This window comes from Zalophus californianus, chromosome 11 (assembly GCF_009762305.2).
Source record: "Zalophus californianus isolate mZalCal1 chromosome 11, mZalCal1.pri.v2, whole genome shotgun sequence".
Taxonomy (NCBI): Eukaryota; Metazoa; Chordata; class Mammalia; order Carnivora; family Otariidae; genus Zalophus; species Zalophus californianus.
Genome location: NC_045605.1, coordinates 105,199,209 through 105,747,499, shown reverse-complemented (window position 1 = coordinate 105,747,499; position 548,291 = coordinate 105,199,209). Strand labels below are relative to the sequence as shown.

The window sequence follows — 548,291 nt, the reverse complement described above, 5'->3', positions numbered from 1 at the left end:
GGAAGAGTAGTGGTCAGGTATTTTGTAGAATGTCCTGAGTTTCAGATCGTCTCATGTTCTGTTTTGTTTTTTTTCAGGACTCCACTGGAGTTACGAGTTTGGAGGAAGAATACCACAGAAGTGAGTGCCCTTCTCCTCCTGTCAGATCAGGGGGTGCACCGTAGCCAAGTGACACCACTCGTGATAGAAGTCCAGATCATTGGTTGAGGTGGTATTGGCCAGGTTCCTCCAGTCAGACCTCTATTTTCTCTTTCTGTTCTCTGTTCATAGGAAGCCATTCCCCTAAGTCCAGTCACTCAAGGGAGAGGGAATTAAACTTTACCTTTTAAAGAGGAGAGTGCCTAGATAATGACTCAGAATTCCTTCATAAGAAAGATTTGTCTATTTTCCCTTATTTATTTATACAATCATTTATTTGTCAATGTGGGCACATGTATATTTAATTTATATTCTTGTCTATAGTATGGTACTCCATTATTTATTATGCTGCTCGAATTGTTCCAATTTTGGCCATTGGGAGATTTTCCAGGTGACTCCTACCACCCTCTGATGTACCCCTACTGTGGTGGTGGGTGGGTTGTTTTCATTTGTTAGCACTTCCTTACTTCTGACACTACAAGATGCTCCAGGTCTAGCTTGCATTATCCCTGCCCCAGGGAATCAGCCATTTCTCCAAGAAATCCTCACTCCTTTTATCAGGAGAATGGCACTTAGAAACCAAGATCTGTGTGAATGACGTTAAAACATATGACAGATGCTCTACCTCATAATAAGGGAAATGCAAATTAAAGCTGAAATGCAAATTAAAGCTGAAATGCAAATTAAAGTTAAAATGAGGGGCACCTGGGTGGCTCAGTTGTTAAGCATCTGCCTTCAGCTCAAGTCATGATCCCAGGGTCCTGGGATTGAGCCCCACATCGGGCTCCCTGCTCCGTGGGGAGTCTGCTTCTCCCTCTCCCACTCCCCCTCTTTGTGTTCCCTCTCTTGCTGTGTCTCTCTCTGTCAAATAGATAAATAAAATCTTAAAAAAATAAAGCTAAAATGATACCATTATTCATTAGTAGAGCAACAGAGGACCAAAATTTGATAAGACACTCTGTTGGCAAAGCTGAGGGGTAAATAGAACTTCATATTATGCCTGGAAATGTAAAATGGCAGCATTGGAAGGCATGGAAGGCATCTGTACAAAGCTTTCAGCAAGAGCTATCAAAATTCAAATGCACATACACTTGACGTAGCAATTCCACATCTATGAAATGACATATTTTTAAAAAAGGTTTTTATGACAATTGTTTATAAGTTTGAAAAACCATAGTCAACAGAAATGTTCATCAATAGAGACCTTGGTATTTATATTTGATACATGCATTTGATGGAACACTATGCAGCTATAAAAAAATGAAGCAGCTTTTTGCACACTGATGTAAAAGAATAGGATTTGTCTAAGAAGGGGGAAGGGATATATGCATATTTACATATGCATATAATATATGTTTATATGCTCATCTATATATGTTTTGCCTTATGCACATAAACTATAGGTGCGAGGACACTAAGTTAATGACCAGTATTCGTTCCCTATGAATGGATTCCTGGTGGATGCGGTAGAAGGATTAGTTTTCTGTGTAGACCTTTTAGGCATTTTGGATTTTGACGCTTTTAAATGTATTCCCCAACCAAAAAAAAAAAAATTGTTTTAACTCTATGCCTCCTCTAAATCATTCTTAAGTCAACTGAGAAATGATCTTGGAAATTTAAAAATAAATAGAATTGAATGGTGGTGAAAATACCATCAAAATATGTAGGATACAGATAAAGCAGTACTTACAGGGAAATTCATAGCCATGTACAGATAGATATATTAGCAAAGAACTAAGGCAGAAAATCGATGGGCATTTCAAATGAGGTGACCGAAGAGAAAGGTGTCTTGGATGTTTGCTAAATCTGTATACGAACCACTGTTTTAAAAAATATACAAACAAACAAATCAACTTTTGATTCTATCCCCAAGTAGTTTGAAGAGCTTAAGGAATACAACTAGTATAAACCACTCATTTCCTGGTTGGAGAATTAAGGCCCAGAGAAGTTTGGAGACTATCAGTTCTGATGGCCTTGCCTTCTCCTGACCCCTGTCTTGGGCCTCTGAAGGCTCCCTCCTCCCTCCCCGATCATCCTTCCTCTCCCCTGGAGTAGCCTGTGCTCAGCTGTGCCAATCAGGAAGTAACATCAGAATGATGCTCCATGGAAGGGACTGGGATAATCAATATTTAGGAATACAGTTAACCCGGTGACGTCATTGCCAGCCTCGAGGAAATTTTGTATTCCAAGCACAGTGAACTCAAGGAAGTTAGGATGGAGATGTTTCTGGCAAATGGTGAGGCTGCCCCAGAAGTCTTTTTCCTCAAGGAACAGGGAGTAGGAGCAGGTAGGAGAGAATGATCCATCAACAAGAGGGGGCACCACAGGAGCCCAAGATCACAGCCAGGGGTCTATCCCTCAGCCTGGTCCTCTGGCCAGCCTGGGCACATCTGGTTCCTAGAGAGGAAGCTGGAAAGAACTGTTCTTGAAATCTGGTCACAGAGGGCTCAATCCCTAATCCCTTCGGCAGACCAGGGAGGGGCTGCCTTTTTCTCTACCTGCCACCTAGAGCACTGGGAGGGCAGAAGCCAGGAGGCTGGGCCAAGGGAAGAGACAGCCTGGCCCAGCAGAAGCAGGCACCTGTGTGCGAAGCCTCAGTGGTGTTGGTGCCTGGCAGATGTCAGCTGGTAGCTAGCTGCCTGGGTATGAGCACAGGTGGGAAGCCCAGGAATATTTTGGAGGAGGATTAACAGAGCTTTGCAAGGGAGCTGAGACCCCAAATAAGGATGGGGTAAGAGCTTGCCACAGGTTGTTTGTTTGTTTGTTTGTTTTAAGATTTATTTATTTATTTCAGAGAAAGAGGGAGAGTTAGTGTGAAGGGGGTGGGGTTGGGCTGGGGTGGGGGGGGCGAAGGGAGAGAATCTCCGAGCAGACCCTCCACCCCCTCCTCTGAGTGCAGAGCCGGACTCAGGACTCTATCCCACCACCCATGGGATCCCCACCTGAGCAGAAGCCCAAGAGTCAGACACACAACTGACTGCACCCCCCCAGGTTTTACCAGACCTGTGACCCCTGCCACCCCTAGGCACCCGTGTGTGCTCACAGCTGGGGAGGCCTTGGGTAGCGCCAGCAGCAAATGCTCAAAGCTTAAAAAGCACAGAGAACAGCTTTTGAGCCAGTCTCAACCCACGTAAACAGCAATTCCAGTCTCGCGAAAACACAGGGCAATTGAGACATGCTCGAAGAATAGAGAATAAAACACTTTGCGATTTACAGGACAGACAAGATCGCACATAAAAGGTTACTTTAATCGTGAATTTAAAATTTACACTGGTTCTAAAAAGTACACATTTGCAAATATCTTCACTTTAGAATATTACAGAAACAATTTGCCGAGGACTTAAAGATCCTGATTTTGAATTACAGAAGGTAAAGTGGAAGGAGCTGCTATTTGAAAATTGGAATAAATGTCAGCCAAATGGTGCAAACAGCAGAACCATGATTTTATGGGCAAAACAGATTTCTTAAAGCAATATCGAAAGGCCTGAGTTGAGTAGTTACTTTGAATATCCTAATTTCAAAGAAATTTGCCTCCTCTTTGTAGAAACACTCTGCACTGTCAGAGCAAATGAGCACAGAGACCCTTCACAACAAGCACGTTATTAAGCAAATATTTTCTTTGGTTCGGTGCCTACAAATCTGCCAAGCCAACTGCCAGCAAATTGCCAGGCTAATTCTGGCCCAGGGATCAGCCGGGCACCACAACTCTGGGGCAGAGAGGGGCTGGGGCAGGGCTCAGCCGCGTCTCACTCCCAGGGGTAGGTAAGGGGTCCGCATGCACATCCGTGGAAGGCCAGGGGGACCCCCAGACCTGAGCAGGTACAATCTGCTGCTCAGCCAGGCTCCCTCCGCTGCCTCTATGCACAACTCAGGCTCCTTACAACAAAAACAAGGGGCTCCCCTCCAGAAACATCCAGAGACACTGACTCCATGGTGGAAAGAAATTCCAGGAAACCACTGTCCCCTTCAAGCCAAAGCCACATTCAGAAGATGACGTTCACTCCTGAGAGAAGGGCCGTGACCAAGCGGTGTCTGGAGTAGAGGTGAATTTGAGGGTTTCAAGTCAGCCCCTACAGAAATCCTTTCCATGCTGCTCTGTGTGCGAATTGGCATCTCTGTTTGGAGAATAGTTTGGGCACCCCTGATATATGATGTACATACGCTCAGGTCCCCACCTGAGTTTGTCCCCTAGAGATGGCCACACATACGTGCACACACACCACACAAATGTTCACGTTTTAGTGAAAAAACCGGAAGCATCCAGAAGGCCCAGCACTAGGAGAATGGATGCATAAATTATGGTATATTCGAACAATGGAATAGTAACCAGTCAGATAAAATGAGTGAACTAAAGTTGTATGCCTCAACACATAATGCTGAGTGAGAAAAGCCTATGATGTTGTTTCTCTAAATTTAAAAATATGCAAGATAATACCATGTACTAGTTACGAGGACATCCATATGGAATAAAAGTTACACCCTTGCCTGAGATGGAGAACACGAATGGGGCAGAGAGAATCCCCCCGGGAAAATGGGGGATGCACATAAGGGCACATGGAGGCTTCAGGAGAAGTCAGGGCAGGAGGCCACACGTGAACATTCATTATATTACTCTTGTTACTTCTTTTTACATGCTTGAAATATCTCATGAATAAAAAAACAGCAACAACCGGGGTGCCCGGGTGGCTCAGTCGTTTAAACATCTGCCTTCGGCTCAGGTCATGATCTCGGGGTCCTGGGATCGAGCCCTGCATCAGGCTCTCTGCTTGGTGGCGAGTCTGCTTCTCCCTCTCCCTCTGTGATCTCTCTCTCACTTTCATTCTCTCAAATAAATAAAAATCTTAAAAAACAAAACCAACAACAGCCAAAAGATGGAAACCATCCAAGTGTCCCCAAATGGTCCATTGACAGATGAATGGATAAATACCACACGGTTCTATTAAAATGTACCCGGGATTTGTTTTAATCGTGTATGGTAAGACAGGCGGATTCGAAACCGATTGTCACGAAGGAGGAAGTTTACACTCACAGATCCCTGGAAACAGGAGGCAGGACCATGTGGGAAAGTGCAGGGTCAGTCAGGAGGTAGAGGCTGGGGCGCCTTTACTGGGATTTTTGTGGCAAGGAATGGAACAAGAGGGTAAGTCCCCAGGTAAGGTTAGGATTGGATGGTTTGAGTAATTCTGGTGGGCTCTAGACCATAGTGCTGGCCCCTAGTGGTCCAGAACCTGGCCCTGGGGTGGTTTAGGGGAGGGGGGATATGGGCGTGGTGTTTGAGCTTGATAAAGGAGATGGTTGGAGCGTGGGCTCTAGGTCGGTGGTTTGTGTATCAAAAGTGCACTTACGGGAGAGTCGTTTAGTCTCTCTATGAATTAGCTACCCCTGGCGGAGGCAGTCTCTCCAGAATGAAGGCCCCAAATGCCAGAGTTTCAAATATACAGAAAATAAGAAAGTATAGTCAATACAGTGGATGATACATACGATGGAACATGACTCAGCCCTAAAAAGGAAGGAAATTCTGACATGTTACAATATGGAAAAAACTTGAAGGCATCATACCAAGTGAAATAAGTCTGTCACAAAAGGACAAAGACTGTATGATTCCACTCACACAAGACCCTTACAATCGTTAAGTTCACAGAGACAGAAAGTAGAATTGTGGTTGCCAGGGGCTGGTGGAGGAGAGGGTGGGGAGTTAGTGTTTCATGAGACAGTTTCTGCTGGAGATGATGGGGATGTTCTAGAGACGGATGGTGGTGATGGTTGCTCAAAAAATGAGAATGTATTTAATGCCACTGAATGGTTAAAGTGGTAACTTTAATGTTATGTATATTTTACCGTGCTAAAAAGAATCACTAAATGTTAAAAGACTTCTTTCACACACATAAATGTATGTGATTCTTTTGGGTTATTCTCAGCTAACTTTCTTACATGTAACTGGGAGATTTTCTGAGATTATTCAATTTTTCAACACCTGCTAGACAAAACACACTGATAAAACAAAACAGAATAAAACACCATAGTGATCTGTGGGACTTATTCCTGAGATCAGGGTGATCCATCTGATCCAGGATCTTGGGAACAGAGGCTGAGGTTTTTACACGTTTTTCTTACCTGAGGGACTTCCGGACACCAGGCAATGATGGGCTGTCTCTTTTCAGGGTCTGGGGAACACCCACACACACACACACACAGAAGCACCCAGCATCAGCTTGAGTCTTTTCCACCCACACTGATGAGCAGACGTCAGGGCTGGGCTCTGTTCCAGGACGCAAGCCTGGCTGCTGACCTCAGAGAACAAAGGATGCAAAGGTAGATTTGCTAAGTATTCCAGAAGGGCTGAATGTGTTAAGGGCTCTATGGGCAGTTCTACAGAGCAGGAAGAGAAGAAATATAGTCCTTCCAGGCAGGAGAGCTGGGGAGACCTACAGGGGGAGGCATGTAGAAGGACTCCTGAGATATGAATGCTGCCAGCAGTTAGCAATGGGGTCAGGGAGGCCGCTAACTGGGTCACATAGCATCCGGCGGAAAGGGAGGGTGAACTGTTAAATCTGCAGAGGGCAGAGAATATCTCCGCCAGGGATACAGCTGGACAAATAGGTGGGTTCCGGGCAGTGGATCCAATCCCTAGCTAAGGCACCTGGGCTTTGCTAGGGGAGCCATGGGGAGCCAATGATCAAGCTTCGGTGGCAGGAAAGGAAGAATCAGAGCAGTGCCTTTGGGAGCTCATTCCTCTGCCAGGAACAGAGGAAAGGGGCTGAGGGCCCAGTGGTGGACAAAACCCACAAAATCACACAAATAGATGTAACCTGACAACTCCGGTCACTGTTCCCAAGGAGAAGTACTAGTTCACAGGCAGGGTATACAGGGGGCTTCCGTGTGGCCATGAAGCTCAGAGACACCTCCCCGAGGAAGCCATGGAGAGTCAAGGACTTCGACGTAAATAGAAATCAACAAAGTGAGGAGGAGAAGCAAGAGATTCCCAGCAGAAGCAGCATATGCCAAGGCCCTGGGGCAGGACAGAACATGGGGCGTCCAGGGGACAGGGTGGAAAGGGAAGTGGGGTCCTTAAATAAAAGATGCACCATCATTTATCTGACCAGTCACCTCTACATGGTCCCGTGGCTTCAGACACCAACCATGCTCCCAGCCGATGGGATGACTCCTAGCTCACACCAACAGTCTACCTGACATCACCACCGCTAACGGGCCTCTCTCACCTAGCAAGTCCCCTCCCTGATCCTCCTCCAGTCTCTCTCCATCTCGACAATGACGGCATCAGCCACCTGGCTGCAAGCACCCTGGGAGCTTTCCTTGGTTCCTGCTTTTCCTCTCCCATCAGGAACACTGTTGGTCCTCACCCATATGCCCCCGGATCCTCTTTACTCGTTGTGTGCCTCTCTCTGGACTCTGTGCTCTCCCTTCCCAGGCTGGCACCTGCCACTTTTTCCAGCCCCTGGAGCCACTTTAACCAAATACCCCCAAGGCTGTACCTTTACTTGGCCTCATCTCCCTGATCCTGCTTCCCTACTCTCTCCTTCCTGCTTCCCACTTCCTGCTTCTCGTGGGGGCACTTACTTAACGAACTAATTGCATTTTGGTCTCCATCTTACGATCGGCGTCTGTGAGAACCCACCTAAACCTTTCTCCCCATCTCCATGGCCACCCCCTCATGCAGAGAACCATCAGCTCTCAAGTGGAGAAGTGTAACAGCCTCCTAGTTGGCTGCTCTCTTGCCTGCCTTTCCCCTTCCATATTCTCCACCCAGACCGTGCCCCTGCCTGAGGAAAACCATCCTCCCCTCCTGGGTCAGCCAGGAGCATCTGCTTGGGCTCCTCTGGTACCCACCTCTGCCAGGGCGGGGCCTGTCCTGTCGTGGTCACTGCCCAGCACCTGGCAAGGATGCATTCACCAGGCACTGACATTTACTAGCTGTGTGATCTTAGACAAGTTTCTTAGCCTCTCTGTGCCTATGGTTGGAAGAACGTAAAGTACTTAGAACAGGGCCTACTCAATAAATATTGGCTACTCCTCATTCATTTAATTCATCAGACAAAACTGTATTGAGTGTCTACTATGTGAGGCTCCTTTTTAGATGCTTGAGAGGCCCCCATGAAGAAAACGGTAAAGACCCCTCCCACATGGGGCTGACAGTCTAGCTGGGGAGGCGGGCAATAAGCAATGAGTTTAATAAATAAAGAAGTTACTTAGAATGCTAGAAGGCAGGGAACACCACAGAAGAAAGATAAAGCAGAGCAGAGCAAGGGGACTAGGGATGGGCAGCAACACAATTTAATTAGGGTGTTCAAGGTTGACACCATCAAAAATGTGGCGTATGAGCAAAGACTTAGAAATGAGGGAATAAGCCATGCAGATGTTTGGGAAAAGGCATTCCAGGCAGAGGGCAGAGCCAGTGCAAAGGCCCTGAGGTAGGAGTTGTGGTGGCTGAAGAGCAAGGAGACAGGTAGGAGGTGGTCAAGTCATGGGGAGTGGTAAGAGATACACTCCAGTTCAAGAAACGTAATAAAATGGAGGGGCGCCTGGGTGGCTCAGTTGGTTAAGTGTCTGACTCTTGGTTTCAGCTCATGTCATGATCTCAGAGTCATGAGATCGAGTCTGCATCAGACTCAATGCTCAGCGTGGAGTCTGCTTGAAGATTCTCTCTCTCTCCCTCTGCCTCCCCCTGCCATGCTTTCTCTCTCTCTCTCTCAAATAAATAAATCTTTTTGATAAAGCCCTAACTATAAAAAAAAAGAAACATGTGGAAGCAAATACATAATCAACTTTTTCTCTTTTTTTTTAGAGTTTCAAAATTTCCTTAATGGGCATCTCTAACCTGTTTTTAAAATCACACATTTCAAAACTTGTTAAAGCTTGGAAAAGGAAATCCTTTTACAGTAAAGAAAGCTCTAGGGTTGTGAGGAAGGAAGGAACAAACCTCACACCATCCTCAGACATCTTCATGCTCTCAAGAATCTACCACTGTGGCGCCTGGGCGGCTCAGTCATTAAGTGTCTCCCTTTGGTTTGGGTCATGGTCCCGGGGTCCTGGGATCGAGCTCCACGTCGGGCTCCCTGCTCTGCGGGAAGCCTGCTTCTCCCTCTCCCACTCCCCCTGCTTATGTTCCCTCTCTCGCTGTGTCTCTCTCTGTCAAATAAATAAATAAAATCTTAAAAAAAAAAAGAAGAATCTACCATTGGGAGCTTGGGCCATTATGACAGTGTGGTGTGGCCTCCTTACTGGCTGGGCTCCTCTTCTTCCTCCTCCATGCACAAGCAGCCCCAGCCACCCCCGGGGCCATTTTGGAGCCTCACAATCTACAGGATCAGTCATTACGGACCTGGTTGGGGCCAGTGAACCCAACTCCACCAATCCGAGGGCTGGCCCCCAGGTGCCATTCTGAGCAGGTGAGTCATCCCTTAACTAAATGCAAGGCAGGGGTTGGGGGGTCACAGTTTGCAGGGGTCAAGTGTTCATTTGAATGAGATCATCGCATCTAGGTCTAACTTAAAAGGTGGGAAGTTCTTTAAATTTTTCTTACCTTCTTTGGTTTGTCTTCACGATGGTATGTCGCCAACGGGAAGACCCTGAGGGGGATTCCTTCCAAAAATGCTGTGTTTCACTGGAATTTCAAAATACCTTTGATAATTAACAAACCCACATTTCCTTTGCTCTGTGTTCTGCGCCTCTCTGGCCTAGATTGCCCTATTCCCATTCTGGTCCCAACCCTTTCCTCTTTGTGAAAAGGCTTTTAGTACCTTTGGCTCCAAGTAAATATTCCATCACTGTTAGCATTGGCAGGAGCCCAGCCGCCTCAGGGCTGAGTGTGATATGGCACCCCCCAAGCCCCTAGTCCCTCCCTGCCCCTGAGAAGTGACCGTGAGGAGGGACCAGGACCTCCCCATGTGCCAGGATCCCCAACTTTCCTTCTTGACTTCAATGGCCACTGAATTCTTCTGTTGTATTCTCTCACCACCCAGCATCTGCTCCTCCCCTACCTGTCAGTACGCACATGCATGTTTCCCTGTCTGTGGTCTGTCTCCGCCACCCCGCACACAGCCAGCCTGTCCTCTCTGGGAGGGCAGGGCCCTGCCGTCCCCCACCTGGCACACTGTGGACCATGGCGGGCACCTTGAGGGATATGTTTTATGAGGAAATGATCAAAAGGCATCTTCTCTCACAGGGGAACGGTGAGGAAGCGACTCTTCTCTCTGCTCATCAGCTCCTTCCCAGGCTTTCTTGGCTTCTTCTCTAGTGAGCTGGGGACAACTCAAGACCGAGACAGGGCCTAGATCCCCCATTCCGAGAGCTGCCAAAGCTGTCCCCCGCGTCCTGAAGAAAAACCCAATGAAGGCTGTTCTTTCCCAGGCTGTGCCCCACTTTGCTTCACTGCACAGACCACCGCTTTAGAGGAGCCCCATAGAGGTGGCAAGGCCAACTTGTGTGCTCTTGGGGCCAGCCCAGCCCCTGTGCTAAGCCAGAGTTTCCATCCCCCGGGCTGGGGGCAGAACCGGAACTGTGGGTGTGTGGAGCCCTGTGGAAGTCTTTGTGTGTGTCATGGGTGGGATGGGGTGACAAATGTCCTGCCGTGGGCAACATGGCCCCGCACAACTGAGAACCAACCAACATCCCACAAGACTTTCACAGATCCACTGGACTGGATTTAAAATACTTTTAAATCTTCATAAAATCACTGTAGTTTTAAAATGTGAAAGAATCATAATAATTCTGAAATTGATTTTTACTATAAGACCCTGTTTATAATCATTCAGCACCTAAAGCCTGACAACATTTTGCATGGGCTTTTATTTATTTATTTGTTAGAGAGAGAGAGATAGAGCACAAGCAGGGAGGGTGGGAGGGGCAGAAGAAGCAGGCTCCCCACTGAGCAAGGAGCATGATGTGGGACTCGATCCCAGGACCCTGAGATCATGACCCGAGCTTACCGACTGAGCCACCCAGGCGCCCCTGGATTTTTTATTCTTTTCTAAACACGAGTTTTCTCAGGACTGTGACTATCATGTGAAATGAGAGAAAATTGCACTTCATTGTGTTCTGATGTTCACTGAGAATTAATCACCATTTTGGAAGGTCATGCAGAGCGGCGATAACAGGACTTTTGGTATTTGAGTTAGACACAGCACCCCTGCGAGCGTGAGCAGCCTCTCAGGCCTCTGGGGGCATGTGGCAGCAAGAAGGCGGATCGGTTACCTGGAAGAGATGGACAAAGCAAGGAAAATATGGAGGATAATGGAAACCTCGTTTCTGCCTGTCAGAGAAGGGAGTTACAAATCTGGAAAGGGAGAAAACTGGCATGCACCCCCTGCGGGTTTGATTATACTTAGAGAGATGGATGGATGGTTTTCAATATTCATGGACACATACAGAAATGAACACAAGACTAGAAGTGTGTATGCATACCCACAGTCCGAGCTTCCCCCTCCCCGCCACCTGGCCCCGGGAAGGCCTGGGAGCAATAGCAGTGAGCATGCCTCGCACCGGGATCTTGGTTTCTCCCCTAAAAGGAACCAGGACTTTTTGGGGAAATGGCCAATTCCAGGTTTGAGGTAGGAAAAGTACATGATGAGCCTGTAATATCCTTCGTGCCAGAAGGTAAGGATGCACTCAGAAATTGATGGGACAAATCTAAAGGACAGAGGAGCCAGCTCTATGGGGCTCCCACTGGCTCTGAGACAATCTGAACACCAAAATAAGTAACAATAATAACAGGTTACAACCTAGTGAAGAAAACAGAGAAACATATACGTATAAATGAGTGAATACACAAATGAGGGGAAGAAGAAACTTTTTTTTAAAATTTATCTATTAATTTATTTATTTTAGAGGGGGAGGGGCAGAAGGTGAGGAAGAGAATCTCAAGCAGACTCCCTGCTCAGCATGGAGCATGACATGGGGCTCGATCCCACGACCCTGAGATCATGACCTGAACTGAAATCAAGAGTTGGACACCTAACCGAGTGAGCCACCCAGGCTCCCCGGGAAAAAAGCATTTCTTACACAAAATTCCAACTAATACGTGTAGAAGGAGATGGAATTAGGAAAACTATCATTTGACAACCACAGTGGTTATTAGCTACGTAGCCGAGAAACGTCACTAGATACTAAAACAGGTCAATCAAAGCTGGTAGAAGCAGCATATTTACATAGTGTCAAAGTACTTCCCCACAGAACACCTTATCAGTTACAAAGGGAAGAAGAATAACTTTGCAGTGGCAGTTACCACCTCAATGAAGTAGTCAAAGTCACGACATCACATCCCCATGTGGACAGCATGGGACAAATCCAAATCCTGTACTCACTGACAGGGTGCAATGAGACAGACATGACACATGGCACATTTTGTGGGATTCCTGCCAAAAGTGCATAACCTGAAGTGAATCAAAAGGAAACTTCGGACAAACCCTAGCAAGGGACATTCTACAAAACAGCTGACCTGTGCTCTTCCAAAATGTCAAGGTCATGAATGTCAAGGAGAGACAGAGAAACGGTCAGAGCTTGAAGGAGACTAGAGACCTGACAGCCAAATACAGCTTGTGACCCTGGACTGGATCTTATGCCTGTTGATTAGGTGGTGATAATGCATGAGTTTTAATGCCCCAATTTTGATGTGCTGTGGTTATGCAGAAGAACATCCTTCTGTGCAGGAAACACACACTGAAGTACTTGAGATAATGGGGCGTCAGATTGGCAATGTATTCTCAAATGGTTCAGAGGAGAAAAAGAAAACACAAACTATTTGCGTTCCTACAGTTTTCTGTAAGTATGAAATCATTTCAAAATTAAAATTATCAGGGTGCTCTTTTTCTCCCCGGCTGCTTGAAGCCTCGCCGCCATCATGAACGACACAGTAACTATCCGGACCAGGAAGTTCATGACTAACCGACTACTTCAGCGGAAACAGATGGTCATTGATGTTCTTCACCCTGGAAAGGCAACGGTACCTAAGACAGAAATTCGGGAAAAACTAGCCAAAATGTACAAGACCACACCAGATGTCATATTTGTGTTTGGATTCAGAACCCATTTTGGTGGTGGCAAGACAACCGGCTTTGGCATGATTTATGATTCTTTGGATTATGCAAAGAAAAATGAACCCAAACACAGACTTGCAAGACATGGCCTGTATGAGAAGAAAAAGACGTCAAGAAAACAGCGAAAGGAACGTAAGAACAGAATGAAGAAAGTCAGGGGGACTGCAAAAGCCAACGTTGGTGCTGGCAAAAAGTGAGCTGGAGATTGGACAACAGAAGGAGTAAAGATGCTGCAGTGGCTTTATCTGTGGTGGTTGTGCAGATTTTTCATGAGAGGATCAATAAACTAAGAATGTTAATAAAAAAAAAATAAATAAAAATAAAATTAACAGGGTGCCTGGTTGGCTCAGTCGGTAGAGCATGTGACTCTTGATCTCAGGGTCATGAGTTCAAGCCCCATGTTGGGCGTGGAGCCCACTTAAAAAAAATTAAAATTATCTTCAGCATTATAAAATAAGAGGAAATGAGAGGTGCCTGGCCAGCTCAGTTGGTAGAGCATGTGACTCTTAATCTCGGGGTTGTAAGTTCAAGCCCCACAGTGGATGTAGAGATTACTTAAAAATAAAACCTTTGGAGCGCCTGGGTGGCTCAGTTGGTTGAGCATCTGACTCTTGATCTCAGCTCAGGTCTTGATCTCAGGGTCATGAGTTCAAGCCCCGAGCTGGGCTCCTCACTGGGCATGAAGTCTACTTAAAATAAAATAGGGGCACCTGGGTGGCTCAGTCGGTTAAGCATCTGCCTTCGGCTCAGGTCATGATCTTTGGTCCTGGGATCAAGCCCCACGTCGGGCTCCCTGCTCAGTGGGATGTCTGCTTCTCCCTCTGCCTCTCCACCCGCCCCCATGTGCACACATTCTCTCTCTCTCAAATAAATAAATAAAATCTTTAAAAAATAAAATCTTTTAAAAAAGAAGTAATGATGAGCAAAGAAATTGGGAAATATGTGGGCAAATCCAAATACTATGAAACAATAACAATAATGTCTAATTTTAGCAATTAAAAAAATAAGTTAAAAGCCCAGACGACAACAGCATATAAGTCGGATGAATTATGATAAGAATGAAAGCATTCCAAGGCTCTTGATTATTAAGAAGAATGGGAATATTTATTAAATTTAGACTTTGTTAATATCAGGATACATGTGAAAAAATGTAGAGTTACCACAAAAGAATAAACAAGCAATTAGGAAAAAAAAGAGCAAAAATTAATCCAAAAGAAAGCAAGCAAAGGAAGGATGGGAAGAGTAAAATCATAGAAAACCCAAACAAGATGTACACAATCAATCCAGACAGAAACAGAATGCAGACACATGTGGTCATGTGAATAAGAGAGAAGGTGAACTTCGAGATTAAAGGCTCTGTTGATGGGGGCCCCTGGGGGGGCTCAGTCAGTTAAGCGTCTGACTCTTGATTTCTGCTCAGGTCATGCTCTCAGGGTTCTGAGATCGAGCCCCACATCGCGCTGGGCATGAAGCCTGCTTAAGATTCTCTCTCTCCTTCTCCCTCTGCCCCTCCTCCCAGTCTAAAAAAATAATAATAAATAAATAAAATAAATAAAAATGGCTCTGGCTGCTGGGTGAAGATAGGACTGTAGGGGGTGAGGGATGGACAGGGGTACACGAGGTTGCTCAGTGGCCCTGATCACGTGGCTGGTGGCAGAGAGGCTGTGCCAGTGGACAGCTGATGGACGGACGGTGCAGCCATTCTAAAGGGAGGTTCCCGGAGGATCGGATTCAGGAGGGCCCAGGTGGGACCCGGGGTCTGTAACTGTCAGCAAAATCTAGCAAAAAACAGAAGATTCGCTCGAACAAGGCCTGTGGGTGCACCCACGCATCCCCCAGGGTGAGGGTGGCTAACCTGAGGGAACCCCCGCTGAATTTGTCCAGTGCCTCCACTGAGGTTGTATCAGGAAAGAGTTCGGGCCATTCCTTCTCCCTTGACATCCTGTGGTTCTTGCCGAGATTGTGTTTCAGAGAAGTCTCCTAAAAGGCTGAAGGCGAGCTAATGGCCCCAAACTAGCAGAGCCCCTCGGCCCTGGCCCCCTGCTCTGGCTGGTAGCCACGAGTGTCCACAGCAACCGTGGCTGACCACAGGGGAGGATGCCGGACCTCCCTGCAACCAAGGCCACATTGGAGTAAAACCAAGGGGATGCGGGGCCAGCTTGTGTGGGGCGCCCCCAAGTGGTCAATCATGTCAGAGGCGCCTGGGGGTCCCAGAAGGTATCCCAGAGACCAAGACTGAGGGACTCTAGCAAAGTGGCCAAAGCGGGACTTTTCCTGAGCATGCGACCTGGGGAAATGAGTTTGCCAGGCTGTGGGCCACTCCTCCACCCACTGTGGCATCCCCGTGAGCCACGCTAGGCATTTGTTCATTCATCCTTGCTTGCCCTGAGCTCCTCTACTCGCTGGGCCCACAGGACCCAGGGATGAGCAAGGCTCGCCAAGCCCCTTCCCTCGATAAACGTGTGTGACACGCAAGCGAGTGTGTCAACTTCACTGGGGTGAAACTACTGGATGCGTGATTTAAGAAGTATTTTTTATAGCAATACCAAAGCAGAGAGTTTATGGAGTAGTATGAACAATGTCCAAGAATTTTTAAGGTAAAACAGGACACTTTCAAGAAATTTTACACATGGGTGAGTCATTTCCAGTCCCTTCTCTCTATTCCTGGGGACACATGTTACTCTTTTATGTGGCGGATGCTTCAGTGGAAACATTTGGTCAGTGTGGCAAGGGTTATGGAATCAGAAAAATCTGGGTTCAAGTCTCAGCTCATCCTATCATCAGAGACAGGACAGTTATGACGAGTTGCTTTATCTCTCTGAGCCGATTTCCATATCTATAAAATGGAGACTATTTCCCACAAGACAAACAAAACTTGGACATATTCCTAAACCTCTTAGGAATTTCAGATTACAGTCAATTCTCATTATTTGAGCTAATATGTTCTATAAAGTCACCTTGAACACACACCATTACTCTTAGGGGAAGTATAGGGTCGGGGTCCTGCAAGCCTCCAGTCACAACATTTTGTCAACACATCAATGCATAACCTTGTTTAATGTGTGTTTCTGTTCAAAAACACCTGATTTCATGTATAGTGTTGCTTTGTTAATATTGCTCTCACAGCCAACAGCTCATGCCCGAAGCTTATTGAATGCAGATATTTTCTCCATAGGCACAGCATTCTCGTGCACAGGAATGCTAGAGCACTTCAGGCCCACCTATGGAGACCATTTAACAGTAAAAAAAAAAAAAAAAAAAAAAAGGAAAAGGAAAAGCACAAACATGCAAAAAAAAAAAATGTGGCACCAAATAGACTTTGAAGAGGACCCTTGTTTACAGTACAAGAGTGGAAAGACAGCAGAAGCTTCTTTGCAGCTATTGACTATGGGGTGGGGGCTGCCCAGGCAGGGAGCTGCTCACAGGGCTCGCTCAGGAGCAGGCCTGCCCCAGGCTCATCCCAGCCTTCTCAAAGCCAGGCTGGAACACTAAGAACTTGATTTTCCTTTTCTCTGAAAGGATATTTCTACATGTGGAAGATCTTCAATCCCTAGTCTTTACTCTTTGATTTTCTCTCTAATGAGAAAAGCAATAAAGCGAACCAAAGTTCACCTCCAGGGCCTGTGTTATCCACGTTCAAGAGAGAGACCGGTAGTGGGGGGCGGGGGGGGACGGAAGGGGGCTGGGTGTCTCTGTCGGTTAAGCTTCTCCCTTCCGCTCAGGTCATGGTCCCAGGTCCTGGGATCAAGCCCCACATCGCGCTCCCTGCTCATCAGGGAGTCTGCTTCTCCCTCTCCTGTTCCCCCTGCTTGTGCTCTCTGTTTCTCTCTCCGACAAATAAATAAATAAAATCTTTTTTAAAAAGAGAGAGAGAGAGAGACAAGGGACACTGGGTCCCCGATCTCTCCCATCCCAGGCCCTCGTCCCCTTTCTCACGTGCTCAAGGATGACTCTCCAGCAACCCTTCTCTTCCTCTCTTTAATTACCATTGTTTCCCTCTCCCGTCAAGACCAGCAGTGATATTCTTGTGACTACACCCAGAGGTCAGCCCTGGATCCCAATCACCTGACTTTTCTGCAGCACCTGGCACGGCGAGCATTCCCTCCTGTTCTCTCGGCTGGGCTCCCCCGATTGCACTGACGGGGGCTCCCACAGTCTCCCTGCTTGGCCCTCCCTGGCTGCTGGGGGCGCAGCACCAAGGCTCTGCTCTTTCCACACCTACCTGGTGTGCGTGCGGGGTCTTGGCCAGTCTCGCGGGTGCGCCAGATTCACAATCCTGCCTTTCGCTCCCTTACGTCCAGGTTTAAACATCTCCCCTTGAATGTCTGGAAGGCAACTCAACTCGACACACCCAAAAACGAATCCTATCTGCTCCCCCGGGTCCTCCCCGACGTGAATGGTGACTGCAACTGGCCAGCAGCTCAGATCAGAATCCCTTGGACTCATCCTTGGTTATTCCCTTTCTCTCACATTCCATGTCCAACCCACTAGCAGATCCTGTCAGCTCCACCTTCAGATAAATCCGCACTCCACCCTCATGTCCCGCTCTCCCTCTCCAGCTACCTCCCTGGACCAGGCCCCCAGCGCCCAGGGCCATCCCTCCGCCCCCCGTCTCCACCCAACAGCCCAGTGGCCCCTTTAAAATAGTTTTTCTCCACAAATTCCTGAGGCTGAACTTGGAAATTAGTAGGAACCACTGTGGCTGTCGCAGGGATCGCCTCCATCGCCCATCGCGGCAGGGCCGGAGCCGCACCCAGGGCCCGGGATGGCAGCGCAGAGAGACCCCGCCTACTTCCGGCGGCACTTCCGGTGTTCTGCCGGACGTTTGTGCCGGTGCAGATCCTGCTGGCCAATTCCTTGTGCCTGGAATCCGACTCTGTTTTACATTTAAAACCGAAGTTTCTTTTGCTCATGCTTCAGAGACGCTGGCCCTCCCAGGGCTGCAGCTAGCACACAGTGTGAGGGGAGACTGAGTTCTGCTGCCTTCTCCAAGAACCGCTCACCATGGCGGAGCCCCGGACACCGGGGGCCACATCGCGGGTGACGGCGGCCTCTGTAGTGCCCCCTCAGACACGGGCCACAGGCCTGGCGACAGATGGGAACAAGCGTTATCAGATTCCCAGGCAAATGAAACACAAGGACTTCACTGAATTTCATTACACAAGTTCGTTCTGTTTTTTTACTCATAGCGCAGTGACAACAAATCTATGCCATGGGAAGTAACAGAATGAGATTATTTATCTGCTTTGGTTTGTCTGGTGGATCCCCATTGCCCGATGACTGTCTCCCCCAGCCCTCCCCAGCCCCCAGAAGCTCTGAGGGCACCCCTTCTCTCTCCAACCACCCACTCCCTGGGGTCACCAGCGGAGGTGTGGTCCCGAGTCTCCATGGTTTTTGTTGTTGTTGTTGTTGTTGAAGATTTTATTTATTTATTTGAGAGAGAGTGAGCAAGAGAGAGAGCATGAGCAGGGGCAGAAGGAAAGGGAGAAACTGAGCAGGGAGCACAATGTGGGTGGGGCTTGATCCCCCAACTCCAGGATCATGACCTGAGCCAAAGGCAGATGCTTCACCAACTGAGCCACCCAGGAGCCCCCCTCCATGGTTTAAGTACAGAGATGTAAGTCTGCCTCACCAGGAGTGATGTTCCCGGGCATGGGGCGGGGGGCGGGTGCAGGTTATGCTTCTGGGCTATTCCTCTATGACCCCATTCCTGTGGTGGGTAGAAGGCCCGGCTCCCTTGCAAGAACGACGGGTTTCCTCATTTTCTCCTCTCTGAGAATCTGTCATTGTCATAGCATCTTATCCCCACATCCATGAGTTGATTTCCTTCCCTCTCACATCCATTCCTTCCCAAACTACTTTTGTTCCGATGTCCACTGCATGCGGCTCTCTCTCCCTCTTCTCCCTACTACGTGCATGTGGATGGCTTCCAACCTCTTGTCTGAAATTCAGATCTATTCATTGTAAGTAAGGGCGAACACTTCTACCCACATGAAATGGCTCAAAGTGGGCCTGCACACTTGACTTCTCAGGTCATTACGGGGAGCAGTTACATTTTGAACAACGATAATTATGGTTTTATTGTAATTTGCTTTTCTTTCTTCTTAATATGTGCTTTAAAAAAAAAAACTATTCATGCAGGTAGAGTATATTATCTCTAAATTTCATTTCCAGATAGCATAGAGGGTGTCACAGAACATCTGTTGGGAAGGGGGCCTCTGGGTCTAAGACTATCAAAGACCTCTGTGATCTGAAGGGTCAGGTGGCCCTCCGCTCAGAGGCCTTCCCGTTACCTCCCCCACACTGCTTCTTAGTTCTTCCTGCTTCTTCTGCTCCGTCCCATGGGCAGGTTGCTGCTCCTCCAATGTGCCAGGCACACTCCTGCCTCAGGGCCTTTGCACTACTGTCCCTTCTCTCTGGAGATTTCCTCCCCCGGATATCCTCATGCTTCACACTCTCACTTCCTCCAGATCTTTGCTCAGATACCTGTGCAGACTTCCCCAACCCCGGGCCAGCCCAGCACTCCCTGCCCCTCAGCCCTCCCTGCTCCTCGTCTGCCAACATGTACGCCCAGCTGCGGAACTATTCATGTAACTGCTGTGCCTTGCTTGTTCTCTGTCCTGCCCCGCGCCCCCCCCACCCCTGGAACATAAGCTCCAAGTCGGCAGGGAGTTCTATGTGCTCTGTTCAGTGCTGAATCCCCAGTGCCTAGATCCATAAATAAATCCCAAATGAATGAACGAATATGTTCTTCACAGAGTTGTTTTGAGGGTTGAATGAAAGAGTCCAGTCTTTCATTCATTGCCCTGGACACAGGGCAATGATGAGATCCTGGCCCCACCCCTCTCCTCGGAGTTCCTGCCGGTAAAAAGCCCTCAGTCGTTCAGAAGGCACTGGGGTACTATTTCCTTAGCCCCAAAATGGGGGATGTGGATCCAAGATGGGGAATTTAGTGCACCAGACAGCAGGGCCTCCAGGAGACAGTGGGGGAATAGGGTGGGGGTGAGGAGAGGGTCAGAAATGCCCAGGTCCCTCAGCTGAGCTCAGTGGTGGGGCTGCCGCCCAGGTTGCTGGGGATCTGGGCCGCAGGCACCACTCTGAGTCCGTCAGGATCCGGAGTAGCCACAAGTGCCGTGTTGGTGTACCACTTAGGCTTGTGGGTACACCAGACACTGGAAAATAAAAGAACTACTTGTCCTTGAAGAGTTCTGTTTGCTTTCTGCAAATATATTTCGATCTTCTAAATAAGTACATAGAAGAAGGAGTCTTCTCTATGGAATCCATTTGGATTCCATAAGGATGACTTGGGAGCAAGGTGCCTCTGGCACAATATTTTAGGAAGTGCTCATTCCTTTGCAAAGCCCACCCTGCATTTGCACCATCCAGAGCGGGGGGCTCCCTTGAGATTTTGAGGCCTTAGGGGCCTCGCATGCTTCACTCTAGTGCTGGCCCTGCTTGGAAGTTTATCTTTGTCTTTGTTGAGTGAAATGGGATGGAATGGCTCTCTGGATGAATCTGGGACTATCCTTATACCTGCAACCTGTCTGGGGGGCTATGTGCATCCAGTGTGCCCAAAGGTGAGCACAGGGCTCAGCCTCTTTTGCTAAGAAGTTAGTTTAACAAAGTTGCAAGAAACAAGGTCAATACACAAAAATCCGCAGCCTATCTCAATTCTAGCAATAATCAATTAGAAAACAAAATTTTTGAAAACGCCATTTACAATGCATGAGACTTATTCACCAACACCAGTGCCTCCCTTCAACATGTCTTAGGACTATTTATCAAAAACATGAGGTACTTGGGGCGCCTGGGTGGCTCAGTCGGTTAAGCGTCTGCCTCTGCTCGTGGATTGCAAGACTCAGTATTGTTAAGATGCCAACTCGACTCAGATTGAGCTTAGGGTTAATGCAATCCCAATCAAAAGCCCAACAGGCTTTCTGTAAAAATTTATAAGATGATTCTAAAATTTACATGGAAATATAAAGGTCCCAGAATAATAAAAACATTTTGAAAAAGAAGAATAAATTGAGAAAATATACAATCTCCAATAATAGGACTTACTGTGAAGTTACAGTAATCAAGACAGGGTGATCTTTTTTTTTTAAAGATTTTATTTATTTATTTATTTATTTATTTTAAAGATTTTATTTATTTATTCATTATTTATTTATTCAGACAGAGAGAGAGAGAGGCAGAGGGAGAAGCAGGCTCCCAAGGAGCAGGGAGCCTGATGCGGGATTCGACCAGGACCCTGGGATCATGACCTGAACCGAAGGCAGATGCCCAACCATCTGAGCCACCCAGGCACCCAAGACAGGGTGATCTTGGTGTAAGGATAGACAAATCTCAGTGGGACAGAATAAGGAATCCAGAAAACAATCCAAGGGGGAAAGGACAATCTACTGAGTAAAGTCCTGGAACAATTGCATATCTATGTGGAAATGACTCTTCCTCACATTGCACGCAAAGCTGAACTTGAAATGAGTCATAGATCTAAACATAAAAGCTAACATGATAAAGCTTCTAGAGGGAAACAGGAAAAAAATCTTCACAACCTTTGGGTAGCAAAGATTTCTTAGGGAGCCCAAAGCATGAGCCAATAAAAAATTGATAAATCAAACTTCAAGGAAATTTTCAATTTCTGCTTTTCAGAGGATTTTGTTAAGAAAATAAAAAGGCAGGGGCGCCTGGGTGGTCAGTTGGTTAAGCGTCTGCCTTCAGCTCAGGTCATGATTTCAGGGTCCTGGGATCAAGCCCTGCATCAGGCTCCCTGCTCAGCAGAGAGTCTGCTTGTCCCTCTCCCTCTCCCTCTGCCCTTCTCCCCTATTCATGCTCGCACTCTCTCTCTCCTCTCTCTCAAATAAATAAATAAAGTCTTTTAAAAAAAGGAAGATAAAAAGGCAAACCATAGGCTGGAAAAAAAATATTTGCAATACGTGTATCTGTCAAAAGACTCGTATCCACAATAGGTCAGGTATTCTTACAACTCAATATGAAGATGAAATGATTTTTCAGAATGTGGCAAAATATTCAAACAGACTTTTCTCAAAAAAGAGATACAAATGGTCAATAAGTGCAAGAACAGAGGCTCAATGTCATTAGTTTTGGGGCAGATTCAAATTAAAACCCCATGAGACACCACGCCACACTGTTAGGATGGTTAAAATGGAAAAGACCGACAATCTCAAGTGCCGACAAGGATGAGATGCAGGTGGGACAGCCGCTGTAGAAGACAGCCTGGCGTTTCCTTCCAAGGTCAAATACACACTTACCAGTAATCTCACCCCTAGGTATTTTTTACCCAAGAGAAATGGAAACATATGTCCACACAAAAGTGTGTACTTAAATGTGTGTAGCAGTCTTATTCTTAATAGTGGAAACATGGATCAATCTCACAGATATGACGCTGAGCAAAAGAAACTAGACACAAATAACTGCATAAAGTGCGATTACATTTATATGAAATTCCAGAAAGAGTAAAAACCAAACTGTAGTGATAGCACGAACGGGGGGCACCTGGGTGGCTCAGTCGTTAAGCGTCTGCCTTTGGCTCAGGTCATGATCCCGGGGTCCTGGGATCAAGAACCCCTCAATGGGCTCCCTGCTCAGCAGGGAGCCTGCTTCTCCCTCTCCCTCTGCCTCTCCGTCCCCACTCATGCTCTCTCTCTCAAATAAATAAATAAAACCTTTTTTTAAAAAAAAAAGATAGATGCCTGTCAACATACAAATTGTGTCTCATAAAGCTTATTTTATAAAATCCTATATTCTTCATATTCCTCTCTAAGAAGCCCAGACACCGTGCTTATCTGATGCTCACATTCAGCAACTCTGAGGTGAGAATTTAGAAAAACTCACTTGACTGGGTTGTAAAATGGGAAGATAAAGTGTGTGGAAAGGCCTTAAAAATGGTAACACAAAGTGCAAATGTTAATTACAATTCCTTTGTTATAAAAAAGGAAAAAATGAAAAAGAGTATAAAGCGGCTGGTCCCTTCCCCAGATCCTTGACCTGGAAAGATGCGTTCAGCCAAGGGCAGCCACCTCCCCTGGAAAAGCCTGGGAGGTCACACCCCCCGCCAGGGCTACCGGCCTCAGTGGCGCTCTGGCTTCTTTGCCCACAACTGTGGGACAGGTCCGTGGTGCCACCCACACTCTGGGCTTCCGGGATCCAGCTGAGGCTGGGAGACCAAGGGCAACCACATGGTCCCCTCCCTGCTCCCTGTGCCCCCCACTCTTGAGAGCCCTCTCTCAATGAACCACCTGCTCAGGAAGCCCCATCTCAGGCTCCACTTCTAGGGAATCTGACCTAAGACACCAGGAAATAACACTTGGAAGGGCAGGGAAAGATCCAAGAGAAAGCAGAAGTCTATGAGAAAACAAGGGATGGGGTCGCTCTTGGTCTCAGGGGCTGGGGCGACTCCTCTGGAGAAGCCCTGAATCCACCCTGTCCTTCCTCGACTCTCAGACCTTCCATGCCCTTGTTCCTGCAGGATAAAGCCCGACGTCCTTGGCTTGGTCTTCAGGGTTCTTGTCACTCCTTCCCCACACAGGCCGCCTGATCCTCATGTGCCTGAATGTCACAGTCACCTCCCCTGCTCAAACCCATGGGACCCTGGAGGATGCTTCAGTCTCTGAGCGTTCCCTGGGCCCTCCCTTATGACCCCATGGGGTCTCACGTTCCTCCTCTCAGCCACACCCCCAGCCAGGCCATGAGCCCCATGAGGGCCGGGTGGCCAAGAAGGGGTTTCAAAACTCATCAATCCCAGAATCCAAAAAGGTCAGGGTAGAGAGGTATTTATAAAAGGATTTCTTTGGAGAGAACTGGAAGTCCCACCTCCCACCAAGTGTAATGAGAGAGGGGAAGGGGGTGGGGTATCAGCCTCCCCCCTCAAGCTTGGAGAGTCTGGGCCTCCCACAGAGCTTGATGGGGGGGCACTGTTGGGGATACACAGTGAAGGCAAGACTGTGGTGCTCCCCTGGCCCACTGACAGACAGGGACCAGCCTGCCTCCCAGAGTTGGTCCAGGCAGAGGGGGACGAGGGCCACGCATGTGGGGGCATGCTGGAGTCCCACCAGTCAGCTGGAACAGCACACGGGCCTCACGGAGGTGGGTTTCAGGGGGGCTACTTAAGTCCTAGGACCTGAGAAGGGAGACACGAGCAGGGCACTAGAGGACACCCCCCCCCACCAGAGCATGGGATCCCTTGCCCTAGAGAGTCTCTCAGTCACCCACATCAGCCCAGGAGGGACAAAGTGGTCAATAAATCCCAGCAGATCCCAGAGCACACACAGAGCTCTTGGGACCAGATAGTCATGCCAGGCCTTTCCTGCCGCCCCCCACCCCGGCTGCTCCCTGGCCCACCCCCAGCTGCAGAGGGGAGAGGACGAAGTCACAGCTCAGACCTCCTCGCTGCCCGACGTCAGCCTGCAGTCATGACATGTCTTGGCTGGGAACAAAAAAGGACCAGTACGTGGGACTGGAAACCTTGAATTTCCGAATTGAGACCTTGTTTAGACTTAAAGTGACCATAGGACATTCCTCCCCTAAGAGTGATTGGAAAAGTCTTGGATCACCCAGATTTTCATCTCCCACTGCACTGGACTGAACAATGCCCGCCCCCCGGAATCCATGTCTACCCAGAACCTCAGAATGTAACTTTATTTGGAAATAGGGTCTTTACAGCTGAAATCGAGTTAAGATGAATTAAAAAGGTTGGGGCCTAAATCCACTGAGTGGTGCCCTTATAAGGAGTGTGGAGGGGAGAGGAATTGGACCACAGACTCACACAGAAGGAAGGCAGGTGAGGACATGGAGACACAAGGCAGAAGGCCACGTGCTGATGGAGGCAGAGACAGGAGAGATGTGTCTATGAGCCAAGTAACGCCAAGATCATGGGCAGCCACTGGAAGCTGGAAGAGGCTGGGGAGACGCCTCCCCGGATTCCTTGGAGGGAGTGCGGTCCTTCCGGCCCCTCACTTTCAGACTTCAGCCTCCAGACCTACAAGAGTATAAATTGCTGTCATGAGCCCCCAGTTTGCGGCACTGTTACAACAACCCTCAGATATTAACACACTCGCCATCTAAAGTTAGTGTCCCACTGGCTCGTTCCACAGCCTAGCCAACAGCAGGTGTCATATGGTGCCCTCCGAGGCCTCACTGGGCCCACTCGACAGAGGGGAGGCCCTGCGTGGGGCTGCCCTGCCCGTGGTTAGGTAGCTGCTGGTGGTACAGTTACCAAATCAGATGTGCCAACCCCATCCCTCCCTGGCGCCTGCATGGAGAATTCGGAGACAATGTTGCCAGCCCCTGTTCCTCTCCTAGGGACTGGCCCCAGATGTCCCATGACCCTCTCCACATTCAGATCCAGTTCATTGATGGGTATAAATCCAAGATGAGAGGCTTAAACAAGAGCCCTTGAATCTAATTAAAATCCCGCCAGCCACAAAGCTGGGGCTACTCCTAGGAAGTGTCCTCTGTGGAGTTCCTAAGACCACATTCCCCTTCTCATCTCCGCAGTATGTCTCTGGCTTTTTTTTTTTTTTTTTTTTTTCCCATTCATTTGGCTAGGCTCCCGTGTGCTTTAAACTCCAGATCTAGTTTGCTTGAGGGAATCAGGCCACGGAGACACTCTTCCAAATACCCACGTGGACCCGGATTTTCCCAAGTGACACTTCATCGGCTCATAGATACCAGTGATTGCCAGATAACGCCCAGAGCAGGAAAGCATCGCCAACAGCCTGGCTCATTAGAGGCCTGGGTGCGGCCTCTTGTCAGCGTTGGGTACCAAGTCTCTCCAAGTCAGAGGTGTGTCTTCCAATCAAATTAGTGCCCAGAGCAGATGGAAATGGATTTGAATTTCACAGCTAAGCAAGAAGGTCATACTTTTTCTATTTCAGAATGTACGGACTCTATTTTCCTTACAGGTATCAAGGACTTGGATTCTGCGTCCTTTTCTTTCTCATTTATTTTATTTTTATTATTAATGTTAATAATGCCTTTCGTACAGCTTACAAAAAGCCTTCCAAGAGAGCAAGGCCATACTCGTTTTATAGACAAGATCCGTGCAGCTACTGCCTGGGAAGTTTCCCAAAACCCCTGGTCTCTCATCTCCAATTCAAAGCTCTTCCCCCTATATTGCCTCCTCCTGAAGCTAATGAATGAAAATTTGTAGTGAAGGAAACTCAAGAGTCCATTTAATGAAATCCCTTTGGGAAACCTGTCAGAATCTATGAACCAGAAGATTCCTTGCACGGAAAGCTAGTAAAAAGATCCAAGGAGGATTCCTCCACCTCCCAAAGGAGTGGCACTCTGGAAGAGACTCCTCTGGTGACATCTGTCCCTTCTTCCAAACCAAATTAACAGAAGTGCAGCCTGTGTTCATGGTTTGCCCACTCCTGGAGGATTCCTGGTGTGGACTGCAGAGGAATGCCGCGTCTACATCCAGTTCCCCACCCCCTGCCAGAGTCTTGACTCCCCAGAGAGGTAGAGAGACTGGAGAAGTCTGAAGATCCCCAGTTCCACTGTTCACTCACTGTCACGGGCTGAATTGTGCCTCCAAAAGTCACACGTTGAAGCCCTAATCCCCATCCCTCAGGACATGACTGTCTGTATTTGGACACCTTTGAGGAAGTGACAAAGTTAAAATGAGACCATCAGAGTGGGCCCCAATCCAGTCTGACCAGTGTCCTTATAAGAAGAGGAAATTCAAGCCCCCAGAGAGACACCAGGGATGCACGCACACCCAAAAAGACCACATGAAGACACAGTGAGAAGGTGGCCATCTGCAGGCCAGGAAGAGCGGCCTCAGGAGATACCAGACCTGCCGACACCTTGATCTTGCACTTCTAGCCTCCAGAACTGTGAGAACTGTGAGAACATAAATGTCTGTTGGTTAAGCTCCCTGGTTTATGGGATTCGGTTATAAGGGCCCTAGCAAACCAACACACTCAGCCACTCATTTGAACATCCATGGCCTCAAGCTTCTGATCTGCCATAGGGATGCCTCCTTGCCCTCTTGACCTCATGGGGTCAATGTTGAGGAGCCACTGGAATCATGGACAAAAAAGTCTTTTGTAAGACACAAAGCACCAAACACCTGGGAGACTGGAGAGTGTGGTGCCTGAGGGCAGCAGGTCCAAGGCTGGAGCTGGGGTACAGCTGGGGTCAGACACTCACAGAACATCTGCCTCTGGCTTGAAATGAGCCTCGAAAGCCAGTGTGGTCTTTTAGGGACTAATTTTTGCAAAAACCCTAAAAATGTCCATTGTCTTGGGCTCAACAATGCCACCTCTAGAAGATAAGCAGAGAAGTGAACTAATATCACAGGAAAAAAATCTTCCTCCGGGGCAGAAGGGTATCCTGGAGGAGAGTGTCTGATTGGCCACTGTGCCTGGAAGGATGGATCTGCTCTCTGCTCTGACTCCTGGGCAATAGCTCATGATTTGGCTCAGTGGTCAGTCAGTTTCAGAGTAAATGTGTGAGATTTCTTTTTTAAGATTTTATTTATTTATTTATTTATTTAGAGTACATGTGAGCAGGGGGAGGGGCAGAGGGAGAGGGAGAGAGAGAGTCTCCAGCAGACTTCCCACCGAGCGCAGAGCCTGACACGGGGCTCGATCCCACCACCTGAGATCATGACCTGAGCCAGAATCAAGAGTTGGACATTTAACCGACTGAGCCACCCAGGCGCCCCGAGATTCTTTTCTTCCATCAACTGCAATAGAATGAATGTCTGTGTCTCCCCCAAATTCATATGTTGAAACCCCAATCCCAGTGTGCTGGTATTTGGAGGTGGGGCCTTTGGGAGGTAATTACCTCACGAGGGGGAACCTTCAGGGGACCTTGTAAGAAAAGGCCAGAGAGAGCCAGCTCTCTCTTTCCTCCATGTGAGGATCCAATGAGGTCAGCAGTCTGCAACCAGGAGAGAGCTCTCACCAGAACCCGACCATATTGGTGCCCTGACCTCAGATTTTCAGCCTCCAGAACAGAGAGAAATAGATTTTTATGATATAAAAGCCACCCTGTCTGTGGTACATTGTCATAGCAGCCTGAACTAAGACATCAACCAGTCGACACCAATGGGTGTCCTACGATTCCATTCAACTCTGACACTATCTACCTGAAGTTAGTGTCCCATTCCAAAGTTAAAGGACTCAAGACTGTCCCCACCTCAGACCCCAGTCACAGGCCTGAGCCTCCCGTACCTCTGACCAATTGGCTATACAGGGAAGATTCCTACAACTCCTTCTGCAGGCTAGAAAAGCTCACAGAACTCATGAAGGCACTTTACTTACTATTAGCGGTTTATTACAAAAGATACAACTCAGGGAGAGCCAAGTGGAAGAGATGCACAGGGTAAGGTAGGGATGGAGGTGTGCAGAGCTGCCACGCCCTCTCCAGCTAAGCCCCCCTCCCAGCACCTTCATGTGTTCACCAACCCAGAGGTTCCTCAAACCCCACCGTTTAGGGATTTTTATGGAGGATTCATCATATACGTGTGATCAATTATTAACTCAATTTCCCACCCACCTCCCCTTCCCAGAGGTTGGGGGAGGGGAATGAAAGTTCCAACCTTCTAATCAAGGTTTGATCATTTTGGTGACCAGCCCCCATTCTGAAGCCATCTAGGGGTCCAGCAAGAGTCACCTTATTAAAACAAAAGATGTTCCTATCACTCTGGAAATCCCAAGGGATTTAGGAGCTCTGTATCAGGAATGGAACTGGGGATAAAGACCAAACATTTATTTTTTATTATGCCACAGTTAGGAGATGAGAAACAACAAGAGTAGAAGACTGGTCTCAAGGACATCTAGGAAAGGGGTATGTGGATGCTCTGAGCCTTGCGAGTGTTCACCAAAGCCAGTCACTGTGGTGCAGGCTCGCAGGAAACAGGGTGCAAAGTGTTCCAAACTGAGTACCTAAATTTACAGCCAAGCAAATTGTTTCTCACATGGGTAAATTTTATAGTACACTCTGGTGGTGCAGAGCAGGGAATTTGTCTGGGTAAATATGATTATTGGTCCTTTAATTTACAATAAAATTTCAATTCACTGGTAACAGGATATATTGTTCAATGAAAATTTTGTTATAATTAGCTATCCATTTAGAAGGGAACCAAGTTGAATATCTACCTCACACCATAGACACAAAAATCCTAATCAAGTCAATATTCACACATATGTATTCACATATACAACAGTGATATGAAACATCAGAGAGTTATTTATAAGTTTGGGCTGTGTAGGACCTCTTTAGGCATAATATGCAAATTCAGAAGCCAAAAAGGGCAAATCTTAGGTATTTAATTACATAAAAAATTTAATTTCAGTATAGCAAAAAACATCATAATTGTAGCTAAAAAAATGACAGACGGGAGAAAATATTTGTAGCATATTTATTCATTCATCATTCAACAAACATTTAGTGAGTACCTACTATGTCCCAGGCACAATGCTAGATGCTCATAAAATTATTTTTAAAATATACAGAAATTTGCATTTTTACTAAAATTTTTAATGTGTGACTAAACAAAATGTTTATATACAAAATATGTAAAGTTATATACCAAAAATAAAACATTGAAAATAAACTACAAATATAAACAACAAATTAAAAATAAATAAAAATAAATCCACAAGGGGCTCCTGGGTGGCTCAGTCAGTGGGGCATCCAACTCTTGATTTTGGCTCAGGTCAAGGTCTCAGGGTTGTGGGATCATGCCCATGTGCTGGGCGTGGACCCTGCTTAGGATTCTCTCTCTCCCTCGCCCGCTGCCCCTCCCCGCCCTGCTCGTACACTCTCTCTCTCTCTTAAAATAAATAAATAAATAAAAATAAGAACAACAAAAATTAAAAGTAAAGGCACACACACACACAAAAGATTTGTTTAATGTATGTTAGGATTAGTTTTGACTGCATATAAAAACTCAAAAAAGCAGTGGCTTAAACACAATAAAAGTACATTTCTCTCTCACACAAAAAGGTGTAGATGAAGGTCAGCCAAAAATGGTACAACATTTCCACTGTCAACAGGGACCCAGGGGCGCCTGGGTGGCTCAGCTGGTTAAGCGACTGCCTTCGGCTCAGGTCGTGATCCTGGAGTCCCCGGGATCGAGTCCCGCATCGGGCTCCCTGCTCAGCAGGGAGTCTGCTTCTCCCTCTGACCCTCTTCCCTCTCGTGCTCTCTATCTCTCATTCTCTCTCAAATAAATAAATAAAATCTTTAAAAAAAAAAAAAAAAAAAACAGGGACCCAGCATTCTTCCTTCTTTCTGTTCCACTATTCCAGTGCTTGGTGCCATCTTCAAGGCAAACTCACGTTCCAAAATGGGCCAGAGTTCCAGCCATCCAATCAGCATTCCAGGCAGCAGAAAGGGGAAAGAGCGACAGAACAAAAGTACATCCTCCCTACTGGATTGACTCCCCTACTGGATTGACAGCCCTTCTGTCCTGCCAACATCTCATGGGCCACCCCCTGCTGCAAGAGAGGCTGTTTAATGTGATTTTAGCCAGGTACATTTTCATCACAAATACATTTTGGCTCTGCTACTAAGAAGGAATGGGAAAATTAGTACTGGATGACAACTAGAAACTTCTGCCACAGTAGACAAATACTAACAACAAAAGCTGGCCCGACAAAATTAAAATAAGAATTTATGGCAGAAAGCATTATTAAGCATACATAAATATACGACATAATGATAAAGTGTACTATCATCCAAATCATGAATTTGCATGCACCTAACAACATAACTCCAATATGCACAAAGCAAAAACTGATTCATTTACAATGAGAAATGGAAGAGCCACAAGCATGAAGGAAGGACTTTGATAGGCAGATAAAAAATGTTGTAATAATTTATAATGTCTGAATAACATAATTCACAGCTTAATCTACTTCATGTATTCAGATGCAACAAATAGACAATATTCATTATTTTCAAGCACACACTGAACATATGTAAAAATTGACCATTCATGAGGTCACAGAGGAAGTCTTAAGAAATACTGAAAACTCTGTATCTTATAGGCCACAATCTCTGAGCACAATGCAGTTAAACTGGAGAACCACACTTTAAAAAAATTTTTTTTAACCCCACTCATTTAGAAATAAGAAATGAACCTTTAGATTATAGAGGATTATAATCTAAATTATAGATTATAACTCTAGATTATAAAGGAACCTACAAATACATGACAAAATATTGAGAATTGGATGTTGACAGAGGTACTGCTTTTCAAAATTTGTGGGATGCAGCTAAAGCGCACGGCTACTTAGTTCTAAATGTATACCCTTAACTGTGATATATTTTTTAAAAACAATGAAGATTGAAAACAGTGACTGAAACAGTCAACTCAGGAAGCTAGAAAAATATTAAAGAGAAAACCAGAGAGTAGAAGGAATGACATAAAAATGGTAAAAGAAAACCTAACAAAGTAGGAACTTTTAAATACTGGAGATAATTAGTGTCACTGGAGACTGTGAATTCCCTGCCTCTGAGGCTTCCTTCCAAGGGGAAGGAGGAACTGGTCAGACCTCTGTGCTCTCCCTCCCCCACCTTACACCTCCTGGGGGACAGGAGCGCCCCGCCCCCGGGTTGGACACAGAAGCTAAGCATGTACGAACCCACTTCTCTTCTCTCTCAATCTCTCTTTCCCCTCTGTCCCCACTTAAGCTAAGAATGTGTTCACTATTGCTCTTGACCACAGACTAAGTTGAGCATAAAAGCCTGTCTCTATGGGACAAAGTGTGGGTTGCCATTTCTTGACCCTGTGAGTAAGTGAGCACATGAGTCTGTCTCACTCTGGGGTTTGGTCCTGGAAGGGCCTTTGCCCTCATGTATAAGTTTCATTCTCCTGTATTAACCTCATCAATAATAAGGATGATAATTTGGTGCTTCCCTTTTGTCTGGTTCTCAAATGATCTGTAAATCCCATAAGACAGATGATATTTATTGGATTTCCTAAAGCTGATTTCTTTAAAAGACCAATAAAATAAACTTTGTGCAAGTCCAATCAACCCAAAGAGTCAAGTCATAAGTATGAGGAACAAAACAGAGATCATAACAATTATTATAATAGTGGTGTTTTAAAATAATATAAAAGACAGACCCCACTTATTTAGGAAGACAGCATAGCTGATATGCCAGTTGGACAAAGATTGCACAAGAAAAGAAATTTGTAAACTGATTTCACTGTTTGACATACATGTAAAAATCCTAAGTAAAATACAAGCAAAAAAAATTCATAATGTGTTTTTTTAAATGTATACATCATGACCAAGTTGGGATTATCCTAGGCATGTAATGGCCAATTTTTGGAAATATTTAGATAGAATTTGCCACATTAACAGAGTAAAGAAGAGATGACATCACCATCTCAGTAGATGCTGAAAAACATGTAATAAAATTCAACACTTATTCATGATGCAAACGAAAAATAGAAATTCCCTTAGTTTGATCAAAGAAATCTACTAAGAACTCATAGCAGATAGCAGATTATTATGCTTTAATGTGAAAACATTAAAAGCATGGTCATTAAAATTGAGGAATAAAATAAGGATACCAGCCAACGCCCTCTATCTGATATTGTGCTGGAGATCCTAGCCAATTCAGTAGGATAAGAAAAAGAAATAAACAGACAATAATAGGAAAAAAAGAGCCAAAACATTGTGGCTCTTTGTTGATAATATGATTGTCTACATTGAAAATCCAAGAGCTTCTGTAAACTTTGAAAAGTAATAGAAGGGTTGCTAGATACAAGAGCAACATAAAAGATCAATAGTAATATTCTATGCCTGGCAATAACCAGAAAACACAATACCAGAAGGTATTGCTTACAAGAGCAGTAAAAACCACTAGGAATTGAGATTAAAAGAGAGAAGGTGATGCATAAGAACTCTATGGAGGAAATTGCAAAATATTACTGCAGAACACAAGATAAAGATATATAGCATGTTCATGAATAGAAAGACTCATAATCATAAACATAACAATTCTCCCCAAATTAATCTATAAAGTTAATACAATTCCAATCAAATTCTGAATGGGCCTTTTCAGGGAACCTGACAATATAATCCTAAGATGCAGTTGGGATAATAAAGGCTCAAGGATAGCCAAAACTATTTTGAATGAGAACAACAAATGGAGGTAAGGGGCAGGATTTGTCCCGACCAGGTAGCAACACTTATAAAACTATGATAATTAAAGCTGCACCTAGGTGGCTCAGTCAGGCGTCAGACTCTTGACTTCTGCTCAGGCCATGAGATCGAGTCCCACTTCAGGCTCTGCACTTGGCGGGGAGTCTGCTTGAGATTCTCTCTCTCCTTCTCCCTCTGCCCCTCCCCCACCATGCACTTGCTCTCTCTTTTTCAAATAATAAATAAATAAATCTTTTTAAAAAAAATCTATGTGATAGTAATACAGCGATAGACAAATACACCCAGAATGTGAACCCAGAAATTTGATATAATAAAGTTAATAAGAAAATGGATGGACTATTTAATAAATTATACCAGGCCAACTGGTTGGCCACGAAACAAACGTATGTCCCAGCCTCACACTGTAGTGGACACGGGGGCCCTGACACATCCCTTGCACACTTCTGATGCAGACCTACAGAGGGGTCCACCTGCAAACACCTCTGAGACCCACGGGCTTCTACTCACCCTGCAGGAACAGCAGGCCGGAAGGGCAGGCTGAGTTAATGTCCCAGGAATGGTGCTCAGGAGGTGATCGGCAGAGCTAAAGGATGAACACCACCCCTTCTTTGCCCCTGAAGCAAGATAATTTTCTCCCCGAGGTCCCCCGTGGGACTGAGTCTCATTTGTCCTCAGTGGTACCTGGTCATCTGCGTGCACTTCCTTGCCCTTCCCCTCCCTTCCCCTCTCCCCTGCTGGCACCCAAATCTTGGTCTCAAGTCAGCTCCTGGAGGAACCAAACCTAATATAACACGATACCAAAAAAAAGAGACAAAATCCATTTGGAGTCTCAAATATGAAAAGATGAAAAGCAAAGTTTTAAAACATTTATAAGAAGAAAATGTAGGAGAACCTGTTTATGATCTCTGCATAGGGGAAGCATTTCTTAAACAAGATGCGAAAAAACACATCCTTAAAAGAAAAGATTAATAAATGGGATGACAGTAGAATGCGGTGTTTCAGTTCAACAAAAGACTCCACAAAGTGAAAAACCAACTATAGATTAGGAAAAGATATTTGAATGGTACTAAAGGATCATGACTGGAAGATGTATGAACATCCTAGAAAGAACAAAAATAAGACAAAATGAGAAAATGAACTAAGGACAGAAATTGGACATCCATAAAATAAAAAATGCAAATGGCCAAGAAACATAAAAAATATGTCTTACCTCAATAATGCTTAAGGAAATGCAAAGTAAAGCAATGAGATCATCATATTTAATCTACCAGATTGGCACCGTTTCAGAAGATGTGAACGGCGTGGGTGAAGGGCATGCTCAGACACCTGCAGCAAACAGGAATCAAAACCTTTTGGGAGAACAATTTGGTGACATCCAAAAATGTGTGAAATGCTTATACCCTACGACCCAGCCATCCCACTTTAGAAATGTATCCTACAGAAATAATAGCAAGAGTGTATAAAAAAAATGTTAAAGGGCATGTTTTTCTGCATTGCTAGTAAATAGAAAAATCACAAAGAAAACCTAAATGTCTCTCCATAAGGAATTTTAAAATAAATGAAACTATACAACTCAGTCATTACAAGTAAGGGGCAAAGTGTGCTGTATCCGTACAATGCAATATTATTCAGCCTTAAAAAACAGAAAAGACATTCTGACACATTGATGAACCTGAAAGATGTTATGCCCAATGAAATAAGCCCGTCGCGATAGGACAAACACTGAGTCCTCAGACAGGAGGTCCATAGAGTCGCCAGGTGCATAGAGACACAAAGTAGGATGGTGGTTGCCGGGGTCTGAGGGGAAGGGGGAATGGGAGTTCGTGTTTCAAGGGGACATAGTCTTAGTACGGGACAGTGAGAATGTTCTGGAGGTGGATGGAGGTGATGGTTGCATAACAGTGTGAATGTACGGGATGCCACTCAAGGGCACTTAAAATAGTTAAGATGGTGTGCATATGTTCTCTACATAACATACATATGTGTTACGTATATTTTACCACCTTTTTCTAAAAAAAAGATTTTATTTATTTGAGAGAGAGAGAGCGTGCACGCATGAGCAGGGGGAGGGGCAGAGGGAGAGGGAGAAGCAGGCTCCCCACTGAGCAGGGAGCCCGATGTGGGGCTCAGTCCCAGGACTCGATCCCAGGACCCTGGGATCATGACCTGAGCCAAAGGCAGTCGCCTCACTGACTGAGCCACCCAGGCGCCCCAAAGCCTAGCATTTAAAAAGAGGTGAATCATTTAGCGTGGGGTCGTGGTCATGAGACAGAAAGTCGGCGCTATGTTCCTGGGGGTGGAGGAGAGAGAGGCCGTCATGGAAACTGCACGAGGATGTCAGGAAGGAAATCAGTACCCCATGTGGCCGGCGTGGCCGGCACTGAGAGCAGGCCGTGGGAGTGCAATCTCTGGACCCCTTCTCCCCGCCCTGAGACAAACACCCCCTGGGGCGCCGTGGCTCTCAGACAGTATCGGCGCCCCACTTCCAGATCCAACCGCCCCCAGCTTCGGTCACTACAATGGCTGGGACGAGGTAATACCCCAATTCTCTGTTCCATCTAAGGCCGAGGCTTGGCCCTGCTGCAGTCGGGAAGCTGGCGGTGGTGGGGGTGTGTCTGTGTGTCTGTCTGTGTGTGTCTGTGTGTCTGTGTGTGTCTGCATGTGGTGGGGGGAGAGGAGCTTCTTATTTTTCACATATTGTTTTTTAAATTAAGGCAAAATTCACAGAACAGGAAATTAACTGTTGTGAAGTGTATGCTTCGGGGCATTCGGTGTGTCACAATGTGCAAACACCCCTCTGGTTCTAAACGCTGTCACCACCCCGGAGGAAACACTGTGCCCATTAAGAGTGAGGCCTGTATTAGAAAACGCATCATTTCTCAGGGAACAAGCTACCGCCGAAGCTCAAAGGGAGTGGAGCCGGGCGGGGGGGGGGGGGGTCGGGGCAGAGCAGCGGGGTGCTGGGTGTGGGCTCGGTGTGGGCCGAGGGGCAGCCGTGCTCTGACCCAGGATTGCTCGCTGCACTGCAGGGTCAGCCCCAGCCCAAGGCCGGCTCCTGTCACCCCTTGTCTAGCAGCGTGGGCTGCAGCCTGCGGCCAAGGAGGGAGGCGGTGTGACCTCCCAGGAAGGCAGCTCCATCAGCGGGGGTCAGTTGTGCAGAAAAGAAGGGACGTGCTGAGCCGCTCTGGCCACAGCCGAGGTCCGGGCCGCGCTGGCTGGAAGGTGACCAGGACGGGCATCACCAGCCTCCACCACAGGCCACCCCTCGAGACACTCAGGCTCCTGCTTCCTGCATCAGGTCGCCTCCCCGGGGCTCTGCCTCTCTTGTGCAGTTGTCACAACTCCTGGGGAAACTCCAAGGGGTGGGTGAGCGGGGAAAACCGAGGCCCCAGCGCTGCACTTGACCCTGAGGTCTTCAATGACACTGCCACCCTCCCCCACTTCTTCCCTGGGGCTGGGGGCCTCGCTTGGGGGGGCGCCCCAGACTCCCAGCCCCTCCGGCCATGGTTGCTGTCTGTGCCACACATATCCCCTTCCTCGTCCCCATGTCCTGTCCCCACGACACAGCAGTGTCCCTGCTCCTTGTAAAGACTGGGCTCTCTCCCCACTGCCCGAGGGGGGGCTCCTTCTGCACCTGCGGCGCTATGGCATGGGGCCCAGACGGACAGGCTACTGCAGTGCTAAGTTTAGTGGGACCCTTACTGTGGCCCTGTGGAAACACACACACACGCATGCATGCACACACACTCACACACACTCACATCTGGAACCAGGACCTCTAGACACACAAAGCCTGAAGGACGTGGGGACCCAAGGCACAAATTCCCTAAGTGGGTCACCGGTGTTGGTGTGAGTAGAGCCACTCCCACGGCCGCCCCGAGCCTTCCAGAATGGACACAGCCTCGCCGGGCGGCGTAGATCGTGGAACCATCTCACCTTGAAAGATCCGTACGGGGCTGTCCCCCTGCTCTCCCCAGGTCCCAATTCTGGACAAGGCGGTCTGAGTAGGAGCAGGGGATCCATGATCCCGGGCCTGCTGCCGTCCCTCCTTTCCCATAAAGTGAATCCATTGGTCATGGGTGGTGTTATGCATGCTCTCAAGCCGGTGACTCAGCCACCCCTTGAGCCCGTGGACCAAGGTGCTGGCCCTGGCCCTGAAAGTAAGGAATGCAAGCCCCCTGCCCCGGAACCAAGTGCATGGACCTCGGTCAATCACTGTCCTTTGCAGGATGAAATCAATTTGCCACCAAGTGGCCGGCTCATCACCTCGAGGGGATGGGTCCATCCTGGGAGCTCAGAGCCCACCTCACTTGCTGGCAGGCCAGATGCTCGGAGGTGGCAGTAAGTGGCAGGGGTACGCTGTCCTGGGCCCAGGTCTGGCCTCCAGCTGTGCCACCATAACTGCTCCTCTTCACGAGCCTGTGGCCCGAGCATTGTGCCAGCCAAGGACAACGGCTGGCCGGGCACCTCCGTCCACTCGCTTGTTTGGTGTCTCAGCCGCACCAGACGCTCTCTGGCGCTAATGTGAGACCGAGAGCTTCCCGCTTTGTGCCCTCCCCCAGGCCCCCTTATTCCCAATCCTCCCACCCTGTTGTTTGCAGACTCCACCAAGCAGTCCTGCCACTGTCCACAAGCCCGTGCGCATCCTGAGTCCACACAGTATTGACGGCTAGCCCCCTGCCCGAAGCCCTGCCCGCTGTCTCGTGGGCCCACCCCGACAGCTCACACCAATGGGTCCAGCTGACCCCTGCACAAGCTGACCTCAGCCTTTTCTCTCCTCGCGGCTGGCCACGGGTGTGAGCTGCCCCCAAGGTGTGAGCTGCCCCCAAGGTGTGAGCTGCCCCCAAGGTGTGAGCTGCAAGGGGCTTCTGTGTAACAGCAGTTGGTGACATGGGAATCGGGGCCACCTGTCCTTTGGGCTTGTGTGAGCCCAGGCCCTGATGGGCTGCTTCCATCTTATAACAGAGGCCTTGGCCCTGTGTTCAGCGAGTGATTCATCAGCTCATGATGAAGCGTTGCGGCCACTTGGTCACCGGATGTCCCCTGCTCAGATGCTCAGTGTCTACCAGGGCCCAGGGGCACGTCAGGAGCCCTTCTCCACTACAGATAGCATGGACTTGTTCCAGCCCCTCCAGATCCTCATGGTGGCTTTCCTGTGGGAGCTCTCCACTTAGCAACCTTCTCTGCTAGCGACACCTTGAGTGCCATCGGGTCTGACGGGTCACATGCCGCAGACCTCACTGCAGCTCCAAATCTGCTGCCTTCCTTGTCACCTCGTCAATGGGCCAAAGCAGTATTCCCTAGCGCTGACGTGCTGCCCCTAAACCCAAAGGCTCACTAGGAGTTGTGCTTCTTTCTGATTGATGAAAGATACTCGGTGCAATGAGCCACCCTTTGCTTTGGAGCAGATGACCTGACATGCCCAGACCTCCTCCAACTCTAGAGCACACATATTCTACCAAAGCTTCCAACACACCTACTACATCTTGCTCATGGGGTCTAATTAACATGCTGTTGCCGACACAGCGGACTGACATGGCCGACCGTAGGCTGTCCAGAAGGGCGGGGTCCCATTGAACTGTACTGTGATGGACAGCAGGAAAATTCCCACAGCTCTGGGGTAAGGCCATGAATGCATATGTTGGCTAGATCAATAGCCACATCCCATATGGACAAGATGATGTTAACCAGCTCTGACAGCAATGTTACATCCTCCACAGAAGCTGCACTGGGGGCCACTACTTGGTTGAGTCTCTGGTTAGCCACTGTCATCTGCCATGATCCTTCTGGTTTCTGCAGGGGCCAGACTGGTGCACTCAACAGGGATGTGATAAAGACCCTTCCTCCCGCCTCTTCTGAGTCTCTAAAGATGGCGCCAACCTCTATTATTCCTCCAGAAACGCAATATTGATTTCGATGTGTTCACTTAGCTGGTATGGGGCCGGGGGAAGAGGACCTAGGAGGGCTGTCTAGGGAGTTCCACTGGCCATTGCTAATACAATAGCTCAAGCTCTGTAGCTAAAGGAACAGACATAAAGGTTCTACTAACTGCTAACTGCTAAGTATTTCATTTCATTTACACGTTCAGGGACTGGGGAAATGACCACCAGGGGGCTCTCTGGATACAACAGGCCCATTGTGGGATGGACTTCAGCCAGGAATCCCTGTATGACCAGGTTCCCCCCGCACCGCCCACCGCACTCTTCTCTACCACTACATCATGGCCCCCAGGTACCGGGGCATCAATGTCAATTTGGACCCTACATCCAACAGCCTTCGAATGATCTGGGTAGCCTGTTGAAGCAGCCCTGAGGACGTGCCACTCAGCTCACCCTTCAAGAGAGAACCTGCCAAGGGGTTGCCTGGCTGGCTCAGTCAGAAAGCGTGCAACTCTTGGGCGCCTGGGTGGCTCAGTTGGTTAAGCGACTGCCTTCGGCTCAGGTCATGATCCTGGAGTCCCGGGATCGAGTCCCACATTGGGCTCCCTGCTCAGCAGGGAGTCTGCTTCTCCCTCTGACCCTCTTCCCTCTCGTGCTCTCTCTCTCTCATTCTCTCTCTCAAATAAATAATTAAAATCTTTAAAAAAAAGAAAGCAAAGCGTGCAACTCTTGATCTTGTGGTTGTGAGTTCGATCCCCACAGTGGTGTAGAGATTACTAAAAAAAATAAATAAATAAATTTTAAAAAGAGAGAGAGAGAGAGAAACTGCCAGAAGGCAGTCAGCTCCCAGCCTCCACAATGGGGCCACCAGGTTGGAGCCAAGGCCATGCACTCCCCCTGGCCACTCCCAGTCAATGACTACACACAGCAGGAACCATAGGGCCTGGCATTCTCTTCATAGTGTGGGACTCTTCTAAAGGGCAACCTTTGGGTTCTGACTCCCTCGGAGCCACACTGCAGGTGGACTTCTCCCCCTGCAATCCTCCTTCCTTCGTCATCTCCTTTTCACAGGTACAGTTGGTTTTTCCAAGCACTCCCGCTCCCTCCCTGGGCCTTTCACCAGGTGATGCCCCTACAAATCTCTTGCCCCTCTCACTTCATCTGTTCACTCCCAGAGGACCAGAACTGACACACACCCTTGCCCAAGGATCGTTACTAGTCTGAATGGCTGGAGCTTTCTGTTATGGGTTGAATTGCATCCCCTCAAAATATGTTGAAGTTCTAGCCCCCCACCCCAGTACCTGTGACTGTGACCTCATCTGCAAAAAGGTCTTGGTAGATGATCAAGATAAATTGAGGTCATTAGGGTGGCCCTAATCCCATTATGACTGTGTCCTGATAAAAAGAAGAAACTTGGACACAGAGACACATACACAGGGAGAAGGCCACGTGAAGCTGCAGGCAGAGATCAGGGTGTGATGCTTCACAAGCCCAGGATTGCCATAGATTGCCGGCCAACCCCCAGAAGCTGGGGGAGAGGCCTGGACCAGATTCTCCCTACGTCATTCGAAGGAAACCAACCCTGCCAACCCCTTGATTTCTGACTTCTGGCCTCCAGAACTACTAGACAATAAAATTTTTGTTGTTTAAGCTGCCCCATTTGTGATATTCTGTTGCAGCAGCCCTAGCAAACTCATATAGTGCCTTTGGGAAAAGACTGGAAAAAATCACCCTCTATGTGCTTGCCATGATATCTCAGGGTCCCTCTTTATGGGACATACCCTTCCTTTAGTTGATGGATTCTGAGCTTAAGAACTTGTTCAAGTTTGGATAAAGGATCATTACCTTCCATTGAAGCAACTGACCTCCACCCCCTTCTAATTCATTCTTGATCACTTTTTCTTTTCTTTTTTTTTAGAGAGCGAGCAAGAAAGAGTGCACACCAGGGTTGGGGGGACGGACAGAGGGAGAGGATCCCAAGCAGGCTTCGTGCCCAGCGTAGAGCCCGATGTGGGGCTTGACTCACGACACTGAGATCATGACCGAGCTTTAACCCACTGAGCCACCCAGGCACCCCAACTTTTTTTTTAAGATTCTGTTTTTTTTAAGTTTTCTCTACATCCAGCATGGGGCTCAAACTTACAACCCTGAGATCAGAGTCACATGCTCTACCCACTGAGCCAGCCAAGCGTCCCATTCTTTATCACTTTTGATTATATACATTAAACAGTAGCCTCACTGGCTGCCCATGCATCTTGCCCCCGGAAATGTCATGTACTCAGTCATCTCCATAGGTCCTTGCAGGTCAAGGTCCCTGGCTGCCATCCCGACCTTGCTGTCCTTTCTGGTAATTGTATCCACTTCTTGTGACAGTTAAGGGCTGGCGTGACGGGATCCTTTCATCCCCATGGCTACTAATTCAGTTCCATAGCAGCATCTCCACTGGCAGCCCCAGGCTACAGAGGACAGCGCCCCCTGGGTTTCTCAATGATGCTGGTGTCTCCTCCCCATCCCTTCCTTACCACCTTCATAAAGAAGTGCGCTTGCCCAAGGAACTTAGTCAGCCACTGGGTTTTCCAGTCTACAATAGAAGACCCAACCTCGCTTGCCCACTTCTCTGAGCCTCTGCACACCTTCCTCCGTGGTCTGCCACAGCTGTTCAGCACCTGCTTCCTTGAATGGGCACCATCACGACTCCCAATGTTCTGAGAACCATCTCTCAAGAGCCTTTCCAGGGGTCATATCTGAGAGAGCCTTTCCATACTGTTGAATTCTTCAATATTCTGCTATATTCAGCTTCCCTTGACCTGGCACCTTCAGAGTCCACTCCGGGGAATGTTCTCCCGGTCTCTGCCCGTCCCTGTAGGCTTATTCCTGTAACATTCCTCTTGTCCCAGGCAAAACACTCCCCTGGTCAGGTCACGCTGAGATGTGATTGCACTTTGGGGTCTGGTGGCCAAGAGAGGAGGTGGAAGCAGATCCTGAAGAGGGTAAGCCTTGTCTGGAAGGGGCACTTATGCGAGGTTTCTGTATGGTCTTTAAACAAGACGGAGACTTCTATCTTCCAACAGGATGAGGGGGTCACTTTAGCAGTCCAGAGAGTACAGGAGGTCCGGGGTTCAAGGCTGTCAAGTACAATCTCCCTGATAGCTCCATCTCAGGACTCAGGTCCCCACCCCACCCCCCTGGGGCCCTGATTTTGGAGGAGAGATGTCCCCAGGCTGGGAATTCAACCTTCTCTGAAGTTCTGTTACAGTTAAGTCCTGAGCCTGTCTCAGCTGTCTGCCTCTGGCTGTAGTAAAGTTGCCTTAAATACTGCAAAGGAATCCTACTGATTTTGCTTTAAATTGTTGATCAATGTCCTGAGCTTGTCATTTTCTTTCCTCAAATCATCAGTTGTACCCAGCCACAGCCTCCCTGTTCCAAAGTCCTTAGAATTATTATTTTCCCCAGTGTTTCTCAAGCCCCAGGGATATTGCACAAGCCACAACATTCCCTGCCACCTGAGTCCTGTCCCAGGTGACCAAGGTAGAAGCTGAGCGTCTGGGACCACCAGGGCTCCACTTCCCCCCAGGGGGGAGGGGAGGGGCCCTCAGCGCAACTGAAAAGGAAGGCATCCAACTGCAAAATCCCATCCTTGGTGTTTGCCTCCTAGGACCACTTTCAACATTACCTGCCTTCAGTTGTCTAGAAGCAGAGCCTGAGACACGGTTTTTCGGTTTTTTGGGAGCAGGGATTTGCCAGGGGGAGCTCCTTGGGACAAAAGTGAGGGAAGCAGGATAGGAAAGATGGGAAGGTGAGTAATGACACTATCTCAGACGAAGCCCAGCCTTGACCTGATGCACAAATTGAACCATGAACTTATCCCAGTCTGAGGTGAGGGAACAGCTTCTTACACCCTGAATCAGTTGGCCATGGGCTATGGGCTGTCCCCTGAACCTTCCAGGCATTGTGGCTCCATCAGCCCAGAACATTTCTCCAGAGAGGGCACACCAGCTGGGAGAGGGATCTGGTGGGGACACCACCAGTGGCTACTGGAACTGCAGCCCTCTCTTCTGCTACCTCAGGCCAAATCACCGGTCAATCACCATTTCATTGTCTCTGGTGAGAGTCAGTCACATGTCCAACGTGTACCCCAAGCTGCAGGAAACACAGACCAAGCTCCAAATTCCCACTTTGATAGGCTGGAGGGGGGTCATCTAGGAGTTCCAAGGTGGAACCTTCTCCATGACCAACTTTGCAAGGAAGAAGGATTTGCATGTCCTTGTTTGCTTAAAGCCTCCATCAAAGACAGCCAGCGAGTCTGAAGTTAACACCCTGCCGTCTTAGTGTGTGAGTTACATCTGATTCCAGCTTTCCACTCCTCTCCCCTGATCCTCTGCCCCAGGGCTTACCCACCCTCACGCCCCAAAATCAGCGGAAACAGAGGCCAGAGTTCCATCCCATCCCCCCAGCACCACCCAAAGCCAAGCCAGGAGGAACACAGCAGGAGAGTGCGCCACCTAGTGGACGCCAAGGGCAGCGGAATCTGCAAGTGGTTGACAGACGGGCGGGACAGCGACTCAGGGTGGGGTGGCGCCAAGGGCCGGGGTGGCAAAGGACACAAAGGGAGGAGACTTGGGAAAGTGGGGGGACCAAAGCTCTTCGGTGGGACTGTCATGAACCCCACCCCAGCCTGCCTCTGCCTACCATAAGGGAGCATGTTGGCCCAACCAGGACACAATGTTGTCTCTGCCCCTCCCCTGACTCTTGGGAGAAATTCCTGAGCATTCCACAAAGAGTCACTTAAAATCTATATGGGTCTGATATTCACTTTATCCCAAGAAAACAGGTAAGAAAAAATTCAGAAAGGGGAGAGCCCTTTCCATAGTAGCCTGAGGGGCACGGACCCACTCCCTCAACATGGTCTCTCAGGCAGCAAAAAGGATGTGAGCTGCCTGGCAACCAGAGGTGGACATGGACGGTCAATACTCCAACCTTCCCCTCTCCAGCCACCCCTCGAGAGGCAGAGAGGAGTCCACCTCCACACGGGTGACGCGCCTCCGCTGTGTGTAGATATACGCCCTTGTCAGTGCATTAAAGGTGCGGAAAAAACTGTCCCCAACTGTTAGTAGAAGTTCTCATGGGGAGGGGAGTGGTGTTGAAGGGGCCGAAGACAGAGTTTTCACTTCTTAATTTACACGCTTCCCCAAAAATGTGGTGGGATCATGGGATTTTACTTCCAGTTTTGACCTCTTTTTGTATTTTTCAAGTTAAATAGCATGCGTATCATAAAGGCGGAAGGTGTGGTGGTTGCCCAGGGCTGGGGGGGGAGGGAGGATGGGAGGTTAGTGTTTAATGGGGACAGAGTTTCTGTTTTACCAGCTGAACAGTCATGGCAATGGACGGTGGGGATGGCTGCCCAGCACCGGGCAGGGAGTTAACACCTCTGGACACCTAAAAGTGGTTAAAAAGGTGAATTTTGTTGTGTGTATTTTACCACCACGAAAGAAAGAAAGAAAGAAAGAAAGAAAGAAAGAAAGAGAGAAAGAGAGAAAGAGAGAAAGAGAGAAAGAGAGAAAGAGAGAAAGAGAGAAAGAGAAGAAAGAAAGAGAGAAAGAGAGAAAGAAAAGAGAGAAAGAAAGAGAGAGAGAAGAGAAGAGAAAGAGAGAGAGAGAAAAGAAAGAAAGAAAGAAGAAAAGAAGAAAGAAAGAAAGAAAGAAAAAGAAAGAAGAAAGAAGAGAGAGAGAAAGAAAGAGAGAGAGAAAGAGAGAAAGAAAGAAAGCCAGAAAGAAAAGAAGAAAAGGAATTGGCAACAAATTCGACCAAGACACACCCCTGCTCTTTGTTCACGTACCGTCTACGACTGTTTCCACCCTACTTTTTACAACAGCAGATTTGAGGAATTATGACAGAAACCATGTGGCCCACAAAGCTTAAAATATTTACTGTCCAGCTTTTGACGGAAAAAACTTTGCCAACGCCCTGCTCTAGATCCAGCTACCAAATTACAAGAAATACGGGGAAGAGAGGAACTTGTCCAGTAACACCAAGGTCATGCGACCAGCAAAGTCCAGACTACAGGAAACTATAGGACAAAGCGCCCCTGTCTTCAAAATGTAATTTACAACAACAAAAATGGAATGCACCTAAAGATTTTAAAGGGCTGGGCAGATCATACAAGTGTGGATGATAAGAAAAGAAAAGCTCAAAATAAAAACTTGGAAGAAAAAAAAAATTTAAAAAAACCTCATTTTCCATGGTAGCAAGTGGAGAGATATATCTAAAACTGAAAACTGAGAATTAAGGTATAAACAGTTTCATTTAGACATGGAAATTTTTAAAAAGAGGAAACATATATTAAAAGCTGAATGTGGTTGCCTCCGGGGTTTCAAGAATCAGGGAAATGGAGTAGAGTACTGATTTCTTTAAACCTAGTGGTAGTATTTGGCTTTTTAAGCTCTGTATATGTTTAAGCATAAAATATTTAAATATAAATGTTTGACTGAAATAACTTAAAATTTTTAAAAATTTAATACATGGGTGAATGTTTTTACAATCTTGGATTATGGAAGGCCTTTATAACATGACCTAAAAATCAGAAACAACTAAGGAAAGGGTCAATCTGTCTGGTGGCCTAAGGATCCAAAACTTTTGGGGCCACTGGCTGGCTCAGTCTGTAGAGCATGTGACTCTCGACGTCAGGGTTGTGAGTTCAAGCCCCATATTGGGCATGGAGCCTACTTAAAAAATAAATAAATAAAAATCCAAAAATTTTTTTTAAAGATTTTATTTATTTATTTGAGAAAGAGAGAGAAAATGAACAAGGGGGAGGGACAGAGGGAGAGAGAGAAGCAGACTCCCCACTGAGCAGGGAGCCCAACACAGGGCTCGATCCTAGGACCCTGAGATCATGACCTGAGTCCAAGGTCACTTAATCGACTGAGCCACCCAGGCGCCCCAATCCAAAACTTCTTTACAAGAAAAGCTATTGTACATATAAGGTTGCAAGACAAATAACAACTGGACAAAGGATATGTAACAGACAATACAGACAAAAGGTTACTATCACAGTTCTGTTCTTGTTCCAAGCAACAGAAACTGACCTTTTAAGTCAGTTTAAGTTTAAGTCAGTTAAGTCATTTAAGATGCCCATGCAGGGTGTCAGGGACTGCCACTGTTTTCTCCCTCTCCAGAATAAAGTCCACGCAGTTCTTGCTACCTCTGATCATTAGCTTCCAGATGCTCTGAGGCAAGAACATCTGAATGGCAGAGCCTCGGTCACAGACCTGCATGCTAGCTGCAAGGGAGGCTGGAAACCAAGCCCCACTTCCATAGCAGAAGTCAGGGGATACGTCCAAGGGAGGAAGGGAATTCAGATGCTGGGTGGGCATAAATAACCACAGACATGCATTACAATCCCTAATACGTTGAAAGCACTTATAATTCATTAATAAAAGACAAAAACCTTGATAGAAAAATAGGCAAAGGACATAAAGGGGCAATTGACAAAACAAATGAAATGAGCCAGCAAGTATATAAAAAGCTGTTTAGCCGCACCAATATGGCAGCCACTGGTGGTGGCCTACTGCAAATCAATTCCCAACTTCTTCCTTGCTGGCAAAACCCTGATGTTGTTTAGAGCTCAAGTCCACCTGCAAACAAGTCAGGGGATGGCATGCAGTCCAGCTCTGGTCAATGAGCTGTGCAAACAGGTCTGCGGGGGGGGGGGGGGGGGGGAGGCTTCCAGGAAAGATTTCTGTATTAGTCATCAGCTGCTAGCTGCGTAACAAACATCCTCCACATCTCTATAGCTAACACCACAAAAGTTTCTCTCTTGCTCATGCAAAGCCTCACATAGGTATTCCTGGTTGGGAGCTCCTCCTGAGCAGTTCTCCAGGCAATGACTCAGAAACCAAAGACCCTTCCAGTGCGTTCTCTGCCTCAAGATATGATCCCCCCACCCCATCCCCTCGGATCACTGCAGTTGGTGCCTTCTGCTCACATTCCACCAGAGAGAACAGATCACATGGTCATATGGACAAACAGCTGCAGGGGAAGCTGGGAACTGTAGCTTAGTTATGTGCCCAGAAGAAAATGAGCCAGATTTAATGAACACCAACCACTATCCTTGCCACAATTCCACCTCTGGTCACCACACATCCATTCGGCTCTTCCTCCTACAGAGAAGACTCCCCTCATTGGGCCCTGATCCTCCTTTCGTAGCAAAACCCCCTTCTCATTGCTCTCAATGGCCTGAGGGTCCTTTTGCATTAACCTCCTTGCCCACATCTGAAGTGGGTATTGTAGGTAAGACCGACTTGGGGTCTGAGGGGCTTTTGCCCCTGGCTCTCTGTTCCCCCCAGAAGACCTACAGAGTACATGGTGCCCTCGGAGGAGTGACCGGTCCCAGTTTGGCCGGGGGGGGGGCCACCAACCCTCACTCTACCCACAAGACTCGCTGCTGGGTCTACACAGCTCGAGGGAGCTGATGCTTTGGGGCAAGCAGAGAAAAATGCCAACCCCAGAGGGACCGAAGCTTTGTCTCCTCTCAGGAGCTGAAGGGACAAGGCCTCAGTGATTTGATGAGCACTGTAGGGGGTGGGGTGGGGTGGGCACACAGTGCACAAGCAAGGCTTTCAAGAATTCCAAACACAGACATATGCAGGACTTCCAGAATTAAAATTTAATAGAGGAAGCGAAAAAAAGAAAGGTCCTTTGAGAACAAAAGCCTCATTCTGGAAGATTGATGGAGGGGCTCGCTCTCCACATAAAACCAAAATACAAAGAAATGAAAGCATGAATAAAAAGATAAGAGGCTGCGAAATCAGATTCAGGACCCCAAATGGTTGGTAATAAGGTTTCTAGAAGGAGGAAAATGAACAAAAGGAGATGTGGTGGTTTAAGAAGTGAGTGGAAGAGAGACAAGAACCTTGAGATTTGGAAAGGGCCCCGGGCAGAAGTGATAAAGAACACCCACCTCTTAGCAGCCCCGTGAGGAGTCTGAGCTCCGCAGATGAGAGACGGGCTCTTTGGAGCTTCCAAAGAGAAAGACCCCTGACAGGCAGAGAGGCCGACTTCTCATTTGCATCCCTGGAAGTGAGAGGGGAAGGAACCCATTTACGAACTGATGAGGGAAGGCAGGCAAGGACAAAAAAGACTCCTTTGGAGTAACAAGGAAAACAGACCAGAGCTCTGACAAGTTGAAAATCAAATCTGACAAAAGTCTTACAAGAGCAGAAGACAGAGTGGGAGACACAGCAGAGAGCCGTAAAGCCTGCTTAGTTACATTTCCAGGGCAGCTAAGGTGCCTGAAAAATACGGTATAATTATTTCAAAGGGATCGCTAAAAACCGGGAAACATCCTCTAAGAGAAAAGTTAATCATAAATAGCCTAAAAATGGAACTAAAATGTCTAAATGACATCAGCAAAACTCAGGACTTGAGTTGGGGGCAGCGGCAAGGCAGTGAGAGAGGGGAAGTGTTCTAGGGTTCTCTTTTTGCCGGGGTGGGGGCAGGGTGGGCAAGAAAAATGTCAGGGGCTTGCGTATTTGTAACACTTAACTTGGATATGGTAAGAGGGAATCAGAGGTTTAAATAAAGTTATTTAGGGCTAGAAATTAGCCACCGGGAGAATCCAGGAGCCAGGTGGAACTTCTAAATTGGGAGCAGACCGGGTGGGGGAGGCCAGCAATAAAATGAAGTTGTTCAAGCCCGTGAAAGTGAAGAAAGGCAAAACAACAACAAAGGGAAATAATTGGAAAAGCTGTAGCATTCTACCCCCTTGCAGAGCACCTTGCTGTTTGCCAGAAGGTGGAAAACAAAACACATTTCCCAGACGCAGCCTGTGACCTTGCATCCACCAATCAGCCACACCTGAGGAACACTCAAGGGTAAAAGGGGGGCGAGCCCAGCTTCTGCTTTCAGGCAAAAGTGGTGGTGAGGGGTGGGGCTGAGTTCCCCAGGGCAGAGGCTCTGCTGGGGTGAATCATGGTCAGGTCACGCCATCTTGGAGCCCACAGTTGTGGCAGCCATATCCTTAGCCCTGTGTCCGGCAGAGACAGTGTGGCCCTGGGCCAGCATCGAGGTGGTGGCAAGCTCAGTCCCCAGCTTCCTGGTCATGCTGGGAATAGCAGCTCCCTTTCAGGCCAGTTCTGTGGAGCCTCTCAGGCAGTCACTCCTGAAAGTTCCTCCAGGTATTCCAACCATTTTGTAAGCACCTGATTCCTTGTATAAATCCCTCTCTGCTTAAACTAGATGATTTCTGTTCCTTGCAACTGAACTGTGACTTATACAAACAGTAAGCATGAAATAAGATGGAAGGACCAAAAAGAAATGGTATCAATTATCACAATAAAAATATGAATGGGCTAAATCCCCCTAATTAACTCTGAAGTTCAAATCAGGGAAGAAAGAAGGAAAGAGGGAGAAGAAGAAAGAGGGAGGTGGAGGGAGGGGGAGGGAAGAAAGAAGAAAGGGAGAGAGAAAATCCCATCAAACACAACCACTTGGGAAAACTATTTGGCCCTCTCTATCTACTAAAGCTAAACATATGGCTGCCTACCCAGTGGTCCAGCAATTCCTCTCCTAGGTCAATACCCAAGAGAAATGAATGCATATTTCCACCGAAAGGCACGGACAAACATGTTCATCACAGGGTCACTCAGTATGGTCCCCAAACTAGCAACAACCCAAATGTCCGTCAACAGCAGAATGGATAAACAATGGCGTATTCATGCAGTGGACAACTCCAGAACAAAGGAACAAAGAACACGCCACTGCTACTACACCCAATAATATGGATGAATCTCACTAACATAATATTTGGGGGAAAAAAGCCAGACAGAAAAGAGCACATGTTGTAGGATTTGATGTCTGTGAGGTTCCGGAACAGACCATAGAACACACACGAGCAATAGAAGTCAGAATAGTGGTTACTAACCTCTGGGAGGGGAACAAGAGAGCCTGGGGGCGGGGAACAGGAAATGTCCTGTCTCCATCTGGGTGCTGGCTGCATGGGTATAGATCCGCCTAAAATGTCAGCAAGTTATCTACTTAAGATTAGTGCATTTTGCTCACTGTATTAGATGTTTATTACACCTCAGTAAATGTTTTAATCCCGTCATACTATTAAAAAGAAGATAAATCTAAAACAGAGTGAGAAGAAATGCTGAAAAGAAACTAACTTGCTTGAGAAAAAAGGAAAATTCTAAAGAAATACATTTCAAGGCCAGCCATAGACCCCCTTCATTGCCTGCTCTTTTAGACAGTGCTTCTGCATTCTGGGGGGAGGGGGGACCTGCCAGTCCTTAAGAAGGGGTGTCACAGCCCCCCAGGCTCCCCTTCCATTCTGGTCTCCTTCCTGTCTCCACCCAAATAAAATCTACTTCCCTCACTCCTGGACACTAAACACTGCATGCACCATGCCATGCTGCCCAGGGGTGTCCTTCCCTCCCCTGCCCATGGCTCGGCACAGAAAAGCTGGATCTAACCTTTTGTTAATACATTTTGCTTGGGCTGCTTGAAGCCCTCACTCAGCGATGGCTCCCAGTGGGGTCCCGGGGCCACTGAGGAACGGTCTTGCCCCAAGGTGTCAGCCATGAAAAGAGCACTGACCCAAAACAGACCATGCCCATACCACATGGTAGACTGAAATGTCAGCCCCAGTTCCACCTCCTGTGTGTCTGCACCCTTGCTGTGGTCTGGCCATGAGAGGGGGACCCTTTCCTGTTCCTTGACTTTGAGACTGTCCTTGTGATTTGCTTTGGCCAGTGCCAGCTGGTCAGGTCCCAAGAGGCTTAATATGTTCTGCTTGCCCTCTTGTGCTTCTATCGTGAGACACATGCCCCAGCTAGTCCACTGGCCCAAGGAGGATGAGAGACATGTGGGGCTGAGCTGCCTGAGCAGCCGGAGCCTGGCTAGATCAGCCAAACCCCAAGCAAACCACAAAGTCACGTGAGAAAATCATTGTCATTCTAAGCCACTGGCTCTGGGGATGATTTGTTACATGACACTATAGTGGCAGTCGCTAACATCCTGTCATTCAAGACCTATGTGACCAGGACCACATGAGGGGCATAACGAGGAGGGCGAGATCAATGGGGAAGAAGGATCAAGAAACTTCCCAGAGAAGGTAGCTCCATATATTGGCAGCCTGTTGGATGTCAGGTACTGTGTATAGTCTTCCATGTATCCTCAGCAATATCCCTGCAAGGGAGATGCTCTTATTTCAGCAATGCCGAGCCTCTTCATTCCCCAATGACAAGAGTCAGCAGGGCTGAGCTGTCCCTTGCCTTCTCCACAGGGCACCCTCCGCACCATCCACCACACCCTGCTCCCACTCGCGGTTGCCTCACGCCTGGCCCAGGCCACTCGTCTACATTACCTGCCTGGCCCTTTCAGGCGCTGGAGCTGGAGATGCCCAGGAGAGAGACAGAAATGTCCTCGAGTCCGAGAGAAGCCTTGTCTCCTGAGGGAGGGATGCCTGTAGATGCTGAGGGAGGACTAAGGAGGAAGCCAGCAAAGACTGGCCACGCCCCTTCCCTGCACAGGGCAGCAGGGGGGCCATGCCTTCTGCAACACAGTAAGACAGGAGCCAAGCTGCGAAGGGTTTTTGGTCTTTTTTTAAAGACCAGAAACAGCTCCTGAGGGCTCCGAACCAGGGGCATGGAGGTTGTGTAGACGAGCTTTCAGCTTTGGCCATGGTGTGACTTGTGTAATGCCCAGAGATACAGGGCAAAACATGGGTTCCACACCCCTCCCAGAACTGTTCCTAAACTGGGTTGTTGCCTCCGTTTTTCTCCAGGCCACTACATTCTGCTTTGCTCCACATTTTTTGGTACAAAAGATACCGAAGTCCATGAATAGGGTTGGGAGATTTCCCAGAAAGAAAGAAAGAAAAAAAAAAAACCTACTTTGGTTTCCATAGCTGTGGAATCATTGTTCCCTAAATACCTGGTCCATCATTTCTTTTCTGGGTGCATCCCAGGAGAATGAGCCAAAATGCTGCTCAGACGCATCCAATCCCACCTCTGCCCCAGATATCTGAGCACCTTGGGAGGCAGGGACATCAGGGGAGGTAAGACAAGACTCTCCCCTCTCTTGACTCTCCACTCCAGCCCGCTCCAAACCCCCCCGGCCCCACCAAGGCCACTCCTGCTCTCTCTTCCGCTCTCTCATTCCCACCCTCCCAACTTTGGATTGAGGAGCCCAGGAACTGACCTGGCAAAAACAAAGCTCCTCTCAAAGGCCAGGGGCAGGGAAGTTGGCCCAGCCTGGACAGAAGTCCCCTCGGGAGGCAGGAGAATGGGGAGCAGCCAGCCAGCACCCACTGACTGAAGAATTTTGCCCTTGACTGAAGAAATGAGCCCTCGTCGTTCCACAGAGGCCTGGGGGCTGAAGGTCCCAACCTGGGAATATCCCACCTCAGCTACCAAGATGTATCATTTAGGGTGCTCTCAAGAAAATGGGGAAAATGCCACCCAAAAGTCTGGAGGTGAGGCATGATCAGACAATGTCATCAAAAACTGCTCTTTCTATGTCTCTCATTAGCTTCATCCTGCCATCAGCCCCTCCTGTGGTCATAAGGCACCCTCCAGCAGCAGCTGGGCTGCCTGGTTCCTTGATCACAATTAGTCTTTTTTTTTTTTTTTTAAGATTTTGTTTATTTATTTGTCAGAGAGCGAGAGAGCACAAGCAGGGGGAGTGGCAGGCAGAGGGAGAAGCAGACTCCCCATTGAATGAGGAGCCCGATGTCAGACTCGATCCCAGAACCCTGGGATCATGACCTGAGCCGAAGGCAGAGGCTCAACCCACTGAGCCACCCAGGCGTCCCCCTTGATCACAATTAGTGGGAGAGGGTCACTGGTGTGCTGGTGAGCTAGCTTGGGGTTGGAGGGACCCTTATTTGTAGGATTTGCCAATTTCTGTGGTGTAAAGACTCTCACGTGGCTGACTTCAAGCTACCAACTTGACAACGTGCATGGTAGATTCTCACAAACCAGTTCTAACCAGCTCCAGCGCCCGGCTGGGGGTAGAGAAACTTCCTTCTCCAGAGAAGGTGAGGTCCCCATGGAATGGAGGATGGGATTACGTGGGTGGGTTTAGACCTATCGGGGCTCACCCCCGGAGCCGGGAGCAAGGTCAACTCCACCCAGACCATTTGTCAGCGGTGTGGCAGGCACGGGGAGCAGGGAGGCGCCCGTTCCGGAAGAGGCAGCCTCGACAGATACCTCCCATCCTGCCAGTGTCCTCTTCCCAACATTCCTGCCGAGCTGGCATCTCGAAGCTTCCAGCGGCGGCCGGGGCGGTGATGGGCAGTGGCTGATTCCTGGTCTGGGGGACCATGAAGTCATGAGACTGGCAGACAGAAGGACCTTTGGGAGAACGAGAGGCAGCAAAAGCCGACATCCCTTACAAGGAGCCAGGAACCACTTCATGGGCCTTCATCATGCCTTTGCGCCAAGAAGCCCTGCTGCCTGCAGGACATGAGCAACTGCCATGGCCTGATGTGAACAGAGCCGGGACCCTTCCAGGCAAAAGGGGAGCCGCCAGGATCCCTCACTCCCAACCTACAAGCTCTGGATCTCGTGGTCCATCTTGAAGCCTACCGAGGGTGGAAGCAGGTGCCAGGCCAGTATCCCTGACCCCCCTCAGTTGTGGTTCATGACCACGTGGTTGGGTGGCTCATTTTTCTGACAAGCTGCACGCAGGGCTTCAGGAAGCCAGACAGACTGCTCGTAAGATGCTGACACAGTCCCTGAAGTCAGAGGTTTCAGCACCTGCTCCAAGCTGAGGCTGAGGATCTGAAAGGCCTCCCTCTGCCACCGGCTTCCTGGCCCGGGGCCACGTGGGTGTTTCGGAGTGATGCTTCCCGAATCATCTGTGCAGAAACCTACCTCTCCTGGCTGCCAGCAAGCTAATTGCTGGGATAACTGGCAATGTGTTGTGAGGTGAAAAAGAGGAAGTTATAAAACTGTATTTATAGTTTGACATTATTCTTGAGGAAAAGGAAAGACGTGTGTGTCTGTGTGCACATGTTAGAGGGTGCCTCTCTGGGCGAATGTAAACAGACCCAGGAAATAAGGATAGAGCAGGGGTCCTCACTTGGGGCAGTTCTGCCCCCCAGGGGCCATTCAGCAATGTCTGGAGACCTAGACCTGGGAGGTTCTATGGGCATCTAGTGGGAAGAGCTCAGAGGTGCTGCTAGACATCCTACAGTGCACAGAGCAGGCCCCGCAACAGAGAATGACCACCCTAAATGTCAACAGTGCGGAGGTCAAAAGACCATGCTCCAGAGCAGCGTCCCAGAGCGGGGTCCCCTGATGAGCAGCACCAGCATCTCCTAGGAGCTCATTAGAAATGGAAATACCTGCCCCCTTCCATCTACTGAATCAAACACTCTGGGGGTGGGCCCAGGAAATTTCAGCTTTTAACAAGCCTCCCAGATGATGCTAATGCATGGTCCAGTTTGAGAATCACCAGCCTAAGGATATACAGGGGGCCCTTGACAACACGGGTCTGAACAGCGCAGGTCCACTGACACTGAAATTTTTCCATTAAGTACAGTGCAGTACTGATGATGTATTTTCTCTTCCTTATGATTTTCTTAATAACATTTTCTTTTCTCTAGCTCACTTTTTTTAATTTATGTATATTTTATTTTATTTTTTTTTTAAGATTTTATTTATTTATTTGACAGAGCGAAACACAGAGAGAGAGGGAACACAAGCAAGGGGAGTGGGAGAGGGAGAAGCAGGGTTCCCGCCGAGCAGGGAGCCCAATGCGGGCCTCGATCCCAGGACGCCGGGATCATGACCTGAGCTGAAGGCAGACACAACCGACTGAGCCACCCAGGCGCCCCTTCTCTAGTTCACTTTATTGTTTTACAATAAAGTACTTATTATACTTTTATACTATACTATTATATTATTATACTATATTATACTAAAAAATACTTATACAAAATATATATCAATTGTCCATGTTATCGGCAAGGCTGCCAGTCAACAGTAGACTACTAATAGTTCAGTTTTGGGGGAGTCAGAAGTTGTGGATTTTCAACTGCGTGGTGGGGGTGGGGGTGACTCCTCCCGGAGTCCAACTTAACTAAATATAAATAAAACCCTGTCAGGATTGACACCAATTTAAGTTTGTGAAATACGATCCTTCCTCATTACCACATGCACCCCATCCTCTGAGGGAGGAATCACTCTGCCCATTTTACAGGCGACAAAGTGAGACTCACAGAGGCAGCTCGCCCAAGGTCCAACACAGAGCAGGCCCTCGCCTGAGCACATAACCCCCAGGCTGTGCTGTCTCCAGCCTCATGAAGGCTGCACCTGGGGTATTTGCGTCACACCTCAGGTCTCTCCACACCACCCTCAGAAGCCCTTCACCCACCCAGGGCCTCCCCTACCAGCGACACCCATGGAGCTCCCAGGCCCCCAACCCCTCCCGAGAAGGGCTCATTTGCAGAGGTGTAAAGACAAGTGAAAACATCTCTAAGCACCCCGTGCCCACACCACCAGGCCACTCTCAGGGCCACGCTTCCCCAGAAGAGGAAAATCAATGAAGGGGCAGATTGCTGGACACCAGAAGACATCTGTCTTCTGTTTGTAATGGGGGACAGGGTTGGGAAGATTGTGGAAGCAGCAAGACTCCCCAAGAAGCCAGCAGAGTCAGTCCAAGGGAAGATGGCCCTCAGCAGGCCCAGGATCCCCATGTCCACGGTGGGTGGCAATGCCCCAGCCCCCAGGAACCTCCCTAGGCCACCCTGGACCCCCTGCCCCCCTAATCAGAGAGCTGGGATGGAATAATCAGCATGGATGATGACGTTTCCTCCCACATCCACCAGAACCCGGACTGCTCAAACAACACCACTTACATGTTTGTGTGTTCCACCATTTTTTTCTTGTGAGGGGGACGTTGTGTTTAGAGGTGTTTCCTCCATGGATCCATTGCCCCTAATGCTGTTGGATACTATCCCAGAACAAATGAAGTCTGTCCTACACCGAGGAAAACGTCAAAGATTCAGGCCTGGCTCCACCGCCAGACGTTACTTATGTGAATGCGTGGTCAGGCCACGTGCACAGCAGACAGGACTCGGCGTCCTCACCCCCACCAGCCCCACGCACGCTGGTGATCGTCGGAGCCGCAGCAAGACCTCGGGCACCACCCTGGGGCAGGCACAACACGGGTGGATCCTTTCTACACATTATGGGCCACCTGAGCAAGTCAAAGATGCACACAGTTAGAGGTGAAGAATGAACCAGGTTATAACATCTCCCAGCAGGAGGGGACCTGGGCAGGGACAGACCGTCTGGGGCCATTTCTACAGGTAGACAGCAGGGGGCGCTTTGGGTGACCTGGGGCCAGAGACCCAACTTTGCGGTTGGTTAAGACAGCACCGACTGGGTGAGTTCTTGTCAGGATCTTTGAGATTCTGTGCCTGCAGCTCTAAGCCCACCCTGTGTCATGTCTGGCAGGTAATAAGTGATCCTTGGAGGGTGGCTCCTGACAACCCAGGGCAGCTCTTGCCCACGGCCACCTCAGATCACTGCATCTGAGCCCAGGACATAAGGTCATTGCTCGTTTTCCTTCTGGAGGATTCAGAGCTCAGGCCTGCCATCCCTCCCCTCCCCCCCCGGGGGGAGGGGAGGGGAGGCAGGCAGAGTCCTCAGTCTCAAATCCTCACAGATGAAGCCCAGGGCAGACGCTGAACAAAGACATCCTGTCCCTTGGAGCTCCATGAAAGGCAGCTTTCTGTGTATCCCTCACCCCAAAACTAGACTCTACTTGTGGTCTAAGGAGATCTCAGGGTAAGAGTAGGTGTTGGGGGGTGGGGAGAAGGCCTCCTGAGAGGAAGCCTGGGCCCAGGAGTGGGAGCAGCTACCTCTGTAAGCTCTCTAAGCCACTTGTCTCCTCCCCCAGGGACCCATTTTGGTGCCTGCTCAAGCTTCTGAGCTGGCTTAGAAGGTGACAGCATCTGGCTTGTAGCAGGACAAAGAAATAATGATCCTCGGAGGATCTGATGATTACCTTGTGGTTTCCTTGGAAACCTAGTCTCCAGCTCACCTTCCTCAGGCTTCTTCTCTCTCCTGCTTTGATCTGGGCCTCACATCCAAGAAGGTCCAGGTCACTGCTGTGGAAGGTGGCCACCATGGACAGGAAAGAACCCCACGACCTCCCTGTCTTTCTTGTAGAGTCCACACATCAGGATCACCAAGGATGCCTAGCTGCTGAGGGAAAGAATTCCTGCAAATAAATGTGGGACGAGGGATAAAATTAGATCAACACCATTCTGTAACTTCTTCTTTTTTTTTTTTCATTCTGTAACTTCTAATCAAATAAGTGGTTCTGGCAACGATCACCATTGGTTGAAACATTTAGAGGGAAAGCCAATAGCTGTTTGGTCAAAAGCAAGCCATGCCAAAGCATCATGGTCAACAACAATTTCATAGTCGCACAGTCAGTGGGCCCATCTGACGGGGACCTCTCAGACAATTGGGGTCGAGAGGAGGCTGGGGCTAGAACCATCCAAGCCTTATCTCCTCCATCATCCCTGTGTCCCATGCCTCAGTAGAGATGTCCAGAAGAGTGGGGACAGCTGGGGCCTCTCTCTGGCCGTGTGGCCTCTCCACAAGGATGGCACAGGCTTCCTCACAGCATGGCAGCTGGCTTCCCCCAGAGTGACTCTTCTGAAAGACAAAGAGGGAAGCTACCAGGTTCCTCTGGCTCAGCCTCTGAAATCACAGAGTCCCTGTCGCCAGTTTTTCTAGGGCAGAAAGTGAGTCCTAGAGCCAGCCAGATTCAAGGGGCCATGGGCGGCATGAGGGTGTAAATACGGGGAAGCATGTTTCATTGGAAGAACATCTGTGGAGACTAGCTACCAAACGAGGAAACTTACCAGGGAGGGGGCAGTCCGTCACCTTCAGAACCCACAAATCATTTTTAGTGCCACTAAAAGATCAGCAAGCTGACTGCGTGCGCCTCCTGATACGATGCGGTGGGAAGCCCAGGGCCATCCACTGAGTGTTCTTGTTTTAAAAAAAAAAATTGAGGCGCCTGGGTGGCTCAGTCGGTTAAGCGATTGCCTTCGGCTCAGGTCATGATCCTGGAGTCCCGCGTTAGAGTCCCGCATCGGGCTCCCTGCTCAGCGAGGAGCCTACTTCTCCCTCTAACCCTCCCCCCCTCATGTACTCTCTCTCTCTCTCATTCTCACTCTCTCAAAATAAAATGAATAAATCTTTAAAAAAAATTGAACCTCACTCTAATTGAGCCTCTGATGCTAACATCCATTTCTGGGAAGCATAGGGGGAAGAGGTAAGCAATACTATGGGGAAGCAAACAGAAGGGTCCAGAATGTGGAACAATCCTCGGGAGAAATGACTCGGCATCTACAATAAGTCAAGAGCATTAAATCAAAAAAGAGAAGGAAGGGGGTCAGCTCTGGTTTGGGAGCGCTTTAGGGGACCAACCTAAAGACAAAACCCCACATATAGACATTTTCTGGATCCAGATTCCAGCAAACCAACCACAGAATAAAAAGACACTTTTGAGGCAAACAGGGACATTTGATTATGGACTGGATATTAGGTGACCCAACGGGTTATTATTTATTTTGTTAGGTGTGATCGTGTCTTTGTGCTTATATAAGAAAATGTGGAGTGTGGAGAGAGAGAGAGAGAGAGAGAGAGAGAGTGTGTGTGTGTGTGTGTGTGTGTGTGTGTGTGTGTGTGTTCAGAGAAATACATAGAAGCGAAGCACATTATGAGTGAGATTTTATTTTATTTTAAATACTTTAACAGAAAGAAAGAAAAAAAAGAGAGAGAGGAATAGATGAAGCAAATGTGTCAAAGCCTTGCTAATTATCAAAACTAGGTGGGTGAAGGGCATCTGGGGCTTTATGATACTATAATTTCCACTGTGTTTATGTTGGAAATAGTTCATAATAAAAAGAAAATCTTTTGAGGGGAGCCACTGAGAAGGAGCTTTTATCCCCACTGCTCCTGGCCGGGCAGCCTCGCGCCAGAACCATCCGTCACAGCAGAGCTCCACTGCCCAGACCTCGTCAAGAACAAATGCAGCCTTTCAAAGTCACCTTTCACATAGCCAGAGGCTGAGTTTCTACACGGCCGCCTCCTGCCCCTCCTTTTGTTAAGTGGGGGCTCTGCTCCGCGAGACAGCAGGCTTTTGCTCCTGAAGAACAGCGGGCCCCCCACCTCAGGATCGCCCGTCCCCAGTATCCTGGCCCCTTTGGTGGGGGGGTGACATCAGCCCAAACAGATCCTGCAGACCACTCACTGCATCAGGGAAGGTTTGAAGCAGACAGAGAAAAGAAGGTCAAATACAAAGCACGTGCAAGCCCACGTGTGCACATCCCCTGCAACATGAAAGGAAGAGTAAGAGAGAGAGACAAAGAGACTCAATGAGGACTCATTGGCCATAGCCAGACCTTCTTCAGCCTGGATGATGTGATGCTTCTTTGGAAAAAGAGAGGCTAAATCAGTAGTGCCCCTTCCTGACCCACTCCCCAAGAGATGTCTCTTCCCTAGTTTTGGGACCTGCCTGTTTTTGAAATTCCCTGCTAATTACAAGGTCGTGGTCCTCAAATCATTATTTGGGAGCCCCAGGGTCTGCATAGATGGCCCCGTGGGGCTTGGATGGCCTGATTCAGCCCTCCTGGGAGGGAAAGGACTGTGACAGAAGATTGCTGGCCTGGGAGTCAGAAGCCCTGGGCTCAAGACAGGCACCACTGGGAGAGTCACCGCTTCTCTGAGCCTCATCGGTGAGCTGGAGTGGGGCCTGATGCTGGACACCAACCTCTGAGATTCTGCAAAGTGCAAAACAGCGAGAAGTAAAAGACTGAGCACTTGCTCACCTGCTCATCAGGTCAGCTGTTTGACATGCGGCAACGGGAGCAACGGCACATGAGGCTGATGTTTCACAGGCAGGCCTGAATCCATCCCACCTTTTCAGGAACAACCCAGGCCAGCCCAGCATCTCCCTGGGGAGATGTCTTCTGAACCCCTGGTCTCACCTGAGCACACAAGACATGGAGCTTTGCAAAGAAGGCACGTGGTTCAAGGTGTGACAGCACCGAGAGGATGAGTGATGTGTGTTGTCCCCAAGGAAAGTCACATGCCCCATCGGGGAAGCCCTCGGCCCCAGGAAAACTCTTTGGAACCATTATGTAATCAAAGAATTCAACCCAGGGGCACCTGGGTGGCTCAGTCGGTTAAGCGTCTGCCTTCAGCTCAGGTCATGATCTCAGCGTCCTGGGATCGAGTCCCGCATCGGGCTCCCTGCTCAGCGGGGAGCCTGCTTCTCCCTTTGCCTGCAGCTCCCCCTGTTGTGCTCTCTGTCTCTCTCTCTCTGACAAATGAATAAATAAAATCTAAAAAAAAAAAAACTCAACCCAAATGAGTATACAGAAGTTCACTCAAGTTTTGTTCTTTCCCATAATTAACGAGGTTGTAGAGTCTACCTTCTAGGTGGATGATGACATGAGAACACACTTGTGGGAGCACACTGACACACACATTCAGGCACACACAGAGGTCAATTGAAAGACATCAGGCCACCCAGAGAATGAGTTTTTTTTATAGGTCCCACCTGCAGACAAAGGCTCTGCTTCACCCTCACTCTCCAAGGACCATCCCATGGAATTGGGCATTCCCCTGTCCTTCTTATCAGGATGGAAGGGAAGGCACATCCACGGGCTGGCCAACTGGCACTAAGCACATTATGTCATACAACCAAGTAGGCAGCATAACTGGGAAAAATTCAAAAGAGTCAGAATATTTTTCCTCTACCCACATTCCTGTTTAAAAAAAATAAATATATATTCTTTCCTAATAGAAGTTCTTTCAATGTGGCAGAATTATAGGCGAATCATTCTTTTTGGGTTTTGCCGGGGTTTTTTGTTTTTTGTTTTTTGGCTTATCTGTATTTTCAACTCTTTTTACATAATCGTGGAGAGCTGTTTCCATAGAAACCTCAGCACTATTGGCATTATTTGGGGCCAGATAATTCTTTGCTGCTGGGTGCCATCCTGTGCAGTAAAGGACACTTAACAGCATCTCTGCTGTCTACCCACTAGCTGCCAGTAATATCCCCCCAGAGGTAACAATCAAAAACGTCTCTAGACATGGCCAACTGTCCCCTGATGGGCAAAATCACCCCCAGTTGAGAACCACAGCTTGAAAGTATACCTGCTAAGACTGAGAATGGGTGGTCAGAGAATGGAAGGAAGACAAGGAAAGAGTAAGGAGGAAAATCATCAGGTATTCATGCTTCCCATGTGCCATCTTATCTAATCCTCACAGGAACTCAGTGGGGAGGCCCTATGATCATCCTCATTCTAGTGAGGCTCAATGGCTTGTCCCAACTCACATGGCTATTAAGATAGTGGGGCATGAAAACCAAAAGGAAAGAGTTTCAAGAAGAAGCCACCAGCAGTCAAAAACTGTAAAACACTCTTAAAAATGAATATAAGCGAGGGCGCCTGGCTGCCTCAGGCAGTGGAGTGTGCAACTCTTGATCTCAGGGTCATGAGTTCAAGCCCCACATTGGGTGTAGAACTTACTTAATAAAAAATAAAATAAATAAAATAGGGAGATTATTTTTTTAATGAATATAAATGGTACACCAACAAATTAGATAACTCAGGTGTCATGGAAAAATTCCTAGAAAGACACAAACTACCAAAACGAACTCTAGAAGTAGAAAATCTAAATACACCTATAACAAGTAAATAGATTGAATTAGCATCAAAAAACTATCCTCAAAGAGAAGTCCAAGCCCAGATGGTGCCATTGGTGGATTCTACCAAACATTTAAAGAATTAACACCAATTCTTCACAAATTCTTCCAGAACATAGAAGAGGGGAGAACACTTACAAATTCATTCTATGAGGCCTGTATTACCCTGATACCAAAACCATACAACAACATCACAAGAAAATGACAGACCAATGTCTCCTATAAATACAAATGCAAAAATCCTTGACAAAATACTAACAAACCGAATCCAGCACATATAAAAAGGATTATGCACTATGACCATGTGAGACTCAGTCCAGGAATGCAAAGTTGTTTTAACATCTGAAAATCAATTAATGCAATGCACCTTATCAGTAGAGTGGAGGGTAAAAATCACATGACCATTTACATAGATGCAGAAAGAGTCATTGACAAAACTCAATACCCCCTCATAATGAAAACATCCAACACACAAGGAATAAAAGGGAGTTCTCTCAACTTAACAAAGGCTATCTATGAAAATCTCACAGCTAACATCATACTCTGTGGAAAAAGAATAAATGCTTCCCCCTCTAAGATCAGGAACCAGGCAAGGATGTCTACTCTCACTGCTTCTGTTGAATGTTGCACTGGAGTTCTAAGTTGGGTGACTAGGCAAGAAAATGAAATAAAAGGCAGAAAAGAAAGAAAGAAAGAAAGAAAGAAAGAAAGAAAGAAAGAAAGAAAGAAAGAAAGAAAGAAAGAAAGAAAGAAAGAAAGAAAGAAAGAAAGAAAGAAAGAAGAAAGAAAGAAAGAAAGAAAAGAAGGAAGGAAGGAAGGGAAGTAAGGAAGTAAGGAAATAAGGAATGGAAGAAAGAAAGAAAGAAAGAAAGAAAGAAAGAAAGAAAGAAAGAAAGAAAGAAAGGAAGGAAGGAAGGAAGGAAGGAAGGAAGGAAGAAAGAAAAAGAAAGAAAGAAAGAAGAAAGAAAAAGAGAAAGAAAGAAAGAAAGAAAGAAAGAAAGAAAGAAAGAAAGAAAGAAAGAAAGAAAGAAAGAAAGAAAGAAAAAAGAAAAGAAAGAAAGAAAGAAAGAAAACCATTTTTGTTTGAGGATGACATGATCTTGTATATGAAGAAACCTATGAAAGTCACTAATAAAAACTATTAGGGGGGCGCCTGGGTGGCTCAATCAGTTAAGCGTCTGCCTTCAGCTCAGGTCATGATCTCAGGATCCTGGAATCAAGCCCTGCATCAGGCTCCCTGCTCAGCAGGCTCCCTGCTTCTCCCTCTCCTTCTGCTCCCCTCCCCCACTCGCACTCGCTCTCTTTCCCTAGTGTTCACTCTCTCTCTCTCTCAAATAAATAAAATCTTTAAAAAAAAAACTATTAGAACTAATAAATGAGTTCAGCAAGGTTGTAGGCTACAGGATCATATGTAAAAATCAATAGTATTTCTATATACTTGCAATGAATAATACAAAAAAAGGAATTTAAGAACAATTCCATTTACAATAGCATCAAAAAGAATAAAATACTTCATCATAAATTTAACAATGGAAGTGCAAAACTTATCCTTGGGAAACTACAAAATATTGTTGAAAGAAATTAAAGAAGACCTAAGTAAATGAAAAGACATCCATGTTTGTGGATCAGAAGACTTAAGGTTATTAAGACAGCTATACTCCCCAAATTGGTCTATAGATTCAATACAGTCTCTATCAAAATCCCAGCTGGCATATTTGCAAAAATTGATGAGATAATTCTAAAATTCCTATGGAAAATCAAAAGACCCAGAATAGCCAAAATAATCTTTAAAGAGAAGAAAAAATCTGGAGGACTTGCACTTCCCAATTTCAAAACTTACTACAAAGCAACAGTAATCAAGACCCTGTGGTGCTGGCATAAGGATAGACATATAGAGTAATAGAATAGAATTGACAGTTGAGAAATAAATTCCCACACTCAAGGCCAAGTGATTTTCAACGAGGGTGCCTATATCATTAGATGGGGGAAAAAATAGCCTTTTCAACAAAGGGTGCTGGGACAACTGGATATCCATGTAAAAGAATTAAGCTGGGCCCCTACCTCACACCATATACAAAATTTTACTCAAAATGGATCAAAGACCTAAACATAAGTGCTAGTTATTAAACTCTTAGAAGAAAACACAGGCATAAATCTTCATGACCTTGGATTAGGCAATGATTTCGTAGCTACGACACAAAAGTACAGGCGATAAAAGAAAAAAATAGATACGTTAGGCATCGTTAAATTCAAAACTTCTGTGCTCCAAAGGACACCATCAAGCAAGTAAAAAGACAATCTACATGCTGGGAGAAAATGTTTGCAGATCATATATCTGATAAAGGGCTGGTAGCCAGAATCTATAAACTCTTAAACTTAATAATAAAAAGACGAATAACCCAATTAAAAAATGGGCAAAGGGTCTCAACATACATTTCTCCAAAGAAGATATACAAATGGCCAACAAATGTATGAAAAGATATTCCACATCATCAGCCATTATGGAAAACGTACAGCTACTTCAAGAGTCTGGCATTTCCTCAAAGGGTTAAACATAGAGTTACCATAAAATCCAGCAATTCCACAACTAGATGTAAACAGAAATGAAAACATATATCTACACTAATTAGTTTGTCTTTCAGATGGCAACACCAGCCTGCAGGGTACCCAGATTCTGAGATACAGCCTCACGCTACCCAAACCCCTCAAAGGCAGAGATCCAGCAGGACTGACTTAGGGCTGCAAATGGGGAGTGATTGCCAATTCCAAGAATGCAGCAGGCCCCTTCTCCTTGGTTTACAGAGGAGAACATCCATTCATGGAGATATAACTCCTTGCTTCTGGAGGCAGTCACCTAGCAGACTCTCCCCAAGACGGATCATGTTTCCTCTGTCCTGCTCAGCCCAGCCAGCTCCCTGTTCAGCGTTTCCCTGTGTCTGCACTTGGCACTTGATATCTGTTTCCTCCTGTGCTCCTACAGTAACCCTGGGAGGTTAGTGCTTTTATAGAGCCACGGATCTTTCTCCAAAAGCCCTGAGGCCAGATGCATTGCAGAAATCAGACTTATTCAAACTTTAGAAAGGTAAATGTGTCCAACAGTGTGTTATGTAACACCTCCAATAGGCCTGGGGCAGTACCCTGTAATCAAATATATTAATATTTCCACAGTGAGGTATATGAATATTCACTCTGAGTGAAATAAATATAAACTATAAATAGCTTCTCATCAGCTCAGGACACATTTTACAGAGTTGAGCTCTAACTAGCTCTGTCTGCTTTAAAGCCTCCTGCCCTCACCCTTCCACTACTATGCTCTTGAAACTTTGACCACATTGGTTTTCCGCTTGCATCTTTTCCATACAGAAGCCTGTTCTCACCATATTCTGTGGCCCCCAACCTCTGTGTCCAGCCCCAGATTGGTGCTCGGAGTCCATCCTAACCTTCTGGCAAACCCCATGCCTCAGAGTTCTTTGTGTATATAAACCCTTTGTAGGCTGAGCCGTGGACCACATGGGCACCAGTTGGATATATTGAAAAAGGAAATACCCTCTTGTCCCCAGCCTCAGGAAAAAGGCTCAGATCCCCTGGTCCATACAAGGTTTCACCTCTTCTGGGAAACGAAAAGCCAGATTTGGCAGAGCAGGCCCTGTTTTGAGTCTGAGACTTGCCATCAGCATCCCTGCTCTAGAACCTGCTATGCCTCCTGGTAGCCTGTCACTTCCAATGACCCTCTTCTTCAGACTGGCCTTAAGAGCACTGGCTGCTGGTCCTAGTATGAGGCTCATCTACCTAGATGCTAGGTGCCCTGCAGAGGACACTTCATTCATTCACTCAATGATTATTGCCAGGGGCCACTTCAGCCGCTAGGGTTTTAACAATGAATAAAACAGAATAGGTCCCTTTCCACTTGGGCTTGTGCTCTAATGGGGATGACAGATAATAAACAAATAGACGTATAATATAACATCAGGTGGCAAAAGGTGCTGTGAAGGAAAAGAAAGCAGAATAAGGATATAAAGAAAGAATGAATATGCTATTTTTATTTTATTTTTTTAAACATTTTATTTATTCAGGGGCGCCTGGGTGGCGCAGTTGGTTAAGCGACTGCCTTCGGCTCAGGTCATGATCCTGGAGTCCCGGGATCGAGTCCCACGTCGGGCTCCCTGCTCAGCAGCGAGTCTGTTTCTCCCTCTGATCCTCCCCCCTCTCCTGCTCTCTCTCTCTCTCATTCTCTCTCTCAAGTAAATAAAAAAAAAAAAAAAGATTTTATTTATTCATTTGAGAGAGAGAGAGAACACACACAGGGGGAGAAGCAGAGGGAGAGGGAGAAGCAGACTCCCCACTGAGCTGGGAGCCCGATGTGGGGCTTGATCCCAGGACCCTGAGATCATGACCTGAGCTGAAAGCAGATATTTAACCCTCTGATCCACTCAGGCAACCCCGGGGGATGTTATTGTAGCTAGAGTAGCACACACAGCCTCTCTAAAGAGACAAGATTTCAGTGGCAATCTGAATTAAGCAAGAGAGCAAGCCATGAGGCTATCTGGAAGAAGAACAGTATAGACAAAGAGAAAAAACAAATTCAAATGCCCTGAGGAGGAAATGGGCTTGCACTGAGGAAGGTGGGAAAATTGGGGCACAAAGGAGTCATGACCCATAGCAACTCTGATACCCAGTCAGGAGCTTCAGCAGTTAGTTGGAGCCTGATGGCCTTGGAGGATGCTGCAGGTCAGGACTTAAAGGAAAATGAGAAGGGTGTGATTGGAAACTGGACGAAAGGAGATTCTTGTTACGTAATGTCCAAAAGTTTAGCAGCGCTGTCACCTGCTTGAATGTGGAAAGTAGAAAATGTACTTACTGCACTAGGTGATTGAGCCCAGGAGATTTCCAGGCAGAGTTTTGAAGGTTTAACCTCATTTCTTCTTGCCTGTTCTCATAAGATGAGATAGGAGAGAAATGAGCCAGAAGGAGTCGCTGTGAAATGTAAAGGAACAAGGACTTTCTGGTTTTGAAAATCCCTGGCTTCTCTCTAGATGGCAAATGATGGCAAAATTAAGAAATTATTTCTGGGAAAAGAGCCAATCCAGAGAAATAGCAGGAAAATGTGAGCTGAAGATGAAGCTGAGGGTGGGACTATAAAATCCGTCACTGAGTATCAGAAAATGTAGGTTGCTTTGGAGGACCATTCATTTAATAAGGCTTCTAAATAAGTTTAAAGGGGTCACTACTCAGCAGTCTCAGCAGGATCCCAAAGTGGAGAAAGGTTTATCCCAAAGAGATTTGTCTGATGGAGCAAATCCCAGTAAGATTCATAGGACATCCAGAAAGGTTTTAGGAGAACTGTATTGGCAGAAACACTGTCCCCTTGAACTGATAGAGACAGAGAGAGCTCAAAATTAAAGGATGTCTTTGGACTTCCAAACGTCTACAGGCAGAAAGAAGGCTGAAAAAATCAATCAACTGCTAGCATAAGCTGCCTTTCATGGAAAAGGAAATATGACTCTGAAGGCAAAACCAAGATCCCATAGGGCAGAGCCAAGAGCCATGGAGAATTATTCCTAGCCATTAAGTTCCAATAAAAGAACCCCCAACATTGAAAGTTCTGATATATTTCACTATTGCTATTGGCCAGTGACTCCCATATGCCTCTTTTTTTTGAATGGGGAGTGTCTATGAGGGTTAAGCCTCTCACACTATTGTATGCTGTGTGGGCAGGCAGGTGGTGGGACAGAAAACCGTCTCTTCAGTTCATGCATCTTCAGACCACGGGGAACTGTACCCAAAGAGAAATACTTGTGAAATCTCACCCAGGAAGCCTCATCTGTTCCTGATTTAGATGATGACATTCTAAATTATGAGACTAAATATGAGACTTTGGGAGACCCTGGGAGGAGGCAAGAATATTCCCATGTAGGGGGGACATGACTGACTGGGGACCAGAGGGCAGATTGTGGTAGATGGCCCCATATGATCTCCTCTCTTGGTATTCACACTTCCTCCCATGTTGCATAGGAAGTCCTGTGTAACCAGTAGGATATTGTAGAAATGATGGTATATGATTTCTGAGGCTAGGTCGTTAAAGGCATGGTGGCTTCTGCCTTGCTCCTTCTTGGATCGCTCACTCTGGAGGAATTTAGCCACCATGTAAGGACATGCAAGCAGCCCTCTGTGTGAGTCTACATGGTGGGGAACCGAGGCGGCCTCCTACCAAAGCCAGTCCCAGCTCCCCATCGACGTTAGTGACCCGTCCTGGGAGCAGAGCATCTAGCCCAGTCAAGCCTATAGAGGACAACAGCCCTCACCAATATCTTGGCTACAACATAATGAGAAACTTCATATCTAAACCATTCAGCGAAGTCACTCCCGAATTCTTGACCCACAGAAACTATATGAGATAATAAATGTTTATTGTTGCATGGAGCCACCAAGTTTGCGAGTAATTTGTTATGCAGTAGTAGATAACTAATACAAATGGGCATCCATGCTTTGCTTAAATCCTTCAAGGATCAGAGAATTCATTTATTCATTCATTCAACAGTTACTGAGCCTCTATATCTCCCCACCCCCACTAGTGACAGACTTGGTCATGTGACTTGCTTTGACCAATGAAGTTTGAATAGAAGTGATTACATGCCATGCTAAGCAGAGGTTTCAGAGCCATTTCATGGTTCTACAGCCACACTTCCCCCCCCACCCCTACCCACCCCCTCAAATACAGCACTTTCCTAGCTGATCCTTCAGCCTAAATCCTGGAATGAAGAGGATGTGGAGCAGGATGCCACAGGCAACATGTACCACTACCGAGAATAAACCTTTGTTATTACAACCACTAGGTTTTGGTGGTTGTTATGCAGCATAACCCAGCAAAAGCTGACTGATACAGTCATACGGTGTCGATGCCTCATGGGATGCTGTATTCTGGGACCTCTTAATCCTGGCTCTCCTCCTCGGAATGCTTCCCGGCTCATCACTACTCCTCCCAGTGCTCAACACAGTGGAGTCTGAGCAGCCCAGAGCATAGTGGTCTTGTCCCTCCCGGAACCAGTGTCACACAATCACTCCACAGCTGCCTGAAATATGGGAAACTTTGCTGTCTGGCAACCTCATGGTCTGGAGCACAGAAACCTCCCACTTAGCTACAGAAGAATGTCTCTGGGGACCAAAAAGACGTCATGAGTCCACATTCTGAGGCTTGAGAACTTGACCTCTAGGACAGCCTTCTAACCTCCTCAGAGCCTAATTAAAAAATCTTAACCTAAGCCTAACAAGTTTGGTGATACGGTTACCAAGCCCACAGCAGATTCAAAGGTGCAAGCTTGAGGTAAATTGACATGCTAGGCAATGAGGCGGAATCCAGGAAAGAAACGATGGAAGGCTGGATGCCTGACCGAACTCACAACCACTCTGCAGGATCGGTATTAAGGTGCCCATTTTATAGAAAAGCAAACTGAGGCTCAGAAAGGTTGGTAAATTGCCAAGTCACAAGCTTGTCAGGATTCAAGCAGGCATACAGTGGATACTCCATGAACAGTAGCTCCTGGTGCTGCTTTTGACCTGAGGAGGAGCAGAGAAGTACCCCCAAGCATTCCCTCACCGCATCCCCTTCAGGGAGGTGCAGTGGGGTTCACATCTCCCCTCAGGAGAAGTGATGCATGGCTCAACACTGCAGGTGACCCCAGCCTCTAGAGGAGGAGGCTGGGATCAAGCAACATGCTCAGTCAGGAGACTCTGGCTAAGACCAGAACCACCCCCAGAGTTTTGGAAGATTGATGAACTCCTTTCTAGGGTTGACTTAAATTTTTTTTAAATTTTATTGTGGTAAAATACACCTAACATAAAATTTACCATTTTAGCTATTTTGAAGTGTACATTTCCACAGCATTAAGTACATTCCCATCCCCACCACCCATCTCCAGAACTTTTTCATCTTCCCAAATGGAAACTTCATACCCATGAGACACTAACCCCCACTCTCCCTTCCCCAGCCCCTGATGACCACCATTCCACTTTCTGCCTTCTTTGACTTCTCTGGGGACTTCCTATAAGTGGAATTATATAGTTTTGTCTTGTCGTGACAGGCTTATTTCACCTAGTAAAGTATCTTCAAGGTTCATCCACATTATAACAGGTGTCAGAATCTCCTTCTGAAGGCTGAAATTAATATTCCTTTGGATATATATGCCACATTTTGTTTATCTGCTGATGGGCACTTGGGTTGTTCTTACATTTTGGCTGTTGTGAATAGCCAAACATGTGTGCATGCATATCTCTTCGAGACACCTGCTTTCAGTTCTTTTGGGTATATAAACAGAAGTAAAATTCCAAGCCCATATGGTAATTCTATGTTTAATTTTTTGAGGAGCTGTAAAACCACTTTCCACAGCGGCTGCGCCATTTTACATTCCCACCAGCAGTGCACAAGGGGTCCAATTTCTCCACGTCCTTGCCAACAGCTATTACTTTTTTTAACAATAGACAACCTAATGGGTATGAAGTCATATCTAGTTGTGGTTTTGATTTGCATTTTCTTAATGATCAGATATTGAGCATCTTCTCATGTGCTGATTAGCTGTTTGTGTATCTTCTTCAGAGAAATGTCTGGTCAAGTCCTTTGCCCATTTTTTAATTGGGTCATTTGTTTTTTTATTGCTGAGTTGTAGGAATTCTTTATATATTGTGGATATTAACCCCTTATCAGATCTATGGTTTGCAAACATTTTCTCCCATCCAGTGAGTTCCCTTTTCGCTCTGTGGATAATGTCCTTTGATGACAAAAGTTTTTTATTTTGATAAAGATCCAATTTATCTATTTTTCCTTTTGTTGTCTGTGCTTTTGGTGTCATATCCAAGAAATCATTGCCAAATCCAATGATGTGTAACTTTTCCCCTACGTTTCATCCTTACAGATTTCGTAGTTACAGCTCCTACATTTAGGTCTTGGATCCATTTTGAGTTAATTTTGTGTACGTTACAGGGTAAGGGTCAAATTTCACCCTTTTGCATGTGGAGGTCCAGTTTTCCCGGCACCGCTTGTTGGACAAATTATTTTTTGCATGGACAAACACAAAAGCTATGTTCCTAGTTCTCACAGAACTGGAAGCCAAAATGAATATACAAATTAAACACAAACAAAACAAATGAGCAGTAAAATTCAAACAGCACTAAATGAACATAAAAGATGATGTTATTTTGTTAAAACTAAATCACCCACTGCTCAGCGGTAGCAAAGCAGTTTCCGTGGGTTGTCTCCCCACGGTTCTCCCCCGGAATCACTGCCTGGATACACCTGCCCCTTATTAATCTCCCTCTGTTCTGTTCCCAACAGCCAAGACATTTAATACTCCACTGTGATCACACACACTCACACACACACTCACACACACACACGGTGCGTGTGAAACCGCATGGCAATGTGCACACGTGGTCATCCATGTGGGGCAGAATGGAGTGTTTAAGTTGTTATTGACATTTAAGAATTCTTGTAAAGAACTTGTGAATCTTGAAAATATGTCTGAGGACTCCAAGGAGTCATGGACACCAAGTCAGAGACCCTTAGTTTTGCAAAGACATGGATGGAGCTAGAGAGTGTTATGCTAAGTGAAATAAGGCGGTCAAAGAAAGACAAATACCATAGGATTTCACTCATATGCAGAATTTAAGAAACAAAACAAGCAAAGGGGGGGAAAGGAGAAGGAGAAAAACAAGTCAAGAAACAGACCCTAAGGGGCGCCTGGGTGGCTCAGTCCTTAAGCATCTGCCTTCGGCTCAGGTCATAACCCCAGGGTCCTGGGACTGAGTCCCACTTCGGGCTCCCTGCTCAGCGGGGAGCCTGCTTCTCCCTCTCCCTCTGCTGCTCCCTCTGCTTGTGCGTGTGCGCTCTCTCTCTGTCAAATAAATAAAATTTAAAAAAAGAAAGAAAGAAAGAAACAGACTCTTAACTACACAGAATAAACTGAGGGTTACCAGAGAGGAGTTTGGGGGGGGCAGGTGAAACAGGAGCTGGGAACTAAGGAGGGCCCTTGTGATGAGGAGCCCCCAGTGATGTATGGACTCGGTGAATCCCTATACTGTACACCTGCAACTAATATAACACTGAATGTTAACTCTATTGGAATTAAAATAAAAACTTTAAAAAGAGAGAGAGGGAGAAATGCTGAGTTTGGTAGATTGTAGCACAAAAGCCTAGACTAGACTAGATGGGTTAACAGGGGCTTTAATAAGGAGTTAAAGGGTTCAGTTTGCAAATGTGAACAATTGACTTCATGGGGGCAGGGCTGCATGTCTGCAGTCGATGCTTGCTTAAGACAAATGTGTCTTTTCCAGCTCTGGATTCCTAGGCTAACCTCAAGCAGGCCTCACCCCACCCCATCCCACCCCTCACCGCCCCCGCCTCCCCAGGGACACCTGCCCCTTCTCCCCAGCCTCTACAACATCACACCCCTCCCTCCTCCTCCTCCCTCTCAGCTGTTGTCCTCGTTCCCTTTTGTTCCAAGAATTTCCCCAACCCCCCCAGCACACCTGCCCTGAGCCTTCTCTCCTGATCCTGGAGGATCTGTCCTGGCTGCTTCCCAAGCCGCCCCTCCAGGCCGCACAGAGCTCTGTCTCTCAGGCTCAAGGGCGCGTGTCCTTCTGGTAAGTCTCCCCTCCTCCTGCAACCCGGGGTTCTTCCTCTGTGCTCAGGCATCCCCATCAGCTCTTCATTCTCCTACCTGGAACTTCAGAAACTCACTCTTGATCTCTCCCCCCCCTTCAAATGCCACCTTATTTCTCTCTTTCCCTTTGGGGCAAAACCCTTCGCAGCCCCTCAGCAGGGTGGCCCCCACCCTCCTTGCTTTCACTCCCATTGGCTCAGAAACCCACTCCAGGCAGGCTTGCAAACGAAACTGCCCTTGTCAAAGGTCGCCTGGATCCAGGACGCGGGTTAGCAAGTACACGGTCAGGTCAGCCCCAAGTGCTTCAACACCAGCCGCTCAGGACGCAAGCCTCTCCCCCTTCCCGGAGCCCTCCCTCCCCTGGGCCTGCCCAGCCTGGTTTTCCTCCTCCCTCACTGGCTGTCCCTCCCCAGTCTCCTTCCTGGTGGCCCCAGCCTCTGCCCCAAGCCGGCCAGCACTCCGTGCACCTGGTGGGTTTAAATGTCACCCATGCTGATGACATCCAAGTGAACACCTCCGCCCAGGCCTCCCTCTGCACCCCTGACTCACAGCCAACTGCCAGTTCCATGTCTGTACCTGGGGGAGGGGGGCCAAAAGTGTGTCAAACAAAGCCGCTCTCCCACCACCTTCCCCCTGTCGTCTAAGGACAGCTCCAGCCTCTGGTTGCTCAGACCAAATGCCCAGAGGCTCACCCAGGGCAAACCAGCATGTGAAAAGATGCTCAAACACCATTACTCGTCAGGGAAATGCACATCAAGAACACGATGAGATACCACTCTACACCCACGAGGGTGGCTCTCGTTTAAAAAACAAAAAAAAAAACAGACAATAACCAGGGTGGCCAAGGTTGTGGAGAAAGAACACCCTTTCCCGCTCTGCTGCTGGGAACGCAGGGTGTGGCCACTGCAGAAAACCATTTTGGCAACTCCTCAAAAAGTTGAACATAGAACTAGCCTAAGACCCAGCAAATCCACTCCTAGGCATATACCCCAAAGAACTGAAAACAGGTGTCCAAAGACCTGTACATATGTGTTCATAGCAGCCCTATTTACAATAGTGGAAATAGCCCAAATGCCCATCACCAAAAGAGGATACACAACACGTGGTCTGTCCAGACAATGGGGCAAATATGAAAAAAACCAACATATTGGTTCCGTTCATATGAAACATCCAGAACGGTCAATCCACAGAGGCAGAGAGGAGATTAGCGGTTGTTGGGGTCTGAGGGGAGGGGGGATGGCAAGTGAGAGCTTACTGCATATGGGGTTTTCCTTTTGGGGTGATGGAAATGTTTCAGAACTAGAGAGATCTGGGTGACAGTTGCTCAATAATGTGAATGTACTAAAGGCCACTGGTTTGTATGCTTTAAAATGGTTAATTTTAGGGGCGCCTGGGTGGCTCAGTCATTAGGCGTCTGCCTTCGGCTCAGGTCATGATCCCAGGGCCCTGGGATCGAGCCCCACATGGGGCTCCCTCCTCCGCGGGAAGCCTGCTTCTCCCTCTCCCACTCCCCCTGCTTGTGTTCCCCTTCTCGCTGTGTCTCTCTCTGTCAAATAAATTAAAAAAAAAATCTTTAAAAAAAATAAAATAGAATGGTTAATTTTATAGTATATGAATTCTACCTCAATGAATAAACCCACCAACCTTCCCTCTTTCCCTCCTCCTGCACCCCATATCCTGTTGATCAGCCAATCCAATCAGCTTTGCCACCAAAATCTGTCATTGACTACCCCCTCACTGCCACCACCCTGGTCCTAGCCACTGTCACCTCCGCCCAGAGCCTCCTAAAGGGTCTCCAGGCTTCTATCCTTGCCTGGCTAAGCCAGAGGGATCCTACTGAAACACAAGTCAGATCACATCTGCCTCTGCTCTAACCCCTCCACGACCTGCATTGCGCTCAGAGTCAAAGCCAAAGTCCTTGCCAGGACCCACGTGGCCAGTGTAGCTTCCTGCCCCCTTCCTGCCTCATCCCTGCTACTCCTCAGCCACACTAGCCTTCGGCGGCCCCTCCAGCAGGCCAGCTGCCTTGGTCCCCAGCTCTCCGCTCTCCCCCAGGAAAACTCCTCCTGCTCTCTGCACAGCTCACCCCTCTCTTCCCTCAGGTCTTCAGGCTTTCCTTGGCAGTCCCTTCCTAAAATCTCAGACCCTCGCCCAGCACCCCCGACTGCCTTCCCCAATGTAGTTTTATTTCTATCACTCACTATGGTTCACCTACTAGATAGTTGATCTCTTCACTTTGTATGCAGTCTGTCCCTCTCACTAAAATTGAAGCTCCACGAGGGTAGGATTTTCCCCTCTTTTGTTCCCTGCTAGACCCTCAACACGAGGGACCGTGCTTGGCACAGAGAACACAATAAATATTTGTCAGATGAATGGATGGATTGGCTTGGAGTGTCAGGTACAGGGTGGTGCTCAGAAGCAAAGATCTCAGACTCAGGGAACATTCCATGCCAGTCACATTTGCTTCCACCGTTTGCCTGGAAGGGAGATGTTCTCACTGCCATCAGAGACAGAGCTTGAGCAAGGAGGTGAGGGCCTCCATCTGCGGGGAGGCCCCACGGAGGGGAGGGACACCTCACTTGCCTCACCCCAGCCCCAGCCCTATGGTCCAAAGTTCCCTTTTGGCCAGACCCCAGCATGCCAGGCCTGTAAGCCAAGCTCAGGTGTCAATCTTGCATCATAACCACAGCACGAGTCCCCAAAGAAGATGTCTTCGGGGAGAGATACATCATGGCAGCCATTTGAGAAGGCTCAGCTGGTCCCCCTCTCCCCCTGAAGCCTGCAGGGAGGTCAGGGCATGAGTGAGTCTGGACAGTCCGAGCCCGTTTGAGGACATGCGCAACGGATCTCTTGTATCAAACCCCATGGTCAGAGGGCGGTGTATCTGGCCCCATCCCACCTCACTCCAGGTGGGATTTGAGTGGCTTAAAAAGGATATATAAAACACAACAAAATGACATTAGTTGGACAAGGGTGGGAAAGGGAGAGATAAATGGAAACTAAGTGGAATGATCAAGAGAAGGGCTGAGGGTATATGAGCAGAGAGGGGGACGTCAAACCAGCTTGGCTGTGGAGAAGGCGTCCCAGAGGATGTGGTCGATGACCTTTTTGGTCTTATCAATGAGCAGATAAAAAGGAACGGAGGGCTGTGTTGGGGGTCTGCAGGGCTCCCCTTGGGTTTGATGATCTGACAGAAGGACTCACAGAATTCAGAAATGCTGCTATACTCACAATCATGGTAAATTCCAGGAAAAATAAAGATACAGTTTAAAAACAGCAAAGGGAAAAGGTGCAGCAGGTGGGGTCGAAGAGAGACCAGGCGTGAGTTTCCAGTTGTCCTCTCACCCTAGAGTCCAGTGGACGGTGTTTGTTCTCTCAGTGATAACACGAACGCCCCCAAGCCTGGGTGTAGGGGATTGTGCTGGGGGTCAGGCTTGAAGGCATGGGGCACTCACATGACTGATCTTAACGGCTCAGTCTCCAGCCTCCCTAGAGGCTCAGCCTCCAGCCTCCCTAGAGGTCAGAGGGACTGAGGCAGAGAGGCCAGAGCCCCGGGTAAACAAAAACAGGCGTTCACCGAAAGTCCCACTGCTAGCATACACCAGACTCCAGGTGCGCCAAGACTCTACCAGGCATGGTATTTCAAGGGCCCAGAGGTTAGCTCCCAGGAGCCAGTCAAGGCCTGTGCAAAATCGGAGCAGGCCAGTTAACCCTCTCCTGCTGAGTTCACCCTGGACTGCACAGGGTCCCTGCGGTGTAGGTGGCTCCCTGAAGTCACATTCCCAGTGTGAGGCTAAATCACGTGTAATTGGTTACCCTTGGAAATCCTTCTGGAAGATTCTATTTTGGAGCCCTCATCCCAGGGAGTCCAGCACAGCCAGCTTCCCTCCAGGGCTGTAGTTGGCTTACACGGAGGCCACACTGTGTGGAAATTCACGTCTGCAGGCCTAGACTGGCCCTCGGCTGGTGTGTCCCCGGCATCTGGGCAGCTGTGTCCCTGGGGGTGGGAGCCTCTCATTCCCACCCAGGGCTCGTGCCCATGGAGAGGATCTGCCTCTGATGGGACCTCAGCAATATGTAAATTCTTCTTTCTCTCTTTTGCCAAGTACATTTAATACAATACGTATTTTATTACGTATTTACGTTTACAAATATGTAAATGCGTATTTGATTCAACTCCCCTCCAAGGGATGAGGTATAGAACAGTAATAACAGTTAACATTTGATGGGCGCTTACTCAGTGCCAGGCACCCTTCTTTGCCTTACACATATTAGCCTGTTGGGTTCTCACACTACACCTCGGAGAACTGGGTAAGATGCTACCTGCATTTACAGATGGGGAAACTGAGTCACGGAGAACTTCAGTCATGCCCAAGGTCACAGCTAGGGGCCGTGGCTTTAACCTGGGCGGTCCGGCTCTGAGGTCTGCCTCCTACCACTGCCCTCTACTGTCTCTCACAAGGCAAACTGATGGAATCCTTCTAAACCCCAAAGCCAAGAAGGCCACGTAAGAGCCGCTCCCGTAGGATTCTGTTGCTGGCTACCAGCTGTGAGGACTCACTCAAGGAGAAAGGGAACGGGCTCAGAAACAGCTCTCACAGCCAGACCAGGGCTGGGACGGAGAGACAGGAAGATAGAGAAATGCACCCCAGCTGAACCAGAGGAGGAAGGGGTATCCTCAGGAGAAAAGTGAAGGCCCCTACAAAAGGGGACAGTGCCCTCCACCATTCCGAGTGCTCTGATGGGCGGGACAAGAAGGCATAGCTTGTAGTGTCACCGGATATGGGAGGGGACTTAGAGATAGAAGCCTGACCAGGGCAAATTCCAAAGGTGACCAGAGTGGCCTGCCCGGGAGAGCCAGGGTGGGGCACCATGCAGAGTTTCTCTCTTCCAGAAACTGCAGTTAGGAAGCCCCCCTGTCAGGAGCTGGAGGACCCACGGATGGTTGACGGGTCTCAGGGGAAGCCAGGAAAATGGGCACAGAAGGATGGGGCTGCACTTCTGAGGGTTGTTCCTGAGTTTCACGGTGATCCTGTCATGGCAGGCGAGGGGACAGGCGTGGCCTGAGCCCCAGGGCAATGTCCTTGGAGGTGGGGTCCAGAGGCAAGCAGGGCCGCAGTGGATGGATTCACCACGGGCTCTGACGGTGGGCCAAGGCCAGTGGGGGCTTGTTGGGACAGCTGACCCTGGTGATTTCAGGTGGCTCACTGTGGGAAATCCACGAGGCACAGTCTACAGTGTCCCGGGTCTGTACCCAGCAGGGTCCCATCAGGAGACAGAACCCACATGTTGCTTTAGCAGAGGAGATTTCATATAAAGAATTATGAATCACAGACCTGTGCCTCTGAAACAAATACTACATTATATGTTAAAAAAAAAAGAAAAGAAAAGAAAAAGAAAAAGATAGTAAGAAGGGAAAAAGGAAGGGGGGACATCGGAGGGGGAGAGGAACCATGAGAGACGATGGACTCTGAAAAACAAACAGGGTTCTAGAGGGGAGGGGTGGGGGGGATGGGTGAGCCTGGTGATTGATGGGTATTCAGGAGGGCACGTACTGCATGGAGCACTGGGTGTTATATGCAAACAATGAATCATGGAACACCACATCAAAAACTAATGATGTATTGTATGGTGATTAACATAACACAATAAAAAAGGGAAAAAAATCTAATGATGTAATGTATGGTGACTAACATAACATGATAAAATAAAATTAAAAAAAAAAAGAACTATGAACTAGGCATCGAAGAACTAGAAAGGCAGAAAGGAGAGCTCTAAGGTGTCAGGGAGTCCGCGGTTCAGGGAGCAGACCCAGCCATTGGCTGAGGGACAATACAGGACTGGAAAGATTAAACCCAGAAGATGGGCGGAGGGTCCAGGGGGCCTGGAAACAGACCTCAGAAGAGCAGCCACTGTGGCTGGTGCTGGTGACTCCAAGGGGGCACAGCAGAGCTGGTTCTGCCTGCTGAACCGGGCCCAGGGGCCGCTGCCAGGACGATGGGGTTTTGTGGGCATGATGCTTACAGGGGCAGGAAGGGGCAAGACACCTTGTGCTCCTCCAGCCTCGAAGTCGCCCCCTCTCACACCCCCTGTTGTCAGACCCCAGCAAGAAGCAGAAATACCCCACCTCCAGCATCACAACGTAGGAGAGTGTGCAAGAATGGATTGGAAGCTCAAAGACAGTAATTGGATAACGGTCCACCCTTTGCCTACTTGGCATCTTTCCACACCCTCTACACAGTTTTGAACTTCTGCACAACCACAGAAAGAACCCCGCTAACATAACAAGATGAAACCGTCCTTCGTACAAAGACTCTCACCTTCTCCCCAAAAGGAGAAGATACAAAGCCCCAATGGTCATGGCATCCATCCTGGGAGACAAGCAGCCCACCCACACCCAGGACATGTGAGTGACTCCCCAAATTCAGTTACCATCCCATCTGAAACTTCCGCTACCTAGGTTGTAAAGTTCACCTCCAGTTTGCATAAAATAATAAAATGATAAGATAGGGAAAGAGGGAGAGAGAAGATGGAAGAAAATGTGCATGCCAGAGCAGGAAGTCCATTTCCCTTGACAACTGGGATCAGTAACTCCAGCAATGAGTAACCCCCTTCTTTGCCTGTGGGAACTAAAATCGCCAAACCAGTGGAGTCCAAAGCTGCTGGGAGGAGAAGCAGAAACTCTGTGAGTGGGGTATTAGGTGGAAGGAAAGAAGCCACTCTTGTTCCAGCTCTTGACTCCTGGACCCGTATGTTCTGGCCATGGTGAAGCAACACCATGAATCAGCCATGGGTTCAAAGCATACACTGTAACCTGTACCATAGACCTCCATCCTTTCAAGGTGCTGCCTCCCAACTAGCATCCTAAGCAAGCCTTCGGTAGACCATTCCACCATTCTGTTGGGTCAGCGGCTTGTGGCTAGTGAGGTATTTAGTGAGACCAGAGAAGGGCAATGAGCAAAGGTCACCTCCATACTTCTTTTGCCGTGAAATGAATTCCTTGATCAGAAGCAATGTGGAACCATGCCGGTGAATAAGGCACCCAGGGTCCACAGATAATGGTGCCTGGTCCCTGGCGGTACTCTGTTGATGGGAGGAAGAGCACTCTGCTTCCTTTGCCCCTAGATAACCTCTATCTAGGCCACAATGGCCGCTTTAAACGTGGACTCATTGAGCAAGCGCTGGGCTGGCTGGGCTGGCTGGGGCAAGAAGCCAGCCGACATTCACAGAGAAATTCCTTTCCTTCACGCCCTTGTCGTTTTGTCCACCTGACTATTAAGAGCCTCCTCCGCCGTGGGGATGCCCTTTGGGGAGCATTCACATCAGAAATGAGCGTCTTCACAGTGTATGTCTGTTCTGAGAATGCCCACCACTGATGTCTCTACTCACACCGCTTTGTCACCTCTGCCTCCCACTTACCAGTCCTGTTCTTTCCAAATCTCTGACCATTCAGCTAAACGAGGGCTCAGCAGACTTTTTCTACCGAGTTTATAAATACGTACGCCTTTGTGAGCCCTGTGTCCCCTGTCACACCTCTCTGTCACATGTCGTTCAACATGAAAGCAGCATAGAGAGTAAGCAAACGGATGGGTATGGCTGTGTTCCGAGAAAACTCGACTTAAAAAATCAGACTGTGGCCAGATTTGACCTGGGGGCTCTCCTTTGCCCACCCCTGAGCAAAACCGTGAGGAACTGCCCATAAATTACTGTTGATCCGGAGCTCTGGTCTTCCCGTCAGTCCAAACAAAGCAGAAAGCCCAATGGTGTGTTCGAACGTTTGCCCACCGAAGGGTTTCCCTTCACCAGTGACCTCTCGGTCACTCCAGCCCACTGGAAAGGGCCGGCAGGCTGCAGCCATCGCTTCCAGTCAAGGCCAAGAAACTGTGCCGAAGCACCTGAGTCAGGCCCACGATGTCTTCTCCCCCATCAGGTGTGCACAGGGCCAGGTGTGCACCAGGGGAGACTGCACCGGGGGTCAGGGTCAAAGCGACCTGAGCCATCTGCTCATGCACCTCCTCGTGCCCCGGCATATTCCCATCGATGACAGATGCTACCACCACTTCCGGGGGGGCTCCGATAACAACCAGTTTCTGATTGGATGCTCTCGAGGACCCTTGAGGTGTTCAGTGAGGCACCCGCCTTCAGGACTGATACCCTCCTTCCCGGGTGCCGTGATGGCTCACCCAGGACTGGCCCTCAGCAGGGAGCTGCCCCGCCCCCCAGGATGTAACCCCGCCCCCGCCAGAGGAAGCCTGCAGCCAATTCGGGAGCTGTCTGGAGCCACCTTTGGATTGGCGGAGCCCTCTGCAGCGGCAGTTCAACATCTCCCTCCACCCAGTATCCATCCCTTTCGCTCCCCTACAGGAGTGATCCCCACGGGCAGCCCCTCAAGAAAACTCCTGCCCACAAATCCCCACCCCAGGGCGCCTGGGTGGCTCAGTTGGTTAAGCGACTGCCTTCTGCTCAGGTCATGATCCCGGAGTTCCGGAATCGAGTCCCACATCGGGCTCCCTGCTCAGCAGCGAGTCTGCTCCTCCCTCTGACTCTACCCCCTCTTGTGCTCTCTCTCTCTCACTCTCTCTCTCAAATAAATAAAAAATAAAATCTTTGGGCGCCTGGGTGGCTCAGGCAGTTAAGCGCCTGCCTTCGGCTCAGGTCATGATCCCAGGGTCCTGGGATCGAGCCCCGCATCGGGCTCCCTGCTCAGCGGAGAGCCTGCTTCTTCCTCTCCCTCTGCCTGCTGTTCTGCCTACTTGTGCGTGCTCTCTCTCTCTGTCAAATAAATAAATAAAATCTTTAAAAAATAAATAAATAAATAAAATTATAAAAAAAAAAATAATAAAATAAAATAAAATAAAATAAAATCTTTAAAAAAATAAAATAAAAACCCCACCCCAGAGTCTGTTTCCGGGCCACCCGGAGCTGAGACAGGAGCTCAAGCTGCAGGGTCATTGGTGCCCAGGCTTCAGTCTCTACCAGGCCCACAGCCAGCCAGGGGCTGCTTCTCAGAGACGCTCCACGCAGCATTCGATCTGCACACACCCCGGAGAATCATTGGTCGGCTGAGTCTTAAGGCCCAAAGGAGGAGCCACTAGCAAGGCAGTCCGGGCTGGTTGGACCTGATCTGGTCCCCACTCAAAACTGGCACCTTCCAGGGGCGCCTGGGGCGGTTCAGTCAGTTGAGCATCCGACTCTTGGTTTTGGCTCCGGTGGTGATCTCATGGGTTGTGGGATCAGGACCCACATCAGGCTCCATGCTCAGCAGGGAGTCTGCTTGAGATTCTCTCCCTCTGCCCCTCCCCCCACTCTCTCTCTCTCCCTCTCTCTCTCATAAATAAATAAATCTTAAAAAAAGAAAAAAAGCTGACACCTTCCTACTACTCAGTAAGTGGACTGGCATAACCGACTCAAATGTAGAGTATGTGGCTCCAGATTTAAGAAAGGAACCCGCCATCCTTGTTGGCGGTAGCTGGTCCGAGGTACAACACCCTGTCTTTCACCTGGTGGAATACCCTGACGTGCTCCAGATCAATGGACCCCCGGAAATTTCACTGAGGCAACAGGACCCTGAATTTTTATGGGGTCAAATCCTTCCTCTCACTTGCATACACCTTACTAATGCACCAAAAAAGTACTCACTTGTAACTCAATCAGCACCCTGCCGTGTAGGCAGTAGGCCGGTAGGATATTCTGAGGTGGCCGGAGGCCGTGGCCACACTGTGGCAGAAAGCAGGAGGGCTGATACATGCGGTCCTGAGGCAAGACTGGGAAGGCGACAGGTAAAAGCAAACTGCTGCTAGTGGTCCTGGGAACTCCGTACCAGTGGAAGCATCGGGCAGTCTCTCTCCCGAAAAGAAATCCTAAGAAGCAGAGTAGGTGGCAACAGCTTTAAAAGGAAAGGTGGGTCTCCCAGGCTGGGGGGGGGGTGGGGGAGGGGTGGGGGGAACAGGGGGGGCTAGCCAGGGCCTGAGTGGCACGGGACCGGGGGTGCACATGAGCCCTGGGATCCAACAGACCTAGCTTTGAGCCCCAGCCCTGCCCCAGGCTGCAAGAGAAGAAGAAGTCTCCCTGTTCCCAGTTTTCTCATCTGTAAATGCGGACTCCGGAGACCCACCACAGGCTCCAAGACAACACCTGTGAGGTGCTTAACGCGTAGTAGGTGCTCCTATTGCTCTTTGCACACAGGTCATCGTGAGTTCCCAGAAGAAAGAGATGTAGGAAAATCTTGCCACAAAGAGTCTGTTTAGCTACTGCCTGGCTGGGAAAAAAACAGACTTTCTAGAGAATATCCACCCCTTTCTCCTCTTGGGCTTCCCCAGTGAACTTCCAAGCCATTGCTGGCCTCCACATTTAACTCCCCACTGGGAGGGACCGCCTCCGGCAAATTGCTGCCATCGATCGATTAGGCAGGCAGATATGGCTTTCCTGCAAATTAATGAATTGGCTCTCCAGCTCATAAATCACCTCCTGTAACAAGCCTGGCCTGTCTCCAAGGGAATGTCTAGCCTCAGAGTGGGCAGCGTCCGGTGCAGTTTCCCAAACCACGTTCCAGGGAATCCTGGTAGTCCGCAGGTATTCAAGGGCATGCAGCGGGAAACCCTGAGTCAAACAGGCGTTGTGCTGCAGGACTTCTCAGAGCCTTTAATATACGAGTGGGCTTTATGACCTTCCAAGAGGCAGGAAAGAAGATAGCCGATCGCAAAATCTTTTTACAAAGCATCTATTATACCTTACAAACACCTTGAGCTCCAAGGAACACAGTTTACAAAATGCTCATTTAAGGCAGTTCCCTACTACTACTCTCCAGTTGAAGACACTGAGTTCCCATCTCCTACTGGGAGCTGTAGGGAGCTAGCCTGTTGCCCCCAACCTGGGCTCTCAGCAGCGGCATGGAATTTCTGAGGCCTCTGAGCAAAACTCCGACCTGCCTTGTGAAGTGGCTGAGCCTCTAGCCTCCTCCCCAAGGGCCCTCTCCTTCACCCCCTTGCTGCAAGGCACAGAGCCCCAGGCTGCATGGCCACCCACCAACTTCCCTTCTCCTCCCAAGGAAGTCCACCCTCCCATCCTTGCCCTGCCCCCTGCAGGTCACAGGAAGGCCCTCCAGCGGCACCCACCGAAGGCTGGAAAATGAAGAACCTCAGTCCCCTCCCACGTCCCAGCACCTTCCTCCAGACCTGCTCCTCCCACCTAAGGAGGGCTGGGCACAACGGAAGTGCAGCCTGGCTCAGGCTGTCAGCTGGAGCTCTCTGTCTGGGCCTCTAACCAGCTGGGGCCTGAATCCCGCCCCGCTGCTGGGCCAGGCTTCCTTGGAAACTGGGCCATCACTGAGCGCCCTCCCTCTGCCAGTGCCACACACCTGCCCACACAGGGCTTGCTGTTAATTGATGTAACACTGTGGGCAACAGACAACAAGGGGTTTTTGTGGAAACAAGGGAGGGTGCACCCCACACGTTCCAGCGACTTTGGCCAAGGTGTGCTAGAAGGTGTTTGGGCTGGGGAGGAACAGAGTGGATACCTACCAAGAAAATCTGGCATTTGGAGGCACGTGGGTGACTCAGCGGTCTGCCTTGGGCTCAGGTCATGATCTCAAGCTCCTGGGATGGAGACCTGCTCAGTGGGAGTCTGCTTCTCCCTTGGCCCCTCCCCCTGCTCATGCTCACTCGCTCTCTTGCTCTCTCTCTCTCAAATAAATCTTAAAAAAAAAAAGGAAAGCAAGAAAATCCAGTGTTTTTAGAAGGTGTAAGTGGGAGGGAAGGATGCTAGGATGTGCATATTAAGTGAAATCACATAGGGAAGGCACTTGGCTCTGGGCCAGGCTCAGAGTTGATAGTTGCATATCGGCTAGCACTTTTTTCCTTTTAAACAAATATTTTGGCTAATAAATGGGTCCATCTTCCCTCAATACTAATAGCTTGGAAGATGGTGTGACAACATTAAAAGAACCTGGATCCTCCACCAGTTACTGTCCACGTCACTGCAAATAAGACCTTCCTTCTGATTCTCCATCTGCAAAATGAAGGTTAAAAATCTCTCTCCAGGGGCGCCTGGGTGGCTCAGTTGGTAAAGCGACTGCCTTCGGCTCAGGTCATGATCCTGGAGTCCCGGGATCGAGTCCCACATCGGGCTTCCTGCTCAGCAGGGAGTCTGCTTCTCCCTCTGACCCTCCCCCCTCTCATGTGCTCTCTCTCTCTCTCATTCTCGCTCTCTCAAATAAATAAATAATCTTTAAAAAAAAAAAAATCTCTCTCCACCTAATCCCGAGCAGCTATGCTTTACAAACTGCAGACACATTGGCCGTTATGCTTCTGATCCTTGCTACATGTTTTTGATCATTATTATGGGCATCAATTGGCAAAAGGATGTTTCTTTTTCTTTTCTTTTCTTTTTTTTTTTTTCCTTTGGCAAAGGGATGTTTCTGAGAACGAAGCCTTTGGGCAGATGGTTGCAGACAGAGCTGTTTAGACAGAGGTAATTTTTATCTAAAAAAAAAAGTTGTATATGCCTTCAAATCCATCTGGCTGAATTGCTGACTCAATAAGCAAATACTGAACAGACAGAAAATTTAGGGTGAGCTCCAGGACAGCAAAGAGGACAGTGAACTTCAAGATTGTTTATGGAGCAGTTGCTGAAACGGGGTCTGTGAAGGGGTAAGTCTCCACCAGGTCAGGAGAAGGCTACAGCGCTGGGAGCCCAGCAGGATTTATGATGTTAATTAAGTTCATCAGATTCCAACTCCCTGGATAACCTGGTCGGCTTCCCGGGGCTACAGATGAGGTCTCTCCACATCCACATCTAAATTGCCAAGCTTCTCAGCACCCAGTGGCACACCCATAGGGCCTCGGCCCGTCTCAGCACCCTCTGGAGTGTTGCACGCATGCTCAGGTACAAGCCCAAACCTGTCTTCCACCCTGGCCTTGTCTTATTTGCATCCCCTGCTTCTGCTGGCCTGCCCTTCAGGAAAGCAGCACCCCACTCCCACCCCCTACCCCACCTCCACCCCCCAGCAATCAGGGCTGCCCCTGATGTTCCCAGATTGCTGGTCCTACAGAGTCAGGATCAGGCTGGGATTGGGGCAGAAATGCAAGGCTCTGTGACCACCCCATGGTTGTGCTGTCCTGTGTCACCCAGGCCCCAAAGGGACACAGCCAGAGGCTCACCACCTCTCATAGAAACAGCTCACAAGTCTCAGCCCCAGTGCCCTCTCCTCTCCACCATCCCTGCCCTCCCTTCCTCTCCCTGGGCACCCTGCACCAAACACTTCCAACCTCGTCCTCCAGTCCTAGGAGATGAAATCACCGGGTGTGTCCATTCCTGCAAAGAGGACCAGGCCAACACAAGGCCCCTGGCCTGCAAACAGCAGGCTCCTCCTCCCCGTCTGGTTACCCAGCAACATCCTGGGACATCCACACCAAACTCCTCTTTACCCATGAACAGAGGTGGGAAGGATGCATCGGTTGTGCTCAAAGCCTTTGGTGTCAGTTAAGAATTGCACCTGACTGGGGTGCCTGGGTGGCTCAGTCCGTTAAGCTACTGCCTTCAGCTCTGGTCATGATCCTGGGGTCTTGGGATCGGGCCCCACGTCCAGCTCCCTGCTCAGTGGAGAGCCTGTTTCTCCCTCTCCATCTGCCTGCCACTCTGCCTACTTGTGCTCTCTGACAAATGAATAAATAAAATCTTTAAAAAAAAAAAAAAAGAATTGCACCTGACTACAAGTAACAGAGAACCAAAATCACGGTGGCTAGAATAAGATGGAGGTTAAATTTTCCTCTCATGTAAAGAGAAGTCTAGCCCGGGGTGAAGACAGCAGCTCCATAGCCATCAGTGACCCAGGCTCCTCTATCCTGCTCTCTGCCATGATTAACATGAGGCTTCCATCCTTGAGGTCACCTCATGATCCCAAACTAGTTACTTCAGCTCCGGATATCACGTCCACATTCCAGGCAGCAGAGAGTAGAAAGGGGCAAGGGTAAAAGGACATCCTCCCTGCTGAGTCAGCCTCCTTTAAAGAGCTTTCCCCAGAAACCCTACCCAGTAACTTTTGCTTCCATCTTATTGATCTCTTTCTGAAAGCCAATGAATGTGGTATTATAAAAACCCCATTGACACTCCCAACATCATAGGCCTTCTCTTGCTGTTGTTAAAGGAGGACAAGGATGTGGCTATAGGGTAAGCAAATACAGCTTTGGACGCACTTTCTTGCAAGCTGAAGAAAATAAGGGAATACAGGGGCGCCTGGGTGGCTCGGTCGTTAAGCATCTGCCTTCGGCTCAGGTCATGGTCCCAGGGTCCTGGGATCAAGTCCCGCATCGGCGTCCCTGCTCCACAGGAAGCCTGCTTCTCCCTCTCCCTCTGATCCTTCTCCCTGCTTGTGCTTTCTCTCTATCTCAAATAAATAAATAAAATCTTAAAAAAGAGAAAGAAAGAAAGAAAGAAAGGGAATACAGCCTTAAACTAATTTCTCACCTGGTTTCTTGGGGGGTGGGGACAGGGGACACAGATAAGAATGACACAGGTGCTTTAACAATGATTGTGGCAGAAAAAAAGAAAAAAAAGGCAGAGTGTCAAGTGTTCTCAGCCCATTCTGCCCCTGAGATGTGATACTGTGTTGTGGTGTTCCCCTTAACAAGACCACTATCATATGCCACTGCTAAGTGGTATTTAAAGTAGCAGCCAATTGACTAATGCTCAGCTGGTGGTCTACTGGGACCTCAGGGTCTTTGTCTCCTGAGCCATGCAGACTTTGTTTCTCCTCATCCATCTTTTGTTCGTGTTGTTTGCTTTCCTCCTTGGAACAGTTTACTCTGTAACCCTGTTTTTAGTCTTTCTGGGTCAGAGTCTTCATGTTGTGGTACTAAGCTGTTGATCAGAATGGAGAGCCGAGCTGAGATGGGGGACACCGCAACGCCACGTGACAGAATTTATTTCCAAAAGGCCACTGGCACGTCTGCCTCCCATAAAGAAAGCCCAGAGCTGGTATTTATGGTGCTTCGAGCTCTGCAAGCTGAGGCAAGCCCCGGACCCTCGGCGTGAAGAAAGCTAACACGTACTGCAGAGGAAAGCAAGTAACCCACAGCTGCTAGGGAGAAATGTCTTAAAGGGGGGCCATAAGGTGGTGGTTAAGAGCCCAGGGTCTAGAGGGGAGAGACCTGGGTTCCTGGGCTGGCATCCCCGGATGCCATCGTGTGACCTTGGACCACTGACGTCTATGAGCCTCACTTTCCTTATCCATAAAATGGAATGATAATGGATAATAAAAATAATGTAGAACCTATTCGTGAAATGAAATCACCCACAGACAGTGCTTGGCCCAGCGCCTGGCTCCTGGCACGGGGTAAGTGCCCAATAACAGTAGCAATTACTAGTTTGATCAAGCGACAACAGTACTGAGCACGGGACCTCGAGCATGAGACTGGATAGATGGGTTCGACATCATTATTATTATTATCATTATTATTCTTGTCACTGTTGAGGGAAATCTCAACATAGGCAACTAAAAACACTTGCTCTGGATCTGGCTCCCTCACATGAGAACCATCTGCTGTGAGCCTCCAAGCCTCAGCCAAGGGAGAAGCAGACAAGGGAGCCCCTGGAAAAGCAGAGTCGGCTTGGCACCCTTGACCGCCTGGGGCGGTGGGAGGGCGGGGAATGTCTCCGCCGATGCTGACCCGTCAGTGCCCACCCAGGTTCCCTGGGCTCAGAGACACCTTCTCCGCGCTCCTGTCTGTGTCCAGCAATTTCCCGGCAGTCCACCTTGTGACAGGTCTGCAGAGACATTTGTCGGCAAGCGGTCCCTGCCAGGCACCTGTCGGCCCCCGCTGGACAGGAAAGGAACGTGCAGAGGATCTGGATATGGGGCAGGGGGCACAGCAAGCCTCCTATACCAAAGAATACCCTCCTTCCAGTAAAGTGGCGATATGGCCTGAATTTCTGGCAGAAGACTCCGATTTTTGAAATCTACCATAAAACTGGATCTGGGTCCCTGTAGAAAATTCCACATTATAGAAAGCGTGGCCCGATGAGGAGGGAAACTCCAGCTGGGAGCATCAGGAGGCCTGGCCTTGCCATTCTGCAGCCCTGTGACTGTGGGCAAGTCCCTTCCCCTCTGTGAGTCTCAGCCTCCCCCCATCAGGAAAGTTTGGGAAGTCGATGGATCCATGGCTCTAAACACTGAGCATGCATCAGGGAAGTTTGCGACAAAGGCAGATTCCGAGCTCCACCCCAGAAATTCGGATTCAGCTAGACACAGAGGGCCCAGGGGGCCACCCACACCTCGCCGCCTAGGAAGAGGCCCCCCTGGGCTGCCACTTGGCCAGGGCTTTTGGCCATCCCACAGTCTCACTTGAAGTATGACTGTCTCCTGGACCTCAGGGAGAGTCAGAGGGACAGGGGGTCCAAGAGGGGAGCAGGAGAGAGGCAGGGGCCCGAGCGGCCCTGGCCTGGTGGCTGCACACCTCCCTCAGGGAAACCCACTCAGCCCAGCTGGGTACCGGCCGCCCACCTTCCCCATCAGCAGCAAGACAGCTGCCAAACGCAAGGCTGCTGGGACGTGCACCTTATGGAGTCAGTCTCCTTGTTTCTCCTGCTGAAAAGTCCTTTTACCTTTGAGGTTTTCAGAAATCTGAAAGGAATTGCTGTCTGGACTCCATGCACCCTATCAGCAGGGAAGCGAGGGTTTTCTTTCCATGAAGACGCGGTGCGAGACCAGTACTCATGGTCATGTGGGAGCCGGCCTGGGTCTGCCCCTTAGATGGCGGTGACCCCCTGCCTCACCCCCAGGGTCCCTTCCACCCCCTGCCACCTCCTCAACTGCCACTCTGCTCCATCACCAGCATTTGGTGACACCTGGCCCATGTTCCAAGTGCTCGGCATGTTTTACTCCATCTATCTCTCACAACAACCCCAGGAGGTAGCAAGTATAATTCTCCCCATTTCACAGACAAGGTTACTGAGGCACAGAGAGGCTCAGTAATTTGCCCGAGGTGACCCAGCTAAGAATTGGTGGAGAGGGCTTTGGACTCGGGCAGGCAGGCTCCCAGAGGCTGAGCTCTGAGCCCCACTTCATCTTCTCGCTCACCGCTGCGGTCCGAGGCGTGCCTGGCCCCATCGGGGCCCAGAGTCCATCCATCCTGGTCCCAACGTGAATCCCACAAATCCCCATGGTTAGTAAGGCGCAGCCCGCAGGGATAAACTGAAAGAATAAAGTATTTGCTGCAAAGCTTTTACCGTGGGCTCTGTGCCTCCCTCAGAGTGTCCAGTAAGAGCGCGCGCACACACACATTCATATACGCATGCCCTCACTCACATATACTCACACTCACACATGCACACGCGCACGCACACTCATATACGCATGCCCTCACTCACATATACTCACTCACACATGCACGCGCGCGCACACTCATACGCATGTTCTCACTCACATATACACACACACATGCACGCACGCGCGCACACTCATACACATGCCCTCACTCACATATACACTCACACTCACACATGCACGCGCACACACTCGTATACGCATGCCCTCACTCACATATACTCACACTCACACAACACGCATACTTTGCTACACAAACACACAGACTCACACACACCTGCACACTCACACATTATGACACACAACGCACTCACATACACACCCAAACATCTGTGCTGACACACTTATACACATTTGCAAGCTTGGTGCATACACATACTCACACTCACACACTCATGTATTCACACACCCTCACACGTGTACCCTCACACGCTCATGTGCTCGCACACGGTCACACACTCGTGTGCTCACACGCATGCTCACACTCCTACACTCGTGTGCTCGCACATTCGTGTGCTCACACGCACGAGGGTGTGTTCCCACCACCGCCCACTCCCAGCTGGTTGGTTTGTTCTCAAGCTTCTGACACCACATCAAGTCAGGAGAGCTGATAGATGACTCCCAGCCCGATGCAGGGAGCTGCAGGGGAGGGGTGTCCATGTGGGCCCCATACCGCAGGAAGGGGACAACATCGTCAGCTGAGGCACAAGCTGGAGGGGGGTCCTGCGGGCTCCCAGGCAAGGAGTTACAGATCACTAGAGGATGGGCAGAACATTCCTGATGTCTTGCCTGGACATGGGTCCCTGTCAATGGCATGCCTGAGCCAATTCTGATTTTCTCTGGGTTCTCTTCATTTCCCTTTTTCAATTTAATCTGCATTTGTGGAGAGTTCATGGTATGCTGGGCACCTTGCCATTGCCCTACTGGACACCCTCCAGCTCTCTCAGGTGGGTACTGCTTTATCCCCATTTCACTGGAGAGGCAAAGCAGACCCAGGCCCCCATGGATTGTCACAATCTCGAGGCCACTTGGTTCCCAGGTGTTCCCACTGGTACTTCACCCGCTCTCACTGCATGCCAACTACCTGGTGGGGGCTCCCTGGGGCTCACCCTTCACCTTCTCCATATAGACACCCCAACCCATCCACGCATAGAAGGGAGAGAGGAAGGGGCTTCCCATCACCCTGCTCATGGGCCACATTCCGCCCCCCCCCCCACCATCACAGCCCAGCCAGACTCCAGGCAGGGGAAAGAGGGGCCCCCGGGCAACCTCCAGGACCTCTGCCAACACAGACATGGACATCCTGGCAAGGACACACCCGGGGCTGGGGAGATGCATCGTTTCATTTTCAAGGAGACAGCGTATCTTGGATCTTGCCCATGCTGCTGCGAGTCATATAAAATGATAGGATCTTTCTAAAGGGCAGTATGATCATATATACCAAAAGCCTTTAAAATGTGCATGCATGAGCACATCCTTTAGCACATTAATTCACCTCTAGGAAATGTATCCTAAGGAAATATTTGGACAGGTGAGCAAAGATGTAGCACAAGAATGACCATTGCAGCACTGTTTAAAATAGCAAGAAACTGAAAACAGCCCAAGTAGCCAAAAATAGAGAAAAATCTAAATAAATCATAATATCCCCCCAAATTTTTTTAAGATTTTATTTTCAAGTAATCTCCAGACCCAAGGTGGAGCTCGAACTCACAACCCGGAGGTGAAGAGTTGCACACTCCACCGACTGAGCCGGCCAAGCACTGCCCCCCGACAAAAATGTTTTTAATATAATTATTGGCATAGATATTCAAATCTATTTAAAACAGGTTACAGTAACTTATTTACATTTTGATGCCAAATCCATTGAAAATCACTATCAATAAGGAAAAATCTAGGGGCACCTTGACCGGCTCAGTCTGTGGAGCGAGCAACTCTTGATCTCGGCGTCATAGGCTCAAGCCCCACTTTGGGTGTGGAGATTACTTAAAAATAAAATCTTTAAAAAATAAAAATATAGGGGCGCCTGGGTGGCTCAGTTGTTAAGCGTCTGCCTTCGGCTCAGGTCATGATCCCAGGGTCCTGGGATCAAGCCCTGCATCGGGCTCCCTGCTCAGTGCAGAGCCTGCTTCTCCCTCTCCCTCCACCTGCTGCTTCCCCTGCTTGTGCTCTCTCTCTCTGTCAAAAATAAATAAAATCTTAAAAAATAAAAATAAATATAAAATATAAAGAAAGAAGATAAAGAAAAATCTGGATGTGAATGCATCAAAATGTTAACAAGATTATCTATGAGTAATGCCACCAATGGTTTTTCATTTTTTCATTTTTTTCCCTTTTGTATTTCCTGATTTTTTTTCTAAAATTAACATTTAATGGGGGCCACCTGGGTGGCTCAGTCAGTTAAGCGTCTGCCTTCGGCTCAGGTCAATGTCCCAGGGTCCTGGGACCGAGCCCCACATCAGGCTCCCTGCTCAGTGGGGAGCCTGCTTCTCCCTCTGTCTCTGCTCCTCACTCCTGCTTGTGCTCTCTCTCTCAAATAAATAAATAAATATTTTTTAAAAATAAATAAATAGGGGCATCTGGGTGGCTCAATGGGTTGGGCATCTGCCTTTGGCTCGGGTCATGATCTCCAGGTCCTGGGATCAGACTTGTGGGGGGGGGGTCCTTGCTCAGCAGGGAGCCTGCTTCTCCCTCTGCCTCTCCCCCACCCTGTGCTCTGTCTCTCCCTCTCTCAAATGAATAAATGAAATTTTTTAAATAAATAAATAAATAAATTTTATTTAAATAAAATTAATATTCAATGAAGGGGAACTTTTCTTGATCACCTATACATTTTTTTAAAATTTTATTTATTTATTGAATTGACAGAGAGAGAGACACACAGCGAGAGAGGGAACACAAGCAGGGGGAGTGGAAGAGGGAGAAGCAGGCTTCCCTCCGAGCAGGGAGCCCGATGCGGGGCTCGATCCCAGGACCCTGGGATCACGACTTGAGCTGAAGGCAGATGCTTAACGACTAAGCCACCCAGGCGCCCCCACCTATACATTATATGTTAGTCTGACTAGACATGAAATATGCCCACACAGAACTACAGAAGAACTGATTAACATCAGTGCCTCTGGTAACGCAGGGCATGTGGAAGGAAATTTTTTTCACTGTGTGCTCTATTGTATCCTTTGAATTTTGAATCATGAGTTTCTATCACTTCACAAATGTAAACTAAATTTAAATTTTGAAACAAAGATTTAAGGAGCCTCATTGCCCTTCACAAACCCCATTTTTGTGCAGCAGTGAATGTGGAAGGAGACTAGTTATACCAGAGTTGCAAACCCAAATACCTAGAAAGACCAAGGAGATAAATGAGGGACAGAGCTGGTGTGAGCGATAGGGAGTGGTGGGGACTGTGGCAAACTAGAAAGCAGAGGCCCTCTCTGTGGTGGCAACAGGATTCTGCACTGGCTGGTCAGGCTGCACAGGAAGACTGCCCCGGGGAGCCCTTCCAGTTTTCAATAAAAGTCAAACTTCCAGACTTTCATATGCATTTTCTCATTTTAGAACACGTGCTACACCCCCCACCAGAAAAACAAGTCTCTACCTGTGCCTACAGGTTGCCAGTTTGCCATTCCTACTCCATTACTGTGGATTTTTTTTTTTTTTAGATTTTATTTATTTATTTGACAGAGAGAGAGACAGCGAGAGAGGGAACACAAGCAGGGGGAGTGGGAGAGGGAGAAGCAGTCTCCCCACTAAGCAGAGAGCCTGACTCAATCCGAGGACCCTGGGATCATGATCTGAACCGAAGGCAGACGCTTAACTGAATGAGCCACCCAGGTGCCCCTCTGTGGAATATTCTTATTGAAAACCCCAGGGAACATTAGGGAGGGGCAACTTGCCCAGAGTCAAACAGTGCTTGCACAGGGCACGGATGAAAAACTGGCACCCTGACTTCACTTGCAACGGTGGTTAGTTAACAGTGACTTGTGGGGAGGTGAATGCATAGGGGGCTGTCAGGCCCTCTCGGGGACATCAGGATATTAACAGAGCCAGGGGCACGAGCCTGCTCTCTGAGGCCCTTTTTTAAAAAAAGATTTATTGTTTTTGAAAGAGAGAGAGAGTGCCAGTGGGAGGGGCAGAGGCAGAGGGAGAGAGAATCTCAAGCAGACTCCATACTGAGCGCGGAGCCCGATGCGGGGCTCGATCTCACGACCCTGAGATCATGACCTGAGCTGAAACCAAGAGTCGGGTGCTTAATGGACTGAACCACCCAGATGCCCCTCTCTGAGGCCATTTTCCGAGTGGGATAGAGGCCCAGTGCAGAAGGATGAGCCCCCTCCACTCTACTGATTCCGCAACCACATAAGGCTGGCCTTGTCAGAGGCCAACATCAAGGTGTAGAAGCAGGCTGCCAGACGGCAGGTTCTGATCGCTTGCCTCTGGCCTCCCCACCTCCCCGCCTGTGGCCAGGCCCTCCCCGCCCATTCTGTTGGTTCACACCTGGCCCAGCCTACAACCCAAGTCACGGCTATCTCCCCTAATGTGTGTCAGGCCACACAGGGCAGAGGCGGGATTCAGCTCAAGGATGGCTCATTGCCCTGAGCCCCAGCCCTTTCCTCCCCCAACAGGCTTCCCCTCCGAGGCCCATCCTCTGAGCCCCAGTTCCTTCACCCACGAAATGAAGCCAAGAAGACCTCTTTCTTAGGGTGAGTTACATAGGATAAAAGGGTGAGGAGACTGAAGATGAGAGACTTTTAGCCATCAAATTAGCAAAGGTTTTTAAATGACAATGTTCAGGGCATAGAATGAAATGGGACATTTTCATATCCTGCTTCTGAGACTATATGCCAGTACAATATTTATGAAAGGTTATTTGAAAGTATATTTCAAAATGTATATCAAAGCATGCCCGGCAAACCTATAGAGACGGGACTCAGATGAGTGGTTGCTTTGGGCTGGAGAGTTGAGGGGCAATGGGGCATGACTGCCAATGGGTAGAGTTTCCCATGGAGGTGAAAAGTGTTCTAAAATTAGACCACAGTCATGGCTGCACAACTCTAAAATACTAAAAATCACTGAATTGTACTTTAAATGGGCTCTTAAATAATACATTATATGAGTCTTATCTCAATAGAGCTACTTTTAAATGCACAGATTTGTGTACAAACCTGTTTGTCTCAGCATCATTTATGATAGAAACAAAGTTTTCAACAACCAAAACATCCAGCATTGGGGTAAAATTAAAGCCTGTCTTGGGGCGCCTGGGTGGCTCAGTCCGTTAAGCAGTTGCCTTCGGCTCAGGTCATGATCCTGGGGCCCTGGGATCGAGCCCCACATCTGGCTCCCTGCTCAGCGGAAAGCCTGCTTCTCCCTCTCCATCTGCCTGCCACTCTGCCTACTTGTGCTCTCTCTCTCTCTCTCTGTCAAGTAAATAAATAAAATCTTAAAAAAAAAAAATTAAAGCCCGTCTTTACAGTGGAACTCCTGGGGTTGAAGGAATTCTGGAATCAGCCCACTGGGGTCAAATGCACTTTTAGCTGAGTGACCTCGAGCAAGGTGCTGAGGCTCACCTTTCTCATCTCTGAAATGAAGATGATGCTTTTCTCATAAACTAGTTGTGAGGAGTCAGGGAGCTAATTCACGTCGAGTACTCAGGCCTGTCCCTGCGCATCAGAAGACCTCAGTAAATCTCAGTAAATCCTTCATGACTGAATGACCACAATGTCACATCTGTTCATTCACCAGTTCATCTTAACAGTCATGTGACCCCCTTTAAAAACGATAAAATGGGGAAGCCTGAGGCTGTTTGGTGAGCTGCTCACGCCACAGTCAGTAACACAGGACTCAGAATTCCAGATGCTTTCCCCTTCTCCTCGTCTCCTGGGGACCTGCTCCTAGGCCCTTCCATCCTCTCTCACACCTTCAGGATGGGACACAGCTGGATGTCCCCCACGGGACCCCACCTGCCCCTGGGGCCTGCCTGCCTTTGCCCGGACTTCAGCATCTCTAGGTTCATGTCTTCCGGGTACCTCCCCCCCACCCCCCCACCCCCGTAAGAGGCAAACCTCAAGATGGGAAGGTCCACCATGAGATACCCCCACGGGGTAATGTGGGAAGAGAAGGCCTGGAGACAGACACCTAGAGTGGTACTATCCAGGCAACCCTGGGGTAGGGTTCTCTGCACTGTACAAATAGCTCTGACCCGGGTGCCCACAAAGATGCTGGGGCCACAGTGGCCCTGTGGCCCCAACTACCTAGCTGGGATCGCAGAGCAGGGGGAGTCTCACGGTCTGCTGGAGCGGGGCCACACTGATGACTCTGAGCAGCACGAATATGGGCGGCTCCCCTCACTCGGTCCCTCACAGACAGGCACCAAGCTGTGCCCAACTGACCTCTCTCTAAGGGCCCAGCCCTCCTCCTCTTCACCAGATGAGCTTCCAGAGAGGAGGCCGTGATCCAGAGCTAAAGCATCCCTGGACACAGTGATTGGGCCACCGTGGACACATGACCTAAGTGCATCCAATCAGAGTACATCTTGGCATTTCCCTCGGGAATGCCTACAACAAAGACTCTTTATCACCCTATTTCAGTCCGTAGCCCCTGGAGCACTCCGCACTCACCCTGGGGTCAAAGGGAAAATCCTCCAGGCTGCAACACCAAGAAAACAGAATAAAAAATTCAGACTGAAAAACTGGGTCCTGATCCTGTGTTTGTGTACAGATCAGGCCTTGCCTGGGTCTCCCCCTGCAAAGTATAGTTATAAGAGCCTAAAAATCCCACTCTGCTGAAGTTTAGGTTCTATTACTTACAACCAAGAGAATTCTAAAGGATACGTGGCAGAGCTGTCCGAATACACAGCCAGGATGATTGTTTGGCCCCCCTGCTGCTCAGGCCAAAAGTCAAGGACAAAGGGTATGGTCTGACCCAGAAGGGTATGCCCTGCTCCTCTCTGAGGCCCCAGGCCCCCTCGGCTGAGAATTTGCCCCAAGCCCTCTGCCCCGCCCCTCCCTCCCCCCCCCCCCCCCCCCCCCCCGCCGTCCTCACACACACAGATGACGCACACAGCACTGGATGGACTTTTATTTTAAAGTCAAAGGCACAGCCTGGCTGGGCTGAGGCAGTGACTGTGGATGCCCAGCCCAGACCCTCAAGGCCCTGCCCCCAGCCAGAGGCAGCTGTGCCAAGGGGGGTTGGGGGGGGGGAGAAGGGGCCTCCCCCTTTAGGGTTCGCCTACTTCCTTCCTTCACCCCAACAGGGGAGAAGCAGGTGACATAAAGTGAGGCAGAAACGCTTCCGGGGCCTCTCCTTGAACCCCCCCCCAACACAGGTCTTTGGTGGACGTAATTGCACAGACAGTCCATAAAGTGACAGCTAGAGGGGCGCCCCCTCCCAAGAGCAGGGCCTCAGGGGAGGGCAGGGGAGAGGTCCCAGTTTCTCCCCGTGGCAACTCAGTGCGGAGAATCGAGAAACGGGGGAGGAGCCCTTCGGGTGGAGCAGCCCCCTGAGGGAGAAGTGCCTTCTGTCAGATGAGGCACAGTCTTGGCAGAGGCCCCTCCCTCCCTGCATCTCTAACTCTATCTGGTAAGACATAAAAAATTCTCTGCTTATAAAAATACTTCTGCTCTGTCTGGGAGTGGGGTGGGGGGGGAAGGGGAGGGAAGGGCAATCCCTGGGGATGGCGCGGGGCCAATACCGAGGCTCCCAGGTCACAGCCCCTATGGGGGAAGGAGGGGTCGCTGTGGCGGGGGCTAGGAGGGCGGCAGGGGGCCGTTGGCTCGTCTGGGGGCTCCCTTGGCGGCGGGGGCCCTGCCCGGGGCGGCGGGCGCGGGGGAGACGCGGCGGGAGGTGGCGGCGCTCCGCAGCTTCTGTTTCCGCCGCTTGGCCAGCGGCGCGTTCTCCACGCTCTTCAGGAAGAAGCCCTCGCGCTTGCCCCGGTTGAAGGCCTGGACGAAAGTAGGAGGTGAGGGCCCCACCACCACCGGCCGGGCCTCGACTTCCAGATCCTAGCTTTAACCCCATCCCGCATCTTCCCTCCCATCCCACTAGGTCAAGGCCAACAGGTCGTTGGCCTCCACACTCTCCAAAGGTCAGGGTGGCCACCGACCAGAGGCCAGGACTCAAGTCACCTCACCTTTATGGGCTCGGAGGGCGTCGCCTCCTGGAGGCCCCGCCTCCCCACCCCGCCTCCCACAGGCCCCGCCCCTCACCATGAAAGTGGCGTTGAGCCCCGAGCGCACAGCTGGCCCCGAGGACTCCAGCACGTCCGGTGTGCGGAGTGGGGGTGAGGAGCGGGCGCTGCCGTCCTGCAGCCATGAGCTGCCCCGCAGCCCCTCGAGCTTCAGACGCTTGGCGGGGTCCACCGTCAGGAGCCCTGGAGCCAGGGCAGGGAAGGGCTGAGGAGGGGCCGTGCGTGGAGGCTGCGCCCCAGAGAGATCCCAACAGCCCCACTCTCCTCCCTGACCAGTCCCCCAGACCAAACACCTAACCCACTGACGACCCCTGCCCCACCTTGACCCCATGGCCGCCCCCCTCTGTGACACCTCCTACCCCCCCCACCCCCCCACTCCGCACCTCGGACCAGCTCCTTGGCTTCCTCAGACACGCCCTGCCAGGCCTCCCCGTCAAGAGAGAAGCGCCCCTCGCGGATCTTGCACATGATCTCTGCCGCCTGGCTCTGCCCACCCTGGCCTGAGGCCCCCTGGAAGGGGACCTGCCCCGACAGCATCATGTACTGGGGAGGCGGGGGGGGGGGGGGGGGGGGGGGGAGGCGGGTAGTGAGACCGGTCCGGGCCGCAGGGCCAAGACAGGCCAGGAGGCTGACTTAGCCCACCCACAGAACCGTTCACCCTCTCCACGAGGCTACCTCCTAAGGCCCAAGCGTGATGATGTTGACCTCCAACCCCTAATACTCGGGGGCCCTGACCCCAGCACCTGGGCAACCCTGCCTCTGTATTAGGACTACCTCTAAACCCAGCCTCAGAGCAAACTCTGCCACCCCCACCAAGATAACCCCTGTCCTCTGCCTCGGGGGCGTCCCTGCTGGCCCGCACCGGGGAACCCTCTGGCCCCAGGCCGGAGGCACCCCGAGCCGTCCCGGGGACCCCGTCTCATACCAGAATGACACCGAGGCTCCAGAGGTCGCAGGACTCGTCGTAGCCCTGCTGCGCCAACAGCTCGGGAGCTGCATACTGCAGCGTGAAGCAGGGCGTCTGCATGGGCCCCGCGGGGCTCTGCGGGCGCAGCCGCGCGAACCCAAAGTCGATGATCTTCACGGGGGCTCCGGGCGTGTCATCGGCGTACAGAATGTTCTGTGAGGACGGCGGGGCGCCGTCAGAGACTAGCCCTCCGCGCCTCAGCCCTCCCCGGCTGCCCAAGCCACACGCCCACCTCTGGCTTGAGGTCCCGATGCACCACGCCCGCCTCCTCGTGCATGAAGCTCACTGCCGACACGAGGCTGCGCAGGATCTGGCTTGCTTCGGACTCGCTGAAGTGCCGCTTCTTGCGGATGTGCTCCAGCAGCTCCCCGCCCTGCAGCAGCTCCAGGACCAGGTACGTGTGCAGCTGCGGGGCGGAGCGGCAGGCCTAGGTCACCACCTGGGTCAAGGTGCGACCTACTTACCGACCCCACTGCAATCCACACCGGGCCCCACCCACTGACCAGGCCCCGCCCCTAGCCCCAGTCCCTGCCTCTATTCGAGCCCGGAACTCAAGACCACCCGAAAACCACCCTTAGGCCCCACGTCCTTCTGGGCCTCTGCCCCTTTGCCACCTTAAATCCCAGTCCCCTCCACGTCTTCCTCAAATTCTGTTCCCTTGGCCATCCTCAGCTCCGCCTTCCGATCCTCCTGCCCTACTCCGCTCAAATCCCACCTCTCTGGCCCGCCACATCCCTCAGCGCCCCCACCCACCCAGTCCTCAGGCCCCTCCTCCTGCCCGCCTCCCCGCCCACCACACCCCCATCCCCCACCCCACCCCAGCCCCACTGCCCTCCAAGAGCAGCCTCCTGAGTCCCTGAGTTGTGCCGCAGCCCAAGAAAGGGTCACCTGGTCGTGATGCACGTCATGCAACTTCACCACGTTTGGGTGCAACTGGCAAAGCCGTAGGGCAGCCACTTCTCGTTGCGTGTTCGCCTCCAGCCTGGGGGCAAGGCAGGCGCGGTCAGCTGGGCCGACCTCCGGCCCCGCCTCCCGGAGCCGGCTTCGCCCGGCCCCGCCCAGCCCAGGCCCACCCACCTGCGGCTGAGGATCTTGACCGCGAACTCCTGGCCACTCTGGCGCTGGCGACAGCGGCGACACACGGAGAAGCTGCCCTGGCCAAGCGCGGGCTCCCGCAGGTCCAGCTCGTACTGCTGGAAGAAAGGCGAGTCCTGGCGGCGAAGGGGGCGCGTCAGAGATCCTACCAGGGAGCCCCTCCAAACCTCACCAGGGTCACACCGTGGGCGCCTGCTGAAGCCAGGTCTGGAATCCGCGAGCCCAGACACCCCAGAATCAACTCCCCACCCGGGCCCCACCCACCTGCATCATGGCGCTCCTGGCCACCGCTGCCCGGCCGGGCCGGTCTCCAGCGCCAGATGCTTCGAGCACGTCGGTCATCATCACCGCGTTGTTATGGTCAAACAGGATGGAGGGCGCCACGAAGGAGTATCCCTGCAGGGTGGAGGGGGGTGGAAGGGGCTTATGGGCATAGGGGCTGCAGGTGCATATGGAGTCCCTGCAGGTGCATATGGAGTGAGTCCCTGGAAGGCCCAGGCCCAGTGAGGGGCAGGGCTCAGAGCAAGACCCTGGACCAGAGTGGGTGGGGGAGGACATTGCTTTGGTACGCTGGTGCACACAGGTGTGTGGACATTTCATTCCACCTTGTTCTATGATCACTTGGGTTCATGTCCCCACCCCAGTCTGTGACTCCACCGTTCTCATCACAGTAACCCCCCCACCCTGAGTGCGAAGGGCATCATTTAGCACAGTGCAGTGACCCAGAAAATGATGGACCCAAGGCATGAAAGGGCCATGGCCTGGCATCACACACACTTAGCTTATGAGAATTCAAATCCACCCACTGAATACAAAAAGTCTTTATGCCTTCATCTCAAACCAAACATTGGCCCCCTCTGCAAGGGGGGGCTACTGAGGAAATACAAAGAGGCAATTCAAGGGATTCTTAAGGGTAAGTTTAGCAACAAATTGTTTTCTCCTAAAAACACATCCCCACTGTGCACAAGAACGCAGACTCCACACTTGTCTGTTAGGTTCACTGATCCATCCCCGGGGCCCAGATCAGTGCCTGGCACATTGTAGGCACTCAATACATATTCTTGAATCATTAAATGAATGACTGAGGGGCGCCTGGGTAGCTCAGTCAGTTGGGAGTACAATTTTTGGTTTCAGCTCAGGTCATGATCTCAGGGTGGTGGGATCCAGCCCTACATTAGGCTCCACGGTCAGCATGGAGTCTGCTTTAGACTCCCTCCCTCTGCCTCTGCCCCTCCCCCGCCCACTCTCTCACTCTCTAAAATAAATTAATAAATAGGTGGAGGGCTGTTCCAACACAGCCGTCACTTGGGAGAGCCTCACAGGGTGGCTGAGCCATCTACACTTGCTATTGGCCTGTTCTTATTTCATATTTATGGACCATGTCCTACAGGCCAGGCCCCACACTGGGCAAAGGGACACAGAAATTAAACATAGTCCCTGTCTTCTGGGTGCTTCCAGACCAGGGGAGGCAGTCCCAGTAAGGCAGTTAGGATACAACCTGACATGGTGCTTAGAAGGAGGTGCCATCTCCAGAGGACCAGTGCACAAGGAGAGGGCAACCCAGGACCAGAGCGGCGGGGAGGAATTCATACAGGAGCAGCATCGCACAAGGAGGTTCACTTGAAAGGTGAGTGCGAGTGCCAGGTGGGCAGCTATGGGGAAGGTCCTCCAGGTGGAGGGAATTGCATGTGCAAAGGCACAGACGTGTGCTCTGGAACCTCTGAGCAGTTCGTAGGTGCCAGAGCACCAAGTGGCACAACAGTGAGCACTGAGGCTAGGGCACTGAGCAAGGACCACATCACGCAGGGCCTTGAATGCCGAGCAAAGGAGTTTGACCTTGCCATCAGGACTAAGCTTCTAAAACTGAGTGGAGGGGGCCTGTGCTTCCACACATGTGATATGGTTTGCCAAGGGACATGCAAAGCCACGATGTAAACATGGCATCTCTTTCTAGTTGTCCACTTAAGCAACTGGATACTTAAAACAGTATCTTTACGTTACAGTAGATATATGGAGTAGAAGGGAAGTTATCATGAAATTTAAAGATAAACCATGTAATTCAAAGATGAGTCCTGCCGTGGTAGTCTGTATGACTGACAACTCCAGGTACCCCACCAGTGGACAGGGTCTGGGGGGGATGCTGAGTCCTGATCAGAACACAGGGCCTATGCAGGGCCATGAGTCAGCCCCGGTCTAGGGTGGCAGCAGCATCATCCTGTCTCCATGGCATCTGCAGTTCGGTGAGCTCTCACTCACCTGGAAGATGCGAGGGTCCCCAGGCGGGGGGCTGCCAGGGGGTGAGTAGACAGGCTCCAGCCGAGTAAATTCTTCTGCAAAGTTGCCCACGTCCAGCTCCGAGCGGATCTGGGGTCGGAATGGGGCTGGAATTTTCCTGGCAGCCAGAGCAGCCCAATCCAGACCCTGGAGAAACAAATGAGAGACTGGGGGTGAAGGGTAGGAAGTGAAAACCCCTGTCCCCTCAGGCCACCTGACTGGGCAGCTCCTCCTCAGTGAGGCAAGAGTCTCTCTGGCATTTGGCTGGAAAGCTGTTCTCCCTGCCTCCCTGGCTTCTGTTTTTCTCCCTTTGATAAGAGAATCCCTATTTCCCTTAGAGAATCAGCTCTCCACCACACTCAGTCAATTCTGGGACTTTTGTTAGCATTGGCATGCAAAACAAATCTCTTTCTCCAACCGGACTTAAACCTGGAAGGACATGGGCCTGGAACTGCTGGGGACCCCCTCGGGGTCTAATGGTGAAGTTCCCGTGGAGAACACCCAAGAGAAAAAGAAAGAAATTCTTAAAAACATAAATCCAACACCTGGATGCAGCCTTGCCTGAGGTCAGACCACTCTTCCTTGGACTTTTCACATACAGGAACTAAAACATGCCTTTTTAAGTTTAAGCTGGGATGGCAGAGCCTGTTTGTTGCCTGCCCAACTTCCATATTCCCTGTCTTCCTTAGTACCATAGCCCCAGTGTTATTATAGGAAGCAATGTACACAACTAAAAGCCAGTATTTAACAAACGTCCTTGCACTTAGGGGTGACCCATAACCTGTAAGTAAAAATTGTGAGAATCCAGAGAAAGAACCTCAAGAGGAGGGTGAACAGTTGGCATGTGTCCATTTTGCCCTTCCCCTCCTTTCTCCTCCTGATTTCTGCCTAGATGACACCCTAAATGGCAAGCGCTCCAGCAGCCATTTTGGACCACGAGGCAACCCTGGGGCTGGAGGCCACATGCTAAGAATGGAGGAGAGTTGAAAAAAAAAAAAAAGAAGAAGAAAGGAGCTTGTATTCATGAAAACAACACAGCAGCCCTGGTCCGCCAACCTTTTATATGAGAACAGAAATAAAAAAATAAACCTCTATCTTGTCTAGACCACTGTTCACTCCGCTCTCTCTTCTTAGCAGCCAATCTCTCTACTCCAAGGATATCACCATTTTGAGTAGGACTTTTTGTCACTTGCAGCCAAGAGGCCTGATTTGGACTCAAAGGCCCCGGGTCTGGTACCAGGACCTCAGCATTGCTATCACCAAAGGGGCTGTCTTGAGAGCAGGGGGATTGCAGGGAACACCCCTTCTGAGCATCAGGCCTCGAAGACCTTAGGGCTTCTCCAGTATGACTGCCGGTCAACCGGCTCCCAGAACCCAGGGCCCCGCATGCACTCAGGGTGGGCTTGCAGAATCTGCCTAAGGAAACGGACACTGCCCAGCCCCTTCCCCCACAAAGGGACAACTTCACCACAAAGACGTAGATTCCTGTCTCAGAAAGCATCTCCAAGGGACTGTGGTGGAAAGATTGGAGATACCACTCATGGCAAGAGTAACGGAGTGCCTGGCCCACAATAAGTGCCCATAAATGGGCATTTCTGTGACGATGTCAGACAAGTGGCTAATCTGATGCCCACAAGTAAACAGAACACAGCAGTGAAGCACACAGGCTTCAAATCATCCAGACCTGGACTTGGATCTGAGCCCCATCACTTCCTGGCTGGGTGACCTTGGGCAAATGACTTAACCTCTCTGAACTTCAGTTTCCCCATCTGGAAAGATGGGGATCATCAGAATGCTTTTGCAGATTACATGAAAGAATGCAAGCAAAGAGCCAACACACAGCAGGCGTTCACTGTTACAGGGTCCCGCTAGGGAACGACACTGGCCATGCACAGTGCCCGAGCCAGCGAGCTCTCACAAGGAAACAGAATTCACCTTGCACCGCACTCTAATATGTGCATGCTCTTAACAAGTGAACAAAACCCAAGCGACCGACCAACTGTCCATCTGAATGACAGGCACACAGAGTGCTGGACCAAAGAACAAAATGCCTGGGTGGGTGCGCAGAGCCCTAAGTGTGACTTTTAGTACTGACGTGAGCCAACAGGAGACCTGCAACCTATCCCCAGCTCTACACCATTTCCTGTGCCATCCAGAGCAGGTCGCCTCCCTTCTCTGAACCTGTCCAGTGAAAGGACGAACGAAGGCATTCTCAAGTCCCTGCCAGCCCTGACAGCCAATGAACCTACAATTCTTTCCCCCAGGAACACTCCTTCCAAGTTGCACCAGAGATGGAGAAAACAAACCCGCTTTATCTGGTGGTTTTTCTAAGTCAGGTGAAATCAGCTAGTCTCAGATCATCCCTCCAGGGTCCCCCAACCCAGAGCAGCGGCCCGGTCTGGGTAGCGTGCAGAGAGCTGTGGGGGCGAGTCAGGAGCCTCACCTGGAAGAAGGGGTGGTTCTTGACTTCCTGCGCACCCTGGGGCCCCGCGCCCAGCCGCTTCTTGGGGTCCTTGCAAAGTAGCCGCCGCAGCAGGTCCTGTGCCACGGGCCCGATCCGGGGGGGGAAGGGAGGGGAGCACTTCAGGATCCGTCTGGGAGGATTGGGGGGGCGTCAGGGGCAGCGAGCCCCCTCCCCAACCCTGCCCAGGCCCCTCCCCACCACCCCCTTCTCGTCCAGCCCCGCTCACCGGGACACCTCTGCCTGCGTGTTCCTCTCGCCCTCCAGTGTGAAGGGCGAGGCCCCGGTCAGCAGCTCAAAGAGCAGGATGCCCAGGCTCCACCAGTCCACCGCCTGCGGGGGCAGAGCCAGGGTGAGGGCCTGTGGCCACCCCCGCCTCACCCCACCGCCACTCCCCATCCACTCCCCGGCAAACCCACCTTGCCATGCCCCGACTTGCTGCGGATAATTTCGGGGGCCATGTACTCGATAGTGCCACAGAAGGAGAAGGTTCGTTCTTTCTGGGAGGGCAAGAAGACCCATTTGGATGCCCAGCAATCCCCAAGGCTCAGAGTGGGACTCGCTGGACTTGTGAGGGTTGGAGCAGAGGGGCAGCGCCTCCTGAAGGCAGGGCCCAGACCTGTTTTCCTCTGCGCGGCCACAAACGCAGAGCCAGGCACAGAGCAGGAGACAGGAAAGCGGAGGCTTGCATGGGGGTGCAGCAGGAGGAAGGGAGAGTGCCCCTCGCTCACCTCCTCCGTCAGGAACTCCTTGCTGAGCCCGAAGTCTGTGAGGACGATGTGGCCCTCGGAGTCAAGCAGCACGTTCTCCAGCTTCAGATCTCGGTAGATGATACCCAGCTGGTGGGAGCAACACCAGTGCTGAGGCTTCCTCCCCGACACCCCTGCCTCCTACGGCTGGTGCCCAGGGACCAAGACCCAGCTCGGGATAAGGGGAGCCCCCTAGAGACGGGGGCTCTGGTGCAGGAGTGGGCCCAGGCACCGGGCCATCAGATGGGAAAAGACATTTCCAGTGTAAAAGCAAGGAAGGACACCACTGGAACAGGCCCCAAGGCCCCAGAGGGAAGGAGAGCCTGTGTGAAGAGCCCCATTGCAAGAAGGCCTTGGGAGCCAAGGCATGAGGTCTCCATTTGAGGAAGTGCTGTGAGCGTGGCCCTGGGAGGCAGCCCCGAGTTCCCTGTTGGAGGAAAGCCCCTTTGAGGAGGTGCCACAGGGGAGCGGGGCGGTGGGGCGGGGGGGGGTGGGTGGATAGACCCCTCCCCAGACAGCACTAAGGCCTTCCTTCCAGATGCATCCAGGCCCGGCCCCCACCAAGACCACCCAAGAGAGAGCGCTTCAAGGCTGCCATGTCTGGAGGCCCCTCAGTGCCCGTGGCAAGAGCCCGGAGGCCGGGTCCTCACCCACCTTGTGCAGGTGCTCCAGGGCCAGCACGATCTCGCCCCCATACACGCGCACCTCGGCCTCTTTGAAGTGCTGGCGCTGGTAGAGGTGGGTGAACATCTCGCCTCCACTCACATAGTCTGGGGGGTGGAATGGAGGTTGGGACGCAATGCCGACCGAGCGGCCCCACCTGCCTCTGTGGCCCCCCAAGGTCGGTAGGTGCCCACCCTTACCCAGGATGAGGTGCAGCTTGGCGTCCGTCTGGAAGGCGTAGTGCAGCGTAACCAGGAAGGGTGCCTGGCGCACCAGCTCCAGCACGGAGCGCTCGGTGCGTGTGTGTTCCTGCGTCTTGGCGCGCTGCACCAGGGCTGCCTTACGCAGCACCTTCATGGCATACAGCTTCCCTGCATCGTGCCCGACTGCTTTCCGCACCAGGAACACCTTCCCGTAGGCTGTGGGAACAGTGAGCGAGCGGAGGGGTAGACCGTGAGCGGAAGGGTGGTGCAGACTAGTGGGGGCGGGGGTGGGGGCGATGCCAACCCAGAGGGTGTGCACATTGGGGGAAGGAGCTGGAGTGAGAGGCAAGGGTGCAAAAGGCTGACAGAGCCTTCTCAGGAAAAGGTGTACACAGCCCCGGAGGGTCCACAAAAGCGGGGAGGAGATGTGCAAACCAGGCTGGAAGACGTGCAACTCCTGGAGGCTTGCCGTGCAGGGTGGGGGCAGAACATGGGCAGAGCTGGGGCAGATCAGACAGATGCCGGGGGATGCAAAGTGGCCGGGGGAGGGATGTGCAAACCCAGGCCGGGGACCTTGCAAAGCTGGGAGTGAGCAAAGCAGGAGACCAGGCTCCCATATCGCACGGGGGAGGAGGTGTGCAAATCCCTCGCGAGGGCTGCAAGCCCTGGAGGGTGTTGGCAAATCCCGGAGGACCTTACAGGGAGGAGCAACAGAATGTGGAGCAGTGCTAGGAGTAGGCATGTCCCTGGGAGTGGGCATGCAAACCCTGGCAGGGCAGGGCGGGGCAGGCAAGGCGGGCCCTGCCGGGAAAGGGTGGGGGGCATTGCCGGAGGCCTGGCCCAGGCCCAGGCGGGTGCGCCGCCGGGAGGCCCAGGGCACCAGGCTCGGGACACCTGCCCCGGGGGTGGGGGTCCTCACCTCCCGTGCCCAGCACCTTGAGCAGCTCGAAGTTCTCGACGCTCACCTTCTCCTCGTGCCCGGTCAGGTTGGCTGTGGGCACAGGAGGCGAATGAGCCCGGCCAGTGCATGCCCCCCTCCCAGCCCAGCCCCGGCAGCCCTCATCCGGCCCCGCGCCCCCTGGCCGCCCCCCGCCCCACCTTCGGTGATCCGCAGCTCCACGGCGCAGCCCTCGTCCTCGTCCTCGTCCCCCATGGCGTGCGGGTCGCCGGGGGCCCGCGCGGCTCTGCTCCCGGGCGGCGCCGGTTACATGGCGGCTCCGGCCGGGGCGGGCGCTTCCTGGTGCCGCCTCCGGGGGCCGAGGCGGGCGCCGGCACCGCCTCCCGCTCCCCGCCCCGCGCGGCCTGAGTCAGGCGGCTGGAACGTGACAGCGCCGGGCGGCGGGTGGGCGCGTGGGGGCGGCCCGGCTCCCTCCGGCGCGCGGGGCCGGCGGCAGGGCTGTGCGCTCCGGGACCCCGTGCGACCCTCCCGGGGACCTGGGAACACCCTTTGGGAGCCGCATCTGGGGTCCGGGGAGAACCTGGAGCCTCTACTGGGTGGGCACTCCCCAGCCAGGTGTCTGCCCGGGTGCCCGCTGAAGCCAGCGAGGATGAGACACGGGAGCCCGCGCCCCAAGGGGCCTGGGGGAGGGGCCACCCAGGCGCTTTGGAGCCGCCCCCTCCAGGGTGCCGGGGCCCGAAGGGCAGCCGCATCTCTGTCCAATTCTTAGCCGCCAGCCAAAGGGAGGGATTTCATAGAGATCTCTATTCACTCACTCAGTTTTGATCACTCCTTGAGCAGGACAAAGAGGGGGAGGAGATATGTAGGTTCCCTTGACAGCCTGAAGCCTCAGGGCTCCCCTTGTCCAGGTGCTGCCCTGGAGGCCTCCGCCCAGCACCTCTCACTCAAGTGTGGACTTGCCTTCTCAGGGGAGGGCCTGGGGGCTCCGGGGCCCTGACGACCCTGTCTCTGGGCGGGGCCTGCCCAGGGAGCACCTGCCGCGGGCGCTGGGAGGGTACTGGAGCCAAGCCCAACTCTGACAGGAGGCGTGGCTGATTTCCTGTCCAAATCTCTTTAGAGTGGACCTGTGGAAGCACGGCAGCCCCCAGCCACCCTTCGCAGCCCACCCAGTGCCACACACCCCTCACATGGTTCTGTCCCGACGTCCCCAAGCCCAGCACAGAGCCCAAAGTAACCTCAAAAAAGTAACCTCAGAGCCACACAGGGGGCCTCCTCTCACGGTCCAGCCCAGGGCCCCTGGCTGGCCTGTGCTCCAGAGCCTCCCTGACGACTGACAGGAGCCACCAACAGAGTAGGGTGGCCATCAGAGCCCCCAGGCTGAGGCCTATGGGAAGGGGCTTTCAGCTCCTCAGCCCTGCTTGAGGCCGGGGGTCCACTCCCACCTCACCACACTCTGAAGGTTGGGCTGAGAGAAGAGCAGAGCCGTCAGTTTATCCCCAAGGGGGGCTGTGGAAACCCCATGAGTCAGGCTGCTGCCGGTCACCCCTCCCAGCTCTGCCCACCCCCAGATTCAGGCTGCCTCACCTCAGCCCTGGCAGCCCCACCCTACCCTGGGCGGCCCTGGGTGCCCTGACTCACGTCCTGCCCCCTAGCCTAATTGCCCCTTTCCTGGGCGTCGTTCTGGAAGCTCTGGTCAGAGACCAGTGTCCTTCCCACCTCTTGTGTCCCTCCATGAAAGCCCGTCAGCCTAGGTGACATCCCACTGGGCTGAGAACCCACTGGGGAGCAGCTCAACCCCAGAGGGGTGGAGAAAGTAAGAGAAGGCGAGAAGTAAAAGGAGGGAGGAGGGAGGGGGCGGAGCCTCTGGGGCTTCACTGGAGCCCAGACCCCACCTTCTAAGCAAAGGCGGAGCCCACACTTGGGCTACCCAGAACCCCACCTCCCCACACCACTGGGATATCCGAGTGAGCCTGACTAGCCCGGACCTCAAAGAAAGCCCTTCACCGCCCCGGGCAGGGTGAGGAAGCCAATGGGCACGGACCCCAGCCCACACAGACTTCGGCTGTGTGCATGGTGGGTGCCCTGGGACTCCTGGATACCACCACTAGACACAGAGCACAAATTCAGGTGGTCGTACCCCAGCTTTATTTTCATGTCCCTCACAAACCAGATACAGCTCAGAGATGGGCCCAGGTCACCCTCCCCAGTGAATGGTCCTTGGCTCCCTGCCCGGACCAGGCAGCGAGCTCTCTTGCCCACTTCTGCCTGTCTCCTTCAGCTGGGGGGTCACCCGGAGCCGGCCTCCGCAGCGAGGGCCGCAAAGCAGAGCCGGTGCCCTGGCGAGGAGCTGCTCCTGGGGACCAGCCGTCCCCTCTGTCCACAGGCTTATCCCAGCTCCATCTCAGGGCCCCAGAGTAGGCCTTGGAGGAGCTGGGGGCCCAGGCCTCCTCATCCAAGGACTGGCTCCAGGCGGCCTGCATCCCCGAATTCTTGGGCTGTCGGAGACCCCCACCGGGACTCTGGTGGTGAAAGGACTGCACTCCCAAGCCCCCCGTCCACATGGTGTCACTGGCTGAGGGAAGGGGTGAGAGGGCGTTTCTCCGGCTCCTGCACCTTGAGGCCTGAAGAGGAAGGCTCAACTCAGGCCGCTCCCTTGGGAGCTCCCAGCATTCGAGGAGGCCCCCAGGGCCCCCCACCTTCTGCCCCTGCCCCCACTGCCTGCCCCTTGCAGCTCCCCTCAGCTCCCCTCTCCTCGCTCCAGCTGCACTGGCCACCTTGCCCGTCCTCGAACTTGCCAGACCTTTGCTTCGGCTGTTCCCTCTGCCTGGAATGCTCGTCCCCAGGGATGTTGACAGGAAACTCTCACCTCCAAGTCTTTGCTCCCACTTCACCTCCTCTCTGAGGACTACCCTAAGCACCGTAGTCAAACTCGCAACCTGCCCCACCTAGCGCTCCTGATCTCCTCCCCACGCGCTCTCTCTTTCCAGAGCATTGCCACCTCCTAACATTCTGGGGCTGAGCCGCCCAGTGCAGAACCGAGCACCTGAGATGCAGCCCATCTGAACTTCCATGTGCTGGAATGTAAAACAGCCGCTGGACTCAAGGACGTAGCAGGAAAAAATAATATAAACTATCTCATTAATAAAAATTAATTAATTAACTAAAATAAACATCTCATTAATGACTTTCCACACTGACTACAGGTTGAAATGGTAACAGTTCCAGTATAATGGGATAAATAAAATGTTATTAAAACTAATTTTACCTGAATAAATAAAATAAAGGGGGGAGGGGCACCTGGGTGGCTCAGTCAGTTAAGCGTCTGCCTTCGGCTCAGGTCATGATCCCAGGGTCCTGGGATCGAGCCCCACATCGGGCTCTCTGTTCAGCGGGGAACCTGCTTCTCCCTCTCCCTCTACCTGCCGCTACCCCTGCTTATACTCTCTCTCTCTAATAAAAAAAAATTTTTTTTAAATCTTTAAAAAAAAAAAAAAAAGCGTCTGCCTTCGGCTCAGGTCATGATCCCAGGGTCCTGGGATTCAGCCCCGCATCGGGCTCTCTGCTCAGCGGGGAGCCTGCTTCTCCCTCTCCTCCCCGCTCATGCTCTCTCTTGCTATCTCTGTCTCTCTCTCTCTCTCCAATAAATAAATAAAATCTTTTTAAAAAAATTAAATTAATTTTACCGGTCTCTTTTTACTTTTCTGATGAGGCTACTAGAAAATTTTAAATTATACATGTAGCTCACATCATATTTCTACTGGCCAGGGCCGTTGTAGATAATTATTATTTTTATGCACGTTGTTTACTATCTCCCTCCTGTACCAGAATGTTCCCAGCTGTATCCCCTGCTGTAGCCCTAGCACATCACCTGGCACTCAGTAAAGGCTCATTGTCAAGTAGATGAATGAATGAGCCAGGGGCTCCAGGCAGGCCAAATACCCCCACTCACCCTCTCCGTTAGCATCTGCTTTGTGTTCCGACAGGGTCTCGATGGAGCCATCCCAACCCACGCCAGGTCCTGGGGGTGCACAAGGCAGCCAATGGGCCATGGGGACCAGAGCAGAGAGGCGGGCAGGGCTTGTGCAGAGACCCAAGGGACAGGAGAAAGCCAAGGCGTTAGTGGGTCCAAGGGAGCTGGGGAGCAAATGGGAGCAGGGACCCTCGTCTCTCACCTTTGCCATGGGAGGTGGGCGCGCCCAGGGGGCCCGGCCTGCGCTGTCGGAATCGCTGCCTGGGGGTGTCCCCGGGGCTGAAGGACTCAGAGCTTCGCCCCACAGGGAATCGTGAGCTGAGTTTCCGCCGCTGCCCCCCTGCCAGGGTCTCATCCCGCAGGCAGAGGGAGCTCTGGGCCCGGCGCATGGGTGCCGGAGAAGGGGACCCTGCAAGAAGCATTGGCAGGGAGGGTGTGGAGCAATGCAGGAAGGGGCTGGGCAGAGTGGAGGGGCCGGTGGGGTGAAGCTAAAAAGGAGCAAGGAGAAGAGGCTGCAGAGGCAGGGGTAAGGTCTGGGGGAAGGAGGGTGGTGACAGGAGGCTGGCCTGTGCTGGCTCTGACACTAACTCACTGTGTGACCTGGGGCAAGGCACGTCCCCTCCCTGGGCCTCGGCTTCCTCATCTGCTGACTGGGATAAGTGACCTCTCACTAAAGTCCCCTGCCACTCTGAGGTCCTAGACACCGCTGTGGATGGGTAAGGCGGGGTGGGTGGCGGCGCCGGCAAGAGGGAGGTGCCGGCTGAAGGGGCTGCGGCAGGGACGCAGGGCGGGGGGGGTGGGGTACACGTGCAAGCCACACTAGACGCAGGGAGAGACGAGAGGTGCTGGCAAGCACCAGGGTGGGGATAGGACACACGGGGTAGGGACCACCCTGGTCACCCGGCCCCCAGACCCACCTGTCCCATCTGCCTCCCTGCCCTCGGAGAGCTCCGTCTCTGGGGGGCCCCCCAGGCTCTCGGTGCTGCCAGCCCCATCGGCCCCCAGGCGTGGCCCCCCATGGAGGCCCCCCTCCCGCCGGGGCCGCATCAGCCTCTTCACCTTGTCTGCCAACCAGCTGCCCTTCCTGGGGGCAAGAGGGCACAAGAGGGGTAAGGCCAGGGAGGAAGGAGGGACAAGAGGGCCACGCTGGGGATGGCAAAGGCCAGGCAAACCCTCCTCAGGGCCTGGAGAGGGCAGGGCAGGGGCAGAGGGTGGGAGGATCCCCGGCTTCAGGGGGCGGAGGGGCCCCTCACTTGGTCCGGGGCAGGGGTCCAGGCTCCAGCACTCGGTACTGGTCCATGATCTTCTCCACCAGCTTCTGCTTCTCACGGCGCAACGCATTGAGCTGGTCCCTGCGAGCATGAGGAGGGAGGAGGCGGGCGTGAGGCCAGGCAGGAGCGAGGCTCAGGACACACTGCCACAAGCCTGCCTGCCGTTAGCACACCGACGTGCTCCCGTGTTGGCAAACTGCTACTGTCCTGAGCCCCGGGCGATCAGCCCCGGCCCTTTCCCAGGACCCCCTGGGCATCTGCCCATGAGCAGCCAAAGGGGTCTCGGGGACCCGCTCCCGCTCCCGGCAGCCGAGCTGGGCCCACCCACGGCATGCTCACAGGTACTCGCGCTGTTCACGGTGCAGGTGGTCCCGGCTCTCCAGGCTGCGCTCCAGGAGCTCCCGGTTCTCCCGGCTCAGCGCCTGCACCTCAGCCAGCAGCTGCCGGTTCTCCTCTTCCTGGGCACTCCGAAGCTCTGTCAATAGCTGGGGGGATGGAACAGGCGGTAGGGCAGGTGGGGGATTTAATGGGGCTCAGGGTGGCTACCTTCCAGCCCCCCCAACTCTCCAGCCCCCAGCCAGCCACCACCCATCCCTCACCACACCTCGCACTGTGTGGTCAGCCGGCAGGCACTCAGGTCCAGCTGCTGGTTGGACTCACGCAGTCGCTGGCTCTGCACCTCCAGCTGGGCCCGCTCCAGCTCCAGCCGCGCCAGCCGGCCCCGCAGCTCCCCACGTTCACCCTGCAGCTCACCGCGCTCCCGAGACACCTCTGCCAACAGCTTCTGAGCCCTGCACAGTCCAGAAGAGATGCTCTCCAAGGGCACTCAACCCCCTCCCAGGCCCCCCAGTAGGGGCCAGAAGGCCACGCTGGGCAAGAGGAGGCAAAGCGGGACCCCACAGGGACGGTGACTAACCCACCACCAACCCACTTCGCAGACGGGAACACTGAGACCCGGCCCCAGAGGGGCGGGTCTGTGCCAGGGCTGGTGGTACCTGTCATGCTCACTCTGCAGCCTCCGCAGCTCCTCCTCCAGGCCACGCTGCCGATGCCCGTCCTGCATCAGGCGTTCTCGCTCCGCCAGCAAGGCCATCTCCTGCGCCTCCACGCTGGCCCTCTGGGCCTGCAGCTGCTCGTGCCTGGGATGCACAGGGACTGAGAAGGCTGCAGAGACCTGGGGCCGGGGCAAGCGGGCGGCTAGACTATATGGACCTAGGAGTCTGCCCTCTCCTAAGCACCGGCCCCCAAATAAAGCGAGGGAGCAGAATGCCAGGCGAGGTGCCCACCACACCCCATGATGAACGAGCCTCAGGGTGAGCTCACCCCGGGGCCCAGCCACACGTGAGACCACTGCAGCAGAGGTGGCTGGGTTGAGTGGTGGTCCTTGGGGAGGGGGCCAGGGGTGGTCAGAGCCACCAAGGCCAGCAGTGCTGGGGAGAGAAGCCGGGAGTCTGGGGGAGGCTCACCGGCCCTGCAGCTCCCGGTGGGCCAGCTCCAGTGCCCGCATGTTAGCCTTGAGGTCACGGTGCCGGACCAGCAGTCCCTCTAGCTCGGCCTCCTGCCGCCGCTGCAGCTGGGCCAGGGCCTCATGATCCCGCAGCAGAGCCTGCTGCTGCGCCCGGGTCTCCTCCTGGGACTGCCGCGCCACCCGCACCTCCTCCTCCAGCACCCCCAGCTTCTTATGCAGCTCCTGGCCCTGCATCTCCAGGACAGACTTCTCAGCCTAGAGAGAGGAGGGGGGTGCAATCCCAGTTCCAAAGGGGGTAAGGGACAGGGGGCAAAAGGCAAGGGGCAGGGCAGAGGATACAGAGAGAACTATAGAGGAGGCCGAGCGCTGGAGCAGGGGTGACAGGGAGCAGAAAGCAGAGGCGGGGGTGAGTGGGCAAGGAGAGGGGAGCGGTATCATGGAGATGGGCGCTGGTGCCAGGCTGTGGAGGGGAGGGCAAGAGGCACTAGGCAGGGGTGGGACAGATGGGGCCGGGGTAGGAGCAGGGAAAGAGGAAAGGACTAAGGGCTGGCTATTGAGAGGGATAGAGCTGGGCCAAAAAACAGCACAGAGGTGAGGGGAAGGGGGAAGGCTCGAGGGGAAGGAGCAAGTGGAAGTGAGCAGGAGCGGGGTTAGAGGGGTGCAGAATGGGGTGGTTCAGAGGTCAGGGACTAGGGAACAGGTAGCGCAGCCGGCTGGGAGCTAGGGCAGAGAAAAGGGCAGGCAGCTGTGGAAAGGGGGCCTGAGATTGGGCAGGGGGCAGGGCACCCAGGCCGCCACCCACCTGCAGGCGGCTGCTGCACTCCTGGGCGCGCTGACTCTGCAGCAGGAGCTCCTGGGCTCGCCCCTGCAGGCTCCCCAGCTGCCCCTCCAGGTGCTGCAACTGCCCCTGCAGAGCCACCTTCTCGGCCACCAGCGTTGCATTCTGCTCGTTGCATTTGGAAGGGAGGGGGGTTAGCAGGGGCCAGGCCACTGGGGCAACCCCCTCCCCGTGCCTGCCACGGTCGACACTCACACTGCGCTCCACCTCGATGAGCCGCCCACTCTGGGCCCCCGGGGTCTTCAGCTCAGCGTGCCCCTCAGACCCCAGCCCCTCAGGGCCCTGGCGCAGCTGCAAGGAGAGGCCCCGGGAGGTCACACAGGGGCGTGGAGGAGACCGGAGGATCGTGCAGGGACCCCTTGGGCAGCACTGCTGCCCCATCCCTCCGTCACGGGGTCCCCCACCCCCACGCTCCTGGCTCCCACAGGTCCATCTGTCACTCTCTGTCTGCCCTGCTCCACATCACTCAGTTCTGCGGCAGGGACTGGCCTCTGCCCGGGCCACTTCTCTCTCCACCCTGCTCTTCCTCCGGGCCCCAGTTTCAACACGACTTTCCCCTAACCAAGCCTACATGTACGCGTTAGGGGCTCTGCTGGGTGCCCGCTGTCCCCTGACACCCCGTGTTATGGTGGCCTTTGTCCTTGCCTGGTCTTGCGCCCCACCACAACCCGGAGCTCAGCCCTGAGCTGGGAGCCTCAGAAACAATGGCCAGCCAAGAACAAGGGCAGTAACTGAGCTCACTGGGGAGTGGTGAGGCCCCAGAGAGACACAGCCAGCACCTCAGAGCAGAGCCGCTGGGGTCTGTCCGTTGGAGGAACGAGGGAAACAAGGCCCCCCAGAAGACTACAAGGCCTGGGCAGAGTCTGCCTGACCCCCAGCATGGGGCGCTCTCCAATCGGCCCCCAAATGGGGCACAAGGCAAGGGACTAGTCCAAAATCAAGGGGCAAGACCAGCGCGGGGCTGGAGGGATGGAGCACAACGCACGCAGCCCCCGCTGTCCGCAGGCAGGACGGAGGGCGGGTGGGACGAGGCTCCCAGCGCCCAGGGCCGCAGGCCTTACCTGGACCAGCTCCTCTTCCAGCTGCAGAGCCCTGGTCTTGAGCTCCCTCAGGGCCTCCTCCTTGCTGGTGGCCGCCGCCTGCAGCTCAGCTTCCAGCCGCTGTTCTAGGCCCTGGTACCTGCCAGGAGAAGCCGTGGCACCGACCCCTCCCCAAGCCCTAGCTGCCCCCTCTCTGCCCCTGGGGTGACACCCCCCACCTCTGGTGCTGGAACTCTTGTTCTCGCAGAAATTCCTGGCGCTCCAGAGCTGCCTGTTTCAGCTCACTCTGCAGGTGCTCCAGCCGCGCCCCCAGCTCCCGGCCCTGCACCACGGCCTTCTCTAGCTCCTGAGGGCAGGCACAGGGGGCTCAGGGCCAGGAGGGAAGACCACCATCCTCACCCGGGGACGGGGGAACAGGGGGGGCCAGATTCCAAGGCCTGAGCATCTGGAGACCTGGCTTTCTGTCCTTCCTCTGTCACCCTGGGCAAATATCTTTTTTGTTTTGTTTTGTTTTTGTTTTTAAGTAAGCTCTCATGACCCTGAGATCAAGAGTCACGTGCTCTACTGATGGAGCTAGCCAGGCGCCCCACCCTGGGCCAAGATCTTTACCCCTTTGGGCTTCCACTCCCCCATGGGGAGCAAAGCCTGGCCGCCTTGCGGAGTGACTACGGAAGACGAAAGACGGGGATCGTAAGCCTGGAGGACTCAGAGACACTCGCCAGGCAAGTGTCTTTACCTCTCTGAGCCCGCGGTTCCTCGTGCGCCCAGTGGCAGCTAGCCGTGTCCTACGTGCTGAGGCCATGCGGGCCACGTGAGGGAAAGAGGGGCTTGGAGGAGGCAGATCTGAAGAGCGCCCTGGGCCACAGGGGGAGGGCGACAGAGCACAGGAACTTGGTGAATGTTGGGCCCAACCACAGTGGGGGCTGGCGGGTGGGGAGAGACGCTGCAGGCCAGGCCAGGCCAGGCATCCTGTGGCGGTTGGGCCACACCATTGTGGAAGGGGGCAGAGTGGGCCGCAGAGGGAGACAGGCCAAACCATTCTGAAGTGCGGGGGCCCTGGCAGGATGAAACCACAAGGAAGGGCCGACTGGGACCAGCTGCCTACCGAAACCTTACTCTGGACACAGAGTCTACAGCCTCTGCTCTGATCTTCCCGGTTTTGCAACCCCACTGAGCCTCCCCCAGAGGGAGGCTCTCACTGAAAAACTACAAGTCCCCCTGCCTCCTATTGGCCCGCCTCCACGAGAGCCCAAGGGCTAAGGGTAGAACAGGGGTACCAATGAAGAGACTTGAAGAGGCCAGACCGCGGAACCGGCCCCCTCCAGGCCCTGGCCCCCTCCAGGCCCTGGCCCCCTCCAGGCCCTGGCCCCCTCCAGGCCCTGGCCCCCTCCAGGCCCTGGCCCCCTCCAGGCCCTGGCCCCCTCCAGGCCCTGGCCGTGGCCCTCAGCGCCCCGCCCCACTGCACTTCCAGCCCACAGGGACGCCACCTACCCTCGGTTCCCCAACCTCCCCGGGGCTAAGCCACCTCCTCCTACACCACACCCAGTCATCACCAGAAACTGCTCTGCCCAGGAAATCTCACAAAATTCCCCTTTGTCCTCAGGCTCTTCCTCAGGCTCAGTCCTCAGAGCACACCCTCCCCTCCCCTGCACCTCCCCCTACCCTCACCTGCCCGGCCCACCTGCCGGCATTGCCACTCCACAGCTGCCCCCAGCTCTCTACATTCATCGCCTTACAGTGTTATGGGATCCTGTAAGGCAGGTCATTTGTATTCCAGTTTTCCAGGAGACAGGTTAAGGAGTTCGCCCCTAACTGCACAGCCAGTAGGCAGGGGATCTGGGCTAGAAGCCAGGTCTGCCTGACAGCATCTCTCAGTCACATCCTACAGAGTGAAGCCCAGAGACCCCCCTCGGCCTTACCTACCCGCCCACACCCCCATTCTCCCACTCCCCAGGCCTGCCCTGCCCTATGCCTAACCTGGGTCAACCCAACACTGTGTTCCCCGCTCCTCTCCGCCCGCACGAGGGGTATCTCAGCAAATTACTCCTCCTCACTGAATCTCAGTGTCCTCATCTGGACAATAGGGATGAGACTGGAAACTGCTCAGCTGGAAGATCCGATTCCTCGTCTGCAGCACACTGTCCCCCAGCAGCATGAGGCCCCCTGGCCTGAACAACCTTCCCATTGCCTCCTAGTCTCCTCAGCTTCCCCCGAGGGGCCATGCAACATGAGTACCTGATGACTCTGCTCCCTTCAACGCTCCACTGGGTTTAAAGGTTATTGCCCTCATGTGAAGGTCACGGAGGTCATTTCCTTCCCAAGAACAACCACAACTCCTTCCTTAGCTTGAAAGGAAGACGAGGCTCTGCCCAGTAGGAACCTGCTAGTGAATTCTCTGCCTAGCCTCCCTCCACTTCCCCCCTCACACCCTCCACACCCAGGAGCAGCGCCTGCGCCTCCTACGGGCTCACTGCAGTTCTCTCTCCTCCTCCAGGAAGCCTTCCCTGACATGACCCAGCCTGAGTCCACTGTGCTTCCTGGACTCCCACAGCTCCCTGCACAGCCCTGTCTCCACCCCAGACCCTGAGAGCCTCCCTCAGTAAGGGCATTAGGCTGCCTGGTACAGAGCCAAGGAGATCCCTGTCAACATGCATGAGCCCACGAATGAAGGGGTTTCCAGGTCTCTCTCCTCCATCCCCTGTCCCAGCCCCAGGCAGCCTCACCTGCCTCCTGCCGGCCGCAGGCTCCCCTGCACACCAAGGGGACCCTCCTCAAACCCAGCCTCGCACAGGTTTGCCCACACGCTTGGGTGGATTTCCCTGCCTGGGGACGGGATACTGCCACCAGCAAGGCTGGCCCAGCACGTCTCTCTGGCCCTGTTCGCGTACCTGCCAGGCCCCTAAGCAGCGTTAATGCCTTCAGGTCTCTGCACATGCCGTTCCCTCTGAATGAAATGGCCTTCCCACCTAGTGGAATCTTTACCGCTCCGAGGAATCTTCTCCAAAGCCTCCTTGCCCCCACCCTGGCACTAGTTCCCTCCCCCATGGCCTCCTGCACCCTTTGCAGCACCTGAGTGGCTCAGTTGGTTGAGTGTCTGACTCTTGATTTCAGCCCAGGTCGTGATCTCGGGGTCCTGGGATCGAGCCCCACGTTGGCGGGGGGGGGGGTTGGAAATCCCTGCTCAGCGGGGAGCCTACTTCTCTCCCTCTCCCTCTGCCCCCCCCCGCTCTCTCTTTCTCTCTAAAATAAATTTTAAAATCTTTAAAATAATAGTAATAATAATCAACATGTCTGGGGGCGCCTGGGTGGCTCAGTCAGTTAACCCATCTGACTCTTGATTTCAGCTCAGGTCATGATCTCAGGGTCGTGAGAGGGAGCCCCGTGTTGGGCTCCACACTGGGCTAGAGTCTGCTTGAGAGGCACTGTCTCCTTCTCCCCTACCCCTCTCCCCCTCTCTAAAAAATAAAAGTAAACATATAAATCTTTTTAAAAAAATAATCAACATGTCTTGAGCCTTTGCCCAGCATAAACGAGGCTCATCACACAGTTATCTCCCTTGGTCTTCCAAAAGACCCAATGAGGCGGCGATGAAGAGCACCTCCAGTTTAGGGAAGAAGCAATGGGGGGAGGTGGGTCAGCTACCACAGTCGGAGATCCAGGATGGGCATCCAGGCAGTCTGGCTCCACAGCCATACTCTTATCCCCTCCTACAGCCCACCCCACCAGAGGTAGAGGACATCGGTCCTGTACCCTGGGCCAAGCACGGTTCAGAAGGCAGGGGTGGACTTCACCTTTCACTCTCCAGCCCCAGCTAGGTGCCGAGCACTCCAGGGCCACGGATGGAATGAATAACCCAAACCCCAGCAACTGACCCAGAACCCCGCTTCCTATCCCAGGCTGTGAGCCCCAACATACCTCCTTGAGGGCCTGCCTCTCCCTCTCAGCCTCCTTGAGGTGTTGGCGGCCCTCGTTCTCCAGCACCTGGAGCCGCTCCTCAGCTGCCTCAGCCCGGGCCCTCAGTCTGGGCGCCTCGCGCTCCCACTGCCTCCGCTCTCGGCCTGTGGCTGCCAGGGCCTCTGTCAATGCCTCCCGTTCCCTCGATGCGGCCTCCAGCTCCCGGCCGGCTGCCTCCACGGCCTCCCGAAGCCGAGCCTGCTCCTGGGCCTGGGCCTCCACCTCCCCGTGGGCCTCAGTCTCTGCCTTCCGTGCCTGAGCCAGCTCCTCAGAGAGGCGGGCAGCTTCCGTGCCTCGGGCCTCCAGCCTCCGGGCCTGGGCCTCTAGCTCCGCTCGAAGGGCCTCGGCCTCTTTCCTGAGCTGCGCCACCTCCTCCCTCAGGGCCTCCTGCTCTGGGACACCACCAGCCAGGATCTCCGCTGGGATCAGCCCTTCCCAGGTCTGGGCCTCCGGCGCCCCTTCTGACTTCTGCTGTGGGTTTTGCTGGCCTGGGTCCCCAACCATCCCCTCCAGCTTCTGTTCATGCTCTCTGGCCCCTCTCTGCCCTTGGGGTAGGTCCAGCCCTTGGCCTGGGGTCTCCTGCTCCTCCAGCTGCCCACGGAGGCTGAGCTCTGAGGGTCCAGGCTTGCTTGCAGGGCCCCTCTGTCTCAGCACCTGGGCTTTGGGCCCTGACTCTTCAGTCTCTCCTCCCAACAGCTCGGCCTGAATTTCCACCCCTGGAACTTGAGGCGAGACCACAGCACTCGGGGTCTGGAGAAGGGCTCCACGCCCAGCCTTCTCCAGGGACTCCTGTGTTGCTACTGCGCGGCCTGATTCCTGGACGGTCAAGTCTGAGGTCTGGGGGGCCGTGGCAGCCACCTGGAGGGGTCTCTCTATCACCTGTGGGTCTGAGTCAGAAGCCTGGGGAGGCACAGCTACTCTCTCAAGGGCCGAGTCTGATACTGGGGGAGCCAGGTCCAAGGCCTGGGTGCCTTCATCCCCCACCTGGCCGGCCAAACCCTGGCGGCCCAGGTCTGAGGCCAGGCAAGTCTGGGGAGTCACATCCAGCTCTGGAACCAAGGAGTCCTCGCTCTGCTCCTCCAGCAGGGGGTGCTGAGGGTACATGAGAGGAAGGGCTAAGCCCCCAGGAGGAGGCAAGGAAGGACCTGCTAGAAGGGTTGGGGGAGGGGACTCACCTGGCCCCCAGGCTGCCCCCGGAGCACCTGCAGCAGGGCCCGAAGCTCCCGATTCTCCCTCTCCAGGGTCTGCAGCCGCCCGGCCTCTGCCTCTCTCACTTCATCATGAAGTGAGGGGGCTGCTCCTGGCACGGGTGCTGGGACATATGAGATGAGGTTAGGACCCCTCCCTACACTTTGCCATGATCCCTGGTTCCTCCCACACACCCATAGACCACCCCCCACCAACACCTTGGGAAGAGAATGAAGTCAGAAGCCATCCCCGCTAGAGTTGCAGGAAAAGAGGCAGCCAGCCCCACATCCGCAGCCCCTCTACCAGGGCCCTACCCTCCCGGGGAGAGCCCAGGGGCAGCTCCAGGCTCCGCTGAAGCTCCAGCTCCAGCTCCACATTCTCCTCTGCCAGGCGCTCCACCTGATGCCGCAGACTGTCCAGCTCCTGGGGGAAGGGCAGGGTCAGACAAGCCTTCCCCACCACGGCCAGGCCAATGTGTGGGCTAGATCACTAGGGGAAACAAGGAGTCAGGGGTCACAGGGTGCTCTAGAGAACTCTGGGGGACCATTGGGGCCACCAGGGGTCACAGATGACAGAGTGACTGGGGGTCACTCGGGCAATCTCACCGCATGGGCCTCGCCCAGACGGGTCCGCAGCAGCAGATTCTCACGCTGAGTCTCATGCAGCCTAGCACAGCGCTCTTGAGCAACCTCCAGCTGCTCCTCCAGTAGCGCCTTGGAGGCTTCCAGAGTCCCGGAGAGAACCCGTTCCTCCTGGTGGGGAGCAGAGACACCCGGGATGTGATGCTGCCCCCAAGCACTCCAGGGCCACAGACTCTGCCTTCCCTCCCTCACCTGACCCTGCACCCCTATGCTCTCCAGGCCCCGCCTCCCCCTCCCACCTGCCCCTCCCTCTCCAGGGTCTATCCAGGTACCACTTCCCCAGCACCTGGCCCCGCCCCCTCCTGTGTAGGCCCCGCCCCTTCTCCCCAAGAACTCCCTCCCAGGGCGGCATCCCTCTAGGCTCCACTGCGAAGGGCTCTCTCCAGACAGTTCCTCCCCTGCACTCGGCCCCACCCTCCTCTCCAGGACCTACCCTAACCTACGGCCCCCACCTCTCCCTTCCATCCGCCCCATTCTCCAGAGGGCCTTTCCCCCAGACACCACCTCACCCATTTCTCCTGGTCACGACTGCTTTATCCGTTTGACCTCGCCCTCTCTTCTCCAGGCCCAAATTCGCCCCCGGTCCTGGCCCACCCCAACCCCAGCAGGCCCCGCCTCCAGGCCCCGCCCCTCGCCCCGCCCTCCCCAGGCCCCGCCTCCCGTCTCACCTCCAGCTGGCTTTTGCAAGCCTGGGCCGCCTGTAGCCGCTCGCGACAGCGGCGCAGCTCCTCCTGCAGGCGGGGCAGGCGACCGGCCCGCTCCCGCAGCGCCTCTACCTCCTCGCGGTACAATTCGGCCCGCTTGGCCTGTCCCGATAGCGCCTGGGCCTGAGCCAGAAGGTGCGGAGGTGGGGTCGGCCAGCCGCGGGCCAGAGGGATTAGGGAGGGGAAGGAGCCCGGGTGGCGGCAGGCGATGGGACACGGGAGGCGTGGGGAGAGGGCTAGGGAATGCGGCAGCAGCGGGGAGCATCTGAGCGCACCTCCTGGCGGAGCCGTCGCATTTCGGCCTCCAAACCCTGCACCTCCGCCTGGGAGTCTAGCAGCAGCTCGACCTTCTCCTCCCTGAAGAAAAGGGACGCTGGAGGGGTGTGGGGACCCAAAACCCACAGGCCTGATCCCACCCGTTTCCATCCACGTCTAATCTGCCCCTCTCCCTCCAGGCCTACTTCCCAGACGGGGGTACTCACAGCTCCTGCCTCAGGCGCCGCAGCTGGGCCTTTGTGTTGGCCAGCTGCAGGGCCAGGTGGTGTGAGGGGCCTTCTGGGGGAGTCCTGGCAGGAGCCTCTGGCAACAAAGGGGCCGGCTGTCTCTCCAGCAGCAGTTCAGCCAGACGCTGTGGGAAGTCGAGGGTCAGAAGCCAGAAGTAACCTATCCCATGCGCCCCAGTCACAACAAGCCACATCTGGCTCATGAAGCTCTGCTGGTCCACGACCCTCATCCCCAACCCCACATCTGGGCCCCAAACTCCATCCCACCCCCAAATCTGGGTCCCCGCAGTCCTCCCATTCCTCCACCTGGATCACAAAGCGCCCTACCTGGGCACCCGTATCACGCTCCCGTGCCAGCCTTAACAAAGTCCCCAGCAGGCTCCGGGATAGCATCTCCAGTTCCGGAGGCTCCAGCTCCCCAGGCTCGGGCCCAGCCAGTGCCAGCACCACACCGGCCCCAGGCTGCGTCACCTGGGCGGGTAGGGAGAGCAGTTCAGCAGAGGAAGGTGAGGGGCAGGGTGCCCCCAGGTGGCAGGGCCAGTCCCAGGCTATCGACCAGCCCAAGTACCTCCTGGATGGCAGCAGCCAGCTCACTCTGGACCTCAAGACTGAGGCCCTGGATGTGTCGGATGAAGAGTTCCCGGTGCTCACACTGCAGGGAGACCGGGCGGAAATGCCAGCACGGGAATCCCCCACGTCTTCGTCTCCCGCAGAGGCTGGACCCTACCCTTCCCTCCCCTGCTCACCTGCACTGACGCCCCCAGCAACAGCCGAAGGATGCCTTCCAACTCCTCCACTGCCTCCTCTGCAGAGCACAAGCCACAAAAAGTTAGGGGTGGGGTGAGGGGATAGAAGCAGGAAGGGGTAGTAAGAGAGAGCACCTGAGAAGGGGTCAAACCCCAACGTCTGGAGGTCTGGGGGTGTCGACAGGATCAGCAGCTGCAGCTCCTCCTGGGGGCAGAGGAGACAGGACCTAGGAGAAGGGCCTTCCCACAGGGGCCTCCCAGGCTCAGCCTCCCCTTCCCAGCCCCTCACCTGGTAGAAGTCCCTCAGCCGGCCCCACAGGTGGTTCAGGTTCCGCACCCGCCAGGATGCAGGAGCATCACAGCCCCCGACCACCCGAGGTCCCCCTCGAGAACTAGGAGCTCTGTGGGCACAGGGAGCTAGGTGGGGGAGGGGGGCCATCAAGGCCCCACCTCCCCCAATCAGGCTCCACCCACGAGCCCTCAAGCTCCTCCCAGTAGTCTGTGTGGGGAGGGGCCACCTCAGACTCCTAGGCAGGCCTGTGCCTTCTTACATGATGCCCAGCACCCGGAGGAGCAGGGCCCCATCGCTGAGATGCAAGAACTTCTTCTCTGGGCAAAGGGGCCCCTCTCCTTCCTCCTCTTCCCCCTCAGGTTCTTCCGCCTCTCCCACCAGGCTGGCCAGTCCCAGCGCCTGTGGGGAGCCGAGACAAGTCAGCTGCCCGGTTAGGAACTCCCTTCCCAGCAGAGTGACTCCCAGCCCCTCGGACCTGCCTCCTGAGCCCACGCAGCCTCCTCCTCACCTCTTCCCCGAATGCCCCTGACCCTTGCCCCACGGCTCCCTCAACTTCTCCAGCCCCACATCTGTGCCCACCCCTGCCCTCAGCACCTCCCCCTCCCCCCCCCCCCCCCCGCCCCGACTCTGCCGGACCCTCCTCCAAACCCAGCACCAGCCCCTCCCTGCTGCTCACTTCCCTTTCCCAGCCGCCTCCCACCTGCCCCCTCACCCAGGTGGCCAGGCTCCCACTCAGGAAGTCTTTGAGTCTGGGCCCCTTGCCCCCATCCATGACAGGGCCAGGGTGTTGGTCCGGCTGTGGCAGCTACACCTGCCCTGAGAGGAAGAGGAAGTTCCCCTGGTCCGGGATCCCGGGGCCCAGCCACAGACACCCTGTGCAGCTTCCTCCTTCCGGGAGCAGGCGGGCCTCTGCACCCCCAGAGTCCTGCCTCAGCCCCCACCTCGCCACCCCACATCCTCCCAGCATCTCCGCAGGGCCACAGAGCTGGCATGGTGGTTAGCAGGGGAAGGTGGGGTCAGGGCCACCCGGGAGGGACACCCGCCGCTCTCCTGGCTCAGGGGACCATGGCGGGTGAGTCTGCCACCCCTCTGGAAACGAAACTAGCGATGGAGACCTCAGCCTCGTATCTTCCAGGGCCTCTGCAAGGACTCTGGGCCTTGTGTGGTGAGTCTGGGCGTCCACACCTGCCTCTTCTGATTTGCCCAGCTTCGCTTTCCCCTCCGTGTTTCTCAAACTCACCCAAGCTCTGCTCCCAACCTGGGAAGCCTGTGTCAGATGCCGCTGCCCGGGCAAATCTCCTCCAAACCCCAGCCAGGAGTGAGCCCCCGTCCTCTGCCCCACCCTCCCCCATCTCTCTGCACACCGGACTGAGACAGGAGGTCTGGGCCGTGGACATGTGACCTCACAGTGCTCAATTTCCCATCCGTACAAGAAGAGGCTTGCTCTCTGGCCTCTGAGGGAAGTGGTGTAGTGCAAAGGCCGGCAGCCTGTCTCCTGCTCACCCCCACCCCCCCGCCGCCCTGCAGCGCAGAGGCGTGCAGCATGTCTCGTAGACTGGCCAGGAGGACCTCCCAGGTCCCCCACTGCGCACTATGGGGCCTCCATTCATTCTTTCATCCACCAGCACCTTGCCAGACACAGCTAGATACTGGGATGTGGTGGAAGTCACCTAGTCCCCGCACCCACAAGCCTCGGTACACTGGGGAGATGGCTGCCCCCCAAAATCACACACACACTCAAAATGTAACACTGTAGCTATACTATGTGCATGGACAGTGAAGGGACTGACTCCCGGAGATGGTCAAGGAAGGCATCATCCTGGCGGGGGGCTACACGAGGAAGCTGAGATGGGGAATGACTGGATGAAGAAGGCAAAGAGGGGAGGAAAGGAGCAGGAACAGAATGTGCCGGGGCTCTGCGGTGGCTGGAAGCCCCGCCCAGCGCAAAGTTCAGAGATTATTCATGTGTCGTGGATTCCAAGACCCTTTCTTGCTCCTACTTAAATCTCCTAACCGGGTTACATGGTACAGTTGCTTTCTGGCTGGCTGCAGTCCTGACAGTTGTCATTGCCTGCTCGTGCCCACACTTCAGAAGCAGCAAACCCCGCAGAAAGGGCATCAGCAGCTTGGAAGGAAGGCCCAGAGGCAAGAGCTGAGTGAGCCCTCCCTTAACCCTGGGGACTTAAAGGGTGCGAGCCCCCAGGGAAGAGAACCAGACTTGTCAGTACACTCCCCAAGCAGAAATCTGTCACGAAGCTGGCTTGCAACAGCTCCTGCAGCTGTTGGTTTCAGGGTTGCCTTTTTTTTTTTTTTAAGATTTTATTTATTTATTTATTTGACAGAGACACAGCGAGGGAATACAAGCAGGGGGAGTGGGAGAGGGAGAAGCAGGCTTCCCGCGGAGCAGGGAGCCGGATGCGGGGCTCGATCCCAGGACCCTGGGATCATGACCTGAGCTGAAGGCAGACGCTTAATGACTGAGCCACCCAAGAGCTCCGGTTTCAGGGTTGTCTTATGGATAGCTGGGGGGCGGGGGGCTGCGCTCCAGCACTCACCATGGCTCACTGGAGGAGGTGGTGGTGAAACCCAGACATCACACCTCCGTCTCCGTCGGACTCTAAATGGGAAGGAGTTTTCCAAACACCGTAAAACAACTTATTTTGCTTCTAGTTTCCTTTTTGTGTGTGCCTCCAAATTATATATGATGAGAATCTCCATCTAAGTCAAAAAGAGCTTCTTCGGGAAGTATAAAATAAAGGTTCTAGTGATGAAAGAGACTTGGTACGTAGTCAACTGGCAGCATTCTTGTCTTCCCTGAGTGGTATCTTTTACAATGGATGACATCTTAGATTTAATGAAATATGGGGAAATAACAACCATGGCAAACAGGCTTACCAGGAGCCAGTCATGGTTACAAGAACTTCACGCTTGGGACGCCTGGGTGGCTCAGTTGGCTGAGCGTCAGACTCTTGGTTTTTGCTCAGGTCGTGATCTCGGGGTCATGAGATTGTGCCCCGCCTCAGGTTCCGTGCTCAGCATGGAGTCGGCTTGAGATTCTCTCTCTCCCTCTCTCTCTCTCTCTCAAATTATTAAATAAAATCTTAAAAAAAGGGGGGGCCCTGGGAGGCTCAGTTAAGCGTCTGCCTTCAGCTCAGGTCATGATCCCAGTGTCCTGGGATCCAGCCCCACATTGGGCTCCCTGCTCCTCAGGGAGTCTGCTTCTCCCTCTGTCTGCCACTCCCCCTGCTTGTTCTTCTCTCTCTCTCTGTTAAATGAATAAATAAAACCTTTTTTTAAAAAAGTACTTTAAGGGGCGCCTGGGTGGCTCAGTCGTTAAGCGTCTGCCTTCGGCTCAGGTCATGATCCCAGGCTCCCGGGATCGAGTCCCGCATCGGGCTCCCTGCTCCGCGGGGAGCCTGCTTCTCCCTCTCCCACTCCCCCTGCTTGTGTTCCTGCTCTTGCTATCTCTCTCTGTCAAATAAATAAAATCTTAAAAAAAAAAAAAAAGTACTTTAGGCTTATTGACTTATTTGTGTTGGACTAATAACATGTGACCTAAAGACTAAGGGTCTCCAATTCACAGAGGGGGAAACTGAGACTCAGAGAGGTTACTAACCTGCCCAAAGTCACACGGCTATTAAGTGGTAGAACCAACCGAAGGAAGGCAGTGGGGCCACTGTGTAAAGAGCGAGGAGCTCCCGGCCACGGCGAGCCAGGTCTCACCAGGCAATGGGAAGGCATGCAGGGCAGGAGAACACAACCATTGCTCATCCCTGCTGAGACGCATCTGGAAATGCAGACAATCCTCTCAGAGGGTTGTTATGAGGATTCCATGAGCTGGGGCCCAGCTGAAGCATTCATTACATGGTCCCCGGTGTGGTTGTTATCTTAGGTATTATTAATATCAAGGGTCCATCCAGATTTGACCCTCCGTGGATCTTAACTTCTATTTGCACCCCCTCCCCCGAGGATTCCAGCCCAGGAAGTCCTCCCAGAGCGCCTGCTTGGGGTTAGCCAAGGGCGGTGACTGGGCCTCATCCCTTGGCTGCCCAGGGCCCCTGCCTTGCTCAACACCTCCCAGGCACACCCTTCCTCAAGCCTCGGAGGCAGGCACTGTGTCAACGATGGCTTTCACATCCGTCCCTCCACACACGCCTGGCTGCCCCTCAACCCTCTCCTCTGACTCGCTCCAGCTGGGTCAGGCCCAGGGAGGCTTCAGGGAGAGGGGGAGGGAGGGACGGGCCTCCTCAGCAGGTGACAAAGAGATCCCAGGATTTCAAGGCTCAGTTAGCCCTTGAGGGATGTTCGTCAGAGTCTAGCAGTGAGTGGTCCCTTGCCTGCGGTTAGATTTTCCCTTGAAAGTTGTTTTCAGACCCATGGTCAAAAATGTCAAGAGCGCAGAAGGGTGGAGCGCCTGGGTGGCTCAGTCCGTGGAGCATCCAACTCTTGACTTCGGCTCAGGTCGCGATTTCAGGGTCCTGGGATCGAGCCCCCCATCAGACCTCCTGCTCGGTGGGGAGCCTGCTTGAGGATTCTTTCTCTTCCTCTCCCTCTGCCCCTCCCCCTGCTCTCTAAATAAATAAATAAAAATCTTAAAAAAAAAAAGAGTGCATAAGGGTATAGAGAAGAAATCAAGTCTCCCTCTCATCACTCCCAACACCTACTTTGTGCTCCCCCTGTCAGCATGTTCTGTGTCCTTTCTGAGATGCAGCTGCCATGTTTGTCTGTAACAGGTGGATACAACCATACACACAGGGCTGTGCACCTCCATCCTTCTCGAAATATCTTACAGTCTGCTTCTTTTCTGTTCAGAACCACTGGCCTCTGCCTTTGTAATGGCTGTGTGGTATTTTACTGTGTTGCTAGTCCATCGTCATTTAAACTGTGTCTCGTTGACAAATACTTTATTTTATTTTATTTTATTTTATTGTTTACGTTTTAAAGAGTTTATTTATTTGACAGAGAGAGACAGTGAGAGAGGGAACACAAGCAGGGGGAGTGGGAGAGGGAGAAGCAGGCTTCCTGCTGAGCAGGGAGCCCGATGCGGGGCTCGATCCCAGGACCCTGGGACCATAGACCTGAGCCAAAGGCAGACGCCCAACCAACTGAGCCACCCAGGCACCCCTGTTGACAAATATTTTAAATGTTTGCAGTGCTATAGTGTCTGCCCTTCTCAGATATCTTTTTCTGGCAGCTTTTTTTTTTTTAAGATTTTATCTATTTATCTATTTTGAGAGAGAGAAAGAGAGAGCGTGCATGCACGAGGTGGGGGCAGAGCGGGAGGAAGAGGGGGAGGGAGAGGAACAAGGAGATTGGGCACTGGGCGCTAAGCACCGAGCCGGACAGGGGCCTGGATCCCACAACCCTGAGATCATGACCTGAGCCTAAATCAAGAGCCTGATGCTTCACCAACTGAGCCCCCAGGTGCCCCTCTGGCAGGTTTTTGTGTGTGTGAATTTTTTTTTATTATGTTATATTAATCACCATACATTACATCATTAGTTTTTGATGTGGTGTTCCATGATTCATTGTTTGCGTATAACACCCAGTGCTCCACGCAGAGCGTGCCCTCCTTAATACCCATCACCAGGCTAACCCATCCCCCCACCCCCCTCCCCTCTAGAACCCTCGGTTTGTTTCTCAGAGTCCATCGTCTCTCATGGTTCGTCTCCCCCTCCGATTTCCCCCCTTCATTCTTCCCTTCCTGCTATCTTCTTCTTCTTTTTTTTTTTTTGTTTTAACATATAATGTATTATCTGTTTCAGAGGTACAGATCTGTGATTCAACAGTCTTGCACACTTCACAGCGCTCACCATAGCACATACCCTCCCCGATGTCTATCACCAGCCGCCCCCTCCCTCCCACCCCCCACCACTCCAGCAACCCTCAGTTTGTTTCCTGAGATTAAGAAGTCCTCATATCAGTGAGGGCATATGATACATGTCTTTAAGGGAGTTCAACTCCCACTACTGACAGCATGGGGATCTAGGAGGCAGGCAAGAAGCAGAGAAAGACAGACAGACAAATGGACAACTTAATCAACGGCAATCTCTTCCCGTGGGGCTCAGCTTCCCCATCTTCACAGGGTAGGAGTGGGTGGAATGCCATCTCCCAGTTCCCTTCTGGTTTTGAATTCTCTAGATAGCCCTGGTCCGAGCCCAGAGGCCAGAGGCAGGAGGGCCCTGGGGTTTGAGGAAGCAGAGCCCAGGGTGGCCAGGGCAAGTGGTGGTCAGGGCCAACCAGAGCCTGGAACCAACCAGAGCTGAGTCAGAGGGCCACTTTCGCCCCTTGCCTGCAGCAGGCCCAGAGCCCCACGGGGCACCTGCCCAGGGCCCAGTCCCGTAACCAGAAAGTTCAGGGCCCCAAGCTCAAGAATTAAAAACAAAACAAAACAAAAAACCAGTCTCCAGGGCCTTCTGGGCACCTGGGCTTCTGGTGTTGGGTCTGAGGGACTCCCTCCTCCCCACCCAAGGGCTAAGAAGGGGTGGTTTTCCTACCCACCATTTGGGGGTAGAAATAATGGAGCCAGAGTGGGCCAGGAGCAGAAACGCCCAGTGGGGTGGCCTGAACCAGCTGCCCGATGGAAGGAGGCAGGGGAAGCCAGAGAGTCAGGGAGGGTGGGACCCAGGGCCACCTGCCCAGGGCCGAGCCAGGTCCCTGGGGACTCAGGGGGCCACCTGCAAGACATGAGCCCCAGCAGCTGAAGAGAGCATGACACCGCACGGCCCCCGCCACCTGACACTTGGCTTGCTCGCCCCAGGGCGCCCCCACACTCCTAGGGGGCACCCGCCCTGCCTCACCCTGAGACTCTTACCAAGGCGGACACCAGCACCAGTCCTCCTCCGGGCGGCCTCCACCCAGAGCCCAAAGAGTCTTTTGGAAATACTGGCTCATGAACCTTTCCTGCTTAAAACCCTCCAGTGCCTTCTCCCTGTGCTTTGAATCAAGTTCTAACCTCTCACCATGACCTTCGAGACCCGAGGCTCTGCTGAGTGGGCCCAGCCGTCCACCCAAGCTCATTCCTGGCTCCTCCCTGCTTCCTCAGACTCCCATCCTGGACCCCTTGAAATCTGCTGTTCCTCCAAACTGAAACCACCCCCCACAAACGCACCCTCCCTCTGCCCTCGGCTGGCTCCTTCTCACTCTGCTGCTCTCGCTGGATGGCCTGTTTCTCAGAAAAGATTTTCCCTTCCTAAAGCAGACCCCAGTCCTTTTCCCTCCTAGCCTTACTCCGCTCTGCTGTGCATCTTCCCACGTTCTCACGGTGCCGAGCCACGGAGACCACGACGATGAAGAAACTGACACACAGAGAGGTTAAGTCACTTGCTTAAGGCCACAGAGCCAGGAAGAGGTAGAGCCAAAATACAGAAGGCGGCCAAAGTCATGTTTTTTGAGCAAATGAATTCCTATGTCAGGGATAAGAAGAATGGGGCTCAGAGGGGCTCAGGGGTCAGTAAAATTAAGGGTAAACCCAAAAGCTGCACCACCTCCCTTGCTCCCCGCTCCCTTGTTGCTGGCTAGTGGGAGAGCGAGGCTGGAGCCCAGCACCTGGCTAGCGAGCACAGGGAGAGCGCTGCCAAGCCCCACGGTTGCCAGTCTCCCTCATAATTAAAGACACATGCATGAAAGACCGTGCCAAGATACCATTAAGTGCCCATTAAGCTAGGAAAAATACATCCAGGAGGTAAAGCCCGGATTGGCACATGGTGAGGAGAGACACAGCCGCACACATCACTGGTGGCTGTCAAAATGGCCTCAGAGTTTCCAGAGACCATTAAAACCGCCAGAGCCCTGTGACCCAACACTCCAGCATTGGGGAACACGCCCCGAGGAAGGAGTCCAGGAGGAAACAAAAATAGAAAGTCTCCCTCCAAAGCCTCCCTTAGCCAAATATCAGAGACACCGATGTTCACCAAGAGAAGCCAACTGAGCTGTGGCTTGTGGACAAAACCCCTAAATATCTGCTTGCCCAGACCTTGCTCCCCTTGCTCACCTTTAGGCTTTGGCGAGGCTGTTCCTGCCACCTAGAACACCCTTCCCACCTCTGTTCACCTGGCCATCGTCTATTCATCTTCCAGCCCACGGCTAGAACTCATTCCCCCTCCCATACCCCGTGGCAGGGTGGGCTAGTGGCCAGAGTCCTTCTGTCATACCCCAGACACCCCAACCTGGGCTGCCCTGTCACAGCTCCCCTGCATGGACTGCAAGTGCTCATCCGGGGGCTGGCACCCCTGTGGGACGGTGGGCATGTCGAGGCAGGGACCAGAGCTGCCAGGGCACTGCCAGCTCGCTCGGACAGGAGCTTGGAGCCTGGAGTCCCACCTGACGGCTGTGTCTGCAGGGCCCATGCCTGGCGTGCTCACCGCCATGTCCCCGGAGCCCAGCCTGAGGCCTGGCTGGAACTCTTGGCAAACAGCCACTGGGTGCAAGACACCTGATGTGACCGCAGGGGCACGTGGAGGCAAGCAAACCCCCTAGAAGTCGGAACACGCCTTTCGTAACTAGGATGGGCACATGTGCATCGCTCAGAAGAGACGAGTGACTTCAACTTGGGAGAAGTCGTGGAAATTCAAGATCTGTCATTGTGGCGGGGATGGTCGTCCAAGCGGTGAAACACCACTCAACTGTGCACGTTTAAAGAGTGAATTTTATGATATGTGAATTATATGTCAAAAACCCCCTCCGTCCTTGATGAAGCTGAGGGTGTGGCCCATGTGGATGGTTCAGGCAAGGGACAGGAACAGGGCAGTGGTCCTCAGCAAACGGGACCAACCTGGGACCTCGAAGGGTAGAGCACTTTGGGCAGGGGTAGGGAAGGGAGGGGCATCCCAGGTGATGAACATTGTCGGGAGATGCTGAAGAGGCTGGAGGACCCACAAGCTGGGGCATTGGGGTGACTGTGGAGACCAGGGTTTGCAGGGAGCAGGAGAGAGGCTGGAGAAGGGTCACTGGGGATATGAGGTGACCACACAGGGACCTGGGACAGCTTAGGATTTGTCCCTGCCAAGGCTGACAGGAGCAGCAGCGGGTGCCACTGGAACTCAAGCAGCCGCATTGGATTGTGAGGTAGAAGACAGATGTTTAAAACGGCAGAGCAGCAAGATAGGAGGAGCATGGGTCCCTTGTAATCATGGAGCTGCTGTACTAGCCCTAGACTGTCAACCTTCCTATTGCATATCTGTGAGCTAAGCCCCTGTCTCGAATCACTGGACTTGTTATCACCCTCAAGCAAATCTAGTTCTAATTCAGACCCGCTTGGTTCAAACTTATGCTGAACCAATGGGAACCAATATCCGGGAAGCTGGAGAAAGGATAGCTTTCTCTCTCTCTCTCCCATCCTTCACTTCTTTACTGTTTCCCAAAACGCATCCCAAGCAGGGCACCTTACCTGTGTTCAGTATAAAAAAAAAAAAAAGACTTCCAGCTCAAGCAGGGAGAATCAGTGCAAATATTCACACCCTGGTGGATTGATATGCATGTTTATTAGTACCACAAATCTGTGCGTTCACACAGATGTTATCCAAACTTCTCCAGGAGTTGTGTAAACACACGTGCGCATACACACACACACACAATCCTCTCTCTCCACTGCTACTCCTCAACATCTGTGTGGCCAAACCCCAAGCATGACCAGTAAGGTGAGTTCCCTCGGGGTCAATATCCTCCTGATCATGGTGCCTGCAGAACTACAGCCCCAGGTCTGGAACAGGAATGCCAGCACCCCTCTGACCCTCTCCTTCTCTCAGAAGCTCGGGTCTGACTCCCTAGGGCCCGGCCAGGACTCTCCCCACGGATGCTTTCCCAGCTCCTTAACCTGTGAGGCTTCAGGTGCCAGACAATGTATGGAGAATCCTGGGGACCTACATACATGGATAATAAGAGAGTCACTAGCCCGTTATATTGACAAGGAAACCGAGGAATCGCTAATGACAGGACTGAGGTCTGACTTCTCTCCCAACTCCTAGCTGCTTTTTTTTTTTTTTTTTAAGATTTTATTTATTTAAGAGAGAGAGCGCTCACAGAGAGGGGCAGCAGGGGAGGGAGAGAACGGGAGAGAACCCCAAGCAGACTCTGTGCTCAGCGGAGCCGGACCGGGGCTCAATCTCACAACCCTGAGATCACAACCTGAGCTAAAATCAAGAGTCAGACGTTCAACCGACGGAGCCATCCAGGCACCGCTCTAGCTCTTTCTCCACCGACACACAGGCTACATGGTGGAGAGCAAGCGTTCTTTTTGTTTGTTTGTTTCTTTTTCTCTTTATAACCATGTCTTGGGTTCTTACTGCATGCTAGGCACTGTGCCCAGTGCTTTCCATACATTCTCATTTGTTCCCAACAACCCTATGAGGTGGGTTAGGATTATTTCTACTTTAAAGATGAGGGAAGTGGGGTCAAGGGAAACTAAATAGCCTGCCCAAGGTCACCAGCTTCTCGGTAGCATGTCAGGATTCACAGCCTAGTGGTCTGAGCCCAAAGTCTGGTGACCCCACTCTGGTATGATGCCTCCCAGGGCGGGGTGGAGACTCACCTGGAATTTCTGGAAGGACTTCAGGGGGTCTCCTCAAAACCCTTAAAAAGGGTGTTCATATGTCCAAACGTGCATTTTCTTTTTCTTTTTTTAAAGATTTTATTTCTTTAAGAGAGAGAAAGAGCACGAGCCAGGCGGCGGGGGGGGGGGGGGGGGGTGGGGGAAGCGGCAGAGGGAGCCCAACGCAGGGCTCAATCCCAGGACCCTGAGATCATGACCTGAGCTCAAGGCTGATGCTTAACCGACTGAGCCGCCCAGGCGCCTGGTGACGTGCATTTTCTAAGGCAGAGGGCATGGCTCTCAGCTCTTGACCCAGAAAAGGCCAGAACTGCTGATGCTGAGTAAAACGCTTGGCCTTCCAGGTCAGAGTTGCTATGCCTTTGGGAGGGTCAGGACAGGTGGGTGAGTTTTAGCTGGAGATGTGTTGGGTGAATGTCTCAGGGTTTGTTTGTTTGTTTGTTTGTTTTTTAAAGATTTTTTATTTATTCATTTGTCAGAGAGAGAGAGAGAGAGAGAGCACAAGCAGAGGGAGAAGCAGGCTCCCCGCTGAGCAAGGAGCCCGATGCGGGACTCGATCCCAGGACCCCAGGATCATGACCTGAGCCGAAGGGCTGAAGGCAGACGCTTAACCGACTGAGCCACCCAGGCGTCCCTCAGGGTTTGTTTTAACATTAACCCTTCGGCTACCAACAGCCCAGGAAGCTCATGCCCGCTGCCCTGCCAGGTACAGCTCCAAGCCTCCAGAACCCACTGATCCAGGCCCCTTTGCCTTGGCCTGCCCTGCCCTGTATCTACAACCCTGAAACACAGTGTGTCCGCCCAGGAGATGAAGCTCTGTCAGATTCTCTTGCAATGTGATCGTTGATCTCAGGCCCTCCGGTATCCAGAGTAGCCCACAGACACCACCCACCCCGGCAAGCTGAGGTATATGGCCACCTCCACTCACACCTGACTCCCATCGTGCTCACGCAAGGGGTCACCCAGGCCCTGGGAGCCCCCTCATGCCAAGAGGCCCAGTCAATGGCAACAGGACCCCGGAGGGGACACTTCCTCTCAGAGGCCTTCCTGGGCCTCAGATTAAGAGGCCACGAGTAAAAGAAGCAGGCTGCTGGTGGCAGCAACAGACACCGGGCTTGGGCTAATGGCAAGGAGGCGCTGGGGGGCACGAGTTCTGCAGGAGAAGAGGAGGAGGGCCCACAGCCTGTGGGGGAGCTGGCGGCCAGCCATTTACCCATGTGACCGGAGACTCGGAGAGCCCAGCCGCTGACTCCGGCACTCTCTCCACCTGAGGCTTTCAGGCTCGCACCCCACGGGATCATCTTACTACCTGAAGAGGCAGCTCTAAGTGTCTGCCCTCCTTAAGACTATGAGCTCCTAAACACAGCAGGGACCTAGTAATCGCTGCCTGATGCCAAGTGCAAGGCTTCCCAGGGTCAAAAGCCAGAGGCCCAAGGGCAGGGCCTGCAGACAGCACTGGCCTGCAGCCCAGACCCTGCTGGCCTCTCTGCCCCCCAGTACACCCAGCACTGGTCAGGCCTCACTGGCATCTTCTCCCCTGGAACAGCTCACCCAGACTCCTCTCCCAGGAAGCTCTCCTGGACTAAACCAGTACTGCCTCCACTGATGGAGCCCTTTCTACCAGTCGGTCGGCCTCAAGGTGCCAGGAGCCCTTCCTGGGATGAGGGTGCTCCTGGGAGGGGTTCGACAGAGTCTAAAAGAATGGTGGGGCTAAAGCTTGGCCCAGGTTGGGGTTACCTAGCATCAAAGCTCTACCCTGAGGTTTATGGTCTACATGAGGTCAGCCAACACCCAGAGAACAAATGCAAAAGGTCATGGCTGCAAGCCAAGCTCACGTCTGCCTAGGGCCTACTCCCTCTGCACAGACTGCTCCTTCCCTTGCTCTTCAGACCACTGGTCCTTTCCCAATCTGTATATTGATGCTTCGTTAACACTTCATTCAAAGGCTCGCCCTAATGAAAAATGAAATCAGGATCCCCCATTAGTAGCCCTTCAGCCCCTGCCCACTACCCTCACAGTTGTGACTGTTCTAAGGCCTGGCCCTCAGCAAATCAGCAACTCAAAATCAAGGAGTAGGGGCCCCTGGATGGCTCAGTCAGTTAAGCGTCTGACTCTTGATTTCAACTCAGGTCATGATCTCAGGTTCATGAGATCAAGCCCTAAGTCCTGGCTCCAAGTTCGACAACAAGTCTGCTTCTCTCCCTCTGCCCGTCCCCAACCCCCCAACCCCCAATGCACGTGCACACTCTCTCCCAAATAGTAAATAAATCTCAAAAAAGAAAGAAAGAAAGAAAAATCAAGGACTAATCGTGAACCAGAAATGTTTATTGCAGAAATTTGGTCACAATTCCCACTTGGTGGCCCCCATTGAGGCTGGACTGGTGAAACAGGAAAGGGTGGAAGGAGTATGGGCCCAGGGCCTCAGAGCTGTGAGAGGATGTTGGGGGCCAGGCTGCAGGTGAGGCCTGTACCATCTGGCTCCACATTCAAGGATTTCACTATGCCCTCCTCTACCACCATGGAGAACCTGCCAGAAAGAGAGAATGGGCCAGGGGCGCCTGGGTGCTGCAGTCGGGTTAAGCGTCTGACTCTTGGTTTCCCCTCAGGTCGTGGTCTCAGGGTGGTGAGATCTAGCCCCATGTCGGGCTCTGCGCTCAGCGTGGAGTCTGCTTAAGACTCTCTCTCCCTTGGGGCGCCTGGGTGGCTCAGTTGGTTAAGCATCTGCCTTGGGCTCAGGTCATGATCCCAGAGTCCTGGGATCAAGTCCCGTATCAGGCTCCCTGCTCAGAGGGGAGCCTGCTTCTCCCTCTGCCTCTGCCCCTCCCCCTGCTTGTGCTCTATCAAATAAATAAATGAAAACTTAAAAAAAAAAAAAAACTCTCCCTCCCTTTCCCTCTGCACGCTTGCTCTCTCTCTAAAATAAATAAGTAAATCTTTAAGAAGAGAGAGAGGGGCGCCTGGGTGGCTCAGTTGTTGGGTGTCTGCCTTCGGCTCAGGTCATGATCCCAGGGTCCTGGGATCGAGCCCCACATCAGGCTCCCTGCTCGGCAGGAAGCCTGCTTCTCCCTCTCCCACTCCCCCTGCTTGTGCTCTCTCTCTCGCTGTGTCTCTCTCTGTCAAATAAATAAATGAAAAATCTTAAAAAAAAAAAAAAAGACTTTAAAAAATAAAAATAAAAATAAAAAGAGAGAGACTGAGCCAATTACAACAGCCTGGGCCTGGAGGCTGGGAATGGAAATTGAAGGGGTGGCAGAGGAACCCCACAGAGGACCCTCCCACTTTTACCTCTTGAGCCGACGATTTCCAAAAAGGGACACCAATGAATCATCTAGTAGCAAATCTGTCTCCTAAAAGGAAAAGCAGAGACAAGGCTTAGAAACTTCCAGAACAGACCAAGCCCTGCCCCCACCAGCTGCTTCCCACATTAGCCATGTCCCTCCATGCATCCAAGGCCTGGCACAGGGACCACCCTATAGGGTAGGGGTTGCAGGGATGCACTCACCTTCCCAAAGGCCCCAGTGGGGTCAGCCAAGAGCCTAACCTAAGGAGAGAGTAAAGGTCAAAGAAAAATCTCCCTGGCCCCTGATCCCCTGCAGGACCCATACCTCACCTTGCCTCCAGAGTTGTGAGCTCGTCCCCACTCTTCAGTCACAAAGACATCATTAACACACAGACAGGCTACCACCTGGACCCCCTTGGCCTTCAGAGCCTCAGCCTGCTGCACAAATCCTGGCAGGTGGGTCTAGGAGGGGACACAAAGAGTCAGCAAAGTGATAACTGCCTCTGCTCTGCGTTGTACGCTTTATCTCCCGGCCCTCCTCACTTCCCTCTTAAATATCTTTGATCAATTAGAAATGTGTCAGCCACAGTTCCTTCTTGCCTTGGAGGCAAGGAAGCTCGGAACCAAACTTGAGCGCTCTGTGGTCACCATGAACCTCCCTTGGACGTGACTATATTTACCCGAGTATCTTCCACGTCGCCCATCACCAGCAAGATCAATAACAGATGTGGGATTTAATTACAATACCCTTTTCTCCTACGTTCCTGGTGCCATGACCTTTTCACAGCCTCCGCTTTTTTCTGAACGCTCTGATAGGCTTTATTTTTTGTGGTTGTTTTTTTTTAAAGAGTTTAATTTCTTTATTTGACAGAGAGAGAGTGAGAGAGCAAAAACAGGGGGAGCAGCAGCAGAGGGAGAGGGAGAAGCGGGCTCCCCACCTAGCAGGGAGCTCGATGCAGGACTGGATCCCAGGACCCCGGGATCATGACCTGAGCTGAAGGCAGACACTTAACCGACTGAGCCACCCAGGCGCCCTGCTCTGATAGGCCTTGTAACTGTCACCACCACTACATACTCTCGCAGCAAGCTGCCCTAGAACTTAGGAACAATACAGACATGGACACGAGATTCCAACCGCTGACTCCCAGAAGGGCAGGTCTCACCTTGGAACAGCCGGGGGTAAAAGCCCCAGGGACTCCAAACAGCACCCCCTTCTTGCCCTTGAACAGCTCTGCCAGGTTCACCTTGTTCCCAGGGTTCCCTTCAAAAACCACCACGGAAGGGATGGCATCTCCCACCTAGAGGGAATGACTTGGTAAGGAGTTACTTGGTTACTTGGTATATGAGCAAAGACAACTAGAGACTGACTGACTGGATAAGGGGATAAGCAGTTGGGGAATGAGGGAGTGGGCAGGAGGAGCCAAGAGAAAGGCGTTAAACCGGGCCAGGCAGCTGCTCCTAGTAGAGCAGAGTTGACAGAGCCCTAACGTCCTAACCTGTCAAAGTTTCCAGAGGTCCCTCCCAGCCGCCCTCCCCTCTTCCCCCACCGCCTGGTTCCTCCACATCCTCCGGGTTTCAAAGTGGACCCTATTCCTTTTACCAGCCTGTTGGTGACAAAAGAAAATGGGAGAGGAGGCCTCTCTGGGTGTCGCAAGAGGTTGAGTAAACAAGGAGTGGTTTCTTACCGGAAAGAAGTGGGATAAATGGGCAGGGAAGGAGAGCAAGGAATGTCTTGGGGGGTGAGGAGGAGACCCCGACAACAGGGAGGGAGAGGACCCTGGCCAGGTCTAAGTGTCCAGCCCTCAGGAAGAGAAAAAAGGAGAGCAGCAGAAGATGGAAAAATTGGGGAGAGGGTAACAAAATAAAAGGCATCTCTCAAAGGGGATGGATTAGTCTACCTGGGAGTGTTGTGAGGGTTTCATGGAGCCAGAGGAGGTACACGAAAGGAGGGCAAATCGGGGATTGGGAGTAAGATTAAGCAGGAGGAGGAGGAGGTCTCAGAAGAGTGTGGAAGGGTAAGGGAGGTGGTTCCCAGGAGCAGGGGATCGGTCCAGATGAGGGGATGAAAGACTCAGCAGAAGAGTGGGAATGAGCAAGGGAGAAGTGGAACGGGGGAGTCACAGTAGGGGCTTTAAGAGAAAACCCTTGTTTCAGACGATGGGGTGAAGAATGACGCCCAGGAATATAACAAAAACGTACAAGAGAGTATGGGGGTAGGGGCACGTATGGAGGTTGAAAAGGGGCCCTGTGGCAAAGGAGATGGTTCCAGAAGGCGGAGGAGACCATGGTATTCAATCGCCTAAAATGGTGGAGACACATCACAGGGTGTCGCATAGTGGAAGTGAAAAGGGGACGAGGGGAAGGCTCGAGAGCCTTGGAGGCTGTCCAGACGGGGTACGAGTCCCCCAAACTGGCGAGAATTAGGGGAGGGGAGCAGCCACGGGGTGTTGCTGAGGGGAGAAGGAGAACTACGGGAGGAGCGTCCGGCGGAGCGCGCAGGGGTCGGAGGGCAGCAAGGAGGGTGATTCTCCCCCAGACATGCGGGACGGAGAGCACTGGGAAGACTGGCGGGAGGGGAGTTCAGGCCGGTCCCGGCCAGCGGTCACCTTGATTGGGGCCATGGCTGAGGCGGCGCTTCTGAAACCGTAGGCCCCGCCAAGCGTCCACTCCCTGCCTGGTTGCCGGCACCCGCCTGCTCTCGACGGCGTCGATGCTGAAGACCCGACGGCAGCTGCCCGGACGAGACCCGAGCCTGCCCGACAACTCAGGACGCGCAGCTGAACAAACGACATGCACAAACTCAGAGCGCACTGCCGCTCCGCCCTCGCGTCGGAGCCGCGGCAGGGGGCGGGGCCTGGCGGGCTGTGCCCCGGAGTGTCCCCTCCGCGAGAGGCGGAGCCCCGGCCGTGCCCGCCCCCGGAGAGGCTCCTCCAGTGCGCAGGCCTAGGAGCGCGTGCAGGGGCGGAGCTTCTGGAGCGCTCAGCTTATTTGCATTTGGGGCTGGACTACCGGCGCAGTTACGAATGGGCGGGGCTTCCGGCAGCCGCGCAATTTATTTGCATACAAGGATGGGGTGTCGCTGTTGTGATGGGCCTAGTTTACGGATTCCTGCAATGTTTCCTTTCCTTAACCGGAAGCGAGGGGCGGGAGACGATGGTGTCAGGCGCTGGTGTAGGAGAAAAACATGTTTATTTGGCATGCAACGAAGGCCGCTGCATTGCGGCTGCTTTACATACGATGTACACTGTGCATAATTCCCAGCGAATGGAAACCACTGGGCCTGCGCCGTAGTCATCTCCCACTGGGACGCTTCCGGTAGGAGCGCGTGATCCGACAAAGCTTTTCAAATACCTCTACTCGGCTAGCACGAGAAGTTCCAGCATGTTCGCCACTTCCGCTCCTCCGAGCCATCCAATGGGACGGAGAATGGAGCGGCCCCGGAAGTGACGCAGCTGAGTTTCTGCCTTCTTCCGGTTCTGGCTTTCTGAGAGCGCGCTGAGGCGACATGAAGCTGCTAACGCACAACCTGCTGAGCTCGCATGTGCGGGGGGTGGGGCCCCGTGGCTTCCCACTGCGCCTCCAGGTATCGGCCCGGGCCAGTCTCGCGCCCGTCTCCTGGGCGGAGTAGGGGAGCCAGGCTCCTGTCCCTAACGAAACTCCTCCGCCCCGCAGGCCACCGAGGTCCGCATCAACCCCGTGGAGTTCAACCCTGACTTCGTGGCGCGTATGATACCCAAGGTGGAGTGGGCGGCGCTTCTGGAGGCGGCGGATACCGTGAGGACCCTCCCCGACGCCCGTGCTCACCCTGGGGTGGGGTGGTCCCACCGCAGGCTTTTGCCCTCAGGCCGGGGAACCTGGCGTCAAAGCAAGGGGCGGGATGCCCAGAGCTGATTTAGGCCTTTGCCCACAGTTGCATCTGGTCGAGGTGCCCAAAGGGCCGATTGAAGGGTATGAGCACGATGAGAAATTCCTGAGGCAGATGCACCACGTGCTGCTGGAGGTGAGAACCGGCCCATCGCTTGCTTTCCTGGCCCGTCACGGCCGGAGGAGGCTGCCAGTGCTCATCTCTGTTCCCTCCCCCTTCCCCACAGGTGGATGTGCTGGAGGGCACCTTGCAGTGCCCAGAGTCTGGACGTCTGTTCCCCATCAGTCGCGGGATCCCCAACATGCTGCTGAGTGATGAGGAAACCGAGACTTAATCGTGCCAGGCGCCTAGTTTTTCCGTCTGTAACCAGGAATGTTTTTGCTGATGTATAGTCTGTTTGCTAGGTCTGTCGTGTATCCCCAAACCTGGACCCAGTGACACACGAAACACAGTGTTCTTGAGCTCGATATATTTCTTTTTCTCATTAAAGTTTCAAAACCAAAAGCGGTTTCTCTTTGCAGCAAATATACATTAAAATAGAGTCTCTGTACAGCCAAAGGCTCTGGGCCCTGGCTTGCCCTATGTCCCTGCACCTCCCTGGCCAAACCCAAAAATAAATATAGTGTTATTGCTCTGCAGGGCATAGAGGCAGTGCTCTCCCTACCCCCCCCCCGAGGAGGCTGGGTGGGAGCTGATGGGGGGCCCTGGCCACCCCAGGGGTCCAGGGGCTGGAGCCTGCTTGGAGTTATTGCTTCAAGGGGGGGGCAGTAATGCCCAATGCAAATGATGAGGAGAGGAGCGAAGGGGGCAGGGGCCTTTGCTCTCCAAATCCCCCTCTGCTCTGGAGAGGGGGTTGGATTAAGCAGCAGCAAAAGCATCACCCGCTGGGAGACTGTGGCCTCCACTCCCTTCCCTCCCTGAGATCAGGCTTCTGCCCCCCCCCATGTCCCCTGCAGCCCCCTATGGCTTCCGCAAGGCCCCCTACACTCTGGGGGCACATTATGGCTTGCAAGGGGCAGCACAGTGCCCAGAGCCTGGGCGCACACATTCCCAGCTTCTAAGACCCCCTGGGAGGGGGGAGGGGAGGGCGTAGGGCCTGCTCCCAGGGGCTGATGGTATTGCCCTGGCCCTGCCAGCAGGCTGTGGCACTGCCCAGACCCCAGCTCTGCCCCCTTGGGGCTGACCCCATACTGGGCGGGTCCTGCCAGCACCCCCACCCATGCCCACCCCTTGCCTCAGTCCATCATGGCCTCGAGCATCTCCAAGAACAGCTTGTGCATGGGCACCTTGCCCTCCAGCTTCACGCCATAGAAATGGGCCAGCACCTTGCCCGCTGTCTGGCGAAGGAGCGGTAGTGTGAGCAGCAGCCTGCCCGCCCGCCGCCGTTCAGCACCCCCTCCGGGGCCCGCCCGGCCTGCTTCATACTCGAGCAGGGCCTCGTGTAGAGCTTCTCGCAGCTGCTCCACAGCCTCGGCATCCTCAATGTGCACAGAGTCTGCAAGGAGAGGAAGGGATGCTGTGGGCGTGGACCGTCTCCAGAAAGGGCAGAGCCCACACCTGCTTGAGCACTGTTGGATGGGGCCCGAGGAGGAGCCTGACATGGATCTGAGGGGCTGCCTGAGGCACCACTCACTGCTCCTGCTCATGAGCCAGGGCCCCCCCCTTTCTCCCTCAACTGTGGCTACCTTTGGTTTCCCCTGCCCCCCCCCTTCCTTCCCGCTAGGTGGTTCACTTTCCATGTAAAGATGGCCCTAGAGCTCGAAATCCTACGTGCGGCTCCTGAGCCTGCCCTTGCCTTCTTTGGGACTTTCAACAAGTCACTTCTCCCCTAAGCCCCAATTGTCCCTGTCTGCCAGATGAGACCGTGCCACGGTCAGGGTTACCAAGGGGAGGGCCTCACGGAGACTCCCATCGGTGCCCGCCCCGGACTCACCTGAATTGGCAAGGGCCAGGGCCTTCAGCAGGACGTACTCCTCACGCTCCAGCCTCAGGGCCTGCAGTCGCCTCACCAGCTGCAGCAGCGCAGCCCCTAGCTCCCCCAAGCCAGCGGCGCGTGCCCCCTCTTCATCCAGGACCAGGTCCTCGGCGAAGGCCAGCTCATCCTGCAGTGGCAGTGAGCGCTGGGCCACACCCAACACCAAGACCTCCATCCATACACTCTGCAGAACTGACATCTGGTCAGACAGTGACAGTGACGAGAAGCCTGGAGGACAGTGGGAAGCAGACCTGGCTGAACAAGTTCACCAGAGCCAGGCCTGGCCCACAGAGGGAAGCCCCGGATCACCTGCGCTCCTTACCTGGGATGCTCTTGGCCCAGCTGATGGTGACCACAATCTCTCGGTCAAAGAGGTCACAGAGGGTAGCCACAGCCGGGAGGTGTCCGTCAGGGCCCGCCGGGTCGGGCATGGCATATAGCTTCTCAGGCTCAACCACCAGCAGGTGGGACACGAGTGCATTTACAGGAGCTGCTGGGACAGTTGGAAGAGGCACTCGAATTCATCACCTTGCAGGCCCCTTTGGGGTCAAGCATCTGCCCCAAATTAGCCACCACCACCCCCCATGGCATTCCTGATAGCCACTGGCCAGCCAGGTTTGGCCACTTCTCTCCAGGAAGGCCTCCCACTCTCTCCCAGGGAAAGCAAGTCCATGGACAGGTTCTGAGTGTGAGAAAAGTCTTTCCCTGGTCCCAGGTGTACTACTCAGGGACTGATAAAGATCATTTTCAAAAATACTCCTTCAGGGAAACATGCTATGAACAGATGAAGGGCAGACCGGGATCCCGATGCCAATGCTATCCATTCTGGGTGACTGACACCTAACAGGCTTCTCGTGTCCCAGCCCCATCCCAGCCTTAGAGCTCCCAGGGCCCACAGCACGCTCACCGGGTTTCCGAGGGCCTCCGGCTACCGCCAGGGGGCCAGCAGGGAAGGAGCCCGGGAAGGGCAGCGGGTCCACCTCTGGCCGCCGCTTGTACTTCTGCCGCCCGCCTCGGACACGGTCCAGACGTACACCTTGAATTTCAGGACAAGGCTGTGTCCGTGGGGCTGGGGGTGGCTTGCTCTGCAGAGCCCTCCCGCCCCGTCTCTTCCCACAGAACGCCCCAAGCCTCGCCCACCCCTGCCCCATGCACCCGGGCCCCTGCCCAGCGCTCACCCTCCTTGAGCATGCCCACCCGCAGGCACTTGGTGAAACGACAGGCCTGGCAGGCCTTGCGTCTCCGCTTGGTGATCTCGCACTCGTTGGAGGCCGGACAGCTGTACTCGATGCTCCCTGCCAGGAAGAGGCAGGGCTCCAGTGGCAGCCTCCTAGGGCCCGGAGGGGGCCCAGAAGATAGGAGAGCCCCGACGCGCCCTGGGCAAGTGCAGGTCTGGGGAGAGGGGCGGTGCCCTGAGTGGGGCAGGGAAGCCCGGGACAGTGAGGGGAATGGCCTCTGGGCTGGGGGCTCCTGACGAGGCCAAGGAAACCTGGGACCCAGGGAGTCAGGCTGATCTCTGCCCCAAGCCTCTTGTCAAGCCACGTCTCTGGGCTCTACTAACCCCATCTGTTCTCATCAAGGGCCACAGTGGCTTCTATATTGCTACATCCAGTGCTCCATTCTTGTCCTCATCTTGCTTGGCCTAAAGGAGCATCTAATGCCATGGATCACGTCCTGCTCCCACAAACACTTGGACACTTGTCTCCTTTGCCTCTAGGACACCACCTCCTTCCAGCTCACTGGCCACTTTGTCATTTCTGTGCATCCTCCACACTCCTTCCACCGAAGGACTGACCCGAGGGCTGCCCTTGGACCTCCCAACTCACTCCCACGGTGAGCTCACCAGTCGTGGGCCTTCACGTTTCTATCAGTAGAGCTTCGTGAACCCTAGACTCGTTTTCCACTGCCTCAGCATCTTGCAGGTCTAGAAGGCGTGGCAAACTTCACTTGTCCTAAATGGAGCCCACAACCTACCACTCCAAACCCTACAACCCCATTTGTCCAGTGGCTCAAGCAGAAATCCAGAAAACATCTTTGATTCTTCTCTTACACCCAAATCCAACCCATCAGCGGGGCCTGGCGAGCTTTACCTCCTCCCATGTCCAGAAGCCAACCCGTTGTGCCCCATGCCTGCTCCCGCCCCTGCCCCGAGTCACCATCACCCCACCTTCTCGCTGGCCTCCTCCTCCGTCCCTTTCTCCTTCAGTTAATGTCAACACAATGGGCCAGGACAACCCACTCAACCCAAGTCAGATCCTGCGCCTCCCCTGCTCCAAAGCCTCCAGTGATGTCCCTTCTCAGAATAAAAGCCCAAGTGCTCCCGAGGCCGGTGAGGCCTCCAGTCCTTGGCTTTTCAACCTTTTTAACCTCATCCCCCTCATACTCTGTTCCTCCCACGGACCCCAGGCTCAGGGCCCACCGCTCCCTGACCTCCTTCTTAGCTCTACTCCCAGTCACCTCGGGAGGCCCTCCCTGGCCCCGCTGTGAGAATGTCGGGGGCCCCTCTGCAGGCTTCTTCTGCCACCTGCCCTGCCTGATAGTTTCTCGTCAGCTCTCAGCACCCTCTGAGTCACCACACACGTTTTATTATCTGTCTTATTATCTGTCTTCCCCCTTTAGCATCTGCTCCGTGAAGGCCAGGACGGCCAAGCGCTAGGAACAGGACCTGGTATGTAATGGCAGCTTCTGACTGGCTGATGGAACGCATGGTGGCCCTCCTAGCCTCACAGGGGTACGGCCAGGGCTGAATGACACAACCAGCCAACATGCCCTTGGCACATTCCTCCTACACCCTATATTCAGGCCTGCACCCGCAGCTCAAGACACCTCCTCCGAGAAGACCTCCAGAGCCTCCAACCTAGCCGGGTTCCTTGGCACACATCCTATTCCTCCCCCTCCAGCACTTAAAATAGCTGTACTACAACAGTTTTGTGCAATTCACTGTTTTCTCTCTTCCCTCTGCTAGAATATAAATGGCTCAGTCCCAGCTATGTCCGCAGGCCTGAACAGTGGTCAGGACAGCAAAGCACAGGTCTGTGAAGAAAAAGGGCTCCGAAGGCTGCCTGGGATCCATCCTGACACTACCTCTTAACAACCGTGTGACCTTGGGCAAGTCCCATACCTAAGCCCCCAACCCCTCAGTTTTCCCATCTCTAAAACTGGGATAAAAACAGGACTTCCTACAAAGACGGCTAGTAAGAATGAAAGGGAATGTCGAGGTAACATGCTCAGCATGGTTCACAGGGCCCAAATGCCTAATAAATGACTACAATCTATGCCTAGGGCTCAGTAAACATTTGTCAACGGAGTCAACAGAGAATGAAGGGGTCCAACGTGGGCAGGAGACGCCTGGGCCTGGGCCTGGGCCTGGGCCTGGGCCCCTTAGTTCACTGGCCTTCAAATCCATTAGAGAGCACAAACGGTTTTAGAGCAGTGGGTGTTGGCCAAATCAAAACCCACTCGCAATGTCACAATCAGTTGGGAGCCATCTGTCCGAAGTTCAGTTATAAGTAATAAGCAGAGGCGGCAGTCAGCTCTGGACCTAAGTCAACCCAAGTTCAAATCCTGCTTCTGCCATTTTCTACCTGTGGGACTTGAACAAAGTTTTAAAAATCTTCCTGGGCCTCAAGTACGGTCACAGCGCTGGCACCTTATGGGCTGTTCAGGGAGTAAGAGATCACGAACATAGAGGGCACCGTGCCTGACACGGGGTAAGCACTCAAGAAATGTTCTCCAAAAGTACAAGTTACTGCCCCAAAGTCAGCAGTGTTTCCTATAAAAATATAAGTCACAGGCACATCCCAAGTAAAGCTTATTACATCACATCTTGCTCATGTTTTGATATGTGTTCCTGAGTGAGAAAAACTCAGTAATAGTCTTTTTAAAGTCAGGTGCTGAAATACGGTGTAGCCCCTCTCAGTTACCCATGAAAACCTGCCTTATGCTGGTGCTGCTTTGGGGAAATCCACCAAAGCGCGGGGAACGGGGGTGTTCTATGCTGCTGAGAGTTCAGCAGCCACCAGAAGCAAGAACAAAGTTTAGAAGCAGAAAGAGGCTGTCTCAGATTTTTCAGAGCCACTGTGGAAGGTGCTAGGCCTCTAGTACCCAGAAACCTAGGCTTCCTGAGCCCTCTCTCACATCCCACATCCAAGCCATCAACACATCCTGGTGGCTTTATTTAACTTTTCAGGGAAACGGCACTTCCAGGAGGGAAGAGGAACCTGGAAAACCCCAAGTGGTACCTCAGCAGTTTGGGAGCCTACTGCCACGTGGCAGTGCACCCACTGGGTAGCACTAGGCCCAGAGGGCAAAGGGCACAGAAGTGCAGTGGGGGCTCACCCTGGATGGTCCTCTTGAAGAAGGCTTTGCAGGCCTCACAGGACGCCACACCATAGTGGTAGCCGGAGGCCACATCCCCACAGACCAGGCAGAGGCGTTTGGGTAGGGAGCTGAGCACCAGCTTCCCACCACCCTGCTCGCCAGGCCCAGCCCCCTCCCCATCCTCCTCTTCCTTGTGGCCTGGGAGGCAGCGGGTGGGAGCTGGGCCAGGGGCCAGGGCCACGGGGGGCTCGGTCTCGGTCTCTGAGGAACCCTTTGGGCTGTCAGGGCTGGCTGGCTCTGCCTTGATGTAGAGAGGCTCAATGCCCACCACCTGGCTGGACATGGCGCTGGTCACCTGCAGGGAGAGACCTGTCCGGTCACAGGGAGACACTGGGATGGGGGACAGAGACACAGTGCCACCCTGGTTGCCCAACCCCGGGCCTAGGGCCAGGCTTCCAGGCTCATCGAGGGGGAGGGAAGGGGGGCAGAGTCCAAGGAATGGCTGCCCATGAAGAGGCCCCCCCCAGCCGTTGCCATGGGAACAGAGTCTCCAAAGCCTCCAGGGCCAGTAACTGACGGCAAGGTCTCCCACTTGGGAACCTGGGGGAAGCCTGGAAACTCCCTACTCCCACCCGGGCCAGGGAGCAGGGTAACCTTAGTCCCCAGGTGACCTTCAACCCCAACTGGAATCCCCAGCCAGTAGCAAGATACCTCTCAATTTTCTCCAAATGTTGAGGACCTCGATGATTTCCCCCTCACCTGGGCATCCTCCATTCAAAAGCACAAACCAGGCAAACAAGGGCAGTGGTGGGTTCACACACTCGCACTCACCTGGGTCCTCAGGTGTCCTCACATGCTCACACATGCTCACTCTCTCCTGGGCACTTCCATGCTCTCACACATGGCTTTCCCCAAGCCCCAGCTCTCACTCATGCTCCCCGTTTGTCTTCACACACTCCACCCGAAGGGCACAAACCATAAACAAAGTCACACTCAAGGCTCACAATCACACACACTCACTCCCAAACACACTCACCATGCCTCCACACTGACACACACAGGCACAGACCCTTGTGGAAACACACTCAGAGCCTTTCACACCTGACACACCGCCCCTCCTGCCCCAGCATGCCAATCCCATGCCCACCGGAGGACACGGCCCCACCTCTTTACACCCCACCCCACCCCCCCCAAACCCCGCCAGCACAATCACTCTTACACTCCAGCTGCCGCAGAATCCTCCACCTCAGGAGCGCCCCGCCCCCCAACCTGCGCACACCTACGGAAAGTTGCCTAAAGTTGCTGCGCCTCCCCTTCCCCTCCGCCCTCGGGGGACCTCTATCAGGTTATCAGGAAGTAAATGGGGAGCGCCAAGGAGGAGGAAGTTCTCCCCTGCCGGTGCGATGACCTTTGACCCAGAGAGGAGGGTGGCTCAAGGCCCCTTCGAGCGCCCCCACGTGGTCTTCACAGCCCCTTCTCCGACAGGGAACCCTCCCTATCTTCCACCCAGGCCCGCCCCTGGGACTTCGACTTGCTCCAGGTGCGGGATTGAACCCTGCCCTGGGACTGGATCCGAGGCCCAAGCCTGACCCTGGCCAGGACGTGAAGCCCGAGCCAGGACCGGCCCCTGTCCCAGGCCGACGCATTAAGACCTCAACACGGGATCCCGCCCGGACCCTAACCCCGTCTGGCCCTGGACCCGGTCCCAATCGTGACCCGGGCTCGTCCTGGAGCCGGACCCCGCCCGGAGCCCGCCCCCCGCCGCCCGCCGCCCGCCTCCCAGCCGCGCTCGCACATGGCCCCCGCGCCCCGCCCGTCCACCCCCCCCCAGCGGCGCTCCCCTCCGCCCCCGGACCTGGGGCTCCGGCAGGGCGGGCGGGCAGGCATGGGGGCCGAGCGGCCCGGAGCGCCGGGGTGAGCCTGGGGCCGCGAACGGCCCCTCCTCCGCCGCCTCCTTGGGCCGCACCGCCCCGCCGCGCCGCGTCCCCTCACTCGGCGGCGCCGCCGGCGGCTTGTAGGACACAAAAGGACATCGCGGCCGCTTCCTACTCTGCTTCCTCCAGCTGACAGCGGGGGTGGGGCCGGCCGTGCGCATGCAAAGCAGGGGGCGGGTCTCGGCGCCCTATGCTAACCAGACAAGAGGGGCGGGCAGCGCCTGCGTGCCCGGACCAGCCGGGGCGGAGCCGGCAAAGCCAGGGGGCGGTCCTTCATGAAGGTCCCGCCCACCGCCGCCGAGCCGGAGCGGCGCACTTGTGAAGACGGCGGCCGAGGGGGCGGGGCCAGAGGAGACGTGGAGAGGCTCCGGGAGGGGGTTGGAACCAGGAGCGCTCTTACGCAACGAAGGAGGCGGGGCGCGCTATGCGCGAGAGAAGTGGGCGAGGTGGCTCGGTGGCCGCAGTTGCGGGGCAGGGAGAAGACTTACATATGTAAATAAGAGGGCGGGACGAGCGGAGAGGTTAGTGTAACTGCATATGCATGATGGGCGGGGCCTAGCATGCCCAAACTAGAAGGGAGGCGCTGCCCCTTTACCTTCTCGCCCTTCCCCCAAGATTACACCATCGGGGCACTTGGACCGCAGATCCAGTATCTCCAGACAGCTGCTGGACCTGGGGTGGGAGACGCAGGCATAAAACATGCAAGAAGTCCTGGATTTCGAGTCCCGGGAAGGCGGAGCCAATAGGGCCTGGACGGAGAACGCTCAAGGTCACTGCGGTGACCGAGAGAAGGTCACGGGGAAAGGCGGGGCCCCGTGCGTCCTCCTCACGCGGGCAGCCACGCACTGACTCACCGACCGTGCACAGAGTCTTTTATTTATCTAGGACTCAAATTCCACGTGGACAGGGTCGGGCTTGGGTCTGGGGACGGGACAGGGGCCGGGAACTGGAGTCGGGCTGTCTGTCACTCGAGCCCGAGCCCGAGGCGGTGCTCTCAGTGCACCAAGAGGTGCAGCCTCTTGCTCTGGCGCCTCTTGAGCCCCTCGATGTATCGCTGCAGCTGCTTGGTCAGGAAGTGGTCCCGGCCAATACCTGACCGGTAGCCTGGAGGGCATAGCTCGGCTCAGGGCAGTGAGCAGGAGCATGGCCTCCCCAGCAGCGGTGCTGCACCTGAGATTTGAGGAAACGCGGGTGATCTGGGGTGGCAGGAGCGCCTGGCACTCGGGTCTGTGTTAGTCTGGGAAACTTTGGATCTCCAAGGTGCTGGCCCTGACAGTTTTTTTTTTTTAAAGGTCAAGTCATACACCTGTACTCCAAACAGATGGGGGATGTGGAGGAGGATGAGAGAGTTAGGTGGAGCATGGGTGAGGGCAAGGTTAGAGTGTTGCAGGCCTGAACCAGGACAGTGGTAGCAGGCATCTCTGTGGACACCTCCTGGACCACCCACTCTAAGCCATTAGCCAGCATCCCTGCCTTATATTACAAGCAGGGCAAATGAGGGGACTTTGACCCAAATAATCCACTGTCCAGAGGTTCCTCACAGCACCGAGGGAGAGGGCCAAGTCCACACAAAGACTGTCATCCCCATTGGGGAGTGGAGAAACCGCTTTAGAAAAGGCACATCAGCTAGAGAGGGGCTGCACTAAGGCTGGAGCCCAGGCCCCTGAGGGTCACCTCATGCTCTCCCCACTGGGTGTCCCTGTGCCCAGCCCCCCAATTTTTTACTTTTGGTAGGGCTCCTGGAATTACTGGTGGGTGGTAAGGGAATCTGACAAGGCAGACACGTCCTGAAACCCCACTCCCAGAGGCCCAAGCGCTGCAAAATCCCTCAGGGTCTCTTGTGGGAGCTGGGGGAGGGGCTCACTCCGGAGGGCTTTGGTGAGGATTTCCAGAGCTTCATTCTCCATGAGTTCCATCAGAGGCAGTGGCAGCTGGAGAAGCAGCAAGAGGCTCAGATGTCCCAGAGACCCCAGCCCTGCCCCGAGCTGAAATGCCCCACCTGCCCCCTCTAGCCCCAAGACCCCCAACCAACCTGCCTGCCCTTCCGCTCTACAAACCACACTCACCCCTTCACCTCTGCAGCCCCCACCTTGCCCATCCCACCCCACTCAAATCCCCAGTCTCTCTGGGTGCTAACCCTGTTCTGCTGCTCCATCCAGTAGGCTCGATGGGGTGTGTGCTTCGAGATACTGAGCGATGACTCTGAGGAAGACATTTCTGGGAGAAGAGAAAAAGAGAGATCAGTCATCTGCAGACCGCTGGGTCTTCCCTGGAGCAGAGGAAACAAAACACACGGGCAGACTTGTGGTGGCAGGGGAGTGGCCTTCAGAGACCAGCTCCAGGTGCCACCTTATTGGGAAACAGTATGGGACAGTCGGTTACTACCCTGGGCTTTATTGTCCCACCCACCAAGGTGCCAGTTCTGACTACGCCATTAGGTGAGGCTTACAAGCAGTGACTGAAAATTTCTGACCCTCAAAGTTCTTCATTTGTCAAATGGGGTAATAAGAATAGAGCCCCTTATGGAGGTTGTGAAGTTTAAGGTGATCATGCAAAGGAAGCCCAGTGCCTGGCACACAGCAAGCACTCAATAGATGGCATTACAATATTGTTATCCGTTTTAATCCCCCGTTGTAGGGGCGGGGGGGGGGGTAGAGGGGAGTCCCAGACGGTGCCCAGCAAGAAGTAGGTACTTAAAATTGTAGCCAACGACTGAGTGAAAGAAAGATAGGCACCTCCTCAACGACAGCAAATCCATACACAAGGAAATAACTCCCTCCTCTCAACCATCCCAGTGATTCCATTAAAAGCACGGGTCCTACGTCGCTGCCTTTGCGCATTTTCCACAGGTGTCTCTCGGACCTGGCGTGCCATGGCCACAGGACCTTGTACGACGCCTGCCCGGTAGGGGGCGCTCCAAGAATGTCTGGTTGATTTAAAGCGTAAAAGATGAACGAGGGCGCCCGTCCGGGGAAAGGGAACCCTTGGAAACGGATCCTACAGCTTCTCCCCGCCCCCACCCTCCCCATTTCACAGCAACAGATATTGAGGTCCTGGCCAGCCCCCTGCCCTGTGGATACCCACAGCCCTGTGAGGCCACACTGACCGGTGTCGGTCACGGAATCGACGTCCTCCCCTAAACGGCTTCCCAGGGAGCTGGCCCGACGCAGCTCCAGCTCCAACAAGGAGGACTCGTTCAGATCCTCCTGTTTGAAACTGCCCTTGTCCTCTCCGTCATCCCATTCTTCCCAACCACCGTCTGAGTCGCGGCCGGCCTTCTGGTTGTACCACCGGCGGGACTTGCGGCCGATGCCACCGCCCTCCATGTCTGAGTTCTCGCCGACGCTGGACCGCGGCACATTCAGCTTCGGCTGCGACAGCGTGGCCCTGGTCCACAGATTCCGGATGTCGTTGTCTGGGCTCGACTTGTCTGAGCCATGGCTGCCCAAAGACGCCTGTGGGCCACATACAGCGAGGGAAGCCAAGGGCCGCGGGGAGTTGGGAAGGAGAGGAAGAGCAGGCTGGAGTCGTCGGCTCGGCTCAGGGCTCGTTGGGAGCTGCCCCGGGGCCAAGGGTGAGGGAGAGAATAGCCAGGGACTCAGGCTGGACCCAGGCTGGGGGCTCCCAGGGGGAGGGGGCCCGGGAAGAGTTCTTACTTTGAAAGGCTTTTCCTCCATGGTTCTGCCCCAACGGACCCAGTCGCCACAGGCCTCGGGGCGAGGAGCAAGGGGTCACGCTCCAGGAGCGGGGAGGGGCAGATCCCGTTCCCGAATGGTGCTGCCGGTCTCGCGCGGGAGAGTTCAATCTACAGCCCCCCACGCTAGATGCCATTCTCTCTCCCCCGTCCCCACCGCCCCATATCTGTGCTGAGGTTGGAGACGCACAGAACACCCTGGCACATTCCCGATTCCGGACCGTACCCGGTAGCCTCCCGGCAGAGACACGGGCCCAAGCGTGGCCCTTTCGGGTGCAGGCGTGGGGAGGAGGGGCTCGGCCCGGGGGTCACAGGAAGCCTGGCTTGCCCCGGGGGTGGCCCGACGCAAGCACTCCCACACCCACTCGCGTCCCCGGAGCGCGCACGCCCGCAGCGGTGCAAACTGTTTCCGTTTATTGATGCAGGCTTTTGAGGCACAGTCGTGAGGTGTGGTGAGGGACGGGCCCAGCTGGGACAGCGAGACAGAAAGCCTTGGGGGAGGGGGTGTCTGCAAATGGATGAAGTGAGGAGAGGGCCAGGAGTGGGGGTGGCAACCCGTAGCCTCCTCCGCAGGCCTCGGTCCGGTCGAGAGAGGCCTCTTTGGTCAAACAAGCAGAGCATGCCGGGGAGAGCGCAAGAACTAAGCCCTTTGAGAGGCCCGGGCCCGGGGTCCCGCCCCTACACCGGCACGCCTTTTTCCCGCGGGCGCCCGGGGCCCCGCGGCCGCGCGGGCTTCCGGGGAGGGTTAGGGGGCCGGCGGCGACCCCGTGGCGCGCGGGGAAGCGCGCAGCCGCGCTCGCTCTGCGTGTCGGAGGACTCGTCGATGAAGGCCAGGTTCTCGCTGGGGTAATCCAGCGCGGAGGCCGTGGGCGGGGTGGACGGGGAGGACGGGGAGGGCGGCTCGGCCTTCACGGGGAGCGGGGACGGGGGCCTGCCGGCGGGCTGCGCGGCACACGGCGGCGGCGGCAGGAGTGGCCGATCCTTCTCCAGCGGCGGTGGTGCCGTGGGCCCGACTCGCTGGGTCACCCGCGCCGTCACGGTGCCGGTCCAGCTGGCGGCCTGCGCCGTGAGGCCGCCCATCTGCGCGAGGAGTAAAGGCAGTCCTCGACCGCGGGTCCTCGACCGCCTCGGCAACCCCGGGAACCTACCCCTTCGCCAATCAGGCACGGCCCCCCTTTTCCTCCTGGTTCTCCGGTCTCAGCCCGCCAGAGCCGGGAAAGGCTCATCACCCAGCTACACACTCTCCTCTCCTCCGTCCGAACCTAAGAGTCCTCTTCTCTAGGAGCTTTTCTAAAAAGCCCCGGTTTTATTTCAGCTATCCTTCCTGTGCCCCCTGGAGACCTTTGCGCCCCTCTCGAGCTCTTCGGCCGGCGCGACCAGTAGGGTAACACAACGCAGGTGGCCCAGTTAAATGTGAATTTCAGATAAACAACAAATAAAATTTTAACATATGCATCTTCCTCCCTGCCAACATTTGGGACATAGTTACACTAAAATATTATTTGCTATTTATCTGAAAGTCACATTTAACTGGGCTTCCTGCTTTTTTTTTTGTTTTGTTTTGGTTTTCTCTAAATCTCGAAGCCCTATCCATGAGAGCAGAGATGGAGTCATCAGCAAACCGGTCTAAGTTTAACCCTTTGTCCCTGGGGCAGGTGCACATTGTGGGGGGCACTCTGTCCCTGCCTTGAGAAGCCCACACCCTGGAAGGGAGGCAGGCTGATCAACTCGCTGCTAGGGTAGAGCGTGTCAAGGGCAGCGCTGACCCAGGGGCGCCTACCTCTGCCCGAGTGCGGCGGGACACTACTCGCAGCCAGTTCCCGATGGTGGTGAGTACTGAGGCGAAGTAGGCCAGGCCGAGCAGGATCCAGAACCACACCAGCGGCTGGTAGGCTGCATTGCCCTGGTTGGGGCTGGCGCCTGGGATACCACCGGGGAGGCCAGAAAGATGTTGATTGTGGAGCAGGTTTCAAGCCTGTGAGCTCCTGGTTCACTGCCCCTCTTCTCAGCTCAGTGAGAGGATCCGCCTCCCCAGGGCAATCAAAGAGTGTGTGCTAGAGTGTGTGTGAATGCATGCAAGACGACTGTGCATGACTTGAAGGTGTGCCAATAAAAATATGCACGTGAGTGTGCTCACGCGCAAAAATGTGAGCATATGGGAGGGGTGCACATATATAAGAATGTGACGTGTGAGGGGTACACTTAATCTATGTGTGAGCATGCATCGGGGTGCAGGCATGCAAGAATGTAAGGGCACATGAGGTGTTGCATCCGTGCAAAAACGTGAAGGTGCATTCGGTGAGGGCATGTAGGATTTGGAGCAAGTGCCTGCGAGCGCACACACACCACAAGGAATTTGGAGGGAGACGCAAGAGTGCAGGGCCCCTGGGCATGAATAAAGTGGATAGGGAAGTGCAGCGAAAGAAAGGTGGCCTCACCGGCCACATAGTCCCCGAAGCCCACCGTGGTGAGCGTCACTACGACGAAGTAGATGGCCTCCAGCTTGCTCCAGCCCTCCACGTAGCAGAACACGAACGTGGGCGTGAGGACAAAGAGCAGGCAGCCGATCAGCAGGAAGAGCACCGCCGATAGTATTCGCACCAGCCCCGGTGGCACATGCCACTTCTGCAGGGAGGGGCAAGGGGCAGGAAGGACCCAAGGCGTCGCCAAAACCTCCAGTCACACCCCCCCACACACACCGCCTCCTCTGGGATCCGGTGCGCGAGGCTCCCACGACCTCCAGGTCCGCGCTCTCGTGAGGGCCGGGGACGTAGGGAAGGGTAACCCGAGCTCAACGCGAGGGCGCGCAGGGCAAGGAGCAGCTCACCAGGAAGATGGCTTCGATGTGACCGATGCCGCGGCGCAGAGAGGAGCCCAGCCGGTCCCCGACCCCTGCCAGCAGGATCCCGAACAGCGGGATCCCCACCAGCGCATAAAAGATGCAGAAGAGGCGCCCGGCATCTGTGCGCAGGGCCGCGTTGCCATAGCCTGGGCAGAGGGGCCGTGCAGGAAGTCTAGGGGCTGCCTGGCCCCCCACTTCCTCCCTCTGCACCTTCCCCCAGGAGAAAGCCCAGCGGCCCCTTGCCCCCCTCCAGGTGCCCAGTCCCCTCCCCCACCGATGGTGGTGATGATGGTGCCTGAGAAAAAGAAGGCGCTGCCCAGGTCCCAGGCTGAGTGGTTGCTGTTACTGGTTGAGTTGATGTCAGGGTCCGCACCCCCTCCCAGGGCATCAGCCACATCCTGCAGGACAAGGCGCAGAAGGAGGAACCTCAGCCCTTGCCTACTGTCCTGGCCAAGCCCCCGGCCCTCCAGGCTCCAGAGTGGTATCCTCCCTCCAGCTCCCAGCGCTCCCCCTCCCTCCGGTCTTCCTGAGGGCTGTCCCTCAGAGTAGACATTGCAAATTGGGTGGCCCAATTTTGTTTGACCTCCACATTGTTTTAGAAACATTTTAGTTGGGACGCCTGGATAGCTCAGTCGGTTAAATGTGGGACCCTTGATTTCGGCTCAGGTCAGGATCTCAGGGTCCTGAGACTGTGCCCCAGGTTGAGCTCACACTCAGCGCTCAGCGGGGGAGTCTGCTTGGGATTCTCTCTCTCCCACTCCCTCTGCCCCTTCCCCCCACCACCCTTCTCTTGGCGAGTGTGTGTTAGAGTGCTCTTTCTTTAAATAAATAAATAAATAAATAAATAAATCTTAAAAAAAAAAAGATTTTAGTTATTTGCCCCTTAATTTCACACAAAAGATTTCAAGTTTACAGAGGTCAGGAGCACAGACCTGGACCAGACTGCCTGGGTTCAAATATCGATGCTGTGTGACCCTGGGGCAAGTTAACTCTCTGTGCCTCAGTTTCTGCCTCTATCAGGTTCGGATGATGATGCTAACGCCTACCTCAGACAGTTGTGCAGAGTTAAAGTAAGCCCTGTGTGTTAAGTTAGTCCAAGGAGTGATCATGCCCAGTGATTCCCAGCTTTCCACAGACCCCCCCCCCCACTCCCATTGGCCCTAGGAAAGCTGAGTTTTGAGTTCCTTGCCTTGGAAAATCTGATGGAAGTTAGGGACCCTTTCTCCAGGAAGGTTCATATACCATCAAATTTTGTACCCAATATTGGAAGGCTGGTAGACACACAAACCCCCGCCCACCCTGTTGAAGTCCAAGCTGAACCCTGTGCTACATAGTAGGTGCTCAATAAATAAGATTAAATTAATGAAATGGCCATGTGTCTGCCCCTCTTGCCACCTTGCAGTCCTTTCAAGACAGAGTTTGTGTTTTGAGAGTGTCTGCCTTAAGTGACAGTGGTCAGAGCATAATGAGGGGGGCAGAGGGGCCCTTCCCCAAGGAGCACAGAGCCAAGGCACAAAGGCAGTGGGGGAGATCAAAAACCACATTCTTTCTCTCTGAATGCAATCCTCATTAGCAAGACCCACTCCAAATTAATCCTCCTAAAGTGACTGCCCCAAATCCGCCATAGCTCCCTGCTGTCACAGCATAGAGTCCAAACTCCCAGCCCAGCATCTCAGCCCCTTTTCAATCTAGTCCCCACCTCCCTTTCCCCAGCCTTCTCTCCTGGGACCCCCATTTGAAATCCAAGTTGCAGTGACCTTACCCCCAGATTTTCTGAGATGATCCCATTTCCTGTAATAGTAATTCTTAAATGAAGCCAAGAAGTGAAATGTATGATTAAAGTGATTTAAATTTTATTTTGCAAGACTTTTCCAATAAATTCACTACCTAGGGGGAAAAAAAATCTCTTGTCATCCTGTGTGTTCTAATTTTTGCTTCGAATGACTAGGCATCTGCTAAATCCGAGTTCTGCAAAACACTCTGAGCTTTCCAACTTCCACGCCTTTGCCCATGCTGTTCCTCGGCCTGCAGGTCTCTTGCAAACCAATCACACATCTCAAAATTCTACATGGCTCACCTGCCTCATTTCAATTTCCTGCTCCTCCCAAAGCCCCTCCTCCCCATCTCCCTCCTTGCCCCCAGCACCTAGCTTGGAGCCCAGCATACAACAGGTGTTTAAGAAGGAAGCAAAGAAAGCTCTCTTTCCACTGAATCCTACAGTGATCTGTCCATGGATCTGTCTCCTCATCCCAAAGTGACAGCCTCTAGGGTAGAGCCTGCCTCTGTTCCACCCCCATAGCAATTTCCCTGCTCACCCTACGGTGTATTAGCACAGCACCTAGCACATAGTAGGTGCATAATTGCTGCAGGACTGCCTAGTTGTGGAAGAGAAAGCAGCTGTCGCCCACACTTCTAATTTCTGCCCTTCCTTTTCTTCTTTTTTTATCCAGGAAAAAAGCATTTACATCGTGAAGATAAAATAGGTCAGACTCCCTCCCTCCTCTGCTCTGCCCTGTGGTTTGGCCAGACACATTCTCCTGCCCAGGCCTCTCTGAGCCTCACTGGGCATTCTGGAAGTGTCAGAGCCAATGTCAAGCCGCCTGTGTCCCGGCCCCACCCCATCCTCATCTCTCCTCCTGGCCCTGCCACCTTGGGAATCAGCTGGAACACTGAGGCCTCCATGCCCATGGCTCCTCCCTCCAAAATAACAGGCAGGGAAGGAGGGGTACTCTTCAATAAAGTAATAAACATCAATTTATTAAAGTTAATCCTTGGGGTTTTTATATGATAGTGACTCAGAAATCACAGAAGCAACAAAGGTGCTTACCTGATAGTACCCCCAGGAGGCTGAAGCCCAGCACTTTCTTTAGTCATTGAACCAAAGTTGAACCCACCCCTTCCTCTGGCCTCTTCATCATAAGCATGTGTCCTGAGGAGAAGGGCTGCTTAGCCTGGTATCCATGGTGGTAGGCTTAGGGGATCCTGGAACCCTCTGAATGTGTCCCTCTGACACCCTCTGAAACCACCAGGATATAAGTGCATTTTTCCAGGGGGTAGGGGAGTGTTCACAGTGTTCTTGGGCATCTCCAAGGCATCTGTGACTCCAAAGAAGTAGAGAAACCAGTGTAGGGTTGCCAGTTTCGGTAAATAAAAATACTGCATGGGACATATTTATTTTTAAAAAGTATTCGTTGTTTAGTGGCTAAAATTCACAATTATCCAGGTGCCCTGGATTTCATCCGGCAACCCGGAACCAGTGCGTTATGCCTGCAAAATGTAACATATTTCATGTGCTCCAGCCATGTATTCATTTCTTCCTTCACTCGTTCTTTCACTCAACCACCATCACACTGAAGGAGACAGCTCAGGAGCTCAGTGCAAGGCCAGGAAAAGCAAAGCAGACAAATGCCCCCAAGGCCGCCATATTGAAAACAGAGACCTGGATCCCAGCCTCTGCCCTGCACCCCTCAACTGCACCCTGCCCTCCGGGTGCCCGTCTGGAGGCGGCAACCCAGCGCAGGGCCCCACTGGCATGCAGCTACTGTTTTTTGGGGGGGGTCATGGGTGACTGTTGAAGGGGCTCCTGCCCACCCACGCACCTTGATGAAGAGCCCCAGGTCCTGGTCGCTCACACATGGATGGGCCCTCAGGAACTTCTCTCGGACCTCCCCCAGCTCCCTCTGGGCCTGCTGCTCGTGGGGCTGCTCCAGGGCCTGGAACACCAGGGCACCGGATACCAGGTAGAGCAGGACCAGCGCCAGCAGGGCCAGTAGGGTGGTGCTGCGCATGGCGCGCCCAGGGGCCCGGCCAATTCCGCTGCCCGCCTGGGGAGGCCGGGCAGGGGGCTCCTGGGGAGCTGCGGTCACTGTGGGCAGAACCAGGGATGCTGGGATCAATAACTTAGCCCGCCACCCCTCCACCCTCCTCCTCCAACCCCCACACACCCAAAGGTCCTTGGAGCCCCCAGCCCTACAGCCCATAGATGTCCTCTCTTCACATCCCTCTGCCAGGACACTTGGTACCAGGGCACACCCAGTCCCCCGACTTCGGTCCTTCCCCTTACCTCCATTGCCCGGCCCTCAGTCCCTGTCCGGGGACTCCAGGACGGGAGAAGAGAAGAGGACACCGGGAAGGGAAAGGAAGGAGAGTGGAAGGGGAAAGAGAGACTGAGCTTGCTGAGGGACCGGCAGGCCGAGCGAGAAAACGCCGGGGGCCTGGAGGGGGCGTGAGGAACCGGCTTCCAAGCAGGAGGCTGAGGGGGCGCTGAGGCGCGCGAAGGGGAAGCCGGAGGAGAGGCCGAACCGCGCAGGGCGGGGACGGGGATGGCGGGTCCCGGCTCCTCCGCTGCGGCTGCGACAGCATCTTCGCGCTTCTCTCCCCCCTCCCGCCTCTCCCCGCTCCGCCGCGACCCGCGAGGGGCCGGGCGGGGAGCGTCCCGGGTCTCCCAGCGCCCCGCCGGGCTTTCGAGGAACCCAGGGGCGGGCCCCGGTCGCCGCGCAGAGGCGAGGCCGGGCTGGGGGGAGGGAGGGTGCCCGGTTCCGGGAAGAAACGGGACGGGAGCGACCAGGGCCGGCCCCGGGGCAGCATCCTCCCAGACAGCCGTCAGCACCCCCCGGGGACAGCGGGCGGCGGCGCCCACGCGCACACACGCGGGCACAAAGACCCGCGCGCCCACGCTCCGCCCTGCGGCTCCCGCCAGCCCCGCTGCCCAGGCTGCACGCACACACTCCACCTGCACACTCCCCAGACTCGCGGGCACACCCGGACCCCCCGGGGCGTGCGCGCCGGGCCGAGGCACCCCAGAGGTCCACGCGCACGTGTGCACACACTCCCGTCCACACACCCAGGCCGCCGGGCCACCGCGCAGCGCCCGCCACCCAGACACACTGCACACCCGCCGTTCGCTCCCACCGCCTCCCGAGAGTCTTCAACGCAGACGCCTGGGAGCGTGCGGGCGGCTGGACGCGCGGCCGCAAGGCTCCCGGAGGCGCCCACGCGCGGGGAGGTGCACGCCCCGCCCGGCCGCTCGCCCCCTGCGCACCCCTCCCTGCCAGGGAGTCCCGCCCGCGCCCCGCACTCCCTCCCGCGTCAGCCCCGCACTCACTGTCGGCCCCGCTGCGGCTGCGGCTGCGGCTGCGGCCCGGGCTCCCGCGCGGCCTCGCGGGTGCCGGCTGGGCCGCGGAGGCGGCGGCGGCGGCGGCGGCGGCAGGGGCGGAGCGGGCGGCCTCCGGGGCTGGGACCCCCCTCCCGCCGCCAGAAGCCCCCCTCCTTCCAAGCTTAACCCCTCCAGCGCCGCGCCTCCCTCCGTGCCGCGCCCTCGCCGCCGGCTCCGTGCCCCGCAGCCCCTTACCTGCGGCCGCCCAGCCCCCCAATTCCGGCCGGTCTCTGCAGGTGAGGGGCAGAAGGAGCCCGAGACGGGTCGCCGTTGGGTCCGGCCCGGAGTCTCAGACTGGAGTCCTGGTACTGCCCCGCCGGCCATCCAGTGTGGCCAGCGGCACGGCCCTGGCCTTGACATCTGCCGGCTCACCTCTCCGGACAGGCGCCACGTTAATCTCCCAGCATCTCCCAGGCCCACTACGGATCGGAAGGGCCCTCAGCTCCCCGCCCCTGGGGACAGCCTGGCCCATGGGCTCAGCACTCCTGAGGGAGGCGGCCCCGCGGGACAAAGGGGTGGGCGATCCACCGAAACAAGCTGAAATTGCTGAGGTAGCGTTGGGACCCAGTTCTGGAAAGTCATGCCGTGGCACCTCCTGCCCCTACTCCCGCCCCATCCCTTGGTCCTTACCCCCGTGGCCATCCCAGCATGGAACGCGAGCCAGCACTCCCCCACAGTCTGAGCAGCCGGGGCTCTAGCAGGTCTTGGAGCTGCTCCCCTCTGTGTTCCCACCCACTTCTTTAAACCCTGATCTCTGCAAAAATCCTCTGGCCTGGGGTCTTCAGCCCTCACAGTGGGTGGCTTTAAGCCTGGGTTCTAAGGCTGACCACCCCCTACCAGTAGAGGGCGCAGATGTGTTCTCAAGCTCTCCAGAGCCTCTCCCAGTCCCTACTTACAGAAAAGGGATGATTAATTATCACCTCGGAGTGCTGTTCTGAGCATTAAGGAGGTCAGTATTTGTAAATGCTCAAAACGGAGGCTGGCACACACAATAAAGTGCCCTACAAACGTTAGCAATTTTCCTTTCAACAAATAGTGACTGTTCAGCTTCAAGCTGATTCTCAGTCTCAGATGCCCTCCCTTGGGAGGCCCCGAAGGCCTGGTGCCCAGGAGCATCCCAAGTGAAGAGTTTCAAGGCAGGATCAGTGGTAGGCTCCAGGAACTCCGAGGAGCTGTGACGTCCGGGTACATGGACAGGAGAGAGACCCTCTGATAAATGACTCCCAGCCACAGGTCAGATGACAGCCCTACCAAGGCTGTGGCAGCAGCAGGCAGCGACTGTAGCTTTAGGGGCAGCCAGAGAAGGGGCCCTCAGGGCCACCAGGCAGACTATGTGGGGGCAGCCCAACTATCTGGCCAAATGCACACCTGGTGGGGAGGTGGGGGCTACTCAGTCACAGGCCAACTCCTCCACGGCCCTGGACGCCAGGTTGGGAAGGATGACAGGGGAACAGGGTTTCCAGAAATCCCAACCCGGCAAGGGGAACAGGCATAAGAAACCCATAATCATGGTGCCACAGGACCCCGGAGGGGGGACATAGCTCCCTGATCTGGAGATAAACAGCTTCATAAAGGAAGCAGGTTTTGAGAGAGTAGACATTTTTCAAGTGAGGAGGTGACTGGGGTGGAAACTGACTTTTCTGGCCTCCTTGCCCCTCAGGCTGCAGGCTCCCTCCCTCTCCTGGCCCATCAGCCTGAGTCAGGTAAGTGACCCCTGCCCAGCCCAGCCACGCCTTTGGAGGACCGGGGTCTCGTCAGCCCCCAGCTGTATAGGCCGTGGTGCAAGGAACACAAAGCCGACAACTGACAGACAGTGAACTGATGAGGGGCACAGAGACTGTTTATTGAGGGGCAGGTGCAGGAGAGGTAGCCGGCTCCGGTGCAGAAGTGGAGGCGGCAGGTCATGCCAAGGTGCTGCGGGCATCTGGCAGCCAGGGCCATGCCCCCCATCCTAGGGGACAGCATAAGCTCACTATGACAGGAGTAGCAAGGAGCCGGCCAGGGGAAGAGGTGGCCACAGCCTCCCATGATCCTGGGCAAGAAGCGGCAAATGTACTTGGCACAGGGGCCTGGGATTGGAGGACTGGGGTCTGGGTGTTCAAGGGGAGAATAAGAGGGGATCACGTCTGTGGAGTGGAGTAGAGACTGTGGTGGTGGCCACCTGGTCCCAGCACCTGGGAGAAGAGCAGAGGAGTGGTCCGTGTCTGGCTGCCCCCGCACCAGCCTGGCTCCCGCCCGATGGCGCCGTACCAGCTGCCAGAGCCTAGGCTGCCCGACATGCTGCAGGCAGAGAAACAAGGATCGGTCCCAAGGCAGGGACCAGGGCCAAATCCACAAGAGTCAGGGTGGGGAGAGAGGCTTAGCACAAGGCCCAGGGCCCCAGCTTTCCAGGCCCCAGGGCCTGAACCCTCGAGACTGTGGCAAACTGCATCTTGGGGTGGAAACCAGAGGGGACCTCACCCTGTACAGACAGGAAACGGGCAGGGCAGGGGTGGGGCCGAGGGGGAAAGTGCCAGGACCAGGGTCTAGATCCCCATGGCTCAATGGAGCGAGCTGGGAGCCCGCAGGACCTGAGGCAGGGCCAGGGCTCCTACCTGGTGCTCTCGCTACGGCCGTGCTCCCAGGAGCAGCCCTCGTCCTCACAGTGCCCGGCCCGGTCAAAGAAGTAGGAACGGGAGCCAAAGACCTGCCCATTGAGGATGCGGCTGGTGCTCTGGGGGAGGAAACCACCATCGTGCTTTCTCCCGCCCCACCATTGGCTTCCCACAGCCCCGCCAGACCCCGGCCCGGGGATTCCCGGCGTCCACCCGTCTCCGCTGGCCCTCACCAGGTCCTGTGGGGGCCGGTGCACCCGGAAAAAGCCCACCAGCAGGGTGGTGGGCAGCAGCTCCCACACAAAGAGGATGAGGCCAAACACCAGGTAGCCTTTGTTCCCCAGGTCATTCACCAGGTCCGCCTGTGGGAAGGCAGGGTTTGTATAATCCACAACTGTGCCGGGGGGGGAAAGGGGGAACCCAGACAGAGTCAAGGCCAACTGGGGGCCAAGAGCCATGGCTACTAAGGAGGCAGCCGAGGTGCTGAATGCCCACCTGGTCAGAGACGTTGTACCAGTCATAATCGAAGGCATCCAGCCGGCTCCGGGGGGCCAAGGCCAGGGCCGCCAGGTTGTAGCAGGCCCGGCTGGCGTAGAGCAGGACCATGGCGCCACCCATCGCAGCTGCCTGGCACACACTGGTCCCCTGGCACAGATGACAATAGAGGACCCTCAGGGAGGAGAAGCTCCAGCTCCCTCTCTACCCGGAAGATCACTGCCCAGAGACCCCAAGGGACACCTGGGGATCAGGGCTTGTGGCCCTACCTTGGCCTCCAGGTAGATGCTGGTGGAGGGCGCCCGCCGGGCGACCAGGCAGAGGCAGGCAGCAAGAGAGAGTGCGCAGATAACAAAGAGGGAGTCGCTCACCAGGACTCGCACCAGCAGGAGGGCCCAGGGCTGTGCCCGGCGCCGGCGCGACAGCACAGCGCACAGCACGTTCACCAGCAGAAAGAGCAGCGAGGCCCCCACGAAGGCCCCTCGGACAGCCAGCCTGCAGCCCACAGCACAGTCAGCCCCAGACAACCATCGCTGGCACTCCCTGACCCCCCAAATGCCCCCAGGAGACCCCAATGTCAATCAGAACCAATCCAGACCAATCCAGTCTGAACCCCGGCTCTCCAGTTTTACAGATGGGGAAACCGAGGCCCACAGAGGTCAGATGGTGACTGACAGCTATAATACAGTGGAAAGAACACAAGACTGAGAGAGACCTGGGGTGTGCCTGGGTGGCTCAGTTGGTTGTCTGCCTTTGGATGGAGTCATGATCCCAGGCTCCCTGCTCAGCAGGGAGTCTGCTTCTCTCTCTTTCTCTGCCCCTCATCCCCACTTGTGCACTCTCTCTCTCTCTCTCAAATAAATAAAATCTGAAAGAAAGAAAGAAAGAAAGAAAGAAAGAAAGAAAGAAAGAAAGAAAGAAAGAAAGAAAGAAAGAAAGAAAGAAAGAAAGAAAGAAAGAAAGAAAGAAAGAAAGAAAGAAAGAAAGAAAGGAGGGAGGGAGGGAGGGAGAGGGGGAGAGGGGGAGGGGGAGAGGGAGAGAGAGAGAGAGAGAGAGAAAGAAAAGAAAGAAAGAAAAGAAAAGAAAAGAAAAGAAAAAAAAGAAAAGAAAGAAAGAAAGAAAGAAAGGCAAACAAACCTGGGTGTAAGCCCTGGCTCTGTCTTCTGCCAGATCTATGACCTTGAACATGTGGCTTTACCTTGCTGGGCCTCAGTTTCTTCATCTCTCAGATGGGGATAGTAACAGCCTCACAGATAAGTTGTAAAAATGTTTCTGAAAGCTCTTAATAAACTGTAAGACGTTATATAAATGACCAGCTTATCACCACCCAAGGTCAGCCAGAAGAGCAGTCTGGGGCTTCCGAGGGCTGGGCTCTCCAGCTCCTCTTCCATCGTGGATGACGCTGGGACCCTCTCCCTTCACACTACCATGTCTGTTTCTAGCAACGCTGCCCTTCACCGGTGCAGTGCCTTTGCTGAGCCGTCTGCACCCCGTGCCTAACTTTTCATGGACCTTTTGCAAACATTTGCTAAGTTGTCCCCGCCTAGGCACTGCACAGGGTTGGCAAGAAATGGATGCCAGGCGGCTCCCTGCCCCTGGCCTGGGGGGTATGCCCATATGTCCCGTGTACTTACAAGCCTCGGCTCATCTCCGGCCGGCGCTTCGCCTTGGCCTTGAACACAACCTGGGAGCAGAGATGCCCATCATTCCTTTGGGCCTCTGGGCTTGCCACCCCATAGCCCACCCCACCCATTACCATGGTTACCTGGGCAAAGTAGAGGTTCATAAGTGTCAGTGTGAAGAACTGCAGGCAGACAGGGCAGCAGTAGAGAAGCCAAAAGGGCAGGGGTCCCAGACGGTTGGCTCGGGGGGTATCTCGGAAGTAGAAGGAGAAGAGGGTGGTGCGCAAGGCAGCCCAGAGCAGACAGAGTGCCAGGAACACTGTCTGATAGCTGAGACGCTTGTGCCCATATAGGAGCACCAGCCAGAGTTGGGCATATACGGAGAAGAAGAGCAGGGCATACAGAGTGGTGTAGGCCGCAGTCAGCCCCAGGGTCACGGCAGGAGGCAGCGCAGGGACCAGCCCAGCAGCAGGCACCAGGCCAGACAGGTTACTCTCCATGTCAGGGAGGCCTGAATCCCAGAGAAAGAGATGGAGGGCTGGCAGGGGGCCAGGGAAATAAATATGGAGGGATGGGAGTTGCAGGGTGCAGCGACAGAGATGGGGAGCTCAGAAGGGAAGAAGCTGCAGCTGGCCAGGCCCTTCCCCCTCAACAGAGGGACCCTGCCCTTGCAGCGGGACACAGGCAGCCTGGGGCCTGGGCCCCTCACTCTGGGAAGTGGAAGGACAGACCCTGTGGAGGGCAGAGGCGGGAAGTGGGCAGGGTCTCCTCCCTGGGCCAGCCCCAGAGCCAGGGCGAGGGGGTGCAGAGAATGAAGGACAGGGGTCCCTGGCCTTGCTTGTTCGAGTCGTCCCGGCTGGAGGGGGAGAGCCGGCAGATACCCTTCCGCTAAAGGCAGCGGCCGCTGCCGGGCACGCTCAACGCCCAGCTCTCCCCCTCCCCAAACTGGGGGTCTCTCTCCCTTCCAATAATCCGGATTGGGGATGGCCTCTGCCTCCTGTCCTCGGAATTCCGGACGCTGTCCCCCCCCCCCACTTCATCCACTCTCCAGCCTCGGAGGGTGCGGGAGGAGGCCGACGCCGGGTCCTCAGGACGCCGCTGGGGGAGCCGGCTCTGGTCGCTGGGACCCGGGGCTCCGGCTCCCCGGCTCCCCGGCTCCCGCTGCTCCGCCCCCTCCTGCGCCTGCGCCTGCGCCTGCGCCTGCGTCTGCGCGGGCGCCGTTCGCTACGCTAAATGCGCAGGGTCTGGCCCCGTCAGCCCCGCAGCCCCGCGCCGCGCCGCCTACGGGTGCCACGGGTTACTAGAGGCAGCGGGAGGCCGAGACGCTGGGGCGGAACCGCAATCCGGCGGGCGCCCGGGTGGGCCGTGCCCGGAGCCACCCGCCCTCGTTTGTTTGGGAGGCAGCCAGTTCCCGTGCTTTTCTTCCCCATTCCCAAATCGAGATCGCGCCGCCCGCCCGGGGGGCGGCAACAACTTCCCCTCACCGGCTCTCCGAAGGAAACTTCCGCCCACAGCTAAGATGGCCCCCGGGCCCCGCCCCCTGGGCTTAACCCTCAGGGCCCAGCAGTCCCGGGGAGGCACGCCCGCCCCTCTCCCTGGCGGGCCGCGGTTCCCGCTCACCTGGCCGGCAGCCTGCTCGGCGCGAAGCCTCAGCGAGTCCTACGGCCACCCTCAACGGGGCCCCCTCTCCTGCGCCGGGGCAGTCATCCTGCCGGGGAGGAGGCTCCCTTGCTTATCTCGAGCGCTCCGGAGCTGGCGCGGAGAGTAGTGCCCCCGAGGCGGGCGGTGCGAGGTTTCCACTGTGGGGAAGAGGGAGTGGGACTTCCCGACCCGGCTACCCAGTCCACACGGAGCAGTGACAACAGCAGCAACACTTGCATCCAGATGAAGCAGTGACAACAGCAACAACACCTGCATCGACGGCTGAGCTTCAACTGAAGCTTTGCAAAGTGCTTTCATCCACAGTAATCACCACTCGGTTTACAAAGTTCACTGGCTTCTAAGGGAGGTGTCATTATCTTCATTTTACAGGAGTGGAGACTAAGGCCCAGAGGGACTGAAGGGCTTGTCAGCAGAAGCTGGTCTCCAGGTTCCAAGTGGGGACCCCAGAGAATCCCTCATCTGCTCCCACACATGGCCCAGGCACAAGGAAGTCGGGAGCTGAGCGGCGGGAGGCGAGGAAGGGACCCAGGACGAGGGCGGCGGGCAGGGAGCGGGTCCGCCGGCGGGGGCGGAGCCTGGGCCGGGAGCGGCCACGCCCCCTGGACAGCCCTAGTGACATTTCAAGAGCTGATTGGGCCGGGTCGGTGACAGTTCCCGTTGCCCGGGCAACTAGGGCCGGGCTCCCTCGGTACTAGAGGGAGGCGGCAGGCCCGCGTCAGGGGCCTCGAGATCGGGCTTGGGGTAAGACTCGTGTCCCATCACCGAGGGCAGGGTGGGCCGGGGCCTAAGTAGGGGCCTGGGACTGCTTCACAGCACCAGGGCTCCAAAACAGATTTAGGTCCTGGGTGGACAGGCTGAAAGACCTGCCCAGCTAGAGTCAGTGGACAAATCCGGGCCTGGGAGGCAGGGTGAACTTGGGGTTCTAAGGTGGGAGAGGGAGCTAGAAGCATCTGCTGCCCCCCCTTCACTGGCCACCATTTGCCCCAGCTGTGCCCTAACTACCTACCATGTTGCCCCCACAGCCCAGAGCATGTTCCAGATCCCAGAGTTTGAGCCCAGTGAGCAGGAAGACTCCAGTCCTGCAGATAGGGGCCTGGGCCCCAGCCCCACAGGGGACCGGCCCCCAGGCCCTGGTAAGCACCGGCAGACGGCCCCAGGCCTCCTAGGGGAAGCTGGTCACCAGCAGGGGCAGCCGGCCAGCAGCAACCACCATGGAGGTAGGTACCCACCCCCCCAACCACCTGCCTATCCACCTTGCCCCTAGCCCTGTAGCTCCCCGCATCCCAGCTGCATCCCCACTCACTGGCTGGCTTCAAGTAAGTGCCTAACCTCTCCGCACCTCAGTTTCCTCTTTTGTAAAACAGAGCAATTAATCACCACCATTGTAGGGCTGTTGGGATGATTAGCAGAAATATATAGGAAGCACTTAATTATAGTGCCAGCGCATAGTAAATGCTCAAAGAATGTAGCTGTTAGCGTAGGACCAGGACAGAAATTACCTAGAGACAGCCCGTGAGCCAGATGGGGGAAGTGACCTGCCTAAGGTCCCACTTAGTTGGCTTTGCCTTTGGTAGGAAGCGGGGCTGGAAGACTCCAAGGTGCCCCACCCCAGGCTTTGCACCTTCCCTGAAATTGGACTTTAGCCCCCAGGTGTGTGCTTTCCTGCCTTGTGTCACACACCCACACTAGGGTCATCCTTGCCAGTTGCCAGGGGCAAGTGACCCCAAGGAGTCTATCCACACTCAGCGAGGGGACCCAGTGCTAAGATGGAAGGATGGGCACTGGAGAACAGCGGCCATTTCTCCCCATTTCTCCCCAGCAGCCTACCTCCCAGTGCCCACCCCAGGTGTCAGCACCTGGAACAACCATAGCGATCTTCTGTAAACAGAACTCCTATCCCTAACGTCACGAAGCCGAAATGACCCCATCGTCACGTTCAGAAACAAGAAGGCTTACGAAGTCCTGCTTCCCAGCCCGCACACACACACTTTGTCAGACTGAACTCCACAGGCTTTAATTCCTCTACAGTCCAGATCTTTGCTCTTGCTGCTCACGGCTTTCCACCCCCCACCTCGCTGTTCCTCTTCATCCTCCGTATCAAGTGCTTAATTTGTGCCACGTGCAGCCCTAGCTGCCAGGGGTGCATCAGTGAACAAAAGAGATAAAAGTCCTTGCCCTTTGCGGTGCCTCCATTCTAGTTGAGTGGAAAGAGACAGGCTGTCAACAAACAAACAAATGGTATGATGCGTAATGGCAGCGCCAGAAACATTCTTTACTTTCTCTTTGGAATCCAGAGTTGGTGGGGGGCTGGGGGAGTGACTCTAACTGAGGTGATCAGGGTCAGCCTTGGTACGAAGCAACATTTGAGCCAAAGTTGGAAGTGGTCAGAGGTGAGCCTTGCCCCTATCTGCAGAAAAACTGATCCTGGCTGGAAAAACAGATCCTGGCCAAGGGAAGGGCAAATGCAAAGGCCCTGAGGGCAGGACACAGTCTGGGCCCCTGCGGGGAGGAGAGGTAGAGATGCAGTGAGGGATTAATGGGGGGGAGGGGCATCTGGGCTGGGCCTGGGAGGCCTGTGTCAGGAGGTTGGCTTTCACTTTGAGTGAAAACACACGGGAGGGCTTTGAGCAGAGGCAGGGCGGTCTGATTTGGGGTCAACAGTACCACCAGGGGCTCTGTGTTGAGACTAGCCTGCAGTGGGCAAAAGCAGCCCGGGGAGGGGCGGGGGGCATGCGGAGGAGGCTGCTGCGAGAGTCCCAGTGAGGGAGGATATGATGGCTTGGGCCCGGTGGTGGCAGAGGAGATGGTACATAGCTGGGCTCTGGGTTTATTTTGAAGGTAGAACTGGCAGCATTTGCCAACAAACTGGGTGTGGGGTGTGGGGGGAAGAGAGGAGTCAGGGGTGACTGCAAGAAATCTGGCCTGGGCACTTTGGAGGACGGAGCTGCTCTTAACTCTGACGGAACTTCGGCCAAATCAGGAGCCTGGTTTGGGCCAGGTGAGGGTAGAGGGGCCTTTTGGGCAGCCGGGTGGACATTTCCAGTAGGGTTAGGTTTAGGCAGGATTTATACACGTGGGAGGTGGGAGTTGTCAATCACTGAGGTCGTGTTCTCTGAGGCCCGGGGAGCCAGTGTAGACAGGCAGGGGCCTGGGCTGAGCCTGGGGCTTTGGCCTTCAGAGGGCAGCAGCAGAGAAGGAGCCCGCAGTGGGGACCTGGAAGGAATTACCAGCAGTATGGGAGGGAAACCAGGAGCAGGCAGGGCCCGCGCAGCAAGGGGATGCTTCTGGCTAGAGGAGGGCTGGGAGTGGAGCCCTGGAGTCGCCAACAGGGGGCCACTGCAGTTTTGGTGCGGAGGTTGAGGCTGAGCTCAGTTCAGTGGGGACGGATAACGGGAAGAGAGGTGGAGACGGAAAGGAGAGCCCACTCTTGGCAGTTGTGCTCCAGGAAGGGGAGCAGAGAAGGCCCAAGGAGGATCCAGGAAGGGTTGTTTGGTTGTTGTTTTTGGTTTTGTTTTTTTTAAAGGGGAAAGAAAATAGCCTGTCTGTAAGCTGATGGGAGTAATCCAGGAGCCAGGGAACTACCAGATGAGGCAGGAGAGAAGGGAGGCTAGCTAGAGAGATGTCCTTGAGTAGGAGAGAGGGGTCTGGAGCCTGGGGAGGCCTGGCTCAGCTAAACGCGGGGCAGTGGACGTGGGTGCGTGGTTGTGGGTAGATACTTCATGGGAAGTAGTAGAAGTTTCTCTTGTGGGTGCTGCCAGTTTCTCCAGAAAAGGGTTGAGGAGAGAGGATTAGGTTTGAAGTGGTCATCCATCCTCAAGCATAGAGCATGCAAGGTGGGCTGGGCAATGTCAAGGGTGCCACTGGGTTTTATGGCCACGAATGTTTTTTTTAATTATAAACTTTTTTTCTAAAGATTTTATTTATTTATTTGAGAGTGAGTTAGAGAGAGAGAGCGCGCCCACGCGCATGAGTGGGCGGGAAGGGCAGAGGGAGAAGGAAAAGGAGACTCCCTGCTGAGCAGGGAGCCCAATGCGGGGCTCAATCCCAGGACCCTGGGATCATGACCAGAGCCGAAGGCAGATGCTTTTTTTTTTTTTTTAAGATTTTATTTATTTATGTGAGAGATAGCACGAGAGGGAAGAGGGTCAGAGGGAGAAGAAGACTCCCTGCTGAGCAGGGAGTCCGATGTGGGACTCGATCCCGGGACTCCAGGATCATGACCTGAGCCGAAGGCAGTCGCTTAACAAACTGAGCCCACCCAGGCGCCCCCGAAGGCAGATGCCTAACCAACTGAGCTGCCCAGGAGCCCGTGGCCACAAGCTGAAACGGAGGCGGCATGGCTGTGCTTTTTCCAGCCACACTGGCTGCTGGGGGCTCGCGGGGGCCAGCGGGGAGTTGGAGTTTAACCAGAGCTGTGCCTGTCTCAGCCCAGCTGGGGAGGGGTGCTTGAGGGTACCTGCGAGGGGAGGGAATGGTTGGTGTGGTGTGTAGGCTTGCCCTGGGAGTTCTGGCGTCACTCGAGTGGGCTTCCAAGGGAGGGAGCCAGCCAGGTAGGAGCTGCGAGGCTTGGGACAGAGTTACGGAAGGTTCTGACCGGGACTGAGAGCTAGACAGTCTGGAGCTGGAGAAGGAAGGGCAGGGAAGGAGAGGCTGGAAAGCGGAAGGGCAACTTGGGTCCTGGGAATGAATAAAGACGGGGCTGGAGGAAGCTCCTGCACCAGGGGGTGTGCGGCCTCGGGGCAGAGGCGCCTTCCCCAGCTCCAGACCCTTCCAGGAGGAGGGCCAGAGGGGTGAAAATAACCATCACGTGTAAGGACTGACGGGAGTTCTTAAACTTTGACTTAAGTTTTTTTTAATTTAAATTTAATTAATTAACATATAATGTATTAGTAGTTTCCGAGGTGGAGGTCAGTGATTCATCAGTTACATGTAACAGCCAGTGCTCATCCCATCACGTGCCCTCCTTAATGCCCATCACCCAGTGACCCCATCCCTCCATTCCCCCCTTGACTTAGTTTTCTCTTTTTTTACGATTTTATTTATTTATTTGACAGACAGCAAGAGAGGGAACACAAGCAGGGGGAGCGGGGGGAGGAAGAAGCAGGCTTCCCGCGGAGCCGGGAGCCCGAAGCGGGACTCGATCCCGGGACTCCAGGGTCACGACCTGAGCTGAAGGCAGACGCCCAACGACTGAGCCACCCAGGCGCCCCAGTTTTCTTTTCTTTCTTTTTTTTTTAAGATTTTATTTATTTATTTGACGGAGCGAGAGAGAGTGGCAGGCAGAGGGAGAGGGAGAAGCAGGCTCCCTGCTGAGCAGAGAGCCCAACATGGGGCTGGATCCCAGGACCCTGGGATCATGACCTGAGCTGAAGGCAGACGCTTAACCGACTGAGCCACCCAGGTGCCCCTTGACTTAGTTTTCAATACCTAAAAAGCAAATGATTTTCTCATAAAAGATCGGCAAGTGCTGGTGGCCCGCCAGAACCACAGAGCCCTGCCCCCTCCAGGTGGGCAGAGCCCTGTCACTCTTCATATTCCCTGCCCCTGGGCCCTGTGGGACTGGACTGTCCGTGTCCCCAGGGCAGAGACTGGGCCACCTTTTGTGCTGTGACGGCCCCAGCGCGTAGCCCAGTGCCCGGGACAGGTAGGTGCGCAGTGAGCCGTGGGGATGTGTGTGGATGGTGGAGAGGGAAGGGGGAACGCCCAATGGGCCGGACTGCAGGGTTCAAGCCCAGCTCCACCCTCTATTAGCAGGTTGAACTTGAGCAGGCTAGTTAACTCTGTCGGTCTCTGTTTGCTTATCTGTAAAATGAGAATAGAACTTGTCCTCCCTTCTTGTAGGGGGGATTTGATCAGTTAATATAGGAAAAGTGCTTAGAAACAGTGCCTGGCCCAGAGGAACATTTGCTGTTCTTACTCTTACTGCCGTTGTTGCTGTTATTGTTACTGTGAGTTGGTCCAGGCTCTGAGCAGAGCTGAGGACTGCTGTTCATTCGGTGGAGGTAGACGTGAATAACCCCCATGCCCTCCTCAAAATGGACAAGTAAAGTTTAAGTTAGAACCAGAATGTAAAGGCCTTGAAAGCCACGCTAAGGAGTTTGGACTTTACCTCCTTGGCAATGGGGGGGCCACTGAAGGTTTTAGGCAGAGGACAGACACAGTTGGGTTTAAAGCAGGGGTTGACAAACCACTAAGTCCCTATTTTTTTTTTTTTTTTTTTTGTCAGCCCATGAGCTAAGAATAGTTTTGACATTTTTTAAATTGTAGTGGAATATACAGCAACACAATTATATATTGTTTATGGCTTCTTTCAAGCAGTGACCACAAAACTGAGTAGCTGTTAACAGACTGCGTGGCCTGCAGTGCCCAAACATTTACTCTCTGGCCCTTTACCAAAAACATTTGCCGGCCTCTGCTTTAGAATGTTTTCTGATTTAGCAGCTCTGAGCAAGATGGCATGTTCTTTGCAGGGCAGTAAGGGATTTCTGTACCCCAAATGGCTTGGCTTTAGGGTAGACAGGGAGTCTGGGCTTCCTGCAGGTGCCAGAAGCTGATGGGCCTCACGCGCCTGCTCAGTTTGGGGTGCCACATTGTCGGGGGGGGCAAGCAGTATGTGAGCACCTGCATGCAGGAGGTCAGGATTCAAACCCAGGGCGCCTGGGTGGCTCAGTTGGTTAGGCGACTGCCTTCGGCTCAGGTCATGATCCTGGAGTCCTGGGATCGAGTCCCGCATCGGGCTCCCTGCTCAGCGGGGAGTCTGCTTCTCCCTCTGACCCTCTTCCCTCTCGTGCTCTCTATCTCTCATTCTCTCTCTCTCAAATAAATAAATAAAATCTTAAAAAAAAAAAAAAAAAGGATTCAAACCCAGAGCTGCCTGATGGCAAAGCTTCACTGCCTCAAGGTGCCTGGATTACCACCGTTTTAAGTGTGTAAGGATGCTCTCAGAAGCGTGAACTTGGATGTGTCCGGCCCTACGCGCTTACCCAGAAGACCCACGGTAAAGAACTTAAAGCTTTGCTGGGCCTTGGGGCACCTCCAGCCAGAGGCCCCTCCCGCTCCCCCACCCCAGCCCCAGGAGGGCTGAGAGGATGGTGGGAGTGGGCAAGCCTGAGCACACACCCAGGCTCACACCCAGGCAGGAGCCACGCCCTCTCCCATTAACTTGCCCAGAGTTGGGAGAGGCCACCTCTGTCCTGCCCAGGGCCCTGTAGGGGCGAGAGCTCGTTTGAAGGTGGGTTAGTTCAGAGTGAGCATGTCCACTTCCGCAGGGAGTTCACAGAAAATTCCTCAGTTTTTTTTCCAGTAAAGAGAAGGACACTTTTAAAAAGCTCAAGTTTACACATATGCTCATCATTCTGATGGTGGCTGGCTTGGCATCGCTAAGTCCATGGCTTTGGTGAAAACAGCTTGCCCCAGAGGATAGGCTCCTGGTAGGGCTGGCAGTCACAGAAGGCCCAGAGGTGCCTTCCCCAAGCGGCACCCCCAAGGTGGCCCGTGGGGCTGATGTTGGGAACCTGGGGCGCGAGCATTAAGCACACAGGCCCTGGAGCCAGGCTGGTTGGGGGTTGGATCCCACCTGCTAGCTGTGTGACACTGGGGAAGTGCCTCACCCTCTCTGTGCCTTAGTTTTTTCTCCTCTGTAAAATAGGGACAGTGAGGAACCTTCCTCATAGGGTACGATGGGGACCTAATGAATCAATTCAGGTGAAGCACTTCCAACCTGACATGGCGAGTGCTCTTCTGCTTGTTCTGATTTTTGGGCGAGGGGGCAGCGTGAGCAAGTCACTCACTTTCCAGCTCTTGGGCCTAGCGTCTGTCAGGTGTGGTGGTTTGTGTGCATTCTTAAAAGCTAGTAACGGAGAATAGCTGACGTTCCGTGAGCCCTTAAGTGGCTAGGAGGGTGTGCCCACTGCAGGACGTCTGGCAAGTTCCTAACCTCTAGGTGCCTGCACTTCTTCATCTGTAATATAGGGGAACTTAGCGGCCACCTCCCTGGGAAGCTGGGAGGCTTCAGGATGTAAAGGGGACGGAACCTAGTGCTTTTCTTGTCTCATCTGTTCCTGGGGTGGTCCTGGGAGATGGGGGCTGCCCCCATTTCTTTTATTTTTTAAGATTTTATTTATTTGAGAGAGAAAGAGCATGAGCAGGGGGAGAGGGAGAAGCAGGCTTGCCTTAGAGCAGGGAGCCCAACGAGGGGCTCGATCCCAGGACCCCGGGATCATGACCCGAGCTGAAGGCAGACACCCAAACAACCAAGCCACCTAGGTACCCCTGCCCCCATTTCATAGAGGAAGATACTGAGGCCCCACCAAGTTAGAAAAGGGCCCAAGGTGGTGCATCTGGATGGCTCAGTTGGTTGGGTGTCCGCCTTTGGCTCAGGTTGTGATCCCAGGGTCTTGGGATTGAGCCCTGCATCTCCTTGGGCTCTGTGCTCAGCGGGGAGTCAGCTTCTCCCTCTCCCTCTGCTCCACCCCTCTGTCCGTGAGCATGCACTCTCTTCCTCTCTCTCTCTCTCTCAAATAAATAAATAGAATCTTAAAAAAGGGGGGGGGGGCACAAGATCACAATGCAGGAATCTGGTTGAGGTGGGCCTCCTGCCTCTGCCCAAGCCCGCACGCTCCACAGAACTGGAAAGTGCTCTGTAGGTGGGCCTGTCCTTATCAAGGGTCTTTCTATTCCTGTCTCTTCCATCCTTATTTCTGATTTAGCTGCCTGTTCCCACTTCCACCTCACTCCTCAGAGGCTTGATGGTGTTCCTGCTTAACCTCAGGCCTGGACTTTGGTGAAGCTCAGAACAGCCAGGAGCTCTGACCACCCTCTTAGCCTAAGCCTTTCTGGATCCAGCACCCTCTTCCCTCCTTAGCTTTCTTAGACACGTCTCTGGAGCTGGGCCCCTTGGAGGCCCTGCAGCCCCTGAAAGTTACCCGCAGGGCTTTGCGTAAGGGCCTGTGGGAGAGGATGAGACACAGTTACACCCTGGCTTCAGAGCCTAAATCTTACTTCCTCCAAAATGCCTTCCCTAACAGATGGGCCTTGCTGGGGCCCCTGAGCACCTTCCCCTGCTCTTTTCATGCTGGCTTTCACGCTACTAGGTAGCTCTGGGTTTTTGCTCCTGGGACTGGTTCTAGGTCTCTTTTGGTCTCGATTTTGGGGTTGGGGTTGGCAGGAGTGGAGGGATGGCACAAGGTACACAGGTCAGACAGACTCAGAACACAGGAGAGGCGACCGTGAATGAGAACCCGTCGTTTACTTCCAGCTTTCAGAGCACTTTCACACTGTTTTATGTGACCTTCCCACGGCCACTGGTTAGTAGGGGATAGGTCTGTCCCCACACAGAGGTGAGCACACTGGCTCAGAGTTGAAGGGTGGTTTGGTAAGGGAAGAGGTGTAGCTCAGTGGTTGATCACTGGACTCTGGAGTCCAAGAAACCTCGAGAGACTTCCAACCTGAGAGCTTCATACTGTGTGACCATCGACAAGTCTCCGCTCTCTAAGACTCTGTCTTCTTGTCTGTAAAATGGAGGCAGTGTTAGGACTCACTTCTTAGGAGGTAAGGAGCATAATGAGGGAATTCCCAGGGCTGGCACATAGTGCTCCATAATCAAAAGTCAACAGACCCTTCCGACTCTTTCTCCAAAGCAGGTGCTTGGGAGGTCCAGACATGCTGCTGACAGGTCCTTGCTCTCCAGGGGCCCAAGGTCTCCCTAGGCCACAACAGTGAAACAAATGGGCCCCAGCAGATCACTTGCAGAGGTGGAGTTCAGCCCTGCCTAGGGCAGGAAACCTCATCCAGGTGACTGATTTCCTCCAAGAGTGCCCTGAGGCCCCATGGTCTTGCGCGGATAACTATACTACTTACGTCCTTGTTTTATGGCAGGCACAGAGGCAGAGGTCATTCAATACACTAAGGGCCTGGCCCATTAATGGGGCTCAATTAAGATTTGTGGGATTAATGAGAAGTTAATCCAAATCTTCACAAAGCCCCATGAGCTTTACATATGAAGGAACTGAACTGGGCTTCCGAGGTACTGTGCACACAGAGACATCAGCGGGCGAGGAGCTGGTGCCAAGGGCTTTGGCAAGGCTGGGGGCGCAGAGGCGTGGAGACTCAGGTCGCCCCCGTCCCCTGTGCAGGCGCTGGGGCTGTGGAGACCCGGAGTCGCCACAGCTCGTACCCCGCGGGGCCCGAGGAGGATGAAGCGATGGAGGAGGAAGAGCTCAGCCCTTTCCGGGGGCGCTCGAGCTCAGCGCCCCCCAACCTCTGTGCTGCACTGCGCTATGGCCGCGAGCTCCGGAGGATGAGCGACGAGTTCCAGGGCTCCTTCAAGGTGAGCACCGGCCCCAAAGCGTGTCGGGATCTGTAGTTCCGGGACCCCTCCTCTCCCTCTGGCCTGACCCTTCCTGCGCCCCAGGGCCTGCCGGTATCTGTAGTCCAGACCGTGCGTCAGAAGGCTAAAGCGCTTGAGTTCCCCAAATTCTCGGGGCGCGAGGCATGCTGGTATTTGTGCTCCCGGTCGGCCCCTTTCCGATATCCGGGTTCTTTGGCCTCAACTTCAGAATTACTTAGTTCTTGAATTGCTGTCCCGGCTTCGCGGCTAGGTCTCGGTCTCTGGGGCTTACAGGGTCTTAGGGGCTTACAGGGTCTTAGGCGTTCTCTCCCCGCGTCCCTGGCACGGTGCGTCTGGGATCTAACCAGTACCACTCCTGAGGGCCCAAGCGGTCCTTCCACCTTCTTCCCCTCGGTAGAGGGCATGCCGGGAGCTACGGTCTTTAGGTCCGCCGGCATCTCACTTAGCGGTGGAATTCCGGAGGTGGAAGGCTCCGACTCGGGCTGCCAGGACAAGCTAACTCATTTAACCCTTTCCTCCTCCCACCCCGAAGGGACTTCCTCGCCCGAGGAGCGCGGGCACAGCGACGCAGATGCGACAAAGCCCCAGCTGGACGCGCGTCATCCTGTCCTGGTGGGATCGGAACTTGGGGAGAGGAGGCTCCGCCCCCTCCCAATGACCAGTCCCACAGCCCGAAACTCTTCCCCCCTTCTCGGCGCCGCCGGCGGCCATCTTGGCTGTGGGCGGAAGTCTTTTCCGCAGGCTTTATGCAAGAAAGAGGATCAGTTCTTTCCTTTTCGAAGGAGGCGATCTGACCCAAAGACCGAATTCGCTTCCGGTGTGTACGAGGAGTACGGAGGGGTTTGGCCCCGTCGGAAGTTTTGAAGTTTATCCGCCCTTAGCCGCCGGAAGTGGCCCCGTGACCCCGCCCCCGGCGCTGGGCTACCCCTAGCGTCTGCGCCAAGTTGCAAGCTGGGAAAGTTTCAACTTCACTAGAGCCCTTTCCTCCGCGGTATCGCTGCGGACCATCGCTGGCAACGAAATATGCTAATAAAGCCCGCGTTTGTGCCGCCGAGTCTCCTCGCTCCGTCGCTTGGGGTTTCGCAGGCTGGGGAAGCGCTAGCTAGCACTGAGTTTCAAAAGATGCCCTCGCTTTACACGGCTCTTTTTGAGTGACTTAACCTGGAACCGAGACCAGGAAGGGGTCCAGGCGGCGACCAGAGCCAGGGCTGCTTGGTCTCCGGAAAGCGGAGCGCAGCCGGGCCTCGGGCACCTCCAGGTCCTTATCTCTAATATGCTAATTGGGAACTGCAGGCCGGCCGGCCGCCGGAATTCCGCACTCTGCAAACCGTGCCGCCGTTCCCCAGGGTCATTTGTTCCTATTTGGGTCAGTCCTTTCAAGCAGCTACTGTGTGGCCGGCCTGGAGCCAGCTCTGTCTAGGGAACGGGTAGGACGTGCGGAGCAGGGGACGGGGCGACGGAAGGCTGGGCCCAGGGCTGTGACTGGACTGGTCACTAGGGAACTGAGAATCTTCACCAGGACCTGGGAGCAGAGCTCGGAGCTCAATTCCAGAAAGATTTATTGGCGCCCCCTATAGACCGGCCAGCGCTTGGTACCGGGTACACAGAGATGAATTACGCCACAGCTCTGCCGTCAGAAGCTTCCTGGCGGCCGGGGGAGAACCAGCCTCTTAGAGTGGAGTTACCGCGAGCTGAGTGCTGTAACAGGGACTCAGAACCGGGGTGAGGGCGGCTCCCTCCGGCAAGGGGAAGTCCGGGAGGGCTTCAGGGAGGAGGTGAGTTAGCGCTGGGCCTTGAAGAGAGAGATGGAGGAGGGAGCGGTCATTCCCCGTAGAGAAAAAAGTGGACCCATGGAAGGATGGGGGGGGGGGGGCAGAAGAGGCCAGGATTCTGAGGGGGTTGGAATGTCATAGGGGGGCGTTTGGAGTTTAGCCGGGCCTTTAGGACCCAGGGACTGACATGGAGTGTTTCTGTGTGTAGAGGCAAGCCAAATCAGGAAGATAGGCCTTGGTGGCTGAGGGGCCTGGCCACAGAATAGAGTACGCCAATTTGGGGACAGGACCAGGCCTGACCACAGACGCGGGGAGGGTTTGGACAATGGTATTAACCCTGAGGGAGCAGGGCAAAGGGGAGAGGCCCCCAGCCCTGGGAAGGGCCAGCTCTGGAAGCCCTTGCTCTGTCGCCTCCCCACCCTATCTGTTTGCCTGAGGCTGCAGCAAAAACAAAGAATGAAAACACTCAATTGGCAGGAGATAAGCCCAGATAAGAGGCTGCCTTCCTCCGGAGGAGGGAGGCAGTCAGCCGGGGAAGCGCCAGGAAGCTGGGAGAGGCCTTGAAGAAGTGCCAGCCTGACCCTGTGGCAGAACCTAGCCGCACCCTCGCTGCGGGGTCTCTGCCACTCCACGCTGTCCCGAGGCCGAAGACAGTCTGTCATAGAGGGTCCAGGCCCGCCCTGCCTCCAGGTCAGGACATCTTGACTTAGCTGTGGCCTGGCACATGTGACTTCTGCTCTGGGCCTCAGTTTCCTCATCTGTAAAACAGGCATAACGTCTCCCTCACAGGGATGAGGGGGATGCTGGGTCTCCTGGTCCCTGTGAGCGTCTGTGACGGTCAGCTTCCCTTCTCCCAGGGGTCACTACCAGGCCCCCCCCCCAATTTGTATCACTGAGAGCCCGGGGCCCCTGATGGTGGACAGGTTCTGAGTGGACCAGGTCCATCCCCGATTAGAGTCAACTGCCTGCGAGGGGCCCAGAGCAGCCTTGGCGGAAGATGCTGGGCGCTTGGGTCATTATCAGGCGACAGGAAGGGGGGGCAGGGAAGGCTTCCTGATGCACAGGCCTGAGCCTCTGTGAAGGGAGGACAAGAAGAGCCCACGAGGGAGAAAAGAAATGGGAGTGGGGGGGGCAGAAGCGATGGGTCAGGGACAGAGGGCATAAAGGCGGGAAAGCCTGGGGGAGGCCACTGGATGTCAGGTCATGGGGAAGATCTGCAAAGACCCAGGCAAGGAGGTCTCAGGGTTGAAACCCAGCAGCCCTCCGCTGAGGGCCTGACCTCAACCCCACAATGCCCACCAGCCCGCTTTATAGATGAGGAAACCAAAGCCCCAGGAGAGCGGCAGAGCCAGGCCCAGGGTCCTCTGCAGAACCGCCCCCCACCCCAAACCACACTGCACACAGGGTCCCTGAAATCCACTTTTATTCATGTAAAAAAAAATTCCCAAAGAATAGAGAAAGCATGTGACCCCCTACTTCCCAGAGCTCAAAGTCTCTGCCAGTGTTCCCCGGGGAAGTGAGGGAGACAGCTCCCACTCCGGGCCGCGGGTATCATGGGAGGGCGAAACCCTTACGGCCCACAGTGACCCAGCACCTTCCTTAGGACTGAAGGCAGGAAGGAGGGGCTGGAGACAAATGGGGCCCCAGGAGGGTGAAAGAAGGGAGTTAGTGTGGGGTGCTTGCCCCAGTTTAAAAAAATAAAATTTCTAAAGATAAAAAGTTAAAAAAAAAAAAAAAAAGCATTAGTGTCTTAGCTTCCTGCCCTCCCAGCACCCATGCGGCGGCCACCTCTTGCTCAGCCAGTTCAGAGCTTGGTGTTCTCCTCTTGGCTCTCCGAGTCAGCGCCAGACAGGTGCCCACCGCTCCCAGGTGCGTGCCCGTTGCTGGCACAGGCCACCAGATGCCCGTCCCCCAGCCCCTCCGGCGTCTCGCCCAGCAGGCTCCGGCGGATCTCCTGGGGCAGCCTCGCCCGCTGCTCCTGACACTCCTGGGCTAGCTGGGCCAGCAGCTGAGGGAGGAGGAGGGAATGACACAGACGAAGCCCGGCCACCTGGCGCTCTGCCCGCCCGCTGCCTGCCTCCCCCCAGGCCTCACCTTGGGCTCCTCTTCTACCAGCTGCTGGAGGGCCTGCTGCTGCCCGGCCACGAGGCGCTCATGCCGCTGCTTCTGGGCCTCCTCCAGCTGCAGGGGGGCGGGGGGAGGGGGAGGGCTGGGGTCGGGCCCGAGGGTCTCTAAGGGAGGGGCGGGGAGGGCCCTCGGGCTCTGGCTGCGCACGGAGGTCAGGCAGGGGCAGGCTCCCAGGACTGGGGGGTGGGGGGGGCAGGGGTCTGAGGTGACCCTTAGAGCAAAGGTTCCGGACCCAGAGACTCCAAAGCCAATGGGACACTGTTGTAGACGGGTAGCTCTGGATACATCAGGGCCAGAGAGGGCCCCGAGGAAAAGGCTCTAGAAGTCCCTCTAGGGCAACATAGCCACACACAGGCCAGGCACTGAGGAGACAAGTTTCTCATGACTGAAGGAAGAGAGGGGTGGGCTGGGGCCAGGGTGGCACCTGAGCCTCACTCACCCGACGGATGGAGTTGACAGACTCGGTGATGTGCCGACGGTTAATCTCTGTCAGTTCCCTGCAGGGAGAGAGGAAGGGGGGGGGGCTCGGTGCCCGGCCCCCAGCAGCCCCCTGCCCCCAGCAGCTGCCAGCCCTCCAGCGGCTCCCGGCCCCAGGGCCCTTACGCCTCCTTCTTATGTTTCTCCCTTGTCTTGGCCTCTGAAATACTGTTGTGGCGCTTCCTGTCCAGAATCTTCTGCAGTTCCTTCTTCTCCCTGGAAGAGCCAAGTGGGGGCGGAGAAAGGGTCAATGGCAGGTCCGGGGGCTCTCCTCTCCTCCGAGCACCAGGGAGTCCCCTGCCCCACCCCCCACAAGATCCTTTGCCTTCACCTCTCGTTCATCTCCTTCAGCCTCTTGAACTGAGTAGTGTGAGCATCCAGGACAATCTCCCTGAGCCGCTGCTGAGCCTGCGGACACAGGTGGCCAACAGGTGACCCAGGCTGATGCCAGCTCTGTCCGGGAGGCAGGCTGTCCCTTGCTGCCACACGCCCACCTCACCTGTCTCAGGTGCTCCAGCCTCCGCTCAGCCTCTGTATCCGCCTGGGCCTCCCTCAGCTCCAGCAGACTCTGCACCTGTCTCTTCTGGAACTCTTGATACCGCTTCACCTCCTCCTCTTCCTCCTTCTCGTTCTCCCCGCCTCTGTAGGAAGAACCCCTCTGGGTGATCCTCAAGTTGTCACCTGGACTTGGGCTGGGAGGGCAGTGGAGGACAGAGCAGATCCCAATAGGCAATGGCAGACACCAGCCCGGGGGCAAGGGGATGGGGGTTAGAGTCTGTGAGGCCAACAACCAGGCCCATTAGCTCTGTGCGAACGAATGCTGGGAGCCTGTCGCGGCAACAGTCTCTGGGAATACAGGCTGCTCGTGGGGGACTTCAACCGAGGCGCGGCTCCCTGGCAGAGGGTGGGGCCCACGTGGAAGGTTCCTCGATCTTCCTTGCACCAAACCTTGACTCCCCGGCGGTCAAGGGGCAGCCCCTGGCCATCCTGCCATGCCCAGCACCCCCCCCCTGGGGCCCCCAGTGAAAACCCCCACAGGCGCACACACCCCCGTAGTCACCCCAGGACACACCGCCCACGGGCGCGCAGGCAGGCGGGACACTCACAGGACGCCCGGCCGCTGGTGGCACCTGCTCTCCGCCCGGGCCTGGGCCAGGCCATCGAGCAGCCGGCGTGTGAGGGCCATGGCCTTCCGCTGGTGCTTCTTGTGCAGCTCCCGCATCTCTCGCTCCTGCCGGCTCCGGAGCTTCACCAGCGCCTTGTGGCCTCGGAGCTCGTCCAGCGGGACCGGGGCCACCTCTGAACAACAGAGCAAAGGTGGGCTGGGTGGGGGCGGGCGCAGGCCAGCCCACAGGAGCACCCCACTCCCCTCCAGGGCAGCCCCGCCCCGCACCTGAGAGGATACTGGCGATGAGGTCGTCCCGCTGCCCTGGAGAGAGGAGGCAGGGCTGTGAGGGGCGGGGAGGGGCACAGCAGAGCTACCCCCACGCCCCCCCCCATCCCCCAACCCGCTCCCCATCCCCCAACCCACCCTGGCCGCCCCTTACCTGGGCTGCTGAGGGAGGGGCTGGTAGGGGACGTGGCAGGGCCTGGGGGCCGGCGCGGGGAGGTGTCCAGTGGGCTGGGTGTGGGGTTTGGGGTCAGCTGGGACCCCAGCTGCTGAGGCTGAGTCTCCTGGCAGGTCTCTGGGCCGGCCTGAGCCTGACGGGGAGAAAGCAGAAGGCTCTTTCCAGAAATGCTATTCTAACCTCCCGGGGCTCCACAGTGCCCCCAGTTGGCCTCCCCTCAGCCCCTCTGGCCTGGGTTCCTCGTCTATCACATGGGGCTGTTGGAACAACTATGAGAGAAATAAGAGATCTCAAATTTCGAAACCCCTTTTCCACGTGGGGTGTGGAAAGGTAACGTGAGATCGTGTCTCTCGGACGCCAGGCCCCATTGCGTGTGCTCGGGAAATTTGCAGATTGTTCAGGAAAGCCTTGGCCCCACCCCAAATGTCCTCCCCTCTCCGAGTCCCCCTCCACCCTTGCCCATAGCTGCTCATCTTCCTCGCTGCTTGGCTCCTGATTAAATCAACGAAGGAAGTGACCACAGAGTGGGCACTAGCCTCTCCCGCTAACAGCTCCAAGCAGCCGCTCTCTCCGCCTGCCACAGGCCCCGTGGGACCGGGTCTGGACGCACGGGGAAGGCTCTGCTCCCGACCCCTCCCCACAGAAGCCACTGCCCGGCTTCTGGCTCCCAGGACACCAGGTTTTAAAAGCTTCTGTGGCTTCCAACTGCTTTGGTGAAGCAGCTGAACCCTGCACTTCAACTTTGACCCTGTTGCCATTGGAGGAATGCCAGCCCAGGTCTGTCCTGAAAGCCTCTCACAGACAAAAGGGGTAGTTCCCACATCCTTAACATGTGGACAGTAACCCTGGGCTGCTGAGCCCACTGAGTCAGAGAGACCAGAGCCCCACATCATGCCAGTGTCGGAGCAGAGCTGAGGGTTGGAGGTCCAGCTGGAGAGCCTCAGTGTTCCCATGTCTACACTGGGGTGGCAGGACCAAACTCAGGTGGTATGGGGGGGATTATATGAGTTGAGTGGGTGAAAAGAGCTCCCACCCGGCCAGGCAGAGATCTGGCACGCGGCACTCACTTGGCTTTATTATCTGGTCTGGATGAGAGAAGCCAGAAAGGGGAACCAGCCCTCCAAGCAGAGAGTGTGGGTAAATGCATCAGGTTGGCATCTGCAGTAAGGCAGTGAACAGCCCAACTCACGGAGCGGGGCCGGAGCACCAGCTGGGACTGGGACGGGACAGTGCAGGCAGAGGAGAGTGGAGAAGGCTGCGGGGTGCTTCACCAGGACCTGGCCCGGAGATCAGCCCTCACCGCACCCCCCCCACCCCCCCAGCAGCCCCCAGGGTCCAGGTCAGCCTGAGCCTGCTCCCCCGACCCGCCCCTGACCTGCCCTGGCTCACCTCGCTCTCCCCAATGAGGGCGGCCAACTGCTTGGCCCTCTGGTCCATCAGGCTAACGTGCTTGATGGGGTTGATCAGGGCCTCGGCATAGTCTGGGTGGGGGCAGAGGACAAGGGTTTCAGAGACACAAGCCCCAAGGCCACACCGTCCCCACTGTTCTGGTTCCGTGGAAGGACCACAGAACCCACCCTCAGGTCTGTTTAGCCCCCTAACAGCTGACCCGGTTGGCGCCCCTGTCCCCTACCCCGCCTGGCCTGCATCCCCCCCACCCCCACGCCCCCCCCAGCTCACCCTGGTGGTCGTCAGGGATGTAGTCGGAGGCTTCGGTGTAGATGAGCAGGGCTGGCAGGCAAAGCGGCTGGTTGGCCTCGTTCCGCAGACAGATGTAGTGGTACCCTGTGAGGATGGGACGGCAAGGTGGCTGGGCCCCACTAGCCCCCCCGCCCCCCACTGCCCCTGTGCTTCCCAGAGCCCAGATGGCCTCACCTGAGCGGATGGCCGAGACGGGCAGAATCCGATGCCCCACAAACTTGCCGCCCTCCTCAAAGGCCGCAATGCGCAGCGAAGCCAGTGTGGGCAGCACCACCTGAGGGCCCAGACCGGTGCTGAGCCTCGCAGCTGACCCACCCATGGCCGCAGTGTCCACTGAGTCACAGCGGACCACCGCCACTGAGGCCAGCGCTCCGAGCAGACCCTCCAACCAGCTGAGCCAATGACCGACCGTCCGTCAGCACTGCCGCTCAGCCAGTGGTGAGGAGAACGGGCAGAGCCCTCCAGGCACCACTCTTGACAGGACAGGTTCAGGCCTTGCCAGCTTAGGAACTGGACTGGGAGCCCTGGGTCTGGGGCGCAGAGGTCCAGTCCATTCGGGAGGCCAGGACGAGCCGGTGTGAGCTTGCGCCTGTGAGCACAGACGGGTCCTTCCTGCCTGGGAGATGGGGTGGGCTGCACCCACTCCTCACAGGGGCTGTGGGCCCTCCTGCTGTCTCACCTTGCTGTTCTCTTCTCGAAGCCTCCAGAGGGCAAGGAGCCCGAGCCCGACCCTGGCACAGGCAGGGCCTACAAGGGGCCTGGAGGTGACAGGCCCAGGCTTGAGGTCCCTCGGCACCCTGCCTCCGACCCCTGACCACTACCCGCGTGCCTGCTTGCTGCAGGGCAGGCACGGGCGCCAGGCTCACCTTGGGGAAGTCAAAGGGCTCCTCGTCCCACACGGGATTGAAGGAGTTCCCTTGGGAGGTCCGAGTGCGGTACTTGCGCCGCGTGTCCACGGGGAGGCCGAACATGTCCACCTCCACGTAGATGCCCACCTTCCTGTCGGAAAGGAACTGCCCCGAGATCACCTGGGGGAGGGGGGTGGCAGAACAGTGAGGCAATTGCCCAGAGTCCCACCCCCAGGACACCCCGCCAGAGCCGTCCCTGCTCCCTGGCTCCACCTTGACCCGCAAGGCATTGGCCACGATGCCGTCCACGATGACCTCAGTGAAGGGATCGAAGGACTTGTCTGGCCGCCGCATGAACTCGGGCTTGAGCAGGTAGCCACTGCGCCCGTTGTACTCGAACACGCCTGCGTTGAGTTGCATCGCCACATCTGGGGGGGTGACAGGGGGAGGCCGAGGACCAGCAAGGCCAATAGGGTGAGGAGGCAGGAAGGACAGTTCAATGTAGAGGGAGGATCAGGGGGCATTAGGGTCAGATCAAATGGGATCAAGGGTCCAGACTCAGGAAAGATCAGACATGGGGAAAGGTCTAGGGTCAGCCAAGGTCAGGAGGTGGGGTTTGCCCAGGCCTTGGTTTTCCTGTCCCGGTTCCACCTCAGCTGCTCTCATCCCGAGAGCTGGTCTGGAGGATCAGCGTCCCCCCACCCCCACCCCATCCCACGTCTGAGACTGCCAGGAGGAACATGTCAACACCTGAGGGGCCTGACGGTGGAATGGGCTACTTTGGGATTAGTCAGAGGTCCCTTCAGACAACACGGGCAGGGTCACCGAGCAGAAGTCAGTGAGGTTGGAGGCCAGGGAGTCGAGGCAGGCTAGTGCTCACCCAGGGTCTGGAAGTTGAGTGCAACAAGCTGGCAGCCGACGTTCCAGAAGAGCTGGGGCATGTAGTTGGACGAGTCCACGCGGGTGCCCTTGGGGTAGATGCGGCTGAGCTGCTGTTTATTGTATCTGAGGTTGGCGGTCAGGGGCCACGCCGTGTACTGGCCCCCGCCTCCTGGCCGGCACGCCAGGCCCATGCTCCGCTCCTGTGAACCCACTTCCCAGCCTTTGCTCTAGCTGCCCCTCTAGCCCCCTGCCTCTCGGCCCTGTCCCTGAGCAGTTTCCGAGGCTAGCCCCAAGCCCAGACCAGGGTGCTCGAGGGTCAGGACCCTGTGTGGGTGGCGGAAGTGGGGTCAGAACGTCTGGGCCGGCCTCTGAGCACCCCCATCCTGGTCGGCCAGCCCTGGCAGTGTGGAAGGATACTCCACAAACTCCATGGGGCTCTTGGTCAGTTGCTCCATGGCCTTGGTTTCCACGAAGGATGACATCTCGAAGCATTTGTTCCTTTCTGGGGGGGGGGGGGGAGTGGGGGCGGGGGTCAGGCCTGGAAAGGCTGGGCTGGCTCCTGTTCCCACCATCTCCTACCCCACTCACTTCGAGCAGCCTCAAATGACTTGAACTTGACGGGCTCGATGTAGTTGACGAGTGTTGACATTTCCTCGGTGGCATTGACCTCACTGCTGGCAGTGCCCTGTGGCCCCCAGACGAAGGGTCAGCAGTGCCATGCCCCCCAGCCATCAGTTGGAAGTTCCCTCACCTGCCCCCTGTCAGGAATGGGGTGCTGACCCTCTGCCCACCTCTGCAATCACACTGCCCAGGGGCTCTCAGCAAGGGCCCCAGCCCCTCCGGCCTGTCAGTCCTGGTTCCATCCCCTCTGGGGCCTTGCCCTGGACCCCACCTTCCTCCTTTGCCTCCTGCCTCCCTGATCCTCGGAAGCTGGAACTCCTCACCCAATCCCAGGGACTCAATGATTCCCAAGCAGATGAGCCATTATTTCTAACCCACCATGCTGCCATCTCCTCTCAGTGGCCCACCAAGAGCCCTGACCTCAACACCTGCAGTGCTGAACTTGGCCACCCCTGCCCACACCCTTCCTCACTCCAGGCCCCTCCCAAACCTGACCTCATGGATCCACCTTTTCCATCACCTCCACTCCTCAGAACCCAACACTCCCTTGTCTTACACTGCCCCTTCCTGTACTCTCCAGTCCTGCCACAGGGTCTTTGCACATGGTGTTCCTCTGGCTCAAGTCCAGTTGCCCAACCTCCCTGCCCAGTCAGTCTCCCCTACTTCCCCCCAATTCTACACCCTAACTCGCCCCACCCCAGCCCAGTCACGGGCATAATTTCATTTGCCTCCATAACTGTTTACCTCAGATCCCTTCTCCCCGCTCTATACACACGCCCCCTGTGGACTCCAGAACAACAGGCTAGCATCTGATCATGGCCAGACCCAGCACACAGTAGGTGCTCAGCAGACGCCTGGGTAATTAAGCCATTTTCCCTCTGCCTCTTCCTGCCTACAGGGCTGACCTCATCTGTGGTCGGCTTTTTAGGATCTGTCTGTTCTTCCTCTTCTTCATCTTCCTCCTCATCCTCACGGTCAGCAGGTCCAAGAGCATAAGGGCCCCGCTGTAGCCCGTCCTCGCCCAGAGACTTCCGAGGCTCCAGGTTGGGCTTCTCCAGGCCCACCTCTTCCCCATTGCTCAGGCCCGGGCAGCTGTCAGAGCTGAGGGACCCTGCAGAGGATGGGGCCACAGGGGGTCAGGACAAAACAGACACTCGGGAGCCAGGAGGGGTTGTAGAGGTGACTCAGTGGGGAAGTCGAGGGGTCACCTCAGGGCAGGGTGGCTCGGGAAGGGGGCAGAGGTCACGAGTTGGATGGTATTAAACCCAGTAGTAGTGCACAGGGGTCTCGGGTCAGGGTCCAAAGTTATACCCATCAGAGAGATAGGTAGGCTGGCTCAGAAGGGTGAGAAGCCAGGATCTGGGGTCCAGCTGCCTTGGCAGTGGGGGTAAAGGATGACACAGAGGGGTTCCAAGTCAGGGGTCCATCAGAGCCACACCCAATGAGGAGGCTTAGTGGGGTGAGCGGTCAGGGGTCGGGGACTTCAATAAGGTGAGAGGTCAAGGGTTAGCTAAAATTATAACCATTTGGGTAGAGAGGCTCAGTGGGGGTCACAGGACAAGGGTCAGAGGTCTGAGGGTCACAGCCACAGCATGAGGATGTAGCTCACTGAGGCCAGAGGTCAGAATTCAGTCATAATCCGGCTGTGAGGTGGGAAGCTGAGGTTGGGGTATCAGGAATTGGATGGAACCCAATCCAGTCGGGGTGTAGTTCAACGAGGTCAGTGCCTGGGGCCGGGGGTCAGAGGTCCCCTCCTCAGCTGAGAGGCTTGGTGAGGAGGGAGGGCAGGTTGGGAACAGAAGGAGGGTCGCCAGGGTGGTGGGGCTCAGTGAGGTGAGAGCTCAGGGTCAGGATCAGGGTCGAAGGCTGGGCCAGGGCCGTACCGAGCTGAGGTGAGGAGGGCTCAGTGGCAGCAGAGCCCTCGCTCAGGGCCGAGTTGCTCTGCTCCAGCGGCCGCTTGCGCACAGAGCTGTTGGGGACACCAGTGCTGGGCTGGTGTCGCTTCTTGTTCTTTACCAGGATGCGGCCCATCAGGTCCTGGGGGCTGGGCAGGGGGACGCCTGCGGCCAGCTGGTGGGCACAGGCAGGTCAGGGCCTGCCGGGGTGCCCTCACACCCCCCCACCCCGCCCTGCCACAGCTCCAAGCCCTCCTACCGGGTACTTGTCCAGCGGGTCGATGAGCAGCGCGTCCCCAAAGATGGACCGGCAGTACTCGGCCATCTTGGCCTGCTGCTTTGCCCTGTGGGGCCAAGGTCAAAGGTCAGAGGTGGGGAGGGGGGCTGTAAGGCTGATGTCCCCAGGGTAGATCAAAGGCCTGCAGGGTCAGAGGTCACAGGAACAGTCGGACAGTGCCATGGTGGGACAGCTGCCTCTGGGCCGATGGGGTGGGGTCCCCCGGGTCAGGGGCCCACTCACGAGTCCACGTGGTTCTCGAAGGAGAGGATGACGGGGTAGGGCGAGGTCTTGAAGGCGGTCTCCGCGATGGCCTCGAGCACATCCCGCAGCGGCACCTCCGTGGTCATGGTGAAACCGTGGGTGATGAAGGGCTCCTCCTCAGGCGGCCGCCCTTTCCACACGTCCAGCTCCACGCAGCGGCAGCCCCACAGCAGCGCCTGCCGGTACATCTCCACCGACGAGGTTCCGGCCAGCTGCCCCGCTGGGTACAGTGACCCTCAGACCTCAGACATCACCAGAGCCGCCCGGCCAGCCTGGCTCCTCGCCCTCCTCCCCAGGCCTGTGCTGAAACCAGCCACGCTGGAGACGCAGAGGCCCCTGTGGCAGCCCAGCCCGGCCCTGGCACGCTGTCTGGCCAGCCCTTGATCACTCCTTAATTCACTGTGGAACCAGCACCATCTCTCCTGCAATCCCCCAGGGCCGGGCCCTGGGCCCGCCACCCAGCCCTTGGCACGCGTCCAAGCTGGGCAGAGTCAGCATCCAGCGGCGCTGGCTGATGACTGGTTCCTCCTCCAGGGCTCACCCTCTCGTGGATAAACACCCGCTGCCCCCCGCCCCCCCAGCTACTGGCCTGAAGGGGGGAGTTGTCCCCAACACCCCCAGGGCCCCTCAACTCCCTCTCCTCCTTCCACCGCCTGCCGCTGCCCCGCACCGGCCTCCATCACCTCCTGCCTGGGGACGGCAGGCCCTTCCCTGCCTCCCATCCAATCTCTGCAGAGCACCTGGCTTGTCATTCTTCCCAAAACATATCAGGTCTCATCACGTCCCCTGATTAACACCCTCCAGAAAGCCTTTCCTGCCCACTTAGGATAAATCCAAATTTCTTCCACGCGCTGGTCTGGCCCTGCCTCCTTTTCTCACCCCCTCTCACCTCTACCTGCCCCAACACCCGCCCTGCCTCTGGCCTCCTTCCCGCTGAGGAGCACCAAGGAGTGTCCTGCTCCCGGCCTTCAGGGCTCCTTCCAGACCATCCAGGAAAGGCGCCCGTGCAGAGAAGCCCCGCTCCTCCCCAGGGTAGGCTGCCTGTTCCTCGCGTGCATCCCTAGCACTGGCCACCCCAAAAGGAGGGAGGCTATGGAAGGGGCAAAGGGCAGAGGGCACGGAGGCCAGCACCCCAGCTGCCCAAGGGGGGCTCGCTCACCTGTGAGATAGGTGTTGTGTGAGGAGTTGATGAAGTAGGCGCTGAGCGGCTGGGTCATGTCTGCGCTCAGATCCAGGGCCTCCAGGGGCAGGATGCCATTCTCCTCACCTCCCAGGTAGCGGCTGAAGCCCTCCATGGACATCTGGTCTGGGGGATGGGTGGGGTCAGCAAGCTCAGCTGGGGCTCCTCCTGCTGCCACCCCCCCGCCCCGCCTCTGACGGGATCCCCACTGGCTCACCTCGCTCCAGGAACTGCTGGTTGGGCTCATACTTCTCAATGAGCAGCCGGGCCTGGGAGGGGCGCAAGGGTGGGTACAGCACTTCGTTGAGCCTCGGGTCCCGTTGCTTCTGGTTGATGAAGTCCATGAGCTGCTCCAGCGTCAGGTATGGCTTGCCCTTGGCGCCTCTAGACCAGGTAGGAAGCTGGGTCAGGCTGGAGCCTCACCAGCCCCTGCTCCACGCCCTCACCCTGAGAGCAGGAGTCAGCAGGTGGGTGCCTGGCTCTAGCACCTGCTGGCTGGGACTTGGGCAAATGGCTGCCCACTCTGGGCCTCAGTTTTCCCATCCACTTTCCTAACCACGAGGTGCTGGCATTGGCATTAGCAAGGGCTTTGGAAGCCACCAAGGGTTTGGCTTGCTAGGCCTGCTTTCGGACCCTGGACCCAAACTCAGCTCCAGTGGTCACTCGGCTCTATGAGCTCAGGCAAGTCCCATAGCACATCCAGCCGCTCGCCCCCCCCACCCTGGCGTAGGCTGATACAAGTAACCCCAGCAAAGGGTCAGTACAGAGCAGTTCACAGCATGGCCCCAGCCCCCCGGGACCCCCGAAAGCTCTGTTTCCCCTCACTGTGCTGGAAGGGAATGCCAGCAGAGGCCACACACAGAGCACTGGGGGCTAGGAGGTGGGCCCAGCCCTGCTCACATCTCCAGCAGGATCTTGTCAATGTCCGGCCGCAGACACAACTTATTCAGGAACCGCTCAAAGATTTCCAAGGAAAACTCGTCAGGCCGGATGGACTCACTCTGGGGGGGGCGGAGGGGAGGGCAGAAGCGTGGCGTGAGAACCCAGGGGCAGTTAGCCCCAAAAGACTAGGCCCCCACCGTGACACCCTCCCTATGTTGCCCCTGCCTCCTCACCCGGTTGAAATTGAGGCCACAGGATTCCAGTGCAGTCTCTACTCGCTTTTTATCTGCTGAAAACATCTTGAGGATACTGAGCAGGTGAGAGGGGTCAGAGTCATGGGGGCGAAGGTCACCCAGGTGGGGGCAGGAGAGAAGGTGCTTAGGGAAAGGGTACTCACTTCTTCACCGGGATCCGTCCATCCTGGTTCACCTGCAGCTTCAGCTTTGTGTATCTGGGGAGGCAGGCCAAAGGGTCACACGCTGGGCATGGCCACCCCAGCCCCCGACAGCCCGCAGGTAGGCCCGGGACTCACGCTTTTCGCAGGAAGGTGTTCCGGGAGGCGTTCTGAGCCAGGATGTTCATGGCCAGCTTGAACAGCTCCTCGGTCCAGACCTGAGGGGTCGGGAGACGGGGTGAGGCTGGGAGGTGGTAAACGGGGAACAGAGGAGTTGGCCCAGCCCCAGACCACACTCAGAATCAGGTATGATCCACAGGAAGTGCTTAAATACTGCTTTGTCAGAGGACGATTAGAAAGAGGAGCAGAGAACAGCCTAGTGCGCGGCAGACGCTAAGTGATGGCTGGCGCGGCAAGTGAGGTGGTGGCTCCCCAGGGCCGACCCTTAGGCCCCAGCCCACCTTGGCTGTGTCATCCTGCACGGCCATGAAGTTCAAGAATGTCGTATTCACCGGGTCTGGCCCAGCCACCACCGTCATTAACTTCTCCTCCAGCCGGGCGTCGGGGCCCCCGAAGCCCAGCACCTCCCGGATCTTGGGGTCCTGAGGGGTTGAAAGCCAGGGGTAAAGAGGCCTGTCCCCGTCCCCCAAGGCCTTACTCCCATTCTTAGTTCGGGACCCTACCACTCACCTTGGGCAGGCGGGCATAACGCCCCGTCCGTGTGTCCCGGATGGAACTGATGTCCAGTGTGTCCACCTCCTGGGGAAACCAGATGCCAGGGTAGGTCGGAGAGGCTATGGGGCAAGAACCAGGGGCCCCCAAGATCTCCACCCAGGCCAGGCAGTGGCCACCCCCTGCTGTAGCCCCAGCCTCAGCCCCCGCCCTTAGCACTTCCTGTCCAGGGAGCCGTGGGAGCCATCAGCCAGCAGCTGGGCCTCAGCCTCGGGGCGGGTGGGAGGGGTTCGAGGGTCTGGGCCAGGGGCCCTGGACCTGAGCAAGCTGTACCACTGCCCGCCCTCACCATGTTGGGTCCGGTCCAGTACAGAAAGAAGCCATTGGAGTCCACACGCAGGGTTACCAGGTTCCGACTGGAGGCCTCCTGGGGACAGAACGGGACGGCAGGGGGTTAGAGAGCGAGGGCCGTGGGCCAGGCTTGGGCTCTGGGCTCCCTCAGGCCATCCACCCCAGTGCTCCTGGTGAGCGAAGATGAAGCCTCATCTAGCCCACAGGTCGTTCGGGGTTCCCCTACGGTCCTCAGGATGAGGCTCACACAATTGCCCCTGGCATGACACTTGGGGTCCCAATGCCCCTCCTGGCTTCGCCTGTATCTGACCCTAAGGCTCAGTCACAGGGACCACTATCTTTCCCCTCCACCGGCTTTTGCATTGTTGTTCCTTTGCTAGGATAGCCTTTCTTTCCTTCCTTCTCGACCCATGAAATCTGACCCACCTCCTTGGGGAGGCCTCCCCAGAGTTGGAGCACCCTGAAACCCCCTTGAGAATATTTACAGCATGAAAGCAGAGGGTTCGGAAGTCTGACTTCTACAGCTCGTGTGTCCCTCAGGGCCCCATGACAACCAGTCAGCCCTGACATCGGCCTCAAAGCCCATGACCCCCCCCCACCCCGCACTGCACCCAATGGGAGCCTCAGCCTTGCGGCTCACCCCACCTAACAGAATAGAGACTGAATCCCACCAGAAGGGGACTCACCCTGCCCTTGGGACTGGACAGTTAATTCTGTCTTCCCTCAAACAGCCCTGCAGCTGGCAGGAGGGCAGGGAAGGGTATGCCAGCCCTATTTTCTGAGGAGGATCTGGTTGCTGGCACACTCCCAGGGCCACCCCTGTGTGACTCAGGACCAGCAGCCGAAGGCCGGGGGGAGGGGGGTGGTCATCAGGGCCAGTGGCCCTCTAGGAGCTCACTCAGTCCTCCTAACAATCTTATGAAGTATGTGCTATTGTTCTTCCCATTTAACAGATGAGGAGCCTGAGGCACAGGGAGGCTGTGTGGCTTGCTTAAGGTCAAGAGGAGGCCCTAGAATTTGCTCGCAAGCAGTACGGCTCCAGAGTCCAGAGGCCCAGGAAGGAAGGAAACAGGACCCCTGCTAGGCTCCCAGCTCCTGGCCTTAGCTGTAACTCCACTGTGGGGACTGGGATTAGTCTCCACTTTCCAGACTCAGTTTCCTTTTCTGGAGAATTGGGGACTGCACCAGCCCCGCCCATCTTTTTTCATAAAGGCCAGGAGGCCTTGGACCTTTGGGGGTGACTGGGCCTCCCCACCTCACTGTGCTGACACCCATCCTCAGCCCCTCCCTGGGATTCCCAACCCTGCCCTGTGGCTCAGGTCCCCCAGTAGTGTGAGGAGAGGGGAGTTCTGTGGGTACGGACCCCAGGGCCTTCCCCTGCCCCTCCCCCAGTGTCTTGCCTTCAAAAACAGCCCAGGCCCCCCCCCCCCTTAGCCCTAAGTCCCAGTCAGCAACCCCCACCCCACCCCCAGGGCCCTCTCCCAGTTCCCACTTCCTTATTTGGGTTTATCACACTGGAAGGAAAAGGAGAAACTTTTCCCTGCACGCAGGACTGGGGGGGAGGGGTCTCCCCGGTCCCTGGAGCTCCCAGGCACCCCTCTAAGGCACACCTGCTACCTCAGGCCACGCCCCCAGCCCCTCCCCCCAGCTCCCACGCCTACCCGCCCCACCCAGCCGGAAAGGAACCCAGAGTCTTCCAGGCCTCCGGCCTGACTGGGAAAAAGCTGCGGGGAGGCTCAGGCAGGCCGGGTGGAGGCCCTGGGGAAGGAGGGGCCCAGGGGGCAGAGGAGGGGGCGGTCTGAAAACGGGGGTGGGGCGCAGGACCGGTCGGCGAGCCGCAGGTGGGGGCCGGGGCATCTGGGAAGCAGCAGGGGCAGGGCAGGTAGAAAGGGGGGGGGCCGAGGATTTATTGGGGTTCAAAGTCCCTGATGCTAAGAAGTGGAGAGCAAAGTTCCTCAGGGCTGGAGGAACTTGGGGGGGCAAAGACTCCACTAGGGGGTGACTTGGTGCTCCCTCCTGAGCAGAGAGCTGGGATGGGCTCCTGAAGCAGGGCAAAGGGGTGCAGCAAGAATAGGGTGAAAAAGTGATGAATGGAGAACAATGTTCAGGCTAGGGCACTAGGAAGAATGGGGGTGCGCTGAGCCCGATTGGGAGCCAGGGTCCTCCAGCCAGATCCAGTGTCAGGCAATGGTCTGAGGACCAGGCCAGGGTTGGGGGAACCAGAATTAGACCGGCAGGCAGGGAGGGGTGGAGAGGGCGAGTGAAAAGACGTGGGGGGGGGGGAACGGGATTCATTGGGGTTCGAAGTCTCCGGGCCAAAGAGTGGAAAGCCAAATTTTACACAGCTGAATGGACTGGGGTTGGGGGTGGGGGACAAAGTCTTCATTACGGGCACGACTGGGGACTCAAGTTTCCGGAGCACAGCCAGAGTGGCTTCGGGGTGGGGGGGCGCCGTGGCCAGGCCAGGCTCGGGTCGGGGTCCCCGGCGTCTGACTGAGCTTGAACGAGGGAGTCCCAGGAACTGGGTGGAACGGAGGGCCCCCCGCGCTTACCTCGTCCCATTTGATGAACTTACTCCCGCGCCTCAGGGTCTCTACCACGGTGGGCGGCTCCAGCTGCAGCGCGTGGACGCCGGGCCTGGCGCCCGCCATGGCCCGGCCAGGGACGAGTCGGGGACCCTCGGAGCCCCGACGAGGACCGACGGCGCCGCTGCTCCCTCCGCGCGCTCCCGCGCGGCCCGCTCCGGCCCCGCGGCGTCAGCGCCCGCCCGCCAGTCTGTCCCGGACAGACCAGAGAATCGGCGGGGCCCGGGCGGGGCGGGGCGGGGGCGGGGCCGCAGCGGCACCGCCCCCTCCCACCCGCGTCGGGCCCGCCCGCCCCGTGTCGGCGGCTCCCCCTGGCGGCCGGGGCGGCGACTGCAGCCCGAGGGGGGATGGGGCAGGGGTATAACCTGGACCCCGGCGCTTCGCTGGGGGTGCTCATCCGGACTTGCCTGGGTTGGAGGACAGAGCTTGGGGCCAGGGTGGTTGTTAGGGTGCAGCCAGAGGGACTGGGTGTAGAGGGCGCTGCTGAAGACTGGGAGGGGGGTCAGCCGGCTTAGGTTTCGGAGGGGCGGGGGCGAGGGCCAGGCTAGGGCCGGGGGAGCGGAGCCTTGCCCCCACCACCCTCCAGCAATACTGAGCTGAGTGCAGGAAAAGCCACTCCCACCTCCCCCCCCCCCCCCGCCCTCACTTTGCCTCACCCCCTCCTGCAGCAGCTCGGTTCCCCCCCCCATCCCTGGGAGCACTTAGACCGCTAATGGGCCTCCTGCCGGCAGGCGCCCCTCCCCCGTCCCTAGACCGGGGAGGCCGGGCGCCTGCTGCCTCCTTTAAGGACCTAAGCATCCTGACCTTCCAGAGTGAGCCCTAGAACAGCCCCCTTCTTGTTCTGTAGACCCCCATGACTGAACCTGGACCCTGTCCCTGTGGGGCTTCCTACTGAACGCTGTGACGGAGACAACTGCTCTGCTCGTTTGCCCAGAGGGTTCAGAAGCCTCGCGGGTGTCCACGGACAAGGGGGGTTGAGGAGGGGCTCTGCGGTGCCTGGCCTACAGCAGGTGCCCTGAAATCGGCGCTCCAGGGATGGGAGGGGGGGAAGGCGCATGGGCACTGGGATAGGTGGGGGCTGCAGCCCCTCCCGCAGGGCTTGGCTGGGGGGGAGGGCTCCTGCCTGGGGGCCCCTGTGGGAGCCCCCCCAATACAGAGGCAGTAGCAGCAGTAGGTTTAAAGTAGAACTCATCCAGAGGGGCCAGCCAAGTCACCTAGAAACCCAGAAAGAGACTAGAGCTGGTTCTGGGGGAGGAGGGGTCAGCCAAGGAGGAGCGGGCCCTGCAGGCCCCTTCGCCTCAGGCTCTCAGACCCCTAAGGGGAGGCCCTGCCTGGCTCTGGCCATCCTCAAAATCCCCACCTTGTGGGACACCAACTCTAACCTAAGGAATCTCCTTGCCTTTGGCAGCGACCCTGTGGGGTGGGATTACTATTTACACTTGAGGCCCAGAGAGGGGAAGGGACTTGCCCAAGGTCACGCAACTTTGTAGGAGGATTTTAACCCTCTGACTTGAAGGCTGGCTCATCCTGCCTCCACTCCTTGCCCTTGAGGAGACAGAGAAAGGGGGGCAGGACGTGTGATTCCCTCATCCTCTCTCAGAAGAAGAGCAGAGCCATACCCTTCAGAGATTCAGAGATCACCAGATCTCACTGGGCAGAGCCATGCAGGGTGGAGAGTGGCGGCCTCTGCTCCCCCAGGCATGGGTTCAAGTCTACAGCAGAACCCAGCCCCTCTGTGCCTCAGTCACCTTGTCCAGAAGCTGGAGATTGCGGGGGCATGAAAGAAACAAATGGGTACAAGATGACCCCTAGCTGCAGGCAGCTGGACATATGACGAGTGGGTAGCAGACGGGGGCATCAGGGAGGAAGAGGAAAGGGCACAGATCCGCTCTGGGGCAGGGAGCCTGCCAGCCAGTGCCGGGGTTAGCAGGCCAGAGCCAGGGTTCTAGGCCTTGGACAGGGATACTTGAGATATGCTGGGCAGCAGCTCCTTGGCAAACAGGATGGGAGCCTGTTTCCTGAGCCTGAGCCTCTCCCCGCCCCCCACCCCCCACCCCATGTCTTCTGAGGCCAGGGTAGCCCCTATTAAAGGGCTCCTTCCTCCTTGGACACTTTCTTCCAGGCTTGGTAATGGTAATAGGGTTTCTCGGCAAGCAGTAATGGTGGAAGGAAGGCAGCCTTTCCGCCTCTACCCTCGATTAAGGGAGCGGTCTTGGCCCACGGGACCCTCCCTCTCCAGGGCCTCTGCTTCAAAGAGGTGCTAAAAGCAGCCTTAGCTGCACTCTGGTGGAGAGGGGGCTGGGACCTCAGGGGGGGTGGGGCTGGGGAGGCCACAGTCTGAGGCCTGCAAGATGAGGCACGGTGGCGGCCGCATACTCCAGTCCCAGGAGGGTTTAGGCAGGAGAGCAAGGGCGGGGATGTAGGCCCTCAGCACCGAGCTCTCGGCCCCCAGCCACCGGAGCTTGGAAGAATCAGCCCCCCGAAAGAGGCTCAGAGCAGGTAAGCGACTTGCCCATGGCCTCCCAACGTGCTGGGCAGAGCGAGGATTTGAACGCAGTTCTTCCACTCCGAGGGTCTGTGCGGGGCAGCCCGGCCTCCCACAAGGCTGCAGGCCAGCATGACCACCTGCACTAACTGTTCTCAGGGTGGGTGGCCATGGCAAGGGACTGAACGAGCAGAAGCAGTGGGGATGGAAAGTGGGAGTGTCAGGAAGAAGATCCCCAGCTCCTCCCCACCCCGCCCGGATTGCCCCCGGGGGTACCCCAAAATTTGGACACGACAGGAGGCCTTCACGCTAGCCCTCAGGGCAGGAGGGATAGGAAAGCCGTCACTAGGGCTCACAGCATCGAGGAGGCAGAGCTGGGGCTGGGACCTAGATCTTTATGGCCTATAGGCTCCACTCCCACAGCAAGTTATGGTATACCTATCTCCCCTTTTAACTATGAGCACCCCTAAGGCCTGAATCAACGCTGTGGTTCAGAGAGCAGACCTGCCCTGGTGGGGTGAGGTGGGGTGAGACGGGGTGTGGTAGGGAATTTGGACTCGGGTAAACTGCTCTTCCCACAGGCCAGGCTGGGAGCCAGGGGCCAGGCCAGGGATGGGGCTCCTGGTGGAAAGAATGGGTGCTGCCTAATCTGCAAGAGCAAGGGTCAGCCCTCCACCAGCTCCCCAGGCTGGCTGACAGGAGGATAAGACCAGGAGAAGGGTGGGGAGGGAGGAGGCATGAGATGCGCCCTGAGAGCCTGCCCCCAACCCAGGCCCCTCAGGGAGAACCCACCTTGCTGGTCCTGCAACACATACCATTCCCAGCCTCTGCATTCATTGTCTCTTTTTCCCAGCTACAGGGTAAGCTCAAAGTGCTGGGTTTGAGTTTGGCTGCAGCACCCGCTGTGTGACCTTGGGCTGGTCTCAGCCTCTCTCTGAACCGTGCCTGCTGCAGTGGGTTTCTCTGACATCCAGAGAGAAGGTGTCTGTGAGAGACTGGGGCAGAACGGCTTGCTGCCCCTCAGATGCTGAGACTCAGCCTGGGACTGCGGAGGGCGAGCCTGCCGTCCGTGGAAGCATCTCTGAGGGGCTAGACGCCCTTGTTGGGTGCTTCCTAGGGGCGGATGGGGGGGTGGTGAGTGGAGACTTTGTGTCAGGAGGCCTGGGTTCACAAGCTGACCTCTGTGGTACTGTCATTGACCCTTCCACGTATTTTCTTACTGAATCTTGGCCATGAGCGTCCGAGGAAATGCTAGGCACAAAAAAAGCCATTCATGCTTTCATTCAGTCACGTGTTCAGCCAACGGTTACAAGTCTGACACCGGTACTGGGAGTTCAGCAAGAATAGGGTCATCTGCTCCATACACGCGGGTCTGAAGCCCAGCCGGTCACTGCACGTTGGGCATCAGCAGTAAACAAGGGCCCCACGGAGCACACAGTCTAGAAGGGAGAGACAGAGATCCCATGAATGAGAGAGACCATTCAGAGATAGGGAAGATCTCACGGGGTGCCGAAATGAGAAACACGGTCTGTCAGAGAGAGGGGGGCCAGCCAGGTAAGGCGCCTGTGAATGCTGAAGGACAGAAGGCGCTGCAGGGCAACGATCTGTGGGAGAGTGAATGAGGTGGCCTCAAGCTGGAGCCGACTGTGTGGAACCGACCCGAGGAACGCTTTTTATGGGTCAGCTGTCATTATCATTTTTATTATCGGGGGTACCGTCTCCCCCATTTCCCAGCTCTTTACTTCTGAGTTCCCTCTTTGTACACAGAGAGGTTGCGGGCAGTGGGGGGGCGGGTGGAGGCGCGGCTGGCCGCGCCCTGTCGAAGCCAGCCGAACGAGGGCGCCCCAAACAAGTTCTGCGCTTCCCCGCCCTGGCTCCGCTGAGGGGGAGGGGCGGCCAGGCCAGGCCAGACTCCGAGAACTACATTTCCCATAATTCCGTCCCCCGCCGCCATTTTGGTTGGGGGCGGTGGCAGCCTAGGGTTTAGCCCTTCGGGCCGTTGAGCCGTTCCGCTCGCTCCTACCCTGGGCCTCCACCGTGGGGGTTGCGTGTCCTCGCCGAGTAGGGCGTCCGGGGACCTGGGCAGCTCCTGTCCCCTTTCTCCACCCCTCCACCCTTGGGAGCCTGGTCCACGTGTCGGTCTACGCGGAGGAGGCTGCTTGCCCTCCTCTGGCCAAGGACCGTTGGACCCAGACCTCAGGGGCTCCCAAGTCTCCTTTCCAGACCCTCGCCCTGCACATACTGCCCACTCCCCTCCATTCCCAGATGACCCCTGTTTTTGCATCAGTGAGGACAGAACACTAGGATCCCGGCAGGAGCCCAAATCCCGGTACTGGGCGCCTAGAACCGGGCGTTTCTGCCAGGGTTGAGGCAGAAAGGTTAAAAGGGGTATCAAACAGCCAGGCCCAAACCCCTGACGACTAGACCCTCCCCTATCCCCTGCCCGGGGGCGGGGTGGGAGTGAGGGGCCTGCGGAGGGACTGGCCCTTTAAGGGGGTGTGGTCGGGGGGCGGGGGAAGCGAGCGAGACAGAGAAAGCGGCTTCGGCGGCGGCGGCGGCGGCGGCGGCGGCGGCTCGGGCGGCGGCCGCGGGGGACAAAGGGCGGGCGGATCGGCGGGGAGGGGGCGGGGCGCGGCCAGGCCAGGCCCGGGGGCTCCGCATGCTGCAGCTGCCCCCGGGCGCCCCCGCCGCCGCCCTCGCCGCGGAGCCGCGCGGAGCCGAGCCCGCGAGCTAACCTGAACCAGCGGCCCGGAGCCAGCCGGCGGGCGTCCCGGAGGCGGCGGCGCAGGGAGGGGCCCGACGCGCGCACGTGGCCCCGGCGGCCGCCATGGCGGACAGCGGCCCCGCGGGGGGCGCGGCGTTGGCGGCCCCGGCCCCCGGGCCCGGCAGTGGTGGCCCAGGGCCCCGCGTCTACTTTCAGAGCCCCCCTGGGGCTGCAGGCGAGGGCCCGGGCGGCGCGGACGACGAGGGCCCAGTGAGGCGCCAAGGGAAGGTCACGGTCAAGTACGACCGCAAGGAGCTACGGAAGCGCCTCAACCTAGAGGAGTGGATCCTGGAGCAGCTCACTCGCCTCTACGACTGCCAGGTGTGTCCCCTACTCTGCGCCGACACCCTAAAGTCGTGCCCTGGTCGGGCTGCTTGGGAACCCCACCTTGCGCCTGCCTGTCACCCGGAGTCAGTGGGCGCTCCGCTTCCGCGCGCTCCCCTCCCTTTCTATACTCCCCGCCCCCAGTGTGTGCTCTTTCTTGTCTGACCTTAAGTCACTCCTGCCTTCTCTCTCGTGACGCCCTCATGTCACTACCCTGGTCAAGCTTCGGGTCTTCTAGAAGCCTCAAGGGATAGCCTGGGCCATGGGAAGGAGGCAGGAGGCTAGCCTGGGCTGGCAGTGGAAGGAGGTCTACCTGGTGCCTCTAACCTAAACTGGTTAAAAGGTGCAAGTCTGGTGGGATTGTAAAGGGTCTGGGCTGTTCTAATGGGCCAGCCTGCAGCTCCATTTTGGTGTAGGGGCAGGCTAGCTGTCCCCTGGGTTCTGGTTCTCCACCCCATGACTCCTTCCTTGCTCAAATGGTGACTCAGGCCCCGGGGGGCAGGGTGGAGGAGTGGGCTTGCCCTGTGCTGCCTACCCTAGACCAGCCCTGGAATGCAGCTGGCTCCAGACTGGATAGACGCTTCCTGGGGGGCGGGGGGGGGAGAGTGGTGGCGGGCACCCCCTCCCTCAGCAAAGCATAGGCTCTTTGTTTCCCCCTTACCAGGCCTGGGTCCTTCCCACTGACCCCTCACCCTTTACTTCCTCCCCACTCCTGGGAAGCTGTGACAGGTGTTTGGGGGAGGGGGAGGGGGAGGGGCTGTGAGGAGTTGAGACAGCTGGCCCCACCTGTGCGCTGACTGGGGGCGGGGCGGGAAGTTGGGGCAACACATCTGTAGGGTTCTCAGCCCAGGGTCCCCCAGCCCTAGCTGTCTGGCCCTGTCTGGCACCCACGGTGCCCAACTGGCAGGGACAGGAAGCTCCCCCCCGCATTGGGCATTTTGCCTTGGCACAGGCCTGATCTGTTTTCTTCCTCGGACAGCTGCCGCTGTCTGCTGGGCGAGGAAGGCTGGCTCGTCCTGCGGTAGGGCAGGGGCCTCAGCCAGAGCCCCTCTCACACCCTCTCTCCCAACTCAGGCCCTTGTCTCTCCCTCCTCCCCCACCCCCACCCCAGGAGGAGGAGATCCCGGAGTTGGAGATTGATGTGGACGAACTCCTGGACATGGAGAGTGATGATACCCGGGCTGCCAGGGTCAAGGTGAGAGAGGGGCTGGGAGACAGCAGGGCCAGGTAGGGGGATCAGGGAGGAGAGGGCTGGAGGCACTGCCCCTTGGGTAAGCAAGGCTCTGGATTTAGGCCTTCTTTGGTTTTAGTCATTCAGCTCTGTGATGGTGAGCCTCGGCTTCCGCCTCCATCAAATGGGGCTAATGGTGCTTGCCTAGCTGTTGAGTGGCTGTGGCATAGCCTGCGCCTTGGGGTGGCCCCAGGCCCTTGGAAGTGGGTACAGGTGAACTCTAGGTCCCTGTTCCATAGAACTCACAGCCATACTTCCCCCCCGCCCCCAGGAGCTGCTGGTTGACTGTTACAAACCCACTGAGGTAAGTAAGTGGTTTCCCCAGAGGCTGGTGTGAGAGGAGCCTGGGTGTCTGTCATCTTGGAGTCTGGTTTCCCTAACATCCTCCCTTCTGTTCAGGCCTTCATCTCTGGCCTGCTGGACAAGATCCGGGGCATGCAGAAGCTGAGCACACCCCAGAAGAAGTAAGGGTCCTGGACCCAGGTGAACGGTGGCTCCCACAGGACAATCGCTGCCCCCCGACCTCGTAGCAACAGCAATACCAGGGGGCCCTGCGGCCAGGCCTGGTGCCATGAGCAGGGCTCCCCGTGCCCCTGGCCCAGGGGCCTCTTCCCTGCCCCCTCAGTTTTCCATTTTTGGGGTTTTTTATTGTTATTAAACTGATGGGACTTTTTGTGTTTTTATATTGACTCTGCGGCGCGGCCCTTTAATAAAGCTAGGATATGCCTTTGGTGCAGCTCACAGGTTCAGTTGGTCTCTTTTAGGGGGGACACACTGCTCTAGAACTGCCGTCAGCTCAGCTTCTTCCCAGGTGAGCGCAGGCCTTCCTGAGGGCCATGTAGCCATGGCGATAGCCCAGTGCTGGCTCCCAGACCAAGAGCTGGGGGGCTGGGGGAAGTGGTGTTGCTGCTGGCAGGCCAGGGGACACCATGCTACCTAGGGCCTGGCCATCATGATCCCCATGTCACTGAGCCCACGCCCAAGGCCCTCTGCAGCCAAGAAAGAAGAGGGGTGGGTGGTGCCAAGGGAGAGCGTATACCGCCTGAAGCTGTGGGTTCTAAGTCTCTTGGGGCCCACAAACACACACAGGCTCACTTCATGGGCTTTAAGGGGTTTTTTTTGTTTGTTTTTTGTTTTTTTTAAACAGTCTGGTCCCTGATGGGGGCCTCTCCGCTGCCCCTCCCCAGTTTCGCTACAGTTCTGAACGTCGCTCAATTTTGAGCAGCTCCACCTCAAACACGAGGGTTGCACCACCTGCAGGGGAAAAGAGGGGACAGAATGAGAACCGGGACCACAGGGAGATGAGATGAGTGCAGGACCTGGGGGGGCGGGCAGGAAGGTATATTACCTGGAATCTTTGGGGGAGCTCCCCGCTCTCCGTACCCTGTCAAAAGATGCACAAAGAAATAGTGAACTATAGCCAGGCAAAGGGAGAGTGTGCTGCAGACATCCAGGCTGCCCATCTCAACAAGAAAGCCGGAAATGAAGAAGGTGTAATGGAATGGAAACGGGAAGGGCCTACAAAAGGTCCGGCAGAGGGCAGAGGGTGGGCACCAGAATCAAGTGTCCCAGGGGTCTTGCCCTGTTCTCACTGCTGGACTTAGCTAGACTTGGAAGAGGCATGTGCTATATAATGAATGGACGGGGTAGAGACCAATGCAGAGGCTGAACCAGCCTTCACCCTTCCCCAGACACACACCCAAACTCCCCTCTCCAGGCTTAGGAAGGGCCTCTTACCCAACTCTGATGGGATCACCAGCTTCCGTTTTTCTCCTTCACACATCCTGCAGGACAACACATGTTCAGCACATGGCAAGCACCCAGGCTCCCTGCCCCCCACCCCATCCCTGGGGCTTGCCTCCCACAATCCACCTCCTCAACCACAGCCATGGCCCCCTGACTCACCCCAGCAGCCCCTGGTCCCAGCCCTTGATGACCTGGCCTGTGCCCAGGGAGAAGACAAAGGGCTGGTTCTGGGGCAGGCTGCTGTCAAATTCCGTCCCATCTTCCAGCTTCCCCTGTGGGACCATGGGAAGGCCAGTGAAGAGGAGGGTCCACTCTGACACACCTCCCCACCCAGCTGCTCTCCCCAAGCTGGCTCCCCATTGGCAGCCATAGCCCTAGAACGGGACAGAGCCTTGGGCAGCTCATAGGACATTGTCACTGCTTGCTGGTGCCAACCTGGGGATCAGGCAGTGAACAGCAGGATAGAACTATGGAAACTAGTATAAAAGGGAGAGGGGACTTGCCCAAGGTCACCCACCTTGTAGGCTGAGGGATCGCACTTCCAAGTCCTCTCAGGTCCCCAGAAGCTCCACCCACCCCAAATGCTCCACTCCCTCACCCACCGTGTAGTGCATGTGCAGGACGTCTCCCTTGCGCGATTTGATGGGGCAGTGGTCTACCCGCTTCTTGACCCCGATCTGCAGCTTCCGTTTGCCCTCGGCCCCCGCAGCAGTGGCCAGGGCGCTCAGGCAGATGGACAGTACTGTCAGGACCCAGCTCAGCCTCATGTCTCTGCGGGGACAGACCCCAACCGACGGGGGGGGGGGGGTGGTAGGGGGGTAGGGTGGGGAAGGCATGGAATAGGGGCAGGTACCAGGAGAATTCCACCCCCACCGTACCTTGCCTGCCCCTAGGGATCCCCTTGTCCCGGGTCACCGCCCCCTCCCCAGGGCTCCGCGGCCACACTTACCAGTCCAGTGAGAAGGGGGCTTGCCCGAGGACCCCAGCAGCGGGGGGAGGGGATCAGGGGAGGCCACAGCAGCCAGGGCCCCGCCCCTTTGCTCACCCCCTGCCCTTCCTTCCCTCCCGGTCCCCAGCTCCAGTCTTCAATTCCCACCCGTCCCTTTACGCAAAGTCCAGACCCTATCTGGTTGCCCAGCAGTTGCCTCGACCGGGCGACCCCATTCACGCCACACCCAGTTGCCCCCCGCCCAGCACACCCACACTTCTGCGGCCGCTGCAGGGGGCCTGCCCCGAGGGACCCATACATCGCCGCTGGGTGGCTCCGGGGAACCCCGATCCTCTGGAGGCACCCCCCAGGCCGGGCCTGTGCCTCCGCCCGGGGCGCCGCCCCAGCTCTGAGCCCTCGGGGGCCTGCGGGGTACCCAGACTGGCCCTGTGTCGGGTGGCCGCCGAGCCCGCTCCACCCATACCACCTCTCCTGGGGGAGTTCTCGGCCTACGGCGTCCCCAGGCCCGGCCCCCGCGGAGACCGCCCCCGCGTGGACGCCCCGGGCCATTACCTGGGCCTACCCCTTCGCTTGACTCCTTGACCCCACCCTTTAGAGGACGTAGTTCCGCCCCCTGCTCTGGAGCCCCGCCCTCGACAGAACCAGACCCCTCTTCCTTAACGGTAGCCACGCCACTCACCGGCTGAAGGCCCGCCCCCAGCGCCTGGGCTCCGTCCCCTGCGGTCTCCAAACCCGAGGCTCCGCCTTCCGCCTGTTCCAGCTCCTCCTCCAAGGACCAGGCTCCGCCCCCTACCTGTCCTGGCTCCGCCCCCAGCCCCGGAGCTCCGCCTTCTACTGGAACCAGCTCAGAGGTTCCACCCGTCTCCGTACCACGTCCCGCCCCGACTCCCAGGGCTCCGCCCCGTGCGGCGTGAGAACCCACCCCCTGCGGCATCCCCAGACAGCTCCGACCCCAACCCCCAATTTCCTCTCAACCTATCCCTCGTTGACACTCGGAGCCCCGGCCCGCTCCTGCCCGGCCTGATCCAGCCTGCCCCCTTGGACCCCGGCTCCCCCCAGCCCGGGCTGTGGCCCCCGCTCACCTCCTCGCCGCGCCCCCGGAGTCAACCTCAGTCGCGCTGCCGCCTCTGCGCAGGCGCGTCATCGTCGCTACCAGGCCGGGCCACGCCGCCCGCCCTCATTGGACTGTGCGAAACCCGCTGCCACACGCCCGCTGGGGCGGCCTTTCCCCCAGCTCCGCCCCCGCGCCACCACGTGACGACGCGCTTCTTCCGGTTGCTGGGTAATCGGTAAGGTTAGGTGAAAGTGACTTCCTAAAGTGCTTTGGGCACTTCCGGTCGAGGTGAAATTAAGGTCAGGCGGACAGGGGTTCCCGGAGGGGGTCTTGAGACGCCATTTTATTTCATCCCCAGGCTCTCCCACAGCGTTCCCGTTTGTCCCTGGGCCTCTTCGGGATCCACAGTCTCGTTAGTTGCAGTGGAGAGAGCCTGGGCTTCAGAGTTGCGTTTGAATTTGGGGTCTGCCGTTCATTGACTGGCAATGTGACCTTGAGCAAGTTCCTGAGCCTGGTAGGCTCTGGAGTCCCTGTACCGCGGGCCTGGCAACACCCACCTGGCAGGGCCACTGTGGGATTGCGGCCATGAGGTGGTCCACCAGGCCCTGGCCCAGAAGTAATGCTCTCCCTTTGCTCCACGCCGGCGTCCAGGCCTGCCTCTACCTGCCGCACACTGACCGCTGAGTCATGACGGCAGTGGTCTGGCTGGGCCGGTTCCCCCAACCAGACTGGTATTTTCAGGTGCCCCAGGACCCAGCAGTGCACAGTCAACGTCTCTCAACTGAAGTAATGAACTTGTAGTTGGGAGGCCACGAAACCTAAATTGAGTGTTACAGCCAACTGGGGGTCACATCTCCGGGTCCATCAGCCTTTCTGAGCCGGTTTCCTCAATTGGAAAAGGAAGATAATCACCAGTGCTGACCTTAGAATTGAGGACTAAGCGAGGGGGTGCATATAAAGCCCTGTGAGTGTCCAGCACTGAGTGGGCTGGGGAGGGGGCAGCTCTAGGGTCCCCAGCCCTCATCTGTCTCACTTCAGTTGAGCTATGGCATTTTCAGTGACAGCATAGCTGAGAAAAATGATTTGAAATCGGTAATCACAGGAATTGTCTCTTCTGGTTTAATCCCACTCCTGCCTTGGGCCCAACAAGCTCACTGCCATGCCCTCCAATCTCCCACCTCAGAGGCCTCCATTAGGGTAGCCACTTTGGGTTAACCTCTGCCCCTGAATGTCCTGTCTCAGCAAGGTAAGCATTGGGTACCCAAGGTTGGCCTTTGGTCTGCCCCTCACTCCCCCCGCCGCCCCCACCAGGACACTGGAGGCTGCAGGCAGAAGGCTGGGTGCGGAGCTTAGGCTGGGTCAGACAAAAGTCAGGAGAGTCCCAAGCAGGGAATGGTGAGGGGAGCCCAAGGTGAAGGGAGGTGAAGGTGGAGAAAACTGTGTGCTTGGGGGTGAGGGGACCTATCTCCCAAACCAAGCCCACCAGCCTTTGGTACTTCCCTTTCAGGGAGGCGGGGATAGGGCAGGGGCGTGCATTTAGAGTTTAGCTAGAGGAAGTAGCTTACACATAGAGTGCTGCCCACCAGAGAAGATGGGTTTTTCTATCAAGTGAAGATATACTGACTTTCCTGGAGCCCAAGGCCGGGGCCATAGCACTCATCCATTCCCTCCGTGTACACATGCGGAAGCTGAGGCTCAGAGAGGGGGCAGTGACAACCAAGATCATTCAGCAGATCTGGGTCCCACTTCAAGCTCACTGGCCACTCCTTCCAGAAAGGAGCCTTTGTGATGAGCAGGGGGGACAGAGCCTGGATGTGACAACAGGACTGTTAAGAATACACAGTTCCGGCTCTGTCCGTGACCTGGTGGGGGACCTTGGGCGTCGTTTCCTCCACAGGCACAATGAGGGAGTAAGACCAGCTCTGGCTTGAGGAGGCAGTGTGACGCAGAATGCCTGAATCCCCCAGCCAGGACAGTGACAAACAGTGACACAGGCAGGGACAGCTCCTTCCATCTCTTTTATCAGGGTCAGGGGTTCACAGTTCTCACACCGAAGCCCAACTCCCAGTATGTGCGGAGGATCGGTGTCTTCTTAGGGAGGCGACAGAGAAGCCAGCTGTGAGACGCTCACTTGTACGTGGTGGGTGAAAACGGAGATGGGACCCCTTCTCTCCCGGGTTAGTCCGCAACCCCTGGGGCTGCCTAACATCTCTTTGTCCAGCTGCCCACCCTGTTGGATGGCAGCCTTGGAGAGACCCGGGACATCTGGGAAGTCCTCTGAGAGGCCCAGGTCCTGGAGCAGCTTCTGCCCACGCGGAGATCTTGGGACTGGGCTCTTCTCAACATGTTGCCCTCTTGTCCCCCTCGGGCGGGGGGGGGGGGGGAGCAGCCTGTGAGGCAAGTGGCCCTGCTGAGTCTGAAAAGCAACGTGTCACCTTCGCAGCTTCCGGCACCTGAGGAAGGGAGGAAGGGGTCTGGTCATGTGGGCACGGCTCAGCCCCTGCTCCTCTAGATTCACCCCTTTGTTACCTTCTGTGAACCCCATTCTCTCCTACCACTCCTGGCGAGCCCCAACTGGCCTGGCCCACATGATGCCACCCCATGGCCTCGCTGTGGAAGGGAGGAGGGGCGAGAAGCACCTTGGACAAGGGTGGACAAAGATTCCATGGTGTCCCTTGGCCTCTCACAGAGCCCCCAAGGTGGGACAAATGTCTCCCACAGGAGCTTTTAGGAAGGCCCAGAGCTTCACAAACTAGAGAGCCGTCTCCCTCATCTTGACTGCAGGCAGATGTTACCTTTCGGGCCTCTGTGACCTCTCAGTCGGGTGCCCCTGACCTCAGCCCTTGACCTCCTCTGCGGGGATCACGTATCCTCAAGCCCGACTCCCACATGAGAATGTGAACCCTGTTTACACTGATCCCGGTGGCTGCCTGGTAAATATTTGTTCGGCACATTCGGCAGCTTCCCCTTCCCTGACAGGCTCACCCCGAACCCGCTCCCGGAGCCCCGAGGCCTTCCCAAACAGATGCCGCCAGCCCGCAGCTCCTCACCGGCAGGTGTCTGGGTTGAGCTCTAGGCCCCGCCCTTGGCAACGGAGGAAGCTGCGGCGTCGGCAGCGACAGCGACAGGTCCTGGGGTCAGGGCGCTGGTGGCGCTGGGTGCAGCGTGGGCAGAGGGGCCTGGGGCTGGAGTGGGATGGGTGATGTCAGCTGGGGAGGGTGCTCCGGGGGCAGGGTCCCAGCCCGGAACGGAGCGGGGCTGGGGGCGGTGGTGGGGAGTGGAAGCCCTAGGAGGAGAAGCAACATGTCTGGGGCGGGAAAGAGAAGTCTTCCCAGGAGCTGGGCTTGGGCCAGAGCGCAGACTCGGGGAGCAGAGGCAAAGGGGACAGGGGGACACAGTGGGAGGAGAAAGCGGGGACGGGGCTGCAGCTTCCTGACACACTCACACCCCCACCCCCTCCACCCCATCCGCACGTTACATCCTGGCTGCTGGGCCTGGGCTCCAACCCCATCTCAGCAAGAGCCCAAGAGACTCACCTGTCCGGCTTCAGAGCACCCTCTCTCCTTTTTGGTCTGAAAAGTAAGAGAGGCAGACAGGCACAAGGAGGAGCAAGACGATCAGAAAAGCCAAGCCTCCTACTGTCTTACCCCAGATCCCAGGCCTACCCCAGTGCGAGTCTTGGCAATCTGGTCCCCACTGCGGTGTGCCGCCAATGCCCGGCGCCGCCCGCCGCCCCCCTGTCCCTGGAGCCTGGTCTCTGTGAGCTCAGAAGCGGGGGTCTGGCTGGCACCTGCATTCACACTGGCTGTGTTCTTCCAGGGACATCTCGCCCAGCTGACTGCTCGGGTAACGGATCATGAGGATCTGTATTCCAGAGTTGGAGGAGAGACAGTGTGAGAGACAATGAGAGAGAGAGAGAAAGGGGGGGGGGCGGGGGGGTGGGTGGTGGAATCTCCATGAGCTGGAGGGAGAACCGCTCGCCCACCAGCCAACGCTCTGGCCACTGCCCCCACACCCCAAGCCCCACCGCCCCCAGAGCCCCAGCGTCCGTGCCAGCTGGGCACACCCCACCTGCCCCGGCACCTGCATTCGGACTTGGTGCTGCCCGGTGGGCACGCACTCCAGGCCGTCGTCAGGACAGCAGCCCCCGCAGCGCTGCACCGTCACGCAGCTGGGCACCAGTTGCTTGGCCACGGTGCCCATGAGCTCCACAGTCAGGGGCACCACCACCTCCCGGGGCTGGCAGGTGGCACGGGTATACACATCTATCCATGACACCACTGGGGGCAGATGCACAAGGGTTAAGTCCCCCCTGGGTTTCCTGCCACTCCTCCCTGGTTCCCCTGTCCCCCGAAGCTGTTCTCCCTAATTCCTGTGTCGCAGCCACCCCCAACTGGCCGTCTCTCTGCCCTCACAACCGGCCTTCCCCTGCCCAGGAACCCAGGAACCCTACTGCCTCGATTTCCTCTTCTGCGAAATGGGCAGAATAAGAGTTCGAGTCTTGGCGAGTGGCTGGGGTTACACAAGATGACGGACAAACCTCGTCAGTGTTGGTTAGCGCAGTTATTGTTACTATTACCTTTCTTCTGGTGGCCGAGGGCATCAGGCTGGGACACAGGGCCCTGTAGGAGAGAAGGGACCTGGACCCAAGGTGCATTCAAGGAAGGGCTCGCCCTGTCGCTGTCCCCGGGGCTCTGCACTGGTCGTCCAAAGGCTTCAACTCCTCTATGACATTTTTCCAGATTGCTCGGCTCCTGGGGTCACTCTAGTTTTACCTGTTCTCTCCTGGCCACCTGAGACCTGCCCCAGCCACGACAGTGGCAGCGTTGGTGGCATCTAGTCTCCAAGCCTGGGGGCCCGGCTGATTCGGACGCCGCAGGTCAGGAGGGGACACGGTGGGCAGCGAACCAAGTCCTGCGGGCACCGAACGGCTCCGCCCCCGGCCGAACCCAGGGGACGGGGTGGGGCAGGGGAGTGGCCCGGGGCTGGGCTGGCGGGCTGGCGGGCTGGCGGGTGGGACTCCTCCCGGGGGATGCCCTGGCAGGATCCCCGCCACGCCCCGGTCCGCAGCCCGACCCCGCGGATCCCCGAGGCAGAGGCCGCTCCGCGACTCCCCACTTCCGCCAACCTTGAGAGAGGGCACGGCGGGCGGGCGGGATGTCGGGGACGCACGTACCTGGGCGGGGGCCAGCTGCAGGAGCGCGGCGAGCAGCAGGCGAAGGAGCAGGGGGCTCATGATGCCCGCGGGGGCCGCGCGCCGGGGGCGCCCGCATCGCTCTAGCCCGGTGGCGCGGGGGGCGGCGGCAGCCAGAGCCCCATGGCGCGGGCCCGGGCGCGGCGGGCGGGGGCCGGGCGCGGGGGGCGGCTCCTCCGCGGCCCCCTCCCGAGCCCTGAGCGCAGGCAGCGCAGCGCAGCGCAGCAGCGGCGGCCGGAGGAGCCGGGCGGGTGGGCGGCCGGTGGCGGCGGGTGGCGGCGGCGGGGACGGCGGGGGCGGCGGGGGGCCGGGCCCGGGCTGGCGGGCGGGCGGCTCATGTGACCCAGACACGCGCTCCCCACCGGGCCGCGGGGCGGGGGAGGGGCGGGGGAAGGGGCGGCGAGGCCGCCGCCGGGGCCCGCCCCCTACACACACAGACACACATACACACACACACACACAACCACACCGCGCGCGCGCGCACACACACCACACCGCACACACACACACACACACCACACCGCGCGCGCACACACACACCACACAGACCACACCACACCAGGCGCACACACACCACACCGCACACACACACACCACACAGACCACACCGCGCGCACACACCACACCACACCGCGCGCACACACACACACCACACACACACCACACCACACCGCGCGCGCACACACACCACACCACACCCACACACCACACATACACACACCGCACACACACACCCCAGACACACACACACCACACCACACACACAACCACACCACACACACCACACCACGCACACACACACCACACCCACACCACACACACGCCACACACGCCACACACACCACACGCCACACACACACACGCCACACACACCACACGCCACACACACACACGCCACACACACCACACGCCACACACACCACACACACACGCCACACACGCACACACACACCACACACACACACGCCACACACACCACACACGCCACACACACCACACACACACCACACACACACACGAAAGGGGACGCACCCCCCAGGGGGCCGGGCTCCCGGGTCGCCGCCGCCAGGACCCGGAGGGCGGGGTGCCGTCTCCCCGTGAGGCCCGGGAGGGGGCCGCTGGCCCTGAAGCAAGGAGCCGGACACAAGCTCTGAAAAGCACTTTATTGCACTAGTTTTGGGGAGTGAGAAGTCCCGCGGGGTAGCCCCCATCCAAGTGAGCCGCTCAGGGGCGGATGCCTGTGTCCGGCGGCGGCACGATCCCCGGGCCTCCCGGGGGTGACTGCAGCTGCTGCCTCTGCAGTTTCTCCTGGAGCCTGGCTCTGTTGGCCCTGCAGGAGAGAGCACCTGGGTGGTCAGAACGGAGGATCCCGGAGGGTGGTGCCAGGACACTGAAGGGAGGGCAGAACGGAGCAGGGACACACCTGGCCCGGGCCCGTGTGTCATTGTAGATGGCTGTGATGATCCGATCCTTTTCATCCATGAAGCTCCGGTGCATCTGCTCCAGCTTCCTGCAACGGGGTTGCAATTAACCCCCATCCCTGCGGTCCCCCACATTCATCCCATGCCATCCATGCCACTCTGGGGTCTCACAGCTTTACATCTGTGAGGACCTCTGCCTAACTGCCTGTCCTACATGGGGAGAGGGGCACAGAAGGGCTGGGGCTTATCCAGGGTCCACTGGTGACCCAGGTCCCTGGCTGTCCTGTTGAAGGTGGTGACAGCAGCTCTGAACATCAGGGTGTTCGTCCTGGCAGGAGACTAGAAAGGGTATACATCTAACTCCATCACTGAGCTAGGCAAACTGCTAGCTGTGGGCACCAGCCCTTAGGTATCTTTGCTGTAGAACCTCAGTATCCACGGCATGCATAAAAGGGTGGCAGGGAGACAGATGATTGCCCAACAAGTGAGGATGGTTGCCGGTGAGGCCCAGTTACAACACATTTCTTTCTTGTGCATGATCTTGGTTGGCTCCAGCACCAAAGATTTACATTCAAATGCCAAAAAACCTGAAAATGACATTAGCCTTTAGTGAGTGCAGAGCTGCCTTGGCCAAGTAAGATGACGCTCAGGAGGCCAGTTTCATGCCATTCTTAGCTTGAGAGACACAAAAGTACAGGCCCCAGAGGTGGTGTGGATGTAAGCCGCCCACACTGGGCTTCCCGCACCCTCCGCCCGTCACCCCAGGGGGGAAGGCAGGGATGCACCTGAAGGCCACGTAGTGCAGGCCCATGCCCGCCAACATGATCAGGAGGCAGTACCCCAGCACCTGCTGGTTGTGTCTGTGTTGCTGCTGCCTCGACTCCGGTCCCTGAGGCCTCACACCATGAAACTGGGCCCAGTATTGTGCACTGGGGGGTTCCCAGGAGCTGCTGGGAGGGAGAAGAAAGGAAGAAGGGGGGATGAGGCTCCCCAGGAGCCTTGGGGGGTGGGGCAAGCCAGGGGCAGGATGGCTATACCTGTATGCTTGATGAGCAGACCGGGGATGGGCTGTGGTTCCCGGAGACTTCGGAGGAGTTGCTGAGCAGAGCCGATCATAGCTGCGGCGGCTGGGCTCTCGGCTGAGCACTCGGTATGCTTCACTCAGCTCCACAAAGCGGCTGTGCAGGGCCGGATTCCCAGGGTCCCGGTCAGGGTGCAGCTGGGGTGGGGCAGGACTCCCTTCAGCTCTTTTTGCATGTCCCTTCACAGAAATCCCAATAACAACCACCCACAAAGGCTCAAGTCATTCCCGGAGGCCCTGCCTGGACAGTACCCTCCCTCTCAGGGCTGCCCACCCCTCTAGAAGGCCAGAGTGTCAGGAAGCACAGACTTCTGCCCCCTCCCCACCTGCTGCCTAGCTCTCACTATATGCCCTGGTCCAGGCTTTCTCAAGAGCAGGCAGGTCAAAAGAACAACGTCCAGCCCATCACACAGAACCCCTGGCTCCTGCCGCCAACCTTTCCTCCCAATTAGCCAGACCTCTGCCCTCGGGGCACCTCCCACTCTCTACATGCTGAGGGAATGTGGCATCATCCAGAGTGACCCACTCAACTCCACTCCTGGAAATCTGAAATGTACCCTATCTGAATCAGACTGACCCCTCCCCCCCCAACCTAGGACGCCTGGTACCTCTTTGGACTTGGAGAAGAAAGCTCGTTTAACTTCTTCAGTGCTGGCACCAGGATGCACCCCTAACAGTTCATAGTAGTTCCTGGGGCCAGACCTGTGGAGATAGGCCAGAAACTGCAGGGGCTATGGAAACACAGAGGATATTCCTCCCCTCCCCTCCCAGCCCCCCTGGACCACACTCCTCAACTCAGAAACCAGGAGGGAAAGCAAAGAAAGAAAAGAAAAGGAGAAAGGAAGGAAGGGAAGGGAAGGGAAGGGAGGGAGGGAGGGAGGGAGGGAGGGAGGGAGGGAGGGAGGAAGGAAGGAAGGAAGGAAGGAAGGAAGGAAAGGAAGGAAAAGAAAGAAAAAAAGAAAAAGAAACCAGGAGGTGAGGAAGCTGAGGCTGGTGCCAAGGGAGATCCATCTCCAAATCATCCCTCCCTTTTTGAGCATTTCAGGTATGGTGCAGATCAGAACATCTCAATGTGTAGCCCTCAGACCCCTTGCGGCAGAAACACCCAGGAAGCTTGTTTAAAAAAAAAAACAAAAAAAAAAACAGATTTCTGAGCCCCAGTTCATTCCTGCAGATCGGAATCTCCAGAACAAGGCCCAGGAATTTGCATTTTTGTAAGCCACCCCCCCAGCCCCACCCCTCCAGTGAGTTGCGCAGTGATGCTTGACGACCACCACAGTCGTGAAAAGAGCAGAGTTTGGCTCGGACTCAGATTCCACTTTTGCCACTTAACTCGCTGTATGATCTTGGGGGTCGTCCCTTAATGTTTGATCTTGTGTCCTCAGTCGTGAAGGGGAGGGTTCCCTGCAACAAGCCTGTAAGGCACTTGACACAGAGTAGACAGATCACAACTGTCGTACCTAGGTCCAGGCCTGGAGCTAGGCAGGCCCTCCTCAACGAAAACCCACTGAATGATGGGGGGCCTGCCCCCGGCCCCCGACTCACCGCTGCCCGGTGGCCGCTGAGAAGAGCCGGATGGGAGCGCTGCGGGGCCACAACCGGCACAGGCACAGGGACAGCATGGCGACAGGCAGGCGGCTGGTGAAAGGAGGCCACAAAGAGTTGTGCATTGGGACGAGGATGGGACCACACTTCAAGCACCCCGGGGCCAAAGGGAAGGGTCTGGCCCTGTTTACTTGCGAAGGGAAACTGAAGCAGCCTTGGGGAAGCCAGGGGCGGTGGGGCCTCCTTTACTCAGGACCAGACCCCAGCGTCCTGGACCTGTCCCTGCCTCTGACGCGGGCGTCCGGAACCCTTCCCCACACTGGTCTCGGTGTCCGGGGACAAGCAGTCCCAGACGCCGGGACGCCGGGACGCCGGGACCCCCTACCCACCCTGGGAGCTTGGTTGGGAGGGGGTGAAGGAGGGGCCAGCCAAGCCCCGCCTCCGCTGCGCTTACGGATTCCGTGGCCGCCAAACTCCTGTGCCTATGCAGGCCCCGCCCCCACGCCCTCATTGGCTTAGACGCCCAGGCCACGCCCACCGAACCGGAAGGTTCGGAAGTGCGTCGAAGGCCACACCCCGCACACCCATTGGCTTCTGGCGCCTCGGGCCCCCCAACGAGGTTGAGGCCCGCGGATCTGCGGAAAGACTCCTGGCGCCCGTCCGCGAAGCGGGAGGGACATTGCCTGCCCTCACTGAGGCTTTTGACCCAGCTTCCGTCGCTCTGTCCCGGGAACACGGCTGTTACTCAGCAGCGAGACATCTTTCATAAAGGAGCTTCCACCCCGGACCCTCACCACATCCTGGCAAGGCGACTGGGTCCTCATCCCAGTTTGCAGAGGGGAAAACTGAGGCTGGGTTTTTGTTGTTGTTGTTTCCCAAGACACTCGTCCTGTCTCTCACCCACCCAGGTCTCTCCCAACGGTCCATCTCTGCCTCACGGAAACAGCAGATGCCAATGGAACCCAAGAATAAAGTCCTTTATTGTCTTCCAAGTTGTGCGAGGGTTGAGGGCCCTAGGGCGACTCAGGTGGGACTTCCCTGGACTTGGTTGTAGAGGAAGATAGCGCCTTTAGCCGAGGGGCAGAGCTCAACCCACATTTCGGTCTCCTGCAACCTCCATACCCTCTGTGGGGAGAAAGTAAGACCGCCAACATTCAGCCCTCAGGTCTCTTGCGGGAGCTGTACCCAGTGTTCCTGAGCCTCAGAACCCTCTGCACTTTACCATCCCTAGGGAGACACGTTAAGGAGGCTGAAGAGGTTCCTGGCCATCTCTTGGACTGAGGGCATCCCCAAAGAGACCTTGTGGCTCTGGAGGAGACCTCTAAGAGATTTAGCAGCCCCATCTGACCCAGCTCCAGGGAGACAGACATGCATCACCCGGCCTAGGCAAAGCCCAACACCAGCTTCTTGTCCAAGCAAGACACACTTTGCCACTTCACACCTGTGTCTCCACAAAAATGATTCTGGTAGACTCGTGGGCCTCGGCTCCCCCACTCAAGTAGTACTTCTTCACCTGCTCGGAAGTCAGGCTGCACCTGCAAAAGGACAGGACAGTAGCTTGGGGAGTGCTCAGTCCCTGGAGGGTCCTTGGGGAACCCCAGCTGCCTCAGCCATTCCCCTAATCCACCCACCTATCCCAGGACGCAGGACCCTGTACCCCAGAGCTCACTCACTGGACGTAGAACTCGGCACTGGCGCGGCCGGCACTGGTCTCATTGCGGGCAATGCCCAATAGCAGTGGCTGGCTCAGGGTGGACAGTGGCACGTTCACCTGGGACAGGAGGTCCACCTGTCAGTGCCCACTGCCCACATCCCTGCCCCTCTCATTGAAGAACATTATCCTTGTACAGCATTTTACGGTTTGTAGTTCAAGTGCCCAGAGTCACAAAATGTCAGATCTTGGGCATGTTCATATTACAGATGGGAAAGCAGAACCCAAGAGACCGAACAATTTGCCCAGGGTCACCCAACAGAAGTCTGTAGTAACTGGGACTCTCATTTACTCCTCTTTTCAACACACGGGGGAGGGGAGGGAAGTAGGCAAGACATTTACCATTGTTTCTTTTTTTTTTTTTTTTTTAGTTTTTAAAAAAAATTTTTAAGGTTTTATTTATTTGAGAGAGAGAGAGCACAAGTGTGGGGGAGGGACAGAGGGAGAAGCAGACTCCCTGATGAGCAGGGAGCCCAACACAGGGCTTGATCCCAGGACCCTAAGATCATGACCTGAGCTGAAGGCAGATGCTTAGCCAACTGAGCCACCCAAGTGCCCCTATTGTTCCTATTTTAAAGAGGAAGAGCTTGAGGCACACAGATACAGGGCAAGAATTCCACTCCACTTGTGCCTGACTGCAAATCCAAGCTCTTCTCCCAATGCCAGATGCCTGCAGACTCTCCTGCCAGCCCACACCTGGGGAATTCTGGCATGTTCTACCCCTCCCTTCTTGCCCACCTGTCTGGGGCACCCTGCACTTACCTCATCACAGATCTCCTGGAGGACACTGGAGAAGAGCTCATGCACCACCAGCTCCCCAGGGAGGTCCTTGTGCAGAGGGCTGTCACCAGGGCACACGGCCTGGGAGAGGTCAGGCTCAGCCCCTGTTCCCCATCTCTTCCCACCCTGCCTCCCCCCCCAATTATTTGCTGGCCCTGAGGGCCTGGTTAGGCATAGAGTAAGAGTCTTGGTGATCCCCTGACCCAGGCTCGCCATTTCTAGATGGACAACCAGAGATCCAGCTAGTCCTCTCTTCCCCACTCCCCCACCCCCCATCATCCCCTAGCTTCCCACAGGCCTGAAACAGCGGATAATGGGGAGGCTGAGGTGCTGCCCTGGGCAGTCTTTCAGAGAAGCACCAGGTCACCACCCATCCCCCCCTTTAAGGGATGAGGAAAACAAAGCTGAGCTGAGTCTTTGTGTCTTTGTACCCAGTCTGGCATCTCACCTGAGGCTCAGGGTGCCCACCAGGCACATCCACCAGCCCAGGTGCCTCGGCCACCTGCCGAGAGCGATGCAGGAAGACAAGGAAGTTATCTGCAGTGGTCAGTGTGGCGCCAACCCCCAGAGGGTCTGCCAGGTAGGCTTGCTTGTCACCCCAGTCAGCGGCCCCCTGCTGTCGCAGCCAGGAAGCCGAGCTGGCCCAGTTAGTGCCCAGGAAGTCTCGGTAGGAAGTCAGGCCCAGGCGCAGGAGCAGTTGTGGTCCCTGTGAGCCAGTGGGTGCCAAGATGGCTGAGTGCAGGCGGAACTTGGGGGCGTCAAAGAGCCAGGGCTGAGCCTGTAGCCGGCTCTCCCAGATGGCAGCGACGGCCTCGTCCCCTCCTGGCAGTGGGCGACGGTCGTGGTCTGGGCTCAGCTCAGCCCGCACCTGCTCCTCCCGAAGCCCCCCTGGGGGGCACTGCAGCAGCAAGGACACTTCAGGGTCCATGATCTGGACAGGGCAGCTCTGGGGGAGGACACAGCCAGGCCTGTCACCTCGAGAGCTCCACAGCGACCCTTGGGCCCAGCAGCTGGCCCCCTCTGCCACAGACCTCCTTAGGGTACCCCCAGCCCTTCTGCACCCCCATGACCACTCCCTGGGCAATAGAGTGTCTTAGCCCAGCAAGAGCCCCGAGAGTCCGGCTGCCAGACATCCCTGGGACTCCCGCGCATCTCTACCACCCAGGGGTCCTGAGTCCAGTCACCCCCTTTATGCCCATTTCTCCCAAACCAGGGTCCTGCCACCCACCCCTGGGGCGCCGGGAGCCCTTGCAGGATCCGGAAGCTCAAGCCTCCAGCTGGCACTCACCCGACTACGCGGCCCGCAGGCTCCGCCCCTTTCCCCGGAGCGGAAGTGCCCGTCCCCTTCTTCCCCGGCTTCTCATTGGCCGGTCCCTGCGCCTCGGCCCGCGGGGTCGCCTGAGAGGCCGCCGAGTCCGGGAGCCCGCCATCGCAGTTTCCCGCCTCCTAACTCTGTCTGTCTTGGCCGGTCCTGACGCTTCCGCCCCATTAACCTGAACGCCCGGGCCGCCTCCTGAGGCCCACTTTGCGGGGCAGCCCTGCGAGCCTGGAGCGCTGGGGCTCGGCGGACAGGGTGTGACCTTGGGCAAATCTTGCTTGCTGGCCTCAGTTTCCCTATCTGTACCAGGGAGTTGGGGGCGGGAAGTGAATTTAATGAGCAGAATATCCACCTCCCAGCTCTCACATCCTGAGGCTTTGTGACAATGCTGGGCAGGACCGGGGCACGAGAGGGTCCTTAACCGTCCCCACATATCACTGTTCCTCGCAGGTCTTAGCCATGAACTCCCCTGGAGGAAGGAGGCAGGAAACCACAGGACCCAGGGGTAGAAGGGCTCACAGACCCCGGGAACAGGTGCGCCCACCCCACCCTCACCCCCACTTTCTTGGTGGGAGGGTAGAGGAGGACGACTTGATGCCCTGGCTCCCTGGAATATGCTGGTGGGGTGGGAGTGGCCCCGGGGCCACCTCTGGGCTCTTACAGGACCGAGATGTGCAGCTGTCCAAGGCTCTGTCCTATGCCCTGCGGCACGGGGCCCTGAAGCTGGGGCTTCCCATGAGGGCTGGTAAGTGAGAATCTTGAAGACCGAGGTGAGTGGTTGGCGGTGAGGGAGCAGTGTGAGCTTGTTGGTGCTGCCCTACCCCATGGCCCCATGGGGCCGGCACAGAGGGCCCATCTCCTCCATGTGCAGGGAGCACTGAGGCCCAGAGCCCAGTATCCTGTCTAGAGCAAACTGGGAGGCCAGGCCTGGCCATACCCCCGGTGCAGTGGCCCAGTAGACACTTACCCATAGTGGGTACTGGGGGCTGTTGAGGTAACTGGTGTTTACAGAGTATCCATTCTGGGCAGGGCACTATGCTAAAAACGGGACACTTTATCTTTGTGACCCTCCCCGAGGCAGATCCTAGTCCCATGTAAGTTGAGGCAACGGAGGCCCAGAAAGGGGAGACTCTTACAGATAAACCCCTGTGACCCCTGCCACGTGCCCAGACTCTGTTCTGGTTGCCTGTGGCTCCCGCTGTTAACTCTGGCCCAGGCCAGAACCAGTTCAGCTCCTGAGCATCCTGCCTGCCCGCAGATGGCTTCGTGCCCCTCGGTGCCCTCCTGCAGCTGCCCCAGTTCCACAGCTTCTCGGCTGAAGACGTGCAGCGCGTGGTGGACACCAACGGGAAGCAGCGGTTTGCCCTGCAGCCAGGGGAGCCGGGCACTGGCCTTCTCATCCGGGCCAATCAGGGTCACTCCCTGCAGGTGGGCGCTAAGGGGACCAGTGGGAAAGCCAGGTGGGACCCCTGCCCACGAGGGGGTCTCACTGCTGTCCATTCCGCCTCCCCCGCCACCATCCCAGGTACCTGAGTTGGAGCTGATGCCCCTGGAGACCCCACAGGCCTTTCCCCTGAGGCTTGTCCATGGCACATTCTGGCAGCACTGGCCATCCATCCTGCTCAAGGGCCTGTCCTGCCGGGGAAGGACCCATATCCACCTGGCCCCGGGACTGCCTGGAGACCCTGGTGTCATCAGCGGTCAGTGGCCCTCCCCAGCTGTCCTTACCAGGTCCCTCTCCAAGGATCATAGCTTCTCTTGTCCAAGGCCACTCCATGCTCTGCATGCTATAGTAACCCCATCTCCGCCCCTGAGCCCAGGACCTCCCACTGAGCCTGCCCAGGTTTGATGACTGTCTCCCAAGTGCCCCAGGCCCCAGCTCCAATTGTCTCCACAGGCATGCGGCCAAATTGCGAAGTGGCTGTGTTCATTGACGGGCCCCGGGCCCTGGCAGGTAAGCCTGGACACAGCGGGGACTGCCCTAGGGCTTCAGAGAGGGCAGGAGTCCCAAATCTGGCTTTGTCTGCAGATGGAATCCCCTTCTTCCGCTCTGCCAATGGAGTGATCCTGACTCCAGGGAATGCTGATGGCTTCCTGCTTCCCAAGTACTTCAAAGAGGCTCTGCAGCTACGCCCTACCCGTGAGAACCACTACCCTCCTCCTCTTCGTGGTGCTTGGAGCCTGTGCCCTCTGCCCTCTCCTCCCTCCCAGCTCCTAGCCCCAGGCTGACTTCTGTCTCCCTTTCCCTAACCTCTTGTCTCTATCTCAGGAAAGTCCCTCTCCTTGGCTGGTAATGAAGAGGAGACGGAGTGTCAGAGTGACCCCAAGCACAGCCCCAGAGGAAGGATGATCCAACAATAAAATATTTATTTAAAAAAAATGTGAAAAGCTAACAAAAAAGAAGCTCCAGTTTGAAACCATGAATTATCATCATCCCGTAGCTACAGCCATTGGTCCTCGTGTGCTCAGGAACTCAAGCTGGGTCAGCGGTGTTGGTCCTGGCCACTCGGACAAGGGGAGGGCAGGCATTGTACGAGCTCATAACCCGCCCTCCCTAGCCTGGGGGATGGCAGAGTCTGGCCCGGTTAGGTCCCTGGTCTGCACAAAGCCAGGGACAGCAGGTGAATGTGCCCAGCTCGGTGCATGTCTGGAGAGGGTGTGGGCTTGGGCGTGGCCACAGCAGGTAGTGAGCAAAGTCGGGGCGCTAAGACGGGCCTCAGAAGGCCTCATGGCCACCTGTGAGCTGCAGGAAGAGATCTTCGTCCAGCTCTTCCCCACGGGCCCGCTCCCGCGTCGACAGGAAAATGTAGCCCCCGATGTACTCGTGCACGATGCGGCAGCTGGCCGACAGGCAGCTGAAAGCCACGTTGATGTGCTCATCAAACTCGATGGCGACCTGCAGAGCGGGCAGTCGGAGGTGCTGGTGGGGGAGGGGGAGGAGAGCAGCCCCCGTCCTGCCCTGGCTGGGCCTGGCCGGGGTCCCCCGGAGCCTGCCCCCGCCCTGGCCCTTGCCCTTGGCCCACCTGCCGGATGTCCCAGTTGACATTCCACTGGCGCATGTTGCTGAAGCGCCAGGTCTTGACCATGTCGCCCACGGCCAAGTCGATGCGGATCAGTCTGTTGTTGGCGATGCCCAGGATCTCATCCTTCCTGCTGCCCTTGAACCTAGTCCCCAGGGCAGGAGAGACTGTGAGCCAGAGCCCTACCCTGCACGGCCCCAGAGCCCACCCGGAGAGCCTGGGGTAGGAGTCCCCGAGCAAGCTGTGCAGGTGTCAGCTAGTGTCTCTGGGCCTCAAGTTCCTCATCTGGAAAATGAGGGTTAACTGCTAAAATCATTATAATAGCACTTGGCAGCCTCAGGCAAAGTGTCCGTGCCTTTCAATGACAACTTTTTTTTTGGTAGCGTCGTCACTGTTGCCTGGCTCTATCTTTGCAGGCTTGGGAACGGGCAGAGGGCAGCCCCTGTCACAGCCGCGAACGGCGGTCTCCAGCGGGACGGGTCCGCTGCCCTCCTGGCCTGATCCCTCGCTCTGGTGTTTGCTGCAGGGGCGCAGGATGGCGGGAAGGGGGGCTTCAGGGTGCCACAGCAGGCAGCCGGTGAGGGCAGAGCGGGCTGGGGCGGGGCGCGTACCTGACCACCACATAGGAGATGCCGAAGTCGGGCAGGGACTGCCAGGCCTGGATGAAGCGCAGCTGGGCTTCGGACAGCGAAAGTTGGGCCACGTTCTGGTGGGCTTCCAGGATCCGTGGGGTGAGCTGCGGGACCACACCCGGTGAGGGGCCCTCAAAGCCCCTGAGTCCCCCTGCCCGTTCCCACCAGGGAGACAGGATGCTGAGCCTGGAGCAGGGGTGGGGCCCAGCGTGGGGCCGTGGCCTGCACCCTCTCACCACTCCGCAGGTAGAAGCTGAGCCAGGCCCTGAAGTGGAAGCCGGCAGTGACCTCTCCCAGAGGGTGGGAACCGGCGTGCTCAGTCTCAAGGACATGGATAGGAGAAGGAGAAGGAATGAGTGAGCACGTGGCTTTCTAAAGGAAGGCTCTGTGGTGATCCAGGGGCCAAGGGTGGCCGGGTAAATGCTGTGGTCCTACCCACCACCCGCACCTGCTTGGCCTTGAACTTTCGCTGGAAGCGGGGGGCAACAAGGCCGTAGGGGTTGAGGCCCTCGGCAGAGGCGTCAGGGCCCTGGGGGTGGTTGCCTGAGCCCCCGCCCCCTGTCCGCTGCAGGCTGAGGAAGGCCAGAATGGCCTGCACTTCGCTGGTATAGCTGCTGTCTGCCATGGTGCGGCCCTTAGATGCCAGTCGGCAGCCGGCCATCCAGTGGGCGTACTGCTTCTCCTGAGGGGTGAGGAACAGGCTCTGGTTCAGCCCCCAGCCCCCCTGTCCCGCTGCCCGCTCCAGCCTTAGCCTGGCCCTGACTTACATCCTGGCACCGCAGGTAGATCTCACTCATGCCCTCAGGGGAGGGTACTAGGAGTTTGATGTAGAACTTCTGGCCTGCGACATTGACATCGGGGACCACCTCGCAGCCTAGAGGGAGATGAAGGGGTGGGTAGGAGGCTGGGAAGGGGAAGCCCTGCCTGAGAGGTCCCTGGGCCAATGCCAGCCCAGCACAATGCCTCGGCACACAGGGTGTCTTCTCCTGCCCCCAGGGGGAAACTGAGGTGAGAGCTTTCCCCTCCCCAGCCCACAGAGGGGCTGGGGAGGCCCCCAGCCTGCTCCTGCCCTTGTCCCTGTCCTGGCCAGGCCACCCTCACTCACCCTTGAGGTTGAGCTGCTGAATGGGGTCCCCCGGGGCCTCATCCTGGCTCTTGTAGTAGGACAGGGTGGTCTCCTTGAACACCACCCAGTGCTGGCGGTACCCCTTTAGGGTTAGCTTCCGGGGCCTGAGGGTGAGGCAGGAGTTTTGTGACAGGCTGCCTCCCTCCCTCCTAGGCTCTCTCTCCACACTGGGCACCTCCAGCGGGGCTGCCAACGCTGGGCCCAAACTCACCGGAAGATCCGGAGATGGTCCTTGAGTTCTGGGATGGTGGTGAGGTTGTCCTGCAGAGAAGAGGAGTCAGAGGGGGACCAGGTCCCCACACTTGACCCTGACCCCAACCCCAACCCCTAACCAGAGCCCCTCCTCACCAGCACATCTGTGGATGCCGACCCCTCCAGCTTCACCTCCAGGTTGTTCAGGGCTGCATCCAGGTCATCCAGCCCCGGGTCTGTGCCAGTTGGTTCGCCCACCTCCCCGCTCTGGGACAGCTTGTTGATGTGGTACTGGGTGGGGTATGTGGCCAGGGAGGGCTGAGTGGGCGGCCCAGTAGCCCACAGCACCCCAAGTGGGGCTTCCCCAAAGATGGGGCCCCACCTTGGAAGACCCTCCCCGCCCTGGGCTCAGCCTGTGCCATACCCACCCCCCCCGCCAGCTCCCCCAGCCCGCCGGACACCTGCAGGGCTGCGAACACCATCATCTCCTCCTCAGTGCAGTCGGTCTCCTCCAGCAGCAGGTCCCACCGAGCCTGCTCATACAGCTGGGTCAGCCGCACCGGGTCTGTCTGCAGCAGGGGCAGGGGAGGCTGGGTTCAGTCGGGTGCCAACGGCCCTGAGCTCCCTGTGTTCCTGGACCCCGTGAGCCTCAGCCACCAGCCTTGCCTTTGTGCAGTGGCAAGCTCAGCTCGTGGCCCCACCTGGGCAGCAGACCTCAACGCCAGCCTTATGGCCTGCCCAAGTAAGTGACATCTTTTTCCCTGTAAGACTTTTTGTACAGATGTTGACTATATGTCTGCTGTGCACTTGGGGCAGAAGGGGGACAGAGTACACCAATCAGTCAATAAGTAAGGTGATTCAAGACTGCGATAAAAGCAATAAATAAGAGGCGCCTGGGTGGCTCAGTCTTTGGGTGTCTGCCTTCAGCTCAGGTCATGTCCCCAGGGTCCTGGGATCGAGCCCCATGTCAGGCTCCCGGCTCAGCGGGAAGCCTGCTTCTCCCTCTCCCACTCCCCCTGCTTGTGTTCCCTCTCTCACTGTGTCTCTGTCAAATAAATAAATCTTTAAAAAAAAAGCAATCAAATAAAGGAAATAGCTTCCATGCGGCCATTCACTCACACCCTCAGGCAAGGACACCCCAAGGATGATGGCGATGAGAGAGAATGGAGCTGGGGTGCAGGGAGCTCCTCCACATAAGGAAGCATTCCAGGAAGTCTTCCTTGAGGAGGCAACAGACTGCCCTGAGTGAGACCTGAAGGATGGCAATGGGCCATTAAAGGGAAGAGCGATAGGAAGAACATTGCAGAGAGAAAGAACAGGAAGTGCGAAGCTCAAAGGGGGATCCCAGTTACCCACAGAAGACCAAACCCGTGCTCCCTCTGAAACCCACCAACATTGATAGCAAAGGCATAAGAAGGGTAAACACAAAAAGACAAAGAAGAGAGCAGGAACTATGGCCAGTGAGGGATGCTGACAACATTTTGGCAGATGGAAAGTAGAAATGTGAACGGGAACTGAGTTACAGCGAGAGAGCTAGGATCTCTTGCTCTTTCAAACCCTCTCTCGTTCTGAGGTAAAGGCATGAATGAGTTTTGCAAAGAGTCAGGAAACAGGGGTGCCTGGGTGGCTCAGTCGTTAAGCGTCTGCCTTCGGCTTGGGTCATGGTCCCAGCGTCCTGGGATCGAGTCCCACATCGGGCTCCTTGCTCCGCGGGAAGCCTGCTTCTCCCTCTCCCACTGCTTCCCTCTCTGCCTACTTGTGCTCTCTCTCTGTCAAATAAATAAATAAAATCTTGAAAGAAAGAAAGAAAAAGAAAGAAAGAAAGAAAGAAAGAAAGAAAGAAAGAAAGAAAGAAAGAAAGAAAGAAAGAAAGAAAGAAAGAAAGAAAGAAAGAAAGAAAGAAAGAAAGAAAGAAAGAAAGAAAAAGGAAGGAAGGAAGGAAGGAAGGAGAAAGAAAGAAAGAAAGAAAGAAAGAAAGAAAGAAAGAAAGAAAGAAAGAAAGAAAGAAAGAAAGAAAGAAAGAAAGAAAGAAAGAAAGAAAGAGAGAGAGAGAAAGAAAGAAAAAGAAAGAAAGGAAGGAAGAAAGAAAGAAAGAAAATAGTCAGGAAACAAACAGCAAAAAGAGCACAGATCTGGACAAAGGCATCCAGTGTGCGCGGCGGCCCCCGACAGGTTCCGGACTGGGATGCTCTGGCTAAGAGGTGAGGGTGGTCTGAAATGACTGTAGAAGGTGTATAAAAGGAGCAGGTGTCCCCCACTCCCTGCAGCCAAGTGACAGTCAGGCACCTGGCAGAAGCCGGAGATTTACTCTCTGGAGATGGTGAGCCAGAGGCACCCCAGCATTTGGTACTCTAGGCATAGCTGAGTGAGGGGGTGCACTGTGCTCAAAACAGGTGAACTGAGAGAAGGCTGACATTGTGAAAGGTGGGACACCCCCAGCCCTTCCCCACTTGTCACCCAAGACTTTGACAGTGAGCCTTCTTTTCCCAGTCGGGAGATCAGAGGGTTCACTGCTGAGAAACTGATGAGCCAGAGAAAAAACCCCAACAAAGAGTGATGACATGCCTACCCCAGCACCCCCAGGAAGCCCCCAAAGTGCTAAGCCCTATTCATCCACTCAGGGTTTTCAGTGGCTTCCTAGAGTCTTGCCTCTCAATATGAAAGGGCAGGCAAGGATTACCCCAGTGTAAGGACAGCTGTGGCAGCAACTACAGAGACCAAGACAAACAAAAGACAGAGCTTGGAGGAAACCAAGACAGTAGGGAGCAGAAGAAAACTTCAACCAGGCAAAGTCTTTAGAGAGACAAAATGCTGTACCCATAACACATGAAAGGGATGCTGTGTTAAAGGACATAATTATAAAGGTAGAGTAATTAGGGTTGCATGGCATTGGTGAAGAGAGACAAATTGACAAATGGAACCAGAGAGTCAGAGAGAGACCTATCCACTTATATTCACCTGACTTATGACAAAGGTGACCCTGCAGTCACTGGGGAAAGGTTGCTGTTTTCAATAAATGATACTATGTCTATTGGTTACCCGTATTTTTTTTTAATTGTTTTGTTCCCCTACCTCACACCACACACAAATATCATCACCAGCTGGATTGCAGATCTAAACATGAAAGTTAAAACAATAAAGCTTTTAGAGAAAAGTAGGACTACATCTTTGTGATCTTGGAATAAAAAAGATTTTTTTAACAGGACACAAAAGATATTCATCATAAAAGAAAAAAATATTTAAAAATAGAAGTCAGATTATATTAAAAATTAGGAACTTCTTTTTATCAAAATAAACCATGAAGAGAATGAAAAGGAAAAGCACAGGGTGATAAACTATAATCACGATATATTTACCCGACAAAGTACTACCCGTATGCAGGATATGTAAGGAACTCCTACAAAGCAATATGAAAGACAAGAAACTCAATATTAAAAATTGGCAAAGAAGTTGAGCGGAAACTTCACAAAAGAGGATATCCAAATGGCTAGTAGCCCTATGAAAAAGGGCTCAACCTGATTAGTCATCGGGGAAATCTGAAAGCCACATAAAAAGCACATCAGTGATTGTCTGGGGTTAGGTGTGGGAGGAGGAACGATTGCAACTGGGCACTAGAGAACCTTCTGGGGTGATGAAATGTTCTAAAACTTGATTGCGGTGATGGCTGCCCAACTGTATAAATTTACTGAATATAATCAAACTGAATGCTTACAATGAGTGATTTTTATGGTATGTAAGTTATATCTAAGTAAAGCTGTTAGAAAAAATCCAAATAAACAAAGAACCCTATGAGATACTGTTACACACCTACCAGAATGGCTACCATGGAAACGGTAGGAAATACCAAGCACCTGTGAAGTTGTGGAACAAGCTAAATTTTTGGACACTGCTGATGGGGGTGCAACTTTGGTACAACCACTTTGGAAAGCTGCTTAACAGCGACCTGCTATAGTTAAACCAACGCTGCCCTGTAATCCAGCAATTCCACCTCTGGGCACATACCTTACAGAAATGTGTACATATGTTCACCAAAAGACATTACTGGAATGTTCATAGCATCTTTATTCATAATAGTACCGATCTGGAAACTGTGCAATGCCCATTGACAGTAGAATGGAAAATTAATTATGTATATTGACATAATGGAATGTCACACACCAATGAGAAAGAATAAGCTACAACTGTATGCACTGTGGATGAATCATACAAGCATAATGCTGAGTGAAAAAAGCCAGACACAGAAGAGTACAGACTGTGTGATTTCATTTATGTAGATTTCATAAATCTAATAATTGCTAAACTATCTGTGGTGTTAGAATTAACATTATTGCCTCCCCCAAGGGAGATACTGACTGGAAGGGGTATGAAAAGGCTTCTGGGGGCTGGTGAAATCCTGCTGCTTGATGTGTTGAATACATTTGTACATTTTTCTAAACGTATGTTCTACTAACAAACCAACAAACAACCTTACAAAGGAACACCAGAAAATAAGAGCTCTTAGAACTTAAAAAGATAAGTCAAAGCCCTCTCCAGAAAGTAAAACAAAAAGACAACAAACTTAGAAATGAGAAAGACAAGGGGCGCCTGGCTGGCTCAGTTAGTGGAGTGTGCAACATTTGATCTTGGGATTGTGAGTTTGAGCCCCACACTGGGTGTAGAGATTACTTAAAAATAAAAAATCTTAAAAAAAAAAAAGACATGAGAAAGACAAGATAAATGTCTACGTTTTTTTCTTTGAAGAAGCAATCTAGAGGGTCTAATATCTACTGATTTCCAGAAGAAAGGCACAGAACAGTTGTGGGGAGGAAATGATTAAAGAGATTGGTTAGGGCATTTCTCCAGAACTGAAAGACTCAAGTTCCTCATCTGAAAGGGCTCAGCAAGTGTGCCGGCCAATCAATGAAGAAAGATCTGTACTAGGACATATTATTGAGAGATTTTAAAGCATCATGAAATAAGGAGAAGATTCTAAAAGCTTCTGATATCTCCCCTCCCTCTCCAAGAAAAAACAAAAGGGTCTCACATGGAAGGACTGAAGGCAAAATGGCATTAGATTACTTAATAGAACCACTGGGATCCAGAGGACAACGGGAAGGTGGCTTCAGATTTGGCAGGAAAATATTTCCAACCTAGAATTCTATACCTAGCCAAACTATCATGTTAGTGAGGGTAGAACAGTGACCTTTTCAGACATGCAGGATTTCACATCACTTACCATTTTAGGGGAAGCTATTGAAATATATGTTTCATCCAAATGAAGGAGTTAGTCAACAGAGGAACACATGAGATTCAGGAACCAAGAAGTCCAATAGATGGATTCCCAGGAAATAGGGAATGGCAGTCCAAGGATAACAGTTGCACAGTGGGTCTAGAGGTCTAGAGTGCTAGTGCTTTTTCCACGAAAAAGATAACATTGACTCATATCCTAAAGCAACCCACCAGTTTGAAAGGAGTTTTGTGGTTGGGCTGCAATGCTGGAGGGGCTTGGCTATGGAACTTCCCACTTCATCACTGTGAAGACCCCAAAGGAGAAGCCATAGCCACATAGAGAGTATCTTACAAGAGTATCTTTTGGGGGTCTCTCTTCTAATTGTGCACAATTAATAGAAAAATAAGTAAATAAAATCTAGCAATTGTGAATTATAAGAAAATTTTGGGGGTGCCCAGCTGGCTCAGTCAGAAGAGCATGCAGCTTTTGATCTTGGGGTCATAAGTTTGAGCCCCATGTTGGGTGTAGAGATTACTTAAATAAATAAAAACTTAAAAGAAGAATATTAAAAAAGAAAACTTTGTTTTTAAATTTTCTTTTTTTTCTTTCTTTCTTTCTTTTCTTTCTTTCTTTCTTTCTTTCTTTCTTTCTTTCTTTCTTTCTTTCTTTCTTTCTTTCTTTCTTTCTTTTCTTTCTTTCTTTCTTTCTTTCTTTCTTTCTTTCTTTCTTTCTTTCTTTTCTTCCTTTTCTTTTCTTTTCTTTTCTTTTCTTTTTATTTGACAGAGAGAGATACAGGGAGAGGGAACATAAGCAGGGGGAGTGGGAGAGGGAGAAGAAGCCTCCCTGCAGAGCAGGGAGCCCGATGCAGGGCTCAATCCCAGGACCCCGGGATCATGACCCAAGCTGAAGCAGATGCTTAACAACTGAGCCACCCAGGCGCCCCTAAATTTTCCATTTTGCAAACAAAAACAACAGGGGTAACTGGCTGGCTCAGTTGGTAGAGCATGCAACTCTTGATCTCGGGGTTATAAGTTCAAGGCCCACGTTAGGTGCAGATTACTTCAAAATACAATCTTTAAAAAAAAGCACAAAAAACAAAGAGAGCAACAAAGACCCAGGGGTTTTTAGATATTGGACAAGAGACCACAAAGAACAGTGATCCCTGACAGAAGGGAAAAAAACATGGTGAATCCTGATTGCCCCAGCTTGTTGCCCAGAGAGAGTTGCACAGGCAAGGGGATCCCAAATAGAGCCCAGCATATTCCCCAAGTTGAAGAAATGTAGTTTAGCATTTGGTGAGTCCAAGGCAGCTAGAATTCACAGGGCAGAGTCCTGCACAGAGAGAAAGCTCTGGAGAGCAGCAGAGGGATCCTCTTGAGTCTTTAGTGAAGCACTGATCAGTGTATGTGTGTAAGGAAACTACCCAAGGCTGATAAAAAACAAAAACAAAAACAAAACAAAACTTGAAAGGAGCAGATGGAACATTTATCAGAGCTCACTTAAGGGTGGAAATAGTTCACACTCCCAAAAGCCAGATTAGAGAAGCCTCATGATGCATGGCGCATTAGATAGAGTCCTCTGAAGGCAACTGCCTCAGTAAGGGAGTAAATTAGCCCTATATTAGAGGATGCTTTCGTCCTGCCTAATTAACATTCAAGGCAAGCCTTGGAAGGATCAAACTGTCTCCAAGTAGTTTAATTTCATCCCTAAACAAGGTTTAAAAATACTTAAAGGACTACAGAAAAAAATCTAGCACCCAAGAATATAAAATTTGTAGTGTCTGTCTGGCATCAGATAAAAATGATCAGGTACAAAAAGAAAAAGAAAAAAAAACAAGGGGTGCCTAGGTGGCTCAGTCGGTTAAACATCTGCCTTTGGGGGGGGCGCCTGGGTGGATCAGTCCTTAATCGTCTGCCTTCAGCTCAGGCCATGATCCCAGAGTCCTGGGATCGAGCCCCGCATCAGGCTCTCTGCTCAGTGGGAAGCCCGCTTCTCCCTCTCCCACTCCCCCTGCTTGTGTTCCCTCTCTCGCTGTGTCTCTGTCAAATAAATAAAATCTTAAAAAAAAAAAATCAAAGGTAAAATAATGACTGATTCAAACATACAAAAGTTGAAAGAATCATCACCAGTAGATCAGCACCACAAGAAATGTTAAAGGAAGTCCTTCAGGCAGACAGAAAATGAGACCAGCTGGAAATGTGGATCTATACACGGGAATAAAGAACACAGGAAATGGTGAATGTGAGAGTCGCTTGCTCTACCCACTGAGGCAGCCAGGCGCCTTCTGTGTATTATTTCTTACAACTCTTTGGGAATCTCCAGTTATTTCAAAACAAAAAGTTCCGCCAAAAAAATGATTGATGGGTTAAAGTAATAGCGATAATGATTCAACAATTATATTCCGAGGTCTACACCAAGAGAAATGAAAAGATATGACCACTCAAAAACTTGTACATGAATATTCATAGCAGCCTTATTCATAATCGCCAACACGTGGGTGGGGAGGTGGAAACCAAATGTCTGTTAATTGCTGAATGGATCAATAAAATGTGGTATATCCCTACAGTGACATCTTATTTTGCAGTAAAAAAGAATGAAACACTGAAACATGCTAAAACAGGAAAACATGATGCCAAGGGCAGGAAACCAGCCACAAAACCCAAATACTGTATGATCACATTTATAGGAAATGTCCAGGATGGGCAAATCTATAGAGACAGAAAGGAGATTAGGAGTTGTCTGGGGCTCCGCGGGTAAGGGATAAATGGGGAATGACTGTTGATGGGTATGATTTTCTCTTCGGGGTGATGAAAATGTTTTAAAACTAATTGTGCTGATGGTTGCCCAACTCTGTGAATGTACTAAAAACCATTGGGTTGTCCATTTAAATGGGCAGATGATATGGTATATGAATTATTTCTCAATACAGCCGTGGTAAGAATAATGACAGCAACAAGAATGACAGTGTCTTGAGGGTTTTGACACCTGCAGAATTGAAGTGTGTGATAACAGGAACGTAGACGCCAGGGGGGGAAATGCAAGTGCCCTGTTGTAAGTTTCTCACACAGAAGTGCTAGAGTATTACTGGGTGGTAATAGCGTGTGTGTACTAGAGCCCCTAAAGCAACCACCAAAACCATTTTCTTAAATTATAACTAATAAATTAATATAAAGGAGATAAAATGGAATCATGAAAACCACTCAATCCAAAGTAAGGCAGGAGGAGCTGGGGACAGGGACAATAAAGTTCACGGGAGAGGAAGGGGCCGAGGGTGGAGGAGAGGGAGGGGGGACAGACAGATGGGCAGGGACCCGATCAGGCAGGGGCCTGGGGGCTTGGCAGCTGGGGCCACAGGCAGCCACAGGAGTGACTTGACCTCGTGTCTGTTCATTCCAGACATGGTGTGGAACTTGGAGAGGCCAAGAGAGGAGAGAGGGGCATTAGGAGGCGTGCGCTAACCAACATGACACGGCCCAGCGTGTCTCAGACAGCGCCCAGACCGAAGCCTGCTATCGGTTTTGCTGGGCCCCCGGACAGAGGGACAGATGAAAAGACAGAGAAGAACGGGTGGTTTGGGATTTTAGTTCAAGGGAGGTTGCCCAGGGCACAAAGATGGACAAGGTAGGAAGGAAAGGGAAGGATCCAGGACGGCGTAAGCGACGAATCCATGAAAGCTTTTACAAGGAACTCGTGAAAGGTGGGAGGATGTGCTGCGCGGGCTGGGATCACGCCTCCAGGTCAGGCAGGGGTCTGAGGTGCCTGTTAGGCGCGCGAGCGGAGCCGGGCCACCTGGACACTCGAGTCTAGAGCTCAGGGCAGAAGGGCTGCACTAGAGATTATACACCTGGGAGCTATAGGGGGGTAAGGATGGCTGGGGGGGCCTTCTGGGTTTGCCAACCCCCAGAGGTTGTGGAGACAGGAGGAAGAGTGGGGGGAGCCTGCACCAGGCATCTGGAGACTCCCCCCCAGGCTTGTGGGGGTCACAAGTGGCCTAGTAAGAAGCCGGAGGGAAGAGAACAGGAGACAGAGAGCATGTGGGCGTGGTCACCTCAGCAGGTGCCCTTCCTGTGTGTGGATGGGGACAGGAGATGCCAGGATAGATCTAGCTGAGGAGAGAGAGGGAGTCCGGGAGCACCCATAGGAAAGACCTGGAAACAGGGGGCAGGATTCTGGGAAGCAAGGACACTAGATTCCAAGGATTCGGTAAGCAATGGCATTCAGAAGTTTTGCAGTAAAGGGGGGAGAGAAAGGCGTCACAGGTGAGGGAGCGCGTGTGGGGTCTGATGGTTTCTGAGAGGGATGCACGGAGCCCATGGATGGACTGCCAGTAGGGACGGTAGGCATGGAGGGAGAGATACACACGGCCCCTGCCTGCAAACCTTGTCCCTCGCCCCCGCCAAACCTGCAGATCCCAGCGTTACCCCTTCCAGGGAGCCTTCTCTGAGTCCAGCTGCCAGGCACCTCCCACCTGAGCAGGCTTCCTAGGGGCGCCTGCCCCTGTCTACACTGCCCAGACAGTGGTGGAGTTAAGAAACAGGAGTGCAGATGAGGCAATGGATAGATGGACAGATGCCCTGCTAGTCTCTCACGTTCCCAGAGCCCAGACCCCTGACCCTAAGTCACCACGTGTCCCTGACCCAGACCCCTGCTGTCCCCTGGCCCAGCCCACCTTGGGATCCAGGTCGAAGAAGCTGTAGTACTTAAAGCGCAGCCAGAGCATGTCCCCGGCCTTGATCCCCTGCTGCATGAGGCACCGTGAGGAGTCCAGCCACCTGGGCCAAAGCATGGGCAGAGGTCAGGGCTGAGGCAGGTACAGTGCGGGGCATGGCAGGGGGCTGGGTGGGGGTGGGGGGGGGGGCGGAGGCCTTGATCAAGGGCAAGCACACATTTAAGAAAGGCCTGGAAACAGGAGGTATGGACTTGGGGTAAGGGTACAGGGGAGGGCGTGGGCCCTGGCAGGAGAGCCCAGACCCAAGGGGACAGGGCCCCAGGCTGCAGAGCAGGCAGGCAGTACACCTGCTGTGGAGCTGGGTCTTGTCCAACAGGGAACTGGGCCGAGGCAGGCGCTGGAGCAAGAGGGGGTCCGGCGGCGGCTGCGGTCGGCTCAGCATGTGATAGCAGGCTTCGGTCTGGGCGCTGTCTGAGAAGTGGGCTGGCATCCCCCGGAACAATGCAGGTGCCACGCCTGGAGCGCGGGACAGGATTAGACAGGCCCAGCCCGCAGCCCCAGCCTCGGGTGGGGGGTTGGGGGGCCCGGTGCCAGCACCCAGCCCCTGGCCTGCCCAGCCTGTGCTCACCCCCAGCCAGGACGACCTTGGTCAAGTCATACAACTCCTCTTCTGGCTCCTTCTCCTTCTTCTTCTTCTCCTTCTTCTCAGGAGCCCGGAGCAGAGAGAGCTCCTCAGGGTGCCGGATACCTGAGGGGAGCTGGGACCTCAGCAGGGGCCGGGGTCCTGCCCCAGAACCTTCCCGTCCCCCTCCCGGGTACTCTGGGGCAGGCCATAGCCCTGCAGGCTGGATCAGGGACGGGACTGCAAGGCCCACGTGACAGTGGCTGGGCCAGTAATGCGGGGAGACCCTGGCCGGGGTGGGAGAGCGGGAACCCGCAGGGGACTCACTGAGGAGGCGGCAGATGGCGGCCACGGCCTGGAAGAGGGGCTGGGAGAAGCTGGCTCGCAGGCGCAGGGCCCGGCGGTTAGGCAGCCGCAGGATGATGGGCCGGTGCTGGGGCCCAAAGAAGAGGCGGGCATCTGCCAGGATGCCATACTTGTCCAGTGTCCAGTGCGTCTGCAGCAGCCATTGTCTTTTCTGCTCCCACCAAATGGCGTGGTCCGACCAGTCCTGCTTGCGCTCTGTGGGGCCACGGGGAAGCAGGGGGCATGTCAGCCCCGGAGGGCCTGGCCCCCGGTGCTGAGCACCAGCCTAGGCCAGCGCGGGCCAGGCTGGGTTGGCTCGGGGTCAAGGACGGAGGTCACGGCAGGATGGCTCTTTGCTGGCTCACCCTGCTCTTTCTGCGGGGCTCATTCGTGGCATCTCTCCCCAGGGGAGTCCCCCACCCAGAATCCAGGTGCCTCCACCTCACGCACCCCAGCCCATGGGCTGCCCCGAATAGCACCGCCCCTAATTCCGAGAGGCTGACTGGCCTCTCGCTGGCTTTCCAGGGATCCCAGGAGGCCGAGGCTCTGCTGGGGCCCTGGGGCTGTGCCGGTCCCAGCAGGCCCTCCAGAAACGTTTCTCAGTTACACGTTCTGTGCCCTTGGCCAAGGCCTTTAGCTCTCGGGGCCTCGGTTTTGTAGTTCGTGAGATGTGAGTAGTCTTCATCCCAACCCCGTGGACACGGAACCTCGCCTGCTCCAGTGTCTGCGGCAGGTTAATGCCCACGAGTGAGGATTCAGTCCGAACCACGAACACTGCACTTGTCCTGCAGCTAGTGACAGATGACACGTCTCCGTCCAGGAGTGCAGGCTGGTGTGTGGTGAGCACAAGGACAAAGGCTGGACGCAACCCTCTAGAGTGTGCAAAGCCCTTCCCCGCCAGTGGTCTGTCTCTTGCTGCCCTCCCCCCTTCTCCCTCCCTAACGTCACCGGAGCTGCCAAACGCAAGAGATTCTCTGGCTCAATCTGTCCAACCTCTCAGAGTCCTTGGAGCCGCTGCCCTCGCTCTGTTCTGGCTTTGTGACACCCACCGCTCATCTCCTCTTGACATTTGGCTCCTGTTTTGTCCTCCTCGGCCCCTTCTCCTGGCCTGTTCCTGTCCTTCCCTGGTTCTGATTCCCTTCCTCCACCACCCTGGCCTCTTCCCAGGGGTCCTGCCTGGACCATGGCCTCATCTTCCTGCTTCCATCCCCAAACATACCATACCTCAGGACCAGGCCCTGCCCTGGGCCCCGGGCCAGAAACCCACATGCCAAGGGCAAAAGGACATGCCTACCGGCTTCAGCAGCTCCAGAGACATGTTTACCAGGCCACATGCCTGCGTCTGGGACAGAAATGCAGTAACTCCTACTTCCAGCCCCCAAGGCACGCGTGAAACTCATTCTGCCTGATCCTGGACGGAGGCCGTTCTCCCTCCTTGCTGGCTTCTCTGCAGGACATCTGGGGGCTGGGCGACAGGACTTCCCCGCCAGGCCTGAGCACCATCCTTTCCGCGTTTAGCCACCATGTTCCATAGATGCCAATCTCATCTCCAAAATCCACCCTCCTGTCTGTCCTCACTGCCCACCATTGGAGGACTTGTCTCCCTGCCTCCAGCCCACCCCTCCCTGAGGGGCCGGTCTAGGTGTAAGTGGTTGAAAACCCTTCGGTGGCCGCTCCCACCTCTAGTAGTCTCAACTCCTAATGGCAGCCACCCCAATCTCTTTTCTTGTTCTCCCTGGCCTGAAGGCCCCAGTTCAGAACACCCCTGTGTGCCAACATCACGCCTTGCCCCTCCACCATGAGTGGCCCCTCTCGGGACTCTCCTAGGGAGTCTCCCCATCCCAGCTGCGGGCAGCCCCTCCGACTCCAGGCCCTGTGCTCTCGCCCCTGTGCTAAGGCTGGCGTTCAGCCCCGTGCTGGGAGTGGAGGGTCCGCCTCACCCGCCTGGCCATACTCCACGAAGGCAGGGGCTGGTATGGCGTGGGGTCTGCTTTGACTGAGCCTCAGTCGACATCTGATATACTCAGGAATGAGCAGGATTAGGAAGGGTAGGGACAGTGTCCCCATTGCAGGGGATAGGAGCCGAAGGGACTTACTCCTGGGGGGACCCAGCAGCGGGTTGGAGGATCAGCTCTAACTGACTGACTCCTTATTTAGGCCTCTTGCACGGCTCGTGTGTCCCGCCCTGGAGCCAACCAGGTCTTCCCTTGGGGCCCCGTCTCTTCACCCCCTGTGCCCTAGCTCAGCCCAGGCCTGTCTGCAGCTTGGCCTGACGCCTAGTCTCCTGAGGGACCCTCTGTTTCCCACTTCTGCTTTCACAGCCTCCTCAGGCCCGCCTGTTGGAAGCTCCTTCACTACCTCAGCCCTGTGGCCAGGCTCTCCCGGGGCCCCGTCTGTCCACAAGCCAGCCAACCTGCCTCCCGGGCTGCACGTGGTGGTTGGCTGGCTCTGAGGAAGCCTGCAGGTGGCCCAGGACCCAGGACCCAGGGGCCCCCCGGCTCTGTGTATCGGGGTGTGCCTGCCACCCTCCCAGGAAGGGGCAGCCCTGACCCCCGGCAGGGAAAGGGGATGGGAAGCCCCCATGTCACTAGCCCTGCTCCTCTCCACGCCTGACACCACAGGCTGTTCTGCTGTAACTTCCTGTGGGGGCAGGGCCTTCCCACCCAGGCTAGGCCCGTCACCTGCCTGCGGAGGGCTTCCGCCCCGGGGACACGGTATGGCAGCCAGCCCCAGGTCCCCTGCTCTCCCCCGAGACCTCGAATGTAGCCTCTGCCTCGGCCCGGGCCAGGCCCCTCCTGCCCCCAGAAGTGGGTGAATAGACTCCTTGGGGACTCAGCAGAACCAGCTGGAGTGGGAGGAAGTGGTGGGGGGGAAGATTGTGGGAGGGAGGGGAAGTTGGGGAAATGTCTGTTTTGGAACCAAATGATTAAGCGGGTGCCTGAGTCACTGTGGCGGGGTTATCGAGCGCGGCACATCGGGCGGCCCGGAAGTGCCCGCGGACCCAGTTACAGCCGCCCCGTGGTGCTGAGGTCAGCAGCGGGGGCAGAGGGACACTCACTAATCTCCTCCACGACCTTCAGGAGCACCCCGCCGATGTGCGACTCCCCCGTGACCCGGAGGGTGACAGACTCGGCCTCCGGGTCCTCCTCTCCCACGAACACCCGCAGCTCCCAGGACGAGTCGATGTAGTCGCCGGTGGCCGTCTTCATCCCCGCCATGGTTGTGGCGGCTCTCCGGAGGCTGGGAAGGAGGCACGGTGGGCAGGGTGCCGGGGCCTTGTAGGCTGCCCACGTTCAAGTAGAAGTGGCCCTGTGGTGACCTGGACGGGCAGGAGAGCAGAGAGCATGCCGGTGGGCCAGTATGTCACGGCAGCAGCGAGACACAGGCGCTGAGCTGGTCCAGGCAAACCTCAGGCCCTCTCACCATTACTGGTTGTTTAGCTGCACGGGGCTGTCCAACCCACTCCCATCTTACAGACAGGAAGACCGAGGCCCGGAAAGAGTGAGAAATGGGCTCACTCAAGATCACCCAGCTTGATGCCAGAGCCTGGCACAACCTCCATCTGCCCCCCCAGCCCACATTTCACCCCCAAACCCACACTGGCAGCTGCCCACCCTGGTAATGGTGGGGGACCCAAGTCAGAAAATACTCCCTCTCCTGGCCCAAAGCCCGGATCCAGACATCCCAAGCCAGCCAAGGCCTCTCTAGAGCCGTGAGTCCAGGGTGCCGCACGGAGAGAGGCATGCCGGGCAGAGGGGCTGCAGGAGGGTGAGGAAAAGGGTGGTTGGGCCTTCAGCCGCCGCCCCAGCTTACCTTGCCTGTAAGGGTTTGGGGGCTGCAGGTGCAGGGGGTTGGAGTGTCAGCCACTCCTGGCCACAGTCTAAACACCTGCAGCTCAGTGAGTGCTTCCTTCCCCCTTTGCTTTCTCTTTGGAGCTTTCTTCGGAGAGCAGCCCTTGCGCCTTATCACGAGCAGGGCGGGCTCAGCCCCTCCCCAGGGAGGGCCGGCACTGGGTGCAGGAAGCGAACTGCCAGCAGGCTGCCCAGGGCTCTGTTTGTGGCCCCACCTTTGTTCCCGGGGAGCACAGGAAGCAAGGGAGGAGCGGGCCGGGGGCCCACCACCACACGGAGTGTCCCCTCGTCTGGAGGGAAGCAGCTCAGTTCGAACTAGGGAAGTCACCAACTCATGTTCTCTACACCCAGAGTCCCCAGGAGGAAATCACCTCCCATCTCCAGCCTGTCACAAAGTTGGGGGGTGTGTGGGGCGTTTTGGGCCATGGCACATCACTGTGCTGTCAGGAGGGAGAGCCGTGCTGCTGAAAGGATCGGATCCAGGTGATTTAGGAAGCTGAAAGTTCAAGTGAGCTCCAGCCCGGGAGGTCCCTTATCACCAAGTAGATCCTTGAAAAAGACTCAGAGGGACACAGCTTCCTTAAGTCTTTCCTGTCCCCAGTCAGAGCCTCTATTTCCAAAAACGTAAACCTTCGAGGCACCCAGGGCAATGGCTGAATCAGAATTGGCCGCTGGTCATTCACAACCTCCCGGCCCCACGCCTCCAGGGCTTATGGCTTCCAACCTGCCACCTCCCCTCTGTCCCTCCGTGTGACATTCTGGCTCACCCCGAGTATCCCAAGGTCACGCCAGTCAAGTCCCTACTCAGATGTGACCCTGGAGGGTCCGATCGCCTGCACTGGGAGGTCAGCTTTGGTAGAGCAGAGGCCTGATGCTCCCTGCTGGCTCCTGGCAGGAATGGAGGCTTCCCAGAGAGAATCCATTTGGGGCTGGAGGGAATAGAGCCCGAAGTGTCAGTGGCACCCAAGAGCAGCAGAACGGCCCGGGGAGAAGAGGCTTTCTGACCTCACTGACCAGATGGAGGAAGGGGCCGGTGAAGATTCCCCTGGGAAGGCCAGCTTAATCAAGGCAGCAGGAAGTGCAGCCAGTTGCTGGCCTCAGCAGCTTCCTAGCTCAGAAAGTTGCGCTGTTGGAGCAAATGAGGAAGTTTTACTCCCACCCGTCCAGGGTTTTAGAAATAGCTTGCTGCAACCATGTCCAAGCATAACGAGAAAGCCTGCAGTTCAGCCGTTAGGGGTTTTTTGGGTTGTCAAATGATCCTTTATTGAAGGACGTTCCTTGGTAGTTCTCAACTAGCTGGACACCCCGCGGCACCACAGCCCACGGACTGGGCAGTCTCCAGGACCTCTGTAATGGTTCCCGAGAACTCTCTAGCTCGAGACTGGTGCTGTATCTGTCAGGCAATGTTGATAAATTAAAAGTGATGATTTGGACTGGGCCTAATGTTTTTCTGCTTCCGTCTCTTGGCGGTTCCTTGAGGCTCTGCTCATTGGGACAGCAGCAGCAGATCCCACCCGGATCTGGACCTGTCCTCAACAGTCGCCCGTCATCCTCAGGCCCTTCCAATCACTGGCTGCCTTCGCAATGTCATCACCAACCTTTTCAGGGGACAGTGGGGCCAACTGACGGGGGGCCAGGGCAGACATGGTACCCCCGAGTACCTCGGGTATAGGACTTTGATGCTGGGGTTGAACTTTAGGCAGCACAGTGGAGGCAGCTGGTGTGGGATGAACCCGGATTTGAAGGAAGGTGCAGACGAGCCTCCTCTGAGCAGAGCCAAGAGTGAGAGAAGTGAGTGGTTGGGTTTTCTTTTTTTTAAGATTTGAGAAAGAGGTAACATGCGTGCGCAGAGGTTAAGAATCCGGATTCCCCGCCGAGCACGGAGCCTGACGAGAGGCTCGATCCCACAACCCTGAGACCGTGACCTGAGCCAAAACCAAGAGTCGGACGACCAACCAAACGATTGTCCCAGGTGCCTCGAGAGCAGCGAGTTCTTTAAAGACTAAAACTATCAGAGAGCAGCTGACAGAGCTGGTCTCCCACGAGGTCTGAACGCTCTACCAATGGGAAACATTTTTGTTCTTGGGTGGGACCCAGTGTTCCATCTAGCTGGTTTCCAGTTCTGAGATGAGAGTGTGATGAACGATGTGGGAAGCGCCAGAATGTTGACCTGAACCTCTGGAGTTGGCGCTACTCAGGGTAGGGAAGGCCCCAGGCTCCCTTGGGTGATAGTGCCACCTAGTGACCGAAGCATGCCGAGGTGGTACGGATCCGCCCCCTGGGAAGAGAAGAGGTTCAGGTGCCCAGGCAGCTGCCACTCCCACCTCTCACACACTTCAGGTTGTAACCCCTATGGGACAACCACTTCAGGGTCACTTGGCAAAAAAAAATCACAAGGACATGACGTATAACCACGCCCGACTGGCTTGTTTTATTGGAGAAGGGCACGTGGAGTTAACAATGTGAAGACAGCTGGGCCCAGAGGATGGGGGGGGAAGTGCCTCCCCTCCCCACACACGCCCACTGCCCCAAATAAAAAATAACCAACTATGGGAGAGCAGCTGAGACGGCGACTGAGGGCGGGGAAGGGAACAGGGAACCCAAGGACAGCGGAAGAAACCATGCGTGTGCTGGGAGGGCCCAGAGGCAGCGGCGGTGCGAGTAACGCGAATACGAGTCTTTGTATCTTCCACATAGGTCTATATAAATATATAGAGAGAAGTTGTTCACTCTCCCCTGCTCTCCCCTCTGCTCCGCGCTGCTTGCCGCGGTCCCAGCTCCTCTTTCCACATGAGGGCAAAGGGAAGGGGATGATGAGCAAGTCATCACCGAATTGCAATCAGACCCACATCCATCAGCTTCTGGATCTTCTGTGCTATTACAGGATTCTTTAAGTGTCTAATGAACAAAAAGCAAAGTTAATAGACACGAGACTTAACCTAAAAAGGTCTTGTTCGCTCTTGGAGCAACCCCAACGCAAACCCCGCGGAAGGCCCCACAGGAGGCGGCCAAGCAGGAGTCCTGGCCTCGGCCCCTGGGCAGTGCCGTGCCGTGCCACCCCGCTCCGCACGAACCCGCGGACACAGCTTGAAGCTGAAGCCGCTCTTCCTGCAAAACTTGTCTTTCCAGCAGACCACTCAAGCGATCGTGGCAAACACAGCCACGAAGCCATTCCAGCCCCCAAGCTGCGGCCCACCTTTTCAGCTGTAAGCAAAGCCATACACAGTGACCCCCAAAGAGCTCGTGCCGCCTCACTGCTTGCCTTCCCTCTTCCATCTCCCCCAACTCCACGTACTCGCTGAGCGCCTGGGGGTCCTTCTGCATCTGCTCCAGGATGAGCCGCATGGCCGGGTCGCTCATTATCTGCTGCACCTCGGGGTCGGCCATGGCGCGTCGCTTCACGTCTTCAGGGCTGTCGTGACGGTTGTACTGGGCCATCATACAGCGTTGGTAACCGTCTGCCGCCTCCTGCGTCCCGGCAGAGCCAGAAAGGGGGGCGTGAGCACCGCCCGGCTCACTACTTCAGCAGGGCCAAGGTACCAGAGGGAACGGACAAGGCGGGGGGGGAACAGACAGACAGAGAAACAGGCAAGAGGGAAGCAGCAGCAGCGAACCGACACTGAGAAGACTCAAAGGAGAAATGCAGGCAGGGGAGAGCCCCCTGGCGGCCGAGAGCAGCCCCACCTTACAGTTGGAGTCCAGGTCTAAGGCCTTCTGGTAGACGTCCATGGCTTTCGTGTAGTCCTTCATCGCCTCCAAGGCGGCTGCTTTCCGGGTGTAGCCTTTGACTGCAGAGAAGTGGGAAAGGTGAGGCGTCATCAGAACGCAGCTCTGAAGGCTGCCACTCCCACCTTCCCACGGGAACCCCAACATCCGTCTCGCCCACGGATGCCAGCTCCCAACGGCCACCGGCCCCGACACAAGAGGGGGGCGAGCACGTCCTCTCCCACTCTCCATCTCTGCGCTGGTGTCGAGGGACAGGGGGGTACGGCAGGAAAGCACTTACTGAAGGTCGGCTCTAGCTGGATACATTCCTCACAGTCCTGGGAAGGAGAGAGGAGAGACGTGAGGCTTGTTCTTTCAGATTAGCTACTTCACGACAGACCGACCATTTGGAATAACCGGACACTTTGCCCAGACCCGCGACAGTGTCCTTGTTTTGCATCTCGAGCTTCTGTTAATCCGCGCACCTGGGCCCTTTCACAGAAGGCCCAGCAGAGGAGGGAGAAGAGCAAGTCAAGCGAAACCATGAGGGTTGACAAATCCAGACTACAGACCGCCCCACAGAAGACAAGTGGCCTGGACTCTTCAAAAAGCTCAGATTATGGAAAAATCCGCAAAAGGTGGGGAAACTTCTAGCTTGAGAAATGGAAGAGGACACGCACACGAACCAGATGAAATGCACGGGCTTCGATCCTGATGGCTTTACCGCGCAGTTTCGGTTAAGTGGGGAAATCTGAAGAGCCCCACAGCACCCAGCCTTAGTTCCACTATTATCAGGTGCTAATGACACTTCAGAAAAAGTGCACTCAGGAGCTAGCTCACAGACGTAGAGTGCCAAACATATCCCACTTCCTTTCACAAATGGTTTGGCAAAAACACGTCCATGCTTATCGCTCAAAGAGGTGGAGGACACACAGGTGGTTCGGGTGTTTTTGTTTGAAGTGCCTATGAAATGGAAAATTCTGGGGAAAAAAATGCCATACACTATCATTTCACACCCAGGCCCACTTCCAACTACTCCGGCAAAAAGCTAGCCCAGAAATGGTTCGGTTCCTAGCTGGGGAAGTACCACTCTCCCTCACAGGTGACCACTGATGCTGTTCTTCACTTGGTGAACCGACCTGGCTTTGATGTCACCCTTGTACCACAGCAGTGATGTCCCTAAACCAGACAAGGGCCCAGAAGACAGTGGCATCAACAACTATCACGGACTCAAGTACTGGGGTCTCTGCATAGGTCACGTTTTGTTACCTTCCCATAAGGTGGTCCAGACTTGGGGTGCCTGGGTGGCTCCATTATAACTGTTAAGCGTCTGCCGTCGGCTCAGGTCATGATTTTGGCGTCCCGGTCTCGGGCACGTATAGCTTCCTGCTCCGTAGGGAGTCTGCTTCTCCCTCTGCCCTTCCCCACACTCGTTCTCTCTCTCCCCTCTTCTCAAATATATAAATAAACCCTTTTTTAAAAGATTTTATTTATTCATTTGAGAGAGAGAGAGAGAGCACAAGCAGGGGGAGATTTCAGCAGAGGGAGAGGAAGAAGCAGACTCCCCACTGAGCTGGGAGCCCGACGGGCTGGAGATCATGACCTGAGGCAAAGGCAAAGGCACACACTTAACCATCTGGGCCACCCAAGTGCCCCTGAAATACATAAATAAAAAAAAAAATTTTTTTTTTAAAAGGTAGTCCAGACTTGGACATTTTATTTATTTATTTTTAAAGATTTCTATTTATTTGACAAAGAGACAGCGAGAAAGGGAACACAAGCAGGGGCAGAGGGAGAGAAAGAAGCAGGCTTCCTGCCGCTCAGGGAGCCCCAAGCAGGGCTTGATCCCAGGACCCTGGGGTCATGACCTGAGCCGAAGGCAGACGCTTAATGACTGAGCCACCCAGGCGCCCCTTGCACAACATTTTAAAAGTCATCTACTCATCAGCAAAGTCATCTAGAGAATGGTTTAAAAATCGCCAATAGAAGCACTGGACAGCTTGTGTTCAAGAGAGCAGTGGGGACTAACTCCCTTCATGGTGCGACAGAACCACACCTGACCACGCCTAATGTGACCGAGAACACCACGCGTGCTAACTGACCTAATCAAAAAGTGAGGGCAGATGGTAAAGCTGCTGTGGGAAACAATACCGCAGTTCCCCCAAAAAATGTATGAATAAAAATAATTAAAAAATTAAACCTCGACCTACACAGCGACACAGCACTTCTCCTGAAAAACTGAAGGTGGGACCCCCCCCGCCCCACCACGGACACAGGACCCCAGCCGCCACAAGGGGGGAACCACCAGTGCTGCTGACGGAGAACGGAGGAGGGGGCCAGGAGGACGATGGCGCGTCCGTGTAACCGAACAGCACTCAGCCTTCAAAAGGAAGAGGACAGGGTGCTCAGTGAAATGAGCCTGACACGAAAGCACACATGCTGGCCACTTCCACTCACAGAAGGTCCCTAGAGAGGTAACATTCACAGAGACAGAGCTGAACAGTGGCTGCCAGGGGCCGGGGGAGAGGGAACAGGGAGTCAGTGTTTAAAGGGTGCAGTTTCAGTTTGGGAAGATGAAAAGGTTCCGAAGGTGGATGACGGTGAGGGGTGCACACAATCACTAGAGACCAATGACCTGTACCCTCAGAAGGTCAGAATAATAAAGGGGAAGGGAAGAACAAGAACATCAAGAAAAGAATCTATCATCAGGAAAGATGGAAAAGAAGCCAGTTTTTTCTTTTATTTTTTTAAAGATTTTATTTATTTATTTATTTGACAAGGCGAGAGAGCACAAGCAGGGGGAACGTTAGAGGGAGAAGGAGAAGCAGGCTCCCCGCCAAGCAGGGAGCCCAATGCGGGGCTCAATCCCAGGACGCTGGGATCGTGACCTGAGCCGAAGGCAGATGCTTAACCATTTGAGCCACTCAGGTGCCCCCACTTTTATTTTAAAGATCTGAGAGAGGGGCGCCTGGGTGGCTCAGTCGTTAAGTGTCTGCCTTCGGCTCAGGTCATGGTCCCAGGGTCCTGGGATCGAGCCCCACATCGGGCTCCCTGCTCCGCGGGAAGCCTGCTTCGCCCTCTCCTGCTCCCCCTGCTTGTGTTCCCTCTCTCGCTGTTTCTCTGTCAAGTTAAAAAAATAAATAAAAAATAAAGATCTGAGAGAGAGAGAGCGCGCGTGCGTGCACAAGTGGCGGGGAGGGCAGAGAGAAAAGCAAACTCCACACTGAGCAGGTAGCCAACTCGGGACTCGATCCCAGGATGCTGGGATCATGACCTCAGCCCGAAGTCAGACGCTTAACTGACTGAGCCACCCAGGCGCCCCCAAGATCCACTTTTCCAAATACTCCCCATCACTAATATAACTCCACGCCCCAGGATGGAGCAGACTTCAGTGCTGTATTTTACAAAACTCACATACACACACCACCACCTTGACTCTAAGATCAAAGTAAGACCATCGAACGGATGTTGATGAAAATGGGCAAAGAAAAAAACCGCATTTCTCACGCACAAGTTCATTACCATAGTGCCTGCTCCACATTCCCAGACCTGCCCACCTTGAGCGCCAGCTGAAACTCCAGGAGTTTGGTGTAACAGGCAGCGCGATTGCTGTACAATTTGGCATCTTTTGGATTCCGTTTGATGGCTTCTGTATAATGCTTCATGGCCTGGGGATAGTCCCCTGGATAAGGGAAAAAGAAACTTTTTTAGAAAGCAAAAAGCCACCCTCCCCCACACCAGGGACTATTTATTTAGCACACAGGCAGCCGAGGCACAGAGGACAGGTCTGGACAACTCTTATCCAAAAACTTCTGTCACCTGAGCTATAACGTACCTTTCTGAAAACATTCATTGCCTTTGTTCTTCTCCTCCAACGCCAAGTCGGGGTTTATATAAGCCAGCCGCTCTTGCTCCTTCAGAATCTTCTCCGCCTAAGAAAAAATAATTCTTCGGATAATCATTTAAACTCTCATCAACATAAATATTGCACTAAAAAAATCCTGATGCGGATTTTGATTTCCAAAAAGTACCGTGATTTTAGTTTTTGTTCAAAGAGTATATAATGCTTGATCTCGGGGTTGTGAGTTCAAGCCCCACATTGGGTGCAGTGATTACTTAAAAAATTACATATTCTTCATTATCAAGGTACACTGTGGGGTGCCTGGGTGGCTCACTGGGTTAAGCGTCCAATTCTTGGTTTCAGCTTAGACTGTGTGTGGAGCCCGCTTAAGATTCTCTCCCTCCCCCCTGTCGCTTCCACCACCCCTCACTCAAAAACAAAAAACAAAAAAGGCAAGCAAGCCCCTGAAGATGATCCATGTGTCAATAACACAATTTCCTAAACAGTCTTGGGGCACCTGGGTGGCTCAGTCGGTTAAGCGTGTAACTTTGCTCAGGTCATGATCCCAGGGCCCTGGGATCAAGCCCTCCGTGGGGTTCCCTGGTTGGCAGGGAGTCTGCTTCTCCCTCTCCCCCTGCCCCTTTTCCCAATTTGTGTGTGCACAAGCACTCTCTCAAATAAAAAAAAAAAAAATCTTAAAAAAAAAAAAACTTTCTGACCAAACTTTTCATGAATAAAATCACCCCCCCATAGTTTATGACAACTGGCACAATACACAACACTTTGGTTACGTAAGGTAAAAAAAAAACTTAAGTTACAATAAGAACCATAACACTCCATGCACTGACCCTCAGCAGAAGGTTAAAATCTTGGCTGATAAAGTACAGCAAACAACCTGGGTTATTCCTTATGTGTTATCACGTGACAAGGACATCATGTGAAATGACCAAAAACACTACCTAAAAAAACTCAAGGTTCACTACTAAGCAACTGCAAATATAAGGAATAAGAACTTAAGAAAACATCCCCATTCTTTCCCTACCCACCTGTTGGCATTTCTTGAGCACATCTGGGGTTCGGTGCTCTGCCAAAGACTTGTTATAGAAATGGATGGCATCCTTGTACTTTTCTTCTTTGAAGTAGGAGTTACCAATTCGAGCGTAAGCTCTGACAAAAACAAGCAAAAAAGAATCTGCTAAGGGCAGAGCAGGGACAAGGTCAGCTCCTGCAGAGAAAAAACATCGGCAACTAGGAATAAGGCCCCCATCACTATCGGGACACTATGCCCTCCAAACACTTTTTGTCTCGATGCCTGAGGCCTCCTCTCCAGCCCACTGTTAACAGAGCAGGTGGTGTGGCCAACAACCCTCCTCCCCATGCAGGAAAATTTAAGTCTTGGACATCGACCCCTCCACACCACTCGAGGTACTGCCGAAGGTCGCGCGTACTTGGCAATCTGTCGATAGTCTTCTCGGTTTTCTCGCCCCACTTCGATGGCCTTCTCACAAAGCTCCCGGCATTTACTGTAGTCGCCCTTCTCGAAGTACACGGCTGCCAGGCAGGACGGTTAAGGAAGAGTCAGCCCTTGTCTCTCCTCAGGACTGCCTGACAATGCACTTACCCCTCGGCCTGGACCTCACCTGCTTGATTGGTCATGTAAGTCATGTTGGTGGGGTCCAGGTCCTTGGCTCTGTCGTAGTGCTTCAAGGCTGCGTCAAAGTCTTTCTTCTTGTAGGCCTCATTCCCCAACTCCTTCTCTTTCAGCGCCTAGATGAAGTGTGGAAGGAGTACTGAGCAAATCTAACCCTGATGTCAGAGAGAGTAAGAGCTTGGGACCTGCCCCCGGTCCTGTACAGCACGTACGACCAACAGGTCACCATGTCTGCCGGCATCTTCTCAATCAGCTATGGACTGAAAAGTGAGCGGCTGTTGGAATGGAAAATTAAAAACTTTCATTTCCACTTCCTCTGAAGTGCCCCCCTTTCCATCTACCCTCCTGGATTTTCTGAGAAAACAGAGAGCTTCTTTGGACAGGAAATCCCTCTAGCCTGCACCAACCTCCAAGAGGACAGCAGCTCTGTGCCCAGTTTTATTGGGAGAGGCTGCGCCAAGTCAGTTTCTGTCCCTCGGCTTTCTGGGGCCTCAGCTGTCAGGGAACAGCGGCAGGGGGGTGGGGAGAGGATGAGAAGGGGCTGGCCTGGTGGCAGGAGTCTTCAGCATAGCTTGCTACCACCCACATCATCGGGCCCTTTTCCAGCTCTGAGACACCCTGAACAACCAACGCTTACCCATCTGAAGGTGCTAAATTTGGCAACAATCTGCTGTTCCCATTTATAAGAAGGGAAATAGAATCGTGGAAGCACATGCCTCCTACTCTGGAAGACTGTGTTGCTAAGTGGACAACTTTCAACTACACACCACATCCGACCAGAAAACAGGAGCCTAAATGAGATGGGTGTAGACAACATTCCTCTGGATCCCAGCGAGGACACGGAGCACACACAGAACTTTACTGGCCTGCCCCAAAAGCCTTGCTGCAAGTCTCTGAGATACACAATTCTCATGATATCGCTTGGCGAGTCAACCTTTTAACATACTGACCGTTCTGATAACAGCAGCACCTGGATGCTCAGAAACTGTTACAGCCGCCCCGACCCACAGTACTCCTGCCTGATGGGGACTGCCGGCTGACTAGGTCATTTAGGAATGTGTGACAACAAGGAGGAAAAACAAGACCTGCTTCTTATTCTCTGGAAGATCTTCTTCCATTGGCTCTGGCTTCGTGTCCTTCTTGGGAGGAGGAGGTGGGGGAGGTGTTCCAGCTTCCTCCTCCTCATCCATACTGCCCAGATCGACCCCCAGCAGGACACTGAGAGTAGTCATGATCCGGGGATCTTGCAGTTTCCTAGCATTGTTTAAAAAAAAAAAAAAGAAAAAGAAAAAAGAAAACCACAATTATTCTTCACCACAACTGATTTTAAACCCCCAGTGACTGCTAAATCTCAGATGACTGCATACGAGAGCTCCTCCTCCACAGAAAAACTGCTGGATTCTGCACTATCCACGAGGTACCACCGGGGAATACCCTATCCTTCGACAATCCATCTAAAATGAGGTAACAGCTGTCAGATTTCTTTCTCGAAAACAGAAAATACACAAAGGAATGAGTTATAAGTACACTCCATCTCATCTCAGAAGTCACAGATAGCAATACGCTTAAGAAACACATCTTTAACCTGACGCTCTTCTCCACTCCAATGTACCAAGAGACAGCATCTGGTGTGCATGGAAAGGATAGGGTTGGTGCCAGATCAGAATTAGAGTAGAGCGTGAAGAGACATGGACACTCAGGAAAGAAAATTCTAAAATTCTAAATTATTCTGATGTATGTCCCATTTGACCCTTCCTAGAAATATAAGCAAACAACTACCGCCTATTAGAGAAATGCAAACACAGAAACACTGTTGTCTGAATCAGGGACACCCTCCTCCCCCTATGCCCGACCATAAAAATCCCAGGAAGCACAATGTCCGCGTCCATTTCCAGAGACGAACCGTTCTGCCTTGACTTACGTGCCCAGGTCGGATGGCTTGTTGCGCAGCTGCTCGATCAGCTCCCGGTAGGTAGGATCAGCGAGCAGCGTCCTTGTCCTGGGATCGCTCTCCAGCTTCTGGTACACATTGGGCATGTTGAAAGGGTTCATGAATTTCCGCTCTGTTCCGAGCAAAGGAAAGCACGTTACTAGAAATCGGTTCCCTTGAGCCATGATGCCCCTGTAGCCTGTAAGCCTGCCATTTAGGCAGGGAGCCTCAAAGGTAACCCCGTTAAAAACCAACCAACCAACCAACCCAACAGTGTATTGGTGTCTACCTGCCAACCGGGCCTCCATATTCTGTAAGCCCTCTTTGAGCTGAGGATTATTTGCTTCATGTTTTAAACCCTCTTCATAGGTTCGCTTGGCTTCTTCAAATCGGTTTAAGAACTCAAGAGCCGCTGCTTTCCGCGAATAGCCCTTAAACCAGCAAAAAAGGATACAAAACAAAATAAAGGACATCAAGAGGTAAGTCCAGAAGATGAACTCCAAAGACTCTGTTCTACATTTCATGGGACAAAACGGGTATTCATGCGAAGACCAAAGAATAGGAGGAGGAGCACATGATGCCAAAATTGAGAACGAAGAATCCAGACAAATATCAAAGATGCTCACCCTCCCCACCTCAGTTTATCTTACGACCCAGGGCTGTCCGTTTCTTTGGCAGCATTTTCTCTCCCGGCAGTACAAGAAATAAGACCCGTCTCAACAAGGGATGATATCTCAGACTTGGCGACCTATACCATCAGTCTGAGGAACATACTCAAGGAGGAGAACGGATGGGTAATCAACTATCCGTCTACAGGGACACACAACAAGCCAGGCCAGGAGGGCCTAGTATGTAAAAACAGCGTACCAAAAGGCATATCTGTGAAGTCCAAAGAGCCTCAGTGCACCCACAGCTTACCTTGGCCCAGTCAGGCTTTAAGTCGACGGTTTTGCAGCCATCCTCATAAGCCTTCTGGTAGTCACCCTTCTTGGCATAGGCCGCTGAACGGTTGCTGTAGAGCACGTGGTTCTGGGGATCTAACTTAATGGCCTCAGAGTAGCACTGTAGCGCGTCATCAATGTTGCCCGCACTCAGGGCCTTATTGCCCTTCTCTTTTAGCTCATTTACCTGAAGGTGAAAAAAAAAGCCAATGTACTTTTTCTCTCCATAACACATTTGCTTGGTCCCAATTTTCTAAGTGGCGTTTCTACTTTTCTTCAGTTATCGACAAAGAAGTTATTTTACAAACCAAAAGAAAAACCATTAATGAGTTCATTTACCATCTCCCACACCTTTTGGAACCAACCAGAAAACAGTAAGTAACCAGGAAAAAAAGTCTGACCCTTTGCTCTCCACTAGCTCCAGTGTGAATCAGAATTCCAGCCACTCTTCCAAAAGTTTCTACTTAGGGCTGATGAAGGACACACTCATGAGGTCCTTTTATGGAAAAACAAATTCATTTGCCATTATAATGCCAAGAAGCCCAAACGATAAACCAAACACAGACCGCGCTGCTCCTCACAGAAGAGGGATTCACGAAGGAAGTGAATGGAGTGTGCTTGGACACATGCTCTACAAACCACAGGCTTCACACCGGCTCCTCTGGGAGCATCAAGATGTTCACCCACGATCAGAGAAGAACCTATTTCCCATTCATAGGTGTGGTGAGAGGTCACAGCATGGTAGATCACTGCTCTGTTCCTTAGTGAGTAAAGGAGAGCTAGCCCACCCAAATCAGTTTTGCCGCATTTAAATATCATACAGAGTATGCAAAAAAATGAAACACTATTTGTGGTTTAATCTCCAATCCTCTCAAATATTCAAAACATAGTACTAATTAGAGGGCTTCTCCTAACCAGGGATGCCCTACAAGAGAGAAAGGGTCACATCTCAAATGCAAACACATTTGGTGAGATCAAGCTTGTCATTCAAGTTACTAAATCATTCTCTCTCTGACTCTATCATCCAGCCTTGACCACCACTGTTAACATACTGATTGCAAGTGATTTTGGAACCCTGAGGCACACCAATCGGGAACTTCCCTCCATTAACCAGAGATGTCAGAGAGACAACCTTGAGAAAGAAAAAGGAGCCTGGGTGGCTCAGTTGGTTAAGCAACTGCCTTCGGCTCAGGTCATGATCCTGGAGTCCTGGGATCGAATCCTGCATCAGGCTCCCTGCTCAGCAGGGAGTGTGCTTCTCCCTCTGACTACCCCCTCCCGTGCTATCTCATTTTCTCTCTCAAATAAATAAATAAATAAATCTTAAAAACAAAAACAAAAAACTCAAAGACTGCCAAATCCAGCGAAGGATAAAAAAATCTTAGAACTCAGGAAGGAGACCACAAAGCAAAAAGTTAAAAACTCAGCTAGTATCAAGATGCAGCTGAGAACAGCTCCATGAAGTTCTTGCCTATCCTACAAAACATCATTTGCCAAACAGAGTACTGACCCGCGGTAGGTCAGGAAATCAAGTCTGTAGGCTGTGACCAGCACTTTAAAGGTAGGATAGAAAATACCAGCCCACAATGCAAATAGCAAGCACTATTTTGTTAAATGTGTTACACAGTGCTATCTCTGCACTGATTCTAGTGTAAAAAGTACATTACACCCTGGGATTTGTTTGAAAGGCACTAAAAAGAAAAGGTGGACACACCAATCTGTCCAACTTGAGTCTAACTTGAATACTTCCGAAAACAGATACAGATCCCCTGTTGAAAATAAAAACCAAATGCAGAGAAGTCACATGGTGAATGGGTTCAGCAGTAGATTCGGACACATCTGTAGTTAAAATGCCAGGTGGCCAGCTCACCAGTCATAAACGTTGCAGCCCTGAGTTTAGTCATTCATTCAGTCTCCCTGCACATCCGCTCCACCTAGAATGGGAAGCTCGACTTTAAAAACTTTTTTCCTATTTTGATCAAAGGGACAAACCCCTTTCTTAAATTTGTAAGTAATGTGCTCCTCACTCCAGAAATCTTTTTCTTGTCTCTACCTTAGCCTATTTAATCCCAGATACAACTTAATTATCCCAAATGAGCAAAAAACTTATTCATCACTCCATCTCCACTCTATTTTTTTTTTTTTAATTTACTATAGAGGCTCCAGATTTGATCAAAGCAGCAATGGCTGTACCTGAAGAAAGCAACACTAGGCTTTGCAGATCACACCGAAAACAAGGGGCTGGTTTTTTCCCCAGATGAATCGCTACACTTCAATGAACAGCTTCCAACTGAATAAAATCTCTCCAGGCCGTTCACCACCTCCAGGCCGCCGAGAATATAATGAAGCCACTTAAACCAACCACCAGCAACTACAAACTCGGTCCCCTAAAAATGCTGAGCCGAGACAAGTAACTTCTTGCTGCTTATCTACATAGCCTAGATTTTCTACAGCAACCAATTCCTCCTTGTGTAATCAGAAACCAACCTTCCAGAAATATCAGTCTTGAGTTACTCTCGAATCACATACACACAAAACCGAGAAGAAAGAAGAAAGGGAGGGGCGGCACATGCATCTGTAAAACACTGGTAGAGATGGAAACCGTTCCAAGGACTTTCGCGGCACCCTCCCTTTCCTGCATCAGGCAAAGAAGTCGGCCCGCCGCTCATCAAACCTTCACTAAACGCTCGTCCATCCCGGCCGTCCCCGCTCTCCACATTCCTCCAAGTTAACTGTGGCCAAGTCCCGGGGGGCCTCTCCGTCGGGAATCCCGGCTCTCTCAGCTGGCGAGCCCCCAGTGTGGACCCGGTCCTTCCCGCCTCTACAGAAGCCCCTCGCCCACCTCCATCCCTGCCAGCACCCCCACCACTGTCCCCCCCGGCCCCCTCCGCTGAGCCGAGAGCCACCTCCCGGCAGGCCTCCGGGGCCCAGCCACGGCCTCTCTGCCTGCCGCGGGCCGGACTTCGGCCGAACTGTCGCCGGCCCTCCGGCCCTCCTCGCCGAGCCGGCAGGCGACGGCCGCTGGGTGGACCCGGCGCTCCCCGCGGCCCGGCCTCGCTACACTGCTCACCTCCCGCCCGGTGGGCAGCGGCCCTCACGCCCTCGCCGCCGCCGCCGCTGCTCGGCCGGCCCCAGACCGCCGCCCCGATCGGCGCCCGCCCCGCCCCGCCCCGCTCCTCCACCCGCGGCTCGGCCTCGGCCGGTGTCCGAGCGGCCCCGGGGCCTCGGCCCGCCCCTCCCCCTTCACCTGCTCCATAGCCCGGTCCGGAACGCCGTTGAATTGAGTCCGTCCGCTCCGCGTTCCCAACCGCACGCGCCGCCTTCTGGAACCTACTAGAAGCTGCCGGGACCCCCGGATCCCGCCCCTTCCTCGCCTGCTCACTGGTTGCGCTCCCCGAGGGGGCTTTCTGTGCTTCCCTACTATTGGCTTGAAGTCTAGCCCATCATCTTTGCTTCTCTGTCATTGGGCAGTTGAGAGTAATTCCCTCAGCCCTGCCTCCCCCGCGCCTCCGGATTGGACTCCTCCCGGCAAGCCCCGCCCACTACGGGCTCCACGATTGGAGGGAGGGGCGAACTTCTGTGACAGGGATTGGCCGCTTGGTCCGCCAATCGTGGCCGCGCTGGCCGCGCCCATTGGTCCCGTTCTTTCTGGAAATTTCCACCTCTCCATTGGGCTGACGGACTCCGTGACGGCAGCTCCTTCAGATGAAAAAAAATGTCGATTGGGCGGAGAGTCGCCGCCAGTTTGCGCTGATAGGTTTAAATGGCCGCCCGTCAAAAGGCAGTGTGGGGCCTTCACCTCTGCACTGGTTTATGGGAGTCCAAGACCACAGTCGCTCTCGGCCGCGGTGGCAGCTTCCCGCCTCCGTGGGTCACGAGTGCGGCCCTGACGACTCGCTCCTCCCCGGCGGCACAGAGCCGCTCGGCGGTCCCAGCCGGTGGGGGTGGCGTCTGGGTGGACCTCGGGAGAGCGCCCTGACCGGGACGTCCCCAGAGCCCGCCTTCAGGCGCCGAGTGGTCAGAAATAGCGAAGGAGCTGGGGTTTGGGTGGACAGGCCGGAATCTCTCCGTGGCGGGGGCCGTGACTCCCCGAGTCCCCTCGGTGGAAATGCACGTTGTGTGTGACCCGCTCGTGTCCAGGGTTTGGTCGTCTAGGGCCGTGGGCGGTTTCCCATCGTGCAGTCGCGTCTTTAGCGCTCCATGACAGGGAGCTGCCGCCATTAGTGGGAGGTGCAGGGGGGCGGGGAACAAAGACGAGCGAGGTGCTTGCCCACCTGCTGGCAGCGGTGGCGGCCTGGGAGGGCCTCGCCGAGAGGCAGGGCACGTGCGAGAGCACCCGGGGATGCGAAAGGGCTGAGGGCGCGGAGGAGAGAGGCTGGTTTTCCCTCCTGGACCAGTGTGTGTTTCGTGGAACAAAGAAGCCGCATGCCAGGTCTGGAGAGGGCTTGGATGAGGGTCTTGGGGCCTGCGGTGGCCTTGCTGTCCTCCCATCTGGGTTACGCCATCTCTGCCCAGGGTTTTAAGTGCCCACTCCTTGCCAGTAGCTTGTCTCCACAGCTTCCTCTTCCAGCCCCGCTGTCCCTGATCCTTTGGCAGCACTGCAACCAGAGTCTCTGCGGATCCACATCCCCTGTTTAAAGCTCTTGGAGGCTTTAGATTGGGGCTCAGGGCCGGTCTCATCTGGCAGGCCCACTTATACGGCCTCTTTCCCTGTCCTCCGTCTTCAGCACCAAACTGCAGCCCGCTGACATCTCTGTTCATTAAACTAAGTGGGCTCCTTCCCTCCAGGCCTGCCTACAAACTGTTCCCTCTGCTGGGGTCCCGCTTCCACCAACTCTGCCAGGTTAATTTGGTCTTTTCAGGCTGAGATGAACGGTCATGGTTCCTTAATGGTCTACCTCCTAAAAGGATACTAATTTCTGCCCACCCGTTACTTGCTTTTACTCCACTGTGGGCTGTATGTGTGTCCAGTCACAAATTAAACCGGCAACTTCGGTGTCAGTGCCACATTTTGTTAGGTCCACAGGGGCCTCATGTCCTTTTTCCTTTTTCCTTGTTTTCCAGTGCATTGCACAGCATCTGGCACATAGTAGGTGTTCATTAATCCGTCCCATATGATTGAATGTGTCAGATGCGATTGTGGGCTCTGGAGAAAATGCAGTGAACAAACCTGACAAAAATCACTTGGTACTCATTCTAGTGATGGAGACACATCAAAAAAGTTTATAGGATAGATCTGCCTAAGTGCAGTGGAGAAAAATGAAGCAGAGAAGGGTTGAGGAGTGTTGGGTGAGGGGGATGGTGTTGCAATTTTAATAAGCTGGCCTGGACAAACCTCAGAAGCTAAGATTTGAGAAAAGACCTGAAGAAGTAAGGGAGTGAGATGAATGGAAAATCTGGGGAAGAACCTTGCACTCAGAGGGTGCAAGGACAACAACACATGCAAAGATCCTGGGGTGGGACCTGCAGTGGGGTGGCCAGGATGGTGGGAGCAAGGGGGGAACGGGAGTGGGGCCAAGAGGAAGCAGGGGCCAGGTCCTGCGGGGCGAGAGGCCAGTGTGTTCATGCCAGCGCGTTTTGAACAGTAAAGGGACATGATCTGACGTAGTTTTATCAGGACTCCTCTGGCTGCAGTGTAGGTGACCTTTCAGGACATTTGCCGTGTTCCAGGAGAGTGATGACAATGCTGTGGGCCAGAGTGGGAGCGGAGGAGGGCTGAGAACAGTTGGGTTCCAACTTTTGGAGGAGCCAACAGGATCTGTTGATACATTGGTCTCAGAACAGGAAGGAAGGAGGTGATTCCCAGGCTTTTGGCCTCTCTTACTCATCTGCTAAATTAAACCTGTCCACAAGACCTTTCATTTCTCCTTGGCACTGTCTCCAGATCACCACACTTTTGCCGGTCCCACTGCTGCCCCCCCAGAGGAGCTCTTCCACCATCTCCCCACAGCTTCTCTCCAGGCTTCTTTCCCATTCTTCCCTCTCTCTCTAACCTGGTTTCATCGTCACTGACATCTTTTATATAGTCCTGCCACGTGTGGCACACTACTCTGGGGGCAGGGACTCAACAGAGAACAAGACAGCTCACAGAGGCAGCTTCTGCTCGTGTGGATCTTGCCTTCTAGTAGGAGAGAGAGACGATAGTTACACTCATCAGCTGTGTGACTTCAAGCAACCTGCTCAACCTTTCTGTGTTTCCGTTATTTCCATTTTAAAATGTGGGTGAAACGGTTTTGATGTCAGAGTAGTGAGGATTAAATTGTTTGATATTTGTAATGCTCTTAGGACACTGCTTACCTACAGAGAAAGCACTATATGCATTTGTTAGATAAAAACATACAGAAATGAAAATAAAGAGTGGTGAGTGCTATTTAAAAAAAAAAGGGCAAAAGGTAAGGGATAGAGGGGAAGCAGGGAAGCAGGGAAGGAAGAGCTCCAAGAGGTGGGTGGTTGGTGAAGGCCCGTTAGACCTGGAGTGACAAGAAGCCAGCCAAGGACAGGGTTCCAGACAGGACAACAGAAAGTGCAAAGGCCCTGAGGTTAAAACAAGCTTGAAATTTTCAGGGAACCCAAAGAAGGCTCTGCTATGCTCCAGTGTCCTTGCCTATAAATGGGGATGATGAAGTGCCAATGACTTCCCAAGGTTACTATGAGGGTTGAACAAAATCATCCATCTTCAAGTCTCATCAGACCCAAAACATTAAATTTGGAAATCCCCCTCTGAGGAAAGAAAAATACAGATTAAATAAGGTTTGGACCTTCAGAAGGGATGTGAATCAGGGACCCCTAAATCTTAAGCTTACTCAGGGTCACAGTAAAGCCACTCCTGGACATTCAGAAATGTCAACTCACACTTTTTACCAACTTGGGCTTTTCAAATCTCTTCGTAGACAGCCCTCTGGAGTGGGACAGGGAGGCAGTGACGGCGGCCTGCCAGTGTCCCCTTCCCCAGATCCTGGAACACAAGCAGAGGCACCGCCACAGAAGGTGCCCAGGCCTTGCATTACATGACAGTTCCCGAATGATTCATGCTGCTATTTTGGTGCCTCTGCTCTCAAGGGTGGGGAGCAAGATGGCGGAGGCTGTATTCAGAGTCAATCTGAGGTTGCAGATCCTGGAGCGAATGAGAGACTGAAGGAGTAAACGTGTGTGACCAAATTCTCGGCAGAACAAACTCCGGTTTTAAAGTTCTCCCTATATGAGAAAAAGGAAAACAGCTGGAGCTCAGGACACTCAGGGTGGGAGTGTGGAGCATGGATTAGGGAGTGGTGGCAGCCCAGAACTCCGGGGTCTGCGGAATGTGGAATTTTGTGCTGGTAAGAACTTTCGCTTTTGGAGTGGGACTTTAAGACAGCCTGATTTTCCTTCTGCAAGTGATAGCAAAGTTCCCATTCCGGGTTCTGGAAAATTCCTAAAGAATATTTTCATTCCTACTTAACTGAGTGATTCTAACTACCTGCTTTCGTGCTAAGGTAGACTCTAAATCCTGATTTTTTTTTATTTTTTATTTTTTTTATTTTTTTTAAAGATTTTATTTCACAGGGAGAGACACGGAGAGAGAGAGGGAACACAAGCAGGGGGAGTGGGAGAGGGAGAAGCAGGCTTCCCGCCGAGCAGGGAGCCCGATGCGGGGCTCGATCCCAGGACCCTGGGATCATGACCTGAACCGAAGGCAGACGCTTAATGACTGAGCCACCCAGGCGCCCCTCTAAATCCTGATTAGCAGGGAAAGTGTGGGGGTTAATAAAGTGCCATAGTGTTCTGTTCCATTCAGAGAACTTGTACGGAGAGCCAGGCACTGTGCCAGATGCTTCAAGAAATAAAATGATGGTAATTATTACCTAATAATTATTCATTTGAGAGCCCCAGAGCCCAGCCTGGGACCTCACCATCCACACTCCCTCCCAGGGTGATCTCAGTCAGTCTCGTAGCTATATATACCACCTCAGATGACTCCCACATTTTTACCTTCCGCTCAGATCTTGCTCCCGAGTTCCAGACTTATCCACCCAGCTGTCTCTTTGATGTCTCCACCTGGATGGCTGATGGACTTCCCAATGTGTTCAGATCAGAGCTCCCGATAGTCTCCCCCCAGATTGTTCCTTCCTTGACTTCCTTCCCATCAGTGGCCTCTTTATTCTTGGACTGGTTCAGGCTGAAAACTTTGGAGGTGTCCTTCACCCCTGTCTTTCACAACCATGTCCAGTCTCCCAGCAAATTCTGTCAGCTGGACCCAGACCCACGGACTCTCCAGCCGTCTTCTAGCTTTGACTGGGAAACTTTGAGTTGGTAGGCGACCAGAGTTAGAGGGGACAACTTTGCAAGATGCGTGTGAAGACTCCCAGGCTGTGCTCATAGCCCATACCCTATGAGAGGTGCAGGGTTGGGGTGGGGGTGGGAGGAGAGCTTCTTTGTATTCAGGGTACCACTGAGGTGAGCCCAGTGAGGACATTGACAACAGCCATGGTAGTGGATTGGAACTCTTCCTTGGGTTTAGGGCACCACACACTTCCCCCCAATCTGAGATCACCTAGATGAGAATCCTAGTTGTAACTGGGGTAAGATTTCCTCACGGCTGGGTAGGATGGGGGCTTGGAGTCAGAATGAGTTGATCCCGAGGTTCTGGTTCTCAACCTGGCTGATTTTGCCCACAGAGGACATTTGACAGTGTCTGGAGACATTTTCGATGGTCCCAACTTGGAGGCCAGGAATGTTGCTGAACATCCTATAACACACACCCTACAGCTCCCAGCGATTACGTGGTCCCAAATGAGCTGAGGCTGGGAAACCCTGACCTGAGGAAACGTAAAACATCATATTTCTTGCACAACTAAGCTTGGTTGAGGCTTGAGAGTGAAACCTGCTACACGACAGGCAGATTTAAATTGATCACGGGGGCGCCTGGGTGGCTCACTCGGTTAAGCGTCTGCCTTCAGCTCCGGTCATGATCCCAGGGTCCTGGGATTGAGCCTCGCGACGGGCTCAGCGGGGAGCCTGCTTCTCCTTCTCCCCCTGCTGCTCCCCCTGCTTGCGCTCTCTCTCTTTCTCAAATAAATAAAATCTTAAAAAAAAAATTGATCATGGCCTATCCTATGACACGCAATGCTACGAAAAGGCCATCAAGGGGCACTCTGGGAAATGAGAGGTAAGTGCACGTTCACTGACACCCTCCCCATTGAAAGGGATCCATGTCCCCTCCCCTTAAATTTGGTGGCCTCTGGGATTACTTTGGCCAATGGAATACACTGCAAGTGACACTGGGCCAGTTTCCAAGCCTTAGAAAACTGGCAGCTTCTTCCTCCTGTCTTTTGGGACTCTCCCACTTGGAGCCCTGTGCTACTGTGTCAGAAGCCTGACTGCCCCAAGGCTGCCATGGTTGTTGGGTTGAGGAACCCCAAGCTAGCCACGTGGAGAGCCCCTGCTGTTCAGCCATCCCGGCCAAGGTGAGGGAAGCTACCTTGGGCCCTCCAGCCCAGCCTCATCTCCTGCCGAATACCCCTGAGTGACCCTAGTCGAGGCCACATGGAACAAAAGAATTGCCCGGCTGAGCCCTGACCCACAAATCATGAGATATAATCAAAGGGCTGTTGTCTTCAGCCATCAAAACAAGGTAGTTTGTTACACAAGAACAGACAACCAACAGACAACCAGAGGACTCACCGTCAAGGGCTGGTCCCACGCTGTCCTCTTTCCTGCTGAGGCTAGAAATCCTGCTGGTACAGAGCTTGTCCCATCCACTTTTCTCCGGCTCTGTCCCGACTGCCCGTCCAAGAGCCGTTGTCTATAAGGCTGCCAAGAGGAACCCTTTAAAACTCAGCTGGCTCTCAACCTTGACCAACACCCTCCAGAAGTGTATGGAATCCAAATCCCCCATGGCCCTGGGTGCTGCCTCCCCTTTTCCCTCCGCCTCCCCCTGCTTCAGCCACTCCAGCCCTGTGATGCTCTTTGAAATCATTCTCTCTGCAGCTCTAGGTGCTGCCTGAAATGACGTGTACTTGCTGACTTGTTTCCCCATGTGTCTCCCACTCCAGAAGTTTCCACAGGGGCAGGGCCTGTGCTCTGTTCACTGCCGAGCGCAGTCCAGGCCGGGGACGTTGCGCATGCTCTTAAGCATGTGGCGAATGAGTGAATGAAACCTGTCACTCTTCTGCTACCCCTGTGTGTGCCTCAGCCTCTCCCAGAGGGGCTCTCTGGCCTTCTTTGCCCTGCACTTCTTCACCCCCGATTCTGCTTACCCTTCCCTGGGCCAAATGGTTGGTTCCCCTGAGAGCTAAATGTCACCACCTCACTCTCTTTTCCACCACCTGTTTCTTGAGAACCACCAAGTGGAGGAGGCCGTGAGCGTGGGGGAAATGGGCCCTCGCATATCCTGTTGGTGGGAAGGTACACTTAGAGACATCGGTTAAAAATGCAAAAAGCAATTCCATTCTTGGGAATTTATCCCACAGGTAACCCCAGCCTGGTGACACAAGGATGTTTGTCACAGCAAAAGGAATGGCAACCATGTGCATCCATGGAGGATGATGGATGCCGGGAAACACGACACTGCTTCTTGCTCTAGACCGAACTGCGTGCCCCAAATTCCTATGCTGAAGCCCTCAACCCTCAATGTCATGGTACTGGAGGTGGAGACGTCGGAAGGCAGCTCAGGTTTAAATGAAACCGTGAGGGTGGGGCCCTTGTGATGGGATTAGTACCCTTATGACACGAAACACCAGAGAGCCTGTCTTCTCTCTCTCTCTGTCATGGAAAGAGAAGCCCCAAGCCAGGCAAGAAGGCAGCCATCTATAAGGCAGGTAAAGTGCCCTCACTCTACCTGACCATGCCGGCACCTTAATTGTGGACTCTCGGCCTCCACAACTGTGAGAAAATCAATTTCTGCTGTTTAAGCCAAAAAGAAAAAAGAAAAGAAAGGAAAGGAAACCATGAATGCTGTTTCCATTGAATGGAGTATTTGTAAATATTAAAAAGAAGTCATGATCCCGGGGTGCTGGGATCGAGCCCCGCATCAGACTCCCTGCTCCGCGGAAGCCTGCTTCTCCCTCTCCCACTCCCCCTGCTTGTGTTCCCTCTCTCACTGTGTCTCTCTCTGTCAAATAAATAAATAAAATCTTAAAAAAAAAAAAAAGAAGGCACGGACTCTGGAAAACAGTATGGAGATTCCTTAAAAAGTTAAAAATAGAGCTACCCTATGACCCAGCAATTGCATTACTAGGTATTTACCCAAAGGATACAAATGTAGTCATCTGAAGGGGCACCTGCACCCCAATGTTTATAGCAGCAATGTCCACAATAGCCAAACTATGGAAAAAGCCATGTGCCCATCGACAGATGATTGGATAAAGATGTGGTACACACACACACACACACACACACACACACACACACACACACACACCGGAATATTACTCAGCCATCAAAAATTGAAATCTTGCCATTTGCAACAATGTGGTTGGAACTAGAGGGTATTATGCTAAGCAAAGTAAGTCAGTCAGAGAAAGACAATTATCATATGGTTTCACTCATATGTGGAATTTAAGAAACAAAATGGAGGATCATAGGGGAAGAGAGGGAACAATAAAATAAGACGAAATCAGAGAGGGAGAGAGACAAACCATAAGAGACTCTTAACTCTAAGAAACAAACTGAGGGTTACTGGAGGGGAAGGGGGTGAGGGGATGGGGAAACCGGGTGATGGGCATTAAGGAGGGCATGTGATGTGATGAGCACTGGGTGTTATATGCAACTGATGAATCACTGACCTCTACCTCTGAAACCAATAACATATTATCTGTTAATTAATTGAATTGAAATTAAATTAAATTAAAATTTTTATAGCCTTTGTTTATAATTTTTTTTTAAAGAAGGCTTGGATAGATACTGACAGGGAAACATGCCTGTGATGTAGTATGGAATAAAGAAAGTTAGTTATGGAACAGTGTGTATGGGCCAAATCTTATTTTTGTAAAAGAAAGAAAGAAAGAAAAATTATATGTGTATATCTGCACATATGATTATACATGCGTGGGAAGAGTCTAGAAGGATGCACAGCTGGCTACCAAAAGTGATACATTCCTCTGTGGATTAGGGCTGGGGAGAGGGTGTTGCATTAGCTTTCTAGGGCTGTCATACATAAATCCCACGGATTTGGTGGCTTAAACAACCGAGATTTATTTTCTCACAGTTCTGCAAGTCCGAGATCAAGGTGTTGGCAGATCTGGTTTGCCCTGGGGCCTCTCTCCTCGGCTTACCGACGGCCCCTTCTCGCTGTCCTCACGAGGTCTTCGTGTGTCTCTGCATGTCCATCTTCCTTCTTACAAGGACACTACTCAGATTGGGTGAGGGCTCACCCTAACAGCCTCCTTTTTTACTCAATCACCTGTTCAAGGGCCCTGCCTCCCAATACAGTCACACGCTGAGGAGCCGAGAGTTAGGACTTCCACATATGAATCTGGGGGGAGCATGATTCAGCTCATAACAGGGCTTTCTTTTCATTGCATTGTTTAAATCTGTCACAATCAGGTAACCTGGCTGGTTCAGTTGGTGGAGCAGAGGACTCTTGATCTCAGGGTTGTGGGTCTGAGCCCCACGCCGGGTGTAGAGATCGCTTAAAAATAAAATCTTAAGGGGCGCCTGGGTGGCTCAGTCGTTAAGCGTCTGCCTTCGGCTCCGGTCATGATCCCATGGTCCTGGGATCCAGCCCCGCATCGGGCTCCCTGCTCTGCGGGAGGCCCGCTTTTCCCTCTCCCATTCCCCCTGCTTGTGTTCCCTCTCTCGCTGTGTCTCTCTCTGTCAAATAAATAAAATCTTTAAAAAGATTTAAAGTCTTTAAAAAGATTTAAAGGCCGGTCCTCAAACCGGCCCCGAGAGGAATCCGGGGGAGGGGCGCCCTCTACCGTCCAGGACCGTGATTTACAGTTCCGCGCCGGCCGGACACTTAGTACCTCGTAGTTATCCATTCTTCCCTTCCTCGCCTCCCATTATAATGACTGTACAATATCGGCCAATGACACAGACAGTAAAATGGAATACAGGCAGGTGATAAAGTAAAATATGAGGACTGCATTACAACCTGGATGGAGGGAAGTTTGCGATCACATAGTGAAGATGTTAGGGGGACCTGGGAGGCAAAGGGGCTCATCCACCTGCGTTAAAGCAATGAAAAGAAGGAAGGTTCCCTGGTAAAAATGGGGACTCTCAGGAAACAGGGATGCACTGGACTCTGCAATTCACTCCTGGAGAGAGGAATGGGCTTGGGGGTCCCTTTAGACCTGGCAGAATTCTTCTGAGTCCTGCTCTGCTCTTAAAATCTCAGACCAGGAACAGGAAACCCTCACTGTACTGTGGTCCCAAATCCACTGTGCCTCCAGCCCCGCTGTGATGAGGAATCTGCTCCTCTGGTGGCTTTGCAGCCCTGAAGGGTGTGGAAACCAGCAAAACAAACCCAGAATCTTGGTACCAGTTTAGAAATAACTTTTGTTACATCATGCTAATATCAGAGTGTTTACTTGAGGTTTTGAGACACTTAAGTCAATCTGTCCTATTTGATTTGTGAGGTTTTGTTTTTGTTTTTGTTTTTGTTTTTAATAGTAATCACACCCAATGTGGAGCTCAACTCACAATCCCGGGATCAAGAGTTGCATGCTCTTTCAACTGAGCCAGCCAGGCACCATGATTTGTGGATTTAATTAGTTAAAATGGCTCTAATAACTCCTCCCACCCCTGTAGGCTGCCTTTGCAATGAGATTCGGCTGCTCTTCTCATTAAGAGGTCGAGTCTTGTGGTGCCTGGGTGGCTCAGTGGTTAAGCATCTGCCTTCAGCTCAGGTCATGATCCCAGGGTCCTGGGATCGAGCCCCGCATTGGGCTCCCTGCTCCGTGGGAAGCCTGCTTCTCCCTCTCCCACTCCCCCTGCTTGTGTTCCCTCTCTCACTGTCTCTCTCTGTCAAAAAATAAATAAAATCTTAAAAAAAAAAGAGGTCGAGTCTCTTTCTTCCTGCCCTTGAATCTGGGCTGACCTTGTGACCCCACGTGAAATGACAGAATGTGGTGGAAGTGATGTAGGGTGACTTCGGAGTCAGGCCTCAAGAGGCAGGGCAGCCTCTGTGGTCACCCTCTTGGAGCAGGTCCTTGAGACCGGCATGCCGTGACGCTGCCCCCGTCTAGCCTATGGAAGGATAAGAGTGCCCTGGAGCAGAACCAAGGAGTCTGGCTGACAGCCAGCACCAATGGCCAGTCATGGGACTGAGGCCATCCCGGGCCCCTGGCCCCAGTTAGGTGGTCAGATGCCTGCAGCCAGAGGAGTGACCCAGGCAAGACCAGAAGAAGATGAACCTTCCAGCTTATCCCAGACCAAATTGCTGACTCCATGCCTTGGTTATTATTTCAAGCCAGTAAGTTTTCAGTAGTTAATTATGCAGTAATAGACAACGGAGACAGTGCAAAATGATCTAAGTTTATAAACAACATTTGAACATTTAAGGGACTTGATTGACCATATTTACAAGTGTAATCTATTAGTATAGAAGAACTGCTTAGCTGGGGCGCCTGGGTGGCTCAGTTGGTTAAGCATCTGCCCTGGGCTCAGGTCATGATCCCAGGGTCCCCAGATCAAGTCTTGCATCAGGCTCCCCGCTGAGCCTGCTTCTTCTCCCTCTGCCTGCCGCTCCCCTTGCCTGTGCTCTCAAATTTTATTTATTTATTTGACAGAGAGACACAGCGAGAGAGGGAACACAAGCAGGGGGCGTGGAGAGGGAGAAGCAGGCTTCCCGCTGAGCAGAGACCCTGATGCGGGGCTCGATCCCAGGACCCTGGGATCGTGACCTGAGCCGAAGGCAGATGCTTAATGACTGAGCCACCCAGGTGCCCCAATAAATAAAATATTTTAAAAACTGCTTAGCTGATTAGAAAAAAATATGCTTGGCTGGTGAGGACAGAGTAAGGTGGGGGGCAAGAGTGTCCTCACCCCTACCCCCTCCCTGTTTATAAAGAAAAAGGAAGAAAAAAAAAATGCCTGGTAGATGTTGAGTTTGAGGTGTTTGAGAAGACCAGCTATCTCATCCCTGTAACATGTAGTTTAAAATCTATTAGGGAATTTAATTACCTAAGTTTGTAATTGGCATTCATTTTTAGAATTTAATCTGTTGAATCTCTGAGTTAATTAAATATTCATCAAAGAATAAGTGAAAGTAATTGTTCTTATTTTTATACAAAAATTAGCAGATTTATAAATAGAAAACTAGATTTGCAAGTTACACTTGGATGTTTAAGAAAAACTAGTTCTTTCTTTAATTTATAAGTTTAATAAGTACAGTATTCCTTTAAACACAAGTAGCAGTAGGTAGCTTTTCTCTGCAAGAGAGCCCCTCTGCAACATTAGAAATCCTCAGCTGACAGTCTCTGACAATGGCATAGCCCCTGCTGGAAGGTTCGGCATTCCATAGGCTGCCATGCCTCTGCTTCTGGGCATTCCTCTGCCTGAAATGTCTCTGACCCACACATACACACATTTGGAACCTGGCAACATTTTACCTTTCTCAAAAGATCCAGCTCGATCTCTGTGAGGAGGTCCTGCCTAGCTCAGTCAGAGCCCTGCTTCCGTGTCCATGTCCACCTGAGTGTGGGGCCTAGGCCTCTCTTAGACTAGACAGCAGAGGCCTGTGAGCTGGAACCGTCTCTCTCCTGGCTGCCAGGTGAGAACAGAGCTGAATCCCAGCAAAAGAATCGGAAGGACTGGTACAGATGCCCAGAGTGTGCAAGGGTGCTTCGAAGGCCTGGCTCTGGGGGATGTGGATTTCATGCTCTGTGCAGAAAGGCAGCCTCCCGATTGGGCACCAAGACTTTCTATGGCTGGGGCCCCTGCCTCTCCCTGTAACCTCCTCCCCAGACCTTGCCAGGAGGGGTATAGTAGGCAGAATAATGCCCCCCCCAAAGATGTCCATATCTTCGTCCCTGCGAATATGTTACATTACATGGCGAAGAGGAATCAAGGTTGCAGATGGAGTTAATGCCACACATCAGTAGACTTTAAATAGGGAAGTGGTCACGGATTATCCTGGTGGGGCCAGCATAATCACCAGAGTCCTTGAAAATGGCAGGGAAGGGGAGGAGAGTCAGAGGCAAGGGCCACCATGGAAGAATTGGTTGGGGAGATGCAGCATCGCTGGCTTTGAAGATGGAAGAAGGGTGCCGCGAGCCAGGGAGTGTGGGTGTCTCCGGAAGCTGGAAAAGACCAGAAAAAGCCTCCAGTAGGGAACAAAGTCTTGCTGACTCCTTGATTGTAGCCCCGAGAGACCCCTGTCAGACTTCTGTCCTACAGAACTTCAAGATGATACATTTGTGTAGTGGAAGCCACCAATTTGCAGTAACTTGTTACAGCAGTGAGAGAACACAGGCAGGGTCATCCACATGCTTCCTCTCCTGAATCAGTGACATCTGTGCAATTGCTTTCCTGACCACAGATAAGAACCAAACAACTAGGCCCAAGCCTGGGCTCTGACCCTCACAGGCTGTGTTGTTGACCTCTAGCCCATTCCCGCTGCCTCCCCTGGCCGTTGAGAGCTCATAACGAGCTAACGAAGGTACAGCAAATGCAAGCGGGGTGCTTAGTTCAGCGCCAGCTGGTACCCAGTGCCCTGTAAATGGCTGCTATCCTGGATGCAATTGGCAAGGCTGAGTTATAGGAGAAGTGGCAAGTGGTGAGATGACCTCCATCCTGGGGGCCTGACTACCACATCCTGAACTCATCTTGTTGACCTTTCTGGGGAAAGGGTACAGGCTTTACTGGTGGTCCTGGAATGTTGGGGACCTTTGGCCCTTCCTTCCTGGACCCTGGCTTCTGATCGCCTCTCTCCACCCTCATCCCAGGCTGATCACCGCACTCCTCACTGCCGGCAGGTCTGTGCTGGTTCTCTCTCCGACATCCCGGTGGTGCCCCTGCATCCACATGGCTCACTGTGTGATCCGCCCCACAGCCCGCCCTGGGTTATTGCCACACCCAGCACCAGAGAGGCCTGGAACACAGGGCACCTCTGCAACCAGCCACACCTGAGCCCTGTCTTTTAATTTTTTTTTTCAAAGATCTTTACTATTTATTTGAGAGAGGAACAGCGGGAGAGAGGGAGAGAGCACAAGCATGGGGAGCTGCAGAGGAAGAAGCAGGCTCCCTGAGCAGGGAGCCCGATGCAGGGGCTCCATCCCAGGACCCTGAGATCAGGACCTGAGCGGAAGGCGGACACTTAACAGACTGAGCCACCCAGGTGTCCCTGTCTTATTCTTAATTTACAGCTCAAGAGGTGAGTCCCAAGTGGACTGTGTACCCTAGGGTGGCAAGCTGGTACTGGAACCTTCTCTGGGACCCTGGCTCCTCCTCAGGTTATAAAAATATCTGCTATTATATTTCTCAAATAATATTAATAGTGTAGAAAAACATAAAGTTGTATTTAAAAAACTACCTTCATAATCTTCGTAAAAAAAATTAGAAAAAAATAAAGAAAAAAACCATGCCAATTGTTCCACCCGAGAACGCCTCTTGGAACTCAAATTTTCTGCCTTCACATTCCACGGTTTGCACCCTTGTTTTCAGTCGCGTCCCTGTCCGCCCCCAAGGCTCAGCTGCCTGGCGAAAGTCGCCGAACCGGGCGTACCCGTTCGCGCTGCTTGTCACCTCCCCGGGGCCGGCCGGCGGGGAGGGACCGCGGCTCCTGGGGCCTGGGGGCGGTATGGGGTTGCGGGGTGGCGCCGCGCCCGGCTCTCCGAGTTCGGTACGGAGCGCGGAGCGCCACGGACGTAGGGCAGAGGCGGGCCAGGTACGCAGGGCAGAGGTGGGCCGGGGCCGCGCCGCGGGGAGGGCGGCTCTACAGACCGGGAAGTTGGCGGCCAGCCCCGAGGGGGCGCCAGGCAGCCGCGCGACCCTCCGAGAAGCCGGAGCCTCCCACCCAGCGCCCGGAGTGGGCGGAGTCCGGGCGGGGCGCGCACGTGTGTATACGAGTGCGGGGGCCCGTCCGGCGGCCGGGACTACAAGTTCCAGGGTGCCCAGCGGCGCGCTCGGGGTTTCTGGCCGCGCGGCCCGCCAGCTCGGAGCCGGTCGCCTCTAGCACACGCCGCTCGGTCCCGGGCGGATCAGGGACAGACTCCCAGCCCCGTAAATAGAGTCCAAGTGGGCGGGGAACCGCCCCGCGCCGCCGGCTCATGTCTCTGAGGAGCCAACTGTCCGGCCGCCTGGCACAGCTGCGCGCGGCGGGGCAGCTGCTCTGCGTCCCGCGCCCCTGGGCCGGCCCCTCGGCGGGTGCCACGCGAACCCGCAGCAGTGCGTCCGGCTCCCCCGCTGTCCCAGGGCGCGGACAGGCCCCGCGCGCGGACCCCAGCGGGAGTTGGGGCTTGGGGGGCGGCGGCGGTGGGGCGGAGAGGAGCGCCGGGGTGCGCACCTGGGCCCCCCTGGCCATGGCGGCGAAGGTGGACCTGAGCACCTCCACCGACTGGAAGGAGGCAAAATGTAAGTGTAAGCAGGAGGGGGGCGCGAGGGGCGAGGGGGCTGGACAGCACCCCACCAGCAGCCTCTTCCACCCGAGAGACCCGAGGAAGTTAAGGCCTCGTTCGCCCTAGTATGGACCCCTCCAGTCACAGCCACGCCCCCCGTGTGCCCAGTCCGGCAAACCACTTCACTCCGTACGAGGGCCAGGTCCCCTGTCGGGGGCAGTGTGAGGAGGACGACCTTACCCCAACGGCGCGGGTCACAGGGCACGCCCAGGGGTCATCCAGGACCTGCCTCCGGACTCCGATGTGCGGGAGGGAAACTGAGCTGATGAGCCAAGGTCACTGAGAGTTTGGGCAGAGCTGACGTTAGGCTCCCGAATTCCCCATGCTTTGTGCAGTATGGTTTCTCAAGTGGTGTCATTTTAGGCAGAGTGGCAGGAAATGGACGGAGGGGACAGTTCTGGGTGTGGTGTCCCACCTGGGAGGATCAGACAGCCCCACAGAGTGGCCTCTGTGGGCAAGCCAGTCCCACCTCCACCCCATCCCTACCCTGAAGGCCTGCCTCTCTGGGCTGGTCATCTGGTGCCCTTTTGCCCTCATCCCTGGCCTCTGGCCACTTGTGAACAGTTTCTGCCCCAATTCCTGGGGGACACAGGGCTGAGGGGCTGCAGGGCAGAGACAGGGCATTATGTCTGTGAGAGCAGTTACACCCTGCACCCCCAGGAATCAAGCCATTTCCTTCCACTCTGGGACGGGTCATGAGTCCTGGTCCGGCATGAGTCCCAGGGCTGGACTCTGGGTCCCCACACAGAACAGGGAAGGGAGGGCATCCGGCCTGCAGAGCCCCAAATACTCTGGCCGGCTGCTCAGCCAGCTGCCACTGCCCTTCAGAGCCTGCTCTCAGAGCTCTTGTAACCATTCCTGGCTGGATCCCCTTTCAAAAGCACAGGGGAGGCTGTTCATTGGCTGGGCCTCTGTGGGCTGGCGGGGGAGGGTGGGGGTAAAGGGAAGGCGTCCTCAGAATTAGAGGTAGAGTTCAAGATGACTTTACCCCTGTCATGAATTCCTTTGCTGGGATCTTCAAGTGCGGGCAGAAAGCACTTGACTTGGCTCAGTGTGCACACAGAGTGTCTGTCATGCCCTCAGCCCGGGGCCCTAGAACCCTAGTTAGGGTGGAGAGCGGGGGGCTGGCTGAGATTCCTGGCAGGGGGACTGTCCCCACAGGGAGCCTGCCTCCCCTTCTCTGTCAGGAGCAGCAAGCCAGCTTGGTGGGAAAGAGAGCTAGGGAGGCCCTAGCCTCCTGCTCCTGGATCTGTCACTGTTTCTAGGATCTAGCTCCCCACCCCCTCCCATTCCTTGGTGCCCCGGAAAACTTCCAGACCTTGCGAAGCTGACAGGCCAGGGATTCCCAGGCTGCTGTGGTATCTCTGCTTGGACCTGGGATTTCTATTCATTCATCCATTTTTTTTTAAGTTTATTTATTTTGAAGTAATCGGACACCCAACATGGGGCTCAAACTCACGACCCTGAGATCAAGAGTCGCACGCTCTTCAGACTGAGTCAGCCAGGTGGCCCTCATTCATCCATTTTTACTGAGCGCCTTCTATGTGGCCAGCACCGTTCTGGTGCTGGGATGCAGCCATGAGTGAGACAGGCAAGGTGCCTGCCCTCATGGAGCTTCTTCGCTAGGGGAAGGAAACAGCTGAAAACGTGGCCAAACCAGTGGGGCAGTGCCAGGCAAAGGCCAATGCTGTGAAGAAACCATGGCAGATGGGGCTGCCTGAGCTCCAGGATCCAGTCAGGGAACAGTGTGAGGAGTGGTGGCATTGGGCGTGAAGACCCCAGCAGGCTTGTCGGGGTGTGATCTGTGTGTTTCAGTGATCTATTTTTGAGTGACAAATTACCCCCAAATTCAGTGGCTTACAACAGCAAACGTTTATTACCTTACAGTCTCTGAGGGTCAGGAACCTAGGAGTAGCTTAGCGGGTGGTTCTGTTGGACTTGGTTACAGCTGTGAAGTGGCTGTTGGTAGAGGCCTCAGACCTACCCTGGGGGTCTCTCCACAGGGCTGCTTGAGTCACCTCATGACATGGCAGCTGGTTTCCCCCCCAGAGACCAAGCCAGAAGCCACAGTGCCTTTTTGTGACCTAGTTTTTATTTTTTAAAGATTTTATTTATTTGACACAGACAGACACAGCGAGAGTGGGAACACAAGCAGGGGGAGTGGGAGAGGGAGAAGCAGGCTTCCCGCCGAGCAGGGAGCCCAATGCGGGGCTCGATCCCAGGACCCTGGGATCATGACCTGAGCTGAAGGCAGACGCTTAATGACTGAGCCACCCAGGGGCCCCTGTGACCTAGTTTTTAAAGTCCCACATGTCTATTCTGCCTTATGCTGGGGCTTAAAATGGAGTCATGGAGTCTGGCCCACATTCAAGGGGAGGGAAATTAGTCTCCACCCTTGGAAGGGAAGAGGATCAAAGAATTGGGGGCATATTTTTAAAACTGCCATACTGGGGAGCTGGCTCAGCTGGACTCTGCCTTTTTTTTTTTTTTTTTTAAAGATTTTATTTATTTATTTGACAGAGAGAGACACAGTGAGAGAGGGAACACAAGCAGAGGGAGAGGGAGAGGGAGAAGCAGGCTTCCTGCTGAGCAGGGAGCCTGATGCGGGGCTTGATCCCAGGACCCTGGTATCACAACCCGAGCCAAAGGCAGCTGCTTAACCAACTGAGCCACCAGACGCCCCTGGACTCTGCTTCTGATTGGGGTCTAAGCTTTGGTCCTTGAAAACCCCCAGATAATTTTCTTCCTTATGTTCTGTTTACACTTTGAGCTGACTTACGTGTACTGTGAAGTACATTAAGTAGACAGACCTCAGGTGTACGTACGGTCAGTATATTTTTACATCAATATCCAGTTGTGGTCAGTAGGTTGCCAGCACCCTAGAAGGTTCCTTTGAGCCCCTTTGCAATCAGTACCTCTTACTGCTTCTTGAACTTCGTGTGAGCAGAGGCATACAGTGTGTCCAGCTCCTTTTACTCATAGTTGTATGGTTGATGTGCCTTATTGGGCGTACCAACAGTTTGCTCTTTTATGGCTGTGTAATATTCCATGGTGTGGATGTACCACATTTTGTGTACCTGTTCTCCTGTTGATGGGCATTTCGTTTTCCAGTTTGAAGCTTTTGGAAGTAGAGCTGCTCTGATTATTCCTGTCCATGTCTTTGATGGACATGTGCTCGCCTTTCTCTTGGGGATATGCATAGGCCTCCAAAGGCCTGTCTGTGCCTGGGATGATCCTCTCTCAAAGACTGGCACACAGTAACCATACTCACAAGAGCCTGATGTAGGTCAGAAGGTTGATGCGCAGCTCGCAGTAGGAAATATAGTGGTGGGTCTGGAAAGTGTGCCAGGGCAGGGCCTCCTCTCCCATGGAAAAGCCACGTGGAAGCCAAATCATTGTCCTAAGTTCACTCGGCAGCATGTGTTCTCAGCTGGAGAGCTGGTTGAATGATTTTGGAAGCGGATCCCTTTGCCCTGGGTGGGCTGGGGAAGCTTCCCTGCAAGGGGGGGACCCACCCACCAAGGATCCCCTTCCTTGGGTGGTTGCTCAGTAGTTCCATCTCTCTGCACTGTTGAGTGTCTGCTCTGGGTTCTGGGTGCAGGATGCCTCAGCTCCCAGCCCAGTGAGTCCTCTGGACACATGGCCGAATTCTGCCTTACCCTAGGCATTCCCTTTCTTCCTCTTAAGCTGACTGGCCACTCCTATAGACCTGTTCTCCCTCTGGGGAAGTAAATACCACCAGGCTGGATCTTCCTGGGTGGGAGACAGTCAGTCCTTTGGGGAGATCTACATAGGATATGATTTTACTGGCCAGAGGATTATTTCTCTAGTTGCCTCAGTGATGGGGAGCCTTATTATCCCCACAGGTGGTGCCTTTTTATCACAAGACTGTGGAAACAGTCATACTCTAAAGGCAGTTGGGCATGAGGGGACTTAAGGTTGGGCACTGGGGGCATCTAGGAGCTGTGTCACCACAGGAGTGGGGGTCACAGACCCTCCTTCTGACCTGCAGTGGGGGCAGAGCCGTCTGCTAAGAAGAGGATGGGCATTGGTGCCATCAGACTTGGGCCAGCCGCAACACCCTGAGCCTCAGTTTCCTCATCTGTGAAATGGGACGAACAGCACCTGATTTGTAGGTTGTGCTGGGATCACATCAGAAACCATTTTGTATACAGCGGTGTATAAAAGGGTCCACGGTGTACAAAGGGTCTCCAGTGACCCCCTTTCTTGTCAGCCCTTGGGCCTCTCTCCTCTCTCTGTGCTGTTTTGGCCACAGCAACACTGGATTTGTGTAAATTTGTCTCCCTCATGGTCTCAAATGCTGGAGCCTGCGACCTGCATGTCCTGAGCCACGTTTCCTGTCCCTGGCGCTGCAAGCAAGGGCACCTGTACTCCAGGCTCCCTTTGCACTGGGCAGATGCGGCTCATTTCAACCCCTGTGGGGTTTCATGCAGAGCAGATGATTTCTCTGATTTGATTACTGAACTGGAGAACCTTGCAGGCTCACCCGGGAACCAGAAGCGGGGGTCTTCTCCCACCTGCCTTGGTGTGTCCCGGTGCAGGCGGAGGCGAGGGGGCCTAGGGAGAGCAGAGAAGCTCTGAGGTGCCTCACGCTCTGTCTCCCCGTGGCTCGGGCCATGGACTTTGATGAGACCCCGCTCTTGGGGGTACGGTGAGCCCAGGTGATTAAATGCCCCCGCCGCTGTGTTCCCAGAGCCCCGCCGTTGTCAGCCCTGTCCACCCGGCCTTCTCCAGAGGAGGAGCCTCCCTCCGTGCCAGCCTGCCCTCACCTCTCTGAACACCGTCTAGCAAAGTGCCATAAAGACACTTCTTAAAACACATCATTGAATTCCCGTTCGCCCGGTGCACTTTATGGTTCTGGCGCAGCCTGCATCCGCCAGCTCGGCTTCCGTGCCCGGGAGCCGCTGAAAGCCTCATCCAGGGTCAGGCCTCCCCATCAAAATTTACTGCAAACATCTTTTTACAACACCTGTCTCACTGAGCTGTGAAATCCTCGCGCCTTTCCAAAAAAGAAAGAAAATTAAAACGTATGTTTTACATCTTTTATAAGAAAAATAAAACTCACTTGTGCTTTAAGTCTGCATCTGTCCTTCTGGCAAAAGGAGGTAGAAAATGTTATAAATGCGTGGGGCCTGTCGGACAGATGGAGCCAAGGCGATGAGGATGACCCTTGGTTCATCGGAGCCAGGGGAATCATAATCGGCTTCTCCTGCCCCATAAATCAGGGACCCACGCAGGGTGTCACTCCTCAGGGGTCAGTCGGGCCACTGCCTCACTCTGGAGATGAGGACAAGGCGCCCCACACGCTGGCTTCAAGAGGTGTGTGCCTGGGGACCATGAACTGGAAGGGACAGGCTGACAGATGTCCCCAAGGTCAGCGCCCAGCCGGCTGGTAACAGAGCCAGGAGTTCGGGCTGTCTTCCTGCTCTGGGAAGTGGAGCCATCTTTTGGATTTTGCTGGAAAGGGGGCTGTGCAAGCTGTGGGCCACTCAGACCAGCCCTTGGATCCCAGGGAGGACAGCGCAGGAGGGAGCCTTGGGCCGTGTCCCCTCCTGGCTTGCCTGTGGCCGTGACATACCTCTGTTTCTTCTGGAAGGCAACGTGGTAGCCTCTGCCAGATGGCATCTGCTAGGGGACTCTAGCCATTTCCAGGCTCCCCAGACTAGTCCCATGGGGTGCCTGGGTCTTGCCCAGCCACTCACACAGCACATGTGAGTCCTGTGGGGTTGGCCTGGGTGCTGGCTGGCCAGTCCCTGCAGTGACTCGGCAGACACGTTCACTTTCTGGCCCTGGGTTCATCTGGCTGGGAGAACCCACATTTGGGCGTGCCAAGGCCTCTTAGGGGAAGATATCTGTGGTCTCAACTGTGTAAGATGACAAACACGGGCACCAAAATAATTCAAAAAGTTCTTCTACCTACTTATTCCTCCAAATTGCAAAGGAAAAGTCCTCTCCCTGATTTGGTCTTGTTTGGCTTTGCCCTCTGAATCTTCACTCGCAGGAAGGACTGCGTATCTGCTGTGTGTCTTGCACTTTGCAGCTTCCAGATATTCTGACAGTCCCTTCCCATTCACGGCAAGCCTGCCCAGTCCCTCTTCTAGAGATGAGGAAACTGAGACTCAGAGAGGGCAAGTGACCTGCCCACAAATGTGATGTCAGGAGCTCATGAGCCCAAACCTAGTAGGACCAAGGAGCAAGAGGAATTGAAACCACAGTAGCCGCCTGGACCAGCACGTTCCTTCCAAAGGCTCCGTTCCTCAGATGGGAGACAAGCCGAGGTGGCTGCCACAAGCCTGGCTTTTGCTCTCTGGTCCAGCCGTTCTAGATTTCTCTCCATTTCCCCGTTCACATGCTCTCTCCTACCTCAGGGCTTCTGCATATGTTGTCTCCTCCACCTGGATGACTGTTCTCTTGGCAAACATGCCCCCAACGTTCAGGTCTCAGCTCAGTCATTCATCAGTTCATCCTGCAGACGCCCGTGGATGCTCACACATGCCATGCGCTGCGCCAGATGGTGGGAATCCAACGTAAACACCACAGATCCCCAAGTGGCCAAGGTCAAGTAAGGAATAAAACATAGCAGGTGGGGGAGGGGCTACTCTGGGAGTGGGGAAGGCCTGTAAAGGAAGGTTAGGTGGAGGGCAGGGCAGGTACAAAGGCCCTGAGGCAGGAAACAGTCTGGCCATGGGAGGAACGGAAAGGTGATTGATGTGCGTGGACTGCAGAGGTGTAGGAGGGAGAGCGTAGTTTGTCCGGAGGCAAGCAGTGGAGGAGGTGAGGGGGAGAGGCAGAGTGTCAACATGGGCCTTAGTAAGGACTTGGACTTGAACTGAGCTTTAAACAGAATTCTGCCCCTAAGATTCCTGGGCTGCTGAGTGAGGAACAGACGGTTGGGTGGACATGGGGAGTCCACTGGGAGTAGAAGGCTTCTGGGTGGTGCGAGGGAGCCATGGTAGTGGCTTGGCCCCTGGTGGGGATGAACAGACGGCTTGGTTTTGGGGGTATTGTGGGGATAAATCCAACAGCCTGCATATGGATGGAGCCAGGGGACTAAGAGAAAGGAACTGCCCATTTTGGGATCCTAGCAGAGTCTAGGGCTGTTCATTGAGAAAGGGAAGAAGGAAGGAGAGAAAAACCATGTGTGGGGGGAAGGAGTCAGAAGTTCAGTTTTGCACATGAGGAGTTTGGGGTTGAGAGCAGGCAGTGGGCCTTGGGGATCCGATGCTCAGTGCTCGATGATGCTCGGCAGAGAGCTGAGGGGCTGGAGGTGTAGCCCCCGGATCAGATTAGCTGAAAGAGGGTTTGGAATGCATGGGATTGATGTGAAGACTAGGGGGAGGGTATAGATGAAGGGAAAGGGGAGGCAACAATGAGACAAGAGGGCCCGTGAGTGGGGTGGGATCCAGGAGGGGTGGGGTCCTGAGGGGGAAGAAGGGGTGGGGGGTGCTTAGTGCACAAGGGAGGACAGAAGGGCCACTACATGGGGCCACGTGGCCAGTGCGGTGTCTCTGACCTTGGCCTTGGTGGAGAAGTGGGGCGAGTCTGGTGAGGGCTCAGGGAAGCATGGAAGGCAGGAAGTGGGGGCAGTGGGGGAGGGAGACAGAGGAGGCCACAGCTGCGGGGTGTGGAGTGCATGGTTGAGGGAGGCTTTATGACCTTGAGACATGAGAGGGTTGTTTGAGGGCAGACAAGACAGTGGGTAGAGGGGGAGCTGTAGGAGTGAGGCCTCTGGAAGGTGAGCAGGCGGCCTGGGCTGAGGGAGGGAGGGCCTGGCATGCGCTGTGGTGGGGGTTCCCAGCTGGCAGGAGGACACAGCATCTCGGCTGGAAAACAAAGTGGGGAGGCTTGGGAAAGGGGAGAAGGGCGAGGGGGAGAGCTTCCTAAGCGGCAGCTGGAGCTGCCTGGCAGATGGGGCTGCCAGGGGACAGAATCAGGAATTTAGAGGGAGCCTTCTGTTTGGTGATGGGATTTTTCTCTAGCGATTTGCAGCCTGTGGGGCAGACCAGAGAAGTTAGAGGTACCTCCTCCAGCCAGCTGTCCCGCCTGCCCTCTGCTTGGTCAGGCCCTAGGACCTCCCCTTGCCTCCCACCTCCAGGCCTGGTGCCTGGTGGGTGCTCACTAAGTTGACTGCTCTGCATTCAGACTGCCAGGGAGAGACAGAAGCTGGAGGGAGCCTGGCCTCCCCTCCATAGTCTATTCTCTGCTCTGTGGTACTGCCCGCCAGCCACTGAGTGCTTTGCTAGGTGCCCACCTAAGCCTGTTGTGCTTCTCATTTAGAGCCGCAGGGAGCTTTCTTTACCCCCACTTTACAGAATAGGGTAGTCAAGCCTTGGAGAAGCCCTTCAGCTCTCCCCCAACACACAAAGAAAGGAGCGTTTAAGTGGGAGCCCTTGGCCTGTTACTCAGATTGTACGTGGGGTCACGTGTCCAGTGGGGAAGGTGGCCTCTTGAGAAGGGGAAGCAGGGAGATGGGCTGTGAGCATCAGGACACACTGGTGACAAAAGGGGGCCATCCCCACTGGGGTACCATTCACGGTAGGATATCCTTGGCCTCTTAGAATGAAAATGGCACTGCTTGGGGTCAGGGGAGTTTTTAATCTATATCTGGTGAAAGCGTTTTTTTTTTAATTTATTGTTTTTTTTTTTAAGATTTTATTTATTTGAGAGAGAGCACAAACAGGGGGGAGGGCTTAGACGGAGAGGGAGAAGCAGATTCCCCGCTGAGCAGGGATCCTGGGACTCTGGGATCATGACCTGAGCCGAAGGCAGACACTTAACCGACTGAGCCACCCAGGCGCCCCTATTTATTCATTTGTTTGTTTGTTTATTTATTTTTAAAGATTTTATTTATTTATTTGACAGAGAGAGGCACGGTGAGAGAGGGAACACAAGCAGGGGGAGTGGGAGAGGGAGAAGCCGGCTTCTCACTGAGCAGGGAGCCCGATGCGGGGCTCGATCCCAGGACCCTGGGATCAGGACTGAGCAGAAGGCAGACGCTTAATGACTGAGCCGCCCAGGCGCCCCTATTTATTTTTAATGGAAGTATAGTTGACAATACAATACTGGTTTTAGGTGTATGGCATAGTGATTTGACATTCGTATACATTATAAAATGCTCGCCACGATAAGTGTAGTCCCTGTCACCACACTGTTATTACAGTACGATTGACTATCTTCCCTAAGCTGTACTTCCCATCCCCGTGACTTACTTATCTTATAACTGGAAGTTTGCACCTCTGAGTCCCCTTTACTTATTTTGCCGATCCCCATACCCCTTTGCCCTCCGGCAACTACCAGTTTGTTCTCAAAACAGGCTGTTCCTGTTTTGCTTTTTTAGATTCTACATGGAAGTGAAATCATATATTTGTCCTTTTCTGTCCGACTTATTTCACTTAGCATAACATTTTCGAGCTCCATAGTGTTGTGGCAAATGGCAAGATTTCATTCTTCTTTATGGCTGAGTAATATTTCATTGTATGTATCTACCACCTCTTCTTCATCCATTCATCTATTGGTGGCCACTTTGGGCGCTTCCATCTCTCGGCGATGGCAAGTAATGCTTTGGTGAACATAGGTGTGCATGTATCTTTTTTAAATTAGTGCTTTCATTTTCTTTGGGTAAATACCCTGAAGTGGAATTACCGGATCATATGATAGTTCTTTTTTCTTTCTTTCTTTCTTTTCTTTTCTTTTTTTTTTTTTAAGTAATCTCTACACCCACTGTGGGGCTCAAACTCACAACCTCAAGATAAAGAGTCCCATGCTGCACCCACTGAGCCAGCCAGGTGCCCCTGGTAGTTCGATTTTTAACTTTTTTGGGACCCTCCATACTGTTTTCCATAGGGGTAGCCCTGATTCACATTCCCACCAGAAGTGCACGAGGTTCCTTTGTCTCCACATCCTCGCCAACCCTTGTTATTTCTTGTCTTTTTGATACCAGCCATTCTGACAGATGTGAGGTGGTATCTCATTGTGGCTTTGATTTCATGTCCCTGAGGATGAGGGACCTTGGGCCTCTTCTTTTTTTTTTTAAGATTTTATTTATTTATTTGTCAGAGAGAGAGAGAGTGCACGCACAAACAGGGAGAGCAAGAAGCAGAGGGAGAAGCAGGCTCCCCGCTGAGCAAGGAGCCCGATGAGGGGCTCGATCCCCGGACTCTGGGATCATGACCTGAGCTGAAGGCAGACGCTTAATGATTGAGCCACCCAGGTGCCCCTGTGAAAGCATCTTTAATCTGATTCAGGTGACCCTGGGATGTAGTCAGTCCTTAACAGATTTGGTGGCTCCTCACAGCGTCACGCGCATGGCTCCTCCCCCCCCCCCCCACCCCGTGCCTGCCCCCTGCCCTGAATTTCACTCACCCAGGACCTCGAACATACTGTTCAGATGGTGAAATGCCCTTCCCCGCCCTGGCGACCTCCCATTTCTCTTCGGAGTCTCCCTGAAGCCCCTGGCCGGGGCTTCCTGCTACCTCCCCTCCCGCCCCCTGAGCGTCCTCAGAGCTTGGATGGCTTGCCTGATTGTGGAGCGCTCAGCCTCTCCTCTGCTGGCTTGTAGGTTCCCCAAGGGCCAGGACCACGTCTGCCTTAGTGAGTGTTATGTCCTTGTACCATATGCAGGACTTGTGCATCGTAGGCGTTTATGGGAGAGGGTGGGAAGCGGCTGCCAGAAAGTGTAATTCTGGCTTGAGCCACAGTTGAAGCAGATTTGGGGTGCTATGAGCCTTTTATAATCACCCCAGCCATAATACTGAGCTGGGACTGTGAGCCGGGCCCTTTCCCTGCTCCTCGTGCATCCTTGAGGGACAGAGGCTTTGGATGGACTGGCTTCTGCAGGGCCGAGGGCATGTGTGGAGGACCCCCCTGTCTCTTGAACACCTGCCCTTTGAGGCCTTTTCCACAGAAGCCTCCAGGAGGCAAACCCTTCCTCTCCCACCACGTCCCCTAGTTACCTTCCCCCCCATCTCTGCATATTTTCTGATGCTTTTTGAGTTCCTTGAGTGGCCTTTGCTGTTTGTTACCCACCCGCCAACAAGTGGTGAGTGAGGGCTGCTCCATCTGGGGGGCATGTGGTCTAGGGGAGCAGTGGTGGGCTGAGAGCCTGGGTGCCTGGTGGCCTGAGGCCGGCAGAGGGAACCCGCGAGCCAGAAGCCTGGGCCGCTTGTGGGAAGCCTTGGAAGGGGGCTCCGTGCCACCCAAAGGGAAGACCAGGCCCAGGGAGCAGGGAGACCAGGCCAGGTGGACCCAGAGTCTGTGAGCAGATGGGGGTGCCTGGCTCCCCACTCACCATCTGTATGACCCTCCGTTTCCTCATCTGTAAGATGGGGACCATTATCACTGCTCCCTTGGTGCACACTGGGAGAAGCCAGCCGGGCATCTGTCTGTGGGGAACTCTCTCCCAGTGCTGGGGGGCGGGGCAGGGGAGGCTGCGAACAGGCACCAGATCTGCTTGGTTCTTTGGCTTTTTGAGGATGTTTGTCCCGTCCCCCGTGTCCTGCTGCCTACAAATAACCATGGTGATGATGTAACCCATTGAGGATGTAACTGATAATATAACTCGTCCAGTGCCACCAACCTGTTTTCCTTATATGCATTGAGTAAGCATGAAATTATTCCACAAGGGGCCTCTTAATCCCCACTCTATAAATGAAGAAATCAGGGGCCCAGAGGTGTGGACACAGCCGGCAAGGGGCAGAGTTGAGTTCTGAACTCAGGTCTGTGGTGCCTGAGAGATGCCCTCTGTCTCCCTGGGCCTCAGTTCCCCTCCTGAACAAAGAGGGCCCGGCAGGATGGTCTAGGGGCCTCTGGCTCTAACAACCCCCACCCCCATCATGTGCCTGTGGGAAGGGTGGACGTGGAGGGCTGGCTTGCATCCTTGGACGAGGTGAGAGTCCCAATGAGGAGGGGAGAGATACAGGGGGTGGGAGAAGCCCCCTGGACCGCTCTTATCCCTTCCCGCCTTGACCCTCCTTCCTGCCTGCCCCACCCCACCCCTGTAGCATTTCTGAAGGGCCTGAGTGACAAGCAGCGGGAGGAACATTACTTCTGCAGGGACTTCATCAGGCTGAAGAAGATCCCGACCTGGAAAGAGACGGCAAAAGGTAGGCTGTGTGCCAGGGAGGGGCAGGTGGGTGGCCTCTTCAGACCCGTGTCCTGGGAGCATCATACCGACTAGGCCAAGAAGAATGGCAGCAGCATTCGCGGGGTGCTTGCTGTGTGGGGGGCACTTTAAGTGTGAACCTGGTCTGAGGAGGGTTCGGTTTTTATCCCCATTGTACTGTTGGGAAACTGAGCGCCAGAGCCACGACCGCACAGTTGCGGGGAGCCCTGCACATTGCGGGCCTGGCAACCTGTCACCCAGGGCGAGTCACTTCACCTGCCTAGGCCTCAGTTTCCACGTCTGTAAAGTGGAGATGGATGACTTTAATGCTGTACCTGTGCTTAACTTGGGAAGATTCAAGGGGACCCCGTGTGTGTCTTGTGCGAGAGGTACTTAATCACTGTGGACGGCCGGTGCCTGTGTCACCAGTCCCTTGCCTCTGGAGGTGGAGGGGGGTTGATGGAGGCCCTGGTGGGTCACTCTGTAGTGAGGGCCTCTCTCTGACCCCCACCCCTCGGGCCTCTGCTTGTCCAGGGGTGACCGCGAAGGTGGAGGAGCCGAAGTACAAGAAGGATAAGCAGCTCAACGAGAAGATCTCCCTGTTCCGAGGTGACATCACCAAGCTGGAGGTGGACGCCATCGTCAACGCCGGTGAGTGGGCGCTTCTGGCCGGTGTGAACCAGAGACCTGGGTGGCCGCCTCGTCCCCTTTGCTCCAGGCTGCTGTGCCAGGCATGGGTGGACGCCACCTGGCTCCAGCGAGGCTTGGGCGGCCGGAGGAAGATGGCTTGCTGGCGCCGCAGGAACCCAGTGTGTTGGCTGCGCGGACTCCTTTCCCTTGAAACTCTGACCTCTGTCGGGGGCGCCTTGGCTGAGCTGCCTTGCAGCTCTGAGACCCATTAGCGGCCGGGAAGGGAGAGAGCTTGGCTGGAATTGCGCCAGGCTGCCCTGCCAGCAAGGTGGAGGCCAGAACAGGGTGGTCTGACCTCAGGGGCTGCCGACACCCCACCACTGCTCTCCCTTCTCTGCCTCCTGCCTGCCATGCCCCCCTGCACACCTGGGGCAGGCCAGGGAGTTTGTCAAGGGAACGGTGGGGGCAGAGGCCCCGGTGCCCTAGGCTCAGCTTCCCGCTGTGGCTCTAGCTGGCTTGGCAGTTTGTGATGAGTGGAGGAGCCTCCTCTTCTCTCCCCTCCTGGGGGCAGGAGGAAGGCGGTTGCTGTCCTCCCAGGCTGTGGCTGTCTGGCCGAGGTCAGGAGTGGGGTGTCAAGGGACAGTCCAGTCCATTTGGTACACAGGCGGTTCGTGGACAAGGACCAGCGGGGGCTGAATCCCAGCCCTTGTTCGCCTGCTTACCAACCTTCACGGGGAGGAGCTTCCTTAGAGAAATGTTTGGAGACGTGGGCAGAGCCTCTTATCCTGGGAAACCTCGCTGCACTGCCACCTCCCCACCTGTGCGGTCTCGGGCACCCCGCCCCCCAGGAGCGTCTCAGACCTCCTCCACCTTGCCCTTGGGCTGGCGGCCATTATGTCTGACCCCAGGGCTGGCTAGGGAGCCGTGTGTTGCCGAGTGCCCCGGGGACGTGGCAGAGCTGATGCTCTTCTCGATAAGGGGCTGGGCTCACGGGACCTGGGGAGAGGGAGCCACTCGGCCTGCCCCAGGCCTGCTTGTCGCGGTTTGGATTGCCTTTCTGGCTGTGGCACGGCTCTGCGTGTCTCTCTGCCTGTTTATGCGGTCACACAAGTGCCTCCTTCCCCCCACATTGCCTGTCTCGGTGCACAGGTGACCAATGACATAAGGGCGGAGTCCCGACTTAGGGCAGAGGGAGCTTGGTCCCCTTTGGTTTCTGCTGGTGCTCCTGCTGTGTTTCTCTTGGGGCCGCTAGGACTGGGTGGGGGGCTGCCAGCAGGCCTGCGCGTCCATCTGGGGAGATGTGGGGTTAAGACGAGCCACGCTGGGTTGGCAGATGTCATCGTGGCCCCCAGGAGAAGGGCCTTCTTGCTGCCTGGCCCCAGGAGGGGCTGGTCTGGGGTGAAAGGACTAAGCCTTGGAGCCGAGGCTGAGGATTCCGTCCTGCAGGCCTGTGGGGCTGCTCTCCTGCGTGCCCGAGGCCCTGTCCGTCACTGGCGAGGGATGAGAGGATCCCCTGCCCATCCTTTTCTTGATGAGCTGCAAAGTGGCCAGAGGGAAAAGTGGGGCATCTTATCAGCCCCTTCCCAGCTGGGCTGGCAGTTAACAGGCCAGGAGGGAGGGGTGGAGACCAAGGTAGGGATGCAGTAGGAGCAGGGCGGGGGTCTCCGGAGGCTTGCATGTACGGCTGTGGGCGGGATTCTTGGTTTTTCTAAGTGTCCTTGTGCCTGGCCAGACTCCTGAGTGCAGTGGCTGTCAGCCCCTCTCGCTCTCAGAAGAGCACTTTGGTCCTGGCTGCATACGGCGGCACTGGGTTGGGGGTGGGAGCGTTCGCTGCATCTCTCTGGGGACTCCTTGTCCGTGTACGTGCCTGGGCTCCCGTCTCTCCTTCTGCAGGGTATGGATGGTGGAAAACCCACCCGCTGGGTTGTCAGGGGCATTAGGGACTTCCGCGCGTAAACAGTGGTGCTCATGCAGCCCCTGGCACGGACCAAGGCCTCATCCCCTGCCTCTGTCGTTGGTGCTAGAATTGATGCCCCCGTCATCACCCTGGGTATCAGCCCTGTCCCAGGAATGTCAAGGGATGCTGGGCGCCTTCTGCAGAGGAGCAGCTTTCATCTCTCCCTGCTTGCCTCAGTTTACCCAACACTTCTTGGTGTGTTTCCCTGGGCTCTGCCTTTTTTCTAGAGTCTCACAGCAGGGAGGACCCAGAACCCGTGTGGAACCTCAGGGAACGGCTGAGGCAGGCCCTGGCTGTGGGGCTCCATACAGAGTCAGCTTCCCCTCTGGGTCCTCCCCCCAGGCCTTTTCCTGGCACCGGTGTTCCGGAGGCCTTGCCACTGGTCAGACCCCAGGCGTCCTTGGTGGTCTTGGCCTGGAGCCCCACACCCGGAGTCCTCCGGCCTCCTCCCTGGGCTCTCCCCCATGGCCTTGGTCAGCCCCTGCCTGCCGCCCACCAGGGGGCAGCAGAGATCGCGGTTTCCGCGCCCGGTGGCGCCCGTAAATCAGCCTGTTTATTAGCAGAATAAAAGTCGCGGCAACGTGGGGATTTTCAGGGCTGCATAAATCTGGTCTGTGCCTCGTGAAACCCATATGTGCTTAATTCATATGTAAAGTTTCAAGCAGGAAGAGAATACGTGTCCATTAAATTCTATTTGACTTGATTATAATCATTAGCCATGAATAATTGCTTCTCAGCACCGACCACAGAGCCACCACAATGGGGAAAAAGAGCGAGCAATTATAGCGGGGTGGGAATTTTTAAATTTTTATTTTTGAAGCTAAGGGCAATGTTGGTCCCGTGGGGAGCGGTGTGGGTAGGACTGGGCTGGGGACTTGAGGTCAGCTTTGGACTTTCTGTATTTTCTCTGTGTGTGTGGGGGGGTGTGTCTTTTTTTGTCCCTATGACTAGATGGGGGCAGGGGCAGGCACAGGGAAGGTGCCATCGCTGGCTGGGCCTCCCTCCAGCTACAAGGACCATGGCGGGGGAGCTGGGAGGGGCCTGTAAGGGAAAAGGGGGGTTGGGATCCCTAGAACTCCCACCATCCTGCAGAGCTGTGGGCTTGGGGTATCTCCGGCCTGGCTGCAAGCTCCCTTCCCACCCATTCAGAGGACCCCGGGGGACCCTTGGGGATGGCAGGTGCCAGGTACCCTCCGTGCCTGCCTGCCTCCTTCCCTCCCCACGGAGCCACTCTGCCCACAGTCCCTCTCAGGACTTTGGGAAATCAGACTGTTTACCAACTGGTCCTCTGGCTTTTGAAGTCCAGATCTGCTTTTTACCCCACTCTGTTGGTGTTTGAGATGTGATTGGAGCGTATGTGTACTATGTGTGGTGTCTGTGATGGTGGGTGTGTGTGGGAAGTGAGATGTGTGTGTGTGTGCGCGCGCGTGTGTTGTGATGAGAAGTATGTTGTGTAGTATGTGGAGGGGCGCTGGGGCAGAGAGTCTAGTGGGGGAATGCCGGGCAGGTGGGTGGCACGGTTGGAGGTCACAGGGACAGGACCAACCCCCCAAGCACCCAGGTGCAGCGCAGGCGGCCTTGGGCCATCCTTGGCTGTGTTTTCATGGGCTGCCGCTGAGGCTGCATGCTCGGGCAGTACCCAGAGAGTCTCAGGCTCCCGCCATCTGGTAGCCGGCAATGGCTCCTACCCATGGGGGCACGCTGCATCCATCTTAATTAAATTGGGCTGCCATGCTGTCAAGATAAACCAGGGAGCCCCCTACAGGCCCCTGTTCTGGAGCAGAAGATTCTCAGGGGCAGTGCTTGCTGCTCCGGCTTGGCCTACGACCCCCCAGGTGGTGTCTGGGGGGAGCCATGCCAGGCATCTCCTCCAGAGAAAGCTCAGGTCTGGGGGGTCTCCATCCCGGGGAGGGGGGTGCCTCAGCTTGTGGAATGCTTCCATCTTCTCATTGCCATGGGGGGGGTCATGACCTTGACTGGGCCACTTCCTTGCCCTTGACGTTCCCAGCTCACCAGGCCTGTGCCTGTGGGTCACTAGTTTTTGGCAGACAGCTGAGTCCCAGGCAGGAAATGTCCCAGCACAAAGAAAGACCCCCATTCTTGGCAGTCCCGGGGTCTGGCTGCCAGCTGTGGCCTTCAGGGCCTAACGGGACAGAGCAGGGATGAATGTGATGCTTTGTGCCAACAGAAGGAATCTTTCACTTCAAAGCCACCCCAGGCCAGCGAGTCAGGGCCCTGGGCACAGAGGCCAGGAGCTGATTTGTTGGAAATCCCAGTATTCCTGCTGGTGGCGCAGTGGCCTCCGGCCAGGCAGCTCCAAGCCTCTGTTTCCTCATCTGGAAAATGGACCAGCCTCGGCCCCACCCCACCCAGGGTGGGCGTGAGGGCAGCACGAGTTCAGGCGCATCCAGTGCCGGGCCCAGGGCCTGGCACACAGCGAGCCCCTAGTAAATTGTTATCGGGAAGTCAAGAGTAAGAGCAGCTAAGTAGAATATAATGTGACAAAGCCCTGGGAGCGAGGTTTGAACAAAGTGCCATGCGACGCCTCAGGGACCAATTAATTCTGCCAGGAGGTGGCGGGAGGCAAGGCAGGTCAGTGAGGCCTTTGAGGGGCTAGGCATGCGGGCCAGGACGTGCAGAACGGGTGGGAAGCCATGTTTCACCGCGACAAGCCGGCCTCACTGGGAGTTTTTAAGCCGCTTATTTATTTAAAATAAGGCATGAAGTGGCGCTCTGTTTGCTTAAGTCTTGGGTCTTTGATTTTCGAAAATCTTCCAGCCGGTTATCGCTCCCTCCTCCTCATGAGCCAGCCCCCATCCTCCCTTCATCCCTTCCTCCACTGCCTGGGCCCCCCCGCCCCCAGGAGCCCAGCCCCAGCCGTCCCTGGGCCACCGCTTGCTCGGAGTCCATGATTTAGAGACCGCCTTGATGGACTAGCGAGCAGAAGGGGCCGAGAGACGCCGGCTGCCTTGTGGGAAGCGATCTGATGCTAAACTGTCGCCGTAAATCGCTTTATCTGTCACTTCAGATTTAAATGTGTTTGCTGAGGCTTGCCGGCTGCGTCCCATGGCAGCAACCTCTCTGCAATGGGCAGGGGGGGTGGTTGTGGGGCCGCCTGTGGGCAGCCGGGCTCTGCTGGGCCCCTGGGCCCCTGGGGGCATGTGGTGAGGACCCAGCACTCCCTCAGTGCCCACCCCGTGGCACTGACCTCGAGGCATGCTTGAGGCAGGCAGGACTGTGATCGCCGTTCTCAGTGATCAGACAGACGCAGGTGACTGAGTCGGAACTTGAACTCGTGCATGGCATCTCCTTCATTCAGCAGACTGCGGTGGGCCTGTTTTGCACCAGGCCCTGGGGTAGACCCTGCTCTACAAAAGACCCACTCTCGGATCCCAAATGTGAGGTGAGGCCCGTGAATGGAAAGGGATAGCAAAGTATGTGAGGGCTGGGAGTCCTGCCTGCAGTGAGGGCCGGGGGGAGACAATCAGGAAGGCTGCCTGGAGGAGGCAAAGTGGAGGCAGTGCTTGTGCTGAGAAGGGAGCACAGACTTTCTCTCTCTCTTTCTCCAATAAATGAATAAATTTAAAAAAGGGGGGAGCGCCTGGGTGGCTCAGTTAGTTGGTCAGCCAATTCTTGGTTTCAGCTCAGGTCATGATCTCAGGGGCCCTGTGCCAAGCTCTGCACTCAGCAGGGAGTCTGCTTGAGATTCTCTCTCTTCTCTCCCTCTGCCACTCCCCCTGCTCACGTGTGCACTGTTTCTCTCTCTCAAATAAATAAATAAATCTTCAAAAAAAAAAAAGAAGGGGGCACTGAGTCAGAAGTTGGAGGAGGGCATTCCAGAGGCAGAGGGGGAGAGCCCTGGCAGGAAGGGGTGAGGCAGGGTAGGGGGGGGACACTTGGGGAAGCTCTGAGGGGCTTGGAATGAGCCATGGCCAGTCCTGAGTGAGGGTCTCCATCCAGATCTAGGCTGTATGCACATCCCATGCCACCTCTCCTGGCCTCCTGGTGTTATATTAGCCCACGGTGTCAGTTGGGGAAACTGAGGCTCAGAGAGGTGAAGTGACTTGCTTAATGCCACACAGCTAACCAGTAGTGGTGATGGAAGGGGAGATTTGCCAGACTCTAGAGCTTCCAGGAAATCGTTGTATTTTTTTTTTTAGGATTTTATTTATTTATTTATTTATTTATTTGAGAGAGAGAGAGAGACAGAGAGAGAGCACGAGCAGGGAGGAGAGGAAGAAGCAGGTTACCTGCGAGCAGGGAGCCTGATGCAGGGCTCAATCCCAGGACCCTGAGATCATGACCTGAGCCGAAGGCAGATGCTTACCCGACTGAGCCACCCAGGCACCCCAGAAATCCTTGTATTTTTGAGGGTGGGGGGAAATACCTCTTCTTTGTTCCTTTTTCTTCTCTGGTCGAAGAGTAGGTATGTTGTCATCTTTCCTCCCTGCAGGGAACCTGAGAGGTGGGGTGGGTGTTTGGCACAGGGGGTGGTCAGTGCAGAAAAGATGGTCCTACCGTCTCGGTGTGGGTTTGTTGGCCCCTCGATGGGCTGTAGCTCCTGCAGCCTGCTTGGTGCACCTGTTTCCCAGACCCTGCCCCCAGCTCACCCCACGGAGCCCCTGCTTTGAGGCTGGGAGCAGCTTGTTATTCAGTGTCTGGGCCAGGAGCTGCCCCCACATGGCCTCATTTCTGTGGCAGGCACTCGTATACCCCCCATTTTACACATGAGGAGACTGAGGCACACATGGGGCCCTAGAGCTGGTAAAAGCCTGAGCCAGGAACCAAACCCTCACCTTTCAGACTTGGGGTTTAAGTGGAATACTTAGAAGCTCCCCCTTTCTCAGAAGCTCCCGCTGCTTCTAGTCTTGGGGTGAGGGGCAGAGTAGATTGGAAGGCAAGCTGGGAGGCCTGGGGTCCAGTTGGCCCCCTCCCCAGAACACCCAAGACAGTGCCAAGGCCTAATTTCCACCACTGGAAGAGGAGGGCGGCTCGTTTCCACAAGGTCGAAGAGCGGTTACATAAATTCATAAATGATGGATCCCTCCTGAATTATTGAGATTCCCTTGAGGGCTCACAGGGCCTGGTCCAGCAAGCTGAGCTTGGCCAGTGGGCAGGCCTCGAGGACCCTGGAAAGGTCCTTCCACCCCAAGGTCTTCTGCCAAGTCTCCTGTGTATGAGCCAGATCCTTCCGGTCCTTCCACAGGGAACACGAAGGCGGGCCACAGACCCTGGACCCAGTGACCCTTTGTCCTGGGTTTCAATGAAAATTTGTTGAACAAATGATTGTTTGAATGCCTTTGAGAGTGGGTCAGACAGAGGGAGGGACTGGATGTGCTGGGGACCCCCTCTGGGCCTCCTCCTCCTGCCCCAGCCCACACCCACTCTGCCCCTCACGGCTGGTCATAGATGCCAGGGCTGGAAGGGGTTGATACATTTTGCAGGTGAGTCTACAGTGCAGGCTGCTCACGAGGTTCCCAGCTCTGTGTGAGGCTCTAGGGATATGAGACTCGATATGACTTGGTACTGCCCTCAAGGCATTTGCAGGCTTGGACAGGAAAATGGGAGAGTATTTGAAGGCCAGAGGGGGACGGTGACCTGCTCAGGGTCACACAGCAGGAAAGTGGCAAAGCAGGCCTCCCTGAGTCCCAGAGCTGGGCCCTTGCTCCTTGTCTCTTTTCTCCCCATCACGACAGACACAAGGTCAGGAGACACAGTTAGGGCTCTGTTGCCCACCCGCCCCCTGCTGAGCGGCTCCTCCCTGTCCTCGAGGCCGGCTGGCCCCAGCACCTGCACCTGCGTGCCTGCCTGTGTTCCCAGCGTGCTCTCCATCCTGAGCACTGAGCTGAGGAGGCCGGAGCTTGTGGGAATGTGTGTGTTTTGAAATTAATGGGGACCATTAAATTGGCCAAGCATGAAAAGGGCTGGATCTGCAGCCCTTGGCTTGCTCTACCAGAATGATCTGCCAGCGCCTTGGCAAGAGGCTGCCCAGCCGGCTTCAGTCCTCTCCAGGAGGCTGTGGCTTGCCTGCCTGTTAAATGGATGGTACCCTGTGTCCCTAGGAGGTGAAGGGATCTGGAGGCAGCATGTGGAAGCCACGGACCCTCCTCAGGGACTAGGGCCCCTTCCTTTCCTCTCCACATCCAGCTCTGTGCAGCCAGAGCTGTTTGCAGGGTGCTGGTTTGAAGCTGTTCTCTCCAGACCTCCTGGGTGGGCTCATACCTACTTCCCAGCCCTGACCCTGGGGCCTCCTGGCTGAGGCTCGGCCCAGCCCGTGTGGGGTGGTCTCTAGGACATAACATGGCCTGAAAGAGAGTCCAAGTCTCAGCCCTGTCTCCCCTGCCCCCTACTTCCCAGACTGCCCCACCTGCTCCTGTGGTCCAGTGCAGGGCATTGGAGGGGGAGTTGCCGGCCTGGGTATGGGTCTTAGCTCCACAGGGTGCAAGCTCTGGGACCTTGGGCCCGTCACCTAACCCCTGAGCCTCAGTTTTCTTGTCTGTATCATGGGAAGAAGAGCACAGTCGGACCCACCTCCTGGCATTGTGAGTTGGAAAGGAGACAGCACAATGTCTGGGAAAACGTAAACCCCCTGGAAATACCTCCTGTGGCTGCTCGTCTGGTAGGGCCATTCTGACCCACAGGATGGGGCCTGCTGTGCACGTGGGGACAGGGGATGGCTGAGGGTACCTCCTTCTTGTCCTTCCTGTGGTAAACTGAGTCCTTCCAGGGCTGGGGTGGCTGAGGCAGGGGCCTTCCTGATTTGGGGTTTCCTGACCATGGGGTACAGGGCAGGTGGGCCAGGCCCCCACCTCCCCGTCTTGTGCAGGGCCATCAGTGGGGAAGGGTGTGTGTTTTCCATGGGGATGGCCCGTGCGGGGCCAGGCTTAGGGATGTTCTTCCCAGAGGAGGCTGGGGACCAAAGTGCTCTCCCTGTCGGAGCTGGGTGGCCGTGGCAAGCCTGAGTGGGCAGAGCTGAAGCCATGCCCAGGGCCCCTGCGGCCTTCCCTTCCTCTCCCTCCTCAGCGTCTTCAGGTGCTTCAGAAGCTCACCCTTGGGGCTCATTTCTTTATTTTGCAAGTTGCTTGTCTGTATGCGTCCTTAGGCCCTGCCGGTAGCTGCATACAGGTGGCCCTGTCCCGGGCTCCCTTTCCCTACTGTCTGGATCCATCGCCCGTTGAGAGGGTGCAGCTGCCCCTGGGGAGGACGGCCGGGCTGGGGCTGGAGGCTGTGGCCGTGGCCGCTCATGAAATGGACGGGGGTAAAATCCAGCTCCACAGACCGCTTCTCCCAGCCTCTGTTCCCACAGGTGTGCCCTGTGGGAGGAGAGGCAAGTGGATGAGGGCCTGGCATGCCCTAGGGGCTCGGGGTTGTTCCTAGCAGTGGGATACCTCACCTCACTAGACAGGGAGGGAGAGCCCCTGGGGCGGGCGGGCGCCCGCCGACCCCACGTCTTCATCTGTGGACAGGGCTCTGCGCACGGCCGTGCCCACCGATGGCAGGGGTGGCCCGAGGATGCCGGCTCGGTAGCTCCCTGGCGACCGGTCATGGCCGAGGTCCCCTGGGTGGAGGCAGGCTGCCCCCCGGGGGGGGAACCCCTGTTCCCCACACCACGCCCCACGCCCCCCCCCCCCCCCCTGCGCCAGGGAGGCAACACAGCTATTTCTGTCCTCGTGGGATGTCAGGAGACAGAAGCCAGTGAGGACTCGGGTCCAGGGGTGTGGAGCGGGGTCCCACAGGGGTCCGGGAGGGTGGCGGCTGGGGCTGGATGCGGCTGGCCTCCCTCTGCCGGGGCGCTCGGCTCGCATCGCCCGCTCGGCTTCATTAAAAGCCCATGCGCTGCACCCCGCTCCCAACAGCAACAAGTGGGCCTTGTACGGCGGTCCCCACCTTCATCCTCTCCATCGCCGCTTCCTCCCCCTCTTCGGACATTGTAATTGCCATAAAAATAGGAGCTTAGCTGCGGAGTAGCATGTGGGAAGAGAGAGGCCCGGCTGTCAGCCATTCTCCTGCCAGCAGGGCTTGCGTCTGTTTTATTATTGCCGCCTGGCTGTATTTCACGTACAGTTTAAACATCATCAAACACCACATCCCTTTTGAAAAGCAGGAGCTACCTTGCTGAGGATGTTGAGGAGAAACAGGAACATTAAAATCGACGAAGCAAATGGCCCAGAATTGACATTTGCGACGGGAGCTTTGCAGCTTTGACTGTCAAAGGAGCTAAATCCCGTCTGGCAGCTGGCGGGGAACTTTCCCGGTGAGGGTCACGGGAAGGTGGGGTGGGCTGTGGCTGAAGCCTTGGGGCTTGGCAGAGAGGGGACCCAGGCGCCGTAGGCAGGGTCAGGGGGTGATGGAATTCTGTGGGTCCCCTGACTGTCCTTCCCGCCTTCCGAGCCTTGACCTTGACTCAGCCTCTTCTTCCTGCTAACAGGGCAGGCAGGAAGCCCCCCCACCCCCACCCCGCCCCGCTAGGTGCACAGAGCAGAGTGCTGGGCTCTGGGGCTCAGGGGTGGGAATGGGGACATGCCAGGGGACAGACCGGACAGGGCCTCCATGGCCACTTAGGAGATCTTGTGACCTTGACCAGGTTACACCTCCCCTCCGAGTCTCAGTTTCCTCATCTGTAAGCCCCGGGAGAGTCACGTCCCCGCCGAAGGTGATGAAGAGGATAGAGCAGGATGCATGCAAATGTGACAAGTCGTTGGAACTCAATAAATAGTGGCTGTTATCACTGAGGAAGTGGGCGTTTGAGCTGGCATTGATTTTTTTAAAAATGTTTAACCCACCTATTTCCACTGAAAAATAGGTAAAATAAAACTAGGGAGCTGTCGAAACCGGGATAAACAGAAACCAGGGACACAGGAGGACACTGAGCCACGGGCTCTTGGCCACAGCTGGGAGCCTTTGGCCTGGGTGCCCTTAGCACGTGCTTTCACACCGCCGGCCTCCGGCCCCATGCCTGGCTGCGGGCCCCTGCTCAGCCCTACTACCTGCCGGTCTACCAAGAGACCACGATTCATGCCCACCCTTCTATTTTATGCTCTTGGGGGCTGCTTGGGGCAGTTTGGCTCCTGGCACCTACCCTGGCCCTGCCTGGATGACACCTCAAAACTAGGCTGAACAAGTCCATTGCTCCTGAATGTGAAATGTGACTTTGAGCTTCCTGGTAGCCAGAGCAAGACGGGGAATAAGATTTCAGGTTCTATAACTTCACGCTTGGAAATCCATTTATACTTTAGCTTAATGCCTCTGTCTACTCTCCCTTTTTCTCCCCCTCTGTCACCCTTACCAGTGGTTCTTTATTTCGCCCCCGGACACTGTGTACCTTGCTCCAGAGCCCAGCCCCCAGCCTCACTCTCCAAGTCTCTCTGGTATGGCTTTGCTTTTTGACTCGCGAGGCCCCCCTGCCCTCTTGTTTGTCACTGTCCATTCCCGTGTCAGCCGGCCTGGCCTTTAAGTCCCTCACCTTGCCCAGGCCCACTGGGTCTGCCTCTGCGATTTCTCTCAGATGAGCCAGTGACTAATAAGGGTTGCCCCCAGGGGGCCAGAAAAATCTTTCCCTCCTTAATATCAGAGTTTAAAAATGTGTCACCATTGATTTGAAGAAAAGACTTGTTCCCGCTGAGAAAAGCGGCCGGAGATTCGTCTCGCCTCCGGAATCACTGGGGCAGCTGCATAAATTCCAGAGCCACCAAGCGCTCTCCATGCAAATGCTGCCTCTCAGTCCCACAGCCAGCCCTAGAGCCCTCCGGTGCCCTGCAGAACCTCCGGGGCCCCTTTGCAGGGGGGTGTCCCTGGTTAGAAGATCCTCGCTTCTCTCCACATCCTGTGGTTAAGCCAGAGGCTTCCATGTCATGATGTGTTTTTGATCCTGCAGGAGGAAGAGGACAAGTGGCTTCTGAGAGGGGGCCCCCACAGGCCCAGGGGGGGTTCCCTCGCTTCCCCCTGTCTGTGGATCTGTGGGTCGTATAATGGATCTTCCTCGAAGGTGGCTCTTTAGTGCCTGAATGCCCTGTCTCCCGAACTTGCTTCATCCTTGCCTGGAAAGACCACTGGGGTCATTTGGTCCTTCCTGCTGCCTGCAGGTGGCCCCTCTCCTCTGCGTCTGCCCTTCTGTGCTTTGCCCTCATCCCTGACCCAGCCTCCTGCCCCCCCAGCATCAGACAATGGTCCCACCCTCATCGGCAACTCTCTGAGCCCGGGATGATCATCATAACGATGAGTCAGGGGAGGTGGCTTTGGTTTCCCCTCTTTTTAGGCTGAGCAGCTGCAGTACAGGGCTGTTGAGTGACTTGTCCCCAAGCTAGTCAGGAAGCTCCAACCAGAGCTCACTCTGCATCCTGGTACTTTCCACTATGTCACATCACCCTTGAATTAAAGAGTGAGTGAGTGAGTGAGTGAGTGAGTGAGTGAGTGAGTGAAAGGGAGTGGGCACGTGGTAGCCACTCAGAGTTCTAGGTGTCTCTTGGTTAGTGGGCATGTGGTTAGCCCAGGACGGAGGGTGTTTGGAGAGCTTGGTGGGGAGAGCTGAGCTTTCCAGCCCCCCGTAGGGATCCCACCCCCCCTTGTTATCCAGCGGTCACAGTGGCTGCCTTTATGGCGGTATTGTCTGCACTCCGGAAGGGCTCACCCAAGCATGGTGCAGAGCAGGGTCTGGGCTTGACCGCTCAGGCTGCGTACCAGGCCGCCCTCAGCAGGGGCATTCTTGCCCGTTCTGACTGTACAGTGGGGTGACCTTAGCCGGTTCCAGAGAGTGGTCCACAATCTGCAGTCTGGTCCTTCTGCCAGGTGCTTAGTGGAGAATGAGCAAGCAGGTGGTGCGGGGTGCCACTGAGTCCTCCCAGGCTCTTGGGGAGCTGGTGCAGCCATGGGCAGGGGGCATCAGAGAAGAGGTAAGCTGGCAGTTTGCAGCCTCCCTGGCTGCTGTGGGCCCCTCGGAACATGTGCTGAGTGGCCATTTACCACCTGGTTGGAGGAAGTGTGTGGGCTGGCCCTGTGTGCGCCAGCCCCAGCTGCAGAAGGGGCCCCACGGGGGCTCCTGGTGGCCATTACTCCAGGAGAGGAGGGGCTGGATTTTTCCTGGCTCCCTAAATTTTATTGCCTGTATAGGCTTTGGAAATCAGTTTTATGGGCTTTGTTGTTTGTCCGCTGAGACATGGAAGGCACTGGGGACAAAAGAAACCATGGGGTTGCAGGTCAGGTGGTGGAGGGCAAGGGGGCAGGGCTCACAGGTGTCCTCTCGGGCCTGAATCCCTCTTTAGAAACTGTCACAGCCGGGGAAGTGGTGCAGGGATGGTGTGAGCCAGAGGGGGCCCTGGAATTCTGGGGGGAGGCCCGGCCTGAGGCTTCGGGACCTGCCTCTTTGGTTGGATGGCCCCCACTGAACTGGCCTGGAATGGCGAAAGTCATCCCTCCCTCCTCCGGGCCGGGCTACACCTGCTGGCTCCCCTTGGTGCCATTAGGAGCACCCTGCCAATCACTGGCAAAGTAGGCTTCTCAGTGTAAGTAAAAAATAAGCCCTTTGGGTTTTGCCAGCTGAGATGCAGTCCTGGCAGGGACTCCCACCTGCAGAAGGTGCTTCGTCTTCTGACAAAGTTGGCCATTTGGGAGCTGGATGAGTGTACGGAGATTCAGCGGGAGCATCCAGGAACCCAGGCAAATCTTCCTCCCTTGCCTGGACCCAAGGACCCTGAGGGAGGCCCTGAGGGGTCTGCCCCAGGAGAAGGCTGCTTCTCTGCTTCTCTCTCAATATGTGAAGAGCTCCTACAAATCAATAAGAAAAATGGGCAAAAGATGGAGACCAGCAATTCCCGGGAGGAGAGAAACAAATGGCCAGGAAACAAGCGAAAAGATGCAGAGCTTCGCTAGTAATCAGGAAAAGGCTAATTGAAATGAGAGACATCATTCTTCAGTGCCGGAGAGGCAGGGGCTGGAAGTACTGAATCTTGAAGGTGTGGTGCAGTGGCGGCAGGAGCCCGGCCCCGTCTGGGGCTCACTCCCGGCGGCTTGCACCAAACCGGTGCGTAGTAGGAGCATGGGTATATACTTGCTTTAAGCCAGAAAACACATACAACTCTCTGCTCCCATTAAGTCTCAGCGGGGTCACCGCCACTGCCTTTGTGTCCCTGGCTCACCCTGCTCACAACCGGAGATGCTCCTGCAGACGGGAGTTGGCTTCCCCCCCTCCCCCCTACCCCCCAGCTCCCTCATCCCGGGTCTTTCTGGTTCCGGCCCCTCGTGGGGTGGTGCTGCTTCCTGCCGCTCAGCCGAGCCTCTGGTTCCAGTGCTCCCTGCAGCCTCTCGGGCCAGTGCCAGAGCCATCCTTAACAACACGGTGGGGGGTACTCATAGAGACTGGATGGAAATGGGGACCCCTGGAGTTGGGCAGCCTTGGCTGTTCTCATGGCTTCTTCCAGTGCCCTGGGATCCTCAGTTTGGGGAGGGTCTTGCCCTAGGAGTGACCTTGGCTCTCTGGGCGTCGTGGCTGGCTCACCCACATCCTCTGGCCCCAGAACCTCACCTGCCTTTTCTGGTCTCACCTCCTGCCTGCTCCATGATTTGGGGTCTCATGGCTGCGTGTGTTCCCACACCTGCTGGCCTCTGCACGGGCTCCTCCCCCCACCAGGAGCACCCTTTCTCCCACTTTCACTGGGCTGATGCTGGTCATGCTCCCAGTCCTGGCTCAGATGTCATCTCTTCCAGGACCTTCCCCTGTCTTGGGTTAGACCTCCCACCCGTGCGCACTCCGTAGACGGTGGTTCATTCAGCTTCATGCTCATTCGTTCATTCAGCAGGTGCTAGGTGCTGGGGCTGCAAGGGAAATGTGGCTGAGGTAGCTGGGTTACCCAGGGAACTGGGACACCTGTGGCGACCCGCCCCTGGTGCCGACCTGTCCAGAGAGTCAGGGGAGGGAGCCGTCAGGAGCACCCCAGCCTGGGGACTAGGGGTGGCTCAGCTTGGTATAGCGGGAGCAGGGAGGCCGGGGTAAGCTGGGGGTGGCCCAGGCCCCGTTTCTCAGCCTGCCCTGTGAGGGTGGCTCTTATCTATAGAGTGCAGCATAGCTGGACCAGAGCAGAGCTGCCTTTGATGCAGAGCTCAAGGGGGAGAGCACGAGTTGTACTTCAAACGGCTTTGGTCCTGGGAATCTGGGTCTCCGAGTCCTTGAAGCATCCTCCTACCCACCCACTCCTTGTGCACCTCCCTGGGCAAAGCCGGCCAGCAGGAGAACCCAGGCCCAGGAGAGACACCAACCTGGAGCTTGGCTCCCAGGATCCTTCCCTTCCTCTGGCTCTGGAGGCCCAGCCTCCTACCGGGCTTCTCTTTCTGGTCCCCAGACTGAGGTGGGCACAGCCCTCCTTCCTTTATTCAGAGAGTATGGGTGATGATAAAGACCCAGTCTCTGCCTCTAAAAGGTGCTCAGTGTATAGTGGGGGCAACAGGGTTACAACACAGGCTCTGAGCGCCTTGATGGGGAATCCAAAGTGCTATGGGCTGGTCAGGGAAGGCTTCCTGGAAGAGGCCTGCATGGGGAGGCCTACATCCCTGCTGCGATTTCTGGTGGGGGCTCTCTTGTGCCTTTTCCTCCAGGCTCACAGATGCCACCCACCCCCAACTCAGGCCTCCTCAAGGGGCCTTGTGGGCCAGGATTTGGGGCAGTGGGAGGAGCCTGGACAGACCTGGTTCCAGTTGTAACCTCTGCCACTGTGGCCTTGGGCAAACTCCTTAGATCTGGGCCTCAGTTTGCTCGCTTGAAAATGGGGATAAGCGAGGATGGGACACGGTGACGGATGTCTGGTCCCTGGCACTGTTGGGCTGTGCTGCCTTACCTCTCACAGATGGGCGACCCTTTAGGAAAGCCCCCCTAATTATGAAGTTCCAGATCTGGGCGGCCACTCGGGAAGGAAGCACATTCATTAGGAGACCCAGGCACACAGCCCGGCCGCGCCAAGCATCTTTCTGCGCCAGCTCCCGAGGACCATGGCCTCGCTGAGAACACACATCCTGTGTCTTCCTGGTGACAGCTTCCATCTGCCAGCCCCTGGGGAGTCGCCGACTGGGGAGGGGCTGCTCAGGGACCCGCCATCCCCGGCGACGGGCCCCCCAGCCCTTCACCCCAGGCTTGTAATCTCAGCTTTAAGGAGGATTCCAGTCCCTTTCTCCCACCTCACCACAACTAATCCATTTGCCAGGGCCCCGATCCAAGAGAAAGCTAATTAAAGAATTTCTGCTCTTGGCTCAGCCTGGACTTTGAAGATTCCCCTTGGTCTTCCTGGAGTATCTGAAAACAGGTGGAGAAGGGGGGTGTTAGAAAGGCCGTCGGATAAGCCCCTGGTAGCCTCTGTAATAGGCTTAATCCCCCCAAAGCCAGCAGGCATCAAACAGCCCTCCACCCAGCACTGCCAAGAAGGGGCTTGGGGAGGACTCAGGGCCCTTTGTGACCCTGTGAGCCCCAGACCACAGAGGGCTCCCCATCCTCACTTCCCGAGAACGCGAGGCCGTGCATTCCCCGGGTTTTGGGGGGCCAGGGAAGGGGCAAGGCAGGGCACCAACCCCTCACTGCATGTACTCCAGTGCAGTGAAGGGCACAGGTCAGTGACATGGAGCCGGCCCTACCTGCAGGCTGCTGCAGCCACTGGTCTGTAGCTCAGGAACACGCTGGAACGCGGGCTCCCTCCCTCCCTGCCCCTTCCCTCTGGTGCCCCGCATGGCGGTGTCTCTCCTCCCAAGAGCTTGTTTGCCTCTCAGGGAGTTTAATCAACCCACCACAAATATTTATTCAATACTTACCAGTAGAATGAGAGCTCCATAGGGCAGGGATCTTTGGGGTCCCGCTCACTGCAGTGTCCGCCATTTGGGCAGGGCCTGGCCCACAGTAGGTGCTCAATAAAGACTCGATCATGGGGTGGGATGTCAGGTCCTGATTCAGAGGTGGTCTCCGCTCTCACAGAGCTTATACTGTTGCACCTGCGGGGACTTTGGGGGGTCACTGGGCTCCCAAATGTGGGGTGTGGGATCTTAGAGCCTGTCTCCCTGTCACTCTGGACTTTGGCCAAGCCTGGTGTGACCCCGGGGAGAGTCGGGGCTGTCTGCTGCCACTTCGGCCGGCACCCTCACCCCTTCCCAGGCTCCGGCTCCCCCCATTTCCCTCTGCAGCGCTGGGGGGCGGGGAGCCTTTAGACCCGCAATTCCCTGTGTAGGGACCTCAGGGGGGCACTCGCCCACATCACGGAAATAAAAATGATAAAAACCTGCCACTGAATTCTGGGTGGCAGTAAATTACTTAACACCTGAAACAGGTTGAAATGTGGCCACTCTGGCTTTTAATAAGCCCATCTCTGATGCAGCCGCTTCCGTGAGGAGCCGGCTAGGTCTCTTCTTGAGGCATAATTTCATCGCGGCCCGGGCTTGGCAGCAGTGCAAATAAGATTTTACTTCCCCTGTAAATCTCTGAGGGGGAGCGCTGGGATTTCATTTGTGCTGTCAGTTAGTGGCTCGAGAGATCCTATTTACTTTGCCACGGGAGGAGAGGGTCCTTCAGAGGTGCCAGGTGGTGTGGTGGGCCAGTGGGGAGGCAGGTGCTGACAAGTGGGCCTGGGGCATGGCGGAGGGTGGGCGACACAGCCGGTGTCAGGGCCGGGCCGGGAGCACACCTGGTTTTGGGTGCCCAAAAGTAGATGAGCAAGCTCCGCCCAGACCTACTGAGGGAGTATTTCAGGGTTGGCTGGGTGTCCCCTGCTCCGTCTGGGACCTCCTAAGCAGGGTGCTGAGAACTGGCCACAGAACTTGGGTTTGGGGTTTGATTGCTTCTTCTCCCGGATGGTTGGTGAGGCCCCAGAGCTCTGAGAAGTGGGGGCACAGGAAGAGGGAAGCTTCTGGAGCCTGGTGGTGGCCAGGTAAAGGCAGGATCCAGGTACAGGTGTAGTGGCCACCCTTTCTCTGTTCCATGAGAACTGCGGAACTTTTAGTCCTGCATCTGACCAAACAGGTGGAGTTGGATGTAAGAAGCTGGGGCCCTGGGTCTTGGGGTATGTCTTACCCCATATTTGCCTGTAACACACTGAGGTGTGTGTGAGTCCTGAGATGTCTTTAGGGAGGAGAGGTCCAGAAGCTGCTTGGTTGGAGCAGGGCAAGGCAGGTGCTGAAGTGGGGGGTGGGAGGTCCCGTCTCCCAGGGTCCATTTGGAGACATGATAGGGAGACAGGGGCTCTTCAGGGTCAATGGGTCCCCTCCACCACCCAGAGCTCATACCCCCTCAAGAGACCGGCAGCCAGCTCTGCCTGCTGTCCTGTGAGGACGGGGCTCACTGCCTTTCAGACCACCTAATCCTCGTCAGAAAGGGTTAGTTATGTTTGGAAGGTCCTCTCCATTGACCTGAAATACAGATCCCTCCCCCACAGGTCCTGATGAGTCCCTCCTGTGACCCAACCCTGTGTGGGTTTCCAACCCCTGAGGGCACTCATTAAAGCCTGAGGTGCCCCCATCCCCTTGCCCTGTCCTCCTGAAGCCGAAAGCTTGGGTCAGCCTGACGTTGCCTCTAGCAGGTTTCAAAGAGCAGCTGCAGACTTTGGCTGTCTGGGGAGGGGGTTGTCTGGGGAATAGGCCCCACCCCCATTTGGATGCTTCTCCTCTGTGTTGCTGAGATACCTGAGCTTCCTTGCAAGAAATGCCAGGGAGCTCAGATGGGGGGCAGGGATGCTAAATAAACCCCAGGGGGTGTGCCAGGGACAGGGGCCCATAGTCCCTGGACAAGTGGAGGGGACCCCAGCATTCTGCGCCCTCCAAGGGGGCTCCAGCACACATTAACAGGGTCGATGCCGTCGTGATGGTAAAAGTAAGAGCAATGAGCTCTTATCATGTACATATTTTACAGAGGGGAACACAGAGGCATAGGGGTAAGTGGTGTAGCCTCAGAATCTAATCCACTTCTGGGGGATTCCAAGGCCCTGTCTGAGGAGCCCTCCCAAACAGCAATGGCATTAATCCAGTTGTTCCCAAATGCATGTGACTATGAACCCTCCCTGGGCAGAAACTTTATTAGCTCTAGGTGCTGAGGAACACAGTTTGGGAACCCTAACCTCCTGCCCTGGCTTGAAGCGAGCCCTGTGGATGCACTGGGTTTTGTCCCTGCCACTGCTGTGTACAGAGTCAGATGAGCTGGGGGCAGGCCCATCCATGCCTCATCCCCTGCCCCCCACTCCCCCGGCCCTCCTCGGGTGGGGAGGGGGAGGAAGAGGAAAAGTAAAACTTTCAGATGGCTGGGATGCCGGGGCTGCCAAGGGCTGCCCCTCTTGGGACTCAGCATTGATCAGTGGATCCGCTGGTTGATTGATTTACTGGTGTTTATTGACTCATTCCTTCACTTCACGTTTATGGATGCCTCCTGCATACCAGGCAAGTGTGCTCTGGGGACCTGAAGGGGTGGCTGGCGAGACCAGCCAGCGAGGGAGGCGCTAGAACTGGTCACCTGAACGGTGTGGACCTAGCGTGGGGCCGGAGGGGACAGCCTTTCCAGACACAGCGCCCGAGTGGAACCTTCCAGGGCCTTCATGGGCACCTGAGCCCAGAAATCAGCAAGGCACAGACCAGGAGCCCGAGTCAGGGCAGGCCTGCCTGGGGAATTACTGGTATGCGGCTGGAGGCTGGGCCTTACTGTGCTTATGGAGAAGGCAGAGTCTTTGCAGCGGGAGGTCCAGAATTGGACCCGTCTTCCTGCCCCCTGCCTCAGGCCTTCTCTCTTTCTCGCTCTCCTCATCCAGGGAAACACCCCCAGTGGAAACATGGCTCCCCAGAGAATGGGTCTCACGTCGGAAAGGGCTGGGTGGCTCTCCAGCACACCCACTGTGTGCTGGAGCCTAGGCAGGGGTCAGGAACACACTCGGCCCTTGCCCAAAGGCCACATCATGTGCTGCTCTTTGGAGTGGTCTCTCTTGGCTGGCTCCTACCAAGGTGGGAGGTGAGGACTAAGAGAGGGCGAGGAGGGACAGGGACACCTGTGTCACCCTGGCCGAGCCACCCGCCACCAAGGCATGTCGAGAAATCACTTTGCTTCCTTGGAATGTGAGGAAAAATTCATTAACCCGTATCCAGACACACAATCAGATCTAAGGCAGAAGAAATGAGTTCTTATTTTATGTTAAATTTAGCAGAAACTGCTATTGTTCTCATGGAAAATCAGCTTTCCCCCCTTTCTCTCCCGTTGGGATATGAGATCTCACGTAAGGTTGGAGAGTTGTGAATGTGGGGGTGCATCTCGGGGACAAGGGGCGTCTGGGTGGGTGGGGAGGAACCCAGGCCCGTGTTCGCCAGGTGGAGGAACAGCGCCCGTCCAGTTCCAGCCTTACCTAGGTGCCCACATGGCGGCCAGAGCTCATACGGGATAACCCACGGCTCCCATTAACACCCAGCCATTTTGGAGTCGGCCTTCAGTTGGCTGTCCACCTTCCCAGGGCCTATGGGATGGGGTCAGAGGTCCCTTTGTCCTGCTGCAGATTCATGATTCTGATCCTGATCGTGCCCCGGGGAACTTACCCCAGAGTCTCCATCCCGCCTGGCCACCACTCTGTGCTGGGGGGACCCCCAGAGCGGAGCTGAACCTTTGGGCGGGGGCCTGGGGAGGGGCTGCAGACGCCTGGCCCCTGGGATGCCGGACCCCAAGCCGAGTCAGCAGCCGAGATGACTGTAAAAGTTAAATCTTTCTATTTATTTCAAGAAAGGACAAGGAAAGTGGACTTGGACATTTTATATGAAAACAGACAAACAGAAAAAAAGGACCAAATAGTTAATCACATTCATCTCAACATTGAAGTTTCAAGGCACCTACAGGCAGGAGGCCAAAGGGCGGTTCGCATTGCACTTTGGTTTGTGTTGTTGTCGTGGTGGGTGTTTGTGTGTCTCGTTTTCCCGAAAACCCGTCTGGGGGCGGGGTTGGGAGTGAGGCAGGCGGGCCCGGGTCTTGGATGGCAGCAGTGCACGGAGTCCTGTCATTCAGACCCCCCGAGATCGCTTTACCCTTCGGAGAAAGAGGAGAAGAGACGAGGAGCGGGTGGCCGCGTGGCCTCCGGGGGCCGGTTCTGCAGGTGAGGAAAGCGGGGGCTCAGCAGCCGAAGCTCAGGCTGGTGGCAGGAAGGCAGAAGGGGCCTCGGTCACGCCCCCGCCCCCCTGGGCCCTCGTGTGGCCAGGAACCCTGCCTCCTGTCCCATCCTCCGGGGCGGCCACGGATCCCTCCCTGGCCTCCTCCTCCTCTGACCCCTGGGAATGGATCCCACAGAGTGAAGCGCCCGGGTGGCTCCAGAAATCTTCATAATGGCAAATGAGATACAAACAACCTTTTAATATCAGGAGAGGGAATTGCTGTCGATGGCTCTTAGAAAACATTCACTCTGCCATGCTGAGGCGTGGGGTTTCTTTTAGTTTACTTTTTTCCTCCATCTCCCTGTTCACACCTGCCTGGTGACATTCATAATTAGCACGCGTCCGCTCCCACCGGCCGCTCCACGCAACGGCGCCAGAACCCCGGCTCGCCTGTGTTCACGACCCTGCAGCCTCCCCCAGCCTTCAATGCCATCTCTCTCCCTCTCCGATGAAAAACCTCCAAGGCTGGGCTATTTGGCTTCCTCCCCACGGCTCTCAGCATCTCTTTATGAGCTGGAAGGCACCAGGGCCCTCCATCCAAAGAATCCCCCCATGCTGCAGCCTGGCGCCCGGCCCTGGACTCCAGGGTGGGTTTCTCAGCTGGGTTGGGTAAAAAAAAAACAAACCAAAAACCTAAGGCCAGTTTCAGGGTTGTGTGTCTTCCTCCTGGGTATCCAGAACCTTCCGAAAACTGGACCAGCCAGAGTTGGGGGGTAGGACATCTACAAACACGTGCCCTGCATGGGGCGGGGGAGAGGTGCCCTGGACGGCCCAGCTCCAGGGAGGTGAGCGCGGCAGCCCCGTGTCTGCTTCAGCTTTGATTGTCGGACTCCAGTTGCATTGGTTTCTCTGTCTCGAGGAGAAAGCCTGGTTAGTTCCTCCAGGCGGGTGGCTTGGGGGCGGGCAGGGTGTCCGGACGGGAGCATCAGACAAGGTGGGACACCCAGGTCTCTGCCCTCCTCGTCACCCACGTGAGGCTCCGCTCGGAGAAAGGAAACTGAGTCACCCAGGCTGGCTGTTAGAGCTCGCCCAGTGGCCAGATTCCCCCCTCAGGCTCACAGCTGGTGATCCGTGGGTCCAAGGGACAGCAGAGTGAGATGCTTCTGGGAGGAAAAGCCGCTGAGAGGGGCGCCTCCCTGCGCAGGCTGCCAGCAAGGCAGGTGCAGGATGGGAGGAGGGCCGTTGCCAACATGTCCGCCTGGGCCCTTTGCACTGAGTCCAAGGGGGCAGACAGCAAATGGGGAGGACAGGACGCAAAGGGAAGCTCTGAGAAGAGAGGACGGAGCACCCCTGTGTGCCAGGCTCTGTGCTGGGCCTCAGTGACCCGGCACAGAGGAGCATGGGGACCTGGCATCTCGCCAGCGCAGCCGCTCACCCTGATGGCCATAAAAGAGATTTAGGGGTGGTGACAGCCAGGACCTTTCTGCAAGGACTCCCCAGACTCCGGCTTTTGGGTTTTCAGGTGGGGGTGGGGGGTGGCGTGGGTAAGTGTGGGAAAGACAGGGGCCAGGGCACCCTGTGGTCACAAATGCCTGAGGGGCTCATTTTGCTAGGAAGTGGGGGCCTGGTCAGGCCTCCACAGGGTGCCACATGCCCTCAGCATGGCCACACTGCGCTCCCAGCACAAGCCAGGCATTTTAGTAACGGAGCAGGAGGGGGCGGTGACAGTGGTCTCAGAAAGCCCAGGGCCTGCCAGGCTCTCTGGCAGGGCAGGAGCCTCCCCAAGACTGAAGGTCGGCTCCCTGCACAGTGTCTTCAGGGGTAACATGGAGAAAGGGCTGGCTTGGCCCCCGCAGCATCGGGGGTTTGGGGCACACCTGCACCCCCACTTAGGGTGAGAAGCAGCAACAAGAGAATTTCCAAAACAAGAGGAAACAATATATTAAAAATGCAGAGGTGGGGGGAGTGAAGGGAGGCAGGGGCGGGGGAGGGGGGACTCAAGAGCCAAGGGAATCTTCTTGTGTTTTTAAAGAAGCAAGTGTGGATATTTCAGGCAACTACTTGGACCATTTCAAAAGAAATGGTAAATGCTTAAAAACACAGAGTGAAAAATGCCCCAGGCAGCCGTCAACCTGGCTGGGCAGGGTGGAGGAAGCCAGCAGCGCTGAGCGTGCTGCGTGGGGGAAGGGAGCCCGTGGTGGGACAGCGGAGGGCGCACAGTGGGGCAGGGGCCCCCCTGGCTTGCAGAACAGGACCAGGGGAGCAGCCTGGGACCAGCCGCAGTAGGTGGGTCACCCTCCACCCTCCACCCTCCAGGTCCAGACTCCAAGATGGAGTGAGCATGTCTGTACTTCCTCTCCCCGTGCCTCTTGGACACTGAGGATGGGAATTTTGCAGCATCTCTGGTAGCACAGGGCTGGGCGGCCCGGCTGCGGGGATGGCCCCGACCTGGTCATTTCGAGTAGCACAGTAAACATCTCTTGATATGTTCCTTATGGGGTCCTGGGGAATGATAAAGGAAGGATGGAAACCAGGGCCTTCTAGTCCAAGAACCAGGCCTTGGCTCAGGGAGGAAAATATCTGCCCATGTCCCCGTCAAGTGCTCGAGTGCTCCCAGTGACAGAGAGCTCACTGTCTCATTCCTCTGCTGGCTGAGTGTCTCTTCCCTGACCTTCAGTTTTCCCTTTCCCGTTGGCCCCGCTCCCCTTCCCTGGCCGCAGGGAATGAATTACAGACCTACCCTGGGACAGAAAGGAAGCAGAAAAGCGCACGGCTCTTGAGTCTTACTCTCTAAGTAACTAGACTAGCTACTTCAGCTCGCTTTTCACCCCTGAAGGCAGACAGAATCTGGAGGCAGGGGTGGAGTCTCTGCTGGGGGCTAGGACGGCTTCTGAATGACCTGTGTGGGCCATGCAGCCCACCCTGTCCCAGAGGCCCGAGCATAAGGCAGGCGACCGAGACAGAACTGCTTTCCCTGAGCAGTGCTTGAGCCCAGGCTCTGTCCAGCCCAGCCTGTTTCTGAGCGCTCTGGCCAGTGTGGTGTCAGCCCTCGCAGACCCCCAGCTCCTCCTGGGACTGTGCAGGGGCAGCCTGTGAGCCAGGCTGGAAAATCCCTGCTTTGCCCATTGCCACTGGGGGCAGGTTCATAAAATGCGAAAAATCCCCCTTTCCCTTCACCTCCAAGGAGTTTAATCTCTTCTAATCAATTTAGCAGACTCGCTTGGTTGTAAACGGTAATGATTTGCATTTTTGAGACTTTTTATCCCTCCTTAAGAAAAAAGATGCCTCCTCTGTCTGCCTTCTGGAAGGCCTGTGCAGGGCTGTGAATTGCTTGTTAGCACTCACCCTGGCGCCAATGCAGCGCCAGGCCTCCGCCCATCACCTGCACTGATCCGAGCGCAGGGAGGGGACAGGGGCGCACAGCATGCCCACAGCTGCCCCTGGCTGTGTTCCTGGCCCTGAGAGCAGGTCCAGTCCTTGGGGTGCGCAGGCTACTGCGCACCCCAAGACCCCTCTTTCCAGCAAACGCCCCAGCTCTCTCCTGGTTGCCTCCCTAGCTCCATTGCTCCCTGTCTGCCGCATCCAATTTTCCTTGTTGTATTTTTCATAAGTGCGAGGCTCAGAAGCCCCGTCCTCCTCCCTGGTGTGTTCGGCAGGAAGCAGATTTCCGGAGTGGAGTGGGTTGGCTTTGGGACTTGGACTGTCGTTGGTGGGGTGGGGGCGGGGGTTGACCTCCTCTCCTGCCTTGGCTCCAAGCAGGTGAAGGAGGGAGGCTCAGGTGTCCTGGGCATGCTGCCTGGCACTTCTCCAGGCCCATCAGTCACCTCAGATCCTGCAGGGATCTTCACCTGGCCTGTCCCTCCCACTCTGGGCCTCTGTCACCTGCTGTGGATCAACTAGAACCTTCCAGAATTGGTGGAAGGGAGGAGCCCTTACTTGGCCTTTGGAGCACCCAGCTTTTCTGGGTGAAGCCCTACTCCTGTCGCAGCCCACCCTCCACTTTGCAGAAGGGGAAACAAAGGCTGTGGATTTACAAAACACGCTTTCCCTCTACCTCTCTGCAAACCCTCCCTGACCCCTCCTCACTTTCTGCTCCTGGTTGGCCTCCCTGGACCCCTAGGGGAAGGAGGAGGAGGGAGGGAGAAGAGGCACAAGGCAGGCATGAGTCTTGGGCTCTGGGTGGGGAAGCCTGCCCCCCTCCCCCAGCCACCACCATCTTCCTAGCTGCTGTCCCCCCCCCCCGCCAGTGTCACTCAGAGCCAGAAGGGACCAGTGCCCCACCTCCTGCCCCCAAACCTGGCATCCCGGCCCTGGGTGGGGAGGCCCTCCAGTCAGCCACACGGCTGCCATGTTCCTGTGGCGGTGGCCCAGGAAGCTGGAGGCAATTTAGAGAAGATGGAGGCTTCCTCAGGGAGGCCACAGGAAAGGGGAAGGAGAAAAGGGAAGAAAAGAAGCTTTTGATGCACATCATGTCTGCAGAATTGAGTATGACTAATTAATAGATTTTATTCTTAGTAATCTCTTAAGCATTCCATACGTTGGGCCCCACGCCTGAGCTGAGCTTACAAGAGGCCTCATTCGCAAAATGCAAATGACTCGCCTGGCCCTGCTGCCTCCTCTCTTGCCTCGCCTTCCCCCCCCTTTTTTTATTTTATTTATTTTATTTTTTTTAGGGAAAATTTAAAGGAAAATTGCCATGTAATAGAAAAGAGATTCTAATCACTACATCTAATTACCACGAAGGGTAAACCACTTAACCAAAGAAGTGTCATGGGCTCTTTTTATAAAAAAACTTAAAACCTGCTATAAATGCCACAGAATACACTCATCAACGCTGAGGCCAATGAGGTTGTTCTGGCTAGTTAGAGGCTGCAAGGGTCAGGTCGGCCGCCCACAGAGGGGAGATTCTAGACAGAAGTGGTAGCCTGGGCCCTGGGCTTGTCTTCCCGGGCCCTGTGTCCTCAGGCACTGCTAGGGGCTGGGGGAGGCTGGGCAGTCCTGCAGCATCTCTCTCCTTGTGTTATGAGGACACTCAGAGGAGTTGGACCAGGAAGGGACAGGGCTTCGGAGTAGGCCTGGCTTCAGGCCCCCTCCTTGGCTTGGGGAGCTGTGAGGCGGCAGACATTTGGGAGCTCGCTCTCAGAAAGGACTCCGGGAGGATGTCTGATGCTGAGGGGCGGGAAGGTGAGAGCAGACCCCAGGGCCCGGCTGGCGAGTCTCCACCGTCCTCAGCACTCACAGGGCAGGAGGACGCCTGCAGTGAGCCCTCGGTGAGCCCCTGCCTGAGCCCCCGGGGAGCAGGAGACCCGCGTGTCCTCAGGCCCAGGTGTGCCCGGGCCTGCTTTGTGCTGGGGGGGAGGGAAGCTGATCACCCAGGCCTGCAGGCCTTTCTGACCTCACTGACTCCAGGGCCACTTGCTGTTCTCCAAATGCCTTCCTAACCTCAAAGGGCATGATTTGACCTCCTCCTGGTGTGGTTGAGGGGAAAGGAGGCCCCAGAGTAAGATTGGGGGCCCAAGCATGTTGGCAGTGGGGACTGGGGTGCCGTGGCAAGGCCAGGGCCTGGGACACCGGCAGAAGGCATGAGTGGTGCCATGAGGGAGGGGACCTCACTTCTGAAACAGCAGGGACCTCGGGCTTCTGTCCCTTCCCCCTCTTCCTGAGCCAATGCCCTACATCTGCGCGCACCCTCTGCTCCTCCCCGAGCTGCCCGAACAGCCTGTGTCAGGGGCACTTGAGGCCAAAGGGAGGGCGACCTTCACAGAGACATGAAATTAAGGCTTGGAAAAATCTCTCTCTTGATCTCATTGTGTGAGAAAATGATTCAAATGGGCCAAAGGGTGGGGAGGCTTAGTTTCGAGTGGAGTGTGTCCATGCCCTGCGCCTCTCCCTGGGCCTGGGGAGCCGGACTCCCCATCGTGGGGCGAGAGCGAGACCCTCCCTCCAGCCTGGCGAGGGAGGGGGCCGTACCTCTCCTCCACCCGACTCACACGGCTCTTGTGACCATTCCTTTCAACCCCTGCCTCTTCACTGAGGGGGCCAGTCACATCTTTTCACGACCAGTGAGTGGCCAGCCCCGGCAGCCCCGTGACTGCCGGTCAGCATCTTCTTCCTGCCCTTGGCTTTTGTCAGTGCAGTTGAGGCCTTTTGAAACCGCCAGCACCTGGAGCCAGACACCTCCCCAGTCTCCCCTGCCCTCGGGCCAGTGTCTCTCCTCCGACATGGCTCTTCCCCAGCACAGCACCAGGGGCATGTTAACAGGTGGTGGCCCGAGCTTCCTGAGGGCCAGGGCACGGGAGACCGCAGAACCCCGGACGCCGCTCCGCCTTCACTCCAGCTTGGCTGTCATCCTTTCATTACCGTTTTAATCTCATGGCTCACCAGACCGCACTGCCAGTTGATAAATGATGGCAACCCAGGTTCCGGGGGCCGGGGGGAGGAAATAAAAACTGAATTCTTCCAAGGGCCCCGGTCAGTACCCTTTTGGAGCTGGCATTTCTGGAGGTCTGGTCTTCCCTCTCCAGAGCAGAGTGCCAGGGGTGGGTGCGGCCGAGTGCTCTGCGTTCGGGGGGCTGCTGTCTCCCAGGGCTCTTCTGAGAATGTTCACGTCTTTTTCTGGGCTTTGTTTGAGCAGCCATGGAAACCATTAGGTCTAATCAGCTCATAAAAAAAAAAAAAAAAAAAGTCCCTGCACCAATTACCTGTCCCAGGAGGAAGCACACAGCACAGAGGAAAGAGAAAGTCGCTGTTGAGGTGACTGCATCTGCATCTTGGGGGGGACGGCAGGGGGGAGAGACGAGCACACCGGCCATCAAAGAACGCTTTTCTCTGTATCAGAAAAGAGTGCCGACCAGCTCTGGCCAACCTGAGATAGGGTTGAACTGAGGGTGCCCCTTGCCCGGGGTCTCCCTGGCCACCCGACTGGGACAGATACACCTCCGCCTTTAGGAACAGCATTGTTCCCCCTCCCGACTCCCACCCCCAACACGCTTTGTCTACTTACTCAATGATTTCTAGGAGAAAGCAACGTTTTCGTGACTCTATTGTCTCAGGAAATTGTACGAACTGACCCAAGAAGTAGTAAGGACCGGATATGAGGCTCTATCTACCCATCTGTATTGAGAGACACGACACAGAGATTGACAGGTAGATAGATGCACCTCCGCTTGGCTGGGAAACCACAGCTCCCCCAGGGGGCTTCCATGGAGCGTGGTGCACGGAACTGGAGAGGGTTTCGGTATAGGAAAAAGAAAGTTTGCTTTTTAATTGACTACACCATTGTTCAAAGAATGCAGTGAAAGACGTGCTCTTTCTGCAAATCTGTAAGGGAAATGTTATGGAAAGAACCAGGCAAGAGGTTTCAGGACAGTTTCTCCATAGCAAAAAGATCTTTTCTTCCCCTTCTCCTTTGTGAAGAGCCTGAAAACCTTCCATCATGTCGTTGTCACTAGCGAGGAGCCGGCAGCAAGAGCTGCGTTGGGGCTTCGCGTGTTGGCTGTTCTCTCTGACGGTTCTTTTGTGACGGCCTTGAACAGAGCGTGAGGCGCACACAGACAGGTAGTATCTTTCCAGTTCAGGAAAAAAAAAAAAAAAAAAAAAACCCTGACCCAACCCTTCCTGCAATATTATTTTTAGTCCTTCCTTTCCCAACTGGCATAATTTGGTATAAATTATGTCTTCAGCAACGTCAAATCCCCCTCCTATTTTCTATTCTTTAAAAAAAAATCTTTTTTTTCCACTGTTGTGTTCTATAAAATCGTCAACCGTTCCCAAACTTTGCTTTCTGCTGGGAAAGTCCTCGTGGAATTCCTTCTCCTTGCTCTATGGGATGGCAGCAGGCTGGGCAGAGCCACGTTGTCGCCAGGCCAGGGGGGGGGCGGCAGGAGCTGGGGCGGAGGCGGCCCGTGTGGCTGGTATCATGTGTAGGTGTAGTCTATGTCGGGGATGCCACCATCCCGGTAGCCCCGTGTGGTGCCGTAACCAATGGTGTGCGTGCCCTTACAGAGGCTGCTGCCATTGGAGGGGAAGATGGTGTGGACCACGTACTCCTCTTTGGCGTGGTAAGGGTTGATGGGCAACATCTGCAGCCCAGGGCCTCGGATTTCCAGGATGGAGTTATCCTTCTTGGTCCCGGACTCCATGTAGTCGTCCTTTTTCCGATTGCCCCGATTGTAGGCCCGGTCCCGGGTCAGCAGCTCACCGGCCCGGTGCACGTACCAGCAGATGGCCCCCAGGACCAGGAAGAGGAAGACGAGGGCCACGGCACCACCGATGATGCCCGCCAGGGGCAGGCCCCCCATGGGGTCTGCGCTCTGCTCCTGGTTAAGTGTGGTGGTGGGGCTGTAGCTGTCTGCCGTCTCGGCCTTGGCGCACACGGGCGTCTCGTCGGCCACGTAAGTGTTGCCAGTCTCCATGGTGACCATGCAGATGATATAGGTGGACTTGGGCTCCAAAGCCGTCAGCAGGTACTCCGTCTTGTCCCCCTGCACCAGTGTCTCTGTGATGGAGCCCACGGCTGGGCTGTGGCCCAGGCGTAGCCAGCTGAGCCGGAAAGAGGAGGCGGGGAGCGTGGCCTTCCATGTGATGCGGATCGAGTCCGCCGTCAGGGGCTTCACGTGGATGACCAGGGTCTTGGCGCCATCGCCCGTGGCCATGGGGTAGTCGAGGCTGGAGTCAGGGAGGCGCAGCCCCGGCCTCTTGGCCTTGAGGGTGAAGAGTGAGCCCTGGGGTGTGGTGGCAGAGGCATGGTTGCTGGCCGTGGTCTTGGCAGCAGCGTCGGACGCGCCTCCCTGTGAGCCCGTCTCAAAGCACTCGTCCATCTCGCTGGTGATGTCCTTGATGGCCATGCCCCGGACCTTCTCGGGACCCTGGCACATGAGGCCCCGCACATTGACCACGGCCGCCCGCGCCTTCACCCAGTCGCGCAGCCACATAAGGTTACAGCCGCAGAACCAGGGGTTGTTGCGCAGCAGGAGCTGGGCCAGGTTCTCCAGGTCGTCGAACAGACCGCGGGGCAGCGTGGTGAGGTTGTTGTTGGACAGGTCCAGGCGCTCCAGTTCGCGCATCTTGGCCAGCGTGTTGTAGGGGATGTGGCTGATGGCATTGTCCTGCAGGTACAGCTTCTGCAGGTGGGCGCTGGGCAGGTTGAGGGGCGGGGCAGCCAGGGAGTTGCGCACCAGCGAGAGCTCGGTGAGGTTCTGCAGGCGGCTGAACGTGTCATCAGCGATGCGCTGGTTGGCTAGCAGGTTGCCGTCGAGCACGAGGCGCCGGAGGCTGTTGAGGCCCTTGAAGGCGTGCAGCGGGATGGTGGAGATGCGGTTGTCATCCAGCCGCAGCTCCTCCAGCGTGCGGGGCAGCCCCGAGGGGATGCTGCTCAGGTGGTTCCGGCTCAGGAAGAGCAGCTTGAGCTGCTTGCTGTCGGCAAAGGCGTCCTCCTCGATGCTGACGGTGGACACGGAGTTGTCGTCCAGGTGCAGCTTCTCCAGCAGCGGGATGCGGGCCAGCGAGTCCCTGGCGATGGTGCGCACGTTGTTGTCCTGCAGGTGGAGCTCCCGCAGGGAGCGGGGCAGGTTGACCGGGAACTCGTCCAGGTCGTTCTCGTACAGGTAGATGACCTGCACGTTGACCTTGGTCTTGAGGTCCTGGGGGATGCCGGCGTTGTTGATCCGGTTGTTCTGCAGGTAGAGGGTGGTGGCGTCATCAGGGATGTCAGCGGGGATGGAGGTGAGTCCCCGGTCATTGCAGTAGATGAAGCTGTTGTCACAGCGGCATACCGAGGGACAGGTGGTGCTGTCGATGACCTCCGTCAGGAAGGCAATGAGCCCGTAGCAGAGGAAAAGCCAGTCCCGCAGGTCCATGGTGGCCGTGGTCATCACGACGGTGGCCGTGACGGTGGCAGCAGGTGTGGTGGCGGCGGCGGCAGTGGGGTATGCCACCACCATGGTGGATGGCTGGGGGCGCCGGGCCCCGCCTGATTTGGAGCCTCAACACCTGCAAGGAGCATAAGACACGTGTGGTGAGAGCGAGTCCTGGCGCCCACCCGCCTGCCGCCGCAGGGTTGCCACGGGGTCGTGGCGGGGCAGAGGTCAAGCCTCCAGGCGCACGCCCTGCGGCCCTTCCTGGGCCAGCCTGACTTCACGGGTGATCCCTTGGGCCGAGGTCAGACTCTAACGACATCTGGCTAACGTGAAATCTCATCAGGAGCAAAAAGATGTCTGTGAATTAGGCGGCCGCAGTCCGCCTTCCCGGACGGTGATTTCGAGCCGCGGGTGAGGTTCATTTAGCGAGAGCCACGCCGCGGTTTGTTTCTTCTTTCGAGACTTCACCCTAAGCCAGTCTTTATGGCTAATGCTAAAAGTGGCTGGTCAGTGCTGATGGGATGGATTTAAGGTGTGTTTTATGGATTCAGAGCCACCATTTCTCACGGGAACGGAAACTCGCATCCCTATCTGGCTCATACCCAGGGTCTGAAGGAGAAGCTTGTTTCTGTGAGGGCTGTGAGCTCACAAGGGGTTGGGGGGGGAGGGATGTCAGTAGAACCCGCAGAAAAGAAGCCGCCGGGTTGCCACTGGTGAGCAATGGAGGGCGAGGAGCTTCATTGTCTGGTGTTAAAACACATCCCATTTGCCACTCATGCATTTTATAGACAGAAGAATGAGGTGTCAACGGGATCGCTTTCTTGTGTATTTACAGAAAACCCTTTATATCCGAGGTGCCCTCCCTAGCTCCGCATTCCATGTCGTGTGGGAGATTATTCTACACCTTACCCCCTTCCCAAATCACGAAACTTTCAGCTATTTTGAAAAAAAAAATTTTATCTGTTTTCTAGCATTTGAAGAAATTACATGAATAAAAGGAGGGAGGGGTCCACACTGAGGGAATCAGCTGCAAGGTGTAATTTCGGTTTTCACAAATGGAAAAATTGCAGTAGATTTTTTTCCTATTATTTTGCTGTTCATAGTGGTAAAAAATCAATTAAAGAGAAATGATCTTTCAACCTCAGTTGGGGAGGTGTCTTCATGCCGCCGGCAAAGGTCTGCCACGTAACTCTAGGTTCACGAAGGCTTTTCAACGGTGGGACACAATCCTTGCCTCCCCGAGTCTGAGCTGAGGCCCCAGCCTGAAGCCAGCCCAGCCCGGCGTGCAGAGCAGAATCGGGATCTGGTCACCGAACGAGTCCCAGTGGGGACCTCACTCTCAGGCCCTGGGGACTGACCATCTCTATTTCTCAACCAATGTCAAACCTTCTCCCTTGTCTGTCCCCCTCTATCCTGGAACCGCTCCCCTCCATCTAGCAAACTGCTCTTCACATGTCCCCTCCTCTGCTAGTCTTCCACCTACCCATCCACCCATCCATGCATCTGTCCATCTAGCCGCTTAGCAGATCTTTGTGGAGCACCCCCCACGTCCCAGCCCATGTTCTAGCCACTTGGGATCCCATTCTGGTGGGATAGTAGCTCACGCTATGATGCTCCTAGAGCTTCATGAGCATTTAGGTCATTTAACCCTTCCAGCAAACCTGATGTCAATGCCCTTCTTCTTCCCACTTAACAGAAGAGAAAACTGAGGCTCCGAGGCATTAATGCACTCAAGACACTTGAGGAGTGGTGGGGAGGCCAGAATCTTGGCCACTAGGCTCGTGGTGCCCCATCTCGTGCCCATCTTTGTGAGCTGTGGGTTGCACTGTTGGGCGGTTAGTGTTTTAATGTCCCCGACTAAATTTTAGGTACTCAAGGGCAGGGACCGTGGGCTGTGGAGGCCTGGTGTGGCTTAGCATCAGCGACCACCCAAGGTGCTGCGCAAGGCAGGAATGCCTACAGTCACTCCCCTCTACACACTCATACCCTATTTGCATTTACTGGGGCCTCTGGACAGACAGCCTCGGCAGCCCCAGGGCCTCCTGGAGCAAGCTCAGGCTTTGCCCATGGTTAACGCCCTAGCCTCGCTCGGGGCCTGTAAGAGGCATGAACTTTTATCCATGAGGTGGACCCAAGGCAGCTCAGGGGCTGGCGGAGGAAAGCTGGCTAGAAGCAAGTGAGGGCAAAGGGGAAGGGTGCATGGGGCCTGTGCACGGAGCCAGAGGGGACAAGGCCTCGTGGAAAGCCAGGAGAAAGGGGGACTGCTGAGACCCTGCCCAACATTCTGGGCTTCTGGAGCCAGCTTAGGCCCCCTTCTGTGAGCACCCGCTGGCCTGAGGGACTAAGGCCACTGCCTGCTTATTCCTGGCTGCTTCCTTGAGCTCGTCTCCCAGCCCAGCCTCTGGGTCCTGAGCCCACTCACACCCCGTCCCTGCGGGACCCGGAGTGGGTCTTTGTGTCCTGCACTTGAGCTTGCTCGCGGCGGAGTTAGCCGTCAGCTTTGTTTCCCCTACCCACATGCCCTGACACACTCCCGCCCTCCTACCCCCACTGCAGAGCCCTGCACCAGGCTGGTCAGCCCTCCTTCCCTCAGTGTCAGCGAGAGTCACCCTGTAAAATCTGGCTGGGGCGTGGGCATCCCAGGCTGCCTGGCCCTTACCTGACCACTGATTCTCTCACCTCTCATCACAGCCAGGACTGAGGAGGGCCATGGCCCGAACTCTGCAGGAGGACGGGCTCAAAACGGGGCTGCTACATAGACCGGGACATGCCCGCCTTCAGAGGACAGGGATAAACCCAGGCACAAGGGGGACCGGCCAGCCGGGTCTCGCCCCACCCCCTATGCAGACGCATGTTTGTACCTGTGCCAGCCTGTCACACACACGAGGGTTATGGAGCCTGCATGTCCAGTCTCAAGATGCTTAGGAGAAAAGAGGCAGGACTAGGGCAGGTGTGGGGGACAGGAAGGCCCAGGCCTCCTCAAAGGCCACCTTGCCTCAGTCTCAGAGGTCAAGTCTGAGTCCCTCTATCCAGGGCGCCAGCATCTGGCCAGAGGACACACACCTTCCTTGACCTGTCAGCAGCTGAGACCTGGCACGTGGGATGCAGGTGGCCCCTTCAGCTTGGCCGTTTGGGCGGTGCCCTGAGCAGGGGGGCAGCCTTGTGAAGGCCAAAGCCAAGGCCAGCCACCACGTTCTCTGGCACAGACATCAGTCCCCGGTGCCGGCTCAGCTCATGGCCACAGCCCTCAGCCTCCAGAGGCCCTGGCATCATAACAGTGTCTAAATTGCCCCTTTCAGAGATGCCTGATGGATAACCGAGAAGCAGTTGGGAGGCCGGGACCCAAGGCCTTTCCCTTCCCCTGTCTGCAGGCCTCATCCATCTTTGCTGAGCTTCCCCTTGCCGCCCCTTCCCCAAGGCTGTGGCGCAGGGCAGGGCCTGGGGGTGGGGAGGAAGAAAGCATGCCTGCCTGGAGGAGCCTTTAACTGCCCGGGTGCCAGGTGGCCTTTTTATTCCTTTGTTGTGTGTTTGACAGTTTGTGTGGCCATCAAATTAAACCCGGTAAATCGCCCGTCTTCTGCGGGGTCACTTGTTGTGCAGATACCGCAGACTTCAGCATGATGGGAGTCAGGACCTGCCGGCTCCGTGACTGACAGCAGGATCCTTCCCTGGGGGGCCGGGGGAGGGAGCAGGGAGGTGGCTCCGGCTGGATGGATACAGACCCCCATTCGCCAGCGGGGGACCCGGGGCATCATTCTTGGGGCTCTGCCACGTCCAGGCTCCCAAAAGGGACTCCTTGTCAATCGCTGTGATGCTGGGCCCCCTCCGCCTTCACTTGTGCATCCTCAGCCCCACGCCCCAAGCTACGGTGGACACACTGATCCTACGGTGGGGCCCTCCTGTTGTGACCCCAGGCTGCGCCAGCCTCTTTCTCATGGGGAGCTGTCCAGGCCCAGGGAGGGGGTGTGAGTGGCTGGACCCCACAGCTCAGCTCTTGCCTCGGTCCCCCTGGAATTCTCAGCTGCAGCCCAGCCCTGGTTCCTGAAGGCCCTGACCTCCCTTGTGCTGCTCCCTCTGGGCCTCTGCTCCGTGCTGTTCCTGATCCTCGGACACCAACACACCCTCCCCTGCTCCTGCCATTGCCGGGCCAATTTCTGCTCCTCCCCAAGACCTCAGCGTATAGAGCCCCCTCCGTGAAGCTTTCCCTGACCCCCTCTCTGCAAAGCTGACCCGCTTCACCGGTGGGAGATGTTTATCTGCCAACTGGATGGAGGCGCTTCCCTGTTGGAGACCCCCGGCCTGGTGTCTTCCCCAAATCCCATTACGCTGGGGCTGCCAGAGGCCCAGGGACTTCCGGGGGGGGGGTCCCCTTGGGAGGCGGGAGGCTGGAGGGAGGGTAACACGCAGGGGGCAGCTTCAGGACGGAAGGCCCAGCACAGGCCCTGGCATGCCGGACAGGAGATGGTACTGCTGCAGGTTCTCAGGGCACAGTTAGATGTGAGCACACCAGGGGGCTGAGTGTGTTTCTGGAAGGAGCTGGAGGTCCCAGGCGGGAGAGGGAAGGCAGGGCAGGCCTACTCCTGCCCCCAAGCGCCAGCCTTCCTTCCTGTTGGTTAGTGAGGGCAGCTCATGTGGGGATGTCCTGACGCTGGGTCCCCCGAAGTGCCAGGCACGGTCTCAGCCCCCACTTTAGGAATCAGAGAATTCCACATGGTGCTGACCCCAAGAAGGAGGCACGTGAACTAGAATCAGGGAGGGGACAACAAAGCTAGGTTCGAATCTGGCCTCACTAGTCCCCAGCTGTGTGTCCTGCAGCGACACGTCCCTGGGCCTCAGCTTCCTCATCTGTAACGTGCTGCTGGGAACCCCACTGTCCTGAGGGGACGACAAGAGAGGGGTTGTGCAGAGTGCCCAGCACAGGACCGGGTGGTTTGAGAAAGAAGACCTGTTCCATCTCATCCCGGGGAGGGACCCCGAGGTGTTCCTATGACCCACTCAGGCTGCTCACCTGTCTTGGCGGAGCTTCCGAAACGACGGAGCCAGGGAGCCCCTCGCCCTCCCCTTTTCTATGCCCCCTCTGGTCCATCTCTTCAACAACAGGAGTTCATTGTGTTTTCCCTAAGCCTTGCCAGGCCCCCAGGTCTTTCCCGGAAGGGCCCGAGGCAGGAGCAAGGTGTACAGACAGGGCAGGCTAGGGACAGAAGCAGTTGCTCAGCCCCGAGGGGGTAAAGCAGGAGACGCTGGCCCCAGAAGGAGCTGTGTTCTCCCCTGCCAGGCCGGGAGCTTCACCAAGGCTAGATCACTCCACATCTGTGATGAGTCCTCAGCAGACCTTTGTTTAAATTAATGAGGGCCCCCCCTCCCCCCAGGGCCTGCCTGGGCTCAGTCCCCGGCTCCACCTACTGAGGGTGGCCTCAGGTCTCAGGCCTTCCTCTGTAAGATGGGACCCCAAATGACCCACCTCCCTGGCCCTTGTGAGGATAAGCTACGGCTGTTTTCAAGCCTGAGCAGAGGGCCTGATGCAGAGTGCCCTATACAACAGGGGACCATGCCCATCTTAGCAGTAGGCTGCGCTCCAGGGCAGGTCCAGATGGGAACTGCGGGCCCAGGGGGAGATCCTGGGACTTCTGGGTGAGCGGGCCTTTTCCAAGCCCTAGTTCAGGCCCAGGCCGGTCTAAGCCCACCGGAGTCACCTCCTTCGGGCAGGGGGCCGGCTGCCCTGACCCACAAGGCCCTTCCGAGCCTGCCCGCATGACTCTGCCCCAGCTCTCATCAGCTGGTACCATTGATAACTTGTAGTAGAAGGGGGAGCAGGGCCGGGGGTGGGGGTGGTGGTGGTGGTAGGGGATTCTTTTAAAACCTAAAGTTAATTATTTTTCTAATTTCGTGCTGCATGCATTATGCATCAGCGGTTATCACCAGTGGTAATTGCAGACAGGTATGCAAATCCACTAAAAATGTACCTCGGGTTCACCTCACCGCGTAGGCTGCCTGGGCGGTGCCGGGCGGCGGGATGTCCTGAACTTCAGAGAAGGCAAATCCCTTTAAAAAACAAGACTTTAAAATTGTGTCTTAGGAGGTTAATTATATTGATAACAGTGTTCGATATTAAACAATTCAGGGCCGGGAGGGGGGTGGGGGGATGAAAGGAGACACGTGTAATTTTGTTTCTCCCTCTCTCCCCACGTTATTTAATAAGATATTCCTGCACCTGATATTTCTGTCTGTCTCCGTGCATTTTTTAGTAAAGCTGCCTAGACTGAGGCTTCATTCCTTTGGCGAAGGAAAAAGCAGAGGGCAGGGGAGTTTCAGAAGGTAGAAGAGAGGCTTGAGGGCCTTCATTCGGGGAGGAGGGCAGAAGGAAGGAAGGGAGGGGGCAGGGGGAGGGGACCCCGGGGTTTGTAGGGTCAGTGCTGGTGGTCTCTCAGCAGTCAGCAGGATGGGGGCAGCCAGGAGCGGAGAGAGAGGAACAGGGTGACCAGGAGAGACTGGGGATGGTGATGTTTATTGATCATGAAGCAAAGGCTGAGAGCTGGCCGGAAGCAGGCTGGGGGTGGCCCCCCCCCCCCGTGTGCAGCATCCCCCACATGCAGGCCCTGCTCCTTGAATTCCCACTAGAATGTAAACTCCCCTACGCCAGGATATGTTCTGTCCCGTTCACCAGCCTAGCAGAGAGCCTGGCATGGGAGTGCTCATAAGCATCTGGTGAATGAAGGAATGAAGACGCCAAAAGGCAGGCCCTCCAATCTGAAACCTAGAAACAGGCAGTGGGAGAGAAGAGGGAGGCTGGCCCCCCTTTAGCCCCAGCCTGGGAAGGGATAACCACCCAGGCACCCTCAGCACCACAGCCCAGAGAGGAAGAGCGACGGACTGGTCTGAATTGTGCCGCTGGTGGTGGAGGAGCCAGACACAGACCCAGGCCTTGGACTCGCTGTCCAGTGCTCTTCCCTGCCCTCTCAGCTGCCCCGGGGGCCCTGCCCAGCCCCAGAGGGAGAAACCCGAGGAAGACCTCTGGCTGCCCCCTTCTCGTCTCATCTGACACCGGGAGGCTGGCCTGGCACTGCCCGACCACAGGTCTACCTCCAGGCCAGCCTCACATGCCTAGGGATGGCCCACAGAGACACACGAGGGTGGACCCCACCCTCAGGACTCCGGAACTGGGGAGTCACGGGACCTTGGAGATTATCTGCCTTTCACAGGGGAGGAAAAAGTGAGGCCCAGAGAGCAGAAGGGATTGGCCCAGCAGCCGTGGGCACCCTTCCCCCCCTGCCACCTGCTCTGGCCTCGGCACTGAACTCTCAAACCCTTTCCCAGAGGACTGGCACAGGGAGGGTGGTGGTGCACAGTGTCTAACTCACACAGGGACTCGTGGGGGCTGCCTCCCCCACCTGCAGGTCTGCAGACCCCTCCAGCCCGATGGGGTGGGGCCCATTAGTGGCAGTAGCTGGCCAGGGAGGGGCCTGCTGCATGCTGGGTCCTCTGCGACCCCCCTCTCCTCTCCAGCTGGCCTGCACACCGAGCGCACAAAGGGGATCATGTTCAGGGAGGGAAAGGGATGTGCCCAGGGTCACACTGCTCACAACAGGAGGGACAGGGCACCAACTCCTGTCTGCCTGGCTCCCCTAGTTTGGCTCTCTTTGCTTTTCTGCCTTGGGATGGAAGGAGGCTCCACAGCTCACCAGAGGCAGAGCCCCGCACTGAGCAGGTTCTCCATAAATATTAGGGGTGCAGGCCTGGGGAGTGGCCGTGGGCCCCAGGAATTGCCCCCCAACCCCTCCTAGGGGCTGGGAGGTGAATAGGGACAAATGACGGGGCAGTGGGTGACGCGTGGTAGGGATGAGGGAGGGGAGGCCAGGTGGGCAGGGGCCGAGCGTGGGCTCCCTGCGATCGTGATGCCTGTCGGCCCCGCTGCTGGGCTGGCGCGCCTTTATAATAAATAACAGCAAATAGCCGATCCGCAGGGCATCTTTCACGCCAGTGGCTAATAACACGGCTATTAATGCCCCCGCAGACGGCATGTGCGTCGCACCGCGCTGACGAATGTCCGGGCCCTGGTGCAGTCATAAATCAGCCCCTCTCCTGGGGAAACGTGCAGAGAAGTGTCATTTTCCATCTTGGTAATGAATTGGGGCTTCCCTGCCCTGCCCTGGGCACCGCCGCTGGAAGTTGCCTGGGATTTGTGTTTGGGGAGGCACGAGCCCTCCCTCCTGGCCTCTGGGGAGCCGGGAAGAGTGGGGCCACTCCCGGCCCCCAGGGAGGACCCAGCTCTCCACCTGCCCAGCCCTGGCAGTTGCGCAGCTCGAGTGAGGACGAGGGGCACTAGGGCCTGCGGTGTGATCTTGGGACACTTACTGCCCATCCCTGGGCCCCCAGCATGCCACTCTCACCAGCAGAGGGGCTGGACTGGAAGCCAGAACAGTGATGCCCAAGGGCCAGCAGGGGCAAGGTCTTGGGTGGTGGCTTTGGCTCAGCCCTACCCTTGGTCCTCCCGGCCAGGGCAGGGGCGGGCCTGGACAGAGAGACTCTCTCCCCGTGGGAGGGCAGCAGGTGCCATGGCCAGTGTCACCAAAGGTCCTGCCTCCCCCAAGGCCTCACGACTGCCCCCTTCGGGCAGAACTCAGAGGGGCTCAAAGTAGGACCCCCGCTCTGGAGCAGCAGGGTTCCCATCGTGGGGCAGCAGTTTACTCTGGAAAAGCCTTATACCCTGGTCCCATCCACCCTGGGGTAGAGCATGGCCACCAGGTAGCAAAAGACCTCTCCCTTGGCAAGCAGAAACTGCTGGTTGCCTGACTGGCTGTGGGGGTGGGTGGGTGGGGGAGCTGCAGACCTGGGGAGCTCTGTGACGCCCCAATGCAACCCAGCTGGAAAGAGAGCAGGTCCCAGCTGTCTCAGGCATGAGGAGCCACTGGGCCTTCCTGAGCCACCCAGAGCCCCTTTGCAACTGCCTTACCTCCTGAGCTGCAGCCCCGGAGCCTGCTGGGTCTGGCCGGGGTCTCTGTTCTGGATGCTTCCGGTTGAGGTGGGCCCGGACACACTCACATTCTGACCCCACGGCCCAGGCACGCAGGTGCAGGCCACAGAGCTGGGGTGTTGCGTGGAGCTAGGGGCACCCCGGGGAGCGGGCAGGACCCCCCGTTCTCTGCTCTGCAGGGCTCCTCGCGCTCAGACTTGGCTGCAGGGCTGGAGTAGCATGCTCTGTCCCATAGGCTCCAGGCGCTGCTGGCCTCTCTCCCCGGAGTGAGGGGCGTGCATGAGGGGCCTGTGGAGGCACCCCCTGCAGCCCCAGGACTCCCGTGTGCTGCCCGAGGGTGTTCTGGGCCCCTGCTCCCCAGGCATGCCCTAGAGCCCGGCGTCCATCCTGCCACGGTGGCCTCTCGCTGTCCTCTTTCAACTTTTGCCCCTTTGTCTGTCGGCCGCCACCTCCTCTGAAAGGCTTCTGCGTGGCTTTTACCCCCTTTTCTTCACCAAGTTTTTTTTTTTTTTTTTTTTAATCCCTTTAAGTCACTTGGTAGAATGGGCTCCGGTGCAGAGAGCGGCCTTGCGTGACAGAGCTGAGAGGGAGCCACTCTCCAAAGACTCGGTATTCCTGCCACTCAGGCTGTGTCTCCGGGGGGGAAGGAGGGGGTCCATTACCCCGCTGAGGAGTTCAGATGTTCACCGCGGGGCTGGAGCTGCTGACATGCGCCGCTGAGCTGTCAGGCCCCACATGCCTCTCTTTGGAAAGATGGGGGGGGGGGCGGCGCTCAGTCCTGCTTGGCTTCTCCTGTTTGTCGAGAAGGTTTTCTTGCTGGGGAGGTGGGGGGGAGGGGCGAGTTATTCCTGCTTCACCCTCTGGGCTTGTCTGTCCAAAAAGGAGTTCTGCTCACCCACTCCCTGCCTCCTCACCTGCCAAAACACAATACAAATGATTAAGCCCAGGGAAATTAGGAGCCACCCAGGGACGGGCGGCCTGGGCTGCAGGCCCCCTCTCCTCCCCTGCCCCTGGAACCTGCGTTCTTGAACGCCACTCTCCAGGGAGCCGGGAGGGGGCGGGGATGACTCCCCATCATCTCCCTTCTCTTCTCAAATCCAGACAACAAACAGGGGGCTGTGCAGAGCACCCTCCTCAAAGCTCCCCAGTTTCCTTTTGCTGGGGATGGAAGGACCAGAAAGAGAAGCAAAGTTCTGAGGGCTCCTGGCCGCACAGGGGCTGCCTGCCTGGCCCCGCGCTGGCTGGCTCCGCTTTCCCCCAGCACCTGCTCCTCTTTCGAAATGTCATTCAAAGGATCCAACTGGGCCACCGCGGCCTTGGCTTCCAGAAGCAGCACTGCCTTTCACCGTGGGAAGCAGGAGCAGCAGGGAAGCGGGGAAGTTGGGTCTCAGAGTCCCTGGCCTCCCTCCTGCAACCGCCCCACTTCCTAGGCCAGGGTCAGGGCTCCACGCCCCTCGTGCCCTCGAAGGCCATCCTCCCCTTCCCCGGGGACCTGGGGGGCAGGGCTGGCTGGTCCTCGGAATCCAAAACAAACCCCGAGCCCTCCAGTCGCCTCTCACTGCCTCTCATTAGCGTGGCGTGCTGAAGCCCCACGGTGCCCCGGTGTCCGTATTCCCCCTGCAGGAGCCCCTCTTTGGAAAAGGGCTTTTATTACACATCTGAGAGTGTTAGCTCTGGTTTGAAATCGGATCCAGATGGACTCAGCTGCATCTGGGCACTCTCCTTTGTCGGGCCGAAGGTGGCTGATTTGAGAAATGCTTGCTGTCTGGGGCTGTTACAAATAAAAACAAGGATCTTTAGGGGTGCGTGTTTTCATAAGCCCAGAGCCCAGACTGGGGCAGAGTGCACTACACACTGGACGCCCAGCCTGGCAGGGGCGCACCGGTGACGAGGGTGGAGTGCTGGTGGGGGCTGCCAGGGCTGCCAGGGTACGTGCAGAGGGTGGGGGAGGAGAGTTAGGACAGACATCCCCAGAAGGAAGGGGGTACAAGACACAGCAAGCCCCATGCATCCGGCATGGCCAGGGCCTGCTATATACCCAGGGTGCCAGTAGGCAGGTGAAGCCCCTCCAGGGGCGGAGGGGGGTGTTGGGTAGGAGGGGAGGCGGGGACAGTGCCTGCGCGAGGCGTGACTGCCGGGCTATGGCGCGGGTTCTTACTGCTATTACCCCCGCGTGATTTCATCCAATTATAAATTGTAATTTCTCTATGAAAGCGAGAGATGGAAACAGTCCAATGAGGTCATCTGCCTCCCTGGCCGGGGCGAGGAAATTGTTTTTGTACTGCTGGGGGTGGGAGTGGAGGTGGCGGGGCCTCCGTATTTCAAGAGGATAGTGGCAGCGTCTTCGGAGCCCAGAGGCTCAGCCGGCCATGGCTGCTGATCCCCCACGACAGAGAGCAACCGCCCAAGAACTGCTTTTTGAAGTTATGAACCGAGGAGGGCGGCTCCATCCAACAGCACTGGACCCTTTTCCCAGTCCTCCTATGCAGCCTCTAGAATCCCACAAAGCACAGCCCCAGAATGCCCGAGTGGGCTCGCTCCAGGCCCTTCCCCCACACTGCCCCCGCTCCTGCATCGGGTGGCCCTCCTCCTTGGGGGGCCTGGGCACACAAACCCATAGTGTCCTGAAAGGAGTTGTCTCCCTGCTTCAAGGAAGGGATTATCTCTGCTTGTCTGAGGCAGATCCCCCACTACCTGGCTTAGTGCCTTGCACACAGTAGATGCTTCATAAATGCACCCGGTGACCTCCCCACTCTCCTTTCTCATTTAGAAAATTGGGGTCTGAGCAAGGCTCTTGGTGGGGCCGTCTGACTTTGTCCATCCTGGGGTGGGCCTGGCTGGCTGTGCCTGGGAGGTGGGAGCTCTTCCCACGTGTGGGTGCCTCCTGATGATTGTTAGTAGTCACCTGCGCTCACTGAACCAAACAAGGCTCAGGAATAAACATGTAAATGTGCCCTCCTGGCAAACATCTACCATCCCCAGTGGGTGTGCAATTGGATCGAGAAGCCCGAGGCCACACAATGCAAAGAGAGTGCGGCATGCGGACCTTCTATGTGGGCAAACGGAGCTAGGATAAAATGAACCTGTTCAGTCCACGGGTTCCGCTGCGGGAGCCCCCTCCCCCTCCCCACCTCCAGGCCACTTTGGCCAGCTCGTAGGTATGCCCCCTACAGGACATCTCTGCCCACCAACCCTCGCTGTGGCCTTCCCTGCTCCCACAGGCTCCAGGTCTCTGCTCTGCCAAACGAACCATTTTTTGGGTCAACATAATAGAAGCTTCCATTTGTAAGTACTTGAGATGCTTACAGTTTTACTTTTTGTTATAAATAATAACATCATAATTGTATTAAAAGAAATTTGAAAGGGGAAAAGAGAGCCAAGTGCACGATCCCACATGTCTACACCATTCCACTTTGGCCGGATCTGCCCATACCAAGATACTGTCTGCAGGGGGACAATGCGCCTTTGCCTTTTCCAGGTCATTTCTGCTTTGCCATCTCCCTTGAGCCTGGGGACAATCCAGTACAGCTGTTAGGGCAGGGAGGACCATGGCACTGAGAAGGGGGCATGTGTCCAAGCTTGCACAACCTGCATGACAGCCAGGGCCTTGAACCCTGGCCCAGTTCCCCTCTCTCTGCATGACATGGAGTCTCAGTAAAACAGAAACACACCGATCAACCAAACCCACAGTGGCCCCTGGGCCCAGTGCCCCAAGGGAACTGGGTTTTCCTGAGGCCCTCTCGTGCAATCATCCATCCATCTATCCATCATCTACATATCTCTCTATTCATCCATCTCTCTGTCCATTCACCCATCATGCATCTGTCCATCCATCCATGCATCAAGCCCTCCCTCTCCCCATCTCTCCATTTCTCTGTCCATCTACCTGTCTCTTTCCATCCGTCTGTCCATCTTTCCGTCCATCCATCCATGCATCTGTCACTGCCCCCTCCCTCCATCTTCTATCCATCCATCTACCTGTCCATCTTTCTGTCTGTTCATCTGTCTCTCCATCCGTCCGTCCATCCATCCACCCTTCCCTCCCTCTCTCCCTCCCTCCAGCAAACATGTACTATGTCCAGTCATTCTTCTGGCACCATACAAGACATCGGGATCCAAAGAGGAGCCCCTGTCCTCCAGGAGCTCGAAGTCCAGCGGGGAGGCCATTGGTTTACAGAGGGCCACAGTGTGAGACCCACACAGGGCCCTATGGGAGCAAATAGCCCGCCTTGCCCAGCCTGGGAGGGTGGATCATGGGGAGCCTCATGGGGAGGTAACACTGTGCTGTGGTTCTGGGGTTCCCCAGGCTCCCACGTCGTGATAGTCACATGTGAACTCGGTGGCAAGCTAGAGGGGGGCAGGTGTGGCTGGGTCTCCCCCAACCACCTCCCTGTCCTGTCTTCTCCCTAGAAGCCCTGGCCACTCCTTTGGACCTCAGGGCTCCCCCCACCCGCCCCGAAGTGGAAACACTCTCCAGCTTTGCGGTTCCCAGCTGCCCTGAGGATCTGTTCTCGCTGATATTAATTCCTATATTAGCAATTAGCCCTCCTGCTTCATTTCAACCTATGCTCTTAGGGATGGATTATTATGTGTGTATCATTAATCAGACGCCTGGTATGTGCTGCTGGAAACCCAGGTGGGCTTTATGGCTGGTGACTTAGGTCAAGTGGCATTTTAAATGAATAAACCACCTGCCTCCCCCCCTTCCCGGGCAGAGGTGCCCTGTGGCACAGAGGGCAGAGTTTAGATCATCGCAAGCAGGTCAAAGCTGGTGCAAGGTAGGAGACACAGGGTTTTCTTTTATTCGGGACTTCCAGGCTGAGGTCAGCATCTGTATCCGACCTGTATAGATGAAAAGGCTCTTTGTGACTCAAACCCAGAGTTTGTTCTGTGGCTGCTGACTTCCTCCCACCAGGATGGCCATCCACAGGGCCTGTTCCTCTCCCCCCACAGTGACCGCAGTGTGTGGGTCACTCCTCTCTTGTGGCCGCATGGACCTGGGAGCTGTTACGGCTGTGTGCCTCTCTCCAGGGGGCAGAGGGCTGGGGGCCGGGGCCACGGGGCAGGGAGAGCTTTCCCACTTGGGAGTATGGACTGCTCCCATAACAGAGACTTCATAGTAGGGGGTGGGGCAGGAAGGGCACTTCAGGGCAAGGGAACAGCATATGCAAAGGCTCAGAGTAGGAGGGCTGGCTGGTGAGAAGGCTGGTGTCCCAAAGCTCTGAGTTAGTGGAAGGCAGTGATCTGAGCTGAAGAGGGAGATGAGATTCTGGCCTGTGGGGGAATTTTGAATCTTCTGCTGAGGGGCCCGGCCTTCATACCAAGGGCAGTGGGGAGTCAGGGAAGGTACTCAGGCAGGGGGAGGCATGACCAGACCTTTGTGGAGAGCTGGAAGGTGCTGGGGTGAGAGAGGGACCCAGTGAGAAGCTGGGACAGTGTCCCCAGGAGCAGGGGTGGGAGCCTGGGCTGGGAGTAGGGAACAGTGGGGTTCAGGGGAAGGGGCTGGCTAGGCAGTCTCCCTGAAGACAGGCCTGGAGGCTGAGTGGCTTCCTGCCCTCTTCTGCTCCTTGCTAGAGGGTGGTGGACTGGAGCAGCACCATGCACACACAGCCAGCCTGTTGTGGGACTCGGAGCCTGCCTAAGCGGGGTGGGGGGGGGGGAGTGCATCTGGGTGCTGCAGGAGGCGTGTTTGGAGGCTCCAGCTCCGCCCTCTGCACTGAGAGAGGGCCCTACCCTGCCCCCTTCTCACTCACTCTGGCCCCCAGGCTTGGCACTGCAGCATGGCACCCCATAGCAGGTGAGAAGAGGTGGAGGCGAGAGAGCCTGCATACGCGGCGCGAACCCCAAGCCTCCACTCTGCTAATTAAACCGCTTCCTGACAAAACCCAGACTTTGGTGGATGGGTGTGGGTGCAGGAGTGGGAGCCAGTCTGTGGACAGCTGCAGGAGCCCTTGCTGCGTGGCCAGCAGGCCTAGACTGCTGCCAGCACCCACCCTCGCAGACAGACCCCTGGGGAAGGGGGGTGAGGCCGGTCGGGGGGCAGGCAGTGCCCAGAGCAGAGAAGCCAGCTCCAGGGGGCTGCTCTTCTGGGACAGCTCCTCGGAGAGAAGACGTGGGACTTCCTCCATGGGATGTCCCGCCCTCCCTCCCTCCCTCTCTCCCTCCCCGTGTGTGGGCTGAAGCCAGGACCTGGGGAGCAAGGGCAGCTGTGGCCAGAGGTGGCCTAGAATTCACTCCTGTGTCCTGGTCCTGGGCTGGCAGAGCAGCCCAGGGACCAAACTGGCCCAGACTCTTGGCACCTGCTCGCTGCCTGCCTGCCCCACTAGGCCTCGCAGAGCCCCCTCCACTGCACCGTCTGCGTGGTCTGGAGGCCTGGCTCTACCAGGCCCCCACAGTGCAGCCGAGCAGTGGGGGACCTGGAAAGACTGCCATGCAGGTACTCTCGTCCCTGAGCGGCAATGAGACAGAAGAGCAGGCAGGCATCTAAAGGGGTCTCCTGCACCTGGAGTGCTCACGCGCCTTGGAAGTCTCCTCCGAGCAGGGGCGGGTGGCGGGAGGAACCCCCGTGCCCAGCTGAGCTGCAAGGGTGGGTGGGGGGCAGGGCCAGCCTCAGGCAGCTAAGCTCAGTGGGCTCGGGATGGCTGCTCTCAGCCTCTGGAGGGGTAGGCTTAAGCAGGGTGGAGGAGGGGTGGGAGCGCATCAACCTCCACAGGCCTGCCCCTCTGCCACAGGGAAAGGCACAGTGGCCGGAGCCTGCCCGCACACAACAGGGGACGGGAATGGAGGCCCAGGCCTGCTCGAGGTTCTTTGCGCCCTGCCCACTGGCTGCCTGCTGGCCTGGTCCTACCCCGCAGGCCTTGTTGTAACTCAGCTCCCACACAGACGGGTCTGTACCCAGCCCTGGGGGATTCCGGGGGATGATGAACTTGGTGCTGCCAGCAAAGGCCAGACCTTTCTAGGGAAATGGGCCCGCTTTTGTTAGCAGAACACGGGCCATGCATTCCCCACACCTGGGCCCTCGGCTGAGGTGGGCGGTGGAGCCTGGAGGCAGAAGACCTGGTTTCCCCCACCCCCGGCCACCCGTGCCTCTGTGCTCTCACACGGGGCCCCTGGCCACCCTGGCTCTGAGACGGGTCCTACGTGGCCGACGTGCGGGCGCTCTGGAGCACCTGTTTGAAGCATTTTGCACGTGTGTCCGGCAGGTGCAGGGCCTCTGGTCGTGGAGGGGAGAAGAAGGGGGAGAAGGCCCTGGAGCTTTCAGAACCCAGGTTCTGCTCAAGGGGTTGCAGCTCCCCTCCTCTGCCCCCTACTTCCCTCAGCTCACTCCCCAGTCTCAGATTCCTTCAGGAGCTCTACGCCATACAGAGGAAGGGGCTGTAGCCTCACTCTCTGGCCGCTGTGTTCAAATGCCAGTCCTCCAGGGGCGCCGGGCTAGCTCAGTCAGTTGGCTCAGTCAACCCCGCCTTCAGCTCAGGTCATGATCGTGGGGTCCTGGGATCGAGTCCCATGTTGGGCTCCCTGCTTCTGCCTCTACCTCTGCCCCTCCCTGCTGCTTGTGCCACACTCTCTCTCTCTCAAATGAATAAATAAAATCTTAAAAAAAAAAAATGCCAGTCCCGTGAAGACCTCCACCACTGACCACACTGAAAGCCACAAGCTAGGGATTCCAGGCCATGCACTTGGACCGTCCAAGGTACCTGGCTGCAGCTGGCCAAAGCTGCCTTTTCTTCCAGAAGTCTCCACTTCCCTCCTGCCGGCAGTGCCAGCCTCCAGCCCCCAGGGACAGGCGCCCTTTCGCCTGGCTCCCCCCGGCTTTCCCGTTTCCCTGAACCATGGAAGCCCGTGCCAAGGGATTTTCGTCTCTGTGTTGGAAATCTCCCACCCCTCCCCTCCTTCCCGTAAACATGCTCTCCGGCCGAGAGCAACACTGCGCACCCCGGCCACATGGCCAGACTTGGTTAATATTTACAGCGAGTGGCTCAGAAAGCTATTAGCTTCCTTTTCTTGTTAATTGAAAGAGGAGAAAATGGTTGTAACACTTCAAAAGGACTTAAAGCGCAGTCTGAGAGACCCGCTGAATGAGGAGGAAGGGAAAAAAGACCATTTAAAAAAAGGAAGAAGAAAGGGAGTCCACAGCTCACGCGCCCTGCGAGGGTGGGCTGGCGTTCCTTCTCTGCCTCGACAGACGCCTGGCTTTCCTCCGAGGCTTCCTCATCGCTGCTCATTGTATACTTTCCTTTTCATTTGGGAGCCTGCCTTAAGGAGAGAAGGAGGAAGGAAAAGGGTTCGAGGTGCACTTTGGTAATAACGAGGCTATTTGAAGTTGTGGCTAACGAGGCCCCTGGCCCCTTTGCTCCTGGAGCCCATGGGGCCTGGCCTTGCCCGGCAGCTGCAGGCCTGGGGGCTGCCCTGATCCGTGGCCACCAAAACACAGGCCCTTGCTGCCCAGGAAGCAGGCCCAGGTCAGGGGGCATTGGGCTAAAGTCATTCCCAGGCCCCTGACCTGGGTGTACCCTGGGGGGAGGCACTTGGGCCCCACTCCCCTGGGGCCCCAGGGACAGCCAAGGATGCCGTGGTCATGAGAAGGGTGGGCGACTTTCTGAATCCCGATGGACGAGGAGCTGGCGGTCCAGCATTGCCAAGCCTCTGGCCTCTGGCCTCTGGGGTCAGCCTCCCCAGGCCACTTTTCCTAGAAATAAATGATCCTTCTGCACCTGCATGTTCAGCTTCTGGAGTCAGCTCCATGATGTTAGTAACCAAACAGCTCGGCCAGGCCCCCTGCGGTCAGATGGGGGCAGACTGGGTGACTCAAGAGGTTTTCACTCGGGAGCCTGCCTTTCAATTCAGGCTGACAAGTGTCCCCTCCTTCAGGAAGTCCCTGGCTTCTCCAGCTCCCGTGGCACCCTGCTCTCTATCAGCCTGGCCTTCTCTGTGTCTGCAGAACAAGGTGGCTGACTGGAGCAGACACGGAGGGGCCCAGCTCCTGGGTCTGGACGGGCTGTGTTAAAGGAGGTGGTCATGTCCACCCTGCTCCCTCCCTGCTTCTGCCCCTGTCAGACCAAACAGGAGCCCTGTACATGCACAGCCATGCTGCAGGGCAAGAGGCCCGGGGTGGGGGGGGGAAACGGGGGCCGGAGGGTCTAGGGCAGGGACTGAGGGGCTGTTCGAGGAAGACAGCACTCTCTTGTCCTTGGCTTTCTGGACAGCTGACCCAAAGAAGTAAGACCAGCCTGTTCTGGGAGGACCAGGATCTAGAAGGACCAGGAAGGATTTACTGGGAGGGATTCCACTAAGGAAGAAATTGGTAACAGAGATGCCCAAAAATGGCCCAGACCACCGCTGAGAGGCGGTGCCAGGCCCAAGCTGGAAGACCCCTGAAAGGGCAGGGGGGCTGGATGGGGATGAACACGTCCGGCAGGGCCTGGCCACCCTGAGGCCTGCTTCTGCAACCAACACTGTCACCCCTCCGACTGACCCCTGCTCAGCGTCTGCCCTCCGCAGGGCTGCCCCCGCCCTGGCCCTCACACGGTGCACCCTGGATTCTAATTGTCTTCCCCCCTTCGGCTGTGAGCTCTTAAGGGCACAGACCATGTCAGCAGCAGTGACAATGACTGGGCTAAGTTGAAGGAGATGGCCCCGGGCACACTGAGCTAAGTGCTTCGTGTGGATGATGCAAAGCCTGTATTAGGTCCGAGGCAGGCGACACCCTCTCACTGAACCCGCAGGTCCTGTTATGACCATTTTGATTTTCCACCTGAGGAAACCCTCCCCAGGTTCACAGGGCCATGAGCATGTCATTTATTTTTTTCTAATTTATTTATTTATTTGAGAGAGAGCGAGCAAGCATGCATGCGGATGTGAGCTGGGGGAGGGGCAGAGGGAGACGGAGAAGGAGGAAGCCGACTCTGCATTGAGCACAGAGCGCACCTCAGGGCTCAATCCCACGATCCCGAGATCATGACCTGAGCCAAAACCAACAGTCGGACACTCAACCAACTGAGCCACCCAGGCGCTCCCCATGAACACGTTAAAGGCTCTGAGAAGTCCCGCTGCAAAGATACCAATTTAACTCTGCTCCAGCAGATACCTGGTAACCTCCCAAGATTCGCGTGTTCTTCAGAGCATGCTTTGGGAGGCGCTTCAAATGTCCATTGAACTGTCTTCGGGGAGCACCTGCTGTGTCCCAGGTAGTCGTCTGTGGTGGGGACATGCAGTGGCTGAGGACAAGTGTGTCCTTCCCAGCACCTAGCTCAGTGTCTGGCATGTAGAAGGCACACACAAATTCAGCACATGAGAGCCAAATGAGAGGGGGGAATGGATGGGGTAGAGGAGCCGGGCTGGGGCCACATGTCCTGGCCAGACGGTCCCTGCCCTGAGCTGCCCCCGTGTTTCTTCCTCCTCCTCTAATCCTGGACCCGAGGCCAGCGCCATTGGCCATGCTCAGCCTCAGCCTTTGCCATGATAAGGGTGTCGAGGCGGGCTAAAAGTAGCCAGCTCCTGGACGGCCCCCCGTGCCCCCTGGGCAGGTCGGAGCCCTCGGTGCCCCCCCCCCCCGGGGCCCCTGCCAGGCACAGCCCCTCTTCCTTTCCCTTGCAGCTCTGTGGCTCCGGCCTTGACATTCTAATCACATCCCCCAGCCCTGCCTGGAATACTAATTCTCCCAAGATGAAACCATCCGTGTTTAATTTTTTTTAAAAGCCAGGCGGAAAGACAAGACAAGAAAAGGGGAGGCTTCGGTGGGTGGAAGTTGGAGCCCTCCTCAGAGCTCTGTTCAGAGCTTCCCTGGGCGACTGGCCTTGAGGATGTGCCGTGCCACCAGCCACCCTGGATGGTCACACGGCCCCCGACGAGGGCCAGGGAGGGGGCTGGCCCTGCTCAACCACACCAGCCGGCCCCGGACCATCCCCTGCCCCTAATATAGGCCAAGGAGGGGGGTGGTCCCACTTTCTGGTGAGTGGGGAGCCGAGAAGGGGCCCAGGCGGGCCTTTTGAATACACCAGGGCATGCTATCGGCCCTGGCCCTCAGGAGGGAGCCCCTTTAATTGAGAGCAGGCAGCCAGGCCACCTCTCTCCATCCACTGTCTGCAAGTGAGGTTTCTGCCCAGCTCCTGTCAGAAGATGGAGCCTGAGGCCTCCCCAGGTGTGGCTGGGGTCAGCAGGGGACAGAGAGCGGGCTGGAGAGGCAGGAGCAACATGGGAGTGCCCAGAGCGGGCTCGGTCTGAGAGAGAGGCCAGAGGCCGTGCGGCACAGGGAAAGGGGGCTGGGCGGTGGGGACAGGGCCAGCCCTTCAGCGCTGGATGACCTTGCACGAACCCTCCACCACGCTGGGGCTCAGCGGCCGCCCTGGGGTGCTAGGGTTAGGAGGGCTGTTACTGGAGGACTAGGTGGTCAGCAGCCTGGAGTCAGAGGCGGGGAGCCGGGCCCCTCAGGCAGCTCCAGCCCCCGGGTTACTGGGGTCCCGCGTGTGAGATCTCCGGGCATTGGTTCCGTATCCCCGAGGTGGGGTAGTGAGGGAAGCACCCTCAGAGGCCTGTGGTGAGGACCGCGGGCAGCACATAGGACCAGCCTAGCACCCCGCGCACCTACAGAAGTCAGCTGTCGTTACTGTCAACTGCGAGACAAGCACACTCAGTAAAGCTGCCTCCCCCACCTGCCCCAGGCCCTTGGCCCCCACACCAGCCCGGCCCTGGGACGGGAAGCTTGGTGCCACCGCCCTCGCAGCATCCCGCTTTCACGTCCTAACGTCCTCAGAGGGAAGAATGAAATTGTAACGGCAGGAAACATGACAGAACATGAAACATGATGAAATCAGCCCCGTAAATTATGAACTCCGAATCATAGCCCTGCTTCTGCCGCAGCAGGCTAAATGCTGCCAAATGCCCCGCAGGCTGGAGGCTCTTCGTGGAAACCACGGGGCACCTTCCATCCCCTCCGCTGGGCACTGCGAGTGCAGGCTGCGGGTGGCTTTGGCTGCCCCACCCCCATGCCCTCCCCTTCCCCCTCCAGGCGGAGTCCCCAACACAGACCCCTGACTGGCCCAGAGGTCGGAGGCGCCAGGCCCTGCCTCCGTGAGATACTACTCTGCTTCACTTTCTACTTCCCTTGGATGAGACTCTGGCCAAGGCCACCGCTGGACCGGTCCCCATTCACCCCACACCCCGCACCCCGTTAGGTTTTCCCTGGGAACTTGGGCACAAGACAAACCCCAAACCGCGTGGGGGAGAGACCCACTGCCTCTCCTGGCCCCATTTTAGTCTCACAACGCCCCTGCCACAGAATGTGGGCCTGATCGGTGGTCAGGGACCAGGCCTGGGGCTACAGAGCGCCTCCCCTCTGGTGGCGCCTGCCCACGGCCTCCTTGTCCCCCTCCTCTCCAGCCCCCAGCCCCGGCGCTCACAGCCACCTGTGAGTGCGCACCTGGTACCGGGAGGGGGACTCCCGAGCACACGTAACCACATTTTGGCCACCTCCCCTTTGCTGCGGGGGCTGCGACATAAATTATTATCGACCCGATGCTGGCTGGGGCTGGAGACGAGATGGGGAAATAAAGCACTGGGCTCAATAATTGTGCCCTGCTGCCTGAATTTACTCATTTGTGGCTTTCCTACCCACCGGGAAACGCGACGGTGAATTACTGCTGACTATTAGGCCCCTGGATGGAAAAACACCCTCGGATCCATTTCCCGAGGACAAGCGAGGGCTGGAGACCTGCACGGTCTCCCCATGGGCCCTGTTGGGTCCGATTTGATTTTTCCCAGGACCTCTCCTGTGTCGAATCCTGGTCCCACTCCACCAGCTCGAGGGTTCCTTCTCCGTGTTACAGATGGGGAGACTGAGGCCCAGAGATGGAGGTCGCCACAGGCCCTGGTTTGCCTGGGACCTTCCTGGTTTCAGCACAAGCCCTGGGCACGCGGGACATGCAGCCACCCCGGTCTCACCCCTGGTAAACAGCAGAGTCAAGGCGGCACCCTGCTGTTTCTGACCTAGAGCCCGTGGGTGCTCTCAGCCAACAGGAAAGGCCACCCCCTTCACTGTCACCCACCCACCGTTGTCTTGTTCTGAGGCCTGTGAGACTTCAAAAGCCTGTGCCTGCTGTCCCTTCATATCACCCCCCAGCCTGCTGTGGAGCCAGGAGGCTGCTGGTCACCTGCGGACTCCCGCACCCCTGGCTCTGGCTTCGTCCGGCCACGGGGAGCCCCAGCGGCCCAGCGGGAGGGAGCCTGGGTCCCCTGGCTGCATTCCCCTCTCTTTCTGGGTGACCCTCTCGACAGCTTCAGCTTCTCTCTCTGGGACAGCTCCCCACCGGGTGGGGCCAGCCTCACCCTCCCTTGCTGGTTTCCCTGACACCACCCGAGACTTTGTAAAGACACTCTGATCAGAATGGCCGCTTCCACCCACGGGGCGCCTACTGCGTGCCATGGACTCACATTCAGTCTCTTACTATCCACACGGACTTGTTTCATACTCTTAATGAGCCTCCGAGGAAGCATATTGTCCCCATTTCACAGACAAGGCAACTGAGACTCAGAAAGGTTAAGGGCTGGAAACCCTGAAGCCACAGGGACAATTGGTGATGGTGTTACCAGGCAGACGGTGTGCAGCCCCTCACGGGCGTCCCAGGGCATGGGACAGTGCTGGGCCCTGCGGACAGGTACAGAGGCCACGGGGCTGGCACGGAGGTGCCGGGTGCAAGTTGGAAGCTGGAGGCTGCGCTGAGCCGTCCAGGGCGGGAGGAGCCCCTGAGCTGGGAGCATAGGGACTAAGCCCTGTGCATCCCACAGCCCCACAGCCGAAACCTTGCACTGGCCTGGGTGAGCAGGGGAAGGAAAGGCTGTCTTTTCAGCTCAGGCTGACATTCCCTCCTACAAGGAGCCTCTCTTCCGTAGGCGAGGAATCTGCAGCTCCCAGAGCAGCCACATCCGAGGTCTCTGTGCCTTGGAGGGGCAGAGTGGAGGCTGGGCCTGGCCTCTCTGCCCCCAGTCCTGGCTGCCCCTCCCTCCCCAGCCCTGCCTGCCTGCCGAGTCTCCTGATGCTCCCGCCCTTCCATCTCCTGGCTACGACTCCCCAGGGCACTGGCCTGGTCCCTCCCCAGAGGAGGCAGCAACTTTTATCGACTCACCTTGGAGGAGTTCCCCAGGGGGTTCAACTTCATTTTTGCCTAGCACCTTCTGAGTAACAGAGTCCCTGGGACCCGAGGGTGGGGGCAGGCAATTCACCGGGGGCCCAGGTGCCCATGGGAGGAGCAGAGGAGGAGGCCCGGAGAGGCAGGCGGTGACGGGGGGCATGGCGAACGGCGGGCCTCCCCGTGTAGTCACGCTGGGCGGGTGACCGGGCAGGACCCTCCCAGGCCCCCCTGCTAGCAGCCGAGGAGGCCTGGACTCCCCTGCCCACTCGATCCGGCCTTCTCCCACCATTCCCTCGCACCAGAAAGGAGGAGCTAAGCCTTCATCCGCCCTTGCCTGCCCTCTCTTGGCTTCCAGAACAGCTCAAGGAAAGTGGTCAGTGGGTCACCACAATGCAGAGAAGGCCTCGCTCGGCCAGGCCTCCAGCTTCCCCTCCAGCCTCCAGCCATCCACATCCAGGCTGGCTTGACACCGTGTCCATCCCACCGGCTGCTGTCAGTTCGGGGCATCCGTGGCAGCACCTGGCAACCCGGGACCTGGGTCCCCGCCTCCCAGCCTAAGCTCCAGCAAGGGGCGGGGGTGGGGGGCTGCCCAGCTTGACCCTGCCTGTCCTAGCTCCCAAGAACACGACCTGCTGGGTGGGAGCCAGCCACACTCCAGGGGCCCCTCCCTTGGCCTACCTAGGCCCTTCCCTGTTGCCCTGAGCGGGAGCCCTGGGGAGAACAAGGGCGCAGGTTGTGGGGGGCGCTGGGAGTCCTGGGTAGTGAGCTCCGTGAAGTGGCAACTCCCTCGCCCTAATCTGCCCCCATATTCCCTTCCCAAGCAGCAGAAGCAGCATCCCCCATCTGGGAAGGGGACAGCAGCAAGCTGATTCCCCTTCTGTGTCCCTGGGGGCCTTGCAGAGGGCCCAGCTCTGGGCATGGAGATGGGGTGGGGGCCCCGAAGAGACAGGAGGACAGGCTGAGTGGGTTTCCTGGCCCACAAGCCCTGTGCAGGTGCACTTCTGCCAAGCCCGCAAATCTCGGTCTCACTTAACTGCACCATCATTTATGTTAATGCCTCTGTGGTCCACATTTGGGTGCGGGTGAAATATGGCCCTGCATCGTTTACTGGTGGGAATGTTAATTGCGTGCCACTAGCGGAGGACAAATATGCATTTGGGGGGGTGTAGATCACTGTGGCAGCCGCCCCAGGAGGTGGTGGAGTGGCTGCCACGTGGGTAAAGGTGGCACAGGAAGGTGGACCGACAGCAGGGCCCAGGGGTCATGAAGGGTGAGGAAGGGATCTGGGGTGAGCCAGGCACTCTGCATTAGGACCCGACGTGTTCCAGCCAGGAGATGGGGGTGGGGGGACAGGAACAGGGGACAGCCTCTACGCGGAAAAGGCTTCCCTGGCCTGCCTCTTTGTGCCCCTGCCACGGGGGAGAGTGGATGGCGTCAGCCCCTGCAGGGTCAGGGAAGGGTTGGCAGGCTCCTTCCTGCCGCCGTCCCTCCCACGGGCTGCAAAAGTCACAGGCCGGGCAGGGGGGAGGTTGCAAGTGCTACCCAGACTCCTTTGCTGCCTGGGGACCTGGACATGTCACAGCCCCCTCAGTGCTGTCACCTGGACTGTGGGCAGGATCTCCCTCTCTTTCTTCCCTAAACGTGGATTGAACGTATACAATCTGATTCCTAAAGCATGAGCCGGCAGTCAGCAGGTGGAGAGAAAGCTGGCTTTGTGCAGATCCTGGGGGAGGGCGGTGGGCAGGGGGGTGCAGTCAGCTGGGGTCACATGGGAACGGGGCCTGGACTTCATCCTGAGGGCCGTGGGGTCCACAGCGGAGGATGGAGGGGGAGGGACGGGTTTGGCTTGAGAGTAGAAAGCTGGGGGAAGGAAGGTCTGGGGCCACACAGGAATGTTCTGTCCTCTGAGCGGGAGGTGGTCACAGGGCATAAGACCAGTAAGGAAAATTCCCCAGGCTGTCGGTGTGGCTGACCCCGTACCTTATCCCTCCATAAAACAGCAAATAAACAAGGGAAGCTTCCCGCTGGCCCTGCCTGGGGGCCTGGGGCAGGGTGACCAACCCTTCATTCCCCAGCCCAGCCCTGGGGGCTCCCAGCAAGACCCATCTCCAAATGCATGCCCCCCAGTGCTCTGGGGGAGGGGAGCAAAGGAAGGAGGCTGCTCCGGCAGACAGGGCCACTTCCCCATCTGGTGGGGGCAGGGGCTGTGGGGACTGGCAGGGGCACCCAGGCCACCTCTCTGATGGGGGCTCCTGAGAGGAGCCCATTTTCATGGGCCGCAGAGCTTTATCTACGTCACCTCCCTTACTCCTCCCCACGTCCCTACCTACAAGGGATGCTGTTCTTCCCCCACTGAGCAACCTAAGGCCCCCAGAAGTTAGGAAACTGACCTAAGCTGGTCCTGCCCGGCGAGACATGGAGCTGTGATTGGAACCTGGGCCTTTCTGACAGCAGAGCCCACCGAAGGCCCCCACTGGAACCCTAGCCCGGGCCTTGAAGGGCCTCTGGCTGATGACACCAAGCTTCTGCCTACGACAGGCCCAGCTTGAGTGGCTGGTGGCCAGTGGGAGCCCCAGGCCTGTCTATGCACTACGGTCCCTTCTCCCCAGAGCAGCCACACGGAGCACTGGAGGAGGCTGCCCCAGGGCCCGCCCAGGCTACGGCTTGTGGTAGACCCGGAGGGCGGGGGTGGGGCAGGGGATCGACTTGAAGATTTATGAGCTGGGTTAAAATTTAATTTGGGTGGAAGATCCCGGCCATCCAAGCCAGCTGCCCCAGACAAATGGTCTCGTCCCCGCTGGCTCCCACCCACTAGCTCTGTGGTTGGGCCTGGCCCTGGTGCCATCCTTCCCCTAACTCTCCCTCCCCGGAAGGCAGGCCGCCGCCCGCAGAGAAATCATAGCACCGAATTTGATTTGGGGTGGGAGCAGCGGGCGCTGAGTCTTGTTTGCACTTCAGCTAGAAATTGAACAGGACAGAATTGGCTTTGGGCGGGAACTGCCTCCGCCGGGCCTCCCTGTGTGCCCAGGGACAGCACTGTCTCCAAAAGAGCCTCACCATGCCCAGCGGCCCCTGGCTGCCCTCCGTCCCTGGCCCCCCTCCGTCCCTGGCCCCCTGACCGCCCCCCCCGTGCACAACCCTGTGTCCTCCTGGCTGACTCCCTCCCGAGTGGCCCTGTCACTGTTCTCACCCACCACCGCATGTTGGGGCCCTCCTACGTGCTCTCCTCGGTGAGCAATGTGCGCCCATTTTACAGATATGAAAAATGAGGCTCAGACAGCTGAGGAAACTGCCCAAAGGCTCTATAGAGGGCAGCAGGGATGACCCAAGTGCAGCCCCTTTGAGTCAGAGCTCACAGTCCTCCCACTGCCCTGCCCTCTGTAACTTCTGCCACTTCCAGCTCCTGTCTGAGGTACACAGACACACACACACACACACACACACACACACACACACACTCACACACCCGTGCTGCCACTGGCAGGAATCCAGACTGGGAAATAGCCGTGTCACCTTCTGAGGCTGAGTCCCTCCGGCCCGGGGAGGAGGCTGGAGGAGCGGGAGGGAGGCTGCAATCATCTCAGGTTGTGGAAGGCGCGTGTGTTCATGCACACACATTCCGGTGCATGCACATACCCGCCCCCACACACGCTCACCCATGCACAAACTCCAGCGGGTACAGGCAGGATGGGGAGAGACAAGCTTCAGATGCCACCCTCCTGGCCTCACCTCTAGCCCAGCCTCCTGAGGGAGCAGTAAAAGTCAGGCCTGAACCCAGCACTTCTCCCCTCCAGCTAGGTAATGAGACTCCCCACAGCACCCCACAGCAATGCCCTGGGGCCACTCTGCTCTGAAGAGCGGGTTGTCGCCAACTCCTGGCCAACAGTGGACATGTCGTCGTGCCAGCCACCGTCGTGGGTGAAGTGCGCGCAGTCCTCACCTCCCCGAAGCCCGTGCCCGTACCAGTCGTCCGGCTGCTCTGGCCCCCAGCTTAGCTGGGGCTCCCTAGCGCCCTGGCACGGAGAACTAAAACCACGGTGTTGGTGGGGGACAGCATACGCCTGGGGGCCTTTTTTACACTTTCCCCCCGCCCCCCAGCAATCTGGGCTCCTTTCTTCAGACCCCCCTGGAACCGGGGAGCCTGGATTTGGCCTCCCTCCAACTGTACCAGCCATTCGCACCCTTTGCTCCAGTCTGGGCTAGATGACCCTGCGTCCTCTTGCTTGGAGACTCAGCGCTGTCCCTGGCTCACGAGGGTGGAAGGATTCATGTGTCAACATATTTGCATGGTAACAGGGTCTGGGCTCTGAGAAGTGAGCCGTCCTGTGAGGAGGAGCCAGGCTCTGCTTCTCCCAAACCCCACATACTGTGCCCACACCCCTGCCGGCGGGCCGTCCTCCCCACCCCCAGGGGCACTGAGCCCCTGCCTCACCCTTGACCTTTGCAGCCCCAGTCTTGGAGCTGGGGGGCCTCGGGAGCTCCCGGTCCTGCACACACACTAGCAGAAGGGCCTGGAACTCGTCCTGTCCACACTGCCTCCCACTCCTGGCTGTGACCGGTGTGGGCATCTGGCTGCAACCTCTCATCATTTACTTATGTATTTGTTTATTTATTCCTATCTTGTCCTAAAGGATTTGCGGCAGCTTACAGAAGTACAACCTCATAAGAGAGGATTGAGAGAAGGTGGGGTGGAAAATGCCAGGCTCTGAAGCAGGTGGGCTTGGGTTCAAATTCTACTCTTTACTTATTTTTTTTTTTTAAAGATTTTACTTATTTATTTGACAGAGAGAGACACGGCAAGAGCAGGAACACAAGCAGGGGGAGTGGGAGAGGGAGAAGCAGGCTTCCCGCGGAGCAGGGAGCCCGATGCGGGGCTCGATCCCAGGACCCTGGGACCATGACCTGAGCCGAAGGCAGACGCTGACCCAGGCGCCCCTACTCTTTACTTATTTTTGATGTGGAGTCATTTCATCTCTGGGCCTCGGCTCCCTCACCTGTCAGCCGGGGTACTGATGCCCATCCAGTGGGTTGTTAACGGATGAAATGGCAAAATGCCAGGGAGGCGGAGCCAGCGCTCGGGACCTGGGAGGTGCAGGCGGCACATGGGAGCTCTTGTGTCAGGAGAGAAGATAAAGGGAGAGAAGTCGGGGTGAGGACAGATGGGTGTGGAGGAGGGAGGCGGTGCCGGGGTGCAGGGCACGGCGTGGCCTGTCTCTGAGTGCTGGTGCTTTCTGGGCCCTGGTGAAATCTGAGCTGAGGGAAGAAGGCCTGGGAGGGGGTCTCAACCTTCTCAAATGCCCAAGTCCAGGAATCCCTCCCCACTCAATTCCTCTCAAAGGGGATGCCCTTGAGTGACACCCCAAGCCCCCACCTCCCCCGCATTGGGTGCCTAGAGCCTACAGGGTGGAGAAGAGCAGAGGTCTGGGGTTCCAGGCCAGGGACTCACCCTCCCACCTAGTGCCCACATCCAGAGGTGGGTTCTTTAGCCCCTGGCCCCTGAGTCTCACCTGAATCCGAACCCCACTTTGGCCTTGGGCTCTGATTTTCATGGCCTTCTTTCACTCCCCAGGACCGGCTCTTGGCCCTAGCCCAGACTTTTAGTCACTTGGCCTGGCTCCCCACTGTCCTCTGGCCCCAATTATCACCTTAGCCTGCCCCAAGCCTGGCCTGGCTTTCCTCCAGCCATCACCTGCTCCCGGCCCGCCATGCTGTCTTCCCGAATCATCTTCCTCACGGCGGGGGTGGGGTGGGGTGGGGGGCTCCAGGCCTGGCAGTCAGGAGGGGCCTGGGGAGATGGGCACAGCTCCCCTGCTCCACAGGCTGGCCAGGCCCCTCTGGGGTGCACATTGCAGGCAGAGATCCCCAACCTCTCCTACTGCCCCAGCCCCTCTGCTCCAACCTGGGATACCTAGGAGCTCACATTTTGTAACATTTCTGGGAGGTGGTACCGATTTGTTGACACAGCTGTGAGGACTACTCGGCCATTAGAACACATCACGTGGAAGGTGGTGTCCAGGAGAGAGCCTGGAGTCCAGTGAGATGCAGAACTCCCCACTGCTGAGCCCCCAGCTCCATCAAGTAGCCCCTGGAACTGTGGTCTCAGTTTTCCCGTCTGTGAGTTGGGGAGAATGGACCCTGTGCCTCTTTCTGGCTTCTCAGCTGCTTGAGGAGGAGGCAGACGGGGAGAGGCACAGGCCTGTCCAACTCGGCTTGGGACCTTGAGGTCGGGGGTGCCGAGCTGCCAACCCCCACATAGGAACGGGCTTTGACCACCCCCTGTCCTGTTGGGTCCAAGTGGAGAAGCAGGTAGGAGGCCCGCACGAACACCAGACACAGTCCAGCCTCCCGGACCGTGGGGCTGTGATGTCCCCGAGCATGCCCAACAAGCAGGACACCCCGGGATAAACGGGTTCGTGGCACCTGACTGGAAAAGAATGAAGTGTAGGCCTTAAGTAGACTGTGATAACATTGGTGCAGGGATGTGAGGAGAGTCGGGGAGCCACCAAGGTCTCCCCTGCAGGCGGTGTGCTGTGACCGGGCTGGTGACCGCACAGAGGTGACCTCCTCTGGGGGCTCTGCTGTCAGTCTGACCGTGAGGCCCCACCCGGCTCTGCGAGCAGGCCCGGAGCCCCCCCTCCCCACTCCTGTTTCCTGTTTGCCCGTTCCCAGTGGTCCTCGCTAGTCTGGGTGTGACAGCCACCCTCCGGCCCCTCCCTGCCTTTGAACGTGCTGCACCCCCCCACCGTCTTCTCATGCCCGACTGCCCCCCAAGCCTGGCCTGGGTTTTGTCCCTGCACACCTGCCTCATAGCTCTCCCCTTCCTGAGGGCGGGTGAGCTCTTGCTCCGGATCTGTCTCCTCTCTTAAGCACAACCTTCCGCAGGGCAGAGCCGGTCTGCCTGACCCCAAGGCACCCACCAAAGCGGGCAGAGCCCCTGTGATCACAAAGCGCTGCGTGCACTGGTGGGCTTTTCTGGCGGGAGCAAGGAGAGGCCGTGGGGCCTCCCAACATGGTCACCAGCAAATCCTTTCACGACAACTCCTTCTGTTCTGTCCACCTGTGGCTCCCACCCTGCCCTGAGCTCGGCCACACCCCAAACCCATCCAGCTCTCCCCCTGAGAACAGAGTTGAGCTGCGGCCCAGCCTGCACAAGACCCCCATCTCCCCCATCCACCACCGTCCAGCGCCTCCGAGCCTGCCCTCCCCACTCTGGGCTCTTGCTCTTCCCTCTGCCCAGACAGCCCCGCGTGGCTGGCCTCAACCTCGGCGTCACCTCCTCACAGGGTCCTCCCTCCCTGCCATCACCGATCTGAAACCGTCTTTTGGCTTTACTCTGCATCTGTCTCCCCAGCTCCGGGGTAGCCTCCCTGAGGGCAGAGCCCCGGCTTTCCCTTCACTGCCAGGTCCCCTTGTCCAGATGAGGCCGGGGCACCTGGAAGCTCCCAGCTCGGGAAGCATCCGTAGGATGATCGATGGAGGACTTTCCCGCCCGGCTGGAAGCCGAGAAGCATCCCCACAACCCCATGGCTCCCCTGCCATCAGGAGCCACGTGCACTGGGCGTACCTCGGTGGGACGGTAGTCAGTCCTGTGGCCGCCCTGTGTGCCCACCCAGACAGCTGCCCCTCCTGGGCATCCCTACATGGCTGCCAAGGGAGGCCGGGGCGGAATAACCAGATTAGCCTAAGCGGCTCCTCTTGTTTCCTGGCATAATTGGATTGAGGCCATGTTTCGCTGCAGCTGCATTTAATATCGTAATTCCGAGGACGCCTCACCTCCAGAGTATTGGCCAACAGATGCAGACGGGACAGGGAGGAGCTTCAGGCTGGAGAAGGGGCCGGAGCCAAGGGTCTCACATCTCTGACCTGTGCAGAGCTGGTGTGCCCATCTCCTGGGGGGGCGGTGTCCTTCCGGCAAGGGGCACGACCGGCTCTTCCAGCATCTGTGGGCCGGGTGGTGCACGGGGCATGAGGGGGGGGAAGGACCGTCGCTGGGCACGGCCGGAGGGTTCTCTGTGCTAACCTGGGGGCTGCAGGCATGACTGTGGGGCAGGCCCCTCCCAGACGCAACATGGCACCACCCAGGCCTGGGGTGCGGGGGGAGTCCCTGAGACCCCAGCTGAGGACAGACTGGGGGAAGGAGGCCAGGCGTAGGCCCTCAGAGGCTGAGGCAGCTTTAGGCCACAGTCCTCAGCAGGTCCGAGGGTCTAAACATAACATGCTGTTGCCACCCTCGGAGCCAGAATGGTCTCTTGAAGCTCATCCACTGAGCAGCAGCCTTCTTGGGGTCCTGGGCAGCCAGAGGCCCAGGCCAGCCATGGGTTTTGGGGGTCCTCCCTCAGGAAGGCTGGCCCACTCCTAGGTGACTATGCAGTGACCAGAGTGACACCAGCTGGAGCCCCGGCACCCAGTGTGTCTAGAGACCAAGGGAGCGAGGTAGGTGTGTGCATGTCCGCGTGTCTGTCTGTGTATGTGTGCCCCCATCCGTGTGTGTGTGTGTGTGTGTCCCTCACTGCCTGGGCTGAGTGTGTATGTATGTGTGTTGAAGGCAAGGAGCCCCTGTGCCCCCCACCTTCCCATCTGCAGCCTGAAGCCCAGCCATGTGTCTACAAATTCCCAACAACACCTGGATCCCGGGGCCAGACGGATGGGTCTTTAGAAACCAAGAAGCTAAAAGAATGAAGAACAGGGCGCAGCCGGGGAGGGGAGCGGGCAGGGCAACTCTATGACAAGGTCCCAGGCATGGCCACAAGCCTGCCTGAATTCGGACGCTCCTGGCTGCTCACAGGGGCACCTGTTGGGCCAGTGAATCGCTTGGCCCGCTACTGCTCGTGCTGTCCGGGTGCCTCTCCTGGGGGCTCGGACTCCGCCCGGAAGACCTCAAGCACACAGCAGCTTCTCCCCTGTCAGTGAAGGGGCTTCAGGGGGGTCTCTGGACCCCTCCCCCTGGGCCCATCCCCCTCCCTCCCTCCCATGCCCCGTGGCTGGAGGGCCTGATGACAGCTCCCATCCATCATTCAGCCCTATTTTTAGGAGGTGATAACCCAGCTGTGAAAATTCACTCGGTGCAGATCCCTCGCATGTGTGGAAGCCTTAGCCCCAAGCCGAGGAGATGAGCACGGGCGGAGCATGAGGAGAGGGCCGGTGGAGGGAGACGCTGAACAGGAGGAGCCCCTCAGGCCAGGTGCTTTGTGGCTTGCACCTGGCAGAGGGGCGGGGGCAGCCCTGTGAGCTGTGGGGAGGTGGTAACACCAGGCCTGGCCCCCCCCCCGCGGCAGCCCACTGAGGAGGAGGGATGGGAGTCCACAGCCTGGCTCCCGCCTTAGCTCCATCAATAACAAGCCTCTGGGCCTCAGTTTCTCTGGCTTCAGAGTAGGCTGAATCTCACATCACAGCCTGGGTCTCGCCTCCTAAGGTCCTTTCTACCTCTTAGAAGGGTTGGCAGATAAAATATAGGAACCCACTTAAGTGTGTATTTCAGACAAACAACACATACTTTTGGGGGGTATAAGTAGGTCCTAAAGATCACATGGGATGTACTTATGCTATAAGAATGATTGGTATTTCTCTCTCACATCCAAATTTAATTGGACATCTGGTCTTTTTATTTGCTAAATTTGGACCCTCTGTTTCCTTGGAGCGAGTCTCTCTCCACCTCTGTGCCTCGGCGGGCGCACCTGCTGAAGTGGGAGAGGCCAGCAGGTGTTTGCTCTGTCACAGCCTCTGCTCTGGCACCCAAGCCACTCTCCTCATCCCAGCGTTCGCCTGAATTCGGACAGCAGACAGCAAGGGCCCCCCTCTTCCCAGCTGGGTGACCTTGGGCGATTTCACTTGGCTCTCAGCTGCCTTCTCTAGAAAATGGGGACGACGGTCATGGTCACTGCGTAAGGCTGTGTGGAAATTAAATGAGCTGATAGTGTCTGAAAGGCTAGAGCAGTGACACCGAAGTCAGCTCTGTCTAGACCCTCCGTGCCTGCACAGGGCCCAGCCCAGAAGAAACGCTCATTCATTCTTTCGCCCGGAGCATTTGGCCCGCCTGCGATCTGCCAGGCACTGCTCTGGGCACTGGAGACAGGTCGCGGATCAGAGTGCTAGGCTGCTCGGGGCACCTGGGGACCCTCCAGAGCTGTCCCATCCTCTCCCACCCTCGGAGCTGCTACATCAAGGTGCAGTGGGGGGCATCTTTGGACACTGGAAATGGAGGGCTTGGAGGCACCTCAGTGGTGGCGGTGGGGGGGTGGGGGGGCCTTGCGGAGGGACCCCGGAGCCTTGCTGAGGAAGTAGAAATCTGCAGGGCGGGTTGAAAAGGGAGCAAGGAGCATGAGCGTGGCTTATTCAAGGGGCACGGGGGGAGTGGGGGAGAGGCGACTGGGTCAGGAGCTGGGAAGGTGACTGGGGTCAGGGGCGGAGGCCCTCCGTAGTCTCACCAGGGCCCCAGGGCTCGGGAGGTGACCGGCAGGGTCAGTGCTTTAGGGAGAGGCCTCTGTTTGTGGGCGGGGGGCACCCGTGAGGAGGCAGCGAAAAGAGTGAGAACAGTGAGGAGCAGGACCTCTGGGTGGACCCCCCAGCCTCCCTGCAGCCCAGGGTATATTCTATCTGCCAGCTCTTCTAAGAGGGTGGGAGCCCCCCCTCCCCCTCCCCCTCCCCCTCCTCGGGAGCGGCGCTAGATTGCCCCTTCAAATCAGGATGGAAGGGACAAGAATCCAGCCGCCCCGGGAGGGAGCCGCAGGGCCCGATGATCCAGCCAACCTCTGCCGGAGTCTCAGTTTGAGGCTGCCTGGGCATGTGAGAAGGGCTGTAGGGGAGTGCCTGCAGAGAGGGAGGCTGGGGCACAGAGGTGACGCTGGAGTTGCTTGTCCACCCCTATGTGCTGTGTGACCCTGGCCAGAAACTCAGCCTCTCTGAGCTCATTTCCTCCTCTACAACATGGGGATGAGTCCCCTCTCCCAGGGGTTCTCTGAGAGTCACGTGGGATCCTGCAGGGCGGCAACACACAGCTAGGGCTCAGCATAGAAAGCTATACCGTTTACGTGGGCCGCCTGGGTGGCGCAGTTAGTTGGGCGTCTGCCTTCGGCTCAGGTCATGATCTCGGGGTCCTGGGATCGAGCCCTGCGTCAGGCTCCCTGCTCAGTGGGGAGTCTGCTTCTCCCTCTCCCTCTGCCTCTCCCCCAGCTCATGCTCTCTCAAATAAATAAAATGAAAGAGAGAAAGAAAGAAAGAAAAAGAAAAGAAAGCTGCCATTACAGACCTCAGAGCTGAGAGCACAGGATCACGAAAGTTCTCCCAAAGCTGGGGCCTTGAAGGATGCATAGTTCAGGAGGTAGAAAAGGTGAAGGAATTGCAGACTCAATTCTGGGGCCTTAGGAAAGTCCTCTTCTCCGTGCCTCAATTTCTCCATCATAAAAGGAGACCACTGCCCTGTGCTGGGTTCATGTCTGCTTGTGACATTCTAGATGACTCTTCCTTGGGGCGAGGCAGGACTGGAGAGGGAGGGGGTATTCCCCCAGCATCCTTCTGACTGGCTAGGCAGACAGGTCAGCCCAGGTGTAGTCATGTTGGGAAGGTGGGCCTCCCCTCTCCCTGGTGCCTGGACCTCCAAGGCACCCCCTGTGGTCAGGGCCCCAGCCTCCCTCCCCCCGACTCTCAGCCCAGCCGGTCCTCCAACCCTAGAGGCCAGAGGCGGCCTGGCCAGACCCAGGTCCCAGCTGCGGCTCCGGCCCCTGCAAGGTTCGGGGGCCTTCAGGGGCTCCCCTTCCTGAGTCTCCTGGGCTTCCCCACGGGAAGCTGCAGTGTTTACCCTGCCGAGGCCCAGCTTTTACTCCTTGAGGAGAGTGTTTGGGAGGCGAGAACCCACGCGCACACACGCACTCACACACCATCTGACGTGCCAGACCACACAGGCTCATAGCCCAGCCACAGATGTGTACCCCCAGTGCCGTCTCGGGGCTGCCTCCTATACCTGGGCCATGGCTGGGCGGGCCCGGCTGCTGATTTAGAATTAATAAATTAATAAGCACCCCATATGACCTCGGTTAATCCTCCCCAAGCCTCCCAGTTTTGTCCATCTGACGGGTGCCCAAACTGAGGCTCTAGGTGGCTAAGTATCCTGGCCAGAGCAGAAGCCAGAAGGTGGCAAGTAGGGTTCAAAGGCAGACCTCTGGGACCCCTGGCCTGGGCTGCTTCCGAAAGGAGTGAGGGTGGGTGGAAGGGCGGTGGGCGTCCGCAGAGACCACAGGACAGTGGCCGGAGATAGCCCACTGGTCCCAACCGGATGCCATCTGCACACAACAGGGTCTCAACATCAGGCAGCCCGGGGGCCTGTGCGAGGGGCCCATGGCCCTCAGAAACCTGCCGTGGGGGATCTCTGGCCCCCTCCCCAGGCTCCCTGCATGTGGCTGGGCATCCTGGAGCAGATGGAAGAGGCTCTGGGCCACCAGCAGCTGGGCCCGCCGCCTCTGCCTCTGGGTGACCGTGGGTGGGGCTCTACCCCCTTCTGGGCCCTAGAGCCCTTCATAAAATGGGGCAGTTGGGACACATCGGGGGTCTTCACTTTGAGGGGGCTCACCTTGAGAATCTGATCTGCTTCCTGGAAAATATGAACCGTCCCAGACATTTACACGGGAGTCTTGGGTTTCACAGACTCTCTCAGAAGACCAGGTGAGAGAGCCCTGGGCCACACATGGGATAAAGCTGCGACAGGAAGTAAGGAAGAAATAAACACCAAATTCTGGGAGCAGTTACCTCTTCCTGTGCTCCTAGTGCTTCAGAATCTTATTTCATCTCAGAACAACCCTAAAACCAGGGCAGGGTGGTGTGCTCTCTATTACCCCCATTGTATGGTTGTAGAGACCTAGGCTCAGAGAGGTAAAGTGACATGCCCAGGGCCACACAGCAGGAAGTGGCACAGCCGGGATTTTAACCCAGCAGTCAGGGCATTTTACTGCTGGGCTTAAATTTGCGTGGTGGGTTCAGAGTACGTGGTTTATCATTACGCTCCGTAACTTACAGGGACGTCACGTGTATGTTTTCGTATTTATCTGAAGTGACATAATTCCTTTCATCAAAAACAAAAGAGCTGGGTCAGCTGACTTCCTAATCTGAGCTTCTGGGATTTCTGCACTTTGGCTTCCAAAACCTCCGTCCCCCAAGGGCCCTGTGCCGATGCCCCCAACGGGCTGCTGGCCCTTGGCCTGACTCCTGGGGACCCGATCTGTGTGCGATGGGTGTAGGCCCAGCCCCTCCATCCCAGGGCGGCGCTGTCCGGATGAAGTGAGGCCTCACACCCCAGCCCTGCCTCCCCTGGCTGCTGGCTGGGCAGGGCTGAGCGGGTTATGAGTTCAGCAGTCGATTCGGGCTCACATCATCTTGTCTGCCGGGAGGATTTAGTGCGTGGCAGTTGGTCAATCGTGCGTTTGTTTTGTTATTGACCTGCCGGTGCAGCGCAGGAGAGCCAGCCCGGCCCCCTTGGCTGCTCAGGCTTAGGGGCTGTGGAGCCCGGACCTGGAAGTGCCGCTGGGCAGGATGGGCAGTTCCTTGAGGTTCCCTCCCAGGCCTCCTGGCAGTCAGTCCCAGCCCCTGCACACAGCCCGGCCTGGGTGAGTCCCTATTCAGGTGCCCCTAAAGATGTGTGTCCCCCAGAGTCTTAGGTCCTGCCATGCCTGACCCTCGGGCCTCCCGCTTGACACAGGGCAGCACCACTCGGGGCAACACCACAAGCCCTTCACAAATGGGGAAACTGAGGCCCGGGAGAGGGGAAGTGACGCAAGCCGTAGCTAGAGGAACAGAGTTTTCAGGAGCAGACTCCCTGGCTGGGGATAGGCCCCAGGCTGGCCCCGGTTGTCACCTGGGAAGCTGGAGAGGGGACTCCTTCCTTGGCCTCGGCCCGGCCCCGGCCCCCAGCCCCAGGTTATGGGGAAAGGTAGACACCAAGTCTCCGCCCTTGACTTTCACTCACTTGGTCATTCGACACTGATTGCCAGAGAGCTGCTCTGTGCTAGGCCCCAGGAACCCTGGTGTCTGGGAGCACCTCCACAGCCCTGCACTGGGTGGAAGATGAGAGGGGCTCCCTGAGAGACGTGGTGCTGATGGGGAGCTCAGCGGGGCTGGAGGGCTGCTTCCGCTGGGCGCTGGATGAATAGTTTTGAAAGGGCAGAAAGGCTCCCCCCGGTTTGAGGGTCCAGCAGGGGCAAAGGCCTGGTGTCTCTGACAGGTGCGCAGGGGAACATAAAGAGATGAGCATGGCCAACGTGGCTAACGCGAAGGTTCGAGGAACTGGATGGACTGTGCCTTTGGAGCAATGAATAAAGACAGCCCTCCTGGGTTTACTCAACCAAGCTCTGGAGGATGTGGACCCCTGAGCACCAGTTTCCCCAACAGTGTCCCAGACGGTCCCCGCCTCGCGCCTCCTTCCTCCTCTCCACCCAGCCCCCCCAGCCCCATTCCACAATGAGAAAGAGCAAAAAAAACTATTATTGTTCACGCCTCATCTCCCACCAAAGTTATTAAATTTCATTCCACGAACAAATAAATCCATTTTTATTGCAGCGGGAGGAGCGGGCAGCCGTTTGCTGTTTTACCTTTTTTATTTTTCAAAGTCCTGTTAAATCTGCCCCGATCAGCTGGGCGGCCCTCTGGGCCCCAGCAGGCCTGCCCGGTTAGAACCACGTTCACGGCTCCTTCCCCGGGAGTGGCAGCGGGTGGGGCTGGAGCCCGCCCCACCTGCCTCTGGCTCGCCTTGGGGGCGGGGGCCTCCAATTGCCTGCAGGGAGGGTGGAGGAAGCTCCCTGCCAGCCTCCTGTTTGTCTGGCATTTCTAGTTTCCCAAACACAGCATGCACATCTCTTCCTCAGGCCCAGCCCTGCGGTTGGTGGAGGCTCCAGCTCACAGGAGAGAAGCTCTAGCTCTGGGAAGCTTGGGGACTTGCCGGAGGCCAGGAGAAGCCTTCCCCCCCCTCCCCCCCTCCCCTCCCCCCAGTGGCAGAGAATGGGGCCTGGCCCCGCCTGCTGAGGTTTGAAGGGGCTCTGACCACCGATCACGGTCACCCCGCTGAGTACCCGTCTGTCACCCACCGGCTGTGTGACCCCAGCTCACCACCTGGCCCCTGAGGGCCTGAGCTGCCACATCTGTGGGAGGAATATAATGGTCACCGAGTCTCCATCCTGGGAGGACTCAGATGCAGGCAGGGCTCAGCACAGAGCTTGTCACCACCCTCCCCAGGGCCTCCAGCTTCCAGCAGGTCCCCCGGGCCCTCCTGCCCCGCTCCCCTGCCGAGGGACATTGATCTGGCCCCAGGGGGTCGGGGTGGCGCTCCAGCCTTCCCTGCTGAGATCAACATAAATCCTCATCACGGCTATTTTTTTCTTTCTAAACCATTTGCTAAAGACTTAATGACTGTCAATAAGAAGCCTGTTGCTTCGTCCGTCCGCAGCGCCACCGGCTTGCAGAGATTCCCTAGCATTTAGGTGAGGCAACTGCCCTGCCTGGGCCAGGCCCAGGGTGTCACTGTGTCACTGCCCCCCCCCCCACGTGGGCCCTGCGGAGAGGGGACTGCCTCCCCAAGGCCCGGGCCCCCCACTACAGCTGGCCACCCCCATCTAGGGGAGCTGTTTGGGCCTCCAGGGGCTGTGCTCACCCTGAGCGCCGTCCCCTCCTCCAGCTGGCCTGGTGCATCCAGGGAGGCCACCCGCCCCACCGGGCAGCGCCGACAGCTGACAGCCCACGCCTTGGCCAGCCCTGGCAGTGCCGTCCCCTCCCCATTGAGAGCTGTCTCGGGTGTCAGATGGGCTCATGGTTCCAGGTGAAGACATCAACCGTGCCCCCTGCCATGCACACGCACACAGTGCCTTTCTGTTCTCTCTCTCACCCTGCAATCCCAGGCTGGGGGAGGGGCGGTTGCCTGCACCTTCACACTCCCCACCCCAACCTCCTCGGCGGCATCTCCTGTCCCATCCTTCCTCACCCCTCCCTGCCACTGCTCCCTGGGGATTCCCTCTTCTTTTCTTTCCCAGACTGATTAGCACATGGCACTATCAAGAAAGGCAGCTCCAGATAATGTTCCCAATGCTGTCTGTCGGCACCTGGGGCCACTCCAACCCTGGGAGAAGTCGGGGGGGGGGGGGAGGGTCACATGGGCATCTACCTCCTGCCAAGCCCCCTCCACTTCTGAGCACCTTCCCCCCCCCCCCCCCCCCCCCCCCCCCCCCGCCTCCGAAGCTGAGAGGCTGGCCCTGCTGGGGGTGGGAGGGCTGCTCAGTAGCGGAGGCCAACGGTGCACGCAGGGGCAGGGGATCCCTATAAGGCTAGAGCCGGATTCTGAGCCCATTATCTGGGCACCAGGCTGGCAGCCGGCCCAGCCCTGGATTCTCTGCCCCTCAGCGGGGAAAGAAACGGAGACACAGACAGAAAAGTGACATCAGGACCCTCCCTGCTGTGTGGAAGATTGAAGGCAAAGGCCCCTTTGCAGGTGGAGCCCTTCTCATACTGCCTTTGCTCGCCTGGCCTCCATTTATTTGTCAATCAAATGGGAACGCAGGCCCGGCCAGTTACAGGGCTGCTGTAAGACACTCAGCAGTAAATGTGGGTGATAGCCATCACCCTAGGACTTCACACTTACAATCCCAACCGGCCCTAACATGCCCGATCTCCTTTATTTCTTGTTGCCGCCAGGGAAGCAAGTGCGGTAGGCACCTTTCTTTCTACAGCTGCTGGGGCCTGTCAGGAGCCAGGCTGGAGGCAGGGAACAAGCCAGCCAGGGTCCCCGCCGCGGCTGGTAGGCATGATTGTCCCAGAAAGCGGAATGGAAGGGTGGGCCAGTTGGGCCCCGGGTGGGGTCGGCGCAGTCTTCGCCCCCGCCCCAGCTCCCCAATGCCTGGCACCGAAGGGGTTTCTGGCACTGCCTGGAGGCGCCACGTCACCTGAACAGAAGGCAGAGCCCTTGCCAATGCTCCCCGAGCATGACTCTTGCCAATTCAAACGCTATATCTCAATGCCATTAATTTACATTTTGATTCGACTTTCTTAATTTTACTTCAACTTCGCACGACTCCAGTTTGAGAATCATTTTAATGTATTTATCTGTGAGGCAATTTGTTAAATAACCCCCAAGACTCGGCGGTTTTCCGTTCTGAGCTTTTATTGCAAGGCTGTTTTAAATTAAATTAGTTGTCAGGGTCCCTGAGTGCATTGTAACAGGGATGAGTTCACCACCAGCCCACTCATAAAAGTGCAAACCACTGACTAAATGGACGAGAGCAGGAAGTGGGCTGCCCAGCTCCTCCCAGACCCCCTCGGTGCCGGTTTGGGGAGCGCAGGGTTGGCAGACCCACCCGCAGTAGGTAAAGCAAACAGCTCTGGAGCCACATGGGGTTCCGAAGCCGTGCTGTGCCTGCCAGGTCCCCCGCAGAGCGGGTCCTTGATGGCCACAGGTGGGGGGCAGTTCCTTACCTGGGCACCCCAGCCCTTCCGCCGCCTGCTCTGGGGGCCCCAGGTAGTGTGTGTGTGAGCCATGGCACGTCTGTGCTATCACCCCTCTGAGGGACAGCAGAGGGGCAGAGCCTGGTCTCTGCTCTGGGTCTCTGTGCCCCAGGGAGAATTGCTGGGGAGCTGGGTGTGAGATCTTACCCCCCCCAATCTATTATCTGAGCCAGCATCCGTGCTGGCTGGCACCCAGGCCAGGGGGCACTATGTTTCATGTTCACATCAGCAGCAGCTGTTTGCCCAGTAATGAGCAAGACCTCTTCCCACCGCCCTCCCAGCCCTCCCACAGTGCTCAGCCAAGCCACCCTGGCCTTTCATTCTGCCCTTCCAACCTCATGTCCCCTGGGAAGCTGCCCAGCCCCTGGCAAATGGACCAGGGGGTTGTGCAGTCACTGGGAGTCACTGGCCACCTCATGCAGTCTCCCCGGGGACTGCCCAGCATGCAGGAGGAGGGCTGGGATGCTGGGGGTGCTTTGGCGCCTCCCCTGCAGCGCCTGGCAGGGGCCTGGCACATGGCATGGGTTCAGTATAGACCTCCCCTGTGTCCCAGGGGCAGCGTGGCATGCTGGGTACCAGTGCAGGCTCTGGAGCTGGATGTCTGGGTCCGAGTCCCGGCTCTGCGACTTTCCAACTCTGTGACCTTAGGCCATTTCTATAAAACGGGGTCCTCAGAGGAGCACTTTGAGGATGACGTAGGTTCCGAGTGCTCAGAAGCACCTGGAAGGTAATAAGCCTCGCTGTGTTCCCACCTTGGAGGCAGAGATCACCTAAGGAGAGGAACTCTTGAATACACCTTTATAGCCATTTGGCAAGCTCCTCTTCACCCAGTGATGCCTTCCCAAAGGCCGCCTCCTCCGCGAAGCCTTCCTGAGGCGGGATTAGTTGTGTTCTCTTCTGCATTCCCCCAGCCCACTTGGTGCTGGGGTGAACCTTGCTGCACTCTCTTCCTACCGAGCTGGCTCTGCATTCGGGGGGGGGGGGGGGGGGGCGGGGAGGCACTCTCCTTTTTATCTTTTAAACCTTCTCCAGCCCAGGACCCTGCCACGATCCCTGCAGCCTCAGTGAACATTTGGTTTTGGAGGGGAGGTTGGAGAGAGGAAGAGAACTCTGGCTTAAACTCTGAGGCCCTGGCTTAAAGCCCTCCAAGGCCCCTGGGGCAACCCTGAACCAAGCACACCTCCTGTGGGTGGCCTGCTGAACCTGCCCCCCTCTGCCTCACCTCGCTCATGCTCAGCACTGCCCCTACCCTGCCCCTCTGCACCTTACTCCACGGCCTCTCCTATCCCAGCCCTCCCCCCGAAACACTGGCCCACACCTCTTCCTTGGCCACCACTACCTTGTCTCCAGGACCATGTCCCGGCCCATTTCTGCTGTGGGAGTCTTCCGAGGCCCCCAAGCGTGGGACAGGCAGGCTCCTTCATCACAGCCCATGTCCCCAGCACGGTCAGTGCCCCGCGTCTGGCCTGCCCCCCCGACTAGACTGTGCTCACGGTGGAGGGGCAGGACCCCAGTCTGGCTCGGTGACCGTAGTGTCCCTCCTGCCTGGCCTGTCCTAGGTGGGCTCTACACTCAGGAAATGAATGAATAAACAAACGGATGATTAAGGTCCTCATCAAACTCTGGGCTCCTGGCCACGGGGTGCCCGAGGTGTTGGCCAGCAGCAAGGCTGGGTGGTGTGGGCAGGGGACAGGGATGGGAGAATTCAGAGAAAGCCCCTCTACTCTGTACTTACTGTTTCATGTCTGGCCAGAGGCCCCACCCTCTGCTTCCTGCTCTCGTGTCAGGGCACGCTCTGGGTTTTAATAGGGCTGGAGAGGAGAAGCCAGATCCCCAGCAGCCAGCAGGCGGGTCTCAGGGGAAGGTCATGTGTCATGCACACACATACCCGGCCCTGAACACCCTGCCAGGGCAAGGCCTGAGGCTTCCCGCTCTTTGGCCAAGAGTAAATAGAGCCTGTCTGTCCCAGTGCCGGGAGGAGAGTGTTGAGGAGCCAGGATCCCCGGATCCCAGCCCAAGCATCGCCATGCTCAGCCTCCCAGACCCCATGGCCCCCCTCTCTATGGAACCAGAGGCATCGGATGGGCTCCCCCAGGTGGGACAACCACCCCGAGGCAAGCAGGGCTGCACAAGGAGCTGGCAGCGGGGCTTGCTTGCTGTCTATCCCCAAGCCCAGCTATGCAGTTTGGGTATTTTTCCCCCTTCACTGATGTTTTATTCATGTAAACCCAGCCTGCATCTGTCCTCAGAAAATGAGAGAGAAGATGCAGGAGAGAGAAGGAGAAATAGAGGGGCTCAGAGAGACTGGGGGCCTTGGAGAGAAGGAGACCTCACTTATGTACAGGTGTTGCTGTTCAAAGCCAGATAACCTAGAAAGATCCACGGAAGATGCGCTCTCCCCACGGCCGCCTGACAACAACAGGAGCCGTCATTCAGATGCGATTCATCGCCACCTCTTAGTCTATCACTGGGTCCTTTGCAGACCTCTCCACAGCTCACCGGGGAGGGCCCCCGGCTCTGCCTGTCCTTCTCCACCCTCAGCCGGGCCAAGGAGGAAGGGGAGGCTTTGTCTGTGCTAATTGCATTGTTAGACCAAAGGTGCTTACTTAGGCTCGCTGACTAATTTGGGGCCTTTATTAAACATGATTGCTGGCTGACAGCTGGTCGGGAACCAGCCGTGGCTGCCCTGGGGGGGGGGGGGGGCGGGGGGCGGCGGGGGGGGGGGGGGGGGCCTGGGGGAGGGAGCCGTGGGTTGGGGAGCAGCATTTCGGCACACACTGGGGTGTGTCCCTGGCTACCCAACCCCCCATCCCCGCACTAGCCTCTGCCCCCCCCCCCCCCCGCCTTCTTGCCCCTTCCAGCACACACCCACGTCACCCAGAGCTCACTGCCCTAGAGGCCATTTTATCCCGAGAGCTTCAGTAAGCAGAGGGGGAAGAAGCTGAAGGGAGGGGTGCTGGCCAGCCATGGAGGCTTCCAGAAGCCTCTCTCCACCCCTTGACAAACTCCTGTTCATCCTTCAAGAAAAGCCCCATATCACCTCCTCCGAAGTCCCCCTCCTCTCCCTTCTTCTCGCCCTGGGATTCCCTGGCATCCGGTGTACAAGGTATACATGTAGGCCCGGTTTTCCATGGACGCAGGCGGCCCTTCCCGTGCGCAGAGGGCCTTTTTTACAACCTCGATTCCTGTAGCCCATAGTAACCCTATGGGGAGCTCACTGCTTTCTCTCTCTCTGCTGCTCAGATGTGGAACCTGAGGCAGAGAGGTTAAGCTGTCAGCCTGAGAGCACACAGCCGGAGTCCACTGGCTCCTGCATCCATGCTCTTGACTGCCCTGCCATGGCCTCTCCACTGCCCAGCCTGCTGGAAGGCTTCATTCCTCTGGAGACTGCACCCGAGAGCCATTAAACCCTCACACCCTACTGTCCCCAGGCCATGAGGCTTTCCCTTCAGTTATCTGGCTTTCCGTTCAGTTATCTCTTTTAATCCCTCACAGCTCTGAGGCGAGGCGGGACAGGAATCCATCCTGTGCAGCTGTGGGGTCCCAGCCGCAGGCGAGGCCAGAGCACAAGAGTGGCTCAGGGGCCCAGGTATCCGGCTGAAAGGGCTAGCCTGGGAGTTGGTATCAGGGTAGAGGGTCCCTCCTGCCTTCCCCACCAGCCCCTGCTGCGTGGGACCTCCAGGCACACCAGCCCTCTGTGGCCCGGTTCTGGGGTGGCAATCTGGGCCTCAGGCTGGGTCGGGCCCCAGAAGGCAGGGCAAGTGCCTTGAGAGCCTTTAGCACAATGGCTTCCCTTGAGAAACTTGGCTCGGGATGACACAGAGCAGGGCTCCTTCCCTGCCCAGCGGGGATTTGACAGTCTTTTTTTTTTTTTAATTTTTTTTTTATTTGAGAGAGAGAGAGAATGAGAGACAGAGAGCACGAGAGTGAAGAGGGTCCGAGGGAGAAGCAGACTCCCCGCTGAGCAGGGAGCCCAATGTGGGACTCGATCCTGCGACTCCAGGATCATGACCTGAGCCGGAGGCAGTCGCCCAACCAACTGAGCCACCCAGGCGCCCGGGGATTTGACAGTCTTGTCAACTGCCAGCATCTGTCGGTGCAGCTACACCCCCCAGAGCCTAGAACAGTGCCTGCAACAGGGTGGGTATTCAGTAAATGCTGAGTTGTTTCAGGAACCTCACACTCACCCCACTCTGGCTCAGAGGACAAGACTAGGCTGGGCTGAAGTGGCTGAAATCTCTGATGCTTCTTTCAGCCCCATGTGCTGCCGCCCTCCACATCCAGAATGCTCCATCTGACTTGGCAGATATAAGACTCCGGGATTTGGGGAAGACCTCTGCCCAGCCCTGGTCAGCCCCACAAACTTGGGACTCCCTTAGGGGTAGGGAGAGGCAGTCAGGGCTCATCGCTTGCACACTGATTCATGCCCCTCATGTTTCTTGAGCACCTACTGTGTGCCAGGCACTGTACTAGGTGCAGGGGGTGGCTCAAAGAAGCGCAGGGGAGGTACAGCACCTCCCCCCCACTAGTGGCAGGACCAGCCCCTGTGTAAAAAGACAACTGGAGGTCCAGCCAGAGAAGCAAAGAGGGGGGAGTCCCAGTGTAGGGAAGTTCACAGAGGTGGGGGCATTTGAGCAAGGCTGAGTGGACATTCCCCCGGCAGAGAAGGGGCCACGGCATGCCCGGCAGAGGCCTGGACAAAGTCTCAGAGGCATGAACAAGGAAAAGTAGCCCACAGAAGCAAGTGGAAATGGTCCAGGATTGGGGAGGGCCACAAGTACAAGAGTGTCTCATTTTTCTCCTTTGAAAACTAAAGTTGGAACCTGATATTCCACAGAGGGCTGTCCTAGGATGACTGCCTAACTTGGGGCCAGAAGGAGGCGTTTTACAATGCAGATAATCCAATCCAGCCAGTCGGTGGCTGTGGCACCCAGGACCCTGCATTTTGAACAAGGCCCTGGCGTTCAGTGCGGATGGACACTGGGGTCAGAGGCAGGTGACTGGGCGAGCCCACGCTGTCCGGCTTAGGAGGGGCCCGAAGGCTGGCCTGGGGTCTGGGCAGGCCTGGCCCATTCTCCCCTGGCAGAAGGGCCCTCACCTCCAGCTGGGGGCGGGGACGGAGGCGCAGCGTGAAGGAAGGGCAGACGGCGGCAAAGTCAGCGCGGCGCATCCATCTGCCCTGACAGCCAGCAATTACACCGCGTGATCGCCAGATTACTCCAAATGCATTTATTACAGGGGTTAGAAGCGGGGGACTTATTTACTGGCAAATCCATACTCATTACAAGACTCAGCCTAGCCTAGACTGAAAACAGCTCAACTGAAACAAATAATTACCAAAGTCCTTCCAGTGCGAGGCTCTCAGGTGGTTGGGGTGCGGGATTGGGGGTGGCGCCTGGCCCATTCCATGAAGAAAAGGGAGGAAGAGGCCGAGGGTGAGGATGGCAGGGTCGGGGAGGGAGACGCCGCCCGGCCGCCCGCCGCGGTGCGCATGCCCGCCTAGGTCATGAATATGCAAACAAGCCCCGCGAGGCGGGGCTGGCACGCCCGGTCCCGAGGGCTCTGGCCACCCACCGCCCACAGCCACCGGCTGGCGGAGAAACCAAGGGACGAGGGCGACCTGGGGCCTGCAGGGTTCCAAGACTGGGCCTAGTCCCGCATTTTCCAGGGAAAGAAACACTGGCACGGAGCACAAGCTCCCCAGTTGCTGAATGAATGAAAGGGCCAGTGAACGGAAGTAGAGTCCAGACAGACCTTGCCCCGGGGCCGGAGGAGGACCCACTCTCGGTCCTCAGGCTGGGGCGCTGGAGGGGCTCCCACGGAGGGTATCGCCGGCCTCACAGGCACACACAGCTGACCCTGGAGCCACAAAGCTGACAGACGCTGGGCATCCTAGGGCTGTAGACTTGGGGGACGCGGAGAGCACAGACTGGGCTCTCAGGCCCCAAATGTCTTCTGCACCCTCCAGGGATTCTGGGGTTCCAGAAACAAAATCAGTCTTTGGTTTTTTTTAGGACTGACAGAGCTGGCCAGGTCTCCTGCTCCCATTTTACAGATGAAGCAACGGAGTTCCTAACAGGGCCAGGACCAGCCGCGGTCCGCTTGTTCACGAAGGAGCGCTCCCGACCGGGCCCTGCGCTTCGGGCGGGATTCCTGGACCGCGGTGGCGGCGATCAATGCCCGCGTGGGGAGCTGTCAGGCCGATTGAAATGTGGGCTCGGCCTCTCTGCCCGCTGGGCGGATGCTGGCACCGCCACCCGCGCCTTAAATATTCATTCACTTGACAGAACACTAATTAAACAAAGTAAGGTGCATTATTACTTGATTAAATTTTTTATTGGCAGCTTAATTGGTCTGTTAGTTGCCCCTTAGGGAGTTGTTCGTCCACCCCCCCATCCCACCCCTCCCGCGCCGTGTGGGAGAGGGCCCTTAGCCGTTCCTGCGTCGCCCTTCCCTGCCCGCGGGGTACTCGGGCACTCCGCCCGCACCCCCCAGCCCAAGTTCTGGACTGGGTGCGGGGTTCTCGAACCCCGCCCCTAGGGCCGTCGAGGTTCCTCTCCTATTGGGTCAGGGTTAGAGTTGCAACCAATCAGCACCTCTAGGTCAAGAGGCTCCACCTCAAAATGCGCCTCTGAGGCCCCTTCCGAAGGCAGTGGACCCGGACTTGGAGAGAAAGGCGGGGGATTTGACTCGGCCTAGAGTGGCTGGATGATCTGCCCTTTTCTGGGCCTAGGACTCGGTTTCCCTGTCTGCACCACCACCGGGCTGGCCCCGCAGGCCCCTTATCCAGGCACAGACATCGCCCGAGTGCTCATGGTCCGGTCGTGCGAGGGCCTGAGAGTGCCCCCTCAGAGCAGGTGAACCCACCTTCCTGCTCCCTCTTCCCGGTGTCTCTGACGCGCTTCCCCCCCGCCCCCCGCCGCGCCCCCTCGGGGTGACGGGAGTCTGGAGCCGGCATTTGCCCTGCAGACGGCTGGCCCCTCCCACCAAGTCTGTCCTCTGGGGTTGCAGTAAAGAAGAGCCAGGCGCCGTTTCATCGTTCCCGCACGAGCCAAACCCCTGTGTGAGCCTGTTTCCCTAGTGCCACATGGCTGCCTGTCCTCATCCAGCGAGCAGAATTTGAGTGTTGGCACAAAAGGAGGAGCGTGTCCTCTCGGCCGGGTGGACCGCTCACTCTGAGGTCCCAGCCAGTCCTCACACCTATGCTGCGAGGGTACTGCCCCATCACCCTGCTTTACAGAGGAGGCAGGGGGCCCCCAAGCGCTCGGTGACTTGTCCAGGGTGTCACATGGTGTGGGGGAGGGGAGGGCAAGGCTGAGGAAACTGCTGGAAAACCAGGGGTGGGCCGAGCTCCGCTTGTCTGTTCTGTTCACACATCCGCTCGCCAGCTCCTCCGCCCAGCGGCAGGAGCCTGCTCTGGGGTTGGGGACAGGAAAGAACGTGGGGCCTTCCCAGGGTGGCCTGGGTCCCTGGGTCACACCCCCCACCTCTGGCCATGCCCAGTGCGAGGTGGGGGGAGGGGGGCGTCGCTGGTCCTGCTCACCCTGCTGCTACCCTGTCCACACCCTCCCACCCTCCGGAGAGGACCCAGGCCCCACCGATGACCGGGGAACCGTCTGGCCGCCCCAGAAGCCGCCGCCGGCGGGCAGGAGGCGAGGTAATTGGCATCGCCGGCCGAGGGAGCAGGAAATGAGCGGCCGCAGCCCTTGTGGAGCGGGAAGCTGGTCAGTGTCATCGGTCTTATCTGGGAACAGGCTGCCCAATTATGGGGCCGTGCCCGCTGCCCTCAGCAGCTGCTGGTTCTGCTACTGCCCCCTCCCCAGTGTCCTCATAGCATCTCTGGGCCTGGGGCATCTGCTGCCCCTTCCAGAAGGCACAAGGCAGCTGCCTGGAGAGAGGCCTGCCCTGAGACTCCCCTCTCCAGGTGTGCGGCTGCAGGTGCTTCCCCCAGCCAGGCCTGGCATACAGGGGAGCAGCTGCTAGATCCTACCCCGCACCCCACCAGGCCCTCTCCTCCCAAAGGTGACTGTCCAGGCCGAGCCCTGCTCAGGGCCGCCCGTTCTAAATATCCCTTCAGGGAGCTGAGATGAGTAGGGAGGAACACACAGTCAGGCTGGCAGGGGTCTCCAGCTGCCCGGTCCCAGGGGCCCCTCAGGGCAGGAGGGGCAGGTCATCCTGCTCTGATGCTCCACCCCCTCTACCAGCCACCGAATGAGAGGATTAATAATTCCGTGGGTGGACAATGCTCAGAAACACAGTGCCACTGGGGACTGTGATAAGGTGTCATAGATTAGGAAAATAGGACTATAATGGGTTTGCAACTGTACATAACGCAGCCAGATATTAGCAGATCATGCTGTGGCTCACAGATCCGAGAGGGGCTGGCGGTCCCAGAAGGGCTGAGCCGAGGGTGGGGCTGGGCTGCCCTTCCGGACTCGAAAGGGGGATGCATCCGGCAGCGCTGTCTCGGCAGCCAAAGCCCAGGGGTGACACAGTGCAGGGATAACTGGCTTTGGGATTGAACCCACCTGAGTTCCAATCCATGCCTCCATTTCCCCATCTGTAAAGTGGGGGTGCAGCTGTCTGCTCAAGGGCTATGCAAATTCAGTGGGCTCGTGAACCTAATGCTCCGTAAATGCTCGTCCCCTTCCTCTTCTTTCTCCTTCCACAAGGCTCCAGCATTCAGGCCTTGTCAGGCCCCCGTTTCTGGGAAGTTCTCCCCCAGTCTCCAGACACGTTGAGGGGGGGCCCTGCACACAGCCGCCGCTCCTGACCTGGCCCTCCACTGTGGCAGGAGGGGTGACAGGTGCTGTGGCGGGACTGTCCCTCCCACAGCACACCCTTATGGCGGCCACCGACACATGGGAGCGCTCCCTTCAGGTTTGAAGACCCCCTTCCAGCAGGCAGAGAGGATGGCCCCGGAGTCAAGGTGCCGAGCTTAAGGTCCAGCCAGACAGCCGGAAAATGTCAGCCCGTCTGTCCCTCTCTTCATCTGCCAGGGTTCCTCACTATCCGGGAGCATCCTGAGGGCTCCCCCTTGTCCTCGAAGCTGGCACTGAGGGGTCACTGCCCATGACATTCGGCAGGTGACACTGCTTACGTGAACAGGGCACATGAGGAATCCTGCCATCTCTCTGGTTTGAACACAGGAACGCCACCTGTTCTCGGTACACAGGTTGGGGAGACCGGGAAGAACCCGCCGTGGGCTGTCCCCTCCCCTAAATCGGGCCACCAGGCGCTGAGGAGCCGGTGAGCCTCCCGAAAGCTGTGTGTATTGATGGCTGGTGTAGAGCAGACTGGCCCGCGAGGAGAGGCTTCTTGGGGGAGCAGAAGCCAGAAGGAAGGCCAGAGCAGGCCTCGGGCTGGGCAGGGATGCCAGGGAAGAAGGGAGGGGGCTGTCTTTGTGGCAGTGAGCCTGGGGTGTAGACCAGCCCTGGGCCTGGAGCCTTGGGGAATACAGATGTGATTTCGAAGACTGGCTAGGGCTCTTCCCAGGGGAGTGGGACAGGCCCCTCGCCAGTGCCTCAGACCTCGGTTCGGGTTCACCCCACCCTGCCCACATCACGGAGACCCCAGGACTGGCCTACCCCCCCCAACTGGGTTCTCACCTATCCCCTGAGGAGCACTGCTGGTGGGCAGAGTCCCTTACTCTCCCAACCTGTTGGCTCCTCACTTGTCCCACAAGCAGCCCTGCCCGCTGCCACCCAGACCCGGCGCTCACGACCCCCGCTCCCCAGGCCTTGAGGGCCGGCTAGGCTGCGTTGGGGCTGGTGGCCTACCTGCTCCCCCCCACTACCCCGGCTGTCTGTTGACTGTCACTTACAGATGGGCCCCATCTTTGTCTGTCCACTCTCTGGTGGAGCCTCCTGTTCCCGCAGCTGCTCCCCCTTCCTCACCCCTTCCTCCCTGCAGACAGCTTGGCTAGGCTGTGGGTGTGAATTTCCACCAGGAGGGAGGGCCTGTTCCTTCTGGCACCGGAGCGGAGCCTGTTGGGGGTGGGGGGGCGGGAAGGTGGGTGGGGGAGGGCTGGGAGGATGGGAGTGGCTGTGCCCTGCCACACAGCTCCTCCGGGAAGGCATTCCAGGCCTGGATGGCCCTGAAGACTGAGAGCAAAGTCAGCTCTGGTCCCAACTGCCTTGGCTCCATATGGGGGGGGGGGGTCAGAGTAACCTCCTGAGCCCGCTTTCCTCTTCTTCCTGCCTTAATACATACACCCTCCTGCCGGCAAGGACAAACTGCTCCCATTTTGTGGATGGCAGGCCTGAGGCCCGGAGGACTGACAAGGTATCTTGGGGGACTGTCACTCATGTGAGCTCCTGGAGAGCCCTTCCCACGTGGCTGTCAGCAAGAGCTAATGTGGCCTCTGTCACTGCTGCCCCAGCAGCCCAGGGGGACAAGAGCAACCCACAGTCACAAGCCAGGCCTGGCCCTAAGAACCGTATCCAGAGGGAGGCTGAGCCTCATCAGTGCTCTCGGTACAGAGGGGAAACCAAGGCAGTACAGAGGAGTGGGGAATACAGCCCTCGGCCCATCGGATCCGTAGATATTTATTGCTTGCCTAATGTGCCAGGCCCTAGGGGACTGGAGGGACATGAGGTCCCTGCCTCCACAGAGCTCACTGCCTGGTGGGGACAGTACTGTAGAGAACGTCACATGGGGCTCTGTGCTGGGGAAGGTGAGGGGCTCCCCAGCTCCGCCCTGGCCCCTGTGGGAGGGGAGCCCTGTAGGATGGGGACCAGCACACCCCGAGTTGTCTGCTCTCACCCCCAGCTCCCTGCGCCTCCCCGCCCCTGGCCTCTGGGAAGTGCCTATCTCCTGTGGTTCCTGCGAATGAAGGGCAGCTCCACCCACCCCGAAACTGGTCTGCTTATTTAAAGAAGTGTCTCTGAATTTGATGATGGTGTTTGCTGTTCCCATTCCCGTCTTCCGCCCACCCTACAGTGTCCCTCTCAAGGTAAAACAGAGGCAAATCTTACTGGCTGCTCCTCACCCTCTCTCTGGCCCCAGAGGAGCGCCTCGCCCGGGCTGGGCTTCGTGCCTGGCCCTGTGCTGGGCACAGTGGATTCAGAGACCCACTGAGGCCCAGGACTGCTCTCAGGAAACACTGGTTGGCTGTGACGAGGGTCTGAGGAAGCAGGGAAGGCTTCCTGGAGGAGGCAATGTCAAGCACAGAAAAGGAAGGATAAGGTGGGTGGGTGGCAGCCCGACGGCAGTGGGTTGGGAAATGACAGGTGGGAGAAATTCAACTGTGAAGGGGAGGAGTAGAAGCCAGAATGTAGTAGCTGCAGGGGAAAGGGAGATCCGGGGTGGGGTTGGTTTTTATAAGAAACACTAGAACGTCCTTAAAAGCAGATGGGAGAGTACCACCTGAGGCACCTCAAGAAGACAGGCTGAGTGACAAAGGGAGGCTTCACTGAGGCAGGAGGGGGCTGGCCAGGTGCGGACGGAGGCCCAGAGCAAGAAAGTCTGTAGGTTAGACAGCCGGATGGAGGGGAATTTCTGTCTTCTCTGGGAAGTGAGAAACGAGGGTATGTCTCTCTCTCGCTCTCTCTCTCCAGGAAGCACTCACCCATTTAGAAGATGAAGAGACCGAGGCGCAGGAAGGTGCCCCGGCCTGCCCTGGTGTGTAGACCAGCAGGCCCCCCGCTCTGGGCTAAAATGGGATGAAAGGGGTGAGGGCCCCGAAGGCGTCCTAAGGAGAGCCAGCCCCCGCCCGGGTTGAGATCTACTGGCAAAACCACCTTGAATTCATAGAGCGGTGTTCCTAAAGCACTCGGATCAGGCCCACTGCCTGGCGCACTCAGTCTCCTGGGGAGGCGGCTCCTGCCTGCCTTTGGAAACTTGTTAATATTACCCGCTGTCAGGCAGTCCTCCCTCTCTCCTGCCATGGCTGAGCCAACTCTCTCTGCGAGGCCCAGCCATCCTGGAGCAGGCTGCCATCTGTCCTCTGGCCCCGGGGAGGCCCTCCTCGCTCCTACGCCCTTCGCGAGGCGCACTAAGGGCAGAAATGTGTTTAAGGCAGGCCTCGCCCTCTCCAGGACACCGGTGGGTCCCTGTCTCATAAAGACGGCTCCAGGGAGCTGGGGGCCTCCTTGGCCTCTTCCTGCAGGTCCTCTCTGAGTCCCTCCTTCTGGCTCCTCTTTCCTGCCTGGTGGGAGAAGCCTGGGGCCAGGCCACTCACGGGCTGGGACACCTCCTGCCACCCAAGGCCGGGCCCCCCTCCCTGATCTGCGCTGGAGACAAAAGTCAGTGGTGTCACCCAGTAGAGCGTTCAGCACGGTGCCCAGCACATAGGAAATGCTTGGTAAAGAAACCAACACCAAGTCTCTTTCCCCATCCGCCCTGGGGCAGGTGGCCATGCCAAGCCAGGGAGCCCCGGGGTCCTGCTCATACGGGGGACACAGACATCCTGGCGCAGCCTGACCCAGCACCCAAGCCCCCTAGGACCGGAGGCTGGGCCCAGCAGCCACCTCCAAATCCCAACCTGCAGGAAACCATGGGCTGCAACAGCCCCATTTGCAGAGCCCGGCCTGGTTAATCTGCTTCATTAAAGGCACTAATTAATTGGCTTAATTAAAAGAGTAACCTGGAAGCCAGCAGAACCACCTCCTAACAAGGCACGAGGCTATGCCGAGGCAGCCCTGGAACCGAAGAGGGGAGCCCCCGCCCGCTGAAAGCATGCCCATCCAAGGGTCCTGAGCCCAGCCCTTGGCTTCAGGCAGCCCCAGCCCACCTCGTGCTGGTGACTGCTGACCCCCTCCCCGGCCCTCGTACCCCGTGGTCAGGCTCTGTGAGCTGGCGGGAACCGGAAGTCCCGCATTCACATGCGCCGCTTGGCTGCAGTTAAAAGCCCAGAATGTAAGCAGCGGTAATTAGACCAAGCACAGGCAGGTTGCAGCAGATAAAGGTTAACAGGCCAGGAGGGAGGGATGGCATCGTAAGAAGGCCGAGCCTGGCCACCCCGCGCCGGTCCCGCGGGGAGAACACCACCTGGGCAAGGAGCGCCTGAACCGCAAGCTTCCCTGATCACGATGCACTAGGGTCAGGAGAAGAGGCTTTAAATCCCAGGTCCACCTCTGTGGGGCGCCTGGGTGGCTCAGGTGGTTGAGCGTCTGACTCTTGGTTTTATTTATTTTATTTATTTTTTTTAAAGATTTTATTTATTTATTTGACAGAGAGACACAGTGAGAGAGGGAACACAAGCAGGGGGAGTGGGAGAGGGAGAAGCAGGCCTCCCGCGGAGCAGGGAGCCGCATGCAGGGCTCGATCCCAGAACACTGGGATCATGACCTGAGCCGAAGGCAGACGCTTAACGATTGAGCCACCCAGGCGCCCCTGGCTCTTGGTTTTAGCTCAGGTCATGATCTCAGAGTCGTGGGATCGAGCCCTGCATCAGGCCCTGTGTGGGGCATGGAGCCTGCTTCAGATTCTCTCTCCCTCCCCCTGCTCGCTTGCTTGCACCTGCACGCTCACGCTCTCTCTCAAATAAATAAAACCTTAAAAAAAACAAAAAACAAAAAAACACCTCCACCCCTCGAGGCTGGGTGGCTGTGGCAAGCTGCTTTGCCTCTCTGAGCCCTCTTCCTCATTGGCAAAACAAAACACCTGCTAGGGCTCCCTGGCAGCTACCCTTCCCAGGCAGGCCTTCCCCAGTCTGGGATTGATTAGCCAGGTCTGCCCAGGCCAGTGCATAGGGAGTGGAGGCTTGTGTGCCACTCTGGTCCCGCCTCTCCCATCAGCCGCTGCAAAGGCTAAGTCTCCCTGTCAATGTTTCAAACCTTCCCCACAGCGACAGGAAAATAATTCTCACAACTCCTCACGGCTCACAAAGGTGTTCTTCCAGACAATATTCATTTGAGCTTCCTGTCACCCTTCATTTGGAACCCAGCATCTCTGGTTTAGAACTGAGGCTCTGGGTGGCTCATTCTGAAGCATCCTTCAAGAAAGGGGAATTTGCTGTGGTGTGGGGACCCTGCCCTCCTCCACCCCACACACGCCCCAGGACACTGGCCAAGTTCATGAGCAGCCCCCACCTTTGACCTTGACAACCTCCCACCTGAAGCAGGAAAGGCATAAACATGCGACACGGGGCCCCGGGACCACGTAGCCTCAGAACATTCACTCGCAGCCCCTCTCAAAACCTCAAGAGAGGAAAGACAGGACCCCAGAACAGGCCGAGGGTGGCCTCCAGGATCCAAAGGCGCCCAATGAGGCCCTGGTGTCCTCGGGAGGGGGTTGGCAGGGGGCGAGACCAGATGCCACGGGCACGCTATGGTTTAGAATACAGAAGTGTGGGAGTGCGGGGGTCCAGAGCCCCAGCCCAGCCCACGTGATGGGTGAGGCCTCGGGGCAGTCCGGCCAGCCTGGGGCTGGGGGACACACGGTTCTCAGCTCACGGCCCGCTCCCACACTGAAACCGCAGGGGTGGCGGCTGTCAGACCGGACAGATTTCGTCTCCACGCAAACAGCTGTTAGGCTGCTCGTCAACAGTTCTGCCGCCGCCTGAGAGCCAGGAGTGAGGGTCCAGCGAGGGTGCCCCTGCTCCATAATCATGAGACTCAATCAGCACCCGGCCCTGGGGACGGAAGGGCTGCCACACGGCTGTCACCAACTACAGTGTCCAGCCACGCCCCCGGAGTCCCCTACACCACCACCCCAGCTCCTCCCGGGCTCACGGACCCACGCCCCCACGCCATCGCCCACTTGGCTGCCCTGAGGGCTGTCAGGGCTGGTGTCTGCCCAGAGCTGCTTCACCCGCAGGGACCAGCCCCTCTGTCCTCCCACTGGGCATTCACAAGGGACGAACTTCTGCCCCCCTCGTCCTAACTCGGCATCCCTGGCCCCATGTTACAGATAAGGAAACTGAGGCCTACAGAGGTGTCTAGGTGAGCGGCCAGGGGACTAGAACCTAGGGCTCTGGGAGCTGCACCTAGAGGATGGCGTCCACGGAGTCCACTCCCCCCAAGGTGGTGGTGGGCACAGTACTTGGGACCGAACCCCTGGAGTGCCTGGTGGGGGCATCAGGCTGTCCCCCCGGCAAGGCTGAATGAGAAGAACTTGGAACGGACAAGGCTGCCTACAACAAGAAGGCCTTAGAGGTGGAACAAAAGCAAGGCAGGGAACGTAGGAGGCCTGGCTCAGACAACGGGCCAAAGGATGCTGGGCCTCGGCTCTCAGGGCCCTTCGGGTCCCCCTACAGGTCAGAACGCCGCCTGGGCCCCCACGCAGAGCCCGCAGCCCTGCCCTCAGCCCCACTCCAGCACGTGTGTGCGGTGTACCCTGGGCCACGCAAACCTGCCTGTCTCCCCCCGCCCCCCAGTTCAGATCCTCAGGTGCAGGGGGCGGGGGGCTTAGTGCGGCCCGGGAAGGGATGCGCTCGGAATGTGTCTGTCGGCGGGCAGACGCTACCAGCTCCTGTGTGGCTCGCCCTGCACCAGGCTTGCATGCGGCCCCGTGGAGGGGGCCGTGTTTGCCAGGTAGCCCCTGGGAGCCGGAGCTTGGAGTGGGCACGGCGCCGGCATGGACGCGTCCACAGCCACATGGTCAGGAAGCAGGAGACCCAGGACCAGAGTCCAGGCAGTCAGGCTCTTGGCTGTGTCCTACCGAGGGCTGCACCAGGCTCTGCCCAAGGGGCAGCGGATACCCCAGGGGAGCTGCCCTGGGGCAGACTGCACATTTCTAGAAGAGCGAGTAGGGGACAGCCCTGGACTCGGAGTCAGGCCCTGGGCCCGAGCCCTTGGAGAGCTGCTTAATACCTCCAGGCCTCTGATCCATCCTGCCGAAATGAGGCAAGCAGCCCCCACCAACACCCCAAGCCAGTGTGAGGGCCCAGGGAGGGAACTGTCAAGGTTGAGGAGGGGCTGGAAGCCTGACACCTGGCTTCCCTGCAGGGGTGACCTGTGCCCTGGACAGGAGGCACTTCAGCTCGAGGGCCCGAGGGAGGGCCTGATTTCCTGTCCACGGGAGAGAGCCCAAGGGAAGAGCAGATGATCACCCTCATCATTTCACCAGGCCGCTTGTTAGGAATATTAATAGCATTAATTATTTCTAATCCGGCATCCAGGCCTGAGCTGGCCATGAGCAATCCCCAGGCCACCAGGCTCTGAGGGAGGCTTGACCTCCTCCCCGAGGCTGTGGGGTCTGGGTCCGGAACAGATCCTTTCAAGGGCAGAACTGGGAGGGGCACCTGGGTGGCTCAGTTGGTTGAGCATCCGACTTTTGGTTTCGGCTCAGGTTGTGATCTTGGGGTCATGGGATCAAACCCCACATCAGGTTCCATGCATGGACTCCACTTGGGATGCTCTCTCTCCCTCTCCTTCTGCCCCTACCACACCCCCCACTCTCCCATGCTCTCTCTCTCTAAAATAAATATATAAAATCTTTGTGGGGGGAAAGAAAGGGCAGAGCTGGGAGGGCAGGGGTCCAGCCCAGCGCAGCCCCAGCAGTAAGGGGATCTGCAGAGAGGACTTCCCTTGTGGTTCTCCTAGGAAGGGGCCCACAGGATGGGCACCCATTTCACAGATGGAGAAATGGCTCCAGCTCGGGATGAGAAGGCAAGCTCAGCAACAGGTTTGCACCTGCCCTGCAGGTGACTGGGCTGCTGCCTGGCGCCACCCCAAGCCCCTGTCCCTCCCTCACAAGCACCTCCGCCCCTGAGCTATAAGGATGTCTGTACAGGGGTCAAGATCCTGCAGGGAAGGAGAAGGCTGGCCAAAGCAGCTGAGCTAGGAGACCTAGACTGCTTGGGGAGTCTGACCTCAGAGGTGTGGCCCAGGGACAGTTGCCTCAGTTGCCTTAACATCACAGGGATAATAATAGTGCCCCCTTTATAGGGTCCTTGCAAGCATCAACTACTAATGCAGGTAAATGCTTCGTACCCGGCCTGGCATACGGCAGGTGCTTACTTTACTGGTACCCCCCTTCCCCATCCAGGACCAGTGGTGAAAGGCACAGCTAGCAGGCCCATGTTCAGTCCCCAAGGCTGTGGGGCTTGGGCCAGTCCCCTTTCCCCATTCTATGCCTCAGATCCCCTGACTGCACACTGGGAGTATAACCCAGTGGTCTCTGAGGCTCCTTCCACGAGTGACTCTCGAGGGGGAGGCTCAGCCCCTCTTCCTGGGGCTCCATTACTTCCTCCACTGTCCGCCACCACCACCCCCCACCCCACCCCCACTGGGACCTTTGTGCCTCACCCACAAAGTGCAGGCAGCCGAAGGGTTAAGGACCGAAGGGTAAGGACCAGGTGGGGAAGCTGCAGTAAGACCCAGTCTGCCCAACACCACACTGCGGCAGGCCCCCCTCGTTATCTCTTGGGGCGTCAGCGTCCTTGGCTCCAAACTGGGGTGACGGGGCCTCCCTCATACAGGACTGCAGTGCAGACCCAGTGAGGCAGCTGGGGGCTCTGTGGGACAGGGCAGGCAGACTCTGGTGGTCATTTAGGTATGGGGACGGTGGGGGGGTAGGGGGTGGATAGCTTACAAACAGGCTTTGGAGTGGGACCCGGGGCTCCCCTTAGAGTGATGTGACCTGGGATGATGTACTGACCCCCCAGAGCCTCAGTTTCATCACCTATAAAATGGGGGCAAAGAACTGCCCACAACTCGTAGAGCTGCTTTGAGGAATCGGTGTGGTAATGTGAGGGTGCCACCAGCAGTCACACTGGGAGCGCCCCACGTGCCAGCAGGCCTCGCGGTCACTGTTTGCTGCTGACCCCCCCAGCTGCCGCACCCCCTCCACCGTGGCGTCTGTGAGCCGGGATGGGGCTCCCGGGGCCTGGCAACACGGACTGCACCCGTCCTAGGCCTTCGGTGGGCCCAGGGCAGCCCCTCCGCAGGGAGGTCCCCAGCCTCCTGCAGACAAGAGCCTCTGTCCCGCCGAGCCCGGGTCAGGGCAGGGGCAGTGCGCTGGCACAAAGCCTGGGCTCTGTCTGTGCCCACAGCGGGGGCAGCTGCCCGTGAAGGGCCCTCCTGCCACAATGAAGCCTTTGAGGAGCTGCCGGCGGGAGCCGAGCTCTCCTTGAAGGCCTGGCTCTCATAAGCCCTGTCTCTCTGTGAGGCCACCCGGCCAGGCAGGCAGCTGCTGTGGGGGCAGGGCCTGCACCCCCCCCGCCCCCTGCTGCTGGGCACACTGCCTCCCCGGCCTCTTCCTGGCCTCTCGGCCTCTCCCCAGAGGATTCCTGACCAGGGCAGGCCGCAGGCCAGAGAGCCAGGTGGGGCCTCGGGGCGACAGTGCCTGCCCCGATCCGTGCTCCACAGTGACAGTCCAGGCCCAGCACACGGACGGAAAGCCCCGATTCCCCCGGCCAGGGCTCTCCAAAGCCGCTGCAGGCCTGGGGCTCTGCCTCCCTGCGTCCCTACCTCTCTTAGCCTCAGTTTCCTCATCTGTAAAACGGAGCCTCTGAGCACATGCCCCACCCCGACCCCCGGCATTTGTGTAACAGGACCTGCGTTTAATGCTCTCCTGGGCGCCAGGCAGGCGGCGAGGGCTCAGGGAGTGCCAGCCGGATCGCTACCCCACCACCGCTCCGGCCTGGGACCCGCTTCCTCCGCAGCTCATCCTCTGACTTGGGGGGTGACCTTGGCCTGGGGACTGAACCTCCCTGAGTCTTGGGTTTCTCCAGCAAATGGGCTAATGCCCGGTTGCAGGGTTGCCATATAGAGAGAGCCATTTAGCAATGCACCTCAGGCTCAGGAAGGCTTGGTTGAATGAATTTCATGAATCCCAGAAGCAGCACCTCCTAGGGATCTAGGGAGGAGAAGGAGGAGGAATAAGGGTGGGTGGGGAGGGCGCCTGGGTGGCTCAGTTGGTTAAGCGACTGCCTTCGGCTCAGGTCATGGTCCTGGAGTCCCGGGATCGAGTCCCACATCGGGCTCCCTGCTTGGCGGGGAGTCTGCTTCTCCCTCTGACCCTCTTCCCTCTCGTGCTCTCTATCTCTCATTCTCTCTCTCAAATAAATAAATAAAATCTTAAAAAAAAAAAAAGGGTGGGTGGGGGTGGGGGTGGGGCAGATGTGTAAACTGCTGGAGGGCTGGGTCCTCAGGGTAGTCAGGGAGGGCTTCCTGAGGGAGGCAGCGTTTGTCCAATGTGGGGAGTGAGGGTGGCCTTCCCCACACAAGAACAGCAAAGGTGTGTGAGCCGTGTCATCCACAGGCCTAACAGGGGAGGGACTGGAAGAAAGGCAGGTAAGCCAACCTGGACCAAGCTGAGAAGGTCTGAAAGGCCAGGCCAGGGCTTTGGACTCAATTTTTCAGGAAATAGGGAGCCGATGATGATCACCAAGCCAGTGACTTGATTGAGTGTGAGCTCTTTAAACATCTGGCAGTATCTGTGCTAGACGGGCCAGGACGAGGGGAGGCCGGGCAGCCCATCTTTCCTGTCACTGCAGGTCAGAGAGCCAGCCAGTCAGGAGTGTGTGCGAAGGGGATTCGGGCCAAGCAAAGCCACCCGGGGCCTGACCCTCTTTGGGGTCCTCGTCCCCAAGCAAGCCCTGCCCGGGGCCGCCCCGACATCCTGGGGCACGGAGGAGCTCCCTCCTGCCCCCCTGGGCAGACTGGCGCCCAGCAGAGGGAAAACTTCAAGACCCCAGAACCAGCCTGAGTTCAAAACCCACTCGGCCCCACCTTTGTGCAAATGTGGTCACCTCTCTGAACCCGTTTCCTCATCTGTAAAGCCGGGGTTAAGGACGCCTGAGCCCCACAGTTGCCACTGTGATGATTAAGTTGGACACTCGAGGGTGGCTGCAGGGAGGGGGACCCTGTTCTCTCTCTGGCCTTCCTCACCTTGGAAGAGGGGGATGGGGGAGCAAGGGGAAGCCAGGTCTCTGTGGAGCCCCCACTGGAGGCAGTAACACTGCCGAGAGAGGCTAGGGTTCGAAGCCGACCCCTGCTGCTGAGAAGCTGTGTGACCGGGACCCTCGGTGCCTCAGTTTCCTCATGTGTAAGAAGGGAATAATAACAGCGGGGCCGCACAGAGGTGTTATGAGGATGGAGACGCTGTCCATGAAGCGCTCCACACAAAGCGCGCTCGTCATCGGAAGCGTTGTTGGCTCTGCGATCCCTCCCAGCCGCTAGCGAGGCCAAGGCCACTTCCTGATTTAGGGTGTCCGGGGGTGCTGGGACTTGTGCAGCCACACGGCTGGCCTGTGTGGGTGATGTGGGGCCTCCCAGTCACTCCTTTCTGGCAACTGCTCCCCCCTCCCAGCCTGTAGACCCCAGGAGCCATCTCTCCACTCTGCACCCTCAGGACCCAGCAAGGTTGCCACTGCCCCCGACTCGTGCCAAAGTCAGGGCAGCCAGAGGCCTTGGTCACACCCTCCCCGACCCCAGTCCACACCAGAGTCTGGGGCTGAACAAAGCTTTTGGGGGCACCCCTTCAGTTGCAGGTTCTCTGACTCTCAGAACCTCTACCAGTCCCCAGAGGACGCCGCCTTGACCTCCCCAAGGCCCCCCGGCCCCCCGGCCCCAGCCCCCCCAGCTGCGCCCTAACAGAGCCTTGCACCCCCCCACCTCCTGAACTGGGGAGGGATGGTGCACCCCCCACCCAGCTGCCCCATGGAAGGGCCCATGCTGCACAAAGCCAGCTGAGTAAATAATGACATTTCCTTCTCTCTCCTGTGCTCTTCACCCCCTTTCCCTTCCACAAATAAATTATCAACATGCCCAGGTCCCAGCGGAGCAGAGCATATCACAGGGAACAATGAAAAAGCTTTTAATAGGATTCCAGGAGCCGCGGCCACTCGCTCTCGGGCCCTGATGGAGATTGCTCCGTGACCACGGGCCGCTCGCGCCCTCCTGGGCCCCCGTGCCCGCCCTCCTGGGCCCCCGTGCCCGCCCCGGCTCCTCCCGGGGTGCCGCTGGGCCACCTGCTGACGTCACAGGCCAGCGTCTGGGCCTGGGGAGACGCGCTCGGTGGCAGAGGGACAAAGCCCATGCCCGCCGCCCAGACGGCTCGCCCTCAGCGGGGCACACCAGCCCTGAGGCGGACCCCTCCAGGAAGCAGCCCCCTGCTACGCGCCCCCCGCCTCCCTCCAGGGCTCAGATGGCACCTCTGCTGTGAGCCCTTCCCTGACTCCTCCTACCCCACGCGTGCCGAATGACGTCACGTATTGGCAAAGGCCTGCAGGTGCCTGCACACAGTGGGGCCCCAGGGAGCGCAGGCTGAGGGTAGAGGCACTCCCGGAGGCCTAGGCTCTGAGGCCAGAGGGGACAGCCCGTGGACTGGGGCAGGTCCCCAGCTCTGGGAGGGGCATGGTCGAAGGAGAAGCTTCCGAGAGACCTTGGGGTTACCCGCTAGCTCTGAGCCTCAGTTTCCTGTCTGTGAGAGCAGGTGTAAGGACCCAGATGGAGCAGGGTCACGTCTGCCCCTCTGGCCGCCCTTCCTCGGTGTGACCTTGGCCAAGTCACTTCACCTGTGTCTCAGTTTCCTAGGGAACAATCAGGATAATCAGAGAGCCGACCTCAGAGGCTTGTTGTGGGGATTAATCCAGCGAATACCGACGGCACGTAGCCAACCCCTGCAATCTGTGTCATCTCCTGCTAGGACGATGACCACCATCTCCCACACACTCATGTGTTGGGGGGCTAACCGGGTGAAGTGCCGGGTCCTAGCTGTGTGACCCTGGTCCAGTCACTTTGTCTGTCTGGGTCTGTTCTTCCTTCTGTGAAACAGCAGTTGGGAAGCCTCAAGGAGATCCCGCACAGGTAGAGTCCTTAACATGGCTCCGTGACAGGCGGTGTAGACAGTAGGCAGTAAAAGCAGCCATAATGGCTTCTCTGCTGCCCTCGTGGGAGGTGCTGAGTCTCACTGGTCCCCAGCCTGCCTTCCACTCCAAGGCCTGGCACACAGGAGGTACCCAGTAAACACCCACGGGGGGGTCCTGCCTGACCCCACCCTAGAGGACCCAGCCTGGGCAGAAGGTGACATATGAGACCCGACCTTTGCCCAGGGAGGGGCCAGTCAGGAGCTGAGCAAATGCCCTGAGAGCCTGCTGGCCACACAGGGTGCGTGCCCCTGAGTGCCGGAGGCTAGCGCCTCCCCAGGCCCAGAGCTCCACGGAGCCCAGGGGCAGGGGCAGCATCCCAGCCCTGGACCTGGGGGAGCCTGTCGTACCCACCAAAGCGCGGGGACCCCAGCTTCCCGAGAAACCCTTCCACGGACGCCGTCCCATGTCGCGTTCATACCGACCCTGAAGTGCGCTCTGTCGTTCCATTTCACAGGTGTGGAGACTGAGGCACAGAAAGGGATGAGGTGTCCAGGGGCATCCAGCTGACAAGTTTCAGAGGTGGGATTCAAACCCAGGTCCACCAGACTCCAGAGCCCAGCGCTTTGATTCCCCACAGCCCAGCTGCCTCACAGTGGATCCCGACTTCTGTGCGGCCTGGGACAAGGCATTTCTCCACTCTGTGTCTCAGTCTCCCTACTCTCACGGTGGGAAGAAGACAAGCCAGGCAGAACTGGTCGGGCAGAAGGCCCCAGAAGTTGGGGCCTGGTGCTGCCCAGCCCTCTCGACAGCCCAAGCCTGGCAGAGGGAGGTGGAGGGGGGGATGTCTCCGGGCTCAGAGTCCTAGAGCCATGGTGTTGCTGGGCCTGGCACTAGTGGGGTAACTGAGGCACAGACGGCCCTACTGTGACCAGGAGAGTAAGGGAGTATGTGTGGTCTGTCTCCCTGGACAGGTGGGCAGTCTACAGGGGGTGCAGCCTCTGTGAGGAGGGGAAGGGCTTCCGAGGCCCCCACTGCCCTCCAAGGAGCCCTCTCTGCACAGGACCAGCCCCGCCCCGCCCCGTCGCTGGCTCCAAGCAGGGGGCCCTGCCGAATGCCCACCTAACTGCTGGGCTCCCTCCCTGGGAGAGAGGTCAGGATGCCGAGCTGACACTCTCCATGTCTCCTCCGTTGGAGCAGAGCTGGGGGAGGGGGCTATCACTCCAGCTTTTTGTTCCTTCGCACCCAACCCCTCCCCAGACAGGGGCTTGGGAAAAACACATGGGCGACAGCTGGTCCAGTCTGGAGGGCAGGAGGGGCAGGGTCTGCAGAGAAAGGGGCCTGGGTCCGGGAGGGCAGCCACCCGCGCCTCTTAGCAGAGATGTCCTGGGGGCAGGGGCGGGACATGCGGTTCATTCAGGGGCAGCCTGGCTCAGACAGGGTAAGGGAAGGCGGGTTAGGAGGGTTAGGTGTGAGCCTCTCGGTGCAAGAATGTGTGTGTGTGAGGTCACGTGATCGAGAGGTGTGAGCACGACGCACACCTCTCTCTCTCTCTCTCTCTCTCTCTCTCTCTCTCTCTCCATCCTGACGTGGCCCTGGCAGGACTGGGACCGTGGATCACTCCTCTGTGGCCAGCTCCAGGCCCGGCCCGCCACAGGCAGCTTCTCTGAAAGAGTGAGCGAGACCCCCTGCGCCCCACTGAGCCTACGTCCCCCTCTCAGGGCAGAGGCAGCCCAGCCCAGTCCAGGAGCCCAGTGACCCACCGAAGCCCACCCTGTGGCTTCACTGGGACAGGCCCCCTCGAGGCCCATGGCAAACTCCCAGGGTCCTGGGACTGGGACCCACCCGCCAGCAGCCAGATCCCCTGAGCCAGAACCAAGCCCCTCAGGTCTGACCACAGAGGAGTGTGTTTAAATCAAGGTCATCCCAGAAAAGTCAGCAGGCAGCTGCTGGGCAGGATCTGCGGGGAACCTTGGTCCACATTTGATCCAGGACCCAGGAGGGCGTGTCCCTTGAGGGCAGCTCAGTCCAGTGGCTTCCATCCCCAGGAGGCCCCGGCTGGCAGGTTGGGTCCTCTGCGGCCACCCATGGCAGCTCCTCAGGGGGGCACTCAGTCCTGGCTCACCATTCATGCACCTGTTCACTGACCCCACACTACGCTTAGCACCTACTATGTGCCAGGCCCCATACCAGGCGCAGGGGTGCACAGGCGAACAAGACAGAGAGACACAGTCCCTACCCTCAACCATCCTGGCTGCACACCCGGCCTCCGACTCTCCCCGCACCCCCCCAGCCCTGCCACCACTCAGGACCAGCCAGCCAGGGCTCTCCCCCCACATCCCCCCCAAGAGTGGCCCACGGTGTCCCCCACAACCCCCTGAAAACTCAGCTCTCCCCTCTGCTGGCCGCACGTACTTCCACCAGGCAGCCCTTGGCAGGCCACCCCGAGGAAAAGCCCATCCTGGCGTCAGCACCCAGCAGCATTTTGGGGGACATTTTCCCCCCGCAGCATTTCCCAGGGGTCGCCAGGGATGGGGAGTAGAGGGGCCATGGGGGACGGGGGAGACAAGAGCAATTTGCTTCTGTAGATAAATGCCGGCTCCTCTCCGAAGCCAGTCCCCCCTTTCTTTTCTCTCTTCCTAGCTAGCATGCTCCCTCTCTCTCTCTCTCTCTTTTTTTTTTTTTTTTTTTACAGTTTGCTAAATCTGTTGTAATCTGGTGCCAACGATTAATTCAGGCAGAAGGAGGGAAAGGGGACTGAAAAAAACACTGCCACAGAGCTGCTTCTCAAGAGCAACGCAGGCGGGAACAGACAGGGCGAGTGCCTCAGCGACCCCAGTTTTAATCCCTGTTTTTATTAAGTACAAAGCCATCCCCCGGAACAGCCCAGCCGCCGCCCCCTGCCAGCCAGGCCCCAGCAGGCACAGCTTTACAGCCCCTGGGCCACCGGGCTGCCGGTTGCCTGGGTCCTGCGCTCTGCCTGGGAGGCAGTGTCCCCTAGTGGTTAGCTGAGCCCCATACAGCCGAGTGCGCTGCCTCCCTCCCTTCTTCCTCCAGCACCGCCCCCCCCCGCCCCCGCGCCCAACTCTGCCCAGGGCCCCATCCCTGTGCCAGGGTGCATTCAGAGCCAGGCCAAGGTTTCTAAAGAACCCTCTTCAGCACTCACAGCCCTCAGTCTACACAGGGGCCGCTGTCCCGTCACAAACAAGCCCAAATATTCTCCCTCCCGGCCCATGGGATGCCGGGTCAGCATGCCCGAGCAGGTGGATACACAGCTCTCAGGAACAGGGGCTTGGCGCCCTGGGCCCAGGAAGCCCACCCTTTCAGGGGCCCACCCAGGAGGACGGGGCAGACGGTCTGTAAGGCAGGCCCAGGAGTCGTGAGAGATGAAGACGGACAGGCCAGCAGAGACCCAGGAGACAGACCACGGTCCCAGATGCCCGCGGATGCTGCACACCCCCCGAGCTCCCCACACCTGCCAAGGGGTCTGCATGCACACAGCCCCTCCTCTTCGTTCTGTCTGCCAGGCCCATGGTTCCTGTGCTTCTCCTCATTGACTTCTGCCCCCACTTCACATCCCGGCTCAAGCACCTCCGTCCGTGACCCCCAGCCCTGGCGGGCTCCTCTGTCACCCAGCCTCACGGCCTCACGGGGCTGACTCCCTGCTCTGTGAGGGGGAAAGTTTCTGATTACTGCCTGACCCCTGCTCCCAACTGTACGCTCCCTGAGGGCAAGACTTAGGGTTGCTTTTCTTTCCCTCTTTTTTCCCAGAGCCCAGGATGGTGCCTGGCCGGTAACTAGTGCTCAACACCTAGCTCATGAATGAATGAATGAATGAATGAACGAACGAACGAACAAATGAAGAGACAAGGAAGGAGGGAGAGAGGGAAAGACAGAAGAGCCAGGGAGACCGGGGTGCTGGCTCCTCACCCCCACCTGCCACAGCAATGCCTACGCCCCCCTCCCCTCCCCACAGTCACCCGCCCCAGCTCTGCAGGGTGGGAGGTGAGGCAAGCCGGCGCTGGGAGTTCCAAACCCAGGGCTGTGGCGAATCCAGCAAACAACTTCCACGGGCAAATCGAGGCCCCCACATGCTGACGTCATCTGCAGAGCCGCTGACCCCAGGGAGCAGCTGGGCTCTGGGGGCCTGCAGGCCGCGGTAAACAGGCATCCACCCGCCGCGCAGGCAAACACAGGCCTACACGAAGGCAGCCCCTCTCTGTGGAACCCTCTAGCTCCAGCTGCTGCTAGAGAATGCCAGATTGGCTGGTGGGGGCAGGCAGAGCTTGGCAGGGGCACCCTGGGGTCACACTGTCCTTCCCCTGTCTCCTCCGGCCATTGGGCCTGCTCCCCACCACCCCAGCCTTCCCAGGGTGACTGCCCCAAGGCAGAGGACAGAATGCAGCTGCTGGTGCCCTGGCACAAGCCAGAGCAGGCCTGAACTTTGTCTCGGGGAGAACAACGCAGGTTCTGGGGAAGGGACCCCCCCCCCAACCCAACAGAGGGCTGTGCATCCAGGGCCTGAGGCCTTAACCGGCCCCGCCTTTCCATAGCCTCTTAGCTGCCCCGAAGGGTAAGCACCCACCCACTCCACCGCAAGTGTTTAGGACCTCCAGCCTCATCCACACCCCTCACACCCCTCCCGGTCCCTACATCAGCTCACGGCCCACATACCTCCTCCTGTGAGGGCCCCAAGGCAAAAACCCCTCAGCCTCACCCCGTCCCTCCTGGACCTTCTCACTGCCACTTGGGGCCAGGCACTGGGGCTGGCACCCCTGCCAGCAAGCAGGGGACATCCCACTGGAAGTGGGCTTCGGTGGCTGGGGTAGGGGCTGAGTCAGTCTTTCCTGTGATCCCAAGGTCAGAAGAAGCCCTCATGAACCAGGGGTAGAGACCACCGGAGCCCCACATTGCTAGGGCTGGCAATAAACTCTGGGCTAGGAGCTTCATATGCATCATCCCAGAGTGGGGCTCCCACTCTGGGGTACCGCTAATACCCTGCCTTACAGAGGATATCTGAAGCCCCACAAGATCCAGGCACTTGCTCTAGGTCAGCAGGCCAGGCCGAGAATCCCTCCCAGGAACCCCAAGTCCCTAGGACCTTTGGGCACAAGGGCTGGCCCAGCCAGGTCCTATCTCTGAGATCAGCCAGGCCCTGTCTCTGGGATCTCCAGGATCTCGGCCGTAACCCCAGGGCAGCCTGGCTGGCTGGGGAGGTGGCCGCCAACAGGTCCCCAGCTCCCGGAGGACACACAGTGGAGCCAGCCACACTGCAGGGCAGGGCATTCACTGGCTTACTCCACTCCTGAGCCATCTGACCCTTCCCCTGGCCCTGAGCCTGCCATGCATGCCCCGCCCAGCACCAAACTCCCCACCTCCCCCCTTCGCCCAATGCCTCTGTCCCAGCTGGGCGGGCAGAGAGGGCTATGCCAAGTTGAACCCCAAGGGCCTCATCCTCCCCTGCACCAGGGCACCTGCTTCCTGACAACCGCCACGGCGTGAGGTCCCTGTGGGCAGTCAGCTGCTGCCAGGCCTGCCTCCCTGTCCCTCGACACCCCCCGTTTCGGGTCCACCTGGACCTCCCGTCTATCGCTCCTCTAATTTGGAGGCAAGTACAGACACACCTGCCCGTCTTTTGTGCATGGCCCTGCCCTGCTCTCCTGCACTTGGGGTGCCCCCTGCCATTCTCGTGAAGTGGGACAGCCACTGTATCCCCCTATGCAGGCAGGGAAGCAGGGTCCCCAGAGGCTGCAGGCCTGGAGTCACCCAGTGGGCGACACGGCCTCATCCACCAGGCCCCAGTCTGTATGGAGCTGCGTCTCGCTCCCCCTCGAGCCCTGGCAGCAGGTGATGAGAGAGGGTGGCAGCACCCCTCCCCACCACCTCCTTAGACACTAACTAGGTGCGCCTCCCAGGGGCTTTAGAGAGGAGGCCTCAGAGGAAGCATGAGGGGGACCCAGGGAGGGTGCTGTTGCTGCTGATGGTCAGGGTCAAGCTGCAATCCCCCAGCAGCCCCCCGGCGGGGAGGGAATCTGACCCCCAAACCCTCCAAGGCCTCTACATGTGCACTCGGTTCTCAGGGACCCCTTCAGCCCAGGAGCTGGACATCCATCCGTCTCCCTTTCATTTTATAATGTAGTCCCACCCCACCCCCAGCTCAGCCTCAGGTGGAGGGGACAGTTGACCCCATTCACCAACAGGGCAAACTGAATCTCAGAGAGGTGGAGGGACTTGCAACCCGTAGGTAATAAAGCAAGGGCCCACGGACCGCGCGTGGTCCGGAGGAAGTCGCTGTAGGCTGCAGCAGCCTGGGGCGCGCCTGGCTTAAACTCGCACTGGGGAGGCTTTGTACAGAAGTGTCCAGTCTCTGTGCCTCTGTGAGGTCATGGGGCCAGGGGCACACATGTGTTCCCCCCACATTCCTCCCCTACTCTCCAACCTGCCCGTGGCCAGCCCTTCAGCCAGGATGTGAGAGCCCCTTGGCTCCTTGTGCCCCTCAAGCCTACCAGGGACGCCTCGCTCACCACCCACCCAGCTGGGCAACATCCCCTCCTGGGCACTGGCCCTGGCAGCTCAGGCCGTTTCCATTTTAAACCTCCGAGGAAGCCCTGAACAGTCGCCCACGGAGTCGGCACCAGCTGACAGGTGATGTTTGCGCCTCTCCTCCTGGGGCTGGCAGGAAGAGATGCAGTTGGCTTTCACTCCAGAAACCTGAGCCTGGAGCCCCTGAGTGTGGCCACCTTCTCCACAGCTGCTGGGCAGAGGGGGACATGCTCCAACCCACATCCCTCTGCCAGTGGCATCCTGCATCCTGCCGGGCTCTGTGCCCCCACGCCAGCAGCCTGCTCCCCAATTCCTAAGCCACAGGGGGTGCGGGACAGAGGGGCTGGCCTCTGTGCTTCCTGAGGATGCAGGGGCCAGGGGAAGGACCCAGCCATCCCCGCCCTCTGCCCCCAGCCTCAGCTTTATTTATTCACTATTCACATCAGGGCTCTGGCTTTGGCCGCAGGGGCCTGGCATACCTCAACTGGGCTGTATTCTCTTAAAAACCACACACCCCAGAGAGCCTGGAAGCCCTCAGGCTTGGGAAGCCTGGGGCAGCCCCCTGATAGCCCAGCTCCACAACTTTCTCCACCTCTGAGAGCTCTGATCAGCCACCTTCCCTGCAGCTGGGCAACAACGCTCCCCAGCCTTCCGCCCCTGGGCCTCCAGCCCGGGAGAGGAGGGGCCGCGCCAGGCAACCGGCTTGCGGGGGGGGGGGGGGCACTCCTCTGCCCCCTGCCTCTAGCCCGGCTTTCCCCCACCCCGTTCCACCCGCCAGGTGCACCGCCCAGGCCCCCGGCCCCACACAGGGTTGACAGTCCACAGCGTGCATAGGGAGGGAAGTTGGAGGCTGCTTATGCCCCCCTTGAAGTCGTTTTAAAAATAAAACCTCGCTCCAACCGTGACTCACGCGGATGGTGGGGACGGGAGCGAGGCGCCCGGGCCGGCCGGCTGCCTCTCTCCGCGCGCCCCTAAACCCTCCGATTCCCGGGTGCGGGGCCAGGGCCGGGGCCGGAACCGGCCAGCCCAGCCTGGCGCCCCCCGCGAGCCGGGCCGCCTCCCTGAGGGGCGCAGCGAGGGCTCGGGCTGGGGCTCCGATCGAGCCCCCGCCCTTTCCAGCCTCGGCTCGGGAGAGTGGAGCCGCCGGCCGCGCACACCCCGCGCCTCCCCGCGGCGGAGCCAGCGCCGCGGGCGCTCGGCTGTCGACCCGGGGGCCCCCCCACCCCAAATCCCAAAGGCTGCGCGGCCCCCGCGGCGCCCGGGCAAAGCGGGGTGGCCCGGCCCCGCAGCGCCTCCGCGCACTCCCGGCCCCCGCCCCGCCTGCCCCGCCGCCCCGTCCCGCACGCGCGGACCCCGGCCCCCGCCCCATGCATCCTTCCTTACCTGCGCAGCGGCCGGGGAGGCGGGTCTCCTCGGGAAACTTTGCGGCGACGGCTGAGCCTCAGGGGTTATTCCAAGGAGCGGGCGGGAACCGGAGCCGGAGGGCGCCCAGGGGGGCCCGCGAGAGGAGCCCCCAGCGCGCGGCGGAGCGCGGTGGCGGGCCCGGGGCGGGGGGCGCGCGGCGGCGCATCTGCCCAGCTCGGGCGCCCGGCGGAGCCGCGGGGGGCGTGCGCGAGGTGCTCCCGGCGGCCGGGGTGCGTGTGTCCGGGTGGGTGCGCTCGGCGGGGCGAGGGCCAGCAGCGGTGCTTACGCGAGTGGCGGCGGCGAGCAGGGCGCGGGGAACCAGGCTGTGCGGCCGCCTCTCCCCTCGCGGCGGCGGCGGCGGCGGCGGCGGCGGGGGCTGTGCGTGCGAGCGCGGAGCGGGGAGGGAGGGGAGGAGAGAGGGGGAGGCAGCAGGCGCGGGGTGCGGGGGGGAGGGCGGGGAGGAGGCGACGGGGGCGGGGGCGCCGCGCTGCGCACTGGCCAGCGGGACCCGGCGCGGGAGGCTACGCCGCCGCGCGGGGACTCGGGCCCAGCCGGGAGAAACGGCCTCCGCGTTCTCCTCCCGCTGCCCTCGGCTAAAATGGCTGGGGGCGGGGAGGGGGGTGGGGTGGGAGGAGGTTGGGGAGCTAACCCGCCCGGGGGCGAAGAGGGAGGTTTCCAAAGCCAGCCTCCACCTCCGGGGCGGGGGAGAGAGAAAGGGGTTCTCCCTCACGTGCCGCCTCCCCTTACACGCTCCTCCCAGCACCCACTCATTCATCCATCGTTCCAACCATTCATTCATTCACTCATTCATTCATTCATGTCCACCGGTACATTCATTCACAAACAGGTACCCACCACCCACTCCTCGTGCCCAGGTATCCCCTTCCTCCCTGCCCCTTCCCCATGGGGACCCCCCTCGCCTGCCTTGCTCTAAACCCCCGCGGGATGCTCCACGCAGCTGCCCAAGTGGGGCAGTGCCCCAGTCTGATCCCGGTCCCGCCCTTCCCCTCACTGGCCGTTTGTGACCTTGAGCAAGTTACTTAACCTCTCCCAGCCTCAGTGTCCTCTGTTGTAAAATGGGAGCATTATCCAAGAGTTTCTATGAGGCTTGAAGGAGACCCGGTATGGGAAGGTGAGGAGGGCAGTGCCTGGCACTCATTAGGGACCCCGGAAATGTCTGCACCTGTTGTGTGTGGGGTCTAGTGTGGGTGTGGGGTGGGGGACCAGACCTCCCTCCTCTTAGTCTGGAAAGTTCCAGCGCTCTTGGCATTCTGTAGGATACCAAGGAACTCTGCCTCCCCAGCCTCAGGCCTGGTCAGACCTTGTCACCAAGCTCCGTCATCCCATCCTGCCATCCATTTCCCTGGAGGGTTGCCCTGAGTCAGCCCCTGCCTCTGCCTAGACAGCCCCTCCCCCAAGGCCCCACTGCTGGCAGGTCCCCGCCCAGACTCCCCACAATCTGGCCGGGACCCCTCCGCCCGCACCCATCACCATGTCTCCCACTCACTGTCCCCATGCCGGCCCGTGTGAGATGCTTCTGGGGGTGCATCACACCCTTTTCTTTGCTGTCCTTCAGGGCCTAGCCAGGCCACCCCTCCTCTGGGATGCCTTCCCAGATTCTCCCTGGGGGAAGGTCTCTGTAAGGGATACAGCCTCTCTCTCTCCCCCCCCCCACCTCCTGTGCTTTCCCCTCCCCTTTGCCCCCAGCCCTGCAGCCCACTGAGGCTTTCCCTGAGGCCTCAGGTGAGCACCCCTGCTGTTGCCCTTCTGGCCTCTCCCGCCTCATTTCCCTCCCCTTAACTCCCTCTCTTCCTTCTACTGCTTTCTACTCAATTCACCAAACAGCTATTTTTTTCTCCCAATTTTTATTTATTGCCCAAACAACATTAAACCAACAATAAAGGAAAGAAAAATCACCCACAATGCCACCGCCCTGTGGCGTCAACAGCCCCATTCCTCCGCTCCCTTCCAGGCTTGTCCATGCACTGCCGGCTGTGATTTTTACAGGGCTGTAGCTTCTGTTCCGCCGCCACCGCAGACCCCCAGATGGTCGCCTGGGGCCCCCTGGGCTCCCTCGTGCCTCCAGCCGGGCGCGGAGCGGGGGGCTCAGGAATTAGGTGCCGTATCTGCCCTCTCTTCTAAACGGAATCCTTTGTAGGACGGGTGCCTGAGAGTGGAAACAGTGGGATGGCTCCAGCTCTGTCTGTTGCCGTTAGATATCAAAATATCATTTTCATAATTGTGCTTTTAATGGCTGCATGGTACTCCACCGGGCCGAAGTACCATCACTTGCTCAGCCGTGCCTGCTGGCTGCACACAGTTCAGGGAATATTGATGGCGGTCCTCCGTGTGCTGGGCGGCTTTTGAGGCACCAAAGACCAAAAGCGAGTGGCCCTGCTAGACCCTGCCCCCCCCCCCCAGGAGGGCTGGTCCCCCGGACAGTGACGGCTTAGCAGGACCTGGCGGAAACAGGTTACCACATGACCCCACAACACAGGGGCCCAGTCAGCCGCAATATCCAAGGACAGCTTCCCGGAGGAGGTGGCCCTTGGAGGGTCAGGAGGAATGTTCTGGGCAGACACCAGAAACTCATTCCACCTTTGTTCCCAGGAGCTGTGACATGAAAGGGCCCAGAGTTTGGAGTTCTTAGTGGGAACTGGGGAGAGGGGGCGGGGGCCATGGTGGAAGAGAAGTCAACGGGATGGATGTCATCCAGACCTGGGGCTGCAGGGCTTTGAACGAGCCTGGGGAGTCTGGCCTTGATCTTGAAAGGAGTAGGGTGCCAGGGAGGGAATGTAAATACAGCAGGGGCACCATCAGTCACGAGATTCCGAAGGTTCACTTGTGCATTCAACAGATGCTTCCCGAGCCCCTGCGTGTTGTGGGACTCCCTGAGGGCACAGTGGGTGGTGTTGGGGATGGCGCCCTGGCCCCGGAGGACTGAACTTCCTTAGAACCATGCGCTCTCCGACATGCACTCCACAGGAGGCAGTACAAGTCACCCAGGGACGATTTGTGGCTTCAACCTTGGGCTTGCCAAGCCCCAGCTCCTGTACTCCCAGGATGGCAATAACCCGGGCGGCATCCGCAGCCAGGTGTGGTGGGCCCCACCACTGGGCAGCCAAGGTCACCCCAGCCCTGCCACCTGCCTGTCCTCGCAGGAGTCCCCAGATCGGGAATGTGCTCACCACCTCACCACTTACACCCTGGCGGCCCTGGGCGTTATCCCTGTTCCTCACTTTTCTTATCTTGATGAGGTCATCCCAGACTTCCTCGGGCTAGTGTGACAGGTGGTGAGGTCCCAAGAGGAGAGTGCCTTATACACCATGAAGCTATGGCAACGGGACTTATCATGGTTAGACTGTTGTCACCCAAGGAGGTGCCACACTTGGCCCTGTTGGGGCCTCTTCTGGGCTGGGGGTAGGGGAACGGTTGACCTGACTCTTAGGGGGATCAGAGTGGCCCCACTGGTGGTCAGGGGGCATCACCAGGGACCCCTTCACCCCGGGCTTTGTCCAGGTTGTCCAGAAATGAAGGCCCGCGGGGTAGTGGTCAGGGGTCAGCCCACTCAGAGGGCAGAGAGCAGATGTTCAGAGGGCATGACCTTGGACGTCAGCCAGCCACCTGAGAGACAGAGGCTCAGCGTCCCCCACAGGCCACAGCTTGGGTGGCATCTTCAGGGAGGGGTGGACCTCCAGCCCCCAGTGAGAACAAGAGGGCCTCCGACTGGAGTTCCTGCCCCCTCTCTCAGACCTGGAATCTGCCCATCCCATGTCGCGAGGACAGTTCTTGATCTTAGGGATCACTGCCCTCCAAGATCCCCACAGTCCTCTGGGTCTGGGGGCCCCGCAGGGAGGTGGGGCAGAGAATCACAGTCACTGGAGACCTGTCCCGCCTGGCCCCTGGGTGACGCCCCATGAACAACAGGCACGTGGCCTGAGGGCAGGCTGGCTGCACACACCTGATCCACCAGACCGGCCCTCCCCAGAAAGTTCCATCAGCTTCTCGGACTTCTGTGATCACGTCCTGACACCGCCAGAATCCTCCTCTCACCACCGTGTGCTAAACCTTCCCATCCAGCACCGCACGGAGGGTTGGGGCATCCCCCCACATGTACAGGAGTGAGGACAGAAGTTCAGGGAGAGCATGGGGGGGGCAAGGCCCCCAGCCATTGAGGAAGGCGCCCCAGGGAGTGGGGCAGGAGACAAAGCAACTCCCAAGGACAGCGATGGGAGCAGCTGGGGCCAAGGAAAGGTCTGGAGCAGCTGAGGCCAGGGCAGGAACTCCCCGCTCCCTGCTTCACTTCCCTGCGATTTTCCTCCTCTCTGGGGCCAAGCCATCCACTCCTCACCCCTCAGTCCAGGGCTCCAAGGTCCTGTCCTCCGAGAGGCCTCCCTGAGCCCCTCCTTCCCTAGTGAGGTCGCCTTGTTCTCTCTGCTGCCTCGACTTCTCCGCGGGGGCACTTCACCTGGTCTGTGCTTCCATGCGGTGCGTGGGCCTTGGCTCTTCATCTGCTGGACCACACTGACCTCTCTGCGGGGGGGGGGGGGTGCAGGCTGGCCTCCTGTTTGCTTCCTCGAAGACCATAAGACAGTGCGAGAGCGCATCCGGTGATTCGGGTTTTGTGAGCGTCTGGTCGGCCTCCCCCAGCCCACTGTGTGCAGGGTCCCCAGCACCTGCCAGGCCGCTGCGGCTGTGGGGAGAGCAGGAGAGTCCGGTGTTGCTGAACCAAGGGAGTGAATACAACGTGAGATAAGCCTCAGGCTAATTGAAACCAGTAAGGCGAAGGTGGCAGAGCGGCCCAGGGCCAACTGTGATCCCTCAAACTGGCAATTGCCCCTGAGCTGATGGGTCCAGGGGTTCGGGAAGAGGCCAGACACACTTCCAGCCAACTGGACGGAGGGGAGAAGGGTGGCGAGCCAGCTCATCCTCTCCAGCCCTGGCAGGACCGAGGAAGCTTGTCTCTGATGAGCCTGCTCTCCCTTGGGAGCCTCCTCTTCTCCCCGCACATGACATCACCGCCCCCCACCCCTCATCTCTGCCAGACACCTCTCCCTCCTTCCCTCCCCAGCCATTATTCCCAGCAGAGGTAATGCTCTTTATGGTGATTTGAGCGTTTCTTGACTCTGGCTATCATTCACCTGTTACACACATCCCAAGTTCAGGAAAGGAGAAGTGGGTTGTGTCTCGGACAGTGCAGGTGGACGGAACAGCATGCACCAAGGCCTGGTGGGTGGATGGGGAGGTGGGGGGGGGGTGCGGAGGGTGTGGAGAGGGGAAGCAGAGGTGAGGCTGGAAGTGCAGACCTGATCAGGAAGGAAGTTGTGGGGGCAAAGGGAAGGCGAATACCCAAGATTCAGGGGAGCCAGAGGGCCTGAGGTGGGAGAAGGGGAGGGCAGGGTGGAGGACCGAGGGGTGGGAGAGCCCCCACCTAGGGTTTTGAGATTGGAGCCTCAGACACTCCTGCTGGGACCCTTGCCCCCAGGGACACCCCTACCCCATCACTGTGTCTCTCCTGACCGCCCGCAGAGCCCCTTTTTCAGGGGCTCCAAACTCTGTCCCCCCTTCACCGCCCCCTGGCCCAGTCCAAGTTCACTGTCTCTGTCTACTCCACCACACAGGGGCTTCTGGGCCCTGATGCCCGGGCGGGCCACCGCCCCAGGGACCCGGACAGCTCCTGGCCCCTTCCTCTTGGGACGTCTCTGTCCCTCCAACAGGCTCCAGCACCTCAGGGCAACTCAAGCCACTGAAGATGGGGGGGTGACAGTGGGAATGTGCAGGTGGGGTGTCCTGAGCTCGGGGCTCCCCCTCCCGGAGTCTTGATGGTCCAGGGCTCCCTCACCTGCTGCGCACAGGTGCAGCCAGGCCTAGCAGGTTCTGAGTATGCTGCTGAGATGGGGTGCTGGGAGGACCCGAAGGGAGGGGGGAAGGGGGGAGGGCACCAGCCACAGGCTTGGGGGGGGCGTTGCCCAGCAACCACCACGCCGGCGAGGAGGGATTCTTAAAGAGCTGAGCAGAAAGGCTGGGCTTTGGAGGGGCTGAAGCAGGGCCTCGCATACCAATAGCTGCTACTGCTAGCCCCCTCCCCTCCCCTCTCCTCCCCTCCCCTTCCCTCTCCTCCTCCTCTGCTCCCTCCTAGGAGTGGAGCCCCAGCTGGCAGAGCAGGAGGATGGAGAGGAGGGGCGGCTCAGCCCAGGGCAGGCCCAGGGCGGCCAGGGCAGGAGCCAGGCTGGGGTCCTATCTGGTCCCCACAGGACAAGGCCTGGGGAGGCCTACAGCACAGGGGGTGCCCTGGGCTCCCCGACCCTGAGGGTCTGGGATGGGAGGGAGCTAGGACTCCTTACCCCCACCCCACCTGGCCCTGCCAGTGGGCCTCCTGGCGCCCCTGCCAAAGGAGCACTAGTTTAAGAGCCAGACGGAACTGCCTCCTCTTGGGGCGCCTGGGTGGCTCAGTCGGTTAAGCATCTGCCTTCCGCTTGGGTCGTGGTCCCAGGGTCCCGGGATTGAGTCCTGTGTCGGGCTCCCTGCCCGGCGGGGAGCCTGCTTCTCCCTCTGCCTCTCCCTACCATGCTGTGTCTGGTGGGTAAAGTTTCTGAGGAAGTCCCTCCTGGTGTCTAACTCAAATTCTCTGTGCAGCAAGTGGTGGCTGCCTCTCTTCTGAGAAGGGAATGTCTGGCCTCAGTCCAGCACCTAATATTCCAGAAGCAACAAGGGTAAGGATTCAGCCTGTGGTCTTCTGCTGGTTCCTTTCCTTCTAGGGCCTCAGTTTTTCATCTGTACGGGGAGGGGCTGGGCTAGGCCCAGGGTGCCTTGCCGGGGTCCAAGGAGGAACCTCTGGATTTCGGCTATCCTCTCTGAAACCATGCGGAGAGCTCCCTCCCAGCTCCCTGCAGTGGTGGAAGGTGGAGGGGGGGGTCAGGAGGGTGGGGGCTGGAGCCCCCCACCGTTTACTCGCACACAAAGTGCTCCTTCCATTGACCGGATTGCACCACATTGGGCAGCCGATCCCCTGCCTGATGCAATCCTGTCTCCCTAATTAGTCCCCGTGGGTTCAGCACTACCTCTCCTGGCCCTCTGTCAACCCATCCTCAGCCACCACCATCCTTCCCCAACCCCTCCCCTCCGCTCTTGCCTCCAAGTCCACCCCCCGAATCTTCTCCCCCTCAGCTCTGAGGGGGGCCAATGCCGACCCTGCTGCTCCCTGCTCCAGCACCTGCCGTGGCTCCCCACTGTGGGAGGTGGATCACAGCCCCCTGGGTCTGGCTGACCCTCCGCCCTCAACTTGACCACACTCCCCTCTGCAGAACTGCCTCCCCCACAGCTCACCCTCCCTAACACACGGAGCCCATTCATCCCTCCAGACGTCGTAACCAAAGGGCAAATGTCTGTTGAAGGAATGAATGGTACCAAGAGTAGGTCTTTGGTGCCAGGCCTGTGCTGGCTTCTGGGGTCTAGGAATGAACAATGCAAAGTAGGTCGTCTCCCACAGACTGCCATGCTGGTACTAAAACCAGTAAACAAATCCGTAGGCAAGATCATGATGGGACAAAGGTGTGTGGTCTCCAAAATAAACAAGGTGAGAAGAGGAACAGGCCAGGAGACACTTCAGTTGGGTGGTCAGAGGAGGCCTCTTAGGGGAGGTGTCATTTTCATGGAGACCTGAAAGACAAGAAGGAGCCAGTCTGGAAAGAGCTGAAAGGGTGTGCCAGGCAGAGGGAGCAGTATATGCAAAGGCCCTGCAGCATAAAAGAACCAGATCTATTCAAGGAAGAGAAAAGAGGCCAAGACACTGGGGGGAGCAAAGTGTGGTATGCAGCCATGCATTCGTGGAGAGGAGTATGGATTTTATTCTAAGTGTAATAGGAAGCGATTTGAGAGTTTTAAGCAGGAAAGTGACATGATCTAATTTATATTTTAAAACGATCATCTGAACAACCATTTTGGAGAGCAATTTGGCAATAACTAGTAAAGTTAAAGATGTGCATATACCACAACCCCACAGTCCCCCTCCTAGGCGGATGTGTGTGGGAGACAACTTGCAGCATGCCTGCTTGCGGAGTGTACAAGATGCTCCCCAGGACAAAACCGGGTGTTCCTGACTGTTGGTCGGAGGGAGGACGGGTGGATGAGATGGGCCAGCCCCGGCAAGACATACTACACAGCAGTGAAAACGGACCCGCTAGAGCAGCGTGGGTCTGCCTGGATGCATCTCCCAAGCATGAACGGGAGCAGCCAATCCCAGAAGCTCCCCTTTTTATATAAAACTAACAGACCAAAGTCATATCTTGCTGAGGGGCATACAAAGTAAAACTCTAAAGAAAATACATACCAAATTCAAGGTAGCGATTTCCTCTGTAGGTGGGGAGAGAGCTTGCAATCTTCTGTGACCTCGTGTGAGTCTGGCTGGGGGGTGGGGGGGGCTGGGTGCGCATGGGGGGGTCCCGTGCATGTGCCTGCATAGCTTCCGTGCATATGAAGTCAGTAGTAAAAGGGCGCCGGGGTGGCTCAGTCGGTTAAGCGCCAGACTCTGGTTTCAGCTCAGGTCATGATCTCAAGGGGGTGAGAGCGAGTTCAGAGTCTTTTTTGGGGGGGGGGGATTTTATTTATTTATTTGATAGAGAGAGAGGGAGAGAGAGAGAGCATAAGCAGGGGGAACAGCAGGCAGAGGGAGAGGGATAAACAGGCTCCCCGCCAAGCAAGGAGCCCGATGCGGGCCTGGATCCCAGGACCCTGGGATCATGACCTGAGCCGAAGGCGGTCGCTTAACCAACTGAGCCACCCAGGGGGCCCCTCTTGAGTTCAGTCTTCAGATTCTCTGTCTCCACCTGCCCCTCCCTCCCCGTGCTCTCTCTCTCTCTCTCTCTCTCTCCCCCTCCCTAAAATAAATAAATAAATCTTGAAAAAAGCCCCAAAAAGGATGAGTTGCTGGGGAGGACGGCCTGGAGGGTGAGGGGCAGCAGAGAAGCTGCCCAAGAGGGAAAAGACGGTGGCTGGGCCTCGCGGAGAAGTTAGCCCCGGTCGGCCTGGCTGCTCAGAGCCAACATTCTTTTCTTCTCCAAGCCCGTGGTTTATGCTCCACTCAAATCCACCTGGGTTTTCTCCTTTCAGGAAGAAAACTGACGCTCAGAGAAGGCAAGGGGCTGCCTGGGCTCACCCAGCAAGCTGGGAGTGGAGGAACCTAGGACCCTGAGGCCCGTTCCGCTGGGGCTGAGCAGAGGGGTCAAAGCTGCCTTGGGGACCCCCTCACACCCATCCCAGCAGTGGAGGAGGGGCCTCCTGCTCCTGCCTCACCCGGGGCATTTTCCCCTGCCATCCACTCTCGCACTGGCCAGGGCTCCCTCGGCCCCAGCCCCTCATTCCTGCAGAGAAGGAGACTGCACCCGGCTGGCTGGGGCCCAAGCCATCTCCTGGTAATTGGGTTTCAGGGATGCTCATGGTTATGCTAATGGCTCGGCTGTGAGCACCCGGCCCCTGGCTCCTGGGGGAGGGGAGGCCCTGACGGCGGGGGATCCCCCCCCCCCCCCAGCGCTGCAGCCTTCAGCAGCCCTTCCTTGGAAATCAGACTGATTCAAACCCCAGCTCCCCCAACTCCCGGCTGCGTGACCTTGGGCAAGTCACGCCACCTTGCCCTGACACTCTTTCCTCATCTGTAAAGTGGGAAAAATAATAGAACCCTCTCGCTAGGCTCCAGGGGGGCGGTGAGGGAGTTGAAGAATCCACTGGAAACACTTGGCCCAGTGCCTGGCCCAGAGAATTTGCTCGATAAATGCGTTATTAACTATTTTTTTGTTTTTCTTTAAAGAGGTCCTGCAGGAGAATATGGACAGGGGCTATCGCTGATTCTGCGTCGTGAGCTAATAATGGGTGACTCACTTTCTTTTGCTTTTTGTTTATGTTTATTATCCAATTTGGGGGCAATCAACATAAATTTCTTATATGACAAAAATACCAATAAGTGGAAGTCGCCTGGGGACTGGGCTTGGAGAGTGGGTGTTAAGGGACATCGAGGCTCCAAGGGTTTGGGATCCAGCTTGGGGGCGGATGGCTGGGAGGTTGGGTCTCCAGGGGCAGAGCCCAAGAAACCCAGGCAGGAGGGGACTCTCCCACAGCCAGGGCATCTGCTTTGAGCTTAAATGACCGACTGGGTGGCTTTTGTAGGCAGAGGCGTGGGCGGGGCCAACCTGGGGTAGACCAGGCCAGTGGGACCACAGATAGGAGTCAAGAAGTGTGGGGCAGGACTGGGGGAGGCCCTTCCACGGCAAAGGGAGCCTGACATAGGGCCAGTGGGAAAGGGAGACTCTGGAAGGGGGACCCCGGCTGGGTATGGCTCCCAGCAGATTTAGGGAATCACAGCGTTCCTCTCAGATTAGGGAGTGAGGGCTCAGTTCTGAGGGCAGACAAGCCAGATTTGGCTGAGTGGGGTGCTTAGTGGCGCAGGCTCCGGGCAGGTCAAGAGGATTCGAACCCTCTCTCTACCACCCTAACCTGTGTGGCCTTGGGCCACAGACTTACCCGAGCCTCAGTTTCCCCATCTGTAAAAGGGAGCCACACCGTCTGCAAGATCCCCATGGCTCTCCCTCGGAAGCTGGTGAGCAAACCTTGATAGGAAGAAGCTGCTGTTGAGATTATTAATCCAGCCCATTGGCAGGCTCACCCCCTTCTCCCTGGCGGAATAGGGACCCCAGCCCCCATACCCGCTGCCACTGTGAAGCCCTGAGGACATAACGATTTTACAGGCTTTTTTTTTTTTTTTAAGATTTTATTTTTAAGTGATCTTTTCACCCAATGTGGGGCTCGAATTTACAACCCCGAGATCAAGAGTCTCATGCTCTTCGACTGAGCCAGCCAGGTGCCCAGTTTTATAGCCATTTTAAACTATATCATCTATGCCCCACAAGGGCCTCAGTTAGCCGACCTCTCCAACCCACAGATGAGGAGCCCAAGGCCCAAGAGCACAGCTGGGGGTTTCAGGACCAGACTTGCAAAGCACAAGGACGGTGGCTCCTCCTGCTAAGGGCAGTGGCTTTGAGCAGATCACTTTGCCTCTCTGTGCCTCAGTTTCCCCATCTGTCAATAGGGTGGGAAGGGGTGTGTGTCCATATGCATACCTGTGTCAAGATGATCAGCAGAGGTCCTGTGTGAAAGCCTGCAGTGGGTGCTGACAAATGTGAGCCCCCTGGCCCCCCATAAGGCCCCTGCCCCCCAGCCTGGGGAATATCCAGTAAGCCTCACATCCCCCACCCCGAGGCAGCCCCACCTCAGAGGACAGTGACCTTGGCCTGGGGGACAGAGTCTGTCAAACACGGCAACTGCTTTCACAGCTTGAGATGCCTTTGAAGTCTCTTGTTTTATCTTCAAAAATTCAGCACATGTCACATTTTATTCTATCTGTGGGACATTTCTAATCTAAAGCGTGTTTTAAACAACTCACCCTCAAGTAACACGGATACCCACCGCAGGCCTGCAGGAAGTGGGGGCAGGTGACAGCACTGGGGTCCCAAGAACAAAGCCTGCTCCCCTGAACCTCTGGGCAGGGCCAGGGCTACCGGCCAGTCAGTGGTCCGGCGGTCAGCCGTCACCTTGGCGGCACCAGGCGCCGTGCCGGACTTTGGGGTGCTGGGGGGCTGTGGGGGCTCGGCCAGGCACGGGAGGCTGCAATGGAACGGTAGTGATGGCACGTGCACGGACATTGGGGGATGCTCCAGGCCTGGGGTGCACCGCTTGCACAATGCAGTAGCCAGCAGGTCCCCATCATGTCCACCCTGAGCTGCTCTTGCCCGCCTCACCTCTGACCTTCTCTCTGACTTCTCTTCCCCCCACTCACTCTGCTTCAGCCACAGTGGCCTCCTCATTCTGCCTCCGGACCTTTGCACAGGCCGTCCCCCCAGCTGGGGGTAGGATGCCCCTCACAGCTGGCTCCTTATGTTCAGCAGATCCTTGACTCCTTCCAGATCACCCCCACCCCACCCCCACTCGCCAGCCGGCCATTCTCTCCTCCCGTCACAACCTCTGACACAAAGGGTAATCCCTGTTCCAGTTCATTCTTGTTCTGTTGTTTCTTGACCTTCTGCCTCCTGGATAATGAGCCCTGTGCCCGCAGCGCCTTGCCCAGCTGTGTCCCCGCGCCTGGCACATAGTAGGGGCTGGATGTGTATTTGTCAAATGGTAGGAGGTCTGAGGAAGGGTGGAGGGGAGTGGGCCAGGCCGAGGGGCCAGGGGGTTGGGGAGGCAGCCCCCACCTCCCCAAGGCTGGCCGGCGGCCTCTCAGGCACTGGAGGCCAGGATGGGTGTTTGGAGCGGCGGCGGCGGCAGCCCCTGCACACCGAGGGGCTGTGACCGGCTCAAAGTCACCGCCGCGCCCGCTTACCCGGCCTCTCCCCGGCCCAGTAACCTGCTCAGCGCTTTCCTCGGGTCACTGGGTCTCCTCTCTGGCAGCCCAGCCCCTGCACAACAGCCCCTCGCCTCCCACACCCTGGCCTGGAGGATGTGTTGGGGACGAGCCCGGGCAGGTCCTCCGTGGCCTCCTGCCACTGTCTTTGCACCAGCCCTGTCACCTGCACACCCCCCACCCCACGTCCTGCCTCCGGAGGGCCCCTCGGGTGGGCTCTTCTGCAAATCCTGATGGCTGCAGAGCCAGGCCGATCCGGGGGTGGCCTCACTGAGCGACTCTGGGAATAGCCCCTAACCTGGTGGTTCAGTCGGTAAATTGTTGGTGGTGGCCGGCTGTGCACCGAGCTCCGTGCTGGGAGCCGGGGACAAGTATGAATGACACACACACAGTACTGGGGAGGCCAAGTTGCAAGCACTGACTTGGGAGGTAAGAAGGCCAGAGGCAGTGATTTGTGACCCACAGGAGCCCACAGGGAGCTGGGGTTGCCGCTCAAGGCTGGCTCTCAGGGTGGCGGATGTTGAGGGTCTCCCCCAGGCAGCGGCAGCAGCTCATGCAAAGGCCCTGGGGCTGGAGGAAGTGGAGCCAGTTTGAAGACTGGCCCAGGGGAAGATGAGGGGAAGGGGCGGGGGGAGCGGGGGGCGCCCCATGCTAGGGGCCAGTTCTTTATCCTGAGAGCACAGGGGAGCTTTGGGAGGGTTTCATCAGGAAACCGGGGGTAAAACGGGAAGTGCTCAAATCTGCATTGTGAGAACATTGTTCTCTATGGCTCATCTCTCTCATCTGTAAAATGAGTTGGTAACATGGCTTCCACACAGGGTAAATGTTACAGAAGTCAGTGGGAGTTGGAGCTTACCCAGCCTAGGCCCAGGCACTTCTGCCACTGTGGGCCCTTTCTCTAGCAAAATATATTAGACAGAGGATCACTTAAATACATAAAACAATTAATAACAAACATAAAAAAATGTATGTTAGAAACTGATTTTATGAGTTTGTTGGCATAAAGACAAAATGTATTAACGTTATATGCTAAAAATAATTTCAAACTCAAAGTTCATTTACTCTTCTGATTTTATTTTTAATTTTATTTATTTATTTATTTTTAAGATTTTATTTATTTATTTGACAGAGAGACACACAGCGAGAGAGGGAACACAAGCTGGGGGAGCGGGAGAGGGAGAAGCAGGCTTCCCGCGGAGCAGGGAGCCCGATGCGGGGCTCGATCCCAGGACCCTGGGATCATGACCTGAGCCGAAGGCAGACGCTTAACGACTGAGCCACCCAGGCGTCCCTTTAATTTTTTTTTTAAAGATTTATTTATTTATTTGAGAGAGAGAGCGCGCTCGTGTGCGCGCATGCTCACGCAAGGGACAGAAGGGGGAGAATCTCGAACAAACACACACATCAGCGGAGGCAGGACTTGATCCCATGACCCTGAGATCCTGACCTGAGGTGAGCCCAAGAGTTGGGCGTTCGACCAACTGAGCCACCCAGGTGCCCCTCCTCTTCTAATTTTAAAGAAATTACGTTGTCGTGGGCCACTAAAAATATTATGGGCCCTGGCACATGCCCACTATGCGCTGCCCGGCCCTCAGAGTGGGGGCCATTCTTTTAACGAGGTGCTGCCTGGCAGGGGCAGGAGGAGTGGGTAGCGGGGGTGGCCAGAAGAGGAAGAGGTGTCTGTGTGCCCCAGAGCCTCCGCTCGGACCCCCACCACCACCACCCCCCGCCCCAGCATCCAGCTTTACCGCCCTGGCTCAGTCCCGTGCCGGGGAGGGGGGGGGCGGGGGGGGCCTCCAGTCTGCAGAGCATCCTTCCCAAGCCCCTGCAGCTCCTCATCCTGCCCCAGGAAATGCTCAGACTCCTTAGGCCCTTCCACAGTACCCCTGCTGTGCCCCTCCCTGCATGCCTCTCTTTTTCTCTGAAGCCTGGCAACTGCCTTCCTCCAGCCTCAGCTCAAATGCCGCCTCCTCTGGGAAGCCCTCCCAGCCTCCAGGCCTCACCAGATCTTGTACCTCCCTTGCCTACCCCATTTAGGCCTGGGAGCTCCTGAGGTCCAAGGACTGTATTTTGTCCATCTCTATATACTTGGTGGCACGTGGCAAATGGTTGGCACCCAATTAAAATACTTCACATAAAGAGTATAGGAAGGGGGCCAGCCAGGTCCATCCGCCTTCACCTGGGGCCTCCTCTGACGCATAATGACAGTGGCCAAGCCCTCAGGGTCTGGCCTTCTTCCTTTCCCTGTGCAGTGACCACACGCCAGCCCCTGACGTGGTCCGGATGCTGGGGCCCAAACTGGGGAGCAACTCCACCCTGCCCCTGGGGCACAACTACTGGGGGGCAGGGGAAGGGGCTGGGGTCCCCCGGGGGTGGTGCCCTGGGCCTGGGAAGGTGTGAAGAGGGCAGAGGGTGGAATGGGGGTCTGGACAGGTGCCCTGCAAGAGGGGTAGTGTGGGGGGAAGGGAAGGGCAAGCAGAATATATGGAGGAAGGGGGTGATGGCCCCGGGACCCTCAGCCCCTAGCCTAGTGGGCCACTGACAGGGGACAGAGGGGATTTGGCAGTGACTGGCATCGAGGGGTGTGAACCTCATTTCCACCCCAAGGTCACAGGCCCAGCACTGAGGCTCGGAGCCAGTTAATCATGCCCAGTGGAGCATGGTGCAAGCATGTCCGTGAGTGGGGGATGGGGCAGGGCTGGACCACCTCACCCTGCCATGGGGACCAGCAAGCAGACGGGATGGCAGCATTGGGGAAAGGCACCCACAGTCCCCAGGGTGCATGCTGTGGCCCAGGGACCTCCACACCACCCCCCACCCTCACCCTCACCAAAGCCAGAGCAGGCCTCATGCCCCTTCCCCAAGTCCCAGGGCGAGGCCTGAGCTCAGCTCACTTGGCCCCTCAGGAGCGCAGAGACCCCTGCTTTGCTGGGCCATGTTGGGGTCCCTGGGGTGGGGCCAGGTCACGACCCCTGGCTTCAGTTGGAAGCCCAGCGCTTGTCTTCACAGCACGCGGCTATTCACTGTGTCTCACTCAGCAAGGAGGCATTGGGAACACAGAGAGAGAGAGTGTAGGGGTTAAGAAGGACGATGATGGGGCGCCTGGCTGGCTCCGTCAGTAGAGCCTGCAACTCCTGATCCTGGGGTTGTGAGTTCAAGCCCCACGTTGGGTGTAGAGATAACTTAAAAAAATAAAATATTTAAAAAGAAGCAGAAGGAGAAGGCACGCTGACAACCAGCCATCCTGGGTCAGATGCCTGTCCTCCCTCCCCCAGCCCTCTGTGAGCCTTTATTCCCATCTGAAAAATGGGCTCATGACCCATTTTTGTGATTTAGAGCTTAAACCAAACTGAAGGGAGCATGGTGGGGACAGCAGAAGGGGGAGGAGCTGGAGACTTAAAGCCAGTGTCCTGGTCGGGGAAGGGCCGGCCCTGGCCTGGGGAGCAGGCAGGCCTGGAACCACCATGCTTCAGATGGGAGGCTGGGCTGCCCCCCTTTCTGCTTCCCTTTCTCCCCAAGCTTCCAGGCCACTCCCTCCAGCAGCCTGGCCCAGCTGCGAGTGCCTTGGGCAGCTTTATGGGGGCTCCATGTGGAGGCCAGGCATTCGGGCCCCTCGGGGAGAGAGCCAGCCAGGGGCTAGGGAGAAAGAGAAAGGTGGAATTGGGTGCAGACCGCTCGGTTGCTGCCCTTCTCCTGAGCCCCGACCTGTGAGACTGTCAACCTAGTGGGCTGGAGGAAGGGGACATGCAGACCAGCCTCCTAGGACACCCGCTGAGCTTGGGGACAAGCTGGTGACCAGGTCCTCTGGGTAGCCCAAGATTAAGCCCCAGGGCGAGCCCTGCTTGCCTGTTCCCACCTGGGGCAGGTGACACCACCAGGCCACCGGGCCCACCCTTCCGTTGGCTCAGCCCGGTGAAATCCTTTCTGCCCCCGGCCCACCTCCCCCCTCAACCCTCTGGTGTGTCTGGCCTGGTGGACATCAGGGCAGCTCACCCCAGTCCCCGACCTGGGCAGACCAGCACACGGCGGGGTTCAAGGGATGCCAGGCAGGTGGGGGTTGGTCCCTTCCAACAGGGGCCTGCAGAATGGCAGATCAGTGCCCCTTCCCCTCCCGCCCCTTTGAGGCTCACTGCCAACACATTTGGCACAGAGCCCTCTGTGAGCGGGAGCCAGCTCGTTTGTGGCCGGTGTTAATTAAGAGAGAGAGGTGACGGGGGCGGGGGGGGATAGGGCCATGGAGGGCAGCTTCCGCCAGCTGCCGGGACTGCTCTGGGCCAACCCAAGATGCCCAGGCCTCCCCTGCTGACTCCAGGGCAGGGCTGTCCACAGGTCCAGCAGCCCCTCTCTGCGGCCCGACCCTTGGGTGGGGGTGGGGGGGTTTCCAGACTGCGACTGAAGGGCTTCTTACTGTGTGGAAGAGTCAGGCCCCCTCAGGGGGAGAGCCTCCCGGTGCTGCCTCGAGGTCGGCCTGCCTTGTGGCTTGACTACAGAGCAGGACCAGCACTAAGCAACTGGACCCCCTAGCCTCGGGCTCCTCATCTATATAATGGGAGCCATAGTGCTCCCATGGGGCTTTGTTACGCTTGTAAGCAGGATCATTTGTGCAAAGCGCTCGGTCCGCCTGGCAGATAGTCCTCACCCCCTCTCTGGGAGCATGTTTTCTTGGGGCAGCGGCCTCCTTCAGAGCCCTTTGGGAGCCCAGCCCCTCGGCGGGCCTACCCACAGCTGCCTGGCTGTGCCTGCCTGGTCCTTCTTGAGCTGGGGCTCCGGCTCCTGGCTGCCTCCCCGCCTGCTCAGCCCGTCTTCCTCCCACCTTCCCCGCAGCCCCCCAGCCCTGCTCTGGGAGCGCCCAGCCGCTCCTCGCCTCTCCATCTTAATTAGCTGCTTGTATTAATCTCGCAAGTAACGTGGCAACTTGCAGCCCTGGGTTTTTGGGCTGTGGAATTAATTATTCCCCAAGCGAAGAGCTGTCAGCTCTGGGAGACCAGCCACTCAGAGCCACCCGACACCACTTAGCAGGGTCCACAGCGTCCGCACGGCAGCCCGGGAGGGGCCCCCACTCCTGGCCCAGGCCCTGCTCCCCCCCGCAGGACCCCAGGAGGTAGTGGGGTGCCGGAGCAGTGGGGGAGGAGCAGGCCCCGCCTGGGAACCAGGACTCCTGGGGCCAGAGGAGCTGAAGCACGTCTGGTCTCCCCACCTGGGCAGCATCCCCCGGCTCGCCCATCACTTCCCTGATTAGCACCAGCAGTCAACACAGCCGCGTGGCTGGGGCGCCAGCTGCGGGGGGCGCACTGACCTGCGTGGCCCTGACATGCGGCCCGAGAGGCTGCCAGCTTCACTTTGCCCTCACAGCAGTCCCCTGGGGAAGCAGGAGGGGGCCGCGGGCCAGGCAGAGCATGATGGACAGGTCAGCCCCAGCCGCCCAGCTCCAGTTCGGGGAGGGGGCTGGAGCTGAGCATCGCTCTCTCTGCCCTGGCCGCCACACCAACCCTGGGAGATGGTCTCTTCTCCCGGGGGCGGGGGAGGGGGGGCGGGGGGGGGGGGAACGGAGGCACAGAGCAAGCCAGCTCAAGTCAGCCTGTCCGTTGAACCAGCTTTGGTTCCAGTCCCAGTGCTCTGTGCCCTCACCATGCTGCACCAGGATGGGGACCCTGCCGTCTGTTGGGTGCCCCCAGCCCTGGTTCACGGGCTCATGTTCTTACCCCGCACCCCTCCCCCCACACACACACTCGTTCCCTGGGCAGTACTCAGTACAGTTGCACAGATAGTTTGATTTCTAGCGGCTTCCAGTTGTGTCCCGTGAGCTCCAAGGGCAGGACCAGGCCTGGCACAGAGGGGCCTCGGGAGACGCTGGGTCATCAGAATGAATGAATGAATGAATGAATGAATGAATGAAAGGATGCACGTGGCCACAGGTCTGCCATTGCTCCAGACCCCACACGGGGCTGTTTCCGGGGTGAGCGGCTGGGCCCCTGCCACCCTGCAAACCCCAGGCCCAGCAGGAGCCTCAGCAGGAGAGGAAGTCCCGGCCTCACCCACCTTCCCCTCCTCTGCCCCTGCCTCAGGGAAGGTCCTGTGCCAGAGTCTGAAGGCCCCAGGGGGGCCCTGGGCCCGCCGCTCAGGCCCAGCCGCCAGCCCCCCATCCCCCCCATAAGCTGCGGGCCCACCAGCCACTCCCCAGCTGACTGATCTTTCTCTCTCTCTTCCTGCAGCCAACAGCTCCCTGCTTGGAGGCGGTGGTGGTAAGTGGACCCTTCCATGGCTGGGGGCGGGGTGGGGGCTACGCGGGCTTGGGGGTGGGTTCCTGAAGTCTCTCCTTCCACGGCTGCTTCTCTCCTCTGAGCCTCCTTGCCCACCGTGCCCAGCCCTGCACCTCCCCCTGCAGCCTTCCCCATCACCCCCACTGTGCACCCGCCCCCATTTCTCCATCTCTGACCTTTTCTGACGCCCACTGCCTCGGCCAAGCCTGGCCTGCCATCAGTGGGGACAAAGCTGGAGTCCTGGATGGCAGGCCTGGTGCCCTTGCTCCTGGGTGACCCGGCCGGTCCCCACCCTCTGGAGAGAGGCCTCCTGGTCTGTAACTGGGGGGCTGGGAGGGGCACGCAGCAGGACACTTGAGGGTTAAAGAGCCTGGGCCTAGGACTGGGGGCTGCAGGTGTGGTACGGAAAGCCCAGCCCTTTGGCTTCAGTTTTCCCACCTGGGAGGGCAAGAGATCTCTGTGACCTCGACCTCGAGGGCAGCCCCACCGCCAGGAGAAGGCCTTGCAAAGTCGGGAGCGCTCTGCTGGCTGTGAGGCCCCCCAGAAGGCCTGTGTGTTCACTGTTGCTACCCACCAGCAAGCAGGGGCTCCAGCCGCGCCAGGTGGGCAAGAGGTGGGAGGCCAGGGTGGGCCCAGCCTGCAGGGACATGGCCTACACGCTTGGCAGGTGCCAAGGCGGGGGCAGTCCCTGGGACCCCCAGTGAGCGCCTCCCCTGGCCAGCCCTGCCCAGGCGGGCCACACCAGCCCCTCGCCCCCAGCCCCCTGGCCCCCCTGGCCTGCGCCGGTTGGGCTGCCCGCTGTCTGCACCGGCTGCCACATGATTGGTGAGCTGGGGGGCAGGGGTTAATGCGCCGTCGGATAAATCCCCGGGGGCGTGTTTACCGCAGCAGTGGCGGGGCCCAGGCCAGGTTTTAAAAGGGGGAAAAATAAAAGGGGCGTTAAGGTCAGGAATAAATAAGAACAGTGCTAAGAGCTGTCGGTGACCAGCCAGGATGCAGGATGCGTGTGTGTGTGTGTGGGGGGGGGGTTGTTTGTGGCTAGAGATACTTTCCCTCCCCCCCTCCCTCCCCCGCTTCTCCTCCACTGTCCCTGTGGAGGTCACAGCTATCCTGGAGGCCTCACGGAATGCGGGGCTTCACTGGGGCTGCGGCCCCGGCTAGGACCTTCTTCTGAAGCCTGTCCCTTTTGGAGGACTCGGGGGCTGTCGCTGATCTGCCACCTCCCGTGCTCTGCCTTCAGACATCCCTCTCCTTCGTCTGTTCATTCATCACTCAGCGACAGAGCACCCACTGGGTGCTGGGCCCTGAACTGGGTGCTGGACCAGAGGGGCCTGGTCCCTGCCCTCCCCGAGCTCACAGTCCAGATGAGACCTCCCAGGGTGCTCTGTGCAATGGGGGAGCAGGGCTCCTGGAAGGAGGTGGCCCCTACACTGGGACCTGAGGGAAGGCTAGAAGACAGCCAGCAAAGAGCGACGGGAAGGGTGTCCTGGCCAAAGGGAACAGCACAGGCGAAGGCCTAAAGTGAGGGAGAACATGGGGCATTTGGGGAGACTCAGAAGACTGGAGCGGTCACAGCCCCGCCAGGGGGAGAGGAGGCAGGAGATGATGCAGGAGCCTCCCAGAGCCCGTGGGGAGCTGGACTTCTAGCCATTTAGTTCTGGGACACAAAAGACAACAAAAAGGTGTGGGCCTTTTAAATCCTAAGTCAGGTCATCACCCCTTTCTGCTCAAAACTCTGCCAGGGCTCTCCCCTCACTCCGAGCCAAGGCCAAGTTCTTTTTTTTTTATTTAAGATTTTATTTATTTGACAGAGGGACACAGCGAGAGAGGGAACACAAGCGGGGGAGTGGGAGAGGGAGAAGCAGGCTCCCCACGGAGCAGGGAGCCCAATGTGGGGCTCGATGCGGGGCTCGATGCGGGGCTCGATGCGGGGCTCGATGCGGGGCTCGATGCGGGGCTCGATCCCAGGACCCTGGGATCATGACCCGAGCCGAAGGCAGACGCTTAACAACTGAGCCATCCAGGCGCCCCGCCAAGGCCAAGTTCTTAGGGCCCCAGGCACCTGCCCGACTCCCCGCCACTGCCCAGCCCCCCGTCACTGGGCACCAGCCTCCCTGCTGCTCCCGCCCCAGGCCTGTGCACAGGCTGCTCCCTCCGCCCGGAAGCCTCTTCCCAGCTGGGGCCGTGGCTGCCCCCTTCACCTCTGGCCAGGTTTCTGTGCTCACCACCTTCTCAGGGAGGCCCCCCCACCAACCCCTCTTTGAAACTGCAGCTGCCTCCTCCCGCCGCAGCCTGCATTCCCCACCCGGGGCCCCGCGGGCCATGTACCTCACTTGTCAGGGTCACTGCCGATCGTCCGTCTCCCCGCTGAGAACAAAGCTCCAGAGGGGGCGCTGCTGGATCTCCAGCAACTAGAGCTGGGTCTGGCGCCTACACTAGGTGCTCAGGTAAAGGGTTGTTGAATGAATGAATGAACTACAAAAAGGCAGGGATGGCCTAATGTGTTCCGAGAAGGACTTGCTGGGGAGGGCAGCGGAGGCCACTGAGGTTTTAGGAAGGGCAGGGAGGGGCTCATAGATGGCCTGGCGACCTCACTCCGAGAGGTCAAAGGGCACCTGCTCTGGCCAGACTGAGTGGGGAGGTAGAGACTCCAGCAGCGCTGAGGGGGAGAGGAGGCTGGAGCAGGCCCCAAGCGCTGCCTGCCTGACGCAGAGATGGATGGGCTGGGCCAGGACCCAGGAGGAAGTGGGCCTGGAGTCCAGCCTTTTAACGCCCGCCGAGATTTATGGAGCCGCCGCGAGTGCTCACTGCGGCTGTCACTCTGCTAATGTGATTGGAACAAGGTGGAGGTGGCAGGGAGGGTACCGTGGTAGGGGCGAGGCTAGCGCTGTGGGGGCCTGGTGCCTGCCTAGGGCTGGAATGGAGATGGTCCCAGACCTCTGAGATGTCCTCCACCCTCGTGTCTGCCCCGTGTACCCCTGCTGCCCGCAGCTCCATCCAGCCTTAACCCTGTCCCCAACGGCCCGGGTGGGGGCTACAGGCAGCAGCAGCATGGGACTCAGTGGCCCAGGTCCCCACCTGGCCCTGCCCAGACCTACCTGTCTTTCCATGGCGTCACCTGAGGTCCAACCCCACGGGGGTTCAGGCCTCTACCCACTCCCCCACCCTCCTATCACCACCCATCCACCTGCCCCATAACCACCCTCCACCCATCCACCTGCCCCCCTACCTCTCCATCTACCCCCCAATTCGTCCATCTACCCCCCACCCCTCTATCTACCCCTCCACCCAGCCATCTACCCCTTTACCCATCCACCTTCCTTCTCCGTCCAACCACGTACCTCCCACCCACCCATCTACACCCTCACCCCCCATCCATGTGCCCCCCAATCCTTGCAAGCATCAGTCGGGGGGGGGCCTGCCCTGCCACTCTGAGTTGGGCTGCAGGCCCCAGCCAACCCTCTCCCCCTGCTCTGTGGCTTTTTCCATAGCCCAGATCTCCTGTTAGTGGACCTGTACTTTATGTTTGTTCTTATTGCTTGTCTCCCCACTAGAGTACATGAGAATGCACTCTCCTCTGGGAACGGATTCTAGGGGTTTCCAAGCCAGTTTATGGGGCGGTCGTTGCACACTCTGTATGCCAGGCCCTGCCCAGAGAGCTGGCACACAGGTCCAACAGCCCTGCACTGGGGCGGGGGTGGGGGACAGCAGGCAGGAATGGGGGGTGGGGGGCGGGGACAGTGATGGCTCGGAAGGAGGCCCTCAAAAGGAGGCCTGGGGCCTGGCCCGCAAGGCTTCGGGGGAGCGAGCCCAGTTGTTGGATGAGCGTGTGGTGGTTACAGTTGGGGGAGGACCGCAGACTCTCAGGAGCAGGGAAGGGAGTCTGTGGGCACCCCAGGCCCTCAGTGAGAGCCCCAGGGGCGACTGGGGCCAAACGGACTTAACCCACAGAGTCCAGGACTCTTGGGCCAGACTCACTGTAGGGCTGGGGCCCCACCAGGCCCTGAGGCCAAGGTAGGTGGTTCTGGCAACACAGTGAGTCTCTGGGAAGCCCCCCGCCTCCCCACTCACCCTCGTTCCTCCCCAGGGCTCTCTCGGAGCGTGGGTGGTGGTGGGGACTTGGCTCGGCTCTGTCCTCACGGAGACCCAGTTTGGTAGGAGGCTTCCCAGCAGAGGGGGCATCTGACCCAAGCCCTGAAGGATGACTAGGAGTTCGACAGGTACGGAGGGATGGAGAGGCGCAGCAGGCAGAGGCCCGGCGTTTGCGCTGGGAAGACCGGATGGACTGGGACAGCCTCCCCACTAGACCCTCAGACCCCAGACGGCGGGGAGCCACGCCTGCTCACCCGCCTCCCTCCTGGAGAGACTTACACTGGCTCGATAAACCTTTTTTTTTTTTTAAGAAACCAGACCGCTCTCCTATTGTATGGTAAGAAGGGAGGCGGGCCCTAAATCAGGATGGGGAATCGACAGGGCCCTGACGCGTGTCTCTCCTGTTTATTAGGACTGAAATGTTTACTCGGCGATAAGGAGCCTGCTTTCTCGTAGAGATTTGTGCGCTCTTTTTCAATTACTCCTCGTCTTTCTCTGCCACTTTTGCACTAAAGGGATAATAAATGTATCGGAGCGTTTCAATTATTCATCTAAATCATGACTGTGCCTGCCACGGCCAAGCTTTAGTGACAGATTAATTCAGGGCCGCCTTCTGCTCACACGGCCGCCATCTCTGCTCTCGCCTGGCCGGCTCCCCCAAGGGCTGGCCGGAGGGGTGGCCCGGCCAGGGTCAGGCAGGGCCGTCCCTGCACTCAGTGCCCACGAGAGGTCAGCGGCCCCGCCTTCCTGCCCTGCTCCTCCCTGTGCCCACACCTGACCTTGGGCGCGCGGCTCCTCCACCCTGGGGCCCAGGCTTCTGCCACAGCCCTCTCCCGGCACAGGACCTTTGCACGTGCTGCTTCTGGACCTCAGGCTCCTCTGCCCTCCCGCAACAGCCATCCTGCCTCAATGTCAGGGCAGCCCCTCCCACCACCACCCCCTCCCTCCTGCTCCATTTACTGAGGGGTCCCCACACCCTGCCACTGTCCTGGGTGCAGGCACGCAGCGGCCCCTGGCCCTCGTGGGCCGGCATCCTGTCACCCATGGTAATCAGACTCCCATTTTGTGGTTATTTAAGTACCAACTGCCTCCCCGTCAGACTCCTCTCCCACGGGATGTGCACGGGGTGTCTGTCTGTCCACCTCCTGGCCGAGGTTAGTGTGTGGACCAGCTGTGCCCAGGGGCCCCCGCCCCTCCAGCCCAGGCACCTGTGGATGCGCATTCGCACCCCAGCCCTGGCCCAGCACGGTGGCCCCTTGGCTTGAGCAGAACCCGGGCCCCCGGGCCCACCGTCTCCTCTCCACACACACCTCCCTGGCCCTGGCGAGGGCTGTGGCCCCACCCCCTTTCCTCTCTCCTTCTCTCTCCCTCCATCTCTCACTTTTCCTTTCTGCCTCTGTCTCTCTCGGCCTCTCTCTGTCTTTGCCTTTCTGTCTCTGTGTCTCTCTGTCTCTCCATCTCTGTCTCTCCCGGCCGCACGGCATCTTGGGCCAGCTCCCCATTTCTCTCGCTCAAGCGCCCACTCTCCATTTCTCATCCCCTCGCTCTCTCTTGCTCCTCCTTTGCTCTCTCCCCGCGCCCACTGGCTCTCCTCTGCTCCGAGGCAGGCAGGCCTGGGGGATTAGCAGAGCCTGGGAGCATCCGAGCATCATCGCCTGGGCCTCCACTTCTGCCCAGTGGCCGCCCATGGCAGGGTGGCCTCCACACCCTCCCTGGACTGGGCTGGACTCAGGCCCCAAGCGCTGTGCCAGGCAGGGGCTGTGGGGGGCGGGCTCTGGCCTGAGCTGAGCAGACAGGGGAGGAGCATTTGATGAGGAGCAGCAAAGCCCCCCCCCTCCCCCGACACACACACAGAGTCTGTCCCAGGCCATGCCGTACCTGCTCAAACTCCCCACGGCAGCGATGGAAGCAGTTCTAGCTTCTTCCACCAGGCTGGCAGATGCAGCCGTCCCCTCCCCCTTCCCCCACCTCCCCTCCCCCTCACCCCCAGCCCACCCTGGACTCTACCCGTGCCCTCTGCCTGAGCCCTCCTCCCCCAGCTTCCTGGAGCCCATTCTTTCTCGTCGCTCATGTCGCTCAGGGCTCTGTCCAGATGCCACCTTCTCAGGGGAGCCTTCCCAGCTGCACACAGGGCCCGCCCGCTCCCACCCCCTTTCCCTCTTGTCCAGCTGCATTTCCTCCCACTTCACGGCTTGCAGTGAGGTAGAGCCCCGGGTTGCCTCCCTGCACATTTGGGCAGGTGGGAGAGACGCAGAGGCCAGTCATCTCAGGGGAGGCTGGAGGGAACCCCAGCCTGGCTCGGGGTGGAAGATTTTATTTCATGGACTCGTGGGAGCCGTGGAAGGTTGTAGGAGCAAGGGAGTGACGTGTCCTCCCCTAGAAAAGGCCCCGGGCGTCCCTGCCCTAGCCCAGATGGTGACGGCGATGGTGGTGTGAGCAGCCACCCACTCTACTGAGCGCTCACGGCGTGGAGCCGGGCCTCGTGGAGCCTCTCCTGCAGGATCTGGGGTACCCTCACCCCAGCGTGGGGGGCGTACCATTAACGCTCCATTTTACAGATGACAACACTGAGGCACCAGGTCCCTGGAGCGAACTGTGCTCCCCACCCCTAGCCCTGTGCAGGCCCTCCCTGGGTAGGAGGGACAGGGGGACTCAGGCCCCCCAGACCCCTGGGGCCTGCACCCCACCCTCGGCAAGATGCCGCCAGGCCCCTTCCTGCAGCTGCCATGGGGATTTTTAATAACGGGAGTGATTTTTGCATGATGAATGAGGCGCTGCCATTGTGTACATAATGAAGCCCTAATGTTTTCAAATCCCCATTTAAGGAGTTGATCTCACCCAGTAATGAATTTCACGTCACACTGTAGAGCTGCTGTCCATCTATCTTCTCCCTGGGGTGCCCACCCGCCTTGGCACTGCGAGGGTGGGGTCTGGCGAAGGTGGGCTCTGTCTCCCCCAATAGGCCAAGGCTCACAAGAGCTGGGGCTAGCACGGGCTTGTTGATCCAGTGAGTGAGGGTGTGGGCAGAGGCCGAAGATGGTTCTGGCAATGGGCATCCCATGGGGTTGTGGCTCCCGAGGCTCAGCCGGGGCCTGGGAGGAGGCCGGAGACTGGAGATGGAGAACGTAGGGTGGGCAGAGGGAGGAGGGGGCACTAGGCCCTGGGGTGGGTCATTTCTCCAGGCTTTATGGCTGGGCTTGTCATCCTCAGGGTCTGGGGCTTGGAGGCATCCCAGCAGCTTAGGCATCTGCCCCTGACCCCGCTGGTACCCTCTCGGGGACTCAGTTTCCCCAGCCACCCAGGGGGCCCTGGCCCCTCTCAGCCCTGGCATTTGGGATCTCTGTGCAGGTGGCTGGGGCCCAGGCAGCAGCTGCAGGCTGCACCTAGGCAGCTGGAGTGGGGGGGGGGCCTCTCTTCAGGCTGGGCTCCCAGCCCTGGGACCTGCGGGGTGGGGGGGGGGGGGTGGTGGTGGGAGATGTCTGGGTGGGGAGTGGTCCATAGGGCCCAGACCCAGGTGTCTTCCTGTGCTCAACAGGGGCGCCCCTCCCCCAGCCCCCTCGGGCCTCAAGCTTGCCCCCGCCGCCCCAGCCCTCTCTGCCCAGGGCTTTCTCAGTGACCCCTGTCCCTCGGGCGAAGGAGGCCCCCAAGAGCCTGACGGGCAGAGCAGCCTTCTGGGCCTTGGTCTCCCCACAGAAAATGGGTGACACGGGGGACCGTGTGATAAAGTGCAGGGTACCTTGGTGCAGTCTCTCACTGAATGCTCACGCCAAATGGGGCAGAGGTGCTGTTACCCTGTAGAAGGGGGAAACAGAGGCACAGGGAGGGGAAGTGAATTCCCCAAAGCCACCAGCAGGCTTGTAGTAGGATTTCTGGGAAAAGAAATCCCAGAAGGGGACACACAGGGGGCCAGATCCACAGGGCAGAGGAGAGAAATGGGGGGGTGGGGGGGGCCAGCCCAGGGCCCATCAGGGTCTCTTACCCCCTGGCAGGGACACAGCTGCCCCCCTCTCCCCCAGGCCACAGGCATCCTCATGTTCCTGTAAATAATTAATTAGCCCCTGCTTGCTTGTTTGTTTAGCATGAGGAATGCTCCCCCACTGAGATGCATTTATTGCTGAATAAATTTAAATATCTAATCTTCCCTTCATGAATATTACAGCACCCTAATAGCAGCCAACATCTCCTAAGCGCCTTGGCAAATGGCCCCCACAGGAGCCCGCCTGCCGTCGGCCTCTGTGGGCTTTGGGGGCTCTGGGAGGGCCTGGCTCCAGCCCCTGCCGCTCCTGGGGGCCTCCCGACCCCCACCAAACCTCCTAGGAAGGGGCGGGGTGTGAGCTGAGGGCCCCCCCCGCAGGCCCCTTGCAGGTATGGAGGCCACACCAGGGCCAGGGGGGACACAGGAGGGCTGCGGGGCTGCTGTGGCTGAGCCCATTTAGGGGAAGAGCCTGGGAGCAGGGGCGAAGCTGGTGGGGGACAGACAGGGACCCCAGGCAGGAGCAGCATCTGACGAGCTCAGGCCGGGACAGAAGTGGTCCGGGAGGCAGGCGGACCGTCTCCAAGGCAGCCTTCCTGGACAGCAGTGGCTAGTGGCTGGCAGCATGGGGGCGGCTGAACAGTCACATGGGATGAGGGACCCCAGACCACAGCGCAACCAGAGTCCCCAAAGTCCCTCTGTTGGGAGGGCAAGGTGTTGACATGGAGAGGGGGACCGGAGCCCTGCTGCAGGGAAGAGGGGTGTGCAGACAGCAGGGCGAGTTTGCGCAAGGAGGAAGGGGGAGCCAGCCCACCAGGATGGGAGGGAGGTTGGGGGGCCGGAGAGAAGGCCTTCTATGGTCCTAGAGGAAGTAGAACAGTCCAGCTGTGTGACCCCGGGCAAGTCTTTCATCTTCTCTGTGCCTCAGTGTCATCTACTATAAAGCAGGGAAAATAGTAGCACCTCCTAGGGTGGCTGGGAGGACCGACAAGGAGATGTGACCCGCTCAGCGCCCAGCAGGTGCTCCAGAAGAGTCTGTGCTGGCTGGGACTCAGGAGCCAGAGCCTGGAGCCTGAAGAGGGAGCAGGCCAGGGCTGAGGGAGGAGGCAGAGCGGTCCTTAGGGCAGGCTAGTGGGGAAGGGTGCGTTCTGGACCTGGCAGAGAGTCATCTGAGGAAGGCGCCACCCCTGACACATGGGTCAGGGTCCGTCTCCACGGGAGGGACCCCAGGTTTTCTGCTGACTTGGGATGGAACAGGGGTTGAGTGGGAGGCTTGAGGTTTGTTCGGATGTGGCTAAAGGTCCCGGGGAAGGGATCAAGGGTGAACTGGTGTGAATTGGGGTCACCACCCTCCCACCGGGCAGCCCCCAGGGTCAGGTGGAAAGGGGGGAGGAGGGACATCTCCCTTGGGTGAGACCCCGGGAAGCCGAAGCCGCCTCCTGCGGGCTCTAGGGTTCAGCTTCCCCCAGCAGGAGAGGCAGGACAGAGCCGAGGAAGCAGAGCCCGGGAAGCTGCAGGTCACACGGGGAGACAGGCCAGGGGCGGCCCTTTGGGCGTGTGGCTAAGGACAGCAGGCTGTGGGTCCCCCCTGGCCCTCAGAGACGGTAGAGTGACCAGGCTGGTGTGGACAGGGAGGGCGCCAGGCAGGAGTGGGGAGTCTGTGCTCCGGCATGTTGGAGAGAGGGTGGGGCAGGGGTGGGGCCCAGGGCCTGGCCCTCATCTCTGCCTGGGTGGGGGACACAGATCCCCTAGGCACTTGCAGGGCAGTCACCTGGCCTGGATGATGCGGGTGGGGGGGGGGGTGGTGGCCAAGGCTTCTGCAAGCTCGGATTCCCTCCTCCCCTTCATGCCCCCAGGTCAGTCCCAAGGGCCTGGCTGCCGGCCTGGACACCTCTGCAGGAAACATTAAGTCCCTGAAACACAGATCGCACTGAGCTGCACTTCCGCACAGCGTGCACAGCAGGCCAAGGTCGCCTGCGGGGTGCACGGCACCAGGAGATGGCAGGCAGCCAGGTGCCCAGTGGCTGACACCAATGGGGCAGGGCTGGGAGGCCCCGGGGAGCGCCGACTCAGACCCGCTCCTGTGCATACCCCTGTATGCCCCGGACGCTCGGGCACCCGCCCGGATACCCGCCTCCGCTCACACTCTCAGGTGTACACACGTGGAGCACATGCTTCTGCTATCACACTGTCCTAACAGCCAACACGCACATCACCTTCAGCCATGCCGGGCACTGGCTTAAGCACCTTACCCAAATGAATTCACTCAATCCTTCCAAAAGCCCTGTGAGATGGAGGTCTACTATTACCCCAGTTTACAGATGGGGCAGTTGAGGCCCAGAGAGATTAAGTGATATGCTCTAGGCTACACATCTGTGACTGGCAGAGCGGGGACTAGAACCCAGGCTGCCCAGCTCCCCAGCCCCCACTGTTGCGGGAGGCGCAGGGTGGTCACCTGGCACCTCACCCAGAACGGACCCACTGCTCGGGGACACTGTATAGTGCAGGCTGCACGCCCACTGAGTGCCACCTGGACCCGTAGCTCAGGGGCCCTGCCTTGGGTCCCACTCTCCACCCCCTCCCATGGCCCCCCTCCCTGCACAGGAGAGGAGGGGGCGGGACCCAACCCCAGAAGCCCTCCCAGGGTCCCCCCAAGTCCTCTACCCCATCCATCCCACCCCCGGGATGCTCTGGGAAGTTGCCTGGTGCCAGCTCCAAGTGAAGTCACGAAATTAGGTTTAATTGGGCCCCACAGGGCACAAAAGAAAAGAGAAGAAAGAGGAGGGTGGTCCAGCTGGTGTCCCTGGGCCTGTGCCAAGACACTGGGGGTGGGGCTGTGGTGAAGGAGGAAGGGCCTCTGTTTGCGCGTCTGCAGAATGGAGAAATGGGGGTTCTTTCCTGCCGCTGGTGCCCAAGGAGCTCCTGGCACGGGCCCCGGGCTGCCCAAGGAGCTAGGGGGCGGCCGGCGGTGGGTCACGTTCTCCTGGCCAAGGTGCCAACCCCTCCCCTGAGGAGGGGTCACTGTGGCTGTTCTCCAGATGAGGCCGTGGACGCCTAGGGGAACGGACTTGCCGGGGTGCCCCACGGGCACAGCGGACGAGAGCCGAGCCCCGCCTTTCCCACCGGGGCCGCTCGGGCTGTGGCGCCTGGGTGAGATCGGGCTGGAGGAGCGTCTCGGGCGCGTTTATCTGGCCCCGCGTCCCCAGGGTCGCTGCCGAGGCCCCGGAGCTGCCCTCAGATAAACAAGCCCAGGCCCGCCCCAATTAAGCCGGATGCGCTAACGAGCAGGGGCGCGCGCCCGGATCCACCTGCGCGGCCCGGATCCGCGGCCCCGTCCACCTCCCCGCGTGGCGCACGGAAGGGGCTGGAAGACCCAGGCTCCAGGCCCAGACCGCACCTGCCACTTGTCATGGGGTGACCCCAGTTTCTTCATCTGTAAAGTGGGTCCTAGAGTTTGCGGCGGCCGCGAGCGGCCTCGCCTTGGGATCGGATGCGCGGTGCCTGTCGGCGCCCCCGGGCTCCTCGGGCGGAGGCGGCCCCTGGTCGCGGCCCCCGCGGTGCTTCCGGGCCAGACCCGGGAGGGCGACCTTCCCCTTGGCCGGGCTAGGGTGGCGGTTCCTGCAGCCGCGGACCCCGCCTAACGGAGCCACCCCGGCAGCGGGAGGCCCCCGCCCGGCGCGCGCACCTGCCGCGCGGCGGGGAACGAGCAGGGAGGGCCCGGCGCGCCCCCTGCCGGCCGCCCCGCGCGGCTTCCCTCCGGGGCCCGCTGCGGCCTGCCGGGGCGCCTGGGCCTGTCCAGATGTGGAACAAGTGGGGGCGGTGGGTATTGCGAGCGGCTGGAGGCCGCGGGAGGAGGCGCGGCGCCGGGTGAGCCTTGGCACAGCCGAGGGGGCTGCGAGTAGTCTGTGCTTGGGCCTCCGCCTTCTCCTCTGTAAAACGGGCTCAGGCGTGAGGCGGGGAGCCCCACGGCTCACCCCACGGCTCACTGCCTCCTGCCCTGCAGTGGACGGCTGCATCCACCGCGCCGCGGGACCCCTGCTCACCGACGAGTGCCGGACCCTGCAGAGCTGCGACACCGGCAAGGCCAAGATCACCGGCGGCTACCGGCTGCCGGCCAAGTGTGAGTCCCGACCTCCCCGCCCCCACTCCTGTGGGGCGCAGACAGGGCACCTTGTGTAATTGCGGGGCTAGGGGAGCAGCCCCCACAGAATTGCTGGAGGCCTCCTCAGGGGTCCCTTCTTCACCTTTAGTGCGGGGAGCCGGCCCCTCCTTGCACGCGCCGGGACGCGGGTGGCGGGAGGGGGAATGCGTGGAGCCGGGGAGGGGAAGAGCTGAGGGGGAAGTGCCTTCGCTCACCCCCTCCGCCCCGCGTCTCAGCCGGGTCCATACAGATGTGGGGAGGCGGCCCAGCGCGGACCTGCCTGTCTCTATGGGGGAGCTCATTTGAGCTCGAGGGCACACATGGGTGGGGGACTCTCAGAACTTGGGGAGAGGGCCTGTTTCCTGTCCCCTCCAGGGCGCAGGCCGTCAGGGGGATAAAGCCTCTGACCCCTTGGGGACCCCGGCTGCTCTGACGCCGTCGCCTCCCGTAGATGTCATCCACACGGTGGGACCCATCGCCCACGGAGAGCCCAGCGCCAGCCAGGCGGCCGAGCTCCGCAGCTGCTACCTGAGCAGCCTCGATCTGCTGCTGGAGCATCGGCTCCGCTCCGCGGTGAGGGGGGCCGGGCGCCAGGCGGGGGTGGGGGCAGCCTGGAACTGGGGGAGGAAGGCGCCCCCGGAGGCGGCGGGCGGCAGGCAGGCGGAGAGTGACGCTGTCCCCAATTCCCTCTCACCTCCCGCGCCCGCCACAGGCATTCCCCTGCATCTCCACCGGCGTGTTTGGTGAGTTGGGGGCGGGGGAGCGGGGCGCGGGGTGGGCCCAGACGCAGGGGGGGCCTGGGCGGGGGGAGAAGGGGTGGGGCAGAGCCGGGTGGGTGGGGTTGGGCGGGTCCCTGGGCGGTGAGGGGGCGGGCCAGAGCCCCGGACTCACTCCCGTCCCGCCGGGTCCCCAGGCTACCCCAGTGAGGCGGCGGCGGAGGTGGTGTTGGCCGCGCTGCGCGAGTGGCTGGAGCAGCACAAGGACAAGGTGAGTCCTGGGCCCAGTCAAGGGGCTCAGACGGGGTCGGGGGGGGCGGGAGGGGGCGCCGCACCCCGGCTCCGCTGACCAGCCCTCGATGCATCCCCTCGCCTTCTCTCGGGATCGGTTTACTCCCCTGAGCCCAGGGCGGTTGGGTGCACACCGTGAGGCCCTTCTGTGAAGGGTCTATGGGCCCCTCCAGAGCAAGGCAGGTGAAAACCTGCGGTAAGACCACACAGCCAGGGTGTGGGCGGCCCCCCGCCCAGGCTAAGCAGACCCTGGCGCAGGTGGACCGACTCATCATCTGTGTGTTCCTGGAGAAGGATGAAAGCATCTACCTGCAGCGGCTCCCCCACTACTTCCCAGTGGGTGAGCACCCCCCCCCACCCCCGTGCCCAAGCTGGGTCGGCCCCTGCCCCTCCCCCACCCACCCCAGGGCAGGCTCTCACTGTCCTCTGCCTTCCAGCCTGACGGCACCCACCGCCCACCCTGCCCAGGACTGGTAAGCAGGGCCTGGCCCGCCATGTGGCTGCCCCCTAACCTGCCCACTAACGCTCGGGCTCACCTCCCCGCCCTCGCTCACCCCCACGCAGGAAAGCCAAGAGGGCGGCCTGGGCGGCTGGGGGAAGCCCAGGGCCCACACTCCCTGACCGTTCTGCTCTACCCACAGACTCGCCGGGGCCTACTGGACCTCACTCCCAGCTCTAAGAGGTCCCCGAAGCCTGCAGCTGGGCCTGGGCCCCCAGTTCTTCCCCTCAGCCCCCCAGGAGCCTCCTAATAAAGACCACCCTTGCTGCGGCGGCTAGTCCGAGTGCTGGCTGGGGAAGGGGGCGGCAGCCCTGAGGTGCGGACAAGTGCCTTCGGCTTCAAGGGAAGGGGCTGGCGAGCGCGCTTGGTGGCTGGGCGGGCGGAGGCACGGGCCAGACGGCAGAGGTGGGCAGCAGCACGTCACGTTTATTGAGGGCCTGCCCCCAAGGAGCTCACAGCCTGGGGGCCAAGACCCCACATGTGCTGGGGGAGGGGAAAGAGGTAAAGGCAAAAAAGGAAGGCAATGCAGAGACAGTGTGGCCCAAGCAAAGGGGGTGCAAAGCAGGCAGGGGGAGGGGTGGGGGGAGGAAGGGCAGCCTGGCAAAGCCCTGCCTAGACCTGGGGGACCATGGACGAAGCACCAGCTTGAAGGCTGCCCCTCCCCAGCCAGGTTGGTGCCACCCCAGCTCCTCCACCTGCCGAGCCAGGTCCCACAATGTCAGCCCTCTCCACCCAGGACTGGACCATGCAGACCCCTGATGGGAGAGAGGGCAGCTCAGGTTTGGGGGCCCTGACCAGGACAGCCAGGTGGAGTCAGGGCCTAGGAGGGAGCGGCCTGCAGCCTGGGCAGTCCTAGGTCCCTGGGCAAGTCCCCCAAGGAACCTCCAAGATTCTCGTGGAAGCCCCTGGGCCAGCTAAGGAGGGAAGGGGGATGGCTGCCTGAAGGGAAGGGAGCAGGTCACCAGAAGGGGGTCCCCAAGAGGCCTAGCCCCCTCAAAACTGCTCCTGGTGGGGAGGCTTGGGTGTGGACAGGTGGAAGGCCAAGAGGAACCCACCTGGGGGGGGGGGGGGGGGGACAGCCGGACACAGCGGCCGGGCAGGCAGCAGCAGAGCAGGGACACGCAGACACGCGGCTCACCACCAGCATCCCCTTTAATAAAATGTGGAAGGTTGCGTGACGGGGAGGGGGGGGAGTGAAATATGACCATTTACAACCACAAAAAACCTCTGTACATGTCTAGCGCCTGGCAGAGGGGAGGGCAGGCAGGGCAGCGGCGGGTGGGGCCAGCCCTATTTGTAGAGGATGTCGTAGTGTCCAGGCCGATAGAGGAGGTACACCTTGGGCTCGGAGCCCTCGGGAAAGATGTGCGGGTTGGTGGTGCCGCCCTCGCCGCGGTCCATGTACTCCACCTGGATGGAGACGCTGAGGGCCTGGGCCAGCGCGATGATGTGAATGTGGTCGCTCTCCTTGCACATGGGCTCCACCTCCTGTGGCACAGGCGGGGCGGGGGGGGGTGAGGGCCCAGAGGTCAGCGCTTCCCCCCACCACCCCGGGCGCTCCCCACCCCGAGGCAAGAGAGAAAGGGGGGGCAGCACCTGCTGACAGAACTCCTTGACCGTCCGCCCCCCCTCAATGAAGTGCTCGAAGAACTTGCTCTCCCGCTGCAGGTAGCCTGAGGTGAGCAGCCGCAGGTACACCACCAGGTAGTCCGAGGTGCTCTGGTCGTTGAAGGAGGCCAGCAGGTCAGCTACGGAGGTCTGCTTCTCCACCTGCTCGATCAGGTCCATGAACTGCCACGCACAGGGGACAGAGGGTACAGCGAAGGAGACGGGTCAGCCCCGCCGCGGCCAGGCCACCCCACCTCCACCCCGGCCAGGGGGGGGGGGGGACAAGGGGGAGGGGGAGCTGGGCTCACCGTGTTGTGGAAATCCTCGATTGTGAACTCGGTAAAGCCCTGGGACACCAGGTCCTCTTTGCTCTTGGCAGACACGGCCTTAAACCTGTGAGTGGGTGGGCAAGGGAGGCGGGCATGGGCTGGCCGGGCAGTGGGGAGGCGGGCCCAGAATTGGGGAACCGGCCAACACGGGGGTGGGAGGGGGGCATCCCCAGCTCGGAACGGAACACCAGAGCAGGAGCCCCGCTGGCGTCGGGCCTTAGTTGGGGGCTGCACCCCTAGTCCCTGAGAGCCGGAGGGAGCTCTGAGTGAGGAAGCCCCGCGTGGCCCTCCTGGAACCTCCCACCACGCCCACCAGCCTCACCGCTGCAATTCCTTGCTGTCGTCCAGCAGCGCCTCCAAGTGCGAGAATCCGAAAGCTCGGTAGAAGCAGTTTCCGTCGGGCCTGGTCTTGCGGATGTATGAGTACTTTTTGTGGAGGTCCTGCAAAGAGACAGCCCCCACCCGCCCCACCCCCATGCCTGTCAACATCAGGCCAGAACCAGGGTGGGCCAGGGGAACACCTCCCCTGCCCCCTACAGAGGTCATACCACAGCGGGGACAACGGAGCTCCCAGCAGCCACCTGCCATCCTTGGCCGCTGACTCCGGGGATGGGAGTCACTTTGTGACCCACTGGCCGGAGCCCCAGCAGCCTCAGGACCCTGGGACTTAGGCACACACGGGCTGCTGGGGGCACCGGTGTCCTCACCAGCCCCGGGGCATGCCAGGCTGCTGGGCCCACGGGGCTGTTTCTTCCTAAAAATGGGCAAACGGATCCGTGCTGGTCCGACACGGCTTTTCCAGACAGCAGTCTTTTCAAACCGTGTGAGTCCAGGGCAAACAAGTCAGGATGGGGCTGCAGGGCTGGGCTCCACACGGCAATCCCCGCAGGGGACACAGCCTCCCCGGTCCCCTACACCCGGCCCTACCCACTCACAGGCCCCTGCTCTGGCCCAGCTCTGCTTCCCTCCCCACACGCAGTGCCATTTCCTCCGTCTGTCCCACCTCCCCCACGCGTGTGCTGAGCAGGCCTCCCGCCCCTGGACTAACTCGTGCCTGCTGCATTCTCCTTAACCCCCTACCCACCTTCCCAGTGACCTCGCTTCCTTCCTGAGGACTTTCACGGAGAACCTGAGGCCCGGCCAGCACACCCGCCGCAGCCTTCTCTCCTGCTCCCCGGAGGGGCTGAGGCTCCACTGGGCCCCCCTCTGGTCCGCCTCAGAGCCGGTCCCCTCCCTTGGGCTCAAGGACATTGTTCCAGGAAGCCTCCCCCTCCCTCCTGCATCATCAATTTTTCTCTCCCTCCTGGTTTAGACTCATCAGCATACAAACACAAGGCTAGTTCTCGCTTAAAAAAAATCCTCTGCTTCACATGAATTCCCTTCCAGCTACCACCCGATTTCTATCCTTTATAGCAAAACTGCTCTGGCTGTCGTCTGTGCTCACAGTCTCCGTTTCTCTCCCACTAACTCGACCCAAGCGGGCTTTCACTCCAGTCAAGGCCACGCCTGCCTTTCCCCAATCCAAGGGCCAAGCCCCCACTCCTCTGCGCAGCATTCACCACGAGGAGGGGGATGCCTCCCACCACATGATCCCGTCCACACCACCCACCCCGTCCATACTGTCCTTCACACAGCTTGTAGGCCCCAGCCTCGCCGTGTCCTCCCTGTCCTTTCAACCTGTGAAAGTCAGGGCCACCACCAAACCACCCGGCACCCTTCCTCAAGACACCACGTGCCACCTGCACACCACACCCCCATCCACGGCGCCTGCCATGGGAAGGGCACCACCCCGCTCAGGCCTGGGACAGCCTCCGGGGGCCAAGTGCACTCACTCCCTTACCACTGCTGCTCTGGGGATTCCGACAGCCCCAAATATAACTCTTCACCAGCCCCATCTCCACCCTCAACTCCCACTGACGCACATCCAAGTGTCTCGCCTACTTGTCCTGTCTGGGCTGCCCAGCCCGACGGGGCGAGTCCTGACCCCCACAAGCCCCCTCTCTTCACAGCCCACCCCCGGTGCAAGTGCAAGGCGCGGCCCCTCAGCTGTGCAAGCCAAAACCTGTCACCACTGCCCGCAGCGCGACCCCCACCCTGGCCCTGCCGCAGCCAATCCAACGCAGATCCAAGGGCTTCAATCCACCAAGTCTCTTCTCCACGGCTTCTCACTACCCTCTGGCACTCCGGTCCCCGTCACTCCCTCCTCCAGGCTTCCTCCCAGGTGTCCCTGCTCCAGCAGCCAGAGGAACCAGAGAAACCTGCTAACACTCCTCCTCTGCCTGGCCACGTGCCTGCCTCCCAGCCCTCTCCTGCTCCCCCGCGCTGCTCTAGCCACAAACCCCCAGCGCACCCCACCCCGGCCTCAGCCTGCCCCACTCCACCCAACGCCCACAGACTGCTCCCCTCCTGCTTTCAGTCTGTCACTCCAACGCCACCCTCTCGGCAAGGCCTTCCACCCGCCCTCCCACTCCCTCTCCTTTCCCTGCTTTACTTTTCTCCAAAGCACTTACCGCCTTCTGACATCTACACCCCGGGTGCCTCTGCCTGATTCTCCGTCTTCCCACCAGGACACAAGCTTTGTGGGGGCAGGAGCATGCTGACTGCACTCCTCACTCGGCCTCCGGGACCTAAAACGGTGCCTGGCCCACAGCATGTGCTCACAAATGGCCAATCACATCACACAATGCATCCGAAGAGCCCAAACCGCTGTAGCTACCGGAAAAGCTACTAGAATCATTCCGAGCACTTACCCTGTGCCAGGCCCTTTGCGGACGGCCAGTGCCCACTACCCTAAATCCTCACAGAGGAGCAGATCACCCAAGTCTGCTTGGGCTCTGCTGTCCAGGCTTAGGATCCAGGCAGAGGTGGGCTGAGGCCAGCACAGAGCAGGGGTGTGGGGGCACTAAGGCAGACTTCCCGCACGGACAAAACACAGTGGACACTCGAACATTTGCTGAATGACTCAGCGGGAAGAACAACAGAGGCTCCAAGAAATTCAGTGTGTTGCTGAAAATCATAGCCAGAAGTGAAGCCAGAACTTGAACCCAGGTCTGTCAGGCCCCAAAGCCAGTGCCTTCAGCTCTCCACAGTCCTCTTGGGTAAATCATAAACACTCTGAGCTAGGGGTCAGAGTAGAGAACAGGCCACTGGATCTGGCCTGCAGGTGTGCTGTTTGGATCACACGACATTTCACATTTGAATTAGCTGCCTCCTGTTAGAAGTCAGGAGACTCACATCAAAATCATTATTTCTGGCTTATCTTGGAAAAACAGATCCAGAAACAATGGAGCGACAGGCACGGACACTCCTATTTGCTCCAGGGGCTTCCACTCCCTGGTGCTGGCTGAAGCAGAACTGTGGTGTCCTGTTCACCACCTAACCCGGCCACCTTCCATCACCTACCTCCCCGGCGCCTAATATGGATAACCCCAAAGGCACCTCCTTTCAGGTCGAAGACTCTAAGCATCTCTGATCTTGGCGGGGGGGCGGGGGGGGGATAACATTTACTAAGCCCTCAGGCTGTGCCCACTGGATACTATTTACACATACCCACTGTCCCCGCTCATAAAGAGAGCGAGTGGTTAAGGGTCTCACCTCAGGCTGAGACAGAGCCCAGACTTGCACAGGTCCGCAGGTCCCTTTGCCCCAGTGCCGCCTACCCCTCCACAAAGATCCCAGAGGCAGGCAGCAGGACCGGCCTCTCCCAGCCGCTCAGCGCCTACCCAGCCTGCACCAGTCCCCACAGGCATCATCTCCCTCAACAACTGCCCTGCGGGCAGATACATTCTTTATTCTGATTCCACAGCAGAGGACCCCACAGCTCAGAGACACTGAAGGCCTTGCAGAGGGTACGGCTGCTGTATGGCAGAGTCAGGATATGAATCAAGGTCTTTTCGATTCCCGAGTCTGCACACTTGAGAACCAGCAACCAGAGGGCTACCCCGACATGCTACCCTCTCTGAGGCCAGGCCAGCAAGGAGTGGGTCTGAAGCAGGCACACTCCTGCCCCTACCCCCAGGGCTCTTCCTGCCCCCTCGGCCAGGCTCCCACCTTGATCTTCTGTTGATAGATGTTGTCATCCTCAGCATACTCCTTGTACAGGACGGAAAGCTCCAGCCGCTCCGAGACCAGGGGGTTCTGCACAGCAATCTGCACGGGGTTGGAAACCCATCACGCTCTGGCACGCAGATGCAGTGACCCACACCTAACAGCCAGAACACCTGAAGGCGGAGAGCTGGAGCAATCACCCAGTGGCACAGTGACACCCCCCCTCAACCCGCCCCTCCCCAAGACATCCAGTACCTAGCACAGCTTGGGGAGGAGGAGGCTTCCAAAGTAGAGATAAACAATAGGCCTCAGGCCCAGGCTATGCTTCCCCACAACAGGGCCACTGGCCACAGCCCCTCACCTCTTGCTGAATTCGGTCCTGCTGAGCCATGATGGCTTCATCATAAGCAAGACAGTTAACACCTGGAAGGAAGCAAGCCAAGGATTACAGTGGGCCCTGGCTATCTCCACGCCAGGCAGCTGGGCCAATGACAAGCGCAGCCAGGACCAGGAGAGCAGGCATGGAATCTGCAAGTTTGCATTAAACACTCTGCTCTACCCCAACGGTGTGGTCTTGGCAAAGTCCTTTCCCTCCCAGGCCCTAGTTTTCTCATCTTTAAAATGAGGGGGCAAAGGTGTGTCCTGCCCCAAGGTGCACTCATTCAGCTCTAACACCCCCGCCCCCCACTTTCTAACATCAATTCCCAGCAGCCTGAGAATGCTCTGGGGCCAGGCAGGGTCTCTTGGGGAAAGTAAGATGAGAGGCAGAGTTCCCGGCTGAAGGAGAGCTTCCCGTAAGCCTGCACTTTACTCGATCACACCCTTCCTCCTCCTGCTGTGCTGGGTTTTCTTAATGCCCATTTTACAGATAACAAAACAAATGCAGACTGATGGAAGTAACCTGCCCAAGGTCGTAACTAACGAAGGCCTGTGCTCAAACCCAGGCGTGCCTAATTCTAAAGTCTGAGCTCTTTACCACACTCTCTCCCCTCCGCCACCTCACTGCAGAGGCCTTTCCTCAGCTGTAAAACGGGGCTAATACCACCACCCTTCTCCTCCCCTCACTGCAATGTCAAGAGAAAGACGGGGTACCTTGAAGGCATACTGTTAAGTGTTCATCAGTGAACCTGTGGACCCCACCCTCAACAGCCACTGGTGAGGAGCCAGGAGACCTGAATTCTGGTCCTTGCTCGCTCTTATGTGATCCTGAGCAAATCTCTTCTGGAGGCCCGCGACTCCCAGCATTCAGTCTCTCAACTGTGCGGTTAGAAGGGGGTGTGTGTGCGCTAAATGACTTTTAAGGTCAATTCCTTTTGAGCCTGAGCATCCCGGATCCTCAGCTGGGCTCTGACCCATCCCTTACACTGCCCTGCACCAGAGCTGTCCCTCCCACTCAAGTGACCTACTCGGTCCCCGCGGCCTAACCACGGGTGAAAAGGGAGAGGGAGGCACCGTTTTTGAAAGGTCCACCTCCAGAGGTCTGAGAAAACAATGCCCAAGCAGGAGGAAAGGGGCTGCAAAGCCAGAAGAGGGGGCTCTACCGGAAACGAGGGCTGCAGTCCTCAGAGGCACACAACGCGGCCGCTCACAACCCCCGGCCGCCCGCTGCATCCCGAGCGGCCCGCCCAGTCCTTTGTGCTCGGCGGCCCGGCGTAACTCGACGCCCTGCCGGGCGCAGCCTGCTCTGGAGAAGGCGGGCGGCCAGGCCCCGGTCTATAGGCCCCGGCCTGACTGCAAGGACTGGGGCGGGAGGGCTGGGGACCCGGGAGCCGGGCGGCCGGCGCGGAGGGGCTGGGCGGGGGGCGGGGCGGCCCAGGCCCCGCCCCGGGCGCGCGCGAAGGCAAGGAGCCGCGGGCCTGCGCCCGCCTCGCTCGCCCGCTCGCCCGCCGGCCCGGCCAGCCGGGGGTCGCGGCGGCGGCTCCTTCCATTGTGAGGGGGAGGGGAGGCGGCGGCGGCGGAAGAAGGGGCCGTCGGTGCGTTTCGGCCCCGGCCGCCGGCGGCCCCGCCCCTAGCCTCCTCGGGAACTGGCGACCCGGCATCGCCCCTGGTAGCCCGGGCCGAACGGTCCTCCCCGGGTCAGTACCTTCGGAGTCGCTGCCGAGCGGCTCCTGCTTCTGCTGCTGAGGTTCCTCCGCCGCCATCTTTAAACAGCACCTCACCGCTGACCGCTTCCGGGTTAGTAGTTGCCCTCCTCCCGGAAGGGAGCCCCTCCTCGTGGCCCCTCCTTGGCAACGCCCCTAGCGACGGGATCCCCTCGGGAGTCAACACCTGTGGGGCTCGCAGTCAGGTGTGGCTGCCGCCCCGCCTACCCTCCGCCCGCACTCTTGCTGGGCTCCATCTTCCCAATTCCCAAAGTTCCCGGTGATAAGAGCCTTCCGGAGCCAATTCAGATTTCTTTTCAGTGGAGTTTGAAGCGCGGATTGAGGTACTGAGATGAGTGGGAAGGTGAGGTTAAAATCACCGGAGGCAGCATTGCTGCTGCGGACCCCAGAACTCCTGGCAGTGATTGCAGTGGGGAGAACCTGGCGGTGGAGACGGAATCGTGCTAACAAGGGAGCCCCAGGACATCACCGCCCGGTTCCACGGGGCCTCGCTTCTGAGCGGACTTCGGTGTCCTGTTCCGGCGGGGAGAACATGTCCCTTACGGTCAGGGGCAAAGTCTTGGGACCTAACTTTGGACTCCGTGCCTTTCTGGTTAATTAGAAAAGCAGCCCTCCTCCCTTTTTTTTGAGTTGATAAAAATGGAAAACATTAGTGGTTGCCAGAGGTTAAGTGAGGGGCCGAAGGGAAGTGGATGTGATTGTAAAAAGGATGCGGGAGGGATCCTGGTGGAAATGGAGATGTTCTCGATTTTTTTTTTAAAGATTTTATTTTATTCACCAGAGACGCAGCAAGAGAGGGAACACAAGCAGGGGGAGTGGGAGAGGGAGAAGCAGGCCTCCTGCTGAGCAGGGAGCCCTATCCTGGGCTCAATCCCAGGACCCTGGGATCCTGACCTGAGCCGAAGGCAGAGGCTTAACGACTGAGCCACCCAGGCGCCCCAAGATTTTTTTTTAAGATTTTATTTTTAAGTAATCTCTACACCCAATGTGGGGCTCAAACTCACAATCCTGAGATCCAGAGTCTCCCGTTCCACCCACTGGATTAGCCAGGCGCCACACTTTTTTTAAGGAAACTCTACCCCCAAGTGGGGATGGAACTCTCCATCCACCTGGAGATGAAGAGTTGCATGCTCTACCTACTGAGCCAGCCAAGTGCCCCTGAAATGTTCTGTATCGTGACCGTGTACGAATACTCTGGTATATGCCATACTATAGTTTTGCAGGATTTACCTACCAATGGGGAAAACTGGGCAAAGGGTACACAGGATCTCTCTGTGTAACCTATTAAGATTGCCTGTGAATTATCCAAAAATAAGTTTAAAAAGCGGCAAGGCCGGAGTGCCTGGCTGGATCAGTCTGTAGAACATGCAACTCGTGATTTTGGGGTTGTGAGTTCAAGCCCCACACTGGGGACAGAGTTTACGTTTAAATAAAAAAAAAAAAAAGGCAGCAAGCCTTAAATGCTGAAGATGTTGTTGTTTAGAGAGGTTACAGTCTGTGGCTCAGTTTCCCAGCTTCTTCATGAGGGGAAAGCAGTGTTTGAGCACCTGTCGGAGGCTGTGCCTGAGTCCCAATCAGACCCCTCAGTTTGTGACAGTACAGGAGTGGAATATGATTGAATACTCTCATGAGCTACATGCGGTCCTGGGGTAGGTGCAGTTGGTGCCTGGGCTCACCACCCAGTACACAGTGGCCTTCTCACCGCAGCTCTACAGATGCCTCATCTGTATTCCAGTGACATTGCAAATTACTATTTATTGGATCACTGAGCCTTGGGGTTGCTTCTAAGCTCAAGAAAGCAAAGGGTCCACCCTGGTTGGACCCGTGCTTACCAAACTGTTCATTCCTTCTCCCAGTTTTAACACCGAAATCTGTAACTGCCGGTATCTTCTTCAGTCAGTAGAACTGGTATTCCCAAACGGAGAGCTAATATAGTTGATGACAGCAATATGATTTCTACTTGGCTTTTCAAAATCTTGAAAACTGGGGCGCCTGGGTGGCTCGATCGTTAAGCATCTGCCTTCGGCTCAGGTCGTGATCCCAGGGTCCTGGGATCGAGTCCCACATCGGGCTCCTTGCTCCACGGGAAGCCTGCTTCTCCCTCTCCCACTCCCCCTGCTTATGTTCCCTCTCTCTCTGTGTCTCTTTCTGTCAAGTAAATAAATAAAATCTTAAAAAAAAAATCTTTAAAACTGCTATAAGACCACTCCACCTCTACTCCCCCATACTTGGACTAGGGAGTCCATGGGGCAGATAGGGGCAGGGACGATGGGGTTGGGACTAACGGTCAGGGCAGGAAAATAGCTGCTCTGACCAGTGAGGAGGAATCCGAGTTGTGACCCAGTGCTGGACCACAGGCAGGCTGCCAACACCAAGTAAATACCTCCCTCCTGGGGGTCTTGGATTTAAGAAACAGACCTCAGTGGGTCAGTCAGTTGGGCATCTACCTTTGGCTCAAGTCATGATCCCGGGGTCCTGGGATCTAGTCCCACAGGGAGCTCCCTGCTCAGCGGGGAGCCTGCTTCTCTGGGTTTCCCCCTGCTTGTGCTCTTTCTCTAATAAATGAATGGATAAAATCTTTAAAAAAAAAACAGACCTGTCCCTTCAATGTACAAAAGGACCTGTAAACAAGGGTCCTCTCTCCTACTTGCTCCCCAGCCCTACCCCTCTTAGGCAGAATGGGAAGGAGGGGCAAGTGGCTGGCTCAGTTGGTGGAGGGTACGATTCTTGATCTCGGAGTAGAGGGTTTGAGCCCCATGTTGGGTGTAGAGATTACTTAAAAATAAAACCTTGGGGCGCCTGGGTGTCTCAGTCGTTAAGCATCTTGCCTTCGGCTCACGTCATGATCCCAGGGTCCTGGGATGGAGCCCCGCATCGGGCTCCCTGCTCCGCGGGAAGCCTGCTTCTCCCTCTCCCACTCCCCCTGCTTGTGTTCCCTCTCTCGCTGTGTCTTTCTCTGTCAAATAAATAGAATCTTAAAAAAAAAAAAAACATCTTAAAAAAGGGCACCTGGGTGGCTCAGTCGGTTAAGCATCTGCCTTTGGCTCAGGTCATGATCCCAGGGTACTGGGATCGAGCCCTGCATTGGGCTCCCTGCTCAGTGGGGAGTCTGCTTCTCCCTCTGCCTCTGCCCCTCCCCCCTGCTCATGCTCTCTCTCAAAAGTAAATAAAATCTTTAAAAAAAAAGGGGGGGGGGGGAAATGGCCAGAGGGAGGCTTTGGCTCTTAATCCCAGGACAGGATGGCCAACTTTTGCCCTGATCTTCTGTATGCTCATTTATTTGGCAGTTAATAACTGTTGTCTTACCCTCATTCTATCGCTTCTATTACTTTTACCATTTTAGGATTTTGATTCTCTATTCTGAAGCATCTAAAATCCCACACGTTCGCCAGGAGTCACTGGCAGAGCTCCAGGCATTTATCTCCCAATCTGCACCCCAGAAATGGTGCAGCGCTGCTGGCTCTGACTGCGAGTCTTGCGATGAAACAGGCAGCGCTGGCGCTTGGGTTCCGACTGCTGTTGAATACAGTCAAAGGTGACAAGCAGCAGAGGACTTTATTTTCCACTGACACGACAGATGCCGCCTCACAGCCCTGCAGGTGCACACCACTTCCAGGTCTGAAGGATTCTGCCACGTGGAGGGAGAAGAGGCTCCATACCAGGACTCAGACTAAAAGCTCAGCCCCAGAGAGAGTTTACGAACAGCACAGAGGCTATAAGAGAGAGCTTTCCAAAAGAAAGTCTTCAAGGTGGGCCAAAGATGAGGGCTTGGCAGTCCTTCCCGGGGCAGGCTTGGGAGTCAGGCCTCTGCCCAGGCAGGAAGAGCTGGGGCATGCCAGCCGGCCCCCGGGTGAACCTCCGAAGCTCTTGCCACAGGAACCCACAATGGTCCACAGGCAGCCTGCTCCAAAGTCATGATCTAGAGAGGCTTTGCTGGTGCAGAGGCCAGGCTGGTGAGGCTGAGCAGGGGCTGTAGTTTGAGGTGGCTGGCTGGGTTGATACTTGCCTGCAGGATCCAGCCCACCCAAGGCAGAAGGAGGGGTGCAAGCAGAGGAGGGGTGGAGATGGCGAAGGGAAAGCCCCCCACTGCCCTCCACCCAGACCCACAATACCCTCACTCCTCACTGGGGCGCTGTCCTCCTGTAAACGCCTCACATTCCAGTTCACCTCGGTCTGCTGAGGATCCAGTCCACTGGAGCCAGCCCCTCCCCTGAGAGCCTCAGAGCCCTGGGAGAAGGATGCATTAGCTCCTTGTTGCTGCCATAACAAATCACCACCAATCTTGTGGCTTAAAACATGAATGTAGGGCACCTGGGTGGCTCAGTCGTTAAGCGTCTGCCTTCGGCTCAGGTCACGATCCCACGGTCCTGGGATCGAGCCCCACATCGGGCTCCCTGCTCAGTGGGAAGCCTGCTTCTCCCTCTCTTGCTCTCCCTGCTTCTGTTCCCTCTTGCTGTCTCCCTCTCTGTTGAAAAATAAATAAAATCTTAAAAGAAAAAAAAACACAAAAAAACGGCACCTGGGTGGCTCAGTTGGTTGGGCGACTGCCTTTGGCTCAGGTCATGGTCCTGGAGTCCCTGGATCGGGTCCCGCATCGGGCCCCGCATCGGGCTCCCTCCTCAGCAGGGAGTCTGCTTCTCCCTCTGACCCTCCCCCCTCTCAGGTGCTCTCTCCCTCTCTCTCAGATAAATAAAATCTTTAAAAAAAAACATGAATGTATAATCTTACAGTTCTTGGGGTCAGAGTCCTCGTATGGGTTCCACCAGACTAAAATCAAGGTATCTGCAGGCTGTGTTCCCTTCGGGAAGCTCTGAGAACCTACTTCTACTCATGCAGGTGGTTGGTAGATCCAGTCCCCTGCAGCTGTAGGACTGAGGTCCCCATGTTCTTGCTGGCTGTAAACCGAGAGCTGTCCCCAGCTTCCAGAGGCCACTGCATCTCTTCATTCATGACCCACTTTCACTATCTTCAAAGCCAACAACCATGGGCAGAGTCCTTCTCAGGGGGCATCGCCAAGATATTATTCATCATCTGCTCTTAAGGACTCCTGTGATTACACTGGGCCTACTGGATCACCTCCCATTTCAACATGCTTAACATGAATTATATCTGTCAAGTCCAAGGATGAGGACATGGACATCTCTGAGGGGGCATTATTCTGCCTGCCACATTGCTGTTTCTTTACAATCATGAAAACCGAGGCCCAGGGGTGCGTGGGTGGCTCAGTTGGTTAAGCGACTGCCTTTGGCTCAGGTCATGATCCTGGAGTCCTGGGATCGAGTCCTGCATCAGGCTCCCTGCTCAGCAGGGAGTCTGCTTCTCCCTCTGACCCTCCCCCCTCTCATGTGCTCTCTCTCTCTCATTCTCTCTCTTTCAAATAAATAAATAAATAAATCTTTAAAAAAAAAAAAAAACTGAGGCTCAGAGAGGCTAGCTGACTTGCTCAAGGTCGTATAAGAAATGGCCAAGCTAGGGGCACCTGGGTGGCTCAGTCGTTAAGTGTCTGCCTTCAGCTCAGGTCATGATCCCAGGGTCCTGGGATCGAGCCCCGCATCGGGCTCCCTGCTCAGCGGGAAGACTGCTTCTCCCTCTCCCACTCCCCCTGCTTGCGTTCCCTCTTTCGCTGTCTCTCTCTGACAAAATAAATAAAATCTTTAAAAAAGAAAGAAATGGCCAGGCCAGGCCTCAAACCCAGGCCTCCTCTCAGTACACTTTTCTTGACATTCTAGCATCTACCATGACTGCAGCCGCCCCCAGCCCCGTGGGCACTCCTGGGTAGATACCTACGCCTTCAGACTCGGGATCTAGCAGACACCCACAACACCAACTGATTAAATATTATTTGGGAGTACAAGGAGCCTTGTTTTCTCTGCAGGGAATGGACCCAGGGCCCCAATTTGGTTAGGGATGAGAGAGGGACACTGAAAGATGACCAAATGTCAGACCTACTGGCCACACTGAGGACCAAGGGAAGGATGGGGCTCAAGTGTGACAGGTGATTTGCACCTGATACTCTCGTCCAGGCCCACATATGCTGCAGGACCCAGCAAGTTGAGGGAGAGCAAGAGCCAGAGTTGCTGATGGGCCCACTGAGGACTTTCTCAGACCAGGCCCCTGAAGGACTTGCCCCTGACCACTGGCTTCCCACCAACCTGAGCAGTGGCTCAAGATGCACAGCTGTGGGCTGGAGTTGTCCCTCTGGGTTCCAGGGGCACAATAATGGGGGACACCCAATAAGAAGCCTTGGTGGAGCAGTTGAGTTACCATAGAAACATTCTACTGGTGTCACAATCTTGTTCCACGGCAGCTCCATGGCCGCCTCTGTGTCCACAGAAAACCTGAGCCAACCAAGAGCCAGGTAGCTCGGAGCCCTCTGCTCAGGAAGCGTGAACAGAAAAGCCGCCCAGAGTGAGGCGTGACACAAAAGACCCCGTTGTTTGGGAGGATAGCACCATGAGGTCCTTCCCCCCCGCAGACAAGGCCTCTTGAGGTACCTACAGGTTGACTGGTGGATGCCCCTTGCTCAGCTAACCCAGCCTGGCCCTTCAGATCCTACATGGACTGTCCCCCACCCCTGGCCAATGGCCCAACCCGCACAACCTCCGGGCACTCGAGGCCCAGACACAAAGGCTGGTTTGTGTGGAAGGAAAGCCTTTTAGGAGGAAGACAACCAACTCCCTACCCCTCAGGGAAGCAGCCATGGGCAGGAGTTGGGTACTGGGTCCCACCAGCAATACTTGGGCTCATAAGTTACCAAAAGCCAGGAAATACAAGCCCTGTAAAAGAGGGGTTGTGTGTTGATACCCCAGGCCTAAAGCCAGCCATACCCTAGCGCCTCAGCTCCACAGGGGACACTGAACATCTACCTGTTCAGAAATCGCTCATACCACCCCAGCGGAGCTGCGTCCTCCTCCAAAGGTGGGGCCAACAGGTCCGAGCATTCTTCCCAGACACATGCAGTCATTATTCCAGCTCAGTGTGGAACGCTTCCCGTGCCTCCTCCCAGCCAGGGAGACAGCCACAGCCACCCCAGCATCGCTGAGGAAGGGCCCTGGGAACGGAGGAGCAGCAAACGCCCCAAGCCAAGAAAGGGAGGAGACGGGAAAGCAGGCAGGGAGAACAAGGAAGCCAGTCAGCCCATAGGCATTTGTGGATATAGTACTAAAAGGGGCCCTGGGGCTGACATGACAAAGCAAGATACGATGAAGTGCCTCCACCTAGGAAGGACAAGAAGCTCCTAAGAAATGGCTGGAGCTCACAACCGAGGAGCAAAAGGGAGGCTGGCCCCACAGAGGGGGCTATCAGCTGCAGAGCTGGACCCAGTGAGAAAGGGAGACACACAGACATACGCACAGCACGGCCCTGAGCTTGGCACAACCAAGGGAGCTAGATGGAATGAGCGAGAGGCTGCCCAGTGACAACAGGATTTGTTTTCCGCAGAAGCCAGAAAACATTCAAACACAGGAAAGCATGCAAAGGAAGCACCACTCCCAGGCAGCAAGAACAGCTGAGCATGCATGACCTACCACAGGCCGGCCAGCCAGCAGGGACACGCGGCTGGCCAGGTCCTCTTCTCCTCACCCCCACCCAACACCATCCTCAGCTGAAGCATGGAGGCAGGAGCCCAGGCCAGAGACACGATGAGTTTCTGAGGCAAGGTTTACGTAGACTTTATTGTTACAAGGAGGGCCATACCGAGTAGGGGGCCTTATAAACCAATATATGTGGTCCCAGGATGTCACCATGGAGAAATGGAGAGGTCATGACTGCAGAAGAGGTCACTGTAATTGAAGGACATGATCCCGGGAAGACCAGCCAGGGATGCAGCAGACATGATCAGGAGAGGCCGGGGGTGGTCAGGTCACAGGGTGAGGGACAGGACAGCCCCCTTCACTCCCGCTTCTTGTAGCTCTCCAGATGCGACAGGACCCAGCCCGATGGCAGGAGGAAACACAGGAAGCAGGAGGTGAGCCCAACGGCAACATCCTACAGAGCACAAGAAAGAAGGAACCCGCACAATAAGGATTCCCCCAGGCTCCCCAAAGCCTGAGCAGGCTTCCCAGGCAGCAGAAAACCCCTTTCAGGGGAGTCAGGATTCAGGCTCCGGAGGAGGGACACAGCAGACCCAAGGCCCACTCCAGGCCCTGAGGTAAAGGGTCAGATGGGGGGTGGGGACCAGCCTGGGTTAGGATCCAGAGAAATCCAAAAGCGGAAGGGACAGAAACAATGATTTAAACCTGTTTGGTCTCTTGGGATCCAGGAACCTTGCATTGGCTGATAAGGTAAAATGCACCTCCCCTTCTTTGCCGTAAAAACTCTCTTTGGGGCGCCTGGCTGGCTCAGTTGGTGGAGCATGCAGCTCTTGAGCTCAGGGTTGTGAGTTCGAGCCCCACACTGGGTGTAGAGATTACTTAAAAATACAATTTTAAACAAACAAAAAAACCAAAAGAACCCCTCTCTTCCCATCTCCTTTCCAGGACTGCTGTTCAACCTCTGAGGCTAGGGATAAGAGACTTTTCACAGCCACCTCCATATTCCCGTTAAGAACACAGCACAACTTGGGAGTTAGACTTCAGTTCAAATTCTTTGCTCCTGAAGGTTTGACTTTTGACAAGTGAATACAGTGCTCCTAAATGGATCCCTTAACCACGAACTAGAGATGACAGCCCTTTGTCCTCGGGGTCCCAGGGACCAGAGCAGCAGTCCTGGTAGTGCCCAGGATGCAGTAGGCACTCAACAGATGCCAGCTACAATTAGGATCACTACCATTTCCGCAATCACAGCGCTCTTCAGGCTTTGATCCTAACTGGGGCCCGCTGACTTGGACTCTCAAGACTGGCCGAGTTCTGCCGCGGAGACAAATGCATACAAAGCGCCAAACAGGTGACAGTCATTAAGGGTTAAACTCTCCCACATTCCTGGAAATTACCAAGACCCACCTTCCCTAACAATGAACAGCGGCAACAACCATCACCGTCGCTGACAGGCGTCAGGCACCCCCAGTGAACCAATGATTAAACAGGCTTAGAGAGAGGGCTAAGGGCTCGAGGCTGCACAGCGTGTAAGCGACAGGAATGTGACTGGCAGGATCTGACCCGAGAGCCTGGGGTTGACTGAGCCCCGACTGCTGCCCGGGCACTGTCCCTTTCCTTCGCGCCCTCCAGACACGCCCAAGCCAGCACTGCCGCCCCCCGCTAGGCTGCCGGCCGCGAGGTGCAGGGCACTCGAACTCGCCGCAGGACCCCAGACTGGCGCGTTGCCTAATCCCGTGCCCCTCCCGCCCCATTCCTCACCATGGTCCCGAGCTCCTCCCGCGGAGGCTTGGAATGGATCTGGGCACGCTGCACCGGGAGCCTCCGGGTGAGACCTGTCAGGCCCCTGAGCAGCTGCGCGGTCAACAAAGACATGACCGCAGGGAATGACGACAGTTACCAGCTCCTGCCCAAGGTCGGGAAGTCAAAATGGCGCTGCCGGCCGGAAATTCCGGCGCCGGGGAGGCCGGAAATCGGCGGCCCGGAAGTCTCCCCGAAATTACGCGAGGACACACCCCCCGCCCGCCCCTGTCAGTTTTTGGCGCGTTCCTCGAAAGAGCCAATCGACGCCATCTCACCCCCCGATGGGCGGGGTATGGGGGCGGTTCTTTCGGGTATACCCCGCCTCCAAAGCCGCCAATCTTCTTGAGTGACACCCAATCACATAAGCCAGAAAAGAGGCGGCATTCCTGACTCCTCCCTCCATTCATATTCTTAAATCTCTCTATTCAGAAATCCTCCTCCTCCGCCAGGCCTTCTTTATTTCTGGCCGGCACGCCTGACACTAACGTTGTAACTGAACTCTCATTAATGTTACCCTTTCCAATTCCAGTCTCCATGCAGTGGCAGCCAGCCTCTCATCCCCTTCCTTTCTTCTTTCCTTCCTGGCTGCCTCCTTCTTCCCTTCTTTTTTAAACATAAACCAAGTCATACACCTACTTAAAAAACCTCCAGTGGCTCCCCACTGCTTACCAGACAAAAGTCCCAATTTTCCTGGATGTCAATCTCCAGCCTCATCTCTACTTACTCCACACCTTCCTCCTTGCTCTCTGATCCTTCCCACCCCCTAGCCTTTTGCTTCTTTGTATCTTGTGTCTTACCTAGAACACTTTCACCTACCTAGCCTTCCTTTCTCATTGACTCCTACTTCCAGGCCTCTGCTTACTGATACAGTCTACTTTATCCAACAGATACTTACTAGCCCCTACTGTATGCCAGGAACTGTTCCAGACAAGGTGGACAAGGACTCCTTTATCCCAGAACTGACATTCCAGAGGGGAGAGACGGACAATAAACAAGCACTCAATGAGAAGCTATCCAGAGTGCTATGATGTGATAGGAAGTGGCAGGGTAACACTGCATCGGGAAGCCTGTGCCATCTTTGTGCCCAGCAGCCCCTGTTTAGCACTACCCACAGGGTCAGTCTCCATCCCTAGACTGGGGGCCACAAGGGCAGAGCATGTGTCTGGTTCACCACTGTCCGCAAAGAGCCTGGCACACATCACTGAAAACGTTTAGGAATTGCAGGAGACTGAACAGTATTCAAATGGAAAGGGGGTGAGGGGCCAGCCACTGAGCCAGGTCTTACCTGCAACAATCTCATTCCATCTTCACAACAATGTCATGAGGCAATTGCTATTATTTCAATTTTTTTTTTTTTTTTTTTTTTTTTTTTTTTACAAATGAGGAAATAAGCTTAGAGAGCTGGATGATCTGCTCAAGGTAACACAGCTACAAGGCTGCCTAGCCAGGATTCCAGGGCAGGTCTATCTGCTCTAAAACTCGGATTTTTAATTGTCCCATAAGCTACTGCATAGGGAGTTTCCAGAAGTTCCAGTTTGGACATCATGGGTCAATAGCAACAAAGACTGTGGCAGAGGGTGGGGGTGGGGTAGGGTGAGACGGCAAGATGAGGTAGGGAAACTGAAGGGCCTCCATTTTATTTTTTAATTAATTAATTAATTTTAATTTTTTGCAAGGGACTTTATTTTATTTTTTACATTTTATTTATCTATTTTTTAATAGAGATGACTTTTTTAAGATTTTATTTATTTATTTGAGAGAGAATGAGAGAGAGAGAGAGAGAGAGCACATGAGAGGGGGGAGGGTCAGAGGGAGAAGCAGACTCCCTGCTGAGCAGGGAGCCCGATGCGGGACTCGATCCCTGGACTCCAGGATCATGACCTGAGCCGAAGGCAGTCACTTAACCAACTGAGCCACCCAAGCGCCCCTATTTATTTATTTATTTAAGAGGAGAGAGACAGAGGGTGCCTGGGTGGCTCAGTCATTAAGCATCTGCCTTCAGCTCAGGTCCTGATCCCAGGGTCCTGGGATGGAGCCCTACATCGGGCTCCCTGCTCCGCGGGAAGCCTGCTTCTCCCTCTCCCACTCCCCCTGCTTGTGTTCCCTCTCTCGCTATCTCTCTCTCTGTCAAATAAATAAAATCTTTAAAAAAAAAATTAAGAGGAGAGAGACAGAGAGAACATGAGCAGGGTGGGGGGTGCGCAAAGGGAGAGGGAAAAGCAGACTTTCTGCTGAGCAGGGAGCCCAACTGGGGGCTCGATCCCAGAACCCTGAGAACACGACCTGAGCCAAAGGCAGATACCCAACTAACTGAGCCACGCAGGCGCCCCAAGGGACTTCATTTTAGAACAGCTGTCTTGGGTGACTGGCTGGCTCAGTCAGAAGAGCACACAACTCTTGATACCAGGTTTGTGAGTTCAAGCCCCACATTGGGTGTACAGTTTACTTAAAATATATATATATATATATTTTTAATAAGATTTTCTTTATTTAGCTGACAGAGACACAGTGAGAGAGGGAACACAAGCAGGGGGAGTGGGAGAGGGAGAAGCAGGCTTCCCGCCCGCTGAGCAGAGAGCCCAATGAGGGGCTCGATGCCAGGACCCTGGGATCATGACCTGAGCCGAAGGCAGTTGCTTAACCAACTGAGCCACCCAGGCGCCCCTACTTAAAATATATATATTAAAAAAAAAAAATAGAATGGCTCTGTCTCTGCTGTTTTTCTTTTTCTTCTAGGCCCCATTTCTGAATAAGCCAAAAAAGCTATGTTCCCACTTCAAGGGGGAAGCAAGAAAGTTAATCATCTTCTGAGTTTTGTCCTAGGTCCAAAACACCTGGTAACACCTAAGAGCCAGATCCCAAACACGTTCCAGGCCATTAGCTTCCAACAAACCTTGGCTGACACTGGCATCAATACCCCTATCTTTAGTAATTTATTGGAATAACACCTATTGTTTACTTGACACTAGCCTTTGATCGGACCGTACCCTGGATTCCTGAAGGAATACGTACCCTAGACCCCTTTCCAATATAAATCCCTATCCCCAGCAATGCTGAAACTTATTCTCCTTTCTTTTCCAAGCTCCCAGACACTCCATCTGCTAGTCTCTACCTGTCACTTACACTATTCAATAAATTGTTTCCAATTTCTCTGGCTCATGTTTGATTTCTCTCCTGTGTGAAGACCCTCTTGGCTGGTTATGTGGGACCCCCGCCCTGGGTCTTTGGACCCATCTGCCTGCATTGAGAGGCTGGGAAAACAGGAGCTGTAGAGGAAAAAACCTCAGCCCCATGGGGGGAGGGGGGGCTCACAGAAAGGTAGCAATGGACCCAGAGTTCCCCAAAGGGCAGACTGTGCCTGAACTTCTGGAGGGATGGGCTCCCAGGCCCTGAGCTACCCCGGACCTTTCTGCACTCCTCCCCACCTCCTCCACCCCTTCATGTGACAATTGTTAACGTCCAGCAGTCTCAGCCCAGCCCCCACCCCTCAGCTCCCAGGCCCCTTTCCCTCACCCTGCCCCAGGCCTTGGCAAACAGCCCAGGACAGATGCTTCTAAACTTCCCCCCCACCACCTCCAACCCAAAAGGCACAGCCTAGGGTCATCAAACACTAGTGACTGTCTGCCACGGAGAGTAGGAGGGGCAGGGACCTCCCTCCTGCCCTACTGGCTTTGTCAAGCCTTTGTCCCACGGACAAAGTAATAATGCCTAGATTAGAGCAGAGCCAGGCAAGAGGCCCAGAGATACTTTAGGACGGGGCCTTTCTGTGGTTCCCTGGGTTACTCCCTGGGGAACCACACGTTCACCTTCTTGACCACTGGCTGGAGGCAAAGGAGCAGAGGTTTGTGGAGCCGGTCCCTCTGTGCTCTGTTCTAGAGTGATCCAGCTTCTCCCAGAGCAGGGAAGAGGCAGGTGGGGCTTAAGTACTACAACTGAGTCTACAAATCCCAGGGCAGGATTTGCACCTAGGTCTGCCTTTCGGATTCATACCAACATGTCTGCTTTGGCCCCAGCCCCCCAGGGACCCCTCCCCCAAACCAGGGACAGACCCGCGTGGTGCACTGATACAACAAAACAGTGCATAGCAAAACACTGAGCAACCTACAGCCACAGACAGAGCATGGATGGCTCCCACAGACATAATGTGGAGCAGAAGCAGCTCTCGAGCCGACTGTGTGGTCCTGTTCAAAGCCGCTGGGGAGGGGAACAGATGTCAGGTAGTGGGAATCCTGCGGGGAGGAGGGAGGGCAGAGGCCCCTAGAGGCCTGCTGGGGCTTCTGGGTGCTGGTGACAAAATCATCTTCGCTCTGTGATAAGACCATCACGAGTGGCTGTCTATTCATGACTTAGGCAAATTTCTGTATGTCTGCTACACTTCAGTTTAAAAAGTTCAAAACAGGGGCGCCTGGGTGGCTCAGTCGTTAAGCGTCTGCCTTCGGCTCAGGTCATGATCCCAGGGTCCTGGGATCGAGCCCCACATCGGGCTCCCTGCTCAGCGGGTGCCTGCTTCTCCCTCTCCCACTCCCCCTGCTTGTGTTCCTGCTCTTGCTATGTCTCTGTCAAATAAATAAATAAAATCTTAAAAAAAAAAAAAGTTCAAAACAGGGCACCTGGGTGGCTCAGTTGGTTAAGCGACTGCCTTCACCTAGGGAATGATCCCGGAGTCCCGGGATCGAGTCCCGCATCGGGCTCCCTGCTTAGCAGGGAGTCTGTTTCTCCCTCTGACCCTCCCCCTCTCATGTGCTTTCTCTCTCTCATTCTCTCTCTCAAGTAAATAAATAAAATCTTTAAAAAAAGAGTTCAAAACAGATAAGAAAAAAGCAAGGAAAACAAACGTGTGATATAATCTCATTTTTGTAAAACAGAGAAGAAATATCTAGAGAGGTGGGTACACCTAGATAAAAGCCTGGGCGGACACACACACACACACACACACACACACTCAGATTGTTGGAAGTCTCTCTCTCTCTCTCTCTCTCTCTCTCTCTCTCTTTGGGGGTGAGGCCCAGAGGTCCCAACCTGGGTCCTAGTTCTGATCCCAGGGCCCAGTCTCTTGCCCCCCACTCCCCTCTGCCTGAATGGGGCAGTAGGAATAAATCCCAAGCCTCGGGGGTGGATGGGGGCACTGGTCCCTACTCCTGAGACCAGCTTCACAATCCAGGCCTCCACAGTCCTGATGTCATATATGGGCTGAGAAGATACCAGGTACCCCTTCTCAGAGCTGGCCCCCGGCCCCACTGGCCACACATGGGCAAGAGAAACACTGGGGATCCCCCACGCCAAGCCTGGCACCCTATTAAAGGTGCTGGCCCAACAGCTGCTCTGTCCAAATATGGAGCTTGTGAGGCCTGGGGAGGAGGCTGCACCCCAGGCTGTGGTGCTGTAAGGTATAACTCCCTCAGATCCCCCCTCCCCCAACACACACACCTTCTGGAATTCACCACCTCCCTGAGCACCTAACCCCATCCCGGAGCTAAGAACCTGGCCTAGACTCTCCTGGCGTATGGAGTGGGTGTTGGGCACTGAACCCAGAGCCTGGCAGAGGGGCGGGCTACGGGTGAAGGAGCCCACCCCAGGGTTCTCACTGAGGGCAGCCGCAGCCTCTCCAGAGGCCTGGACGTACTGTCTCCCTGGGGTGTGGGTGGCAGCCGAGGCCCTAGTAGAGTCTTAGGAAGGGTCCAGCCTCCAAAGGAGGAGGGTTCAAGAAGGGGGTGTAGATCCAAAACTAATTTGCTGGGTTACCTAGAGAAACGCTCTTTCCCTACCTGGGCCTTAGGGGTTCCCCTTTGCAAAATGGGGGCTTTCCTGCAAAGTCCAGCAGGAGAAAGAGGCAGGAGGGGCTAGCCTCACCGGAAGGCAAAGGCTGACTTGGGAAACCTAAGCTGGCACTGGTCCAGGCAGAGCAAGGAGTCCCTGGGGCGGGTGTAGGCAGAGTCCCAGGGGAGCATCGGCTTTTCCTGGGGCACAGCTGTCAGCAGGCACCAGACGCTGGGGCGGGGCGGTGGCGGGAGGCGGGGCGGGGGGGGGGGGGGTGCAGACACAGCTTGGGGAGGGAGGGAGGGAGGTGTAGAGCAACCAGGGGGTGTGGAGGCAGGGATGCTGCTCTCCCCAGTGGAATGCAGCTGTCCAGGCCCAGCACCCCCGGGGTGTGGCAGCTGGTTGCAAGGTTTCAGCCACCACCACCCCCTCCCCGGCTCCAGGAGCCAAGCAGTGGTTAACCCCTTCCGGCCCGCAGCCCGCAGCCTGCAGCCATGTGTGACGAGGAGAAGATCACGGTGCTCCTGTGCTGTATGCTACAGCCTCTCAGGCTTGGTGAAGCCCAGTGGGCGCTGGCGTGGCGGGGACTGCCTGCACCCCACAGCTGACAGCCCACAAGACTCTCCGCAGGGCCAGGCTGTCAGGTCCACAGACTGCCCCCCCACCCCCCCCACCCCCCCCACCCCTGCTCCACGGCTCCACGATACAGAGGGGTACACTGAGACCGCAGGAGGGGTGGAGCTGCGAGGCTGGACCACCCCGAAGCACACCCAAGGCCTCCCCGCCCCGTCCCCCCCACGGTGTGCTGGTGGGCCTGGGCCAAAAGGAGCATCCCGGTGCTGCTCATGGAGGCCCCAGTCAACCCCAAGGCCAAGAGGGAAAAGATGACCCAGGTCGTGGCGGGGACCTTGACGTTCCTGCCAGGTACGTGACCACCCCAAGCCGGGGTGCTGCTGCCATCTGCCTCTGGTTGTACCAGTGAGGACCAGCGTACCAGAGCCCCCAGCCTCACCCCTATCCTGCTGAGACCCCCAGCCTGGACCCCCAACTCCCAACCCTGAGTTCCTCTCTCAGCCACGGGATTCCTGACCTCTTCTGCATCCTGTAGCCCAGGGCGAGTCCCCCATTCTTTCTCATTGTTCCAACACCCCATCTCTCAGCCAGGCCCCAGAGGGCCCTAAGGCTGTGCACCTGACAGCCCCATCCCTGGACCCCCACAGCCCTCCAGCCACTTTCCCTGTCCCTTCCCATTCCCTGGACCCACCAATTCAGATACGGGCTGGCCCCACCGTGCGGGCCACCTCTTTGGTTCCCCTCTCAATCCACTCCCCGGGCATCAGACTGGACTCCAGGGATGGCGGCACTCACTATGAGCCCCTCTGTGGGGGCTATACTCTGCCCTCACCATCTAGCGCCCGCACCCGGCTGGCCACGGCCTCACCAGCTCAGGAAGATCCTGCTGAAGAAGTAGCATGGCTACTTGTCACAACTGGTGGAAGAGGAGGGGTGGATGAGGCCACCCCCCAGGCCTACTCCCGGCAACTCTCTACTCCTGTACCTACCGGGGCAAGACCACACAGCGATGCGGGGCCTCCTCTGGTTGTTCCATGGCCCTGGAGCCAACAGGCCGTCCGTCGTGGAGGACAGCTGGACCCAATCCCCCAGGGCAGCCGCCACCAGCTCCAGCTTTGCTACCTCTCCCTGGCTCCTGGCTGTGGCACCCCAGCCCTTCTCCAAGGCAAACAGCTCCACCCCTTCGGAGGCTCCAGGCCCTTCTCAGCCTGGTTGCTTTGCTTCAGGGACCCGGCCCTTTCACCTTGGGTGGGTCTACACTGAGCACGGGGCAGTGTGGTCTGACCTCAGCGCCAGCATGGGCAGCCCTCCCGCTGCCGGCCCATAGCAAATGTTCACCTTCCTACAGTGAAGATCTCACAGCAGGGGCTCCTGGTGCCACAGCGCGGGTTTGCAGGCTCCCCTCGCCCACTTCCACATGCACACCTCCAGGAAACGCAAAGCCACAAGCGCGCACGTGGCAGTGGGGCGGCTCGCTCAGGGGCTGCTCCCCGCCCTGGGCGGGCGTCGGGATGCATCGGGCCCCAGTGCGAGGGGACAAAGCGGGCTGCGGGCTCTGAAGCCGGGGCATCCGGCCGAGCTCTGGCACAAACCTGCCTCTCCCTGAACCCATCGCCCCTTCTTCCCCATCCAGTGACGGGGAGACCGCATGGGACATCCAGGAAAAGCCGAGGAAGGGAGCCCTACTGTGAGGACCAGTCCTCCTCTCTGGAGAAGAGCTACGAAGCTGCCTGATGGACAAGTCATCCCTACAGGCCACAGGCACTACTGCTGTCCCAACACCCTCCTCCAGGCCTCCTTTGTGGGCAAGTCTGTGTCCCCGCAGGACGGCCACGCCTCCATCTTGGCCTTCTCAACTCCAGTCCCCATTTCTCTCAACAGCCCCCTGCATGGGACAGAAGGAGCCCCTCAGGTTGGCGAGAGGACCGGCCAGCGTTGTTTCTCTCGGCCAAGCCCTGAGAGGGAAGACCGGGTCTTAAGACCGACAGGTGCCTGGATCTACCAGGCGACGTAGAACTCCATCACCAAGTGTTGCGCTGACATCCACAGAGCCCCGTGTGCTGACAACATCCCGCCCGGGTGCCACCAGGTACCTGGGCATTGCAGGCTGGATGCGGAAAATCACGGTCCCGGGCACCATGAAGATCAAGGTTGTTGAACCCACCACCTGACCACCTTCAAAACCTGGTAGTGGAAATTGCGGGGTGACCAGCTTGCTTCCACTGGCAAAACACAGTCGCTTTCAAACCAGCTCATGCTCTGACTGAAACGGAAGGCTTGTCATGCGGGAATGGTGCCTATTGCTCCTTCTGCTCATGGGAGGCATGTCAGCAAGTACCACTTGAGTGAAGAAGCTTCCGTTACAGCTGCAGGGAGGGCTGGAGGCAGCCACTGGAGGACCAAAGAGCGGTCCAGGCCCCTCAAGGAGGTGGGCCCAGACCTCAGGCAGCAGGGACCAAGGAAGGGCCCCCATACCCTTTCAACTCACCGTTTGCCCTGGGGCAAGGGGATGGTCTTTTTTTTTTTTTTTTAAGATATTTATTTGAGAGAGAGAGAGAGAGAGCACAAGCAGGGAGAGAGCACCAGGCAGAGGGAGAGGGAGAAGCGGGCTCCCCGCGCAGGGAGATGTGGGGGCTCCATCTCAGGACCCCCGAGACCATGACCCGAGCAAAAAGGCAGATGCCCAACTGACTGCGCGACCCAGGCGTCCCAAGGGGACAGTCATTCCAAGGAATTCCTGCCTGGGATTAAAACAGCCTGCAAGGAACAAAGAACTTGGGGGGTGGGGCAGAATTTTGTCACAGGGGAAATCTGTTGTATGATTAGCCCAGGGAAATGCTCTCTCCCTTCCCAAGGATTGTGATGCCTTTCTTCGTGCCCCCAAGATAAGGCAACAGCACAAACCATCCCCAGGTGTCATCCCATCACCTGGGGATTGTCTCACCCATCCTGACACCCACTGGACAGCTATTAACCCTGCTCCCCCTTCCCCAGATCACTGCCCTGCCAGAGCACAAATACTCCCTGTGGCTTGGGGCTCCTCCTAGCCTCCTCCCTCTCCACCTCCCAGCAGATAGGATCACCAAGCAGAAGCAAGGCGAGGCTGCCCCCTCCAGTGTCCACAGGAAGTGCTTCTGAACCCCAGCTCCTAGCCTGCTTCCTGCCTCTCCCCCCAGCTCACCCTGGGCCAGGGACTGGCAGGAGTTGTGCCTGGGAGAAGCTGCGTAGCTCCATCTGTCCCATGCCAGGGGCTGAGCCTCTCCCAGCCCGTACTTTCCTGTCCTCTCAGGCCTGACATGAGTTACCCTTCCTTTTGAGCCTTTGTCTTTTGTGAGCGGAGGGAAGAGGGCTTTGGAATCTAAGACAAAGAATATTCGGAGTAACCCAATAAAGCAAAAGGGAGGAAAGAAACACTGACAATCTGTTCAACTCCCACACAAGTGCACTGGAATTTACGTTTAGCCAACGATGTCAAATGTCACAATGCCTGGCTTGGGACTCTGTCCAAGATGCAAAGCAGGCATCCCTTGCAAGACCTTTTACCTCTACCCAGGGCCAGTGGCAAGTGGCACAAACACACGCACTGTCTCAGTCCCCGTTCCCCCCCCAACCCCCACCCCGGCTGTTCGCCCTAGACACCCTGAAGTTTCCTCAGGCCAAGGCTTCTTTCACAGCAAGGGGGGTGGGGCCTCACAGCTTCCTGCCTCCCAGGGTTTCAGCCCAGGCCCAAAGCTGGGAGAGTGTGAAGGTGTCCCTGAGACCACACTGCCCATGGCACCCCCAGCATTAGGACACGATCCCAGCAGCTGAACAAAGTGTCTTTTATTTGTGACATACAATGCAAAAAGAGATCACCTTTGGACAACCAATGCAAAAAGAGATCACCTTTCCCTTTGATTCCAGTGATAACAAGTTGCTAAAGAAAAAAAAAAAATCAAGAAGTTTATCTTCAGTTTCCTCTAAAAAAACCAGAAAGGGTTAAAAAGAACCATACACATGTCATATACACATTTGACATCAACAAAAATAACCTGAAATAGTGGATACAACTAAAAAAAAAGAAAAAAAAATTATTAAAAAATATTTTAACATGCCCAAACAAAACACACACAAAAGCCAGGAACAAAAGGCCTGCTCTGTTTCTCAAAACCAAGACCTGGGGAAGTGGAGAAAGACTGATGTTTGAGAAGTGAACGGGTTCAACACAACGGAGGGAGCTGCTGGTCTCCTGCCCCAGCACTGGCCCCCCGAGCCACCCTGCAGGAAACGGCCAGCAGAGGCTGCAGGAGCAGGTACCAAGCACCCCATCTACCAATGGGCTCAGTGGCAGGTGTCCAACGAGTGGAGAGAGACAACATACACTGAACTCACCGTATGAGGAATTTACAGTGGGGTTCCTTTTGATCCCCTTGAGTAGGAGGTATCAGAAATCCATGATCTAAGACAATAAATATCTGTTCTGCGACAGACAGGAATCAGAGGAAAAAATTCCTAAACATGCTTCTGTCATTCCATGATTCTTGGAAGGAGCCCGCCAATGCTCTCCTCCCAGCAATTTAAAATTCTCCCCGCCCCTCCCCCCACGTAGAATGCCCCGGGAGCTGGAAGGTAGGGACAGAGATGGGCTTATTCCAGTGTAAAGCAGCAAGGCCCTCCCCAAGGGAGGGCCACATCCGCTGCCTGCGGCGGGGTCAAGAGCCACAGAGAGCACTCTGAGGGCGGGGCTGGGTGGAGGAGGCCGTGTGCACAGCCCCCCACCCCCTTGCAGGAGCAGGAAAGTGGGGAAGCGAGATCAGCTCTGGGGAGACCCACCAGCAGAGACCACCTGAGTCAGGGCAGAGGGTGGGGTCTGAGCAGGCTCTGAGGTCAGAACAGACAGACCTCCAAGTGAGCAACTCTGCAAAGGCTAGAACCTTTAAGACACTCCCTAAAGCAGAGCTCAAGGATGTCCAAGGGGAGGCGGCAGGTGCTTTTTCCTGGATAAGGATTTGGTCATTTTCTTCCCTGGAAGGGGTGCAAGGCCCAGAGATCAGGGCAAGTGTAAGCTCTGACCCACAGCCTCTCTATCCTGTGAGAGAAGAGGAAGGCCGCCGGCCCAGCTCCAGTCTGCTGCCACAGGGTGATGCTGGAGAGAGAGAGAAGAGCAGTGGTTCTGGCCACGGAGAGGCATTCCTGCTGCAGCCTGAGCTGCCAGCCAGGGCAGTGGCACCAGGCCTCACTGAGGCAGCAAGGGGCAAGGCTGGGGAGTGCAGGCAGTGGGGCCTGCTGCTGGCTGGGGGCTCTCTGCAAAGGGCAGCGCCACCTTCAGAGAGAGATCAGCACCAAGATATGAGAGGCAGTAGCACTGAAAAGGCCAGGAACGAGGGGTCCTTCTGGGGGAAGATGGGGGGGCTCCCTAATGTAATCTTCCCTCCTTGAGAGTAAGAATAGAGGTATCGGGTGAGGTGAGCCGGGGGACAAGTGGTAGGGAGGCGACGGACAGGAACTGGCAGGACCTCTGGCTTGTTTCTGTGAAAGGGAGAGGCTCGAGTCGCTGCCAGGAGATTAAGAGGTTCATCTAGAATGCAGCAAAGTCCGAAAACCCAGAGAAGCAACTCTCTTCCCGGGGGAGCCCCCCCCAGCCCCCATCCACACCTTGTTCCCGGTCCTCTCATCCTCTTACTGACAACAAGGCAGAGAGGGATGGAGCCTTCCTCCTAACGGGCCGGTCCCCTGGGATTGCCTCCACACTAACTGTGGGTCCATAGAAGCACAGCTAGAAAGAGCTCCCTTGCTTCCCAGTGTTGTGGCACAAAAGACCTCCCCGCAGTCTCCATCAGAGCATTCAGCTACGAAACAGGACTCTCTGCGAAGCCTAGCTCTATGTTCAGATCTTGCACTCAGTCCATTCCTTGTTGGGGACCAGCAGACCCTGACCAGGGCTCTGGGACTTTTATAAAGGTGGGCATAAAACTCCCCATTTGTCCAAGTGTGTGTGTGTGTGTGTGTGTGTGTGTGTGTGTGTGTGTGTGTGGCGGGGGGGGGGCTTGTCAGGAACCCATCTGCAGAGAAGCTGGGGAACCTCACACTCAAGGGCACAAGGGCCGAGCGAGAAGGCAGCCGCTGTGAGAGGCCCCCGTCATGCCCGGCCTCCGTCAGCTCTTCCCCCAGCACCCTCTCCTCTCTGCTCCTTCAGGGCACTCTGTTCTTCTAGGAGAGTGGAGGACGGGCAGCTCGGACCACTCCACTCCAGGGTTCTGTGCTCTCAGGCTGCAGCCTGGCATGTGCAGGGCTGAGGAGGCCACAGCTCTGAGGGCACTTGGCCAGCAGCATGAGCCCAGGGAGAGGAAAGGCCTTGGAGAGAGCATTCTAGCTTGGGAGCTCAGTGGCAGCAGCCGCCACAGTGCCCGCCCGCATGGGAGTGCTGGCTGTCCCCAAACTTGGTCCTCCGGCTCAGGATCTCGTAGGAGCAGTCCTCTCCACAGCAACCAGACATGCTGGGGGAAGAGTCATCGATTTCAAATCTGCAAGGAAAGCAAGAGGAAAGGCTTGGCTGCAGGTAGCTGACTGCCTTCCTTCCTAGCCCGGGAACTTTTCCACCTGCCACACTCACGAGAGCCCTAGGAGCGAGGGCGCAGGCAGAGGGCATGCCCACGCCATCTCACCAATCCCCAGGTTACTCCCACGGACCACCGGACTGGGAGCTCAGCCTTCAGGATGAAGGAGCGCCAGGACCAGTAAAAAGGCCCTGGGGCAGGCACCCCCCACCCCCCAGAGGGCCCCACACCAGGACACCAAGGCCCAGCTCCTTACTGCAGCGCTTCTCTGAAGAACTGGTAGGCGCCATGATTGTGCTTAAATACAGTTAACATAACTTTCTTCATCTGTGTGCTGGAAAGAAAGCAGAGAGAACACCTTCCAGAAAGAGAAACAGAAACTCATGCCTCCTCTTTCATGTCTCTGCCTGCTGTCTCCCATTTGCTCCTGAGAAGTGCTCCTCTGAGCCCCAACTCTAGCCTCCATGCTGGGCACACACAGCACGCCATGCTTCCGTTACAGGGCGGACCAGACTGCACGGGCATCGGGCCCCCACCCGACTGACTGCTTCACCTCCTCTCTGCACCCCACTATTCAGGCACAACAAGGGCTCAGAAGCACTTGCTGCATTGAGCCACACGTACAAAATCTGGAGTCACAGCAGGGTGGGGAGTATCTTTACTGAGAGTGTTCTAGATGCATTTCTTCCGAAACATTCCTATGAGCCTTGCCCACAGAGGCTCAAAGAACAGTGGATGGCTCAGATGCAGATCCCTCCAATGGAATGACACACGAGGTGGGGGTGGGGGACGCCCTTACCTATTGGCCATGAGCTGCAGGATCTGTATGAGGAACTTCCCTAGGCCTTTCCGCCGCACCTTGCTTTCCAACTGCACTTCGTAGCTGGATGAAGAAAGCAGCGAAGTGAGCACGGGGAGGCAGGGCCCATCAGAGGAGCCTGGGGCCCTGGGAGCCCGCAGACCCACACCGGCACAGTGGACTCTGCCACCCGGCTGAGTGCCTAGAGCAGCGCCGGTGTGCCCTCCCCACGGCCTACCCCAAGCTGGGGCTCCTACCAGTACAGGACTTCATCCCCGCACTCCACGTCAAAGCGGAAGTGAGAAAAGGCAACAGGAACCGAGCTGCTTTCCCAAGCAATGAGGTACCAGGCTCGGTCATCCGTCATTTCCTCGCGTTTCTCTCGGTCCTTCCAGCCCCACTCGCTTTGCTCATACCTGGGGAAATGTCGGGGGAGTCAGGGCGGGGGCAGCCCAGAAGGGGGAGGAGTGAGGGCCCCCCCGTCGGGGCGCGCTTACATGGTCTGCATGTTAGTTTTGGTCAGGTCGAAGGCCCAAGCCACAGTGGCCGGCTCCAGTCCAGACACTCGCTTACACTCGATGGAGACGTTTAACCTGAAGAAGAGGGAAAGGCGGCATGTGGAGCCGGCGCAGGCCCGAGCGCGGCCTGCTGCCCTGATGGCCTCACGGCGCAGTGGGCCTGATCTCAGTTCACCCACAGAGAAAGGCCGAGCCTGCACCCCGCCTTGCGGGACGTGACTACAGAAGGTGCTGCTGAACAAAGCCTTTTGGGCTGAGATTAACAACTGTCATCGCCGGGCCACCACCCTGACCACAGTCCCATTTTCCTGCCTGCCCTGAGAGGCCCTTATCAGCCTCAGAACTTTGTACACTTCCATCCCTCTCCACTACCTCTTTGCTTTTTCCAGCCTCTCTTCTGCACTTTGCTATAAACACTGGACTCTCCTCAGTTCCTCTAGTTCCTGCCCTTAGGCAGTTAGACTCTGAACAGACTCCTCACCATCAGCTCGAAAGTGGCTGGGTCACCTCAGGCCCTTTGAGAAGGCCATGGTTCATAACCCCCTTGAGGGGTCCGGCCTGCAACTTCCTTTGAGGAAACAGTGGGTCCTCTTGGCCGACCAAACGGGGTGGGGCAGGGTCCAACCCCACACTGTCTTCCTATACCAACACATGCTGTAGACATTAAGGTATCGTAATCTATTTACTTCTGAGGGAAACGTTAGTAAACCACAGTTCAGCTCCTTGGCCAATCTCCAGGCAGTGCTGCATTCTGACAGGACCGAAGTCAGGGACACGAAGTCCTTGGAGAGGTCCCAGGTCAGGACGTTCCAATGGCCCTTGACACGACCCCTCCGAGGACGTCCCCCTTGGAAATGCCTGTCACCTCTGCTGTCTGGTCTGCCATATGAGCTGCACGTGCGCTCAGCCTTACACATTCGGAACTTCTTGGCTCTAGAGAGTCTTCCTTTCTTTGTAAGTACTGACCATGTCGTAGTCAGAAACGCCCCAATACAGCCTTCCATCTGGCTCAGCCGTCTATTTTCCAAAGGTTGGTCTGCAGGTATGAATTCTCCACTAATCTGAGTTCTCTTTTTTTTAAATTCTTTCTTTTTTTTTTTTTTAAAGATTTTATTTATTTATTTGAGAGAGAGAATGAGAGAGAGAGAGCATGAGAGGGGGGAGGGTCAGAGGGAGAAGCAGACTCCCTGCCGAGCAGGGAGCCCAATGCGGGACTCGATCCCGGGACCCTGGGATCCTGACCTGAGCCGAAGGCAGACGCTTAACCAACTGAGCCACCCAGGCGCCCTCTTTTTTTTCTTTTTTTTTTTAAAGATTTTATTTATTTGACAGAGAGAGACACAGCGAGAGAGGGAACACAAGCAGGGGGAGTGGGAGAGGGAGAAGCAGGCTCCTGGCTGAGCAGGGAGCCCAATGCGGGACTTGATCCCGGGACCCTGGGACCCTGACCTGAGCCGAAGGCAGACGCTTAACGACTGAGCCACCCAGGTGTCCCTCTCTCTCTCTTTTTATTTCAGTTAAGTACATGAAAGCAGGATCACAGCCACACAAATAACACAAAATCCCAGGCACCAAAGGAGCCTAGAGTCAGCTGGCAATGCCTGCTTCAGGACTCTTCCACTATTTCTGAAAGTAAATAGGAGCGTGGAATATGGAACATGAGAAGACATCACAGGAAGGGATCTCTAAACTGTGTCAGAGGACTTCCCAGACAATGAATGGCATGGCTACTGGAGGAACTGTACTACGTCTGAAGGAAAAGTTAATGTGATACTATGCAATTCAGACAAAGCTACGAAAAGCAGATATAGTGTCACCTACTAAACTGTTCGTTTCATAATTCATGTATTTACATCTATCTATCTTGTTCACTAAAATACTCATACCAACTGCTACTTACAGAACTGGATATAATGCTCTTTCCTCCTTAAAAATGACCTTCCAAGTTGGCATCATCACTCCATTTAACAAACCCAAAAAATGAGGCTTAAGGAGTGTGGCTTGTTTGAATACAGTTAATTAGAGGTACAGTTTTGATTGAAACCCATAGCTGTGATTCTCTAAAACCATAACCCCTGTTTTTCTCTAAGCCAAAGTAGCTCTGGTAAGACTGGTTATGCTTCCTATTCTATAAACCAAAAGGACAGAAAGGGAAGGGGGCTTTCACCCAGATCCTACAGCAGTAAACTGGATTAGCAACAATAACAAGTAGTAATAAACAGCTAACACTGACCTAGGTTTTGGTAAGCTCCAGGCCACAAGCACTTTATACCTAATCCTCCTGATGAAACCATTTATTATTAGACCCACTGCTGATTAGAAAATGGAGGTACAGAGAGGTTAAGTCCAGGGTCCAGGGTCATACAGCCAGTAAGTGGCTTTTAACAATCATACCATACACTCCGGGAAAGAGCCCTAGATTGGGAATTAAAAGCCCCCTCAGCAGCCAGGGAGAAACTCTGTGGCTCAGAAATCTTATTCAGCTTCTCTGAGTCTTGGTTCCCCCCTGCATACAAGGAGGAAGTCAGCCTAGATGATTTTTCAAGTTCATTTCAGCTCTACTATTCTTCACCCGGAGAGAATATCAAATCCTAAAGAAACATCAGTATAAGATTATGCAATCTTTGCTCATTTATGGATTCCTCTGTCACCCTAACCAGGGGCTTTTATATCAACAAGACACTCGCCATAGCTTCTCCTTTTTCCTAACAAAGAATGAGAAAATTTGGGTCAGAGGAAGCATACTCTGGGAAGATGAATTCCTTCAGACACTCAACAGTTAGGAGTGCTGAACACTTACCCATTTCGATCGTATTTCTTGAACACTGGGAAAGCCTCCAGAGGGTCTCCAAGCTGTGGAGGGAAAGAGAAGAGGAGTGGCACAAACACACGCATGGCGCAGTCAGACTCTGCCCGGAAGTGAGACAGCGTGCAGACCCACAATGGGAGGCTCAGCTCCCGGCCCAGGAGCAGCCCCCAGACAGCCTCTCCATCTGCCTCAGCTCTGAAATCACATGTAGGAAGGTTCTAGTAAGGAGGCCCAAGAGAGTTAAGTCAGCGCGTCATTTCACAAGGTTGGAAGAGACTCTACTAGCCTAATACTAACACTGGCCTATAGGTCACATGACCCAAAAGACGGAGGCCACTTGATCCACCTGCATTTTTTTTATTTTTTATTTTAAGTAGGCTCCATGCCCAGTGTGGGGCTTGAACTCGTGACCCTGAGATCAAAAGTCACCTGCTCTACAACTGAACCAGCCAAGTGCCCCATCCACCTGCATACTTTTTCTTTCTTAAACATTTAAAACAAATTTTTATTTATTTATTTTTGAAAGAGAGAGCACGCCCCAGGTGGAGGGGCAGAGGTAGAAAGACTCTCAAGCTGACTCCACACTGAGGGCAGAGCCCAACACAGGGCTAGATCTCATGACCCTGAGATCATGAACTGAGCCGAAATCAAGAGTTGGATGCTTAAATGACTGAGCCACCCAGGCACCCCTCAACTGTATAGTTCTAAGAAGCCCCCAACTAACCTCACTGGGTCAATGGCACAATCATGTCTCTGAACCACCTCCTTATAAATGTGGACTGTTTACTGGGTGGGCTAAAAAAGTAACAGAAGGGGCGCCTGGGTGGCTCAGTTGGTTAGGAGTCTGCCTTCGGCTCAGGTCATGATCCCGGAGTCCTGGGATCGAGCCCTACATGGGGCTCCCTGCTCAGCGGGGAGTCTGCTTCTCCCTCTCCCCCCTGCTCATGCTCGCTCTCACTCTCTCTCAAATAAATAAAATCTTAAAAAAAAAAAAAGAGTAACAAAAAACTGGGTGCCTCGGTGGATCAGTCAGTGAAGTGTCTGCTTTGGCTCAGGTCATGATCCCAGAGTCCTGGGATCAAGCCCCGTGTCAGGCTCCCAGGGAGCCTCCTTCTCCCTCTGCCTGCAGCTCTGCCCAACCCCCCCCCACCCCCCACTTCTGCTCTCTGTCAAATAAGTAAAATCTTAAAAAAAAAAAAAGGGGGGGGCGTAACAAAAAATGTGATATGAAATGGGAGCAGGAAGGATGACCAGAATCTCTTCAGGTCTGTTTGAAAGCCAAGCCTGTGGCCCCCTGAACCAGGCTGCTGCCCCCCCCCACCCTGGTACCAGCACAGCCTTTGGTACTTCAGTCAGTCAATAAATGTTTGAAGGAATGAATGAGAAAACTATACCACATTTTACCAGGGACGTTTCCTCTCCAAAATGCAAAATCCTAACAAAAATTTCTCCAGACCCTAGTCTTCTACTGATATGGAAGGAGACCCACAGAGGGGAGCAGCCACTTTCATTTTTTTTTTTTTTCTTTCTTTTTAAAGTAGGCAGCGCGCCCAGTGTGGGCCTGAACTCATGACCCCGAGATGGAGAGTCACACGCTCCACCGACTGAACCAGCCAGGCGCCCCCAGCCACTTCCATTTGAATCCACATTTCCCTGCACACCTAGGCCAATCTCTGGCCCTCCTGGCAACTCTCCTGCCGGGCTCATTTTCCTCAGCGGGCCAATAGAAAATGCTGCCACAGGGTGGCGCCAAAAGAAGTCGAATGCAAAACCGAGCTGAAGCTCCAGGAGGAGGGGACGTGGGAACGAGGGGAGTCACCCTGTTGGCAGCGTCCACTTTGGCACAGACTGCATCCATGGCTGCTCGTTCCTCCAACCGCTTCTGCTTCTTCTCCTTCGCTTTGCTTGACTTCCTCTGCAACAGGGAAAAGCAAAGTTGGCTGGAAGGGCTGTGGCCGACCCAAGACTGGGCTTTCCCTTTGAGGAACCTTAGAGTCAGTCCCTGAGCCCACAGGCCTGGCCCCAGTGGCAACAACTTCCAATCCTGACTGCTGCACACTTGGCGGGGTGGGAAAGATGCAAGCGTTTTCTAGTCGTGAGAGCTCGGGAGCATCACCAGACTCCTCAGCTTCCTTGTCGGAAAGAGTACTGACCCTGAGGACTGCTGGGTCACTGTGAGGACCCAGTCAGAGCATATGACAATGCCTGCAAGACAGCCTGGTCCCCAGCAGGTGCCTAATAAATATGCACTCATCCATTCCCTCCTAAGGAAGGAACAACTAATTTTAGACACATTCAGGGCAGGTTTCAAGGAGGAGATGGCATCTGAGGTAGCCGCTGAGAGCTGTTTCTAAGGATAAGTTTTATTCAAAGCCTTCTCAGTGTCTGCCAGCTTCCAGAGACAAAGATCTGGTCTGGGGGAGCCCCTCTGGGAGCTGGGTCCCCTAAGCTGAGACCAGGGCACTCTGGCTTAAGAAGACAGAACTGTTCCCCAGAAGCGCTGCTCGGCCAAGGGCAATGAGCGGCAGGCACACTGCACACCTAGTATCTACAAGGGCGGAGTGAAGGGCCTCAGGGGGTTCACCTGGCGACAGAGGCCATGCTCACACATGGCGCGCAAGGCCATGGTGCAGGGCACACAGCAGCGGGGGGGAGCAAAGGGAGAGTGTCTGTGCACAGAGGCATCCATGGCAAAGTACCCACAACTGCATACAGAGCAAATCCTATTTTATGGCTCCCGTGGGGTTCTCTCAGGCCTACATGGACCCTCTTGCCCTCCTGTAAAAAGCTAGGAACACAGGAAAAAGCGCCCATGTGCTGGAATCTGACAGACCTTACCCAGAACCTCTTCCTGCTCTTCAGAGTGGTGTTCGGGCAACACCCAGTCCTTCTCTGTGTCTCCCGCCCTCATCCGATGAATGAGGTGAGTGAGGCTCTCATCAAACCTTCTCTGAGGTGGGAGGCCGGGGAGACTTACTCGGACATGCGCTCACTCATTCTCACTCCCAAGGAACACGGCAGCGGCACATGCATCCAGAGTTGCTCGCCGTCCGCCCCCCCCCCAAAAGCCAGCCCAAATCCCGAAGGCACCTAAAGGCACTGGCGGGATGGCTCTGCTTTCTTACCCACCTCACTGCCTCTTCTGACTCCACCCCTGGGTTTCCTGAGCTCACCAGAGAGGCTGTACTCCTACAACTGCACCTTAGCCCCGACGGCCGGCACCAGCAAAGGGGGGAGCTGAAAAATCAGATGCTGGAAAACTTTCTCGGGATAATTCTACCCTCAGCTCTCCAAGGAATAACACTGCCTAACTCTCATTTCAAGCGACCAGGAGGCAAGATGGATTGCTCTTCTAGGTGTAAACCTCGCCCAACCAACACCAGCTATTTATCCTTTTATCCTTCCACTGTGCTGGAAGTCCGGCTAGATCCCATTCCTTTACCTCCCTCAAGGAAGGAGCAAACAGAAGAGAACAGACTGTTTTCGTCACACTAGGACTGGAGGCGACAGAACCAGCCCCCTTCGACCACACACAGGTTTTAAAGTACCCATCTTCTTCTCTGGGAATTTGAGTTTCAAAACAACACTGAGAGATACACTCAGCTCGCAAAGTACTTTGCAAACATCTGCTTCAATTCTCGGGGCAAAAACCAGCACCTCCGTTCCCACGTGAGGAAACTGAGGCTCAAAGGGATGGTGTGACTTGTTTAGTGTCCCCCACGAGTAAACAGCAGAAGGGGACTGAACCCCGGGAGCTGGGCCAGTTGTTCCACCAGCCCTGCTGTCCCCCAATGGGAAGGCCAACATCAATGTCAAAAGACCTTCCTTCTCAGTCCTGCCAAGATAAAGTTCAGAGCTCAGGAGCCGTTAAGGTAGCAATTCATTTCTCACCATGCTTCTGGCTCGGTGATGGCCGACGAGCCGGCCGGCGCAGTGCTGCCCCAGGCCCTACCTCTCCACTGAGGGAGGGGTAAGGAGACCCGAGACAGCCGGCCTCCAGGAAAGAACATGAGCCCTGGCATCACTCAGGCCAGGCCAGTGCCCCTCCCGCCGCCCCTGCATGACCTGTGAAAGCAAGGCCATCTCCGGGAAAATGGGGACATGAGTGAAAGGAGAGGTCAGAGGTCACCTTTACAGTAGAGGCAAGCTCCCCTCCTCCACCCTGCACACTAGTTCTCTCTTCACACAATACAGAGCAGAAAAGATCAAAGGTGCTGGAAGGAAAGTGTGACTCCCGGGACCCAGAAAGCACTGAAACGTGGGTTCCCGCCACAGCATCTCATTTCTAAGCCCATGAAGAAAGTAATTCCTAAGCACAAGCAGTAGGAGGGCCAACCCCAGGCCTCCAGGAGATTTATGGGCTCATTCATGCAAGGGAACAGGCCAGCCAGGACAATCCTCAGAGCGAGGCTCGGCTGCCATGGCCCGAGACGGCAGATAATGAAAGAGACCCCTAAGTGCTTTCGCTGCCTGCACATGGGGTATGTGGCAGGCTGCAGCAGGCCAGGGCAGACAGGCAGGGGCTCTCCCTCAAACCTAGCACACATTAGGGAAAAGTGGTCTCCTACTGTTCCAATTAGCTTTGCCCTGCCTCGTGGAGGTAAGGCTATCCTGCAGGGACACAGGAAAATTCTCCTAATTAAAATGGGAAATAAGCACAGTGAACAGTAAAGCTCATTGTGGTTAAGTGTCTTTCCCAAGGGAGCTTTATATAATAAAAGAGTATGGGATTTTGAGTCAAGAGACTTGGATTTGATTCTCAGCTCTTCCACCTTAGTAGCTGTGTGACTTTGGGCAAGTTACTTAATCTCTTTTCAGCGAGTTATTTAGTTTCTCTGGATCTCAATCTCCTCATCAGTAAAAGGGGGCTAACAGTGCTTATACCTCACAGGACTGCTGTGAGGACAAAATGATACAATGTACTAGATATAAAAAATAAGGACTTCTGTTTACAAGGATCCACTAGTGTCACACACTCTGCTAATGCTTTAATAAAGAGGCTTTATTTTAAATAACAAGTTATGTGTGCCCACTTCTTCGATGAGAAAACTGAGGAACAGAGAGGTTAGAGAACTTTCAGGGTCACAGAGCCAGTGAACAGAATTCTCAAAGAGGTCTCTCCCTACCACCCTCTCCCTCCACTCTACACCAGACTGTAACACTCCATGAGGGAGAGGTCACATTGGCTTCATCTGTCAATGTACACCCAGTGCTCAGCAAACAGTAGGTACTAAGTCCATAACTGCTGAATGAATCATCCAAGATTCAAATCCAGGTCTGAACCCTAAAATCCACGCTTCTTCCACAACATCAATTACATGTACACAGCACTTTTTATAAAGTGTGACATAAGTGTTTTCACACACAGCTGTGAAACCCCTCCCCCTGCTCTGCCTCTCGAAGTAGTATCTCCACATGCAGTTAGGACTGCCAGGTCACACAGAGAAATTCCAAACAAAAAAGCACACAGATGGGGGCAGGAGGCACCTTTCAGAAAGAGATTTGGCAGCTCTTAAATTTTCAGTGTCAATACCTTCACCCCACAAAGTACCCAGGATCCAGAAAAAAACCTCCATTTTTGGTGAAGGGAGCCAGAGATCTACACTCTAATTCCTAAAAGACAACACATCTGTGGCAGCAAGGGTGGAAGAACTTTGAAGAGAAGGGTGTTCCATCTGATGCTTCTCTCTCTTAGCCTGAGGTTATCTGTCAAATGGAGCAGGGCCCTCCCACAGATGGTGCTCACCACAAACACTGACCTTCCTGACACTGAGGTGGGGAGTCCACAGCCCCCATCCAGGAGGAATGAGGATAATGAGAAGGTTCCAGCATTGTTTCAGGGAGGAAGATTCAAGTTTCTCTTTTTTGCAGTGAGTTTTAGGCCAGAAGAGACTAGGCAGGGGGCCGTTCTGAGAACACATCTGTAGAGTATGAGTAATAACGTGGAGGCCCTAAAGGAAGCAAGGGTCGCAGTATCTCTGAGGCTTGCTCTTTCAACTCAACCAATGAGGAAGTGTTGAACAAGAATGGCATGTTATGCTTCTTGTTTGCTGCTCAGTCTGTAGTGGCTGGCGCTGGGTAGACACTTACCGACTGATACCAGGGACACAGATTTTTACCTCATTTCAACAAGAGTTGAGGTTTGGGACCTTTCACCAAAACCTGGGTTAAATATACCTAAGGTCTCCAGACTTGATTCTCTACATACGAAGTACATAGTACCCCAAATTCCTTGCTGAAACAAGATGAAAGTGTTTTGACGCAGATTACATAAAGTGCTTCGACATGGATTAGACGACTAGTTTTGTCTAAGTCGATCTGTTCAGTCAATAACTACTTGAGTGAGAGAAAATCTAGGTTAACAACAGGAGGGACAAACCAATGGGTTAAAAATAGCACAAATCTATTTTAGATAACTACAATAAAAGTGAGAATACAAGCAAAAACAACAGCCACGATCTGCATCCACTACCTCATTTAATTCTCACATAATATGGGGGGCGGGTATCATCACCCACATTACATAGAGGAGGAAATTCAAATTCAGAAAGGCCACCTCACTGGCACAATATCATGCTGCTAGCCAGGAAGATGGGGCTGGAACTGAGGTATCTCTGGCTCCCAAATCAGGGCTTCCTAAAGTGGTGAAATTCCCGGTAAAAACTAACCTACACAGTACCAGGAAGGGCCAGTTCCATTTTCAGGAGAGTGACTGATACTACTCTAATTGGAACTTAGGAAGGTGAACTCACAGAAATACTTGAATAACTTCTGCCCAGCCCTCTATCGGCACATGCCAGGGAAGGGCGCACCTCCGGGCTGCCTCACACAGAACACCTGTTCTGTCACTATCCATCTGTGGCTGAAGCCATCAGACAGCCCCCCCCCCAAACCAATCCCCTCCCTGCTCACCTTCTGCACCGCTCCCCCATGGCAAAGCCACCTGCAGCACTTAGACTAACGACCCCAAGTAATCATCAAAACCACTCTGTTGCATCTGGGAGGCCTAGAGAGCAGGCCTCCGTTGGAAGGGAAGAGGGCGTTTTAGGAGCAGGAGGAACCTGGTGGAGAGGTTTGGAAAGAGTGTAGGGGAACCGGCTTCAGCGAGAATCCGGGTAGCGGGAAAAGCAGCCAGTGGCCGAGGGCTGGGGAGGCCCGAGGCAGGGTCTGGCTCCTGCTCACTGCCTGTGTGACCTTGGCTGGGAGCCTCTTCTCTGGGCCTCAGTTCCCTGCAAGCCAGGGGAGGCCTAGGATGTGGGAAGCCGTGAAGCAGGTGACAGCCAGGTGATGGGTGACCCCTGGGGGGTGGGGGGTACCCCAGGGACCGCGCGGGGCTTAGGGGGTGGCCAAGAGGATAACAGGTCAGCCAGGAAGCCGGGGGGGGAGGGCGCGACGCGAGGGGCGGGGGGACACCCAAAGGGGTGGGGGCCCGGAGAAGGGGGCTCCCCAAGGGATCCCCGGGCTGCGCCGAGCGTGGGGACCGCTTAGAATGTGGGAGTCGGGGTCATGTGGGGGTTGGGGGTCACGTGAGGCCGGAGGGGGGCGGGGGGTCACGTGAGAGGGGGGTTCAAGGAACAATGGGGGCGCAGGGGGCGAGGGGAGCGGGGAGCGCTCCCGGCCTTCGCGTCTCCTCTCCCTGCCTCACTCACCCCCATGGCGGCAACGGCGGCGGCGGCCCTCAGCTCCTCCTTCCCACACTTGCCGGCAGGGAGGCGGCAACGGCAGCGGCGGCGGCGGCAGCGGCACCAGCGCGGCGGCGGGCCCCGCACCGCGCATGCGCCTCGCGGGCTCTCCTGCGCGCCCTGGCGGGCACCGCGCCGGCGCAGAGCGGGGGAGGGCGCGAGCGGGGGAAGCGCGCAGGTGGAGAGCCGGGGAGGCGGGCCGAGGGTCTAGCACCCGAAAGAGGCGGGAGGCGCGAAGCAGCGTCGCGCTGGGAATGACGTAGCGCCCGGGCCCGCCCCCCTCCTCTCCTGGCTGTGTCTGTAGCTATGGTAACGGCCGCGCCTGGCCGCCTGGCCGGGAGAAGCGCGCTGCCAGGCTGCCGGGTGTGTGGCGGCGGTAACCCCTGCGCACCTCCCCTCCGCGGCCGGCCCGGCCCGGGGCCGCCAGCAGAGCAGCCACCCTCGCTCAGGACCAAACGCGTCGTGACCTCGGAAGCCCCAGCCCCTCCTGCAACCCTCGGGCACAGGGGGAACTCTTTGTAAACGTTCCCACCTTCGAGATCTTGAACTCTTGAAATTCCTTCTCTAACCAGAGTCCCGTTATTTATTCATCCGTCTTCTATTCATTCACCCTCCATTCATTCGCTCTGAGTCTCAGTAAACATTTACCAGCGTCTACGCTGTGCTGAGCCCGGGGGCCACAGAGAGGGGCAGTCCAAAACTTCACTGTTTAGAGGGGAGACAGGCATGGAACAATTGTTTAATGGAGAGTGGGTGGTGCTGTGGAAATGAGGTCTCAGGCGTCCAGTCCGTCCGAGCAGACCAGTCCCTGGGGAGCTGTGTGCCCCGTGCACACCCCTGCGCCCGACCTCAGGATCGATCTCCCGGGGTGGAGCCAGTCTCCTGAGAGCGCCCCAAGGAGAGTCATACTTGGGAAAATGAGACAACCACTGCCCAAGACTTAAGCTTCATAGACTTCGTCAGGTTTGGCTCATGATCCCACCCTCAGTGCTCAGTGCAGTAGTGGCCCCAAAACGGGCGCTCAAGCAAATAGCCACCATAGGCTAGGCAATGCCCCCCGCGGCAAAGAAAACAACCATAACAAACAGAAAACGTACTGCCCTCACAGAACTTGTCTGCTAAAAGGAGGAGGTAGATAATAAACTAAACAGGTAAAATCTATAAAAAGGTAGATGATACCGTTTTTATGGAAGAAAATAAAGCAGGGAAGGAGGATAGGAAAGGTCAGGACTTAGTGCTTTAACTAGGGTACTCAGGGAAGGCAAACATGAGGTAACATTTGTATCAAGATCTGAAGGAGCGAAGGGAGCAAGTCATGGATACCTGAGGGCCTTCCAGGCTGGGGGTACAGCTAGTGCAAAACCCCCCATGCAGGAACATGATTGGAATGTTTGAGGTTTTTGTTTTGTTTTTTAAGTAAGCTCCGCCCCCCCCAACATGGGGCTTGAACTCACAACCCTGAGATCAAGAGTCACATGCTCTACCAACTGAGCCAGCCAGGTGCCCTAGGGCTTAGAGGTTTTGAAAGACTTTGGGACTAGAGGGAGCTGGGACACCACTGGAGGGTCTGAGTGGAGGAGCCATGGAGTGGCTTTTGTGCTCATAGGACCACCCGACTGCTGGGTTGGGAAGAGAGTGTAGGGGCAAGGTCACAGGAGGGCCTTTGCAGAGGCCACTGCTCCAGTCAAGGTGAGAGCAATGAAGCTTGTAGCAGGTGGACAGCACTGGAAGTGGGAGAAGCAGTCAGGGCCTGGTGTGTATCGAAGGTAGAACCAATAGGCCTTGCCGGTGGCCTGGGTGTGGGATGTGAGGGAAAGAGAAGAGTAAGATACTTTTCAAGGTTTTTTGTTTGTTTTTTAAAGATTTTATTTATAGGGGCACCTGGGTGGCTCAGATGGTTGGACATCTGCCTTTGGCTCGGGTCGTGATCCCAGGGTCCTGGGATTGAGCCCCATATCGGGCTCCTGGCTCGGCGGGGAGCCTGCTTGTCCTTCTCCCTCTGCCTCTCCCCCTGCTCGTGCTCTCTCTCTGTCTATCTCGGTGTCTCAAGTCAATAAATAAAGATTTTATTTATTTGAGAGCGAGAGAGAGGGCATGAGGTGGGGGGGTAGGGTGGGCAGAGGAAGAGGGAGAAGCAGGCTTCCCACTGAGTAAGGAGCCCAACCTGGGGCTGAATCCCAGGACCCTGGGATCATGACCTGAGCCGAAGGCAGATGCTTAACCAACTGAGCCACCCAGGTGCCCCCCTTTCAAGGTTTTTAGCTTGTGCTACGGGAAAAGTGGAGAGTCTTCAACAGAAACACAGGCAACTTTGGAAGGAGCAAGATGAGGGCGGAGCTGGGAAAGATCAGGAATTCGGTTTTGACTATGTCAGGTTTGAGATGTCTTTTGGACGTTCACATAGAGATGTGGAGTGATCAGAGTCTGGAACTCAGCGGGGAGAAGTCCAGGCAGGAGACACAGATTTCAGCGCAGCCAGCATGTGATGGTATTTCAAGCTGGACGATACTGCAGAGGAATGTAGGTAGACTGGCATGAATGAATCTTTCAGCCTGCACCCTATTCCTCGGTCAGAAAATCTGCTTGCTAGGGGCGCCTGGCTGGCTCTCTGAAAAGCATGTGACTCTTGATCTCAGGGTCATGAGTTCCAGCCCCACATTGGGTGTAGAGATTACTAAAAAACTAGAAAGAAAAGAGAAAGAAAAAGAAAGAAAGAAAGAAAGAAAGAAAAGAAAGAAGAGAAAGAAAGAAAGAAAGAAAGAAAGAAAGAAAGAAAAAAGAAAGAAAGAAGAAAGAAGAAAGAAAGAAAGAAAGAAAAGAAAGAAAGAAAGAAAGAAAGAAAGAAAGAAAGAAAGAAAGAAAGAAAGAAGAAAGAAAGAAAGAAAGAGAAAGAAAGAAAGAAAGAAAGAAAGAAAGAAAGAAAGAAAGAAAGAAAGAAAGAAAGAAAGAAAAAGAAAGAAAGAAAGAAGAAAAGAAGAAAGAAAGAAAGAAAGAAAAGAAAGAAAGAAAGAAAGAAAGAAAGAAAGAAAGAAAGAAAGAAAGAAAGAAAGAAAGAGAAGAAGAAAGAAAGAAAGAAAGAGAGAGAGAGAGGGAAGAAGGGAAGGGAAGGGAAGGGAGGGGAGGGGTGGGGAGGGGAGGGAAGGGAAGGGAAGGGAAAAAAACCTGCTTGCTAGTACTCTGGGGACCAGAAGAGGGAGCTGAGGGTGGAAAAGGTGGGAAGAGGGGACGTGTGAACTTGCCCTTGAAGGAGGAGGAGGCAAGGAGGTTCCAGGGGGAGGGAACAGTATTTGCAGAGCCAGGGAAGCATGAAGGAGTGGGCCAGGGTGTTTACAGAGGGAGGAGGGGCAAGGTGGGAATCGGGGCTCAACCCCCACTCCAGAGCAGTCCCCACCCTGTTTCCGCTTCCCTTGTCTCCTGACCCACTTTGAACTTCAGGTCAGCTGTTTTGGGGAACAGATACCTGCCATCATGATTGCCTTGTGCCCTGTCTCTTCTACCACTCCTCACTCTTGGGTCTGCCCTCCCCCTGGCTGCTGGAATTTGCTGGACACCTGACAAAGCCTGGGAGGTGAGCCCAGCAGTCCCTTGGGCAGGTGACATCATCTGGGTCCCTGAGAGGCCTGAGAAGGTCCGATGCCTTATCCCTGCCCTACATCAGTATCCTTCCCCCTGATTATGGGCTCTTCTTTGCTAGGGGCTTCCTTGGTTTCCTTTGGGGGTGGACTGAGCCTGCTTTGGAGTCAGACCAGCCTGGGTTTAAACTCTCTCTCGGCTACATAGGAGCTTTGTGACTTTAGGTCAGGTGCCTCAAGAATCAGAGACTCGGGGCGCCTGGGTGGCTCAGTCGTTAAGCGTCTGCCTTCGGCTCAGGTCATGATCCCAGGGTCCTGGGATCGAGCCCCACGTCGGGCTCCCTGCTCCGCGGGAAGCCTGCTTCTCCCTCTCCCACTCCCCCTGCTTGTGTTCCCTCTCTCGCTGTGTCTCTCTCTGTCAAATAAATAAATAAAATCTTTAAAAAAAAAAGAATCAGAGACTCAGTTTCCTTATTTCTACAGTGAGACGACCCACAGCAATCATTTTCCTCACAGTCTCATGTTCTCCCAGGCAGGTTGGGAGAATTACAGGAGATCAAATGAGATAATGAGATGGGCTGCAGGAAGGCACCTGGCATGGCCTGGGGCAGGAAAGGAATTCCCTCCCAAGGTACAAAAGTTCATCTCCCCACCCCACTTCTACCCCTTCCTGCCTGCCCTCCCTGACAAATCTCTGCCCCTTTAGACCAGGATGTCTACACTGTCTCATAAGCCACTCCCGGGCAACTTTCCCACTCTCCTCTCACACCCCTCTGCACAGGGCCACTGTCTGCTCCTCTCTCCCAGGCCCTGCACCCCTCCTGCCTGCGTCCAGGACCCTTCTTCCTCCAGGTCCTCCCAAGACAGCCACTCCCCGAAACACTGTGCTTTGCCCGCCCCTTGCCCTGTGGCCCTCAACTGCTCCCAACTAATTATTCGTTTGCCCAGTGGAGGCAAGGAGACTGCGTGTGCTCTGTTTTGCCTTCTGTACTGGGGAACAGTCTCTCGAGAGACAACACCAGGGGCCGGGGGGTCACAGCACAGCTGGGGCGAGGCCGACTTTGTGGAGCGTCATCACCCGGTAGGGGAGAGTCCCTGGATTTCCCAAAAAGAACCTGAATGTGCCTCCACCCTCCCCTTCCTGCCACCTGGGGAGCTGAGCCTCCTGCAGGGCCACACCTCCCTGGGCGTCCTCCCCTCAGGGTCCCGCCCTTCCCTCAGCCCTTCCCTCCACCAGCCTTCCTCAACCCAGCTCCCTCCTGCCTTCAGGATGCTCTCCCTACTTAAAAACCTTTGGAAAAAATGGCCTCCCTTATCTCCACCTTCTTGCTTCTCACACTGCTCCCTCCTCAAGGCTCTTCCTTAGCAGGTAGTCTTCTATTCCTACCGCCCCGCGGAAGTCTCTCCCCGATGCTTCCAGCTGTTTGCCGATGGACAGGCCTCAGTCCCTATCTTCCTGGACCTCCCTGCGACACCTGTTATTCCCTCCTTCTTCCTTGAAACACCGTTCTTTCCTTGGCCTTTGTGATACCACGCAGCCCCCCGTTTCTAAAATGCACATCTGGTCAGGCCAGTGAAGCCTTCTGAGGTCCCAGCCTCCATTAGGGGTTTCAGGGGGCTGCATGTTTGGCCCCTGCCCACCTGGCCGGGGTCCCCTCTCTTTGCCAAGACTCTGGCCCTGCTGCTCCCTTCACCAGAAACCATCTTTGGTCCTCACCCTTAAGGTCCTAGATTAGCTATTAGAAGCCTTCTCTCACTCTTACTGGCATAGCCTGAGCACCCTTCCTTGGGGGTCTCCTCATGCCTGTTCTCCTTCTCACAGCATCGGGGCCCCTCGCTGTCACCAGCTCCCCATAAGACCGTGGGTTTCCTGTAGCGAAGGGCTGCGCTTCTCTCTTCCACCACCATTACGGTTGCCAAACACAATACAGGGGATAAACTTCAACTCGCTATCTCAGATTCAGATTTCCCTGGGGGGCCTGTATTTTTTGTTTTCATCTCTCCCCTCCAGGTGTCCCATATTTTTATATACTAAATTGGCAACCCTAACTGCTGTACCCCTAGGGCCCAGCTTGGTGCCTGACGTGGCGTATGTGCTCAGGGATAATGGTGGCAGTGAAGGTAGTGGGCTCAGGTGATGGGGGGCACAAAGGAAAGGCAGCAGGCTCCCTAGAGGTGACACCCGAGCCAAAGGAGATGGCAACAGTAGGTCACGGCCTCAACCAGCCCCTCCATAGAGATGCCTCCTGTAATGGGTTGAATAGTGTCCCCCAAAATACATGTTTTTTTTTTTAAGATTTTTATTTATTTGAGAGAGAGAGAGCACAAGGGCGGGAGGGTCAGAGGGAGAAGCAGACTCCCCAGTGAGCAGGGAGCCCAACTTGGGACTCGCTCCTGGAACTCTGGGATCATGACCTGAGCCGAAGGCAGACACTTAACCGACTGAGCTACACAGGTGCCCCCCAAAGATATGTTTAAGCCCAATGCCTGGTACCTGTGCATGTGACCTTATTTGGAAATAGGGTTGTTGCAGGTGTAATTAGGTTAGGGGCCTCAGAATGAGGTCACCCTGGATTTAGGGTTGGCTCTAAATCCAATGCCTGGTACCCTTTTTTTTTTTTTTTTAAAGATTTTATTTATTTATTTGACAGAGAGAGACACAGTGAGAAAGGGAACACAAGCAGGGGGAGTGGGAGAGGGAGAAGCAGGCTTCCCGCGGAGCAGGGAGCCCAATGCGGGGCTCAGTCCCAGGACCCTGGGATCATGACCTGAGTTGAAGGCAGACGCTTAACTGACTGAGCCACCCAGGTGCCCAAATGACTGGTATCCTTATATGAGAAAGGAGAGAGAGGTTTGAGACACACACAGTGTAGGTGGTCGCATGAAGACAGGCAGGCAGAGATTGTAATGATGCGGCTACAAGCCAAGGAATGCCCAGGATTTCCAGGAGCCATCATGGAAAGGATGCAATCTCAGAGCCTCTAAAAGGAATCAACCCTCCCAACACCTTGTCTTTGGACTTCTGGCCTCCAGAGCTGTGAGAAAATTAATTTGCTATTATTTTAAGCCATCCAGTTTGGGGTACTTTGTTTGAACAATCCTGGGAAACAAATATGCTCCTTGGGCTCCATCTTTCCCGAGCTCCCTCTGTCAGACTTTTCATGACTCTTGCCCCCAGAACCCTCTATGATACCAGAGCTCTTGTCCAGCCTGTGGCAGCCCGCTAGCAAAATGGCCCCAGTGATCCTTACCTCCTGGCCTTCATGCCCTGATCCAGTCCCCTCCCACAGTAACTACGGCTGACTTATGTGACAATAAAATACTGTAGAAGGGATGGCGTGGAATTCCCAGGACTAGGTGATGAAACTTGAGACCACATTTCTGCCGGAGTCTCTAGGATTGCTCCCTCAGGTCAGGGGCTGGGCACAGGGTGGGGGAGGATGGGGTGGGAAGCCAGCGGCCATGCTTTCACGAGGCACAGGCAGCACCATGGAGAAGTCCCTATGGGGGAGAACTGGGGTTTTTCACCGACAGCTGGCCCCAACTTGCTAACCAAGTGAGTGAGCCATTTTGGAAGATGGCTGTCCCACACTAGTCAAGACTTCAGATGACTGAAGCCCCAGCCAACATCTTGATGGCAAACCCGTGAGAAACCCCAAGGCAGAATCACCCAATGAAATCACTCCTGAGATTCTGACTCACAGAAGCTTTAGCATTCCTCATGTTCACATGGCATTCTCCTTATATGGCTTTCTGTGTCCAGATGTCCCCTTCTTACAAGGACATCAGTCATATTGAACTAAGACCCACCCTAAGGACCACACTTTAGTTTGGTTGCTTCTGTTAAAGACCCTATCTCCAAATAAGGTCGCATTCTGAGGTACTAGGGATTAGGACTTCAACACATGAATTTTTGGGAAGGCACAATTCAGTCTATAACACCCCAGGACCCTGTATTTAGGGCCAAGGTCTTTCTGCCCGTAATTCACTCTGTTTCCTAGCCTCTTCCCTTCTCTCTGCCTCCCCCTACCCCCCACCCATTTTGTGCTCAAGGCAGATATTACTAATCCCTCTTGGCATCCTTTCTGCTGAAGCACAGGACGCAGAGTCTCCTCATCAGCCATCTCCAGGCAGCCTGCCCACCAATACAGACTTCGAGGAGGAGGAGATAATGGCCAATAAACACTTGTTGAATGAATGACTGGATACATCTAACTACAACAGTTCATAAACCACCGCTTGTCCGCCTGTTCCAGGCTATCTGTCCCCGCAGACTCACCACTGGGCCCCATGAGCCCGCTTTCCCTCAGGAGCCACAGCCCTCTTTGGTGGTTCTCATCTTAGGAAAGGTGGGTACCTGGGGGCCATGACTTCAGGTCCAGAGGCCATGTCTGCCGGGAAAGAAAATCCGCCCCCCTTCCTTTTGCTTGGAGTTCAGCCAACATATTTGAATGCTGTAATAGAGAGGGTGCCGTGTCAGGGGGACGGGGTAGGCAGTGGGGGTAGGGTGCGGGGGAGATTGCCTCTCTACTCAACAGCCAAGCCTCCTCCTTCCTTGCTAACAGAGCCCCAACTCTGCTCAGGTAATGGGTGGAGACCCCTGGATGTCGTAGCATTTTTGCTGGGGCACAAACACGATTGGTCTAATCCAAGCATTGGAATCCTTTGCCAGGGATCGGTTTAAGAAGCATGGGCCTGCTCAGGGATGCCTGGAAAAGGGTTTTCTCCCTGATAAAGATGCCAAGGAGAAAACGCTGGCCCTGTGACCCTTCCCTCCTATTCTGGAAATTGTCCTCCAAGGGTGGGATGCTCGGAGCAACTGCAGCTGCCCAGTGATCATCAGGGGAAACCTGTTGCATGGACGAGGCAGAGCCGAGAGATGAGGAGCACCTGGGGCTTGATGACCGTGAAGCTGTTAGTGGTGACCACCGACCTCCACACCACCATTAAAAGGCTATTCCTCCTTTACAGGAGAAACAGGCACATGCATCTTAACTGAAAGGATGCGGACACGGGGATATGAAAACAGGGCCCTGGCATCCACTGGCTTGAGGGCAGTCCCAGCTCTGGGACTTGCAAGTTGCGTGATCTTAGGCAGGGCGTCTTCGGAAGCCACAGTTCCTCACCTGTAAAATGAAGATTTCTAGGGGCGCCCGGGTGGCTCAGTCGGTTGGGCGTCTGCCTTTGGCTCGGGTCATGATCCCAGGGTCCTGGGATTGAGCCCCCAGTCTGGGTCCTTGTTTAGTGGGGAGCCTGCTTCTCCTTCTCCCTCTGCCTGCCGCTCCCCTTTCTTGTGCTCTCTCTGTGTCAAATAAATATATAAAGTCTTTTAAAAAAATGAAGATTACTGGGGCGCCTGGGTGGCTCAGATGGTTAAGCATCTGCCTTCGGCTCAGGTCATGATCCCGGGATCCTGGGATCGAGTCCCGCATCGGGCTCCCTGCTCCTTGGGAGCCTGCTTCTCCCTCTGCTTCTCTCTCTCTCTCTCTCTCCGTCTCTCATGAATAAATAAATAAAATCTTTAAAAAAAAAATGAAGATTACTAGAATACCTACCTCATGGGGCTACTGTGGGGGAATGTGAGAAAAACCAGGTAAGGCATTTCGCACACAGGGGCTGGTAGCTATAAGCATTCATTTGTTTATTCGTTTGCTAATTTATTCAACCAATTGCTGTCGAGCATCTACTGTGCACTTTTTTTTTTTTTTTTTTTTAAGATTCTATCCATTTATTTGACAGACACAGCGAGAGAGGGAACACAAGCAGGGGTAGTGGGAGAGGGAGAAGCAGGCTTTCCGCCGAGCAGGGAGCCCGATGCGCGGCTCGATCCCAGGACGCTGGGATCATGACCCGAGCCGAAGGCAGACGCCCAACGACTGAGCCACCAAGACGTCCTACGCACTTGTATTAATCTAGGATCTGGGCACCTAGCTGTGAACACATAACGGGTAATCAAAGAAGTTGGCTGTTGTATTATTATAAGAAGCTGGCTCTTGCTCCTACTGTTTTGTAAGTCTTTGCCTATGAGGAGCTCCCAACACAGCAGCAGCAAAATCAGGGGAGATTTGGCAGAAGTGATTTCCCAGGACCTATGGAGTGAGAGGGGCTGTGGCAGTCAGGAGGGCTCCCCTGTGGAAGCGGTGCTTGGGAGACCTGAGCTGGTTCCCTGAGCAGCTGTTGGCAGTGTGCTGGCTGGCGTGGAGCTGGGTGAGGAGCTGGGGATGCGCGGGTGAGTAAGACAGATGCCCCGTCCTCTCTGAGCTCACAGCCTCAGGGAGAGAACAGACCGGTAAGCGGGTAGGTGGTGACATTAGCGTGCTATCAGTATTGAGATGGGGAGGAGGCAGATGTCCTTGACAAGGTGATATCTGAGCTTCACTTTGCTCAAACTGAGAATTGGTCAACAAGGAAAAGGAGAGCAGCATGTCAGGTATGAGGAACCACACATATGAAGACTCCAAAAGAATTGCAGGTCGTTGAACACGACTAAAGCATAAGTTCCAGTGGGCTCGTGTTGACCGATGTGCTGTTTCAGAGGCTCTGGATGCAAGTGACAGAAAACTGAAACCAGCCAGACTCGATCAGGAGAATGTATTGACTCGTATGACTAAAACTTCAGAGGTTCAGTGGCTTCAGGTGAGTTGATCCAGCAGCTCAACGATGTCACTGGGAAATCAGCTTTTTTTCCCCTCTCTTCGTGGTGGCTTCCCTCCACAGTGTTGGCTTCCCTTGGTGATCAAAGATGGCAGCCAACACGCCTGGCCCAGCTTCCTGGCCTTTGTCCCATATTTGCAATGTGCTAATTGGGCTGCTAGTCCCCTTTCTCAATCAATCATGGTGTCCAGGGCCTTGGGAAAGGCTGACATTGGGGATCAACAGCACCGTATGGATCCTCAAAAGAGAAAGGCAAAGTGGGAATGGATGTCAGCAGGTCAGATTTTTCTTTTTCTAAGATTTTATTTTTGGGCGCCTGGGTGGCTCAGTTGGTTAAGCGACTGCCTTCGGCTCAGGTCATGATCCTGGAGTCCTGGGATCGAGTCCCGCATCGGGCTCCCTTCTCAGCGGGGAGTCTGCTTCTCCCTCTGACCCTCTTCCCTCTCGTGCTCTCTGTCTCTCATTCTCTTCCTCTCAAATAAATAAATAAAAGCTTAAAAAAAAAAGAAGAAAGATTTTAGTTTTAAGTAATCTCTACACCCAACGTGGGACTTGACCTTACAACCCCGAGATTAAGAGTTGCATGCTCCACCGACTGAGCCAGCCAGGGGCCCTAGGAGGTCAGATTTTGAAGGAGATACATCATGCTCAGGAGCTGGAACTTAAGCCAAGGGTAACGAGAGGCAGAGGACTGACTTGATCAGATTGGATTTGAGGAAGATCACCTTGGCTGTTGAATAAAGAGTAGATTAGAGGGGAAGCAGGAGAGGAGGCAAGGAGGCCAGCAGGCCAGCGGGGAGGATGGTTCGGTAATGGGGTTGGGGGCGTGGCCACAGGGGCGGGGACTGAGAGAAATTGGAGACAGCTGGACTTGGAAGTGAAGCAGAGAGGGGCTTGCAGGGCAACTTCTCCGTTTCTACTTTGGGTAAGGGTGGGAAAGGGAAGTGGGAGGGGGCCGACCATGCAAATGGCTGGTCAAGAGGCTGAGATCTGTTTTGGACAGGATGAGCACGAGGTGCCTGAGATAACTGACGGCAGATGTCCAGAAGGCAGTTGGTTGGATATCGCAGTCCAGAGCCTGGGAAGGGGGTCTGGGCTAGAGATGGAGGCTGGAGAGTCCATAGCCCAGAAGTTAAGGATGTGGACTGTGCCTGAAGCATCAACAGTGAGGGTTAGGAGGCAGGCAGGAGGGGAGCCCGCGGGGAGCTCGTGTCCAGAGTGGGATGGCCCTCTCTGTCCAGTGGGAGACCGTGCCTGCCAAAGGTCTTTGCGTTTAGAGATAACAGCCCTGGTGACCTTGGCAAGAACAGTCTCTGCGGAGTGGCGGGGGGTTAATTGGCACGGCAGTGGGTTGGGGAGTGAGTGGGAGGTGAAGACAAGGATAAAGGCTCTGAACAACTCTTTTAAGATGCCCAGCTTTAAGAGAGAGAGAGAGAGAGAGAGAGAGAGAGAAGGCAGCAGTGGCTTAGCTGAAAGGGGCAGCCGAAGGTAAACATGAGATGGAGGGGTGCGTGTGTGTTGGTGTGCTGGTGGTGTGTGCGGGGGGTGGGAGGTCTTAGGAATTAGGGACTTAAGCAGGTTGACATTCTGAGGGACAAGACAATAATGAGGGAGGAGAGGTACCTGAGGATCAAGGACTCAGGAGGGACTGCGAGCACATTAGTGGAGCGGGAGAGGCGGGAGCCTGGGAGGGAGTTGGCCTTGAAGAGAGAAGGTGCAGGTACATCTGGGAGAGGGAAAGAACTGAAGCTCTGGGTGTGGGGGCAGGCCTTGGAGGAGACTCCTCCCAGGTGGCCTCAATTCTTTCTGGAAGTGGGAGGCGAGGTCGTGTGCTAAGAGCCATGCAGCAGATGGGGTGGTGGAGGAGGAGCATGGGGGGGGGGGCAGGAAGGGTGCTGGCTGCCAGGTCAGGGGCCCTACATGTGCCCGGTCAGAGCCAACTTGCTCGCAGGAGCCAGCGGTCTCAAGGGAGGGGCCGGGCATAGGGCATGCACATAGGTGGGCTGGGCCAGCATTTGCAAGGTGGACGGGGCACCTGGGGCACCAGATAGGGCTCAGCAGATGGTGAGCAGACCTGCTTGGCTGGATCAGAAACAAGCTAGAAGGCCCTTGAGTCCTGGGCTGGGAGAGAAGTTGCAACTTTGCCTGGAAGGCAACTAGGAACCATGGAAGGTTATTGAGCAGGAGTGGGCCATGATACGAGCAGAAGTTAAGATCTATATCCAGAGGGGTGCCTGGCCGGCTCAGTTGGAAGAGCACGGGACTCTTGATCTTGGGGTTGTGGGTTCGAGCCCCACTTTGGGTGTAGAGATTACTTAAAAATAAAAAAAAATCTTGGGGCGCCTGCCTGGCTCAGTCGGTTAAGCATCCCACTCTTGATTTCGGCTCAGGTCACGATCTTGGGGTCGTGAGATTGAGCCCCGTGTGGGCTCCACTCCGGGCATGGAGCCTGCTTAGGATTCTCTCTCTCCCTCTGCCCCCCACCCCACTCTTTCTAAAAAAAAAAAAAAAAAAAAAAAAAAAAAAAAAAGAAGAATAAAAATAATTTAAAATCTTAAAGATAAAATCTGTATCCAGCTGTGCGTACATGACGAATTAGAGAGATCAGACTGAAGGCAGGAGTCTGGAGTGGTTGGTGGACGAGTCTGAAGGGAGGATGTCAGGTGTCAGAGGTCACAGAGGAAGAGTTTTTGGCTTTAGAGGTCAGACCCAGGAGCCCTGGAGGGCAATGGCCTTCAGGCAGTCCACAGAGCAGGGGCCCCTTCAGAAAGCAGAGTGGGGATTTCCAGTCCTGCTGGAGGGGTGCTCGAGAGGACCCTTACTTCCGGGGGAAACCAGCACTGATGGAGGCTCTAATTACAGTCCGTCTGTAATCATCTGAGATGATGTTGGATCCTCCCAATAATCAGATACCAGAATTATTGTTCTCTTTGAGAGATGGACAGACTGAGGCCCGGAGGGGCCAATCATCTCCCCTCAGGCCACACAGCGAGTGGAGAAGCAGAGCCAGGGCTCACCCCAGATCTGCGCTCAGTAGCCCGCACTGCTCCTGCGCTTTTCCTGTTCTTTTTTTTTTAAGATTTTATTTATTCATTTGAAACAGAGATTCAAAGAGAGAGAGAGAGAGAGAGAGAGCATGAGCAGGGGAGAGGCAGAGGGAGAGGGAGAAGCAGATCGATGTGGGGCTCGGTCCCAGGACCCCAGGATCATGACCTGAGCCGAAGGCAGACGCTTAACCCTCTGAGCCACCCAGGCGCCACACTTTCCCTGTTCTTGTCTCCTCTGCCATTTCTCTAGGGGTTTCTGCTCCACCTGACTTTGTTCTGGGAGATTCTGGTGGCTCTGGGCCAAGGAGCCTTGCTGGGGATTGGATCTAAAGCTCGGTAACTCCAAATGGCCCGTGGTGGTGGTGGTGGTGGGGGGGCTTGATCCCATACACTTAGCCCAGGAGAATGGGTTCCTCGGGGTGCCTTCCTGGGGGGACATTTGTGGGCAGGCTGAGGTGGGACCCCTTGGTCCATGCTGTCACCGCCAGAGGGCGCCGGCTGTTGCCCAGGTGAGGGCAAGGGGAGGCCCCCCTTCCTGGCTTCCGGAGAAACAGAGCTGGCTCCCGGGTCTGGAAGCCGCCCCCTTGAGGGTCCAGGGAGCTCCTGTCGCCTTCTCGTGTCTCTCTGAATGAAGGTCTTGCTGACCCTTCCTCCCCAGTTCCTGCTTTGCTCAGCGCATCAGATTTCCTCGGCGTGGGTGTCAGGAAGCCTGGGGTCTCCTTGCTGACCTCCTGCCTCCTTGCGCTCTGTCCTCCCCCAGCGCCACTCCAGATGCGTTGGCCTCACCTCCTTTACCTGCCTCCTCTCCCGGCCACGGTGCAGAGACAGTGCCAAGCACCGGATTGTCACCTCTGTCACCTTCTCTCAGCATTTCACAACCCTGGTTGGGAGTGTGTGGGCCAGGGCAGGGGACTCTGAACTGGGCCCAGACAGGGGGAGGCCGGCATCCTGGGCCCCAGGGAGCTTAGGGAGCCAGAGGAATGGGATTCCTGTCTGGGCAGGATCGAGGGGAAGGAGCCCCCCAAGGCTCCTTCCATGCTGTGGGCCATCTTTTCCATTTCCCCAACTCCATCTCCCCCTCTCTGCAGCCCCCCCAGCCCCCCAGGCCTCCAGTCCAGGGAAGCACCTCCCCCCAGCTCCCCCAACAGCTCAGCCAGGTTTCGGCTTCGATTCTGCCAACCTCCCTCCCCCACCCCAGGGCCCGCCCGCCTGCCTTCCTCCTTCCCCAAGCTTAGCCCCTTGGCTGTGGCCACCGAGGGCCTGGCCGGGGTCCCAGGCACCACACCACAGCGGCCAGCCTTGCTGGGCCAGGGCTCGGGACAGTCCCAGTCTGTCTGGCAGGGCGGCGGGTTCAGGATTGGCTGGAGCTGCCCCCGCCTTTGGGAGGAGGGAGATGTGAGGGGAGGCCCGGTGGCTCTCTCAAGGTCACCCTCCTTTTCTCTCCCAGCATCCCTGTTCAACCTTTGTCCCTTCTGCCTCACCTCGAGGAGGGAGGGGGCAAGATGCCCAACAGGCAGAGGACCGAGGAGCCCAGGGAGGAGGACGCTTTTGGGGGGCTCCCGGCACTTATTCATTCAGCAAATATTGTGTGCCTGCTGTATGCGAGGCGCTGAGGACACAGTGAACACGGTGGACACAATCCCTGCCCGCAGCCCAGCAGGGAGACAGACAGGAAATAAACAATCACACAAATAATGTAAACTTGTATCCCTCAGCAGTGCGGCAGAAGCACCAAGCTGGGATTCAGTCTGGCTTCCCTGGGGATCTCAGGGGTGAGGAGTCTTATCTGGCCTAGGAGTGGAAGGCAGGCTTCAGACAGGGCCGATGGCTTTTCGGAGGCCCGTGGGGTGGGGGTGGGGGTGGGGGTGGGGGCCGGGGCTGAGCGAGGCCTCAGTTTCTCCAACTGGGAAATGCAGGAAATAAAGGTGCCCGGTTCATGGGGTCGCTGCGCAGCAATGGGCTGCGTCCTGGCCTTCAGCCCTCAAAAAGAGGCGCTGTCTTCCTCCCTGAGGAAGGGTGAGTGGGAGCTCAGTGAAGATGGCGGGGAGGTGATTCCCACAGACCAGCGGCTCTCACGAAGCTCAGAGGTGGCCTCAGGGAGGTGAGGGACCCCAGTTCTCGGGCCGCGCTACCGAGCTTTGCCGGCCCCTCCGCCGCCTAAGGGCTGGAGGAGAGGAGGGGCTGGTCCCCCGGCTGCCTCTCCGTCCCTCCCCTCCCACACCCCCAGGTTCCGGGCCACGTGGCACCTCTGCGGCCTGGGCCTGGGGTGGGGGGAGGATGATTCCTGACCTGGAGGCTGGGGGAGCCGGGGGGGAAAGCGGGTGGAATTTGGGGTTCCACGGAGATCAGGTCCGGTGGAGCAGCGGCTCCAGCCCGCCCCGCAGCCCCCGGGCGGCAGGGAGGGGGTGCTGTCTCTTTAAGAGCCCTCAGGCGGCTGGGAGCAGATGGCCGGGCCGGCCGGGGCCCCTTGTCCTTTGTGTGGCTTTGCACAAAAGAGGGGGCCAGCTGGGGAGGGGGCAGAGGCAGCAGGTGGGAGGGTGGGGCCTTGCCCCTCCCCCTCTTAACCCTGCGCCATTGCCCCTTAGGGAGGGAGTTGCTCACTAGGAACATGCCTCCTCTCTGGGTGCTGTGGCCCCCACAGTTGCCCCCAAAACTCCTCGGATAGCTCTCCCTTGTCATGTCCCACCTCCTAGGCGGAGGTTTCATCACACCAGGGCCTAGAGAAACCCCCCCCATCCCCCCCCGCCCCGCCCCGCGCAACTCCACGGAATAAACCTCCCCTCCTTGCCCCTAACCTCCAGAGCAGAATCTTTTCTCTGGCCCTGAGCTCCAGGCTCTAGGGAGAAGTGGGAGCAGAAAGAGATTCTTAGGGGGGTGGGGGCAGGGAGGGAGGCTTGAGAGAAGGGACGGACGCCAGTGGCTTGGGGGTACCTGGGGCAACCCTAGAGGAAGGAGGCCAAAATAAGCATGATGCTGAGGCCTGGGGGTGAGGGTCTGGGCCCTGTACCCTAGCTAGGTATTAGCCCAGAAGGAAGGCAAAGGTGGGGGGGGGGCGGATAGGGGGCCCAACTGAGGCCCTGCCTAACTGGGGGTCCGGTGTGGGCAAGATGGAAGACTCCCATCATATGAGAGGGCTGTGCACAGGGCTGGCTGCCTGCCAGCCAGGAGGAGAGTGGAGGTGCTAGGCACCGCGAGGTGGCACCTTGCCACTCAGGAGGGGTCAGGCTGGGAGCCTCTTTTCATCTTGAAGCAGACCCCCTTAGGTCAGACCTGCCCTTGGCCCATTCATTCTCCTCCTTTGTCCAGAGCTCCCCACCCTGGGGCCTGGTGCCCAATCCATGATTTAAGAGGAGGAAAAAGACTCTGTAGGTCTGGCCCGAGGTGTGGCGGGCAACGTGGCCGCGGGCTGGGTGGCCCCATGTGGCCCGACAGCACCGCAGTCGGGTGGGGTCGTGCCTGACTTGCCCGGCCGCCCACAGGAGCCCCCAGGACCAGGCGGCCCCCAGCCGGGTCGTGGCCCGACCGCAGGACCCCGGCCGGCTGGCCGCAGGCAGCGGGTGGGGGCGGGGATCCCTGGCTGGGCCCCGGGTTGCTTCTAAATTTAGGAATCTGATTACAGAGTGGCCGAGGAAGGGAAGGGAGAGGAGGGTGCTAGCGCAGGCTCGGCTCGGTCTGGGCACAGCGGGGTGTGCCCGGGTGGAGGCGTGTCTAGGAATCTGGGGCTCCGGGTGGGAGGGGCGGCAGGCGGGGGCTCCGGCCTGTGTGCGCGGCAGCACGTGCCCCGGGCGGCGGGGACAGGCACGGGCGCAGCTCGCAGGCTCAGAGCCGCCGCCGGTGTGTGCGCTGGCTCTTTGTGTGCCTGGCAGGGTGGCTGGGTCTGGCTTTGAAAGTCTCTGCCCACCCCCTCCCCCATCTCCGTCTGTGCCGCTCTACCCGCTTCCCGGTCTGTCACTCTGCCCGCGCTTGTCCTGGGGGAGGGGGATGCTGCTCCCAGCTGGGGTGACAGTGAACCCAGTGGGGAGGAGACCCGGCTCCTCCCACTCCCTGCAGTCCAGACCTTCCCCTACACCTCCCACTCCCCAACCCTCAGCCCCTTATGCCACTGTTTTGGGGTGCATTCTGCAGCAGTTAAAGGGAACTGAGGTGACCCCTGGGAACCCACAGATGCACCAGAAGCTAGGCTTGGGCCCAGTAGCTAGCTCTTGGAGGAATTCATTCCTCGCCTGTCCGGCCTCCCATCCGTTCTGGCCCCCAAGGGCGCAAGAGGGAGGGGGTCCCCCTTGCGGAAGGGGGGGGCGGGGAGTTCCTTGGCAGGAAGGGAAATGGAAGGAAAAGCTGGGCTCCACCCGAGCTGGCGGGCAGGCGGCCTCAGGGCCCCCGGGGCAGGCGGCAGTAACCCGAGCCCACTGGTGTGCGGGGCTGGTGTGCGCGTGGGTGGAGCTGACCCCCGGCTACTCCTTGGGGGCAGCGGGGGTCTCCCCCCGGGGGCAAGTCACGGAGCCCCCGGGGGCCCGCAGAGGGAAGCGCTCTCCACCCTGGTCCTGACCCCACCCCCTGGAGGTCTAGCCCCGGCCCCCAGGCCCCGCCCCCCGGGCCCTCCCTCCCACCCCAGGGCCAGATGTTCAGCTGGCGGAGGCATCGGCTGGGGGAGGGGTGCTGAGGCCGCAGCCGGCACTACTTCCCTGCCAGCAGCTTCATTGTGTGCGCGAGGAGCGAGCGGCGGCGGAGAGCGGGCGAGCGAGCAGCAGCCCGAGCGCGGCGGGGAGAGCGAGCGCGCCGGGGAGGGTGCGAGGCGGCGCCCGCGGCTGCGCTCCGCCCGCCTCCCGGCAACTCTGCCCAGCGCGACGCGCCGTGCGCGCCGTCCCGCCGCCGCCGCCGCCGCCGCCGCCGCCGCCGCCGCCGCCGTCGCCACCGCCACCGCCGGGGCCCCGCCGCCTGCCGTCGCAGGCAGGGGTCTGGTCGGGACAGGGGTCCCCGCCCGGGGACTGGGGCATCCCGGTGCAGCCGAGAGGCGTGCAGCCCGCGGGGGGCGCCATCTGCGCCGCAGCGCCCGCCCGCTCAACTGCGTGGGCGGGAGGGCGTTGGGGCTCCGGGGCGCCCCGAAGGCAGGGTGCCCCGACTTCTCCGGGGGAGCCCCAATCCCGTGGAGCGTCCAGAGCGAGCGCGCTCCAGCCGCACCGGACCTTGCGCTCACCCCCCGCGTACCCCACTTCTGCACAAACTTTTCTGACGCCCTCGCCCGTGGGGGTCGCGGAGAGCGCTGAGCTGTCCGCAGGGCTCCCGCCCCGCCGGACCCTGGCCACGCTGACCTCCTGCCTCTCGTAGCCTCAGTGGCGACCTCTCCAGGCCGGGGCCGGGCACGGCACCCGAGGCGAGCGCGGCAATCACCGCGGCTCTCCGAAGGCTCCCGCGCCCCCCGGGGCAGCTGGGCGGGGTAATGCCCTCGGTGATGGAGAAGCCGAGCGCGGGCTCCGGGATCCTGTCCCGCAGCCGGGCCAAGACGGCGCCCAACGGCGGACAGCCCCACTCGGAGGATGACAGCAGTGAGGAGGAGCACTCGCACGGTGAGCCCGGCGGCCTAGGGTTAAAGGTGCACCGGCAGCGGGGACGCGATCGGGGCGGGGGGCGGGGGTAGAGTAGCCGACCACGGGCGTTCTAGACTCGTGGTTCCTGCCCCCTAGGACTGGAGCCTCTGGCTTGTTTCTTCCCCAAGCTTGGGGGCTGCCGGCTCGGGGAATCTGGAACCTGGGCCCCTAGCTGCCGAGGAGGCGGTCCTGCCCACCCCCGCCCTGCCCTGCCCTGCCCTGCCCTCAGTCTCTGAAGGACTCAGGCGGCCCTCCTTGCCACAGTTTGGGCTCGTCATACCTTGCCACCTTGCAGGGGACTGAGGGCTGGCTGGGGCAGGGGCTGGAAAGACACTTCCACACCGAGCTGTGAGGCTCATGTGGTGGGGAGGAGCCTTGGATTCCCTGCAGGGCTATGGTCCAGGTCTAGGGGCAGCACCCCCCCCCCCCCCCAGCCAGAACAAAGGGCTCTGCTTGGCCTGGGCTCTAAACTGGCCCCTTGTCCTCGCCATCACCCCGCCCCCCCACCCCCTCCACCTTGGGCTATGACTAGGCAGGGTCTCATCTTCCAGTTTCTTCTGTGGCTGAGGGTAACTGAGGGGAAGATCAGGGAAAAGTGAGCCTTCTGGAAGGTGAGGGCGCTGGGTGGTCAGGAAGGAGAACCCCAGGCCAGCCACCTCCCCCGCCACATCCTCCTGTTCCCCCCCTCCCCCACTGGAGTCCTGACTGCCTCCCCTGGCTCCACAGACAGCATGATCCGCGTTGGAACCAATTACCAGGCCGTCATTCCGGAGTGCAAGCCTGGTGAGTGGCAGGACAGGCTGCGAAGGGAGGGGAGCGGAGGGCCCATGGCTTGGCCCTGAGCCCCACCTGGGGGAGCCCTGGGCGGGCGGGGGTGGATGGCCCGTGGCATTGGTTAGCCTTCCTGCTCTGCCTTCCTGTCTGGGTCTCTGCCCCTCCTTCCCTTCTGGGCCTCACCTCACAAGCCCCACTTCTCTGCCACCCTCTGGCCATGATTCCAGGCCAGCGGCACCAGGCTGATCTGAATGTCTTCCCTTTTCTGCTCTTGTCTTTCAGAGAGCCCTGCCCGCTACAGTAACAAGGAGCTGAAGGGGATGCTGGTGTGGTCGCCCAACCACTGTGTGTCAGATGCCAAGCGTGAGTGGGGCAGGATCCCGGTTCCTTCGCATCCTTGGGAGCTGGGGGTTTGGGTTCATGCCAGTTGGTGACCAGCTCTTCTCAGAAGTGGGCTGGAGGCTGAGGTGTGTGGGTTTAGCCCCTGCGCTAGGGCTCAGGCTTGGGGCCCGGGGGGGGGGGAGGGGCGCTAGCCCCTGGGGGGCCTGCCTCTGTCTGGGCAGGCTTGGGTCAGCACTCGTAATCCCTTCTCCAATACCGGGCCCCTCCCATCTCCACAGTTGACAAGTACATTGCGATGGCCAAGGAGAAGCATGGTTACAACATTGAGCAGGTGAGCCTTGGCCCCGTAGGGATTTGGGATGGGGACACGACAGTGCTGGGGGGCAGCTGAGCCCGAGTTGTTCCCTCTCTCGGGCCAGGCACTGGGCATGCTCTTGTGGCACAAGCACGACGTGGAGAAGTCCCTGGCCGACTTGGCCAACTTCACCCCGTTCCCTGATGAGTGGACCGTGGAGGACAAGGTGCTGTTCGAACAGGCTTTTGGCTTCCATGGCAAATGCTTCCAGCGGATCCAGCAGATGGTAAAGCCCCTTCACCCCTGCCAGTGCTCCTTAGTCCCTCCTGTTCTGATGGGCCGGCCTGGGGGCGGAGGGTCTTGGGTGGGCCCCAGCCTCTGGCATTGCCCTTCCAGCTGCCTGATAAGCTGATTCCCAGCCTGGTAAAGTATTACTACTCATGGAAGAAGACCCGCAGCCGAACCAGCGTGATGGACAGACAGGCTCGGCGGCTGGGGGGCCGAAAGGACAAAGAAGACAGGTAGGGGCCTTGGGGGCCCAGGGGCAGGGCACGCTGAGCTCTGGGGGGCCCTGGCCTCTGCCTCACTGCCTTCCTGGCCTCTGTGTCAGCAGCGATGAGCTTGAAGAGGGCCGGGGAGCTGTGAGTGAGGGAGAGCCGGATGCTGGAGACCCCAAGAGAGAGGTGAGGTCTGGCCCTGCCTACCTGCCTGCCCTGGCCCTGGGCTCCGCACCACCCACCCCTCTCCTTTCCCTGGCAGCCTCTGCCCTCTCGGCCCCTGAATACCCGGCCAGGCCCCGGGAAGAAGGAGGCCCAGGGGTCTCAGTACCGCCACCACCCACTGCGAACCCGGCGTCGCCCACCCAAGGGCATGTACCTGAGCCCTGAGGGCCTCACGGCTGTGTCAGGAAGCCCAGATCTTGCCAACCTCACGCTTCGAGGCCTTGACTCTCAGCTCATCTCCCTCAAGCGCCAGGTGGGGGCCTGAGAAAAGAAGGGACCGTGTGGGACAGGGCAGCGGGCAGCCCAGGAACTACATTTTGGAGACAGCCGAGGTGTAAGGGGAGTGGTGCAGGTGCCCAGACTGCCTCTGCCCCATCCTCTAGGCTTCTGGGTAACTAGGTCTTTTCAAGAAACCTGTCTGGTCTGCGAGAGGGGGAGAGGCCCAGTTGGGAGGGAGGAGTGAGCTGGATGGTGGGTGGCCACAAGCCGTGTTGGTGGCGAGAGTTGGTCTGGGTGGCCTCTCTGGCGGGAGGGTTTGATGGGTTGTTTCTTGGCCTTTTCAGGTGCAAAGCATGAAGCAGACCAATAGCAGCCTCCGCCAAGCGCTAGAGGGGGGCATCGATCCACTGCGTCCCCCTGAGGTAAGGTGGCTTCAGGTGTGGGTGCAGGAGGGGCTTTCCCCCTGCCCCCCGGCCAGGGGAGCCGAAAGGGGAGTTCTGCTTGGGCGGGGGTGGGGGGGGGGGGAGGCAGGGCCCTCCGTTGCCGAATTTTTGAGTCTAAAAGGATAAATCCTCTGCTCTCCAGGCCAACACCAAGTTCAACTCCCGCTGGACCACGGATGAGCAGCTTTTGGCTGTACAAGGTGGGTTAGACGGCGGGGGAGCATGGAGAGCCCCAGGAATCTTTCCCCACCCTCCAAGGAGCTGGGGCAGAAGGGAAGGGCCAGGGAAGGAACTAGTTCTAAGGGGTATTCACACTTTGCTGCCCTTTTGACCCTTGCAGCCATCCGTAGGTATGGCAAAGACTTTGGGGCTATTGCAGAGGTGATTGGGAACAAGACTCTGACCCAGGTGAAGACCTTCTTTGTGAGCTACCGGCGCCGCTTCAATCTGGAGGAGGTGCTGCAGGAATGGGAGGCCGAGCAGGATGGGGCCCCCGGAGCCCCAGTCCCCATGGAGGAGGCCAGGAGAGGGGCCGCCTTGCCAGCCCCGGCCCTAGAGGAAGACGATGAGGTGAGAAGGGGTGAGAGAAGCCCTTCAGGGGAGTGAGGAGCTGAGCCGCCTCCATTCTTCGGTGGGGGCGCGGACGTGCTTGAGCCTGGCTTCCCTCTTCTCTCCTGTCAGGTGCAGATCACCTCCGTCTCGACATCTGTGCCCCGATCGCTACCCCCTGTGCCACCGCCGCCTCCGCCTCCCACGTCGCTGTCCCAGCCACCCCCGCTGCTGAGGCCACCTCTGCCCACGGCGCCCACCCTGCTCCGCCAGCCGCCCCCGCTCCAGCAGGGCCGCTTCCTCCAGCCCCGGCTGGCCCCCAACCAGCCCCCACCACCTCTCATCCGCCCTGCTCTGGCTGCCTCCCGCCACGGTGCCCGCCCTGGCCCTCAGCCCCCACCCACCCTGATTGGAGCCCCTCTGGAGCCTCCAGCACCCTCACTCTGAGCCCTGAGGCCCTCCACCAACCGGAGGCTCCAGAACCGCATTGCTGGCCGTCCTTGGATATCTCTGGCTTCACTGAGGACAGAAGGGACTAGAGCTCTTGGCCAGGTGTTTCAAAAAGCCGGAGCTGCCAGTGGGCACAGTCTGGACCTATGGGCTCTGCACGTTTCTGGCAGCTGAGTCTCTCGGCCCCCACCCCAGCCAGGGGCTGGGGCTCAGGGGCCTTCTGAGCTGACCTGAGGGTCCTTTCTCTTCCTGGCTGGGGCTGGAATGGCTGCCTCCTAGTCTGCTGGGGCTTGGCCTTTGGGTCTGGCCCTTTGTGTAGAGGGGGTAGTGACCTTAGCTTGGGGGATGGGGGAGAGGACAGCCTTGGCTGTTCTTTCTCTTTCCTTTCTTTTAGCAATAAGTTGGGGTGTGGTGGGGAGGGGGCTGGAGGGGGGAGGTGGGCAGAGAGGTTCCTTCGGGGCCTGAGTGTGGCAGAACTGGATGGGCAGCTCTCCGGTCTTCTGGAGCCTGCTGTGAAGGGCTGAGGAGCTCTGGGGGTGCCCACTGTACCCACAGCCCGAAAGCTTAGAGAAAGGAGGGCTGGGAACATATGCAGACATGGGTTTATTTTTCAATGTTTTTAAAAAATAAATAAAATCTTCCACGTTCGCTGAGTGCTCTCTTTTGGTGTGGAGGGCCCTGGGCTTGGCTTCCTGTCTGTGCCCTGAGGATGGGAGGGAGCAGCCACCCAGTACCGGCCTCCCCCAGGCCCCAGACAGGAATCCATTCTCTCCTGCAAGGCTGGCGGGCTGAGCCACATCTTGCCCACGGGGGACTGGGTCCCTGCCCGGCTGGGAGAAGAAACAGGAGGAGGCAGCTCAGATTCCAAACATTCTCTTTATTACGTGTTTGATCCAGAGGAGAAACTAAGTGCGGGTGTCGGGGGGGGGAGTGGGGTGGGTGGGGAGGGGCCACCTTGCCTGGGAGCCCCCCCAAGGGCCACCACCCCCTCTGGGAGCCAAGCCATGCCCTCCCGGCCCCTCAGAGCACCCGGGCTGTTCCACTGGGCAGGAGGGGTGGGGAGGGAGGAGGAGAGAAAGGGAGGGAGGGAGGGAGGGAGGAAGAGCCCTTGGTCAGAGCCTAAGCCCAGAGCCTGGAGCCCCTGGAGCCCCACAGCTGGGGCTTGGGGCAGGAGGGCTGAGGTTGGCTAGGCCCCTTCCTGGGACCCAAGGGATCGACTTGCCGCGGAGCCTGGGCTGGGAGTGGGGGGTGATGAGTAGGGGTGGAGTCATCATAAATCAAAAAAAAAAAAAAATAAAATAATAAAATAAAAAATAAAACCCATCACAAAAAAATGTACAACTCGGGTGAGGGCAGGGGCAGCCTCTGTGCAGGACCCCCCTCCCCCAATTTCTCAGGAACAGAAACAGCAGAGAAATAAATTAAGGGATGCAGCGGCCGCCACCAGCCAAGCGCCCATAACCAGCCACTCCCACACTGGCCGAGGAGGTTGGCAAGCTGGGAGTCCCTAGGCCTGTCTGCCCCCCCACCCCCGGGGAGGGCAGATGCTCCCGGCCCCCTGCTGCCCTATCCAGCCTCCCGCCAGGCGGCCCGTGGAGGCCCTGGGCAGTGTCTCCTGAGAGGAGGGGCGACAGTGTCAGGAAGAAAAGGCAAGGCCGGGAGATGGGTGGTGAGGGGAGTCACTGCTATGGAACTAGCTGGTGCCCAGATTAATGCCAATGAAGGGGGCAGGGGAGAGGAATGGCGAGGGGCTGTGCTTTCAGACAAAGGCTCTCCCATAACGGAGAGTGCCCAGCATCCCTGTTCCGGAGACTAGCAGCCCAGGCGGCCCCCTGGGGGCCGAGGAGCCTATCTGCCCTGCAGTCCCCTCCCCTCTCCCAGCCCGGGGGTCAGCCCCGCCTTCTCCCCAGGAGGGGTGGGAGAAGATGGCACAGACTTTTGAGGAGGGGAACAAAAGTCCCCACAGCAGCTTGTGGAAGGAAATGCCCAGCTCTGGGGAAGGAGGGGCAGAGGATACAGTGTGGAGGGGGCCAGAGCCCCCCGAGCCTCGCCTGCCAGCCCGGGGCAGCCGCCAGCGCCCCCCCCTTCCCCCCCACCCCCCACCCAGGGCTACGCAGCGCCCCGCCCCCAGCCCCTGGCCTGGCCATCCAGGCCTCCAGCCCCGGGGCCTGAGGTCAGGGCAAGGCCACCTCTGGTGGTTTGCTTGGAGGGGAAGGAGGGAAGGAGAGGGGAGAAGCCCAAAGTGGGCCTGGCGGAGGGCCTGACAGGGAACTCCACCACTCTTGCCTGAGAGTGTTCCAGCCCTGAGCCACCCTCCCGGGAAACCCCACAGATCCAGTCTCGACTGTCCCAATGGGGCAGGGAGGAAAGGTGGCCGCTGGGATTTTTTTTTTTTCTTTTTTCTTTTTGGTAATAAAAAATTTCTTGGTTTAGGCGAAATACTCTGTGCAACCGCAGTACCGAGGGGGAGCCCTGCCCCCCCACCCCTCCCTCCCCTTCCTTTGCCTCCTGTAGGGGAGAGGGGGGAAGGGGGACTTTCTGGGCAGGGGCAAATGTTGGGGGGGGGAAGAACCATCTCCCGTCCCCCCCAAACTTGGAAGAAAAAACCGAGAAGGGCGGGAGGGGAGAAGTGCCAGCAGGGGGAGACACACCAATCCATCTCTGCAGTCTCGCCCAGGTGGCTTGGAGCCCGGCCTCAGCAGCTAAGTCCAGCTGGCCCGCCTCCGTCGCCCCCCCCCCCCCACTCCTGGCAGCCTGTTAAAGCTTGAGCTCGTTGGCTATTTTGGAGGCAATGTTTTTGAAGGCCATGGAGGTGCCCGATATCCGCTTAAATCGGACACCGTTGAGGGACAGCCGCGGCAGCTTGCACACCTCCATCTCCCACTGCACGAAGTTCTCGTGGCCTGGCGTGCCGTGCATGCACAGCAGCATGTACTTCTCGTGTAGCTCGCTCTGGCAGCTGTTCGCGTCCAGCACCTTGCGGATCTCCCGCATCATCTCGTTGGGCTCCATGGAGCTGGTGGTCTTCATACTCCACGTGAAGCGCAGGGAGCGCGGCTTGGCCTCCCGGAACTCCTCCTTGTCCTTATCATTGCCGCCCACCACGTGAGGTCTGCGGAGAGGGCAGAGTCCGGGGGTGGGGTCGGAGGAGGGGGTGTGTCAGGGCGGGGCCCGGGGCAGCCCCCCCCCCCCCCGGAGAACCACCCTGGCAGAGGGCCCCCCCCCTGAGACCAGGGAGGAGAGCAGGAGGGTGCCCCGGAGGCGACGGTGCCGGAGGAGGGCGCAGAGGGAGGGTGAGAGGGGCGGGCAGCTGTGTGACCTCTGGCTCAGGGAGGGCAGAGAAGGGGAGGAGAAGCCAGGCCCTGGCAGGGGGCGGGAGGGTGACAGTTCCATGCTTTTCCTTGATGAGAGGAGGGTCAGGGAGAAAAGGGGAGCACGTGCTCAACAGCCCTGAGCAGGTCACAGACTGGACAGAAAGCAGCGGCTGAGGTACAGAAAGGTGAGCTGGGTGGTGGGTAGGAATCTGTAGCCCCAACCGCCCAGCCTAGGGCTCCTGCTTCCAGAAGGCACCAGAGCTGAGGAGAAGGGCCCAAACCTACTGCAGCTGGGGCATGGGGCTTCTCTGAGGAAAGGGAGGCCCCAAGAGGGTGGGGACAGGGCAGAACCACCGGAGGAGGAGCCAGGTGGCAGAAGGAAGAGAGCAGGAGGCTCGTGGCAAGCCCGGTGGCCTGGGCAGGGCTGGTGCTGGCTCCAGCCCTCTCACCTGAGCGTCTCCACTCGGTCTTTGCTTTCAGGTTCATTCAGGTTCCTCAAAAAACAGAGCGAGGGAGAGTTTAGTGCTGGGACCTCTCGCTCCGTCCACCGCCGCAGACCCAGGTGAGGGTGGGTCTGGTGAGGTGCCACTGGTGGGTGAGCAGGACCCAAGCTCTAAGGCCCCATGCCTGCCACCTGGCAGGCCAACATGGCTCTGTGGCGCCTCACACTGGCCCTTTGCAGCGGGGAGCCCAGCAGACGGGGCCGTCCCTCGCCAAGCTCCCAGAGATGTGTGCGGGGGAGAAGGAGCCTCTGCTCGGGGGGGTGGCGGGGTGGGGTGGGTGGGTGTGGATGTGCAGGCACGCGCATCGAGCACACAGCCACAGCATGAGGCAGCTCCCCCACCAGCCCCCAGCCGGGGCCTCACACTGTGAGCGGGTCTTCCACACCAGAATCCCGGGGCCCCAGAGCCACAGTGCTCTTGAAGGGAAAGGGCTAGGCTGGGGGGCGCGGTGTGTGTGTGTGTGGGGGGGCGGGTCAGACAGAAGCCTCTCTCAGGAGGCTCAAAGGGCCAAGAGCTGGAACCGTGAGCAGGCCTGGGGATGAGTGCCTGGAGACGGGGAGGGGGAGAAGGGGCCTGAGGCCATCCATGGACAAGCCCGCCTCCCTCATTCTTTTAGAACGCCCCTGCCTGCCGGGCTGCCAGGCCATCTGCTTGTACAGAAGGGAGGACAGAGGGCAGGGCAGGGCCAGCACCTCGGGAGGGTGGCTGGGGAGGAGGTCTGGCCCCGCTGAGCGGCTTCTCCAGCTCCTGGCCGGAAGGTGGGTGCCTGGAGCCGGGGAACTGGGGACTGCAGAGGAGGGCAGGGACGTGAGGAGGACAGAGAGCGGCAGCGGCACATGGAAAGGAACACGAAGACACAAGAGACACACGAGCGCACACAAGCGCACTGCGAGCAGGGAGCCCGGGCTGTGCGGCGGCGGGGGGAGGGAGGGCCCTGCTGCTCTCCCCAGCCCCACCTGGTCCCTGCCCTGTGGGTGGAGGCGCCCTGTCGGGCAGGCCCCCACCAGGGCCTAGGAGTCAAGAGCCAGCCATACAGTGAAGAGCTGGGTGGGGAGCAGTGGGTAGAAAGGGGAAAGCCTAAGGACCCTGGCTTGGCCATTAGTCAGGTGGGTCACCAACGTGCCCGCCAGGTGTCCCAGCCCCAGCACAGGGCCTGGGCTGACAGCCCTGGGGAACCAGTGCTCCCAACCCGGCCCTTGGTCTTCAGCTTGGTATATGGCCCTCACAGGCTTCCAGAGAGGGTGAGGATAGGGCGGGGGTGGGTCTGGCCTAGGAAGGAAGATGCCTGAGTGTGTGCGCGTGCGGGGGGGACCTTCCACTGTTCCGCCAAGGCAGAGAAGTAGATGGCCCCGGCTTTAGAACATCCCGGCCCCTCGCCCTTTGGAAGCCACAGTCCCTATCCAGAGAACAGGGGCCCAGAGAAGAGGTGTGGCTTAATTCGCCCGTATCCCGCTGCAGGCGGGAGGTGTGCTGGGTGGAGGTGGAGTGGGCCTAGTTCTGCAGGAGCTGCCAGAAGGGGGTGCTGTGCCCACTTGTGAGGCAAAGGCTCCTTGGGCCTGGAAGCGTCAGACCGAAGCCTTGGGACCCCATTGTCCCTGTGGTACCTCCAAAGTCCTGCTATCCATAGGACAGGGGCAAGAGGTCACACGGCCCTGAAGTTCAGGGGACCAGAGAAGGGAAAGACCCAGAGACCCAGAATGAGATCCCATCCCAGATGCACTTGCAACCCTCATGGAGCTTCTTCACAGCGCATGCACAGACAGGGGAAAGGGCCAGGGAAGGAACCCAGTGCTTGCAACCAAAACCCAAACCTGGGGTGGGGGTGAGGAGACAATCTTAAAGGGAGAATTCCCTGAGAAGGTCCCCCGTGCCTGGGGAACAGGCCCCTCATTTTCAAAGCCATCTGCCCTGAGTGGGCCGCCCAGTCAGAGGCAGTCTTCATCCCTTTAAGATGGCAGAGGGGCCACACAGACGTGGTTAGCAGATGGAGGCGGTAGCAAGAGCCAGAAAAGGGGAGTTAATGACGGAGGCAGGACACAGGACATAGACACACACACACACACACACACACACACACACACACACATACACACACACAGCGGGCTGAACGCCTACCTTCTGGCAAACCTGAAAGACAGATTTCTAAAAAAACAAACAAAAAAAGACAAAATAAAAAAAGAAATAAAAAAAAACCAACAAGACAGTATGTGGATAAGCAGGTGGGGAGTGGGCTTTACAGGTTCAAGGGTCACCCCATGTGTGGAAGAGCCGCTCAGCGAGACTAGAGTCCTAGACACCCTGACCTGCCCCCGCCCCACGCCTCAGCCCCGCGCTCTGGGGCTGGAAAGGGGCATGGCTCTCGGCTACTCCAGCTGAGTGAAGTGCAGCAGGAAGGGCGGCAGGCCTGCTGCTGCTTCCCGAGCTACGCGGAGGCGGGAGAGGAAACGGTGGGATGGAGACACGGAGCATCCCACCAGGCACGACGGCTTGGGTGCACCCTCAGAATCAAAGCTGTCTCTTTGGGGTGGCTGGGGGCCAGGTGTGAGAAACCTCATGAAGAGAATCCCCACCCTGCTTGCCACCTCAGAAAGCATCAACCCACTAGGCTGCGAGGGAGGAGGCCAGCCGGGCCCCGCCCCAGCTACTTCATCTGCGGCCTTCATCAAGGGGAGCCCCGGGTAGGAGCACGCGGCTGAGGCCGAGGGAGCGACTGCAGCCAGACCGAACCAACTGGGTGGGGGGAAAGGAGGTCAAAGGGGGCGAGACAGAGGACTAGGAAAAACTCCTTGCCGGCCCAGCCTGGCTCAGGCCTCATGACTTTGCAGCTGCGTCACCAAATATAAGTTTCCATGGGAACCCAGGAAAGAAGAGGGGGGCTTTTATTTTAGCATCTGAGTTCACACTCTCCTAGAGAGGAGGCGGCATTGGCCATCTGCTCTCGGGGCCAGAGAACGAGGGCTGTGTACAGGAGCTGGGGAGAGCCTGGGAGGGACGGACGGGTCTGGGATCGTGAGGTGCTGATAAGGACCCAATTCCTTAGGCTTCCCAAGGCCTCTTCTAACCCCAAGACCCAAGCCTAGTGCCGGCAGTCCTCATTCCCCACCCCCACCCAGGCAGGTAGGAAGGCCTGGCCTCATTCTCTCTGCCACCCTAAGCCCCCTACTCACCTGCGTACAAACTTGGAAGTGAATTTGCTGAAGATGCTCCCCGAGGCCCCCCGCCGGCCCTGGCTGTTGCCAGAGGGAGAGGCTGGGGTCACACCGTAGGGCAAATTCTGCTGGTCCCGCACCTGCCGGAGCTGTCCAGCGTGGAAGGTGCTTCGACTGGACACACCCCGGGGGAAATTAGTTCGGTCTGGGGCTCCACCACTGCTGCTGATGTTGTGGGCGGAGGGGGAGGCGACAGGGACACGCTGGGGGGCTGTGCTGTGGGAAAAGAGGCGGGGGCGGAGGAAATGCATCAGGACATAAGCACGCCATCAGCACCGAGCACCTGCAGCACCCCGGGGTGGGAAGAGGGAAGGGGGATGCTAGGGCAGAGGCAGCCATCACAGAGGACACAGAAGGAAGGGGTGTGACCACTGAGGACACGGGAAAGGAGAACATCTAGGTGGAGGTGGAAGGAGATGGTTTGGGGGAGGGAGGGAGGCAAGGGAGGACACGTGTGTGGACAGCAGTACAGGCCGGAGAGAAGTGGCTCCTTGGAGCTAGGCACACTGGAACCTCAAGGGGACAATGTTGACCAACCCTCAAGGATTGAGTCCCTTTGGTGCTGACTGTCCCTGGGGTCCTAAGGAAGTCCAGGAAGGCTCAGAACAAAAAGGCTTCCTTCTGGAGCCTCGGGATGGCTTCTGAGAGGGAGAACTGGAGGAAAAGAGGGGCATTAAGCTATTTTTTTGTTCCCTCTACTTCCTGACTGTAGGGGACAGAGCCATTTCTTGTGGCTAAGATGCCAGGAACAGAGCAGGACCCCCGGGTGGGGGGGGGGGGAATGTAGAGGGCAGGGGGTGGGGCAGGCTGAGGGCACCCGGTGCGCCAGCTGCCCCAGCACACTTGCCTGGGCCGCGGCACCTCACAGTTACTGTCCGTGGGGGGCAGCCCAGTGGCCTTGTTGGGGTGCACGGAGGCCGACATGGATTTCTGGTGCTGACGGGGCCGGGCCGCAGAGACCGCGGCGGAAGCAGAAGCCGTGGAGGCCCGGGACCCTGGCATGGTTAGGCTAGGAGACAAAAGCAGCGAAGAGGCCTGGGTTAGGGGTGAGTGGGGGCAGGAGGCTCAGGTTAGGAAGCAAGGGCAGGGCAGAAGGGCCAGAGCCGGGGGGCGGGGGGGGCGGTGCGGGGCAGGGGAAGCCTTGGCAGGATGCAAGTCAGGTCGGGGGAGCAGCGATGGGACTCCAGTCAGAGTTGAGGAAGGCGGGGCTGGGAAATGGGGGGCGGGTGAGGAAAGTGAGGCAGGCCAAAACCTGGGGGAGGAAACCAAAAGTGCAGGAAAGCCAACAGGAGGTAACTGCCTCCGGGTTGCGCTGGTCTCCTAGGAATTCTAAGAACAAGGATGTTTTGTCGACAGAAAGAGCAGGGTGTTGCTAAGGGGAATTTTCATTAAGCTCAGAAGAGGAGGAGCCGGGAAGGCAACACACCAAGAGATGCTGGCGATCAAGGCTAAGGGGGATCTGCTCTCCCAGGAACAGCTGGGGTCCCCCTCAACACGTATACCCCTCCGGTGGGCAGCTCTGGGCTCTGCTCTGAGCTGGGGTCTCCCAAACAAAGCCTCAGGCGCTGATGCCGAGAGGAGCATGGTTGCCGTGCCCTGGCTGCAGTCAAGAAGCAAGAAGGCAGGGGCGCCGGGCTGGCTCAGTCAGAAGAGGTGTGACTCTTGATCTCGGGGTCGTGAGTTTGAGCCCCACAATGGGTGTGGACATTGCTTAAATAAATAAATAACTAAAAAAAAAAAAGAAGAAGCCAGAAGGCAGCCAAGATGACCCTGGAGTCTCCCTCGGTCCGCCCACTGCAAGCAGCAGTCCCAGGAGCACAGGGGAGAGGAGACTGGGGTGGGGGGGGGAAGAGCAGGGGGGAGGTGCTGGTGTGTGGACAAGCTGGACTGGACAGAGCCAGGACGGAACTCCAGGGAGCAAGGAGGGGAGGTGGGGCTGCCGACAGACGTCACTACTGTGACAGATGGTTCTGGGGCAGCGTGGTGGGCAGGGCCTGGGTCGGCTCACCTGTCTTTGCCGTTTTGGATGGAGGCCTGGCCAAGGCTGGTCCTCTCCAAAAGTGGGGAATTCCTGCTTCGATTTGTGCTGGTGGAGAGGACGCTGTTCTGTGGGGAATAAAGGGCAGAGGTGTATCACAGAAAACCAAAGAGTTCTTCTGTTCACAGAACTGGCTTTCCCTCCGCCTTCCAGCAGGAGCAGACAAGGGTAGAGAAAAGAAAGGATTCTGCTTTTCCTCTTGGGGGAGGCTTTCTACAGTAAGCCAAAGTGGCCCGGGAGGTAAGATACAGCGGGCGGTGGGTGGCCAGAGGGAGCTGCCTGGAGGGGGCTGGCCCCACTGCAGGAGGGGAGCTGGGTGGTGGTGAAGCAGGAGTGGGGCTGCCCGGTGGGGGACCCGGAGGGATGCTCACCGTGGAGGGGGTGGGGGTGGTCTTCTTCCTCTCCAGGCCGGGCAGGGGGCTGGCAGGCACTTTGGCTGTGCTGCTGGCCTTCCGCCCTGACTCCCGGTCCTCCTCAGGCCGCTTATTCTCTGCGTTGTTACTCTGCGTCTTCTTAGAGTAGGAATTAGACGTGGGAATGGCAGGACCAGCTGCTGGGCCAGAGGGATGGTGGGAATGGGTAAGGGTGAGGGGCCCACCGAGTGCCTGACTGACACACACACACACACACACACACACACGCACACGCACACGCACACGCACACGCACACACACACACAGTGCTTTCCTACAGTCTTGCCAGCAGCTTGGCAAACGCCATGTCACAGAGGGTGAAGGAAGTTAAGTGGCTTGGCCTATGACTAATAAGTGACTGAACTGGGACTGAAACTCGGCAGTGTCATCCCAAGCCCCCAGAACCTGTGTCCTTTCAGGAGACGGGTTAGTCCCCACCTGCAACCCCCATCCCCTAAGCACTCACCCTGGTCACTGAAGCGCCGCTGCTTGGGGTTGGCCGAGACACTGCGCTGTACCTTGTGGGAGGGGGAAGGGGCACTGCTGTTGGTCAGATCAGCTGAAGGCCGGGGCTTCAAGGTGATGGTGTCGCCCTCCAACTGCAAGCAGAGAAAAACAGGGGCAGAAGTCATTGGAGATGCATACATATGGACCCATGTAATTACACACAGTCCTGCCTGACAGGAAGCCACCCCAGACTCACATGAGACATACTCCTGCAGGGTCCAGGTGTACCTAAACACTCTTGAGACACAGATGCCCCAGCACAGATCCTGACAGAGCCAAAGACACCCCCCCCCCGCCCCGGCCCCCAGCGAGGGATATACATGCCCCGAAGAACACACATTCATACTCAGAGACCACACCCTCCTGCCCCCAGCTAGATACTTCCTGAGCAGGCTAAGGTGAGAACCGAGAGAGGGAGCCCAACACTACCAGGGGGAGAGCAGGGAGGCCAGGAGTGCATGTAGGGACATGCAGATGGTGAGCAAGACCCCACTCCCACACAAACCCACGGACTCACATACAGACATGGTTACCCAGATGGGGAGAAGAACAAACACAAGAACTCCAGACGACCAGAAAGGAGGATGGACACACACGCACACAGACACCCACAGCCAGACCTAAGCACTAGGCAGAAACCACACAAAGACTCAAGACTCCTACTAGAAAGGCACAGAGACCTACACACCCAAATACCCAGAGATGGACACTTCCAGATGCAGAGGGACACAAACACATGGAAACAGACACAAAGACTTCTAGATCAACAAAGAACTGATCCTGGGGCGCCTGGGTGGCTCAGTCGGTTAGTGTCTGCCTTCAGCTCAGGTCATGATCCTAGGGTCCTGGGACTGAGCCCCATGTCTGGCTCCCTGCTCAGCGGGGAAGTCTGCTTCACCCTTTCCCTCAGCCCCTCTCTCCCCACACTCGTGCGCTCTCTCTCAAATAAAATCTTTAAAAACAAAACAAAACCAAAAAAAGACAAAGAACTGATCCAGTCTTATTAACACAGAAGGGGCCAGATCTACTCACCCACATGGAAACCCAGGCCCAGGCCTAGACCCCACTAGCCTTCCTATCCATTCCATGAAGGAGACCAGCGAAAGCAAAGGCCAGAGAGCCTTACCCACCAGCGCTGAGGCTTCAAGTTTGTCAGCAAAGAGCACACCTACTCAGAGAGGAGCTTCTGCCCTCAACGGGTACCAGAAGCACGGGGGTGCTAGTGACAGCAGAGCTGGCCGGCAGGGGACAGAGCAGGGGGCACACACCTCAGAGCTCTTGTAGCCCAGGAGCAGATAGGTGGCCATCACCTCGTTGTACCTCTGGCCCACCAGTGAGTCCTGGATCTCTTCCCGTGTGTAACCCATGGACACCATCAATTCTGCACAGGGGGGACATACAGTTAAGGCTGGTCCTCAGTCCTAGGGAGCTCAAGCTCATAACTCAGCAGAGCCTCACCTGTCCGCCGGGGGTCCTTGTAGTCAGGGAGTGGCTCCACATAAGGCTTTAATTCATCATCTTCGTGACCCACATTCATCCATCGATCTTTCATGATTTGCTGGGGAGCAAAAGGAAGGGTATGGGCAGGGAGGAAGGAGACTCAGCTTGGAGGTGTCCCTGGGAACCCTGGACTTTCCAGCCAGCTGGGCTCCAGGCTGCTCACCTCTAAAGTGCCTCTCTTGCTGGGGTTGAGAATGAGAAATTTCTTAAGCAGGTTTTCACAGTCCGTGGACATGTAGAACGGAATGCGGTATTTTCCCCTCAGTACCCGTTCCCGTAGCTCCTGAGGTAGGAGGCAAATTTATTTTATTATTATTTTTTTTAAGTAAGCTCTACGCCCAACGTGGGGCCTGAACTCACGACCCTGAGGTCAAGAGTCGCCTGCTCTACCAACTGAGCCAGCCAGGTGCCCCAGTAGGAGGGAAATTTAAATCACCCCAAGGCCCAGGGAAGAAACCTAATAAAAAACCTTTAGCTCCTGAGAGCTAAAGACTGACCAGGCAGACATACATGAAACATGGCAGGAGGCAGAGAGCCCGAGACAAGGCACCCCACTAGAGAGGCACTGAGGTCAATACCCTGTGCCCATTAGCTTGACCAGCCCGAGGCCTGCCATCCCAAGCACCTTGGAGGGGTGAACGGACAGACAATCTATCCCATCCCTTGAGGAAAGAATGGAGGTCATTACACTGGGCACAGAAGACCCCGTGTCCGCTGCTACCCTTAGCAAGCCTGTCTCTGAATCTCTGGCTTGGGGAAAATGTAGAGGTGGCAAGTGTGAGAGAGGTCAGGGGTAAGACCAGAGGCGAGAGTGGAAAGGAGAGACAATAAAAATGATCTAAGCCTCGGGCGCCTGGCTGCCTCAGTCAGTGGAGTGTGCGACTCTTGATCCTGGGGTTGTGAGTTTGAGCCCCACGTTCGATGTAGAGAGTACTTCAAAATAAAGTCTAAAAAAAACCCAAACAACTAAGTCTTCGATTCACTCCACCTTGAGGTTCTGTCCATCAAAAGGCAGGGATCCACTGACCAGTGTATACAGGATAACTCCCAGGCTCCATACATCCACCTCGGGTCCATCGTATTTTTTGCCCTGGAAGAGCTCTGGGGCAGCATAGGGGGGACTGCCACAGAAGGTATCCAGCTTGTTCCCAAAGGTGAATTCGTTGCTGAAGCCAAAGTCTGCAATCTTAATGTTCATATCAGCATCCAAGAGCAGGTTTTCTGCCTGGGAGGTAAGATGGAAGATGTCAGGACCAAGCGGACCACAGTAAGCCACTGAACAGGAAGGAGCTGGGTGGGATGGGAGCACAAACAGGAAGCCATCCTCAGTCTCAGGACTTTCTCCACCAACTCCAGGGCAGGCCTTCAGTCACTGTGAAGAGGCTGGGCTGGAGAAGGGCAGCACAGGCTCCTTCACACAGGCAGCCGCAGGCGGGGGGCGGGGAGGGGGGTTCTGGGGGCTCTGCCACGTCAGGCTCGGGTTAATCGCAGTCATGTCTGCCAGGACTTGGGGGCCAGGAACCTCCGAGGTAGTCCACACTCTAACATCTCAGGGAAAGAGCTGAGCGAGTGCGCACCCACAAAGCAGCTGTGGGTCAGTCAACATTCTGCCCTCGGTCAGCAGCGAGGCTGCCTGAAGGTGCAGAACCTGCAATGCTCCCGCCACGCCTGGGAGCCCTGGAAGATGACGTGCCCAGCAACGAGACCCTCTGTTCGCTGGCTGGAATGAGATCTAAGTCCAGTCGTGAGGCCTGTGTCAGAAGCAGCCCTAGGGGCTTCCTCATCATCTCCAAAAAATTAAAAGCTGGAGTTTCCTTGAACACTCAGGGCCTGATGGTTATGTCATTGGTGACAGAGGGTGAACAACCCAGCCCGACTCAGACACAGGGCACAAGATTGTACCTTACCTTTAAGTCTCTATGAACAATAAACTTCTGGTGGCAGTACTGCACAGCAGACACTATCTGAAAGGAAGGAAGAAGGGTTAGCCCAGTGGCATCTGAGGGTGGGCCATGCGGCTCGCGGACCTGTGATCCCGTGACCTAGTTCTAAGTTGCCACAGAGACAGGCAAAGCCCAAAGGACCCTCCACAGGCCTAAGTGAGAGAGGCAGCTCCTTCTTATATGCCAAATCCCAAGAGGCAGAGGTCGGGCCCATACTCTGCAAAGGGAGCCACACCCACCTGGCGGAATTTGGCTCGAGCCTCTTTTTCTTTCATCCTGCCATGAGCCACCAGGTAGTCAAACACCTCTCCTGCAAGACACAGGGGTGGGGTCTAGGTCGGAGCTTACTGGGGCTGGGAAACGGGAGGGCACACAGGAAGAGGCAGTCCCACACCTACCTCCACTGGCATACTCCATGACAAGGTACAGAGTTTTCTCAGTCTCGATCACTTCAAATAACTTAACTACAAAAGAAAAGGCCAAGTCACCAGTCAGAGAAGTAGTAGGGGCCACACTCTGAGGCCCAACCTGAGCAGAGGCATCCTTGGGACAAAAGCCCCCTCCCCTCCTCCACGAGGGCAAGTTCCTCTCATGACAGCCACACTACTCAGGACAGCCCAGTGTGCCAGAGGCAGAGGTAGATTTTGAGCTGGGCTTCCCCAGAGGCATCCTCAAGGACTCCAGACTCTAGCAAATAGCATGCCTCGGGGAGGAATACAGGCTGGGAAGTGGAGCCGTGCTGTGGGGGAAGAAGGAAGGAACGACATCTGGTTCTCACCTATGTTGGGATGATTCAAAACCTTCATTATTCTTACTTCGCGGAATAGCTAGAAAAGAAAATACCAAGGGTCATGCTTGCTTAACTTGCTCCCCTCAGGTCCCCTCCGAACAGAGCCACTGCTAGGATTCTTCTCCCCAAAGAGAAAACAGGCAAAGAAATAGGGCAGCCGTCCAGGTCACTCAGACCTGTCACTGATGGCTGAGAAGCGGGTGAGGGGGAACGAGAGCAGAAGCGTCAGCGGGAGGAAAGCTGGGTTCCAGCGACTTGTACCCTTGGGTTCAGCATCTGGACAGACCAGCCACGTGCCCTCTGTTGCAGTGTCCCCAAATCCAAACCCCAAACAGCAGACGGGTTTGGCTGGGTGCCTCTGAAGGAGGGAATGTAAGCCCATGTACATGAATATTCAGAACCAGGGCTGCTGCTAAAGTTCAGTGACAAAACAGACTCCAGCTTGGGGTGTGTGTGTGCGTGTGCGCGTGTGTGCGTGTGCGCGCGCGCGCATGCTGGGGGGGGGGAATTCGAAGGGGGCCCCCAACATCTTCTGGTTTACAGAAGTCAGAGGGCTCTGCACTAGTGGGCAGGCCCTTCTCTCCTGGGCCTCTGGGGCGGTGACAGAAGAAGCCGCTCCTATATATAGCTGATGCCAATTTTAATCAAACCCACCTCCACACACTCACGCTCTCTTTGTGAAACAAAATCAGGGACTCCAAACCATGTATTTGCATAAAGAAAGATGACAGAAACGAACTCAGTCCCCTCTGCGGGGGCCAGAGAACTGGAGGTGGGGTTTTGGTAACTTCCAGGCCTCACCATTTGCACAAAGAGCAGAACTAGTTGTTTATGTTATGTTTTGGGTTTTTTTCTGGCAGGGGGAGAAGAGGTCTGAAGACCTAATTCAGGATAGAGTTTATGGAATCAAGTGAGCACGGTTTTTCCCCTTAATGAGATCCGAGAGCTTCTGTGAGCTGGATAGGGAAAGAAGAGACAGGCTTTCCAATCTTCGGGAATCTGATTCTGAACTTGGCTCCTTTTTCTTGTTAGAGCCCAGGTTTCTCTTGCCGCCTTCTTCCCTGGTCCAGCAGTTGTCTTGGATGAAGAGGCAAAAAATCCTGGACACCACCTCAGGGGTGGTAAGCAACTGGGAAGTAACACTGAAATGGGGCCGGAGGCAGTGGCCAGGGTACCCCCCCCCCCCCCCCCGCCACACACATTCCCCCCGGACACCCGCTGGCCTGGAAGGGGCATTCTCCTGGGAGAACAGTGGAGTTTTCTGGGCTCAGCTGAGAACCCTGAGGGGGATAGATTCTTCACTATTGTCCTTTTTTACGGATCACTGCTGGGATCAAATTTAACTAGAGCGATTTGGCCAGAATCAGATTGGCCTTGGTAACAGTGTGTGTTAAAAGGCTTTTAAAATGGCTACATTTGTCGGGCACTGGTGCCTTCCAGCCGGCTGGTCAGGAAGAGGCAAAGAGAAAAAAGAGGTGGAAAATAAGACGGCCTGGCTGACTGTGGCAATTACCATATGGTAAGCTGGACTGCACCAAAGACCAAATGGCCCACACCAAGCTGGCTTCCACCCCGCAGGGTCTGAGCCAACATATCAAGAGTAGCCCTCTTTCCCTTCCTTCCGGAAAGCTCTAAGCAGGAAAGCCCTGGTGATGACAGCAGTGTTTCCTCTGAACCAAAGAACCCTGAGGGGACCCCAGGGCTAACAAAAAATAGGAAACGCCGTGGTTTTGGCTGCCGGTGTGTCAGGGCACCTCAACCTCCACGCTGCTAGTCCGTGAGTGCCTCTCGCAAATACCAGCCCCCAAACCTAGTCCCAAGCCTCCCAATCCCACTGTAGTTGACTATCAGCATGAGGTCATGCCCTCTCCTGACTCAAATAACACAATGTGCTCATGGAGAAAAAAAAAAAAACTCAGTCTCCCTCACGACAGAAAGAACTAGGTGAATCAAGGTTAGAAAATCTGAACCAGGGTCAGGGGAGTACGAGGGCACAAGGAAATCTGACTGACCTAAACAGGGGCAGCTTTTTGGGAGCCAGATGGGAGATTTCCTCCTTCCCCTAACTGCCAGAACCCAGGATGAGGAGAGAGAGGGCAGAGAGTTTCCAGTTCAACATCAACCCGTCCCTGGCAAGCTGTCCCATTATGCAAAAACCTTTTCAGGTCCCCACCTGCTCTTCATAGTTTCCCAACCAGGGGGCATGAGTTCCCACCCGAGGAGCTAGCTAACACAGACCCCAGTTTCCCACTGTAAGTCAAGAAGGGAAGGAAAAGTTCAACTTCACCTAGCGAACAGTACATGCAAATGACTTGACTTTTAGCCAAGAGGAGCCTAGAAGTGAGAAAGCAAATCGGGAGTACCTGTCCTTAATCTGCACAAACTGGCACGGCCTTGAGACTGTGGAGTTTAGCTTCTAAAAACCGCAGTCTTCCATACCCACATCCCCTAAAACTGTAGCTGGCACAAATGTGGTGGCAGGCCTCCCTGCCTCCTCTTATCCCTGTACGTCTAGAGCCACTCCTTTGGATCATTCCAGATCTTGGAGTCACCAAACGCATGTTTCTAGTAATGGCTACGAACGTGTGTTTTTGCATAGGGCTGGCCACGGGCCAGAAGATAACAAGATGCAGGAAGTAGGTCAGATAGATAGGCCAAATGGTGGGGAAGGGCAGAAAGACTTTGAAAGAGCCAGTGCCTGTGGCCAGGAAGCCCACCCAGGAGGGGTCAACGTGGTGGACACGATCAGAGCCCCATAGGGAGCAGAGCCATGGAGCAGCGGAGACAGTGAAATGACCAGAGATTTTTAAGTTAAGGATTCAAGGGCAGGCCCACCTGGGGTCAGTAGATCACTGACCCCTGAAGAGAGGTTTAGAAAGGAACAGAAGGTGCTGTGTGCTTACCTTCTGGAGGCTGGAGGAGTTCAGTTGAGTCTTGTCAATGATCTTCACAGCTACCTGCACAGGAGACAAAAAGCCCCCGATTCCCTCTCTGAGCAGGCTGAACCCAGGACTCAACTCTCCCTCCTCTTCTGTATTTCCACCTCCTTCTGCCGCCTCCCTCTCAACACTTCCATTCGACCCGACGGCATTTCCACCTGACAACAAGAGGGTGGCTGCGGCAGTTGTCCCACCGCGCCCAGCCCCCAGAGCTCACCTCCTTCCCGGTCAGGATGTGCCGGGCCAGCTTCACCTTGGCGAAGTTACCCTTGCCAATGGTCTTAAGGAGTCGGTAGTTGCCAATGTGGGGCTGCTCGTCAGCAGAGGCGGCTGAGTTGCGGCCCCGCAGCATGTTGGACTTACTGCTGGGCTTGGGGTCGAGGTGTCCCAGGGTGGGCTGCAGGGTGGAGACAGGCACACCTTTCCGGACGCCGCCCTCTCAGTTCCCCACTCCCTTGCCCTTAGCTCTCCACAAAAAACCCAAGAGGCTGGGGGAGTAGGGGCGGACTGCAGGGGGCTGGCAGGCAGGCAGAGGATCGGAAGGCGGGGGGGGGGGAGGAGAGGAGAAACGAGCCAGTCTTCATCCCAAGAGAGCAGAGCGTACAGTCCAGTCCAGCGTGCTGTGGGTGTGGGAGCTCGGGACCTGTGCTGTCCCACCCGCCGCTTGCGGCAATAACCCAGCAGCCCCTCGGCCTCCTGTGGGCGAGCGCCTCCTGCTGGCCTCCCTGCAGCCTGTTCATGCCAGGACAAGGAGGCGAGGCAAAGTCCCAGGAGCCCAACAGTCAGGTTTAACTTCAAAGCACTCATCACCATCCAACACGTCACCTTTACTTTTATCATCTATCACTTTACATTCATTTGTTGTCGATCCCGATAAGAATGGAAGCTCATGAAGGCAGGCATACGTCATTTATTCACTGACACATCCCAGCACCTACACGATCGGAGTTAGGACAGATGCTCAATGAAACTTGTGCCGTGAACAAACTCAACAACAGGGTCTGAGCAAGGCGACCATGTGCCCTCAGATAGCCCGTCGCTCGAACAAGGGTGTGACAAAGCAGCAGTGATGGCCACGGCACTGAACAGCTACAGACACGGAACACAAAAACCGTACGACCCAGACGAAAACGCAGGTTTACATGAAGACGTGCATGCTCCTCAGACGACTACACAGAGTTGCTAGTGAGCCGGTGGCTCTGCTCCTCGGTGCACACCTCGGAGGAATGGAAGGGACATCCCACCGATGTGCGTTCGTAACATCCCACGCTCACAAAAGCCCCAGAGTAGAAACCACGCCCATGTCCATTAATTGAGAAATGGAGAAACACACTATGGAAACAAGGCACACAGCGGACTCTTCGTCGGCAATAAAAAGCAGCGACACCTGCTACAACATGGAAGAATCTTGAAAACAGGATGCTAAATGAACAAAGCTGGTCACAAAGGACCACACGTTGTATGATTCCATTTACTTGAAATGTTCAGACTAGGCAAATCCACAGAGACAGATTAGTCTAGGACTGAGGAGGGTGGGGATTTAGGGGTGACAACTAAGGGGTGTGGGGTTTCTTTCTGTGCTAATGAATGTGTCCTAATGAACTGTTGATTATGGTGATGGCTATATCACTCTGTGAATTTACTCAAAGTCACTTAATTGTACACTTGAAACGGGTGAATTGTGTGGCATATGAATTACATTTGAATAAAAGTGTTAAAGAGTCTGGCCTAAGTCTCATTTGGAGCCCGGATTTACCTCTCAAAGGGAAATGATGCCTGATGCCATATGGGACAAAGTGCTGCCAGACCCTCATCCCAGAACCAGCCAGAGCTACCTTGGAAACTTCAAGGACATAATGTGGAGGAGAGCAGGGTGACCAGAAGTGTGAGTCCAAGTTCTTCCTCTCACGGCCCCTTCGGGCTGGCCTGTCGTGAAGCCCTCCACAACCACAGGGAAAAGAAAGGACTTGCCACGCCACCCAAGGAACTGTCCAGGGTTCCTTGCAAGAAGCTTGCTTCCCTCATCAGATGCTTTCCAGGCAGAAAAACAAGAACACAAAGCAAATAGCCTGCTGACGTTTCCCCCTTCTTACTTGTGTCAACGGAGGGCCTTTCTTTCTCTCTGCATAGTAGCTGCTGGCTGGTTGGGGTAAGTGGTCTGACTCAGATCCCAAAAGCTCACGGACTTAGGCGTTTGAGGAAACAAACAAACAAAAAAGATCCCATGCACCTGGTCGATTTTGAAGGCAGAGCTTCCTGACATCTCAGCAGAGTCCCTTTTAACCTCTTCGCTCTTTAGGGAATGTTCTCTCTCTCCCGCGAGTCCTCACCACCCCTCCCAAGTCCACCAAGGCCCCAGGGCCTCTGCTGTCTGCCCACCGCAGCCCACAAAGCTCTCTTGCCCTCTGTGCTTCAGACACCCTGTTGCTCACTTACCTCTGGCTGGTCCTCAGTGTTTGCTAGATCAGTAGATTTTCAAACACCTGCTTTTAACCCTTCCAAAGCAACCCTAGGATTCACACCCCTTGGAGAGAAGGGCATTCCTAGGCCCTGCGGGTACCTGCCTTGGGCTCAGTCTACCAAAGGGTACCCTGAGCCCCCTCCATCAGGGTCCTGAAGGCCAGGCCTCCGTGGCCTACCTCTTCTCAGCCCCATCCTCCCAGCAAGTGCTGCTAGACTGCCTACCGCCCTACCTGGTCTGCCTCAGGGGCCACGAACAGGGAAAATCTTCCCTCTGACCCAGCTCCCACGAGAGGAAGATGGGTGGCAAAGTGTCCTTGGCAACCTCCCATTCACCCCCTAAGTTTCTTGTCACTCCCCTCTTTTCTGAGGATATGAACCAAAGGCAGCAAGAGCTTGGCAGTCCCCAAGCCCTCAAAACTGTTAATAGGAATTTACTGTTGACTTGAAGATTTGGGCCCTCTGCCCCTCTGAAGCCAAATCTGGGAATCCTACTGCCCTTCCCAACCTCTGCTCTGCGCCTCCCTCTTGGTGCTTCTGGCCCTCAGGGCTGGTCTGTGTGGCCCAGCAGGACAGCATTGCCCGTGAGGCTCAGCGGACCTCAAGCACATCAATAACCACAAGAGGGGCTCTGCCATCCACCTCCCTCCTTACAGGGGTACAGAGGTGTGGTTAAGAGTGCAAATGCCAGGGACAAACTGCTAGTGTCCAAAACCTAAGTCTGCCAATGACTCAACACATGCTAACTCTATTATTATCAACACCATCCTTAAGAGGGAGATGAGATTATTACAAAGGGGGAAGGAAACCATCCAAGAGAGGACCAGCGCAGCGTGACCCCACGCACCTGTGTCAGGAGATGGTCTAGTGGGTGCCAGGGAGCTCTGTCTAGCAGAACCAGGTTCAAGTCCCGACTCCCCCACTTATCAGCATTAGTTTCCTCGTCTGTAAAGTGATAAAACATTGCCTACTTCACGTTAGGTGAGAGAACACACGTCAAATGCTTTATCCGGTGCTCAATGAAGAGCAACCACTATTATTTTTAGTTCCCAAATACTACTGTCTGCAAAGTCAAAGGTCCCTTTGTCAACAAGACTTCCACCTCTGAGTGGAGCCCTCCTAAGCCAGCGGTCGCCCAGTGGGGGCCAAGGCCATAAGAGATGTTCTGGCCCTCCCCACTGGAGAGGGGTCCGGGCTGAGCTGTGGACGCCCTCCCCTCTGGCCCATGTTGCTAGCCTGCACCAGCACTTCTAGCCTCCACAGGAGGTGACCAAACAGGGCAGCTGTGAAAGGCTGGTCCCAAGCCAGGCACCCGGAACAGAAAGAGAGAAGGTTCAGCTTGTCCAGGACCCAGAGAAGCAGGAACACTGGCCTGTGATCCTTGATCCTCCGGCTCCCCTTTCAGGACTGAAATCACCCAAGTGTCAGGACTCAAAGCCCAAAGACTGTAGCCTTTCTCTCCCTTTTTCACCTCTCCTCTGAGACACTTCCCACAGCAGGCATGGGGGCCAAGGTGAGGAGAGCCCAGGGGAGCAAACAGAGAAAGGGAGTGAAGAAAGGAAAAAGTCTCCAGCGGAGAATGTTTCTTGGACCATGGTCCCACAGGACGTGGCTGCCCTGAAGGCTGAAGTGGAGGTAAGCGTTCAGAGAACCCTTCAGAACCGTCTCTTCTGTGGTCCTCCCTAGGCCCACTCGGCCTGGATCCAGATCTCACCGCCAGGTTGGGGGCTGAGCACCGGCTACCCTTCTGGGCCAACGAACCAGGCTCCGGCTAAAGCCCTGCTCTTCCCCCCACCTCTGTCCTCCCTGTTCACAGTACGAGGAACGCCAGACATTCCCAAAGCCCTGGCCCACAGCACCCCACAGTCAGAGCCTACAAATCTGAGGAAGTCTGTTGCAAGTTGCCAGCACGAGTCTCAGGTAGCCTTCAGAAAGAACAGGGGGTCACCCTGCGAGGCCATATTTGGAACCGACGGCAGACCACACAGGTGACTTAGCAGGCCTGACTCAGAAGTGGGATGTGAACAGCTTTGGAGGCTCAACAAGAGAGGTGCAATATAGGACCCGGGGAGAAAAGAAAGAGGCTTCTATCTAGCAGGCCCTTCAACCTGGGATCTCCAAACTCAGCCTTAGGCGTGTTGCCAGGTTCGCCAGGAAGACAGCCTCCACCCCTGAGGCCCAGCGCTGACTCAGGTAGGCAGGGCCCCTTCCCTAACGCTGGGGGCACCTACCAACAGTTCTCCCCTAGAAGAGCCCGTGCTGCGGGGCTCTGCATTCAGGCCTGGCCTCAAGTGTCCTGAGACTTCCCCAGGGCTGGGAGGGGTGATAGGCAGGTACTCCCCGGCCAGAGGCAAAGTAAGCCTGGGCACCGTGGGAAGAAAAGGGTCCCTTGGGCAGCGGCCCAGTGCACCCGCCCCAGATCCCAGTCTCCCCTCGCTGGAACACCTGAGCACCGCCCCCCCCCCAGGGCCTCCACCTGTCACCTGCCCCCTCCTCTCACTCTGGGTGCGCCTGCTGACTCAACCTCTGGGACTCTTCTTCCGGCATTTGCCCCCCTTCCTTTCCCAGCCAGTGCCTCTTTCCATGAATTTTACTACCTGTGCTAGCGCCTGGCTCCATTCAGCAGTTCTTTAAAGATCCTGTGTTTGGGGTGGGAGGGGAGAGGAAGGGGGCAATCCCACAGCAGAAAAGGGGAAAACATACCCGGCTGGAGAAAGGGACAAGGACTACCAGCAACTTCCATTCAGCAGAGCCCACAGCAGAACCTGTCAGGCAGCGAGGGCAAAGTACAGAGGCCGGCAAGAGCCTGGCCCAGGGCGGGGGCTGCCGGCTCTGCCAGCCACCCTTACTCAGCCGAAGCAGGCGACACCTTCCACCACCTCCTCAGTGAAAAAGAGTGAGGCAGCCAGGCCCGAGCGGCTCCTGCCTGGGAACCTGGACTGTGTCGCAACCGAAACCACCACTAGCAGAGAGAGACCGGGCTTGGCAAGGAGAGCAACAGGGACAAAAAGCCCCACAGCTTCCGGCAGGCCAGGGTCTGGTGGCCAGAAAACGCATGCAGTCCCAGGACACGACACCAACACGACACCGACACGGGAGCAAGGTGGGAAGAAAGGGGCAGGCAGGCACCGGGAAGAAAGGGAGACAGAGAGAGAGGCGGGTTTAGATCAACTTCCTTCTCCCTCCCCCTCCCCCTCCCCGGAAGTGGGCTGCCCCACCCTCCCCAAGGTGCTTTGCTGGGTAACAGCTGGGAGAGGGTGAGGAGGCTCTGCTCCGGCCAGGGCTGTCATAAAGTCCTTCTCACCCTCTCCCGCAGCAGGTGGGACCTGGGCGGCGGGGGCGGGGGGGGCTCCAACTGGCCGGGAGGAGTATGTGTGAATCAGGCCGGCTGACCCGGAGGAGCAGCCTTGCCAAAGACCAGCCAGCCACCCATGCGACAACAAGAAGGGGGTTAGGCAGAAACCAGCAATCTAACAGTGGCAGACGGACCTCCTGCTTCACAAAAAGCAGTGTTTACCTCAGAAAAATGCACATTCCACTTATACACAAAATATTCTGGATGTAATTTCAGGGAGTTCAGGCACCCTGTGAAGCCCCTTTAGAGGCTGATGGGTTCTAGACTAAAAACCTTTGTCACTGATTGAATAAGACATTGAATTCTAAAACTTGCCCCAAAGATGGGGAACCAATCAAATGTCCCTCTAAGTCCCTTCCAGCCCTGATTCTGGGAGTCCATCCCTAAGTTCCTGCCCAGCCTCCGACAAGTCTCCATCACCCCCCCTCCCACCCCAACAACACTGCTTTACGAACTTTGAGGGCCAGGGACAGCAGGGACGCTGGTCTTCACACCTTCCTCCTGCAAAGCTCTCCCGTCTGGGCATCTGCTAACTCGGGGCGACTGGAGCTCTTCCTTGTCTGAGTTCTGCGTTCCGGTCACGCCTTTCTTCTGGCTCCTTTCTTCTGGCTCTACTTCGAATTCATTCCGTATCTCTAGGCTAGGCTCTTTCCCACTAAGCAACTCTTGAAAGATCTCATGCTGGTAGGCCATAAACCCCTCTAGAGAAGGGCAAAGCCTCCTCTGTGCCCTCCCAGCACCTGAGCAGATACCAGGGAGACCATGCCACTCAGTGTTTGCCTTACACAGGAGCCCTGATCAACACATTCGACATTTCTGACACTGTCTTCTGCTGCCACATATTCCCTACGTTCTCCACACCTGTAGGTAGCATCCTCACGTCACAGATGAGAAAGCACAGAGGTTATGAGACTGGCCCAAGATCCCACAGCCTCCCCGCACAGAGCTGGGACTGGAGCCCAGGGCTTTTGTGCCCAGGTCAGCACTCTGCTGTTCCTCACGGTCCCCTTTGCTGGCTTCCCCCAAAAGAAGATAAGGAAGCGGGGCGGGAGGTGGGGGGTGGGGAAGATGCCTAGGCCAACAGGAACGCCAGTGTCTGGCTCAGGCCAGTGTGTAGGGCTGCTGTGAGGACGTACCCAGGGGGTCCCACAGTCACCCCTCTTCAAAGTGGGCCCTGATCTCAGTGCAAGAGCTTAGGGTTTATTCTGGACCCTGGGCTCAGGCTTGCCTGCAACCACCTGCCCCTTCACTCAGAGGCCAGAACAGGATCAAACGGCTTCATTTTTCCAGTCCCTAGGGTTCTGCAATGTGACAGAAAGGTTGTTTCCTCAATCCTGTTTGTGGGAAGCAGTAAGGGGTTTTGTAAACTGAGGAAGTACCGAGCACTGACCACAGAGATGCTGGGGAGAAATGGGTATGACTGAGCTGACAAGTCACATGGCCATGGCAAATGGCTAGTTCTTTAACCCTTCCTCCTTCACTGCATCCAGGAACCCTCTTTGCATCCTTTAATCCTGAGCAACTGTCACTCTCAACTGCCAAGAGTCAAGAAACCCGAGGAGCACTGAGGGTAGGAGAGATCTCATAAGGCTGGGGGAAGCACTGACCAGTGGAAATGTAACCCCCAAAATTAACTGTGATGGCTTCCCCTGGGAGACCCTCACCTTCCCTTAATACAGTGGTGCAGAAGGGAGGTGGGGCTGTGTCAGAGTGTCAGAGGGTTGCTCCCGCCTTCTAGCTGGGGCAGATGCCCCCTGACAGAGGACACCTGCAGAGCTGGCAACTGAGGCCTGAAGCCCAAAGCAGGTGGGTCACTTCATGCTAGCTTTTCGAGCTGCAAGCCTTACCCCAAGGCAGGGGGACCAGCACTGCAGCCTGGGCCAGGAGGGAAGCAGCCTGCAGGCCTCAAAGCAGCCATGGCAGGAGCCAGCACATGCCTGGGAGGACCAGCAGGCAAGAACTGACCTGGAGTGTGACCAGAATGGAGCCAGCACCTCCAGCTCACTCCCCTGCATGCATGGACGCCACAATACAATGCTCACCCCTCATCTCCTGCCTTCTAAGCCACTTGAAATGCTGGGCTCTTCCTCAAACAGAGTGGATTCTACTGAGCAACCAGAGGTTTACCAGCTTCCAGTACCAAATTTCGTCCCTGAGAATCTGCTCACTGGGGTCTGGTCTCTATCTCAATCCCCAATTACTGTTGCTAATTCAGCAAACCTCTGTTGAGTGCCTACCTCTGGAGCCAGGGCTAGTTGCAAAGTTCAGAAAGATCTGGTTCCTGCCTTCTAGAAACTTAGAAGATATATTATATTAGACTCACCACAGTATCTCTGCTTACTTAGTAAGGGAGGCAGGATAGCATGACAGAGCTCCGGAGGCTAATGGGCCTGGGGTGGGAGCCTTGCTTTTGCTCCTTACTAGGTCACTGAGCACGACTAAGATTCCTTGACTTCTCTAGATCTCAGTTTCCTCATTTGGGACATGTGGACACCACCTGTAACAACTTCACAAGATCAGCATGAAGACGAAACGAAAAACGCACGCCAGTGTGGGCCGCACTGCCCAGGGCACGGTGTTTCCTATGATCTCGCTTCTCTTTCGGATAGGAACCTGCTTCCCATCTCAAGGGGTCCTCTAAGCCCAGAGAAGAGCTCTCATCTCTAAGAACTTGACAACAAGCACCAGTGGAGTAAAGCTGGTATTGCTTCTGGAACAGAGAAAAGTCAAATTTCTAGCATGGCTGGGCTGTCAGGCAAAAAGGACCCTCTTTCCTAACTTAAAACCGCTCTTGCCAAGAGGAGCGGGTGAATAAGAAGGCAGCCAGGCCTCTGGCTTCTAAGCAGCCCAGAGGAGGAGGAAGGTGTGTCTGCTTTTCCTCTCCTCGTGGGCCCCTTAACTCCTTCCTCCCAGAAGAGGTCCAAGAAACAGCCGACATACCAGTACCACATGGTGCCAAGGGCTGGGGGAAGCTCACACTGCCAGCCTCACGCTCTATTCGGCGCCGCCCGTACCAGTGGGTTACTGTAACCATGGAGACCAACAAGTTCCTCCATATCACAGGAGAAAGTCAGCCTGCCAGCAGCCCAGGGCTCTGGGGGAGGCAGAAGGCAGCCTGCAGCAGAAAGGTCTGGCTCACTTTACAGAGGACTGTGGGGAGCTGATGGGAGCCTAACCAGTGCAGCTGAGGTGCCTGGGCCTCCCTCTTCCTTCCTTTGTAGTGTATGTTTTTATTCAGCACATTGGCTGGCTGTATACTGTGCAGGAGCAAAGGGCTGGAGTCACAGATCTGCAGTGGGACCCCAGCTCCGCCACTCTGGCTGCTGGGTGGGGAAGAGCTCAGAAGTGTGGTATGAAGAGTCACACAGATGCACACGCACTAAAAGCAAGGCTCCAGCTATCATGTAACATCTTCTTTTAAGGGATCCAGGTCAGTAAACACTCTTTCCCCTAGTTTATCCCAAATCCTTTTGTTCGAGGCATTATCCAGACATCTTCTTACCAGAGAGTGATCTCTCCCTTCTCTGGATCTCACAGCATCCTGTCTGGACCCGTTCATGTCTTCCGACTGACTCTGTGTTGCCACGCCTTAGCCTCCTCAAGCTCTGAGAGGTCAGAGACGGTGTCTTGCTCACCCTCGTATGCCCTTAGTGCCTAACATTTAGTACCTGCACCCAGCTGGCCCATGGTAAAACACTTGAGGAATAAAAATGGTACAAGTTTTTGATCCTTACAGGCACCCCCTCCTGGAAGGAGAGACAAGGGCAGAAGGAAGATCAAAACCTCTTGCCGCAAGACCCTTTTCTCCTCTTTCAAGACAGTTGTTGGTTCCGTCTGGCCTTCCCCCTAGACAGTGCTTTAGGGAGGGACCCGGGTCCGTCTGATTCATGGCCCACAACAATGCCTCTAGTGCAGAGCAGAAGTCTGCAATCACTACTGAATGAATAAATGTGTACGAAGGAATAAATAAGAAAACGTGCAGGGGCATCTTCATGACAGTCTTTGGGCCCCACACCAATAACCCGCATCTGTGCCCTCTGCAGGCAACATCCAAGCGGGTAGGAAGCCACAAGATCCCCTCGCCAAAGGATAGGGGGCTCCTATGGAGCGTTAGCTCCACGAACAAACTTCCTCAGGTGGTGAAGAGGCCCTTGGTGCTCTCTCCCAACACAATGCTGGAGGCAAAAGAAGTCACCAAGGTGGACTGGAGACAGACTCAGAACACAGGCACAGTCAGGGATGCGAGGGCTTATGCCCCCACACTCCCGTCCCTGACCCCCTCAAACAAGCCCAAGCCCCCGCCTTTCATCTTGGGGGGGGTCCTCTTCACTGAACTTCCTGATGCCCAACAACCACTGGGCCCTCCCACTTGAGACTGCTTTCTGCCTCTCCACATTCAATCTCACAACTGCTTTGCTATCAAAACCACTGTATCTTGCTGTGACAATGCAAGGCAGCGCGGGCCATTCTAAGAGCTACTGATTTGGGGGAGTGACAATGACTTGTAGGAGACATTTATGCTTTGCCACACTGAGAGCTCAGCTTTCATATTTCCTCCTTGAACTGATGTAATGACTGTAAGGCCCTGTCATCCCTAGAACGCCAACAAAATTCACCCATACACACCTGCCTCCTGTCCTGCACAAATCGGCTTTCCCACCCTGCCCCCCACCCCTCCCCAAGCTGCCTCCTGTTACAGAAAAGCAAAGCAACTAAAAACGGCAGCTGGGGAGCTCAGTTGACTCACCCAGCATAATCATCTCCTCCTAGAATCTCCCATCTTCTCCTGGGGTTTTTGCCAACACAAAGTAAAAAAGAAGCATGAGATCTTTAAAAATAAAAACAACAACAACAACAAAACCCACAAAAAACCTCTCTCAGCATTTATGCAACAGCCTTTCTACCTGAGTGCAGATTTAACCCTTTGTATTTGCCCTTTCCAGCGTGGTTTCCTTAGAACGTCCTCATGCCGAGGAGCAGATCCAGCTACAGGCTGGGAAACAGGCCTTCTGGGTCCTCTCCAGTTCCAGCTCCACACTGGAAGGTGCTGAATAAGACATGTGCCTCCTTCCACTGCATCCTCCTCTGGAAGTGGGAAAAAAGACTGCCTCCCTAGTCCTCCAGCCTCAAAGCGGGCACTGGAGGAGGAGGAGGAAATATCAGAACACACACAGTGGGACAGCGCTTGCTGCCCCAGGAGCTGTGGCCAGAGGTCGGAGCTCAAGCAGGGGAATGAGCGAGGGAAACCACCTAAGGTCATCACTGTTCTCTCACCTCAGAGCAGTCCCCACCTGGCCGGGCTGCAACGTGGCCGCCCCATTTATGTGACCATTACAAATCCAACTGGCCACTCTGCATGAGCAAAGCCCCCGTGGGGCTGCTCCTGCTCATAGGCGGAGGTGTCATCTTCCTCCGAGCGGGTGAGTGCACCTGAGTGGTGGCACTGGCTGTTTCCAGTGCCTCCTGACAATGAGTCCAATCGGCTAAAATTGAGAATTTGGTCTCACTCATCCCTTAGAGGGATCGCAGGAATGAGTGTAGCTCTCAGACAACCTTTCTGGGTGGGAAGTGGTACCTCTGTGTGTTTCTTTTTGTCTTTGTCATTTGGTACCCAGAAGGACAACTTACTTTTTCTAAGAGATGCTATGACTACAAACTAATGAGAATACTTCCACAAAGCACATGCAAATGTGCTGCGGCACACTGGTCAAGAAATCCCCAACTTACCAGAAGTTCCATCTGGAGAAGAACAAATGGTGGCTGTGTCTTAGACCCGCTCACGAGGGCCCACCATTGTATCTGAAGCAGTATGTTAACCACACTTAAGATTTAAACCATAGCCCAGAACGGGAAAACTAACTCAAGAGTTCTGCCTTGGGACATGTCTTTGCTCCCCAAGCAGCACGGGCAGCAGTAACTGAGGCTCTGTAACCTTCAAACCCTGGGTGAGGGCCTAAAACAAGGGGACTGGAGCTGGGGGAGGGGGCTTCAAAGCATTTCGGGTGGTCGGGTAGGAGGCAGGGTATGAGGAGAAATGAACCCAAGCAGAAGTGAGGAATGAGGCTGGAGTTTCAAAAGGAATTTTGAGTGGGTACTGCCTTACAGGAAAGAAGGGCTAATTCTGGAAGACCACTCTAGCTCTCTCTCTTCCAGCTAGAGAGAGAAAAGGGAGCCTGGGACAGTCCCCTGACTTATCAGGGGCAAATGCTCCTTAGAATGATCTCCCTGCTCGGCACCTGAAGCCAGGGATGTGCTTCCCATCTACCTCACTGGGCCCACTGTGGCCTCAACCCTGGGCCAAGGACAGAGACTGCAGGACCCTGTTATTAAGTGGCCACGGTCTGGGCAGGTGCCTTGGCTAGCTGGTCAGATATTTGGAAGAGGGCTCATTCGTCCGAAGTTAGGTGGAGAAGACTGGAAAGTTTCTCAGTGAGACTGTGTGTATGTCAGCTTCTGCTTGTAGGCCTCAGTGTCCCCTAAAGCCAAACACTGCTCATTTTCTGGTGGCAATGGCAGCTCTACTCAGGACGCCCTAGTTGTTCGAGCAGTTCACCTAGGGAGCAGAGAGGATGGTAAATGAGAAGACATTATCCATTACAAGTGCCTTCTTAACAAGCACTTTCTAATAGTTAATTAATCTTTTCAGAGAAAGTCCTAGGAAGAGTCTGAGCTTTTTTTTTTTTAAAGATTTATTTATTTATTTGAGAGAGAGAACGAGCGGGAGGGGCAGAGGGAGAGAGAATCTCAAGCAGGCTCCACACTGAGTGCAGAGCCCAATTTGGGGCTTGATCTCAGGACCCTGAGATCTCAACGTGAGCTGAAACCAAAAGCTGGACGCTCAACCAACTTAGCCACCCAGGTGCCCCTGAGAGTCTGAGCTTTCTGACCTCTGATATGAACCTGGGGACAGGGGTCTTTGGTACGGATTAGCTCAGCGCTGGTGGAAGCCCTCTGGAACTAGAACCACCAATTAACAGGTGGTGCTGGGGAAAAAGGGGGCCACTGCTGGGCACTGTTAAATGTTCTATTACACAGACTGCATACAAGAGAATGCTGGTTACTTTGACGGAGACAAGCAGCCAAGTCTCTAGCTCATCACCTCCGAATTCACCTAGAGAGGGCAGGGAAGAAAGGGTGCCTACAGAGGCAAACAGATCCTCCCCCAACACATCCCAAAGGGCAGCTCTAATTACCAATAGGCATGGTGGCTTAAATAAAGATCTGAAGACTGAGAGAAAAAAACCCACCCATGATACCTCTGATCAGAGGAATCTAGCTGGGTAGCAGGAGGCCACTGCTACCCATTCTGCTGTTCTATCTAGTCCAAGCAACCACCACAAAGACCCCACAGGCAAAGAAGGGTTCCTACTAAGAGAAAACAAAAGTTATCAAGTCAGAATTTACCAAATATCAAACCCCGTCCAAAATACTTAGAACAATGCCTGGAACATACTAAATGCTCACGACATGCTGGCTATTATTACTCTAATTCCATATGCTTTCCCAGCTTATTCTGTAGGTTACCAGAAAAAGATAAGATTTTTGGCTTTAACTTCTTTACCTAATGCTCACCACAAATGCTCCACAAATGTTCTCTATCTCCAAAAAGAGATGGATCTTTTCGAACCGGCCTGGGAGAGCTCTTGAGATGAAGAGTAAGTTCTGCTCATCTGTTGGCAAGGCCTGGACTTGGACTTGGGTTTCTGGCAGAGCCAGCAAAGGCTCCAGCGGCTCAACTGTTTTATCCCTTCCATAAAAGGCCACTCTACTCTGCTCTGATAAAAAGCACATTAAACCTACACATCCCACCCTAGGAAAATCCAGTACACTGCACAGCTCCCGTGATATACAATGTCAGCAATATTGCTGATACTTTCTAGACATATGGACCTGGAAGCTTACAAATCAGCAGTCGAAATGGGACATGTGACTAGCACTTAGGAAATGGACACACACAACTCACACACAGTGTGGCTAGAGTCCCTGGCGTGTCCTGAAGAGGGCTGCCTCTTCAGTTGTGAGACAGGGAAGCCTGCGTGAGGGGAAGGGGGAAGGGTGGTGGTGGAAACTTAGCTGCACTCCCAGCTCTGGGGCGTCTCTGGCTCAGAGACTCAGCAGCCTTCCCCGGCAGCCAGGCTCCCAGCACCAGCTGTCCTTCACACAACACAACAAGATCACTGTTTGGGAAGACGGGATTTTCGGCGTTGGGTTTTGTATCCATGAACTAGCATGCATCTGTCTCGGGGCAGTTTCCCGAAACAGCTGCATGTCCTGGGCCCCCTGCAGCCAGGATTTGAGATACAGGAGAAGAGAAATGAGACACGAGAAGTAGGAATTCAGGAAGAGTAAAAGCAGGAAGTAATGAAACTGCCTTCTTCTCACCCCTGTCCCATGGGAGCTGACTTTCCCTACCTGGTCCCCACTAAGGAGTCACATACACCCTCACTTACAGCAGTCCCTGCTTATCCATGGGGGATATTCTCCAGGAACCCGCCCTCCCCACTCCGTGGATGCCTGAAGCCACAGACGGTACCAAACCCTAAATACAGATGACCCTCGAGCAACACAGGTTTGAACTGCGCGAGTCCACTTATACACAGATTTGTTTCCACACAGAACAGTACGGTAAATGAATTTTCTCTTCCTTATGACTTTCTTAGTAACAATTTTCTCCAGCTTATTTTAAGAATATAGTATGTAGGGGCGCCTGGGTGGCTCAGCTGGTTGGGCGACTGCCTTCGGCTCAGGTCATGATCCTGGAGTCCTGGGATCAAGTCCCACATGGGGCTCCCTGCTGAGCAGGGAGTCTGCTTCTCCTTCTGACCCTCTCATGCGCTCTCTCTATCTCATTCTCTCTCTCAAATAAATAAAATCTTAAAAAAAAAAAGAATATAGTATGTAACGCATATAACATACAAAATATGGGTTAATCAGCTGTTCAAACGATTGGCAAGGTCAACAGTAGGCTATAGGTAGTTAAGTTTGGGGGAGTCAAAAGTTATAGGCGGATTTGCAAGTGTGTGAGGGTCGGCACCTTGAACCCCTATGTTGTTGAAGGGACAACTATATACTATGTATTTTCCTATAGATACATACCAATGATAAAGTTTAATTTACAAATTAGGCGCAGTAAGAGACTGACAACAAAACTAATAATAAAATGGAACAGTTTTAACAGTATACTGTAATAAAAGTTATGTGAATGTGCTCTCTCAAAATATCTTCCCGTACTGTACTCCCCCCTTCTTGTCAGCAAGTGAGTGACATAGCAGTTAGGCTACTCCTGACCTTCTGACGGTATGTCAGAAAGAGGACCATCTGCTTCTGGCCTGCGGGTGACCACGGGTAACTGAAGCTGCAGAAAGCGAAAACTGGGTAAGGGGGGACCACGGTACCTTCCTTGGCACACCCAGGCTTCCTCCTGGCGTCTCCACCTCTTTACCCTGACAACTCTGCCACGTCAAGTGACCGTGGTATCTAAAGCTGATGCTGGTTACCCCATGAAGAGATAACCAAGGTCATGTGAGCTGGCCTGACACGTTCTGCTGCACTTGTTTATAGGCAAGAGGATTAAAACAACCTGTCAGGGGAGGGAAGGGGGCAAACCCTGTACACAGGGCAAGCACTGGCAACACGGCCCAGAGGCCTCCTGCCAAGAAGTCTTTCGCTCAAATATAAAGCAGAAATCTCTCACCAAACCCCAAACCAGCTAACTATGCCAAATACGCTTACGATCCAGTGACCTTGAGGCACTGCTCAATTCTTCCAATGTTCTTTGTATGAAAGGTTAATATTAGGGTTTTTTTTTTGGGAGGGGCGGGATAGAGTAGAGGGACGGGCAGCATAGTACCCCATGAAGAGCCCCAAACTTAATTCATACCCAAGCAAAGCCTTTCTGGCCCACCAAGAAATGTCTGAGGTGTAGGGTTTACACAAAAAGGAAGGTTCCGAGGGGGTCTTTGGATAAAGCAAGCACTCAGTTCGCAGATGCCTACAGGCCCAACCAGAAGTCAAACCATCCAAACAGAACTTCCTACAACCACTTCTTGCCTACTCAAAGTCAGAACTGGGAGGCAAATTAGGAACAGCTCCAGGGCAGAGGGGCTCAGGCAGCAGAGAGTCTGGGGACCTGATGAGGATCAACCTCTCTAACCAGGGGGTCAACTTGACAACGGTAGTACTAGCCACAAGACACAGAAAGGAGAAAGCGAGAGGTGAGCACCTGAGCCTGTGGCTCCAGGCAGCCTAAACTCCTGATAGCAATGTGGCAGAGAAGCTGGTCCCTGGCTCTGCAAAATGAGATTCTCTCTCCCATGCTCCTCTGCAAAGCCATTTGTCACAGCCCCTAAATAACCAATCCTCCCCTCTCAGCAAGCTTGGGCTACTCTGGTCTGGTCTCTGCCTCAGGCACTTGTGCCTTAGCAGCAGGGTATTTCCATTTGGGTGTTCCCTTGGCTGGCTGGAGAGATGGGCAGAAGAGGGCTAAGGTGGGCCCCCTTGTCTGGCCACCCAGAGGGGAAAAGTGAAACACCTGCTGGCAACCTGCGCTCCCTCCCCCAATTTCCCCTTCTAGCAAAGGGGAGCAGCTACCACTTTCCTAACCCTTTACTCACAGTTTAGGCTGAGGCCAGGGAAGATGTACCCCTACTATGAAAACGGAAGGTAGCAGTCTGGCTTAGGAACTAAGAAACCTGGCTTAGGGAAAAGAGGGGTATTGTGCTACAAGGGATTCCAAGAATAACCTCCCCAAACCATCCACCAAGCTCTTCTGAAGAGCAGGGGTGTTTAGAAGCGCTTTCCATTTCCCCATGCAACACAGAAGAGGGTGGCCTTGGGCAGACACACACCTGGCTGGGGTCACCATCTCCTCTAAGGAGCCCTGGTCTCCCTAACACCAAGTGAGTCCACACCTGCCACAGAGAACCAGCCCGATATGGTTAACGTGCTCTGGAGTTCACATACTCACTCGTGCATTAATCTTCCTCCAGACAGCTGCTGTCATGCAGGGCAGTGAGGCGGGCTGACTCCCCGCTTGGAGCCTCTGAGCCGGTCACTCCAGTTTGCTTGGTAGTTTTGGGGGTGGGACGGGGGAGGAGGGGGAGGACAGCGGGGGGAGGAGGAGGAGGAGGAGGAAGGGAGATTATGATTCTCTATTTTCAAGCCCCGCCCCTAAAACCAGGGAGGGAAGCAGCTGAGTTCCCGCGGTGGCGGGCGTGCTCCAATCTCTGGGCACTACAGAGCCAACCAGCTGCATAAGGAACTCTGGGGAACGTGCACATCAAACACACTGGGAAAAGGAGGGGAAACCAACACGGGTAGAAGTGAGCTGGTCTCCTGCCAAGAACTCTGAATGGTATTCCTATCAGAACTAGAACATAACAGGAGGTGAGCAGGTTTATGGTCCCTGGGGAAAGGCAGGAGGGGAAACAGTAAAAGCCAGGCCAGCATGGGAACAAAACTCACTCCCTGGCAGGAGAGGGGACAGCCCAGCCATCTGCAGGGCAGCATCTATATGCGGTCAGAAGCGAAACACTGTCCCATGACGCCCTTCTGGGGCAGACAGTCCATGCTCTAACCTTAGGACAATTCACACGCTTTGCCAGCTGCGCCCTGAACCCTGCAGTTTGGAGCACGGTCATTTCTCCAACCTTGTAAGTTAAGGTCTGCCACTTGCGGCTGATGACAGGCCGGAAGGGGGACTCTCACTGGCTGGCTAGTGCAAGCTACTCTGTGACCAAGGGCAGAACAGAAGCCACAGATGATGGCCCCTCCCAGGGGGAGGAGAGAGCTCCTCCTTTGCCAGAGCAGAGCCCAAGGCTGCCACAGAGAGGTGCTGTTTAGCGACAGAAATGTCTGTCCGGAGTGTCAGGAGGGACAGCCACCAGGTACTTTCTCCTATTTCTCACCAAATGCTACCGCCGGCCTCCACAGGCTGCCTTTGGAAAAGCCGGTAAGAACCTCGGGCGGCAGCCAAGGCCTCCGAGTCCCTCCCCCATGAGAAGAGGGAAATCGGGCCTGCCTCCTGGGCCTGAAGCAGCTCCCCGGCGTGCTCAGCCAGCCTGCTCCAGAGCTAAAGCCGGAGTCGCCCCACGACTGTGGCCTCAGCTTCCTCTCCACCCAAACCAGCACATAAAAAACCCATCCAGTCCCTCACTCTACAACATGGGGTGGGGGGCACCAACAGTCATGTCAGCGGGGCACTCGGCACTGGCAACAGGAAGTGACGGCTTCATAGTCAGATGCGCCTCCCCCCCACACACCTCATTTATATATATCTATCTGTGCGCACATGTGTGTGTGTGTAAATGTCTATGTATGTATATATACGTACACACGTAAAATGGATTTTCAGTCCAGACCCACATGGCTTCTGGATTTTTCCTTCAGCTGCATAATGAGCTGGCTGGCTCCCTTTCCCTGCCTGCAGCTCCAGCCTGGCCCTTGTCCCTTCCTAGAGTCTCACTCTGGGCTCCAGCCAACTTCAAATGTAGAATGTTCTCTCAGACCTCCAGGCCTTTGCTACAGCCTCCCACTGCCTGGAACACTTCCCCTCCATTATCCACTCCCATTCGTCCTGATTAGCCTCTGCTCGGACATCGTTTCCAGGAAGCTTTCCCTGCTCCATCCCTCTGATTTCACAAGGTCCCTGACACACATCACTTCAAGCCTCTTATACAAGGACTTCGTGGCTTGCTGAAGGGCCTACTCCACAACTCCTGGTGGCTGCCTTGTTCACCGTTACACAAGACTGAGAGCAGCCTGAGGGAAATTTCCAGGACTTAGGTCATCTCTGCGTCCCCAGTGCCTAGTACAGGACCCGGCACCTAACAGGCTCTCCATAAATGCCTTCCTAATTCATGAGGGAAAGTCAGGGTCAGGGTCTTCCTGCTTTTCCCGGAGTCTCCTCACCTGATAGCTCTCAGCACAACTCTGCCCCATGTGAGCCCTCCAACCTGGGTCAGGACTAGAATGCTTTCAATCCATTCCCCAAGGCCTCCTGACACCTCTATGGACGGAGCGTCTGGCAGGATCTCAGAACTCATCTCCGGTGTGTGGAGTGGGGCCTGCTGCCCTTCCACTTGTCCTTTCCCAGTCTCCCTTCTGCCATAAGGTCTGCAGGTCAGCCCCTACGCAGTCCCTCCAAGCGGCAGGGCTGCCTCTGAAGTGGAAGCAATGGGGGTATAGTGCCAAGGTCCCCGAGAGAGAGTGATTCTAGACCCGGTCCCATTCAAATAAGTTACATGACCTTGAGCAAGTCATTCACCCTCTTGGGCCCTGTGTCTCCCCACCTGTAAAATGAAGGTCTGTCCTGTGTGGGCATGAGGGTTTTCAGTGCCTCTGTCCTCATAAGCCTTCCAGCCCTGTCCCTGAGACGGTAGCAGGAAGTGGGCATGGTCTGCACATCCTGAAGACCACATCCTGACCTTGGTTTACTTTGGGTCAACCTGCCTAAAAGTCTGGTTCCATATGTAATATGCCTTGGACACCAGGCTCACACACTAGAAAATCTCCTCTGCGTATGGCTGAAAAAGTTAAAGTTAACTCAGGTGACTACCCCAGACTTAGAAACATTACAACCCTGAACTCAGGGTGCCCTAGGGAAGGATCTTCTCCTTCCCTAGACTTCATTTACCCACAATTTATAAGCTCCTCAACCCTCCCAGCCTCTCTGCCTAGCATGAGAGTGGCTCCAAGGCACAAGGGAAAGGCACCGGGACACAGAGTCTATTCCCAGCAGGCCCCGGGGCTCTGCACACTGAGAGTGAGCCATGCTGAGGAGATGCAGCCCCGGCAGAGTTCTGTGGCACACCTAGCACCTAGCCCCACCTGCAGCAGGATTCCCCAGCAGCCTGGCTCCTCGGAGAGCTCCTGGGTGGGGAGCTGCCCACCTGACTGCCCTGGACAGGTGACCCACGAGGAGAGACTGGTTTGGCAGAACCCCAAGCAGCAGTTTCAGTCTCCCTGCCCCATGTAAGGGGGGTGGGGGGCGGGTCCCAGCAGACCAGTCCAACAGGTCCTGTTGCCACCACCCTACACAGCTAGTGCCTTCTGCACCAGTTCAAAAGCAAGAGAATCAAAAGTCAGGTGAAGCTTTCATACCCTGACACAAAGACCAGGGCATTAAGAAGAAAGGAGAAAATGGTCATCCTCTCATTCTTGCCCTACCCACAATGGTCCTGGAAGACATGGTCTCAGATCTCATAGTTCTTGGGTCAATTCAGAAAAGCAACTGATCTCCCCCCGAGATGCTCAAAGAAAAATCTGGGTTCTTGTCATCACCAGGCACTGAGATGGTGTGAAATTAGTTCTTCCTGTGCCATGCTCCTGAGCTTTTCTCCCACTATAAATAACTCCAGCTTTCTGATACAGACCACATGATCTCTCTAACTCTGGACAAGATCCCCAACACTCAGTGTACCTCTGTTCACCCATCCAAAAGAGAGAAGGATGAGGCCAACTAAACCAGAAGCAACAATGTAGCTAGAGATGCTGTGTGTCAGAGGCAAGAACAGAATTCAGCAAAACCAGGAGGGCTTGCTTCCTGGCCCTGGTCCCTACCTTCAGGAAGCCAGATAGGGCTCCCTCAGCCTCGTGTTCTCCCTGTATGGTTTCCTCTCTGGGTTCTTAACACAACCCAGTAACAGCGTTAACCTTTCTCCTTATCCTCTCACCCTGAAAAAGTTGTCTCTTTCGTCATTATTACACTTATTAAGACATAAATTAAGACTTGTATGTCCAAAAACTGGAGAGAGAGGTGTCTGATTTACAAATCCATATGGACACACTCCCTTAAGGGTGGCTATAAGTAAAGAATGCCTATTTTAGAATTTTTCTGACTTTTAATTTCACAAATAATTGAGAGATGACCATGCACAAAGTCTCCAAACGACTCTCAGGGAGGAAGGGATACAGAAAAAGATAAAAACAGCCCAGACTTCCAAAGGGCTGATTATCTAGTAGGAGAGATAAATAAGCACAAATCACACAGTCCAATGCAGGACCAAATCCAGGAACCAAAGTTAACAGTCCACCTATTCCCCCCAATTTACTAGAAGTCTACGGCTTTTGTTCTTTTTCAGAAGAACCATGGGCGACGAGATCTGAAGATCACAGGTCTCGCTTCTAGTTAGGACCACGAGTTCTGCCAGGATCTATCTAAACCCTGGGGCTTCAGTGAATGGGGATGCCCACCCATGGAGTCAACCACAGTGAGTCGAGGATGCTGGCATAAGAGGAAGCCAACCCAGGGAGACTCACTGAAGAGTCAATCATTTAGCCTTCCTGGTCTCCTCCCCATCTGGAGACTAGGGACAGGCCTAACAGACAAGCAAGGATGATAAGGGAAGAGCTTAAACACAAAGTCAAAAAAGTTGCTCAGGACTCAGGTCATGGAAATGAAGTCAGAATAAACCCCTAGCAAGAGAACAAAAGAGGGTGCTCTTGGGGAAGTCTGCAAGGGATTCCTAAAGCTCTGCATCTAGAACCCCCATCACAGTGCTGTGAAGAGGGAGGCACATTTATATATTTTTCCTTTTATTTCTCAGTTGTTGGTTGTCAAGCCTGATCTCCCCCCTTAACTCCCACTCAATCAGTACCAGAGCTCAGTCCACACTGATCCCGGTTTTTAAACAGGACCCTCACCTATCGGGCTACCAGCAGTGGCAGAGCTCTTCCGGAAGGTGGTAGGTAGGAACAAATACTCCTGAAAGTACCTGGAAAGAAATAAAATTCCCTAGACAAAAAGAGAAGATTCTGTGCCATTAAGAAAAACAAAAGTCAGTCATTTCAGGGCCTGCGGATAAAGATCAAGGCCCAAGTCCTCCTCCATTGTGGAGGAAAACAATTCTGAAGCCAGTTCTAACTTAAAAATGGGAAAAGCTGGTAAGAGGCTTGGTCCAAATCACCTCAAAAGAAAATCACTCCTGAAATTAAAAAAAAAGGAAAGAAAGAAAGAAAGAAAAAAATAGGAGAGGGGGAATGGGAATTGGGTTTGTTTAAAACCTTTCCAGTAGATAGCAGATTAGCTACACAAGACCCTTCCGGAACAGTTTACCGTGAAGAATGTTCTAATGTGCGCATTCTGGAGGTGCAGCCAGGAGCTCAGCACCTACACACGTATTACTGAGAAAATCCTCACACCACAATCATGACTACGGTGTGCCGTCAGTGTCTGACATTTGTCACCGGGGTGGGTTAACAGCGCAGGTTTGGCAGCCTGCCCTGGCGGCTGTTTCACAAGCAGTTTCTGTGGTTTCAAGAAAGGCAGGGTGTTTGCTTTTAAACACTATCTTAAAAATATATTTTAGAATAGAGTTCAACCATTCCAAGATAGGAGGGAATGAAGAGCAAACCAAATAAAGGAATCTGGTTCTACCAAACACAGAGGGAGCACACAGCGGGGCAGGGGAGGGAAAGACATATTCACCATGTGCACCAGAATGGCAAGGAAAGCCGACGCCACCAAGCTAGAAAATAAGGACACAGAAATGGGGGCACTAAAGACAGGAGATTAATCCCTACTCAGCTCTTCAGCTCTCCAAAATAAACTTACCTGGCTCAAATCTATTTGTTTATTTAAAAACGAAATGAAATAAAACCACCCCAACAGTTCCGCATCAATGCAAAGGACTGTCATCTAATCAATTAGCAGCCACACCTCTCTGCCAGTGTGATGTGGTAATTAAGGTAGAGATCTTTCTCCCTGGGAATACAAGTACAGAAGGGCCGAGCCCCTATGGGCCTAACCCATTATGACAGCCTTTTTATTAGCAAGAAAACACTGCCATGCACTCTCCAAGGAAGCGGTGGCCTGCAAAACTAAAGAACACCTGTGTGTGAAAAGCGGCTACCTCCGCTAAGAGATAAAAATGTGCTGGAGGTGGGTGTGGGGAGGGGAGAGCACTCATAAGGAGGCCCACAGTCTGTGCTTCTCCAGGTAATTTATATGGACCTTGGTTTCACCCCCGGAACAAAAAGATGGGTTCTACGGTAATTCAGAAATGGCATATAACCGTGATCTTGGAGAAGCGAATCAGGTTTGAACACAAGTACAACTCTTCTAGCCGGACTCCCTCTTTCTCTGCAAGGGCAACAAGAGGGGCACAGGTGGGTAAATGAGGCTTGAATTAAGGGCAGCAGTTCACCACTTTAATTCCATGCTGGCATCTTAAAATAGCCTTACAGTTTCAGAACTTTGCTAATAAAACTCAAAATGCCTAACAGGATAAAAGAAAAGGCACTATTGCCCAGGTGAGACAAGCAAGTAAATCAAACCATAAACTCCTAAACTCAAGTTAATTAAAATCCCACAGAGGGGCCCAGAACAATGACTCTAAGGCACAAGTGCAGAGGTCTGGGAGAACCATAAGCAGAGCTATGGGGACTAACTTCAGGAGAGAGCAGGGAACCAAAAGAAAGACCAAACAAAAAGGAAGTAGTGGCACATAAAACAAGCAACGGGATAAAGAGGCGTAGCAGGACGGCCAGAGCTCAGCTCCCAGGACTGAACTGGCAAGTCCCAAATGCACACAGCGGCCTGGCACTACCAGCTACAGTGCTCAGTGCCCTTGGCAGACAAGGCTAAAAGCAAGTTGCTCTGGGTCTCCGTGTAAGTGGCATGTAAAGCGTTGTAAAGGGAGAACGTTATTTTTGTGATAAAATGTACACAGTTAAGATCCACACACAAGTTTTTTTTTTTCCTTTTTGGGGGGACTGGGGGTATGGGGGAGTGCCTACAAAAAGAGTTCTAGAATTTCAGCAACTCATGGGTGCTACAGAGCAGGACAGTCAAATCTAGGAATCTAAGCTGTCCCATGCTATGAGGTATTTACTTGTTGGTTACCAATTTTAGGTCTCAGGACTCCAGCTTTTCTGAAACAGTCCTTGAAATTCCAGAAGATGAGAAGACACAGAAAGGACAATCAGAAGCCAGGATTAAATAATAAAGTTTAAAAAGAAGTTTCCCATAGCGCTTACATGGAGCAGTCAAGACCAGGGAGGGAAGCCCAGAGAGCCGCATCTCACCCTGGGGCCACAAAGGGAGAAGCAATCTGGGGCAGAAGAGGCCATGCACCACTCTGAAGGCAACCTGGGAGGCAGGTTTTACCCCACATTGACTAGGAGTCAATCCTCGGGGATGTCTCTACCTCCTACTGCGCGGACACAACTGAAGCAGAACCACAGTCAAGAAAGTTCTGTTCTTTTTTTTTTTTTTTTTAAGATTTTATTTGACAGAGAGATAGCAAGAGCAGGAACACAAGCAGGGGGAGTGGGAGAGGGAGAAGCAGGCTTCCTGCTGAACAGGGAGCCTGACATGGGGCTCCATGGCGGGACCCTGGGATCATGACCCGAGCCGAAGGCAGATGCTTAACGACTGAGCCACCCAGGCGTCCAAGAAAGTTCTGTTCTGACACTGACACACACCGGACCGCTCGGTTTTGTAACCTTGAACAAGTTACTCAGCATTTCTGGACCTCTTGTTTCCTCATCTGTAAAATAGTTAAGACCTACCATCTTACAAAGATTAAATGGGTTAATCAATGTAAGACAGCTAAACAAGTGTCTGGGACAAACTAAGTGTTTAATACATGTTGGCTATTATGATGTCCATAGCTAAAGCCAGTGGCCTCAGTGCAAACCATGCCCTGTGAGTGAGAATGGGCAGGGGTGGTCGACGCTTCAGGTACTCAGTCCGTTCCCTTTTAGAGTTCCCCAACCACTTGGAAAAGTAATGTACTAGAGGGCCATCCAGGAGGCACCGTTACTGAGTCATCGCGTTAGCTAATAGAATGAACAAATCTCCTTTGAAAGCAAAAGTCTATCTTCCATACAGAACAGCGGCCGAAGAGAGAGAGAAAAGCACATCAAGTTCAATTCTGGAATTGAAATGAAAGCCACATGTGAATCTGAAAAGAAATAAGCTTTGTGTAAAAAGCAGAGGATTATGGGGCTGCTGAGTGATGGGAAATGGAGCTATAATCCTGCAAGTCTATACGTAGACTCAAATTGATATAAGTTAAGCACTTGATTAAACACTGTTTTTTAATGACCCGATGAGAAGTGATTCCGAGCATTTGCTTCAAGCTGGTGCAAGTGACTATTAGAGGAGGCCCCAAGGTCTACCACTAGCTGCCCCAAGGGAAGTCTTCCAAAGTCAGAGAGGCCATGGACATTGGAGGACAAGTACAAGCAAAAGGGCAAGGCCGAGAATGCGAAGATACTACGTTACTGCTATTCTACCTGTCCCTTAAAGACTCATCGAGCATAGATAAAGTTTACACCCTGTTACACACCAAGTCTACTTACCTCTTACAGGAGAAAATAAAGTGTATGTCCGTAAAGTGTGGGATTTGGCTAGCATGTTTCATTAAGAAACAGGGCCAACAAAGAGTTAAGCACAGAAGAAATAGGAACAAAGTGTGTGGGCTCTGCAGCCACCCAGGGAACAGACTATTGGGGTGTTCTCGCCGTAGTGAGCGACTGGAGCCTACCGGCCTTCAACTATTACAGGCACCAAGGTTCTTCAAGGATAGAAGCTAAGCAAGCTTTGCAGTTTTCAAATTTGGAATTGACCAATAGCCAATGCATAAGCTTAAAAAACAAAATCTGTGAAAATGAAATCCAAGTAAGCCAAATGATCTTTTTAATGGGAAGAGAAAAAAAAAAAGGCCAATGCTCCATATTAGGAGGAGGAAAAGAGCCAACTTTGGTCAAAGTCCCTTGGGTCACTGAGAACCAGCTTCCTCAGCTAGAACAACTGCAAACCCAGGCAGCAAGTACGTTCCTGCAGCCCAGCCAGCACTCAGGGAATTGCACAACAAAGGCTCAGTATGAGGTCATATCAAGTAACCAACCGATTGAGGACAGGGATGATCAACCCCATGCTTGTCTACAAAAGATACTCTCACACTTATGTCTAGAAACCCTTTACACTCTCTTTACACTCTGAACTACTAAGGACCTCAAACAGCTTTTGTTTATGTGGGCTATAACGACTATTATAATTAAAACTGAGAAGATGCTAAACTATTAATTCATTTAAAATATTACTAAGCCCATTACAACTACACGTCTTAATAATTACACTAACATCAACTAAATATCATCAGAGTAAAACCCGCGTGAACATATTTTTTTAAGATTTATGTATTTATTTGAGAGCACGCACGCACATAAGTGTGGGGGGGGCAGAGGGAGGAGGAGAGAATCTCAAGGAGACTCCCTGCTGAGTATGTAGGGCTCAATCTCATAAGATCATGAACTGAGCCAAAACCAAGACTCTGAACTGACTGAGCCAACCAGGCAACTCCTGAGTTAACTTTTAAAATGTAATTAAAGCTACAACACGGATGAACCTTGAAAACATTATGCTAAGTGTAAGGAGTCAGACACAAAAAGACAAATACTGTATGATTCCACTTACATGAGGTCCCTAGAGTAGTCGAATTCATAGAAGGTAAAATAAAGGTTGCCAAGAGGCTGGGGGAGAGGGAGATGAGAGTTCTTGTTTAATAGATAAAGAATTTCTGTTTGAGATGATGAAAAATTTCTAGAAATAGTAGATGGTTATATAACATTGTGGATGTACTTAATGCCACTTGACTTAAAAATGATTAAAATGGTAAATTTTATGTGTATTTTACCACAATGAAAAAACAGAATTAGAGCATAAGGCCATGGGAAGATTTCAGGTTACCATATTTAGGGAACATTCTATAAACTAACCAGTATTCTTCAAAATTGTCAAAGTCATAAAAGACTTGGCAAGACTAAGAAATGGTCACAGATCTGAGGAGACTATGGAGATGTGACAATTAAATGCAATGTGGGAGCCTGGAGTGGGTCCTGAAACAGAAAAAGCACATCAGTGGAAAAACTGATGAAATCTGAACAAGTTCTGTACTGTGGTTAATAGTATTATACCAAGGTTAATTCTTAGTTTTGATACACGTTCTGTGGTAATGTAAGATGTTAACGCAAGGGGAAGCCGAGTGAAGAATGTACAGGAACTCTTTGGGTTAGTTTTGCAACTTTTCTAAATTTAAGATTATCTCAAAATTTTTTAAAGAAAATTAACTGTTTAAAAAAACCTCCCAAGGTCAATGCTCTGTATTTGAAGGAGAAAATGAGCCAACTTTGGTCAAAGTCCTTCAGGTCACTGAGAACCAGCTTCCTCAGCTAGAATGACAGCAAACCAAGGCGGCAAGTGCCTTTCTGAGGCACAGCCAGGACTAAACAGGGGATGGGAATTGCAAAATGGTTTTTTATGAAATTACCAAGAAATCAACCAACCAAAGCCAGGGAAAATTAATCCAAGTTTTGTCTACATCTGTGATTCTTACACTTTTTAGTTTCAGAAATTCTCTCCAACTATTAAAAATAATGGAGTCCCCCCAAAAGCTTTTGTTTATATGGATGGTATCTATTAACATTTACTGTAGGGGCGCCTGGGTGGCTCAGTTGGTTAGGCGACTGCCTTCGGCTCGGGTCATGATCCTGGAGTCCCGGGATCGAGTCCCACATCGGGCTCCCTGCTCGGCAGGGAGTCGGCTTCTCCCTCTGACCCTCTTCCCTCTCGTGCTATCTCTCATTCTATCTCTCATTCTCTCTCTCTCAAATAAATAAAAAGAATCTTAAAAAAAAAAATTTACTGTATTAGAAATGAGAAAAGACTTAAATATGTATCCATCCATTTAAAAGAACATAATAAACCCATTACATGTAAACATGAGTTACTTATTATTTTTTAAGATTTATTTATTTATTTGAGAGAGCATGCACATGCAGAGGGGGAGGGGGAGAGGGAGAGACAGAATCTCAAGCAGACTCCACACTGAGCGCCGACCCCCATGTGGGGCTTGATCTCACGACCCCGAGATCATGACCTGAGCTGAAACCAAAAGTCAGATGCTTAACTGCCTGAGCCACCCAGGCGCCCCATGAGTTACTTATTTTTAATGAAAACAAACAAAAAACCAAAAAACTATTTGCCAAACCACAATTTCACAAGTACCAAAGGAAGTCCACCCCACGAACTAATCTCACAATCCAATCAAAACACAAAATACCAAAAACTCAAAAAACCCCACACTAAAAAACTAAAGAAACAAATGAGGAGCACTTGAAAGAATAAAGAGAAAGGGAAAACGGGAAAAATAAAAAAAAAATTAAGGAAAAAGAGGGAGGGTGAATAAACAAGCCACAGATAAAACAATGAAAAACCTCAAGGGGCCAATGCTGTATGTATTACAAGAAGGAAATAAGTTAGCTTGGGTCAAAGTCTCTGGGGCCCAGACAGGACTATACAGCAGCCGGAATTGTAAACAAGGGCTCCTTATGACGTCATCGCAAGTAACCAACCCAAGACAGACGATCAACTCAAGTTTTGTCTACAAACAAAGGTTCTTCTCATTTTTTGGTCTCCAGAACTCTCTACACTCTTTAAATGAATTACCGAGGACTGCAGAAATCTTTTGTTTATGGGGGTTATACTTATCGATAGCTACCTTATTAGAAACTGAAACGGTAATTAAAAAAAATATTTTTATTAATTCATTCAAAATAATAAGCCCACTACATGTTTATATGGAAAACCTATATCTTTGTGTGAAAAAACTGTATTTTCTAAAACAAAATTAAACTCATGGCAAAAATTGCATTGTTTTACATTGTTGTACATCTCTTTAGTGTCTGGCTTAATGGACGAAAGCTGACTTCTGCTTCTGCATTTGACGTGCTTCGATCTGTTGTTCTGTTGTAAGACATAAAGAAAATCTCATTTCATACAGACCTGTAGTTGGAAAATGGAGTTTAATAGCCGTTCAGATACTGAGAATTTTTCTTCTTCAACACCACACCAAAACTCAAAAGTAGTAGTTTTTTAAAAGTTAGTTGCAATGTGCAATCTGAGATTTTATCAATGAATTTTTTTTGGTGTACTTTAACGTTAAAATCCATTGGTCATCTTGCATTTTTTTGAGTGGCTCTTTTACCTACTAACAATCTGGGAAATGTTCCTTCGTTGAATTATACAGAATTTCCAAATACTGACATTTCATACAATATCAAAAAATCACATTCCATTAATTTTACAACTGGTCTCATCAAAAAAGTCTTTGACAAAGAAGTTTTCAAAAATTCTCATTTTTGCCTGAAAGCTTGAATTTTATCACTGGCAATCGTGACAGACTCAGTTTGTTCAATTTCAAGGAAATGTCCACTAAACATTCAAGTATGAATAACTACAGTTTATCCATCAGTTGTTCTTTCAAGTAAAAATGATGATCCATACAGCTGGTTCAGCTCCAACACACTAGTGCATTTTCTCAAGACAGTCACTGTACTATGGTATCCAGCAGCAAGGCTCCAAGGATCCTTGGCATTCCATCACTCAAAATATTAAAGAGACTTTTATTAGAGGGTTGAGATTTAATAAAAATTAATAATTTTTAGTGCTTCAACCAAGACATTCTTAAGTGAAAATGGCTTCTTCTTCTTTTTAACTGCACACACAGAGTGGGAAAGAAGTCCGTGACTACCACCACTGGTAAGAGTCTCGTGCCACTCACTGCCTTGATTCATGTTATGATGGCGGCAATATTCTCTGCCATTGCTTCTGCACCAGTCGTGCAAATGGATGAACCGTGAGAGTCAAAGGAGTCATTCAACCCCTTGCATATTTATTACTACTTGTGTTCACTGCTGAGCATTCACATAAAAGAAAATTCTCTGAGGCGTAGTTGGTGCGGACACAGGTTGAGCCGTGTCTGTAAATCTGCTCATTTGTAAGGCAAAAGCACGATTCTGCAAACAAGATAGGAACTCAGTCTTTGTATTTGTAGCTAGATCTTTAATTCGACGAGTCATGGTAACACATGAAGTGCTCCTGCCCTGGATTTTACTGACTCTTCATCCAGTGGGCATTCAGCAATGTCTGCTGCTCAAGACTTTATTAGTCTCTCGGCTATTGGGTGGGCCTTTCCAGCCAAAGCAATGTCAAAACTTATCTGGTAAGATTCACTGACTTTTTCATTTCTAGGTTGGAAAGCTGGAGCAAATTCTGGCTATTTAAGGAGCTCATGGTGTGTACACTTAAAATACTCAATTCCTTTTTCTTTAAGCTCTGAATGATTGGTCTTGACATGATGTTGCAACTTAACTGGCACTATAATACTACACAGACGTGTTCTGTTGCATAAGATACGATAAAACGGCTTTCCTTATAATATTGACTCTTTCAATAACTTTTCATTTCTTATTAACAGTTTTGCCTAGATTCTTCAGATTCCTCCCATTCACTTGTTGATGTGTCCGTTTCAGTAAACAGAGATTGCAAGTCTTCTAATCTCCCTTATTAAAGCCAACAATCCATCCTTAAATATAAGAAAAATATGATAAATTTTCCTCTGTTTTAGAATAAAGTGCTAAAATAAGTTGTAAATGAAATTTTTAAAATTAGAAGCTTTCCCCAAAGCTTTTACAAGTAAGTTTTACAAGTTGTACTTACTTCTTGTTGTGTTTCCTCGAAGGTGCCAGGAAAATGCTGGGATTTCAAAATAATGATTTATAGGACAATAATGCGGTTTACAGGGATTACAGCAGGCACAACTGAAGACAGCTAGTAAGAGTACAGTAGAAATACTGAGAACAAACTGAGTTCATCATTGCAAACTTCCATATTTATACCTTCAAGGACTACCTTAAACATTCCAGAAAATGCAAGAATACAGAAGCACACATTTCATTAGTCAAGAGTGATGATGTCAGCACACATCATTCAGCCTCTGGAAAACTCCACTGTACATCAAGAGAACAAGAGTGAAAAAAGGCAAATAATGCATTAATGTTGTGATGAAACTCATTTTGATTTCACGTACCATCGAACGGGTCTTAGGGAGCCCCAGGGTCCTCAAACCACACTTCGGGAGCTACATTCAATATCGCATTATCAGAATTAACAAGCGCCTCCTTAGATCTCTCTCAAGACCAGGGTCCAGTGTTGGAGCATTCCGGACAGGCCACAGGAAAACAGCCCAGAACTAGCTTAGACCCTGTCACCAGGGAAACTGGGATGCCGACCCTAGTAAACTGTCAGATTGCCAAGCCTGGCTTTACTAAGGAAGGTGGCTCCAGAGACATAAAAAGAAAATGTTTTCTAAAGCAGCAAATCCTTAACTTTATAGAAATCAGAGGAACAGGAGAAAGGACTGGGTGGTTCTGGGATTCTAGACATGAAGGAGATCTCAGACTATCAGAATTCCTCTCCTGGGCCATGCCACAAAAGAGGCATAAGACAGGTCAGGCAGAACGGGATATGGAGATGAAAGCCTGAGATGGACAGTGATAATGAAGGAACAGAGTTCAAAGAAACCAAACAGAAAAAAAGGAAGTGAGAGAAGTCAGCAGAGGGGTCAAAAGGAAGAGGAAGACACAGTGAAAGAAATATTCCCTGATGAGCTCTGAGGCGACACTGTTACCTTTCTCCTTGGCAGCAGCTGCAATGTGAAAAAACGAAGCAACTTACTTGCTGTTCTGACCAGGCATTCAGGCTCTAGAAGCCCCAAGAGATAAACAAGGAACCAACTGAGACCAAAATCTCAGCCCAAGATTCAAAGTCCGCAAACTCCTAGGAGCAGCTGAGAAATGGCTGCGACCCTTCCAGGCCTCACAAAGGTGGGGGGGGGGGCTTTCTTCTCACTTAAGGGAAGCCAACAGAGATAATAAGGACTGGCCCCTGAAGGCCCCTTTGCTAGTGAAAAAGGAACCTAAAAACCTGCTCAGTTCCCATGTGGTCTTTAAGAAAACAGGGAACTTTCTCCTGTTGCCAAAGGGTAAATACTGCACTTGAAGAAAGGAACGTGAAAGAAATCCCATGGGCTTGCTCAGCGGGCCTCTTGTAACACCCGGATCCCAGCACTCAGAAAAACCCATGCTCTGGTGACTTTGGACTTGGCCTTCCAGGCACTGATGAGGCTGCACATACACCACCACCACTCACAACACAGAAATATGGGTAAGCAGAAGGTAATGTTTTGGGGTGTTTCTTTCTTTTTTTAATCGCTAAAATCACCTCATACTGATATCATGTAAATAAATGCATCCCCATTTTTTAAACTGATCTCAATAGTACCTAAATCTCTCCAACAGCATTCTATTCAGATAGCTGGTTGGCTCAAAAACAAAAACAAACAAAAAAACACACAAAAAAAACAAAAAAAACAACGAACTAAAACAATGTTTAAAAAAAAGATTTTATTCATTTATTTGAGAGAGAGAGTGAGAGAGCACATGCAGGGGGAGAGGGAGAAGCAAGCAGGCTTCCCACTGAGCAAGGAGCCTCATGCGGGGTTGGGGGGGGAACAGACGACACCCCAGGACCCTGGGATCATGACCTGAACTGAAGGCAGATGCTTAACCAACTGAGCCACCCAGGTGCCCAAAATAAACAATTTAAAAAAAAAAAACTGCTGGAAAAAGCACCTAAGGGACCCTAATGACTAAAAGAAACCAAGATTCTTTCAATCAATTCAGAGAAATTCCAACATATCTTGACCTGGAGTTGTGTGGTGCTCAGACAAAACTCACTGAGTCGGTCAACTAGAACAGTGACAACAATGATGATTATGTCCTGCCAGGCATTATTCTAGGTGCTTTATATTCATTACCCCTTTTAATGCTCACAATAACTATACCTACAAGATAGGTACTACCATTACTCCTTTTTTGCAGATGAGCAAACAGGCCTGGAGCAATTAAGTAAGCCCAAGGTCATAGTAGGGACTGTCCAAGATTCCAGTACAGGGAATTGAACTGTAGAGCCTGCTGTAACCACAACACACCTCTTATTGGAAGTCCCCAAGTACTGGGATCTCTTTTCAGCTCTGCCATAGGCTCAACTCAATTAGAATGCTATTGCTAGACCAAGCAGGCCTGAGGGGCCCCACTTCCTGTGACTACAGAACCAGTAATTCAAACTCTTGTGGGCAAAAACAAAGCAACAAGCCACAAGTGCATCCAACACGACATGCAAAGACACTCAGATGATGGCCATCTGTGGAGGGGAGGTGGGGAAGTGATGGGGGGTAGGGGAAGGCCAGCAGACCCTCGGGTCTAAAGAGGGTGCAGGAAAAGGGGGCCACCCTCCATACAGGTATCAGTAACCAAAACAAAACCCTCAGTGAAATGGTGCTCAGGAGAAGCAATGAGTAGATCATTGTAGTAGAGACAGGAGCAGCCCGTCCCCAAGGGCAGGGGCAAGGGCCGGAACTACGTTTGCAGGTGGTTTCACTCATTAATCACCAAACTTTCGAATGTGGGAGTTTTCCGTTTAGTGGGGGACTGGGAAAACAATCCTGCTGTATTAGTAGCGCTGATGGTCATAGGAGCCTCAGAATCCTATGTCCTTTCCCGGAGAAAGATTTCCTGCCACTGTTCAGGAAGTGCCAGCACATGGTGACTGATGACTCCCACCTTTCCTACAGGTACAGATCAGGAACAAACTCACACTGTTTGGCATGGCTGAAGTACCTGCTGAGCTGCCAAAGACCAAAAACTATTCTCTCCTTTTTTCTTCCCCAGCAGGCCTGGACAGACAGTCCCACTGCATCAAGCCAAAAGGTGTGGGGTCTTACTGGATTTAGCTGCCAGATCACAACAGCCAGGAGTCTGTTCCCCATCCACAAACCACAGACCCAGTCCCTTCTCCCTGGCCAGGCTGGAGGGTCTTCTGCCAAGCTGTGACCTGCGAAGGGGGCTCAAGAACAAGAGCTGTATCTTACAGAGTCCAATGAAAGGCGTGTAAGACAAAGTTGCCCTGAGTAGCCCTCGGTGTAGAGAGAGCCCGCTCATATAGAGAAGCCTGGCTCAGAGACTGTTCAGTATTGGGAGGGGCTGGGGGAGTTCAGAGACCTCATCTAAACTCATCCCCCAATGAGCAGAGCCCCAGAGGAGGCAGACCCTGGTATGGCCAACTTCCCAAAGAGCACATAGGAAAATAGGCCAAGGCTGCTCAAAACCAGCTTGACTGGTTCTACTGAGAAGCCTCTGGTCTGCTCCGCCTTATGTTAAAAAAGAAAAAGGTGGCTTGGAGCCAATCATTGAACACGCCCCTCCGTTTCTCCTCTCTCCCTGCCCCCCTCCTGTCTGCTGTCCCTCAGGACTCACCTAGCCATCAATACCAGTGTCCATCCTGCCCTCGCCTACCAAACCTGTGCTTACCCCGCTTCATAAACCTGACATTAACCATCTGATGAGCAAAACGAATTGCATTTGTTTTTGCCCCTTCTGCCCTCATTTTCTAATGAGAAAGGTAGGGATAATTGGAAGTAGGGAGAAAGAGTGTCTAGGGACCAAGAAACTTAAAACCCTCTAGCAAAAGCAGACAGACAGGTGAAGGCATCTGGCCTATTTCTACTCCCTAAAGGATGAGCAGGCCTAGTGGGCAAGAGAAGGAACCAGGATCCCCCCTTCACTGAAGGATCACTGGAAACCGAGAGGTCAGGTTCTCTCATGGTGTTGTTTCAGAATCAGATGCACCATGGCAGCCCAAAGGACAGCAAAGGCACTCAGCGGCCAACACCAAAAGGGCTGTGGTGGGGTGGTGACATTCTGCTCCGAGAGCTAGAGCTTTCAGAGTTAACGTCGAGAGAGATGGCCTCTTCCCATGCCAGAAGTGGAAATGGGTGGTTTCCTCCCCCACAAAGTTTGTAAAGGCTTACTCTTCCCTCTGCTGAGACAGAAGGGGAAAATGCACAGATAACACTGCGGTGACTCACTCGTGTTTGATGAAGGCTGTGAGAAAGCCTGGAGAATCCAAGCTAGAAGTGCAAAAAGGTACAAATGCTGGCATCTCCCATCAAGAGAAGGAAACTCAACCACCTATCTGGTTTGTCACTTTGCTGAACTTCCGCTAGAGGAGGAAGGCCTAGGTTTAAACTCCACCCACCCTTTCCCCATCCCTCTGTTTTTGCCTTGCTAGGCAAGTGGCAAAACTGGCAGCACCACCAGCTCCGAGAGAATCGAACCCTTTCTCCATCTCCTCTCACCGCAGCGGCCTCTAGGAGCCCCAGTCTACAGCTTAACCAGGCAGCAGGGGCTGGAGCGGGGGGGGGCGGTGCCTGGTGACTGCAGGAAAGCCTCATCAGGCAGTCTTGGGTAAGGAAGGACAACCACCCTCCTCGCCCTTTCCATCTGCTGAGGTTACTTCATCCCGATCCATTAATGGGCTTCAAAGTGCTGCTGGGGGGGTGGGGAGGGGGGTGGCGGAGAGTCCATTTAGCAGAGCTATGATGGGGCCAAAGGTGGCGCCCAGCCCCCACCCCTCTTGTCGATAATGGGCCACAAAGTCTGAGGCTTGGCTGCACTCTAAGCATAAAATATTCATTCCAGTTGACATAATACATATGTAGGAAAGTCATGGAAGCTCCTGGGAGAAGAGAAAGGCCAGCCAGGTGGCTAAGTGCACAATGGGAAAAGAGTTCACGGAGGCACGGGTTAGTCCTGGTGAAATGCCCCACTGAGAACTGGGTTGTTCTGTCCAAAGGGGAAAGTGTCTAGTCGGAAAAGTTTTTGACTTCCAAGAGATCTAACCATGCAAACCTCTTAGGCAAATTCTCAATTTTTTCCTATCTCATAGCCATCAGTTAAGACACTGACAGTGAGGGGCGCCTGGGTGGCTCAGTCGTTAAACGTCTGCCTTTGGCTCAGGTCATGATCCCAGGGCCCTGGGATCGAGCCCCGCACTGGGCTCCCTGCTCCGCGGGAAGCCTGCTTCTCCCTCTCCCACTCCCCCTGCTTGTGTTCCCTCTCTCGCTGTGTCTCTCTCTGTCAAATAAATAAAATCTTTAAAAAAAAAAAAAAAAAAGACACTGACAGTGAAAAGAATCTCAGGCCCAATCTTTGGTCACCATCCCCTGAAAGATGCAGTCATTCCCTGGGCAAACTTGATTTTAATCTACAGCAGTCCAAGTTTCAAGGACTGTCCTGTATCCATCTGTTTAGCTACTTCGCAAAGCCACAGATTAGAGAAATTATTATAATTTACTAGTTACCTTTACTGGGTTCAAGACTATGGTATGGTGAGCAACTCTGTGAACTCCCGACTCCTAAAGCCCTTGCTCTAACAAGGCCTCATTCTAATTTCTAGGGCCACGCAGGAAGTGAGAATGTCATCCACCCACACCTCTGACCAGAAGGCAGCACCACTAAGGAGCCCTTAGCCAGAGTCAAAGGGCAGAAGTCGGAGTCTGTACCCAGAGCACAGTGCCGCATAGCTCCCAGGACATGGAGGGAAATGAGAGCTCTCTACTAGAGTCAACACTAAAACCAAATTATTCAATGCAACATTCAGCCAGAATCAACACTGGCATCCAAGGGATGTGTGTTTGGAGCGGCTCAGTTGTTCTTTACAGGATTCTGTAAGTTAGATTTGCTCACTTCAGCCAGACTTCCACACTCTTCTTCCCAGAACCACCCAAAAGAATAAACAATGCCACTCACTCCCCAGAAGAATGACAGCAACCCCCTCCCTTGCCCACTGCAGCCGAAGTGGGGCTGGTAGTGAAAGGCTCCTGCTTTTCGTCAGAAGCCCTCCGTCCTGAGGCCCAAGGGTGGGGCAGGTCTGAAGCCACATAGGCCCTCTACCAGATGCTACAGGAAGCTCTGGCCAAGCAGCAGAACTCTGGAAGTTGGACCCCTCTCCACACTTGCCTGTTACTGCTGCCCCTGGCTGGAAGACAAACAGTCATCTTGCTGATTGCTTTCACCACAGCCAAGACTCCAGGCCAGCAGAGCCATTTGGAAAAGAAGTGGACAGAAAGCTCAGCTTGCAGACTGAGAATCCCCAAAACTACCAGCCGAGGTCACAACCCTCCTGCAAATGAAAGAAGAGTCTATGGCTGTGAGAAAGCACATCTGCAACCAGGTGTCACAAAAACCATCTTAGAGACAGGGCTTGACTTTCTTTTATCTCTCACTTTCACTGTGAGAAGCAGAGTCGACAGCAAACAGGCACTCTTCCTGCAACACAAGGTTTATTTTTATGCTTCCACATTTTCTGTGTATGTGTTATGTGTGTTTAATTCAGATGTGATCAAAGAGCTCCTGGAAACAGCTTCCCATCAGCCACATTTTTTAATAAAGAAAGGGGGAGAGGGAAGAGCAAAAAAGAAGTCAGAGCTTGAAGACAACTAGGAGAGTTTGCTTACCTATTTCCCGGTGAAACCAGTTTAAATAATTTAAACCTAAATACAGTGATAGAGCATCTTTGTGGGGAAGGAATCAGCCCAACCAAATCCCTTCCTTTTTATTTCACAACATTACGGCTTACTGCAATGACTGAACTTCCGGGACTATTTCGACTAGAACAGAACGGAACCAAGAGCTTTTTTGCTCTTACCTGGTGGCATCATCTACTCTTTAAAGGAGGCCGATGCTTCTGGCATCCCTGGCCTTGCGACCAGAAGGGCTGCGACTTGTCTTTTCCCTTGTTTTGAAAAATACAGGCATCTGCCTGTGGTAGGTGTATCCAAGCTTTTCCAATGGCTGTGCTTTTACTGGGACCAGACTTAGCATGAAGTAAATAGCATGATTGGCTACCTTGAGAACACCAGCAGAAGCGATGAAGTGGTTCAGGGGAACCTAAGTCCATAAAGAGTGCAAACGGGATGAGTAATTCATAATTTGGAACAGGATGACAAAGTATGCAGCCACTGCTCCGGACAAAGTTATCAAAGCGCAGCTTGCATTCCCAAATGGTTCACCCGATTACTGCCCTCATAAAATCAATGGGTGTGCACCGACTTCCTACTAGGCGCTCAGCAGTCTGCGAGGCATGGAGGGAAGAGAAATCAATGCACACATCACAAGAAAAAGACCATGGCGAGAATACATTTACATTTTAGTAACCAGCACAAAAGAAACCACATTGAGGCAGTCTGTTACTCTACTTGGCTGAACACAATGGCCCCCTCCCCCCCGCCCCCCAGCCTCGGCGGAGAGAGTAGGCACTCCACCGCCACGCCTCACATGCCTGAGGGTGTCAGTCAGTCACTTGGCCTCCTCCTACCAGCTCATAATCAACAGTCTGGGAAAGTTCTCCGGTTAAGCAGGGTTTACCTGCTAAGACAAAGGCCGTGATGGGAAAAGGAATGGAACAGGCCACCTCAGGAGGGCCTAGGAAAAGCGGTTCCGAGCAAGGAGAGAAACAGCTGGCAAGTGAGGGGCAAGACTGGGACATGCAGACCACGCTCCGGTTTCCAAAGACCTCAGGCCCATGCAGAGCCAGCTGCAAAACCCAGTGATGAAACAGACATCCACCGGCCCTCCCTCCCAACTCATTTCACCCCCAGAAGCATATCAATCCATCAGCAACAAAAGGGTCAACCGGTGCAGAGAAAAACTCGGGCCAGAACTCCTCCTGGGTTCCTGACTGCCCAGGTGACAGAGAGCGAGGGCGGGTGACACAAGAAAAACGCAGGAAAATGCAACGGGGGCAGATTTTCCAGGGAAGGATGTGAACACGCAAGAGAATAGAACAACGGTTCTACTGAGCTATGAAGAAAGAGTGGAACGAGAGGAAAACATAAAGGATGTCATAAGGGAGACATGCAGAAAGGCGCTGCAGCCCCAGGGGTGAAGAGCTCCTTTTTCAAATCAAGTTTTTCTGGCCTAGGAAAGTTCTCCACCGACAAGGGTGTGCCAGGCAGGGGACTGAGCAGTCAGCACTCAGCAACGGACTCGGGACGTGGTGAAAGATAGGGGAGGGGTGGAAAGTGGACGCCTCTCAGCTCACAGGTGAGGTGACAGAGAAAACGCTAAAGCCTGGGTGACAGATGATAGGAATGACTGCCAGGACGGGGCGGGGGGCGGGGGGGGGGGCTGTGTATAGCTCAAGAAACTAGTACGCCGAGTGCCTGGACGGGGAGTTACTACACAAGCCAATTGGGTAGTGAAGGGACAGGGGCATGTGTGGCGAAAGAAATACGATGTGAAGAAGGCAAGAAGGGACTAATGCGGAGACGAAAGGCAACCCTGGTTAACAGGTAGAGCAAGGAAGACTGGGCGAGGGTAGAGAAACCGGAAGGCACCGAGCAAGGAGGAAGAAACTATGAAAAGTGACAGAGCCAGGAGTGAAGACACAGGAAGGCATCATGGTTTGTGTTGCAGTGTGAGAAGACAAAAAGGCAAGGATGGCGAGGGAGCGTGATGGGGTGGGAAAGGACTCAGCAACAGGTGGTACCGACAGAATGGGGCTGGGAGAATGTTCTCCCTCCGCAGGCAGAGCCCAGGGTGCAGGCTGGTAAAGCACTCAGTGAGAAAACAGGAAGCCCGGAGACTTAAACCAAGCCCGAGGGGAACAGAACGCGAGGGATCCGGAGTCTGAAGGGAATCCTTCAGACTGGAACCCCAAAGACAACCTGTGGGAAACTCTGCGCATGACAGCAGGATGGGAAACACGGAAGCAACAAATGCCAGCGCGAGGCACCAGGGAGCTCCTGGAGAAAAAGCAGGGAAAGTGATGAGCGAAGAGTAGGCGAACCATTTGGAAAGGTGATGAGGGTGGAGCTGGTGGGTTGCAAGCATGAGGGAGAGCACAATTTGGAGAAGAGGGTTAAAAAAAAAAAAAAAAAGAAAGAAAAAGCTGGGTTACTGGAAGGGGATAGGGATCGAGAACACACTCCGGGGCAGGGACCCTGAGGGTGATAACCAGGGACTGGGAGAACCGGTGCGGGAGGAGGAGAAGCAAGGCTAGGGAGATGGAGGAAGAGGTGGACAACGATCTGGGGCAAATCGCGGGGTGCTATTCGAGGAGCAAGAGGGTGGCGGCTTTAAGCGTGGGTGGAGGAAGAACAGAAAGGCCCCTGAGAGAAAAAGGGAAGAGAAGGGGAAGCTAGAGAGGTAACACGGAAGAGCGCAGGAGGGCGGTGAGGGGAGGTGTGTGTGTGGAGGGGTGTCAGCAGAAAAGACAAGTGTGCAGCTTGGAGTCAGGACGAGGTGGGTCCCAGGACAGGACTCAGAGGGAGATGTGCGAGGCCGAGAGCCAGATGACAGGGCAGCCGAGGCTTGCAGGGTGGCAGCAGGGACACGAGGAGAGCAGAGGAGGGAGGAGGCTCTGCAAGGTGCAGGGGCCCAGCCAGAGAATTCGGGGAGCCCTCGGGGCTCCTTACCTGCTCCGTGTCCCTCTCGTTCAGCGTGGGTAGGGGGGTCCGGGCGCTGGACATGGCGCCGGTATCTCAGGGGAGGGAACCGAGAAGCTTGGAGGAAGGGAGGGAAGGGAAGGCGCGGAGCCCGGCCGGGCGGGGCTTCTCACAGCAGGGGCACCCGCCGCATGGGCCCCGGCCGGGGGTGCGGGGAGGCCGGGCAGCCGCTCACGCCAGCCCGGGGATGCGCCGCTCGGGCTAGGCCGCGCCGGCTCCGAGCGGCTCCGGACCGCACCCCCCCGACCCCCGGCTGGGCTGTGCCGCCTTTCGGCCGGGCCGCGCCGCTCCGCCTACTCTCTGCCGCCGCAGCCGGCCGCCTGCCTCGCTCCTCCCCTGCCCTCAGCGGCACTGCTCCGCGCCCGGCACACAGGCAGCCGCCGCCGGACCTGCTGCTCCCAACATGGCCGCCACCACCGCCGGCCCTCGGCTCTTTCCGCCGGCAGCGGCCGGAAACCTCCGAAGCGGCGAGGAACGGGAGGGGGGCGCGCCTCCTCCTCTCGGCCGCGGATTACGGGTGAATTCCGGAAACACCCGAAGAAGGTAAACCCCGCGGACGAGCGCGCCGCCTCGATTGCGAAGCCCAAGCTTCGGCTCTGTTTACGGAAATACACGAAGCTACTCGGGAGACTCCAGCCACGCCCATAGGCCTTTCCCCGCCCACTTCAGGCTGGCTCGCCGCGGTTTCCGGAAACACCCGAAGTGGCACCGCGTGCAGTGAGCCGGCCACGCCCCCGTCCCGCCCCGCAAGCCCACGGCGGTCGTCGGCCATTTCCGGCAACACCCGAGGCCCGGCGAGCCCCGAGTTGTTCCCTCGGCTAGTACCCAGAGTCTGACTCCTCGTGTCTTTCCGTCGGTCTCCGGGCATTTTCAAACCTTGAACAGGGAGCGCGGACCACCTGCGCACGTTATTATTTGATTAAATAGAAAATAAGGCTGTGAGCCGTCCCAACGATTGGCATCCTTTGGTTCTAAGGCAACTTCCCCGTCTGCGTGTCTGTTCATCAGTCTGTCAGTCAGCTCATAAAATCCATCTCGTTTATCAGCCAGCCTATCAACATGTGTGTCACCTGTCAAATGCAGCCTTAATCTATGACCTGTCTCCTTAGCATTCTTCACCTGCCATCGTCTATCTGGGCTTCTATTGATCCATACACCCCACGTCTAATCTGCAGTGTTCCCTAAGGTCCGGGGCAAGCACCAGGTCAGCGTTCTAGGCTCCCGGCTGCGGGAGGCTGCGGGGTCTCCCCACCAGCCCTGCATTCCAGCCCCAGCTCGGTGGAATGAAAATGCGATGTGATCTCGGAAAGATTACATAACATCTCCGAGTTTAGGCTCCTTGACGTCCTTATATTAAGAGAATTCATGCCTTTGTTCCAGTGATGACATTCTAAATAACGTCTTTGAATTCCACTTACCTCTTTTTTTCAAATTGTTCAAAATAGCACAAAACGACATTGCACTGTGGTAATACTGAGTCACGCTGGTTTACCTTTTAAAAATACCCCTGTAAGGTAAGGCAGGGAAGACATTCTCATCTCAATTCATTTTTCATTTGTCCCTACTAAGACAAGAAAGCTCACAGAAAGGAGAAACCTTTCTGAAAATGAGGATTCCTCAGGATGGAGAAGTTCCCTTCCTTTCCTGGACTTCAGTTTCATTAATAAAGTGAGGTCCCTCGCATCTTTTGAGAGCCCCCCAACTCCAACAGGAAGTTCACTTTCACTTCCCTCTAGACTGTCTCACCAGGGAGAGGCAGTAGGCTGGGTTCATTCCTCCGGCTCTAAGCTGCCCCCACCCACTGTACCCTGGACGTGTTGGAACTTGACCCCCCCCACCCCAGGGCTCAACAGCAGCTTAAGGTGGGCAGAAGCCAGAGTCCCCACAGGAGCCAGAGACCAGGCTTAAGCAGCAAGTCCGCAAAGGTACAGGAGCAGAGAGGCCCCAGGAATTGTGGGGGAAAGTGCTGGATGGACCTCTGATACTTGACTTTCAACTCCCATCTTGAGCAGAGCGCTTGGCCAAGTCGCTCCGAGAAATAGGCAGCTGGACAGATGCAGCGAGGGATGGTATGGAGTACTTCTTAAGGCAACAGGTGCCACCTACAGTACTCCAGGACACCTCCCCATGGCCCATTCTGGCTCCAGTCAGGCGCCCGGTCATTGAGGAAGAAGTTGATGAAGGAGCACAGAAGGAGGTGAGGGGAAAAGAGAGGAAGAGGTCAGAACCGAGGATAGTCTACTCCCCCACCCCAAATTCATCTGGGAAAATCCATGAGAATGATCTGCCCTCTGGTGGCCAAAGGGAGACACACCACAGATTCCTGTGCCCCATACCACTCCCAAGCTTGGGTCTGGAAAGAAGGGAAAGAGGGGAAAAGGGTTGGAGGAGCAAAGGAAGGTGCCCTGGGGGTCTTTCCTGGCCATGTTCCTGTCTGAGCAAACTCTACCTCCTCCATGCTTCTAACTCTCTCCAGTTCTCACCCCTGCCCTGTGTCCCTTAGCACCCACCCCCACCTCACCTGTCCCCTCCTCTTCCTCACAAGGCTGCCTAACTGGTCTCCCTGCCTAGACTCCCTCCAACCTAATCCCACCAGACATACCAGAATAATCTGCCTAAAGTCCGGCTCCAGTTACATCTCTGCCCTGCTAGAAGGTTCTCACCAGCTCCCATGTGCGATAGGCAGAGCTGGCTTCCTGGGCCTGGGCCCCATGCAGTCACACAGAGCCCCACTCTTAAAAGGGCCTTGAGCTTGACTCAATACTCTGCTGTTATCCTCTTGAAATTTTTACCAAGGGGGCCCTGCATTTTCATTTTGCATCAGGCCCCACAAATCTGGGAGCCGGTCCTGGTGGTAAGAAAAGTGTTAGCCTGCATTCAAAGCTTTGCACAGTCTAGCCTCAACTTACCTTGCTAATATCTTCTCCAGCTTGGTATCACTGGTTCACACCTCCCCCTAATTCCTTCCCTGCCACCAAGCTCTCTCACCTCCGTGTTCTGCGCCAACCTCGGCTTCCAGATGGACTTCAAGATTCAGTTCAAACATCACTTTCTCAAATCCCCTAACCTACCTACTTCTCCTCAAAGATTAGTTATTGCCACACAGTTACCCCTCTTCAATCTGCAAACTCATCCATTTGCAAATCTCCATGGAGCCCCTACTATGTGCAAGACATTATTCTAGGTTCCTCAAGTAGGTCAGTGAACAAAATCGACAAAGATCTCTGCCCTTAGGGAACTTATGTCTCAATTAGAGGAAGACAGACACCAAACATAACAGTAAGGATTAAGGGCCATGGGAAATAAAAGCAGTCAGCTAAGGACAATCAGGATTGCAGGGGTGAGTGGGAGGAATATGAGTTGCGGTACTAAGGTCATCAGTGTCGGCCTCACCCAGAAGGTGACACTTAAAGACTTACAGGTTCTGCATGGAGCACTGGGTGTTATGAACAATGAATCATGGAACACTACACCAAAACAAATGATGTAATATATGGTGATTAACATAACAATAAAAAATTAAAAAAAAAGACTTACAGGAGGTGAGGGAGTGAGCTCTGTGGATATCTGGGGGATGAGCTTTCTAGGCAGAGGGGGCGGCCAGTGCAAAGGCCCTGGGGCAGGAGAACAAGAAGGCCACTGGGACTGGAGCAGAGAGGGGGTAGGCAGTAGGAGAAGAGGGCAGAAAGGCGTCATGGAGCCAGGCCTGGTGGGCCACTGCTCTGGCTTTTCCTCAGAATGGATGAGGAGCCGCTGCAGCGACAGGATCAGACCCGTTGCTGAGTTGAGGAGAGGGTAAAGGGGCAGGTCAGAAGCGGCAGCCTGGAGACCAAGAATGAGACTTTTAGGAAAATTTGAGGCTGAGATGATGACTGACTCCTCTCCACTCCATCCCTGTGGACAGAGCAGCAGCAGTGGACGTGGGGAGAAGTGGTTGGCTTTGGGATATATTTGGAAGACAGGGCTGACAGGATTTCCTTCTTTCTTTTAAGATTTTATTTATTTACTTGACAGAGAGAGTGAGAGAGCACAAGTAGGGGGAACAGTAGAGGGAGAGGGAGAAGCAGGCTCCCTGCCAAGCTAGGAGCCTGATGCGGGGCTCGATCCCAGGACTCTGGGATCATGACCTGAGCTGAAGGCAGATGCTTAAACATCTGAGCCACCCAGCACCCTCCCGCACCCCCCCCCCCCCGGGGCCGCGACAGGATTTCTTGATGGATTGGCTTAGGGGGCATGTGAGAGAGGAATTAAAGGGGTACTTCCAAGATTTCTCACCTGAACAAAACAAAACAAACCCAAAAAAGACATCGACCACAGGCCTCAGACCAGGTAGAAACCAACCAACAGGACCAGGGTTCCAGAGGAGTCATGATGTCCCCCGGAATCAGGGAAGGCAGGGGTTGTGGGGTTCCCAGCCCCGGCAGGCACAAAGAGGTTAGGGTATCTCTCCCACCGTAGGCAGGCAGTGAGGACAGAAGTCAAGGGGAGGTAAGTGCTCAAATGGAAGACATCCTTATTCTCACCCCTCCGAAACAACGCAGCTCTTCAACTTTCTCCTCCCAGGCAGGGGAGCCAGAGAGCATGCTCATTCCCGGCAGGCCACTCTCCGGGGTGGGAGGCAGGGTCCAGAATTACTCTCTGATCAAGAGTCAGACGTCTGGCCCTCTGACTCGCCACAGACCCTCCCATTTCGCAGAGCTTTATCCTATTTTTCTTGGTGTCTCTAAATTTCCATCATGTGCTTTATCACCACTCCCAGACACCATACTGAAGTTACGGCATTTCAGAGATGTTGGAGTGTGAAAAAAATGTGCATCTTAGCACACTCATGGACTCGGATGTTCATGCCTTGCCCAACCACCTCCTGGCCTGGCACTACCACTCGCATTCCCCTTTCTTGGTTTTGTTAATACGCATTGAGAGCTGTGTACCGTGTGGACTCTGTCACAGTTACGAGGAGCCGGAGGCACTGTTATTTCCCCCAGCTTACTAATATTAGGAAGTCAAAGTGCAGAGAAGCTCAGTTCCTTGCTGCGGGAGTGGGACTAGGGGAGTCAAGCTCAGGCTTCCGTGAGAGGCGAATAGGGTAGTGAGTGAACACACACGTCCTGCCGCCAAGGTGCTCCTTAGTAGCTCTGTGATCTTAGGCAAGCCTCTTAACCTCTCTCTACCTTAATTTTCCCATCTTTTAAATGGGGAGAATAAACGTACCTAGTTCATAAGGTTGATAGGGGAGGATATGAGTTAATATACGGAACAGGCTTAGACAGAGCCCGGGGGATGGCCAGCGCTTTGTGTGAGCTGCTGTTATTATAAGGCATATTCTCGCCAGCCTCCCTGATTCTCCTTTTAATTCTCTCTGCTTTAACTTCCCCGCTTCCCTGGAGAACAACACTGGACCAGAAGTAAGAGAGCCCATTCTGGTCGCAGCTCTGTCACTAATGGATCACGTGAGCCATTAGGTAACTCCCTTCCCCCTTCGGGGTCTCCGGCTCCTTGTCTGAACGATGAGGGGGAGCTGGATTCGCTGCTCTCTACGGGGTCATCTATAATGGTATCATCTGAATGTTTGTGTCCCTCCCCAGGTTTCCTATGTTGCAGTCCCAACCCCCAAGGTGATGGTGATGGCCTTGGGAGGTGATGAGGTCGTGAGGGCCCTGCATGGCCTACTGGGCAGAATGAGATTGGTGCCTTCATAAAAGGGGCCCCACAGGTCTCCCCAGTTCCTTCCTCCCCGTGAGGACACAGCAAGAAGACTGCCCTCTGTGAGCCGGGAAGCAGGCTCTGAACCTGCCAGCACCTTGATCTTGGACTTCCAGCTTCCAGAATTGTGAGTAATAGGTTTGCGGTTTATAAGCCACAAGTCTATGGTGTTCTGTTACAGCAGCTCGAGGTCCAAGACAGTCTCCAAAACCCAAACCCAGCAACCATATCCCTCTCACCCTTTCTCAGCCATGGCCTGGGACCACCTTGCCTGGGATGGAGGGGACGGTGTCCCTACCAGCCTTGCTCACGTGTGCTCACAGTGTGGCAGGATGACCGGTGCACACCACCCTGGGGGAGGGGGGGAAGGGGCATCAGGCAGAGAAGCCACCTTCAGTCTGTTCTCCTGGGAGGAGGTGCCCTTTGGACCAACCCATGCTCCCACACTGGGTCACTGTCCCCGGGCAGGGTTCTGCCGCCACTGTCACTGAATAAGGCTGGGCATCGTGGATGGGGAGCTGGGCCGCCACATTGGTAGAGGTCCTGGGAGAAGCCAAGGAGAAAGCGGAAGTGGGGCTTTCATGGGGCTCAGAGGGAGCATGGGACCCAGAGGGAGTGTCACGGAAGGCTTCTGAGAGGAGGTGAGGCGGAGTCTGAATCCAAGGATAAGCAAGCGCTGCAAGGAAAGACTGGCTGAGATCGGAGCAACCTGTGGGGGCATGAAGAAGACAGGCCCTCAAGGGGTTCCCATCTCAGGAGGATGTCGGATGGGCCTTGGACTTGCCATCTTGGAGCTGGCAGAGGCAGTTGGTACCAGCTGGTGTCCAGGGCTCTAACTGGCTTTCTGGTGGGGGGAAGGGCAGGCTAGGCCAGACTCACCAGTGTGCCAAGATGATGTCCCCATTCACCCACGGCTGTACAGTCACAGCTGGAGCCATCAGGCAGGGTGTCTGGAGATGAAATTACCACTTTCCTCCCCTGCCGCCCTCCCTGGGAAGAAGAGCCCGAGCCCCAAGGAGAGTAGGGATATTTTGTGGTTCCTGGGAGTGTCCTTGGTGCCTCCTGTGGGGCCTGGGATGTAGCAGGCTGTCTGTGAATCCCCCAGGAATGAAAGCCACAGAGCTTTGGCTCACCTCTTCCCCTTTGCCTGGAATTCCCTTTCCCCATTTAACTGCATGACTCCCTACTTAAATGTCCCCTCCTGAGGAAGCCCTCTGCAGTCCCCACCTCAAAACCACATCCCTTCATGGATGAACATGCCAAATGGTGTCACATGGGTGCAATAAGCCAAATCCTGAATGGAGGAAATTCTGCTCATGGAACAAGCCACCATGTTCTTAAACAAGACAAAAAAAAAAAAAAAAAGGAAAGAAAGGCTGTCACAAGTTGAAATACAATGTGTGGACCTCACTTAGCTCCTGATTCAAACAGATCATCTGGGAAAAGAGACTCATGGAAGACTTCTGGAGATTGGTTGCACACCAGTGCGAGCAGACTTACTACTGCTACCCTTGCAGATGGTTCAGATGGCAAATTTTATGGCATATGCGTATTTTCACCGCAGTTAGAAAATTAAAAACAAAATGACATACATGGACCGATTGGGAAATATGAATACTGACTGGATATTAGATGATATTAAGGGATCACTAATTTTTTTCAGAGATTTTGTTTATTCATCTGAGAGAGAGAGAGGGCATGAGTGAGGGGAGGGGCAGAGGGAGAGGGAGAAGCAGGCTTCCCGCTGAGTAGGGAGCCCGATGCGGGGCTTGATCCCAGGACCCCGATACCATGACCTGAGCCGAAGGCAGATGCTTAACCATCTGAGCCACCCAGGCACTCTGGGATTATAATTTTTGAAAAGATTTATTTATTTTAGAGAGAGAAAGAGAGAGTGTGGGGGTGGCAGAGAGAGCGAGGGAGAGAGAAATCTCCAGCAGACTCCCTGCTGAGTGCAGAACCTGACTCGGGGCCCCATCCCAGGACCCTGAAATCATGACCTGAGCTGAAATCAAAAGTCGATGCTCAACCAGCTGAGCCACGCATGAGCCCCATTTGTTTTTTGTTGTTGTTGTTGTTTTTGTTTTTTTAAGTAGGCTCCATGCCCAGCTGGAGCATGAACTCGACCTATTCTACCGACTGAGCCCGTCAGGTGCCTTAAGGGATTATTAATTTTTATTTTTTATCTTATTTTTTAAAAAAGATTTTATTTATTTGCCAGAGAGAGAGAGAGAGACAGAACGAAGAGCATGAGAGTACAAGCAAGAGTGGCAGGCAGAGAGAGAAGCAGACTCCCCGCTGAGCAAGGAGCCCAACTCGGGACTTGATCCCAGGACCCTGGGATCATGACCTGAGCCAAAGGCAGACGCTTAACCAATGAGCCACCCAGGTGTCCACAGATTATAAATTTTTAAAGTGTGATATCTCTTAGAGATACAAACAAGCCTATTAACAGATGAAATGACACCCTGTCTGGGATTTGCTTTAAGATAATTCAGAAGGGGGGCATCTGGGTGGCTCGGCTGATTGAGTGTCTGACTCTTGAGCTCAGCTCAGGTCTTGATCTCAGGGTTATGAGTTCAAGCCCTGAGTTGGGCTCTATGCTGGGTGTGGAGCCTACTTAAAAAATTAAAAAAAATAGAATCTTAAAAAAAAAGGAAAAGAAAATTCAGAAGAGAGGAGGATGTGGGGAGATAAACCAAAATTGGCCATATTTGTTGAAGCTGGGTCAAAGATACATCAGGGTTTCATTATGCCATTTTCTCTTTCTTTCTTTCTTTTTTTTAAAGATTTTATTTATTTATTTGAGAGAGAGAGAGAGAGCACAAGCAGGGGGAGCGGCAGGCAGAGGGAGAAGCAGTCTCCCCACTGAGCCCGAAGCCCGATGCAGGACTCGATCCCAGGACCCTGGGATCGTGACCTGAGCTGAAGGTAGACGCTTAACCTACTGAGCCACCCAGTACCCCTTCTCTACTTTTGGGTGTGTTTGGAAATGTCTATGATCAGAAAAGAAATTAAGAAGAAAAAAAAAGAAAAAATAGTGCCCCTCTATCATGCCCTGTTTTTCTTCCAGGCACTCATCCTGGCCGGACATACTGAGAACCTCCTCGTTTGCTGTCCATCTCACCCAGAATGGCCCTCGGTTCTCTTGTCCACACTGGCATTCCAAGTGCCTGGAAGGGTGAGCGCATGCCTCTCACCCAGCTCACAGCCTGGGCTGGGGCTCCAGGACCTCTTGAGCCTTAGCATTGAACCCCTGTACAGGTGTGGTTATCTCGACCCCAGCTGTGACTTCAGAGGGCGGTGGGTGAGTGTCTCAGAGGCAAACTGCTCATCCAGGAAGATGTGGGTGCCACGGGCAAGAAGACTTGCTCTAGGTCAGGGAGGGGTGGAGGGGAAAGGGCAGGTTCTGGGATAGGAGAAGCTCCCCCTGCCCTGCCTCCTAGAGCCCCCCCAAGCTCACGTGGACACTCTTGCACCTGTCCCTGCTCTTGTAGCTCCCAAGTACCAAGCCCAGCCTGATTCAGGGTCAGAGGTTGCTGAGTGAGGCCAGGACCAGCAAGCAGGGCCCTCCCAAGGGGCCAGGAGGCCTTTTCTAGAAAAGGAACAGGGGAGGAGCAGGACTCCCTCCACCTCAAAGCCCTCAGCTTGGTTCCCAGACATTGTCACCTGGGATGGTGAGATGAGCGCCCTTCTGCATCTGCTGTGAGCCCCTTCAGTTGGCACTGC

General features: G+C 55.9%; 26 protein-coding genes and 1 long non-coding RNA gene across 67 annotated transcripts; 7 read left to right on the top strand and 20 right to left on the bottom strand.

Moving 5' to 3' along the window:
* The first annotated feature begins 12,958 nt into the window (after positions 1–12,958).
* LOC118356101 (40S ribosomal protein S24-like) lies at positions 12,959–13,484 on the top strand. The gene has a single exon (XM_035723034.1). The coding sequence runs from the start codon at positions 12,995–12,997 to the stop codon at positions 13,385–13,387; it is 393 nt and encodes a 130-aa protein (XP_035578927.1). The 5' UTR covers positions 12,959–12,994; the 3' UTR covers positions 13,388–13,484.
* Positions 13,485–96,995: 83,511 nt separating this feature from the next.
* On the bottom strand, positions 96,996–107,814 carry RPS6KA4 (ribosomal protein S6 kinase A4). Of its 2 annotated transcripts, none has more exons than XM_027581120.2 (17): positions 107,630–107,814; positions 107,451–107,522; positions 106,529–106,747; positions 106,320–106,435; positions 105,648–105,755; positions 105,336–105,416; positions 105,146–105,249; positions 104,899–105,049; positions 102,438–102,602; positions 100,446–100,577; positions 100,164–100,297; positions 99,975–100,068; positions 99,319–99,492; positions 99,045–99,239; positions 98,503–98,662; positions 98,139–98,302; positions 96,996–97,874 (listed from the first exon to the last, which is right to left on the bottom strand). In XM_027581120.2, the coding sequence occupies exons 1-17, from the start codon at positions 107,682–107,684 to the stop codon at positions 97,680–97,682; spliced, it is 2,319 nt and encodes a 772-aa protein (XP_027436921.1). In that variant the 5' UTR covers positions 107,685–107,814; the 3' UTR covers positions 96,996–97,679. The 2 variants fall into 2 exon arrangements, with proteins under 2 accessions (XP_027436921.1, XP_027436922.1); XM_027581121.2 differs by having other exon boundaries at positions 107,497–107,522; positions 107,630–107,743.
* A 1,748-nt stretch (positions 107,815–109,562) lies between these two features.
* CCDC88B (coiled-coil domain containing 88B) lies at positions 109,563–125,472 on the bottom strand. Of its 3 annotated transcripts, none has more exons than XM_027581174.2 (28): positions 125,285–125,466; positions 124,757–124,860; positions 124,304–124,443; positions 124,042–124,153; positions 123,888–123,957; positions 123,753–123,811; positions 123,575–123,658; positions 123,334–123,477; positions 122,986–123,131; positions 122,779–122,860; positions 122,468–122,626; positions 121,764–121,910; positions 121,473–121,581; positions 121,146–121,282; positions 119,932–121,062; positions 116,235–116,362; positions 116,038–116,155; positions 115,172–115,267; positions 114,941–115,081; positions 114,137–114,393; positions 113,666–113,809; positions 113,275–113,461; positions 113,010–113,155; positions 112,653–112,751; positions 112,459–112,483; positions 111,602–111,808; positions 111,379–111,447; positions 109,563–110,050 (listed from the first exon to the last, which is right to left on the bottom strand). In XM_027581174.2, the coding sequence occupies exons 2-28, from the start codon at positions 124,814–124,816 to the stop codon at positions 109,607–109,609; spliced, it is 4,641 nt and encodes a 1,546-aa protein (XP_027436975.2). In that variant the 5' UTR covers positions 124,817–124,860; positions 125,285–125,466; the 3' UTR covers positions 109,563–109,606. The 3 variants fall into 3 exon arrangements, 2 of the variants coding, with proteins under 2 accessions (XP_027436975.2, XP_027436976.1); XM_027581175.2 differs by having other exon boundaries at positions 109,854–110,050; positions 112,317–112,483; positions 125,285–125,465; XR_003517624.2 differs by lacking the exon at positions 112,459–112,483 and having other exon boundaries at positions 109,893–110,050; positions 125,285–125,472.
* Positions 125,473–136,894: 11,422 nt separating this feature from the next.
* On the bottom strand, positions 136,895–141,281 carry PRDX5 (peroxiredoxin 5). Its single transcript, XM_027579676.2, has 7 exons — positions 141,173–141,281; positions 140,477–140,853; positions 139,034–139,168; positions 138,201–138,332; positions 138,093–138,131; positions 137,876–137,937; positions 136,895–137,117 (listed from the first exon to the last, which is right to left on the bottom strand). Exons 1-7 carry the CDS (start codon positions 141,279–141,281, stop codon positions 137,012–137,014), a joined length of 960 nt encoding a protein of 319 aa, XP_027435477.2. The 3' UTR covers positions 136,895–137,011.
* Positions 141,282–141,293: 12 nt separating this feature from the next.
* On the top strand, positions 141,294–142,239 carry TRMT112 (tRNA methyltransferase subunit 11-2). The gene is made up of 4 exons (XM_027579302.1): positions 141,294–141,453; positions 141,543–141,644; positions 141,781–141,870; positions 141,962–142,239. The coding sequence occupies exons 1-4, from the start codon at positions 141,376–141,378 to the stop codon at positions 142,067–142,069; spliced, it is 378 nt and encodes a 125-aa protein (XP_027435103.1). The 5' UTR covers positions 141,294–141,375; the 3' UTR covers positions 142,070–142,239.
* Positions 142,240–142,634: 395 nt separating this feature from the next.
* On the bottom strand, positions 142,635–150,104 carry ESRRA (estrogen related receptor alpha). 5 transcript variants are annotated; one of them, XM_027579297.1, is made up of 7 exons: positions 149,886–150,029; positions 148,049–148,385; positions 144,889–145,005; positions 144,618–144,746; positions 144,033–144,203; positions 143,669–143,938; positions 142,635–143,230 (listed from the first exon to the last, which is right to left on the bottom strand). In XM_027579297.1, the coding sequence occupies exons 2-7, from the start codon at positions 148,371–148,373 to the stop codon at positions 142,971–142,973; spliced, it is 1,272 nt and encodes a 423-aa protein (XP_027435098.1). In that variant the 5' UTR covers positions 148,374–148,385; positions 149,886–150,029; the 3' UTR covers positions 142,635–142,970. The 5 variants fall into 5 exon arrangements, with proteins under 5 accessions (XP_027435098.1, XP_027435102.1, XP_027435101.1 ...); XM_027579300.1 differs by having other exon boundaries at positions 142,971–143,230; positions 144,033–144,200; positions 149,886–150,104; XM_027579298.2 differs by lacking the exon at positions 149,886–150,029 and adding an exon at positions 149,250–149,752 and having other exon boundaries at positions 142,971–143,230.
* Positions 150,105–150,827: 723 nt separating this feature from the next.
* Positions 150,828–153,763, bottom strand: CATSPERZ (catsper channel auxiliary subunit zeta). 5 transcript variants are annotated; one of them, XR_003517477.1, is made up of 6 exons: positions 153,621–153,763; positions 153,071–153,419; positions 152,700–152,890; positions 152,102–152,181; positions 151,829–151,895; positions 150,929–151,134 (listed from the first exon to the last, which is right to left on the bottom strand). XR_003517477.1 is itself a non-coding variant. In XM_027579855.1 (5 exons), the coding sequence occupies exons 1-5, from the start codon at positions 153,639–153,641 to the stop codon at positions 150,959–150,961; spliced, it is 627 nt and encodes a 208-aa protein (XP_027435656.1). In that variant the 5' UTR covers positions 153,642–153,763; the 3' UTR covers positions 150,828–150,958. The 5 variants fall into 5 exon arrangements, 3 of the variants coding, with proteins under 3 accessions (XP_027435656.1, XP_027435657.1, XP_027435658.1); XR_003517476.1 differs by having other exon boundaries at positions 150,938–151,068; XM_027579855.1 differs by lacking the exon at positions 152,700–152,890 and having other exon boundaries at positions 150,828–151,068.
* A 546-nt stretch (positions 153,764–154,309) lies between these two features.
* Positions 154,310–162,406, bottom strand: KCNK4 (potassium two pore domain channel subfamily K member 4). Of its 2 annotated transcripts, none has more exons than XM_027579852.1 (7): positions 162,286–162,406; positions 160,100–160,213; positions 156,775–156,898; positions 156,486–156,646; positions 156,097–156,283; positions 155,439–155,578; positions 154,310–154,738 (listed from the first exon to the last, which is right to left on the bottom strand). In XM_027579852.1, exons 1-7 carry the CDS (start codon positions 162,295–162,297, stop codon positions 154,337–154,339), a joined length of 1,140 nt encoding a protein of 379 aa, XP_027435653.1. In that variant the 5' UTR covers positions 162,298–162,406; the 3' UTR covers positions 154,310–154,336. The 2 variants fall into 2 exon arrangements, with proteins under 2 accessions (XP_027435653.1, XP_027435651.1); XM_027579850.1 differs by lacking the exon at positions 162,286–162,406 and adding an exon at positions 161,605–161,658 and having other exon boundaries at positions 160,100–160,365.
* Positions 162,407–163,477: 1,071 nt separating this feature from the next.
* Positions 163,478–168,121, bottom strand: GPR137 (G protein-coupled receptor 137). 2 transcript variants are annotated; one of them, XM_027579853.1, is made up of 8 exons: positions 167,987–168,121; positions 166,510–166,877; positions 166,379–166,428; positions 165,014–165,239; positions 164,745–164,894; positions 164,483–164,611; positions 164,250–164,368; positions 163,478–163,935 (listed from the first exon to the last, which is right to left on the bottom strand). In XM_027579853.1, the coding sequence occupies exons 2-8, from the start codon at positions 166,864–166,866 to the stop codon at positions 163,776–163,778; spliced, it is 1,191 nt and encodes a 396-aa protein (XP_027435654.1). In that variant the 5' UTR covers positions 166,867–166,877; positions 167,987–168,121; the 3' UTR covers positions 163,478–163,775. The 2 variants fall into 2 exon arrangements, with proteins under 2 accessions (XP_027435654.1, XP_027435655.1); XM_027579854.1 differs by having other exon boundaries at positions 163,776–163,935; positions 166,510–166,904.
* A 116-nt stretch (positions 168,122–168,237) lies between these two features.
* BAD (BCL2 associated agonist of cell death) lies at positions 168,238–179,431 on the top strand. 2 transcript variants are annotated; one of them, XM_027579860.1, is made up of 4 exons: positions 168,238–168,370; positions 169,051–169,245; positions 178,162–178,355; positions 178,909–179,429. In XM_027579860.1, the coding sequence occupies exons 2-4, from the start codon at positions 169,059–169,061 to the stop codon at positions 179,032–179,034; spliced, it is 507 nt and encodes a 168-aa protein (XP_027435661.1). In that variant the 5' UTR covers positions 168,238–168,370; positions 169,051–169,058; the 3' UTR covers positions 179,035–179,429. The 2 variants fall into 2 exon arrangements, with proteins under 2 accessions (XP_027435661.1, XP_027435659.1); XM_027579858.1 differs by lacking the exon at positions 168,238–168,370 and adding an exon at positions 168,646–168,769 and having other exon boundaries at positions 178,909–179,431.
* Positions 177,252–178,153, bottom strand: LOC113914540. Its single transcript, XR_003517478.1, has 2 exons — positions 177,645–178,153; positions 177,252–177,537 (listed from the first exon to the last, which is right to left on the bottom strand). It is a non-coding gene; the product is annotated as an uncharacterized LOC113914540 (long non-coding RNA).
* A 513-nt stretch (positions 179,432–179,944) lies between the features above and the next one.
* On the bottom strand, positions 179,945–197,060 carry PLCB3 (phospholipase C beta 3). Of its 3 annotated transcripts, XR_003517613.2 has the most exons (33): positions 196,840–197,060; positions 194,286–194,363; positions 193,955–194,023; positions 193,726–193,866; positions 193,403–193,482; positions 193,268–193,321; positions 193,104–193,179; positions 192,889–192,989; positions 192,206–192,372; positions 191,968–192,114; positions 190,788–191,028; positions 190,527–190,611; positions 190,256–190,442; positions 189,278–189,483; positions 188,340–188,436; positions 188,169–188,253; positions 187,750–187,874; positions 187,143–187,297; positions 186,888–187,049; positions 186,196–186,295; positions 186,001–186,105; positions 185,710–185,801; positions 184,300–184,453; positions 184,146–184,181; positions 183,859–184,051; positions 183,252–183,393; positions 183,084–183,160; positions 182,879–182,968; positions 182,715–182,772; positions 182,243–182,329; positions 181,937–182,156; positions 180,753–180,906; positions 179,945–180,168 (listed from the first exon to the last, which is right to left on the bottom strand). XR_003517613.2 is itself a non-coding variant. In XM_027581117.2 (32 exons), the coding sequence occupies exons 1-31, from the start codon at positions 196,936–196,938 to the stop codon at positions 181,953–181,955; spliced, it is 3,693 nt and encodes a 1,230-aa protein (XP_027436918.1). In that variant the 5' UTR covers positions 196,939–197,060; the 3' UTR covers positions 180,254–180,906; positions 181,937–181,952. The 3 variants fall into 3 exon arrangements, 2 of the variants coding, with proteins under 2 accessions (XP_027436918.1, XP_027436917.1); XM_027581117.2 differs by lacking the exon at positions 179,945–180,168 and having other exon boundaries at positions 180,254–180,906; XM_027581116.2 differs by lacking the exons at positions 179,945–180,168; positions 180,753–180,906 and having other exon boundaries at positions 181,555–182,156.
* Positions 197,061–201,970: 4,910 nt separating this feature from the next.
* PPP1R14B (protein phosphatase 1 regulatory inhibitor subunit 14B) lies at positions 201,971–204,412 on the top strand. The gene is made up of 4 exons (XM_027581115.1): positions 201,971–202,442; positions 203,557–203,640; positions 203,948–203,980; positions 204,076–204,412. Exons 1-4 carry the CDS (start codon positions 202,185–202,187, stop codon positions 204,142–204,144), a joined length of 444 nt encoding a protein of 147 aa, XP_027436916.1. The 5' UTR covers positions 201,971–202,184; the 3' UTR covers positions 204,145–204,412.
* A 363-nt stretch (positions 204,413–204,775) lies between these two features.
* FKBP2 (FKBP prolyl isomerase 2) lies at positions 204,776–207,597 on the bottom strand. 5 transcript variants are annotated; one of them, XM_027581111.1, is made up of 6 exons: positions 207,454–207,597; positions 206,025–206,193; positions 205,582–205,694; positions 205,414–205,460; positions 205,025–205,060; positions 204,776–204,930 (listed from the first exon to the last, which is right to left on the bottom strand). In XM_027581111.1, exons 1-6 carry the CDS (start codon positions 207,513–207,515, stop codon positions 204,869–204,871), a joined length of 489 nt encoding a protein of 162 aa, XP_027436912.1. In that variant the 5' UTR covers positions 207,516–207,597; the 3' UTR covers positions 204,776–204,868. The 5 variants fall into 5 exon arrangements, with proteins under 5 accessions (XP_027436912.1, XP_027436913.1, XP_027436915.1 ...); XM_027581112.2 differs by lacking the exon at positions 207,454–207,597 and adding an exon at positions 206,924–207,206; XM_027581114.2 differs by lacking the exon at positions 207,454–207,597 and adding an exon at positions 207,051–207,187.
* Positions 207,598–209,430: 1,833 nt separating this feature from the next.
* VEGFB (vascular endothelial growth factor B) lies at positions 209,431–212,880 on the bottom strand. 8 transcript variants are annotated; one of them, XM_027579502.2, is made up of 7 exons: positions 212,602–212,880; positions 212,005–212,065; positions 211,497–211,705; positions 211,216–211,289; positions 210,962–210,997; positions 210,476–210,711; positions 209,431–209,878 (listed from the first exon to the last, which is right to left on the bottom strand). In XM_027579502.2, exons 1-6 carry the CDS (start codon positions 212,659–212,661, stop codon positions 210,498–210,500), a joined length of 654 nt encoding a protein of 217 aa, XP_027435303.1. In that variant the 5' UTR covers positions 212,662–212,880; the 3' UTR covers positions 209,431–209,878; positions 210,476–210,497. The 8 variants fall into 8 exon arrangements, with proteins under 8 accessions (XP_027435303.1, XP_027435308.1, XP_027435304.1 ...); XM_027579507.2 differs by having other exon boundaries at positions 210,476–210,610; XM_027579503.2 differs by having other exon boundaries at positions 211,509–211,705.
* A 901-nt stretch (positions 212,881–213,781) lies between these two features.
* Positions 213,782–217,098, bottom strand: DNAJC4 (DnaJ heat shock protein family (Hsp40) member C4). Of its 3 annotated transcripts, none has more exons than XM_027581270.1 (6): positions 216,667–217,098; positions 215,730–215,823; positions 215,078–215,259; positions 214,826–214,990; positions 214,043–214,129; positions 213,782–213,965 (listed from the first exon to the last, which is right to left on the bottom strand). In XM_027581270.1, the coding sequence occupies exons 1-6, from the start codon at positions 216,789–216,791 to the stop codon at positions 213,782–213,784; spliced, it is 837 nt and encodes a 278-aa protein (XP_027437071.1). In that variant the 5' UTR covers positions 216,792–217,098. The 3 variants fall into 3 exon arrangements, with proteins under 3 accessions (XP_027437071.1, XP_027437069.1, XP_027437070.1); XM_027581268.2 differs by having other exon boundaries at positions 213,844–213,949; XM_027581269.1 differs by having other exon boundaries at positions 213,844–213,949; positions 214,826–214,987.
* NUDT22 (nudix hydrolase 22) lies at positions 215,775–220,433 on the bottom strand. Of its 2 annotated transcripts, XM_027581266.1 has the most exons (7): positions 219,606–220,433; positions 219,140–219,238; positions 218,340–218,437; positions 218,108–218,201; positions 217,121–217,791; positions 216,667–216,759; positions 215,775–215,823 (listed from the first exon to the last, which is right to left on the bottom strand). In XM_027581266.1, the coding sequence occupies exons 1-5, from the start codon at positions 220,083–220,085 to the stop codon at positions 217,690–217,692; spliced, it is 873 nt and encodes a 290-aa protein (XP_027437067.1). In that variant the 5' UTR covers positions 220,086–220,433; the 3' UTR covers positions 215,775–215,823; positions 216,667–216,759; positions 217,121–217,689. The 2 variants fall into 2 exon arrangements, with proteins under 2 accessions (XP_027437067.1, XP_027437068.1); XM_027581267.1 differs by lacking the exon at positions 219,140–219,238.
* A 103-nt stretch (positions 220,434–220,536) lies between these two features.
* Positions 220,537–222,885, top strand: TRPT1 (tRNA phosphotransferase 1). Of its 4 annotated transcripts, XM_027580979.1 has the most exons (8): positions 220,537–220,730; positions 220,926–221,009; positions 221,139–221,220; positions 221,734–221,903; positions 222,001–222,175; positions 222,373–222,429; positions 222,505–222,615; positions 222,745–222,885. In XM_027580979.1, exons 2-8 carry the CDS (start codon positions 220,935–220,937, stop codon positions 222,834–222,836), a joined length of 762 nt encoding a protein of 253 aa, XP_027436780.1. In that variant the 5' UTR covers positions 220,537–220,730; positions 220,926–220,934; the 3' UTR covers positions 222,837–222,885. The 4 variants fall into 4 exon arrangements, with proteins under 4 accessions (XP_027436780.1, XP_027436779.1, XP_027436781.1 ...); XM_027580978.1 differs by having other exon boundaries at positions 220,926–221,220; XM_027580980.2 differs by having other exon boundaries at positions 220,537–221,009.
* On the bottom strand, positions 222,821–240,354 carry FERMT3 (fermitin family member 3). The gene is made up of 15 exons (XM_027580976.1): positions 240,104–240,354; positions 239,349–239,609; positions 236,273–236,506; positions 235,952–236,071; positions 235,671–235,839; positions 235,324–235,426; positions 225,907–226,014; positions 225,602–225,736; positions 225,465–225,514; positions 225,233–225,357; positions 224,895–225,001; positions 224,576–224,809; positions 224,107–224,231; positions 223,499–223,640; positions 222,821–223,371 (listed from the first exon to the last, which is right to left on the bottom strand). The coding sequence occupies exons 2-15, from the start codon at positions 239,506–239,508 to the stop codon at positions 223,192–223,194; spliced, it is 1,992 nt and encodes a 663-aa protein (XP_027436777.1). The 5' UTR covers positions 239,509–239,609; positions 240,104–240,354; the 3' UTR covers positions 222,821–223,191.
* A 2,188-nt stretch (positions 240,355–242,542) lies between these two features.
* STIP1 (stress induced phosphoprotein 1) lies at positions 242,543–255,583 on the bottom strand. The gene is made up of 14 exons (XM_027580744.1): positions 255,457–255,583; positions 252,187–252,396; positions 251,558–251,699; positions 251,260–251,401; positions 250,424–250,592; positions 249,328–249,454; positions 249,136–249,238; positions 248,734–248,854; positions 247,682–247,778; positions 247,404–247,528; positions 244,148–244,184; positions 243,826–243,929; positions 243,437–243,609; positions 242,543–243,039 (listed from the first exon to the last, which is right to left on the bottom strand). The coding sequence occupies exons 1-14, from the start codon at positions 255,463–255,465 to the stop codon at positions 242,967–242,969; spliced, it is 1,632 nt and encodes a 543-aa protein (XP_027436545.1). The 5' UTR covers positions 255,466–255,583; the 3' UTR covers positions 242,543–242,966.
* A 14,664-nt stretch (positions 255,584–270,247) lies between these two features.
* MACROD1 (mono-ADP ribosylhydrolase 1) lies at positions 270,248–417,218 on the top strand. The gene is given in 12 exon segments (XM_027579325.2): positions 270,248–270,526; positions 270,528–270,611; positions 270,614–270,701; positions 282,766–282,867; positions 283,401–283,517; positions 403,189–403,218; positions 415,305–415,421; positions 415,894–416,015; positions 416,155–416,185; positions 416,356–416,429; positions 416,708–416,789; positions 417,091–417,218. Coding segments are annotated over 12 exon segments (1,014 nt in total). The 5' UTR covers positions 270,248–270,397; the 3' UTR covers positions 417,129–417,218.
* Positions 308,865–324,097, bottom strand: FLRT1 (fibronectin leucine rich transmembrane protein 1). Its single transcript, XM_027579324.2, has 2 exons — positions 323,329–324,097; positions 308,865–314,511 (listed from the first exon to the last, which is right to left on the bottom strand). Exon 2 carries the CDS (start codon positions 314,460–314,462, stop codon positions 312,438–312,440), a length of 2,025 nt encoding a protein of 674 aa, XP_027435125.1. The 5' UTR covers positions 314,463–314,511; positions 323,329–324,097; the 3' UTR covers positions 308,865–312,437.
* Positions 417,219–417,868: 650 nt separating the features above from the next.
* Positions 417,869–425,144, bottom strand: OTUB1 (OTU deubiquitinase, ubiquitin aldehyde binding 1). Its single transcript, XM_027579326.2, has 7 exons — positions 425,016–425,144; positions 423,294–423,355; positions 422,936–423,034; positions 419,208–419,326; positions 418,865–418,949; positions 418,545–418,739; positions 417,869–418,436 (listed from the first exon to the last, which is right to left on the bottom strand). The coding sequence occupies exons 1-7, from the start codon at positions 425,071–425,073 to the stop codon at positions 418,239–418,241; spliced, it is 816 nt and encodes a 271-aa protein (XP_027435127.1). The 5' UTR covers positions 425,074–425,144; the 3' UTR covers positions 417,869–418,238.
* Positions 425,145–432,679: 7,535 nt separating this feature from the next.
* On the bottom strand, positions 432,680–434,520 carry LOC113914501 (cytochrome c oxidase subunit 8A, mitochondrial). Its single transcript, XM_027579784.1, has 2 exons — positions 434,328–434,520; positions 432,680–433,020 (listed from the first exon to the last, which is right to left on the bottom strand). The coding sequence occupies exons 1-2, from the start codon at positions 434,439–434,441 to the stop codon at positions 432,925–432,927; spliced, it is 210 nt and encodes a 69-aa protein (XP_027435585.1). The 5' UTR covers positions 434,442–434,520; the 3' UTR covers positions 432,680–432,924.
* Positions 434,521–444,507: 9,987 nt separating this feature from the next.
* Positions 444,508–459,141, bottom strand: NAA40 (N-alpha-acetyltransferase 40, NatD catalytic subunit). The gene is made up of 8 exons (XM_027580761.2): positions 459,011–459,141; positions 453,181–453,276; positions 451,353–451,405; positions 448,532–448,627; positions 448,292–448,450; positions 448,035–448,118; positions 447,492–447,569; positions 444,508–447,202 (listed from the first exon to the last, which is right to left on the bottom strand). The coding sequence occupies exons 1-8, from the start codon at positions 459,014–459,016 to the stop codon at positions 447,061–447,063; spliced, it is 714 nt and encodes a 237-aa protein (XP_027436562.1). The 5' UTR covers positions 459,017–459,141; the 3' UTR covers positions 444,508–447,060.
* Positions 459,142–477,282: 18,141 nt separating this feature from the next.
* Positions 477,283–482,330, top strand: RCOR2 (REST corepressor 2). 4 transcript variants are annotated; one of them, XM_027579800.1, is made up of 12 exons: positions 477,283–477,880; positions 478,628–478,684; positions 478,958–479,038; positions 479,296–479,348; positions 479,437–479,598; positions 479,709–479,833; positions 479,926–479,995; positions 480,072–480,287; positions 480,598–480,675; positions 480,839–480,896; positions 481,076–481,266; positions 481,378–481,810. In XM_027579800.1, the coding sequence occupies exons 1-12, from the start codon at positions 477,754–477,756 to the stop codon at positions 481,690–481,692; spliced, it is 1,533 nt and encodes a 510-aa protein (XP_027435601.1). In that variant the 5' UTR covers positions 477,283–477,753; the 3' UTR covers positions 481,693–481,810. The 4 variants fall into 4 exon arrangements, with proteins under 4 accessions (XP_027435601.1, XP_027435600.1, XP_027435603.1 ...); XM_027579799.1 differs by having other exon boundaries at positions 481,037–481,266; XM_027579802.1 differs by lacking the exon at positions 481,076–481,266 and having other exon boundaries at positions 481,378–482,330.
* Positions 482,331–482,552: 222 nt separating this feature from the next.
* MARK2 (microtubule affinity regulating kinase 2) lies at positions 482,553–538,962 on the bottom strand. 5 transcript variants are annotated; one of them, XM_027579262.2, is made up of 19 exons: positions 504,015–504,038; positions 499,069–499,248; positions 498,816–498,869; positions 495,901–495,949; positions 495,521–495,586; positions 495,362–495,432; positions 495,087–495,143; positions 494,168–494,404; positions 493,343–493,462; positions 493,138–493,237; positions 492,948–493,060; positions 491,639–491,771; positions 491,131–491,309; positions 490,730–490,827; positions 489,569–489,730; positions 488,680–488,937; positions 487,628–487,654; positions 485,459–485,503; positions 482,553–484,807 (listed from the first exon to the last, which is right to left on the bottom strand). In XM_027579262.2, the coding sequence occupies exons 2-19, from the start codon at positions 499,201–499,203 to the stop codon at positions 484,453–484,455; spliced, it is 2,259 nt and encodes a 752-aa protein (XP_027435063.1). In that variant the 5' UTR covers positions 499,204–499,248; positions 504,015–504,038; the 3' UTR covers positions 482,553–484,452. The 5 variants fall into 5 exon arrangements, with proteins under 5 accessions (XP_027435063.1, XP_027435061.1, XP_027435062.1 ...); XM_027579260.1 differs by lacking the exon at positions 504,015–504,038 and adding an exon at positions 538,830–538,962 and having other exon boundaries at positions 484,453–484,807; XM_027579261.1 differs by lacking the exons at positions 487,628–487,654; positions 504,015–504,038 and having other exon boundaries at positions 484,453–484,807.
* Positions 538,963–548,291: the final 9,329 nt, after the last annotated feature.

Coding starts and splice junctions, on each gene's coding strand:
- LOC118356101 (XM_035723034.1), top strand. CDS start 12,995: ATGAACGACACAGTAACTATCCGGACCAGGAAGTTCATGACTAACCGA.
- RPS6KA4 (XM_027581120.2), bottom strand. CDS start 107,684: ATGGGGGACGAGGACGAGGACGAGGGCTGCGCCGTGGAGCTGCGGATC. Junction 105,250..105,335: donor GCAAGTCGGGGCATGGCAAG/GTGGGTTTGCCG, acceptor CTGCCCCCGCAG/GCGGTGGACTGGTGGAGCCT. Junction 99,493..99,974: donor ATGACGTGCATCACGACCAG/GTGACCCTTTCT, acceptor TCCGCCCCGCAG/CTGCACACGTACCTGGTCCT.
- CCDC88B (XM_027581174.2), bottom strand. CDS start 124,816: ATGGATGGGGGCAAGGGGCCCAGACTCAAAGACTTCCTGAGTGGGAGC. Junction 123,812..123,887: donor GGGGTTTGACCCCTTCTCAG/GTGCTCTCTCTT, acceptor TGTGCTCTGCAG/AGGAGGCAGTGGAGGAGTTG. Junction 123,132..123,333: donor AGCGTGATACGGGTGCCCAG/GTAGGGCGCTTT, acceptor GACTTCCCACAG/CGTCTGGCTGAACTGCTGCT.
- PRDX5 (XM_027579676.2), bottom strand. CDS start 141,281: ATGGCTCGGAGGAGCGGAAGTGGCGAACATGCTGGAACTTCTCGTGCT. Junction 140,854..141,172: donor CTCCTACCGGAAGCGTCCCA/GTGGGAGATGAC, acceptor AATGCAAATAAG/CTGAGCGCTCCAGAAGCTCC. Junction 139,169..140,476: donor CAGCCATGGCCCCAATCAAG/GTGACCGCTGGC, acceptor CATTCCCTCTAG/GTGGGAGATGCCATCCCTTC.
- TRMT112 (XM_027579302.1), top strand. CDS start 141,376: ATGAAGCTGCTAACGCACAACCTGCTGAGCTCGCATGTGCGGGGGGTG. Junction 141,645..141,780: donor TTCTGGAGGCGGCGGATACC/GTGAGGACCCTC, acceptor CTTTGCCCACAG/TTGCATCTGGTCGAGGTGCC. Junction 141,871..141,961: donor TGCACCACGTGCTGCTGGAG/GTGAGAACCGGC, acceptor CCTTCCCCACAG/GTGGATGTGCTGGAGGGCAC.
- ESRRA (XM_027579297.1), bottom strand. CDS start 148,373: ATGTCCAGCCAGGTGGTGGGCATTGAGCCTCTCTACATCAAGGCAGAG. Junction 145,006..148,048: donor CTTCAAGAGGACCATCCAGG/GTGAGCCCCCAC, acceptor TCTTCCTGGCAG/GGAGCATCGAGTACAGCTGT. Junction 144,747..144,888: donor GGTGGGCATGCTCAAGGAGG/GTGAGCGCTGGG, acceptor CTGAAATTCAAG/GTGTACGTCTGGACCGTGTC.
- CATSPERZ (XM_027579855.1), bottom strand. CDS start 153,641: ATGGAGGAAAAGCCTTTCAAA. Junction 153,420..153,620: donor TGGAGGAAAAGCCTTTCAAA/GTAAGAACTCTT, acceptor TGTGGCCCACAG/GCGTCTTTGGGCAGCCATGG. Junction 151,896..152,101: donor GGATGGAGCAGCAGAACAGG/GTTAGCACCCAG, acceptor CTGCTTCTCCAG/CTGCCACTGCCTCTGATGGA.
- KCNK4 (XM_027579850.1), bottom strand. Junction 156,647..156,774: donor CACCATCATCACCACCATCG/GTGGGGGAGGGG, acceptor CCCTCTGCCCAG/GCTATGGCAACGCGGCCCTG. Junction 155,579..156,096: donor CTTCGGGGACTATGTGGCCG/GTGAGGCCACCT, acceptor GTGGTATCCCAG/GCGCCAGCCCCAACCAGGGC.
- GPR137 (XM_027579853.1), bottom strand. CDS start 166,866: ATGGAGAGTAACCTGTCTGGCCTGGTGCCTGCTGCTGGGCTGGTCCCT. Junction 166,429..166,509: donor TGAACCTCTACTTTGCCCAG/GTAACCATGGTA, acceptor CTCTGCTCCCAG/GTTGTGTTCAAGGCCAAGGC. Junction 165,240..166,378: donor CCGGAGATGAGCCGAGGCTT/GTAAGTACACGG, acceptor TGTGGGCTGCAG/GCTGGCTGTCCGAGGGGCCT.
- BAD (XM_027579858.1), top strand. CDS start 169,059: ATGTTCCAGATCCCAGAGTTTGAGCCCAGTGAGCAGGAAGACTCCAGT. Junction 169,246..178,161: donor CAGCAGCAACCACCATGGAG/GTAGGTACCCAC, acceptor TCCCCTGTGCAG/GCGCTGGGGCTGTGGAGACC. Junction 178,356..178,908: donor AGTTCCAGGGCTCCTTCAAG/GTGAGCACCGGC, acceptor CCCACCCCGAAG/GGACTTCCTCGCCCGAGGAG.
- PLCB3 (XM_027581117.2), bottom strand. CDS start 196,938: ATGGCGGGCGCCAGGCCCGGCGTCCACGCGCTGCAGCTGGAGCCGCCC. Junction 184,182..184,299: donor CCCCTCCCTCAGCAGCCCAG/GTAAGGGGCGGC, acceptor TCCTCTCTCCAG/GGCAGCGGGACGACCTCATC. Junction 182,330..182,714: donor CTGTCAACTCCATCCGTCGG/GTGAGTGAGGCT, acceptor GCCCCCCTGCAG/CTGGAGGAGGCCCAGAAGCA.
- PPP1R14B (XM_027581115.1), top strand. CDS start 202,185: ATGGCGGACAGCGGCCCCGCGGGGGGCGCGGCGTTGGCGGCCCCGGCC. Junction 202,443..203,556: donor CTCGCCTCTACGACTGCCAG/GTGTGTCCCCTA, acceptor CCCCCACCCCAG/GAGGAGGAGATCCCGGAGTT. Junction 203,641..203,947: donor CCCGGGCTGCCAGGGTCAAG/GTGAGAGAGGGG, acceptor CCCCGCCCCCAG/GAGCTGCTGGTTGACTGTTA.
- FKBP2 (XM_035723081.1), bottom strand. CDS start 206,920: ATGGCCCGGGGCGTCCACGCGGGGGCGGTCTCCGCGGGGGCCGGGCCT. Junction 205,695..206,024: donor TCCTGCACATGCACTACACG/GTGGGTGAGGGA, acceptor ATGGTCCCACAG/GGGAAGCTGGAAGATGGGAC. Junction 204,931..205,024: donor AGCTCCCCCAAAGATTCCAG/GTAATATACCTT, acceptor TTTCCCCTGCAG/GTGGTGCAACCCTCGTGTTT.
- VEGFB (XM_027579502.2), bottom strand. CDS start 212,661: ATGAGCCCCCTGCTCCTTCGCCTGCTGCTCGCCGCGCTCCTGCAGCTG. Junction 211,706..212,004: donor CCTCGGCCACCAGAAGAAAG/GTAATAGTAACA, acceptor ATCTGCCCCCAG/TGGTGTCATGGATAGATGTG. Junction 211,290..211,496: donor GAATGCAGGTGCCGGGGCAG/GTGGGGTGTGCC, acceptor TCTGGAATACAG/ATCCTCATGATCCGTTACCC.
- DNAJC4 (XM_027581270.1), bottom strand. CDS start 216,791: ATGCACAACTCTTTGTGGCCTCCTTTCACCAGCCGCCTGCCTGTCGCC. Junction 214,130..214,825: donor CTGCACTACGTGGCCTTCAG/GTGCATCCCTGC, acceptor ACCCCGTTGCAG/GAAGCTGGAGCAGATGCACC. Junction 213,966..214,042: donor GACACACGGGCCCGGGCCAG/GTGTGTCCCTGC, acceptor CTGACCACCCAG/GTGCTCTCTCCTGCAGGGCC.
- NUDT22 (XM_027581266.1), bottom strand. CDS start 220,085: ATGGACCCTGAAGTGTCCTTGCTGCTGCAGTGCCCCCCAGGGGGGCTT. Junction 218,438..219,139: donor TCCAGGAGATCTGTGATGAG/GTAAGTGCAGGG, acceptor CTCCTGTCCCAG/GTGAACGTGCCACTGTCCAC. Junction 217,792..218,107: donor TCATTTTTGTGGAGACACAG/GTGTGAAGTGGC, acceptor TTCTCCCCACAG/AGGGTATGGAGGTTGCAGGA.
- TRPT1 (XM_027580978.1), top strand. CDS start 220,935: ATGAACTCCCCTGGAGGAAGGAGGCAGGAAACCACAGGACCCAGGGGT. Junction 222,430..222,504: donor CGGGCCCCGGGCCCTGGCAG/GTAAGCCTGGAC, acceptor CTTTGTCTGCAG/ATGGAATCCCCTTCTTCCGC. Junction 222,616..222,744: donor TCTGCAGCTACGCCCTACCC/GTGAGAACCACT, acceptor TCTCTATCTCAG/GAAAGTCCCTCTCCTTGGCT.
- FERMT3 (XM_027580976.1), bottom strand. CDS start 239,508: ATGGCGGGGATGAAGACGGCCACCGGCGACTACATCGACTCGTCCTGG. Junction 236,072..236,272: donor CGCCATCTGCCGCCTCCTCA/GTGAGTCCCCTG, acceptor AGCTCCCCTCAG/GTATCCGGCACCCTGAGGAG. Junction 223,641..224,106: donor ATCTCCTATGTGGTGGTCAG/GTACGCGCCCCG, acceptor CCTGGGGACTAG/GTTCAAGGGCAGCAGGAAGG.
- STIP1 (XM_027580744.1), bottom strand. Junction 249,239..249,327: donor TTACATGACCAATCAAGCAG/GTGAGGTCCAGG, acceptor CCTGCCTGGCAG/CCGTGTACTTCGAGAAGGGC. Junction 243,610..243,825: donor ACCTGGACTCCAACTGTAAG/GTGGGGCTGCTC, acceptor GCCGGGACGCAG/GAGGCGGCAGACGGTTACCA.
- FLRT1 (XM_027579324.2), bottom strand. CDS start 314,462: ATGGTGGTGGCATACCCCACTGCCGCCGCCGCCACCACACCTGCTGCC.
- OTUB1 (XM_027579326.2), bottom strand. CDS start 425,073: ATGGCGGCGGAGGAACCTCAGCAGCAGAAGCAGGAGCCGCTCGGCAGC. Junction 423,356..425,015: donor GCTCGGCAGCGACTCCGAAG/GTACTGACCCGG, acceptor GCTTCCTTCCAG/GTGTTAACTGTCTTGCTTAT. Junction 423,035..423,293: donor AGGACCGAATTCAGCAAGAG/GTGAGGGGCTGT, acceptor AACCCCGTGCAG/ATTGCTGTGCAGAACCCCCT.
- LOC113914501 (XM_027579784.1), bottom strand. CDS start 434,441: ATGTCTTTGTTGACCGCGCAGCTGCTCAGGGGCCTGACAGGTCTCACC. Junction 433,021..434,327: donor GGGAGGAGCTCGGGACCATG/GTGAGGAATGGG, acceptor TGTGCTCTGTAG/GATGTTGCCGTTGGGCTCAC.
- NAA40 (XM_027580761.2), bottom strand. Junction 451,406..453,180: donor AAGTGGACGCTGCCAACAGG/GTGACTCCCCTC, acceptor TTCCCTCCACAG/CTTGGAGACCCTCTGGAGGC. Junction 447,203..447,491: donor TTCTTCAGAGAAGCGCTGCA/GTAAGGAGCTGG, acceptor CTTTCCTTGCAG/ATTTGAAATCGATGACTCTT.
- RCOR2 (XM_027579799.1), top strand. CDS start 477,754: ATGCCCTCGGTGATGGAGAAGCCGAGCGCGGGCTCCGGGATCCTGTCC. Junction 479,996..480,071: donor CTGGAGACCCCAAGAGAGAG/GTGAGGTCTGGC, acceptor TTTCCCTGGCAG/CCTCTGCCCTCTCGGCCCCT. Junction 481,267..481,377: donor CCCTAGAGGAAGACGATGAG/GTGAGAAGGGGT, acceptor CTCTCCTGTCAG/GTGCAGATCACCTCCGTCTC.
- MARK2 (XM_027579260.1), bottom strand. CDS start 538,883: ATGTCCAGCGCCCGGACCCCCCTACCCACGCTGAACGAGAGGGACACG. Junction 491,772..492,947: donor TGGGCTACAAGAGCTCTGAG/GTGTGTGCCCCC, acceptor CTCTGCTTGCAG/TTGGAGGGCGACACCATCAC. Junction 490,828..491,130: donor CCACCCCCACCCCCTCCACG/GTGAGCATCCCT, acceptor TATTCCCCACAG/AACAGCGTCCTCTCCACCAG.